Source organism: Hyla sarda, chromosome 6 (assembly GCF_029499605.1).
Source record: "Hyla sarda isolate aHylSar1 chromosome 6, aHylSar1.hap1, whole genome shotgun sequence".
NCBI lineage: Eukaryota > Metazoa > Chordata > Amphibia > Anura > Hylidae > Hyla > Hyla sarda.
Genome location: NC_079194.1, coordinates 209,040,664 through 209,617,379, shown reverse-complemented (window position 1 = coordinate 209,617,379; position 576,716 = coordinate 209,040,664). Strand labels below are relative to the sequence as shown.

General features: G+C 42.6%; 3 protein-coding genes across 12 annotated transcripts; 2 read left to right on the top strand and 1 right to left on the bottom strand.

Annotated features, from left to right (window-relative positions):
• The first annotated feature begins 5,031 nt into the window (after positions 1-5,031).
• Positions 5,032-91,201, top strand: NKD1 (NKD inhibitor of WNT signaling pathway 1). The gene is made up of 10 exons (XM_056526358.1): positions 5,032-5,271; positions 5,402-5,434; positions 7,802-7,908; positions 48,606-48,663; positions 66,027-66,130; positions 69,907-70,002; positions 74,154-74,301; positions 75,194-75,266; positions 80,054-80,184; positions 88,084-91,201. The coding sequence occupies exons 1-10, from the start codon at positions 5,247-5,249 to the stop codon at positions 88,659-88,661; spliced, it is 1,353 nt and encodes a 450-aa protein (XP_056382333.1). The 5' UTR covers positions 5,032-5,246; the 3' UTR covers positions 88,662-91,201.
• A 165,024-nt stretch (positions 91,202-256,225) lies between these two features.
• On the top strand, positions 256,226-305,288 carry BRD7 (bromodomain containing 7). Of its 2 annotated transcripts, none has more exons than XM_056526356.1 (16): positions 256,226-256,468; positions 261,337-261,539; positions 263,195-263,324; positions 265,957-266,011; positions 267,030-267,174; positions 268,143-268,253; positions 268,380-268,558; positions 273,405-273,525; positions 288,473-288,545; positions 290,063-290,170; positions 294,089-294,224; positions 298,776-298,887; positions 299,024-299,132; positions 300,098-300,241; positions 303,235-303,378; positions 303,462-305,285. In XM_056526356.1, the coding sequence occupies exons 1-16, from the start codon at positions 256,255-256,257 to the stop codon at positions 303,521-303,523; spliced, it is 2,046 nt and encodes a 681-aa protein (XP_056382331.1). In that variant the 5' UTR covers positions 256,226-256,254; the 3' UTR covers positions 303,524-305,285. The 2 variants fall into 2 exon arrangements, with proteins under 2 accessions (XP_056382331.1, XP_056382332.1); XM_056526357.1 differs by having other exon boundaries at positions 256,228-256,390; positions 303,462-305,288.
• Positions 305,289-307,247: 1,959 nt separating this feature from the next.
• Positions 307,248-550,934, bottom strand: ADCY7 (adenylate cyclase 7). Of its 9 annotated transcripts, XM_056526348.1 has the most exons (28): positions 539,904-540,467; positions 463,496-463,646; positions 449,036-449,193; positions 426,901-427,382; positions 408,957-409,154; positions 383,611-383,772; positions 358,968-359,117; positions 354,066-354,211; positions 353,840-353,951; positions 344,581-344,708; positions 343,570-343,728; positions 341,233-341,365; positions 338,155-338,337; positions 336,054-336,097; positions 335,499-335,579; positions 332,404-332,476; positions 328,570-328,667; positions 327,888-327,972; positions 326,828-326,965; positions 326,680-326,748; positions 326,203-326,366; positions 320,807-320,894; positions 319,435-319,593; positions 318,140-318,286; positions 317,951-318,058; positions 313,129-313,243; positions 311,706-311,830; positions 307,248-308,681 (listed from the first exon to the last, which is right to left on the bottom strand). In XM_056526348.1, the coding sequence occupies exons 4-28, from the start codon at positions 427,072-427,074 to the stop codon at positions 308,535-308,537; spliced, it is 3,186 nt and encodes a 1,061-aa protein (XP_056382323.1). In that variant the 5' UTR covers positions 427,075-427,382; positions 449,036-449,193; positions 463,496-463,646; positions 539,904-540,467; the 3' UTR covers positions 307,248-308,534. The 9 variants fall into 9 exon arrangements, with proteins under 9 accessions (XP_056382323.1, XP_056382327.1, XP_056382322.1 ...); XM_056526352.1 differs by lacking the exons at positions 449,036-449,193; positions 463,496-463,646; positions 539,904-540,467 and adding an exon at positions 550,468-550,934; XM_056526347.1 differs by lacking the exons at positions 449,036-449,193; positions 463,496-463,646.
• Between the last annotated feature and the right edge of the window lie 25,782 nt (positions 550,935-576,716).

Sequence of the window (576,716 nt, the reverse complement as noted above, 5' to 3'; positions counted from 1 at the left end):
CCATAATACAGACCCCATAATCAAACCCCACCATAATACAGACCCCAGAATCAGACCCCATCATAATACAGACCCCAGAATCACCACCCACCATAATACAGACCCCAGAATCAGTCCCCATCATAATACAGACCCTAGAATCACCACCCACCATAATACAGACCCCAGAATCCAACTCCACCATAATACAGACCCCAGAATCAGACCCCATTATAATACATACCCCAGAATCACCACCCACCATAATACAAACCCCAGAATCACCACCCACCATAATACAGACCCCAGAATCAAACTCCACCATAATACAGACCCCAGAATCTGACCCCATCATAATACAGACCCCAGAATCACCACCCACCATAATACAGACCCCAGAATCCCCCCACCATAAGATAGACCCTAGAATCAGTCCCCACCATAGTTCAGGCCCCAGAATCACCACCCACCATAATACAGACCCTAGAATTAAACCCCACCATAATACAGACCCCAGAATCAGATCCCACCATAATACAGACCCCAGAATCAGTCCCCACCATAATACAGACCCCCTAATGATCAACCACCATAATACAGACCTCAGAATCAGACCCCACCATAATACAGACCCCAGAATCAGTCCACACCAAAATACAGACCCCAGAATCACCACCGACAATAATACAGATCCCAGAATTAGTCCCCACCATAATACAGACCCCAGAATCACCACCCACCATAATACAGACCCCAGAATCAGTCCCCACCATAATACAGACCCCAGAATCAGTCCCCACCATAATACAGACCCCATAATCAGTCCCCACCATAATACAGACCCCATAATCATCACCCACCATAATGCATACCTCAGAATCAGACCACACCATAATACAGACCCCAGAATCCGTCCACACCATCATAATTCCGACCCCAGAATCACCCAACTATAATACAGACCCCAGAATCACAACCCACCATAATACAGACCCCAGAATCCCCCCCCCCACCATAATTCAGACCCCAGAATCAGTCCCCATCATAATAGAGACCCCAGAATCACAACCCACCATAATACAGACCCGAGAATCCCCACCCACCATAATATAGACCCCAGAATCAGACCCCACCATAATACAGACCCCAGAATCAGTCCCACCATAGTACAGACCCCAGAATCACCACCCACCATAATACAGACCCCAGAATAAAACTCCACCATAATACAGACCCTGGAATCAGTCCCCACCATAGTACAGACCCCAGAATCACCACCCACCATAATACAGACCCCAAAATAAAGCCCCACCATAATACAGACCCCAGAATCGGTCCCCACCATAATAGAGACCCCAGAATCACCCCCACCATAATACAAACCCCAGAATCACCACCCACCATAATGCAGAGCCCAGAATCAAATCCCACCATAATACAGACCCCAGAATCAGACCCCACCATAATACAGACCCCAGAATCAGACCCCACCATAATACAGACCCCACCATAATATAGACCCCAGAATCACAACCCACCATAATACGGACCCCAGAATCAGACCCCACTATAATGCAGACCCCAGAATCAGACCCCATCATAACATAGACCCCAGAATCACCGCCCATCATAATACAGACCCCAGAATTACCACCCACCATAATACAGACCCCAGAATTACCACCCACCATAATACAGACCCCCAGAATCACCACTCACCATAATACAGACCCCCAGAATCACCACCCACCATAATACATACCTCAGAATCAGTCCCCACTATAATACAGACCCCACCATAATACAGACCCCAGAATCAGACCCCATCATAATACAGACCCCAGAATTAGTCCGCACCATAATACAGACTTCAAAATCAGACCCCACCACAATACAGACCCCAGAACCACCCACCACAATACAGACCCCCCCTCCCCCTATAATACAGACCACAGGATCAGACCCCAGTCATGTTGTGCAATAATATACATACAGTTACATTAACTGACTCACAATTCACGTCTTTTACAGTCGGCGGTGTCCTCTTTCCTTCTGTTCTCCTTCTGGCTCAGACCACCATGACGATTTCTTCCAGCAAAAACCCATCACTGCAGCATCTGCAAGGCAAACATCTTAGTCTCTGCATTTTTCCATTGCACTCCCAAGAAGTGCTTAATTGAGTGGAATTTATTTCATTCCAAAGAGCGTAATAGAGCAAGCAACGTTTCAGCGACCTGTCTTCGTCAAGCATGAGAGGCGACGGAACGTAGCCTGCTCTGTAACACTGTTTGAAATGGAATAAACTGCACTGAATTCTGCACTTTATACTTTTGTGAGCTATGATTTTCCTTGGATATAAGTAGGTATGTAGCTATGCAGGTTGGTAAGTCGATATGGAGATAAGTTCATAGGTAGGTAGCAAGGTAGGTAAATGGGTAGCTATGTATGTAGGCAAGTACCTGAGTCGATAGGTAGGTAGTTAGGTAGCAAGTAGGTAGTTAGGTAAGTAGGTTGCTATGTAGGTAAGTAGCTATGTAGGTAGGTAGCTATGTAGGTAGGTAGTAAGGTAGCTAAGTAGATGGAATTGTAGAGAGGAAATTAATAAGGTAGGTAGCCAGGTAGGGAAGTAGCCAGTGCTCCTTTACATCCAAATCATCATCACCCTCCCTGTCACCTGCATCCCCCTCCCATCACCCCCTCTCCGTCACCTGCATCCCCCTTCCCCCATTACTTGCACCCCCTGTCACTTGCACCCCTCATCACTTGCAACCCTCATCATCACTTGCACCCCCTTCCCCCATCATCACTTGCACCCCCCTTCACCCCCATTATCACTTGCACCCCCAGCATCACTTGCACACCCCCTTCCCCATCATCACTTGCACACCACTGTCAGGAAACCGGACTGGTAAGCGGTTAGGATGCAGGTAGCAGGTGGATCCTCTGTGTCAGTGAGGCGATGACGTGGGCCGTACCAGAGGACCGGTTCTAAGAAGTTACTGGTTTTCACCAGAGCCCGCCGCAAAGCGGGATGGACTTGCTGCGACGGTAACTCCCAGGTCGTATCCCCTGATAGCGACTCTACCTCACTGACAGCTGAGACAGGCGTGGTACACAAGGAGAAGAAGAAGGCAAGGTCGGACGTAGCAAAAGGTCAAGGCAGGCGGCAAGGTTCGTAGTCAGGGGCAATGGCAGAGGGTCTGGATACACAGGCTAGGGATACACACAAACACTTTCTCAGGGCACTAGGGCAACAAGATCTGGCAAGGACAGGAAGGGGAAGTGGGTTTTTATATGTGTAGTAGTGATTGGCACTGATTGGGCTAGGCACCAATTAGTGGTGCACTGGCCCTTTAAATTCCAGAGAGCCGGCGCGCGCGCGCCCTAGAGAGCGGGGCCGGGCGCGTCGGGACAGGACAGCAGGAGGACGGGGCAGGTGAGAGGATTGGGATGCGACCCACGGGCGGGCGCGTCCCACCGCGCAGATCGCATCCCCGCCGGTGATAGCAGAGCAGCGCTCCCTGTCAGCGGGTCTGACCAGGGCACTGCACGCAGAAGAACGCCGAGAGCGCTCCGGGGAGGAGCAGGGACCCGGAGCGCTCGGCGTAACAACCACCTTCCCCCCATTATCACTTGGACCCCCCCATCATCACTTGCACCCCCCATCATCACTTGGCAGCACAAGCTAGCTGTGTTCTTCTCCTACTACAGTGCAGGCACTGATGATTGACGTCATCGGGCCTGCGCTGCATACGGGCAGAGGTCACAGGTCTCCTCTCAGTGAATCCACAGGTCCTGCAGCTCACACTGAGAGGAAGCTTTAACTGTGCTGGTGTGTGTGCACACAGCTTAAAGCGGCGCTCGCTTGCCTGGGGATTCGGGACAAGTGTCCTGGACCCCCATTAGCGGATCGAGTGCCTCTCCGACCGGAGCCAGCCCCGCATGCCACTCAAAAGCTTGACACAATTTCTTCTTATATTAGTTATAAGGTCATGTTGAGCGGATGAAGGTGGCCCGAATGGTTTTGTTCTGAGCCCCAGAAAGCTGATGGCATTTATGAAAACAATTATGGATCCTAACAGATCTAAGTACCCATACATCTTATACTAAAGTTGGTTGACCCTGCCACTATCGTATAGTTCGGCCCACTATCTAGGTTGATGGTAAACTCCCAAGAAAGTTTGGGTGTGCGTGGGGGATTTTCACTAACCTGACCCTTTTGTTCTATGACCGATAAGCTAGAGCTAGCTGTCTGGCTGTGGCTTACCTCAGGAGGTAAGGTCGGGAGGTCAGAAGAGATAAAAAAATAAAGAATTGTCCGAAAGTTATTAAAATGCATGGGCACCTTTAGCACTGATGCTACAGGGTTAACATTTTATCTGCAGATAGGATGATAATGACGATGATGATAATGATTATGAGGGCCACTCTTATGGATATTTGGGGGGGGGGAGGGCACAAGCTGTGAAGGTTTCCTTTAAACTTGACAAATTATTAAATAGGATTTCCAATCACAGACAGAGAAAATTGCCCCCTGGCTCCTATACAAGGGTACAAAGCTGAGGATCCCCCTTTATGATATCCATATGCTCTAATGAGGCAAATGGATAGGGATTATCCATATGGGACAACCTCTATAAATGCATGGTGGCAGAACAAATGTATTGTAATTGTTAAGATGACTAAAACATCTGCCTTTGTATTTGCTTCTAGGTGAAGAAATAAGCCAGCTTCGTGTAACCAGGGGATCATGTAGGAGTTCTCGGTTATCCCTCTCTAGCATTATACCGTATGTTTTCCTAAGTATTTCTTCAAGGCAATTCATTAAAGCTCTATTTACAAACATCACTTTGCTAATGACTTCAAACTCCCCAATTTTCCCCTCAGTTCTGACACTCTCTTTCCTCTCACTTGTTTTTGTCGACCCTCACTCCTATCCCCTCCCCTCTCCCACCACCTCCTCCTCCTCCTCTTCTGCTCTCCACTTTCATCCCCCACTCCCAGCCCCTAACTCCTCCTTACTCTGTGTAGACTGTGTGTGTGCCTGGCAGAATGAGCTGCAGCTTTTCTAACAGGATAGCATGAGGTGTCACTGCTTCTAGGGGTCTCAGCTGCTTTTGGTTTCTGGATTTTAGGGGGGGAGGTACAGCTCCCTATAATAATCTGCTGTTGTGGATTTGTATTCCTTGCGGAATCACATGGATTTTACCCGCACTGGATTGTAATGTGCATCTGATGTCCAGGATCTGGGGGTCTCCTGCTGAGAGATGGGGAAACTTTATTCCAAACATGGTGAGTGATGGGCTTTATCTGTTCTATGTGTTGATACACTGTATATAAAGACTCTTTTATTAAGGTCAGTCATCTAATCATCTCTTTTTGTTTCTTTTCTGTACTTCATGTTGTTTCTCCTGACTGGCAGCTGCAGTTTGCAAACCCAGAGAGAGCCCTGAAGGTAGGAAATTAAATCCCCCCCAACAGACCTACTAGCTTTACTGCCTGCTCGTCCCAGTCTGTCTTGTTTGTTTTGTTATTCTGCTTTTTGTTTGCAGATTTTTTGCTGTGTGATGTAATCTATCCAATGTATCCTAGGTTTGTGGGATCATGTATCAAATGACCATAGAATCACATCATGTTAATTTGTCCTTTTTGTTGGTGGTCTGCACATGTATCACTCAAAATGTCATGCACAGCTTCCACATGACATCAAAGGCTAGATATTTTTTTTTAGTAGTGGTACTTTGTCATCTGTGTCTTTCGAGTACTCTTCACAAAGAGCAAGCAAGTTGTTTTAATTAATATGTGTTTCTTTACTAGTGACTGTCTGATCACATTCCTTTCTAACACCAGAAAATGTAAGAGCTTTTAGGTATCCCCAAAAAGTTCTGTAAGAAAAATTGACCACTTTAAGTAAACATATGCCATGCTATGGATTGTAAAAAATGTATGTATGTATGTGCCACAATGTTTATTGTCATCTAGAAGAGACGTTCCTTTACTTTATCAGTCATGATGGTCCCGAAAGAAGCATTCAGGCAGCAGTGTCCACGAAGTGTTAACTTGTTTAATAAAGTTTTTGTAGCCAAGAATAAAAAGTTTGTAGTTTAAAACAAACTGTAGACCTAGAGTGTTTTACACTGTGTACTCAACAAGTAACTTATGTTATAACTCTAATGCAGTGATTCCTATGCTTATTGTCACAGGGGAACCCCTGGAGACTTTTCCACTTGGGGAAGCTCTAATGCAATTCCTGCCTCATAGAAGCTTGATGTAGAGGCGGGTAATGCATCCTATAACTCTTGTCCCGAGCTCTAATTTAGAGTAGATAGGTTTACTGCCGTACAAGGCATCTTTGAGTAAGTTTACATCAGTTTGCCTTGCCTTTTGGAAAAGCAGCAGGTCTTGTTGGTATAAAGAACTTCTGATCAGGACTCAAGGAATCCCAGAGCTCCTGGGAACCCTGGTAGGGAGACACTGTTCCAAGGAAGGAAATGCTATGCTTTTGATATTCATTGTACTGTACTTTTATTTTGAAGTTTACTAAGTGATTTTAGTGGTTCTTGAACCTATTTAGTAGTTCTCGAACCTCTTTAACCAAGTTAAATTTCTATACTGGTAGATGTTAACTTATTCTTCAGTCATTTATTGTCCATCATGGGATTATCTATAATGTCTTGTGGGGGACAATAATTGTTTGAGGCCACTGTTTGAGGATTCCAATAAAATAGTGCTTCGTTGATGCTCAGTAGGATTAACATAATTGTAAATCCTCTACTGGGAGTGATCTGTTACTGGTCATCAGTTGTAGGAATGTTCTTAAGAACATTTCCAATCATCATTATGTTAAAAAAAATGTTGATTTAGACTCTTCTTGTGTCATACACTTGACAGGTTTCCAGTTCTTGGTGATATTTGGTTACAAATTAGAGTTAAGCCTTACATTATAAATTCCATCTGAAGGTGGCTTCTCTTTGTGGGAATATTAATCCTAAATAATGAACCAAGATGAAATCTCATGCTTAGAACACAAATTATCTATCATTTTCATGTTAGACTTCATAGACCCTGCGGCGTTAAAGCATTAATGCCCACAGTAGTTAGTAAGTGTCCAATATTAGCCATGGAAATGTCTTAAAGTTGGCATATATACTTTTAATGCTTATGTGCTTTCGGCTTTATTATTTAGTGTTTTATGGAAGCTGTGATGGTTTGATCTGGTCATATTGATTTATTACTAAACTTTCAAGGACTGGGGGTCTAGGATTTGAAGCTTCTGACGATGGACTTGTGTCTGCTTAAGTGTGTTTGATCTGTGACCAGTCCTTGTCTAATCCCTTCATGTGTCAGTGACCCCGTAAACTAGGCTTTACCAATACTTAAAGTCGATCTTTGAAATGCTAGCTTCCTGTGATCTAGTCTAATTCCCTGGAATGTCTTAGATCACTGATATGGTCAAAGTGTTTCAGTAAATTCAAAGATGTTTCTAACTTAATTTTTAATAGCTTTGTTTACAATAAGTCTAGATTGAGGTCATGCTTGATGGCAAAGCAATAAGAGTGTACTCCAGGCCATGTTACTGACAACCAACATTCTGTAATCTGACAGTCTTTGGGGATCTGTGGTTGTCTTTTTTATTATTCTATGTGGTATATCAAGTGCATGCCAGTAATTGCAGAACACCAATAATTGCATGCAGATTTAGATTTTGCTATTAAGGAGTCAATGTTAGATCTTACATAATTGGATCTGACATTTGGAATAGGGAGCTGAGTGCTTGCTCCTGTTTAAAAAAAAACTCAGTTTTTATGTTTTGTCTTTGTAGGTGACAGCTTTGCAGTAAATGCTTGTTTGGCCAGAAAGGGCATAGAAGATTGGATTGCCAAGCAGAAGTCCTCAAACATTTCCTGTCACAAACCTGGGTTTAAGAGGGTAAGTCATTAAAAGTAGGCTGAATGCGTTTAAGGAATAACTTGCTAACTGGTAATATTTATTGTCCATTAATGAACAATTCTGTGTAAAGAATTGAGCAAAAGGCCATAGTGTTGAAGAGTGTTTGACTCTGGAAATTAGTATTTTTAATCCACCATGACATATGTCTCAGTTCCAAACTGTTTTTTGATCCCTGGTAATTTTAGTAGCTTTTAATACAAAATGCCTAGCTCAAATTTGAAACATAAACCTTTTTAACATTTAGTAAAGGTATGGTTTTGTAAAGGGTGACGTTGGTTTAAAAGAGCCTTCAGAGGATGGACCTGATGGACATCAGTAGACATCAGCTCATAAGACATCAATAGAATCTTTAAAGATTCAATGGGTTCACACTGAAAAATGATCTATTACACTGGGCAACAGAACAGAGCCGTGCTTCTTCAAAGGAAATGTTTCATAGATTTTTTCTACTAATTGAAACCAGATTGTAGATTTTGTTATTCTATCTCCTGTAAATGTTTGGCTATGTTCACATCAGAGTCAAAGGAGGCACCATTCGGGGCCTACATCACAGATTCCTCCAAAATGACAGCAAGATTTTTCTGCCTGATCCAGTATAATGAAGGACGCCATTACAATTGACTCTACAGTCTATGGGGTCCATCAGGTTTGATCATTCTGAGGCACCAGCTCCTTTTTTCATTGTTCTGCTCCAGACATGAAGTAGAGGAACAAAAAAAAACAATGGAGGCTCCTACAAAATGTAAAAATAGCCTTTATGGACATGGTCATCTTGCCAGAGCTGATGATAGCTTTGAGAGATATGGTTTTAGCAGCTACATGGGCTATGGGAAGCTGTAATCTGGAGATGTTCTTTGACTTTGATAGAGAAATGCTCTAGGAATGCTCTATGACCTGTAAAATTACTGTGTAGGAAGGGGGAGGAAGGGAGCTGTGACCATCACCTATTTTTCATTGGTGTTACCTATATAAAGAAGTTGCCTTCCCTTGTTATCCTGCCTGCTGAGAAATAATCTCTACAGGAATTTCTGGGCAGAATTTCTGCCGAACATCGAGCAGGCGGCACTAGGACCGCATGGACTACATTGCCGTCCACATAGATGGCAATGCATTTCTGAGCAGATCTCCCAAAAGATCCACCCAGAAATGCAATGTAGTCTATGGGGGCAGCAATGCAGTCTGCTCGGTCCTGGCGCCACCAGCTCGATCTCCGTCAGAAATTCTGCAGTGTGAACCCAGCCTAAAAGTCAGCCTATTTGGACTCTCAGTATCCAGACTGAAAACTAAGTTAAGATTTTTTAAAATAAATATAGGGGAAAAAAATTACATGGAAAACTGAAAAATATATTGAACATAAACTAAATAGGTCATTTTCTGATGACACATTCCCTTTCAGTTACATGACTGGTTGCGCTTAAGTTCTTTTGAGCGATGCCCCTTTGCCTGGGAAGCGATAATATTTCTCATACGTGTTAGTAATGTTTGGAGACTGCCGGCCGCACAAGATGTGGGTTTTAGCATTAGTTCTAAATTTCTGGCATTGTTCCATATTGCATTAACCCTTTTGCTATCAGGCTGCTCTTCAGCAGTTTAAAGAGCGATGCGGCACCCAAGTGTGGAAGCAAAAGACTAAAAAAGATGTGTATCAGAAAGATTAAATCCTGTTTTACTACTTTGTATCTGTTCTAAGCACAACTATGTGTCACTCTTCTGCGGGAACCTTCATTTCAACACACAAGCTCCCTCCATTCATCTGTTTGATTAATGACAGCTTTCTAAGCACTTCAGAACCTAGATAAAGCAAATACGTTTATCTGAGGGCTGGGGAATAGATCAGGCCAAAAGATTTCACAGAAAGATCATAGAGGTGGAGAGCCTTTTGAAATACATGTTTGCTTTGCTTTCTTAAGGAAACAGAAGTAAAAGGTGTCAGTAGTTGTATGTAGAGATGAGCCTGATTGTTTCACATGGCTTAAGATGAGCACGGAATGCAGAAATTTGGAAGGTCATAGCCATCCACAAACACGTTTTCTTTCTTTACTTTTGAGTATCTGGCAAAGATGTGCACACACCATTCCCAGATAACTCCCAGGTGCCTATGAAATGAGCCAGCTGTTCAGATCCAAATCCAAAGAATTAAGCAATGACTACACATTTGAAAAAAATGATGAATTTAACATTTAGGGTGACTTTGTAAAGAAGCTTAGGCATATTTAGGAGTTCCATAGAATGCTACTTCAGGCCATTATACATTTAGAGGGATTCAGTGGTGCTATAAATGAAGTTGCAGATGTAAACACCCCAGTACCTGTTGACTACAGGACATGTGTATTTACAGGACAAAGTTCTATTGGTTTATATGTAAGCTGGGTCCATATGACGTCTTCTGTTGGACCTTTGAAGCTTGTGCCAGAGCCTGGACCTGCAATGATACTCTGTAGGGTAGTCAGGCAGTCCAAAGCTACTGACTCGGAACCCAAAGCAAGTTTGAGTTCTCAACGGCTTACCTTCTGTATTCCCAGTTTTCTCGCAGCTTTAGGGTAGGGTCACACGTGGCGTATTTTGCTGCGTATTTTCTGCAACTGGTTTTGCTACTTATTGACTTCAATGGGTAGGGAAATAAGCAGCAGCAAATACGCAGCAAAAAAACGGTACATGTGATCCTACCCTTAAAGAGATTTATTACTATTGGTTGAGCAACACGTCACTGGGGCAAATTTCCCTAGTGCCAATTTTGTGGCCCAATTGCAATAAAAAGACTGGTTTCTGCACCACTTGAAACTTGTAAACTTACTGAAAATGTGGTCTTCCTTCCAAGCCTGATGCAGGGCAACTTATTTATAAAAACACAATTTTTCCACACACTATGATAAGGAATACAGTGCATGTTACAATTAAAATGACATATTATGAGACTACTCAGTAGTCCTGAAGAAGTTTCTATATGTTCTGTGCATATCTATTAACATATACATTTTGTTATATGAGAAAATTCCATTCTAAAAAATGCATGCGGCCTAATGTCCATACCATTTCTTCAGGTATATGATAAAAATGAGATAAATCTAGCAAGCTTTAGAACCATAGAGTCACTTTGTTCATGTGACGCTTTCATCCATGACCCAACTGTGTTCATTAGACATATCTCTAGGCTGTAGTCCTATGGGTTCTTTTAGCCTTGTGAGATCACCTTTAAAGGTGCAGTCTTTACATCTTCATCCTACTATAGAAAGGTTTGGTCAACGTTTAAATTCCTGGCAATTATCTCATCACTGGCTACCAGTGTATCATCTATTCAACAAGTCCTTTGTTCTTGTAACACTTTTGTCTCAGAAAGTGCAGAGCACTTAGGCTGTGGAATTTCTGACTGCAGAGGGATTATAATGCTTACATTATATTTGCTGCAACTGTTTTTTTTATGTTTAATAGAAGGAGCGTTAGGACGACTCCTGCAGCAATTCGTCTTTCTTTTGATGTTCTTGTTCACAGAATGTTTATAGTTTCTAATAAAGGGATTTATTTTCCTTTTTTGTTTAACAAAGAAAATGATTAATGGTAAAATTGTTCTTCCACATACTTTAGTCGTTAAAGAAAAGAATATTCGAAAATCGAGCGAACACTGAAAATTGTGATGTCAGCATAGTATGTGCACATCGCTGCTAAAAGCTTAATCCATAGAATAGTTCAGCACTGTATATAAATCACAATTATACTGCCAGATAGCATTATGGGGTTTACACTACTGTTTCAGTGCAGTTTTAGACAGATTTTTAAGAGAAATATATGTAAGCATTATTACAGAGGAAAAGCAGTCTATTGCGCTTTATTTTAAAGGGCTTGTCCCATTAGGAAACCAGTGACCACTACCAGGGAATATGGATACAAAAGAGTGGGGTTTTAACCTTGGGACCCCACTTTGAGTGCCAGAATCATGAGCCAATAATATCAATGGCAGACACGTATTACAACAAATCAGTGGCTGGACGCAGCTTTAACTTGGGATAACGTGTTTATCTTGGTTGACTTTTGTCTTCTTGAAAACTTTTGTTTTAATGTGTCTTTGTTAATAGACCACATGTGTCAACATTTGCTGAATCTTTAAGCCTGGCTATATGTACTGTATAATCTGTAGTGAAGACTGGTTGCTAGGGGACTAATGGTTCGATTATGGGCTGGGGCTTGCCTAAAAATGAAAAATGGAATTCTGTCCTACCTCTATTCTATGCCACATCTGTCCCGATGGTGCCCAGTCCAAGCTGTGAAGCCTTTCCTAATTTTGTTTTTACCCACAGGAAATGCTTGCTAAGCCAGTTGCTGGTCATAGAGATGACCCTACTCAGCCGAATGATTCCCTGAGCAAGCATTTCCTGCATGTTGAAACAAACATAAGAAGCATTGGTCAGTCCAAATAGGGCTCCGTTGGGATAGAAGTGTCAGAGGATCTGGGCAGGTGAGTATAACTTTTTTTTCTTACCTTTACTGCCAGCCTTAGCCAAACTTTTTGTGGGTTTGGACTACACCTTTAATGATTCAGTTGTTTCTTAAGGTGAGGGGTAATAAAGAGATTGTCAAGTTACTGCCACACTGTTCTTTATGATTGGCCTGGAATGTTGAGTTAGACAATTTTTCACCTTCTCTTCTCAATACTTAATGATTCTGGGCTTGGGGGTTGAATGGCCAATGCTTATGTCATATAGAAAGTCGAGGAAAACTTTGGAAAGTTCTGGTCAAGTTAGTAAAAACTCCTGTCTGACTGAGCCCTTGCAATGCTTAATGATATGTAAAAGTAGTAAAACTGGTATTAGATAGTTAACTAAGAGTATTGTGGACACAAGGAATGTTTGCTAGTTGGCAAGAGCCTAACAGGATGTTAATTAAACAGGCAGTTTAGTATGAATTTGTGGTAAGTCTAAAAAATGTCACCCATTTGTGCAACTAGTATACCCAACTACTCAATCTCTCTGCATACAGACTTTGGGGGAATGTATCAAAGCTTGCATGCCAGTTTTCTGATGTAAAATACTTGCACATTTTTGTGCAAGCCTCATTTTGTTCAAAAAGTTGGGACTCTTCCTGTGTTCTGTAAAACGTTTGAGAGTGTTCATAAGAACGGGGTCCGTATCTACTGTTTGAATGAAGAAGCAATTGAGCATTGCCACTCAAAGTCCATGGACATGAAGAAGACAATTAAGTACAGCATGGCTATCTTTGTCACTCCAGTAGAATTGAAAGGAGCAGCAGGAGTCATGTCGGACCATTGCTCCATTCAAATTGGTGGACCCTCGTTCTCAGAAGGGTCTCAGCAGTGGAGCCTCAGTGATCAGGCTCTCAAGGCTTGAAAGGCTCTGTGAGGGAACTGAAATATTACATTGCACATGTTGCACTATGTTCGATCAGTGATTGACAGGCTTGTTCATGCATGCATTCTGGAGACAGGCCTACCTGCTAAGCAGGACAGCCACATACTTTGCTTCTATTCCCAATGACAGCACCCACTGGAGACCTCACCTTCTTGGATGATTTACGTCTACTTAGGCAAACTTTTTAATCAGTTGAGGAACATTCCATTACTTTTTAATAGTTACACTTTGTGAAGGCCGGATGGCAGCAAAGTGGTTAAACTTGTCAATGTTTGCATATTAATTCATGGTGGCAATACCCCTTTAAAGGGACTAAATACTCTTGTGACATAATGAAAGGATTAGCTGCAGTGCCAGTAATGTAACAAAGCCGGATTCCAAAGAATTAACTCTGAGCGATACCACTTGCTTCCATAAGCTTGGTTCAGCCCTTTGTACAGAGTTTGGGACACTAAGCCCCCTCCCCATTAATTCATCATTTTGGGATCTGACACAAAGCAGATGCGTTGGCTGACAATTTGTTAGTGAACCATCTGGATTTCCAGCTGCTAAAATCAAAACGGATATCCAGCTGCCTCAGTGTGTGCTTCACGTATACTTTTCACCTGGAAGATACTATATATTTTAAAGCCAGCCATTCTAGAGCAGATGATGAAAGCATATATCCAATATCAAACTAAAACTGCTTTACTGCTATAAGCGTCAAATAGAAACACTACCTGTGTACCACATTGAGCAACAACCCTTTGAGGAGCCAAAATACGTGTGGAATAGTGGTTGTTACATTACAGTAGGTCTAGAGACTACTCAAAATACAGACGAGAAGCGAGTTTGACTCTTTAATATATGTTTATATGCCATGGATATGCTGCAGATTTTCATCCATAATTTGTGGTCGGAAAATCCTCATCATATTACAGCACCGGCATGGAAGACTATTTAACAAACTTCTTTCACAGACTGCGGAAAAATATACACAGAATCCACATGGAAATTGACCTGTGGTTCTGATTTTACCTGTAAAGTTGATCTTCCCCCTATCCTTCAGATCATGTATGGAAAGACACATTCCTTTCTGGGAAGGTGGCAACCATATGATGCCCAGCTAATTTAATGCACGAGACCTATTCATTTTAAATTGACAGAACTTGCTTGTCATCATATGTTGGCTTGGCACCTGTGCCACCCAGCATGAAAGGCATCTCTCCAAGTCTATTAACTGGCAGAAGTCCATTTTTACAGGCCCCATTTATATCTCCAGCCTGTCAAATTGACATAAATGGGAAAGTAATAATAAACATTAAATAAGTTGTGAAATGTATTCTTGGAGATTTTGCTATGGATTACTTGTGGAACCAAAGCAAAATCCAAATATGGAGATTTTAAACCTACCCCCCTCCTTTTTTTTTTTTTTTTTTTTCAGAATCTGCAGAAAATTGCCAGGCAGCAGATTCACAACAAGTCAGCACCAAAGCCTGATTGTATGTAGATTTGTTTTACAGCGTTCCCTTCAGAAACACTGCAGACTTTCCACCCACAGATGCACAGTGTATCTGTTTCATGTGTACATACACACATTTTTGTGGCATTTTTTCATTAAAGGGCAGGCACACATCCTAATTCTTCCTTTACAACCACCTGCCATCATCTTTTATATCAGGCAATCACACCCTCTCCACCTTGCCTCACCAACGGTTCTATAGAAGGTGTAGACTGACCTCAGCCTTTTTCCTGACTACATTCATGTTTCATCCTCTGTACTTCATTACCTCTCTTGTGTAGGTCCCAGACTCTTTACTACCTGTGCTGCCCACCCTGAACTAATTGCTTGCTTCTGACTACACATGTCAGCTGCCAGCTCTAGGCCTCAGCCTATACCTGGTTTAGATCCCTGTACAGGTTTTAAAGGATAAAATTGGATAAGCTACCTAGACCTTGCGTGTTACTAAATAAATGAGAAAACTAAACAGGAAGTAAACCTGTCCACACAGTTTGTCAGGATTTCCTGTACAGTTCTGAAACAAACAGTCTAGAAGAAATCCCTAAGAGAACACAGGTTCATTTTCTGCTGATCAGTTTCATTTTCAGAGGAACAGGGAGTAACAATCTTTGTATCCTACTTCAGATTGAGCAGAGAGGGGAGGCTCCTGCTGCAGCCAGTTGTCTTAGGGTCCAAGCCATCCTGTAAATGAGTGCAGATCTGTCATGTCAGGTATGGAACAGTGCAGGCCTGAACTGGCCTCTGTCCCTATCTTCTTGGACTATCCGCCCTAAATGGCAGACCCCAATTAAATGATCGTCCCTACGCTGGACTGTTCCCTAGTGTTTATGCTTAAAGGGAAGGTCAGACAGGTTAGGTCAATACCAAACTGGTATGTAAAAACAGGCCAAATGGTCAAAGCCGGAAAACAGTACAGACTCGGAACAAGCAGCATTAGCAGGCAAATTCAGGGAATTAGGCAATCAATAAGGATTCAGAGAACGTTAGTGAAGGCTTAGTAAGACTGAATATTATTATAGACACTATAGGCAGGCATGGGATGCTGGCATTGACTCTGATTGATCCTGACTGGATGTGATAAGTTCCTGACAGGATCTGGTAGATCATACGGCTATGAAAAAGCTGTTGACGGCAATGCAGTCCACATGGATTTCTGTCAAAAGAATGAACATGTTCATTCTTTCAGCGGGTCCTGAAGTCTGAAATTTCCACAGTGGGAATGGGTCAATGGAAAAGCCATTCACACTTATGTTAGATTCATGCAGCTACGTATCCTGCTCAATCTGAAGAAGGATAAAAAGATTGTTAATCCCTGTCCCTCTGAAAATGGAACGGTTCACACACAACAAATCTGCTGCTGGGAACTTTGAGCTGCTTTACAGTATGTCAGGATAACTCTAATGAAAATGTAAAAGTAAATAGAAGATACATTTATATGTGACTTTAAGATTAATTCATAGCTTCCCAAACTAGCCAGAATGTTACAGTGCACTTATAGTACTCTTGAGTTGGTAGCATAATAAAATCAAAAAATACTTTAGAAATAATGTTTTTCCTTAGTTTTTCCTACAACTATTCTTTTCACCATTTTTTCAGGCTGCTGCTTTTGTATTCCTACAAGATAAAAGAGAGGGGAGATTAATTTTAAGGTTTTATACCTGGCTGAGAAGGGGTTAATGCTGCAGCTGAAGCACATAAACAGACTGGGAAGGAAGTAGCTGAATAAATACAGACTCCCAGGGTGCTTTGAGGTAGTAGCCAATAAAGACTTGGAGGAGGACTAAAGTGTGGAGGACAATCAGTCGTCTCTTTTAGAGGCAGCCTTTCATGTAAGGCTGTTAGCAGTTTTGGAAGGGGTCGGGACTTCACCTCTGTGGTCTCCTTCATGTTAAAAAAATAACATCAGCAGCTCCTGGTGAAGCCTTTGCACTGTAAAAATAAATAAGAGCATGGTTTTGTTTGCTTTTATTTTTTATTTTTTTGAAAGGACATGTCTGTCTCACTATGATCCACTTTTCACTATTGAATATTTTTGGGGATAAATCAATATGGTCAATACTACAACTGTGGGAATAGGATATGAAAATGAATTTTTAAAACAACATGATGCTGCTGCATGATGTTGTGATGTCTGACTCACTAAACAAGTTCAAGGGGGGCCTGGATGTTTTTCTAGAGAGTAATAACATTAAAAGTTATGGATACTAGGTGTATGTGGATAGAACATTGATCCAGGGATTTATTCTGATCACCATATTGGGGTCCGAAAAGATTTTTTCCTCTCATGGGGCAATTGGCATCAGCCTCATTGGGGTTTTTTGCCTTCCTCTGGATCAACACAGTAGGGTTTTAGGTTGAACTCGATGGACTCTTGTCTTTTTTCAATCTTACAAACCCCTTTACTTAAAGGGATTGTCCAGTGTAAAACAGCTTATTCCCTATCCACATGCACACCATTCATTTCTGTGGTAGAGCCAAAGACACCCAAGCACTACACCAAGGCATCTCCGGCGCTCCCATAGAAATAAATGGATGATGTTGTGTCTGCAGCCCAGGGCACACAGAGAGCTGAGGCATCGTTGTGGGGCATGAGTAAAAAAAAAAGATGATCATTTAAAATGAAAAAAATAATTAAAAATAAAACCACTCTGTACACTTAGCCTCCAGCAATGACATACCATCATATAGTACACACTCCTGTAGTGTTTATTTATTTATTTTTTCATTTGTATTATAGTCTTTGAATAAAGATGTGTTTCCCCGGACATTCACATTTTGCTGTGTATCTGCAAGTAATCAGCAGCAAAATCCATAACATTTGAGTTTTATTGCAGATTTTGACCTCTCCCCTGAACTCAATAGGAAAAGTCCAGATTGTAGATCATGCAATACCAGCATACTACCATGATCAGGGTTGCTGACCTTTTATCTTTATTGGTTGATACAAATCATAAGTAGTAATTCTCTATAACTCGGGTATAGATTTATTACTTAAATGTACCGTGATCTGAAACATCACATTCACATTGTCAAGCACTATCACCCCAGCTTAGAGGGGTACTCCGCCCATAGACATCTTATCCCCTATCCAAAGGATAGGGAAGAGAATGTCTGATCTCAGGGGTCCCGCCGATGGGACCCTGTAATCTCCGTGCAGCACCCATGCTGCACTCAACAGTCTAAACAGTTAGTTTAGAACACTGGGTTTCCGGGGCCAGAGACATGACGTCATGCCACGCCAATCCCATAGACATGAATGGAGGGGTTGCAGCCTCTGGCCCATGAAACCCAGCATTCCAAACATACCCCCCCAGAGATCATGGGGGATCCCAACAGCGGGACCCCCGCGATCAGTCACCTAACCCCTTTAATAAATTCACAGGCTCATCAGTTCTTTTTGGAACACTGCAAAAAAGTGTTTACGTACTGTTCAAAAATGTATGGATAGTGTGCAACTTTGACCATAACAATGCTGACACATGCCACTGCTGACATAATGCAAATCATGTACAGGATCCCAATAATACCTTCTTAAAAGAGCCTCATAATACTGCTATATAGTGTCCCTTCAATACTGCATTTCAATTTCCAGACACTAGAATACACTACAAAATAGCACTAAATGGTCCTAGTTTGCTACCCAGTTTGCCATTTCCTAAAACCTGCCCTGGAACAGCAGTACTGTATGGAATAGCTCCAGTGATCCTATGGTCAGACATATGCAACTCACAGGTGGTGGGAGTATCCTACTGTTTACTGACTAAACATATGGGGCCTTTTAATTATTTTAATGAATGGTGACCAAAGGGTATATTCCCATATGTATAGATTTTTGTCAAAACCCCAAGTGTGAATTTTGGAAAATATGGCACGCAGGGTAACATACCCCTTTACTGGATAATATGTCTCCCCATTCATATAGTAATCTTCAGCTAAGTCACATATTATATCTTTTAGAACATGGTTTTCAGGAACATTGCTTCCTTAATTTAGCCCTCTCGCTTTGAGTCAGAATGGAGAAAAGCAGCCTGTGTTGACCAATATGTAATGATACTTAATACTTGATACTCTAATTAAGACTATGGCTGGCCATACACCTAACATAATGGTTGGCCAAAATGGATGGTCCTGGCCATTTCAGCCAACTGTGTGTCATCTGTAAATTGTCAAATGATTCTTCGCTATGGCATAAGCAGGCTTTTCATCTTTTTGACTAAAACTTTATTTTTAAGACAAATTACTGTAAAACCTGGATTTCATGATGCAGTAGCTGCGGGGCGTCCTGCAGCACCATTACCAGTAAGTTTGAACCTTACAGCTAGAAGCAGATGTGTGAAGGTCATCTGCAATGTATAAAACTTGTGTGGATTTCTCCCTCATGACTATTTTATATTAGATCAATTTGTTTTCACATCCGGTTTAGTCCCTTCATAATGTTTGTCTCTATGCTTTCAGTTAAAAAAAAAAAAAAAATCTTTCAATATTGATTCTGTCCAAACTTTGTTTAGCTATGTGAGTCCTGGGGACAAGCACATTCTTGCAATCTTTTTATAATGTCACGGAGGGTCCAAAAGGATTTGAACTTCTTGTTCCTTAGATCTTTGCTCGAAATGTGGAAAGACTTTTGAAATCCTGGCATCGAACTCTGCCAAATTCTTCTGAGCTCTGTTGTGAATCCTAGCCATATAAAATACTTATTTTCTGAGCCTGTTTCGTTACACAGACAGAAAAAAATGCAGAGTCCTGGATGGAGATCCTCTTTGTTTTGCTTGTTTGGATGTGAAAAAAGCTAATCTTTTCATTCTTTCTTTCTTTTTTTTTTGTTTTCCCTTTGACGTCTATTGTGTTTTAGGAAAAACATCCAGGCAACTCTAACATAGACAAACCCCACTTACAAAGGCTGCTCTGTTAAACATCTTTTAAGAGTTCATTTTGATGGGATTGAGAAGTTTTTGGCAGGTGAGACCAAAGGGATCGTAAAAGACAAACTTAGTTTGCAATTATTTAGACTTGATAGTATCCGAAGTCTTACCCTAAACAATAGAAGCAACGTATATTTCAGCCAAGAACCAATGCTTTCTTCTTACTTTTTATCTATTTTTATAGTTGCAAATTGCAGTTAAAATATGGCTAGACACTTTGAACTGTCTTACAGCCGCCGGCACATGGCCCTGCCATGTTGAGGTTAGGTGAGATTGGCCAATGATTGATTCTCTTTAATGTTGACTACAGTGGGGATGAAAAGTTTGGGCACCCCAGGTAAAAATTTGTATTAATGTGCATAAAGAAGCCAAGGAAAGATGGAAAAATCTCCAAAAGGCATCACATTAGAGATTATACATTCTTATTATATGTCAACAAAAGTTAGTTTTTATTTCCATCATTTACACTTTCAAAATAACAGAAAACAAAAAAATGGTGTCTGCAAAAGTTTGGGCACCCTGCAGAGTTAATATCTTGTACTGCCCCCTTTGGCAAGTATCACAGCTTGTAAACGCTTTTTGTAGCCAGCCAAGAGTCTTTCAATTCTTGTTTGAGGTATTTTTGCCCATTCTTCCTTACAAAAGTCTTCCAGTTCTTTGAGATTTCTGGGCTCTCTGTCACGCACTGCTCTTTTAAGGTCTATCCATAGATTTTCAATTATGTTGAGGTCAGGAGATTGTGAAGGCCATGGCAAAACCTTCAGTTTACAGCTCTTGATGTAATCCCCCGTGGATTTCGAGGTGTGTTTAGGATCATTATCCATTTGTAGAAGCCATCCTCTCTTTAACTTAAGCTTTTTCACAGATGGCATCAAGGTAACATCCAAAATTTGCTGAAATTTTATTGAATCAATTTTTCCTTCTACTCGTGAGATGTTCCCTGTGCCACTGGCTGCATTACAACCCCAAAGCATGATTGATCAACCACCATGCTTAACAGTTGGACAGAGGTTCTTTTTATTAAATTCTGTTCCCCTTCTTTTCCAAACGTACCTTTGCTCATTCCGGCCAAAAAGTTCAATTTTAACCTCATCGGTCCACAGAACTTGTTTCCAAAATGCATCAGGCTTGTCTATATGTTCATTTGCAAAGTTCAAACTCTGATTTTTGTGGTGAGGACGTAGAAGAGGTTTTCTTCTGATGATTCTTCCATGAAGACCATATTTGTATAAGTATCTCTTTATAGTGGAATAGTGTACCACAACTCCAGTGTCTGCCAGATCTTTCTGGAGGGATTGTGCAGTCAAACGTGGGGTTTGAATTGTTTTTCTCACAATCCTGTGAGCTGTTCTGTCTGATATTTTCTTGGTCTTTCAGATCTTGCTTTAACTTCCACTGTTCCTGATGACTACCATTTCTTAATCACATTCCAAACAGAGGATATTGACATCTGAAAAAGTTTTGCTATCTTCTTATAGCCTTCTCCAGCTTTGTGAGCGTCAACTATTTTCAGTTTCAGATTTCTAGACAACTGCTTAGAAGAACCCATGGTGCTGATTGTTGGGGCAAGGTCAGATGAGTCTGGGCATTTGAAACCTTTGAGATTGACATCACCTGGTCTTCCCAGATGATGATTGAGAACAATCCATGACACTGGCAGGTCTCAGCTTTGCAAAGGGGGCAGTGTATGCTAAAAATTCTGCAGGGTGCCCAAACTTTTGCAGATGCCATTTTTTTGTTTTCTATTATATTGAAAGTGTAAATGATGAAAATAAAATCTAACTTTTTTTGGCATATTATAAGAATGTCTAATCTGTAATTTGATGCCTTTTGGAGATTTTTCCATCTTTCCTTGGCTTCTTTATGCACATTAATAGAAAATTTTACCTGGGGTGCCCAAACTTTTGATCCCCACTGTACAGGTATACCAATGTGGTCACTATTTGTACACTAAAATAATTTCTTCAACCATATAAACAAATCATTCTGCAATTATATTGATGTTTTCCTTATGTACAATCCCATTCTATACAAGCTATTCACGTACAAAGAAGATATAAGCGAGCCCATAAAATGGCACTTATTTGCTCTTGGTTTTGAAGTTATGTCTACTGGTTGGGTTACATGTCTTCTGTTTATTTCTGGTTCACTGTGGATGTTGTTAACTGGACTGACCCAGGAGCAATAGATCATTCTCGACTCAGGCATCACTGCCATAAATCCTTCGTGAGGGAAGCACGTAGAGACTGACCTCACAGTGTACCTAACTGATTTGTATCTTCCTTTGATATGTGATAGCATCCTTATGTCTATTCATCTGATATCATGATTGCAAAATGTAGTCATTTTCAGCATGTGAACACTTTCCAAGATTAAAACATTCTTACTGCAGGGGGTCTGGGTGTTTCAGCCAAAATACAGACACACACAAAAATGGCCTAAGGCTTAATTCACACTAGTGTTTTTTTTAAGCTTGCAAAAAAAAAAAAAATCCCAAAGAACTGATTGAAACTGATGCCAAGCGACAATCTGGCATCTGTTTCCAGCTTATTGAAAGTAATAAGATCCAGCGACTGATATTTTACCTTATCTTTCCTAGCAATATTATATGTGTATAATAAAACCATAACACACAGAATATAGAAGGATGTCCTATGTGTATAGGAATAAGCATCATGAGTCATGACAGAAACCTTAAAGCTACTGTATATATGGTACTAAGGCAGACTTTTTAGGATTGTATGATATTATATAGAATTATATTTTTTACCATGAATAGACAGAATTTGTCCAAAAGATCAATATATTCATTATAAAAGTCTTCTGTGAGTATACATTGCATTTCAAAATGATCAAAAAAATTCTAGCAAAATTCTCCAATCTACGAAAGAGCTGTGGAAGGATTTTATGCACCTCCTCAGTTCATGTACTTTTCTCATTTATTCTTAAAATATCATTTCATCTTGCCTACGTTTTCCTTTTCCTTTCCTTCCTTAAATTCTGGTGTTACTATGAAAATCTTGGCTCTTTATACAGCAGACAGGGTGTGCCACACAATTGTCACACGAACGGAACATACCCAGCACACACAAATTGAGACTGGCATGTTGAAAACTAGCTCTTTGTGGAGTCATTATTACTGCAAAAACTAACATGTGGCTCCGAACACTGAAATATCACAATTTCTAATTCGGTAGAATTTAGTGAAAACATAATGCACAGTCTTTACAAGACTGTGCATTATGTTTTTACTAAATTCTACCAAAGTAGTTGAAAGGACTTTAGAATTTAAAGGGCTTAACCCATTAATCGTTTTCATACCATCAGTCCTAGAAGTCTGTTTATAGCTGGATTCAAGTAATTTTGCAGTATTTTTACCATAGAAAAACATTCATCCATGTGTACTCCTTGATGGTACTGCTAATCCTTGTTGCTGGCAAAGCCATCTTTACAGCTCAAGCTTCCATATGCCCCTTCTTTTTGCATGTAGTTTAGTAGTTTTGCTAGGGTCGGGTCATATCAGATATCATATTTCTGTTAGTAATGATGTTGCTATATATAGTACAGACAAAAAATATTTTAAGGCATACAAAAAAAAAATAGACTGAACATATCTATATTGCATTTGTTTTCTGCACTTATAGAGACTGTTAACGACCACATATAAATAATTCCAGGTTACATGCCAACCTCAATATTAGTCTTTCCCAGCAAACATCAAAATTAAAAAGCAAAAGGGAAGTGCCTAAAACTTACTATTTATTTGTATACATTAAAATTCACCCAAAACAAAAGTGTATTCCCCATCCAGTGAATAGATATTATATACTAGTTAGTATATCACTGCCTCACATAGAATCATGTTAGACATAGTAAGTAGCAGAATGCTATAAAAAATAGTATAGTGTTTTATCTCAACAATTGTATAGAATACTTATCATTCATCCAAATGATGGTATCTGTATACCTTACAGTGCTATGATTATGACTGTACTGCAAATAAAGAATGTTCCCAACGTACATTTCTATCCCCCATGCAGTCAAATACATATAGGGGACATCCTCAGGGGAAATTGTAATGATATCCTTTTTACATACAATGATCCTGGGTATACATTATAAATCTTAAAGGCACACTGCTTCCAACAATGTCACACATTAAAGGACAACTGTAGTGCAAGACTTTTATTTATTGCTGTGCCCGGGCCTCAAAAATAAACAAAATATACTTTAACATACCTCCCTACGTGCCCCCGTTGGTCTGGCACAGGCCTCACGGTCCAGTGGTGCGAACCTCATTCAACTTCTTGGGGACGGGGACCCCGCAGAGCTGTCGCCGTATCACCTGACGCAGTTATGTCCCGCCCCGGCCGGTGATAGGCTGAGCCCACTGTCATGTAAGAAGCCCGCCAGAGCTCCTTACATGACAGTGGGCTCAGCCTATCACCGGCCGGGGCGGGACATCGCTATGGCCGGTGATACGCCGACGGCTCTGCAGTGTCCCCGTCCCCAGGAAGTTGAATGAGGTTCGGTGCGAACTTCATTCAACTTCCTGGGGACGGGGACACTGCAGAGCCGTCGGCGTATCACTGGACGTAGCGATGTCCCGCCCCGGCCGGTGATAGGCTGAGGCCACTGTCATCTAAGGAGCTCTGGCGGGCTTCTTACATGACAGTGGGCTCAGCCTATCACCGGCCGGGGCGGGACATCACTGCGTCAGGTGATACTGCGACAGCTCTGCGGGGTCCCCGTCCCAAAGAAGTTGAATGAGGTTCGCACCACTGGACCGTGAGGCCTGTGCCGGACCAACGGGGGCACGTAGGAAGGTAGGTTAAAGTTTATTTTGTTTATTTTTGAGGCCCGGGCACAGGAATATATAAAAGTCTTGCACTACAGTTGTCCTTTAAATGCAGGCTGCCCACACTCTGGGGTACTGCACTTAAGCAGTGAACAGAAACAGTGATTTAAAATATAGATATCCACATGCAGGTTCTGGATCCATCCCAGGTAGCTCCAATCTAGAGATAAAACATAAACAAAGGAAATATATAATGGTACATCAATCCTCAGATGTTATGCCGCATCTTTAAATCGGGAGATACTACTTACATAGGTGAAGTTCTCAGCCCAGTATTGCATGCGGAAGGTAATTCCTGCAATAGCAAATGCTAACTAAGTAAAAATGAACAAAGTATCCCCAGTCAGTGAGAGTGTTCCTAGTCCCACAAGATAGGGTACTCACATGCCGCCAGGATATCTCTAGTGATCCGTAGTGGTCCTGCAGTGGCAGCATGGTGGGTATGTTCTCCCCATGTGGCACGCTGTATGCACGCCAGCATCTAACTGATAAAGCCCGTCCACTTCCGGGATTCAAGGTTTGAATGGCCAGTGGACGGGTATCAGTATGTACAACGTAAACAATCAGGTATTTACTGCCATAGAGTATAGCAAGAAGATACCTTATCCAGACTAAGTGAGGATCAGAAAGGTAAAATATATGTCTAGTTGTGGAATGTGCATAGAAATATTAATGCCACAAAAACGAACCCGGTAACAGCATATCTAAATACTCATAGGGTTACATCCCCCATATAGCACTAAGTACAATATGTCATGTCACTAATAATCACATAATGATTTCCTATATGTGCATTATAGCTAAAGTGTTTCATTCAGATGTATATACATACCCATAACTGATATTGTAATGAAATAAGTATGTATAATAAGGCAAGCCAGCAAACGTGAAAAGAACCCTGCACAATAGCATCATTCAAATATTTGTTACGTACTCTTAACCAGCATGATAGAACAAGCCTGTATGATGAAACAAGCCTGCATAGAGGGACAATACCCAAATCTATCATGGCATTATAAATGGGTCAAGAGTCACTATTGGTCAAGGCTCTGGCCAGCTATAAGGAAATACAAGGACCTGTGTATGATTTAGATATTGGGACTAACAGTATACATCACAATATTATACGTTCATCGTAGTTCAAAATGTAACAAAGGTTTGGGTGGGGGAAATAACCATCTAGTGGGGGGAGGGGGGGAGCCAGCCAGGATATCCCTTTCGGGGAAGAGGGAATGGAGAAAGCTTGGGACCTCGGGGACTATGATTCCCTATCATCCCCTATTATTGTCCCTCAACCCTACATGGCAGGGACACCCTTACAAGGGTGGTACCATTAGTCTGGAACCTCCTATTGGGCCCTAGTAATCCCTATCTATGAGGGAATACTATCTCCAAGAGCTGACCACAGCCCCCCCCCCCCACTATCTATGTCCACATACCCTCAGACTGACTCCTCCCACAAGCAGTTTCTTCAGGCTGACTCCTCCCACAAGCACTTACAGAAACTGTGATTATCATAGATTTTTTTGGCTTGAGAAAATAAAGGTACACTTTTAAAGGAGAACTTCGGGATAGCAAAACTTATCCCCTATCCTTAAGTGTCAGATTACGGGGAGGGGTGTGACCTCTGGTTCCCCCCCCCCCCCCCCCCCACGATCTCCTGTACGGTACTCCAGCTCTCTAGCTGAATGTGCCTTTTCGACCACTGCACAAAGGGGTGGCTGACACACCCCATTAATGCAGCTGTATGGGAGAGCCGGAGATTGCCGAGTGCATCACTCCGGCACTCCCTTAGAAATGCATTGAGGGGGCGTGTGGGTTGCCGCTTCATGCAGTTGTTGAACCACCCTATTCAGGAGGACAGTCGGGGCTTCATACAGTAGATCGCGGAGGGGCCCAGTAGTCTGACCCCCCACAATCTGACAATTATTCCCTATTCTTATGATAAGTTTTGCTATGCCGTAGTTCTCCTTTAACGTGAAGATTGTGCCAATGTCTACTTTTTCCATTTTGTCTAAGGGTTATCCTACAAACAATTTAATTAAAAAAAAGAAATAAAAAATCTAATGTAAAGTCATTTATCAGTATGAAGGTTATAAAATTAAGATTTCAACTAATTGATAGGGCCCCCTAAGAGTTATACTCACATCATTATCCTGTGTCCACCTTCCTAAGCAGTCAGTGGTGGACATCCATGCACAGATTATCTAGTACGTCATCTTTGCAGAAGGATCCTTTCCCGTGAGATGTCTATTTGCATTTTCACCCATTCTTTCTCTATGAGAAAGCTGCGCATATGCATTGGTATTCTCCTCTGATTTGCAGAGAACATCCCACATAGGTCTTATCATAGTATAAGAGCTGGGTGTCCAACCTCAACATTCCTCATTGTGAAAAATACAAATGGCTGCAAAATTAGGAGAACCATGTACGTGGTGGTTACTGGCCCAGTTATTGATCTCTCACTCATTGGTACGATGTGGCAAATGTCGTTTTGTGGTCTACTCTTCTCAACACTGTGGATGTCACCTGCTTTATGCCCCCATACGTTTAAAGAAACCAAGGTACTATCGTAACTATTGCAACATCAATGCCGCATCATATGCACTTCCCTTCATATGGTCGAAAGATGCCTGTACACTCCCAGGGACCTAATTTCACACAGGATATGACAAACATGTGAAAATATTTTTTTTTTTAATGTGTTTTCCAGTTTCTTTAAAAGTATAGCCTTTCTTCTGACAGTAAGTGTAAGTGCAATCAGATCTGTCACTCACGAGATGCCTCCAAAGCACACACTGTATCTTTTAACCTTGCAAAGACGAAGGTGCTTTTTTGTGAACACCTACTTTTTCACTGAATGAATGCTGCTATTGTAATACGCTAAAATCGTCTTATTTTCCATTGGCAGCTGAACAGAGAATTTAATTATGAAGGATTTTTCTTTTCATTTTTTTCATGTTTATGGCTTTAGTCCCAAGCATAGGACTGACAATAAAGAGTGATGTTGCTTTTTGGGGACTTTATTAGGCTCTAATTGATGTCCGCTAATTAGATTTTTCATAATGAAAAATAAGAAGAAAAAAAGCCGATTAACTGTTTATGTACCACAATCCATTGCTAGAACATTCAATACTTCTTTCTTTTCTATTAGCAAACAAAACCCCTTTGGATGCCCTTTGAAGAAAATATAATTTATTATTTAAGAGGTACAGTTGTGTTTATCTTTCCTTTAACCCCTTAACCACCACGGACATATATTCACGTCTGTGGCCGGCTCCCTATCTGTGAAGTGTGCTCAGAAGCTGAGCGCGCTTCATATCTGCGGGGTCCCGGTTGCTATCAGCAACCAGGACCCTCAGCGAATACCGGACATCACCGATCAGGCAATAAAAGTTAATTGCGGCGTATAAAACGGGAGAATATGCTGCCGGTCAGCTCAGTGGAGCTGTTTGGGACCACCGCGGTGAAACCTTCTTCCCGGCTGTCCAATCGGCATTTGATTGCTCCAAGCCTGAAATCCAGCGCAGAAAACACTGATCAATGTATTCCTATGGCAATGCATTGAACAGTGCCTGCAATCAGTGTATGCAGTGTTATAGCCCCTACAGCTGTCACATCCCCTCGCATAGGCTTGCATTGAGGGGGTGGAGCATGACATCACACGGGGTGGAGCCGTGACATCACAATGCTCTGGCCCCCGTGATCACCAGTAATCAGACCCGGAGAGAACGTGCTCCGGGGACCGATTTTAACGGGGTGCTGCGTGCAAGATCACGGGGGTCCCCAGCGGTGGGGATAAGATGTCTAAGCGCCGGAGAACCCCTTTAATTTTCATGCATGTAGATTTTGTTGTTTCCAGAAGTACGACAAAATCAAACCTGTATAAGTAGGGTATCATTTTAATTGTATAAACCTACAGAATAAAGATAAGGTATCATTTTTACAGAAAAATGTACTGCATAGAAACGGAAGCCCCCAAAATTTTCGCCGTAGATTTTTGGGTAAAATGACTGATGGTGGCGCAAAAAAAAAAAAGCCATCATTTGGATTTTTAGGTGCAAAATTGAAAGGGTTATGATTTTTAAAATGCGTATATAGGAGAGGAAACAAAAAGAAGTGCGCAGATATGTGAAATTATCCCTGGTGGGTATGATAAAAGGCGAGAAAATTATGCTCACCTTGTGGTGTTGTGCTGCGAGCACATCACCATGGAATGCCTATCATCACTTTCTTGTGACACCTCAAAGTGGGATGCTGCCGTCAGTCTGCCTTGGTCCTCTGCAGTGGCCCCGGAGTAGGTACAATAGAAGTTCTCAGCGTATGAGAAGGGTAAAAAAAACTGCTGGTACAGGCGCTTCTCCACGTGTGTGCTTGAATGGATAAAGGACTGAGAGTAGACTCAGGTATGGATGCAAGAAAAAAAGGCTTTATTTGCCCAAAAGCAAAAGAAACAAAATAAAGGCAAATAACAAACAGAGTGACAAGGTAGTATTGGACAACGCGTTTCGAGGGGCGGGACCTTGTCACTCTGTTTGTTATTTGCCTTTTATTTTGTTTCTTTTGCATTTGGGCAAATAAAGCCTTTTTTTCTTGCATCCATACCTGAATCTACTCTCAGTCCTTTATCCATTCAAGCACACACGGGGAAAAGCGCCTGTACCAGCAGTCTTTTTACCCTACTCACACGCTGAGAACTTCTATTGTATGATTTTTAAAATGTAAGAAGGAAAAAATGAAAGTGCAAAAACTGAAAAAAGGCTTGGTCCTTAAGGGGTTTAAGGGATATCCAAGCCCCTGAAAAAAAATTAAAAGTGACTTTAAAAAAAAAAATTTAAAAAAATGAAAGTCACCTACCCTGATCCCCCACAGCTGCCGTTCCTTTGTATACCAGTCCCCCATGCTTACTACTCATTCCTAGTTCCTTTGACACATCAACCCGCACAAAAACTGCCTGTTTACCCAATCACTAGCCAAAGTGGTGACCCAACTCAGACAGTGATTGGCAGAGTCAGCAGTTCACCTTGGTTTGACATGTCACAGGAACAGAAATGAGCTGTGGAAGCGAGATATTGTTGTGGAAGCTGTGAGAGATCATGGCAGGTAAGTATTATTTCTTTTATTTTATTTTTATATGTATCTCCCTTAGTCACTTTCTATTTTTTTCCTGGCACTTCAAGGCCCATTTAAAGCCTTACTGTTTGCCTGATACATACATGTTTTACATTAGAGCCTAGAAGCATCAACTGAACTTTTGCTTCTTCAACTTCTGCTACTAAGATAAGCTACTGATATAGATACATCGAATTTGAGGAAAACTGGGTAATATTGTACATTTTGCATACATTGTCACCAAACCACAATGCCATATATCAGCGAGCTGGTTAACAGACCAGCCTTCCTAATATAGACAGAATGAGCGGCTCTGCAGGACTTCCTCACCTGCCAGAATTCACACGGAATTGTGTTTCATCAGTGGTGATGAGGATTGGGAGGGGAAGGACATTTCAAGAGGGCATGACTTGTGTGGTGAACTGAGCAGAGCTGAAAGAGCAGCTGTTCCCAATTCACTGCCCCAGGCCTCTTCAGTAGGAGAAGTTCAAAGAAAAGCACATTTCCTGTTTGTATGACATCTCTGGTTTTGTAGCCATGTGCAGTCCCCTGGCCACTGTGGAATGTGCAATTTTAATATACGTTAGGGAAAAAAAGCTCATTGTGCACTTGATCTTCTGGAACAGATGTAATGCTTGTCCTAGTTAGCTTTGATCGGATGGTGTCAGGCACTTTTAATAACAGGATACAGATAGCACAGATGTGCTATAATTCTTATAATTACTAATCAAATTTCATAAAAAAAGAAGTGTCACAGCGGAGCACACTATTGTGTATTAAATTATTCTGGTTGTGGCCTGGAGGTCCTTACTATGCCTCAGGTGCCAAGGCTGAGGACCGGAGATGTGGCCTTCCACACTATTTCACTTATTAATGAAGCATCCAATTACTAAAAGGATTAACTAACTTTTTACAATTGATGTCCGATCCATATCTTATTGACACTGGTCTGACATCAGCTGTTTAAAGAGGCTGTGGCACTCACACAAGCACAGCAGCCATTTTAAAGTTTCTGGCACTGGTCCTTGCATGTTACTTACTTGAATGAGCGCTGGTAAACATTTAAGAGACTGCTGCACTAACGTGATCTGTGGTGGTGTCTAGTGTTAGACCCGTGGTGATCTGGTATTGTTAGCCTATAGAGGGAATAGGCCATCAATTTAAAAAAGTCAGTTAGCGTCCTAGTTCTTACGTTTTTGGGGACTTAGAGGAATGTCGTATTCCAGCACTTCCGGAGCGGCTCCGTCCCTTCCATAGACAACAATGTCCTCATTTGCTCACCCATTGGTAAACCTCCTTCCTGCCCGTCTCTTACAGCAGAGAAGCGAGGCAGGACCTCATTAAGTCTGGTGTCCAAACCCTAACTCTGCTCGTGTTTTAATACTTCCCCACTAAGAGTGGACATTGCAGGCTATGGAGGGGAAGAGATGTGGCCGCACCGAACATGATGCAGTCCCACATCACCCCATTAGAGGAAGTCAACAATTTCAACATCATCAGCTATTTCTCTCATGTGCATATGGTTGTCCAAAATTTTCCTACAGAGAGATGACATGGAAAGGATATTTTCTTGTACAGAAGATAGGTTGATTCAGAGGTGTTTGACATTACCTTAAACGGGTACTCTGCCGAAAAACATTGTATCCCCTATCCAAAGCTTATTCCATAATTCCAGCTACCTCTAACTGCCTCATCCCGACAAGATAGGGTTAAAGGGCTTATTCTAGAGATAGCGCTATGTCCTAGAAGTGGGACCCACATCTGTCAGAGATGGGAATACGTCTTCAAGGATGTCTTATCTACAGTTTGATGTTTTTTGGTTAGGGAGAGGCTGATGGTATTGTTCTTCTTATGAATTGCTGACAGGAGTTGCACATAAATGCCTGTCCCAACAAGCAGAGCCTTTATCTAGGATAGCTCCCCTTCTGAGAACCTCCAGAAACCTTTACATCAGTGGCCACCTTATTGTATTGATCATCTTGAAAAATGTGTATGACCAACAATACAGGTTTTTACAATTGAAAATATTACTTTCAGCACCTACGGACCACAATTGTGACATATTCTCAGGGCCATGTTGTAAAAGAATATACTACAAGAACATATCTGCTTTAAGTTAAACGTTTTGTATCACCTGCATTGAACAGGATAAACAACATTTAGTCTTAGTTCTTTTTCTAATGGGTTGTCTCTAGGATAAATAAGAAGAAGGCTCTAATGGGTTGTCTCTAGGATAAATAAGAACAAGGCTCAGCTGCAGAATGAAGGGACAGAGGCCCTATTGACATTTTTTTTTCCAGTGATGGTCCCAGTTACCAGGAATCTACAGTTCTGCCCCATTATAGGGTCCTGGAATTGAGAAATCTACAATCAGTATGTGATGGCATACCCTAGTGTTGTGCCATCACTTACTCTGGGGGGCAAACCTCTTTCTTAGACATAAGTACAGTACAGTAGTTATACAGTACTTTGTAATGTCCTTGGTATAAACTGCTTGTAATCCCTATTAAATTGATTAGGAGGGAATCTGGAATTAATATGAAGGAACTATGCCTTATTGTGGAGTCCCTAGTGAGTGTGTGGAATGCGACACAAGGAGAACACCCAGGTTTTTACTTCCTCCCAACTTTATTGCAAAAAGTTCCTTCTCAGTTTTTTTCCAGCTGTTCTGTATTATCCTGTAGCTTTAACTATTTAGCTTCTGAGACTAGGAGTAAGGAAACTGTTATGGAAGCTCCTTATTTAAATATATTATAGAGTTTTTGGATCCTTGTGGCATAAATAGAGATAAAAAACAGGTTTGAACAAGCTTTTTTGTGCCATCTCAGTACTCACCAAACTGCAAACCTGATCTTTTGCTAAAGACCCAAAAAAGGTGGCCATGTATTTTTAATAACTGTAGGCTGAACGTTCATTCGTCCGATAGTTACCTCTCCCGCGCTCTCCCTACACATAACATTTAGCACAGCTGAAGGTTCATGCATCCTCTATGGCGAGGAAAGTGGTAAGCCATACTCAAACTGTTGTGGGCCTGCCTTTTCCTTTCAAGAACAATAGAGTCGGGCGGTAAAGATCATCTGTTGGTGGAGAATCTGGAGACCACCAAACACCTTAGTAATTCGTCTGAACCCAGAGTTCAGAGAAGTCAACAACTGGGCATGTTTGATTTTAATATCCCTGATACTTTGTTCTGCTGAAGATACGCTGTTGCCAGGTGTTTGACAGCTGAATGTCTCCCTTCCCCCCAAATGTATGTTGGGAGTCATTTAGACATTAAAGGGTTTGGCCAACGTATGTGTAAGGCCACCTTTATGACTCTCATACATTTACTGTGAACCCACTTCAAAAATGCTTTGCAAAGACTATTCAAGGTCATGTGTACGGATGTGATGTAATTCCTTTAAGAATATATTTTGCTTAAGGATTAGTGGTTACATTGAACATTCACTCAGTGCATTATGTTAGTATTTCTAAAGGCAACAGGATTCCATTTATTTTAGTATTTCATTTAAGAAAGTTTAAGGATACAGCCTCATGTTGCAGCTGCTGTATGGGGATGAGGCCACGGCCACATGGGGTGGCCAAAGGCCACATAATTCTGTCATTAAGGCTTTTAGACATTTTTTGAGCGATAAAAGGGCTGAATGGAAGGTCCTGACAAAGAGGTCAATTCTTGTAGCAGAAAATACTCCTTGTCAGAATTTTTAATTGACATCAATGTGACTTTGATTTCAGGCAACATTTTCACAATGAAATCCTGTTTGGAATCTGCTTCAAATGACTTGTGTACCATGGTTTTTGCATGAAAAAAGAGGAAATTCAGTAAGGAAATTCTGTCATGTGAACATAGCCTAAGAGTACATTAACACATACATAAGCTGCTGTGGGTTTTCGGCAGTGGAAATTCTGCTTGCGTCAGACTCGCAGATAGTAACCTGCAGCGGCTTTTGTACGTGTAAACGTACTCCTAGGCTGGGTGTTACACAAATAATTTGTTTATTTATTTATTTTAACATCGCAGTTTTGAGGGGTTTTCTCTTCTGTTTTTTGAGCCAAAGCCAGAAACATATTCGAAAGGTTTGGGAACTATGAGGACCAAAATTTATTGTATTACTGTAATACAATCATCTGCTGTGTTCTAGCTGAAATTAACAACTTTTAGTTAGTCATACAGCTCTATTGTAGTAAGTATTGTGTAGGTCCACATTGCCATCAGATGTGTCTGTGTTCAAATGTGACAATCAATCATTACAAATACAATGTGTTCTAGAATATTGTGCAACGTTATTGCTGGTAATTGTTTCACATTTTAATGCAGCAAATGTGTTTATTGTTTCCATTCCAAGTGATGGCCACTTTCCAAGTGGTGCCAGTCTTATGTTAATTATCTCTACCCAGCCAGCAACCAATGCTTTTATAGCCATTCTCTTAAGCTATGAACATGCACAACTTTTGGTGTATTTTTTGGCCTGGAAAAAAAGCACCACATAATGCAGTTTTTTTTTTTTTTTTTTTGCTTTTTTACCAACAATAGTGTGTATTAGTGTGTATGTGTTTTTTAATTTGGCTTTTATATCCTATGTTTTTTCTTCATTACAAGTTATTTGATTGTTTTATTAAGGCTTTTGTTGAAGAATTGGAAGGAAGATGCCAGAAAAATGCCAATATACATACATACGTGGCAGTTCTTCTGGTGTTTTTTTCCACCTATAGAATTCTATGGGAGGAAAAAAGTCACAATTCCTTGAAACAAACACCATACCAAGGGCATTGTGTGATTTTAGAAACTACCACTAAGACTGAAAGCACCAAGGGGGGAATAAGTGGAGATCAGTGGGGCTCTAGTGATCATCAGAACAACAAAGTCGGGGGAATCAGTGAATTGAGCAATACTTCTTTTTTTGTTTTGTTTTTGCTTTTTCATTTATTTGTTATTTAACCAGTCTGCTCCTTTAAAAAAAAAAAAAAATCTTCCCCTGGACACTCTCTTTAACAACGATCAAACAAAAATATCTTACTTAAGGAAAACCAAAATAGGGAATGTTATGATCCAAAACACCTCTGCAGATGTGTTTTAAACCAAGAACCTTTCAAATACAGCAAATATCTTGGCTTAATCTTTGGGAAAGTGTATTTGCCTCCATGCCAGTCTTTAGAAGAAACAGTTGACCTACAATTGTAGAGTTGTCCCACAAGAAACATGGACCGAAACTGCAAGCTGTGTGCTTTAGCATCCTGGGTTACAGGATCAGTTGTGACCTTTCATCTCAGCAGGGTAGGTGTTAAGAATTTATAAAATCTCATTCCCTGTGTGTCAACTTGAGTATAGAAAATAAGATGAAAGAGTTTTGTGAAGGATTAGGGAGATAACAACAGAAATGTCATAAAGACATCCTCTCCACCCCCTTCTAAACGCACCATATGAAATTCATTGTTTGCACAAACACTACATTTGCTGGAAGCAAAACATTTTGACAGTCGATCACAATGTGAAGCTATTAGCTGTCCCACAGACACACACCTGCCACACTATCATGGCCTCACACGAGTTGGACAGTGAACACACATTTGTAGTCTTGATAGCCGTCCAGAGTCTGATACTGAAATAGGCTCTGGGACGACAGCCAGTAATTGTTGGCCTTGGATCAATGAGATCTGTCGTTGTGTTTGTGGATTGCTGGTATGCAGAGTTAGATCTTCATACCATGTCCCCGTTATGGACACCCAGATTTAGAGATTAGTTCTTTATCAATATGTCATCAGCTTTTTTTCTCCCCTTTGTGCTTTTAGTGGCTTTTTTTTTCTACTACAATAATTAATTTCTTATTGAAGGAAATATGGATTTTTCTTTTTTAAACTATAATTTTTCCAATATGAAAATGCATTGAGGCTACATTTCTTATCAGGTGAGCTGTCTATTAGACTGGGTTTACAAAGAAGGAGCTGAAGTGATAGCTGTGTGTTAGAGAATGGCAACTGTATCATAAACAAAACTGGGTGTCTAGATTTTAATTTTGATGAGTTTTTGGGTTTGTTTGTTTGTTTTAATTTATGTATTTTTACTTTGTGTATTTCGTATCTGTGTATACAACAGTAAATCGCATCTGAGTTACGTGAACAAAATATTTGTGCAACTTGACTTGCTGTCTTGCAACTTTATTTTAGCTGTCATTTGGCTGGAAAAAGACCTAAATTTCAGAAAAGTTAAAAGAAAGGTCACAGCAGAAAGAATTTAGGACTTTGGGCAATTGTCATGTTGTGATCATATCATGTTGCAAGCTGTATTACGACTACATAGGCAATTAAAAGATGTGACATCTTTATGTCGTGCGACCACAATAGTGTAGCCCTAGCTGAATCCCACAAGCAAAAGAGAGTCACATGCTATTTTTTGTATGATGAATATTGGGTCATTGATCCATTTTTCATCAAAATCTTTATATGATTATCTCAGTCTTGTACAAACTTCTGTGTATAATACAACGCCACCACATGAAGTTATCTGCATTGAGTTAACATTACTATTTCTGGAGTGACTATAAGATTATTGATAGCTTTAGCCTCTCCAGGTATTTCTTTGCAGAACTATATCGAAGCAGGTTTGTCTACATCTACCTCCTTGTGATGGTAAATAAAGGTAGTTATGTTTTCTCATGTGACATTAGAGAACACATAAACTTACTATCCAGTAGCTCATTCTTCATTTTCAACTGGAATTTTTTGTTAAAAGTAAGACTTCCTATATGAAGAAAGGCAATTTCCCACAGTTTATGTGCATCAGTAGACTTGTACATATCAACTGACAGGTTTTAAAGAATGAGAGTATCTACAGACATTATAATCAAAATCATTTTGGCAGCTTATCAATGGTAAATATGGGTTTAAGTGTCTTATTATTGCAATACTATACTGAGAATATATTTTTTTTCATATGATAAGAAGAGCAGTTTAGTGAATTGTCCTGTTCTACATTAGTGCAGGTGCCTGCTGTAAACCATATCACTGCCATTGTTCATTCGGCATGACATGGATGATACGTTAGGTGTAGCTTGTAGACATTTGGAGACAGTGTCAAAACTGTGAAAACTTCTTTGTGTAGATGCTGAATTGAAGTTGTGCTTATAAGATGTGTGGGGATCACTTAATGGGGCTTATTTGAGGGAAACACAAAGCAAACAGCAGTGCCTTCTTCCTTTGATCAGTGGAGTGGTCTATCCAGGAAGCTTGGAAGCCTGAGACAATTCTTTCTTTCATCTCCCTGGCTAACTGCTTCCCTGCTGATTACAAACACAGATGCCAGTATGAAGGAGGATGGGGTAGGGAGAGGGTGGGAGGACACAGGAATGTGGGACAGGAGGGGGAGATGGAAGTAAGGGATATTATATATTTATTGTCTTCAAAGGTACAGTTCCCGTTTTTTATAATGAGATTTGGCACAGCCATAACATTATAACAAAAAAAAAAATTTTTTTTTTAATTAAATAAAAAGCTCAAATGACCTGGAGTATCCAACATGTGTTTCCATCATTTTGGCTCATGTGCAAGAATTTCTAGTTTATTTTACGATAGTAAATTGAAATGCTCTTGGAAAATCTACTTAGAACAAAGTTTATTCTGCAAAGTTGAACTTAAAATTGGTACATTACTCAACCCAAGGACTGTTCTCTACAGTTTATAGTTTACGCCATCAGCAGTCTTAGGTACCTAACTGCAACTTATAGGCTTTTTAGTGCCAAAATTATTTACACTTCTTATTGGTTTGTAATTGGAGTTATTACAAAATGCTACATTTCAAGTTTAAACCCTGTCAGTGATATTAGATCTGGTGCAAAAAAAAATGTAAAGGTGCCCAAACACATAAGAGTAAAGTCAGACAAACTTGGCAATGTCAGTGGAACTGGCTGATCTCATGTGTGTTGAGTTGTGCTGACTCTTCCTGAACAGGTAACGTAGTGTTAAAGAAGGATCAGTCAGGTTGCATTTCAGTGTGGATCCTTTGGTTTCCACAGGCTGGTAGTGTCTAGCAGCAACATATTATTCTCTCCCCATTAAGCACTCTCCTATTTTAGCATTGTTTTTCTGGGCTTAAATCCATTGCTTGCTAGTATCATATCTTATATCTACCTGTGTAATAGGGGATGTGTGGGTGATAAATGATGGCAGAAAAGGACCGCATGAACAATCCAGCGATCACTCATGTGGCCCTCCCAGCACGACAGTCAAGCCTTACTTGGCCATTACATTATCCCAACTATTCGAATACAATTAAAAAAAAATAAGCTGACTAACCCAAATTGGACAAAAAAGTGATTTTCTTAAAGAATGAACAATAAATGAGGAACTAAAAATGGTGATAGGGTGGTCTTCTCAACAAGTGGTCTTATGGAGAGGCTGCACTGTTTACAGAATATGTGTGACCAATTATTGTTCTAATTATTTTAAACTAATTGTTCTAATTATTTTAAACTAGGACACTTGCTACACAAGTGATACAGTAAAATGAATACTTATAGCTGCTGTAGTTTTGGGTTATATCTTATGGCATACTATAAAGAATGACCAAGAAATCAATATATTTTTTCCTATGGTTGTTAGCATTGTGACCGGTGAGGGTAAACAGATTGATGATGTTTACCTGGATTTATATCAATAACTTGAGGAAGGAACTATACATATATATATACTGCTGCCGCCTGCATGCCACAAGTTGGGTACTAAATGATAAGTGACAGAGTCTGATCCATGTGATTTCCTTATTATTAGCCTAGTTTAGGTTCCTAAAAGGAAAAGAAAGAGAAAGGGGAACACTGAATAAATGTATCAGCACACCAATATATAATGTATTAATATAACAATTATTTATTAAATAACATATAGCCTTAGTAGACAACTACACAAGAAATAGAGAGTGAAGACAATAAAACCATTAAAAAAACAATAAAAACCCACTTATTTTAAATGGTTTTATTGTCTTCTCTCTCTATTTCTTGTGTAGTTGTCTACTAAGGCTATATGTTATTTAATAAATAATTGTTATATTAATACATTATATATTGGTGTGCTGATACATTTATTCAGTGTTCCCCTTTCTCTTTCTTTTCCGTTGGTGTCTATTGTTTGGTACACTGATCAGCACCCATACTGGTATTTTGATTGAGCCCCCATTCCTTTCTTGTGTATTCATAGTTTAGGTTCCCCTGACAGACGATGGAAGGAAAGGTTGGAGCCCATTTGGTCTACTTCTACGTACACAAAAAAACTGCAGTGTACAAGTTTTTAATATAAAGCATTAAAGGATTCCTAGTTTAAAAAAAACAATTGGGATATACATTTTCAAGATCCAATAGCTGCAGTTAGGATGGCTCATACTTATAGGTAACATAAGTGGTTTTGAACAGAGAACCCCTATCTAATGGAACAACATGCCTTTATAGAGCATGTTAAGCTGACAATCCCCTTAAGCTTGTTTTATATTGGGTATTGCATTACAGACACTTATGGTGGCCCGGGGAACACATATATTCCTTGTTTAAAAAAACTGGATCAGCTATGAGAAACTAATATAGGGCCATATTCATAACCCATTTTCACATCCAATCAGATTATATTAGATCTTGTCTGTTGACTGTTATATAAAAACCAAAAAAACATCATATTATCTTAAATCCTTTTAAGCAACTATTAAAGAGAAACTCCTTCAGGACAAAAGTACAGACGGACATAGTTATCTCGATGTCATGTTGGAATGTATGCAGACAAGCTGCTCTCTTTATACCATCTCTCCAGCCACTTGTATTTTACCCCGGCTGAATGAGTGTACTGAACAGATTTGTGTTAAGACTTCCTATGGTGAATAAAAGCAATCCTGTTACAAATAAAATCCCTAGGAGTCACTTCATTTGGCTGAAAGGGAAAAAACAAAAGCTAGCTTTCGGCGCAAACCCATTGATGTGTTATGTTATGAGTTCCCATTGAATTATTTTCACAATCACTTGAGAGTTTAAAGGGTCTGTGGTCCCTTTAATGTTTATTTTAATGGCGAAGGTTGTGCAGATTAACGAACATAGAGATTTCACACCTGACTTTTTAATGCGATTGCTGCAGATGGTTGAATAGACATCAATCCCGGCAGATGATCTGAATGTAAGAATTTAATTAGTTACAGATTATTAATTTGTAACCAAACACAGAATACTTAAAGCTGGAAGATTGTTTCATTTAATATACAATCCTATTCTAATACTTCACAGACATTCCTGCTAACGTTTCTACCATGCGTGAATTTTACCTTTAGTTATTTTCTTCAGTTATCAACATTTTGATCTCATAGGGGAAGAAATTTATCAAAACTTGTGCAGCGAAACAATGGAGCAGTTGCCCATAGCAACCAAACAGATTCCAACTTTCATTTTTCAGAGGCCTTTTTAAAAATGAATTCTGGAATCTGATCCTTCACTGTTCCTCTCCACAGGTTTTGATAAATCCACCAACAAACACAAGTACTAAAACCTGTGCAGAGGAAAAGCTGACCAGTTGCCCATAGTATTTCCTTGTCGAATTTCCTCAGTGTATGTCGTATGTTCACACACAGTGGGGTTTATTTACTAACGTGATCCCGACTCTTTTTTGTCGGGGATTTGCACCCAAATTGTGTTACACGTCCCTTGCGACACAATTTGCAAGAAAAACCCGAAAAGTGGGCTTGGCCACGGTATAATGTGGGCGTGGCCCCCAAAAAGGGTCGTGGCCCCGACAGTTTTGAAAAATCCCAACATATTTACTATGGTTTCCACAGAAAATGTGGTGGATTTGAGTTGAGGAAAACCCGACAGATCAGAACAGTTGTAAAAAAAAAAGCAAAACGTAAGGAAAAGTGCAAAATGTAGGGAAACCTTAGTAAATATCTTGGGCAAATACCAGTCGGTAATCAAAACCCACAAAGAAACCTACACTCCACTCTTAGTAAATAAACCCCAGTATGTTCACACATAGTGACCCGGCAGTTTTTCTCGGGTTTAGTGCCAAAATTTGTGTGCACTCAAAAAACACATGGCTTGTCAGATCCCTTCAGTTTCCCTTAAAATTCCTAAAATGGGCATGGCTGTCAAAAAGGGCAAAAAACAAATTTTTTTCTGTGTTGATTCCATGTGTTAATTCCATGTTTTGGTTAAAAAAAACATTGACCAAAATACTATGAGTAAACATAACCTTAAATGGTTGTATTTGTTTACTATTCTATTCTATTGAACTCAGTACTAAATGGCCCTTTTGTTCAGACTGACATTAATGTCACAACTATCTTTTTTATGGCCATAAAAGTGTCATACCCTGTTTGGAATGTTTACAGCCCAAATACAGCCATATTTTTTGGCCATATTTTGGGGCATTAATGGCCCAAAATGCATTCTAAATGAAAAGTGGTATAACTTTAGCTACGGTACACTTTAAAAAGGTGTGGTAACCTAGCCAAAGTGTGGATTTACCTGTGATAGGTTTAGATTCAGACATTTATGAGGCTAGAAATCGGTTCCATTTATCTGAATCAGAATGTTTCAGTGGCAAGTACATGGATTTCTGCATATTTCATTCAGATGAATGGGAAAGTGACAGACCTTTTTGCAAAAAAATTTGCCATGTGTCAATCCACCCAATGGCCATTTTAACAAGAGTGTACATTTGATGTATTTTGGCACCTTTATACGGCTGAATACCATCACCTGCCCTACCACTGGTTTACTGACCTTAACTCACAGCATAGATAACTCAATTTCTGAAATTCCAGGTTAGAAAAACTGGTGTTAGGCTTAGACACTTAACAAAAACTGCCCTGTAATGTTGCACTTCCAAGATGCAATTTATGTGGCATTTTGCTTTTTTTCGTTGACATTTTTCCCCCTGTGTTTTCAATATGACAAGTCGTGTGATTTTTTTATCATGTGACTCAAGGATTTCTGTTAAAGAAACAGGGAGACAAAATGCCAGAAAAAATGTCAATGCTAAACCCACACGCCGTTTTTATGGTGTTATGTTTTTCTTTTTTTGCTCCTACAGACTTCTATGGGAGAGAAACTAGATTTTAAAAACTGCCACAGAGCCCAAAACTACCCAAAAACTCCTAAATGAGTGAAAAAAACACCAAAGAAAAAACTCCAAGTGGGTTTGGCATTTCATTAAAGGGATACTCCGGTGCTTAGACATCTTATCCCCTATCCCCTATCCTGATCGCGGGAGTCCCGCCGCTGGGGACCCCTGGGATCTTACACGCGGCACCCCGTTTGTAATCAGTCCCGAAGCGAACACGCTCCGAGTCTGATTACCGGCGACCACAGGGCCGACGGCGTGTGACGTCACGCTTCCGCCCCCGTGTCACATCACGCTCTGCCCCTCAATGCAAGCCTATGGGAGGGGGCGTGATAGCTGTCAAGCCCCCTCCCATAGACTTGCATTGAGGGGCGGAGCGTGAGGTCACACGGGGGCGGAGGCGTGACGTCACACGCCGCCGGCCCCGTGATCGACAGTAATCAGGGACTGATTACAAATGGGGTGCCACGTGCAAGATCCCGGGGGACCCCAGCGGCGGGACTCCCGCGATCGGGCATCTTATCCCCTATCCTTTGGATAGGGGATAAGATGTCTAAGCACCGGAGTACCCCTTTAATTCCTACTGACTTTCATCTAACATTAGTTTGCAGTGTTTTTTTTTATACACCAAGGTGTTTATTGGAAGACAGAAAAAAAAGCTTTAAAAAGTGTGCGTGAAATAGGACTAAAGGTGCCTGTAAACAGTAACTTCAGGACTGTATGCTGTCATACTTTAATCCTCATATGTATTGCCTGTTTATGCTACACAGCCAAAAATGCACTGCAAAATTATGCCAATTTGTTGTACTGTTGTGTGTGATCTTGCCGCACAGTTTGCAGACCCATGGTACTGCATGTTCCCAAAATTAATATAGTAATTCCATTCTGGAGGTTCTTTTTAATGGACTGTGTATATCCAAAATAACATGCTGCATATTTTTTAAGCAGAGAAAAATCTGCAATAAATTTACATGCTGAATTAGATTTTGCTTCTCTGTTGATATTACCTATTTTGGTACAAGTTACTTTAATAGATATTTTTACATTTTATCTAAAAAAAATCTTTTTGAAAGCATAACTACATTTTTCCTTCCACTGGTTGCTGCATCTGCTGAATTTCAACATCCTTCCCCCTACACCTCCTTCTAAACCAATTAGGAAATTCTTATAGAGCCAGGAAGTATGCTTTGAGTTTGGGCTTCAAGACAGAGCAGGAGAGAAGGGGGAGACAAGAAAACAGACAAGTCGCCTTAGTATCAGAAGAGATAAAAAAAAATAGAGAAGAAATGTCAAGAATGTTAATTCCTGTTAAAATGCATGTTGATGTATGTATGGCGTGTGCAGGATGCCAGACTGGACAGAGAAACAATGTGGAGCAGACCTTTTCCTAAACATAAAGGGGTTAAAAGTAGGCGTAAAGGAGTTTTACAATAACTTGACGTGGTAATAGAAACCAGATTTATGCTATGCAGCATACGAGGGTAAAAAATCCACATGCCCAAGATTCATTTTCTCCTGTTTGAAAGAAATTATTTATTGAATATTTCCAGCGTTATTTGGTCATTTGCCATAAAAACAATAATATTAGATGTGGTACTATAAGGTTTCGCACACTACAGATAAATTCTATCCAACATAATTTAGGATGACTATCCTGTGTTGGAATAAATTACATATGTAAACCCAGGTGTTGACAGACTCTGAAAATGTCTGGGGCACCAAGAATAACTAGCAGAAAAGGAGAACGCAAAGACAACCGAATGTAGCAATTATGGAACCACTATTTCTACAGCACCAGTTTGGAGAGTTACGTAAATCTATATGTGAAGTACCTGATGATTTATGTCTGACCCCCAATTCCAATAGTCAACACCCCACCACCATCTTCTCCTACAACTTAAATTTAGCCACCTCATCCCACCTTTTAAAGTGTTATAAAAAAAATCCCACCTTTTAAACTGTCATAAAAAAAATTATATAGTTTTGATGAGCCATGGTCTGGGTGCTAAGATACCCACCAATCTCTACAACAAACAGAGAGAATTTCATAGGGGTCTGGGTCTCAGCACCCAAACCCTGACAAAACAAAAACATCGACAGGTCTCTATTGATAGTTAAGCTTTTAAGCTCCATTTTGGAAAAGCTTTTGGGTTTCACAAAGTTGGCTTTTTTAGTGGTTGCAAATATTTTGATCAAATGCAGGGCTCAAGTCCTGCAGGAACTCATGGGAACGGAGTTCCTGCACTTTTTCCACAGCAGGAACGCAGTTCCCATTAGCATGAGTCCTGCAGGACCAGCCCTTAAAGGGGTACTCTGCCCCTAGACATCTTATCCCTTATCCAAAGGATAGGGGATAAGATGTCAGATCACGGTGGTCCTGCTGCTTTCGACCCCTGCGATCTCGGCTGCGGCACCCCAGACATACGGTGCACTGAGCAAACGTCGCTCCATGCCGGATGACTGGTGATGCGGGGTAGAGGCTCGTGACATCACAGTAATGCCCCCTCAATGCAAGTCTATGGGAGGCCATCACACCCCCTCCCATGGACCTGCATTGAAGGGCCGTGAGCATCACGTCATGAGCCTCCGTTGCTGCACCCAATACTTTAAACGAACGCCGGTTGCAGCAGGGAGAATGCAGGGGTCCCCAGTGGCAGATGTCTAGTACTCCTTTAAATGGAAATCCTGGGTGAGTTCCCAAACTTTTTTCCCAGGACTTGACCCCTGATCAGATGTTTCTATAATATACTGAAATACAATTATACGCATTTCAGAATTTTATACATTTTTATTGACAAATACATCAAGTTTATTCAAAGACTATGTATGTACAGTGTTGATAATTTTTTTAAAGACTTCTACAGTTCGCCCTGGCATGCTGGATATCTGCTTCTAGGCCATATCCTGACAGATGGCAACCCATTCTTACTTAAAGGGGTACTCCGCCCCTAGACATCTTATCAATTATCCAAAGGATAGGGGATAAGATGTCTGATGGCAGGTGTCCTGCCGCTGGGGACCCCCGCTATCTCTCCTGCAGCACCCCTGTTTCTCAGTTGCACAGAATGACAATCGGTGGCTGATGATGGGCGATGCAGGGGACGGAGTATCTTGATGTCACAGCTCCGCCCCATTGTGACACCACCCCCCACCCCCTGAATGCAAGTCTATGGGAGGGGGCGTGATGGCCACCACGCCCCCTCCCATAGACTTGCATTGAGGGGGCGGGGCGTGACATCATGAGGGGTGGGTCCCGTGACCTAATACTCCTGCCCCTGTATCGCCCATCATCAGGCACGGATCAAAGTTTGCTCTGTGCAGCAGATGACAGGGGGTGCTGCAGAAGAGATCGCGGGGGTTCCCACAATAGGGGATAAGATGTCTAGGGGTGGAGTAGCCCTTTAATCTGTGCTTGGAGTTTGTCACAATTTTTGCCATAACTGTAGTGCCAGGGGCATTCATGTGCCACTGTCCATACATGTTTATTGCGACCTCCCAAATATAGCTCAATGGAAAGCAAGGTCTGGGATGTGGATTTTCATTGTTCTACCCTCAAATAAACATACAGGTTCATCCAAGCTAAAGTAAAATATGGGTGAGATCAGGGAGCATACTGTAGTTCTCTTAGTCAAATGAGTGTTACCCTTTTGTTTATGTCCTTCTCAAATACAGTCACTATGGAACTAGTAATAATCCCTGCTATTGAACTGATTTGTGGCTTTACAGTATTGGGTTCTTATCTAAATGGGGTAAAAATGAATAAATGTATTTCCCCCATGTGCTTGGCATGGATACAGAATACAGTGTGTGTATTGTGTTTTAAATCTGTGAATTCTTTATATAATAATAACAACTACAACTACAATATATAATAAGAACCATTCATGAAACAAAATAATAATATATTATAATTATTCATACTTTTTAAACAATAAGCTTAGTTGTTTTTTGTTTTATTATTGTACTCATAATCCATGTCATTAGTGTAACTGTAGAAGTAATGCTCAGACAGCATATAGTGAGACTGTAATGTCTTTCAGTAGATGGATTCCAACATGTGTGACCGGTCAACTGCTGTAAGATGAGCATTGTTCCTGGAAACTAAGCGTTGACTTTCGAAATCTTCTTAGTCACGGGTTAAAGTTTTTCCAAACTGTTTATATACTATGATTATTAGTTATGTATGGAGGAATCTTTTTCCCATCCATTTAAATGGACTTAAATTTCATATAATGTTTTTAAATACATATATAAAACAATGCTTTTTCAGATGCTTAATTTATAGCTTAATTGGATTTGCACAAATATTCCTCAGCAAACTACAGAACCAGCTGTCACACTTCTTCAGCCAAATGGCATTGCTTGCTCTGTATTTTGTCCAATAGCTCACAACTTGGCTTGAAATGTATAATGTATATAGTTGGCAAATGACAAAAATTTTTTGAAATGTGACATTTTATTTTCCCTTTGTGGTATGTAAAATCATTCAGAGTAATGTAAATATGCAAACAGTCATCATGGATATTTTCAAGCACAACTTTGATGTAAAGGTCAGATAAGTAAGGCTATGCTTACATCAAAAAGGAAAAAAGATTTTGACAGAAAACTAAGGGAAACTTTTTAAAGCTAAGTGTGCGTTTTTTGATAGATCCATTCTATCAGTTTGTATGTGTTTTAAGAGGTGTTATAGTCAATTGCAAGTTTATTAACACAAAACAGATGTTAAACAGGATGGTGCAATAGAATGCCTGTTTTTTTAACAAGACAGGAAAATAAGTCAAATCTCCCTTTGCCCGGCTTGTTAAAAAAGTGGATCCTTGCTCTGACTTCTCTTTTATGTAGAGTGCACTCAGAAATGTTTAGACCCTTTCATTATTTTCATATTTTGTTGTGTTGTGGACTTGGATTTGGGGATTTTCTGCTATTCTTCTCTGCAGATCCTCTCAAGTTCTGTCAGGTTGGATGGGGACCATTGGTGGACAGCCATTTTTAGGTCTTTTCAGAGATGTTCAATTGGGCTAAAGTCAGGATTCTGGCTGGTCCACGCAAGGACATTCAGAGTTGTCCTTAAGCCACTCCTGTGTTGTCTTGGCCGTGTGCTGAGGGTAATTGTCCTATTGGAAGATAAATATTCAGCCCAGTCTGGAGACCAGTGGACTCTGGAATAGGTTTTCATTAAAATATTCAGCTTTCCCTCAATACTTACAAAGACTTCATGTCTACGCTGCTGAAAAACACACTTACAACATGATGCTGCCACCCCTATGCTTCACTGTATGCACAGTATTGAGAAGGTGATGAGTATTGCATGGTTTCTTCTAGACATGATGCTTAGAATTGAGGCCAAAAACTTGTTTCTCACAGTCTGAGAGTCCTTTACATTCTTTTTTTTTTTTTTTTGCTTTTTTTTTTTTTTTGCAAACTTCAGGTGGGTCTTCATGTGTCTTTTACTGACAAAAGGCTACTTTCTGGCCACTCTGCCATAAAGCCCAGATTGGTGGAGTGCTACATTGATGGTTGACCTTCTGGAAGTTTCTTCCATCTGCACACCACATCTTTGAAGCTCAGCCAAATAGATTATTGGGTTCTTGGTCACCTGCCTTACCTGATGGAGAAGGGCCTATAAGTCTATGGAGACCAACTCATGCAATGAGACAGCTTGAGCTTCAAGCCAGGGAGTAAAGCCATATCTAGCAATTGGTGTGACATGTGTGACATGTCAAAAGTAGTTTTTTTTATTATGACAGTAACACTATAATAAATGGAGTTTACAAATATGAATCCTGATGGAACCTTGTCAGATGGGACAAATGGACACTTGTAGCTGTGATGGAAGACCCATTAAAAACCTAAGGATCCTATAATAGATTTGTTTAAAAAAAAATTATAAATTGACCAAATGAATGTTTCAACAGAATAGCCATAAATAATGTTAATAGACTGTTATTTTTCAGAATCAAGTAAATTGTAACAATTTTTGCTACCTGTAAAAGGACCTTTACCAAAAATGTCAGTGAAGCAGATACATTGAGCAAAACAAAGCATATGTATGCAATGAACTTTCATCTGTAATTCTACTGCTGCACATTGACAGTTATTAAAAAGCAACTGATAGAATTGTATGTGGAAAAATCTAAGAAACCCTTTAAAAACCCCATCTGTCTCTTGAATGATGACCTTTAAACATGGCATCCATGAATTGTAAGAAAATTTAATGGAACATGCCTGAGCATAAAACTCCTTAATCTTCTGGAACACCCTTGGGTAACTTATTATCTGGCAGGGTTACATCATTTCAGTGCTGAGTTATTCTGTCATTACAAAACTATTTAGGAATTGTGTCCTTAATTTTACGGATCTATGTTTGGATTTGTTCAAGAAAATTCCACTCATTCTGCTGTTAGCATATCTAGATTTCTGTAACCGGCGGATGCCAAAGTATGAGAAACATTTCTTGTAGAACAGAGGCATTACAAAAGTAGGTTATAACCTGTATGTCAATTAGTTATATTTTGCTGCCGTTTAGAAAAAAATATTTAAAAAATATATACTTAATGGGTTTGTCCCATCTCATTTTTTCACTTTTCTGAACTTCCATTGACTTGACAGAGTTTAAATTATTGTGTAACTTCCCTGCTTTGGCTGCTTCTGGCTTTTCCGACCACCTCTAGCAGTGGCAAACAGGCTGGAGGTGGCTGGGAAAAGCAAGACAATGAGATGGGACAACCCCTTCAACTTTTTGGGTAAAAAAAAAAAATACTAGACAGTTTATCCTCATGCTTTGTTCATCATACTAATTGTATGTATTCATTCATTCACTTATTATTTTCCTGTTTTGGCAGGATCCATCAGGGGATATCTATAAAGGGAACATCAGCAACGAACATTTTCATCTGGAAGGTAAGAACTTCAGATATACACAGAGTATGTGTTACAGTAGAATATGTAGACTTCTGTCAGTATGTTCATGGTGTAATGAAAAGTTATGCAAAAGTTTACTTATCCATTTTTAGAATACATGCTTGCCGATAGTCACAAGCATGATCTGATGCTTCTCCATCTGGCATCCATGGAAGTGCTAAGATTTGTGCTGCCATTAGAATATATTCACACGCATCAGATTTTTGGCAACAAATGTATTTAAAGCGGTACTCCGGTGGAAAACTTTTTTTTTAACCAACTTGTGCAAGAAAGTTACAGATAAGTAAATTACTTCTATCAAAAAGTCTTAATCCTTACAGTACTTATTAGCAGCTGTATACTACAGAGGAAATTCTTTTCTTTTTGGATTCCTTTTCTGTCACGAGCACAGTGCTCTCTGCTGACACCTCTGTCCATGTCAGGAACTGTCCAGAGCAGGAGAAAATCCCCATAGCAAACATATGTTGCTCTGGACAGTTCCTAAAATGGACAGAGGCGTCAGCAGAGAGCACTGTGGTTGTGACAGAAAAGAAATCCAAAAAGAAAAGAATTTCCTCTGTAGTATACAGTCGCTAATATGTACTGGAAGGATTGGGAATTTTTAATACAAGTAATTTACAAATCTGTTTAACTTTCTGGCACCAGTTGATTTAAAAAAAAAATATATACGTTTTCCACCGCAGTACCCCTTTAACTGTCCTATTCATCCTAATGAGGCTTGCTGACATTCTAGTCCTCCCCACCAAAATCATCATATTTTGATAAATGAAGCAGATTCAATCTCAAAAATTTCTGCCACAATTTTGCTGATGATAAATTTATCTTATTCATTTTTGTGTTTTAGCCTAGAGCTAGACAAGGACTTTGGCCTCACAATTTGTGAGCCAAACATCAGTGTTGCAGTTATTGAAAGTCAACGTGGCTGCCTTGTCATCCCCATGTCATAGTATAAGCCTAGCCTTGCTTACTCATGTCTACTAGTAATACGAATCTGCCTTTAGTAGTGAGTGTTTACTACATGGTGCACTGAGCTGTCAATAGAAATCGCATTATCTTTCTGGAGGAAGGCTATTTTACAGAAAATCCTTATTGAAAAGCTAACACAATTCCTTTTATTCTTATAAAGGCTCGCATGTTCTGCAAATGTAATTTTTGCTGCTTAAACTTTGCATGTTGTAACTTACAAAGTATTTTGTAGACAACGAATCCATCCTTGTTATGTGATTCAGTGTATATCTAATGCCTCTTTCATTGGTGGACATCTGCCTGTATTCAGGGAATCAATAATGGGAGTGTATTACTGGGGGGAGGAATTCTTTCTCCTTGTCTGATTCTGAGTTTTAAACCTCCAGACCATAAGCCCTATGTATAGACAAATGGCTGACATATGATATGTATGATGTGCAATGTCAGTTATATGGAAACCGTTAGGTAGTACGCATTCCAACTCTCTAAATATTGGACTGGGGTGAAAGTATAACTCATTAATAGATTTTAGGCATTTTCAAAACACATAGGTGGTAGTGGCTTAAAGGAGAACTACAGAATAAAAAAAATTGTCCCCCATACTGCCGGCAGTAAAAAAAAAAAATAATAAAGATGTACACACCTTCGATCCCCTGGGGCCTCCGGTCTCCGCCGCGATCCTCTTCCTGGTTGCTGGTGGTCGGCGAGTCATACTGCACTCAGCCAATCACCGGCCGCAACGAAGTCCCGGCTCGGCCAGCGATAGGCTGAGTGGCAGTGTGACGTTTTTGGCCCCGGCAGCAGGTGCCGGTGTAGTGAAGAATTGTGTGTCTTGAAGCGTTCTCAGACTGCCACTCAGCCTATCACCGGTCGAGTCGGGACTTCACTGTGGCTGGTGATTGGCTGAGTGCAGTATGACTCACCGACCACTGGCAACTAGGAAGAGGATCGTGGTGGAGACCGGAGCCAGTTACCGGCAGCCCCCGGGGGAGCGGAGGAAGGTATGTACATCTTTATTTTTTACTGCCGGCAGTATGGGGGACAATTTTTATATTTTGGAGTTCTCTTTTAACAGAAACAACTTCATATTGTTTAGGGTGCAACCTGTGTAGCTGCTTATGGGCACAGTCAATATGGGCATAGTCAATACTGTCACCATAAAATCAACTAGAAGCTTCCTATTAAATAATATGTAAGAGACTGAGCGAATAAAAAGACATTGGCTCACAATTTTTGGCAGACTGTTAGATGGGGTGTGCTTTATGGAGAGCAAAGGGCTTATATACTGTTCCTGTACAGGACCCTCTATTGCTTTTGTTCACCCTTGCATCTTATACATTTCACTTTTGAAAAGTTGGGAGCAGACATTCTGAGTTTTTGACAGCTTACATCGGTATTGTAAAAGAATTGTTTACCATAAATTGGATGACTGTAAGCACTTATAGGATAAAATGCAAATTCAAAATGTAAACATAACCAAAAACTTTTTATGGGGATCACAGCCCCCTAACCAATGTAGTCTTCTGACATGTCTGACCATATGTACAGTCATTTTTTTAATATTATTTTTATTCAGGCAATAGTAACCCAATAGTAAAAAAATATATATACAATAATAAAAAAAAAAACATCAAAAGGCTGTTTTACAGATGATAAAACGTTCCAAAATATAAAACGTGAACATAGCCTACAGTATGTTTGGCTAGCCTTGTCTTCTTCATTTTCACTCCGCTGTGAATATTTGCATAGAAATGTACTGCAGATTTTAAAATTCACACTATAGGTTAATTTCTCTCTAGAAAATTCTGAAGTATGTAAATGAGATTTGGGAAAACGAAATATACTATATACCAGAACTATAGTCCATGCTAGTTTGTTATGTTGCACATGTGGCAGATCATAGAGAGACAACAGGTGTTTGCTCTGTGTTGTAATTGTTGCTCACTAAGTTGTGTAGACCACCCACAGAACAGGATAACAGCACACTTTTTATCATGTTACATAAGATTGAGCAGATCACTTTGCCTAGATTTTAGGCTAGAGCTGCACCTGGACTTTGTTGCAGCATTTAAATACGGTGTCTCAGGCGATTCTGGCTCAAGACCATGTCACTTTATGGAAATTGCTGGCAATTTCAGAGATTTATTGCTAGTGAAAAATTGCTCCAACACAGTGTAGGTGTAGTACTCAAGAGGTTACTAGGGTGCAAGAACACCTGCACATAAGTACTAGCAGCCCAGGACTGGGGTTGGTTAGCAGACCAGATCGCTCATTTGCAGGACAACTCCGACCTCAACAGCAGTTTCAATACATATGATTTTTGTGTCCCAGCGGACACAAGAAGTGACATTAAAACCACACAACAAAATCACATGGAAATTTGAGATTTTCCTAGTATTGTGATGGAAAATATGGATTTTATTAAATACAAGAGGCGAGTATTATAATGCCATTCTTTCTTTACTAGCTCAGAATAGCAGCAAATAAACGGTTAACAGTAACAGCAGAACAAATCTTTCAGGTTGTAACAGGTATACTATTAGGTAACAAGTCCACCAATCAGCATGAGGCACAGGTAATATAAGGTCCAGGTGTCCCTTCAAGTCCCTCTTTCTTTGGTGCGAAATTGATTGAAGGTAAGTAGTCTCATAAAAAGCAACTGGAGCAATAAACTAAAGGATGGATAAATCCAAGAACTTCTCAATAGGTAAACAGGTTCAACTGGAACAGGATCAGGCAGAGTTAAGTAGGAGATCAGGAAGTAGGAGATTAGTCCAACGATGGTAAATTTATCAAGCTATAGGGAACACAAATAAAACAGCAATAGGGTGGGCAACACAGGGTGGGATAATACTCACCTCTTGTCTATAATAAAATCCATATTTTCTGTCACAATACTAGGAAAATCTAAAATTTTATTACAAAACAAGAGGCTCCTATTATAATGCCAGTTTAAAGCTTATCATTTACAATAATATAAAACATTCAATAGAATATTATATTTAGATACAGTAACTCTACTAGATACATGAGAATCTGGACAAAAATAAAAGGTCTTGAATGTGGATTCTGAAGACCAATCAGCTGTCTTAAGAATATCTGATAAAAAACCTCCTGCCTGAAAAACCTTTGTGGACATAGCTCCCCTGGTAGAATGGGCGCCGAAATGAGAGATGTCAATACCGACCAGTTGCATAGTGCATTTAACCCACCTAGCTAGAGTGGAAGAGGAGACTGGAAGAAAAGGCTTGCAATATGAAATAAGTAGTTGGGATGAGTTTGTAGATCTGAGATGAAGGGTTTTAGATTCATAAACCGTAAGGCAAGGAGCCACACACAATTTGTCTTGGTGAGGGAAAGCGGGGTAAAATACAGTATGGAGGTTAGTTTTAGTACGTCTAGTTATAGTGAAACTTATACCCTGAGGAGAAAAAGATCTGCGAGAGATGTCCAAAGCTCTAACATCAGATATCCTTTTCATGGAAATAAGACAAGGGAGGGTAGTAAGTTTAAAAGACAGAAACTTTAGGGAAAGAAGATCATTATCTTCCCAGGAGTTGAAAAGATTAAATATCAAAGTAACGTCCCAAGTAGAATGGTATCTGGGACAAGGAGGTCTCTTGAATTTAATACCATTCATCAATTTGCAAATAAGGGGATGTTGACCGACAGTGATAGAATCAATAGAATCCATAGGAGGATGGTAAAAAGAAATTGCATATCAGTAGACATTTATGGTATGGTAAGCTTTGCCAGATTCGAACGAAGAAGAAAGGAAATTTAAAATGTTGGCAATAGATTCATGTAAGGGATCCAAATCCTGTTGCATGCACCAATGAACCAAAAGCTTCCAGGCTGATCTGTAAGCCGATTTGGTACCGGGAGCCCAGGCTTCGGAGAGGATGTCTCGAGTAGTTTGTGAAAATTCTGAATCAAGGATTGCTAACATGAGATCAACTAAGGCACCAGAGAGAGAAGATCTGATTTTACCAACGGATAAGGATTCCTCGCAGGGTCCTGAAGAATTTCCAGGAAAGGTAGGATGATATGTGGAAAGTCTATTGCCATCCCCAAGATTTGAGGAAACCATGATTGGGTTGGCCACCAAGAAGTTATTATAACTAGGGTCAATTGCTGGATCAGAGTTTGAAGGAGAACTCTCGGAATGAGAGCGAATGGAGGAAAGGCATATAGGGTCATTGGAGGCCGGAGTTGGAGAAAGCCATCTACTGCTAGAGCTTCAAGATTCGCTGATCGAGTTTCCAGTCACTGCTGTCAATTAGGTATCGGGAATTCCAATCCGCCACGAAATTAAATAGTCCCGGAAGATATGCCACCTTGAGGACAATATTTCTGTCCAGACAAAAGTGCCAGAATTTACTAGATTGTGGTGTTCCCAAAAAAATTGTATGGGGCAAGGAGGATACTCCTGTGTTGGAGTTTGCTAAAAATCTTACGTAATCATACTCCAAGCTTGGGAAAAAATTGGGAATCTTCCCCCTAGGCGAATTTGGGAAGAAGATTGATGCATCACACTTACCTGATGATGGTCAAAATCTGGGATTGCCTCGATGACCTCTTGCTCTCAATGGCCTTCCCCTTGACCGGAAGAAGGGGGTGGATTGGTATGATGTGGATCCTTGATCAGTCCTGTCGAAGTTGGAGGAGCCTCTGTAGGGTTGTCTTTCCTGATGTTGATGGCCAGGAAAGTGGCATCTTCCTTTCGCGGCCTTTCCAAAAAAATTCTTTGGAATACTTTTTTAAGGGAGGTCTGCGCTTTATTAAGCAACGAGAACAACCCTACATACTTGGAAATCTCTTTGATGAACCAGTCACCAAAGAGAAGACCTTCGGATTGAGATTCTGGCTCTGTGTAGGCCAAGTGCATAAGTTGTGGGTCGAGCTTAAGGAGTATTGCTGGACGACTTTCACTGCAAAATGCCGAATTAACATTGCCATATAGGCAGACTGTCCTTTGGGCCCATTTATGTAGGACTTTAATGTCAATGGGATGGCCAGAGGATGGCGCTTCCTCAGACATGTCTAAAATTTTTGTGAGGGGCACCAATAAGTCAAGGAATTTATCCTGACAAAATTTAAATGATGGGTTGATCCATTTTCTCGGGTTGCTACCCGATTTTTGTAGATATTTTGCTAAAATGGGGTCCAGCTCAGGGATCTGGGCATATTTATTCAGCAGAGTAGGTCTGGGGCACTCAGCTTTCATTTTGTTTCTGGCTGATTTTTCTAAAGGCTTTCTAAGCCATGAACACAAAATTTTGCTACTTGTGAGTGGGGAAACCACTCCCCCGAACGGGGATGTTTAATATTATCAGGGTCAAAAAATGGTTGACCTTTGCCGTCTAGTATAACAGACCCTGATTTTTTTGTAGCCATTTGGGAGTCATCATCCTGATCAGACAGGTCTTCATATTCAGATTAGGACTGGGCTTGTATGTCAGACTCTTCAGAAGAGTCTTGATTGGATGACGTGTTGTAAGAGTCTGGCTTAAGCCTATTGGAGGTTTTGGTAACCCGCATAACAATTGTCTTCTCGCGGGATGAGGGTTTGGGGTGCTTATCATGAACATCTTTATGTACGCTGCCTTTCAAAGGCGCATCAGACATCAATACCTGATCTTCTTGGTGAATAGCCGCTTTTTTAAAAGCCGGGAGGATCGGTCATACAAAAGTGTCTCTTTTGAGTACACTTGCCAGATCTTTTTAAACCCTTAGCCAAATCAGAGGTTGAGTCCTTCGCTGACCAAAAAATGTCAGACTGGGTAGAAGGGTGTTTCTTTTTAGAACTAGCAGAAGTTTGTGCCACTTCCATGTCCACTGACTTGGTAATGGATTCATGAATAGAACCCATAGATGATTGTACAGCTAGATTAACTGACCTAGCCACTGAGTCATCCACAAGGTTTTTTATGTGGTCATCCAATGCATAGTGGCAGTCCTTATCCCCTAAAGGTGATTCAGAAGGAGGGGACTGCCTTGAATTATCCTCATTTGCCATTTTATATAGAAGAGGAAAGTCTAATAAGTATATTTATAAGTATGGGAAGCAGAACCGCTATGAGGATAAGAGAGAACGCTGAGAGGTGTAGTCTAGCGTAGATCGCGTCAGGAGCGAGGGCAGGAGTCTGCCCGGCAACAGGGAATGAGCACAGGTGAGATGCAGGAGCGGAAAAAACGACGCCAGAACAGAAAAACTGCCTGGCAACACTGGGATAAGTGAGTAGGCTAAATAAGAAGGAAAAAGATAAAGGGAGGATATGGAGGTGGAATAGATTGAGCGCAAAAAAACTCTGTGGGAGACATATTGGAAAAGGCACTGAGATAAGTGGCAATGCTAAAAATCTTAAGAATAAACAGGAATACTGTAGCAATAGGGTTAATGTAATGATATATGAGAAATAAAGCAAATATATGTTTCACACAGTAATACCATTACAGAATACTTAATCTGAGGTGAGCAGCAAAGAAAGAGGTACTTGAATGGACACCTGGACCTTATATTTCCTGTGCCTCATTCTGATTGGTGGACTTGTTACCTAATAGTATACCTGTTACTACCTGAAAGATTTCTTCTGCTGTTACTGTTAACCATTTATTTGCTGTTATTTTGAGCTAGGAAAGAAAGAATGGAAAGAAATCTCTGTTATAGGCTTGTAGCAGTGATTCCCATGACCTAAGTGAGTCTGTTGTAGTACAATTTTCATACTACTTCACGGAGAGATTAAACAAAAAATTGCACATAATTGGCATGGTTATAGCGAATCACTGGCAATCTCATTCATCTCTATCTATAGCAATTGTTGCACAAACACTGAATGTCCAGGTCAAGGCAATTGATGGTCTATGTAACCAGATGTAACTAGTCTGTGGTGTCCTTATACTACCTACAGACATTTTAATTATCAAACATTTCATCATTTTGTAATATCAAACCAGAAAACTCAGGTATGATGAGTGGTTTTTGTCTCTATGTGCTGTCCTCTTTAGATGTCTAACCAATAATTTGGTTGGTCTGAGATAGATTTGATGGCAGTGAAATCAAACTACGTCCATGCCATACCTGAATATTATGTTTTTTGTTCATGTAATGCTTGTATCAATTTCATCAGCTACTCTTTATGCTGTAACTGGATGCTATGAATAGTCAACAAATACCAGCTAAAGAAAATCGCTCATTCACAATTCTGTTCTGCTCCTATATATGGTACTTTGTTGGCTAGTCAGAAAAATGTATGTTCTATTTTTTTACTTCACTAATTCCGATAAAATACTGGATTCCCGACAGACCCCATTTAGGTCAATAGGATCTGTTGGAACCTGGAAGTGTCAATTGTCTTCCACTCCTCTTGTGGGTTTGCTTGGCACTAAAAAATAGCCAAACAGACCCAGAAAGGGTCAGAGTGCAACAGCATTGTGAACCTAGCCTAACCTGGATACAACCATACACAGACACTTCACTGCTTGGCCTCCTCCTCCACCAACCCTCTCCCCATGTCTGTCAACAATATATTTGTTACACCCAAAGGCATGCCACTATCCCTTGTGGGCCTAATTATTATTAATTCATAATTAATTATTAATATTTATTTACCGTATATCCCGGCGTATAAGACGACTTTTTAACCCAGAATTTTCTTCTGAAAAGTCGGGTGTCGTCTTATACGCCGGGTATTGGGGTCCGGCATAGGAATACTTATGATTATCTGCCCGGGCCGGCTCCTGTGTGCGGCTGCAGGCGGGAGCCGGCCAGAGCATTTACAAACTAATAACTGTATACTTAAAACCCTGGGTGCCTCCAGCTGTTGTGAAACTACAACTCCCAGCATGCCCAGACCGGCAAAGGCTGTCCGGGCATGCTGGTAGTTGTAGTTTCACAACAGCTGGAGGCACCCTGGTTTTTAGTATACATGAATTAGTTTTTACATGCTCTGGCCACCCCCCGCCTGCAGCCCCACACAGGAGCCGGCCCGGGCAGATAATCATAAGTATTCCTATGCCGGACAATATTTTCGGAACATAAGGATGTCCGCGGGTCACTAACCATTCCCCGTCCACCGCGCGTCCTCCTCCGGTCCTCCTGCGGTCTTCCTCCGGTCCTTCTGCGCTTCTCCACCTCTCTATGGTTGTACGCACGGGACGTCAGTTATGTCCCGTGCGTACAACCATAGAGGCACAGGAGGACCGCAGGAGGACGAGCGCCGGCCTGGGCCTGGTGAGTGACCGGCGGCACGTCATCTACAGTGTTCCGATCACCGCTCCTCCGGTCCCAGGACTGCTGCTATGGTCCATAGGCCATAGCAGTAGATTGTGACCCCGGGCCGAAGGAGCGGTGACTGGAACACTATGGGGGGCAGTACACAGACGTACAGCCTCCAGCCATACACTCTACATGGCTGGAAGTTGTATGTCTGTGGGGGGAGCTGCCTACTAATGTGGGGGAAGCTGCCTACTATTGTGGGGGAGGGAGCTGCCTTCTATTGTGGGGGAGGGAGCTGCCTACTATTGTGGGGGAACTGCCTACTATTGTGGGGGAGGGAGCTGCCTACTATTGTGGGGGAGGGGAGCTGCCTACTATTGTGGGGGAACTGCCTACTATTTTGGGGAGGGGAGCTGCCTACGATTGTGGGGGGGAGCTGCCTACAATTGTGGGGGGAGCTGCCTACTATTGTGGGGGGGGGAGCTGCCTACTATTGTGGTGGGGAGCTGCCTACTATTGTGGTGGAGAGTTGCCTACTATTGTGGGGGGGGAGCTGCCTACTATTGTGGGGGGAGCTGCCTACTATTGTGGGGGGAGCTGCCGATTATTGTGGGGGGGAGCTGCCTACTATTGTGGGGGGGAGCTGCCGACCTAATGTGGGGGAGCTGCCTACTATTGTGGGGGAACTGACGACCTAATGTGGGGGAGCTGCTGACCTAATGTGGGGGAACTGCTGACCTAATGTGTGGGAGCTGCTGACCTAATGTGGGGGAGCTGCCTACTATTGTGGGGGAACATGCTGCCTACCTAATGTGGGGGAACTATACTGCCTACTTAATATGGGGGGGAACTACAAGGTTCTGTACATCGCGGTAGGAGGGGTAGTCTTATACGGCAAGTATATCCCAAGCTCTATATTTTCAGTGTAAAAGTTGGGGGTCGTCTTATACGCCCAGTCATCTTATACGCCGGCATATGCGGTAGATATATCGCCCTTGGTTCCAGGGTGCTATGCATATGGCAATAGTTAGCATACATAACACAAATGAAGGTACAATAAAGGAGATGCAGAGTAAATTTTAAGACTGATATAGAGGGAGAGAAGGCCCTGATTATAAGAGCTTACAATCTACAAGATCTGTAAAAAGGAACAAAACTCATATTGTAAAAAAAAAAATCTTATTAAAATGCAGGTAATATCTGGATGTTGTGTTTTTTTTTCTAATAAAAAAAATGCTGAGAAAAAGTATTAGCTTGGCGAAAGCTTTTTCCTCGTTTGAAGCTCAGAGTTGTATGAAGTCATGATACTGTATCCATAGAAATCATTAATACCTATGATAGGATAAATACTCATATGGTAGCATATAGCATTTTAATTCTTGGATTCCACCCAATACTGACAGAAAAAAATGTGGCGCCACATAGAGCACCATACAGTAGTGCACAAAATGCCTATGGCTCTGTAGTCCCATCATACAGCTATCTTCATACAGCTCTGCCATATGTGCATGATGCCTAAGCAGTGTAAAAAACTCAGACCATAAAGCTGTAATAACCTTGTATGTGGGTCCCTGGCAGTCCGGCCCCAGCTAGAGACTCTTTTCTTCATAAGTCCATGGACTCTGCTGTGTAATTAAATTCTTATCCCTGTCAAAATGATTTCATCATCGAGTAATGATCTAAGTCTAATGAATGTAAACAAAACACTGAAAATCACTTTTGTGGAAAGGAATTCACAGAGTGTTCAGACCCGTGTGTGCTCTGTGAACGCTTGCTGCACGCGGAGGCTGAAACACATGGAACGTCACTATGTATAGCTGTTTATAGAGGCATTATATTAAATGATGTACCCCTGAGAACAATGGTTTAATGAAGATTTAAGTGATTCATACTTCTTTTATGTCCTCACAAGAGGGCTTTGTAAATGCCTTATTGGACATCTATAGGACTTAAATTAATAATTGCTTAATACAATATAACTCATAGTGTAAGTCTATTTCTAGAATGACTGAAAGACAAGCAAAGCATCTTCTGAATCCTGCAGTTGGGGAATTACTTTTTGCACTGTTCAGGAGATATATTATTATATTATCTTTATATTTACTGATACTATTTAAAGCCATATTAACTCTAGATTAACAGATGTAGTGCAGTAATGAAGGCCTACAATATCTCATTAAAGCAGTGCACCAGTGGCTGTTAGGTGACCAGCCATACATTCACTACCTTATCCAGGTCAGGTGCTCCTGAAGATTGTTAAGCGAGTGGTTATGTATATGTGGTGGCCCAGTACAGTAGTTGCCCTCCTGTACCCTTTCTGTCCTGTGTGGCAGACTCTATTTCAGAGCCCCCTGAGACCACCTTAATTATATGTGTTCTAAATGGTTAAGTGACCTATGTTATTCATTAATCTGTCTTTCTAATGTTCATATGCCTTTAAATGTTATTACCAAGTCCTGTGTAACCACATAGGGTGACAGTGAGCCGGTGACTTGTGGGTGACCTATTGGAGTCCTCCAAATTACTCCCTTATAAACCAAGGGAGGAGCTAGTTAGTGCAGTTCAGTGGAGTTCTGTTTAGTCTAAGCTGAGTAGCAGTACAGTCAAGACTTGAGAGTGTCTGATGTCCTGAGAGAGAGAGACCCACGGCCTAACCACGCAGCTATGCTTCAATCACCAAGTGCCCCTTCAGGTGAACGTCAAAGCCTGGTAAGCAACCACAGGGGTGAAGTCTAGTCAGTCATAGTCCAGTCAGTCAAGTCTACTCAAATCAGCATGGGTCTCCATAATTCAGTCCATATCCATCACAAGTCCCAGCGAGCTCGCAAGTCTCCTTAAGTCACTGGTCATCTCCTTGGGCCTAACTGAGCTGTAAAGACTATTCCATCTGTCTGCCTCAGTAAAGCTGCCATTATTCCGTAACTTTGCATCTGAGTAATGATTTTCCCCGCGCCTAGCCAAGGAACCAGCGGCCATACCTCGAGTGGTGTAGAGGATAACCATGCCCTGGCGTCACAAACACAAGGGGTCAATGCCATCTGCCCCTAAGGTAATAACATCTGCCCTTTCACCGCACCTTCACCACACATACAATATTGTATGCATCACTGCTGACTACAGTAAGTGTACATTTGCTGGGTTGGCCAAGGGAATGTTAAGTGAGCTGGGATGTGTACAGTACTGTATACATTGCAGCTCATTACTTAAAGAAGCAGGGAGCCCCTTGATAGATATGAGGCCCTGCTCCTGTATGTACACTGTAGGATGTGCAACATACACCATTAGTATATTCACCACAGAAACAGAATTGCATGTTTATATATTAATATACTGTATTATATGTATACATTACTAGTTGCAGTGCCTGCATCGCGCTGTGAATAAGGATTCCTTGTATTCACAAGCTGGGGTCTGCCACTAGACCACAGCTTTTGTCCTATTACTGTGCATAAGGGAAAAACTATCAATCAGAAGCTGGAGGACAGCTCACAGAGGACACTTTCTTTAAAGCTCAATGTGAGCAATGCAACTAATAAAATGTCAAGTTCTCATAATCTACATGGCAAGCACATATAATGGACACAACACTGAAATCAGTGAGCTTTGTTACTATCTTAGGGAGCCCAGCATAAATGGGCCAGATTCCCTTTAACCCCTTAACAACATCAGACGTAAAGGTACGTCATGGTGCGGTGGTACTTAACGACCATGACATACCTTTACATCATGAACATGACCGCGAGTACCGGTTATCAGCAGCAGGGGACCCGCCGGTAATGGCAGACATCAGCGATCGCACTGATGTCCGCCATTAACCCCTCAGATGTCGTGATCAATACAGATCAAGGCATCTGTGGCAGTATGGCACTTAATATGGATGATCGGATCGCCCACAGCGCTGCCGCGGGGATCCGATCATCTGTAATGGCGGCCGGAGGTCCCCTCACCTGCCTCCGGCCGTCTCCTGGGGTCTTCTGCTCTGGTCTGAGATCGAGCAGACTAGAGCAGAAGATAGCCAATAATACTGATCAGTGCTATGTCCTATTCATAGCACTGAACAGTACTAGAAATCAAGTGATTAAAGTGTAAAAAAAATAATTTGAATGTAAAAAAAAGTAAAAAAAATTTGAAAAATCCCGTCACCCAATAAAAAGGTAAAACATCAGTTTTTCCCATCTTACCCTCAAAAAGCATTAAAAAAATGTATAAACATACTTGGTATCGCCACGTGCGTAAATGTCTGACCTATTAAAATATAATGTAAATCATCCTGTATGGTGAACGCCATAAACGTTAAAAAAAAAAAATCAAAAATTGCTGCTTTTTTGCCACTTCATATTACAAAAAAAAATTATAAAAAAATGTATTAAAAGTTTTATATATGCAAATGCGATATCAATAAAAAGTACAGATCATGGCACAAAAAATTAGCTCTCATACCACCGCTTATACGGAAAAAAAAAGTTATAGGTTGTCAAAATAGAGGGATTTTAAACTTACTACAGTAATTTGGTTAAAAAGTTTGAGACTTTTTTGAAGAGGTACACTAATAGAAATGTAGGTAATAATGGGTATCATTTTAATTGTGTTGACCCCCAAAATAAAGAAAACATGTAATTTTTATTGTACAGAATGAAAACAAAACCTTCCAAAATTTGCTAAATACCGGTTTTCTTTTCAATTTCGCCACACAAATAGTATTTTTTTGGTTGCACCATACATTTTATGGTAAAATGAGTGATGTCATTACAAAGGACAACTGGTCGCGCAAGAGACAAGCCCTCATACTCGTCTGCAGATGAAAATATAAAAGAGTTATAATTTTTAGAAGGTGAGGAGGAAAAAAACAAAAATGCAAAAATAAAATTGGTCTGGTCCTAAAGGCCAAAATGGGCTTGGTCTTTAAGGGGTTAAGGAGGTAGATCACCCAACACAAAGCATCTAGATGCATCCTCCATTGGAGGGAGCTCACTGCATACAGAATTTTACATTTCTAATTAAACTCAATGATAGTTGTAAAATTCCATATGTAAGAAGCTCTCTCTAGTGGTGGCTGCAGGCAACCGAAGTGTCATCCTATAATGTGAATTAAAGGGAAATATTACTCTATTGTCTCTAAATACAGGCCCATATATGCACAGGGTTTTCTTCGCATTGCATTAGCAGTGCCCATTTTCTGTATGTACCACAATACATATGGTAAACATTTCTATAAACTCCCATTAATGAATATTTACTTGCTGTCTGGAATAGTACAGTGTTCTGCAGGATTCCACAAAGCAGTATACAGTAACAAATATACTGCACAGTGTCATTTTTTTTTTACATTGCAGCCTTTGTATGGCAGATGGCAAACAGTGGCATATGTCATGGGTACATGTCAAAGGTATACATTAGGTGTCATAAGCTTACCTGACACTTGTCTGTCTGGCGGCACTTCTTGTCATTCTGAAAACAGCCCTGTGTCGTCGGGTGGTTTGGCTGCCCCAGCCAATGAGGAGGTGTGAGCACTGGGTCAAACAGTTGTGGCGCTGGTACTTATAGCTCACAACAGATGGATATTTAAACTGTCTATGTCTTCAGCTGGGGATTGTGGTTGATCCTATCACCAGCGTTCCTGACTCCTGTGTTTCTAGTTTTTCTGATCTGACTCTGCTTGTGACCTGACCATGTCTTGACCTGCTGACTTTGTACTATGCTACCCTCTTGTTTTGACCCTTGGTTGTTCTGCCTCTGATTCTGACATTGTACAGTGCTGCCCTCTTGGTTTTGTCTTTCTGGCTTGTCCCTGATTGACCCCTTGTTAACTTATTCTGTTTATGTGTAGCTGACCTGACCTGTCTCACTTCCCTGATGGCCTGTGCACTTAGAGAGTGTAACCGCCATTTAGGGTGAATCATCCAAGCAGGTAGGGACAGTGGTTTTGCTAGAGCTTAGATCTGCACTAATTGCTCTCCTGGACATGACATCAGTGATTACCCCAAATGTGTACCTTGGATGGACACTTGGATGTAGTGTGAAAAAAAGTCTTATTCTTTCCTATAATGTTAACATATCGGTGATACGTGAGGTTTTATATGAAGGTCTTGTTTGCGTAAAGTCATTTTTTTTAGAATCCCTGTATATAATTGGAACAGGATCTATCACAGTAGGGTTTTAGGTTGAACTCGATGGACTCTAATCTTTTTTTTCAACCTTACAAACTATGTTACTATGTTACAGTTATGTGGGCTATGTTCATTCCTTTTATTACATTTGACAAATAGGTTTGTAGCAATGCCTGATACAGTATCACTATAGCAATGGCAGCCACAGTGTCACATTATATTGTTAGTCAAGGTGCCCACATGGTGCTATGTTTCTCTTCTTCTAGATATCCAGGATGTTACATGTGGACAGCCGGACTAATAGATGTATTAAGTTACATCTGGTGGTATGTTATGGTGTTGTTAGCTATTTGGTATGCTTACAAGCCTTGTATACGTATGTGTATATGAAAGTGTGTGCAGGTATATTTGTACGTAGGTTGAACCAAGGACCCGCTTTGTGATAATGCTTAGACAAAAGAGTGTGCTTTCAAAATGTTGTTATCAGGTATGATAGTAAATACTTATTCTGTCATGTTTACACTATTAACAATTGCTTTTGTAAGACATACAGTAGAACCTGATAATATTTTGCAATATAATGTGAAAAAATGATGTGATTTGGGACAAAATAGTTTAAAGAATCAAAACAAAAATTTTTAAAATTATTTTTTAGTAGCTACTCCACATTTCAATTGTGTTTTGTGTCCTGTTAGAATAATTCAGTATAACATCCATATACTGCACATGTATAATAATTGAAGTGAAAAGTGTTTGACTGTTCCATCCCTAAGTATTAGATTTGTCTTTGTTTCAAGTTAGCATGTAATTCGCATTAAAATATGCAGCGTTGGTGGATTCCACTGTTCCTCTAAAATTTTCACATCCTCACTGATCAAAAGCGAATCTTGCTGCTATTTGTACATAGAATCCAGTCTAAAGCTGATAAGATCCCACATCTTTTTATAGTTGGTGAAGGAGAGAGCGCTTTGATGTTTTCAGGGAGGGATAGAGGGGGGTAAGATTTTCCATACGGGTGTTTGGCTAACACAACAAACACTGTTTAAAAATGTAACTTTGCTTAATTAATTAGCGATTCTGTTTAATACCCCTCTGATCTCTGTCCAACAAGGTATTTTGAGCCTTGAGAAAAAGAACTTCAAAGTACTGTTTAAGATGGTCTGAACAGGGGTGTTAACCTATTCATTGCTGGAAGATTGCCAGCATCTTACCAGGCAAACAATTAAGCTGTAATGTCTTTGGGGCACCGATTCATTTCACTCAATAAAATATAGGAAGTAGCAAATTCTTCTGGTTGGGCGCAAGGGGGTACTGTATACAAATAATAATTCCACTCATACTCCTGCATCTAACTGTCTAAAATGATCTAGTTAAATAAACAACAATAATAAACCAATTTAAAATGTCCAAGATGGCAACAACCCTTATGCGGGTATCTGCAAAGCCTTCCTAGCATTTTTTTAGAGTGCTTTTCAATGTAGAAGATGAATGATTTTTAATTTTTTTTCAAGGGTTAAAAGGGAGCTTCCTGAACAATATGATAAAATATCAGGAGTTTTTCCTAACAGCGTCTTTGCCACTCTTGGCACTTATCGTACATAGTGTCAGGAATCCCTTGGTCCTTGCAGGATACTCTAATCTGTAATGTATACCACACAATGACACCAGTACAGGAGCTAAGGTTGTCATGAAACAGAACAAAGAGAAAGAACCCACAGGACTCAAGGCTGCAGGTCACTAAGGCTTTTGTACTTGGGATATCCACTATCACCATTTTTTGAATTGAAACAAGTGAAGTGATAACTTGTATGCATTAAGAATGCAGCGGACTGTCACAAGCATTGATAAACTCAATATGTTAATACAGTGTTACATTGTACATACAAACAGACATTCATTCACAATCTTGTGTACATGGGACTGTCCAACTGTTCCCAAATAGATGGGTTGAGCAGTTTGACATCCTTCATCCTTTGTTTTTCTGGGTGCCTTGTTAGATTCCTTATATCATTGTAGTATATACCATAACTTGTTTGTTTTATGTTTTACAGTTGCTCTACCTCCTGAGAAAAGTGAGGGTCTGTTCACCTGTGAAGACAAGAAGGCAGGAGACAAAGACCCAGACGGAAGGGCAAAGAAACAGCTGAAATTCGAAGTATGTGCTTCACGTCATATCATCACTTGTATTGATAAGATTTCTCAAATTCTTTGTTTCGAAGACATCTTTCATGTAGACTGATCTGCTGGGCTTACTCTACTGGTTACAATCTCAAATAGCTTTCTGCAGGAATTGCAGCAATATAAGTCAAGACATTTTAATATGTAAACTGCTATATATATATATATATATATATATATATATATATATATATATGTAACTGCAAGATGAAGTTTGATAGGTTGTCCCATTCTGTAAATGGGTGCTACAAGCTTCCAATAAAGGAGTGGTCTTATAAAGGCAACTCCTGTCTACTTAACATATTAGAACAATGGAAGTCACCATGGCAGGTTACGCTTTTGGATCTTCTACAAAATGAATTGTTGCTTTGCTCTGAATGGCCGCTATGTAATAATACATTTCCCGTGTAGCAGCTGCAGTAGAGAAAATGTATAGCTAGGCATGGCTTCCTTCGACAATAACATCTGATTGCGGAGGCGGACTATCAGGCCCATAGCGATCATCTAATAACTGCAAAGCTTCTTTTTATTAGGGATTGTCTTCTTAAAACAATCACTCCATAAATTGTGGTTGCCTTTACTAAAATTGAAATATCATGTACCTTAAAAGTATATAAAGTCATTCAATCAATGCCTCATTGAAATTCAATACGGATCTACAAGTAGACCAGAAAATAAGAAAATTGAAGAAAATACTAAGTGTTTAAGAAGAATGGTTAAATTCTCTGTTGTAAAGTAGCAGAGGAGAATATCTGGGCATTCAATATGCAGCACGTTCACTGATTCTAGCACAGACATCATGTTAATGCTTTTGGTGTCCCCCTGATAGTTTAAAGCAGAGCTTTTTTCAGACACTTTTTTATCTCTGATCCAGACCTCCCCCTCTTGCTCCCGTTTTACCTTCTCACAGAGAATCTGCCTAGTTGCGAGTACCATGTAATGTGAGACTGGTACTGTTTTCAATATCTCAGGCTGGCTTATTACAGTCAGGAGGCTTTGAACTCAGTAGGGGACAGAGACTCTTTAGAACTGCCAGAGGGAATGGATTTCAGTCAGCAAATCTAGCAGGTAACTGGGCTGCACACAACCGTGGGCTATTTTGAGTGGTTTACTTTGCTAGGTTTAACTTAATGTATTTTAAGCACCCATTTACCGTCTCTCTATCCAGAACAATATAAGGAGCTAACAGACTACCATTTCCTGGTTGTATTATTTGCAGATGTGTAGGGTCATTCTATTTTGCCCATGTGTGTTTTGCATTAACTCCTTTTATTTCCCAAATAAGAAGTACCTTCAGCTCGGAATATTGTTATATAAATGTATCACGTTGGCACAGTAAGCAATTGAGAAATTGAGCAGAACAGCCTGTGATCTTTCACATTTCTAGAAGTTGTCCTTCATATCGGACGCATACTACATATTGCTGCTTTATTAACTGTTAGGGCCGACAGAAATAATCGGAGACATAAGCCTTCCTATTCCTTTTCAGATTAGTCTCATTGTTAATAAAAACAATTCTGTTCATAACAGATAAACCTACAAAATTACACCTAAAAGTGGTCATCTAGAGAGGCGGTCTTTTCAAAAAAGATGGTCAAGAGTAGTTTTTTAGCTGGCCATGCTCATAAAATCATTGTGCTACAAAATTGAAGAAAAAACGCTATTTTGTAACTTTTGGGAGCTTCCGTTTCTACGCAGTACATTTTTCAGTAAAAATGACACCTTATCTTAATTCTGTAGCTCCATACAATTAAAATGATATCCTACTTTTATAGGTTTGATTTTGTCATATTTCTGGAAAAAAATCATAGCTACATGCATGAAAATTAATACTTTAAAAATTGTCATTTTCTGACCCCTATAATTTTTTTTATTTTTCCGTGTACGGGGCAATATGATGGCTCATTTTTTGTGCCATGACCTGAAGTCTTTATCGGTACCACTTTTGTTTTGATCAGACTTTTTGATCGCTTTTTATAAAAAAAATGATGGTATAAAAAGTGACCAAAATACGCTATTTTGGACTTTGGAATTTTTGGCGCGTATGCCATTGACTGTGTGGTTTAATTACCTATATATTTTTATAGTTCGAACATTTATGCACGTGGCGATACCACCTATGTTTGTTTTTATTTTTATTCACACACTTTTTTTTTTTTATGGGAAAAAGGGAGTGATTCTGATTTTTATAAGGGAAGGGGTTAAATCACATTTATTAACTTTTTTTCTTACTTTTTTTATGCAGGGAGAGGGGGCTATAACATTGCATACTCTGATTGCAGGCACTGTTCAATGCATTGCCATAGGAATGCATTGGTCAGTGTTTTCTGCACTTGATTGTTCAAGCCTGGATTTCAGCCTGGACAGCTGGGAAGAAGGTAAAGCACCTCCCACTGTCCGCTGAGCAAGTGGATTAAAGGGTTAATACCAGACATCAGCCCGATCAGCGATGTCCGGTATTAGCCGCGGGTCCTGGTTGCTGATCGCAAACCGGACCCTGCAGATACAAAGCAGGTACTACAGCTTCTGAGAGTGCTTCACATATCGGGAGCCGGCCATGGACAAAAATATAAGTCCATGGTCGTTAAGGGGTTAAAACAAGTCAAAATGAGGCTCAGTAGTGTATGTGGCTTCCACGTGCCGTATGACCTCCCTACAAAGCCTGGGCATGCTCCTGATGAGGTGGCAGATGGTCTCCTTAGGGATGTCCTCCAAGACCTGGACTAAAGCATCTGTCAACGTCTGGACAGTCTGTGGTGCAACGTTGGTGGATGGAGCGAGACATGATGTCCCAGATGTGCTCAATTGGATTTAGGTCTGGGGAACGTGAGGGCCAGTCCATGGCATCAATGCCTTCCTCTTGCAGGAACTGCTTACACACTCTAGCCACATGAGGTCTAGCATTAAGAGGAAACGAGGGCCAACCGCACCAGCATATGGTCTCTCATGGATCTGAGGATCACATCTCGGAACCTAATGGCAGTCAGACTACCTCTGGCAAGTACATGGAGGGCTGTGCGGCCCCCCAAAGAAATGCCACCACACACAATTACTGACCCAGCGCCAAACCGGTCATGCTGGAGGATGTTGCAGGCAGCAGAACGTTCTCCATGGCGTCTCCACATGTGTCTGTCACATGTGCTCAGTGCGAACCTGCTTTCATCTGTAAAGAGTACAGGGTGCCAGTGGCGAATTTGCCAATCTTGGTGTTCTCTGGCAAATGCCAAACGTCCTACACTGTGTTGGGTTGTAAGCACAACTCCCACCTTTGAATGTCGGGCCCTCATTCCACCCTCATGGAGTCTGTTTCTGACGTATGAGTGGACACATGCATATTTTTGGCCTGCTGGAGGTCATTTTGCAGGGCTCTGGCAGTGATCTTCCTGCTCCTCCTTGCACAAAGGTGGAGGTAGCGGTCCTGATGCTGGGTTGTTGTCTTCCTACGGCCTCCTTCTTTTTTGAGTAGTGTATTATTGTGTGTATCTGCATTTACCTCCTAATACTGTGTGTATGTGTGTACTCCTATATTGTGTTTATGTGTATATACCTTCATACTAGGGTACCCTTTAAGTAAATCTTGATATTGACTGTTAAGATATAATTATTTGTGAAGCACACAAACAACTCCATAGATTTTTACACATATATTAATTTAGTCTGCAATTGAGAAATGATCACTCTATTGTGATATAACACATAACAGAGCATTGTAGACCCTGATGGAATCTTACTGTATTTTAATATAATAATCAGGAACTTCAGTGTGATGTATCGGTGGAAGAAGATAACCGCCAAGAGTGGACATTCACCTTGTACGACTTCGACAACAGCGGAAGAGTGACAAGAGAGGTACATTTCCACAATGACATTTCCATTACCTGTAGTAGTGGGCCCTAGGCTGAATCTGAACTTTACAAACATGTTACATGGACTGGCACACATTGCATTTACATGGGAGTGCATGATGAGGGACGCTATGCAGCTCAGACGTAATTCTTTCTATCTAACATTATTATATGATGTCATTGTTCATCAGCATGACTTCACTGACTTATAATACTTTTTCACCTAAGAACTGAGGTCATAAAACAAGAATGTATTAAATAAAAAGTTGATGAACTTTTTACATACAAGAATACTGTCATGTATAATAGCAATGAATAATACTTAGCAAGAAAAAAAAAAGTGTCACCGATACCTTAAGGACGCAGCCCTCCGAGATGGATAATAGGAACATGAGGCAGGTAGTCAGGTATATCCACATGCGGTGGTGCAAGGACAATATGAATAGCACATCAATAATACGAAAAAGGAAACAACATACAGGCGTCCTGCACTCACCGCATAAGTATATGTCAGTCGGCTCCCATCTTGGGCTGCTCCTCCGGATCGGTATACAGGGTAGCGTGGGGCGCCCTAAGCGCCCCACGCTACCCTGTATACCGATCCGGAGGAGCAGCCTGAGATGGAAGCCGACTGACATATACTTATTCGGTGAGTGCAGGACGCCTGTATGTTGTTTCCTTTTTCGTATTATAATAGCAATGACCTTAACTGTGACCCTATAATGTTAGTACTTCTGATTATACAGAATTCTCTTTAACAAACTACTGGGTATGAAATGTCTTATTACAGGATGACACTTTCCTTGACTCTACTGCCAAGTCAGTGTAGGAAACACCCCACTTCAGATGGCTTTGATGAGCAGTTTCGTCCTCTCTTTGTGCGCGTGTTAAGATAGCGGCATGTCTTTAATACTCCTGTTGAAAAGAATTAGCTAATAGAGTGTTTTCCTCCATTGACAGTCCAATTTATTTTGCACTTGAGGTCTTTTTCTACAACTGACAGGCTGCCCTGTAATTATTTTTGTTGGAAAAATGGCTAATCGGACTGTGATAATTCAACTAATGTTTTGTGATCCGTGAAGTGTTATAAAAGTGTTTGAGGTTTGAAAGGCCTCGGTCACCCTCCTCTGCTGCTGACTTTATTAACCACTTGAAATACAGCAGTGTTTTATGAGCACCAAGATATGTGCAAACACTGAATTTATAGGCTAATTTACATTGCATTAGTGTGAAATATGTGGCGTAATTTATAGTGCATTACAGCTCTATTTACTATTCTTAGAAATGTAAGCTTCTTGACGCACATTTTCATCACATTTTGTGAGCCCACCAGCCACAGCAACATATAGATAGATCCTCTTAGGGTTAAAGGGGTACTCCGGGGAAAACCTTTTTTCTTTTAAATCAACTGGTGGCAGAAAGTTAAACATATCTGTAAATTACTTCTATTAAAAAATCTTAATCCTTCCTGTACTTATTAGCTGCTGAATACTACAGAGGAAATTCTTTTCTTTTTGGAATGCTCTTTGATGACATCACGACCACAGTTCTCTCTGCTGACGTTATTATAATAATAATAACAACACTTTATTTATTGTTGTCCTTAGTGGGATTTGAACCCAAGTCCCCAGCACTGCAAGGCAGCAGTGCTAACCACTGAGCCACCATGCTGCCCTTATCATATGTCTGCTATGCATGGTTGCTAAAATGGACAGAGATGTCAGCAGAGAGCACTGTGTTTGTGATGTCATCAGTGTTCCAAAAAGAAAGGAATTTCCTCTGTAGCATTCAGCAGCTAATAAGTACTGGAAGGATTAAGATTTTTTAACAGAAGTAATTTACAAATATGTTTAACTTTCTGCAACCAGTTGATTTAAAAGAAAAAAGGTTTTCACCAGAGTACCCCTTTAAGTCTACAGAACAAAAACAACCTTGGACAGATGGACCAAAATGGAGTCAGCGACCACCCCAAATGTACAATGCAAAAAACAAATTTGGCAAGCACCTCCTAACAAAGTAAAATAACTAGTGCAAACAAATGCAGAAAATGCCGCAAATGAGTGCTGAATTATGAGAGACCATGGTTTCACATCATCATAGAAACAGAGTTATATTACTAGGAGTTGTCATTAAACATGTCATTAAACATACTCATCTGCGAAAAGGCAACATTAAAGTCGGGAATGCCTATAAGGTGTATCGATTAAAGGGGGTACTCCAGCCCTAAGACATCTTATCCCCTATCCAAAGGATAGGGGATAAGATGTCTGATCCTGGGGGTCCTGCCGCTGGGGACCCCCGAAATCTAGTATGCAGCACCCATCTGTGAGCACTGCAGGAAGCGCTGGAGGCTCCAAGTCTTCTGCCTCCCGACCACGAGGATGGAGTATTGTGACATCATGCCCCACCCCCTCATTGCAAGTCTATGGGAGGGGCCGTCAGGCCTCTCCTATAGACTTGCATTGAGGGGGCGGGGCATTACCTCACATGGGGGCGGAGTCGTGATGTCACAATACTCCGTCCCCGTGGTCGGGAGGCATAAGACTTGGAGCCTCCAGCGCTTCCTGCAGTGCTCACAGGTGGGTGCTGCATGCTAGATTGCGGGGGTCCCCAGCGGCGGGACCCCCGGCCATCAGACATCTTATCCCCTATCCTTTGGATAGGGGAAAAGATGTCTTAGGGCCGGAGTACCTCTTTAGTCTATACACCGTATAGGCATTCCCGACTTTAATTTTGCCTTTACGTAGATAAGTATGTTTAATGACATGTTTAATATGTAGGGGATAAGATGCCATAGGGTTAGAGTACCCCTTTAAGTATGGAGGCACACCACAAAAAAAAAAAAAAACATGCCTTGTAATTTATTTTAGGACAGGCGATGCATTTATTTACTGTAGGGCTAGATGGAACTACACATTTATTTTACTTTATTGTGAGGTGCTCACTAACTTTGTTATTTTGTATACTAGAATATTACTATGGATGATCGAGTGGTTAGTGAATAAAAACAATTTTTTTTATTCTAAGGATTTTGATATTATTTGAACAAATTCAGGTTCAACCCTTAGTATACTACTTCTTCTGGAGAACCTGTCAATAATTTCCCTATGGCCACAAAGTGCACCATAAGGTAAAAATCTACAGGTACCAGCACCAGATTAGAAAAAGGGTGTGCCAAAAAACTGCATACCAGCCATCTAGAGTTTTACAATGAGAGAAATACACTGTTGGAAGCCCAACTAGCTGGTAAAAAGGTAGTTATGGGCACGTTGTCAGGTGATAATGAAAAAGATTAATTAAAGTGAAAGCTGTATTTAGGCTATGTGTTTCGAAGTACAGTCGGGCTTCTTTGTTAGGGCATATAATGGCCCACCTTTTATTATTTACATTTTGGGTTATTACTTGCTAATAACTATTGAGGTAATGCATCCTACCGTTGGTTTTATCTACTCGTATGGCTTCCCACAGAGGGGCTAAGTTGTGACTTAATGTTTTGCAGACTGTAGATTACATAAGACATCTTCAATGTAACTTATTGACTTGTTGCCAGAGAACTCATTTATCGAAAACAGACTCTTCAGCATTTCTGAATTGTAGAGTTTGTTAGGTTAGTTCTTATTTACCCCTTAAAATCTTTTTGTGTTCTCCATCATGTATTCATTTTTGTATCTGTTGGTATACTCACAGCTTTTGTCCCAGTGGTCATAAGGACCCACGGATGAGCGAAACGATCCCTACAAGAGATTTGTGCAACCACATGCATGGTGCATTGGTTGGGAAGGGTTGGTAGAAAGTAGCTTCTCAGAGACCCAGAACGGCATGGAAGGGCAGATTGTGACGCAGCCAGATATGGGGCAACTTTTTCTGTGACTGATATTCCTACCATCATTGGTTTAAGGGCCTCCTTTGATAGTTGTGACACCTTATAAATAAACAACTTGTTTGACTGCAATGTCAAGGGGTGTCCTAAGAAACGGGGACCCTTTTCCAAGTTAACAGCATTTATTCATCCTAGACACATGTTCTGGAGCTTCATTTTCCCTCTTCATTACTTTATTGTGAAGGAAAAATGGGCTTCCAATATAGTCCTGTGAACAAACCATTTTAATGTGTTTAAAAATCTAAACAATACTCTGTATATATTTGTTTATCTAGGACATTACAAGTTTACTACACACCATATATGAAGTATTTGATGCATCAGTAAACCACTCATCCAGCTCCAGTAAAACTCTTAGGGTCAAGCTATCTGTGGCCCCAGATGCCACTTTGAAGAAGAGGACTGTCCTCCTGAATCACACAGGTAATACTAACATTCACATTTATGGCCCATAGGACAACATTATCTAGGGGGAAATTATGTAATTTAGTGGATGACATTATATTTGTCTTAAGTAAGCATGCAATAAGTGAACATGCACTTTATATGAGGACATGTCTAATGGTAGTCCTTAAAGGGGTACTCCACTGCTCCAGTGTCCAAAACATTTAGTTCAGAATGCTGGGTGTGGAGGTCGTGAGGTCACACCACGCCCCCTCAATGCAAGTCTATGGGAGGGGCCGTGACTGACATCAAGCCCCCTCCCATAGACTTGCATTGAGGGGGTGTGATGTCACGAGGGGCGTGGCTGTGACGTCACAACCCCCGCACCCAGCGTTCTGAACTAAACTTTTCGGAGGCTGGGGCAGTGGAGTACCCCTTTAAAGGTGTTTTCTCATGTTCTGGTACTAACATTAGGTCTACAGATTGTGACTAGTGTTGAGCGGCATAGGCCATATTCGAATTCGCGATATTTTGCAAATATATGGACGAATATTCATCATATATTTGCTAAATTCGCATATTCGTAATATTCGCGTTTTATTTTCGCATATACGAAAATTAGCATATGCCAAAATTAGCATATACAAAAATTTGCGTATGCGAATATTCGCATATGCGAAAATAAGCATATGCACATTTTCGCATATGCGAAAATAAAACGCCAGTCTCACACAGTAGTATTAGAGCCTTCTTTACACCACACAAGCTGGAAGCAGAAAGGGATGATCACTGTGATGTGTACTGTGAAAAAAAAAAATTTATATTCGTAATTGGGAATATATAGTGCTATATTCGCGAATAAAATTCGCATTGCGAATATTCGCGAGAAACACTAATTGTGACATATGTCTGGTGGTTTGTGTAATTACAGAAATACAGAATGGAAGATACAGAAGTGAAAGCAAAGTAACTGAAGAGCTTAAAAAGCAGCGTAGTTCTTCAAGGTAAATTTTAGGGATTTCAATTTGTATATGTTTTTATACCAATAATAACATATTAATACCTTCCTGTTGTCTTGCCATTCAATGTTGTTGGAAAGAGGCAGGGGATCAATAGTGCTTTTTACCGAATGTTTAACTACTAAAGGGTAATGATATCTTACTTAGCACAGATTTATGGCATAACATATCTAGTCGTTTACTGAGATGAAAGTGAGGGTCCCAAGAACCTCTGAGAATATTTATGTTGGCAGCAGCTGATGCCTTCAGATCCTTGTTGTCATACATTCCAAGCATGGCTGTAGATCTTATGTCTGCAATGGGTCTCTATGTGGAGAGACTTGCGGCGCTAGATTAGTCTTTCCTCTGTGATAAAAGTATCCTATGGCCTTCAGAAGCTAGAGTAGACGGTCCTGGGATTTACTGTCTTCCAGATACGTAGAAAGTGAAGTCAGATAAAGAAGAAGATAAAAGGGAGTGTTTTGTCTGAAAGTAAAAAATGTTATACTGGGAAAAAACACATTGGGTACAGCATTCAGAAGACATTCTAAGCACAATTCAGCTCTGCTGAGTAAATGTTATTCAGCATTAAGCGCTGCGGAATCTGTAGGCGCTATATAAATAAATTTTAGAGTTTAGCAACATGAAGGCCCTGACGGTTAGAAAATTCCCTCTTTTAGGGTATGTTCACACGTACTTTATATATATATTTATGCCGCAGATTTTTTGCTGCAGATTTTATCATTGAGTTACCAGCAGAAAATCTGCTGTTTGAAACCCTCCGCATATATAGTACGTGTAAATATACTCTAAGGCCCCAGTTCACACTACAGAAATTATGCCCAGAATTTCCAGAAGGAAATTTCGAATAGATTCCACGTGCAGCAAGTTCCCATTGATTTCACTGGAATCCTGCTGCACAGTTCACACATGTTCAATCTTCTGGTGGATTCTACCAGAGAAGTCTCAGGACTGCATTGTAGTGAATGGTAATATAGGAGGGAGCATATGATGCCTGTAGACCTATGTGTAATATTTAATTGGCAATAGGAAAAAACACTAGGATACTTAAAAACATACTTTTATTGGTGTACATTTGTTATATAGGCACAAAAAGTTTACACATTTAAACAATAGAAGGTACAATGCAATGTTTGTAAAATTCTTCACAAACCTAGCTTGTCCTATTTTGAGGATAGTTTGCTAGAGTAAGGCTATACTGGCCCTACTAGTCGCATAGGACCCCCTACCTGTTACTGCAGGGAGGCCTTCCTAGAGAACGCCAACCAGCAACAGGAACCTCCTATCTCTCCCTGGTTCTGGAGGGAATGGAGGCACCGGGTGCAGTACGTATAGCACGTCACCAGCAAAAAAATCAGCTGGTTTGTGGACCTCAGCTGAATTATTCGGTGAGTATACAACTGTAAGCTTACCAAATAATTCAGCTGAGGTCCACAAACCAGCTGATTTTTTTGCTGGTGACGTGCTATACGTACTGCACCCGGTGCCTCCATTACCTCCAGAACCAGGGAGAGATAGGAGGTACCTGTTGCTGGTTGGCGTTCTCTAGGAAGGCCTCCCTGCAGTAACAGGTAGGGGGTCCTATGCGACTAGTAGGGCCAGTATAGCCTTACTCTAGCAAACTATCCTCAAAATAGGACAAGCTAGGTTTGTGAAGAATTTTACAAACATTGCATTGTACCTTCTATTGTTTAAATGTGTGAACTTTTTGTGCCCATATAACAAATGTACACCAATAAAAGTATGTTTTTAAGTATCCTAGTGTTTTTTCCTATTGCCAATTGTAGTGAATGGGACAGCGCTAAGGCAAAATTTCCACTTGGCTTTTTGGCCAAAAAAACACCAAAACGGCCACCATGGCGTTTTTTCATTGAAAGAAACGCTGCGGCCAGATGTTAGCTGTAAATTAATGAAAAAACACAAAATTATTTTTTCACTTTGTGTTTTTCAGTTTGGCGTTTTTTTAATCCTTTCGGCGTTATTTCACTCTTTTTTGGCGGTTTTTAGCTCCTTGGCGGTTTTTAGCTCCTTGGCGGTTTTGCATAGTCGCAGCATGTTGAGCCAATGGTGTTTTTTTTCCCCTGAAATCGTTGCGTTTTTCTCCCATAGAAGTCTGTGAGTGTAAAAAAAATGCCAAGAAAAACGCCATGTGGGTTTTAACTTTGGCATTTTTTAAGGCGGTTTTTATTCTTTTTTGGACTTTAGCAATCCAAAAAAGTGATAGAGATGCCTTTTTTAATAACATTTCGTAGGGTACCATTAAAAAAAATGTATAAAAAAGATATAGTAGTGATGGAAAAAAATAGTATTTAACGAAATGTATCCTTTTTATAACAAAATTTTTCTTAATTTTTAAACAGGGATCAATTAATGTGTGCAGGCAGGGCACAAAAAATGTAGCCGACAATAATAAAAATGTTGTAGTGTGTGTTTTTTTTCACTGTTTTACACTTTTTCATGATGGGAGTAGTAGTACCTGTACTAATTGACAGATCGTCCTGGGTTCCGAGGTGATCCTTCTGTATAATTTATAGATGCGGCCAGTCGCTCTTATATGGTCCCCTACACTGCCGTATATATACACCTATTCATATTTCCCGCAGAGAGCTGTGATTGGCCAGATGATTCCAGCCAATCACAACTCTGTGGGAAATATAAATAGGTGTATACATATGTCAGTGCAGGGGACCATAGAAGAGCGGCCTCCCTCATCTATACATTATACAGGAGAATCACAGTGAGTGGTCAGGAGTGACATCCGCTGTGATCTTTCCTTAAATGCAGGTACTACTACTCCAAACATGGTGCACACTCTGCTCCATGCTGGGAGCTGTAGTACCTGCATAAATAGACAGATCGCAACATTTGTCAGAAGTTACACTCGCTGCGATCTGTCTATTAGTGCAGGTACTATAGCTCCTAGCATGGAGCAGAGTGTGCTCCATGTTGGGAGTAGTAGTACCTGCAGTTAAGGACAGATCACAGAGGGTGTCACTCCTGACACCCGATACGATCGTTCTATCTATTGCAGATATGCAAAGCGCCTTTCTTCTGCGCTCCACATCTCTGCTCTGTACTCCAGCCGGCCAGTGATATGAATAAAACATCACTCATTGATATTTCTCTCTGAGAGCGGGAATTGTCTGCCACCATCCGGCCAATCCCTACTCTGGGTGGAAAATATGAAGGAGTAATGTGAATTTCTATTCACATCACTGGACGGCCGGAGTATAGTGCACAGATGTGAGCGCTGTATAGAGCCTCTCCGCATCTCTGTTTTATTATGGACGATCGCATCGAGTGTCAGGACTGACACCCGGGGCAATATGTCTATTAGTACAGGTACTACTACTCCCATCATGGAACAGTGTTCCTTGATGGGAATAGTAGTACTACCTAAAAAATGTAAAAAATAGAGAAAAAAAAGTGAACCACACACACACTTTATTAAAAATTTATAAAAATGTCATTATAAAAAATAAATTTTTTCGTTAAATTTTTTACCATCCCTACTGCATCAATTTTTTTAATTTTTTTTGGGGTACCCAAAAAAATGCAATTTCCACTCAAATGCAAAAATGGCGGAAAATTGCACTGGTAGAAACTTAGCCTTAATGTCTCCAAAGATTATAGAAGAGTGGCTAGTGAAATCCGCCCAGAATCTCCACAAGTGAATTCCTGTAGTGTGAATGTACCCCTATACTGATAAGGGTACAATATCATTTTCACATCCATCAGTGGATCATTGATTCATCAGAAAATAGATATTCGTCCTTAAAGGAGTACTCCGCCCCTAGATATCTTATCCCCTATCCAAAGGATAAGGGATAAGATGTCTGATCGCGGGGTTCCCACTGCTGGAACCCCCGCCGGTGGGACCCCCTGCAATCTCTGCTGCGGCACCCCAGTCATCCGGTGCACGGTGCAAACTTTGCTCCATGCCAGATGACTAGCGATGCCGCGCCAGAGGCTTGTGACGGCCACCACGTCCCCTCCCATAGACTTGCATTGAGGGGGAGTGGTGTGACATCACGAGGGAGCGTGGCCGTGACATCACGATCCTCCAGCGCCACATGGAGATTGGGGGGGGGTCCCAGCGGCAGTACCCCCGCGATCAGACACCTTATCCCTTAAGATCTCGAGGGGCGGAGTACCCCTTCAAAGCGAAAACACGGGAAAGCAGTAGAATGAGCTCGGATGTTTTTTTTTTTTTTTTTTTCAGATAAATGCCTCATGCAAACATCTATATAGCTTATAGTATTGTGTATAGTGTAACCAGCTTATAGTGTTGCCATGGATGGTTTACGTCATTAAAACAGATATGAAGTAGCAAATGCTACATATATTAAATATGCAAATATTTTACAGCACCTTTGATTAACTTTGACTCCGTATTGCCCTAGTGTGAAAGTGGCCTAAGGTTGCTTTCTTCGCCCCATGCAGAATGGCATTCTATGATGTAACAGCTGCCTCTACCCCTTAATGTGGAGTATTTCCTCATGGAAACTTCAAAAACAATAATTAGAGAATCACAGAGCGGAGCCGCTATCTGATGAGACCGTCTGATGCCGACTGGTATATTCTAATCAGGTCTGGGATAAAATTCCCTCTTTTAGGCAAAGTCCAAAAAACAAAAATGATCAGACGGCAAAATGTAAGAAAAAATGCTCCAAGTTGTAAAGAAAAGAATGTATCTGCAGATGCTTTAATCTGTTTATAGATGTTTTGTGAGTGGTTCCCAGATGTATCCTGTTCTTTGTTATCTCCTGTAGACATAACCCAGCTGAAAATGAAACAGAACAGACAGAATGTCTCCGGCAGTGTGTGGATGAGAACATTGAACGGAGAAACCACTACTTGGATCTTGCTGGAATAGAAAACTACACATCAAGATTCGGGCCAGGTGCGTTTGGCTGAGATTTTACTGCCCGGAAAATATGAAAGGAGCAGATGCGGGGAAATAGCTCACAAATTGATCAACGATTTCTATAGAGTTAGGGAATAATGGCTATTGCCAAGGGCAAGAGAAAATAGAACCTTTTTTCCTCTTATAGTTCTCATTAGAATAATGGAAGCTAGTAGAAACCCAAGTTTCTAATTGCTATTATTTATTACTCAGTCTGGAACATTTTCTACCATTTTTGAATGTTTGACTGTTTTGTGTGTTTTTTCTTTGCAATACACATGAATGCACAATATGAACACAAATTCTAGTAATCACTTACAGTCATGTTCACACAGTACAGTTCTGCACTCCCAGACAAAAGATGATCTACACTATGGTTTGGGGGAATTCCCAGTAAGGCTGGGCTCACATATATCAGTCGTCCGGCAAAGTTTCCCTCCGGCGAGCACCGGAGGGAAACTGATGCTAGAACTGATCCCATTCATTTGAATGGGACAGTTCACAATCATCCAGCGTCCCAATTTTGACGCCGGATGGTTGGACATGCCGGAGGGCACCGGACAGGGGAACGCAGCTTGCTGCGTTCCCCTGTCCGGTGCCCAGAAACAATGGACGCCGCATGCCATACAACTGATGACAAGTTGTCATCAGTTGTGGCATCAGTTGCGTCGAGATTTAGGCTGAGTTCACCTATGCCGGACATATGTGAACCCAGCCTAACAGACCTGCTCACCAGTGCCCACATTAGATTACCATGCTTTTCTGGAGACCAAAGCTGTCACTTCCTGATAGCCCATACTTTTGAGGTACCACAGCACTACTAACCTCTGCAGTGCCATTTCCATAGATAGAAGGGAATGAATAAAATATCCCCTTTTGGTTATTATAAGGCATAATGGCTAATGGCATTGTAGTCTATACCAAGGATGTCAGAAAATTGATAAAGAATAAATAATGCCTCAATAGTTACATTTGATTTGAATGGATTTCATTTTTGTGGTGAAGATTTAACGAACCTTAAGGGGAATTTATCATTATTGTCTGTGGTGGACGTGTTTTACAGTCAAAATGTTCTGCTGTGATTACGCTGAAGTGCGTCAAATGTATGTGATGGCACAATTGTCTGAGCAATAGATAGCTAGGGGAAATTACCTCAGAACAGTCAATTTTACAATAAAGGAAAAAGTGTCTGTGTAAAGTGCTGCATGTTGCTGTATTGCATTGCTGACCCCTATAACATTCTTATTTTTTCATTTTGAGAGCTCATACACCTTGATCTGTAGTTTTTAACATTACCATTTTTGCGAATAAGTGATGTTTTGGTAATTATTTTTTGTTTTTTTTATGTGATGCGACCAAAAATCTGCAATTTTGGACATTAGTCTTTTTTTATACTTACGCCAGGTAACCACACGGAACCATTAGCATTTTATTTTAATAGTTCGGACATTTCTGCATGCGGGGACCAAATATGCAGCAAGCCCCAAGTTATGACTCTCGAGCTGTTGCAAAACTACAACTCACAGCATGTCCTTACTGTCAGGGCATGCTGGGAGTTGTAGTTTTGTACCATATAGAGAGACACTTGTTAGGGCAGTGTGTCATCTAGGGGTTTAACCATTTGCCTGTGCCTAATCATTTTTCTAAGTGTGGTCCCTACCTGGCGGGGACTTTCACCAAAACAGGGGATTTGCGACTTTTTTGCAACATTTTGTCAGAAAGTAGCAATAGTAAATTCCTAACCACTGCATCCGTTAACATTGATTTGGCTGTCCACAGTGATTTCTTATTAATTTGCTGTGCGGTGAAAAGGCGCAAAAAAGTCGCACTCAATCCACATGCAACTTTTTTGCGCCTTTTAACCTATAGGACATCTATTAAAAAACATGGGAGATTTATCAAAACCTGTCCAGAGGAAAAGTTGAAGAGTTGCCCATAGCAACCAATCAGATCGCTTCTTTCATTTTTTTTAAAAGGCCTCTGAAAAATGAAAGCAGAGATCTGATTGGTTGCCATGGGCAACTCAGCAACTTTACCTCTGATAAATCTCCCCCAATATTATACTTCTTGCTCTTTGTGTCTATTTAATGCATGGCATGACAACCGGGGCTAATGCACACTACCAATGGCCAATGGCCTTTTGCAACCTCCAGGCTGGGTTGACAGGGTTTAGCCAAAATCAGAAGTGGAACAAACACAAAACACAGTTATAATGTTTGACTTACTCCTGATGTTGATTAACCCCTTAACGACCACGGACGTAAATATACGTCCTGGTTTGGCGGGACTTCCCGCACCAGGACGTACATTTATGTCCTGTGTATGACCGCGAGCATCGGAACGGTGCTCGCGTCATACACGTCATCCGCGATCGCGCGGATGTCTGCCATTAACCCCTCAGATGCCGTGATCAATACACATCTGCGGCAGTGCGGCACTTTGAATGGATGATCGGATCGCCCGCAGCGCTGCCGCGGCGATCCGATCATCCAGCATGGCGGCCGGAGGTCTCCTCACCTTGCTCCGGCCGTCTCCTGGAGTCTTCTGCTCTGGTCTGAGATCGAGAAGATCACAGATAATACTTAGCAGTGCTGTGTCCTATGCATAGCACTGCTCAGTATTAGCAATCAAATAATTGCTATAGATAGTCCCCTATGGGGACATAAAAAGTGTAAAATAAAAGTTGAAAAATTTAAAAATAAAAAGTAAAAAAAAAGTGAAAAATCCCCTCCCCCAATACAAATGAAAATTGTCCGTTTTTCCCATTTTACCCCCAAAAAGCATAATTTTTTTTCTAAACATTTTTGGTATTGCCGCATGCGTAAATGTCTGTACTATCAAAATATAATGTTAATTATCCCGTACGGTGAATGGCATAAACGTAAAAAATTAAAAAAGTCCAAAAATGCTGCTTTTTTTGTCCCATTTTATTTTAAAAAATGAATAAAAAATGTTCTAAAAGTTTTATATATGCAAATGTGGTATCGATAAAAAGTAAAGATGACAGCGCAAAAAATGAGCCCTCATACCGCCCTATATACAGAAAAGTGAAAAAGTTATAGGTGGTCGAAATAGGGCGATTTTAGATTACTGATTTTGTCCAAAAATTTTTAGATTTTCTTTAAACGGTACAAAAATATAAAAGTATCTAGCCATGGGTATCATTTTAATCATATTGACCCACAGAATAAATAACACATGTCATTTTTACCGTAAAGTGTATAATGTGAAAACAAAACCCTCCAAAATGCGCAGAATTGTGGTTTTCATTTAAATTTCCTCCCTAAAATTTTTTTGGGTGGTTCGCCATACATTTTATGGTAAAATGAGAGGTTTCCTTACAAAGTACAATTAGTAACGCAAAAAACAAGCCCTTATATGGGCCTGTAGATGGAAATATAAAGGAGTTATGGATTTTAGAAGGCGAGGAGGAAAAAACAAAAACGCAAAAATAAAACTGGCCTGGTCCTTAAGGTGAAAATGGGCTTACTTTTAACCTTAAGGGGTTAAAAGTAATAACCAAAATACGTGTAGAGGAAGAATGGTGCAGTTGCCCATAGCAACCAATCAGATTACTTCTTTGTTCTTTCATTTTTAAAAAGGCCTCTAAAAAGAGAAATAAGTAAGCTATTTGGTTGCTATGGGCAACTGCACAACTCTTCTTTATATAGGTTTTCATAAATCTCCCTCTATGTGTAAGCCCAGCCTTAAAGGGGTACTCCGGTGGAAAACATTATTTTTGTTTTAAATCAACTGGTGCCAAAAAGATAAACAGATTTGTAAAGATGAGAGAAATGAAAGGGTCGGCACCACCTGGGTGGCAGACAGGTAAAGTTTACTCACATCGCGTGCAGGGAGATCGGTGCTCTCTTGGATGTCAGTAGTAACTTGTCAAGAGTAGGGAAGAAGTACCACGGCACTCGAGAATTCCAATGCAATTAACTTCTTTATTTGTGTCACACAGGTTACATGGGTAGGATGTGAACTAAATCCGACGAGCACTGGTTTCACGTCATGTGACGCATCGTAAGGGCATGATGGGAGGAGACAGGTGTGTCCCCATAACCCAGCATGCAATGTTGCAATACAGAATATATACAAAAACATTAAAACATTCACAGTAATCTTCATATATGGTACTATACTTATATTGCAACATGAATTAATTATTAATTAATAATTAATTATGAGGAACAAATCATATGTAACGGATTTCAACGTGCATGTAAAATTGATAGAAAATAACTTATCCATAGGAAACGCATGAGAACATACACCAGAAAGCAGAATAGATGAGTGATATTTTCATTTGAGTACAGCCCAATGTCAGACATAATATAGAAGGTCATAAGGAAAAATTGGCATATTATTCAGGCAGACAAAAAGCTCACAGAATTATCCACTGAACCTCCCATAATTGCGTTCCGCAGAACGAAGAATCTGCGGAACATTTTGGTGAAGGGGCAAATACAAATATCTAGGGAAAATTGGATCCAGAGAGGGTTACCGAAAGGTAACCATAGATGCAGACATTGTCCCTATTGTAATCATTGGGAGATTTCACGCACTATACAGTTAGGATGCGTAAACCATGTGGTCACGGACTTCATTATATGTTGTTCGGACTACGTGGTGTACGCATTACTCTGTTCTTGTAACCACTTTTATATTGGTAAAACAGATCTCGAGAACATATTAATTCAGTGAAAACCGGTAAGGGATGTCCAAGACTGATTTCTCACATCCAGAACGTACAGGCAGGAGACATGAAGGGGTTAAGATTTCTGGGGCTCCAGAGAATCTTACAGTCTGACAGCAGAATTGATCGTTATACCAGACTCCTCCAGGCGGGGGCAGTGTGGATTATCCGCACAGGGGCAACAGGGATATTGTGGTTGAATGACTGTAATGATTTAACCTCTTTTTTTATGAGTTAATGCATGTTGAGGTATAAGTATAGTACCATATATGAAGATTACTGTGAATGCTTTAATGTTTTTGTATATATTCTGTATTGCAACATTGTATGCTGGGTTATGCGGGGGGTTAAAAGGACACACCTGTCTCCTCCCATCATGCTCTGAGGATGTGTCACATGACATGAAACCAGTGCTCGTTGGATTTAGTTCACATCCCACCTGTGTGCCGCAAAAAAAAAGTTTTAAGAGCATTGGAACTCTCGAGTGTCGTTGTTCTTCTTCCCTAGATTTGTAAATTACTTCTATTAAAAAATATTTACCATTCCAGTACTTATTAGCAGCTGGATGCTACAGAGGAAATTCTTTTCTTTTTGAATTTCTTTTTTGTCTTGTCCACAGTGCTCTCTGCTGACACCTGATGCCCGGAACTGTCCAGAGCAGGAGAAAATCCCCATAGCAAACCTATGCTGCTCTGGAGCAGGTGTCAGCAGAGAGCACTGTGGACAAGACAAAAAAGAAATTCAAAAAGAAAATAATTTCCTCTGTAGCATACAGCTGCTAATAAGTACTGCAAGGATTGAGATTTTTTAATAGAAGTCATTTACAGATCTTTTTAACTTTCTGGCACCAGTTCATTTAAAAAAAAATTTCACTGGAGTACCCCTTTAAGTTCTACAGAGCCATAATATGACACCTAAACATATTTAAAAAAGAAAAAAAAACTATGAGGCCATAATGTACCACTGTCTGCCTCAAATTTCATGCAGAGGCATACATCTATTTCTTTTTGTTACACTCCACATGAATTTGTCAGAAAAAAAATTGTGCCATGTTCCATCATGTGCTGTGTTATGAAGATATTCTTCCACAGAAGCATGCCTTTTCCTTAGTAACATTGTAAGGAGGCACCACATGGAGTGAATTCCTACAGAGCCCAAAGGTCTCCTTGTGCCTCCATACAATCAAATGACCTGCAATTTCCATTAAGCTTAGAGTGTTTCTATCCCAGACGTTTTGACATTATGGCTACTATAAGTATCCTACATTGTGGTTAAATGTCGTTTGAAACATATAAAAAGAAACCTCTCATTTTACCTCATATGTGGGAGTACTAGCCGTATTTAGCTTTCATATTTTGGGACAGTATACATTCAAAAGCATTCAAAGAATTCAAACAGCTGAAAGAATTCAGTTTTGTTAAACATGAGAGGTCCAAAAAATACACTGTCCTTTTCTTCAGAAGTTTAAAAATAATTCAACCATTAAAATAACCAGTAACGTTAAAGGGAAATTTTCAGCTGTTTCATGCTGCTCGAACATAAGCAGCATTAAACAGGTACAGGTACCCTCTCTATAATGCACTATTATATACTCCAGAATGCTTTTAAAAAATCAGCCAAGAACTTGGTATAACATCAAGCAGGCAGTTCTCCGCCACTGCTTCCCACCTTGCTTGGCTTGACTGACGGGTCTCTCCCAATGTGGGTACGGTATAGAGAGACGGAAAGCAGCAGACAGCCACCTCCATGACTACATAGCCACACTCCAAGCTCATCATTGCAACTATGATTTCACTAAAACCCTGCATTGTTTTAGGGTGTCTCATGCTGCTAACCTACAGAGGAATCACATTGCAGCAGAAAATATACAAATAGATATCAATCATTATTAAAAATAACAAATAAAAACATACATAAAAAATATAATAGTAAATGTCAGCAGTGGAAGAATGAACGTGCTTGGGCACCAAGGGGTGGGGGCAAAACAGTATTTGTATCTCATAGTATGAAAAGACTATGCATATGTATGACAGGTAACAGGAGTAGCTAACGTTTGTACATGCTCTTAACATAAAGTACAAGTGCAAATAAACAGCAAAGGACACAAATACAACAGAAAACAATACACACATAATGTAGCCACACCGAGGAGCCACAAAAACACCAAACCCCAGCGTCTGTTCCGTAATTTTTTCATTTTTTTTTAGGGGGTTTCATGCTGCCCATGATTTAGGGAGCTGTCAGAACCTCTTTAACATATTTAATACAGAAAATACGCAAAAATTGTTACCAAATAAAATAAAGGTGAAAATGATGATCGGTTATTATAAGCAACCAAAAGTCATTTTGGTGTGGGGCCATAAAACAAGATTACTAGTCGTAGGATGATATTTGATCTATGCTGCAGATAGTCACCCAAAAAGATATTAGGCGATCTGAGACCCTATATCATATGATCACCGAAAACACCAACACCCACATTAGAGACCATAATGAATCAATATTAGTTCAAATAAAAATAAATTTTATTGAGGTACAAAATTATAAAAACACATAAAACACATACAATAAAGGTACAACAGAATGCTCGGACAGGAGAGTAGGGGGTGAGAGGGAAAATAAATATAAATAATCATATGGGTGTATGTAAGATCATGCATCAAGGTACATTGGGCATTATAGCATATGGTACTATATTACTAGAAACAGGGAGCTAGAAAAATAACACATACAAATAGCAAAGCATCCCCAAGTGGATATAATATAACACAGGATTTCCGCAATGTGTGTTGCAGAAGAATCCGTGGCAGAAACACTGACCATACAGAAAAACAGGGTAAAACACAAATAATGCAGCAAAGTATTGGTGGGATATATGATCAATGCACCCTATTAGAGAATACCTCTCACCTCCAACCCCAAACGCATTTTCGCTAAACAGCTTCACAGTTGTACCTTTATTGTATGTGTTTTCATAATTTTGTACCTCAATAAAATTTATTTTTATTTGAACTAATATTGATTCATTATGGTCTCTAATGTTGATGTTGGTCTATACTGCAGATGTATCATAAATTATCAGCGGTTAGTACCTAATGTGCCTTTTTTTTACTTTGAAGTACTAAAGTAAATAAATGACTAATCTTTGGGAGAAAAATACCTGACCTAAAAGTTTATTTATTTTTTTGTATTTACAGGCTCTTCTTCAGCTGAAAAACCAGATTCACATACAAGAGCCTCCAATCAAATGAGGTCTCGGTCTCATGAACCAGAAACCCTTCATCTACACCAGAGAAGGTCCCAGGCATTGGATCCTGGACATTTCAGCATATTAGATCCTTCCCATCCAAAGATGGTCGAACTTCAACAAAGGCAACGAGGTCAAGAATCCAACAAACATTCTGTGAGAAGTCCCAAAGCCTCAAATAAGAACACCACAGCATTAAACAGTCAGTCAGGAAGGACACCAAGGAGCAAACCCATCCATGGTGTGCAAATTCCTGTGACTTCTCCAACTGCACTTATGGGTCAGAGCTATCCTTATCACCCTTTACCGCCTCAACAACCTCATAGAAAGAGCAAGCAGAAAATGAAGGAAGGCCACCAGATGTGCAAAGCTTTCCAGTCCCCTATTAACGTAGTGGAAAAAGAGCATGTGAGGGATTTGCCAAGTATGCTATTGTATGATGGCCACAGTGGACACTTGGTACAAAGACATGAGCATCATCATCACCATGAGCATCACCACCACTATCACCATTTCTACCAAACATAATTTGGACCATTTATTCCTCATCCTGAGAAGACCTGCAGAACTTGGTGCCTGTCCTGAAAAGGAAGTTGCTTTCTTAGGAACAAAACAAAATTGTCTTGACATACAATTTATGGACAATATTATTGTACAATGGCAAAGAGGACCCAGTGGATACTGCTAACTATATTTTGAACTCAACCAAGCACTTCTTAGAATTTGGACCTGGCAGATTTGCATTAAATGGTGTTTATTCATCTTACATTCTGTTTGTATACACGCCTTTAAAGTCAGCGCTAATCGTTTTTTAGAAACAAGGAAATAAATAACAACAATTCCCACAAACAGCACACTACCTCTAGTATTAATTCTAGTTTGACTTTGAGGCGGGTAGACCCAAGTAACATATATTTATATACCTATATACCTATATGTTATTGTTTACCTTATCCCTGTTTATAAACTCAAAAAAGCCAACATTCTTCTCTTTTCTTAACTGTTTCTAAAGTTAAATCATTGGAACTATTTATATGTACAGGAATTTTAAGTCTTTTTCAATATTATGACTGTTGACAAGTAGAACTTATAACATTCTGAATTATCCATTGTCAAAATCTATGGTGTCTATGAACAGGTTGTCTGGGTAAAACCAACCCTGTTCCATATATCCTATTAGGAATGCCCCCTTTACTAGCAATTGCCAACATCTTTAAGGCTTAGTGTTAAGAAACCATTGCCCACTGATGTGAATGGGCTTAGTGTAATGGCCCCCATTGCTTGCAGCTGCATTGCGAGTAAAATGGGCCCTTACATGTTGGCTATGTGATCCTATATACTATGTGACTGCTAGACATGATATTTCTTTGTTGTTTGAAGCAATTTATTAATTAGGTAAGACTTCTGGCTGGCCATCGTTCTAATAGTGAGATCACATGACTTAAACCCCACCCAGCCCAGGCAGAATTTTTCATACAGTTTTCAGCGTTTTAGCATTTCCATGTGTAAAAGGCAACACTTTAATTCATTTCTTCTCAACACTTAGAGGTTTTTCTCTTCATTGTTATTCTTTGAACCTTATCAGGTATATAGTATAAATATATATAAATCTATATAAAAGTATATTATATATACACTCAGGTACTTTTTTGCGTTTAAACAAATCTGTGGTTTGGTTATCTGTAGCATTCTGTTCTTTTTTTTATTATTATAATTATTATTTTATTTTAAAGAGTTTCTATGTATTATAACAGAATGTTGTGTTAAAACCTTGCTGTTTTCAGGGCAAAAATTCCCATTTTTGTAAGGAAAAAAGCTGAATTGTGAAGGAGTATATTTAATTTCTTTTTCTTCTGTTTTTTTATGTTCAACTTAATGAAAATAAAGCAGATACTAGGACTGTCCCTGTTATGCAGGTTACTATCTCTTACACAGGAATAGCTGGCTATGGAAATGCTATATTATGAAGTTCAGTAAAGGCAGCCATATTTTGGACTAAACCAGTTGTGGGCAAGCTGTCAGTTCACAAAGAGCTAGTAACTTTATGGAGGTATGACACACATACTGTTTTTTGTTTTGTTTTGTTTTTTTGCTCCAAGACGATTGGTATGATTGGTATACATTACTATAGCTTGGAATGCCTTTTATTACCACCTGTTCTGTTAACCTGGAGCAAAAATCTTTATAGGGTTATGATAAACTTCCAAGTTCCTTTATTTTTTTTCTTATCTTGTTCCTTAAATGATATTTCTATATTCATTATTAAAAGGATAAAGTTCCCTATTTATTAGCTGCAGATACACTTTACTTTTAATGGCAGCTCTGAAATGAAGGTGAAATGACTGCTCTTCTATTTAAAGTATTAGTGTGTTTTAGCTTACTGCCTTGTGTCTATATGATACCATTTTTATAAGGTTCAGGATGAAACAAAAACCCCTATGTTGAACCCCTATGTCTAGTTTATTCATAGTTGTTGGATGAATGGCTTGATATCCTATGTTTCCTTTCCATATGGTCTAAAATTTTTGTAAACATTACCCCCTGCAACCATGCTTGTCAGAACAGCATCTCAATTATTTATATAGTCTATAATAGATTAAAGATAACAGGTGAAAATATCTGCACTCGAAATGTAGATTGAGGCCCTTTCTTCCTTAAAATATAAAGTGTGCACCCTATAATACAGTGGTCACCATCGCAGTCCTCAAGACCAATTCTATATCCAGGATTAACATTTTTCCTTGTTCCGTTCCAATAACGGAGTAAGTGAAAAAACCCAGAATGTTGGTGGGCCATGATGACTGGGTTAGGGACCACTGCATACAGTGTGTTGCTACCCTTACATGCCAGATAACAGGTGGTACACTGATGTTTTATTGTTATAAGAAAAGGTGATTTTTCCCACTTAGAACTTTGTTAGCTAAGCTAAGCCCTGTGTTTGTGGTGCTTTCAAGAAGGTGTTTGGAGGATGAAAATCTCAGAAATGTTTATTTTATCATGACTTTTACTCCAGCTGTAATTTTTACTCTGATTTCTTTAAACATTAAACCACTGTTACATGCAGCCTACTTGTTCATGGCATTGATATCCTTAATTTTAAAGTGTTTCTTGCAAATGTCTTATAAAAATGATGTCTTTTTATATTTCGAGTTCTGCGAATCCAATGCTTTGATGGTGAGTATAATACTGAAGGGCTTTTATGTATTTTTTTAAACTATTTTAAAATAAATGTTATACATGAACCCTGGCTATAAAACTCCATGCAAACATGAAAAAGATGGTCTCCAACTCCCACAAGATGTATAAAACTTAGTCTTGATTGTGGCAGGCTAAAAATGCACCTGTATATCTCCTGTTTGTCTACCAGCAATAGAGCAATAAAATGGATTTGATCCTCACAAGTTTCGAGACTTTGTCTTTTCTACAAGAAAATACAGTTGAAGTTTTAGACATCTTATGGGAGCTGGAGGAGATCTTTGTCATGCTTGCAATTGTAACTGGGAGTGCTTCCACTTCTATTTTACCTGGATGTATTGGATCCTACATGGCGGTGAGCCGATTTTTGCCTTTAATCGTCTGTTATTCCATAAAACTCCATCACTGCAAGAAGCAAGTTATTTAGAATCAGATTTTCAAGGACCATTCCCATTCTAAGGTATTAAGAAAGTTAGTGTGGTTTTGGAGAACATCACATAAGCAAGCAAAAACTTCTAATCATTCCAAATTAGGATTCTTAAAGGGGTACTCCGACAAAAAACATCTGATCCCCTATCTAAAGGATAGGGGATAAAATGTCTGATCGCGGGGGTCCCACCACTGGGGACCCCTGCGATCTCCGGGCCAGCAGCGGCAGTGTCCAGAACACGGAAGGGGGCATGAATGGAGGGGGCGTGGTGGCTGTAGTCGCCAGTCAACCGGAATCGAGAGGAGTTCGCTCCAGGCACGGATGACTGGGGTGCCATGACGGAGAATGTGGGGGTCCCCAGCTGTAGGACCCCCGTGATCAGACATCTCATAAGATTTTTTGGGCAGAATACCCCTTTAAGCTTTTTCTTTTTGGACCACAAAAACTAATGCATGGTGAAATCTGGGAAAAAGTCCAAGCTTAAACTAAAAATATAAATCCACTAACAGTCCAAAGACAAAAAGGCACCGGCACTGCAATAACACCTGCCCTAATAATAATGTCAACACACCTGGGATGCACTTATAAAACCTCAATAGGAACTATGGATGGTGTTCACGTAGAAATAAAGTCCATTGGAACTATAAACATACATAGAATATGATCCAGAGCACTCACCCAATTTCTTCAGGTTCCGGTAAACTTCTGAAATGCTGTCCTCTTTGGATAGTAGCGGGGAGGCGGTAGATAATAGCGGGGTAGTTTATACGCTGGCCACGGACCATATCATTCCGCTCGACCTAAAAATATAAATCAAACTTTTACTTGTCTCCTTAACCCTTTATTATAATAATATAGCAATCCTCAAATGAGTCATTTATTAGATAAATTAGAGATAGGGCTGTGCAGCTTATGTTTATGCCTGTCTAAACTTCTCCTCACGAACATATTGCGGGCACCTTAACAACATTCATGTGTTCTCTATGGGAAGGGGTAAGCCACAGCCAGAAATCTCTTGTGCCAGCTTATCACTCTAAGAACAAAACAAGTGGGTGGCAGAAATCTTTCACGCCCAAAACCACTCTTCACCGATATCAACTGACATTGCAGAGTCAGGAGGCCACTTTAGAGAGTCAGCTGAACCTGCTTGCATCAATGGTTTTAGACAACTTTAGTATGAGGTGTATGAGCACCTTCAAAGTTTAGCTAGCACTGCTAAACATGGTTCTTTGACCTCGAGGGCCTGCAGTCCGAGCTCAAAATGTTTTCATGTTTTCATGAGTTTAACAGCAAGATTTTAAAGATTTGTTAGATTTGTACCTGCATTAATAAAATGTAAGATAGTCTTCTTACAATACCACTATATATTGCAAAAGCTCCAGAGCAATTGGTATATTATAGAGTAATTCATCTTCTTCACAAATAGGGTATTTTTTGTATTGTTTTGCTTTAATACTGGTCTATAGAAAGGAACCGTTTGTCATATTGTACAAATGTAAAAATGCAAAACATAATAATCAGTCAACAGTCAACCATGATAACCAAAAGTTCACCCCAGGGTAATGCTCGGTTTCCTATTTTGTAGATTAAGTTATGGGGTCTTGGTGGCAAGCACCTAGAGATGATCGCCAGGTTTCCACTAGATGATTCTTAGCAATTTTTTCTACCTACAAAAATCATTAGAATAAAAAAGGTCCTATTGCCTCTTCTAGAAAAGGTAAAAGAAAAAAACAGGGATATGCGCCCCTAGTGAAGGATGTTTTAAAGGTGAGATGGAGACAGGTAAATTGTTGCACTCACCGATTTGCGTTGTGCTGAGAGCACAACACCTTTGATAGCCTTAGATGAGATCTCAGGTCTGCAGCCACGGTCCTCTGGAGCAAAAGCGATGTCCCAGCAGTGTAAGTAACAGGAAAAAGCAAAGTTGGGCCGTTGATGGCGCTGGTCCTGATGGAAAGAAAGCTCTATAGACCCTTCTCAGTGTCTAAAACGTGGTTTATTAGCACAGAAAGCAACGCATTTCTGGTCCGAACTGGACCCTTCGTCTTGCAACGTGCATGCACGTTGCCAGACGAAGGGTCCAGTTCGGACCAGAAACGCATTGCTTTCTGTGCTAATAAACCACGTTTTAGACACTGAGCAGGGTCTATAGAGCTTTCTTTCCACCAGGACCAGCGCCATCAACGGCCCAACTTTGCTTTTTCCTGTTACTATTGCCTCTTCTGGAAGCTTAATAAAAGTCATCCATTATATCTCAATGGACATATTTCATAGAGCTATGTCTATGTTGTGATGCAGTAGTAAAAGGGATTGTTTTAGATAAAATTGAGGGGTTGTTAGATAAAATAATTCTTTTTTTTTTTTTTCCCCAGAAACAATGAAACCAGAAATCAGACACATACTGTGATAGCTATATTCTATCTTGATATTCTATATACCTATATCTCTACCTATTCGATTGCCGCAGTTTCTAAATAAGACATCCTTTTTGCCCTCACTTTGATACCGCCATAAAATGTTTTATTTGAAGAATAAAATAAATGAATTGTTCAGAGTTCAGCTGACTGTGTGTTATAGCCAACAAGGCTTTAGCCATACAATACATGAAGCACTGTACAATAGATAGCACCACATTAAATTAAAGCACTTGTATATGTTTGTAGCTGGTGTAGGTTCTTTCGAGGAATGGATATTCTAGAGGTTGAAGCATGATGAACACTAAATTAGTTATTAAATGTCAGGTCTGTCTGTGATATATACAAGGTAATTTATTACTGGAAATGTTTGATAAGTATTTAGGAAATGTACGATGTGTATTAGGCATAGGTCTTAGCAGTGGGCATGGTTTAAATGGTAAATTACTATTTTTATTCAGTTCAAAAAAACATTTCAAAAGAAGGCATGTAGCAAGAGGTATAATGTAAAATGTAATATTTGTGTTTTGGTCTAGCAGAACTTCTGTGTTGTATCTTTTTATTATCTTCTGCTTATTCACATATTAACAATTGTAACATGGTAATGATGCCAGCAGCAGAAGATAAGTATGATCTTTTTGTGGGAGGAAGTGACCTGTTGAACTATTTGATTCAATTAGAATGATATTAAATGTGATAAGGAGAGCATTATAGTAGGTAAGTTAATGGGCAAAACAGCTATGCTAAGAGGGGTGGGTGTTTAAAGGGGTTTTCTAGGCATAATTATATGATTAATTTTATTAGGATCAGGAAGGTGTTAAATTGAAAAAACAAAACAAAAAAAAAACATACATTATCTTCCTCACTCCCATGCCTCCACCAGTTTCATGGAGCTCTGGTCCCTGCTTCACATCACTTTTGGGTTCAGGGACTTGATGTCATAGGCCCACTCAGCCAATTAGTGGTTGAGTGGGCCTATGAAGTCCCATTCCAGAACCTGGAAACCATGTAAAGCAGGGACCGGAGCTCTGTAAAACTGCTGGCATAGGGAAATAATATACCGTATGTATATGATATGCATATGATTTTTTTCATTTACCATGACCCCTGACCCTAATTATAAAAAATATTTCCACCTAGATAACCCCTGCCACATGCTGAAGACAATTGGGGGATTTTTAAAACTGACTTTTTTCAGTGTAGACTGCACCAGATTTAGTGAAAAGGGGGCAGAAGTGAAAAGAGGGCACATTTTCAAAAGAATTTTGCTTTGTTTGCACTATGTAAAAAAATTTTTTTTTTTTTAAAGATGTCATGGCCTTTAGGGAAAGTGAGTGTGGTTTAATTGCGCCAAATTTTCCAAAGTCTGCAAACAAAAAAATTGTCTTTCATTAAAACACCTGAGAGGGGTGTATATCGAGCACATTTTAAACAGCCTGAGACACTTTTAATAATCTCAGTCAATCTTAGACTGTCTAGTCTTAGTATATTAAGCATTTTTTTTTATATGTCCTCCATGTAAAATATGTGCTAACAGCAGCCAGTGAGTAACACTGTCAACCATAACTGGTTGTTCTGTATGTGTCATAGAAAGTATGTTGTAGTGAATTACATCCCATGCTCAGTGTATGCCTCAGTGTAAATGAATGAGCCTTTAAAGGGGTTCTCCGGTGATAAGACATCTTATCCCCTATCCGAAGGATAGGGGATAAGATGCCTGATCACAGGGGTCCTGCTGCTGGGGACCCCCGTGATCCTGCACGTTTGCTCCGGGTCTGATTATTGGCGATCACGGGGGCCAGAGCATTGTGACGTCACACCCCCACCCCGTGTGATGTCACGTTCCTCCCCCTGAATGCAAGCCTATGTGAGGGGGCGTGACAGCTGTCACGCTCCCTCACATAGGCTTGCATTTAGGGGGTGGAGCGTGTCATCACACAGGGCTGTGACGTCACAATGCTCCGGCCCCCATGATCGCCAGTCATCAGAGCGAACATGATCCGGGGACTGATTCTAACGGGGTGCTGTGTGCAAGATCACGGGGATACCCCAGCGGCGGGATCCCTGCGATCAGGCATCTTTTCCCCTATCCTTTGGATAGGGGATAAGATGTCTTAGCGCCGGAGTACCCTTTTAAATTCATCATTGCTTCTGACAAACAAAGTCCTTTAAGGAGGTGCTATGTAGCTCAAGCCTTTGTGAGGGCCTTTTAGGAAAGCCTCATTATATTGTAAAAGATTGAGCTTGCAAGTATACTGAGGAGATGGGTAATGTAAAATATAAGGTGCAAGAAAGATATAAGACTGCTACCAGACTGTCTTAGGAAGATTGCGGTGATAACAGCAATGTGAAACAAGTGTTACATTAGTCAAGTGTCCTAACTCCATAAGATCCCATTTATATAACTGACTTCTGGGCAGTGAATAGGGGGGAAGTATATGTACATTTCGACCCTACCACTTCAGATACAAAACAAACATTTTAACAAGTTGTGCAAAGATAACGGCGATTCAGTATTTTGTTATATATAACATACCTGCATTACAAAAGTTATATTAGAATATTTACCTTACCATAATTCCAGTTTCTAGGGAACCATTTTGTTAAAATGTAAGATGGTTGCTACTAATGGTGTTAGTAAGCAATGTGGCCAGATGTTCTACTTTACATAAAAATTTTAAAGTGAATTTGTCATTAGAAAATGATCTATTGTTTAAATCATGTTATCTATATTTAAAAAATATTATAATTTAGAATTTTTTATGTAAATTTTATAATAATCTTTAAATCTTGCAGTCTCCATTCTGGCCACTAGGGCCACAACTAAGCTGAGACTTTATGTTCTGTGCAGATCCCTTCCCAGCAGTGTCTTACTTATCAACACAGACAAAAGTACAGTGAAAGGTGACACCAGTATATAGATAACAGAGGTACACACAATAGCTGTTGCAAACAGATCAGCCCCCCCCTCCCTGTAGAATGACTGTAAAAGCCACAGAGCCCGCCCAGACACTTTTCCTATTCATGCCAATGGGACAGCTTCAGTATATTGTTGTATATCTCCATGGGGCTTGCTGTAAAGCTGTACAAAAATAGATCAGGCAAGATGACTACCCCATATTAATGTGCAAAAAATTGAATATTAGTAAAAATGTATAAAAGAAAAAAATTTGATGATACTTTCTTTTAAAATTTAGCTAAACCTTTGCCTATTGAATTCATTTTTATTGTCTTTTAAATTTAACATGCATATATACTTCTGTTTGATCAGATGTATAATTTACACAAGATTATGCAGTTAGTCATAAGTAAGGGCAATAAGTGAAAAGCTAACAGTATGAGGTCAGTCTATTATGTGCAAATAAATAGGCATTCTATTAGAGGAAAGTCACAGTGTAAAGGCAAGCCTAGATCTTAAACACACATTTCTTAAAGGGGTACTCCTGTGGAGTACTTTATATACACTTCCTCAAAATCGTTCAAGAGTATACTTCTTAATATAGGTCTTTAAACCAATTATGCTTAGTATGTTTGTTTTCTGCGTTTTTAAACTTAAACTTCAAGTTACATCATAGCATTCATCCACAGCCCAGAACTCTTTTTAATGTTTCACGTTTATTACTATATATACACTTCATCAAAATGGTTCAAGAGTATACTTCTTAATATAGGTCTTTAAACCAATTATGCTCAGTATGTTTGTTTGTTTTTTTAAACTTAAACCTCAAGTTACATCATAGCATTCATCCCCAGCCCAGAACTCTAAATAAGCTATAGCATTCTTTACATATCTGACAACAGGGACTTTTGCTTGTTCTTCAAACAGTGGTGGCATTTACGTATCTTTGCATTCCCCCTTGCTGGTACAGTCCTCTCATTTGGTGCTATTTTGAAAAAATAAATATATCAATATAGAAAATAGACTAGAGGTGATAGGTCTTACCAATAGACAACTATTTATATCCATGATCACCACGCTACTAGGAAGGAATAGAATAGAATATTGTAATCTGTATGCATTGAAAATGCATTCAGGTTGTGTGGACATTGGCATATATAGTATGTAGTATGTGTCATTTGTTCAGAAACAAAGAGACAGATACCATCACAAAGATTATGTAATATATTAACCATATTTCCTATTTCATAGCAATGTGGCTCTCTTTAATTGAGTGTTTATCATTTTTTATCCTTTGCCAGTTCTATTTTATGAAAGATTTCCGTTACTATTTATTAGCACCGGGTGTTAAATCCAAAATGACTTATTTTATACCGAGTGGAAAGTAGGCTTCTCAGATTATAAAAAATAGAGAACCCCAAATCTATTTCAACAAAGTAAGATCCAGCTTGATCTGTCAAATCTCCCCAAAAAAAAATGTACCACAAACACGCAACACATATCAAGTAGTAGCAATTGAAAGGGTATTGTTTGGCCCTAACTTTCTTTCCTTGCGACTTGTCAAGTTAAAACATAAACATACAAATTTATTGTAAAAAAAATAAAATGTATTAGTAACATCAGAATCATAGCACAACAATGAATGTATAATTCAGAAATGATATGTCATTGTGCGTTCTGTGAAATTGTGATTTATGCATTACTTTAAGCAGTAAATAAAATGATCATAAGCATTTTTTTAATCAGTATGAAAAAGAATATGCATATTAAATTTACTTACTATTCCGTAATAGTTCTAATGGAAATGTTTTGTGAATTCAACACTGTTCTAAAAATTTTCTATGATTATCTGACCACTAGGTGGCAATTCTGTATACCTGCCACAATTATTTTTGGCTAACCAGGGCATTTGCTACCATCTTCCACTGATGCAGATGTTCTCTGCACATAACAACCATGTCAGTCGTGTTGCTGTAAATTTTGTTATAAATAAAATTAATGCTTTTTATTATACTTTTACAGATGTGTTGCTTGAAAGTCTTATGAAAGGAACTGTATACAATCATGGAATGAATATTTGTAATAAGTGAAAGTCCAGGAAAAAATGTCCTTCTAATATAATAGACACATATTAGAAAAAAGCATTTGTGAGGTCTCCGATCTTTTCAAGATCTATGTGATGCATTTAAACCCCTGGCACTGCTTATAGATATCTGTTATGGGAAAATATCACTTAATGGGCCAGATTTACAACAATGCACCAGAATTTTGGCACTAAAAAAATGGCCTAAGGATATGTTCACCCATAGAATTTTGCTCAGTATTCTTAATCAAAACCACAAGTGGAACCAACACAGAGAAAAACTATAATGGAAAGATTTGCACATTTTTGTGTTTTGGGTTTTTTATCTGCACTAATACAGTCTGTAAGTCTGTAAATGGCGCATTAGTGGCTGGTGCAGGCTGTAATAGTTGCATATTTTGCCGATGTAGGATGAACACGGGCACTAGGATACAGTTAGGGGTAATTTACAGTTCAAATAATGATAGGAGAGAGGTTTTCTGAGATTCAAGTGACTTCTGTAAAATGCTTTTATTGAGCCATTTGTAAACAGCAAATCCCCTTACAGTCTTAAAAAAAAATGGTTACATAGCAAAGATCAACTTAGGCAGTGGCGAGCTGAGCCAGGAGGGCACATGCAGGGGGTCACCCAAAAGATATTTAGGGCTATGAGGGGGAGCAGAGTGACCAGACCCGCGGGGGGGCTCCCAGCTCTTTAAGACACACGCACAGTTGAAAAAAACAGAAACAAAACTACCAAGAACTAACTGGGCAGGCAATGTCTCTCATGCTGCCTGCTTAGGAAGCTCAGAAAGTGGAGGAGAAAGGACCTGCAGGAGAGCAGTTTGACAGGTATTTAAAGACCTATTTGAACATAGTGTTCGAAGACCAATCTGAACATAGGAAGAAGTTGTACAGTAATTACTTAGGTTGTAGCAAAAAAATATATGTACCTGAATATCCTAGCCTTCCCCCTACTGTTCCCATTAGGCTCAGTTTAATGTACAAGTCTGTTCATATGTAGAAAATAGAAAGAAAGACGCGGATCACTCACCAAGTTCCAATGCTGCGCTCCTTTATTTTAAAGTACAAGGGTGGCTACACATGGACAGGTGTAACGGCAGGGCAGTAAGGGGTAAGGAGCCCCGTCCGGAGCGACGGCACCGTTTCACACCCTCTGGGCCTTTCCTCAGGCCCGGAATTGACTTAATCTCTCAGGTAATGCCTCTTTTATATAGTCCATGTATAGTGATTTAAAAAAAAAACTATATTGGTATACAAAATATACCAACATAGTTTTTTTTTAATCACTATACATGGACTATATAAAAGAGGCATTACCTGAGAGATGAAGTCAATTCCGGGCCTGAGGAAACGCCCATAGGGTGTGAAACGGTGCCGTCGCTCCGGACGGGGCTCCTTACCACCTACTGCCCTGCCGTTACACCTGTCTATGTGTAGCCACCCTTGTACTTTAAAAGAAAGGAGCAAAGCATTGGAACTTGGTGAGTGATCCGCGTCTTTCTTTCTATTTTCTACATAAGAACAGACTTGCTGAGCAGAGCTAGCGTGAGCACCACCACTAGCCAGCTGATGCGAACAGCACCTACTGACTGACCGAAGAGACTGTTAATTATTCCCCCCAGAGCTGTGCCAGGTTCTTGTTCCTCTCTGTTTGTGGTTTAATGTACATGTGCCCACATAATGTTTCTGAAGGTTAGGACAGATGTTTACAGTTTATAAATAATAATGATAATATTTATTTGTATAGCGCCAACACATTCTGCAGCACAATTTTGAGGGTACAAATAAAGACAGTTTTCACCACTTTCTGGAGAAGGCAAAGGAAAAATGCTGTTCTTAGAACTCAACAGGGACTACAAATATCCTTTACATTTGTCAGTGCCTGCTATATTTATACATTATAAACCTTGGTCACCTAAGGTAACACATTGACAACTTCTAGGGTAAGAGGAGGTGAGCAAGCTGCAGCTAAATATGGCATTACAGCAATTTACACTTATGTGAATAGACTTTCCAGACCAGATAATAAGGCTGCTTTCACACTATGAGCATTCATCCGTTATTAAATGTCCGTTTTCTGTGTAAAAACGGACGTTTAATAACGGATTAAATAAAGGGTGCTAACGGCTGAATAAATATTCATGTTACCCTTCTCCCTCATGTATGGCCAAACACCTCTGCCTACAGATTCCCACAGCCGGGACTACTACTGCTCCCATCATGGAACAGACTTGTTTCCATGATGAGAGTAGTAATTCCCCGGCTGCAGGAGTCTGCAGACAGCTGGGGAGGCTACATTAGTGCTTGTACTACTACCTCCATCATGGAACAGACTCTGTTCCATGATGGGGGTTGTAGTACAGGGGCTGAGGGATTGATCGCACCGGGTTTCACTTCTGAGACCCCATGTGATCAAAAGTTATTAAGCAGGGGAGTGGGCGGCATGTTCCCCAACCCTGCGATGTATCAGCGTGTTTTAACTTTCATTTTTGAATCCCACGTGGGAAGCTATGAATGGCCGATAAGGGCTCTCAGCGAGAGATTGAAAAATGAACTCTGAGAGTAGCAGGGGCCAAAGAGCACTGTGGGGGGCAAGATATATAGCGCTGCAGAGGGGGGGGCAGACATATAGCCTATATATCTAGCCCCCCCCCCCTCGCAGCGCATTAGATATGGCTCCCGCCTGTGCATTAAATATTTACCCACCGGCGCATTAAATATATACCCCCCGCCGGCGCATTAAATATATACCCCCGCAACGCATGTATATGTGCCCTCGCAGCTCTTCTATATACATATGCCCCTACCGCCGTGGCTCCCGCAGGCTCCCAGGACTATGCGCTGCTAATAGAAATACCTTTCATTCATATGGCAGCAGAGGTATATGTATGTAGAAGCACTGGGGGGGCAGATAACGCTATATGTCTGCCCCCCACAGCACTTCTATATACACATGCCCCTGCTGCCATATGAATGAAAGGTATTTCTATTAGCAGCGCATAGTGCCGGGAGCCGGCACTATGCGCTGCTAACAGAAATACTTTTCATTCATACGGCGGTAGGGCCATATGTATATAGAAGAGCTGCGAGGGCATATATACATGCGTTGCGGGGGTATATATTTAATGCGCTGGCGGGGGTATATATTTAATGCGCCAGCGGGTATATATTTAATGCGCAGGCGGGGGTCATACCTAATGCGCTGGCTGCGGGGGGGCTACATATATAGGCTATATGTCTGCCCCCCTCCCCCTCTGCAGTGCCATTCAGGGCTTCCCGCGGGGGATTAAAAAATTAAAGTTAAAACACACTGATACATTGCAGGGTTGTGGAGCATGCCACCAGCTCCCCTGCTTAATAACTTTTGATCGCATCGGGTCTCAGAAGTGAAACCCGGTGTGATCAATCCCTCAGCCCCTGTACTACAACCCCCATCATGGAACATACTCTGTTCCATGATGGGGGTTGTAGTACAAACACCAATCTAGCCTCCCCAGCTGTCTGCAGACTCCCGCAGCCGGGGAATTACTACCCCCATCATGGAAACAAGTCTGTTCCATGATGGGAGTAGTAGTCCACCCTCAGCACTGCAGGAGTCTGCTGATGTCACCTCTTCTGAGCATGCTCAGAAGTAATAACGGATATAATAAACTGTGTGCAAACGGATGACATAAAGGCTCATCCGTCAGCCATAGACTTCAATGTTAAAAATAACGGCCGTTAATTTACCCATTTCTTGTGACGGAAGAAAAATTTGTGCATGTGCCATTATTTCTTCCGTCACAACTAACGGCCGTTATTCATGACGGGCTATAACGGGTCATAAAAGGATAATCAAAAAATCCCATAGACTTTAATGGGATACTTTAACGGCCGTTTACCAGGGCTTTTCTAACGGACGTTTGTAACGGATTAATTTTTATAGTGTGAAAGCAGCCTAATGCTTTATTGTATTTAATAAATATAACAAAAGAAATAAACACATAGGGGTTTATTTACTAAGAGTGGAGTGTAGGTTTCTTTGTGGGTTTTGATTTCCGACCGGTATTTTCCCAAGATATTTACTAAGGTTTCACTACATTTTGCACTTTTCCCTACATTTTGCTTTTTTTACAACTGTTCTGATCTGTTGGGTTTTCCTCAGCTCAAATCCACCTGTTATCAAAGAAAATAATAAATATAAAGCAAGACACATTTCGGGAGTTACAGCTCCCTTTTTCAATTGCAGGTGGTTGCTGTATGGCAAGGTGACAGGTATACATGTTTAAATACATGAAAAATGGCACCAAAACCTGGTTTTGGCGCCATTTTTCATGTATTTAAACACGTATACCTGTCACCTTGCCATACAGCAACCACCTGCAATTGAAAAAGGGAGCTGTGACTCCCGAAACGCGTCTTGCTTTATATTTATCATTTTCTTTGATTTCTTATGCTGTAAGAATAAATTATTTATTTATTTTTCACCAATACCCATGACTTCGGGAGAAGGGGTTACTGATGACTATAATTGTAAGGTGCTATGTAAACAGACACAAAAGAAATAGCAGTAGCACAGCAAGGATGAGGTTACATTAAGCACTGCACTGCTGCCAATCACAGTTTTTCTCCACCTCTCATGCACACAGCAATGAATAAGCCTTGCCCCTCTTTCTGAGTTCAAGGAGGGGAGTTCAAGACTTTAGAGCTTTTTTTCTGGGATAAGGAGCCATTTTGGTAAATCAAATCATTTGCACTTATGTTAGAAATAGAGTTGAGTGAACTTTTGAAAAGTTTGGTTCGCCAAACTCGCCGAACTTTTCAGAAATTTCGGTTCGGCTGGGTTCGACTCAAGCCGGCAATTAAATAATCCCCTAAACATGTTTATAACAGTGCCTAACAGCTCTAGACCCCTGTATAACACTGATAGGAATGTATTCAAGTAGTTTTAAAGTGTTTTTAAGGTTCGGTTATGGTGACATGCGGTAACCCATGGTTACTATTACAGCTCACCCGTGGCTTTATCCCAGTGTGCAAAAAAAGATCCCTTTTTTGGTAGTAGTAACAGAATTGGCATTCTAAAATAGTGAAGACTGAAGAAGAAATAGCTCTTGTATGAAAAGCCGAAAAAATTATCCCTTTTCTGGGGATGATGGTTTGTATATGTGTTGGCCTGACTGGAAGTAGGGGGATGGTGGATTGGTGTTACTATTAGTAGCCCATGTACAGCAAGTGGTGGCTGACTGATGTTAAGTGCCTGATCTTCTAACTTTTTTCCTCATTTACCCAGTCTCCGTGTTGTTGGAGATAGAGGATTATTGTTCTGTTTATCATCAGCGCTAATATGCGCACAAACTGTTACAGTGGGCATTTACTCAGGAGCCTCCAGCGCTCCCAAAACTGCTATTTGACCCTGTTAATCCACTAGCCCGAATATATTCTATTCTATTAAATTCAAGACTTTTTAACAATCTATTTCCCGCAACAGGGCAAATTTTATGTATCTTTTATGTACAATACATGTCTTAATATTCTTTTAATATATTTTGTTCAGTCTGTGGCAAGGGCCCTGCACAGACTATATAACATCATTGAGACTATTATTCAATAAATACAATTTATTTATTTACGTTTTAGACACTTCTTCTTATTCCTTCTATTTTTCCTGCTTCCCCTATACCTAGTAGAACTGCATCTTTTTCAGTTTTACTAAATATTCTTTTGGCACAAGGGTAGGTGCAATGCAGTATCCTCCGTTTAGGCTTTCTTACTACTATATTTGCGTTGAGCTACCCCCCCCTTCTTTTAATTAAATTTTGGCCAGCAACCCTGGCTGGCTGCAGGGTGGTTGCAAAAGCCCAGGCCTGGCTGGGGAATCACAGCAATGGTGCTAAACAGTTTTTTTTTTTTTGTACCATGACATGCAGGGTACAGCTGTCTCAGCAAAATAATGAGGACTAGGTATGCGCCACCTTGGCTGGGCCCACCCTATTAGTTGCCTGAAGGCCATGGAGTCCGCAAGATGGTGCGGGAGGGCCTGTGCAACCAGCAGCTTGGCCAGGTAGGAATTGAGGCAACTACAACAGGGTGACTGGGAGAATACTGTTGTCTGGAGGACATGGATTCCCCAATGGATAACTGCCAGGATCGGGGAGGAGAGGGCATGACACAGATATGGCCAATCCCAAAAATGTGCTGCCTATGGAAGAGGCCTGGCTGTTAGACAGTTGGGAGTACAGTGGAGCGAATTTTGAAAATTTCTGTTCACCAGACTGGCCAAACTTTTCTGAAATCACGAGTTCGGTTCAGCTCGGTTCGGCTCGAAACGGCGATGAAAAAAGCCCCTAAACAAGTTTATAACACTGCCTAACAGCTCTAAACTCCTGTCTAACACTGTTAGGTGTGTATTCAAGTAGTTTTAAAGTGGGTTTTTAAGGCGGGTTATGGTGACTTGCGGTAACCCATGGTAACAATTACAGCTTGCCCATTTTTAAGGCTTATTCGCACCAAAATAAAGCGGCATTAAGTATCCCTGGTTGTCTGTAGATGTCTGCCGCCGGTGTTAATATGCACACATAGACATGGTAAGACACTGTGGCTTTATCCAAGGCATGGATTTTTCCAAGCGTCCCAAAATTATCCCTTTTATTGTGAATGATGGGTGCCTGTCTGGAAGTAGGGTAATGGTGGACGTTGGAGAGGTAGAGTTATTTGTAGCTAGCAGAGAGCAGGCATTGGTAGGCTAGATATACTTCTACCCAGGCTTCCTGATACATGAGTTGCTGATGTAGAGGTCAAATTCCTAAATTTGGACCCTGCCTGTGCCTCACTCCACAGATACAGCACCGTGCCTGCTTTCCTGCTTCTGGTAACATAGTAAAGAATTTCCACACAGTAGCATACTGTAAATAGCTAGGTACATCAAAACCTGATTGTGCCCCTGTTCTTTTCTCAAGCCTTCAGATCCAGCATCAGTGTCACCATCACTTGTTCCTGAGCTGCTTGGACCAGAATGCCCATTGACATCCTCCTCTTTAAACTCCTCTTCATCACCTCCACCACTCCTCTCAGTTAGCACTCCTGATGTGTCATCATGGCCTCCTTGTTCCCCCATTGCACATCCACCATGATGCCTTCCAGAATCCTCACCATGACTACCACCAGTCCCACTAGTGTTATACTCGGCCACTGCATCCCCTTTCCCCACCTCAGCAGCACACTCCAAAGGCTGACCATGACCCAACTCCTACTTATGGCTAGTGCTATCCTTCTGCGTAGCAGTGGGGAGGGAAGCAAAGATAGAGATGAGAAAAAAGACCCTCTAGGACGGACAATTCCTTTACCAGACATATTTTTTTAAGATCGTTTTATCTTTTTTGAGGGATTTTTCACCAACCTACTTGTCAAGTTTCAATGCTTGAACTGCGTTTATCTTAAAAAAAAAAAAAAGGTACGTAGAATGCAAGTTAAATAAAAAAATTTTTTTTAAATGCAGTTGCTTTAGAAGTTGAATGTGTTTGGAATGCACAGGCTTTTTAGTATAACGCATATTTGAGTGTACACATTGATAAAGATATGAGGTGTGGTTACGGAAAATTATGAAATTTAACAAAACTGTGTTAACTGGGCAGATACGTTTCAGAGGAACATGCTTTTGCATGTCAGAGATGACAGCACAATGAGTACTGAAGGTGGTTACTGAACAATATGAAATGCAACAGACCTGTATTAACAATACAGGCTACATATGTGTAAATTCAGCACACTTTTTGACTGGCAGAGATAACAGCACAATGAGTACTGATGGTGTTTGTGGAACAATATGAAATGCAACAAACCTGTATTAACACTACAGGCTAGATATGTGTAACTTCAACAGTACTGAAGTTATTTTCGGAACAATATTAAATGCACCAGAAACGTATAACACTACAGGCTAGATACATGTAACTTCAACACGCTTTTTGGATAGCAGAAGAGACAGCACAATGAGCACTGAAGGTGTTTGTGTAGCAACATTAAATGCACCAGAACTGTATAACACTACAGGTTAGATACGTGTAACTTCAAGATGCTTTTTGGGTGGCAGAGGAGACAGTACAATAAGTAGATAATGCCCCCACTAGATAATGCCCCCAGGTATATAGTGCCCCAAGGTAAATAGTATTCCCAGGTAGATAGTGCCCCCTGGTCACTAGATAATGCCCCCACAAAGGTCCTCTACAAAATAAAACTAAAAAATTCCCCTACCTCTCTGCTGATCTTGCGCTGAGGCCAGCTGCCTGGATCCTCCAGAGTGGCACGGGACTTTATCACGTAGCATGCAATGTAAGTCTACGCTTCTTGCGTACATTGTACACTATTTGTGTAATGTACATGCAGGAGACTGCTGTACATACCTTATGTACGCTATTTGTGTAATGTACATACAGGAGCAGGAGACTGCGGTAACCTGTTCATTCATTACATACAAAATTTGCGTACTGTACTAAAAGAAGCAGGAGACTACCATTTAATCAGCGGTCTTCTGCTTCTGTACTGTTGCTGCTGCAGGGGGGGGTGCATGCTGCGGGGGGGGGGGGGTGCTTACTGGGGTACTGGCTGTAACCCCCTGATGGCGGCCCTGAAAGCAGGGTGTAAATGTACACCTTTGCCTTCTGGGACTTAATGTACCCTGGATGCAGGGTGAACATGTTAATCGTAAATAAAACTCCAAAAATGCTGGTTATTGGTCAAATTATATATTAGAAAAAAATTATCAAAACATATTGCAAAACACATTGCAAAACAATGAGCCCTCATACAGTTAAGAATAACAATTTAACCCCTTAAGGACCCAGGGTTTTTCCGTTTTTGCACTTTCGTTTTTTCCTCCTTACCTTAAAACTTAAAAAAGCATAACTCTTTCAATTTTGCACCAAAAAATCCATATGATGGCTTATTTTTCGTGCAACAACTTCTATTTTGTAATGACATCACTCATTTTACCCAAAATCTACAGCAAAATGGAAAATAAAATCATTGTGCGACAACATTGAAGAAACAACACCATTTTGCAATTTTGGGGGCTTCCGTTTCTACGCAGTACATTTTAAACATGACACCTTCGTCTTTATTCTGTAGGTCCATATGATTAAAATGATAAACTACTTATATAGGTTTGATTTTGTCATAGTTCTGAAAAAAATCATAACCACATGCAGGAAAATTTAAATGTTTAAAATTGTCATCTTCTGACCTCTATAACTTTTTTATTTTTCCGCATATGAGGCAGCTTGAGGGCTAATTTTTTGCGCTGTGATCTGAAGTTTTTAAGGGTTTTTAAGTTTTTGTATTGATTGGACTTTTTGATCATTTTGTCATGATATAAAAAAGTGACCAAAAATACACTATTTTTTCCTTTGGAATTTTTTTGGGCATACGACATTGTCCGTGCGGCTTAATTAATGATATATTTTTATAATTCAGACATTTCCGCACGCGGTGATACCACATATGTTTATTTTTATTTACACTCTTTTTTTTTTTTAAATGGGAAAAGGAGGGCGATTCTTACTTTTATTAGGAAAGGGGTTAAATGATCTTTATCAGCGATCGGACACGCAGGAGGAAGGTAGGGGACCCTCCTCATGTCCTCCAGCCATTCAGAATGCCGCGATTTCGCCACGGCGGTCCCAAACAGCCCACTGAGCTAGCTGGGGGAAGTTAACTTTCACTTTAGACACAGCGATCAACTTTGAACACTGCATCTAAAGGCTTAATAGTGTGCAGCACCGCAATCTGTGCTGCGTGCTAGTAGTCACGGGTTTCGGCCGTTGTTAGAGGCTGGGCCCGACCCGGCCCCGCGTTATAGAAAGGGATAGGACTCAGGACAGGTACGCCTTGGGTCCTTAAGTGGTTAAGAATACTAATTTCATTCAAAAAAGTTAGACTTTTTTTTAAGTGGCACAATAATAGAATGCCAATATAAACTGAATATTGTTTTAATTTCAGAATAAAAGTTACATGTCATTTTTACCAAGTATACTGCATAAAAAAATATATATATTGCAAATTTCCCCTCCACAAATAATAATTTTTGGAGTTGTGCCATACAAAGTAAAATCAGTTCCGCCAAAAAACAAGTCCTCATATGGGGCTGTAGATGAAAAAATAAAAAAGAGTTATGCCTCCTACAAGACAAGGAGGAAAAAACTAAACCACAAAAAGGACTGTGTCCTTAAAGGGGAACTGCAGTGCTACACATCTTATCCCCTATCAAAAGGATAAGGGATATGATGTTTAATCGCAGGGATCCCACCGTTGGGGAGAACCGCAATCTCTCCTACAGCCAAAACCCTTGTTTTTCAGCTGCACAAAACGAGGATTTCTCTGTGGCTGATGACGGGCGGTGCAGGGGACGGAGTATTGTGACATCACAGCACCGTCCCCTCCTGACATCATGCCCCGCCCCTCAATGCAAGTCTATGGAGGGGGCATGACGGCCACCATATCCCCTCAAATGGACTTACATTGAGTGGGTGGGGCATTATGTAATGAGGGGGCAGAGCCGTGACGCAACGATACTCCATCCCCTGCACTGCCCGTCATCAGCCACAGAGGTATCCTCGCTCTGTGCAGCTGAAAAACTGGGGTGCTGGAGGAGAGATCATGGGGGTCCCCAGCGGCGGGATCCCCATGACCTAACATCTTATCCCCTATCCTTTTGATAGGGGATAAGATTTTTAGCACAGGATAATCCATTTAAGGCTAGAAATGGGCGAATTTTTCAAAAATTTGATTAGGCCAATTTGGCTATTAAAAATTGATATTTCCGGGCTACAGAGAGCCTCAATAGGGGTGTAGAATATTTTGCGTTGCCATAATACACATAGGGAATGTGCTGGGGTAGTGAAATAATACTGTGGATTTCCCCTGTGCTGATTAGTGACCACATAGTGTCTGCTCTCTCTCTAGCCAGAACAAATGCGGCCTTGAGGTGAATGGATTCGCCACTGTAAACATCTGTATTGTCAGTAACTGAGATAAGTGCGCACACACAGGGGGAGATTTATCATTGCTTTTAGAGCATTTATTTTGTCGCAGTTCCGGCGCAAAGCAGCATATTTAGTAACTTTTATGCCTCTTTTGATATAGACAGTTTCACTCTTTTTGCCTACCTGTAGAACTTTTTCTTTTTGACCATGAGGTCGCGTATTTATCATTTGCAAGTTTTGTTAAAAGGTACTTTTTTAGGCGCAAATCTACACCACCTACCAGTAGACGTGAGAATCACTTCTTCCTTCCACAATTCAACCAGGTCATAGCTGGGTGGTCCTGGAGGCTATCTGCCACCAGGACCCATCTCTAATGCCAGACACCAACGATCACGGTGATGCTCGGCTTTAACCCCTTAGACAACGCAATCAAATTTGATTGTGGCATCTAAAATACAAGTAAAAATATCACGGCAGCTCTGTAAAAGTAAGTAAAAACACATAACCTGCCAAATTCAGGACCTGAGGAAGTGTCTACTTCCCTCCCTCACAAGCGTCTAGAAAAAGTGTACATGGTAGAGCTCTTCCCACCACAGCAGAGCTGTGCAAAATTCATCATCCGGCTGCATCTTCTTGATAAATAAGATGCACGCTAGTCAAATCCACAACCCAAATAAATGTGGGAATATAGCTATACCGTAGATATTCTTTAATAAATCTGGGCCACAGTCTCTGCTCTCTCAGCAAAACGTCCTCGGCAATGGCTGCCGAATATATAGGGGTGTGACATCACAGGGCTGGCTGGCTGCTGATTGGCTGCATGCCGCCATGTGATTCAGGGTGGTCCCGCCTACCCGCCTTCCCAGACTTCCTTGCCCCATGTCCTCACAAGTGTAGCCGCCATTTTAGCCCCCCGGCCCGCAGAAAATGTAGTGAATGAAGCAAAGCTCGAGGAAATTTGAATTAGTTGAGAATCAAACTTTTAATGAAATTCTGAACAAATTCGACTTCGTCAGCTTCGATTCACCCATCTCTACTTAAGGCCAAGGGGTTCGACCTCTAAGCGTGTATAATAAAAATGCAAATAAATGTATACCTTAAGTAATGTAAAAAGAGGACAACAATAAATTACAGTTAAAAATTTTCAAGTACCATGTCCAGTACAATACAAAAATACCTACATATTTGGTGTCCTCTTGCTTGCAAAAGTCTTTACAAGTTATCACTTAAAATAGATTAAAAAAAAAATTAAATGCCAATCCCTGATATCTAAGCAAGGCTTGTCATATTACTTAGTCATTAGATGACTAGTAAACTTGTATTTGTTTGTCTAAAATAGATTTGCAGCTGTTGCTGAAACCAAGAAAAGCAGAGACAAGTAAATGTGCGAGCAGGCCACATCTATCCCTATTTACTACATGATTCTGTTTTATATGTAGACAAGAAGAGTTGCAATGAAAGTTATTTTAGATTGCAGACATATAGTATGATTCATGTTATAAGTTTAGTGTTTCTATAAGGATTAATGACTAGAAATGAATTTCCTCATGAAAGCTATGTCTAACTTTTTAAAGGCTAAACCTATAGTATATAGTTCAACCTATAACCCTACTGTGTTGATCTAGAGTAAGGCAAATGCCATGCCAGAGGCAAAGTTCCTTATTGACTTCAAATGTTAAAGATAATAAATCCCTGAATCAATGTCCCAGCTCCAGAAGTCTAGTACCTATACCTTGTCATATTATATATTTCAAGAATGGCATCCAGCCCACCCCAACGCTAAAACTTGTTCAATAAATCAAACAATAAACTAGCAAGGCAGAATGTATGTATTTTAAGTTCACATTACGAAAGGGGTCTATATTAGCGGTATGCTTTGCCATTGCAACATAATGGTAAGCCAGTGTATATCAACATGTAACCACTCTGAGCCCATTGAATTGAACATACTACTACCGGCTTTTACTCAACTAGTCCCTATGTTCAGTCTATTTCCAAACATAGATTTTTTATGTTTTTTTAACAATTCCATAAATTACTTGAATTGTGAAGAAATTGGAAACCACAACCACTTTTCAGAAAATGTACTGAAAATAGTGAACAGGGTGAAAATACTGGGAAATTTAAAGGGAAAAATGTTAATAAACAAAGTTAAAGGGGAAATACAGGGTTTACTAACTTTAAACTCCCCTGCCTATTATGCAAAGTTATGTTAGTTCTACATTTACTTGGTGTATGGCTCTACCGCGGATCGTCCAAAATGTTCTTGTTTATACGGTCCTCCCAGGTCCAGCATTTCGTTGTGCTATCGGTGATGTTTGTCTGCAGTGACGTTTGTCTGCGATCCTTTGCGGCTTGAGACAACAGCTGATATCAGGGTTCTTGGCTTCTTCTTGTCTTTTCTGACAAGCCAGCCCTCTAATGACATGTGCGGTCCTTCTGTACATCCTTCCATACCGGCGTCACATAATCACAGCAACCTGCAGAATGCAGGGACACAGTAAATGTTGGCACACATGGGCAGAATAATTTAAAGTTAGTAAACCCAGGAATACTCCATACATTTTCACCTAAATTTACACAGAACTCCAATAGTACAGGAGAACCTATGGAGGAGATTTATCAAAACCTTTGTAGAGGAAGAGTGGTGCAGATGCAACTAATCACATTTTTATTTTTAAATAATAGAAGCAAACTGTACCACTCTCCATCCACACAGATTTTGATAAATCTCCCCCTGTGTCTATAGTGATGACAGATAAAGGGGGGTTTATATTATTACTCTTCATGCTGAGCAATTTTCTCAGACTTGTTCTAACGTTACATAGTTACATAGTTACATAGTTAGTACGGTCGAAAAAAGTCGATGTCCATCAAGTTCAACCAGGGAATTAAGGGGTAGGGGTGTGGATTAAGGGGTATTTAACCATTTTGGTTAAATAGTTTAAAGCATACCTTTAACAGTGGCCCAGTGGCACAATTTGTGGCTGCTTTTGATCTTGCGACTTGCTCTAAAACTATCGCGATCTGAAAATGGATTTGCCAGAAGTTCCATAGACTTACATGGGACTTCCGACAAATGCATCTCCAGATCGCCATAGTCTTGGGGCAAGTAGTTGGATCAGAAGCAGCCAAGAAATTAAAAAAAACTTCCTGTCACCAGGGCCAGTTTTAGACTGTGTGTGGCCTTTGGCAAAAATAAAAAAATGGGGCCCCAGATTGCGTGACCAAAGATCACTATGTTGCGCTCCCTGAATTGTGCTGCATCTCAGCTAATGTGAGTAAATGAGATTGCACTGCAAGCCCCAAATGGCTGTGACTACAACATGAGAAACAATAATTCCATCCAGAATGAATTTGTGGCTGTGGTAATTTTGGGGTCGCAACCTGACTCCATTTGTGCAAATCAGCTCAGCTCCCCCTTTGCAAGAATGAAATGCTGTGGAGCAACAGCAACTTGTAAGGACACACGTAGAGAAATCCAGTGCAAAACGGCATCATAAAATGTATCATCACAGGGTCACAGAAAGCCATACGGTTTATGATGCAGTTTTAAGGGTTTAATAAACCACCTATAAAGCAAGAACTGATTTGTGCTGGATTTCTTTACGTGTATCTATATTTACTTACATTAGCTGAGATTCAGCAGGATTCAAGGAAAACAACATGGCGATCTTTGACTGTGAACTCAACGGGACTCTGGTACAGCGGAATCTAAATGCCGGAATCCGGCACGGAAATTCCAATGTGTGAACATGGCCTAACAGTGATCTTCTCAGTGCTGCCTGTTGTAATGGATCACGGCAGGTGGCGGATCCCCTGGGCCTGTGTAGATGATGACGTGAGCCGTGCCAGGGAGCGGAGTCTAAGGTGCTGCTGGATTTCACCAGAGCCCACTGCAAATCGGGATGGTCTTGCTGCAGCAGGTGGCACCCAGGTTGTTACCCCTGGCACGACTTGTCCACACAGGTTGCTGGGATGTGGCGTGGCACAGAAGGAAACTGGCAAGATGTGGTCAAGGTAGCAGTAGGTCAGGGCAGGCGGCACAGGTGCAGGGTCAGATAACGGAACAAGGATCTGGTACACAGAAATCAGGAACACAGAAACACAGTAGCTTTCTCCAGGGCACAAAGGCAACAAAGATCCATCAGGGAACAAAGGGAGCCGCTGATACTTAAAGACAGGGTGCAGGTGTGAACACTAAATTAAATGAGTACTGGCCCTTTAAATGTAAGAGCTCCGGCGGGGACACAAGTTCCGGGGCTGCAAGGACAGGAAGACCAGGAAGGTGAGTGATGGGCTGTGAATTTGCATGCGGGCGTGTCCCGTGATGCGAATCCCAGCCCAGCTGGCAGCGGGGACAAGACAAGAGAATGCTCACGGCCAGCGTGTATGGCTGGAGTGCAGATGTTACAGTACCCCCTTTGGTCTCCCCCTCTTCTTTAGAACTCAGAAAGTTCCTCACTACATGAGACCAAGGGGTTTCTGGAATGGGCAAAGGCTGTAAGGGACTTGCAGGTTTCTGTCGTGGAGTCTTCCGTCTTTTAAGGTGACCAATTGGCAAGGAAGAATGTTCCCAATTCAAGACTTTATGTCCGAGTTTTACAGGCACAGAAGATATCACAGGAGGAACATTATGCCTTGGCGTGGAGTCCAACCCTGCGATATCGGAGGATCTGGAAAGAGCGTTGGCTCTGAAGCTTTTGTTAGCAGGCCTAACTGTCACAAGACAGTGATCTTGGCAATATTGTCCCCAGCATGTGATGTCACCAGATTTCCAGTCAAGTTGTGGAGAATGATGTTGAAGCCAAGGAAGACCACATAGAAGCTCTGAAGTACAATGTGGTAGCACATAGCACAATTTTTTCCTTATGCAAATCCCCTACTTGCATGACGAGGAGTTCAGTGCAGAATTCCACCTCACCGTTCAGATTTTGTCCATTAACAGAAGAAATGTAGAAGGGCTTGATAAGACGCATCACTAGAAGAAGCAGTTTATGAACCTGGGAGGCATCAATGAAGTTGCCAGCGGAACCGGAGTCCAAAAATGCAGAAGCGATGAAAGAAGTCTTGACAGAGGAAAAAACTTGAACCAGGGTGGTCAAGCGAGGAGAGGTAATATTCACATCTAGGGATTCCACTCCTACTTGTCCAAGATGAGAGCGTTCTCCTGGACGCGGAGGACGTATAGAACAGTCTTTGAGAAAGTGCTCCTGACTGGCACAATATAGGCACAAATTCTCATTGCATCGATGGATCTTTCCTGCTGCGTTAAGCGAAAACGGTCCCCTTCCATAGCCTCTTCGGCAGGGGGCAAAGAAGACAGTAGAGGTGGATGTTTGGAACACGAGTGCCAGACGAGGTAATCGCAGTGTTCAGGCAGGTTCTTTTTCCAAAGGAAGTTCTTCCTGCCTCTCGGCAAAATGCACATGAATTAGAGTGGCTAAATGGATAAGTTCGCTCAGGTTAGCCTGAGAATCTTGTGCAGCAAGAGCATCCTTGATTATAGAGGAAAGACCTTTTTTAAAGGTAGCACACAAGGCCTCGTCATTCCAAGCAAGTTCAGAGTGCGGAACTGAACAGCATAGTCGCCAACGGAGTTCCCTTGGCAGAGGTTCAGAAGTGCCGTCTCGGCAGAGGAGGCTGGTGTGGGTTCTTCAAATGCATTGCAGAATTCTGCAAGGAAGGCCAACAGGTTCAAGGAGACCGGATCTCTACAATCCCAGAGAGGAGTAGCCTGGGCTAAAGCTTTTCCAGACAGTAGACTGACCACAAATGCCACTTTAGCAACCTCCCGCAGGAACAGATCCGCCATAGAACACTGCGTCACAAAGCCTCTACAGAGCTTGGGATCTTCACCATACTTAGAAGGCAAGGACAAACGAAGTTTGGTCCCGGGAGAAGTTGCTAACACAGGAGGAGGCTCAGGAACAGGTGGCTGCTGCTGTTGCTGTTGCTGCTGCTGAGCAGCAAGAAGCTGTTGCACAATGGCTGAGAGTTGATTCAGTTGTTGCACCCGATGGGCTAAATGCTGCGACTGGTGAGCCACGATGGTGGAAAGATCCAAAACATCTGGCAAAAACACCCCAGCGGGATCCATGGCCGTATCTTACTGTAACGGGTCACGGCAGGCGGTGGATCCTCCAAGCCTGTGTGGATGATGACGTGAGCCGTGCCAGGGAGTCTAAGTTGCTCCTGGCTTTCACCAGAGCCCGTCGCAAAGGGGGATGGTCTTGCTGCGGCAGGCAGCACCCAGGTCGCTACCCCTCGCAAGACTAGTCCACACAGGTTGCTGGGATGTGGCATGGCTTAGAAGGAAACTGGCAAGAAGTGGTCAAGGTAGCACTAGGTCAGGGCAGGCGGCACAGGTGCAGGTTCAGATAACGGAACAAGGATCTGGTACACAGAAATCAGGAACACAGAAACACAGTAGCTTTCTCTTGTGCACAAAGGCAACAAGCATCCGGCAGGGAACAAAAGGGAGGAGCTGTTACTTAAAAACAGGGTGCAGGTGTTAACACTTTATTAAATAGTATAATAATAAGAGTACTGGCCCGTTAAATGTAAGAGCTCAGGCGCGCGCCCTAGGAGGCGGGGGCATGCGCCCCAGGCTGCAAGGACAGGAAGACCCGGGAGGTGGGTGACGAGCTGGGAATCGCATGCGGGTGCGTCCCGCGATGCGAATCCCAGCCCTGCCGGCAGTGGGAAAAAGACAAGAGAGCGCTCACGGCCAGCGTGTCTTGCCGGAGCGCAAATGTTACACCTGTGAGTAATAGCGCCCACAAAAACTATGACAGTGATCTTCTCAGTGCTGCCTATCAGTAATAGTGCTCACATATACTATAACAGTAATCTTCTCAGTCCTGCCTATCAGTAATAGCATCCACATATACTATAACAGTGTTATTTTCAGTAATAGTACTCATTTTATTCTTTACACAGTAATAGTTTTCCTCTCAATGTCCCACACTGTGCAAATGCCCCTTTTGTGCCCCTTACTGTGTAATAATACTGTTACCTTATGCGCTCCAGCCACACACTCTGCCCGTGAGCGCATGGTCCCCTTACGTGCTGCTACCGACGGGGCTGGGACTCGCATCGCGGCGCGCGCGCATGTGAGCCCCAGTCCGTCACTCTCCGGGTGTTTCTCCTGCCTCCACCTCTGCCTCTCTGCTCTTGCGCGCGTGTCCTCGTCCCCTAGGGCGCGCGTGCGCCAGAGCTTTTAGATTTAAAGGGCAAGTACGCTCATTAGTGTAATTCACCTGTGGCTCATTTATAAATTCCTCCACCCTCCTCACTCCCCTGCTGAATCTTTGTTGTTTTTTGCCTTAGAGAAAGCCTTCCTCAGTATTGCCTTGCCGTGTATCTGATCCCTTGCTTTGTGACTTTGACCTTGCTCCTCTGCCGCCTGCCTACTGAACTCCTGCTACGTCTTGATTACACTACTGTGCCGCCTGCCCTGACCTTCTGTTATCCAGACTACGAGCTGCCTTATCCCTCCTGTGCCTCGCATCTCCTCAGCCGCCTGTGCGGCTGAACCATGCCAGGGGTAGTGACTTGGGTGCCACCTGCCACAGCAAGTCCATCCCGCTTTGCGGCGAGCTCTGGTGAAAATCCAGCGGCACCTTAAGACTCCGCTCCCTAGTGCGGTCCGAGTCATCTGCCACACAGGTTCAGCTTGATTATAGTATATTTTATAAAAGCTTGTATATCAAAAATAAATATTAAAGAAATGTGTATATATATATGTACAATATGTATATGTGAAAAATTTAAAAATATAATAGGATTCGGTCTGTATATATTAATTGGTTTTTATTTATAAAAATATAAATATAATATAAAAATATTGGTTATTAGCTTGCTGCACATTCTGTAGGGCCCCTGCTCGGGGCAGTATAGGCTATTTATAAAATAAAGTAAAATAAAATAAAATAATGAGATAACAATTAAAAGAATAGGCCAAAACTACCAACTTGGTACTGGTATCTTCTTAGTACAATAGTGAATCGATATACAGTTAGCATATAATGCAACAAAGTATATATACGGCTGGCGTCGTCCCAGTCAGAGTATTGGGAACAGCGGAGCGCTACGTACAGGTCCCCCGAGACGGGCCTTTTTCCCCAGGGCCGGTGCTTCCGTGCCAGCTCCGTCTACAAGCTATCGGGACCTCACAGGAACAGGGCGGTGAGTGGTGCTGTGCACCAACAATACACAAGACTATTTTACCATTTTGGAAAACGTTTTTCCTACATGCATAAAAGATACAGAAACTACCACTGTATCCCCAACGAGTGTCTAAGGAACTTTGTTGCTTTATACTAACTATATACTTTGTTGCATTATATACTAACTGTATATTGATTCACTATTGTACTAAGAAGATACCAGTACCAAGTTGGTAGTTTTGGCTTATTCTTTTAATTGTTATCTCATTATTTTATTTTATTTTCCTTTATTTTATAAATAGCCTATACTGCCCCGAGCAAGGGCCCTGCAGAGGGTGCAGCAAGCTAATAACCAATATTTTTATATTATATATATATTTTTATAAGTAAAAAAAAATTAATATATACAGACGGAATCCTATTATATTTTTACATTTTTCACATATACATATTGTACATATATATATATATATATATATATATATATATATATATATATATACACAGTGACCCCCGACTTATGATGGCCCCGACATATGATCATTTCAACATATGATGGCCTCTCAGAGCCCATTGTATGTTGAAGGCAGCATCAACATATGATGCTGTTGTGTGTCGGGGCCATCATACAAACAGCTATCTGACAGGGCTGACAACTTCAGCAACTGACAGATAGTTGTTTAATGTCCCTGTGTGCCCTGTTCTGCTTCCTGTTACTCACATGCTGTCCTGCTAACTCACGCAGGCTTCCACTGTGAGCTCTGTGTAAGCCCCCCCCCCCCCCCCCCCCAGTGCAGCCATAGCCAATAGCCTGGAGCATCTTGCTGCAGGCATCCAATGAGCTGTTGGCTGCCCTCCCCTTCCTTTCCTATAGAGCTGTAGTCGGCAGGATCGTAATGGAGGACATTCTGTCTCCCCTGAAGTTATTTAAAGAACTGTACAGTACTGTATGCGATGTCACACATCACATACAATACATATACACACAATACACCCTATACATCAATGTTTCCCTATCAGTGTGCCTCCAGCTGTTGCAAAACTATAACTCCCAGCATGCCCAGACAGTCAGTGGCTGTACATGCATGCTGGGAGTTGTAGTTGTGCAACAGCTGGAGGCACCCTGGTTTGTTAAACACTCCCCATACACTCCACATACAATGGTCATCCCAGAACCAATTAGCAGTTTCCCATAGAGATATGTATTCAACATACAATGGTTCCAAGGCCCCAGAACCAATTACCATTTTTACATAGACATATGTACTCGACATATGATGGTTTCAACATATGATGGTTCTCCTGGAACCAATTAATATCATATGTTGAGGGACCACTGTATATATATATATATATATATATATATATATATATATATATATAAAAACCACAAGGAAAGCCGCACATTCCTGGTAAAGTGCACGGGTGCCGTCAGCGAGATCCCAGGTCCAGGGGTCCAAATAAATACAAACAGATGAGCAGCAGCAACACCGTTATAAAGTGCAAGATAGTGTCTTTATTCACACAACGTGAGGCGACGTTTCGGTTTGCTCACCAAACCATTTTCCTAGGAAAATGGTTTGGTGAGCAAACCGAAACGTCGCCTCACGTTGTGTGAATAAAGACACTATCTTGCACTTTATAACTGTGTTGCTGCTGCTCATCTGTTTGTATATATATATATATATATATATATATATATATATATATATATAAACATTTCTTTAATATTTAGTTTTGATATACAAGCTTTTATAAAATATACTATAATCAAGCCCAACCTTGAGGAATACGTATTCTATATACACATGATTGTGTATATACCTACCTATATTATTTAACAAAATACATTTGTTTAAAATCAGACCCCTATGACTTTCTCATTTTTCCGTATACAGGGCTGTATGAGGGCTCATTTTTTTGCGCCGTGATCTGTAGCGAAACATGTTGAGGGGGGCAGAGTGGATATTTTAAACATAGCAGCGCTCCTGCTCCTAAGCATTAACCCTGTATGACCTGCAGGCATACAGGATAGCTGCACTCACAAGCAAGGAGGAAATTAGCAGAGAAGTCTGCTCTGGAAATTCAATAATCAAAAGGATAATTTGGAGCAAACAGCGCTGTTTGATTTTAATATAACAAGTGTAGAAACCAATAAAGCTTATGGGAATTTTTAATCACAATAAGTAGTATATGGGAAATTAGGGTTCTTTTGGATTCCCAAAGGGGAATCTATTGGAAATAAAGGAATTTAATAATTAACCCGCCTCTCCATATTTTCCCATATTAACTTCTCCTTTCTTCATTGCACAGAGCCCATACACACACAGCACAGGATTACTATGGAACTTCCAAGACCTGTGATGACATCATCAGGAGTCCTAGCCTATAGGAGTCTTTGCAGGTCCTAGAAGGTCCATATTAACTCTGTTAATGCTGTCTATGGGCTCTCTGCAGCTTTAGGGCTATAATCACACTACTGTATTTTGCCGCTGTTTGCTCAAAATCACGGCAAAAATGCTGTGATTTTACAGCGATATTACACAAATTGCAGCAAAATGTAGTAGTGTGTCCTAAAGCTTTTCAGGGGCCCCTTTCAACCTGCCCAGGTTGCCCCCCCCCCCCCCCATCCTTCTCTTTTGAGCATTGTAGCGTGCCCGCAGAGCACTTTACATCCACATATGGGGTATTTCCATACTCAGAATAAATGGGGTTACAAATGTTTTTTCCTATTTTCCCTTGTGAAAATGAAAAATGTAGGGTAACACCAACATTTTAGTGAAAAAACATTCATTTTCACATCAAACTTTAACAAAAATTCACCCTGTGGGGTGTTGAGGCTCACTTTACCCTTGTTACATTCCGTGAGGGGTGTAGTTTCCAAAATGAGGTCACACGTGGGTATAAATTTTTTTGCATTTATGTCAGAACCGCTGTAAAATCAGCCATCCCTGTGCAAATCACCAATTTAGGCCTCAAATGTACATAGTGCACTCTCACTCCTGAGCCTTGTTGTGCGCCCGCAGAGCATTTTACGTCCACATATAGGGTATTTCCGTTATTATGGGGCAACACCAGCATGTTAGTGTAAAAAATAAAAAATTATTTACAATAACATTCTGGTGTGGACCCCAACATTTCCTTTATATAAGGGGTAAAAGGAGAAAAAGCCCCCCAAAATTTGTAACGCAATTTCTCCCAAGTACGTAAGTACCCCATATGTGGCCCTAAACTGTTGCCTTGAAATACGATAGGGCTCCGAAGTGAGAGAGCACCATGCGCATTTGAGGCCTAAATTAGGAATTTGTATAGGGACGGACCCAGATGCAAGCATGGCACTTGCCTCCTCCACCAAAAATACTGTACTGTTGCAAAACTCCCAACATGCCTGGACAGTCAAAGGCTGTCCGGCAATACTGGGAGTTATTTTGCAACAGCTGGAGGCTCCGTTTTGGAAACAGTGTCATACGAGACCTTTTCAATTTTTATTTGGGGGGAGGGGGAAATGTAAGGGTGTGTATAGTGTTTTTTTTTACCCTTTATTTTGTGTAGGTGTAATGTAGTGTAGTGTTTTTAAAGTACATTCATACAGGCAGGGGTTTACAGCGAGTTTCCCGCTGGGAGTTTCAGCTGCCCCAGTTCAAACTTAACCCGGGAAACTCGCTTAACCCCCCCCCCCCCAAACTCGCTGTAAAGACCTCAAGCTCTGTGCATCTTTCAGTGAGGCTCTATGCATGTTTTAGTGAGGCTCTGTGCAGCTTTCAGTGAGGCTCTGTGATTCTTTCAGTGAGGCTCTGTGCAGCTTTCAGTGAGGCTCTGTGCAGCTGTCAATCAAGCTCAGTACAGAGAAACACTTCCTGAGTTTGGTCTCCTTCCAGGCCAGGAGGAGACCAAACTCACTGTGTTAATTGTGCCAGGGAACAGAGCAAAGCCACGTAGTGCCCGTTTTTTCTATTACATTTTAAACAAATTTATGTTGATAATTTTAAAAGCAAGTGACTGGGAAAGTGTCTGCTAATTACACAATGAATACTATATTAATGTCTTAAGGATGCAGGGCGTACCTGTGGGTCGGTTCCAGCGGCTAATGAAAGCCGGGACCCTAGGCTAATAGCATGCGGCACCGATCATCGTGCCACACGCTACTAACCCTTTAGACGCGGCATTAAAAGTTGATTGCCGCATCTAAAATGAAAGGGAAAGCTTCTCGGCAGCTCAGTCAGACTGATCGGGACCATCATGGTGAAATCGCGATGTCCCGGTCAGCTAGAACGCGAGCGGAGGTCCCCTTACCTCCCTCCGTTGCATCCAATCGGCGATTGATTGCTCAAAGCCTGAAATCCAGGTTTGAGCAATCGACCGCTGATAACACTGATCTTTGAAGTGTTAATGCAGGGCAATGATCTGTGTATGAGATCTGTATGGGCAGCGAAATAGCCACTAGGGGGGCTATTACACTGCAAAAAAAAAAGGGTGAGAAAAAAGTTAATAAATATCATTTAACACCTTGCCTAATAAAAGTAAGAATCCCCCCTTTCCTATTTAAAAAATAAAAAAAAACTGTCTAAATAAAAATAAACATGAGGTATCGCCGCGTGCAGAAATGTCCGAACTATAAAAATATATTGTTTATTAAGCCGCACGGTCAATGGCGTACGCGCAAAAAAATTCCAAAGTCCAAAATAGCATATTTTTGGTCACTTTTTATATCATGAAAAAATGAATAAAAAGCGATCAAAAAGTCCAATCAATATAAAAATTGCACCATTGAAAACTTCAGATCTAAGCGCAAAAAATGAGCCCTCATACCGGCCCTTATGCAGAAAAATAAAAAAGTTAAAGGGGTCAGAAGATGACAATTTTAAACGTATACATTTTCCTGCATGTAGTTATGATTTTTTTTTTTGGGGAAGTAATACAAAATCAAACCTATATAAGTAGGGTATCATTTTAACCATATGGACCTAAAAAATAAAGGTGAGATGTCATTTTTACCAAAAAATTTTTACTGCGTAGAAACGGAAGCTCCCAAAAGTTACAAAATGTCATTTTTTCTTCAATTTTGTCGCACAATTATTTTTTTTTCAGCTTTTCCGTGGATATTTTGGTAAAATGACTAATGTCAATGCAAAGTAGTATTGGTGGCACAAAAAATAAGCCATAATATGGAATTTTAGGTTCAAAATTTTAAGCGTTATGATTTTTAGGGGGCAATGAGGAAAAAATGAAAATGCAAAAACAGAAAAACCCTGCGTCCTTAAGGGGTTAAATGTTTTATTTGGTGACAGGTACTATTTAAGCACATATCTTGCCACCAGGACCATTGTATCGTAACATATTAAATTACCTTATACCTCACTTGTGGGCAATAATGTTAATAATATATTTCATTTAAATAGTCAAAGTCATGATGGAATTTTGAGTGGATACAACAGTCAGAATGAAAGGAGAAATATTTAAATCCCCAGTTTCAGTTTATCAGATGCAATTTAGCAATTTCCACACGTTTATGAAGGAGTGCTTAGTTTAACTCTGTCTCTGCCAACATAGCAGGTTCCTTTGGGAACGCTAAAGTTTAAAGTCAGTTCAAAGGAAGTCAGTCTGCATTTGAACAAGTTCTAACTTTGATCTCCACCCCATCAGGATCTTAAATTTATGCTCTGCATAAAATGTGTGAATGTTTGGATGGGTATTAACTGAATAACAGTCCCCTGTAATAAATTATTGACTATAATCCTGTATCTCTGTATATACATCATGAACATAACTTTATAGAATATGTTTATTTGTTTCATGCTGCACAAGTTATTACCTTTAAAGCATTAATGTCATTAAATTGAACTTTTGACAAGTTTATCCAGACATGTCAAAAGTTTAGATCACACAGGGTCTCAGTCCTGAGACCCACTGCAATCGTAAGTTATAGCCGGCTGATTTTATTGACACTAACGCTTTAATATCTTCTTTTCCCATGGTCATAAGACTACATGGGACTGCAATATCTAGTAGGACATTAGAATCCCCAATGTGATAGGCTAGAGGTGCTTATACCCTGAGTGTTGCTAAGTAAGTATGGGGATTCCATGTTCTCTTTGCTCAACCACAAAGTAGGGTTAAAGGGGTATTCTGGTCATAGACATCTTATCCCCTATCCAAGGGATAGGGGATAAGATGTCTGATCGCTGGGTGCCCGCCGCTGGGACCCCCGCGATCTCCGTGCAGCACCTGCTTTCTGTGCTGGGCTACTGCTCCAGTCTCGGAAACCTCTGTTTTTCCGGGGCTGGAGATGTAAAGTCCCACCACGCCCCCTTGTGACGTCACACACCACGGCCCCTCCATTCATGTCTATGAGAGGGGGCGTCATCCTGGAATTCAACAAGGCACTTGTATGCACTGTTATTCTTGCTGACTAACTAGCTTGGTTCTCGACCAAAATAGTAGAAAAAATAATTGTAGTAGGAACCTCTTGGATAGGACTGGTTACTCCTGGGTTTTAGTTATCTTCATTGGGATGTAAGCCCATGCAGCCCAAGCTTTCTCTGCATTCTCTGAACTGTCAAGCTACACTGACTACTCACTGCTGACTAGACCCAGCTAGAGAGGGGATTGGTGGCTGAAGAGACCTCCTTCTTTCTACAACCTTCTTAACCACATAGAGGTATGTAATGTAGTACAATAATCTAAAGATTTTGCTCTGCCATTATACAACTTAACACCTTCCTGCTATAGGACGTATGCATATGTCCTGATAACCTCCTACTCTGTGCAACAAACCACACTGCAGGAGATCTGCACGGGGCCACAGCTAGGATTCCGCAACAGCTAACGAGACCAAGATCAAGCCAGTCTCAACAGTGTCAACTCCACAATACTGATGGGATTGACAGGGGGAGGGGGCTCCCTCTGCTGAATGTCAGTGTGATACTGACAATTATGCTATGCTACGGTATAGATGTACTACAGAGGTACTACAGTGTAGTATAATAGCCCGTGAGGCAGTCTCTTACAGGCTGGATGTCAGTGTAATACTGACAGTTATACTATGTAAGAGTACAGATGTATTGCAGTATAGTATAACAGGTAAAAAAGAAAAAGTATAAAAAAAATAAAATGTTTCATAAAAAATAATAAAAAAATATATATGCCCCTTTTCCAATAAAGCCCTGTATTATCCCCAAAAAACACACATAAAAGGTATTACTACATTCTTAACCCCTTAAGGACTCAGCCCATTTTGGCCTTAAGGACTCAAACTATTCAATTTTTACGTTTTCATTTTTTCCTCCTCGCCTTCTAAAAACTCTTTTATATTTTCATCCACAGGGCTTTTTTTTTGCGCGACCAGTTGTCCTTTGTAATGACATAACTCATTATATCATAAAATGTATGTCGCAACCAAAAAACACTATTTTTTGGGGGAAATTAAAAAGAAAAACGCAATTTTGCTAATTTTGGAAGGTTTCGTTTTCACGCCGTACAATTTATGGTAAAAATGACATGTGTTCTTTATTCTGAGGGTCAATACGATTAAAATGATACCCATTATTACATACTTTTCTATTATTGTTGTGCTTAAAAAAAATCACAAACTTTTTAACCAAATTAGTACGTTTATAATCCCTTTATTTTGATGACCTCTAACTTTTTTATTTTTCCGTATAAGCGGCGGTATGAGGGCTAATTTTTTGCACCATGATCTGTACTTTTTTTGATACCACATTTGCATATAAAAAACTTTTAATACATTTTTTATAATTTTTTTTAATAAAATGTATTAAAAAAGTTGCAATTTTGGACTTTTATTTTTTTTTTCGTTCACGCCGTTCACCGTACGGGTTCATTTTATTTTAATAGTTTGGACATTTACGCACGCGGCGATACCAAATATGTCTATAAAATAAATTTTTTACGCTTTTTGGGGGTAAAATAGGAAAAAACTGACGTTTTACTTTTTTATTGGGGGAGGGGATTTTTCACTTTTTTTTACTTTTACTTTTACATTTTTTTTTTTTTTTTTTACACTTGAATAGTCCCCATAGGGGACTATTCATAGCAATACCATGATTGCTAATACTGATCTGTTCTATGTATAGGACATAGAACAGATCAGTGTTATCGGCGATCTTTTGCTCTGGTCTGTTCGATCTCAGACCAGAGCAGGAGACGCCGGGAGCCGGAAGGAGGAAGGTGAGGGTACCTCCGTGCGGCGTTCTGAATGATCGGATCCCCGCAGCAGCGCTGCTGGCAATCCGATCATTCATTGAAATCGCACACTGCCGCAGATGCCGGGATCTGTATTGATCCCGGCACCTGAGGGGTTAATGGCGGACGCCCGCGAGATCGCGGCCGTCGGCCATTGCCGGTGGGTCCCTGGCTGCGATCAGCAGCCGGGATCAGCCGCGCATGACACGGGCATCGCTCCGCACCAGGACGTACATTTACGTCCTGCGTCCTTAAGGGGTTAAAGGGGTATTACAGGAAAAAACTTTTTATATATATATATATATATATATATATATATATCAAAAATAGAAAAATAGGGAACCTTTTAAAATGTTAATATTTATTGTAATCATTTAAAAAATGAAAAAACTTGAAAAAAATCACACCGCGTGAAAAAAACTAAAAATGTATTGCCACCGCCATATGCTGGTATCTTTCTTGGTGCTCACCTCTCCACATTATTTCATGCAGATGAGCGCCCCAACATTATATTCTTGTATTATCGCCACAGTCTTTTTCACCGTTGAATGTCACTGTTCACACTTGATTTTAGGTATTTGAACCATAAAGAGCGTTCATACAGACACCGCAATTTGAATCAGTAAAACTGATAATAATTTACTGCGTACGGTGCTATTTGTTGAGATGGATGATTTACTACGTGCAGTGTTCCCTTCGATGATATGAGAACACACTTCAGCGTTTGTCCATGGTATTTATTATATATGAGTGTCTGCGTTTTTGCAGATGCTAGATGTGCGTCATCATTAGGTATATTGCACCAAGCTCAATCATCCACATATAACATATAACATGTCGATATGAACACGGTGAGGTGTTTAACGTAAATATTGCGCCAGATTATTCATCCATATAAATCGCATCAATGTGAACACGGTGAAGCGTTTTATGTGACTTTAAAGTGCCAAAAGCTTCCTTGTCCCATGGGTATTATACAAAGTTCAATAGGTCCACTATCTGCATGTGTATCAGTGCCTTATTGGATATTGCACAGTCCCCTTTCATATATTTCACATAGTCCCAGATGTGCATTAATAGGTATTTTTACATTTGCAGATGGGTTGCTAGTTTAGTTATTCACCATTGATAGACAAGTTTAAGCTTCATATATTATTGCACTGTCCCTTGAAATGCTTAGATAATGCATATGTTCACACACACATGATGGAAATAGCAAATAGAGGATGTGGAGAAAAAACCTGTTGTCTTCTCCTTGTGTTCGTTCACACTGGTCCTCAGCAAGGTATCGGTTTGACGCGTTTCCTTCAGCCTTTAATTCATCAGGAACCGTACTTAGGCTTTCTTACTGTTATTCCAGCATCTCCTTTCTTTATTATTTGTTTGTGGAGCGAGCTTGTGCATAACTCTGATGGCGGTCGCACAATGATTCAAATCTCCACTTCCTATTTAAGCAGGTGTGTAGCCCTCCCCTTCACCGCATCATCACTGGATCCTCCTATCATTACACTACACGTCACTGTGTTCTTTTAGCAGAGCGGAGGTGTTGAATCCGGGTGCCTGGAAAGGGATTGTTTGATACGTATACAGGGGAAAAAAGAGTTTTCCGTTCCAGGAATCTATTGTCCGTACTTTACAATTGTGTTTTATTTTTTGGTCTAATGATGTTGAAGCTGCTAAATAGGTTTGTATAGATGCTTCAAGATAACTTTAAACTGAATTGCACCTACACAAATATTATAGGGAACTGAGCACTGTACCAACTAAATGAAACAAGAATAACTTATAAAATCATTCAGCCCCCGTGGTTTCACCGTTTCTAGCTGGAAGGTCCAGGATGCTTCACATTGTAGGAGCTGTCTGTCCCAACTCCCTCCTCTTTTCGGGGAAGGGATCACTTCTATTACCTGAGCTTGCAGGCCTTTTGGCAGCTATCATGAAAATTAGAAAAATGATTTGCAATTGGTGTGTCCCTGCTATGTCAGTATCTGCTACGTGTTCTTGGAGTCTTTTTTTAAAAGACCTAAAGGTTTTACCCACATAGTTCGAAGGACATGGACAGGTAAGCATATAGACTACCCCCTTTGTGTTACAATTTGCCAGTTGTTTAATCTTAAATTCTTGTCCTGTACTTGCACTAGTAATGATTTTGCCTGTTTTAATAAAGGGACACATCACACATTTCCCACATCGGAATGTGCCTGTTACCCCTTTTTTGTAACCATGTTTCATTAGATGTTAATGGTTCAAAACAGCTTTTAGTGAGTCTATCCTTTAAATTCTGTCCCCTCCTGTATGTTATCTGGGGTTGCTCTGATAAAGTTTCTGCCAGGGTCTTATCACTTTTTAAAATTGGCCAATATTTCTGGATTATGTTTTTTACTTCTAAGTTTTTGTCATCATAGGTTCCAATAATTCTGACTGTATTCATGTCCTCTATTTCTTTGTCTTTTTGGGGGGTAAGCAGTTTTGATCTGTGACTCCTTAAAGCTACTGTAAGCCTTCTTTAATATTTTGTTTGGGTAGCCTCTTGCTCTCAACCTAGTTCTTAGTTCCTGCGCTTTGATTTTAAACTCACCTAGGGTGGAGCAATTACGGCGCACCCTCAAATATTGGCCTGTTGGAATACCCCTCTTCAGCGGGAATGGATGACTACTATCCCACTGAAGAAGGGTATTCGTTGCGGTAGGTTTTCTATGTATGGAGGTTTCGATTGTACAGTCAGGCATGATCTGAATCTGAAGATCCAAAAATTCAAGATGGCTCTTACTTATTGTTGAAGTGAACCTCAGATTAAGATCATTGTTATTTAATGCTGATACAAATTGCTCGAATTCCTCCTCTGTAGAACTCCATACTAACAGAATATCATCGATAAATCTGAGCCAGATATTCACATGGTCTGTCCATTTTGTCATTTCGTCCGAGAAGACCATTTGGTCCTCCCACCAGCCAAGGTACAGATTTGCGAAGGTGGGGGCGCAGGGACTCCCTATTGCTGTACCTTGTTGCTGGTGGAAGGACTGACCCTCAAAGACTAAATAATTTCTTGTAAGTACATATTTTAGGAGATCCAACACTAGATGGATATGTGCAGCGTATTGTATCCCCCTTGATTTTAAGAAAAACTCTACCGCCTGAATCCCCCTTTCATGAGGGATACTAGAATACAGTGCATCTACATCCAGTAAGGCCAGAAAGGACCCTTCCTCCAATTTGACATCTTCCAATTGTCACGATTCGGCTTACAGGTAGTGGATCCTCTGTGTCAGCGAGGGATTGGCGTGGACCGTGCTGGTGGACCGGTTCTAAGAGGCTACTGGTGTTCACCAGAGCCCGCCGCAAAGCGGGATGGTCTTGCTGCGGCAGTAGCAACCAGGTCGTATTCACTAGCAACGGCTCAACCTCGCTGACTGCTGAGAAGGCGTGGGACAGAAGGACTAGGCAGAGGCAAGGTCAGACGTAGCAGAAGGTCGGGGGCAGGCGGCAAGGTTCGTAGTCAAGATGGATAGCAAGGATTCAGGTAATACAGGCTTGGACAACACTAAACGCTTTCACTGGCACAAGGCAACAAGATCCGGCAAGGGAGTGCAGGGGAAGTGATCAGATATAGCCAGGGAGCAGGTGGAAGCCAATTAAGCTAATTGGGCCAGGCACCAATCATTGGTGCACTGGCCCTTTAAGTCTCAGAGAGCTGGCGCGCGCGCGCCCTAGAGAGCGGAGCCGCGCGCGCCAGCACATGACAGGAGGGGACCGGGACGGGTAAGTGACCTGGGACGCGATTCGCGAGCGGGCGCGTCCCGCTGTGCGAATCGCATCCCCGACGGCCATGTCAGTGCAGCGCTCCCGGTCAGCGGGCCTGACCGGGGCGCTGCAGGGAGAGAGACGCCGTGAGCGCTCCGGGGAGGAGCGGGGACCCGGAGCGCTAGGCGTAACCGTACCCCCCCCCCCCCCCCCCCTTAGGTCTCCCCCTTTTTTTGTCCGACAACTGCTTTACCTGGGACGAGGACACCGGGAGTGAATGGAGGGTTTCCTCAAAGGCAGGCAGTACAGCAGGAGTGGGAATGGGGAGGGAGGGCAGAGGGTGAAGCTTGGCACGGGGCAGGGTGACACAAGGACGGGGGCCATGAGGAGGCACTGAGGCTTGCCTGACGGGACTGGGAGGGGGGGAGAGGCATCTCTTGTGGCAAGCAGAGTCCCAGTTCTTGATCTCCCCGGTGGTCCAGTCGAGGGTGGGAGAATGAAGCTGGAGCCAAGGCAGACCGAGGAGGACCTCAGAGGTGCAGTTGGGGAGGACGAAAAATTCAATCCTTTCGTGGTGGGGTCCAATGCACATCAAGAGGGGTTCTGTGCGGTAACGCACGGTGCAATCCAATCTGACTCCGTTGACCGCGGAAATGTAGAGCGGCTTGACGAGACGGGTCACCGGGATGCGGAATTTATTCACAAAAGAATCCAGAATAAAATTCCCAGAGGCACCAGAGTCCAAGCAGGCCACGGCTGAGAGGGAGGAGTTGGCTGAAGAAGAAATCCGCATGGGCACCGTGAGACGTGGAGAAGCAGACTTTGAACCAAGAGACGCCACACCCACGTGAGCTGGGTGCGTGCGTTTCCCAGACGTGGAGGACGAATAGGGCAATCCACCAAGAAATGCTCGGTACTGGCACAGTACAGACAAAGATTTTCTTCCCTACGGCGATTCCTCTCTTCCTGGGTCAGGCGAGACCGATCCACTTGCATGGCCTCCTCGGCGGGAGGCCCAGGCGTAGATTGCAGCGGATACTGTGGGAGAGGTGCCCAGAGATCTAAGTCTTTTTCCTGGCGGAGCTCTTGATGTCTCTCAGAAAAACGCATGTCAATGCGGGTGGCCAAATGGATAAGTTCTTGCAGGTTGGCAGGAATCTCTTGTGCGGCCAGCACATCCTTGATGCGACTGGATAGGCCTTTTTTAAAGGTCGCGCAGAGAGCCTCATAATTCCATGATAATTCGGAAGCAAGAGTACGAAATTGGATGGCGTACTCGCCCACTGAAGAATTACCCTGGACCAGGTTCAGCAGGGCAGTCTCGGCAGAAGAAGCTCGGGCTGGTTCCTCGAAGACACTCCGGACTTCAGCGAAGAAGGACTGGACTGTGGCTGTGGCAGGATCATTGCGGTCCCAAAGCGGTGTGGCCCAAGACAAGGCCTTTCCTGAAAGAAGGCTCACTACGAACGCCACCTTAGACCGTTCTGTAGGAAACAAGTCCGACAACATCTCCATATGCAGGGAACACTGAGACAGAAATCCACGGCAGAGTCTAGAGTCCCCATCAAATTTGTCCGGCAGGGACAAGCGGAGGCTAGGAGCGGCCACTCGCTGCGGAGGAGGTGCAGGAGCTGGCGGAGGAGATGGTTGCTGCTGTAGCAGAGGCAGAAGTTGCTGTAACATGGCGGTCAACTGCGACAGCTGCTGTCCTTGTTGGGCAATCTGCTGCGATTGCTGAGCGACCACCGTGGGAAGGTCAGCGAGACTTGGCAGCGGCACCTCAGCGGGATCCATGGCCGGATCTACTGTCACGATTCGGCTTACAGGTAGTGGATCCTCTGTGTCAGCGAGGGATTGGCGTGGACCGTGCTGGTGGACCGGTTCTAAGAGGCTACTGGTGTTCACCAGAGCCCGCCGCAAAGCGGGATGGTCTTGCTGCGGCAGTAGCAACCAGGTCGTATCCACTAGCAACGGCTCAACCTCGCTGACTGCTGAGAAGGCGTGGGACAGAAGGACTAGGCAGAGGCAAGGTCAGACGTAGCAGAAGGGCGGGGGCAGGCGGCAAGGTTCGTAGTCAAGATGGATAGCAAGGGTTCAGGTAACACAGGCTTGGACAACACTAAACGCTTTCACTGGCACAAGGCAACAAGATCCGGCAAGGGAGTGCAGGGGAAGTGATCAGATATAGCCAGGGAGCAGGTGGAAGCCAATTAAGCTAATTGGGCCAGGCACCAATCATTGGTGCACTGGCCCTTTAAGTCTCAGAGAGCTGGCGCGCGCGCGCCCTAGAGAGCGGAGCCGCGCGCGCCAGCACATGACAGGAGGGGCCCGGGACGGGTAAGTGACCTGGGACGCAATTCGCGAGCCGGTGCGTCCCGCTGTGCGAATCGCATCCCCGACGGCCATGTCAGTGCAGCGCTCCCGGTCAGCGGGACTGACCGGGGCGCTGCAGGGAGAGAGACGCCGTGAGCGCTCCGGGGAGGAGCGGGGACCCGGAGCGCTAGGCGTAACACCAATCTTTTAAGTACGTCTGTAGTATCCCTCACAAAAGACGGGAGGGCGTACACGAATGGTCTCAATACCGCATCGACGTACTGACTTGGAGCTTGTGTGACATTGTCTACCCCCGTTACGATAGGTCTTCCCCTCAGAGGGGGATACCCTTTATGGATCTTGGGTATTGAATAGAAGCATGCTATTCTTGGAAATTCTGGTTTCAAAAATTGATACTCAGTGCCGTCAATTAGCTTATCGCTTTTGGCTTTGTTCAGTATGATTTCTAATTCTTCACAAAATCTTTTTGTTGAATCTATTGACAGCAGTGAGTAGCACTTTTTGTCTTTTAGTATATTCATACACATTTGTTTATAGTCCTCCCTGGTCATCAAAACAATATTTCCCCCTTTGTCAGAGGGTTTGATGACCAGGGAGGAATCTTTCTCTAAGATATTTAGAGCCTGCCACTCCTGAAATGTTAGATTATAGTTTGTCATTTTTTTATCCAATTGTTTCAGTTCTTTTGTAACTACCTCCAAAAAAATCTCCAAGTTGCTACATTCACCTATTGGGGCTGTTTTAATGCTTTTTTTGTGCAAGGTAGTAAAGAGACCCTGTCCTTCTGGTGACACTGCAGTCACCGCTAAATCCGTCATGTCCCTCAACAATGGCATGTCTTGTACATCAAGTCTCAAATTCTGACTTTCTCTCGCCTCTTTAAGTGAAAAATATTTTCTCCACTTCAACTTTCTGATAAATAAATTTAAATCTTTTACCCACATAAAGGGGTTGAACCTGGTTGTGGGGACAAAGGATAGACCCTTAGCTAATAAATTCATTTCTACAGTGCTCAGTTCCCTATTGGTCAAATTAATATTTTGTAAACTATCTGATTCCTCCTTCCTCGTATAATTGTCTTCTAAGATCCGCTCCTCAGTGGGTAATGCGAGGTAATCGGTGGGTTCTCTAAACCCCCCCCGTTAGATCCTCTTGAGCCTCTTGGACCAATTGATCCTTTTCCTCTTGCCCTATATCCCCTCGCTCGGGCTCAACGTGGATTGTACTGTACGGTCTGTATTTTTTCCTAATCTGATTCCTCACATTCAGATGAGGAAATATCTGTTTCCTGAGATTGTGTGTATGTATTTTTAATTATTATATCATACTCTTGTTTACTTTTGAAATCTTGAAGATCCCTCTTGAACTAAGAGTGTTTGCGATCTTTTAAATACGCTACAAACTTTGATACATTCTCTTTAAGCAGTTTTTCTTTATTTTCAAAGCTCGGGTCTTCCTTGAATGTTTTAGTTAGATCAATAGCTGTATTAAGTTTTCCTGTTATTATTTCCAATTGTATTTTTTCCTCTTCGAGGAGAATCCTCATTAGTCTGAGAGAACTTTCTGTAGCTTCTTTTTGCCACCTTTCTTTAATGTGTGCAGTTTGAACCCTTGGAGCTGGAGCTAGGGGTATTCTGAGTCCTCTTGGGACTATTTGATTTGTGAGGTAATTGTCCAGGCTGTAAATTTCCCAGGTGGAGCAAGCATGATCTTTGAATAACTTTGTTACCGTTTTGAAGGCTGATTTGATAGTGGTTGCTTGTGTAGCAAAACTTAGTTCTGGCTCCAGAAAGTTAAACAGATTTGTAAATTACTTCTATTAAAAAATCTTAATCCTTTCAGTACTTATGAGCTTCTGAAGTTAAGGTTGCTCTTTTCTGTCTAAATCCTCTCTGATGACACCTGTCTCGGGAAACGCCCAGTTTAGAAGCAAATCCCCATAGAAAACCTCTTCTAAACTAGACGTTTCCTGAGACAGGTGTCATCAGAGAGGATTTAGACAGAAAAGAAAAACCTTAACTTCAGAAGCTCATAAGTACTGAAAGGATTAAGATTTTTTAATAGAAGTAATTTACAAATCTGTTTAACTTTCTGGAGCCAGTTGATATATATAAAAAAGTTTTTTCCTGGAATACCCCTTTAATGACTTGTACTATAAAACAAGCTCCTGCAAGACAAACAATGTAACAAAAAAAATGTGTGAAAATTACTTTGATCCAAAAAGTGGAATAAAAATGATCAAAATATAGCATGTATCCCAAAAATAGTACCAAGAAAAAGTACAGGTTGGCAAGCAAAAAATATGTCCCCATAGAATGCAGTCAAACAAAAAATTAAAAAAAAAGTTTTGTCTGTCGGAACAAAAAAACAGGGAAAAAAAAGATTTTGTTGTGAAAGAAAAAAGAACATAAAAAACTATATGAACTAGGTATCGCTATAATTTTGCCGGCACACAGACTAAAGATAACCTAATTTTTACCGCACAGAGAACAAACAACAAAAAAATTATAATAGTCATTTAAAAAAATGCCATAGATTTTCCAATTGAAAAAAGACCCTCAAGTGGCCCATCAAGTTCAGCCTAAAACCCTACTGTGTTGATACAGAGGAACGCAAAAAAAATGAATGAGATTTATGTCAATTGCCCCATGACAGAGAAAAAAATTCTTCCAGACTCCAATATGGCGATCAGAATAAATCCCTGGATCTATTTTCTGATAATATTATATTTCTCTAGAAAAACATCCAGATCCCTTGAACTTGTTTATTGAGTCAGACATCACAACATCATGTGGCAGAGAGTTCCATAGTCGCACTGCTCTTACAGTAAAGAATTCCTATCTGTGATGATGGTGAAACCTTCTTTCCTCTAGACATAGAGGATGTCCCTTTGTCATAGTTATCGACCATGGTACTGTCCATTCATATACAGGTGAAACTCGAAAAATTCGAATATTGTGCAAAAGTTAATTGTGTTTAATTAATGCAAAGTAAAAGGAAAGGAAGCATGAAGTGCTCAAAAATCTCCTGGTAGATGGATGCATTGACCCTGGACTTAAAGGGGTATTCCACTGTTAGACATCTTATCCCCTATCCAAAGGGGACCCCCGCGACCCCCCCTGCAGCAGCCCGGAGCTAAGTGTTCTCCGAGGCAGATGACGGGCGGTGCAGGGGATGGGGCATCATTATATAAGCCGTAAGAGGACTTAAAGGGTGAAAGACAATTTTTTCTTCAAATAAACTGGTTCAAAAAGTTAAACAGATTTGTAAATTACTTATATTACATTTTTTTTAATCCTTCCAGTACATATCAGCTGGCTGCTGTATGTTCCAGAGGAAGTTCAGTTGTTTTTTTTTTCTGTCTGACCACAGTGCTCTCTGGTGACACATTTGTCCGTATCAGGAACTGTCCAGAGCAGGAGCACATCCCCATAGCAAACCTCTCCTGCTCTGGACAGTTCCTTACATGGACATAAATGTCAGCAGAGAGCACTGTGGTCAGACTGAAAAGAACAACTCAACTTCCTCTGGAGCATAAAGCAGCTGATAAGTACTGGAAGGATTAAGATTTATAAATAGAAGTACTATACACATTTGTTTAACTTTCTGGCACCGGTTGATTTGAAAAAAAAAAAAAAAGCTTTTCACCTGGTACCCCTTTAAAAAGTTTTAAAGGGGTATTCCAGCAAAAACCGTGAAGGAATAAAAATAATTTATTGGAAGTATCATACCAAGTACCTGAAGACATCAGCCATTTCGTTGTGAAGATTTGGAACATAATTAGCATAGCAGCCTGATTTCCATCTGCCTAACTTCTGAATAACATGCAGAGGAAAACCTTGTGTTGTGATGCTGCAGATGCTGCGAAAAGAGTGACCTGATAATACCCGATGATTACCTCCCTAAGTGGTGGTCGATGACCTTGTGTGAGAAACGAACTGTGACGTGGTCAGAGCAACTTCCCCTCGTATTCACGTCACAAACATTCTATGTACCTACCTGAAAGCTAAACCTAACAACAGTGGCTGAACTGTTCCCAAAGCCGCGACCGAAGGTAGACCTTTAAAGGGCAAAACACCTGAGCCAGTAGATTAATTAGTAGGATGCTGAAACCTCGTAACTTCCCTCACCCTGAAAACCCTAATACAGACCCTATAACAATAGAACCAAACAACTAATTGTGAAGGAATGCTCTACCTAGTGATGGATAGCTAGACCACGTTAGCGTATAAGCTAAACATGCTGACGACTGTCATTAAATTGAGAAACTGAAAACTGTCTGTCAGGCCTCAACTACGCTATCCGATCCCTATTTTAGAGGCCAATCACGAACTGTTAGCCAATTAACACACAAGTAACCTGCCCCCATGACAGACCTTGACCATGATATGCATGTTCACCTGTAACCAGAACTAAACTCGAGAAACTTGCCTGAAAACTACCCGAACTGTACCAACGTACCATGTACTACCCACCAACTGAACTCTGAAGTATTGCCTGCTGCGGGTAGTCGAACCTTGCCTTGCCATTGTATCTGTAGATGGCCAGGACTATGCGTAGACATTGTGCCTATCCACCTGAGAGGTCTGATGTGCCATTGACTGCACTCAAATACCCCCAACCTGAACCCTGACCAAACCTTAAAACCGCCAAACTTCAGCCTCAAAACTGAACTCCGGGGTAATGTCCTGCCACGATTGACAGATAGCTTCATATGGTTCATGCCTGTCCTGTGACCGTGACAGTGCTTTGTAGTTCTATTCGCGAATCACCATGCCTGAACCTCTATCAGGTCTCTTTGAAATCGCCGTGCCTGTAGACGTGACAGGTCCCTTTGCGATCACCGTATCTGCAGACGTGATAGGTGATAGTTCTCTATGCAAGCCTCATGCCCATACACATGACAGGTCTGGCATGACCATAATTTTTTTTTCTATGTGTCATGAAACTATCACTACAGAAAGCTGGTTAATGACAATAACGACACTGTGTATCCCATTTCAGGTGTGGCAGGTATGATGGGACTACAACCCTTATGCGCCATGCCGTTGTTGCTCTGAAAGCGTGTCATTAACAACAACTCCGTAGTGCATCCTCCTCTAGCCGTGTTATGTATAACGAGTGTCCCGCCACCTGTATGTCATGATGTTGTTGCCCTGAAGGCGTGTCAGTGACAACAACTGCGCAGTGTATTCCTCTGCACATGTGGCAGGTATGATGTGTATACCATCTATGTCTACCAGTCGTGATGTTGACGCTCTGAAAACGTAATGATAACACAAACCATGCGGTGCATACCCTGCAGACGTGGCAGGTATAATGGGAATCCCATCCCCTATGTGCTGTGATGTTATTGTACTGAGACGTAACCATAACAACAATTGCTCAGTGAATTCCCCTGCAGTCGAGTAACGTAGAATCGGTGTACAACCGCTTATGTGCCATAACGTTGTTGCTCTGAATACGTGTCAGTAACAACAACTATGCAATGGAACCCCCTGCAGACATGGCAGGTATAATGGGTATACCAAAGACTATGTGACGTGATGTTGTTGCTCTGAAAACGTGTCAGTAACAACAACTATGCAATGGATCCCCCTGCAGACGTGGCAGGTATAATGGGTATACCACCGCCTATGTGTCGAGAAGTTGATGCTCTGAAGATGTGTCAGTAACAACAAGTGCACAATGCATCCCCCTGCAGAGGTGTCAAGTACGAAGGATCACCACCACCTATGTGTCATGCTGTTGCTGCCCTGAAGATGCATCAGTACCAAAGTATCATACCCTATGCATAAAATACCGAGCGCCTGTACTGGATATACTACACTATACCGGCAAATACCGTGATAGTATGAACTATATGCTACACTGCAACCATACCCACTTCACAATCCATTATGAGTATATGTACCGTACACAAGCCATGACTGTACCTACTGTACATGATACGGAATTGAATGTACTTTAACCCCTTAAGGACCCAGCCAATTTTCACTGTAGGACACGGCCATTTTTTGCACATCTGACCACTGTCATTTTAAACATTAATAACTCTGGGATGCTTTTACCTTTCATTCTGATTCCAAGAAAGTTTTTTCGTGACATATTCTACTTTATCATAGTGGTAAAATGTTGTCGATGCTTGCATCATTTCTTGGTGAAAAATTCCAAAATTTGATGAAAAAATTGAAAATTTTTATTTTTTTTAACTTTGAAGCTCTCTGCTTACAAGGAAAATGAATATTCCAAATAAATTATATATTGATTCACATATACAATATGCCTACTTTATGTTTCCATCATAAAGTTGACATGTTTTTACTTTTGGAAGACATCAGAGGGCTTCAAAGTATAGCAGCAATTTTCCAATTTTTAAATTTTTTTTCTAAATCAACATTTTTCAGGGACCAGTTCTGTTTTGAAGTGGATTTGAAGGGCCTTCTTATTAGAAATACCCCACAAATGACCCCATTATAAAAACTGCACCCCTCAAAGTATTCAAAATGACATTCAAAAGGTTTGTTAACCCTTTAGGCGTTTCACAGGAATAGCAGCAAATTGAAGGAGAAAATTCAAAATCTTCATTTTTTACACTCGCATGTTCTTGTAAACCCAGTTATTGAATTTTTACAAGGGGTAAAAGGAGAGAAATCTTCCTAAAATGTGTAACCCAATTTCTCTCGAGTAAGAAAATACCTCATATGTGTATGTCAAGTGCTCGGCGGGCGCAGTAGAGGGCTCAAAAGGGAAGGAGCGACAGTGGGATTTTGGAGAGTGAGTTTTTCTGAAATGGTTTTTGGGGGACATGTCACATTTTGGAAGCCCCTATGGTGCCAGAACAGCAAAAAAAAAAAAAAAAACACATGGCATACTATTTTGGAAACTACACCCCTCAAGGCATGTAACAAGGGGTCCAGTGAGCCTTAACACCCCACAGGTGTTTGACGACTTTTCGTTAAAGTTGAATGTGAAAATGTTTTTTTTTTTTCTTTTCACTAAAATGCTAGTTTTCCTTAAAATTTAAAATTTTTACAAGGGGTAATAGGACAAAATGCCCCCCAAAATTTGAAACCCCATCTCTTCTGAGTATGGAAATACCCCATGTGTGGACGTCAGGTGCTCTGCTGGCGCACTACAATGCTCAGAAGAGAAGGAGCGCCATTGAGCTTTTGGGAAAAAAAATAGTTTGTAATGGATATTCAGGGACCATGTGCGTTTACAAAGCCCCCCGTGGTGCCAGAACAGTGGACCCCCCCACACATGTGACCCTATTTTGGAAACTACACCCCTCACAGAATTTAATAAGGGGTGCAGTGAGTATTTACACCCCACTGGCGTTTGACAGATCTTTGGAACAGTGGGCTGTGCAAATGAAAAATTACATTTTTCATTTTCAAGGACCACTGTTCCAAAAATCTGCCAGACCCCTGTGGGGCGTAAATGCTCACTGTACCCCTTATTACATTACGTGAGGGGTGTAGTTTCCAAAATGGGGTCACATGTGGGTATTTATTTTTTTGCGTTTATGTCAGAACCGCTGTAAAATCGGCCACCCCTGTGCAAATCACCAATTTAGGCCTCAAATGTACATGGTGTGCTCTCACTCCTGAGCCTTGTTGTGCGCCCACAGAGCATTTTACGCCCACATATGGGGTATTTCTGTACTCAGGAGAAATTGCGTTACAAATTTTGGGGGTCCTTTTTTTTTTAACGCTTGTGAAAATAAAAAGTATGGGGCAATACCAGCATGTTAGTGTAATTTTTTTTATTTTTTTTCACTAACAAGCTGGTGTAGACCCCAACTTTTCCTCTTCATAAGGGGTAAAAGGAGGAAAAGCCCCCCAAGTTTGTAGTGCAATTTCTCCCGAGTACGGAGATACCCCATATGTGGCCCTAAACTGTTTCCTTGAAATACTACAGGGCTCCGAAGTGAGAGAGCTCCATGAGCATTTGAGGACTAAATTAGGGATTGCATAGGGGTGGACATAGGGGTATTCTACGCCAATGATTCCCAAACAGGATGCCTCCAGCTGTTGCTAAATTCCCAGCATGCCTGGTCAGTCAGTGGATGTCCGGAAATGCTGGGAGTTGTTTTGCAACAGCTGGAGGTTCCGTATTGGAAACACTGCCATACAATAGGTTTTTAATTTTTATTGGGGGGGGGGGGGGACAGTGTAAGGGGTGTATATGTAGTGTTTTACTCTTCATTATGTGGTAGTGTAGTGTTTTTAGGGTACATTCGCACTGGTGTGTTACGGTGAGTTTCCCGCTAGGAGTTTGCGCTGCAGTCAAAAATTTGCCGCAGCCCAAACTTGAAGCAGGAAACTTACTGTAAGCCTGCCTGTGTGAATTTACCCTGTACGTTCACATGGGGGAGCAATACTCCAGCTGTTTCAAAACTACAACTCCCAGCATGTACTGACAGACCGTGCATGCTGGGAGTTGTACTTTTGCAACAGCTGGAGACACACTGGTTGGAAAACCTTCAGTTCTGTTACCTAACTCAGTATTTTCCAACCAGTCTGCCTCCAGCAGTTGCAAAACTACAACTCCCAGCATGTACTGATCGCCGAAGGGCATGCTGGGAGATGTAGTTATGCAATAGCTGGAGGTACGCAACTACAACTCCCAGCATGCCGAGACAGCGGATTGCTGTTTGGACATGCTGGGATTTTTACAACATCTGGAGGGCTACAGTTTTAGAGAACACTGCAAGGTGATCTCCAAACTGTGGTCCTCCAGCTGTTGCAAAACTACAAATTCCAGCATGCCCTGACAGCAAACAGTTGTTTGGGCATGCTAGAAGTTGTAGTTTTGCAAGATCTGGAGGGCTACAGTTTAGGGACCACTATATAGTGGTCTCAAACTGTAGCCCTCCAGCTGTTGCAAAACTACAACTCCCAGCATGCCCAAACAGCTGTCTGGGCATGCTGGGAGTTGTAGTTTTGCAACATCTGGAGGGCTACAGTTAGAGACCACTGTATAATGGTCTCAAACTGTACCCTCCAGATGTTGCTAGGGAACTCACCGGCTTCCATCGGATCCAGCCGCACGTCATCGCCGCCCGCCGATCTCCGTCGCCCGCAGCCTCCGTCGCCCGGCCGGATCGGTAAGTGGATCTTTGGCGCTGGTCCCCGTCATTTCCCCGTACTGCCCCGCCTATTGTGGGTGGGCAGGATGGGGAAAACGAAAGTTAACCCCCCCCGCCCCCGATCTGCTATTGGTGGTCGCGTCTAGACCACCAATAGCAGGGATAGGATGGGTGGCACTCTTGCCACCTCACTCCTATGCCTTCAGGGGGATCGTGGGTGTCTTAGACAACCGCGATCCCCCTTCTATTCCGGGTCACCGGGTCACTATAGACCCGTAATGACCAGGAATCGCGCAAATCGCAAGTGTGAATTCACTTGCAATTTGCCATGATCGCCGACATGGGGGGGTCTGATGACCCCCCTGGGCGTTTGCACGGGATGCCCACTGAATGATTTCAGCAGGCTTCCCGGTCCGATCCATGCCCGATGCGCGGCGGGGTCCGGAATTCTCCATGACGTATGCGTACGTCATGGGTCCTTAAGTACCACCACACACCACCTGACGAAAATGGCGTCACTGAGAGCGTGCCACCAATACCCCCTTTTTTATTTTTTTATTATGTTAAAGTCTATATATCTTCCTGGCTAGAACTGCCGGAAGCAGACCCCACAATTGACAATTAACACATTTTTTTTTTAATACCAATTTTAACTCACCGCCATAATGCACACACATTATTTATAATATATTTATCCTTTTTTTTTTTGTATTATTTGTTTCTACCTGAAAACTTGACACTGCACCAAAATCTGACACTATAATCCAATGAACTCCCCTACCCTTATAATCTCTAATTATAGAATCCACAACCATCCCCCCTTTTTTTTTTTTTTTAGCTTTATGTAAAGCAAATGACTGACAGTACACGTGCGTATGCAGCACCACCTAGCGACAGCGTCCGTGTACTGCCAGGCAGCCGGCAAACGTTTCATATGTGCATATGAATACCAGCATGAGCCCCACAAACCGCACAGCCGCTCAGCAGCACTGTAGACCCCGGTCCCTGGCCCACTGTGACATGAAAGGCGCATAAGAAACATATGCAAATACATAACGCATCGCCGGACACCGGCACATACCACCCGTGGACCAGATTTTCACCCGAAACCTCTGCCACTGAAAACTCCACACACCGCTAGAGGGGACGTACGGGCTAACTGCGGTGCCCAGTAAATTGAAACTGCCACCAAAAGCAACGTAAGCACCTGAGTGAGGGCGTGCGTTAAATATTGCAACGCCCCTCCCACAAATACAGCCTGATAGACTTATCACCGATACCCAGTTCATATAGTTTTTTATGTTCTTTTCTTTTTCCCAACAAAATCTTTTTTCCCCTTTTTTGTGTTTTTTATTCTGACAGTTATAACTTTTGTATTTTTTTGTCCGACTGATTTGTATGGGGGAATATTTTTTGCTCGCCAAGCTGTACTTTTTCTTGTTACTATTTTTGGGATACATGCTATATTTTGATCATTTTTATTCCACTTTTTGGATCAAAGTAATTTTTACACATTTTTTTTTTTACATTGTTTGTCTTGCAGGAGCTTGTTTTATAGTACAAGTCATTAAGAATGTAGTAATACCTTTTATCTATGTTTTTTGGGAGGGATAAAAAGGGCTTTATTGGAAAAGGGGCATATATTTTTTAACACTTTATTTTATTTTATTTTTAAACATTTTTTTTTTTAATACTTTTTCTTTTTTACCTGTTATACTATACTGCAATACATCTGTACTGTTGCATAGTATAATTTTCAGTATTAGGCTGGGTCCACACTACGTTTTGTCCCATACGGGAGCGCATACGGCAGGAGGGAGCTAAAACCTCGCGCTCCCGTATGTGACCGTATGCGCTCCCGTGCGCCATTCACTTCAATGAGCCGGCCGGAGTGAAACGTTCGGTCCGGTCGGCTCATTTTTGCGCCGTATGCGCTTTTACAACCGGACCTAAAACCGTGGTTGACCACGGTTTTAGGTCCGGTTGTAAAAGCGCATACGGCGCAAAAATGAGCCGACCGGACCGAACGTTTCACTCCGGTCGGCTCATTGAAGTGAATGACATACGGGAGCGCATACGGTCACATACGGGAGCGCGAGGTTTTAGCTCCCTCCTGCCGTATGCGCTCCCGTATGGTACAAAACGTAGTGTGGACCCAGCCTTACACTGACATCCAGCCTGTAAGAGACTGCCACACGGGCTATTATACTACACTGTAGTACCTCTGCAAGACATCTATACCGTAGCATAGCATAATTGTCAGTATCACACTGACATTCAGCAGAGGGAGCCCCCTCCCCCTGTCAATCCCATAAATGCCGTGGTCAGTATTGTGGAGTTGACACTGTTGAGACTGGCTTGATCTCGGTCTCGGTAGCTGTTGCGGGATCCTAGCTGTGGCCAGTGGCGTTGCTAGGGTTGGTGTCACCCAGTGCGGTAGAAAATGGTGTCACCCCCATACCTCCCCCCAGTAAGTTTTTAGCCTGTTGTGACAGACACCACTGTTGTAGCGCATTGTGAGAAATTCCAGTATAATAATCAGATATACCAGTTGCCACAGAATAGGAAAGTGTTAAAGAAGTTTTCACCATTTAAATATACAGCTCCCAGAATTACTTAAAGGGGTACTCCACTGGAAAACATTTACTTTTATATCAAATGGTGCCAGAAAGTTAAACAGATTTTTAAATTACTTCTATTTAAAATCTTAATCCTTACAGTACTTATCAGCTGCTGTATGCTCCACAGGAAGTTGTGTAGTTCTTTCCAGTCTGACCACAGTGCTATTTGCTGACACCTCTGTCCATGTCAGGAACTGTCCAGAGCAGGATAGGTTTGCTATGGGGATTTGCTCCTACTATGGACAGTTCTTTACATGGACAAAGGTGTCAGCACAGAGCACTGTGGTCAGACAGAAAATACATTAAAAAAGAAAAGAACTTCCTGTAATTCACTTATACAGCAGCTAATAAGTACTGGAAGGATTAAGATTTTTAAATAGAAGTCATTTACAAATCTGTTTAACTTTGTAGCACCAATTGATTAAAAAAAAATGTTTTCCAGTAGAGTACCCCTTTGAGCAGTGGTGAGGTTATGCTGGGAGTTGTAGTTTCACTCACCATAACTGTAGAACTGACAAGCGACTACAGCTCTCATAGGACATAGTGAGGAGAATGTACAATGATATCAGTGACTACAGGTGACGTCTTCTCTATAGTGAGGAGAATACACAATGATATCAGTGACTACAGGTGACTTCTTCTCTATAGTGAGGAGAATACACAATGATATCAGTGACTACAGGTGACTTCTTTTCTATAAGTGAGGAGAATACACAATCATATCAGTGATTACAGGTGACGTCTTCTCTATAGTCTTCCCTTATCTAATTCAGATGGGACATACCGCCTGGTCCAGCTAAAACTTCTGTCTGTAGAATGTGACGCCCAGACGTCTCCTCACTATGTCAGCGCATTCTCATCCTCTATATGAAAACAAGTATTATTATAAACCTGCCAGACACTGTATCCTCTAAATATAATACTACTATACACTAGGGATGTAAGAAAAAAATCGATTCTCGCGATTATCGCGATTTTTTCATTTGCCGTATTCTTTTGTATTCATTTGCTGTATTCTTCTTACTTCCTGTTAGCCCGGCACGTCACACGGAGCTTCAGCCTATCACCGGCCGCAGCGATGTCCCGCCTCAGCCAGTGATAGGCTGAAGCTCCGTGTGACGTGCCGGGCTAACAGGAAGTAAGAAGAATACAGCCCGGGGACCGAACACCTGTACCGGAGTGTACCGGAGCTCCGGGGGCTCGTTGGCAGGTAAGAGAAAGTGCATTTTCTTTTATTTTGCAGCACGGACGGGATAAAATGAGAAAAGTGTGCGCTGGAGTACTAGATCGTCGCTGTCAAAGCTGACAGCGGCGTCTATTGGGATCTATGAATGCTCCCAGGTGGGCGATGTATCGGGATATATCGTGATGTATCGTCACCTAGACGGTATCGCGATATATCGGGATATATCGAATCGCCACACTGGTATCGCGATTCGAATCGTATCGCCAAATTCTTGGCGATTCACACCCCTACTATACACTACACTCTTTGATTATAAACCTTCCATACACCATACCCACTGAATATAATACTACCACACACTGTACATTCTGAATATAATACCAACACATACTGTACACTCTGAATATAAATCTGCCACATACTGTACCCCTGAATATAATACCGCCACACACTGTACCCTCTGAATATCATACTACCACACACTGTACATTCTGAACATAATATCATCACATACTGTACCCTCTGAATATAAATCTACCACACACTGTACCCCTGAATATAATACTACCACCCACTGTATCCTCTGAATATAATACTACCACAAACTGCGCCCTCTGAATATAACGTTGCCATACAGTGCACCCTCTGAATATAATACCACAACCGCAGTAACACCCCTCAACATCCGTTAGCTGATGCTATTACCACGGGAGGGGGGTTTTGGTGGTGTTGCTAGTGGATGATGGGGGTGCTACTACTGGGGGGTTGTTGCTGGAGGATGATGAGGGTGCAACTGGCCATCCCCCCAGCAGTATCACCCCCATCATCCATCAGCAGGATCATCCTCCCGGCAGGAGCACCGCCCTCATCCACCATCAGGATCTGCTGATGGAGGTGCTACTGCTGGGGGTGGGGGGGTGTTGCTGGTGGATGATGAGGGTGCTACTGCCAGGGGGGAGCATTAGGTAGGCAGCAGTTCCCCCACTTTAGGTAGGCAGCAGTTCCCCCACATTAGGTAGCATATTTTCCCCACATTAGGCAGCATAGATTCCCCACATTTGGTACATGTTCCCTCACATTAGGTAGCAATTTCCCCACATTAGGTAGCACAGATTCCCCACATTAGGTTGCAGTTTCCCCACATTAGGTAGCATAGACCCCCCACATTTGGTAGCACAGATTCCCCACATTAGGTAGCAGTTTCCCCACATTAGGTAGCATAGACTCCCCACATTAGGTAGCATAGAATCCCCACATTAGGTAGCATAGACTCCGCACATTTGGTAGTAGTTACCCCACATTAGGCCGCAGGTTCCCTTGCAGGTTCCCCACAATGGGCCAAAGTCTCCCCACATTAGATTGCTGTTTAACCCCCCCCCCCCCCACAAAAAAACCCACATACAACACAGAGAGACACACACACAGTCAGAGAGACACACTCACAGACAGACACACACACAGAGTCACACACACACACAGAGTCACACACACACAGAGTCACACACACACACAGAGTCACACACACACACAGAGTCACAGTCACACACACACAGAGTCACACACACACACAGAAAATAAGGCATACTTGGCACACCAGAAGGCCTCCTACATAATTCCAATACAAGAAATGATTGTGAGCAGGGGTGTAGCGCTCCTGGGTCCCCCTGCAACACACACACACACAGTCACATACACACACACACACACACAGTCACACACACACACAGAGTCACACACAGTCACATACATACACACACACACAGAGTCACACACAGACAGTCACACACATACAGAGATAGCGACAGACAGAGAAACAGACACACACACTCACCCATCCAGCGCAGCGCTCCTTCTCTCCGGGCACCCTGCGACTGACGTCCCATGCGGTGGTGCTGACGGACTGGCGCACAGCGGCGATGAAGGCCGGGGGGGGGTGCTGACGGACTGGCGCACAGCGGCGTTGAAGGCCGGGGGGGTGCTGACGGACTGGCGCACAGCGGCGATGAAGGCTGGGGGGGGGTGCTGACGGACTGGGGCACAGCGGCGATGAAGGGCGGGGGAGGGGGGGTGCTGACGGGCGCACAGCGCAGGTGAATGCCGGGGGGGTGCTGTTAGACGGGCGCACAGAGCTGGTAAATGCCGGGTGGGTGGGGGTGCTGTTGGACGGGCGCACAGCACTGGTAAATGCGGGGTGGGGGGTGCTGCCGGAGCGTCTTGGTGTCACCCCATTAGGTTGGTGTCACGGGGTGCGGCCCGCACCCCCCGCACCCGGGTCGCAACGCCACTGGCTGTGGCCCCGTGCAGATCTCCTGCAGTGTGGTTTGTGGCACAGAGTAGGAGGTTATCAGGACATATGCATACGTCCTATAGCAGGAAGGTGTTAAATTGTATAATGGTAGAGAAAAATCTTTAGATTATTGTACTACATTACATACCTCTATGTGGTTAAGAAGGTTGTAGAAAGAAGGAGGTCTCTGCTCAGCCACCAATTCCCTCTCTAGCTGGGTCTAGTCAGCAGTGAGTAGTCAGTGTAGCTTGACAGTGCAGAGAATGCATAGAAAGCTTGGGCTGCATGGGCTTACATCCCAATGAAGATAACTAAAATCCAGGAGTAACCAGTCCTATCCAAGAGGTTCCTACTACAATTATTTTTTCTACTCTTTTGGTCAAGAGAACCAAGCTTGTTAGTCAGCAAGAATAACAGTGTATACAAGTGCCTTGTTGAATTCCAGGATGACACCCCCTCTCATAGACATGAATGGAGGGGTCGTGGTGTGAAGTCACAAGGAGGCGTGGCGTTACTTCACATCTCCAGCCCCGGAAACACAGAGGTTTCCGAGACTGGAGCAGCAGCCCAGCATAGAATGCGGGTGCTGCACAGAGATCGCGGGGGTCCCAGTGGCGGAACCCCCGCGATCAGACATCTTATCCCCTATCTTTTGGATGGTGGATAAGATGTCTAGGAGCGGAGTTCCCCTTTAAGTGTGGTCAGTATCTGTGCTCTTACTGAAATTGAGTGGACACATGCAAAACTACTTTGACAGCTTAAAATTTTACCCTGGAGATTCCTATCTTCTCCATATACTTACACTCCACCATCAATAAAGATTAGGGGAAGCACTAATGGACTTTTAATAGACTGTAGGGTAAAGTGGGCCTTAAAAGGGGTTTTGCATGCAAATATAGAAGTTAACACCTTTTAGAAATCATTGAGAGGGGCATTTACTAATCTTTTACTATGTAGTCTGGTGTTTCCCCTGTTTTTTTCTACTTCATTTTTGACTATGTGTGACAAATTTACTAAATTGTTGCACGGCGTTAATAAATTTGGCACACGCAGGCTAAAGTGGGAAATTTACTTCATGTAGTAGAAAAAATAGTCTGTTCCTTTTTCCTGCTGTCTGAATAGGTTTGGCTGCTAGTTTTCCTTCTGGATCTTTTGTTTTTGAGTTTTTTTTTAGCTTTTTCGCCACATCTAAATAATTCAATAACTAAATTGTAGTCATGGCTCAGAATAGTGGTAAACTGCGTTTAGTGTGTGTGTGTGTGTTTATAAAAAAATTTTAACACGTTTTTTTCTCCCTAAATGTACTTACTTTTTTTTTTTTTGTTACTTCTTCTACAGATCTGTGTATCCTGTGGACTCCTTCGGATTCAGTGGACTACTTCGATGACCAGCGTTTTTCTTTGGACGAGGGGGCACTCCCTCCGTCTGGAGAAGAAAAGGTTTAGTCTAAAGGGGCGACATGCCTTCTTTACCGTGAGGACTGTGAATTTATGGATTGGTCTACCTCAGGAACTGGTCACAGCAGGAACAATTAACAGCTTTAAAACAGGATTAGATACATTCATGGAACAAAATAACATTAATGCTTATGAAGAAATATAAAATCCCATCCCTTCCCCAATATCGCGCCACACCCCTACCCCTTAATTCCCTGGTTGAACTTGATGGACATATGTCTTTTTTCGACCGTACTAACTATGTAACTATGTAACTATAATGTTAATAAAATAGTTAACGAGGGCTTGTGGGGGAGTGTTTTTTTGTAATAAAATTTGTTTTAAACCTGTTGTGTTTATTTTTTTTACTTTACTGGACAGGCTTAGTAGTGGAAGCAGTCTTACAGACGGAGTCCATTACTATGCCGGGCTTAGCATTAGCCACAAAAACAGCTAGCGCTAACCCCCAATTATTACCCCGGTACCCAACGCCACAGGGGTGCCAGGAAGAGCCGGTACCAACAGGCCCGGAGCTTCAAAAATGGCGCTCCTGGGCCTAGGCAGTAACAGGCTGGCGTTATTTAGGCTGGGGAGGGCCAGTAACAATGGTCCTCGCCCACCATGGTAACGTCAGGCTGTTACTGTTTGGTTGGTATTTGGCTGAGAATAAAAATAGGGGGGACCCTATGTGTTTTTTTTTTTTTTTCAATATTTAATTAATTATTTAATATTTAATTAATTATTTAATTGTTTTAGGCCAGTGTTTCCCAACCAGGGTGCCTCCAGATGTTGCTTCTTTGTTGAACCAAGGAAGTTCTACCATGGGTGACTATTCCATTCAGTTTTGCACCCTGGCTTCTGAACTTAATTGGAACAATGAAGGGACTTAACAGCGAGATAAAGGACGTTCTGGCTGCACGTAGCTACCTTCCACCCTTAGTGACCTCATTTTGCTGGCCACTAGGATAGACAAGTGTTTCACCGAGAGACAAGAGGAACTCCTCCTGGAGAAGGGAAAAGCTCGTCCAAGACGCTACCCTCGTCTGGCTCCTGTTTTTCTGCATCCACCTCAAACCGTTACTGGGTCTTCCGCAGTGGAGGCCATGCAGGTGGACCGGTCTCGTCTGACTCCGCAAGAACAAAGCCGTCGCAGAGACGCGAACCTGTGTCTGTACTGTGCCAGTACCGAGCACTTCCTTACCGAGTGTCCTCTCCGACCACCGCGTTAGGGAAACGCTCGCACCTAGTAAATGTGGGAGAGGCAATACTAGGTGTGGACTCTTCCTCTCCACGCCTCATCATACCCGTGCAGTTGTCCCTCTCTTCCAAGTCCTCTTTCTCTGCTGCCACCTTCTTGGATTCCGGTTCAGCTGGCAACTTCATCCAACGCCTCTTTGGTAGACAAGTACCGTATTTCAATAGTCCGTCTACCCAAGCCGTTCTTCATCTCTACTGTTAACGGTGAGAGACTCTCTGCCACTGTGCAGTACCGTACCCAGCCCCTGCAGATGGACATTGGGATATTTCATACAGAGAATCTGGAGTTCTTTGTCCTTCCTTTCTGTTCTTCCGAACTCCTCCTGGGCCTGCCGTGGCTTCAACGTTACTGCCCTGTCCTGAATTGGTCCACTGGGGAGATCTTGCATTGGGGTCCCTCCTGTCCTGACCGGTGTTTCAAGTTTGCTCTTATCAAGCAGGGCCCACAAGTTTCTCCGCCTCCTGGTATGCCAAGGCCATACCATTCCTTTCCGGATGTCTTCTGCAAGAAACAAGCCGAGGTCCTTCCTCCTCACAGACCCTATTATTGTCCGATCGACCTCATACCCGGTTCTACTCCACCCCGGGGCAGAATTTATCCTCTCTCACCTCCTGAGACTCTTGCCATGTCCGAGTATATACGAGAGAACCTACAGAGAGGATTCATAAGAAAGTCTTCTTCTCCTGCTGGGGCAGGTTTCTTCTCCGTGACTAAAAAGAACGGTTCATTCCGCCCCTGCATTGACTACAGAGAAAATTACCATCAAGAACCGTTACCCTCTGCCTCTAATCCCTGAACTTTCGATCGTCTCCGAGGGGCAAAGGTCTTTACCAAATTGGACCTTAGTGGGGCCTATAATTTGATCCGTATCCGTGAGGGAGACGAGTGGAAGACCGCCTTTAACACTAGGGACGGTCATTTCGAGTACCTGGTGATGCCCTTCGGCCTCTGTAATGCGCCTGCCGTCTTCCAGGATTTTGTTAATAACATTTTCAGGGACTTATTGTACACCTGTCGTATACTTGGATGACATCCTCCTCTTTTCCTCCAATTTGGACCAACACCGGGCTCATGTGCGACAAGTTCTCACTCATCTTAGGAGAAATCGCCTATGTGCCAAGATTGAAAAATGTATTTTCGAACGGTCCTCCCTTCTTGGGGTACATTATCTCAGCCCAAGGACTTCAAATGGATCCAGCCAAACTCTCGGCGGTTCTAGATTGGCCTCGCCCCTCTGGACTCCGAGCCATACAAAGATTTTTGGGTTTTGCTAATTACTACAGACAATTCATCCCTTACTATTCCACTCTGGTGGCACCTATCGTGGCTTTAACTAGAAAGGGCGCTAACCCTAAATCCTGGCCTTCCCAAGCTGAAGAGGCCTTCCAGTCCCTGAAAGCCGCCTTTGCCTCAGCACCTGTTCTCTCTAGACCAGATTCCACCAAGCCCTTCTCTCTCGAAGTGGATGCCTCATCGGTTGGTGCCGGAGCTGTACTCACCCAGAAGTCTTCCAGGGGCAAGAATGTCACTTGTGGCTTCTTTTGGAAGTCCTTCTCTCCTGCAGAAAGAAATTATTCCATTGGGGACAGAGAACTGCTGGCTATTAAATTAGCACTGGAGGAATGGAGACACCTACTCGAGGGCGCCACACATCCTGTGAATATCTTCACGGACCACAAGAACCTGGCTACCTTCAGTCTGCTCTGGTCTCTGTTCTTCGCCCGCTTCAATTTTGAGATTCATTTCCGTCCAGCTTGTAAGAACATTAGGGCAGATGCTCTGTCTCGCTCTTCTGATGTGGTGGGCAACGAATTAACACCTCAATATATTATCCCACCAGAACGCCTTATTGCCGTCGCTCCCGTGGACCTGCGCCTTCTTACTCCAGGCAAAACCTACGTACCTCCACGTCAGCGGTTGCAAATCCTCAAGTGGGGCCACACTTCTCCTTTTGCCGGTCATCCTGGGGTGCAGAAATCTCTCCAACTAATCTCCCAGAGGTACTAGTGGCCTTCTCTGGAGAAAGATGTTTCGGACTTCGTCCAAGCCTGTATGATTTGCGCCCGAGATAAATCACCTCGCCAGAAGCCAGCGGGACTCCTCTTACCTCTACCTGTTCGGGAAGTTCCCTGGTCTCACATCGCTATGGACTTTGTTACAGATCTTCCCTCCTCCCATGGCAAGTCTGTTATTTGGGTTGTGGTAGATCGTTTCTCCAAGATGGCTCACTTTGTGCCCTTGCCCGGCCTTCCCTCTGCACCCATGCTGGCCAAGTAATTCTTCCAACATATCTTCCGCCTCCATGGCCTTCCCCAACATATTGTCTTGGATCGGGGAGTACAATTTGTCTCCAAATTCTGGAGGGCTCTATGTGGTCAGCTCGGGATCAAATTGGACTTTTCTTCTTCTTATCAACCCCAGTCTAACGGCCAAGTAGAACGGGTGAACCAAATTTTGGGTGACTATCTGCGCCACTTCGTATCCTCTCGCCATAACGATTGGGCAGATCTACTTCCCTGGGCTGAGTTCTCCTACAACTACAAACAATCCTCTGAGGCAGGTCTCCTTTCTTTGAATTTTTTGGCCGTCACCCTCTTCCACCTCTGCCGCAGTATCCCACTCCTTCTCCTGCCGTTGACACTCTTGTACAAGACTTTTTCTCCATCTGGCGAGAGACTCACGCCACCCCTCCTCAAGGCTTCCACCCGTATGAAACTTCAAGCAGACAAGAGACGCAGAGCTCCTCCGGAATTCCGCCCGGGTGACAAAGTATGGCTCTCCTCTAAGTACATCCGATTTATGGTCCTGAGTTACAAATTGGGTCCTCGTTACTTGGGGCCCTATAAAATCAAGAGTCGTATCAATCAAGTCTCTTATCAACTTCATCTTCCCCCTCCCTCCGAATCCATAACTCTTTCCATGTCTCCCTTCTTAAACCTGCTGTCTTTAACCGCTTTTCTCCCAAGCTTTTTTCTCCCACCCCGGTCGCCGGCACCTCTGATATTTTCTCGGTCAAGGAGATCTTGGCGACCAAGTTCTCTCGGGGGAAAAGATTTTTTTTGTTTGATTGGAAGGGCTGCTGCCCTGAGGAGAGGTCTTGGGAGCCTGAGGAGAATATCTTGGACCGCAGCCTCATCCTTAGTTTTCTGGGTACCAAAAAGAGGTGGAGACCTAAGGGGGGGGGTACTGTCACAGCGAGCACTCCGGTCCCCACCTCCCCGCAGCTGGTCCCCGCTCACGCGCCACGTCCCGGTCTGCCTTACCTGGTGCCTCGTTCCCTTTGCCGACAGTCTCTGCTTTCCGGCGCATGCAGCCCCGCTTTCCGGCGCATACAGCCCCGCTCTCAGTAAATTTAAGGGGCCAGCGCACCATTGATTGGTGCACTGGCTAATGACCTCTGCTCCTTCCCTATAAAAGTTACCTGCCCCTTCCTGCCCTTGCCGGATCTTTGTGCCTTGTGCCTCTGAGAAAGCGTACCCTATAGCCTTGTACTGCCTTGCCTGTTTGCCGAACCCGTGGCTACCGTCTACTCACCTGTGAACCCTTGCCGCCTGCCCTGACCTCTGCTACGTTCGACTACGCCTTTGCCTGCTCCCTGTGTACCACGCCATATCAGCTGCCAGAGAGGTCGAGACGCTACTGGGAGACACGACCTGGTAGTTACCGCCGCAGCAAGTCCATCCCGCCTTGCGGCGGGCTCTGGTGAAGACCAGTAACTGCTTAGAACCGATCCCCCCCAGTACGACCCGCGTCATCGCCTCTCTGGTTTGGGACAAGTGTATGGCGGGACCATGGATTGTAGTGGTGTAGGTGGTGGGGCGAGATGGTATTAACCCCTGGGGCAAGATGTTGTTAACCCCTAGAGTGGTTTTTGGGTACCGGAACCACACGAACGGTATCTCCACTATTCCAATGGCTAGGTAGCGAAAGGAGAGTCCACAACTAGGTATGGTTTAACGGAGGCTTTACTGAGTTAAGACAGATGGAATTATCATCACAGCTAGGTCAAATTCCCAGAGAGGTTGCCAGGAACCCAGAAGGACCTTGCAGCTTGCTGGGACCAATTAGACTTGTAATAGACTTTAGAGATTTATCTTGAGGCTTGACTGTAGACTGAACTTGCCTATTTATAGTGACAGCCGACATAGACTTTTGACTGGAATGACTGTAGCTTTGCGGCCTCCCAGATGCTGGTCACTAGTACTGAGGTATCTGGTGTTTGCTGTGCTCAGTAGCAGGTGGTAAAAGAAGAGAGAGAACTATAAGTGCCGCCCCTTTATATAGTGGTGGGGCTGAACCAAAGCCCATTGGTCAAGCTGCAGGTCATAGGTTAAGTTGGTGCTCATTAGGTAACATCAAGTGACAACATAACATAACGTGACATTCCACAAGTCCTTCAGACATCTCACAGGTCCTTTAGACTAGCTATACATTAGGACACTGACTATAATCCTATGACCATAAATGACACTTATAACAACAGTAAGGGAGACACTGCAGGAGAACCCCCAAGACACTGAGGGACTCAACCTGACAGGGCATAAGTGAAGTGCAAGACCATGTCCTGTACTGGGACATTACAAAGCGATACATTTTATCAGAGACTATGAGGTCAGTGGCAGATCCAATATAATGTCAAACATGATGACTGAGTAAAATAGCAGTAACCTATAAATTGCTGAAGGGTTACACAGTAAATATTCAGTGTCTCTCCTGCTTTTCTTTTGTGATGGGCATAAATGAAGCAATTGCTGTACAGACATTAGATAGAGACACTAGTTTTAGGTTAGGAGTAGATAAATCTTTTTATGTCTGTTTCTCTTTGCTGAAGAAGAAAAGAAATGATATTGACTTAAATGTGGGAAATTTAAAAAGGGCCATATGTTCTCACTTTGTGTTTTGTCTCTAATAGATAGGGAGAAATCTTTGAAGTGTGGATTGGCACAGCAGGCTAAATCTTTCAGTAAAGAGAAGATTGTAAAAAGGGGTGGGGGGTGTGAATGGGGATAGGATACAATATTACCCATGCAGCCCAAAAGACACACGAGAAAATCCTATGATAATGTACATCTGTTTCAGGGAATTATAAGCTTTGAACATTTTTATGTGCTGATAAGTGGATCCTTCTCTTGCCATAACTTAGAACTTCAAAGCAGATTTTGTGGATAATGCAAATTGCTGAAATATAAGATTTTTCTACAAAGAGGTTCTGAAAAAAGAGGAATTAGGCCTAATTGATGCAACAGCCTTTAATGTGCCGTGCAAAAGAATGTTACAAAAATTGATTTTTCTTTTTATGAAATGTGGTCTTGTATCCTTTTTTTGCGCAGGAACTTCGGTTGGACTATCTGTACATTATATATTTATCTCCCCTTTCAGCAAATTGTATTTTAAATGAAAACATCAGAGTTTAACACATCAGTGTTATGTCAGGAATTGATGGGAAATATATATCTTTCCCAAATATATATCTTTCCCCTCTTAGATGCAAAATTTGCGGAATGTCCACACGGACATTCCACACATTTGAATAATCTGGCAGGCTCTAGGACCACTCCAAAATGAGCCATCTCATAGACAGCAATGCATTTCTGAGCGAAATCCACAAAAATAATAGACAAGTCAATTTGAAATCAATGGGACTCTGCTACAGTGGATTGTCTGTGCGAACTAATCTGGCGGAATTCCACACAGACATTCCATCGGGTGAACATACCCTTACATGTACAGAGGGGATTAAACCCACTCAGGCACCAAGATCAAGGTGCAACTGCTACCTCTAACTGCACCTCCTATAACTATTCCCCAGGTCTCCTTTCAGTTAACCTGGCCCTACTCAGATAGCTAAGCATTTTCAATAAAAATAAGGGAAAGCCGCTGCCAGACCCCAGTGGGGATGACTTATCTCCCATGAGAACAAAAGGATTAGGCAAGTTGAATTCCTTACTACCCTAACCCTTACTACCCTAACATCAGTGTCTGGAACAATCTGGAGGACACCATACCAGTAGTTTAACCCTTTATATGCCATGATCAATAGTGATTGCGGCATGTATAGAGTGATTTGACAGGTATCACAAAGGCCCATATTTGCCACGGGTGGCCCAGGCTCTAGTAATATAAATGAAAAATTTTATTTTATAAATAACTCTTCAATTTCCCACCAGGCTTACAAATAAAATCATTGTGTTTTTTGGGAGGTGTTAGAGGGAGCACTGTCCACTGTCAGAGTAGTGCTACTATGCCGCCTTCACTACCCACTCCCCTCTAAAACAATGTTGGTTTTTATATTTGAGGATGCCTTTGTTCAGTGCCATGGCTGTCTTGCCTGTGGAGCCCACAGCAGCCAAGTGTCCCTCACCAGATCAGATGCTAAAAGTGCGGGGGAACAGCAGCCTGTGTGTCCTGACTCCTGCACCTTATATCAGGACAGTGCTGACAGGGCATGAGGGAAAGGACATCTGGACTCCACCTCTACACTGTATCCACTAGACCCCACTTACATCACATTTATGGGGCTCCATTGCCAATATGCAATGCATTCAGAAAGTTTTCAGACCTTTTCTTGTTTTTTCACATTTTTGTTTGTGCTAAAAAAAAAAAATAGATTTCTTCCATTGTTCTGCCCCATAATGGCAGTACATTTATTAAAAAGGAAAATTTTAATTTTTCTCACAGACATAAATATTAGGATCCTTTGCTATGACACTTGAAATGTAACTCTGGGGCCTCCAATTTCTCGGGATTGTCTTTGAGATGTTTTTATATCTTGATTGGAGTCACCTGTGGTAAATTCAGTTGACTGGACATGATTTCACAGCTGACAATGCATATCAGAGTAAAAACCAAGCCATGTGGTGGAAAGTACTGCCTGTAGAGAGCCCAGAGAGAGGATTATATAGCAACACAGATCTGGAGAAAGCGACAAAAACATTTATGCTGCACCAGGGGTGTCACTAGGTTAAAACATTCGGGGCTTGTGCCCCGAATGTTTGCTGAGTTCATACATGTGTTTTCCAAGTAGGGTACCTACAGATATTTCAAAACTAAAACTCCCAGAATGCTATGCCAAAGGCTGTAGTTTGTAATTGTAATATCTGTTGGCACCCTGCTTGGGAAACACTGCCATACACTCAGCAATCTTGGCTGGCCTGCTCAGCCTCTCCCCCTGATCAGCTCCTCCCCCTGCTGTGCATGTGATCTTGAACTCAGATGGAGGCCTACTGGGGTCAGAGGTAAGTCCTGAGAGTGCAGGTGAACAGAAGGTTACTGCACGTCTGGCATGTTACAAAGGTAGAAGTATAACCACTGTACCCTGGCCCCTGCCATTTCCTACTGTCCCCCCCCCCCCCCCCCCCTGCCATGCTCAGGGACATCAGAGTTCTAGCATATTTTCCCTGTGCTGCAACATCACAGGGACTTTTAACCCTTTACTGTGACATCACTGTGTGTATTATTCCTGCACTGTGACATCACTGTGTATATTATTCACTGTGGTATCACTGTGTATAGTATCCCTGTACTGTGAAATCACTGCATATTTACCCTGTTTTGTGGCATTACAGTGTATTATCCCTGTACTGTGATGTCACTGTGTGTATTATCCCTGTACTGTGACATCACTGTGTATATTATTCACTGTGGTATCACTGTGTATAGTATCCCTGTACTGTGAAATCACTGCATATTTACCCTGTTTTGTGGCATTACAGTGTATTATCCCTGTACTGTGATGTCACTGCATATTAACCTAGTAATGTGACATCATTGTGTGTATTATCCCTGTACTGTGACATCTCTGTGTATTAGTCCTGTACTGTGAGGTCAATGTGTTTTTATTCCTGTATTGTGATGTCACTGTGCATATTAACCCTGTACAGTACAGGCATAATACACACAGTGATATCACAGTACAGGGATATTACACAGATTGATGTCACAGTATAGGGATAATACACACAGTGATGTCACAGTACAGGAATAATACACAGTGATGTCACAGTACAGGAATAATGCACAGTGATGTCACGGTAGAGGAATAATACACACAGTGATGTCTCAGTACAGGAATAATACACAGTGATGTCACAGTACAGGAATAATGCACAGTGACGTCACAGCACAGGGATAATATACACAGTGATGTCACAGCACAGGGATAATACACACTTTGATGTCACAGTACATGAATAATGCATACCATGATGTCACAGCACAGGGATAATAAATGCACACAGTACAGTACAGGGTGGGTCATTTATATGGATACACCTTAATAAAATGGGAATGGTTGGTGATATTAACTTCATGTTTGTGGCACATTAGTATATGCGAGGGGGGAAACTTTTCAAGATGGGTGGTGACCATGGCGGCCATTTTGAAGTCGGCCATTTTGAATCCAACTTTTGCTTTTTCAATAGGAAGAGGGTCATGTGACACATCAAACTTATTGGGAATTTCACAAGAAAAACAATGATGTTCTTGGTTTTAACATAACTTTATTCTTTCATGAGTTATTTACAAGGTTCTCACCACTTATAAAATGTGTTCAATGTGCTGCCCATTGTGTTGGATTGTCAATGCAACCCTCTTCTCCCACTCTTCACACACTGATAGCAACACCGCAGGAGAAATGCTAGCACAGGCTTCCAGTATCCGTATACACTGCTATATACTACTATATACACTGCAGGAGAAGTGCTAGCACAGGCTTCCAGTATCCGTATACACTGCTATATACTACTATATACACTGCAGGAGAAATGCTAGCACAGGCTTCCAGTATCCGTATACACTGCTATATACTACTATATACACTGCAGGAGAAATGCTAGCACAGGCTTCCAGTATCCGTAGTCTCAGGTGCTGCAGAATGGGCAAAACAAATATTGGAACAGGACCCTCAGTTTACGCAGAACATTTTGTTCAGTGATGAGGCAAACTTTTATGTGAATGGTGAAGTTAACAAACAAAACTACCGCTATTGGTCTAGCACTAACCCACATTGGATAGATCCCTCCAAGACTGTTGGAACACAAACATTTATTGTGGTGTGATATATGGGGTACAAAGATAGTCGGCCATTCTTCATCAATGGAAACCTCAAGGCCAGTGGATAGTAAAAATTGCTACATGATGATGTTTTTCCCTCTTTATGCACTGAAGCTGGCACGTTCCCTGAGTTTTTCCAGCAAGATGGTGCACCACCACATTATGGGTGTCAGGTCCGAGCATTCCTAGATGAACAGTTTCCTCGAAAGTGGATTGGTCGTCGTGGGCCAGTTGAATGGCCCCCAAGGTCTCCCAATCTGACGCCCTTAGATTTTTATCTTTGGGGTCATCTGAAGGCAATTGTCTATGCTGTGAAGATACGAGATGTGCAGCACCTGAAACTACGGATACTGGATGCCTGTGCTAGCATTTCTCCTGCGGTGTTGCTATCAGTGTGGGAAGAGTGGGAGAAGAGAGTTGCATTGATAATCCAACACAATGGGCAGCACATTGAACACATTTTATAAGTGGTCAGAAACTTGTAAATAACTCATGAAAGAATAAAGTTACGTTAAAACCAAGCACATCATTGTTTTTCTTGTGAAATTCCCAATGAGTTTGATGTGTCACATGACCCTCTTCCTATTGAAAAAACAAAAGTTGGATTCAAAATGTCCGACTTAAAAATGGCTGCCATGGTCACCATCCATCTTGAAAAGTTTCCCCCCTCATATATACTAATGTGCCACAAACAGGGAGTTAATATCACCAACCATTCCCATTTTATTAAGGTGTATCCATATAAATGGCCCACCCTGTATGTTGACTTGTGTTGTACTTCTAATTGAGCATAATGGGCCCCTGCCCTGGATGTTCACGGTCCTTAGAAACTCCCACTTGCCGCACAAAAAGGTCCCAAGATCACAGTGGCCTCCATAATTCTTAAATGGAAGAAGTTTGGAACAATAAGGACTCTTCCTAGATCTGACTGCCCCAAACAAAGTAATTGTGGGAGAAGAGCCTTGGCAAGAGAGATGACTAAGAACCCATTGGTTACTCTGGCTGAGCACCAATGATCCTGTGTGCAGATGGTCTAGAACAGGGGTCCTCAAACTTTTTAAAACTTTTTAGGTGCAGTATAGTTCCCCCATATTAGGTGCAGCATGTACCCCCACATTAGGTGCAGTATAGATCCCCCAAATTAGGTGCAGCATGTTCCCCCCCATTAGGTGCAGCATGTTCCCCCACATTAGGTGCAGTATAGATCCCCCAAATTAGGTGCAGTATAGCTCCCCACATTAGGTGCAGTATGTTCCCCCACAGACATCCAGCCTCCAGCCATACAGTGTATGGCTGAAGGCTGTATGCCTTTGTTCTGCCCCCACTTCAGTGCTCCAACCACCGCTCCTCCCGTCCGGACATAGCAGTAAGTCCCGGGACCGAAGGAGCGGTGGTCGGAGCACCGAAGCTGACGTGCCGCTGGTAACACTTACCTAGCTGGCCAGCACACGTCCTCGTCGCTGCCCCGCTCCTCCGTGCTCCGTTGCTCTGGGCGCACACAGGGCGCCAGTGACGTCCCTGCGTGCGCCACCTTCCCGGCGGCCCCTGTGTTTTTAAAGTAAACGCGGGGTCTCTGAGAGCGCATCCCTGTGTCCCGAAAACATCTTTCGGGACACAGGGATGTCCCAGGCAGCGGCGGGCCGGATAAATGTCCTCAGCGGGCCGTAGTTTGAGGACCCCTGGTCTAGAAGGTCTACTATCACTGCAACACTCCACAATCTATACTTTAAGGGTGAGTGGCCAGAGAGAAGCCTCCCCTCAGTAAAAGACACATAAAAGCCACATGATGAAAAAACATGATAAATCTTCATTAAGAAACATCCGCCCTAGTCAGATCAATCCAAGGAACCACAGAGTCAACAATTAAGCCTGTGTGTATCCAGGAACCAATTATGAAAGGGGTGAATACAAGCAAGGAGAGACCAGCAGTTCAAGGATATAATTTTATCATTATTATATTTTTATTGAATCTGTGAAAATATTTGTTAATAAATATAACAACAGAGATTTCTTGAGAGCCAATTTCACCAGACCAGGGGGGGGGGGGGGGATACAGAGCCTTTTTTTTTTTTTTACCATTGCACTCAACTTTCGAAACATTTCCTTGCATTAGATGTTAGTGAGAAGCCTTTTACTTCTTTCAAATAAATGTACATATTGCAATGAAATTATAAAGTAGTCCTTTTTCATACAACTTATGTGATGGACTTTTAGGTGGTTTCCATTTAAAAGAAGACAGTTGGAATTTTTCTGGTTAATTCTCTTCTTCATCCGCAACAGACTAATAACCACTAAAGGGGAAGTTTTACTCCTGTTAATTATTATTAGATTTAAGGTATATACATGTAATGTCCCAATACAGGACATGATCCTGCACTACCCTTAGGCCCTGTCAGGTTGAGACCCTCAGTGACCTGGGGGCTCCCCGGCATGGTCTCCCCCTGTTGTTTCCAGAATGTTGTGTATCTCACTTTAATGCCTAGACAGTATCCTTATGTATAGGTAGTACAAAGGACTTGTGTAAGTCTGTTACATGTTATGTTATGCAGTCACATGATTTGTTGTCACATGTTCTCCCAGAGATCACCAGCTTAACCTGTGACCTGCAGCTTGACCAATGGGCTTTAGTCCAGCCCCCCCCCCCCCCACTATATAAAGGGACAGCCATTGCAATTCCTCTCTTAGCTCTTACTAGTGTTGAGCGGCATAGGCCATATTCGAATTCGCGAATATTCGCGAATATATGGACGAATATTCGTCATATATTCGCGAATATTCGCATATTCGTTATATTCTCGTTTTATTTTCGCGTATGCGAAAATACGCGCATGCGAAAATTAGCATATGCGGAAATTCGCATATGCGAAAGGTAGCATATGCTAATTTTCGCATATGCGAATTTTCGCACGCCAGTCTCACACAGTAGTATTACAGCCTTCTTTACACCACACAAGCTGGAAGCAGAGAGGGGTGATCACTGTGATGTGTACTGTGAAGAAAAAAAAAAAAACAAAAAAACGAATATTCGTAATTACGAATATATAGCGCTATATTCGCGAAATTCGCGAATTCGCGAATATGCGATATTCGCGAATAATATTCGAATTGCGAATATTCGCGAGCAACACTAGCTCTTACCACCTGCTACCTGACTGAGCACAGCAAACACCAGAGATCTCAGTGCAAGTGATCAGCATCTGGAAGACCCCAAAAGCTGCAGTCATTCCAGTAAGTCTCAAGTCTATGTCTACTGTCACTGAAACTAGTCAAGTCTAATCTCGAGTCAAGTAAATTACAAGTATATTGGTCCAGCAAGCTGAAAGGTCCTTCTGGGTCCTGGCCACCTCTCTGGGAAATCTGGCCTTAGCTGTGAAGATAATTCCATCTGTCTTATACTCAGTAAAGCCTCTGTTTGACCATAACTATTTGTGGACTCTCATTTCACTACTAGCAACTGGGATAGTTCTGGAGGTGTGGTTTTCCAGAACCCTAAAACCACACTGGCGTCATGAACACTTTGGGTTGACAACATCTTGCCCTCGGGGTTAATACCATCTGATCCCACCACTCACACCGCTACAACCGTGGTCCCGCCATACACCCGTGGGTCACCACAATCTTGGCGCCACGAACACTAGGGCTTAACAACATCTTGCCCCGGGGGTTAATACCATCTGATCACACCACTCACACGTTCCAGTACAGATGTGCCCAGGCCTAATCCTATGAGCGAGGAGGTTTGGCCTGACCACCGGGCACCAACTCATGTACCCAGGCCTACTCCAACTGCAAAGGAGGTTTGGCCTAAACAACGGGTACCCACGAAGGTGCCTTGGCCAACTCCTGCAGTGGTGGAGGTTTGGCCTGAAGAACAGGCACAAACTAGTAATCCCTCTGTGGCGCAAGCCGCTGCAGTGCAGGTGGTGGTTACTATCAGTCCCACCATCACCAATTCCAGCCTGTCCCATGTGTCTTGGGATACCCATGTTGACCCCATGCAAGCGACCCAGTCTCGCAACCCTAGGTTCATCTCACAGCCTAGGACCCCACCTGGTAGGCAAGACTGGGAAAGAAAGAAGGTTGTTTAAGTAACTTGTGTACAGTAAAATACCAGACCTGGTCGCAAGACTGACTGTCGTGCAGTAGCACACTTTGTTGTTTCAGCAATGGTTCAAAATTTGTGCCTGACAAGACTTTGTCAAGAAAAGTTCTTCTGTTTGCAACCAACCCTAGTAAGTCATGTGCCTGGCATCAGCCGAGAGACTCCTTGACTTAGGAGATCCTATAATATAGAAACATAGAATGTGTCGGCAGATAAGAACCATTTGGCCCATCTAATCTGCTCAATAATCTGAATCCTATCAATAGTCCCTGGCCCTATCTTATATGAAGGATAGCCTTATGCTTATCCCATGCATGCTTAAACTCCTTCACTGTATTTGCCGCGACCACTTCTGCAGGAAGGCTATTCCATGCATCCACTACTCTCTCAGTAAAGTAATACTTCCTTATATTACTTTTAAACTTTTGCCTCTCTAATTTAAAACTATGTCCTCTTGTGGTAGTTTTTCTTCTTTTAAATATGCTCTCCTCCTTTACCGTGTTTATTCCCTTTATGTATTTAACCCCTTAAGGACCAAGCGGTTTTCTGTTTTTGCACTTTTGTTTTTTCCTCTTTACTTTCTAAAAATCATAACCCTTTCAATTTTGCACTTAAAAATCCATATGAGGGCTTATTTTTGCGTCATCAATTCTACTTTGTAATGACATCAGTCATTTTACCCAAAAACGGTGAAACGGAAAAAAAATCATTGTGCGACAAAATTGAAGAAAAAACACCATTTTGAAAATTTTGGGGGCTTCTGCTTGTACGCCGTACATTTTTCGGTAAAAATTACACTTTATCTTTATTCTTTAGGTCAATACAATTAAAATGATACCCTACTTATATAGGTTGGATTTTGTCATACTTTTGGAAAAAATCATAACTACATGCAGGAAAATTAATACATTTAAAATTGTCCTCTTTTGACCCCTATAACTTTTTTATTTTTCCGCGTACAGGGTGATATGAGGGCTAATTTTTTGCGCCGTGATATGAAGTTTTAAACGGTACCATTTTTGTTTTGATCGGACTTTTTGATTGCATTTTATTCCTTTTTTTTGTGGTATGAAAAGTGACCAAAAATACGCTATTTGACCATGCGGTTTAATTTAATATATATTTTTATAGTTCGGACATTTAAGCAAGCGGCGATATCATATATGTTTATTTTTATTATGTTTATATATTTTTTATATGGAATTTGGGAAAAGGGGGGTGATTTAAACTTTTAATAAGGAAGGGGTTAATGTGTGTGTTTTTAAACTTTTTTTAAACTTTGTCTTTTTACACTTTTAGTTCCCTTAGGGGACTTTTAGGAGGAATAATTAGATTCCTCATACAGATCACTATGGTTGTATAGAACCATAGTGATCTGTGTGCTCTGCACTCGAATGATAAAGCCTGGTCCTGCCAGGCTGTATCATTCAGAGAGCCGGAGCCGATACAGGAGCATAAGTAAGCCCTCAGGCTACCTCGGCAGTGGATCGCCCCCCCCCCCCCCCCCCCCACGATCGCGCTGCGGGGGGCGATCCACCCCACTGGACCACTAGGGTGAGAATACAAGCACCTTTATACGCTGCTGTCAACTTTGGACCACAACAACTCTGTGTACCTCCGTAACCATTTTTACTGGACCAAAATATATTACTTTGGATATTCACACAAGAGTTCATGTACTGCTCAGTAGTCCATGTACATACAGAGTTCATGGTTCAGTCAACTCAGGGTCCCCATCCTGAGAAGACTGGTATGCAGCTTAAAGGGGTATTCCAGGCCAAAACTTTTTTTTATATATCAACTGGCTCCGGAAAGTTAAACAGATTTGTAAATTACTTCTATTAAAAAATCTTAATCCTTCCAATAGTTATTAGCTTCTGAAGTTAAGTTGCTGTTTTCTGTCTAACTGCTTTCTGATGACTCCCGTCCCGGGAGCTGTGCAGCTCCTATGGGGATATTTTCCCATCATGCACAGCTCCCGGGACGTGACATCATCATTGAGCAGTTAGACAGAAAACTTCAGAAGCTAATAACTATTGGAAGGATTAAGATTATTTAATAGAAGTAATTTACAAATCTGTTTAACATTCCGGAGCCAGTTGATATATATAAAAAAAAGTTTTTGCCTGGAATACCCCTTTAATAGTACATGGATTGCAGGATAAAACTTACCAGGAAAGGTCAAAGGACCTTAACATGTATAGCTTGGAAGAAAGAAGAGACAGAGGGGATATGATAGAGACTTTTAACCTCTAAAGGGTTAATAGCCGCATGTCGGCTATTAACGCCAGCCCCCAGCTGCAGGAATCAGCTAGGGGCCGGCCGGTATGACGCGGGCTCAAGTCGGGAGTCCGCGTCAAACCCGGTTAAGGGCCATTGGACGTGTATACACGTCCATGGTCCTTAAGAGGTTAAAAGTCTCTATCATATCCCCTCTGTCTTTTCTTTCTTCCAAGCTATACATGTTAAGGTCCTTTGACCTTTCCTGGTAAGTTTTATCCTGCAATCCATGTACTATTAAGCTGCATACCAGTCTTCTCAGGATGGGGACCCTGAGTTGACTGAACCATGAACTCTGTATGTACATGGACTACTGAGCAGTACATGAACTCTTGTGTGAATATCTAAAGTAATATATTTTTGGTCCAGTAAAAATGGTTACGGAGGTACACTGCGTTGTTGTGGTCCTAATGTGATGGTCCTATATTGTGTTATCAATGTCAAAGCAAAACAAAATGTTATTGTACACTAAAAGTCAATGTGTACCGTCATTTCTGATGTCTGGTTATCTCCTTACAGGGGTTTGTCCTGATACGGTTGGGAGTACACTAAAGTACACATAGTCGTGTACACAATAAATGTACACATAGTTATGTACACACATGTCAAGTATACCTCAGTCACATACAGTAGTACTGTATCATTCACGTTACACAGTCTACTAACAGCCATATGTCAAATGTATATAATGTCATATATCATTATGTCTAGAATAAACCAATAAAAGTGTTCTGGGGAGATGTGTTTTAAATGCTAAGGGACCCCAGTAGCCAAGGCAATGGGCCAATCCGCCAATGTGTAATTCATAGTCATAAGTCTAGTCGTTTATACAATGTCTAGTATATAGTCTAGTCATGCATAGTATGTTAAATACATAGTCACAATGTCAGGTTGTCTATAGTTAACTGTAAAATGCTTAGTCCAGTTGTTATATGAATAGTCAAAGATCCTTAAAGAAAAGTTATATGTCATCACTAATCCTGTTCAACCTCAAGTCAGAGCGTGTATGGACAATTTATACAAAGACTCTAATGTTATCCGTTATTTCACCAGCCTGAAATGGACGTTTGTATACTAAATGCCTCAGGACTGCATCTGGCCCCGCGGCCACTTTGTTCCTCAACCCTGATAGCACCTACGTCGGGAATGACTTATGTTAAGAAGGGGGGTTTGTAATGTTCCAGTACATGACATGGTCCTGCACTACCCTTAGGCCCTGTCAGGTTGAGACCCTCAGGGACCTGGGGGCTTCCCTGCAAGGTCTCCCCCTGTTGTTTCCAGAATGTTCTGTATATCACTTTAATGCCTAGACAGTATCATTATGTATATGTAGTACAAAGGACCTGTGTAAGTCTGTCACATGTTATCAGAGTACTGGTATTTATTTGTAACACATAGTTCCTAGACACTTTGGTTATAGTACATTAGAACAAATTGGTCACTGACTTTTACAGTAAACCTACAGATAGGAACTCCATTCTGAGATTTGAAAGTTATCACCCACGCCCAATGGTGATATCCCTTCCGTCTAGCCAAATGTCAAGAGCTAGACGGATTATTAGCATTGAGGAGAGAGTTGAACAAGCATTAGATGGTATCAATTTCACACAGCAAGGTTACCACAAACCTCTTGTTCTGAGGAGTAAAACACAGACATTAACCAGAACAAGAAATTAACTAATATATCATACTCAACAACAAAAAATCCGGAAAAACGTATCAGTTTTGTATCTACTTATAATAACCATTCTAATTGCATTGCTCGAATCATCAACCGCCACTGGCATATATTGAAAGGTAGTTTTCCACTCATTCTTGAATTTCAGTCCTACCCTCTGATGTCATATTGCCGACCCCCTAACCTGCGTGATAAAACAGTGAAAACTGATATACCTACCCGTCCAGCAGGACAACAGAGGTTCCTTACAGTTCAGAACAAGGGTTGCTATCCTTGACGCAACTGTATTATCTGTAACCGCATGATGAAGGGTTCCAAATTTATACATCCTATCACACAGTGGGAATACACAATCAGATGGTACTTAACATGTACCTCAGATCATGTTGTATATGTGTTAATGTCACGGTTCGGCTGGCTGGAGGTGGATCCTCTGTGCCAGAGAGGGATTGGCGTGGACCGTGTTGGTGGACCGGTTCTAAGTTGCTACTGGTATTCACCAGAGCCCGCCGCAAAGCGGGATGGTCTTGCAGCGGCGGTAGCAACCAGGTCGTATCCACCAGCAACGGCTCAACCTCTCTGACTGCTGAAGATAGGCGCGGTACAAGGGAGTAGACAAGAGCAAGGTCGGACGTAGCAGAAGGTCAGGGCAGGCAGCAAGGATCGTAGTCAGGGGCAACGGCAGGAGGTCTGGAACACAGGCTAGGAACACACAAGGGAACGCTTTCACTGGCACAATGGCAACAAGATCCGGCAAGGGAGTGCAGGGGAAGTGATGTATAAATAGGGAGTGCACAGGTGAACACACTAATTAAGCCTGCTGCGCCAATCAGTGGCGCAGTGGCCCTTTAAATTGCAGAGACCCGGCGCGCGCGCGCCCTAAGGAGCGGGGCCGCGCGCGCCGGGACAAGACCGACGGGGAGCGAGTCAGGTACGGGAGCCGGGATGCGCATCGCGAGCGGGCGCCTCCCGCATCGCGAATCGCATCCCGGCTGAGAGAGACATTGCAGCGCACCCGGTAAGCAGGTCTGACCGGGGCGCTGCAAATGCGAGGAAGTTGCGAGCGCTCCGGGGAGGAGCGGGGACCCGGAGCGCTCGGCGTAACAGTTAACCTGTCCCTGTCACCCACTATATGTAGGTGAAACCACACTAGATTTCAGAACACGGTTTTCTCAGCATAAATACACAATCCGCAAGAAGCGGCTAGACTTACCAGTGGCCAAACACTTTACTAAAGTATACCACAGCGGGCATGATCTCAAATTTGCACTCTTAGACCATGTACCCCTGACGAAAAGAGGGGGAAATAGGGTCAGCAGATTAAAACGCTGTGAGATCAGATGGATTCACAAATCCCGATGATCATGGCGGGACCCAGGGCTCGGGTCCGCCGTAATTGGAGCACCCTCGAATAGCTACTTATAAGTTCATTTTTGCTGAATTTCTCCATTGAAGTATGATGATCTCAAACGAACTTTGGAGAAACCAGACTGCTTCCATATAGTTGTTGGTGTTTAGATTGTAAAGTTATAAGTACAATCTCCTCCCTTGTATCCCTGCCAGATCTTTGTTGCCTTTGTGCCCTAGAGAAAGCTACTGTTTCTGTGTTCCTGTTTTCTGTGTACCAGATCCTTGTTCCATTATCTGACCCTGCACCTGTGCCACCTGCCCTGACCTACTGCTACCTTGACCACGTCTTGCCAGTTTCCTTCTGTGCCATGCCACATCTCAGCAACCTGTGTGGACGAGTCGTGCCAGGGGTAGCGACCTGGGTGCCTCCTGCCGCAGCAAGACCATCCTGCTTTGCGGCGGGCTCTGGTGAAAACCAGCGGCACCTTAGACTCTGCTCCCTGGCACGGCTCACGTCATCATCCACACAGGCCCGGAGGATCCACCACCTGCCGTGACCCGTTACAGGGAGGTTGCTCAGGTTCAAAGTACTGATGAACAACCACTCACACGCTTCCTATTCATGAGATTTGTAAGTTACTTCTATTTAAAAATCTTAATCCTTCCATTACTTATCAGCTGCTGTATGTTCCAGAGGAAGTTGTATAGTTCTTTTTTCTCTGACCACAGTGCTCTCTGCTGACACCTCTGTCCAGAGTAGGAGAAAATCCCAATACCAAACCTCTCCTGCTCTGGAGAGTTCCTGAAACGGACAGAGGTGTCAGCAGAGAGCACTGTGGTCAGACAGAAAAAAAACTATACAACTTCCTCTGTAGTATACAGCAGCTGATAAGTACTGGAAGGATTAAGATTTTTAAATAGAAGTAATTTACAAATCTGTTTAACTCCTTCCCGCAAAATGCCTTTTCTAAACAGCGCTGCGGCAAGGGAGGGTTATGAAGCGAGCTCAGGAGCTGATTTCGCATCATACCTGCATGGTCCCGGCAGCTATCAGCAGCCAGGACCCATGGCTAATGCCAGACATTGCAGTGTAGGCAGATGTCCTTCATTAACTCTTTAGAAATCCAGGCTTGAGCAATCAACCGCCGATAACATTGATCAATGTATTGCAATGCAAAGGCATTGATCAGTGTATTGAATCAATGTACTGCATGTTATAGACCCCTATGGGGGCTATAACATTGCAAAAGAACGTGGAATCGCCGTGTGCGTAAATGTCCGAACTATAAAAGAATATCATAAAAACAATTCCAAAATAGCATATTTTTGGTCACTTTTTATACCATAAAAAATGAATAAAAAGCGATCAAAAAGTCCAATCAAAACAAAAATGTTACTGATAAAAACTTCAGATCACGCCACAAAAAATTAGCCCTCATACCGCCCCATATGGGGAAAAATGAAAAAGTTATAGGGGTCAGAATAGGACAATTTTAAACATATACATTTTCCTGCATGTATTTATGATTTTTTTTTAAAGTACGACAAAATCAAAACTATAAAAGTAGGGTATCATTTTAATCGTATGGGCCTACAGAATAAAGATAAGGTGTACTTTTTACCAAAAAATGTACTGCGTAGAAACGGAAGCCCCCAAAAGTTACAAAATAGATTTTTGGGTAAAATGACTGATGTCATTACAAAGCAGAATCGATGGCACAAAAAAATAAGCCATCATATGGATTTTTAGGTGCAAAATTGTAAGGGTTATGATTTTTAAACGTAAGGAGGAACAAAAAACAAAAGTGCAAAAACTGACAAATGCTGTATCCTTAAGGGGTTAACTTTCTGCCACCAGTTAATTAGAATTTAGTTTTTCCATTGGAGTACCCTTTTAAGGGTACAGTACATAATTTAACACCCCCACAGCAAAGTATAATAAATTACACTATGAAGCAGTGGGCCTAACAAAGAGACAGCAGGGATGCCTGAGGCAATCTTTAGCCCACAGGACAGCATTTGGTGCTAAGACACCACAACCAATGTTTATCTGTAGACAATTGTAAAGCTCCTGAAAAAAATCTAAAAATACATTTAGCATATTGGCCAAAGTGTTCCAATTACTTTGGAGCCTACTTTTCTATAGCACCCTGTGCCTGGCTTGTCTCACCAGACTTGGGTTTCTCCAGGCTGTAGCTCCCACAGGCCTAGCCTGTGGCTCACACTGGGAGCCCTTCCCTAAGGCTATGTTCTCACTACGGAATGTCCGCACAGAGAACTTCCGTGCAGATACACCGGCATTAACATGCTGGCGCTAGGCCCCCACAGCTGTCACGCCCCCTCACATAGGATTGCATTGAGGGGGCGGAGCGTGTCATCACAAGGGGGCGGGGCCGTGACGTCACAATGCTCCGGCCCCCGTGATCGCCAGTAATCAGACCCGGAGCAAACGTGCTAGGGGAACTGATCCTAACAAGGTGCTGCGTGCAAGATCACGGGTGTCCCCAGTGGCGGGACCCCAACAATAAGGCATCGTATCCCCTATCCTTTGGATAGGGGATAAGATGTCTTAGCGCCGGAGTACCCCTTTAATTCATAATTACTGAAGCAGACTCAGGCTACGTCAGCAGATCATTTATATACAGTATTTTCAGTTTAATTAAGTTGTAATCAGTTGCTGTGTGCTGGGTTGTGTAGAGTAATTCCGATTCCCTTTAGGGCTGACGCCCCTCAGGGACTAATTCCCTCTACTAGGGATACCCTTCAAAACTTCACTTTTATTTCTACTATTAAAACATTCAAAAGGCGCCTGAATAATACAAACACAACACAGGGATGGGATTACTGTCCGTACAACTATGGTACGCTGTAAGTAGGGATATGTGTGATGGAACAATCATCATATGGTTCACACTTCTTCCAGGACAGCGACTCTTGTCCTTTATACGTTTTCCATGTTTAAATCCCTCTCTGTCTCCATCCTCGCGTTGCTATTTAAAATACTGAACACTCTAGCATCCCCCTGACATTTCACCGGTCGCAGGGGTTGAAGGGTATCCCTAGTGGAGGGAATTAGTCCCTGAGGGGCATCAGCCCTAAAGGGGAATTTGAATTATTGTGAATTGAGATCATAGGCGTGCGCAGCCTATTGCATTAGGGTGTGCACCCTAAAGCACAAACTCACGCTGTGCGCGTGCATATATATATATATATATGTATGTATATATATATATATACGCACACAGTTAGTATAGTTCCCCCACATTAGGTGCAGTATAGTTCCCCCACATTAGGTGCAGTATAAGTCCCGCCACATTAGGTGCAGTATAGTTCCCCCACATTAGGTGCAGTATAAGTCCCACCACATTAGGTGCAGTATAAGTCCCCGCACATTAGGTTGGCAGTACAGTTCCCCCACATTAGGTTTGCAATACAGTTCCCCCACATTAGGTTGGCAGTACAGTTCCCCCACATTAGGTGCAGTTCAGTTCCCCCACATTAGGTGCCACCTAATGTGGGGGAACTGTACTGCACCTAATGTGGGGGAACTGTACTGCACCTAATGAAGGGGAACTGTACTGCACCTAATGAGGGGGAACTGTACTGCACCTAATGTGGGGGAACTGTACTGCACCTAATGTGGGGGAACTGTGCTGCACCTAATGTGGGGGAACTGTACTGCACCAGTACAGTTCCCCTACATTAAGTGCAGTACAGTTCCCCTACATTATGTGCAGTACAGTTCCCCTACATTATGTGCAGAACAGTTCCCCTACATTAGGTGCAGTATAGTTCCCCCACATTAGGTGCAGTATAGTTTCCCCCACATTAGGTGCAGTATAGTTTCCCTCACATTAGGTGCAGTATAGTTTCCCCCACATTAGGTGCAGTATAGTTCCCCTACATTAGGTGCAGTATAGTTCCCCACATTAGGTGCAGTATAGTTCCCCCACATTAGGTGCAGTATAGTTCCCCACATTAGGTGCAGTATAGTTCCCCACATTAGGTGCAGTATAGTTCCCCCACATTAGGTTGGCAGTATAGTTCCCCACATTAGGTGCAGTATAGTTCCCCCACATTAGGTGCAGTATAAGTCCCCGCACATTAGGTTGGCAGTACAGTTCCCCCACATTAGGTTGGCAGTACAGTTCCCCCACATTAGGTTGGCAGTACAGTTCCTCCACATTAGGTTGGCAGTACAGTTCCCCCACATTAGGTTGGCAGTACAGTTCCCCCACATTAGGTTGGCAGTACAGTTCCCCCACATTAGGTGCCACTTAATGTGGGGGAACTGTACTGCACCTAATGTGGGAGAACTGTACTGCACCTAATGAAGGGGAACTGTACTGCATCTAATGAGGGGGAACTGTACTGCACCTAATGTGGGGGAACTGTACTGCACCTAATGTGGGGGAACTGTGCTGCACCTAATGTGGGGGAACTGTACTGCACCTAATGTGGGGGAACTGTACTGCACCAGTACAGTTCCCCTACATTAAGTGCAGTACAGTTCCCCCACATTAGGTGTAGTATAGTTCACCACATTATGTGCAGTACAGTTCCCCTACATTAGGTGCAGTATAGTTCCCTCACATTAGGTGCAGTATAGTTCCCCCACATTAGGTGCAGCATAGTTCCCCCACATTAGGTTGGCAGTATAGTTCCCCACATTAGGTGCAGTATAGTTCCCCCACATTAGGTGCAGTATAGTTCCCCCACATTAGGTGCAGTATAGTTCCCCCACATTAGGTGCAGCATAGTTCCCCCACATTAGGTTGGCAGTATAGTTCCCCACATTAGGTGCAGTATAGTTCCCCCACATTAGGTGCAGTATAGTTCCCCCACATTAGGTGCAGTATAGTTCCCCCACATTAGGTGCAGTATAGTTCCCCCACATTAGGTGCAGTATACTTCCCCCACATTAGGTGCAGTACAGTTTCCCCACATTAGGTTGGCAGTATAGTTCCCCACATTAGGTTGGCAGTATAGTTCCCCACATTAGGTGCAGTATAGTTCCCCCCACATTAGGTGCAGTATAGTTCCCCCCACATTAGGTGCAGTACAGTTCCCCCACATTAGGTGCAGTACAGTTCCTCCACATTAGGTGCAGTACAGTTCCCCCACATTAGGCTGGCAGTACAGTTCCCCCACATTAGTTGCAGTATAGTTCCCCTACATTAGGTGCAGTATAGTTCCCCCACATTAGGTGCAGTATAGTTCCCCCACATTAGGTTGGCAGTATAGTTCCCCACATTAGGTGCAATATAGTTCCCACATTAGGTGCAGTATGTTCCCCCACATTAGGTGCGGTATAATTCGCCACATTAGGTGCAGTACAGTTCCCTACAAAAGCAAAATAGACATGGAGGCCACCAGCATCTGGGGGTGCTACCTTCCTACTGGCAGGAAGAGGGGGTTAATTTGAGGGCACTACCTTCTTACTGGGGGGGGGGTTAATCTGGCGGTACTACCATCCTACTGGGGGGGAGGGGGTTAATCTGGGGGTACTACCTGTCTACTCGGGGCCCCAGATTAACCCCCTTCCCCCCCCCCGGTAGACCGGTAGTACCGAAGATTAACCCCCTCCCCCCAGCAGGCAGGTAGTACCCCCAGATTAACCCTCTCCCCTCAGCAGGCAGGTAGTAACCCCCAGATTAACTCCCTCCAGCAGGCAGGTAGTACCCCAGATTAACCCCCCCCCCCAGTAGGATGGTAGTACCCCCCAGTTTAACCCCCTCTCCCCCCCTGTAGGAATGCAGTACCCCCCAGATTAACCCTATCCCCCCACCCTGTTAGAAGGTAGTACCCCCCCGATGACCCCCTCCCCCCCCCCCAGTAGGATGGTAGTACCCCCCAGTTTAACCCCCTCTCCCCCCCTGTAGGAATGCAGTACCCCCCAGATTAACCCTATCCCTCCACCCTGTTAGAAGGTAGTACCCCCCTGATGACCCCCTCCCCCCCAGTAGGATGGTAGTACCCCCCAGTTTAACCCCTCTCCCCCCCCCCCCTGTAGGAATGCAGTACCCCCCAGATTAACCCTATCCCCCCACCCTGTTAGAAGGTAGTACCCCCCTGATGACCCCCGTCCCCAGGTAGGATGGTAGTACCCCCCAGTAGGAATGCAGTACCCCCTAGATTAACCCTATTCCCCCCCCTGTAGGAAGATAGTACGGTGCCCCAGATTAACCCCCTCCCCCCAGACCCAGTAGGCAGGTTGAAATAACATTCACTCACTCAGCGCGGTAATCCTGCGAGCCGCGTACCATCACGTCACGCTCTGGGGCCGGCGTCATTGAATACAGCGTGACATCCTGATGGTCATGTGACGGCAGTAACGCGCCGTCACATGACCGGACCAACTGAAGGTGAGCCGGAGCGGGGGCAGGGCACAAACAGGAGCAGGAGGCAGCGCTGTGCGGTGCGCCTGACGGACAGGCGCACCGCACAGCGGGGGGGGCGGGAGTCTGGGCTGGTGAAGGACGGTCAGGCACAGATGGGGGGTGCTGCGAGCGTCTTGGTGTTACCCGGTGCGGGCCGCACCGCCACTGGATTAGGGTGTGCCTGGGCACACCCGGCACACCCCGTGCGCACGCCTATGATTGAGATAACCCTGGGTACCCTATGGGAGATTGGGTTGGGTTCTGTAGAGGGCCTCCTGGTGGATAGGGACGAGGGGTCAAGTCCTGGAAAAAAAAGTGTGGGAACTCATCCCAGATTTCTAATACACCCCACCCCCCAGTATGCGCAAAAGAAAAACAAACGAAAATGTCAAAGCTAAAACTTGACATCCTGCATGGTTCCAGGATTCTTACAGGCCACAGGCATACAGCTGCCTATAAGTACAGCTGCCTATAAGTATAAGAGTGACACACTGTAACAAATCCCCTCCTCATGTAATCTCCTTGCTACTGTGGTGACACACTGTAACAAACCCCCTCCTCATGTAATCTCCTTGCTACTGGGGTGACACACTGTAACAAACCTCCTCCTCATGTAATTTCCTTACTACTGGGGTGACACACTGTAACAAACCTCCTCCTCGTGTAATCTCTTTACTACTGGGTGACACACTGTTACAAACCCCCTCCTCATGTAATCACTTTACTACTGGGATGACACACTGTAACAAACCTTCTCCACATGTAATCTCCTTACTACTGGGGTGACACACTGTAACAAACCTCCTCCTCATGTAATCTCCTTACTACTGGGATGACACACTGTAACAAACCTCCTCCACATGTAATCTCCTTACTACTGGCGTGACACACTGTAACAAACCTCCTCCTCATGTAATCTCCTTACTACTGGGGTGACACACTGTAACAAACCTCCTCCTCATGTAATCTCCTTACTACTGGGGTGACACACTGTAACAAACCTCCTCCTCATGTAATCTCCTTACTACTGTGGTGACACACTGTAACAAACCTCCTCCTCATGTAATCTCCTTACTACTGGGATGACACACTGTAACAAACCTCCTCCTTCTCATGTAATCTCCTTAATACTCGGGTGACACACTGTAACAAACCTCCTCCTTCTCATGTAATCTCCTTAATACTGGGGTGACACACTGTAACAAACCTCCTCCTCATGTAATCTCCTTACTACTGGGGTGACACACTGTAACAACCTCCTCCTCATGTAATCTTCTTACTACTGGGGTGACACACTGTAACAAACCTCCTCCTCATATAATCTCCTTACTACTGGGGTGACACACTGTACCAAACCTCCTTCCATGTAATTACCTTACTGAAGTGACATGTCTCCTCCAACTCAGCCCCGCCTCCTCCACAGCATCATACAGGTCCTTCAGCCATGATCTCTCCTCTCCTCCACAGTGAAGCTCCTCCCCTAACATGTGATGGTGACATCATCAAATGTCCTACAGGTCCTACATCTCCAGCATCTAGCAGTCCGGGCCGGGGGAGCAGACGGAGGGAGGGTAAGAATAATTCAGAGGTCGGTCCTGCAGGACTAGTGTAGCAGGGACAGCGTTCCTCCTCTGAAAAAAGCAAAGGAACGCCATTCCTGTGCGTTCCTGCAGGACTCGAGCCCTGATAGGGACAAACTATAGGCAATTCATTGTATTTTGTATCAAAGGGGAAATCCAGGAAAAAACTTTTTTTTTTATACATCAACTGGCTCCAGAAAGTTAAACAGATTTGTAAAATACTTCTATTAAAAAATCTTAATCCTTCTCGGGAACTGTCCAGAGTGGAAGCAAATCCCCATAGCAAACCTCTTCTACTCTGTGTAGTTCCCGAGACAAGCAGAGATGTCAGCAGAGAGAACTGTTGCCAGACAGAAAAGAACAACTCAACTTCAGCAGTTGATAATTATTGGAAGGATTAAGATTTTTTAATAGAAGTAATTTACAAATCTGTTTAACCTCTTAACCTGTATGCCCTCCGCCCACTTCCTTTCTATAACGTGGGGCCATGGCCCTGCCCAGCGTCATAGCGGGTCGGGCCGGGACCCTTGGCTAATAGCGCTTCCTATGGGAGCTATAACACTGAAAAAAAGCGGGAAAAAAAAGTGAATAAAGATCATTTAACCCCTTCCCTAATAAAGGTTTGAATCACCCCCCCTTTTCCCATTTAAAAAAAAAAAAAGGTGTAAATAAAAATAATCATATGTGGTATCACCGCGTGCGAATTATAAAAATATATCGTTAATTAAACCGCACGGTCAATGGCGTATGCGCAAAAAAATTCCAAATCCAAAATAGTGTATGGCCATAAATTAGTTCAGCTTTCAGGTGCTCCGGTGGGCTGGAGACTCTTTCCTAGGAATGTATCCACCTTTTCCAGCCCACCGGAGCACCTGAAGGCTGAACTAATTTACACAGTATAAGTCATCAACTGCCGAGCCGAGAAGTTTGTGACGAATCGAATTTACTGTAAGTTCGCTCATCTCTAGATGGCAGCAGTCTAATGCACACAGGTTGCACCAATTGATTATAAAATCAGAGTGGGTTGTACAGTTACAATATGGGGGGGATTAATCAAATCCTGTGTAGAGGAAAGGTTGAAGAGTTCCCCATAGCAACCAATCAAATCGCTTCTTTTATTTTTCAGAGGCCTTTCTAAAAATGAAAGAAGCAGTCTGATTGGTTGCTATAGGCAACTGTTCAACTTTTCCTCTCCACAGGATTTGATGAATATCCCTAATGAAGTCTACAATCATAGAAATACCTTGACTTACAAACCTATAAAATTTGAGGTGAATAGCTTAAAAATCATGAGACCAGTATTAACTCTTTTGGGGAGGATAGCAATTTCTCTATCCCTTTTGTTTCTTCTTTTTAGACTCCGAGTTTTAGTATAGTAAAGGGGATTTAGGGGTGGGGGTCGGGAATGATTTCTTTGGTTTTGTTGTAGGTTTCTGTGTAGAGATTTTTTTTGCAATGCTATTATTGCAGCTATTTGAATTTTTCTTTGGTAATCGGCCATAAAATATAGGCCGTGTGCTTTTATGTGTCGCAATATTAGGCTTTGTAGTGTGTGTTTCACATGCAAAATAATAAATAAAAAAAGACTTGATTTATAAAAAAAATAATAATAATAATTCTTTGCCTGAGTGCTGGTCGACAGGTTATATCCTGTCATCAAACAGATTGTAAATCCGGATGAGACTTTTGAAATGTTCAGCTTCAAGGTCGTTCATAGCTTTGGTCTTTGGAATCCAAGACCACTGCATACATGCGGCCCTGGCTAGTCATGATCAGGAAAAGCCTTTGACTGTCTCTTATAAATGTATGGATGGTGACTTGCACAGGCTGGGGTTGGAATAGCTGTGCTGTTTGTATGTTAACCTGAGGTACTTTGACATTTACAGCATGGTGCTAGTAAAAGGATAACCCCTTTCCAGCTCTTTTTCCCCTCTTTGTGAGGTCAGGTGGTCACTGTACATTGACGTCGTGCCAGTTTTCTGTGACTGCACTTGCCCAGACCTGTGAGAAATTCATATAGGCTTCAGGGGAAACGGGTCAACTACAGAACATCAGAAGACATGTTTTTCAAGGAGAGTCAACTACCTTCATCTGCCCCTTCCTATTTGTCATCAAACCAAACTTCGTACAAAGCGCTACTTGTGCTCCATCCTACTACACTACCATGGCCTTCTCTTGCCACCCGTAGATGGCCATCACCAAGATAGTGCTTGCTTCTTCCAAAGCAGAATTTCTATGCTGTCAGCTCCATATCTCACTTCTTATTGGCCCTCTGGCAGAGACTTGGGTGGGATATATGAGATATGCTTTCCGCACACCTGGCACACTACTTATTCTGTGGGGATGTTTTCCAATTTGTGAGCAAGAACCAAATGGAAGGACTCAAGCTTAACTTGTGGAAAGACAGTTCAAATCCTTACCGCAGCTAAAGGACTCGATGGAGTTTATTCCAGGGCTTACTGCTGCCATTGTGGAGTCTGTGTAAATTAATGTGAATACTTTTAAAGGCCACGCCCCCTCGTAACATCATGGCAAGCCCCCTCAATGCAAGTCTGTGGGAGGGGGAGTGACAGCCACCACGCCCCCTCCCATAGACTTGCATTGAGGGGGCATGGCATCAAGAGGGGGCGTGATGACCTCCGCAGCGCACACACAGCGTTCAGAACTAAATGTTCCGAATGCTGGTTAGTGGAGTACCCCTCTAAGGCTATTCAGGGTAAAGTCTGCCTCTGGTCGTCATTTATGTTCAATCACAAGGTACTGCCGAAGTGTCCATTCATTGATGAAACAGCTATTCACCACTTTTGGGGGGGGGGGGGAAACCTTTTGCACAGGCTCAGTTGTATGCCTTGGAACGTGACCTCAAAACTGTACCCAGGAACAGCTTATCATATCCTGGAAACATCGAGTTCAACCAGACATTGAAGAGCATGAATAAAAGTTGCATGTAGACTTGAAACATGTTGTTATTTGCCCAGTTTTTAACAGGATCCATTTTTTTCACTGCATGTTTCCTCTGCCACATGACTGAACCAGCATTATCCTGCATCACCCACCAGCGACATCGCAGAGCAAGGTCATTTACATGTTTTGCTGATTATATAGATATGATTTATCCTATATGTGTTGCTCTATGAAGGGGAAATGTTATAGGTATATTGTACAACTGTTTCCTTCTATGAGGCATGGAATCTGTTCTCGAAGGGAGAATTCTATACATTTACATACCCACAGATTTCTTAAAGTCTTCAACTGTCATTGCTAAGACCAGCGCCTTGAAAGGTTTATTCCACAGTCTCCTAGCTGTAATGGTAAAAAAAAGTCTCGTCACCTCTAGACAAAGAGCCTCTCGATTTTTCCAAAGTGGTGTTACAGGTCAGCGACCATAATAGTGGGCATCAACAAGGCGCTTCTCCAAGAAAATTGTTGGATTCAGAAGTATTGCATAACGGGTATTTTATTGTAACCCTGGCAACGTGTTTTGAATCCGGAATGGATTCTTCATCAGGTAAGTGTCACAAAGAAGCTTTTCCAGATTAGAAATGTGTTGCTATAGTTACAATAAAATACCTGTTATGTAATAATTCAGAATCCAGCTATTTTCTTGGAGAAGTACCTTGTTGATTTCCATTATTCAGGTCGCTGACCTGCATCACCACTTTTGATTCTACCTCATCAACCTTAAGCTGCAGGAGTCTAGCGGACCCAGAGGTTTCTGAACCTACAGGTTATCTTTTATATTCCTGTTGTGGTCACTGGGGTGTTGCAATGGTGAATGAAGGGTCTGGTGGTATTAACCCTTACTTGTCGTGACACCAGGGTGCGTTTTGCTTAATAGTAATGTTCCTGCCACCAACCGGCCCACAAACGGCAGGGATAATAAACGGAATGTCCACAGAAGATTTTATGAAGTAACCGGAAAACTTTACTTTAACTGATATGCAACATTCTTTAAAATTATACAGTCTTTCGGAGAGAACCGAGATGCAGGTTCCTCACAGGTTTTGCTGGGACTTGAAATAATGAGCTTTTTTTATGCAGGCCACTGTGCTACTAATTATAAGATTTTAGCTGGTAGTAGTCACACAGGATTTGATAGGTTGAGCTTGATAACTCACGGTTTTAGTGGCTGCTGGTTCTTTCCGGCTTTGGCCTAGATGAATTGAGTGAAGTTATGCTGATTTGCGGATTGTGCTTGCTTCAGTGTACAGCAGGGAAGAGCAGGAAATAAGAGAGAGAATTTACAGACTACAACCCTTTATATAATAGGAGGCTGGACTAAGCTCATTGGTCAGCAAACCTGTAAGTCCTGAACCCAGTGAACTCTGGGTACATCACATGACCCAGTAAGGTCCTTAAACAATTATACATCACAACTGTACATCACATGACCTGGAAAAGGTCCTATACATTTATATTTCCTATACATTAAATAATATATCAACATCATTTATATGAGGCGACCAGGGGTAAGCCCTGCAGAAGAGCCCTATGGAAATGGAGGGACTCTGGCTGAGAGGACTTCAGACAAGGACAGGACCAGGTCCTGTACCGGGACACCGCAGATTAATATCAGTAAGTGCAATTTACTCCCTTTTCACCATATTATCAGCCATTCTGTGGGCTACATTAGGAGCGCACCTTTCTTCTTTTATACAGGATCTCACTTTCTTCCAGTATAGAGAATGCTCCCTTGTCTTTTGAGGAGGTTTACGTGGAACAACTTTTTGCCATACTTTTGTATAGGCACATGTTATATTGCACAACTGCATTGACATGTCTCCATCAATGTGGCAAGCTGTCTGGAAAGTATTGAAAAAACTTAAATTTTAGGCCATCATTATCTGTAGGGCAAATTACCTTGTGGGCTTTTGGGCAAAAACAGAGGTCGAAAACAGAGGTTGATTTTTGAGAAGTAATCTGTTGGCCCCAGCTAACAACAGATCAGGTAATAGAAGGTTTATAGTCAAGGAAGAAATGTCTCATGCTATATAGATATATATACATATATATATATATATATATATATATATATATATATATATATACATATATATATATATATATATACACACAGCAGTAACGATATAGATGCAATAAGAATTAGGCATTCCTACAACAGCCTGCAAATTGCTATATAAGGCACTTAATTGACTAAGAGAGGATTTTAGTCTTTTGTTCAAAGTTTGTATTCTCCTATAATCCTCAACAGTGACCTCTTATTATGTTTATAATATCAATCATATGGAGCAAATATCTATTACTGTTATACAATCCGTAAAAACCCTGTTACATCTCAGATCTTTTCAGGAGATGAATGGTGCTTTAACAGGGTCAGCGCTTCAGTTCTTCAATCAGAATCTTTCATTATATGTATAAAAGGGTTTGTAATACATTATGTTGGATAAAAGCTGAGCGCAAAATTCTTTTTTCTTTTTTAGCCTTTTTCTCCTATTGTCCGCTGGGAAGGTGAGAGTGTCCCTTTAAGAGAGGAAAACCTAGCAGATTCAAAGTTCTCTCAGTCTCTACAAATCATAAGGCGTTTTTTCATTTTGTTACATCAAAGCCATCTGCGCCGCTTTGAAGTCCTCGCATGCTGTTTAAGGTAGAGCATGAATGAAGAAATGTCAATCTAGCGGGCGTCCGTGTAGTTTATGCTGAACACTAACGCGGAGTTGCTACATAAAAGCCAAACAGGAGCCTTGATAACGAATGTCCTACATGGAAGTATGCATATCTAAAAGAAAGATCTCAGCTGGAGGACACGTTTCCAAACCTCAAACTGAAACTCAGACCAGGTCTGAGAGATTAGGAACAAAGCAGAAACACAGAAGTATAAAAATATAATATAATCCTCTCTCTATTTATTTATCTATCTATAAAAATATAATATAATCCGAACTCTATTTATCCATCTATCTATAAAAATATAATATAATCCTCCCTCTATTTATCCATCTATCTATAAAAATATAATATACGGTGGTCCCTCAACATACGATGGTAATCCGTTCCAAATGGACCATCGTTTGTTGAAACCATCGTATTTTGAGGGATCCGTGCAATGTAAAGTATAGGACAGTGGTCTATAACCTGTGGACCTCCAAATGTTGCAAAACTACAACACCCAGCATGCCCGGACAGCCAACGGCTGTCCGGGCATGCTGGGAGTTGTAGTTTTGCAACATCTGGAGGTCCGCAGGTTGAAAACCACTGGTATTGGAAGTTGTACTCACCTGTCCCCACCGCTCCGGTCCGTCACCGCTCTTCACCGCTGCCCTGGATGTCGCCCTCCATCGCTGTCGCCGCATCCCCGGGGTGTCCCCAACGCTCCGGCAAGGCCTCTGCTTCCCCGGCATCCTCGCTCTCCGTCGCCGCCATCACGTCGCTACGCACGCCGCTCCTATTGGATGACAGGACGGCGTGCGCATCGACGTGATGACGACGATGGAGAGCGCCGACGATGCAGGGGATCCCGAAGAGGACGCGCCGGAGCCCCGAGGACAGGTAAGTGATCGTCAGCGGACCACACGTGGCACCGTAAACAGCTATCTGGTGGCAGCTGAAGCAGTCTGCGCTGCCGGATAGCCATTTATGCGATGGCCCAGACAGTAATATTCAACCTATATCTTTTTTTTTAGGTTTCAATGTGTTGAAATGCAAAGCCACAGCAGGCATCTGAGTGGATGCAGCTTGTAAGGATAGGAAATAAATCAAACATTGTATCTGTATGAACAAGCCATTTAGCTGGGAAAAGATAGAATGGGTTATTACAGTATTGTGGTCATGGAAAATTGAAAGGATTAGCACTTTTGACCCCTGGAGGCTGCTAACAGTGCTAGATTGATTGATGTGCAAAACATATCTATGTTGGTAGTTTTATTAGTTGCATTAGGGTGGGTTCACACCACGATTTTGCTATATGATTTCGGCATACGTGTTTCATAAAAAAAAACGTATATAACCGTACAGAAAACCGTGCCCATGGACTTCCCATTCAAAGTATGCACCATAATGTATACGGTTGTCTCCGTCTTTCAAACCAAATGGTCTTTAACTTTTTTTTTCCCGGACAGAAAACCGTTGCTTACCACGGTTTTTGGTCCGGGTGAACAACCGTATTAAACCATATTCGGTTTTTTAAACATGGGAGTCAATGAGTACCGTACAGAACCGTATGTGCATACAGTTGCATACGGTTGTCACCATAAGGTTTTCGACTTTGCACAGTTTTTTTTCTTGGAATTTCAATCAAACCAGTGAAACTTTATTCATAACGGAGTGAAAAGTTAAAAACATATACGTTTTTTTTCTTAAAAAATGGATGCAACCGGACATCATTTTTCAAACCGTATACGGTTTTTAACCGTATGCAGATAAAAATTTGTACACACATTTTGACACAGTTCAGTCAAACTTTGAGGAATCCTTTTTTTGATCAAAAACCTGAGACGGGAACTGTATTGCAAAAACGTTGTGTGAACCCAGCCTAGCAAGAAACCCAGTTTTAATAAAGCACCGCTAGTCCAGAGATATGTTGTCAGCACCCCTACACCTATTATGCACAGTTCAGCGTCTCATGCAGGTTCAAACCATCATGGCAATCCATACAGGGCCCGTTCATTTCAAAATGTAATAAGAACGAATTTCACCATACAGAAGAAAAAGGGCAAAATTTAAAAAAGTAGTCGTCCTGGTTGGCGCCTTCCCCAATAAATTAGATGTGCCAAAATGTAATGAACAAACTGGCATTTAATTGGTTAAAATTAACCAGACTGGGTTCTTCGTTAGGCAGTAGATATTACAGGCATAGAGTGCTCCAACTTTAAATGTACAGACAATTGAGTACTACCGGGTCACAAGCAGAAACGTAAAACAAAGTTCTAACATAGTAAAAAAGTGTTAACATTTTTTTAAATAAGAATAAAGATAAAAGAAGCCCACACCTATAAGAAACATTATATATAGGAGAGACATTAAGACATTGCATATATGATTAAAGGAAATTTATTCTAATGATTTAATAATTGGCGCATTTATTAGCGCTGGAGGTACCCCATTTAGGAGTCCAATCTCTTGCTCATAGTTTCTTTATAGTTCTATAGTGTGGCTTATATGTAGAAAGGATCTCTATATGCAGATCGGTATTTTGCAGCGCTGGAGACCCCCGCCATGGAGCCCACTCTGTTGCACAAAGCTTTTTACCCGGTTCCTCAAACACATGAAGTGAAGTGAACATACCCCACTCAACTTTTAAATAAAAAGTAAAGAAATACTTCAGTACAATTTTTAAACAATCAGTCTACGTGCTTTTTGAGCAGCAAATGTGTTTATAATGTTGGTAAAGTCAAGACCGTGAAGTATATCCGATTCAGCAGACATTATAAACAGATTGGTGAGACGACTTTGGCTCATGGTTGTGCGTTGCAGGTTTTTGATCAGTTTCATTTTTGAAAAAGATCATTTACCTCTTCAGGACGCCGGGCATATGCATACGCCCTGCATCCCGAGTCCTTAAGGACGTGGGGCATATGCATACTCCAGTGGGAATTCCGGTCCCCGCTGCTAGCACATCGCTGAGGGGGTCCTGAGACCCCCATGTCGGCCATCGCAGAAAATCGCATGTCAATTCAGACATGCGATTTTCTGCTATTCCGGGCTGATTTGGTCTCTGGTGACCCGATCAACCGGAAAATAGGGATGATCGGAGCTGTCAGTGACAGCCCCGATCATCCTGAGGGATAAGAGCGAGGTCGCAGTGCTGCGATCTCCTATTTCCTGCCATTGGTAAGAACTGATTCTGACCAATGGCAGCGCAGGACAGTGGGTTGCCATGGCAACCCCCCGTTCTGCCCACCCCTGGATGTCGGGAAGAACGGGGAGAGAAGATGGAGGCCGGTACCTGCCCAGAAGATGCGTGGGGACCGCCGATCGTCGCTGGAGACAGGCATGCTGTCTGGGCATGCTGGGAGTTGTTGTTTTGCAACATCTGGAGGGTCACAGTTTGGAGACCTCTGTTACAGTGGTGCCTAAACAGTAGCCCTCCAGATGTTGCCAAACTACAACTCTCAGCATGCCTAGACTGCCCAAGCATGCTGGGAGTTGTAGTTCTGTAACATCTGTCCCTTCAGATTTTGCAATTTTCATGAAATTTTTGAAAATTGTTGCTCTACTAATGGACATAAGTAAAAATATGTCCATTTTATGATGCCAACATAAAGTGGACATATTGTATTTATGAATAAAAATACAATTTATTTGGAATATCCATTTTCCTTACGAGCAGAGAGATTCAAAGTTAGAAAAATGCTAAATTTTCATGACGTTTTGGGATTTTTCACCAAAAAAGGATGCAAGTAACGACGAACATTTACCACCAAAATAAAGTAGAATATGTCACGAAAAAACAAACAAACAATCTCAAAATCCGAATATTCAGTAAAAGTGTTTTAGAGTTATTAATGCATAAAGCGACGGTGGTCAGAATTGAGAAAAAGGGTCCCTAAGGTGAAAAAGGGCTGCGTCCTTAAGGGAGGTAGATTTTTAAAGCAATTTTCCTGTTGGGAAAGGTTTCTCCTACATCCTTGTCAAAAATGGCCTTGTACATGAATTGCTCTGTGCTGCAGTGGTCTAGTTGTTCATCCAAAAACAGAGAAATAAATGACTGAAACTGAATTAGCTCATCATCAAATTCTGTGCCCACAACATGCTTGTAAAAAGCAGACAATTTTTTTGTGCTGCAGTTTTAATTGAATCAGACTCCATCTCTGGAAAATGTATAAAGAACCCAAATAAATCGCAAACTTCACTGTAGGGTCCTAGTTGATCTTCCAGACACACTAAAAGTTTGTCAACACATGTGAGAAAGGCTTTAGCATAAAAGGCTTCCTTTGGTGTGAATTGCACTTCCTTATTGTGCCCATAGTCAAGTGGCTGCTGACGTACATTCCGTCATTGAACATGATTTTTTTCCACGGTATACTCTTCAGTATCTGTGAGACGCTTGCCAGCTTCTTCAAATGCATCACATTTAGTACGTTGTTCATTAATAAAATCTTTTAACGATTTCAAAACGCCAACTGCAGAATTTAGGTTAAGTTGAACAGACTGCAGAGTTTTGTTGAAAGCGCTGCGAGACAATGTTCCAGAATTCTGCAAAAAACCCCGGTCTCAAGTTTGCTCCTCTGATCAAATGATCCTTTTGCAGTATTAAGGCACTCTGACCTTTCTTCACAGTCAGCTGAAATTTCATGCAAAACATCCATTATATTTTCATAGCCATGGACTCATGCCTGACAAGCATCTGCACGGCATGACCTATGTGTGTCACTTAGCTTTTTCGGCATGGATACAGAGAGGCCTTTGTCATCCAACTTATCATAAAGCTTCTTGTAGAGCCAAGTTAAGCCCCTAAAGAATGAATACAAATCTTGTATGAAAGCAAAAAACCTCGTAGCCTCAATACACAAATCTGCAGCATGCTTTCTGACAAGGTTTCATGAGTGCGCGAAACAAGGTATGTACTTTGCATATTCATTCAGGTTAACAATTCTGGCTTGCAATCCCTTATAGTGGCCAGCCATGTTGCTTGCATTGTCATAACTTTGTCCACAGCATTCTTGAATGGAAAGTCCAAGACTTTCAAGAAATGTTAGAAACGCATTTGTCATTTCTTCTCCTTTATGCCCGGTGGAGGGTAAGAAGGTTATAAAACGCTCAACAGCTTTATTTCCTTCTATGTATCACAAAATCACTGTGAGCTGATCAGTATGAGAATAATCTTCAGATGAATCCAGAGAAATGGAGTAGTACTTAGCCATTTTAACACGATTAATGACCACAGCAATTTGTATGAGTTCCTCACAGACAGTTCCTTATAAATAGCTTGTACATCCTTTGCCTTTATTCGCCTTTGTTTGGATGTGTTGTGCTAGGAAAGCATCATACTCTGACAGTAATTCCAATATTCCAAGATAATTACCATTGTGTGGGGATCCAATCATTTGATCATCACCTTGAAAAGCCAATCCTCTATCAGCAAGAAAAGTGATGATGCTAAGCAAATGCTTTACTAGGTTTTGCCCATAGCTTGTCAGCAACTCTATCTGTTTTTGGATTTTATTATCCATCCAACCCTCCAGTTTTGAATATTTTTCTGTATCAATCACAGCATGTATATGGTTTTGAAACTGTTCATGGGATGAAATTCGTTCACTGGAATGTTTCCAGTCGCTGAAGCCATCTTTGGAAAATGCATTTTTGGAGGAACTAAATAATTTACAGTAAAAACTGTAGAGTCAATCTGTGTTATTTGAGTAACAAAGCCACTTCCGCTCAATCTTCTCCCCATTGGAACAGGTAGGCATGAACATATCTGTAGTACAGCAATGTCTATCTTTAAATGATTTTAGAAATCCTTCTTCTCGCAGTTGTTCCAGAAGTTTTCTCACTGATGATTTTTCATTTTTGGACCAGTACTCCTGCATTTCCTGAGTAGATGAGCTGAGCCGCAAACCAATGTCAGCCATGAAACCTGACTTGTCCACATATTCTGGCTGTATATCAACTGCTTCAGCAGTAGGCTCTTGCATTTCCACACCATGTAAACTAGGCAGCAAGCCAATATTCATAAATATGCTTTGTTTCTCCACCTCCGTGGGCACTGGCATTGTTTTTAGTGGCGTAGGTTGACCAGAAGACTCTACTGTGTCAGTTTCAGAGACATGTTCAGATGAACTTTGAGCAGGAATCCCTTCCTCAGAAGATGTACTAGCCATATGCAGCAGGCTCTGCAGATGATGCACTTTTAGGTATTTCTATTTCAAAATCTGAAGCCTTCCAGTACTTATCAGCTGCTGTATACTACAGAGAAATTTGTGAAGTTCTTTTCTGTCTGACCACAATGCTCTCCGCTGACACCTCTGTCCGTGTCAGGAACTGTCCAGATTAGAAGTAAATCCCCATAGAAAACGTCTCCTGCTCTGGACCGTTCCTGACACGAACAGAGGTGTCAGCAGAGGTGGCATTGTTTTTAGTGGCGTAGGTGAATAGTGTCCCCACATTAGGTAGACAGCATAGTTTCCCCACATTAGGTAGACAGCATAGTTCCCTCACATTAGGTATGCAGCAGTGTTCCCCCACATTAGGTTGGCAGCATAGTTCTCCCCACATTAGGTAGACAGCATAGTTCCCCCACATTAGGTAGACAGCATAGTTCCCCCACATTAGGTAGACAGCATAGTTCCCCCACATTTGGTAGGCAGCATAGTTTCCCCACATTAGGTTGACAGCATAGTTCCCCCACATTAGGCAGACAGCATAGTTCCCCCAAATTAGGTTGACAGCATAGTATCCCCACATTAGGTAGGCAGCATAGTTCCCCCCACATTAGGTAGACAGCATAGTTCCCCCACATTAGGTAGACAGCATAGTTTCCCCACATTAGGTTGACAGCATAGTTCCCCCACATTAGGTAGACAGCATAGTATCCCCACATTAGGTAGACAACATAGTTTCCCCAAATTAGGTTGACAGCATAGTATCCCCACATTAGGTAGGCAGCATAGTTCCCCCCACATTAGGTAGACAGCATAGTTCCCCCACATTAGGGAGACAGCATAGTTCCCCCACATTTGGTAGGCAGCATAGTTTCCCCACATTAGGTTGACAGCATAGTTCCCCCACATTAGGTAGACAGCATAGTATTCCCACATTAGGTAGACAACATAGTTTCCCCAAATTAGGTTGACAGCATAGTATCCCCACATTAGGTAGGCAGCATAGTTTCCCCACATAAGGTTAGACAGCACACAAACCCCCCCCCACTGCCTGACCGACCAACACACACTGACAGACATACACTTACAGACACAAACTTCAGACATACACTTACAGACACACACTACAGACAAATACACTTACAGACACACTCACCTGGTCGTCCGGGATTTCTTCTTTCCTGCGGTGGCCGGGACTGACGTCCTCCCCCGCGGGTCTGTGGAGCAACGTCACTTGCTTGACATCCCCCGTCTGTCCAGCCGCAGTCCTTAACCACTTGGGGACGGAGCCCATTATGACGCTAAGGACGGGAGCATTTTTTTCAAATATGACCTCTATCACTTTATGCATCAATAACTCTATGGTGCTTTTACTTATAAATTTGATTCCGAGATATTTTTTTTCGTGACATATTTTACTTCATGTTAGTAGTACATTTCCGTCGATACTTACATCATTTCTTGGAGAAAAATTCCAAAATTTCAGGAAAAATTTGAAAATTTGGCATTTTTCTAACTTTGAAGCACTCTGCTTGTACGGAAAAGGGACATGTCAAATAAATTACATATCTATTCACATATAAAATATGTTAACTTTATGTTGGCATCATGAAGTTAACATGTTTTTACTTTTTGAAGACATCAGAGGGCTTCAAAGCATAGCAGCAATTTTCCAATTTTTCACAAAAATGTCAAAATCAGAATTTTTCAGGGACAGGTTAAATTTTGAAGTGAATATGAGGGTCTTTATGTTGGAAATCCCCTATAATGGACCCCATTATGAAAAATGCACCCCTCAAAGTATTCAAAATGACATTCAAAGAGTTTTTAACCCTTTAGGAGTTTCACAGGAATAACAGCAAAATGGAGGAGAAAAATCTAAATCTCCATTTTTTACACTAACATGTAATTGTAGCCCCATTTTTTGATTTGTAAAAGGGGTAAAATGTAAAAAGGCCCCCCATAATTTGTAATACATTTTCACTCGAGTAAGGGGATGTAAAGTACCCCTCAAGGAACGTAACAAGGGGTAAAGTGAGCCTCTATACCCCACAGGTGACTTACGAACTTTCGCTAAATTGGAGCGTAAAAATTTAAAAAATATATTTTTTTCAATCAAATGCTGGTGTTACCCCAAATTTTTCATTTTCATAAGGGGTAATAGGAGAAAAATCCCCCAAAAATGTGTAACCCCATTTCTTGTGAGTATGGAAATACCTCATATGCGGATATAAAGTGCTCTGTTGGCAAACTACAATGCTTAGAAGAGAAGGAGCGCCATTGGGCTTTTGGAGAGAGAATTTGGTTGGAATGGAAGTCGGGAGCCATGTGCGTTTACAAAGCCCCCATGGTGCCAGAACAGTGGACCCCCATATATGACCCCATTTTGGAAACTACACCCCTCACAGAATTTAATAAGGGGTTCAGTGAGCATTTACACCCCACTGGCGTTTGACACTGTTCTCTGGAACAGTGGGCTGTGCAAATTAAAAATTAAATCTTTCATTTTTACGAATGATTGTTCAAAAAAATCTGTCAAACACATGTGGGGGGTTCCTCTGTTCTGGCAACATGGGGGCTTTGTAAACGCACACGGCCTTCAATTCCAGACTAATTCTCTCTCCAAAAGCCAAATGGTGCTCCTCTACTGAGCCCTGTAATGCGCCAGCAGAGCACTTTACATCCACATATGGGGTATTTCCTTATTCAGAAGAAATGGTGTTACAAATTTTGTGAGGCTTTTTTTCTATTACCCCTTGTGAAAATGAAAAATTTGGGGTAACACCAGAATTTCAGGGGAAAAAAATAATTTTTTATTTTCACATCCAAATTTAATGAAAATTCGTCAAAGATCTGTGGGGTGTTAACCTCCCTGGCAGTATGATTCTTTCTGCAAATTTGTACCAAAAGCGGTACAATTTTTTGCACTGAATTTCACATCTCCCCCCCCCCCCCCGCCCATTTCACATCTCCCCCATCACATTCCCCCTCCCTTGTCACATTCCCCCTCTCCCTTGTCACATCCCCCCGTCACATTCTCCTCCTCCTTGTCACATTCTTCCCCCCTTGTCACATTCCCCCCTTGTCACATTCTCCCCCTTGTCACATTCCCCCCCTTGTCACATTCCCCCCTTGTCACATTCCCCCCCTTGTCACATTCTCCCCCTTCATGTTACATTCCCCTCCCCCTGTCACATCCCCCCTTGTCACATCCCCCCCTTGTCACATTCTCCCCCTTCATGTTACATTCCCCTCCCCCTGTCACATCCCCCCCTTGTCACATCCCCCCCCCTTGTCACATTCTCCCCCTTCATGTTACATTCCCCTCCCCCTGTCACATCCCCCCCTTGTCACATTCTTCCCCTTCATGTTACATTCCCCTCCCCCTGTCACATCCCCCCCTTCATGTCACATTCCCCCTCCCCTGTCACATTCCCCCCTCTTGTCACATTCCCCCCCCCGCCTTGTCACATTCCCCCCTGTCACATTCCCCCCCCCCCTTGTCACATCCCCCCCTCTGTCACATTCCCCCCTTTGTCACATTCTTCCTATCCCCCCCTCCCCCCCCCCCCCTTGTCACCTTGTTCTGCAGCAGAATACACTAGGTTTGCCGGGCAGATTTCAAACCTAGTGTATTTGCTGCAGAACAAGCCCTTTCCCCTTCAGCCAATCACTGGCTTTACACCACTGCGGCTTGTGATTGGCTGAAAAGTGAAAGGTCCTGTAAGATGAATAGAGCAGGAACCAGAGCGCACGGAGGGGAACGACATCTTCAGGGACCGGGACTAGGTGAGCAAAAGTTTTTTTTATTTTACTACTTTTTCCTTTTACATTTAGCTCAGTGTTTTTCTAACAGGGTGCCTCCAGCTGTTGTGAAACTACTACTCCCAGCATGCCCGAACAGCCTTTGGCTGTTCGGGCATGCTGAGAGTTGTAGTTTTGCAACAGCTGGAGGCCCCCTGGTAGGGAAACACTGACTTTTAGTATTTTTCTTTACCTGCTCTGGCCGGCCCTCGCAACGGGAGCCGACCAGAGCAGATAATCGCAAGTTTTCCCGGGGGCCGCATCGCTATATCGCATTGCTTTTGCGATATATCGTGCAGCCCAGCCGGCAACTCTGCAATTCTACCCCGAGCGTGACTCGGGGTTACCGATCCTGGCAGGGAAAATTAACCCCGAGTCACGCTCGGGAATACTGCTCAGGAGGTTAAGGCTCACTATACCCCTTTTTACATTCCTTGAGGGGTGTAGTTTCCAAAATGGGTCAAATGTGTTTTTTTTTTGTTTTTTTTTGCGTTCATGTCAGAACTGTTGTAACTATCAGCCTCCTCTGTGCAAATCACCAATTTAGGCCTCAAATGTACATAGTGCTCTCTCACTCCTGAGCGCTGTTGTGCGTCCGCAGAGCATTATACTTCCACATATTGGGTATTTCTGTACTCGGAAGAAATTGCATTACAAATTTTGGGGGTCTTTTTCTCCTTTTACCTCTTGTGAAAATGAAAAGTATGGGGCAACACAAGCATGTTAGTGTAAAAATGTTAGTTTTTTTTACACTAACATGCTGGTGTAGCCCCCATTTTTTCCTTTTCATAAGGGGTAAAAGGAGAAAATCCCCACAAAATTTGTAACGCGATTTCTCCTGAGTACGGAAATACCCCATATGTGTCACTAAACTGTTGCCTTGAAATACGACAGGGCTCTGAAGTGAGAGAGCGCCATGCGCATTTGAGGCCTAAATTTGGAATTTGCAATAGGGGCGGACCCGTTACAAGGATGGGGCTTGTCTCCACCAAAACCATACGGCAGTGTTTCCCAAACAGGGTGCCTCCAGCTGTTGCAAAACTCCCAGCCTGCCAGAACAGTCAATGGCTGTCCGGCAATACTGGGAGTTGTTGTTTTGCAACAGCTGGAGGCTCCGTTTAGGAGACACTGCCATATGAGACATTTTCATTTTTATTGGGGGGTGGGACGTGTAAGGGTGTAGTGTATATGTAGGGTTTTACTTTTTATTTTGTGTAAGTGTAGTGTAGTGTAGTGTAGTGTTTGCAGGGTACATTCACACAGGCGGGGGTTCACAGTGAGTTTTCCTCTGGGAGTTTGAGCTGCGGCGGAAAATTTGCCAAGCTCAAACTTGTAGAAGGGAACTCACTGTAAACCCCTGCCCAAGTGAATGTACCCTGTACATTCACATGGGGGGGGGGTGCCCCAAACCTTCAGCAGTTGCAAAACAACAACTTTCAGCATGCACTGACAGACATGCTGGGAGTTGTAGTTTTGTAACAGCTGTAGGCACACTGGTGGGGTACCACTGAGTTAGGAAACAGACTCTAGCTCAGTGATTCCAACCTGTGTGCCTCCGGCTGTTGCAAAACTACAACTCCCAGCATGTACGGTCTGTCAGTGCATTCTGGGAGTTGTATTTTTGCAACAGCTGGAGGCACACGGGTTGGAATCACTGAGTTAGGAAACAGACTCTAGCTCAGTGTTCCCCAGCCAGTGTGCCTCCAGCTGTTGCAAACTCCCAGCATGCACTGACAGCCGAAAGGCATGCTAGGAGTTGTAGTTATGCAACAACTGGAGAAGAACAGTTTGGAGACCACTTAGTAGTGGTCTCCAAACTGTAGCCCTCCAGATGTTGCAAAACTACAACTCCAAGCATAATGGCAGACTGTCCAGGCATAATGGGAGTTGTAGTTTTGCAACATCTGGAGGGCCACAGTTTGGAGACCACTGTGTAGTGGTCTCCAAACTGTGGTCCTCCAGATGTTTGAAAACTGCAACTTTCAGCATGCATTGACTGTCTGGGCATGCTGGGAATTGTTGTTTTGCAACTTCTAGAGGGTTACAGTCTGGAGACCACCATATAGTGTACCATAGCATAGATCAATGTTTCTGAAGCTTGACTGCTCCTGCCTGGATCTCAGACACGGAGCAGTCATTCAGCGATCGGACAGTGAGGAGGCAGGTAGGATCCTCCTCGCGTCCTGCAAGCTGTTAGGGATGCCGCGATTTCAACGTGGCGGTCCCGAACAGCACCACTGAGCTAACCGCCAATGTTTACTTTTGTTTTAGATGCGGCAATCATGTTAAAGGTAAAGGGTTAATGCAGGACATCAGCCCGATTGGTGCTGTCCGGCATTAGCCGTAGGGCCTGGTTGCTTATAGCAACCGGGACCTACCAGGTATGATACGCGCTCACCTGCTGAGCATGCGTCAAACCTTGGGAGCCGCAGATGGATGTTAATGAACATCCATTTGTGGCAAGGGGTTAAAGGCTGCGGCACCGCTTTAGAACAGTGAGCCGCAGCTCAGCGGCAGAGCCGGCCCTGCCTGGACCGGCGGTGGCTAGTAGCTTTAGTGTGGGGCTATAGGGCTAGCTGCTTTGGGCCCCCAGGAATGACAGTGCCCAGGGCAGCTGCCCCTTTTGCCCCGTGTTAAAAACGGCCCTGGTTATATTGACAAGGCGGGGGAGCTCTGCAAGCCGCGCAGCAGTGCAGTAGCCATGAATGAACAAATGGACGAAAACTGAGCAACTACAGTGATCCCTCAACATATGATGGTAATTCATTCCAAATGAACCATCGTTACTTGAATTTATCGTATGTTGTGGTGTCAAGGTGTGTCTCTGCTTAGGCCTCAAATGTGAATGACTGCTGCTATTCAATTTGTGTGCTGAGTGTCGACGTAAGAAAAGAATACCAGACAAGAAAGTTTGGTACAATCTCCTTTCTCAGCCAAGGCAGAAGAAAAGAAAGTTCTGGCTTTATTAAGGAAGTACATTGTTATATATGATTATCAAAAGGGGAGGTTTTCATCTTGTCACGTCTTGATTGGTTATTCAAGTCTATACGCTTACACAGGCGTAAGCATTTATTTTTAAGCATTTATTCAATCCTAGTCATATGAGATTATAGGGCAGATCTCCTGTTTTATTTTGAAGATTACTTTTATTTTGCACCGATTGCATTTTTATTACTTTTTATTTCGCACCGATTGCATTTTCCTCAGAATGATTTCATTCGGACTCCTACTCATTTCATTGTTACGTCTTCCTTTTTGGAACACCATAAATCTTCTTTCTTGCTTCTCAAGTATTATCCAGAGAGCAGGTTCAACTCTGACATATCTGATAATAATAATGTTTTTCTGCAGCATTTGATTAGCATTGATATATATATAATTTTATATATATATATATATATATATATATATATATATATGTATATATTGATCAGCAATCAGAATCATTGTAATCATCCCCAACAGAGGGATCGGTGCAATAATAATATACTCACGTGTCCCTGCTGCTTCGGACCATCACCGCTGCCCTGGATTGTCACTCTCCATCGCCGTCATCACGTCCCCGGGGTGTCCCTGCTGCTCCGGACCGTCACTGCTGCCCTGTATTGTCGCTCTCCATCGCCGTCATCACGTCCCTGGGGTGTCCCTGACGCTCCGGACCGTCACTGTTGTCCTGGAATTTCACTCTCCATCGCCGTTACCACGTCGCTGCGCACGCCGCTCCTATTGGATGACGGGATGGTGTGCGCAGCAACGGGATGGCGATGAAGGAGAGCGACGGCCATGCAGCGGAGCATGAAGAGGACAGTCCGGAGCAGCAAGGACAGGTGAGTGACACTCACCAGAGCACACGGGGCACATTAAACGGCTATTTGGCGGCAGCTGAAGCAGTCTGCGCTGCCGGATAGCCGTTTATGCAATGGCCCCGACATACAAAAGCATTGTATGTTGATGCTGCCTTCAACATGCGATGGCCTCTGAGAGGCCATCGTATGTTGAAATGATTGTATGTTGGTGCCATCAAAGGTCAGGGGATCACTGTACTACACAGATAAAAGCAAGTGACAACTGTTTTTAAAGCTTCATCCACACTATAACCCAGTATATTGGGTTTAGTGCAGATGAGCAGGCTGTCAGTTTCTCTTTAACCATAATCCATGAAATTATAGAAATAGACTGTGATGTCTACCTATGGAGATTTTAGCAGTTAAAAAGAAATGAAATAGATAAGTTACACAGTACACTTACATTCATATGGAACAGGGCCATTAAATAAAGCCTGTTCAGGGCACTTTTCCATATTTGTACCCATAAAAAAGTAGACTAGGTAGTAGACTCTGATGGTGGATATTCACTTAAAAGGGAATCTGTCAGCTCTATACCATGCTCAGAGTTCAAGTGTCAAGAAAGCTATGCTGAGTGCAGTATGCATACCACCTTTCTCCCCTGCCCTTTCCTGCTCTGTTTGATTTGCAGGGTTTGGCTTCCAGGACCAAGCAATGCATGTCAATCAGTCAAGGCAGGGATGAGGGAAGGAGAAGGCGCGCATGCAAGGTTCAGCACAGACTCCGCCTTTTCCGCCTTAAATGATAGCCCAATACACTTCTATGGGATTCCGCACTCCCATTGGGAGTATATCGGGCTTTCAGTTGAGGTGGAATATTCTCCGTGTGAATAGACCCTGACTCTTGAACTTTAAGCATGATATAAAGCTGACAGATTCCTTTTAAGAGAGAACTGGTAATCAAACTTAGCCAAACATTCCTAAGAAATTTTTAACCATGATAGCTTGGCTTGCAAATCTGACAAACACATTTATCCAACATCTGCTTTTATTTGGAAATTAGGCTTCACTCCTAGTCCTGTCAACAGACAAATAGTTAGTTGCTCTTCTAAATAGGAGATGACTGATATCTATATTACATAGGAATAATCAATGACAATGACGGTATTGTAAAACAATATCATTATTCAGAGGCATATCTTGTAGAATTAAGCCTCATTGCAACATCTGTAACAGATCTCCACACTTACCAATGGTCATGTGACCAAACTTCCATGTATCCTTTACAAGTCTAGCTTAGGGTGGGTTCCAAGAAAAAAAAACTGTGGAAAGTCAAAAACCGTATGGTGAAAACCGGATGGAAATGTACGCACACACGGTTCTGTACTATTCCCATTGACTCCCATGTAAAAAAAAAAACGTATACGGTTTAATACAGTTTTTCACCCGGGCCAAAAACCGTGGTAGGCCACGATTTTCTGTCCAGAAAAAAAAAGTTAAAAAACGTATGGTTTGAAAAACGGAGACAACCGTATACAATATGGTGCATACGGTTTGAATGGGAAGTCTATGGGCACGGTTTTCTGTGCGGTTGCATACGTTTTTTTTATTAAACCGTATGCCGAAACCGTATCAAAACCGTAGCAAAATCGTGGTATGAACCCACCCTCACTAGTGGTGGGATAGCAAGCTATGTATTCACCCTTGCACGTCCTTCCACAGTGTATGTAGAAATGGCAGTGTAATAGACAAAATGACAAGTTCTACATTTTAGATTCACAATACAAAGATAAGGACATAGGGGGAGATGTATCAAAGCCTATATAGAAGAGTGGTGCAGGTAGCCATAGCAACCAATAAGAATGCTTTTTCAGAGGTCTTTTTAGAAATGAAAGAAGCTATCTGATTGGTTGCTGTGGGCAACTACACCACACTTTCTCTGCATAAGTTTAAAAAAAAAAACAGATATTTGTAGAGAGATTCTTCAGCCACACAACAACTTAAAGGGGAACTCCGGTGGAATATTTTTTTTTTGACAAATCAACTGGTGCCAGAAAGTTAAACAGATTTGTAAATTACTTCTATTTAAAAATCTTAACCCTTCTAGTACTTATCAGCTGCTGTATCATACAGATATACTACAGAGAAATTTGTGAATTTCTTTTCTGCCTGACAACAGTGCTCTCTGCTGACACCTCTGTCCGTGTCAGGAACTGTCAGGTTAGAAGCAAATCCCCATAGAAAACCTCCTGTGAAAGGTTTCACAAATTTCTCTGTAGTATATCTGTAGTATGCAGCAGTTGATAAGTACTAGAAGGGTTAAGATTTTTAAATAGAAGTAATTTACAAATCTGTTTAACTTTCTGGCACCAGTTGATGCGCCCCTTACATAAAATGCCCCCATCATGCGCCCCTCACATATAATGCCCCCATCATGTGCCCCCCATCATCCACCAGCAACCCCCCATTCCCCCTACCCCGTGTGGTAATAGCATGAGCTGATGGATGATGGGGGTGGTACTTCTGGGGGTTCCCCACATTAGGTAGGCAGCAGGTTCCCCACATGAGGTAGTAGCAGGTTCCCCACATTAGGTAGTACCAGGTTCCCCACATTAGGTAGTAGCAGGTTCCCCACATTAGGTAGAAGCAGGTTCCCCACATTAGGTAGAAACAGGTTCCCCACATTAAGTAGAAGCAGGTTCCCCACATTAGGTAGTAGCAGGTTCCCCACATTAGGTAGTAGCAGGTTCCCCACATTAGGTAGAAGCAGGTTTCCCACATTAGGTAGTAGCAGGTTCCCCACATTAGATAGTAGCAGGTTCCCCACATTAGATAGTAGCAGGCCCCCCATATTAGGTAGTAGCAGGTCCCCCACACATTAGGTAGTAGCAGGTCCCCCACATTAGGTAGAAGCAGGTTCCCCACATTAGGTAGTAGCAGGCTCCCCACATTAGGTAGCATTGTTGTTTCCCCCCCCTCCTGTGCAGGTCTGAGGAGGGACGTCACACGCGCGACGTCCCACATCAGACTTGGGCCGGTGCCAGCCAAACGGAGACACGGAGCAGGGCGGGGTAAGCAAAGCCTTCCGGTGTAGTGAAGAAAACTGTGTCTTGAAGCGTTCTGTGTCCCGAACAGCTTCAAGACACAGTTTTCTTCACTACACCGGCCGTTGTGCAATACAAATTGCATATACCTGGTGCGGGCCACAAACTTTCGTTCCGCGGGCCGGGAGTTTGAGACCCCTGTTCTAAATGACCGAATACTGTCCTGTACTCACTCCAGAGTGTAATTACCTAGAAAACACAATAAAATACAATATTACAGTGGAATCTCCCAGTGCTGTGAAATCACCCCTTATTACTCCTGTACCATTTAACCCCCCCCCCATTCCATTTTATTTCCCCTCTTGATCCCTCCAATGCCATTTCATTCCTGCCCCCTTGAACCCCCTGAGCCACTGTACATCCAAATGATGGTGAACATATAGAAGCAGGAGATCACTGTTTAAACAGCTCTTCTGCTGGGGCTGCTGCAGGGGGCTGCAGTGGGAGCCAGGGCCCCCAGGGAGCCTGGGCCTCTTACAGGGATATTGGCTGGCCCTTTGTACAAGGTGGGCTGGCACATAAGTCCGGTTGTCCCCTATTGGGAGGGTTTTGTCTCTAAATGGGAGTGTTTTTGTTACGCCGTGCAGCGCCCCGGTCAGACCCGCTGACCGGGAGCGCTGCACTAGTATCACCGGCGGGGATGCGACCCGCGTAGAGGGACGCGCCCACCCGCGGCTCGCATCCCAATCTCCTCACCTGCCCTGTCCTCCGTCTGCTCAGTCCCGGCGCGCGTGGCCCCGCTCCCTAGGGTGCGCGCGCCGGTTCTCTGAAATTTAAAGGGCCAGTGCGCCATTGATTGGCGCCTGGCCCAATCAGTACCTGCACCTGTGCCCTCCTTATAAAAACCCACTCGCTGCATACCTATCCAGATCCTGACAGTAGATCCGGCCATGGATCCCGCTGAGGTCCCGCTGCCTGTTGTCGCTGACTGTCACGATTCGGCTCACAGGAAGTGGATCCTCTGTGTCAGCGAGGGATTGGCGTGGACCGTGCTGGTGGACCGGTTCTAAGAGGCTACTGGTGTTCACCAGAGCCCGCCGCAAAGCGGGATGGTCTTGCTGCGGCAGTAGCAACCAGGTCGTATCCACTAGCAACGGCTCAACCTCGCTGACTGCTGAGAAGGCGTGGGACAGAAGGACTAGGCAGAGGCAAGGTCAGACGTAGCAGAAGGTCGGGGCAGGCGGCAAGGTTCGTAGTCAAGATGGATAGCAGGAGTTCAGGTAACACAGGCTTTGGACAACACTAAACGCTTTCACTGGCACAAGGCAACAAGATCCGGCAAGGGAGTGCAGGGGCAGTGAGCAGATAAAGCCAGGGAGCAGGTGGAAGCCAATTAAGCTAATTGGGCCAGGCACCAATCATTGGTGCACTGGCCCTTTAAGTCTCAGAGAGCTGGCGCGCGCGCGCCCTAGAGAGCGGAGCCGCGCGCGCCAGCACATGACAGGAGGGGCCCGGGACGGGTAAGTGACTTGGGATGCGATTCGCGAGCGGGCGCGTCCCGCTGTGCGAATCGCATCCCCGACGGCCATGTCAGTGCAGCGCTCCCGGTCAGCGGGACTGACCGGGGCGCTGCAGGGAGAGAGGCGCCGTGAGCGCTCCGGGGAGGAGCGGGGACCCGGAGCGCTAGGCGTAACAGTACCCCCCCCCCCTTAGGTCTCCCCCTTTTTTTGTCCGACAACTGCTTTACCTGGGACGAGGACACCGGGAGTGAATGGAGGGTTTCCTCAAAGGCAGGCAGTACAGCAGGAGTGGGAATGGGGAGGGAGGGCAGAGGGTGAAGCTTGGCACGGGGCAGGGTGACACAAGGACGGGGGCCATGAGGAGGCACTGAGGCTTGCCTGACGGGACTGGGAGGGAGGGAGAGGCATCTCTTGTGGCAAGCAGAGTCCCAGTTCTTGATCTCCCCGGTGGTCCAGTCAAGGGTGGGAGAATGAAGCCGGAGCCATGGCAGACCGAGGAGGACCTCAGAGGTACAGTTGGGAAGGACGAAGAGCTCAATCCTTTCGTGGTGGGGTCCAATGCACATTAAGAGGGGTTTTGTGCGGTAACGCACGGTGCAATCCAATCTGACTCCGTTGACCGCGGAAATGTAGAGCGGCTTGACGAGACGGGTCACCGGGATGCAGAATTTATTCACCAAAGACTCCAAAATAAAATTCCCAGAGGCACCAGAGTCCAAGCAGGCCACGGCTGAGAGGGAGGAGTTGGCTGAAGAAGAAATCCGCACGGGCACCGTGAGACGTGGAGAAGCAGATTTTGAACCAAGAGACGCCACACCCACGTGAGCTGGGTGTGTGCGTGCGTTTCCCAGACGTGGAGGACGAATAGGGCAATCCACCAAGAAATGCTCGGTACTGGCACAGTACAGACAAAGATTTTCTTCCCTACGGCGATTCCTCTCTTCCTGGGTCAGGCGAGACCGATCCACTTGCATGGCCTCCTCGGCGGGAGGCCCAGGCGTAGATTGCAGCGGATACTGTGGGAGAGGTGCCCAGAGATCTAAGTCTTTTTCCTGGCAGAGCTCTTGATGTCTCTCAGAAAAACGCATGTCAATGCGGATGGCCAAATGGATAAGTTCTTGCAGGTTGGCAGGAATCTCTCGTGCGGCCAGCACATCCTTGATGCGACTGGATAGGCCTTTTTTAAAGGTCGCGCAGAGAGCCTCGTTATTCCATGATAATTCGGAAGCAAGAGTACGAAATTGGATGGCGTACTCGCCCACTGAAGAATTACCCTGGACCAGGTTCAGCAGGGCAGTCTCGGCAGAAGAAGCTCGGGCTGGCTCCTCGAAGACACTACGGACCTCAGCGAAGAAGGACTGGACTGTGGCTGTGGCAGGATCATTGCGGTCCCAGAGCGGTGTGGCCCAAGACAAGGCCTTTCCTGAAAGAAGGCTCACTACGAACGCCACCTTAGACCGTTCTGTAGGAAACAAGTCCGACAACATCTCCATATGCAGGGAACACTGAGACAAAAATCCACGGCAGAGTCTAGAGTCCCCATCAAATTTGTCCGGCAGGGACAAGCGGAGGCTAGGAGCGGCCACTCGCTGCGGAGGAGGTGCAGGAGCTGGCGGAGGAGATGGTTGCTGCTGTAGCAGAGGCAGAAGTTGCTGTAACGTGGCGGTCAACTGCGACAGCTGCTGTCCTTGTTGGGCAATTTGCTGCGATTGCTGAGCGACCACCGTGGTAAGGTCAGCGAGACTTGGCAGCAGCACCTCAGCGGGATCCATGGCCCTTTAAGTCTCAGAGAGCTGGCGCACGCGCGCCCTAGAGAGCGGAGCCGCGCGCGCCAGCACATGACAGGAGGGGCCCGGGACGGGTAAGTGACTTGGGATGCGATTCGCGAGCGGGCGCGTCCCGCTGTGCGAATCGCATCCCCGACGGCCATGTCAGTGCAGCGCTCCCGGTCAGCGGGACTGACCGGGGCGCTGCAGGGAGAGAGGCGCCGTGAGCGCTCCGGGGAGGAGCGGGGACCCGGAGCGCTAGGCGTAACACTGACCTTACCACGGTGGACGCCCAGCAATCCCAACAGATCGTGCAACAAGGACAGCAGCTGACCCAACTGACTGTCATGCTGCAACAACTTCTGCCACAGCTTCAGCAATCATCTCCACCGCCAGCTCCTGCACCTCCTCCGCAGCGAGTGGCCGCTCCTAGCCTCCACCTGTCTCTACCGGACAAGTTTAATGGGGACTCTAAACAGTGGTTTCCTATCCCAGTGTTCCCTACACTTAGAGATGATGTCGGACCAATTCCCAACTGAATGGTCTAAGGTGGCTTTCGTGGTCAGTCTCCTGTCTGGAAAGGCCTTGTCATGGGCCACACCGCTCTGGGACCGCAATGATCCTGCTACTGCTACTATCCAGTCCTTCTTCGCTGAAGTTCGTAGTGTCTTTGAGGAGCCAGCCCCGGCCTCCTCTGCCGAGACTGCTTTGCTGAACCTAGTCCAAGGGAGTTCTTCCGTAGGCGAATACGTCATCCAGTTTCGTACCCTCACCTCAGAACTATCCTGGAACAATGAGGCCCTCTGCGCGACCTTCAAGAATGGCTTATCCAGCAACATCAAAGATGTACTGGCCGCACGAGAAATTCCTGCTAACCTGTCTGAACTTATCCATTTGGCCACCCGCATCGACATGCGTTTCTCTGAAAGACGCCAGGAGCTCCGACAGGAAAAGGATCTTGTTCACACCAGGCAATTTCTCTCCCCGGCTCCTCTCTTCTCAAGTCCACTGCAATCTGTTCCTGTGCCTTCTGCCGAGGAGGCTATGCAAGTGGATCAGTTCCGCCTGACCCTACAAGAGAGGACTCGCCGCCATAACGAGAATCTATGCCTGTACTTTGCTAGTACCGAACACTTCCTAAAAGACTGTCCTATCCGCCCTCCGCGTCAGGAGAGAGGCACTCTGTTGCCTCACAAAGGTTGGACGACTCTAGGTGTGAATTCTGCTTCTCCACGTCTCACTGTGTCTGTGCGGATTTCTTCTTCTGTTAACTCCTCCTTCTCTGCTGTGGCCTTCTTGGACTCCGGTTCTGCAGGAAATTTTATTTTGGCCTCTTTTGTTAATAGGTTCAGCATCCCAGTGACCAGTCTCATCAAGCCGCTCTACATTTCTTCTGTCAACGGAGAAAAATTGGACTGCACTGTGCATTACCGCATAGAACCCCTGCCCAACTACACCTCTGAAATCCTCCTCGGTCTGCCATGGCTCCAACGTCATTCTCCTACCCTTGACTGGACCACCGGGGAGATCAAAAGTTGGGGTCCATCTTGCCTCAAACGATGCCTCACGTCTGCCCCTACTTGTCAAACCCCTGTGGCCCCACCTTTACCGGGTCTTCCCAAGGCCTACCAGGACTTTGCTGATGTCTTCTGCAAAAAAACAAGCAGAGATCTTACCACCTCATAGGCCTTACAACTGCCCATTGACCTCCTTCCTGGTACCACTCCACCCCAGGGCAGGATCTACCCTCTATCTGCCCCAGAGACTCAAGCCATGTCCGACTATATCCAGGAGAACCTAAAAAGAGGTTTCATTCGGAAGTCCTCATCCCCTGCTGGAGCGGGGTTCTTCTTTGTCTCTAAAAAAGACGGTTCTTTACGGCCATGCATTGACTACCGGGGTTTAAATAAAATCACCATCAAAAACCGCTATCCACTGCCTTTGATCTCTGAACTCTTTGACCGTCTTCGTGGTGCCAATATTTTCACTAAATTGGACTTAAGAGGCGCATATAATCTTATTTGCATCAGGAAAGGTGATGAGTGGAAGACCGCATTCAATACCAGACACGGACATTTCGAATATCTAGTTATGTCCTTTGGACTCTGCAACGCTCCTGCAGTCTTCCAGGACTTCGTTAATGAGATATTTCGAGACTTATTATATACCTGTGTTGTGGTTTACCTGGACGACATCTTGATTTTCTCCTCTAGCCTGGAGGAATACCGTCGTCATGTCCGTCTAGTGTTCCAGAGACTTCGTGAAAATCCCCAGTATGCCAAAATGGAAAAATGTCTCTTTGAATGCAATTCTCTTCCCTTCCTAGGTTTCCTAGTCTCTGGCCAAGGGCTTCAAATGGACCCAGACAAACTGTCAGCGGTTTTAGATTGGCCACGCCCTTCTGGACTCCGTGCCATCCAACGCTTTCTGGGATTTGCCAACTACTACCGACAGTTTATTCCCCATTTCTCCACCATTGTGGCCCCTATTGTGGCCCTGACCAGGAAGAATGCCAACCCTAAGTCATGGCCTCCTCAAGCAGATGAGGCCTTCATTCGTCTCACAACTGCCTTCGCTTCTGCTCCAGTGCTGTCCAGACCTGATCCATCGAAACCTTTCTTGCTGGAAGTGGACGCCTCCGCAGTCGGAGCCGGAGCCGTACTTCTCCCAAAAAACTCTACCGGACGTAACTTTAATTGTGGTTTCTTTTCTAAAACTTTCTCTCCGGCAGAAAAAAATTACTCCATTGGAGATCGTGAACTTCTAGCCATCAAGTTAGCACTCGAAGAATGGAGGCATATATTGGAGGGTTCCAAACACCCCATTGTCATTTACACTGACCACAAGAATCTCTCGTACCTCCAGTCTGCCCAGCGTCTGAATCCTCGCCAGGCTAGATGGTCGTTGTTTTTTGCCCGCTTTAACTTCGAGATTCACTTTCGTCCTGCAGACAAAAACATCAGGGCTGACGCCCTTTCACGTTCCTCTGATGCCACCGAATCTGAAGCCCCTCTGCAGCATATCGTACCTCCTGAGTGCCTGGTCTCCTCTGCTCCAGCTTCTCTGGGACAAACTCCTCCTGGAAAGACTTTTGTTCCTCCACGCCAGCGCCTCAAGATCCTCAAATGGGGACATTCCTCTCACCTTGCTGGCCATGCTGGCATTAAAAAGTCCATCCAGCTTATTTCTCGTTTGTATTGGTGGCCTACGCTAGAGGGTGACTTCACTGATTTCATTCGGGCCTGTACGGTTTGCGCCCGGGATAAAACCCCTCGCCAGAAGCCTGCTGGACTCTTCCTTTCTTTACCCGTCCCCGAGCAGCCATGGTCCCAAATTGCCATGGATTTTATTACGGATCTGCCTGTATCTCATGGCAACACCGTCATCTGGGTGGTCGTTGATCATTTCTCCAAGATTGCACACTTCGTTCCACTTCCAGCTCTTCCTTCTGCGCCACAATTGGCGAAGCTATTTTTTCTGAATATTTTTCGTCTTCATGGGCTTCCCACGCATATTGTCTCGGATAGAGGCATTCAATTTGTGTCGAAATTTTGGAGAGCTCTCTGTAACCAATTAAAAAAATAAATTTCTCCTCCTCCTATCACCCCCAATCCAATGGACAAGTAGAGAGAGTAAACCAGATTCTTGGTGACTATTTGCAACATTTTGTCTCCTCCCGCCAAGACGATTGGGTCGACCTTCTACCCTGGGCTGAATTGTTGTACAATTTCAAAAATTCGGAATCCTCTGCCAAATCCCCGTTCTTTGTGGTGTACGGCCGTCACCCTCTGCCCCCCCCCCCCCTCCCCATTCCCACTTCTTCTGGACTGCCTGCTGTAGATGAAGTTACCCGGGACTTCTCTGTTATCTGGAAGAAGACTCAAAAGTCGCTCCTACTGGCCTTGTCTCGTATGAAGAGACATGCTGATAAGAAGAGAAGAACTCCTCCTGTCTTCGCTCCTGGGGACAAAGTGTGGCTCTCTGCCAAGTATATCCGCTTTTGCTTTCCCAGCTACAAGCTGGGCCCACGTTACCTTGGACCATTTAAAATCAAGAGTCAAATCAATCCTGTCTCCTACAAACTTCATCTTCCTCCTTCTCTTCATATCCCTACCTCCTTTCATGTTTCCCTTCTCAAACCTCTCGTTCTTAACCGCTTTTCCCCCAAGGTCACCGCTCCTGCTCCTGTCTCTGACTCCTCTGATGTCTTCATTGTAAAGGAAATCCTCGCCTCCAAGGTAGTCAGAGGTAAAAAAAAAATTCTCGTAGACTGGGAGAATTGTGGCCCCGAAGAGAGGTCTTGGGAACCCGAGGATAATATCCTCGACAAGGAGCTCATTCACAGGTTCCTAGGCTCCAAAAAGAGGGGGAGACCCAAGGGGGGGTACTGTTACGCCGAGCGCTCCCTGCTCCTCCCCGGAGCGCTCGCGGCGTTCACCTCCGTGCAGCGCCCCGGTCAGACCCGCTGACCGGGAGCGCTGCACTAGTATCACCGGCGGGGATGCGACCCGCGTAGCCCGCGGCTCGCATCCCAATCTCCTCACCTGCCCCGTCCTCCGTCTGCTCAGTCCCGGCGCGCGTGGCCCCGCTCCCTAGGGCGCGTGCGCTGGCGCCTGGCCCAATCAGTACCTACACCTGTGCCCTCCTTATAAAAACCCACTTCCCCTTTCTGTTATCGCCGGATCTTGTTGCCTAAGTGCCAGTGAAAGCGTTTTGTGTATGTTCCAAGCCAGTGTTCCAGACCCTGTGCTGTTGCCCCTGACTACAATCCTTGCTGCCTGCCCTGATCTTCTGCTACGTCCAACCTTGCTCTGGCCTTGTCCCTTGCACCGCGCCTGTCTCAGCCGTCAGCTGGGATTGAGTCGCTATCAGGTGGAACGACCTGGGGGTTACCTGCCGCTGCAAGTCCATCCCGCTTTGCGGCGGGCTCTGGTGAAAACCAGTAACCCCTTAGACTCCGTTCCCCTGGTACGGCCCACGTCATCACCCCACTGACACAGAGGATCCACCACCAGTGTCCTCGCTGCATACCTATATCCGGATCCTGACAGTTTTGTCCATTATTTGGAGAGTTTTGTCCCCTGTTGGAAGTGTTTTGTCCCCAAATGGGTGTGTCCGGGTCTGCTATTGGGAGTGTCACCTAGTCGGAGGGTGCAAATACATAGTCTTATGGGACTCTGTTGAGGAATAAAAAATTGTCCGCTATTGGGAGGTGTCCCGTATTGGGAGGTGTCTGCTAAGGGAGATTTTATTGTAATTTTCAACGTGTGTCTTTGTATTACAAGTGTAGTCTGTTGCAACATTATTGTTGCAACAGACTACACTTGTAGGTTGTTCTGTGTTATTGATTTGCAAAGCAGACCTATATTTGTCTATATGATGAGTAGCTAGAGAAGTCATTTTGGGGTATAGTTTTGAGCACCCCCTCCAGTAATAATGGATTAGCAGAAAACTAGCTCACTAGCTTAGGAGAAAACTAGCTTACCACTAGGAAGCTTCAAATGTGCATCCACACGTTGCAAATGTTGCAAAGAAATTAAAAATAAAACCAATGAAATTAGGTCATATGCCACAAATGAAAAATTCCAGCTTAAAAGGTGTACTCCGGTGCTTAGACACAGGGATGTGGAAATTATATCGCCCGACGCCCGGGACATGCAGTTTTGGGCGCTGGGCAGGTAGATTATTCCGGCATTTAGCCCGGCTTCGGGCAAGCAGCTCTAAATGCCGGAAGAATTTGAAAAATGTGCGCAGCGTTTGTATTGTACCTGCGGCCTCCTTCCTGAAGCGGTGCACACTATCCGTGACGTCATAGGAAGCGCAGGACGCCGGGACGCATAGGCAGCGGCGTGACGCTGACGTCCCGTGCGGCGCCTGGGATGACGTCACCTGACGTGCGCATCGTGGATCCCCCGGCCCGCGCATCGTGGATCCCCCAGCCCGCGCATCGTGGATCCCCCGGCCCGAAAGCAAGGTCCTGCGATCTTTACAGGCAGCAGTAAGTGTAAAACGTCCATAGAGATATTTTTGTAAGGGGGTATACTTGTTTAAATAGGAACCCTACCTGGGTGATCATGTATATCTGGGGGCCTGTACACCAATTGGGAACCCCTATCTCTTTATCAGGTGGGGCTCCAGCTGTTGCAAAACTACAACTCCCAGCATGCTCAGACAGCCAATGGCTGTCTGGGCATGTTGGGAGTTGTAGTTTTGCAACAGCTGGAGGCTTCCTTGTTGGAGAAACAGCGGTATACTGGCTGCACAGTGTTTCCCAAGCAGGGTGCCTCCAGCTGTTGCAAAACTACAACTCCCAGCAACATGTTGGACTATATAGTAGTATATAGTAGAGATCAGTGTTTCCCAACCAGGGTGCCTCCAGCTGTTGCAAAACTACAACTCCCAGCATGCTCGGACAGCCAATGGCTGTCTGGGCATGCATGGAGTTGTAGTTTTGCAACAGCTGGGGGCTCCCTGGTTTCTAGAAACAGCTTTATACTGGTTGCACAGAGTGTCACAGCTCACTCCCCCACTGTGACACTCTCCCCTATTATCCTTATGTGCGGGTGGCGAAAATGCACGTTTACATAAAAAAACATACCATTATTCGGTATGAACAGGTATACCACCCAGCCCTAGGGGTCATATATATCTGGGGGCAGCGCGATCGCGGGGGGAGATCCACTATAGAGGTAGCCGGAGGGCTTACCTCTGCTTCCTGCTGTCCCGCTCTGTCATTGATAGATCCTGGCTGGACCAGGCTCTATCAATGGATCACAGAGCACACAGATCAATGGAGTTCAATAGAACTCTATTCATCTGTATGAGGAATCTAATGATTCCTCCTATAAATCTAATAAAGTGTAAAAAAATGTATAAAAGTTTGAAAGACACACATTAACCCAGTGGTCTTCAAACTGTGGCCCTCCAGATGTTACAAAACTACAATTCCCAGCATGCCAGGACAGCTGTTGGCTGTCCGGGCATGCTGGGAGTTGTAGTTTTGCAACATCTGGAGGGCCACAGTTTGAAGACCGCTGCATTAACCCCTTCCATGTTAAAAGTTCAAATCACCCCCTTTTCCTATATAAAAACATGTAAACATAATAAAAATAAACATATTTGTTATTTCTTCGTGCGTAATTGTACAATCTAATAAAATATAACATTATGTATCCCATACGGTAAATGTAAAAAAATACCAAACCACAGATTTGCAATTTTTATAATATCCCAGAAAAAAAAAGTTAAAAAGTGATTAAAAAGTCAGATCAATAACAAAATGGTACCGATACAAAAAACAGATTATGGCGCAAAAAATGAGCCCTCCTACAGCTTGGTATGCGGAAAAAAATAAAAATACAGGGGTTAAAAAATGGCAATTAAATTTTTTTTTAAAAGTTCAGAATTAGTAAAACATGACGTAAACGATACAAATCTGGTATTGCGTAATCAGGCGCCTAAAGTATAAAACTAACATGTTACCTCAACCACAAGGTAAATGGCGCAGAAAAGAAAAACCACCAAATCTGCAAAATTATCTTTTACTATTTCAATTTCACTTCCCTAAATATATATATATATTCTGGTTTGGAGAATATGTTATTGAAAAATTAAAAGGTATCATTATAGTAGGTAGTTATGGCTATTATAGGGCGAGGAGGAAAAAATCGAAATCGAGTGTAAAAGCGAAAATTGGCCGGACAAGTGGATCGTCATGAGGGACAAGTAGATTTTGCTCCATTTTAGTCCCGTGGACAAGTAGTTTTTTTATAAAATTTCCACACCCCTGTAGACATCTTATTCACTATCCAAAGGATAGGGGATAAGATGCCTGATCGCAGGAGTCCCGCCGCGTGTTCGCTCCGGGACTGATTACCAGCGACTACATGGCTGGCGGCGTGTGACGTCACGCCCCCGTGTGATGTCATGCTCCGCCCCTCAATGCAAGCCTACAGGAGGGGGCATGATAGCTGTCACGCCCCCTCCTGCAGGCTTTTGGATAGGGGATAAGATGTCTAAGCACCGGAGTACCCCTTTAAGCATAGATTGACTTGCCAATCATCATACGTCATCTACCTTATAGACTGCACCTCCAATATATAGGAAGAACAACCCAGCCATTACATTGAAGAATTAATAAGTATATACAAAATATGAAGAAAAAATTCCTGCTCCATGGATTGTCTAGACATTGTTCTACAGTGAATCCCGATAATATGGATCCCATTAGAGTCACTCCAATTGACCATATTGCTGATAACAACTCTAACCGCTTTGAACTCCTGAAAAACGTGAAGTCTTTTGGATGTTTAAACTCTGCACAGTCTCCACTAAACAAAATGGTTGAGACCATTATATAATCATTTAACTAATTAGTCTCTCCTACTCCTGGACTCCAATTCTTTAAACATCTTTTAATTACGTGTATATATGTATATGCATATATATTTGTGTGTGTGTGTGTGTGTGTGTGTATATATATATATATATATATATATATATATATATATTTATATGTATGTGTTTATATATTTCTAGCAGATATAAAGTATCTTTTTTCTATATTGCTTCAGTAACCTGAATCTTGTTACTGTATACTTTTGTTACAAAATGTTCCAAAGCAGGATCTCCAGCTCTGTAGAATGCGCCCGTCTTGCCTACTCCAGTGAAGCGTGGTCACCTATAGCAAGGTCTCCAGCGCTGTAGAATGCACCCATCTTGCCTACTCCAGTGAAGCGTGGTCACCTATAGCAAGGTCTCCAGCGCTGTAGAATGCGCCCATCTTGCCTACTCCAATGAAGCGTGGTCACCTATAGCAAGGTCTCCAGCGCTGCAATACTACAATACGCCCATCAGATATGCACCCAACATTTCCCTAAGATGGGCACTCGCAAGTTCGACACATCGTGGATCCCACATCCAAGTTCTTCAATACTATAGTTTGGAATAAATGTATATCCTTGTAATATAAAGCACTTCCTTATATTACTGCAGCATGGACGACGCTGCAATGCTCTGCTATGATTCTGCAGGTTTCTTTATACTACAGTTTGGACCAAATGTACACCCTTCTTACGTTTTAAATATTTTATAGAGACATCCTCTTGCTGTGGTAGCCGAAGTCCCACTGCAGTCAACAGTGTTTGAAGATGAATATATATGTCACGTGAAACGCGTACAACCCCCCCCCCCCCCCCCCCAGTAACCAATGGCAGGGGGGGGGTGGAAGTGTCTCTCATTTGAGATGTGATGGGGCTGTGATGCTCAAGCACTGAAAAGTGCTGAGTCACCCTAACACATTCTACAGCAAAATACATTCTACGGCACTACACTTGCCCCCTCACACGCTGGGCCCCTGTGCAGCTGAACCGGTGCAGTGCCGAAGAATGAAATTTGCCATGGAATGAAATGCTCCGCCTCCATCACATCCTATTGGCTCACACTTGTCATCTGACATATTTAACCGTCACGCATGGGTTAGTACCTGCAGAGCCTAACTTACCACCCCCGTTCCAGCTCCGTCATCTTCCTGCATTGCTACAAGTCCAGTGACGGAGCAGGAACGGAGGCGGGTAAGTGGCCTTCTGATCACCGTATCCAGCCATCTATACAGGTGGCCGTATACTGCATTAAAGTAGCAGAGCGCAACTGCCTCTGCTACTTTTGCAAAACTACAACTTGCATCCTGCCTGGACGGCCTTTGGCTCTCTGGGCATGCTGGGAGTTGTAGCCCCTTCACTTTATGACTAAGCTAAGCTACACCCCACGCTAAACTCTCTAAACTACACTTCATCTACCTGTAAAACTAAGTTAGCTACACTACACCCGTGTACAACTATGCCAACTATGCTAGAACTGGACTAACACTATGCTGCGCTAACTACTCTAAGACTACGCTGCGCTCACTACTCTAAGACTACGCTAACAATACGCTACGCTAAATACGCTAAAACTGTGCTAATGCTACACTACAGTAAATACATTAAAACTGCGCTAACACTACACTACACTAAATACAAAACTAAGCTGCGCTAAATACGCTAAAACTGCGCTAACACTACACTACTCTACGCTAAATACACTAAAACTGCGTTAACACTAAGCTACTCTACGCTAAAACTGCGCTATTACTACACTGCGCTAAATACACTAAAACTGCCCTAACACTAAGCTACGCTAAATACGCTAACACTACACTACACTTAAAGTGCGCTAACACTACACTACGATAAATACGCTAAAAGTACGCTAGCACTAAGCTACGCTACAACTGCGCTAACACTACGCTATGCTAAATACGCTACAACTGCGCTAACACTATGCTACGCTAAAAACTGTAAAACTGCGCTAACACTAAACTAAAGCTACGCTAAAATTTAGCTAACGTAACGCTAACTACGCTAAAATCGCGCTAACACTACGCTAACTACTTTATACCTGTGTAAAACTACAACTCCCAGCATGCCTGGGCAGCCTTTAGCTGTCTGGGCATGCTGGGAGTTGTGGTGACTTCACTGCACTACAACTCCCAGCATGCCCGGGCAGCTTTCAGCTGTCTGAGCATGCTAGGAGTTGTGGTCCCTTCACTGCACTACAACTCTCAGCATACCCGGGCAGCTAAAGCTGTCTGAGAATGCTGGGAGTTGTAGTCCTAAACTACAACTCCCAGCATGCCTGGGCAGCCTTAAGCTATCTGGGCATGCTGGGAGTTGTAGTCCTTTTGCTGTCTAATCTAAGCTAAACTAACACTCCCAGCATGCCTGGGCAGCCTCAAGCTGTCTGGGCATGCTGGGAGTTGTAGTCCTAAACTACAACTCCCAGCATGCCTGGGCAGCCTTTAGCTGTCTGGGCATGCTGGAAGTTGTTGTCCTAAACTACAACTCCCATGCTGGGAGTTGTGGTGCCTAAACTATGCTAAATTACAACCTCCTACACTAATCTACCTACCTACGCTATTTGCGTAGCGCTGCACATGCTCCCCGTTCCCTGAGGGTTAGCAGGGGACGGGGAGTAGAGCAGCGGGCAGGGAGGCAAGCGGTTGACAGCGCTATCGGGTAGGCATCCCGATAGTGCTGGTGATCAAGCGTGCTGGCGGGTGACAATAAAACAGTAAAAGTCGGGCATCCCGATAGTGCTGTCGATCAAGCGTGCTGGCGGGTGACAATAAAACAGTAAAAGTTGGGCCACAGAGGCCATGAGAGCTCCGTGCAGCTTCAGCTATCACAGGGAGAGGAGATCCTCTCCCTGTGATAGCCAAACTGAGACTGCTGTGCGCGTCGATGCGTGATGGTTAAATATGTCACGTGACAAGTGTGAGCCAATAGGATGTGATGGAGGCGGAGCATTTCATTCCATGGCAAATTTCATTCTACGGCACTGCACCGGCTACACAGGCGATATGTCCATCCCCGGGTGCACGGCTAGAGAGGGTGCCACTCCACCTAACTTGCACAGCAAAAAAATAAAAGTTTTTGTGTCTTAGGTAGTTGTGCTAGCTATTTTTTTTTTTTTTTTTGCTATGCAAGTTAGGGGGAGTGACACTCTCTCTAGCCGTGCACCGCTCTCTGTTCACAGGAGTTTTTTTTTTTTTTTATTGATAGTGGATCCTGCATGTCACCCAGTCAGAGGCCATATGCCCAGCAGAAGGTGAGTGGATTAAGCACCCCATTTAGGGTCCCATCTGAAGTGAGGCCACCTCCATGTGGTGGATGGGTGACACGTTTTGATTAAAAAGTGTACTAAGAGCCTCCATTTTTTGACTGCTGCAACCTTCCTTTTGTATACTTTGTATTTGCCACAGTAGCATGCACCCGTGTATTAGGTATTTGTACTGACTATTTTTCTTTTTTTTTTTGTTTCAGAAATACAGTATACAAAAGAATAAAAAGTATACAAAAGAAGGAGATACAGATGGAATCCTAGTGCATACTTCTTAAGAATAGAAGACTGTTAAAATGTCTATAGTCTGCAGCTTCAGAGTAAATAAACCGTTTACATCTACAGTAGACAATGTGTAGACGGCATCTACCTATGTAGACTAATGCAAGGGTTAAGAGGTCTTTTTTATGGTTATCTGCAAGTCACATTATTGACTGTGTGATCATTGAGAAAACTTAAAACTAAGTCAGATTTTTTAAAGAAAGTTGGAAGGTCTCCCTCACAGTTCTAGTTAAAGCTGCAAGTTCCCCAAGAACAATATTTAGGTAGCAGGTGCTTATGGCTAAAGAATTGCCTAAAGCCCAAGAGTTTCTGCCATCTGCATACTTATGTAATATTAAAACAAAAAAAACATTTTGGCACAGACAATGGCAGTTCTGGGCCAAGATATAACATATGGAAGCCCTAATTAATGAAACCATTGTGATGAAGACTTCTGGGCAGACAGCTTATCCATTCCCATTTTGTACAACACTTAAATGATATGAGTATTTTAAATCCAAGATTGTTAACATCGATAAGTCAATTTTTTGGAAGAATTAAAGCAATATCACCTGTTATTGACACTTGGTAAGTTAGATATTCAGTACATTACAAATATCACATACCTATCATACAGACACATCAGGTGGCTGCTAAAGGGCCCTTGGAGACAGAGTCCCTACTTATATACCAGTTCTCATTTTATTACAGCTTCAGCATCCTTCGTCATCGACAATGGCCCTGCACATTGCAGTGTCGATCATCATCCTCCCATGTGACTGGCCTGGCCAATGAGGAGATGTGAGTGTCGGGTCAATCAGAACGGGCACCAGTGTTCACACATCCCAGTGGTGAGATACATGCACAGGAGAAAACACACAGAAGGTTTATATGATAGAGGTTCCTACCATCAGTTGAGTTCCTTGTTTCTTGTGACTTGATCTTTGCCTGTTCCCTAATATTGCCTTTGCCTGCTGATTTTGGACAATGTCACTCTCTAGGTTTGACCCATTGCCTGTCCTGTCTCTCGTTTGTGAATTTGTATTTATCTGCCTATGTGTTTCCAACCTGGTTTGTCTGACTATTCTGATGCCCCTACACGTAGTTCAGTGTAGGGACCTTCGCCCAGTTGGCGGCTGCCATTAAGGGTGGATCATTTAAGTAGGTAAGGCCGAGCATCAGGAATGCACTGTTCCCTACCCCGAATATGACAACATGTTGATGGCCTAGTGACACTTGGCACCCTCACCAATCAGCTGTTCTTCAGGGCTGCCACAGAAGCATATATACCCTGTAAACAGAGGCGGAAGCAGTTGGCTGTGTTCCATGTGTTTAGCCTGTGCCTGGTTATTTCAGTGGAAAACATTTGTATTTCGTGTGCCCCGATAAATAGGGAGATTTTTCGGATGTTCTCGGTATGAACTTTTTGCAGACTTTCAATATGAATTTAATGAAACTTAAAAGACCCCTCCATTTTGTACAAAGTTGCCACAATCCTTTTAATAATGCTTAAAATAATGTTTTTAGTGGCTTATTAAAGGGGTTTTCCAACTTCTGTTACAAAAATAAAAAGATCAATAAATGCCATAAACTGTCTTAAAAGTATTCACCTCTTTAACCCACTGCCAATCCAGCACAGATGGTCCTGCATTACCCTGTAAGGCTATAAGTTGCCAGCAATGGCGTGCCATACTAGGACATGCCAATTAGTGGCCTTAGCGGTCATGTACCATAGTACTAGCAATGCCGCTAGATGATGCTACTTGGTACAGCATGTAAGCACTAAGACCACTGATTGGCAGCAGTAGTCAAGTGCAGACACGGCATGTCAAGGCTGACAAGCTCGTAAACATAAACCAGCAGGGAATCGCCGGAGTATATGTGCAATGATCAGCAGAGGACTGATTTTTATTTATTTATTTTTTGTTTTGTTATTTTATAGTATTTGCTGCTCTTCTTTTCTAATAAGCTAAACAACCCCTTTAATTAGCCATGGAGAAATGACATTTCACAAAGGATTACTTGAACTCTCTATACAATCAGGTGGGTCTTTTAAGTTTCAGTTTGAACAAATATTAAATTCTGAAAGTCTGCATAAAGTTCCCACCGAGGGCACCTGAAAAATCTCCCTATTACTAGTACACACAGAAGCCAAGCCTTCTCCCCCTCCAGCACAGATCCATAGGCTCAGATGCTATAAAAGCTTAGTGTACCAGCAGGGCAACTGCAGCCTACATTAGAGGCATGATAGCACGATACTGATTAATAACAGGAGGGGGTGTTAATCAGGAAAAGCCATATGCTATTAAACTTAAGATGAAAGTGGAAATGATAATCATTATTTCAGAAAAGATGCAGTTAAAAGTGTAGTAGAACAGCAAGCGGCATCTTTTTATCATTACGTCTTCCTGCAAAACCTCTCTCCATTTTCTTTTCTAAAGATTTATTTTTTTATATGAACATGTGATTCATTTCATCTCTAGACATTCTTTCAACATCCCCCTCCCCTCCTTCCACTACATTTGATGTTGTTTTTGAAGAACGACTTCTAAATATGCAATTAATTCCTATTAATTATGGCCTTCAAATATGCAAAATGATACTCTATTAAGATAATACATAGATCATTTATTTTATCAGAGAACTGTTAGCAGGTTTTTTATGTTTATATACAAATCATTGTGCTTTACAGTTCTGTCTGGTATAATTTGTTAACACTGAGATGAACCTTGAAGCTTCTAGTGTGGGCTTTCTTAAGTGGCTAACCTCTAAATGAAGACAATCGCAGACCAAAATTAGGTTCAAACTGTTCAGCTCTACTTGTTCTTATCACATACAGTCACAAAGAAATGGGCGATGGTTGAGGGCAATGTTGGGCACAATACGTGTTATAGTTACAACACTCAGTTGAGGCATTAAAGGGGTTCTCCGCTGCTTAGACATCTTATCCCCTATCCAAAGGATAGGGGATAAGATGCCTGATCGCGGGAGTCCCGCCGCTGGGGACCCCCGTGATCTTGCACGTGGCACCGTGCTTGTAATCAGTCCCCGGAGCGTGTTACCGGTGACCACAGGGGCGACGGCATGTGACGTCACGCCTCCACCCTAGTGTGACTTCACGCTCCGCCCCTCAATGCAAGCCTATGGGAGGGGACGAGACAGCTATCACGCCCCCTCCCGTAGGCTTGCATTGAGGGGCGGAGCGTGATGTCACACAGGGGTGGAGGCGTGAAGTCACACGCCGTCGCCCCTGTGGTCGCCGTTAATCAGACCCGGAGCGAACACGCTCCAGGGACTGATTACAAACAGGGTGCCGCGTGCAAGATCCCGGCGTCCCCAGCAGCGGGACTCCCGCGATCAGGCATCTTATCCCCTATCCTTTGGATAGGGGATAAGATGTCTAAGCACCGGAGAACCCCTTTAAATTTTGGCACTTCATTTTAACACAGACAAGGTAATACTATTGCTTGAGCGGTTTAGAACTTAACTGAGCAAAACTTTATGTTAAAGGTAGGGTCACACGTAGCGTATACGCTGCATATTTTATGCTGAAGGAAATCCGGCTGTAGTATTTTGCTACAGGCAGACACGTAGGGCTTTTTCATTGTAGCCCTGTGTGTGATTTTTTAGGCAAGCCCAGCACGCTTAAAGGGGTACTCCGCCCCTAGACATCTAATCCCCTATCCAAAGGATAGGGGATAAGATGTCTGATCGCAGGGGTCCCGCCGCTAGGGACCTCCAGGATCTCGGCTGTAGCACCCCTAATGTCATTACTGCCCAGAGCAAACTCGCTCTGTGCGTAATGATGGGCGATACTGGGGCCAGAGCATCGTGAAGTCACGGCTCCGTCCCCTCATGACATCACAGCCCGCCCCCTTATTGCAAGTCTATGAGAGGGGGCGTGATGGCCGCCACACCCCCTCACATGGACATGTATTCAGGGGGCGGGCCGTGACATCACAAAGGGGCCGAGCCGTGGCGTCACGATGCTCCAGCGCCTGTATTGTCCATCATTAGGCACAGAGAGAGTTTGCTCTGTGCAGTAATGACAGCAGGGTGCTGCAGCCAACATCCCAGGGGTCCCCAGTGGTAAGACCCCCGCGATCAGACATCTTATCCCCTTTCCCTTGGATAAGATGTCTAGGCACAGAGTACCCCTTTAAGTGTCTGTGATGCGCAGATCAGTCTCCAAACCTCATTGTGCACACAGGGCTGCTGCAGAGAAGCCCTGTGTGTCTGCCAGTAGCAAAATACGCTGCGTATTTCTTGCTGCCCGATGGATTTCCTGCAGCATCAAATATGCAGCGTATACGCTATGTGTTAACCTACTCTTAGGGTACTTCACACGTACAGGATCTGCTGCATATTTTGTGCAGCTGATTTTGCTACCAATTAACTTCAATGGGTAGCAAAATCAGCTGCAAAAATATGAAGCAGAACCTGTTCATGTAAACGAACACTAAAGGTATAATCTCGTTTCAGAAAGCTATTCCCTATCCACAGAATCTACTTTATATAGGCCTTAACTGCCAACTCACCTTAAACCAAAATGGATACCTCACTCAGCCTAGGCCCTATTAATAAGAGCCCAATTCCTCTTGCCTCAAACTCTGCTCACAAGGATCCCAGCTCTTTTGCACTTCTGAGACCCTGCTCTTAAAGGGGTACTCCGCTGGAAAACATTTTTTTAATCAACTGGTGCGAGAAAGTTAAACACTTAATCCTTTCAGTACTTATCAGCTGCTGTTATGATCCACAGGAAGTTCCTCTCTTTTTGAATTTCCTTTCTTCCTGACCACAGTGCTCTCTGCTGACACCTCTGTCCATGTCCAGAGCAGGATAGGTTTGCTATGGGGATTTGTTCCTGCTCTGGATAGTTCCTAAAATGGACAGAGGAGTCAGCAGAGAGCACTGTGGTCAGACAGAAAGGAAATCCAAAAAGAAGAAAACTTCCTGTGGAGCAAACAGCAGCTGATAAATACTGGAAGGATGAAGATTTTTTAATAGAAGTAATTTACAAATTTGTTTAACTTTCTGGCACCAGTCGATTTAAAGAAAAATGTTTTCCAGCGGAGTATCCTTTTAAAAATATCAGCTTATTTCTACTCAGGCCCTGTTAGCATAGATTTTTAACATAGAATGTTAGTTCAGATTATAGAAACTCCTGAATGTTTTTTATTTACTTATTTTAATATTGCCGCATAAGGAAAGAGCCCATTTTGCCCTAAGAACACAGACAGTTTCAATTTAGCATTTTCATTTTTTCATCTGTGCTTTCTATGAACCATAACTCTTTTATTTTTCCATCCACAGACCCACATAAGGGCTTGTTGTTTTGCATGACCAGTACTTTTTAATAACACCTTTCATTATAGCCTAAAATGTTTTGGGCAACCGAAAAATACCAAATAATATGTTTATTTTATTAATTTGTTACACTTTTTTTGTAAAACGGGAAAAGAGGGTGATTTTAATTTTTATGGGGGGGAGGGGGGGGGGTAGAGGCTCATTCGTATTTAACTTTGTCCCCATAGGGCTATATATAGCAATCATTAGATTGTTATTACTGATCACTGTTAAGCATATGCTTAGCACTGATCATTAATACCAGCGATAGACTTCTCTGGTCTGCTAGAAGGCAGATCAAAGGAGGAGATCATCGGAGCCGCCAGGAGACAGGGGAGGGGACCTCCAGCTGCCATTAATACTCATCTAAACCCCAGGATTATGCTGCAGGTGGTACAAAGAGTCCCCCCAGAGCCCTGATAATGGCAAAAATGCCATGATCAGTATTGATCACAGCATCTGAGAGGTTAATCAGCGCAATCGCTGATGTCATCCTTTACCGGCAGGTCCCTAGCTGGTGATAGCAGCAGGGACCTGCCATGCATGAAGCGATTACAGCTCCTGCGCTTGCTTTATGAACAGGACATTAATGCACATCATGGTGCGTTAAGTACCAGTGCACCAGGATGTACATTTATGTCCATTGTCCTTGAGAGGTTAAAGAATAATGTGAAGGCTTTTGTGTATGTCTGGTGTATATCTATTTTAGTTGATGTGGCATGCATGGGTTTTCTGCCATCTTGATTCTTTCCCCTCCGATATAGTTTCCCATGATGTCTCTGGCCTTGCAGGGGAGTGGGGTCTCATCACTGTACTTGACCTCCTTGTATCCCCTAAAATCACACTCACACAGGATTATATGTGATACAATTTCAGCTCTTAGGCTATGTTCACACTGCAGAATTTCTGCACAGAATTCTGCATGAAAATTCATCAGTAAATTCTGCAGAAATTAAAGGGGTATTGCAGGAAAAAATACTTTTTTTTTCATATCAACTGGCTCCAGAAAACAGATTTGTAAATTACTACTAGGGATCGACCTATATAGTTTTTTTTAGGGCCGATACCAATAATCGGTGGAGGTTAGGGCCGATAGCCGATAACTTATACCGATATTCCGGTATAAGTTATCGGCTATTTATCGCCCCGCGACACCGCTGCAGATCATTAATTTAAAGCGGGCGCTTTAAATCAATGCACTGCAGTGGCTTTTGCGGTGCCATGGGCCGCCGCCGCCACCCACTTCTCTCCCCCTGCCTGTCCGGGGGTCCTTAGACCTATCACCGCCACCGCTCCCCCCACCGCCGTGCCGCACCGCGACCGCCGCTGCACCCCCGACCCACTGCACCGCGACCGACCCCCCGCACCGCACCGGCCCCATTGCCTCCCCCATCCCCGGTTTTATAATTACCTGTTCCCGGGGTCCACTCCACATCTGGCTTCGGTGGCGTCCTCCTGAACTGTCACTGTGCGCACTGATGGTGACGTCACGTCGCGCACGTCACGTCACTTGTCATTGCGAACAGCGTAACACAGGACGCAGCAGGAGCAAGAAGTAGCGTGGGCTCCGGGAACAGGTAATTATAAAACCGGGGATGGGGGGAGGCAATGGGGGCGGTGCAACGCGGTGTGGCGGGTCGGGAGGGCAGTCACGGTGCAGTGGGGGCGGGGCATTATCGGCTTATCAGCAAGGTAATTGCCGATACCGATAATGCCCAAAATAAGGATTATCGGCCGATAATATCGTCCATACCGATAATCGGTCGATCCCTAATTACTACTATTAAAAAATCTTAATCCTTCCAATAATTATCAGCTGCTAAAGTTGAGTTGTTCTTTTCTGTTTGGCAACAGTGCTCTCTGCTGACATCTCTGCTTGTCTCTGGAACTGCACAGAGTATAAGAGGTTTGCTATGGAGATTTGCTTCTACTCTAGACATTTCCGAGACAGGTGCCATCAGAGAGCACTAAGACAGAAATAACAACTCAACTTCAGCAGCTCATAAGTACTGAAAGGATTAAGATTTTTTTAAATTGAAATATAAAAAAAAAGTTTTTTCCTGGATAACCCCTTTAACCTCTTAAGGGCCCATGACACACCGGTACAACATGAGTCCGCCCCCATTCTATAACGCGAGGCCTCCGCGGGGCGGGCCCGGCACCTAGCAATGGCCGGGACCCGTGGCTAATAGCGCACGGCACTGATCAACCCTTTAGACGTGGCATTCAAAGTTGATCGCCGCATCTAAAGTGAAACTAAACTAATGCCGGTTAGCTCAGGGGGCTGTTCGGGATCGCCGAGGTGAAATCGCAGCATCCCGAACAACTATAGGACACCAGGTGGGTCCCCTTACCTGCCTCCTGGTGTCCGATTGCTGAATGACTGCTCAATGCCTGAGAACCAGGCATGAGCTATCAAGCGGCAGAATCATTGATCAATGGTTTCCTATGAGAAACCATTGATCAATGTAAAAGACCAGTGTGTGCAGTGTTATAGCCCCCTATGGGAGCTATAACATTGCAAAAAAAAAAAAAAAAAAACTCAAATAAAAAAGTTAAAGATCATTTAACCCCTTCCCTAATTAAAGTTTGAATCTCCCCCCTTTTCCCATTTCAAAAAAAGCAGTGTAAATTAATATTAAATTAAACACATGTGGTATCGCCGCGTGCGGAAATGTCTGAATTATAAAAATATATCATTAATTTAACCGCATGGTCAATGGCATACACGCAAAAAAAATCAAAAGTCCAAAATTGCGTATGAATACAAAGTCCGATAAGTAAGACCAATCAATACAAAAATGGCACCGCTATAAATATCAGATCACGGCACAAAAAATGAGCCTTCATACCATCCCATATGTGGAAAAATTTAAAAGTTATAGGGGTCAGAAGATGACAATTTTAAACGTATAAATTTTCCTGCATGTAGTTATGATTTTTTTCAGAAGTAAGACAAAATCAAACCTACATAAGTAGGGTATCATTTTAATTGTATGGACCTACAGAATAAAGGGAATGTGTAATTTTTTACCAAAAAATTTACTGTGTAGAAACGGAAGCCCCAAAAACTTACAAAATGGCGTCTTTTCCTCAATTTTGACGCACAATGATTTTTTTTTTCCATTTTACCGTAGATTTTTGGGTACAATGACTGATGTCATTACAAAGTAGAATTGGTGGCGCAAAAAATAAGCCATCATATGGATTTTTAGCTGCAAAATTTAAAGGGATATCATTTTTTTAAAGGTAAAGAGGAAAAAACGAAAGTGCAAAAACGGAAAAACCCCGGGTCCTTAAGGGGTTAATTGCCCATTCACTTCAATGGAATTCCTGCAGCAGAAATTCTGATGTATGAATGGGAAAGCGTATTGGCTATAAATTCATGAAGAATTTTCATGTGAAAATCTTTGCAGAATTCCATGCAGAAATTCTGGCGTGTGAACATAGCCTTATACTAAGAATAACAGGGTCAAACAATAGGACACAGGAAACACTAAAAAATGTGCACACAACAGAAAGAGACAGGCAGTGTAATTGGGGAATGTTATAACTCTCATAATAGATAATTGTATGGGCTCACTAACTGAGGGAGGCACTCATCATTGTAGGTGTAAGTGAAGCATTTTTTTACACCTCTTTTTTTTGTGTGTGCTGGTGATGTGTAGGAGAACCAATTTTTTTAAATGGTTACAGAGCATTTGATACATTTTGTGCAGGTCACATTTTCTGAAATTACACTCTTCACATACACCAAAAAGCCAAAAAGCTAAGCTTAGTCTGGGCTGGTGTAGGTTTTTGGCAGTTTTGCGCCTTTTTGTTGGTCTTGCACCTTTTTTGTGCCTTTTCACAAAAAGGCGCAGTTCATAAAACCCGTCCATATCATGAGTATTGCCAAAATCAGTGGATGGCATCTCAAAATCAGCAGAAATGTGTAAACCAAAAGGCGCTAAAAAGGCACAAAAAAGGACACTTGTGCAAAAATAGCACCAAATACAAATGGTAAAAAAAAAGGGTAAAACACAATGATAAATGCCAGCCCTGGTCTCTAAGGGTAGGTATAAGATCTTTAGTAGTAGTTTACACACGGAAGGGACATACAGCCGAACAAGCTGGGCACTGCTGGGAGTGGAGGGATCTGAGTTGCCAGAAGGGGTCTAATAGGTTACGGTGTAATCTTGTAGTTCACAGGAAGTGAAAAAGCCAGAAGAAACTGACATCCTGTCTTGACCTAAGAAAGTAACCGGATAGAGCAAGACTTCAATGGTTCAGGATTCACTGCACTGATCAGGAGACAAGACCGCGGGACAAGGAGTATTCCACTGACTGGTTTATTAACAACACTGCAACGCGTTTCGCTGCGCATGTGCAGCTTTATCAGGCATGGTAGGGGAAACACCCAAGGTTATATACCCTAGAAATGTTAACCCTTCACAGGCATAATTCAATTCTCAAACATAGAAGTTACATATAGATAACTGTGAACATTCATACCACAGCACAATATCAATCAATAAGGTGTAAAGGGAATTATTATATGTGGGTAGTTTTTAGATTAAAAATGTGGAAAAATTTCTATATAAAGCGTATAAAACGCATTAAACCGCAGATGGGTATTCACATTAGTAATCATTATGTATAGATAATTCATTAAAAAAAAATGGTATGGATGTTCAACTTACAATTATGCATAATTACATTGCACCAAAGTGACTTTATAAAAAAAACCTAAACAGCATATATAATCTGTAACCATAATGTATAGTAATAATAAAAAATATATATAATAATAAAACATTCCTGCAGGTATCTTGAAATTATGTATTTTGAAGTATGCTATAAAACCCAATAAAAAAATATATATAAAATAAGCTAGCAAACATTTTCAATTGTCTCATTGAGGCCATATGGAACTAAAGTAAAAAGTTTGTGAATCCAAAAAGACTCACGATTTATCAGACGTTGGTATATGTTCAGAGTGTCAGCAGGGATTGATTCTAAAATCGTGATAAAAATGGGGTAAAGAATAATTTTAAAAAATAATTTAAAATGTAAAATTGTTCTTTAACCCCATTTTTATTATTTGCCTAAACTACACAAAGACCCAATAAAACCTCCTGTTGCCCTATCATTTCGGGGGTGGGATCTATGACAGCCAACCTTTCCCATTTTATTGATCTTTTTTTTTTTTTACAACCATATGTAATAACATTTCCATCATATTTAAAGGGGTACTCCGGTGGAAAAAATTTTTTTTTTCTTTTTTAAATAAACTGGTGCCAGAAAGTTAAACATATTTGTAAATCACTTCTATTAAAAAATCGTAATCCTTCCTGTATTTATTAGCTGCTGAATACTACAGAGGAAATTCTTTTCTTTTTGGAATGCTCTCTGATGACATCACGAACACACTGCTCTCTGCTGACGTTATTATAATAATAATAAGTCTTTATTTATTTTTGTCCTAACAACTAAGCCACCATGCTGCCCTTAGCATACATCTGCTATGCACGGTTGCTAAAATGAACAGAGATGTCAGCAGAGAGCACTGTGGTCGTGAGGTCAAGGAATTTCCTCTGTAGCATTCAGCAGCTAATAAGTACTGGAAGGATTAAGATTTTTTTAATAGAAGTAATTTACAAATATGTTTAACTTTCCTGCACCAGTTGATTTAAAAAAGAAAAAAAAATATTTTCCACTGGAGTACCCCTTTAACCTCTTCAGGACCCATGACGTATGCATACGTCTTCACACCCTGGGTCTTAAGGACCCATGACGTATGCATACGTCATGTCTTTTCCTGGTCTCCGCCGCTCACCCGGCGGAGATCGGAAGCGGATCCCTGCTGAAATCCTTCAGCAGGGATCCAGGGCAAATGCCGAGGGGGGCCATGTATGCCCCCCATGTCGGCGATCGCCGCAAATCGCAAGGGAAATCGCCCTTGCGATCTGCGGCGATACCGGGCTGATCGGGTCTCTGGGACCCGACCGCCCGGTAATTTTGCATGATCCCGGCTGTCACAGACAGCCAGGACCATGCTGAAGACTAGGAGCGAGGTGGCAAGCCTGCCACCTCCTCCTATTCCCTGCGATCTGTCGGTTAGTTAACCGACCAATCGCAGGAGGTGGGGCGGTTACTTCCTCCCGTCCTGCCAGGCCCCTGAAAGTCCGGAGAGGACGGGAGAAAGACCGGACGACGCGGCGGGGGACGGGGAAGTGCTGGGGACCGGCCCCGGTACTTACCTCGTCCCTGAAGACCCGGATCCCGGCGAGGAAGATGGCGGCGGCGGCGACAGGTGAGTAGATCTTCAGCCGCGGTCGGGCCCTTTACAGCAATGCACGTCGCCATAAAGCGACATGCATTGCTGTATTGGGACCTTATATACTACAACTCCCAGCATGCCCAGACAGCCCTTGGCGTCTGGGCATGCTGGGAGTTGCAGTTTTGCAACATCTGGAGGTCCACAGTTTGGAGACCACTGTGCCCTTCCAGATGTTGCAAAACTACACATTCTCAGCATGCCCTTACTGTCCAGGCATGCTGGGAGTTGTAGTTCTGTAACATCTGGCCCTTCAGATGTTGCAGAACTACAACTCCCAGCATGCCTGGACAGTTTTGGCATACTGGGAGTTGTAGTTTTGCAACATCTGGAAGGGCACAGATTGGGAACCACTGTATTAGTGGTCAGCAAACTGTAGTCCTCCAGATGTTGCAAACTACAACTCCAAGCATGCTGGGAGTTGTAGTTCGGCAACATCTGGCTCTAAAGATGTTGCCGAACTACTACTCCCAGCATGCCTGAGAATGTTTGGGAGTTGTGGTTTTGCAACAACAGGAGGCACACTGGTTGGGAAACATTGTCTGTTTCCTAACTCAGTGTTTCCCAACCCGTGTGCCTCCAGCTGTTGCAAAACTATAACTACCAGCATGCACTGATAGACTGTGCATGCTGGGAGTTGTAGTTTTGCAACAGCTGGAAGTCCCCCCCTTGTGAATGTACAGGGTACATTCACATGGGCAGGGGGCTTACAGTGAGTATCAGGCTGCAGTTTGCGATGCAGCTAATTTTGCGCGGCAGCTCAAACTCGCAGCGGGAAAATCGCTGTAACCCCCCCGCCCGTGTGACTGTACCCTAAAAACACTACACTACACTAACACAAAATAAAATAAAAAGTAAAAAACACTACATATACACATACCCCTACACAGCCCCCCTCCCCTCCCCAATAAAAATGAAAAACATCTGGTACGCCACTGTTTTCAAAATGGAGCCTCCAGCTGTTGCAAAACAACAACTCCCAGTATTGCCGGACAGCCGTTGACTGTCCAAGCATGCTGGGAGTTTTGCAACAGCTGGAGGCACCCTGTTTGGGAATCACTGGCGTAGAATACCCCTATGTCCACCCCAATGCAAATCCCTAATTCAGGCCTCAAATGCGCATGGCGCTCTCACTTTGGAGCCCTGTCGTATTTCAAGGCAACAGTTTAGGGTCACATATGGGGTATCGCCGTACTCGGGAGAAATTGCCTTACAAATTTTGGGGGGCATTTTCTCCTTTCACCCCTTATGAAAAGGTGAAATTGTGGTGTACACCAGCATGTTAGTGTAAAAAAATAAATTTTTTACACAAACATGCTCGTGTTGTCCTATACTTTTCATTTTGACAAGAGGTAAAAGGGAAAAAAGCCCCCCAAAATTTGTAATGCAACTTCTCCCGACTACGGAGATACCCCATATGTGGGCGCAAAGTGCTCTGGGGGCGCACAACAAGGCTCAGAAGGGAGAGTGCACCTGTACATTTGAGGTGATTTGCACAGGGGTGGCTGATTGTTACAGCGGTTTTGACAAACGCAAAAAAAAAACCCACATGTGACCCCATTTCGGAAACTACACCCCTCACGGAATGTAATGAGGGGTGCAGTGAGAATTTACACCCCACTGGTGTCTGACAGATCTTTGGAACAGTGGGCTGCGCAAATTAAAAATTTTGTACAGCCCACTGTTCCAAAGATCTGACAGACACCAGTGGGGGGTAAATGCTCACTGTACCCCTTGTTACGTTCCTCAAGGGGTCTAGTTTCCAAAATGGTATGCCATGTGGGTGTTATTTTGCTGTCCTGGCACCATAGGGGCTTCCTAAATGCGACATGCCCACGAGCAAAATTTGCTCTCAAAAAGCCAAATATGACTCCTTCTCTTCTGAGCATTGTAGTTCGCCCATAGTGCACTTCATGTCAACTTATGGGGTACCTCCATACTCAGAAGAGATGGGGTTACAAATTTTGGGGGCTATTTTCTGCTATTAACCCTTGCAAAAATGTGAAATTTGGGGGAAGCACACATTTTAGTGAAATTTTTTTTGAAATTTTTTACATATGCAAAAGTCGTGAAACACCTGTGGGGTATTAAGGCTCACTTTATTCCTTGTTACGTTCCTCAAGGGGTCTAGTTTCCAAAATGGTATGCCATGTGTTTTTTTTTTGCTGTTTTGGCACCATAGGGGCTTCCTAAATGCAACATGCCCCCCAAAAACCATTTCAGAAAAACGTACGCTTCAAAATCCCCTTGTCGCTCCTTCCTTTCTGAGCCCTCTACTGCGCCCGCCGAACACTTTACATAGACATATGAGGTATGTGCTTAGTCGAGAGAAGTTGGGCTACAAATAGAAGTATACATTTTCTCCTTTTACCCATTGTAAAAATTCAAAAATTGGGTCTACAAGAACATGCGAGTGTAAAAAATGGAAATTGTGAATTTTCTCCTTCACTTTGCTGCTATTCCTGTGAAACACCTAAAGGGTTAAAATGCTGTCTGAATGTCATTTTGAATATTTTGGGGGGTGCAGTTTTTATAATGGGGTCATTTGTGGGGTATTTCTAAGATGAAGACCCTTCAAATCCACTTCAAACCTGAACTGGTCCCTGAAAAATAGTGATTTTGGAAATTTTGAGAAAAATTGGAAAATTGCTGCTGAACTTTGAAGCCCTCTGATGTCTTCCAAAAGTAAAAACTCGTCAATTTTATGATGCAAATATAAAGTAGACATATTGTATATGTGAATAAAATAAAATAATATTTGGAATATCCATTTTCATTACAAGCAGAGAGCTTCAAAGTTAGAAAAATGCTAAATTTTCAAATTTTTCATTAAATTTTGGGATTTTTCACCAAGAAAGGATGCAAGTTACCAAAAAATGTTACCACTAAGTTAAAGTAGAATATGTCACGAAAAAACAATCTCGGAATCAGAATGATAACTAAAAGCATTCCAGAGTTATTAATGTTTAAAGTGACAGTGGTCAGATGTGCAAAAAATGGCCGGGTCCTAAGGTGTAAAATGGCTGGGTCCTTAAGGGGTTAAGGGATTCTACACAACTTATTCAGGAAATTAATAATATTACTTTACCCCCTGTTTTTTCATTTTTGACACTAGACGTGTGCTCCCTCTATTCTGATATTAGTACTGACTTGGGAAATGCCGCTATCCATGATTTTTATATGAATGACCCTACTCTTAGTAATAATCAAGCACTTTTTTTGTGGGATTTTATTATTTTTATTTTGGATCATAATAAAATAATGAGGCCATATATATAAGCAGGCCAGGGGCTGTGTCATGAGGACTCGATTCGCCCCTAGTTATGCAAATTTATTCCTGGGGCATTTTGATTCCCTAGTTTTGACACAGCCCCTGGCTTTTAAAGGTTTAGTTTGTTTTTTTCGTCGCTTCATAGACTATCTTTTCTTTATTTGGTGTGGTACACAATCACAGGCAGAGGATTTCGTTGGCGAATTGAATCAGAATTCATGGGGGATCAAATTCACTATGCATTTTTCCACTAATTTCATACAATTTTTAGATTTGGAAATCTCTAAATCCCAGATAAGACAGATAGTGAACAAAACTCACTTTAAAAAAGTGGATGTCAAAAGTTTTTTGAGTTACGATAGTGCACACTATCCAAGTTGGTTGAGGGGCATCCCCTATGGACAATATCTGCACATCCGGAAAAACTGCACCTTAGATGAGGATTTTGATGCGCAGGCTGCTGTCCTCAGGGGACACTTTCTGGAAAAGGGATATCCCAAACGTCTTCTATCTGATGCATACAAGAAAGTAAAAAATCAAAAACAATCTGATCATTTCAAAGAAACAACAACAACAGAAAAAGAATACTTCAGATGTATACAACCATACATTTAAATTACATTTTATAACTAATTATAATAATGAAGCAACCAACATTAGAAAAATACTTTGTAAAAATTGGCCTATTATTCTAAATGATCCCATTCTGAAAAAATTGGTACCTCAGACTCCAGATATTAGATTCAGACGCTCAAACAATCTTCAAAACTTAATAGACCCAGGTAGACTCAAAGAGACGGCTGGGTGTGTTGTACAAGCTAAATCGATATGTGGCCCTTCAGTACTCTTCAGTAAGTAGGCCGCACTGTACAAACAGTGCGGTCCCGTTTGAATAAACTCCGTTGGAATATTAAAACACAGCTTCATGATGCACAGTGTTTCAAGACACGTTGCAATTTCCCATCAGAATTCGTTGGATTCTTTAAGCCTCACGATTTTAGAATCAATCCCTGCTGACACTCCGAACAGGTACCAACGTCTGATAAATCGTGAGTCTTTTCGGATTCATAAACTTTTTACTTTAGTTCTATATGGCCTCAATGAGACAATTGAAAATGTTTGCTAGCTTATTTTATATTTTATTTTTATTGGGTTATATAGCATACTTTAAAATACATAATTTCAAGATACCTGCAGGAATTCATTTTATTATTATATATTTTTTTTATTATTACTATACATTATGGTTACAGATTATATATGCTGTTTAGTTTTATTTTTTTTATAAATTCACTTCGGTGCAATGTAACTATGCATAATTGTAAGTTGAACATCCATACCATTTTTTTATGAATTATCTATACACAATGATTACTAATGTGAATACCCATCTGACATTTTAATGCATTTTATACACTTTATATAGAAATTTTTCATTTTTTTTTATCTAAAAACTACCCACATATAATAATTCCCTTTACACCTTATTGATTGATATTGTGCTGTGGTATGAATGTTCACAGTTATTTGTATGTAATTTCTATGTTTGAGAATTGAATTATGCCTGTGAAGGGTTAACACTTCTAGGGTATATAACCTTTGGTGTTTCCCCTACCTGCCATGCATGATGAAGCTGCGTATGCGCAGCGAAACACGTTGCATTGTGGTTAATAATTCCATCACACCCCCTCCCATAGACTTGCATTGAGGGGGCATGGCCGTGACATCAAGAGCAGGGCGTGACCGTGACGTCACAAGCCTCTGCCCAGCATTGCCAGTCATCCGGCACGGAGCAAAGTTCGCTCGATGTCAGGGGTGCCGCAGCTGAGATCCCAGCGGTGGAACCCCGCAATCAGACATCTTTTCCCCTATCCTTTGGAGAGGGGATAAGATGTCTAGGGGTGGAGTGCCCATTTAAGTGACTTGTGTTTCCAAGTAAGCCAGCTCTCAAGGTAAAGGTCCAAATATTAAAATATAGCTACTTGATCCCAACTGATGCGTTTTAAACATGCAGTTCTTAGTCATAGCTGGGGTCTAATATACAACTAGGAGCCAGACAGATACCTTATGAAGTAATGTAATAAATTTAATAATGCAACTCTATTTCCTAGGTGAAAAAGAGGGACATTTCAGGAGCACAACAGAGGGACTATCCCTCCAACAGAGGGACACTTGCGAGGTATGGTCAATACAAATGTGTGGAAACCTAATGTGTAATGTTTGGACTGTTATAAATAAACTGTTATAAATAAAGCTCATTATGCTTATTGATACTTTTTAGGTTTATCACTTTTTAAATGTATTGGCCTTTGACTTTTCCTTTTTTTTGTAACCTAAGGTCAGTAATACTAGAAAGCCCTGGGACCCTTCCTTAGTTGACGGAGGTCAGTATTTCCCAGTCAACTTCAATGATTCAGATACCAGGGTTGACAGGAACAGGACAAAAGTAGGACCCAAGGGCATTAAAAGGGTATTTCTATCTCAACATTTATGGCATATCAACAAGACATGCCATTAATTCCTGATAGAGGATGGGGGGGGGGGGTCTCTGGAATCTATCCAAAGATTAAGGCTCTACAGGTGGAAGATTTGTTATTAAATAAAGGGTCAGAAAGGTCACCACTCATTTCTTTGTAATGCCATCTGTAGCACAAAAGCGGTGTAAATTTCATCCCAGAACAGAACAGTGATCTAAAAACACACTTCTGAGCTATGCACAACATTTGGTGAAGTAATACGGAGCCATAGTAGCATTTTTGAAGGACTGGCCCACAGAAATTCAAGATCTGATACCTACTAAGCACTTGTGGGATGATCCTCGCTGTAAGGTCAGGCGTAATGCCCTTACAAGCCACTCAATGTCTGTGAATATCTCAGAAAACTGACAGAGGGAATGCCAAACATCTGGAAAACATCTGTACTACATCTGTAACACTAGCTGCAACCTCACAAATGGACGACATTTGTTGAATATAAAGTTTGGAGAATATAACAGTTATATGTTGCATAGTTCTATGTGAACTCTTGTATTTTATAGTGTGAATACAACTTCATTTTAATGATGGCTAAAAATAAAATGCAATTACATAATCTAGAGTTTTATTTTTATTTTTTTTGCTCATAGGGCTTGAAAAAATAAATCATACCAGGTGAGGAGCACCATCTAGTGGTCATCTTGGTTACCATCCACGCTAGAAAGAAAATAAATTGGCCAAGTTTACGTCACCATTTTGCTCCTTTGCTAGGAGCTCCATCGTTGAGTCTGTCTAAATTATGGGACTTTAGCGGAGAAAAAAATGCAAGCAAGCAGTCATTTTTTCTCTGACGGAAACCCGACGGACCCCATTTAAAGTCAGCAGAACCAGGCGGTGTCTGTTGTGCTCCGATCCGTTCTGGGTCTGTTAGATGCAAAATAAAAGCTAAACAGACATCAAACAGGATGGAGTACAGCTCAGATGTGAACTTAAAGGGGTTATCCACCATAAGGTGATTTTAGTACGTACCTGGCAGACAGTAATGGACATGCTTAGGAAGGATCTGCACTTGTCTTGATACTAAATGGTTATGCCATGAGATTACCATAACACTGTGGCTAGCTTTTTGTGAACTTGTATTTCCTGTTTGACTTATGTTTTTTTTACTACAAATCCCACAATGCCATTTTCCTCTCTCTCTCTCATCAGCCACCCCACTATTGAAACAAAAGACCTGTGGTTTTCAATCAGGGTGCCTACAGCTGTTGCATTAGTTGCAGATTGATCCCTCCACCCATTGAAGCAGACAGGCTCCCTGTCATCAGCTGACTAGTGAGTCAGGTCTCGGCCGCATTGGAAGCTGGGAAAAATCTGAGACAACAGTAATTTTGTATGCTGATAAAAATAAATAGTGGGGTGGAAATCACAGAAGAATTGGGAGAAAACTGTCACACACAGGTACAGACACTATATTATGAACTACACTAAATTTACAGCCCCTGTAGCATAGTCAAATAAAAAAAATTCCTGGAATACCTCTTTAAAGTTGTGTTTCTATTTCCATTTGTAAGACAGAACTTGGACCTGAATGATTTTTTTTTATGTAATATATATCTTGAGATTCCCAATGCATTTGATATTGTGAATCATAAAAGCTGGTAGATAAAATAAAAATGCTTGGCATGCAGGAAAATGTAGGTAAAAGGTTAAATTGGTACTCTCATAAAAAAAAAATATTAAATAGATTATTTAAAAATAAAAATGTTTCTAATATATTTAATTAAAAAAAAAATCATGTAAAATGTGTTTTTTTTACATTTGAAAACCTGGCCACTAGGTATCACCCTATATGGCTCAGGATTACTTTTACCCCCTGACATTTAGCACGTTCGGACCAGTGCTGGCCGGGAAGCGAGGCACAGCGTGGTCCAGAATGCGCGTTCACAGCGCTCGTGCGGCGTGCAAAATTTAAATATCCCCGGCATCTCCCTCTCCTCATTCATTGCAGCACGTGAGCTGCAGTCTCAGGAGAGAGAGGAGAGAGGAGATGGGCACACGCAGCATACAGGAAGCTGGGCTGAAGCGAGCCCCGACCACGCTTCAGATGACGTCGCGCCTGCCGGGGCCGCCCACTTCCTGCCCTCTCCAGAGAGCTCAACTCTGAGCTCCTGCAGCTCTTCAGAAAAAGGTATTTTTATGGGGATTTGGGGAAAAATAAAGACAGGGATAGATGTAGTTAGTGTCAGGGACAGATGGAGAGGGGGAATAGGCAAATTTAATTTACTGATAGATACTCTTTAAGTCTTTTTTTTTTTTAGTTTATGAAATAGTTTAGGGAGCTTGGATTGCACACCTTAATATAGTTTCTTGATACTACTTCTGATCCTTCATTCTATCCTTTTGTGTTTTCAATAACTGTTAAAGTGTATCTGTCATTTGCAAAAATATTTTATATAATGTAGTTAACAACATTATATGTATATTTTTATTTTATCTTTGTTAACCCCTTAAGGACACAGCCCATTTTCACCTCTAGGACGCAGCCCTTTTTTGCACATCTGACCACTGTCACTTTAAACATTAATAACTCTGGAATGCTTTTACTTATCAATCTGATTCCGAGATAGTTTGTTCGTGACATATTCTACTTTAACATAGTGGTAAATTTTTGTGATAACTTGCATCCTTTCTTGGTGAAAAATCGCCAAATTTGATGAAAAAAATTGAAAATTTTGCATTTTTCTAACTTTGAAGCTCTCTGCTTGTAAGGAAAATGGATATTCAAAATACCTTTTTTTTAATTCACATATACAATATGTCTACTTTATGATTGCATCATAAAATTGACGTGTTTTTACTTTTGGAAGACACCAGAGGGCTTCAAAGTTCAGCAGCAATTTTACAATTTTTCACAAAATTTTCAAACTCGCTATTTTTCATGGACCAGTTCAGGTTTGAAGTGGATTTGAAGGGTCTTCATATTAGAAATACCCCATAAATGACCCCATTATAAAAACTACACCCCCCCCAAAGTATTCAAAATGACATTCAGTAAGTGTTTTAACCCTTTAGGTGTTTCACAGGAAAAGCAGCAAAGTGAAGGACAAAATTCAAAATCTTCATTTTTTACACTTGCATGTTCTTGTAGACCCAATTTTTGAATTTTTACAAGGGGTAAAAGGATAAAATTTATACTTGAATTTGTAGCCCAATTTCTTTCGAGTAAGCACATACCTAATATGTCTATGTAAATTGTTCGGCAGGCGCAGTAGAGGGCTCAGAAGCGAAGGAGCGACAAGGGGATTTTGGAGAGTACGTTTTTCTGAAATGTTTTTTGGGGGGGCATGTTGCATTTAGGAAGCCCCTACGGTGCCAAAACAGCAAAAAAAAAAAAAACATGGCATACCATTTTGGAAACTAGACCCCTTGAGGAACGTAACAAGGAATTAAGTGAGCCTTAATACCCCACAGGTGTTTCATGACTTTTGCATATGTAAAAAAAAAAATTGTTTTTTCACTAAAATGTGTGTTTCCCCCCAAATTTCACATTTTTGCAAGGGTTAATAGCAGAAAATACCCCCCAAAATTTGTAACCCCATCTCTTCTGAGTATGGAGGTACCCCATAAGTTGATCTGAAGTGCACTACGGGCGAACTACAATGCTCAGAAGAGAAGGAGTCATATTTGGCTTTTTGAGAGCAAATTTTGCTTGGGGGGCATGTCGCATTTAGGAAGCCCCTATGGTGCCAGGACAGCAAAAAAAAAACACATGGCATACCATTTTGGAAACTAGACCCCTTGAGGAACGTAACAAGGGATAAAGTGAACCTTAATACCCCACAGGTGTTTCACGACTTTTACATATGTAAAAAAAAAAAAAAATTTTTTTACCAAAAATGCTTGGTTTAGCAAAAATTTTACATTTTTAAAAAAGGTAATAGCAGAAAATACCCCCCAAAATTTGAAGCCCAATTTCTCCCGATTCAGAAAACACCCAATATGGGGATGAAAAGTGCTCTGCTGGCGCACTACAGGTCTCAGAAGAGAAGGAGTCACATTTGGCTTTTTGGAACTAAATTTTGCTCTGGGGGCATGCCGCATTTAGGAAGCCCCTATGGTGCCAGGACAGAAAAAAAAACCACATGGCATACCATTTTGGAAACTAGACCCCTTGGGGAACGTAACAAGGGGTAAAGTGAACCTTAATACCCCACAGGTGTTTCACGACTTTTGCATATGTAAAAAAAAATTATTTTTTTTACACTAAAATGCTTGTTTTCCCCCAAATTTTACATTTTTACAAGGGATAATAGCAGAAAATACCCACCAAAATTTGTAACCCCATCTCTTCTGAGTATGGAAATACCCCATAAGTGGACGTGAAGTGCACTGGGGGCAAACTACAATGCTCAGAAGAGAAGGAGCATCATTGAGCTTTTGGAGAGAGAATTTGGCCATGTGCATTTCCAAAGCCCCCCGTGGTGCCAGAACAGTGGACCCCCCCCCACATGTGACCCCATTTTTAAAACTACACCCCTCACGGAAGGTAATAAGGGGTGCAGGGAGAATTTACACCCCACTGGCATTTGACGGATCTTTGGAACAGTGGGCTGTGCAAATTAAAAAATGTATTTTTCATTTTCACAGACCCCTGTTTCAAAAATCTGTCAGACACCTGTGGGGCGTAAATGCTCACTGTACCCCTTATTACATTCCGTGAGGGGTGTAGTTTCCAAAATGGGGTCACATGTGGGTATTTATTGTTTTGCACTTATGTCAGAACCGCTGTAAAATCAGCCACCCCTGTGCAAATCACCAATTTAGACCTCAAATTTACATGGTGCACTCTCCCTTCTGAGCCTTGTTGTGCGTCCCCAGAACACTTTGCGCCCACATATGGGGTATCTCCGTAGTCAGGAGAAATTGCGTTACAAATTTTGGAGGCTTTTTTTCTTTTACCGCTTGTGAAATTTTAAAGTATGGGGCAACACCAGTATGTTAGTGTACAAAAATGTTTTTTTTTTTACACTAACATGCTGGTGTAGACCCCAACTTCACCTTTTCATAAGGGGTAAAAGGAGAAAAAGCCCCCCAAAATTTGTTAGGCAATTTCTCCCGAGTACGGCGATACCCCATATGTGACCCTAAACTGTTGCCTTGAAATACGACAGGGCTCCAAAGTGAGAGCGCAATGCGCATTTGAGGCCTAAATTAGGGATTTGCATAAGGGTGGACATAGGGGTATTCTACACCAGTGATTCCCAAACATGGTGCCTCCAGCTGTTGCTAAACTCCCAGCATGCTTGGACAGTCAATGACTGTCCGGAAATGCTGGGAGTTTTTGTTTTGCAACAGCTGGAGGCTCCGTTTTGGAAACACTGCTGTAGGATACGTTTTTCATTTTTATTGGGGGGGGGGGAGGGGGGGTGGTAGGGGGGGCAGTGTACGTGTGTATATGTAGTGTTTTACTCTTTATTTTATGTATTTAGTGTAGTGTTTTTAGATTAAATTCACACTGACGGCGGATTACACTGAGTCTCCCGCTAGGAGTTTGAGCTGCGGCTGCAGCTCAAACTTGAAGCAGGGAACTCACTGTAATCCGCCGCCAGTGTGAATGTAACCTGTACATTCACATGGGAGGGGGGGGGGGGGCAAAACTACAACTCCCAGCATGCACTGACAGAACGTGCATGCTGGGAGTTGTAGTTTTGCAACAGCTGGAGGCACACTGGTTGGAAAATACTGAGTTAGGTAATAGAACCTATTACCTAACTCGGTATTTCCCAACCAATGTGCCTCCAGCTGTTGCAGAACTACAACTCTCAGCATGTACTGATTGCCAAAGGGAATGCTGGGAGATGTAGTCATGCAACAGCTGAAGGCACGCAAGTACAACTCCCAGCATGCCGAGACATTTGCTGTTCCTGAATGCTGGGAGTTGTAGTTTTGCAAGATTTAGAGGGGTTCAGTATGGAGATCACTGACAGTGGTCTCTAAACTGTGGCCCTCCAGATGTTGCAAAACTACAAATCTCAGCATGCTAAGACAGCAAACTGCTGTCTGGGCATGCTGGGAGTTGTAGTTTTGTAACATCTGGAGGGCTACAGTTTAGAGACCACTGTCAGTGATCTCTAGCCTGAACCCCTCTAAATCTTGCAAAACTACAACTCCCAGCATGCCAACACAGCAAACAGCTGTCAAGGCATGGTGGGAGTTGTAGTTTTGCAACATCTGGAGGGCCACAGTTTAGAGACCACTCTCCAAACTGACACCCTGCAGATGTTGCTAGGCAACAGACTCCCGGACACGCGGCGCCATACTCACCTCCACCGCCGCCATGATCACAGCCTCCGCTGGGTAAGTGACCGCCGCTGCCGCCGCCGCCGCTACTACACGGTTCCCCCCGCTGTGCCCGGACACCGATGGGGGGGTGGTAGGGGGGGCAGTGTACGCTCCGCCGATCAATAGCAGGGATAGGAGGGGTGGAAACCCTGCCACCTCACTCCTATCTCTTCAAGGGGGATCGAGGGTGTCTTGGACACCCTCGATCCCCCTTATTTTATTGCGGAGCCGCCGTTGATGGGCAGGGGGAGAGCGCTCCGCGATCGCGGCCCCGGCAGCTGCGGTGGGACTCCGGCTGTGATTGACAGCTGAGTCCCACCCGCGATCTCCTGCGCTGCCCGCGGCAGAGCAGGAGATCGCTTGGACGTATGCATACGTCCATTTGTGCGAACGTGTTGTTCGCCTGGACGTATGCATACGTCCAATAGCGGGAAGGGGTTAAAAAGAAAATTAAATATTTGGATGAAAAACTGCTGGAGTCTCCCTTTATTTCTAGTTGCCTACTATTTGGTCAGACCCAGGCTCCACCATGGTCTGCTAAGTAAGGCCCCAGAAAAAAAAAAAGATAAACATTTTTAAGAAGCCCTGATATGTATATAAATATATATAAACAGGGCACACAAACCACTACCGATGAGGGCCCCTTAACTCCTGAGGAACAAGAACCATCCCTCAATTTGGCAGAAAATGAGCCCATGCCACTACCAGTGTTGTTGGATTCAACAGATGTAGGGGAAGACGGTGAGGTTGCAGGGCACAGTGAAAGCCAAGTCCCCAGGGCAACATCCCCTATTGTGCGTGTTACTTTACCTGCAACAAGAAGGACATACCAACGCACAAGTATGCGTCACAGACTCCACCCTGATCAGGAGTTAAATAATGAAATCATATCTCTGGTACACAGTCAGCGGACGGAGGATGATAGTGACGCATTTGGTAGGGCGCTAGCACAGAGATTGCGGGTAATGGATTTACCTCCTAGAACACGATGCATGACCTTTATACTAGGCTGCACCGAGTATTTTGTGCCACCATACCATCCCCCTTCTGCACCAAACTTACTGCTTCAGATGATGACCAAGTGCACTCCATCAGCTCAAAACACGAGAGGTGAAGAACCTGCTCCCAGGGACTGTGGTACACAAACAATGCCACATCACATGGAGCACACTATGTTACCCTCTACAAGACCTCCGTTTTATTATTCATCAGATGCTTCACAGTATGGTATTAGGAACGAAGCTCAGATGTATGGGTCCTATCCTCCGAGCCATCCACCACCACTATACCAGCAAACAAACACTCCAGTTCCACCTCCTCACCAGCAACATAGTGAAATTTACTCTGACTTCACTGCTTCCCTTCGGTCCACACAGGACTAGTTTTTGAAATTTATTACAATGTTCACATTGTTATGTTGTGTAGAATGTTAAACACACTTTATGTTATGTATTTCTTGGTTTATTTAAGACCCTGAGGGTCTGTTTCGCTTAATTTTGGCCCTTATTTGGCTATTTCTTGACCAGTATGGTGTTAATTTTATTTGAAAAAAAATATTTCAACAAACTCCTGTGTCCAGTGTTTCTTTTTTTTTTTTCTGGTAATCCCTATAAAAAAAAAAAAAAAAAAATCTAATTTGACAGTTTAAAAACATTTCACAAAAAAATAAAAATAAAAAAAAAATACACAAACCCGACGCATCAACTGGATCCTGCGTGCCAAAAGCAACAGCAAACAATTTGCAGCATCATTGGGGGCCAATCTTCCAGGGGGATCAGACATTCGGAATCAACAATGCCTTCGAAACCACTAAAAGACCAAAAATGCATCCTCCGGGGCGGATTTAAGTAGAACTCTACAAAGGAAATGACATCAGGAGGGGGCAGATACCTTCCATTAATATTAATCCCTTTTAGCTGTGCACGAAATAGAACTTGGAAAAGCAGGAAAAACTGCCACATTCAAAAAAATGCTATTTCCACACAAATGAAAAAAACGCCAGAAAAAACGCAATAAAAAACGCATGATGACATCACTTGCACTGGCGATTTTTCAGGAATTTTTTTTAATACCTAAAAACGCAGTGCAAAAAACCCAGTGGAGACTTAGCCTTACTGGAACTTTATTGGAACTCTGGGCCAACATCTCAAAAACAGAATAGCATTATTTCTCCTCTAGCAGACTTTACAGTTGGCATAATGCAGTCAGGCAGGTACCATCTGGCTGGCAACTGTCTAATCTAAACTTGTCAGTCAGACTCTGTTTTACAGATATTTACCAACATTTCTGCCATGTATAAACATAACTTTAAAATGATTGCTTAATTTGAGACTACATTTTTAAATTGCTACTAACTGATATGTAATGGCATAGAAAACATTGAAACACCTTGTAATCACCGCAGGTTGAATTCCCCCTGATGCCCATGTGTATAATGTGTAAACATTTGGTTCATCCATAACTCTCAAGTTGTCATGTATTTTCCTATGTGACTGCCTCCTTGTTTGTGTCCCCTTCTGCACATTAAAAGTATTCTGCAAATGTACAGATACAAGGTTTTGCTGTCTGTATTTTCCTGTAGTGCAACACCAACACCAACAGGTAAGTAAGCGTACATCCACCTATCTGGTAGCTTTATCTGTCTCGAAAATAATCAGCACTAGATATAGCCTTCTCCTCTCTTTTTGCTGTATCTTCAATAAACATCATCTTCTATACTGGACTATATCTGTAGGGGATTAGAAATGGCCAGATGCCTGCAGACTGCAGTTGTCAGCTTTTCAAACCTTTTGTCATGATACAGGGATTTTATTAGCATATTACCAAAACCATATGTTTCTCCCCATACATGTCCCTGTGATTTTGGTCATTTTATCCATTTTTAGTTTTTACCTGTATAGATAACTGTATACAAATGTTTTTCTTTACTATATATATATATATATATACACATATACATACACACACACACGTTGTTTTTGTATTTATATGCACTGTGTTTTCATAATGGCATAACCTTTGACCCTCAGGTCACCGGCCTTCCTGCTTCTATATGAGATTTGAATTAGGACCTGACGAAGTGGGTAGTGTAATCCTTAAAACCTTTTAAGTTTCTACTAGTCCATTCAAATGGTTTCATTTCTTGCTGGCTTGCGCCACTTTTAGAGTGATTCTTCACCTCTACAGTCTATGATGCCTGAACCGGGCACATCATCAGCTCTCCTGCAAGGTGCTGTCATAGAGAAATGATTTCCAGTGGTATGTGGTAAATATGAGTTACAAGACCGAATAACTCTGGTATGTTAAAAATTGTTCCAAAGAATAGTGGTAACAGTGGGCTGTCTTCATACTTGGACTACACATCTTCACAGTGGTGCCACCTTGCAGATCTATTGTATTGCTGCTAAATGCTGTTTTATAAGCCAAGCAATAGTGCAAACAGAAAAATAACATCCATATGTAACAGCACATAAAACTGTGTTCATTGGGCACAGTTACCCATACAATTGTATCAGGTAGATAGCAACCGTAAAGGGTACAACAAATGTCCCAAATATATTCTTATCTGTCTCTATATGTTCCTACTTCATCTCTGCAAAGTTAGAGAAATGTTATGAAGGCTGTAAAAGGTTGAGGGTGTTTATATACATATTTTATATACTTTTATATATGCTTTATATACCGTACTTTTATATACTTTTTCTTATTCTATCAAACTGTTAACCTTCTACTAAAATGTCATCATATTGTGACAATGTGTGATATTTGCTATTTATTTATTTGCTATTTATTTGGTTTGCAATGTATTATTATAATATGAAATATTTTTGGTACATCTTTTTATTGCACTATTGCACATTTAACTATAAAATGTACATTTGAAATATATTAAAATATTGTAATGAAGAAAATTAAGCAATTTTAAATAGCGTATTATTTTTTTAATTAAAATAATCGTAAATAGGCTTTTCATGTTGGCCTTTTCTGCCATGAGAGTATTTTAGAGCTGCTGCCAGAGTCTGCTATGATATTGGGAGATGCAGTGACAGTCGGCACCACAGTGACAGGTTGAAGTGCCGTGACAGTAAATATTCTTTGGCTGTGTTATGGGTACAGAGATTTGTAAACAGGTGTGTTGGTATTAGTAAGGTCAGGGATAAAATAGACTAATAAAATAATAGATTCCTGGCTATATCTAGAGATCGGTGGGGGTCCGTGTAATATGTCAAAGGTTTTATTTTTTTTTTTTTATAAATCACATGTAGATAAGAGAAAGGAAAAACCGTCGACTCACCAATCTTGCGTCTTCCAACTTCTTTTATTGGATAAAATACTCACATAAATTCATAGAAAAGGAACATACACAGGGGGTACAAAAGGGGCAACAAGCTCCGTTTCACACTGGCCTAGCGGCCATTCAACCTCGTCTGGATACGTGCACCATAAATACAGGTAAAACCCAATAGTGACAACCCACACACGTGATCGGTAACGTCAGCCTATGGGTGGGACCTTCACAAGCACACTGCTGTATCTGCTCTGTCATTTAACCCTAGAGGGCCCGTTGCATTGGATCTAATGATCCAATGCAACTCCCTTTGGAGAAGTTTCTTATCTATATTTTCTCCAATCTTAGGTTTGACTTTTTCAAGCCCTGTGAACTGTAAGACTTCAGGGTTATTCTCATGCGTTTCTTTTATATGGGATAATAGACGGGGCGCACCTTGCTTGCCTGTGCGGATGGAATAAAAATGTTCCCTAATCCGCATGAATAGCTGGCATCCCGTCTTCCCAACATAGTAGAAAACGCATGGGTAGAAAATCGCATACACTACGGTTTTAGATCTGCAGGTTATCAATTAGTTTACTGTATGATGAATAGGTCCTATTCTCATGTGTTTAGTAGACATGTTGCACCTGCAAAAGTTGCAACTCTTGTATTTTAAATTCCCTTTTGGAGTAAAATCTCCTAACCATGTAGTTTTTCTTTTAGTATCTTGCTCTTTGATATGTGCTATTCTTAATGTGTCTCCTATTGTTCTGTTCTTTTTGTGATTCTTGGTTTCTGTCTTGCTAAGTTTTTTAATGTCTCGTCTGACTCTAGAATGTACCAATATCTCCTTATTGCGACTTCAATTGTCTTATTCATTGGAGAATTATTAAACACAAATGTGAACCGTTTTTTCTGGGTTCTGTTTAATCTTTTCATGTAATAGATCACTTCTTTCTCTCTTATCTGCTTTTTGCCAGCTTTTTCTTATTAATTCAATGGGACATACTCATTTTCTTAATCTATCTGCTAACTTGTCAGCCTGTTTTTATATGTTTCTTCCTTAGTGTTACGTTACGTTTTAATCTAATAAATTGTCTATATGGTATTCCCTTTTTTATTACTTGCTGGTGTGAACTGTTATAATGAAGTAGGGTGTTCCTGGCGACTTCTTTCCTGTACCCTTCAGTAATCAGAGCGTTATCCACATTCTTTAAACTGACATCTAAGAAATCTAATGTGTCACCTCCATATTGATACGTGAATGACATGTTGACGGTATTGTTCACATTAAGATATGTGACAAAATTGGAGAACTGCTGTTCGTTACCTGACCATATGACCAATATGTCATCCACGTATCTGGAATAGGTCATTATGTACCATAGATATGGATTCTTTAAGGTGTAGATGTAATTACTTTCAAACACTGCTAGAAACAAATTGGCGTATGTACAGGAGACCGGAATATTTTTTTTTTTATAATAACAGTAACATCTTAAATTTGCATTTCAAAAATAGCAATATACAGTGTATAAGTCTATAATTATATGAAGCCTTGATAGTTATCTCTGAAGAGGTCAATGTGCATAGTGGTGACTAGAGATGAGCAAAGTTACAGTAATTCAATTCGTCACGAACCTCTCGGCTCGGTGGTTGCTGACTTTAGCCTGCATATATTAGTTCAGCTTTCATATGAATGATTCATTATGGTAAATAAAAATATTTAAAATATTATGACCGCTATGAATTGCCAAAAATACAAACATTGCAATTTACCATATCTGGGCCTGACTATTTTCCCAGATATGAGTTCTATGAAGTAGTGGTAGAAGTAACTTTTGCAATATAATAAAATAATAACACAGTTATTATAAAAATGATATGTACATTTATTGGTTACAAATGATTAAGATTAAAGAGAGTATATAAACAGACCATGATATTAAATGAAATGATATAAAGAAAATCAATGACATAATGTCAGATATAAATCAATGATAAATTAGTACAGTATGTTATTAAATAATATTAAACTTAATCACAGAAGTAGGTTAGTTCAGATATCAATGTGAGGACTGCTATAAATGAACCAACCAGGGTGGGGCTTGTAACCTGTCTCCCCCCTCCCATTGTATGTGTGCTTAGCCCACACTGGAGGTAACTGGGGAGCAGTCTGCAAGTAGGACCTAAGGCTGCTGTAATTCAGTTCCTGGCTTTGATTAGGTCCCGTAACACTTGAGAAACCTTGGCGTGGTGTGCGGGCTAAGGTATGTCTTTCATATAAAGATATACTGGCTAATGTCTAAATTTTACATCAGTTTTGATGGTTAGCCAATGTCATTGTTTACATTTACCACAGTTGTGAAACCAATTTGTGGTCTACAAGTGCAGGTCCTCCACTCCAACGTATGTGCACAACTGCACTTGGGCTTGAGCACCTTCCATCACTTTAGATCACGTTAATGTAATAGTTCAGATATCAGTAGATTACTTTGCATAGAGATAATCACATCAAATGATATCAAATGGGCATCTAATCTCTAGATATACAAAATGGGAGTAAACCCGGCCCAGTTCTAACCACAACTATCTCTGGTAAGATACGGTATATAATTATATAATTTATAGGACACTACTAATTAGGAAGACTTAAATTAAGTTTCCTCATGGGAATTATTATATCATGTGGAGGAGCAGAAGAAGATGCCATTAGACTATGCTAATATGCAATATGATTGCATCGATTCCCATAAGACACGCCCCGTTCATCTTCAGTAGAAGGGGGTGTGGCTTATAAACAACTATTAGCATCTCATAATTGAGATTATATAAAAGCCAGGTCTGCTCAGCTACATGACATAATTCCATCCACAATATAAAGGAGGTAATTTAATCGAATAAGAAACCTGTGTATCTTACCGAGAGTATACATAGTACGTCTGGATAAAGGAAAGATGGCTCCCTGGGGTCCATGGAAACGCCTGTAGTCATAACCGGTTAGTAGAGAAGAGTGGGCCATAGGACAAAGTTCTCCCCTGGCTTTTCATGGCTCCGCCCCTTCAGGTAGCCTCTAGGAACTTCTGTGATGATGATGGGGTCTTGTGATGAACCCCTCTGTCTTACACCAGATTTTAGCTTGTTTTCTATTTAAAGGATCAGCCCAAACAAATATAATGACATCCAATGATGACTGGTGGGTGTTAACTATGTAGATCAGGGCTAGTCACATGACATCACAGCTAAACATTAATTTATTATAATTGTGTTACAGATGCAAAAGATTATTGTGGCCACTTTATCACCTGTATACACATAATCCAAGACAAGACAATGCCATTAATACTTCTCAGGCATCTCAAATAGATGGCCAGAGATATAGATAACTAGAATAAAATTACAACACATTGTTAAACACACACACACACACCTGTATCCAGGTATACAGAGCAGACCATTCATTGTGTACAGAGCAAACCCCCAATTGGAGTAAAACAATGACAGACAATGGCCCTCATTTACTAACAGGATTCCAACTCTTTGTGGGGTTTAGCACCTAAATTCTGTCACATGGAATCTGAATCACTCTGAATCACATTTATGCATGCGCCAGATTTTAATGTGCGACAGTATTAACCCTGCGACAGATTTTTTCCCTGCAACTAAAAAGATCGGTAAAAGTGCGACAGATTAGTAAATACCAAGAGCAAAAAAGGTCGGAAAAGCAAAAAAGTCAAACACAAACCGACACTTCACTCTTAGTAAATGAGGGCCAATGAGTTTCCCTCTCCAGGACCTTCATTTGAGACTTGTCAAACATCATGGGTATTGTCTTCACACATTCCACTCTGTCTTATGTGTGTTCTCAAACTTTCCATTCTCTCAAATTAAGGTGAACTGATTTATCTGATTCAAGATGGATGCCTGAAACTATCTATATCTCTCATTTCATAAAATCTGATTTTATCGGTACCAATATAGCCTAACAAAGGAGTGTATCCACCTTTTCCAGCCCACCGGTGCACCTGAAAGCTGAATTAATTTATGCAGGCTAAAGTCAGCAACCGCTGAGCCGCAAGGTTCGTGATGAATCGAATTACTGTAACTTCGCTCATTTCTAGTGGTGACTGTTCTACCAAAAGATTATTTTCTTGGGAATATTGCCACCATGTGGTAAAATATAGATATTGCTAACCAGTACTATAGAATGTAAAGGGGTATTTCCATAATAAGCGATGGCAGGATAAACTGCCAAAATACTAGTAAAAGAGGCTTTTGCATCAGCAACACTCAAGACCTCCTATCCTCAGGACAAGTGATAAATGCCTTATTGCTGCATGCTCCACCTCTAGGAGAGAGGAATGAGAGGTTTAGAGAATGGAAGATGTTGGTTTTAGATCATTAGTAGAGATGTCGTGAATTGTTCGCCGGCGAACAGTTCCCGGCGAATTTCGCATGTTCGCATCGCCGGGCGAACATATGTGAAGTTCGATCCGCCCCCTATACTTTAACATTGCAGTAAACTTTGACCCTGTGAGTCAGAGTCAGCAGACACATTACAGCCAATCAGCAGCAGTCCCTCCCTTCCAAACCCTCCTACCTCTTGCACGGACGCCATTTTACCCTCATTCGGCATGCTGCAGGCTTAGGAAGGGGAGGGTCAGAGAAGCTGCTCCTGCTGTATAGGGAAAGCGATAGCTAGGTTGCTGCTAGGTGGTGTGTTCAGGGTCCAGTTTACTTCTAAATCACTAGTGTAACATCTGCTTTAAGGACAGCACCCAAAAAGCTGGAGGTACCCTGGTTGGGAGGGAACCGCTGGTTAAAAGGGGTACTCCAGAATCAAACTTAAGTTCCTTCAAGCAACTAACTATTACAGTATTCAAAGGGCTGAAGAGATCAGTCCGTGTGTTTTGCAACAGCTGGAGGCCCCCTGGTTGGGGACCACTCCTTAAAAGGGGAACTCCGCTGGCAAGCTTTTTTTCTTTAAAGCAACTAACTACTACAGTATTCAAAGGGCTGAAATATATCAGTCCGTGTGTTTTGCAACAGCTGGAGGCACCCTGGTTGGGGACCACTGCATAAAAGGGGAACTCCACTGGCAAGCTTTTTTTCTTTAAAGCAACTAACTACTACAGTATTCAAAGGGCTGAAATATATCAGTCCGTGTGTTTTGCAACAGCTGGAGGCACCCTGGTTGGGGACCACTGCATAAAAGGGGAACTCCGCTGGCAAGCTTTTTTGCTCTTTGTCACACTAATGCAAATCACATTAGGTGTGACAATTGTGCAAATTTAAAAAAAAAATACCTTTTTTGGCTGTTAAATAAAACCAGTAGTCACTGTCAGTTCACGTCAAAGTTACCAGTTTTTTTGCCTGCAGGGCAAATTGTGTCACCCTAGTGCAAATCACATTTGGTGTGACACTTGTGCAAATTTAACCCAAAAAAAAAGACAGGCAGAGGAAGGCTACCCCGCAGGGGCCGTCGTGGTGCTGGGATTCCCTTTGGCCCTAGAATGGCCAGTGTTCAGAGGCCACGTACCCTGAACCCCCAAAGTTCTGAGGACTTAGTTGACTGGCTATCACAAGACACCCAATCTACTACAGCTTCCGCTCGGAACCTTGATGCACTATCCTTCTCCTCCTCTAGCTTAGCTTCGGGCACCTCTCATGCTACCACTTGCCCGCCTGCCACCACCACCAACAATAGCACCACAGCAGCTTTACTTGATCCGTCAGAGGAGTTTTACGCATCAGTTGGAAGACATGAGTGATGCGAAACCATTATTGCCAAAGGATGTAGTTAACAGGGATATGTCTGAGTCAGGCAGCATTACACACATGGACGTACGGTGTGATGATGATGTTGTACCCGCTGCTGCTTCCTTTCTTGAGGTGTCAGATAGCGGTGAAGGTGTTGATGATGACGATGTGTCCATGGATGCCACGTGGGTGCCCGATAGAAGAGAAGAAGAGGGGGAAAGTTCAGATGGGGAGACAGAGAGGAGGAGGAGACTAGTTGGAAGCAGGGGGAGGTCGTCGCAAGGAGCTAGTGGCACAGTCAGACAGCATGCATCGGCACCCGGGGTCAGCCAGACGGGACGCCAATCAACACAAGCTGTTGCCACCACCAGTATGCCGTCATCGCAGAGTTCAGCATTGTGGCATTTTTTTGTGTGTCTGCCTCTGACAACAGCGAGGCCATTTGCAACCTGTGCCAGAAGAAACTGAGTCGTGGGAAGTCCAACACCCACCTAGGCACAACTGCTTTACGAAGGCACATGATGTCACATCACAAACGCCTATGGGATCAACACGTCAGTACAAGCAACACACAAAGTCAAAGCCGTCATCCTCCTCCTGGTCCAGCATCTTCAGCCAGGTCAACCACTGCTGCCCTCCTTGCCCACTCTCAACCATCCGCCTCTCCGTCTCTCGTCTTGAGCAGTTCCTGCTCATCTGCCCACAGTCAGGTGTCTGTCAAGGAGATGTTTGAGCGCAAGAAGCCAATGTCTCAAAGTCACCCCCTAGCCCGGCGTCTGACAGCTGGCTTGTCGGAACTGCTAGCCCGCCAGCTTTTACCATACAAGCTGGTGGAGTCTGAGGCCTTTAAAAATTTTGTAGCCATTGGGACACCGCAGTGGAAGGTACCCGGACGAAATCCCCAACCTTTACTCCATTGTGCAAAAGGAAATTATGGCATGTCTGGCACACAGTGTAGGGGCAAGGGTCCATCTGACCACTGATACCTGGTCTGCAAAGCATGGTCAGGGCAGGTATATCATTGGGTAAACCTGGTGACGGCTGCCAAGCATGGAATGCGTGGCTCTGCAGAGGAGTTGGTGACACCGCCACGACTTGCAGGCAGGCCTGCTGCCACCTCCTCTACTCCTCCTACTCCATCCTCTTCCATAACATCCTCGGCCGAGTCCTCTTCCACTGCTGTGTCTTGCTCCACATCACCGGCACTCCCCCCCCCCCCCCCCCCCCCAGCTCCCCAGATGCTATTCCACATTCCGGATACGGCAGTGTCACGCCATCTTGGGGTTGACTTGCCTCAAAGCGGAGAGTCACACCACACCACCGTCCTGCATTATAGAGTCTTCTGGACTTTATGATAATGTAAACTTGAATTTTCAAGAGTACTAACCATTACACCAAGGAACGCTTGTTGCGTGTGATTTTTAAACTTAAATTTTCAAAAATAAAATACAGAGAGGGATGAACTCTGTTTCTTTATTTGATGAAAAATTTTATTTAGAAAATTATTCTTTTGTGTGTTTCTCTGTCCTGCATTATAGAGTCTTCTTGACTCTTGGATATGCGCTTGTTCTTATATTTCAGCCATGTGTACTTGCCTAATTTTTCTGGCCTCTGGTGCTGCACTTTTTCTGCTGCTGCAATTTTTCTGGCCGCTGCTTTCATCTTGATTTGATGAAAAATTTTATTTTGAAAAGGATTTCTCTGTGATTTTCACCGTCCTGCATTATAGAGTCTTCTGGACTCTTGGATATGCGCTTGTTCTTATATTTCAGCCATGTGTACATGCCTAATTTTTCTGGCCTCTGGTTCTGAACTTTTTCTGCTGCCGCAATTTTTCTGGGCGCTGCTATAGCTGCGGCTGCAACAATACCACATTTTTGAGCCATGTGTACATGCCTAATTTTTCTGGTACTCTCTGCTGACATCTCTGTCCATTTTAGCAAAAAAAATTATGTTCGCAACATCACTAATCATTAGCAGAACTCTCTACAAGTCCTGATTCCTTTGAAGCAGCAACATCAGTCTCCAGTTTTCTTTTCTAGCATTAAAGGGGTACTCCGGTGGTAAACTTTTTTTTTTTTTTTTTTTATGAACTGGTGCCAGAAAGTTAAACAGATTTGTAAATTACTTCTATTAAAAAATCTTTACCCTTCCTGAATGCTACAGAGGAAATTCTGTTCTTTTTTTGTCTTGTCCACACTGCTCTCTGCTGACACCTGATGCCCGTATCAGGAACTGTCCAGAGCAGGAGAAAATCCCCATTGCAAACCTGACATGGACAGAGGTGTCAGTAGAGAGCACTGTGGACAAGACAAAAAATGTTTTAAAAAAGAACAGAATTTTCTCTGTAGCATATAGCTGCTAAAAAGTACTGGAAGGGTAAAGATTTTTTAAAAGAAGTAATTTACAAATCTGTTTTACTTTCTGCCACCAGTTGACTTATAAATACCTAAAAAAAATGTTTTCCACCGGAGTACCCCTTTAATGAACTGACAGCTCAGCTATTTCTCCATTCTGCCCTGACATGTGTCTAATGTGTGAGCAACCTGTGTGTGCAACATATGAACAATGTGGTACTGAGGTATGTCTAGCGGATGTCCTTTCTTTGAGCAAGATTTGCGCACCGTAATGCAGGAGATTTATCAAAACCTGTCCAGAGGAAAAGTTGATGAGTTGCCCATAGCAATCAATCAGATCACTTCTGTAATTTTTGAAAAGGCCTCTGAAAAATGAAAGGAGTGATCTGATTGGTTGTTATGGGTAGCTCAACAACTTTTAAATGACCAGATGTTTTCTTTGAATTATTATATTCTGATATACAGTCATGGCCTTAAATGTTGACACACCTGAAATTTTTCTAGAAAATGAAGTATTTCTCACAGAAAAGGATTGCAGTAACACATGTTTTGCTATACACGTTTATTCCCTTTGTGTGTATTGGAACTAAACCAAAAAATGGAGGAAAAAAGTAAGTTGGACATAATGTCATACCTAAATCCAAAAATGGGCTGGACAAAATTATTGTCACCCTTTCAAAATTGGGGAAAAATAAGATTGTTTCAAGCATGTGATGCTCTTTTAACTCACCTGGGGCAAGTAACAGGTGTGGTCAATATAAAAATTACAACTGAAAGCAGATAAAAAGGAGAGAAGTTCACTTAGTCTTTGCATTGTGTGTCTGTGTGCGCCACACTAAGCATGGACAACAGAAAGGGGAGAAGAGAACTGTTTGAGGACTTGAGAACCAAAATTGTGGAAAAATATCAACAATCTCAAGGTTACAAGTCCATCTCCAGAGATCTAGATTTGCCTTTGTTCACAGTGCGCAGTATTATCATGAAGTTTGCAACCCATGGCACTGTAGCTAATCTCCTGGGCGTGGACGGAAGAGAAAAATTGAAAAAAAGTTTTCAAAGCAGGATAGTCTGGATGGGGGATAAGCAGCCCCAAACAAGTTCCAAAGATATTCAAGCTGTCCTGCAGGCTCAGGGAGCATCAGTGCGAACTATCTGTCGACATTTAAATGAAATGAAACACTATGGCAGGAGACCCAGGAGGACCCCACTGCTGACACAGAGACATTAAAAAGCAAGACTGCATTTTGCCAAAATGAACTTGAGTAAGCCAAAATCCTTCTGGGAAAATGTCTTGTGGACAGATGAGACCAAGATATAGCTTGATTCTACTGTTTACCGAAAACAGATTGAGGCCTACAAAGAAAAGAACACAGTACCTACAGTGAAATATGGTGGAGGTTCTATGATGTTTTGGGGTTGTTCTGCTGCCTCTGGCACTTGGTACCTTAAATGTCTGCAAGGCATTATGAAATGTGAGGATTACCTACGGATTTTGGTTCGCACTGCACAGCCCTGCACAGGGTTTGCGTCCAGGATCTTGGTTCTTCCAGCAGGACAATGACCCCAAACATATATCAAAAAGCACTCAGAAATGGATGGCAACAAAGCACTGGAGAGTTCTGAAGTGGCAGCAATGAGTCCAGATCTAAATCCCATTGAACATCTGTGGAGAGATCTTAAAATTGCTGTTGGTTAAAGGCGCCCTTCCAATAAGAGAGACCTGGAGCAGTTTGCAAAGGAAGAGTGGTCCAACATTCCGGCTGAGAGGTGTAAGAAGCTTATTGATTGGTTATAGGAAGCGACTGATTTCAGTTATTTTTTCCAAAAGGTGCGCAACTAAATATTAAGTTAAGGGTGCCAATAATTTTGTCCAGACCATTTTTGGAGTTTGGTGTGACATTATGTCCAATTAGCTTTTTTTCCTCCCTTTTTCGGTTTAGTTCCAATACACACAAAGGGAATAAACATGTGTATAGCAAAACATGTGTTACTGCAATCCTTTTCTGTGAGAAATACTTCATTTTCTTGAAAAATTTCAGGGGTGTCAACATTTACGGCCATGACTGTAAGTATTGGAAGGTTTTTTAAATAGAAGTAATTTACAAATCTGTTCAACTTTTGAGCACCAGTTGATTTTAGAAAAAACTAAAATTCCACCGGAGTACCCCTTTAACCCCTTAACGACGCAGGATGTATATTTACGTCCTGCGCCGGCTCCCGCGATATGAAGCGGGATCGCGCTGCGATCCCGCATCACATCGCGTCGGTCCCGGCGCTCATCAACGGCCGGGACCCGCGGCTAATACCACACATCGCCGCAATGTGCGGTATTAACCCTTTGGAAGCGGCGGTCAAAGCTGACAGCCGCTTCTAAAGTGAAAGTGAAACTATCCCGGCTAGTCAGTCGGGCTGTTCGGGATTGCCGCGGTGAAATCGCGGGTCCCGAACAGCTTGCAGGACACCGGGAGGGCCCTTACCTGCCTCCTCGGTGTCCGATCGACGAATGACTACTCCGTGCCTGAGATCCAGGCAGGAGCAGTCAAGCGCCGATAACACTGATCACAGGCGTGTTAATACACGCCTGTGATCTGTGTAAAAGATCAGTGTGTGCAGAGTTATAGGTCCCTATGGGAGCTATAACACTGCAAAAAAAAAGTAAAAAAAAAGTGTTAATAAAAGGTCATTTAACCCCTTGCCTAATAAAAGTTTGAATCACCCCCCTTTTCCCATAAAAAAAATAAAACAGTGTAAATAAAAATAAACATATGTGGTATCGCCGCGTGCGTAAATGTCCGAACTATAAAAATATACAGCCCCCCGACCTACGATGGCTCCGACATATGATGAAATCGACATACGATGGCCTCTCAGAGGCCATCGCATGTCGATGTCAGCATCGACATACGATGTTTTTTTATGTCGGGGCCATCGCATTAAGTGCTATCCGGCAGCGCCAAATGCTTAAGCTGCTGCCGGATAGCAGCTTAATGTTCCCCGTGTGGTGGGGTAAGTATTACTTACCCCTTCACGATGCTCCGGGGTGCCCTCCGGGTCCAACGCTGGTCTTCCAGTGTCTTCTCGGCCCTCTCCGATGATGTCAATACGCTGCTGCGCACGCCATACAATAGGAATGGCGTACGCAGCGGCGTAATGACGTCGCTACGCAGGCCCAGTAAGGCCTTGCGGAAGACAGAAGAGGACCGGAGAAGACAGAAGAGGACCAGAGAAGACAGCGGAGGACCGGAGAAGACAGCGGAGAGCCCAGCGGAGGCCCGGGATCACCATCGGGAGCGGCGGGGACACCATTTCGAGCGGCGGGGACAGGCGAGTACAGCTTCCTATACTTTACATTGCACGAATCCCTCAACATATGATGGATTCGGCAAACGATGGCTCGTTTGGAACGAATTACCATCGTATGTTGAGGGACCACTGTATTGTTAATTAAACCGCACGGTCAATGGCGTACACGTAAAAAATTCCAAAGTCCAAAAAAGCGTTGTTTGGTCACTTTTTATACCATTAAAAAATTTATAAAAAGTGATCAAAAAGTCCGATCAAAACAAAAATTGTACCGATAAAAACTTCAGATCACAGCGCAAAAAATAAGTCCTCATACCGCCCTGTACGTGGAAAAATAAAAAGTTATAGGGGTCAGAAGATGACAATTTTAAACGTATAAATTTTCCTGCATGTAGTTATGATTTTTTCCAGAAGTACGACAAAATCAAACCTATATAAGTAGGGTATCTACAGAACAAAGATAAGGTGTCATTTTTACCGAAATATGCACTGCGTAGAAACGGAAGCCCCCAAAAGTTACAAAATGGCGTTTTTTCTTCAATTTTGTCGCACAATGATTTTTTTTCCTGTTTCGCCGTGAATTTTTGGGTAAAATGACTAATGTCACTGCAAAGTAGAATTGGTGATGCAAAAAATAAGCCATAATATGGATTTTTAGGTGGAAAATTGAAAGGGTTATGATTTTTAAAAAGGTAAGGAGGAAAAAACGAAAGTGCAAAAACGGAAAAACCCTGAGTCCTTAAGGGGTTAAATGTATAAATGGGGCTCCATGAACCCGATTAATGCACCAGGCACTTGTGTTAAATGGAGGCTGATGGATCGGGCTCAGAAAACACTGTGTGATAGCATGGGGGATGTTAGGTATGGGGAGCGTAGCTGTGCAGCAATTAAAGGGTGTTTGTTAACCCTTGCTATTCGTGACGCCAGGTTGAGGGCTCCTCAGTAACGCTTGTCCTACCGCCACCCTTCCCAAGAGCGATAGGGAGGTATATAATAATAGATTGTCCACAACCAGAGAGTTTTCTGAAACAGGATTAACTTTTACTGAAGAATTTCTGCAAGCTTCAATAACAGAACAGTCTCTAAGCATAACAACTGCTTTCCTTGGAGATTGACAAAGGTTGGGACTTTATAATTTAGAGTCTTTTAATATTGTGTGCTGTTCCACTGGATTTAAGGGTTAGTTGAGGTCCAGTAGTCACGCTAGCATTAGCGGGGATTTAGATTTGAACTCACGGTTTTGGTTCAGCTGAGGCCGGCAGGTTTTTCAGGCCTAGCGTGTCTTTGAAAGTTGCGCAGAACCGTCCTGTTAGTCCGGCATCCACGAAAGCTGCCACCCAAGAGAGCGATAATTAGACGCAGCTCCCTTATATGGGCAGGGGCTGGACTAACGCTAATTGGTCCATACTGCTGTCAATCACCATTACAAAGACTTGTGGGTAACACGTGACCCAAGGACCTCCAAAGGTCCTCCAACATACCGAAGGTCCTGCAACGCTAAACAAGGTAAGCACTATACATTATCATAAAATATATATATATAATTATTAAATATATACATGTATTATCATTAGAAAATTAGACTTGAGGAGAGGTGACTAGGGGCTGTCCCACCTGGGGAACCCTACCTGAACGTAGTTACTCTGACTTTGGGGACCTCTACACTAGGTACGGTATGCAATACGGTACCGGGACACCACAACTGCATTAGTGCTTCTGTGAGAGATGAATTCATCAGCATCCTGACAAAAATGGTAAGTATATGGTAATGACTTGAACAGAGTCACCTAGCGACATATACAGTATTTTAAGCAGACTGTACAATGTAACAACCTGCGCTTTTGTGTATGCTTAAAATAGTGTATACGCCCCGAATGGAGTTACTAGGTGACTCTGTTTGAGCCATTGAAATGAATGGCTTCAGCTGCCCTTTAATCCTGTATACATTTGCATCCTGTTTCAATGCAGTGTGGACCTAGCCTAAAAAATGTACCAGGGGTAAGTACCAACCAAAGTATCAAACAATAACACCTGCCTGTAGGTGGCGCTGTAGAACAGTTGTGCTATCAATAAATTGAATTGACAATTTGACCCTAAAACCATTGTTAAATTCCTAATTTAGACTTAGGTCTGTGGGGTGCTTCATGTCAATCACCTAAAAGAGCTGGTTACAGTCTAGTAAGCTTTAAAACACTGATCTACATTCTAGTGACAGTCACTGCAGGGAATTTCAATAATTTACACATGCAGTTCGCTATAGTGATCGGCAGGGGGAGCTCTAGCTTATACATTTACTCGAACAATAGCAGTCCTGGCGCTTTTTCCGGCATCAATGAACGTCTCTATGGTTTCCTCCACCGAACCGAAACCACCTCAGGCAAGACAACAAAAAGAGTTGTCGGTTCGGCGGCGTGACGTCATCAGCGGGATACGGAGGAAGATCCTGAAGGGCTCGGCGGGAGAGATGGGTAAGAAGCACAAGAAACACAAAGGCGACAAGCACGGCTATGACGGCAAGGGGGAGGCGCGCTCTGCGGCTGAGAACCGTGAGTAACCGCATACTCTTCTGTGTGTGAACTGTGTGTAAGAACACGACTCCCAGCCTGACAGGACAATGGGCGGAGTAGTTACAGAGCAGCTGTGTGTGGTAGTAGTCGCCGTTCATTCATTATTTCATTGCCTACTCTTACTACATCCCTGGCTCCACATTACCCTCAGCTGTGTTTCCCAACCAGTGTACCTCCAGCTGTTGCAAAACTACAACTCCCAGCATGCCCGGACAGCCTTTGGCTGTCCGGGCATGCTGGGAGTTGTAGTTTTGCAACAGCTGGAGGCACTCTGGTCGGAAAACACTGTCCCTAGGCTTTCCATACTGTTGCCTGCAGTTGGGGTTCAGGTGTTGTCTTTCTTTGTACTTTTATGGTTGTGCTGCCTCCCTATACCATATGGATGTAAGGAGGCTATATATATATATATATATATATATATATATATATATATATATATATATATTGCTCAAAAAATAAAGGGAACACTTAAACAACACAATGTAACTCCAAGTCAATGACACTTCTGTGAAATCACACTGTCCACTCAGGAAGCAACACTGATTGACAATCAATTTCACATGCTATTGTACAAATGGAATAGACAACAGGTGAAAATGATAGGCGATTAGCAAGACACTCCCAATAAAGGAGTGGTTCTGCAGGCGGTGACCACAGACCACTTCTCAGTTCCTATGCTTCCTGGCTGATGTTTTGGTCACTTTTGAATGCTGGCGGTGCTTTCGCTCTAGTGGTAGCATGAGACGGAGTCTACAACCCACACAAGTGGCTCAGGTAGTGCAGGATGGCACATCAATGTGAGCTGTGGCAAGAAGGCTATGTGATAGCCTGGGGGATGTAGGGTATGGGGAGTGTAGCTGTGCGTTTATTAAAGGGTGCTTGTTAACCCTTGCTATTTGTGACGCCAGGGTGAGGGCTCCTCAGTAATACGTGTCCTACCGCCACCCATCCCAAGAGCAATAGGGAGGTAGATAATAGAATGTCCACAACCGACTGGAGAGTTTTCTGAAACAGGTATAACACTTACTGAAGATTTTCTGCAACCTTCAATAACGGAACAGTCTCTTATGCATACAACTGCTTTCTTTGGAGATTGACAAAGGTTGGGACTTTAGCAAGTTAGTCTTTAAGTATTATGCGTTGTTCCACTGGATTTAGGGGATTTAGTTGTGGTCCAGTAGTCACGCTAGCATTAGCGGAGGTAGTTTAGAACTCACGGTTTTAGTTCTGCTGAGGCCGGTAGGTTTTTCAGGCCTAGCGTGTCTTTGAAAGTTGCGCAGATCCGTCCTGCTAGTCCGGCATCCACGAGAGCAGCAACCCAAGAGGGCGATAATTGGCTACAGCTCCCTTATATGGGCAGAGGCTGGACTAGTGCTAATTGGTCCATTACTGATGTCAATCACCATTACAAAGATTTGTGGGTAACACGTGACCCAAGGACCTCCTAAGGTCCTCCAACATACCATAGAGGAGATTAACATGGTCACCTGACCGAAGGTCCTGCGACGGTAAACAAGGTAAGTACTATACATTATCCTAGATATATACTATTATTAAATATATACATATATTAACAACTAGGGGTTGTCCCACCTGAGGGACCCTACCTGAGTGTAGTTACTCTTACTTTGGGGACCTCTACACAAGGTACGGTATGTAATACGGTACCGGGCAACCACAGTTTGCTGTGTCTGTCAGCGTAGTGTCCAGAGCATGGAGGCACTACCAGGAGACAGGCCAGTACATCAGGAGACATGGATGAGGCCATAGGAGGGCAACAACCCAGCAGCAGAACCGCTACCTCTTCCTTTGTGCAAGGAGGAGCAGGAGGAGCCCTGCCAAAGCCCTGCAAAATAACCTCCAGCAGGCCACAAATGTGCATGTATCTACTCAAACGGTCAGAAACCGATTCTGTGTACCGTGCAGGATGTTAGACATTTGCCAGAGAACACCAAGATTGGCAAATTTGCCACTGGCGCCCTGTGCTCTTCACAGATGAAAGCAGGTTCACACTGAGCACATGTGACAGTCTGGAGACGCCGTGGAGAACGTTCTGCTGCCTGCAACATCCTCCAGCATGACCGGTTTGGCGGTGGGTCAGTAATAGTGTGGGGTGGCATTTCTTTTGGGGGGGGGGGTCACACAGCCCTCCATGTGCTTGCCAGAGGTAGCCTGACTGCTATTTGGTACCGAGATGAGATCCTCAGACCCCTTGTGAGACCATATGCTGGTCCGGTTGGCCCTGGATTTCTCCTAATGTGAGACAATGCTAGACCTCATGTGGCTGGAGTGTGTCAGCAGTTCCTGCAAGAGGAAGGCATTGATGCTATGGACTGGCCCGCCCGTTCCCCAGACCTGGATCCGATCGAGCACATCTGGGACATCATGTCTCGCTCCATCCACCAACACCATGTTGCATTAAAGACTGTCTAGGAGTTGGCGGATGCTTTAGTCCAGGTCTGGGAGGACATCCCTCAGGAGACCATCCGCCATCTCATCAGGATCATGCCCAGGCGTTGTAGGGAGGTCATACGGGCACGTGGAGGCCACACACACTACTGAGCCTCATTTTGACTTGTTTTAAGGACATTACATGAAAGTTGGATCAGTTGGATAAATAAATACATTTAAAAGACACACGTTAACCCCTTCCATGTAAAAAGTTCAAATCCTTTTCCTATGTAAAAACATGCAAACATAATAATAATAATCATCATACAGCCTGGTATGCGAATAAAAAATAAATAAATAAAGCTACAAGGGTCAAAAAATGGCAATTAAAAAAAATTCTAAAAAGTTCAGAATTTTTAAAAAATTTGTAAAACATGACAAACTATACAAATCTGGTATTGCTGTAATTAGGCAACCTAAAGTATCAAAATAACAACATGTTAGCTGACTAAATGGTGTAGAAAAGAAAACCACCAAATTTGCAAAATTACCATATCAATTTTACTTCACCAATTTATTTTTATTTTTTATTTTTTTTTGGTTCGGAGAATGTTATTGAAAAATTAAAAGGTATCCTTATAGTAGGTAGTTATGGCTATCATAGGGTGAGGAGGAAAAAATGAGAGTGTAAAAGCGAAAATTGGCCGGACAAGTGGATCGTCATGAGGGACAAGTAGATTTTGCTCCGTTTTAGTCCCGTGGACAAGTAGATTTTTTTAAATTAAATTTCCACACCCCTGCAATTAGTTCATTCATTCAGATCTAGGATGTGTTATCTTAGTGTTCCCTTTATTTTTTTTTTTTTGAGCAGTGTATGTCCTGCCAACTGAATGGGACCACAAGATACAGCAAGCTGGATCATTGTAGCCCACATCCCTAACTGGTGCTCCATAGGGTTAAATAGGGTATAGCACAGGACCTAGTTGCCCTCTGATGTGGTTGGACCTATATGGAAAATGCTGCATCTTTACATGAACATTCATGTTCTCAACACCCGCTGTGCTAGGCTTCAGCCAGCCTTGGTTGTCATGCCCCCTCCATTAATGTCTATGGGAGGGGACATAACTGCTGTAGTTGCCCGTCATCCTGCACAGAGCCGAGTTCTTTCCCTGCTGAGGACTACTTGGGTGCCGGACCGGAGATTGGGGGGGGGGGGGGGGTCCCAGTGGCCAGACCCCCCTATGATCAGACATCTTATCTTATCCTTTGGATAGGTAATAAGATGTCTAGGGGCGAAGTATCCCTTTAAAGGACAACTGCAGCGCAATATACACTTATCCCCTATCTACAAGATAGGGGATAAGTGTTTGGTCGCGGGGGGGTCCGACCGATGGGACCCCCTCGATCTCCCTAACGGGGCGCCGCCATTAGCGCTCATGGTGACGTAGCGTCGACCTAGAGGTCGACGGTGACGCCCCGTCTCCTCCCTGTCCCCATACAGTTCTATGGGGGAAGACGGAGAGGCACGAACACTGCCTCTCCCATAGAGATGTATGGAGGAGGCGTGCCAGCTGAAACGTCATGCTGCGGCTGGCACGCCCCCTGCACGGGACAGCCGCGGCCCCGTACAGGAGATCACAGGGGTCTCAGCGGTCGGACCCCCCGCGATCAAACACTTATCCCCTATCCTCTGGATAGGGGATAAGTGTTAATCACGCTGCAGATGTCCTTTAAATGGGCACTACTGTTTGCAAAAACTATTTTATATAATGTAGAAAACCTTGTGTGTGTGTATATGACTAAGTTCAAATAGCCATTGTGTTCTGTCCTGTGCTGTGTCTGTTGAGCTTTTTTTATTTATTTATTTTTTTTGCACCGAACTACCAGAAAAAAATAAAAGTTCATACAGTATTCTTTTCTCCGCTATTATTAGCGGAATTGCCAACGGAGCTTCATTTTCTGCTGCCGATCTCAATGTAAGCTAAATGACTGAGCACAGCTTCAAATATGCCAGCTTGCAGGTTAAAACCCTTCTTTCCTTTACTTGACATGGATTCAAAACAAACAGATATGTTTAAGTTACATAGTCTGCCACGCTTTTGTGGCCCATCACATTTTGTTTACTAGTGGGAAGCAGTCAGAGTTAAGTCATTAGGTGTCTCCTTTCGAGCCTTTGAAATGAATGGGGCCCGCAGCAGTACATTACAATAGATGTCTGCATCCCAGGATGAATGAGACCTTAGGGGGGCACACCATTTGAATAGGAAGCCCTGAAATACAGGATCTTACTTGCAGCATCATTCACAATGCACTTCATAGCGGTCATGGCTCAGTTATGAATGAAAGGCCATTATTAAACCTGTGTGAACAGAGCCCTCATTTGGAGCCTTTAAGTTTTGTGTTGGCGCTATCTTACTGTTTGTTATTAAATTATTCTTATTATTATCTTTTATTAGAATATGTGGAAAAACCATTAAAACTTGTCTTGAAAGTTGGAACTGGAGAGGTTAAGGAGCTTTCGACAGCTCGAGCTGCTGCCCTCCCACAGGGTTTCCATGAAGATAAGTCAGACCATGATAAGCACAAAGACAAAAAGAAGAAGAAAAAAAAGAAAACTGAAAAGGTAGCACCTTCTGGTGAAGAGAAGAAGAAGAAAAAGGTGACTTGAATTACATTAGATTTTTCCACTTCTTAGTCAAAGAGGCTATTATAAGCCATATCCTTGTGTCCTACAGGCCATATGCATACCTTTTTAAGGCTAGGGTTACATGTAGCTCATCAGTAACGTATTTGACGCTAGGGATGTGCTGATGATGCCCTCCCGCTGTGCTCGTGTGTCTTGCGTTGTCTGCTACAAGCAGATACACAGGGATCTGAGAGTCTCACAAGCATATGTAGTTTACTCACAGACATAAAGACCATTCTCCCCCCACCCCCCCTCTTCCGCATGCGCGCGTGACTTGCAGATCCCGGTGTGTCTGCTCGTAGCGGAAGATTGCGTAGCGAAAAAACGTGATTTTCTAAATTTTGGGGGCTTTCAATTCTACACAGTAAATTTTTTGGAAAAAATTACACCTTTTATAATTCTGTAGGTCCATAGGTTTAAAATGATACCCAACTTAATAGGTTTGATTTTGTTTTACTTATTTTAAAAAATGTATAAGTTTTTGTATGAAAATTATCATGTTTAAAAATGTCTTCTTCCGACCCCTATAACATTTTTATTTTTTTGTATAAGGAGATGTTGGAGGACTCCTTTTTTGCACCATGATCTGTAGTTTTTATCGGTGCCATTTTTGTTTTGATGGGACTTTATGTGGTTAAACTAAAAACATTTTTATAGTTCAGACATTAGGTGATGGGTTAAATCACCCCCTGAAGGTGGCTCTGGTGACTGCTGTAGTGCTTGTACTACTACTGCTCCCATCATGGAAAAGTCTGTTCTATGTTGGGGTAGTAGTACAGGGGCTGAGGGACTGATAGCATCGGGTCTCACTTCTGAGACCTGCTGTGATCATAACTTATAAACCAAGGGAGTGGGCAGCATTCCATGCCGCTCCTCTCCCTGTCGAAATATATAAAAACTCTTCTCTTCATATTCCCCGCCAGGAGCCCTGAATGGCAGGGACCGAGTGGCAATTCACGGCTTTCGGTGGGGTATTTAAACATTGGTATGTAACATTGGTGTTCATTCAGCTGGGAAATGGAACTCAATTTCACCTGCGTCCCTCACAGGAGCCGTCACTCCTACTACTACTCCCATCTTGGCACAGAATCAGAAACGTATATAAAAATAAAAAAAGTGGCAACCGTATAGTAAAATCATGATGTGAATGCACCATAAGACAAACTGTTGCCTTTTGCTGAGATCAACCCTCCTCTGTTTATACATCTATGCTTCTGCCTATATAAACATTGATAAATGTAGTTATCTCCTGCTCTAGACATGGTATAATAGCTGGACAAGTTAAAGAGCAGTTCATTTTAAATGGAATACAGTTGTATTGTGATATACAGCACACATCTTGTGAACTGAGCACATCACACAGAAACCTGTATTGCTGACTGTAAGATGTATTCATGCACTTCTGTGTGCCACTTTGCCAGGAGAAAATAGCCCTGTAATGGAACATATATAATAGTGTGTATTAACGTATGCTAAGATGAAGGCATATAACTAAATAGTGAATTTTATTTTCTGTCAAACATAAAGTTGCATACTTATTAGGATTTCTTTACTTTCCAACTCATTACAGTATGTCAGACTTTTAATAATAGTTACGCTTAATCTTTTCTGGTCATTCATATTTTCAGGATGATAAAAAGAAAAGAGAGAAAAATTCACATGAAAGTGACCTGGATAAAGAACGCAGCCTCCATTCACCACTTGGAGCTGATATACCGGCAGTATCTGTTCCAGAATCTTCCTTGGCAAAACCAGAAGGTAAAGATAAACCTTTATGTACCTAAGCTCATAGGAACTTATCACCAAGGTACTTGGGTACAAAACCAACTTTGTCAAAACTGTCACTGCCAAGTTTTAACATTTTGTCCACTTTAATGGTCATTATCAATAACAAAAGAAATGATGTCCAAGAATGGGGACCGCATTAGGCATGACCTCTGCTGGTGCCAAAGAACGGATTACTTCTAATCCTGGGATATTAAATGATTCCCTCTCTATTGTTTGTAGACATTACATTCTCACTTATCTGCATTTTAGGTAGGTGTGGCAGGAATCTGGTTTTCTGCTGCTTGATTGCGTAGGCACTGTTATGCTATGTTCACGCTTCCAGCCTGAGATGGCAAGCTCATTGTTTTAGTGGCAGAATATACACCGCTGACATTTTGTAGTGTGCGCTGTGCAGCGGAATCCCATTGTCAACTATGGAGTTCTGCTACACTAGAATTTCCGAGTGAAATTCTCCTTCAAAATTCTACCCAGAAATTCTGTAGTGTTAAAGGGGTTATCCAGGAAAAAACTTAGATATAGATACAGTGATCCCTCAACTTACAATGGCCTCAACATACAATAGTTTCAACATACAATGGTCTTTTCTGGACCATTGTAAGTTGAAACCAGACTCAACATACAATGCTACGGACAGTCCAGATCTGTGAAATGTGTCAATGGCTGAAAGAACCGACCAATAAGAATAGGCATTCACTGGTAAAACCCCTGTATTACTGAAGCGTATGCACTGACTGATGTCTAGTAGCGCCCCCTACAGTACAGGAAGGTATTACATGTTCTGTACATTTTACCTGTACCAGGGTTACCTGCTCCTCTGGACACCAGGTGAGGTCGGCTCCATGTTACTTTTATAGGACACTGTGTACTGTACAGGACCCTGAAGAAGCTCCTGTCCTCTACATAGACCAGTGCTTACCAAGCAGGGTGCCCCTAGCTGTTGCAAAACTACAACTCCCAGCATGCCCGGACAGCCTACGGCTGTCCGGGCATGCTGGGAGTTGTAGTTTTGCAACAGCTGGGGGCTCCATGCTTGGGAAACACTTACACAGACAGTGATTTACAGCTCCCAGCAGATCTTTCTTACTGTTATATGTAAGGATTTGTTTTATCTGTATTAGTTATCTACTTATTTTTCTTCAATTCTCACTTTTTCCTAATTTTTTTGGATGACATTTTGGTGCCTTTAGAACCAATTACCAGGTTTCCATAGAGTTCTGGTCTCAACATACAATGGTTTCAACATACAATGGTCGTCCTGGAACCAATTAATATCGTAACTTGAGGGACCCCTGTATATATCTCAATCAACTGGCTCCAGAAAGTTAAACAGATTAGTAAATTACTTCTGTACTGTTCTGCTGAAAGAGTTGTTCTTTTCTGTCTAAGTGCTCTCTGCTGACACGTGTCTCGAGAACTGTCCAGAGTAGAAGCAAATCCCCATAGCAAACAAGCAGAGATGTCAGCAGAGAGCACTGTTGCCAGACAGAAAAGAACAAATCAACTTCAGCAGCTGATAATTATTGGAAGGATTAAGATTTTTTAATTGAAGTAATTTACTAATCTGTTTAACTTTCTGGAGCCAGTTGATTTAAAAAAAAAAAAAAAAAAAAAAAAACATTTTTTTCCCCCCCTGTAATACCCCTTTAATTAACATAATAAACTGACATATGGGTTTCTCCAGAGTCACACTCTTTCTATCCACTTTGGTTAACAGTTAAGGCTTCTAAATGTATCATCCTTTTATTAAGCCCCTAACAGTTTGCCCCAAGCTCTGCTGAGGGTATGGGCCAAGGCTAAAACAGTTATGCTCGGACAGAGCTAGGATCAGATCCCATGAGCCCTGTAAGGCTATGTTAAAGGGGTATTCCAGGAAAAAAAATTATACCAACAGGCTCCAGAAAGTTAAACAGATTTGTAAATTACTAGTAAATTACTATTAAAAAATCTTAATCCTTCCAATAATTATCAGCTGCTGAAGTTGATTTGTTCTTTTCTGTCTGGCAACAGTGCTCTCTGCTGACATCTCTGCTTGTCTCGGAAACTGCACAGAGTAGAAGAGGTTTACTATGGGGATTTGCTCCTACTCTGGACAGTTCCCGAGACAGGTGTCATCAGAGAGCACTTAGACAGAAAAGAACAACTCAACTTCAGCAGCTCATAAGTACTGAAAGGATTAAGTTTTTTTAATAGAAGTAATTTACAAATCTTTTTAACTTTCTGGAGCCAGTTGATATATAATGAAAAGTTTATTTCCTGGATAACCCCTTCAATAGCCCATTGATTTTATGTTGAAATAGTGTCTTGCTTCATAGTGGAGTTCCAGTGTAATTCGTCATTTGCTGCCCAATTCCTGTACAGATTGCAGGTGGTAGCAGACAGTTTAAGCAATGTGACACCCTTCTATCAAACGGATGGTCTAAAGTTTTAAATGTCCAAACAAACAGCAGTGAATACAACTAATGTTGTTTCACTTTATGTATTTACCTTAGTTACTAATGTCAATGTATTAGTTTGTTCTACTTTTCAGTTAAAAAGGTAAAATATCTAGATAAACAGGAGTCTTGTTTTCTTATGAAATATTTTGCTCTTAATTTACATACAGAAGAACAAACTCCACTGCAAGAGGCTTTGAATCAGCTTGTGAGGCAACTGCAAAGGTGAGTGACTTTTCCTGTAGGTCTTGTTTCTGCATGGCCAACAGTGGATGGAACATGTATCATTCGTATTCAATATCTCCATTTAGGAGATTCTGATATACAGGACCTTGTTTACTATTGGAGTCCTGTATAGAATGTGTTGAAAATGTATGAGAAAACGCATTTCCTTCTATTTCCCATAGACTTGCAGCACACAGACAGCATTTGGAAATAAATGCTCCAAACGCTGGCAAGTGGAGTATCCCTTTAAAGCATTGATCCTATTAACCCCTAGAAGACGCAGGGCATACATATATGCTGGGTGCCCATTCTTGATCAATGAAGCGCACTCAGGAGCTGAGGGCACTTTATACCTGGATGGTCCCATGGCTAATTCTGGACATGTTTGCCACATATATATATGGGTCTGTAGGTAGAAAAGTAAAAGCATTATGGCAAATAGAAGACGAGGGGGGGAAAAGAGTAAAAAAACTAATGAAAAACTGCTGTGTCCATTGGGAAACAATTAAAAAAAAAAAATTTTTTTTATTTATTTTTTTTTAAATCAAACTTTTAAAAAACCAACAGATTTGTAAATTACTTTTATTTAAAAAAAATCTTAATCCTTCCAGTACTTATCAGCCGCTGTATGCTCTAGAGGAAGTTGTATAGTTCTTTTCAGTCTGACCACAGTGCTCTCTGCTGACACCTCTGTCCATGTCAGGAACTGTCCAGAGCAGGAAAAGTAGCAAACCTCTCCTGCTCTGAACAGTTCCTGAAATGGACAGAGGTGTCAGCAGAGAGCCCTGTGGTCAGACAAAAAGGAAATATACAACTTCCTCTGTAGCATACAGCAGCAGAGAAGTAGTGAAATGATTAATATTTTTATATAAAAGTCAACAGGTTCTCCATATTGCCTTAGTCATCAGCGAATTGTAAAATGTAAATTTTTCTTCATCAACACCATTTTTCTAAGACACTAAAATGAAATACATTACCATTTGATTACATTGACAATTTTTTTTTTTTACATCCACAGAAAGGACCCCAGCTCTTTCTTTGCATTCCCTGTCACAGACTTCATTGCACCTGGTTATTCAATGATCATTAAGAATCCAATGGACTTCAGTACAATGAAGGAGAAGATTAGGAACAGGGAATTTGAATCCATAGAGGAACTTAAGGTATGAGCAATGGCAACCATAATATTTAACTGTAATAAACAATGAGCCATCTATTCTCCCTTTTTCTACCTGCTGTGGCTAATATGCCATACTCTCTTCTAGATTCCCCACCCAGGTTACTTTCATGACTTTTTTTTTTCTTCCCTGGGGCCTCTCTTGGACATTCCCCAACTCCCTTTCCTTCTTCTCACACCACCTCCACTGGGCCGCCACTGCTGCAGCTAGTGCCATCTTTTCCCTTCTAATCACCAAGGCTTTAGTTTCTATTGCTTCCTGGCCACTGCAGTCTTCCCCATGTATTCGATGCATTTTGCCTGCCTGTTCTTGTTGTAACAAGAAGTTTGAATGCAGTCAGTTTAGCTCACTCTCTTTAGACACTGAGATTTTGCCCCTTCCAAAACTTTTCCCCGAAGTCTGAAAAGACACTGCTCAATACCTAAGGAACCATCCTTCAAACCCAAGCTATCCTAGCAACTCTTGCACAGAGCTTCCAAGTCCTCCACCTCTATGTTTTAATCTGTCTGACTTGAAGACTTGCCCTCTCTTTGGGGGATGTCTCCTTTCTTTCAAGAAGGTTTGGGTACCTCATATAGACAACAGAAGGGTCTGAAACAGTGGTGTCATCAGGATGCAAAATGAAGTTTGTTCCCTTCCTCCTACATTTTTTTTTTTCTGTCCACTTCTCATGAGCTATTTCCCTGAGCTTTGGCTTTTTTACGTGCTATTTAAGTTCTGTGCCCTCCCCCATTGAGGTTTCTTTTTCCCTTCCTGCTACTTTTTAACAAGCTGATTAGACTAGTATTGGTAGAAAGGGTATAGCATGCCTAGGCTGAGCAAACCCTTTAATTTCCGTGACTGTACTGTGTTGTAAAGTAGTAGTTGGTGCCATTCACTGCAGCATTTATGACTCAAACATACTATCTTAGCTTGTGACACTTATTATTTATTACCATATATTCTGCCTTTAGGAAAATTTCAAGCAGATTTGTCACAATGCAATGATTTACAACAAACCTGGAACCATTTACTACAAGGCTGCCAAAAAATTGCTTAACTCAGGAATGAAAATCCTTAGTCAGGTAAGAAATTGACTTAATATTTCAGGACACAGTGATAGAATTAAAAAAAATTGTGAAGCTTATAACAGAAGAACTGTGGAAAATAGTCTAGAGAGTATAAAAGTTTATCTGCTATGGTTGATACAGGAGAGAATACAGAGTCTGAAGCAGAGCATAGAATTCATGGCAGATCTTCAGAGTACCAGGAAGGACAAAGACAAAGCAGACTCGCAGGCTATTTCAGAGATAATGGAAGAGCTGACTGAAGAATCAATGGATACCAGTGATATAAAGGCTTTGAGAAGTCCTTCAAAAGACCTCAAACGGTATGTGTAACATGGTCAACAAAATAAGGCTATGTACATTAGTGTCATGGGAAAGTAAACCATGTGAATGCTCCCAGCTTGTCAATCAGCCTGCTATGTGAGCTGGGGGGGGGGTGTGACGGGGCCTCAGTGCACAGCGCAGCCAATTGTCAGTTCTGAGGAGTGAGGGAGGAAGTCCGCACATTAGATGTGAGGGCAAGCAAGGGAACGCCTTCTCTTATTTTGTTTACTCTGCACGCAGTATAAACAAAATAAATCCTGGTTTTCGTCCTTTTTCGTTTAAGCACAGGGACACGATCAGCGCCAGGTAAAGAGCCTGGAGCATTTTTTGCTTTTCATTTTCCAGGCACTGTCAGATCCAAAAACATGTTGTTGCTGAGGAAAATTAAAGACCTTTTGTAATATGGTTGTTTAAATTTATTTTAATATTTAACCCCTTAAGGACACCGGGCATATCCATACGCCGCCGTTTTAAAGTCCTTAAGGACTGAGGGTGCCTGATACGCCCGTGGGAATTTCGGTCTCCACCACTTGCCGGGCGGGGACCGGACGAGGGTGACTGCTGCACCCCGTGCAAATGCCGAGACATCGCCCCCCCCCATGTCGGCGATCGCCGCAAATCGTCGGTCAATTCAGACCAACCATTTGCGGGTCAACCGGGTCTCTGGTGACCCGGAAAAAAAGGGTGAATGGGGCTGTCTGAGACAGCCCCATTCACCCTTACCCAGCAGGAGTGAGGTGGCATGGGTGCCGCCTCACGATCACGTGATTGATCGGTCAGAACGACCAACCAATCACGACCTTACTGAGCGGCGATCGGGACGGCGAAGATGGTGGAGATGGGCGCCAGCGGGGGTCTCCTACCTTGCCCTGGTCCTGGTGGCGGCGACAGGAGCAGCAGGATCGGCGGCAGCAGCGGTGGCGGTCTCGGTGGCAGGATACAGCAGGAGGTGAGGCCTGTTCACTTCCTGCTGTTGCTTAGCAACAACTCGCAGCATGCACAGCCAAAAGGCATGCACAGCCAAAAGGCATGCTGGGAGTTGAAGTTTTGCAACAGCTGGAGGCACATTTTTTCTATGAAAAAGTGTGCCTCCAGCTGTTGCAAAACTACAACTCCCAGCATGCCCTTCGACTTTCAATGCATGCCGATTGTTGCAGTTTTTCAACGGCTAGACACATTGGTTGTGAAACAGTTTGTTACCTAACTCAGTGTTTTGCAACCAGTGTGCCTCCAGCTGTTGCAAAAATACAAGTCCCAGCATGCCCTGAGAGACTGTACGTGCTGGGAGTTGTAGTTTTGCAACAGCTGGAGGCACACTGGTTGCGAAACACTGAGTTAAGTAACAAACTCTGTTTCGCAACCAATGTGCCTCCAGCTGTTGCATAACTACAACTCCCAGCATGTATGGTCTGTCAGTGCATGCAAATTTTCCGCCGCAGCTCAAACTCCCAGCGAGAAACTCATTGTAAACCTCCACCCATGTGAATGTACCCTAAAAACACTACACTACACTAACACATAACAGACAGATGTCTGACAGATTTTTGGAACAGTGGTCCGTGAAAATGAAAAATTTTATTTTTTATTTGCACAACCCACTGTTCCAAAAATCTATCAAACGCCAGTGGAGTATAAATGTTCACTGCACCCCTTATTAAATTCTGTGAGGGGTGTAGTTTCCAAAATAGGGTCACATGTTGGGGGGTCCACTGTTCTGGCACCATTGGGGGCTTTGTAAATGCACATGGCCCCTGACTTCCATTCCAAACAAATTCTCTCGCCATAAGCTCAATGGCACTCCTTCTCTTATGAGCATTTTAGTTCGCCCGCAGAACAATTTACATCCATATATGGGGTATTTCCATACTCAGAAGAAATGGGTTTACTAATTTTTAGAGTCTTTTTCTCCAATTACCCCTTGTGAAAATGAAAAATTTGGGCTAAAACCAGCATTTTAGTGAGAAAAATCAAATTTTTCATTATCACATCCAACTTTAGCGGAAATTTGTCAAGCACCTGTGGGGTGTTAAGGCTCACTGTACCCCTTGTTACGTTCCTTGAGGGGAGTAGTTTCCAAAATAGTATGCCATTTGTTTTTTTTATTTATTTTATTTTTATTTTTTTTAAATTTTTATTTTTTTTATTTTTTTTGCTGTTATGGCACAATTTGCTGTTATGCACAATCCTAAATGCGACATGCCCCCCAAAAACCATTTCAGCAAAATTTGCTTTCCAAAAGTCAAATGTTCCTCCTTCTCTTCTGAGCATTGTAGTGCGCCAGCAGAGCACTTGACGTCCACACATGGGGTATTTCCATACTCAGAAGAGATGGGGTTACAAATTAATTTTGGGGGGCATTTTCTCCTATAACCCCTTGTAAAAATGTAAAATTTGGGGGAAAACCAGCATTTTAGTGAAAAAAAATAAATTCATTTACACATCCAACTTTAACGAAAAGTCGTCAAACACCTGTGGGGTGTTAAGGCTCAGCCGACCCCTTGTAACGTTCCTCGAGGGGTGTAGTTTCCAAAATGGTATGCCATGTTTTTTTTGTTTTGTTTTTTTGTTTTTTTTGCTTGCTGTTCTGGCACCATAGGGGCTTCCTAAATGCGACATGCCCCCCAAAAAGACATTTCAGAAAAACTCACTCTCCAAAATCCCATTGTTGCTCCTTCCCTTCTGAGCCCTCTACTGCACCCGCATAGCACTTGACACACACATATGAGGTATTTCCTTACTCGAGGGAAATTTGGGTTACAAATTTTGGGGGGCTTTTTCTCCTTTTACCCTTTTGTAAAATTTTAAAAACTGGGTCTACAAAAACATGTTAGTGTAAAAAATTAAGATTTAGAATTTTCTTCTTTACCTTGCTGCTATTCCTGTGAAACACCTAAAGGGTTAACACACTTTCTGAATGTCATTTTTAATACTTTGGGGGGAGGCAGTTTTTTTTATAATGGGGTCATTTATGGGGTATCTCTAATATGAAGACCCCCCTCAAATCCACTTCAAAACTGAACTGGTCCCTGGAAAAATTCAGATTTCGAAAATTTTTAAAAAAATTGGAAAATTGCTGCTGAACTTTGAAGCCCTCTGATGTCTTCCAAAAGTAAAAACATGTCAACTTTATGATGCAAACATAAAGTAGACATATTGTATATTTGAATCAATATATAATTTATTTGGAATATTAATTTTCCTTATAAGCAGAGAGCTTCAAAGTTAGAAAAATGCAACATTTTCATGACATTTTGGGATTTTTCACCAAGAAAGGATGCAAGTAACAACGAAAATTTACCACTGTGTTAAAGTAGAATATATCACGAAAAAACATTCTCGGAATCAGAATAATTGGTAAAAGCATCCCAGAGTTATTAATGCATAAAGTGACAGTGGTCAGATTTGCAAAAAAGGGCTCAGTCCTTAAGGTGAAAAAGGCTCAGTTCTTAAGGGGTTAATAAAGAAAACGGCTCCTCAAAATACCACCACTAAGGGTCCCCATACTTACTGGGACACTAACCGGTCCTGCAGCAGCATGACTCATGGACAAGGCTGCATGAGCAGACACACCAATCAGCTCCCACCACCACAAGGGAGGGACACGCCCCCTTCACCTGAGAGGTTACCTAACACTGTGAGCTAATGAAAAGAGGTATTTTTATAATAAATATAGGTGATTGAGGCATAACAATTAGATGATTAGTACAGAGTAACATTTTATTTTTAAATTATTTTGTGGGATCTGACAGGTACACTTTGAATTCAAATTTGCTAAAGGTATTCTTCCTTTTTAATTTTTTTTTATTTATTTATTTTTTTACAAAAAAAAGGAGCCTAAGTAACATATACATTTATTGAGGATTGAAACTGTATTTGTAATTAAGCATTTAGAGAGACATACTCATGTTTTTCCTGTATTTGCTTTTATAACAATGTTTTAGTAAACAGTATAAAAACAATACATGAGAATATAGGCATAAATAGGCATAACACTTGTAGAAAGATGTAACATACATCAATACACAATCCATGAGGCAAGTAATATAGAAAGAACTGTCTGATACAAGTGAGTAGCATTAAACATTAAGCATTGGACGTGCCCTTCTATTCACTCTCCGACAGGTGTAAAGTGGCCACTAGAGATACTAGAGATGAGCGAACTTGCAGTGATTCGATTCGTCACAAACCTCGCGGCTCGACAGTCGCTGACTTGCTGGGAGACTCTCTCTCCCAGGACTGTATCCACATTTTCCAGCTGACCGGAGCACCTGAAAGCTGAACTAATATATATGCAGGCTAAAGTCAGCAACTGCCGAGCCGAGAAGTTTGTGACAAATCAAATTACTGTAAGTTCGCTCATCTCTAGTGGCCACCCTAAAGTGACTGATTCCTAAGGAGAAAACATTTCATAGCATATATCAGAACAACCGCTTCACTAGCCACCCTTGGTTTGCTTAAGCACCGCGATCAAAAAGACTGTCACTAGAGAAGAAAACCAGGCCAAGTAAGGTTGGGTTCACATCACGTTTTATGTAATACGGGACCGCATACGGCTGGGGGGAGCTATGTGGACAACTGTTTTAGGTCGGGTGGGAAAACCGCATACGGGACAAAAATGAGCCGACCAGAGTAAACGCTTCACTCTGGTCGGCTCATTGAAAGGAATTGCATACGGGCAGCATACGGCAGGGATATTGCAGTGACTTTACTTTAACTTCTCCTCATCTTTTTATGTAAACTTTGTATTGGGAAAAATAATAAAAACCTAAAACTATAAAATCTAGAAGGAATTTTGCTGCTTGTTTTGTTTTTGCATTAACTGGCTGTATCTTACAATCTTTATAGAAAAGATAAAGAACAGGAGGACAAACAAAGTGATGGGAACGCAGAGAAGGAGCAGGAACTCATTGACCAAATCATTAAAGAATCTTTAGGAAAATTATCAAAGAGAATGGTCTCTACTCAGGTAAGAGTGAGAATTGTTTAATATTTCCAGCAATTTTTAGTGTAGCTGTATGAGACCTTGCATTTTGAACAGTCGTAGTATTTATAGGAACCATTTTGAGTTGCATGTAATGTATAGAACAATGTCTCTTAAACCCTTGACAACATCATGCATACATGTACATCCTTGCCATCAGGGACTTAAAGGGGTACTCTGCTGGAAAACTCTAAAAAAAAAAAAAAAAAAAAAAATTTGTAAATTATTTCTATTAAAAAAATCTTAATCCTTCCAGTACTTATCAGCTGCTGTATACTACACAGGAAGTTCTTTTCTTGAATTTCCTTTCTCTCTGACCAGAGTGCTCTCTGCTGACACCGCTGTCCATGTCAGGAACTGTCTAGAGCAGAAGCAAATCCCCATAGCAAACCTATCCTGCTCTGGACAGGTCCTGACATGGACAGAGGTGCCAGCAGAGAGCACTGTGGTCAGACAGAAAAGAACTATACAACTACATGTGGAGCATACAGCAGCTAAGTACTGGAGGGATTAAGATTTTTAAAGAGAAGTAATTTACAAATCTGTTTACATTTTTGGTACCAGTTGATTTAAAAAATAGTTTTTCTAGGTCGCTCTTCATTGGGGGGACACCTTACTGATGGGTATATGCTCTTGCCACGAGGAGGCACTGACACTAGGGGAAAAAAAGTCAGCTCATCTCTGGCAGGATATACCCGCCCACCTGCAGTGAGGTAATCAGTTTTAGCTAGTGTCAGCAGGAGGCAAGACACAGGTCTGGGAGCTCCCCAGACCTGGTCTTTTTTTTATTTATTTTCTAGTACTGGCTGGGGTTGCACCTTGGGTCCAGGTCCCCCTATTTTCCCTGTTCGTCCTTGTCTGTTGCAGCATGACATGATGCAGGTGACTTAAACGCTGGCTGAAGACATCTCTAGGTGAGTATATGGGGATGACGTAGGTGAGTATGTACCCTCTTCTTTGAAATGGGGACTCTGTCCTCTATTGGGAGTTTTATGTGTGGGGCCCGCTCGGGTCCCCTGGGGGGGCTGTGTTTCTGTGTACTATCGCTACCGGCCCTTTGCAGCAGCTTCCTCCACAGTTGTTCTTCCTGCTCAACTCTGCACAGCTTCTGTTATATTTTTCTCTCCACCCTCCCACCTATGACAAAGGAGCACAGTTATCGCCTGTCTGACTGTTCCATTTCTGCCAAGCGCCTGGAGGTGATCTTGTTCAGCCAGACTGTTGCCTACGTGGTTTCCGCCGCCATCGGTCTCTGACCTCTGGGCTGCTGCGGACATGGCCAGGTTTCCCGTACCACACTGCTGGGTGAGGGATCTGAAGTAGGGTCCCTACAGGTATACTGGATTTATACCAGTCGGATGATTCTTCATCTGTTGGTTTTTCTACACCACCGGGTCGCCCGTTGGATAGGCCGCACTCTAGTACCCTGCTTTCTGTGGGAGGTTAAAGGGGTTGTGCGCTGCCCTGTAGTTCGGAGCTCCACTCACAGCGTCCGGAAGTTCATTACCCACCCGGCGGCTGTGAACACGGAAGCCCGCACACAGCGTTCGGAGTAATGAACTTCCGGACGCTGTGAGCGGAGCTCCGAACTGCAGGGCAGCGCACAACCCCTTTAAATGGAGTGACCCTGGGTGCTCAGGAATCGTATCCTGCCGGCCAGACTGTTTTCCGCATGGTTTATTACTTATTGGGTCAACTACCATACACTTTCACCCTGTGGACGGTAGTTCAGGTTACCCACTGCCAGGGTGTAGTTTCAAGTGAGTCACCCCATGTTGCCCTGTGGGCCTTATACAATGCACCACATACTGGTTTATAGGGTTACCTACTTGGCCAGGTCCCTCTCTGCTGCCTGCTACTCTGTCTACAGGCTGGTATCTCACTTCTCTGTGGGTTTCCGTATGCGGGACCCGGCGTTGCCACGGTCCCTTTGCCACATAGCCAGGCTGTGTCTGCATGGTGTTCTATTCCACCCGGTCACCTCCCCTGTTTCTGCCGATGCTGCGGCTGCAGTCCGGTGTCTCTTTTTCCAGGTGCAGTTCCGAAATGTGTACCTAGGGGTTCTTGGGATCCTTTCTACCAGTAAGTCACACTGTGTCTGCATTTTTCCTGCTCCACATTCATTCTTCATCTCCTGAGTCTGCGTCTGCAGCTGTGGTGTCTGGCACCATTAGGAGATGGGGTGTGGGCCTTTTTTTCTGCAGGTCCTAGGGACTTTCTCAGCAGCAGCAGCAGCATCACTCTGTTCTCCTTTCTTAGGTTGCACTGTTGGTCTGCTAGAGGCATAACTCTCTTTCTGCTGGTCCCTTGGATGTCTGCGGTTTCTTTCGTGTCCGCAGTCTTAGTACCCCACTGCTATCGTCGGGTACCCATGTCTGTGTTCCTACATATGCTACGAACGCACTGTAGGGGTAGAGCCCACCTTTCCTTTTGTTAAGTGGGGTGAGCCTCAAGGCTTCCAGTGATTTTGTTTCCGCAGTTCTGCGGCGGTTGAGCCCTTCTGTTCTGACATGGGGCCTGCTGGGGCGATAGTTGGTTCAGCCCCTCCCTACGCTTCTGGTATTTTTTCCGGGGTTTCTGTCTGGGGTGGCTCAGGCACCTACTCTTCACTGTCTGGAATGGCTCTCAACACATCTTGTATTTTCTTTTGGCCCAGTGCACAGGATTCTGATCCCTTTGGGACACAAGGTGACTCCTCCAGACGTTGATGGTTGCCGCTGGGGCCTGGGGGCTCTGTCCACCCAGTACTTGTCCCGTGGCTGTGGCTTTCCCTGATCCTACTGCGCCTGGCGCGTTTTGCCAATCCACTTTCCACAGGGGGTACGGGGATCAGGGTGCTTGCCATGGGTCTGTACTTGAGTTTTCATCTCGACCACCCTTGTTTTCCCTCCTCTGTTTTGTTGAATCTTTTCTGTCGCAATGATGATGCACTCTCGCTGTTGTACTGCACTGACACCAAAGTCTTCTGGAGTTATCCTTCCTGTTCCCCTTCTGGCGGGATGTTTCTTTAGAGTGCTCTGGTCGTCTTGGACCTCTGGGGTCTATGACTGGTTGGTCTCCTCGGCTTCGACTTTGTCCTAGGATGCTGTGGCATGCCTTCTTTTCAGGAAGCTCATCTGGTTCTTTGGTCATGTTTCAGGTCTGGGGCATGTGTAGGGATCCAGCCAAAACTCCTCTGCGATCACATTAGTCGGGGTGGTCTTTCTGTTTTGTACTTCTTCACTTCATGTTGTTGCATGGCAGTTTGTCGCCCGGAGAGTTTTTGCAGGCGTCTGTTTTTCTTTACTCTTCAGGGGTTCGTTAGGTGACTCTACGTCTCCAGTTTACTTGTCTGTCTCTCTGGTGTCCGGGATGCCCCCCTTTGTCAGGGTGTTTGCCGCTCCTTTCTTCCTTCGGGATCCATGTCCTCCCGAGTTGGAGGGCGTTCAAGTCATCCGCTTTACACCAGTACGGCTATTGTCGCCTTCTGGGTGCTCATGTCAGGCCCTGGTTCAGGGATTTTTTGGTCTGCGGCTGTTCAGGTCTTTGTTCTCATGCACCAGACCTCTCCAGAGCAGAAGTCCATATTTCTTTTTTTCCTGTGGTTTCTCGTCTCTCTATATGACCAGGGTGCCTTGCGTCTCTACAGAGGACGGCCCCTTCCTTTGATTCCTTTTCTCTGGTGGTTGTTTTTTCCCACCCTAGGGGACTGCTTTGGAACGTCCCATCAGTAAGGTGTTCCCCAATGAAGAGCGACCGAGAAAAGGAGATTTTTTTTTGTACTCACCGTAAAATCTTTCTCATAGCCTTCATTGGGGGACATCTTTTTTTCCGGACTATTTTTTCCGGTTCTTCAGTTGTTATCCGGGATTCCTTTCTAGGGTCCCTCGGACATATTTCTTTGTTGGCTTCTCCTACTGCTTTGTGACAAAACTGATTACCTTACTGCAGGTGAACTGGTATATACCAGGGAGGAGCCGACTTTTTTTTCCATAGGGTCAGTGCCTACCTAGTGGCAAGAGCATATACCCATCAGTAAGGTGTCTCCCCCCCCCCCCATGACAGCTACAAGAAAGAGATTTTACTGTGAGTACAAAAAAACTCCTTTTTACTAGTATACCCCTTTAAAGCCAAAATGGGCGGGGTCCTTAAGGGGTTAATTTGTGGGTGAAAGGGGGAAAAAATAAAAGTAGTTTTACCACAGTTTTTTTTTCTTCCCCTTAACCCCTTAAAGATGCATTTTCATTTTTTCCTCATCACCTTCTAAAAATCATAACGCTTTCAATTTTGCACATAAAATTCCATATGATCGCTTATTTCTTGTGCCACCAATTCTACTTTGCAGTGACATTAGTCATTTTACCCAAAAATCCACGGTGCAATGGAAAAAAAATTAATTGTGCGACAAAATTGAAGAAAAAATGTCATTTTGTAACTTTTGGGGGCTTCTGTTTCTACGCAGTTCATTTTTCGGTAAAAATAACACCTTATCATTATTCTGTAGGTCCATAGGGTTAAAATGATACCCTACTTATATAGGTTGGATATTGTCGTACTTCGGAAAAAAATCATAACTACATGCAGGAAAATTTATATGTTAAAAATTCTCATCTTCTAACCCCTATAACTTTTTTATTTTTCTGCGTACGGACCGTTATGAGGGCTCATTTTTTGCGCCATGTTCTGAAGTTTTTATCGGTACCATTTTTGTATTGCTTGGACTTTTTGATCACTTTTTATTCATTTATTCATGATACAAAAAAGTGTATTTTTGGTCCCTTTTTATACTTTGGAATTTTTTTTCCGCGCACGCCATTGACCGTGAGATTTAATTAATGATATATTTTTATAGTTCGGACATTTCCGCACGTGGCGATACCACATATGTTTATTTTTAGTTACACGTTTTTATTTTTTTTTGTGGGAAAAGGGGGGTGATTCAAACTTTTATTTGGGAAAGGGTTAAATGACCTTTTGTTAACTTATTTTTTTTATCCACTTTTTTTTTTTTTTTTTGCAGTGCTATAGCTCCCATAGGGACCTATAACACTGCACACACTGATCTCCTATGCTGATCTCTGCAAAGCCATAGCTTTGCACGTGAGATAGGGGCTTGATTGCTCAAGCCTGTAGCTCATGCTTGGAGCAATCAATCGACGATCGGACGCCACAGAGACAGGTAAGGAGACCTCCGCCTGCGTCCCAGCTGATCGGAACATCGCGATTTTATCGCGATGTCCCGATCAGCCCGACTGAGCTGCTGGGAACCGTTTACTTTCACTTTCAGACGCGGCAGTCAACTTTGATCGCCACGTCTGAAGGGTTAACAGCGTGTGGCACAACGATCGATGCTGTGCGCTGTTAGCCCAGGGTCCCAGCTATGATTAGCAGCCGGGACCCACCCGGTGTGACCCAGTTTTAAACACCGGGACCGGGCATAGTGCGTACAGGTACGCCCTACGTCCTTAAGGGGTTAAGGACACAGGCAATTTCATTTTTACATTTTCCTTTTTTCCTCCTTGCATTCTAAGAGGCATAACCCATATGAGGGCTTGTTTTTTTTTGCATGACCAATTGTACTTTTGTTACAACATCTTTCTTTTTACCATAAAATGTATGGCACAACCGAAAAAAAATATTATTTGTTTTGGGAAATTAAAAAGCAATTGTGCAGCTTTTGGAGGATTTCGTTTTTACTCTGTACACTTCAAGGTAAAACCGGCTTTACTATTTATTGTACTGCCTGTGTAAAAAAAAGAAAAAAAAACTTAACCCTTTAAGAACTCTTTTAACCCTTTAAGAATTGAAAAAATCTTAACTCTTTTATATTTTCATTCACAGACTAGTATGAGGGCTTGTTTTTTGCGCGACCTGTTTTCCTTAGTAATGACATCACTTATTTTACCATAAAATGTAATGGGCAACCAAAAAAATACTCTTTGTGTGGGGAAATTGATAAGAAGGAAGGTTTTGTTTTCATGGTGTACACTTTACGGTAAAATAGACATGTTTTCTTTATTCTGTGGGTCAATACCATTAAAATGATACCCATGATTACATACTTTTTCTATTATTGTACCGCTTAAAAAAAAAATCGCTAACTTTTTAACCAAATTAGTGCTTTTAAAATCCCTCTATTTTGCTGACCTATAACTTTTTCATTTTTCCATATAGGCAGCGGTATGAGGGCTCCTTTTTTGGGCCATGATCTGTACTTTTTTTTTTTTTTATACCACATTTGGGTCATTTGCGTATATAAAACTTTTTTAATTCATTTATTTATCAAATTTTTTTTGTAATGAAATGTTTAAAAAAAAAAAAAATTTCCAAAATTGCTTTTTATTATAAGTTCACGCCATTCACCGTACGGGATAATTAACATTATATTTTACTAGTTTGGATATTTATGCACACGGCAATACCAAATGTTTATAAAAAAATTTTTTTTTTACACTTTTTGGGGGTAAAATGGGGGGGAAAAGGGACCATTTTATTGGGGAGGGGATTTTTCCAATTTTTTTACTTTTATTTTTACCATAGGGGACTACTTATAGCAATCATTTGTTTGCCAATACTGTTCAGTACTATGCATAGGCATAGCACTGATCAATGTTATCTGCGATCTTCTGCTCTGGTCTGCTCGATCTAAGACCAGAGCAGAAGAGCCCTGGAGATGGCCAGAGGCAGGTGAGGCCGGGCTATCAGATCATGCATTTTTCTGACCACACTCCCGCAGATGATGTGATCTGTATTGACCATGGCATCTGAGGGGTTAATGGCAGACATCCGCACGATTGCGAATGTCTGCCATTACCGGCGGGTCCCTGTCTGCTATCAGCAGCTGGGAACTGCAGCGCAGGACCAGAGCATGGTTCCGATGCTCGAGTTCATGTACAGGACGTAAATGTACGTCTTGGTGCCTTAAGTACCACCACACTAGGACATACATTTACGTCCTGCATCATTAAGTGGTTAAACAAAATAAGGATGTTTAAAATTGCCCTATTCTGACCCGCTGAAACTTAAAAATTTTTCCGTATATGCTGTGCGGGATAATAAACATTATATTTTAATTGATTGGACATTTTACGCATGTGGCGATAGCAAATATGTAGTAGTATTTTTATTTTTCTTATGGGGAAAGGGTAATTTTATATTTTTATTTGTGAGGTTGGCTTTTATTTATATATATATATATATATATATATATATATATATATATATATATATATATATATATATAAAAATATTTATTGTACACTTTTTGAGTCCCCATAGGGCACTGTTAATAGAAATCATTATATTGCTATGTACTCCTCAATCTTCTTGTACAGCCTGGCTCTCCAGGCAACAAGCTCTGCCATACTGTCCTCTCAAGGAAGGTGAGGAGACTTCTGGCAGCTGTTTAATAAGCTGCGATAAGCCCACCTGTACCTTTTTGGTTTCACTATAGATACCGTGATCTACATTAATCACAGCATCTATAGGAGTAATGCCTGTCATCAGCCTAATCGCTGATGTTTGCCATTATCAGTGAGTCCCAGCTGCTGATAACAGCTGGAGCTCACCTGCCATGTAGTGAACGCAGCTCCTGTAAATGTATGGCATTGTGTGCAAAGTTACTTACTGCAATGCCGTACATTTACCTTGCATTTTCTTAAGGGGTTAAAGGGGTACTCTTCCCCCTAGACATCTTATCCCCTATCCTTTGGATGTCTGATCGCAGGGGTCCAGCCTCTGGGACCCATCATGTTTAGAACGCTTGGTGTGGGGGCGGCCATGGTCGTGTGGGCCACCACTCCCCCTCCCATAGACATGAATCGAGGGTGTGTGTAATGACATCACGGCCACCCGCGCCAAGCTTTCTAAACATAATGTTCAGACTGCCGGGTGCTTTGTATAGGGGTTAAGATTCCTAGGGGTGGAGTACCCCTTTAAATGTATGTTTGCTGTGTTTTGCAGTATAATTATTTATACGTTATTCTGTGGATAATTGCTGTTAAGATACAAATTTTATATAACGTATGTTTTTTTAAATCCTTTTGCACAATAAAAAGTTGAGTTAAACAAAAACAGCTATTCTAGCATAGTATTGATATTTTTATTTTTTTATTTTTTTGTGTGTAGAATTAAAGCATTTATGTTACTGATGCAGTGACACACATTTTGTGTAGGTTATCTTTTGAACAAAACCTTTTTGTAATAAAATATTTGCTGGTGTTCATTTACCCCACATCTAGTAGTTTAACAGCTTGATGGTTCAGTCAATACAAAACTGACACCCCTACCCTTAAGCAGAAAGCAAATTTGCTTTTTGTCAGATATGATTAGAGAGAGTTATGACAGAATGAGGTTCATGTACTACTAAGGCAAAACAAAAACAGCAGAGCTTCTCATGGGGAAGTAGATTAAGCAAAATGTGGTAACATGCATGAAATTACGGTGAGTGAAAAGGTGCTCAGCTTTTGTAGTTGTATATATGGACACAACTACCTCAACAGCGTTTGCTGTGTTGCTGTGCAGCCGACTGGTATTTTGATCCAGGAGCCCCCTGGCAAAGGGGTGCAGTATCCAGACAAGTTTTCCACGGATGTGGAGCAGAAAAAAATCACCAGAGAAGTTGGGTGCCAAACCTCTCAGACACAAGCATTATGCCTGGAGGAGCCGTGCAAACGCGGTGAAATGCGTTGCATTTGTTTTAATAAATCCCTATTTACTCACCGGCTGTGTCCTATTCTGGCCAGCGCCGATATCCACCCACCGCTCTGTTGAAGTCTTCACTTGTCGTTTCTTGTAAGGTCGGGGAGACCACAGGCCAAGCATTTACTCACTCACGCTGACCATTGTTGTGTGCAAGTTCACACAACCGCCTCTGGTAAGAGTTTCTCACTACAATCTCTTTTTAACCATCCTCAGGTGGGGCTGTGTTGTGATGAAGATATTGTAAACTGAAAATAAAAGGAGTGTGGCTTATATGGGGGGGGGGGGGGGGCGTGTCTTTGCAAGATGGGGCATGGAATGCATTGAGGGTGTGGCTTGCCAGCCGGTCTGACGCATTCACCAGGAGAGGTGGACTTTGTGGAGTAAGGTACCAGAAGTCCTATATACTTGCAGGGGACTTGAAACAAAAACCCTATCCTTCACATAAGGGGGTAGGTTAGGGGTTAATTTAACTAATATATATTTTTATTTGACATGTAAGTAACATGTGACCGAATATTATCGAAATATCTCCAGCCATTTGGAATTTATGCAGTAACATATATTTCCTATAGACTTGTATGGCACTTTAATCAAAAACCCTGACCCTGGCAAATGGGGGTGAGTGAGGGTTAAATCACCTATCCTATGTTTGTTGTTGACATATAAGTAACATGTGTGCCAAGTTTCATGTTAATATCTTTAGCGGTTTGGACATGATGCTGGAACATGCACGCGCACACACACATATATACAGTACAGACCAAAAGTTTGGACACATCTTCTCATTCAAAGAGTTTTCTTTATTTTCATGACTATGAAAATTATACAGGGCGGGCCATTTATATGGATACACCTTAATAAAATGGGAGTGGTTGGTGATATTAACTTCCTGTTTGTGGCACATTAGTATATGTGAGGGGGGAAACTTTTCAAGATGGGTGGTGACCATGGTGGCCATTTTGAAGTCGGCCATTTTGAATCCAACTTTTGTTTTTTCAATAGGAAGAGGGTCATGTGACACATCAAACTTATTGGGAATTTCACAAGAAAAACAATGATGTGCTTGGTTTTAATGTAACTTTATTCCTTCATGAGTTATTTACAAGTTTCTGACCAAATGTGTTCAATGTTCTGCCCATTGTGTTGGACTGTCAATGCAACCCTCTTCTCCCACTCTTCACACACTGATAGCAACACCGCAGGAGAAATGCTAGCACAGGCTTCCAGTATCCGTAGTTTCAGGTGCTGCACCTCTCTATCTTCACAGCATAGACAATTGCTTTCAGATGACCCCAAAGATAAAAGTCTAAGGGGGTCAGATCGGGAGACCTTGGGGCCATTCAACTGGCCCATGACAACCAATCCACTTTCCAGGAAACTGTTCATCTAGGAATGCTCGGACCTGACACCCATAATGTGGTGGTCACCATCTTGCTGGAAAAACTCAGGGAACGTGCCAGATTCAGTGCATAAAGAGGGAAATCATCATCATGTAGCAATTTTTACTATCCACTGGCCTTGAGGTTTCCATTGATGAAGAATGGCCCCACTATCTTTGTACCCCATATACCACACCATACCATCTATTTTTGTGTTCCAACAGTCTTGGAGGGATCTATCCAATGTGGGTTAGTGTCAGACCAATAGCGGTGATTTTGTTTAACTTCACCATTCACATAAGTTTCCTCATCACTGAACAAAATCTTCTGCGTAAACTGAGGGTCCTGTTCCAATTTTTGTTTTCCCCATTCTGCAGCACCTGAAACTACGAATACTGGAAGCCTGTGCTAGCACTTCTCCTGCAGTGTATATAGTAGTATATAGCAGTGTATACGGATACTGGAAGCCTGTGCTAGCATTTCTCCTGTGGTGTTGCTATCAGTGTGTGAAGAGTGGGAGAAGAGGGTCGCATTGACAATCCAACACAATGGGCAGCACATTGAACACATTTTATAAGTGGTCAGAAACTTGTAAATAACTCATGAAAGAATAAAGTTACATCATTGTTTTTCTTGTGAAATTCCCAATAAGTTGGATGTGTCACATGACCCTCTTCCTATTGAAAAAACAAAAGTTGGATTCAAAATGGCCGACTTCAAAATGGCCGCCATGGTCACCACCCATCTTGAAAAGTCCCCCCCCTCACACATACTAATGTGCCACAAACAGGAAGTTAATATCACCAATCATTCCCATTTTATTAAGGTGTATCCAACCTGTAGATTCACACTGAATGCATCAAAACTATGAATTAACACATGTGGAATTATAGACATAACAAAAAAGTGTGAAACATCTGAAAATATGTCATATCTAGTTGAAAAGTGTCCCCAAGTGCAGTCACAAAAACCATCAAGAGCTACAAAGAAACTGTCTCACATGCTGACCGCCTCAGGAAAGGAAGACCAAGAGTCACCTCTGCTGCGGAGGATAAGTTCATCCCAGTCACCAGCCTCAGAAATCGCAGATTAACAGCAGCTCAGATTAGAGACCAGGTCAATGCCACACAGAGTTCTAGCAGCAGACACATCTCTAGAACAACTGTTAAGAGGAGACTGTGTGAATCAGGCCATCATGGTAGAATATCTGCTAGGAAACCACTGCTAAGGACAGGCAACAAACAGAAGAGACTTGGGCTAAAGCACACAAGGAATGGACATTCTATCCAGTGGATATCTGTGCTTTGGTTTCAATCACTGTGTCTTTGTGCGATGCAGAAAAGGTGAACGGATGGACTCTACATGCCTGGTTCCCACCATGAAGCATGGAGGAGGAGGTGTGATGGTGTGGGGGTGCTTTGCTGGTGACACTGTTGGGGATTTATTCAAAATTGAAGGCATACTGAACCAGCATGGCTACCACAGCATCTTGCAGAGGCATGCTATTCCATCCGGTTTGCGTTTAGTTGGACCATCATTTATTTTTCAACAGGACAATGACCGCAAACACACCTCCAGGCTGTGTAAGGGCTATTTGACCAAGAAGGAGAGTGATGGGGTGCTGCGCCAGATGACCTGGCCTCCACAATCACAGGACCTGAACCTAATGAAGGCAAAAGGGCCAACAAGTGCTAAGCATCTCTGGGAACTCCTTCAAGACTGTTGGAAGACCATTTCAGGTGACTACCTCTTGAAGCTCATCAAGAGTGTGCAAAGCAGTAATCAAAGCAAAAGGTGGCTAGTTTTGATGCCTTCAGTGTGAATCTACAATTTTCATAGTCATGCAAATAAAGAAAACTCTTTGAATGAGAAGGCGTGTCCAAACTTTTGGTCTGTACTGTGTGTGTGTGTATATATGTGTGTGTGTGTGTGTATGTGTATATGTGTGTGTGTGTGTGTGTATATATATATATATATATATAAATATAAATATATATATATATATATATATATATATATATATATATATATATATATATAATATGCTTTAAAATTAGGGCAAGATTGCAGTTATAGCCATTACACAGTTTACACAGCTATGCTCATTCAAAACACCATTGTCATTTTTCAGTAGAATATTTACTGCTCAGGGTTATTGGTAGAGGTATTAAAGGGGTAGTTCAGTCCTGAAAAACGTATCCCTTATCCTAAGGATAGGGGATAGTTTCAGATCGCGGGGGTCACACCGCTGGGCCCCCCGCCCCCCCCCCCCAAACGATCTGTGCGGGGCCCTGGCAGCCCATGGGAAGGGGGCACGAAGCGGCGGCCGACACACCCCCTCAATACAACTCTATGGCAGAGCTGGAGATCGTGGGGGGCCCCCCGCGATCTGAAACTTATCCCTTTATCCCTAGGATAGGGGACACGTTTTTCAGGACTGAACTACTTCTTTAACCCATTAACACAGAGCATACAAATACGCCCTTGCCGCCTTGAATTATGCACCAGGGACTTAACCCCTTAGGGACGGATGCATTTTTGCCTTTAGGACCAGTTGATTTTTTTTGTTTTTGCATTTTTGTTTTTTCCTCTTCCCCTTCTAAAAATCATAGACCTACAGAAACACTCATTTAGTGGGGTGAAATAAAACAAAACTCCATTTTGTAAATTTTGGGGGCTTCCGTTTCTACGCAGTGCACTTTTCAGTAAAAATGACACCTTATCTTTATTCTGTAGGTCCATACGGTTACAAGGATACCCAAATTATATAGGTTTTGTTTTATTTTACTACTTTAAATAAATCCTAACTACATGCACCAAAATTAGTCATATTCTGACCCCTATAACATTATTTTTCCACATACGAGGCTATATGAGGGCTCATTTTTTGAGCCGTGGTCTGTAATTTTTGTACCATATTTGTTTTGATGGAACTTTATGATTGCTTTTTTTACAATTTTTTTTAATCTATTTTTTTTATGGTATATGAAGTTACCAAAAATGCAAAATTTTGGACTTTGGTATTCTTTTCATGTGACACATAACTAACCTTATATTTTAATAGTTTGGACATTTACGCACACAGCAATGCCACGTTTTATGATTGTTGTTGTTTTGATATCCAAAGGATAGATAAGTTTGAGCTAGCGGGGGTCCAACCTCTGGGGCCCCCCACCCGCGGTCTCCTGCACTGGACCCCGGCTCTCCCTGGAAACTGGGCGTATCGTTCGGCTATCTCCAGCTCTCCCATAGCGATACATGTAGGGGACGTGTCACTTCGTGCGGGGGCTGATACGCTCGGTTCCTGGGAGAGCCGAGGTCCAGTGCAGAAGACTGGGAAGTCCCAGCAGTCGGACTCTCCCCAAAACGGGGCGTGTCGATCCATGCACAAAGCCCATGTATAGGGGGATAGGTTTTCCTGCTTATAGCTCCTTTTAAGAAGAGCAATAGTTTGTATTTAATAATACATAGTACAGCTAAAATTTAAATAAATAAAAATCTTAACCCCTTCATGACCCGGGGTTTTTCCATTTTTGCACTTTTGTTTTTTCCTCCTTACCTTTAAAAAACCATAACTCTTTCAATTTTGCACCACCAATTCTACTTTGTAATGACATCAGTCATTTTACCCAAAAATCTACAGAGAAACGGAAATAAAATTAATTGTGCGACAAAATTTAAGAAAAAACACAATTTTGTAACTTTTGGGGGCTTCCGTTTCTACGCAGTACATTTTTCGGTAAAAATGACACTTTCTCTTTATTCTGTAGGTCCATACGGTTAAAATGATCCCCTACTTATATAGGTTTGTTTTTATTGTACTTCTGGAAAAAATCATAACTACATGCAGGAAAATTTATATGTTTAAAATTGTCATCTTCTGACCCCTATAACTTTTTTATTTTTCTGCGTACGGGGCAGTATGAGGGCTCATTTTTTGCGTTGTGATCTGAAGTTTTTAGCGGTACCATTTTTGTAATGATTGGACTTTTTGATCGCTTTTTATTCATTTTTTCATGATATAAAAAGTGACCAAAAATACGCTCTTTTGGACTTTGGAATTTTTTGCGCGTACGCCATTGACCGTGCGGTTTAATTAATGATATTTTTATAATTCGGACATTTCCGCACGCGAAGATACCACATATGTTTATTTTTACTTTTATTTACAGTTTTTTTTTTTTTTTTTATTGGAAAAGGGGGGGTGATTCAAACTTTTATTAGGGAAGGGGTTAAATGATCTTTATTCACTTTTTTTTTTTGCAGTGTTATAGCTCCCATAGGGACCTATAACACTGCACACACTGATCTTTTACATTAATCACTGGTTTCTCATAGGAAACCAGCGATCAATGATTCTGCCGCTTGACTGCTCATACCTGGATCTCAGGCACTGAGCAGTCATTCGGCGATCGGACAGCATGGAGGCAGGTAGGGATCCTCCGGCTGTCATGTAAGCTGTTCGGGATGCCGCAATTTTGCCGCGGCGATCCCGAGCAGCTCCCTGAGCTAACCGGCATTAGTTTACTTTCACTTTAAACGCAGCATTCAACTTTGAACGCTGCATCTAAAGGGTTAATAGCATACGGCACCGCAATCACTGCTGCGCACTATTAGCCACGGGTCCCGGCCGTTGCTAGGTGCCGGGCCCGACCCGCTATGACGAGGGGCCACGCCGTGGCCCCACGTTATAGAATGGGATCCGACCCATGACATACATGTATGCCATGGGTCGGGAAGGGGTTAAATAATTTTCCATGGATATTGAGTTTTATGAAATATACCCTTTTTTGAGAAGTGTCTCTTTTAAAATGTCATGTGCAATATTAAATAAAAGAAAATCTGTCTAACATGTCTTAATTCTTTTACAGTTTGAGTTTGAGAGACGGAAAGCAGATGGGACCACAACGCTAGCCCTAATCGGTCCGGCAGATTCTGTATTAGGTATATACATTCTGTGTCCACGTATTCAGAAAGTAGCAGCTAACATGACTTTCATCTGCTAGCAATTTTTGTCCAAAGTTTTTTTTTTTTTTTCCTACTGTTCAATTTAATCCTCTTTTCCAGACATTAGCTATCCTCCAATAGGTGTAGTGTTGTATACTTTAATATTTCGTTTATTCACTTGTTGTTATATTGTGACAAAACTGCAGCAGTTTTGCTCTCATTTATATGTACATAAACTACTAGCATTCAGAATAGTATAGGTTCTACAAGATGTTTAGTGATCAGAGGTTTACTGTTGTGGCAACCACTGTATAATGTTGTTTTATTCATACATACACAGCAACAAGGTAAAGAAACCACGGCTGGTCCGCTATAACATAACACTACCAACAAAATAGAACCAGATCATGTAAAATAAAATTAGCTTTTATTAACACATATGCAAAAAATACATACAATAAAAAATGAAAAGAGGATAAAATAAGGCACTACAATAGCAGTCACAGAAGATGGGGGGAGGCAAATAATGTGGACCTACATGGAGTACAGGGAATAACTGGTGTACCATAGAAAATACGAATGTAAACATGAAAAAGGTCACTGAATATCATTACAAAATGTCCATAAGCATATGAGTAACAAGCAATAGAACAGTGACACATCAAAGAATGTCCTAAAAGGGAAAAAAGTGCAATGAACAGAGAGTAACCAAGGGAGAAATGAATGAGATACCATGAAGTCCTCCTGCCATGCAGCCACACACCTACCTCCTCCTACCCCAACGTACGTTTCGCTTGTGCTTCGTCAGGGGGCGTGGCACAGGCGACGAAGCACAGGCGAAACGTAAGTTAGGGTAGGAAGAGGTAGGTGTGTGGCTGCATGGCAGGAGGACTTCATGGTATCTCATTCATTTCTCCCTTGGTTACTCTCTGTTCATTGCACTTTTTCCCTTTTAGGACATTCTTTGATGTGTCACTGTTATATTGCTTGTTACTCATATGCTTATGGACATTTTGTAATGATATTCAGTGACCTTTTTCATGTTTACATTTGTATTTTCTATGGTACACCAGTTATTCCCTGTACTCCATGTAGGTCCACATTACTTGCCTCCCCCCATCTTCTGTGACTGCTATTGTAGTGCCTTATTTTATCCTCTTTTCATTTTTTATTGTATGTATTTTTTGCATATGTGTTAATAAAAGCTAATTTTATTTTACATGATCTGGTTCTATTTTGTTGGTAGTGTAATGTTGTTTTATTGTTAATTGTACACTCCGGTTGAAATTTGTTAAAATAAAATTGTGTGAGTTGCTTTGATCATCAAAGGTTTAAAATAAGTGACCACTTTTGGCCATGAGAGTGGAAGCTTAGCTTATTCCAGAAACACATGATCATTTTTCAGTCAATGACAAAATTGTCCTATTAGTTACAAAGCCACCTGTTCAGATAGAATCAAGCAAAACTCTCCATTTAAGTACCGTATGTAAAGCATTTTTCTTATTTTTCTGTAGACTCTAGTCATGGCACTGCTATCCTTGGGTCGACAGCTGGTCGACTGCAGTCAGGAGTTAATTCGCTGCAAGGGTTCAAGGAAGACAAACGCAACAAAGTCACTCCAGGTAACAGGGTTTAAAAAAGTTAAAACTTAGCTAAGATAGAGAAATTCCCAGTTCACATTAGTTTACTATGTTTCCCTTATTTACCAATTAAGTGCTTGTAAGCTCAACACACATTATATTGTAATAATAGCATTTACATTTTTACCGGTAACAACCACAAGGGTCATATAAAATGTCCTACACTACATTTTACAGCTTGAATTTGAACTTAATTTGCACAATTTTAGCAACTTTTCTCTAGATATAAAAAAATGACAAAAAGGTGGCTGTGGTTTTCCAGGAGATGTAGTTAAGACCATACTTGAGGGTTTGCATCTACTGCTAGCAGGCTCAGAAAGATATTGGAAATTGAAATTTGCAGCAGTACATATTGCATGCACGTCGCTCATTTGGAAGCCCACATTCTGGATCTAAATGAGCGGCTTGCAACATTGAGATCCATTGACAATTTGGGAAGGAGTCTGCTGCTCACTGAACAAGCACTTGTTGGGGCAGTATAGTGGTATTGAAGGTGCAGGACAGTGAGGCAGCCAGCTTGGCCACAGTTCTAAGGCCAGAGAGCCTCGATTGCCAGGTTGGCAAATGATGAGGATGTTTTTTTGGGCCTAGCACTGTTGCAGCAAGACTCTGCTTCAGTAAGGAGGGGAGTAGGAGTGCAGGGAAGGCCAGACAGGTGCTGGTAGTGGGGGGTTCAATTATGAGCGGGACAGACAGGGAAATTTTGATCCTGAAAGAACATTATCATTTTTTTTGGGCACCCCCTTGATTCTTCAGCCAAAATATTTTGGGTGCGTTATATAAATAGATATCTAGATAGATATATAGATAGATATAATATATTACTGACCCATCTGTTCTCTCATGTAACAGCACCTTCTCATGAATATCACAGGCTATATTCATTAGGTTTCGGAGAAGGGTCATTAATCCAGGAATTAATTCTTATTTCGAGTAGGGAAGGATTTTTTGCATTCCTCTGCATCAACACTGTAATAGTCTGAACTGAATGGAGGTATATATATATTTTTTTAATAGGCTGTTCAAAATTACAATGTGTCCTGCTAAAAGTAAACACTCATCAGTCACTCCAGTCTGCTCACTTTTGGACTGGATCAGTCCAAAAATAAGTCGACTCGGAGTCACTATAGGACTCTGTCCGGCTCATAAAAATGAATTAGGTGTGGTGGAGATAGCGCAGCAGCCAATTTTTTTTATTCTTCTGCTGCAGTATGCCCAAATGGTGGTGTGAATACATCCTAAGAGGTTAAATATTTATTTAAAAAAATATATATTTTTTTAATAAAATAACAGCATAACTCTTGTTCTCTGACTTTAGCTAGTCCTCTTTCTCGAGAATAGTAACATAGTTCATAAGGTTGAATAAAGACCAGAGTCCATCAAGTTCAACCTATATCCCTAATGAGTCCCTACTGAGTGATGAGCTACAATGCCACAGCCTATGGACAATGGTCTGGTTCTGAAGAAAAAGCAGTTCTTATTTAATACTGGAAAATATTTTTAATGTTCCAACACCAAAGCCTCACACGTGCATATTTTTGCTGCAGATTTTTGCTGCCCATTGACTTCAGTGGGTAGCAAAATGAGCTACAGCAAATCTGCAGCAGAAAATACACACGTGAACCTACCCATAGGGTAGCACGTAATGGATTCACAGTGTATTTTACGCTGCGGATCCGCAGGTGACCCGACCCATAGTGGGCTTCCAGCTGTTGCCAACCGCCCCGCCCCCTGGCCTGTTGGCAGCGGCAGTCCGCCGATTGGATCAACCACATAGAGGCCTGCAACGTGCTGGATTGCCGCTGCAAGCAGGCCCGGGGGCATGGTGGGGGTGGCAACAGCTGGAGGCACACTATGGGTCAGATCACCGATGGATCCACAGCGTAAAATGGGAAATCACACAGGCATGTTTTCTAGCAGTTTATGATGCAGTTTTTTAAGCCATCATAAGAATGAACAATGGAGAAGCACATGTTTGTTTCTTACACTTTTTTTGTTTCTCTTTGAATACACTTCTTCCTTTGGCCTAAATGTTATGGATATTTAGTAGTACCTGATAGTGTCGAGCTTTGCAAAATTGTTTACTTGGTGCAATGATTTTTTTTTTTTTTTGGACTAAAGCATCCGCCAACTCCTGGACAGTTTGTGGTGCACAGGGCGTTGGTGGAAGGAGTAAGACATGATGTCCCAGATGTGCTCAATCGCATTCAGGCCTGGGGAACGGGCGGACCAGTCCATAGCATCAATGCCTTCCTCTTGCAGGAACTGCTGACACACTCCAGCCACATGAGGTCTAGCATTGTCTTGCATTAGGAGGAACCCAGGGCCAACCGGACCAGCATATGGTCTCACAAGGGGTCTGAGGATCTCATCTCAGTACCTAATGGCAGTCAGGCTACCTCAGGCAAGCACATAGAGGGCTGTACGGCCCCCCCCAAAGAAATGCCACCCCACACAATCACTGACCCACCTCCAAACCGGTGATGCTGGAGGATGTTGCATGCAACAGAACGTTCTTCACTGCGTCCCCAGACTCTGTCACGTGCTCAGTGTGAACCTGCTTTCATCTGTGAAGAGCACAGGGCGCCAGTGGCGAATTTGCCAATTTTGGTGTTCTCTGGCAAATGCCAAATGTCCTGCACGGTGTTGGGCTGTAAGCACAACCCCACCTGTGGACGTCAGGCCCTCATACCACCCTCACGGAGTCTGTTTCTGACCGTTTGAGTGGACACATGCACGTTCTAGGCCTGCCAGAGGTCCTTTTGCAGTGCTCCTCCTTGCATAAAGGTGGAGGTAGCGGTTCTGCTGCTGGGTTGTTGACCTCCTACGGCCTCGTGCACATCTCCTGATGTACTGGCCTGTCTCCTGCTGGTAACGCCTCCATGCTCTGGACACTACGCTGACAGACACAGCAAACCATCTTGCCACAGCTCACCTTGAGGTGCCATCCTGGATGAGCTGCATTACCTGAGCCACCAGTGTGGGTTGTAGACTCCGTCTCATGCTACCACTAGAGTGAAAGCACCGCCAGCATTCAAAAGTGACCAAAACATCAGCCAGGAACCAGCCAGGAGTGGTCTGTGGTCACCACCTGCAGAACCACTCCTTTATTCGGGGGTGTCTTGCTAATTATTTATAATTTTCACCTGTTGTCTGTTCCATTTGCACAACAGCATGTGAAATTGATTGGAGTTACATTGGCCTTTATTTACGAAGAGTGTTGTGTAGGTTTCTTTATGGGTTGTAATTCCCTACAATTTATTTTCCACGGTATTTACTAAGGTTTCCCTACATTTTCCACTTTTTCTACATTTTGCTTTTTTTTTTTTACACATGCTCTGATCTGTCGGGTTTTCCTCTGCTCTAAGCCACCACATTTTCTGTGGAAACCTTTGTAACTATGTTGCGTTTTTGTGAAAATGTCAGGACACGCCCCTTTTCGGTGACCACACCCCCTTTTCCCGAAGACCACACCCCTTTTTCAGGGTTTCTTAGTAAAATGGAGAGTTAGTCAGTCAGGTTTTTTTAAATTCTGGCGCACCACCCGACAAAACATGTCAGGTTTGCAATAGTAAATGAGGGCCATGGTGTTGTTTGTGTTCCCTTTATTTTTCAAGCAGTGTATTTGCTAAATATGAATAGTTCGGCTACTTTCAGGCATCATTTACACCAAACTTGGACCTGCTGAGTCAGACTTTGATCCCTATAACAGCTTGTGATGATCTAAGTCTTGTTCAGGAGGTTTGAATTTTAAGGGTGTATTATGGTCATGTAAAAATGCCCTTATGTATAATTCATGACATCTTGCCTTCAAAAGGTTATATGACTCATTATTTAACTTTATTGCCGCCCAAATTGTGAATGCATAATATCAGTACATTATATGTGATTTATCTTTAGTTTTATACTTGAACTATGGACCATTCACCTCCTACGCTCCCTCATATGACTCAACGTTTGCAAACATCAGCAAGGACGACTCTGACCTTATTTACACAACATATGGAGAAGAACCCAATCTTCAGGGCACGTTCAGGTATAGTTTCTAGTTTTGTTTACCAGATATGTTGCATGGGTGGACATAATAGGATAATGCAAATTTCCCAAATTCAGAAAAAAAAAAAGTAGCAGATGAAAAGGTAGAGATGCTTATCACCGGAAAAAAGGAAAGTATAGGGATGCATGAAGATAACACCTAGGGCAGTGGTCTCCAACCTGCGGACCTCCAGATGTTGCAAAACTACAACTCCCAGCATGCTGGGAGTTGTAGGTTTGCAACATCTGGAGGTCTGCAGGTTGGAGACCACTGACCTAGGGTATAAAGTAATCCTCCACACTGAAGAGCAACAACAAGATTTTTCCAATTTCTTCAGCGAGGCTACTTTGAATCAGCCTAGCGTGTGACTGCCATTAAAGGGGTTCTCCGGTGCTTACACATCTTATCCCCTATCCAAAGGATAGGGGATAAGATGCCTGATCGCGGGAGTCCCGCCGCTGGGGACCCCTGGGATCTTGCATGCGGCACCCCGTTTGTAATCAGTCCCCGGAGCGTGTTCGCTCCGGGTCTGATTACCGGCGACTACAGGGTGGGCGGCGTGTGACTTCACGCCTCCGCCCCCGTGTGACATCACGCTCCGCCCCTCAATGCAAGCCTACGGGAGGAGGCGTGACAGCTATCGCGCCCCCTCCCGTAGACTTGCATTGAGGGGTGGACTTCACACGGGGGCGGAGGCGTGACATCACACACCGCCCGCCCTGTAGTCGCCGGTAATCAGTCCCGGAGCGAACACGCTCCGGGGACTGATTACAAACGGGGTGCCGCATGCAAGATCCCAGGGTTCCCCAGCGGCGGGACTCCTGCGATAAGGCATCTTATCCCCTATCCTTTTGGATAGGGGATAAGATGTCTAAGCACCGGAGATCCCCTTTAAAGGAGTAGTCTCATGGAATAAAATGTATCCCCTATCCGCAGGTGTAAGGTGTTAAAGACAAACTATTTATTTTGTCACATCCCAGTCCACTTTTCTTAGTCCATGTGTGACAGTGTTTAAGTTCTGTAATAGAAATTAGCTCTCCATGCATGAACTTAACATGAGGAGTTTTTTATTTTTTTTTTAAGGTTTTAACCACTGATTTAAGACCAAATAAAATCTGGGTCTTAGTTAAAGCATAGCTCTTCTTTCAAAATAGTCAGTGATGAGATAGTAGGTGAGTATCAGTCTCACAACAGAGAATAGCCCACTTTTTCTTCTTAAAGATTTATCATGCTTATGTTGGGTTTATCTTTTATCAACAAAACCGCTCTGAAAACCTCACAGTAAATTTAAAAGTCCTGACTAACTAATGACAACATGTTGGCGCGTATTGTCCCATAATGAACCAACAAATGGTCTATTAGTAAATCTGACAGAATGTGAAAGCAAAACCCTTATATATAGGGATTCTAAAACTTGACAATATTAGTGGGCAGTTGTTAATCTTCAGTCCCAGGTCATCTATGTGCCCCAGCAAAGCTAAGGGGCTGCCAAGCAGCCAGCATTAAGAGGGACGGGTAAGCAGTACCTATGAATGTCTGTAGACAACATCTGGCAAACAAATATTTTTTCTTCACATACATTAGTGGATATCCTGAATTACAAAAATAAACAAAATAAAGCTGACATCTTGAAATGCAGTTTGCAGTCTGCTCTCAGATTCAAACTTGGATTAAGTTGACATTTTCCTTCCAGTAATCTATTCCATATGTGAGGTCTGTGTGCCAGAGATGCTGCTGCCTTTACTAGCTCTCATGTACAAGCACAGCTTCTTTCCCTTCTAATACAGCCCCTGAAGACTCTGCTGTGGGTCCTCTCCTACCTAGCTATACCCTTAAAGCGCAACGGTCATGAGGTTCGGGGCATAGAACCTAACCACAGTGTGTGTATTTGGTGTCAAATATGTCTGCAGCCTCGCCTTTATCCCTCTTATTAAACACTTTTAACTCAATAAATCACCTAGGGAACAGTAAAATTCCTACGTTAAAACAACTTCTCCTTCGCAAAAGATTAAATACTAAATGTTATCTAAAATATACCAAGCCCAGTTAGGAGAAAATGAATTGCAGCCCCTATGTGACAAATGGGAGATGGATCTGGGGGAAACATTTACAGCTCAACAATGGGCTAAGGCATTTATACTGGGAACGAAGATCTCTAAATGTGCAGCACATCTTGAGACCGCCGGGAAATTAGTGTACAGGTGGCATCTAACTCCTTATAGAATGTCAAAGAATTGTTGGCGCTGTAACACACAGATAGGAGCATACATGCATATGTGGTGGGAGAGCATTTGCATTCAAGAAGTGTGGAGGCAAACTTTCAATACGTTCATGTAAAATAATAGGCTATACAATACCATGGGGCCCAGAAGTAGCCCTTTTGGGACCTACCATTAGTAGATACAACAATTATAATCCACTATTTAACCATTGTTAGAAATAAAATAGCAGCAAAGTGGAAGGATTCTGAGATTCCGGAGACCAAAAGTAAAATTAATTTGATACATTGATTCAAATGATTACACTTATTCAATTTAGAGAAGCATGGGCGAAATGGTTAAAATATAAGCCAATCAGTATTTATAATTAATAACTAATAATTCATCATTTAATTTTGCACCCCCCCTTAGCCTACTTAGCCCCCATTCTAACTCCAACTACTTTCCTTTTTCTCTTTTTGTAAATTTTTTTAGTTTTTGTTAATATTTCCGACATACAATAGACAAGAAATAAAAAGGGATGATTATGTAAGAATAGAATTGGGTCGGAATTATTTATCTGTATTTGTATATAAACCTAAACAAAATATATATAAAAAAAACACTTTTATATATGCAGCCACTGACAGTCTGATAGGCGTGGCCAGGGGTTCGCTATGCCCCGCGGCCGCAACACCTATCCCCTGTACACCAACGCTGGGACCGCTGTGTGATTGAGACCCAGGTCCCAGCGCATGCGCCCCTAATCTTTCATATGTAAGCACTGACCGACATTTCTTTACAGAGCGAGCGCTCTGTCTGACACCTCCGTGCACCCGGGCAATACTGGAGGCAGAGAGTGAGCGCTCTTTGCCTCTAATGAATGCAGAAGAGCCCAGCGCATCTCCTGCACAGGAAGAATTAAGAGAAGGCGCACACGGGCTCAGACAGTTGAAGTGAGCGCTCACGTTTTCTAAAGAAATGTCGGCGCTTACATATAAAGGATAAGGGGCGCATGCGCTGGGACCTGTGTGTCAATGACACAGCGGTCCCAGCGCTGGTGTACAGGGGATAGGAGTGGCGGCTGCAGGGCATAGAGAACCCCTAGCCACTCCTATCAGACTGTCAGTCGCTGCATATAAGTGTTTTTTGAGCTAATAAAAGCTGTAAGAGGGATAATGGTGAGGCTGCAGACATATTTTACACACCATACACTGGGGTTAGGTTATATGCTCCAAACCTCATGACAGCTGTGCTTGAATTCAGCCTACATTTGTATATCTATACCTAACTGCTGTTATTTCTAAGGCCTTGTTCACGTCATTGGTGTACCCCAAGAGCTTAACTCGGCATACAGGCTTATTCATACAGTTTACTATAAGCAAGTAAACCTGCCAATCCAGGGTATGTAGTTTAAATAAAATAGTAATAATAGTAGGCAAGAAACATTAAAACATTTATCAACTTGGGGGGCCGGCAGGTCTTTGCATTGTTTAGCCTACCAGATCATTTCAGTAAGGATTTTCCCAGCGTTGGTGCAACACCCTGTAATCTGCTCTGAGATGAATAAATTCTGAGGGACTCCTGTAGATTCCTATAAACGTGAGGACCTGTTGTAGTTACCCTTATTACCACTTCTTCCAGTGTACAGTGTCGTCATCATCATCTACTTAAAAATAAATAAGTACCGTATTTATTGGGGTATAACACGCACTGGCCTATAACACGCACCCTCATTTTTCCAAGCAAATGTGGTTAAAAAATAAAGTTTTTACCCAAATATCCTTGTTAAAATGAGGGTGCGTGTAAATGCGTGTTGTACCCCGATAAATCTTTTTGGCCCTGCAGAAGCCGCAGCGGTTCAATGATTTTAAAGCTGCTGCTTTAAATCATGTAATTTCAGCGGCTTCTGTGGGGCCAGAGTCTCACCGCCTGATTCCCACGTCCATCCCCATTCCCGGCTTTCATATTTACCGGTCATCACGCGCTCTGGCGGCATCCTTCGCTGTCGCTGCACATTGATGAGTGATGTCATCAGCGCACAGCGACAGTACAGGATGCTGCTGGAGCCTGCAGGAGCGTGCCAACAGGTAAATATGGAACTTCTGTATTCCCATAGACATCAATCTAGCGGCGCAACAGCTTTAGTCATCAGTCATCTGGCACGGAGTGGAGTTCGCTCGTGTACTGGATGACTAGGGTGGCACGCCGGAGACCCCAATCAGACATCTTATCCCTATCCTTTAGATGGGGATAAGATGTCTAGGGGTGGAGTATCCCTTTATGAGCCTCATGAACCTAATGTGTATTGCTAGTTGCAAAAATATTATTATTTTTTTTTTTTTTTTTAAAGCATAGAGGAATTCTTGGAGAACTCAAAATACCAACCTTATGGAATAGCGGACTGTATTCTTGATGTTTTCAGTGATGGAGAATATTCCAGAACAGAACGAGAACAGAATGCAGTAAGTACATTTACTCTGTTATATGATTGCACACAACAAAGAAATGTGAGTGTAGATAATACTAGAGGATGTTATATGCTCATTAGTACAGCTGTAGCACTAATGCTTTCTTCATAGTATGCTGTTTTATTTTTAGGCAACTATGGGTGAACAGTCGTCAAAGCCAGACACCAGCAATAGCTCTGATGACTTTGTAAGTCTGAAGTCTGTGCTCGGAATATTTGATGAAACTCTTGATAATGAAGGTAAATTTAGCTTGAAGGGTGTGTTTTGTTTGTACAATTTTTGTGTAAGTTGTGGATTTTATAGCTGTTGTATCAGAATATCCTGTTGTGTTTATAGAGACCGGTGCGGTGCCAGAAAGTAGGCCAAACTAATATTGGGTCATTTATCTAGCCAGCATGATCAAAGAAGACAGCAGTTTATTTATAAACCTTTGAGACTCCGTGACATTACACATACATCAGTATTGGTCCAAAAGCAAGCCGGGAATGGAATGCACAGAGAGGACTTAACAGTCCCTGGGCTCCAGTCCTCAGAGCTTGAGCAGGGCTAGAATCCAAAAGCAAACAATGCAAAACGGAAGACAGCGCTCCAAGCATATCCAAGAAAATGTGGTTTATTTACCCATCAAATACAGAATTACAACGTTTCGACCTTACAATAAGGTCTTTGATCACGCTTAATAAAGACCTTGTAGTAAAGGAAAAGCATTGCATTTCTGTGTTTGATGGGCGATTAAACCACATTTTCTTGGACATCCTGCTTTGAGTGCTATTTTCCATCTTGCATTGTTTGATTTTACATCCGTATCGGTATTGCATATGTGGCTTACATCTCATTCACCAGGTTAGTACTGAGCGATTGTGTGTCCAATGTTTTTAAGAAGATTGATGTGGGTTATACAGATCTGGTAAAACTTGAGGTGCTTGAAGAAAAACTTACTTTTATAATAAGTTCAGAAAGATGCAGTATATGTGATATAACCCTTTGCACAAGGACATTGAAATCTGGGGAATTACTGCATTTTCTCGGTCGCTCTTCATTCTGTGTCCAGTGCCTTGGGTAATGTAATGATGGTCTTCACAATGGAATAGCTTCACCCAAACTGGAGAAGAAACTTAATTATAGTAATAAAAAAAAAACTCCACTGTACTATGGACATTTTATCTGGCTAAAGTTTTTTTTTTAATGATGAATATATTTGCAGAAGCTGAGAAGATCCAGAGGAAACTTGATGAAACTACTGTTTTGATCCGGGAGCTACAAGAGGTGCAAAATGATCGTCTTAGTACAAAGCCTCCTCCTAACATGATCTGTTTACTGGCACCATCAGCCAAGGAACTTCAGATTGGTAAGATACAACAACTGCTAAAATACATCCTAAAAAGTAAATCTCCACAAATGTTGTCATTTTAAGCACAAAATTCTGTGCTGATTACTTTATTTTTAGGAGTTCCAAATGGACATAGGTTTAACAGATAACATTTTTAGGGATGTCCCGATAACGATACTAGTATTGGTATCGGGGACGATACCCGGTATTTGCATGGTATCGGGGACTCGTCTAATGCCCCCGATACCTGGTGGAGTGCTCCGCTGCTTCTCCGATCCGCATCGTGCCGCAGCCCTGTTCCGCCGCCCCCTTTACTGCCGCTACTCCGTTCTGCCGTTTGAATCATGTGGTCTTATGGAGGAGCATGTGACACTCGCGTCACTCCACCTCCTCCCCTGCGCCCAGCGTAATGCTACGGAGGAAGCAGAGTGACGTGTATGTCACATGCTCCTCCATTAGACCACATGATTCAGATGGCAGAACGGAGCAGCGGCAGTAAAGGGAAAGGGACAGCGGAGCGGCGACAGGCAAGTAAGCAACTGCAAGGGGGGTCCTGCTGGCTACAGGAGGGCTGATAAAAATGTCTGCAGGGGGGCTGTGTTCTACAGGGTTGGCTGCTGTCTAATGTCTGCAACTGTCTATACTACTTACAAGGGGGTACTACCTACTATTAAAGGCAATCTTACAGCAGAGTCACCTGCACTAACTTTAGGTAGCTAGTGCAGGTCACCCGCTTTCTACCGCTGCTCACCATGTGATCATCGGTTTAGCTGGCAATACAAATTCCCTGTTGTGCCCAATGGAGAAGAGAGAAATCTTGGCTCATATTACAGCAGCCGCCTCCATTGTACACAACAAGAACCCACATATACGGTAAACAGCGCCAGAAACCGGGTCACCCTGGTGTCGGATTCCCTTTAGAATAAAAGTACTCGTACTTGGTATCGGCGAGTACTAGAATTAAAGTATCGGTACTCATACTCGGTCTTAAAAAAAAAATGTTATCGGGACATCCCTAAACCTTTTTGATACCTTTAGAGGCATCTTTAGCAGCTTTAGAGGCATTTGCAGATTTGTATTAGAAAACTGGCGCTCTGACTAATAGCATGGAAGGGGGAAAATAGTTCAGTCTTCTCTTCAGTTCTATGCTTATAGTTTTCACAATGTGCATTGTAGCATTTTTGCACTTTAGTTTTTTCCTCCTTACATTTTAAAAATCATAACCCTTTCAATTTTGCACCCTAAAAATCCATATGATGTGTTTTTTTTTTTGTGCCACCAATTCTACTTTGTTGACATCAGTCATTTTACCGAAAAAATTGTGTGACAAAATTGAAGAAAAAATGCCATTTTGTAACTTTTGGGGACTTCCGTTTCTATGCAGTATGTTTTATATAGGTTTGATTTTGTTGTACTTCTGGAAAAAATCATAACTACATGCACAAAAATGTATTTGTTAAAAGTTGTCATCTTCTGACCACTAACTTTTTTTTATTTCTCCACAAATTATGAGGGCTAATTTTTTGCACCGTGATCGGAAGTTTTTATCGGTACCATTTTTGATCAGACTTTTTAATCGCTGTTTCATTTTTTTTTAATGGTATAAAAAGTGACCAAAAATACGTTATTTTGGACTTTTTGAATTTTTTGGGCGCATACGCCATTAACCGTGCAGTTTATTTAACAATATAATTTTTATGGTTCGGACATTAACGCACGCGGCGATACCACCTATGGTTTGTATTCATTTTTACACACTTTTTTTTGAAGTGGGGAAAAGGGGGTGATTCTGATTTTTATGAGGGAAGGGGTTAAATCACATTTATTAACTTTTTACTTTTTTTTATTTATTTTTTATGCAGTGTTCTAGCCCCCTCTAGGGGCTGTAACATTGCATATACTGATTGCAGGCACTGTTCAATGCATTGCCATAGGAATGCATTGATCAGTGTTTTCTGCGCTCAAGACTGGATTTCAGGCTTGGAGCAATCAAACGCCGATCGGACAGCCGGGAAGAAGGTAAGACACCTCCTGCTGTTCTGGACGCCGCAGTGCCACCACGGCGGTCCCGAACAGCTCCCCTGAGCTAGCTGGTATGGATTTCTCCCATTTTAGATGCCACAATCAACTTTGATCGTAGAGTCTAAAGAGTATTTCCTCCTGAAGAATGAGCAACGCCATTCTTCAGGCGGAAACTTCCAATCGCATTTTCCGTTCACAAATTCCGAAGTGTAAATTTGTGAATGGAAACCCATTCACTATACAGTACATTTTAGCAAGCGGAATTTCTGCCTGCAATTTCAAAGCAGAATTGCAGGGGGAAATTCCGTAGTGTGAACCTAGCCTAACAGTACTGCAGATTGCTATTGGGCCATATAGGAGAAGTTAACATCCCGTTTTCTGACTTCACTCTTTGCACCTCACAGACATCTTGCTCTGCCTTAACTTGGCATGCACTCAATATTAGGCATTTCACGCGGACTTAATATGGCCACATTTGTGTCCATATTACCACAGCAAGTCCCAGCCTGACCATAGATGTGATCACCTAAACTGATAAAATTGCAGGAATGCAGCTATAATACACCTGTGTGTGGGCCTATCTATGCATGCAGAAATTGTGTGTGTGTGTGTGTGTGTGTGTGTCAGTCAGTAAGTGTAAGCTGCTACACACTTTTCAGGCTACAATCAAGAGCTTAAGGGTTGTCAGCACTGAAACTCCATCCCAACCAAAACTTGACATGTCAGACCTTTTTTTTTTTACAATAGCTTTTATAGTGTACAGAGCACTTTGGAAGCCTAGGTTAAGAAATGAATGACACTGGTATTTCAGTAGTGATTCACTTAAACACTGGAATCGCACTTTCATTTTTTTTTCAACTAACAGTATTATCTATAAGATAGATAGATAAGATAAAAAGGCTAATGCATTCAAAACACCTGGACTATAGACCTATTCTCTAAAAGAAATAATCATTGAAAATGTCTTCACGCTTTGTTTTTGCTTACAGCTGGAAAAGTTAATGAAAACCTAAAGGAATTAGCCCATCAGGTGCCTCCAGGGGACATTGTTAGTGTTCTTGGCATCCGGAAGGCTATGGGAATTGTCTCTCCTTATGTGAGCACAGAAGAGATGGTGGTGGATCTGACTGCAGGTACAATGAATATCTGAAGGAAAATCCTGTTACTCTGTCCATTGCAGTAATTGTATTTACAATATTTTTCCATTTCCCAACAGGAGCTCAAGATGGCACAGTGTTATGTAGAAATGGAAACGAGTGCCCACCGATAGGGACGTAAAGTTGGAAAGAAGTAGAACTTGTAAATGAATACATACCTTTAATCTTTTACTACAAATAAAAACAGGACCATGGTTTTGATAACATCTGTCTTAAGTTTATGTGGGTAAAAAAATGGGGCATTTGCAAAGGGAAAAACCTTAAGTTTTTAGTTTTTTTTGCAAATCAATAGTATTGTGCAGCTACACTGTGAATGTAAATCTTGGTCCTGTGAGAGGATTCTTTATAAAAGGAAAATATTTTACTTCAAGTAAAAATAGTTACATCAATAACGTCTAGTACAGCTATTGCCATACTGGATGTTATCCACATAACTAATTATGTTGTCGTGAGAACTTGTATTCAATTCTCGTCCTTATACAGGAAGCATATACTCAGACTTTCCAACAAAGCATATTATATTAGGCACAGTTTGCCCCCAGGTAACCTCCAGTAACATACATGGAGGTAAGAAAATTAAATAGAAGTCATTTTAAGTCTTTCCCGATAAATTTGACTGCAACTTGAAAAAACACCTCAATTTTCTAATTGTAACTTTTGGTGCAGTTTATATACACAACTAGGCCATTGTCTTGTAATACCAACAAAAAGTTGACCTAAAGGCGATGTTTTAATCCACGGCTGGATAAAATTGAGTTATGGTTGCCACAATCAAAACAATGACATTAAGGCAATTAAATTACATAGTAATTAGTCATACATCATACATAAGGCATCTGCATCAGACATGGCAATAAATAGAAAAACAATTCCCTTGCAGGGTTTACAAATGATTCAAATACATTATCCTACATCTGACACAACATTCCACAGAGGATAAAACACGGCATTGTAGCATTTACCACATAAATAAACATTTATCAAATGTGAAAAGCAGTTTACAAATTATTTTCTCATTTTGTAGAAATGCTATACTGGCACAATATGTTCTTAATCTTTTTGTCTGGGCACTTAGAGGTCATTTGTTGGAGGAGAGTATTTTAAAGGATGTGCTCACAACTTCTGTGTTCATCGGATAGCAGGAGTGCTAACACACAAGTCTCTTATGTTATTGCCTTTAGACACAAAAGAAAAGCAAGTAGAAAGTAAAAACTTTAAAGTTTAAGGCAGTAGGGGTCTCCCTCCCACTGAATTTGCTGTCCACTGCCTGTTAGGTTCAGTACATCAATAGTAACGGAGACAAGATGGACTGTAGGGAGTGGAGGTGGGGCAATGCTTACCACAGGCTGCTCCTGTCTGCTCATACAACCAGTGCCTCAGCTCTAAGCTACTAGATGTATGCAGCTGCTGCAAGGAAGTCATCTCCTGTTTTACTGCAGTCAAATAATTGCTTGTCTAGTTAGTTACAGTCATCTACACTCACGTATGTGTGGTTTGTCAGTGTCTGTGTTATACAGGTTTTTTACTTTTTATAATGCTGGAAAATAGGTGCAAAAAGAGGTGGTACTGAACTTGGGGTGGATAGCTGGAAAAGTAACGTAGCCAAATCTATGGCTTTAGGGATAAAGAAACATTTGTCAAAATTGTGGAATCTTTTAAAATGTTTGTTGAAATCCCAGCTACGGTACATTTTCCTGGTCATTCACTTATGAACAGACGTCTTATAGATCAATAGTGCAGATGAACATATAAACCTTTTAGATTATATTTTTAGAGGAAAAAAATGTCTTTTTCCAAAAATAAAGAAGGTCTTATTTCTAAATGAACAGTGGCCAGTAGAGATGAGTGAAGTTACAGTAATTCGATTCGTCACAAACTTCTCGGCTCGGCAGTTGCTGACTTTAGCCTGCATAAATGAGTTCAGCTTTCAGGTGCTCCGGTGGGCTGGAAAAGGTGGATACAGTCCTAGGAGAGAGTCTCCAGCCCACCGGAGCACCTGAAAGCTGAACTCATTTATGCAGGCTAAAGTCAGCAACTGCCGAGCTGAGAAGTTTGTGATGAATTGAATCACTGTAACTTCGCTCATCTCTAGTGGCCAGAATGGTGATAAGTGCATACTGATCATTTTCTGAATACTGGGCACATGATATGTGAAATGACCCTTATTGCCAAACAAAAAGTTGGCTACTTTCACATGGTAGTATGTGCATCAGAATTTGTAACAATTTCCATTGTTACTTCTAAAAGTGACGTTAATACTGATGCAAAATACAAAACAGAGTGGCGCCACGCCAAAGTGTCCTTTTTCTGACCAGTTGTCTTCAAATGACAAATTGTGCTGATTTAAGCTGATGAATACTATAATTCAACCAAACTGGTTACAACACTATATACAAACACTCTTACTATTATTACAGTAAAAACACTATGGCAATGGTCCAAGCTCTGGGTATCACAACTTGTGGTGCTATGGCCACTGACAGATGGAAGCTGCATGGTTAAGGTTCCTTTGTATCTGTAACTCTGCATTCTCTTTTTCACCAGTCATGAGATACAAAAGTATAGGGCACAATTGGGATAGTTCATGGTTGTCTCATTAATAAAGGCTAGTTGCACAAGTTCTCTTGAAAGTTGAAAATGTACTGCACTATTTTATGACACATGATCTGGCAGGAGATATGGGTGTCCATTGGCCTCTGCACTCAAAATTATTTAAGATAAAATAAAAATAGCAAGTTTTGTCTTGCAAAATTCTCCAAGGGACTTTTATAGACTATCATCATGATAGGCCCTTAGTATCTGATCAGTGTGGTGCAGACACGCTTGGTGATGTACAGAAATGGAGCTGAAATGTAGCCAGGCTGGGTTATTGCACATCCAATCCCTTTGCAGTGAATGGTTGCTGAGCTGCAGTAACCTGGCACAGCCGCTACACAATGACTGGAACCATGTGCTCCAGCTCTGACTGTTCACATACAGCTAACTGACTGGCGGGGGTGCAGGATATCTGCCCCCAAACCAGATATTCATTGCCAAAAACAAAGTCCAGAAACCCTTTTTAAATGTTAACTCCTTCAAGCTTGTAGGTTAGAGTACTAGCAATACTGGAGTTATCTGAGAGATGGGGATAGAAGTGGGTCACTTGGGGCTAGGGAACATATTATTCTTTCTCCTCCCAGAGGAATCTGTCCTGTTGCAGACTTACCCATATTACCCTCACATAGGAGGGTTTGTGTCATAAGGTTGACTTGGCAACACTAGCGCTCAATCTACCAGGTGCCTCTCCAATCCTCAGTCTAAAACATTTAAGTGAAGATGAGAACACAAGAGTCCTGTTGCTTTGTAGGCTCCGTCCACTGTTCTCATTTGATTTACATTTATTTGATCCAAGATTATTGGGAAAACGTGTTGCTTTTTGAAGTACACATGGTGCATTGCTGCACATAATCCACAAAAGACGCTGCAGCAGTGCATGACCGTATATACATCTAAACTTATATTAACACAGTTCTTCTGATTAATATAACCACAGACTGTGAAACATTTCTTCTGTCTACTACCAAAAGTATTCTATGCAGTTAGCGCATGCACACAGTTAATATTCCTTGCTCAGTGGCAGTGAAGGGGATGCAATGACTTTCTATATTTATTATTAGAGATGAGTGAAGTTACAGAGATTCGATTCGTCACGAACTTCTCAGTTTGGCAGTTGCTGACTTTATCCTGCATAAATTAGATCAGATTTCAGGTGCTCCGGTGGGCTGGAAAAGGTGGATACAGTCCTAGGAAAGAGTCTCCAGCCCACCGGAGCACCTGAAGGCTGAACTCATTTATGCAGGATAAAGTCAACAACTGCTGAACCGAGAAGTTTGTGACGAATCAACTCACTGTAACTTTGCTCATCTCTATTTCTATGTCCCTTTTATAGCTATTTTCATATGCTCTGAGCCTGCATGTTTAATACTATTTTCTTACACAAAAAACATTGTCAAATAAGATGTAAAATACAACTAAAGCTTTTAAAACAACTTAATAAATTGTCAACATATATATATTTTTGTAGCTAGGGCTGATGGTGAACATTACTGCCTTGTTCCATCTGGCTGCAATGGTCTCTGGTGCCTTTTAATTTGGTGAAAATTTAATTTTGTTTTTCACTTTTCTTGGTCGTCTTTGTATAACGTCAGAGCGCACAGAGGTACCGTACAGACCCATAGCAAGTGATGGACACTGTATTATAGGTCTATAGTAGGGCAGTGTGCATAAGGCCTAACTGTATAAAACTGGAACTGAAGTCAATAGAATCTAGTGCCTATAGCAGATGCTAAAATCAGTGAAGTTTATATTATATTAAAAAAAAAAAAAAATTCCTCGTGCAAACTTCCTCTCAGCTTTGTTCCTTTGCCCTACAGCCAATCCTAAACCTGGGAATTAGCATATTACAACTTAATAGGTTAAAAAACAATGGACTTCTACTCCTGTAGAGCTTTGAAGATACACTGCAGTGCGAGAAATTAAGTGTGGGGGATTGAATGGGTGGAGCCGTCTGATGGGACCCCCTGCGATCTCCTGGCCTGCGCCCTGGCTCTCCTGGAGGGGGGCATGTCGACCTCTGCTTACAACCCCCTGACGCCATGTTTTCATTACCTGACAACGAAATCTAGTCATCTGCTTCTAGAGTGCCTGAAAATGATGTAGGGTTACTACTTTGTTTTCTTGTTGCTGTCTCGGTAAAGAAGGTTCACATTTGGCAAGCTAGGCACACTGATATGTAATGCAGCTGTTTAAACCCTTATGTCATTACTTTTTGTGCTTCCTATTTCCAAAAATAAGAATTACAGTCTGTAAGAATAACATAGGAAAGAATTTGTAAAATACAAGGTTCCACAAAGTAACATACTTGAGGTCTGAACTACCATTTCACCTGGCATACCCAACATCCACATATGGGTAGGAAATACTGAATTGTCATGTAGAATTTTCCTGATCTTTCCTGAAGCAGGATCTCAGAACTGTTAACAGTTCAGTAAAGAGCAACTCTTTACTTAGCAAAGTCTTCATAGAAAACTAGGCAGCATGTAAAATGTTTCTCCATCCTTTTTAAATCTGTAAGGAAATAATCAGGCTTGAAGTCAGTTTATGCCAATGCTTTGGGATTTGGCCATGTCTGTACAAACAAAGTACGTGCGGAGTTCTCCCTTCCCCTTAACGTTGATCAGTCCTCGACACTCACAAGAATATCCCAGTCCTTCCAAAATACGGCATGTTTCTTCTGTCACCTGAGGAGAATTTATATGAATATACCAGTGGTACCAAACACTTAGAGGCACTGTCATTGTGAAAACTTTTTATATTTTCTAGTACTACTGATAAATGTATATTTTAAAAAAGTAATCTTATTAAAAATAAAATAAAAAATAAATTCAATTTGACAAAAAAATGAAAATAGCTGCCACTAGGGGGGTCGTCTGTCTTTATGCAGACAGACTACTACTATTTTGCAGCATACTGGATACCGGCCGTAAAGTATGTTGGTATCCAGTATAGGAGATCACCATTGCACCATTACAGCTGATCCTAAACTACAACTCCCATGATGGGAGTTGTAGTTTTGCAACAACTGGGAGTAAAATATTTGTAAAACTCTGTTTTAGAGCTGTGTATTCTCCAGCTGTGTGCCTCCAGCTCTTGCAAAACTACAAAGGATGTGTGGACATGCTGGGAGTTGCAGTTTTGCAACAGCTAAAGGCAACACTGCTCTAACACAATGCTTTATAAACACTTCAGCTCCAGCTGTTGCAAAACTACAACTTCCAGCATGCTTGAAAAGCCAAAGCTTTCTGAATGACAAAGAAGCTGATCAGACATTCAGGAGTCTGTGAAAGCTGAGTGACACACATAGTGACAGTTATGTTGATTAGCATCCAGCTTTACTAGGGACAGATAGAAAATGTATTCATAAAAAACTACTGTGCAGTGATTTGCAGACTGTCAGGCTGCTCCCAGACTCAGAGCAGATGAGTCATCACAGTGAGGGAGAGAGATGGACAAGCCCCCTCAGAAGGAAAGAACAAAAAGCAAGTGAGCTACATATATAGGCTATTTGTAAGGGATATATAGGTCCTAGATACATAACATTTACATGATCAGGATTAAGTACTGAGTAACCCTTTATTTTTTTTGCACTGACAGGTACACTTTAAAAAGCCACTGCCATTTAAACAAACTTTGCATAGATTTATAGTACAAGCAAATAAATATGTATAGAACTTTGTACTATATCTTATTAAAAAAAATGCTTCTTTCTCCTGTTTTCAAATGTTTCCTCTCAACTCCACCCCCCCCCCCCCCCTTCTTCTCTCATATCTTTTTCAAAAATCAGCTTAGCTTTGTCCTTTTATCTGCAAGTTAAGAAATACAGCAAGTTTATGGAGGGGGAAAGAAGGGAGCTCTGCTGACCAGCATTGGGAGAAATACAAATTAGAGATGAAACCTGCAGAGCAGTAATCTACTAAATAATACCATATGCAAGTTTTAAAATGGGCTTATACTTAAAAAAAAAAAAAAAATAGACACCTGAAATGACAGGTATGCTTTAACTACAGCAACGTATAAACAAATTTTCAGGTATTTTACATTGTTCTCTCTCCTGTCTCTGAGCTGACAGCAACCACTGGTGAAGGTGTGGGAAAAAAATTATCAGAAAAGGTCCAATGAGGTATCTAATGGGACATATAAAGAAAATTGGCATTTATAATTGCTTTCATGACAGTTTTTGGCATAAAATCAAAAAATTTTACACAAAGCTCAGTTGTACAAAAATCTGCAACTTGTCATCCCCCTTAAAGGAAAACGGTCATCCCATTCACCCACACTAAACCCAATACACCGGGTTATAGTGCGGGTGAACAGGAGACCGATGCAGGGTATAATGACTAATAAGGACTAATATACATATCTGCAGTTCAGCACCTGGTCCCTCTGAAGATCCTTTTATCTGCTCTGAATTGCGCACTGGAGGCGGGCCGCTGGCTGGATTTGAGTGCTTGTGCCTACTGAGCACTCATGTGACCAGTGACCATGAATATTCAAATCCAGCCAGTGGGCCTTCCTACAGCGTGCGCAACTCAGTGCAGATAGAAGCTGATCTTCAGAGGGACGGGGCGCCGGACTGCAGGTATGTATATGAGTCAGAGACTCCGCATCAGTCTCCTGTTCACCTGCACTATAACCCGGTGTATACCCCCTTCCAAATTAAAAGCCATATTGTCATAGATCGGTGCTCATTCACAAAGCCTTGAGACAGCTCAAGTGCCAGATGGGAAGGACTGCACAAACAAACAATAACTGGATTGTTCCTGTCGCCATGTTCGGCATCTAGCCATCGGCTGCACATCCCATATTACACTAGGAGATGGCCAACGATTTTGTAAATGACCACCCAGACAACAGACGAGCACATGCTTGTTTTTCAGCTGATCTTTGGCCCTATTACAGAGGGTGATGTTGGCCTCTTTGGCCAATAATCGACCAACGTAGGGCCCTAATCAGTTGAAGGAAATATAATAAAGAGAATTAGGCTGTGTTTCTTAAAATGTACTAAAGCATTGCAGGATTTCCCCAATTATGCCCATACCAACTAGCTCTAAAATCTGAGCTGTGATTGGTTAAGATATGAAAGCTGAGCTTTGGTTGCTATGGGCAAAACCTGATAGTTTTAGTTTCAGACAGATAGATAAATGTAGGCCACTGTATGTTTCAATAAGTTCCTATTATTTCCCCCCCCCCCCCTTTTTTTTCATAAAATCCCTGTGACTTCACAAAAGGAGGGATAGAAATCAAATCACAGGATTCTGAACTGTTTATTTGTAATGTTGAGAGCTTTTCTGCTTAGATCTTTACACTTATTTTCACGCATAGTATTTCAGTCAGTATTTTTGGCCAAAACAAAGAAAAAGTTGCAAGTCTGTCCCACTCCCAGTTTTGGGTAAAAGTACTAACCAAAATATTACATGTGTTCCCAGCTCCAGAAAATTTTTGGGTTATGTAGCCCATCTACTTGTGAGCAGATAATGTGCAGCTGCCCACTTTGCCTCAAAAGGCCTCCATTACGTATATATCAGGCGTCCGGCTGCTTTTCCATCATTTTATATTGTGGTGTCCCATTCCTTTTTGAGGTAACTTCAGGAATAAAAGGTCCTCTGAAAAGGGGTTCTAGACTTTCAGATACTGATGGTGTAAACATTTGTTATACCAATAGGATTTCATTTTAGTTTTTTTTAAACAAGATAAAAATAAATTACCTGGATTTTTCCAAGTTCACCTGTGGTCTCCATCCTGCTTGCCACATTGACAGTATTCCCCCAAATGTCATATTGTGGTTTTCTAGCTCCAATTACTCCAGCAATGACAGGTCCATGGTTTATCCCTAAAAGAGTATATAATCCATTATTATTATAGGTGTCGCTGCATGGCAAACAATGGAAACATTGATGCTGCTAATTTCAAAGTGAATACTAAAGCAAAACTACATGACCCAACCATGGGGGGGGGGACAAATGTATATATTGCTGGGCATGAAGAAAAAATTACAAACAAGTCATACTTAACTACCCCAGTCCCCCATAGATTCCATTCCACACATTTCTGGTCCCCTGCTGCTCATCGTTTCTGACTGCTTCAGAGTCAGGGAGTTGGAGCAGGACCTGCCTGCTCAGCCAGTCACTGGCCTAGACAGGACAGGGCTACAATAACAGTAAAAGTAACAATTTATGGAATGTAGAGTGAAAACATGGCATAAGGAGGACTTGTGGTCTCTACTGACCTCTGTGTTTTGGTAAATACTTCCCCATGAAATAATAATGGAGAAATTCCTCTTATGTAAAATTGTCAACTGGGTGTGTCCTCAAACAATCTGCTAATGTAGTCATACATTTCTAGTAAAACTAACAGCTGAATGGCACAACACACAAATGAAGAAAATTTCCCAAAACTGTAATTTGATGGAGAATGCGTGTGTGTGTGTATATATGTGTGTAAATATATATATATATATATATATATATATATATATATATATATATTTATATTATTATTATTATAATATTTTTTTTTATTTTTTTTAAACAGACTGGCCAGGGGTGCCAACAGATCCTCTTTGAAGGAATAAACCCATCTGGGACATTTATGGCATATCCACAGAATATGACAAATATCCAGATATGCCTTAAATGTCCCCTAGATGCAGGTCCCCCTCTGGGACCCGCCAATGTCTTCAGATCAAGGGCTCCCTGATTTTTGTATAGAAGTGATTTACAAATCTGTTTAACTTTCTGGCACCAGTTGATTTAAAAAAATGTCCAAGATGAGTATATCCTTTAAAGGGGTACTTCAGGGAACTAAAACGTATCCCCTAGCCACAGGGGACGGGATAAGTGTCTGTTTGCAGGGGTTCAACCACTCACAATCACCTGTACGGGGCCCTTCTACTCTCAGCATGCTATAGTCCCCACCTTTCGAGACAAGCGTAAGTGACAGCCTGCTAAGCCAATCTCCAGCTAAGATGAAGGTCCTGTCTCAGCAGGTGACTGTGAATAGGGTATAAGTTTTAGTTTCCCAAAGTACCCCTTAAAGTTTATTACTATTCTGCATCTTCAGTCTTGTTACTCCCATCAATACAGATTCTTGTTTACGGTTTCTTTATAGACTAAGCATTCAACAACTCACCTACACGCAGGCTAAAGTTGTTGAAGGAATGTCTATTGATTCCATCCAGCTTTTGCATAAGCGCCATGGCATATTCAACAGTAATTCCTATTTGAGCATTCTGTTTCTCCCGATCCTACAAGAAACATCAGTCAACAGATTATAGGATAACTATACATAATATTAATATAACTTAAAACTAACTTGAACTGAATATCCATCTTTTTTTTTTTTACTGTAATTTTTATTAAGGAGTTTAAATGTTTATACAATAACGGAAATGCAAATGACTACAAAATGCAAGATAACACAGGATTCGAGAATCCGAGTATAAACAATTGAGATATAATATCCAATATCAGACCAAGGGAAAAGAAAAAGGCATAACAATGGCTAAGAAAGTGTACATAGGCATACACAAGAAACTCATGACAAAAGAAAAGAACAACACAACATAAAATAGGGCTGCAGCTAACGATTATTTTAATAATCGATTAGTTGTCGATTATTTTATCGATTAATCGGAAAAAAGTAAAAATGAAAAAAAAAAGGGGTTCAGCTGATTCTACTTGAAAAATTATGTACACTGGCCATATTAAAAGTTTCTAGCATGTGATGTGACCAAACAGCAGCAATTTTATAATTTTTGTTTTTTAACGTTTACACCGGTTGCTGTCATTATTAATGATCCTGTAAAGGCCCTCCTTTAGACCGCAGCCCCCACCCTTGTAGACAGCAGGGCCCTCTTTTAGACAGCAGGGCCTCATTTAGACCGCAGGGCCCTCCTTTAGACCGCAGGGCCCCCCTTTAGACTGCAGCCCCCCACCCTTGTAGACAGCAGGGCGCTCCTTTAGACAGCAGGGCCCTCCTTTAGACCGCAGCCACCACCCTTGTAGACAGCAGGGCCCTCCTTTAGACCGCAGCCCCCACCCTTGTAGACAGCAGGGCCCCCCTTTAGACCGCAGGCCCCACCCTTGTAGACAGCAGGGCCCTCCTTTAGACAGCAGGGCCCTCCTTTAGACCGCAGCCACCACCCTTGTAGACAGCAGGGCCCTCCTTTAGACCGCAGCCCCCACCCTTGTAGACAGCAGGGCCCCCCCTTTAGACCGCAGGGCCCCCCTTTAGACCGCAGCCCCCACCCTTGTAGACCGCAGCCCCCACCCTTGTAGACAGCAGGGCCCTCCTTTAGACCGCAGGGCCCTCCTTCAGACCGCAGGGCCCTCCTTTAGACCGCAGGGCCCCCCTTTAGACCGCAGCCCCCACCCTTGTAGACAGCAGGGCCCTCCTTTAGACAGCAGGGCCCTCCTTTAGACCGCAGCCCCCACCCTTGTAGACAGCAGGGCCCTCCTTTAGACAGCAGGGCCTCCTTTAGACCGCAGGGCCCTCCTTTAGACCACAGCCCCCACCCTTGTAGACAGCAGGGCCCACCTTTAGACTGCAGCCCCCACCCTTGTAGACAGCTCACCTGCAGCTGTCCTCTGTCGGGGGCTGCCGCTCCGCTGCACAGTTCTCCCGTCCGCATCACGTTGTGCTATGGAGGACCATATGACACACACGTCACTCTGCTTCCTCCGTAACGTTACGCCGGGTGCAGGGGAGGAGGTGGAGTGACGTGTATGTCACATGGTCCTCCATAACACAACGTGATGCGGACGGGAGAACGGGGCAGCGGAGCGGCAGCACCAGCTGTAGGTGAGCTGTCTACAAGGGTGGGGGCTGCGGTCTAAAGGGGGGCCCTGCTGCCGCCGCCGCCCGACATGTCACTACTGCTGTCTTGCTCCTAGCGCGTTCGGAAATCTCACCTCACACTGGCGGTGCGCTGATTGCACTAGGAGCAGGGCAACGGCGGAGACATGTCAGCTTCATTAATTCATTCACTGACGGCAGACAACAAAGCGGGCGATTATTCGATTACGGATTCATCGACAACAAATCCTGTTATCGATTTTAATCGATTACATCGATTAATCGTTGCAGCCCTAACATAAAACAGACCCACACTGGAAAACAAAGAGATGAAGGGGAGGGAAGGACAGTACTAAAACAAGGGGGGCTTCTCAAGGAGGTTGACGGTCAGTAAAGCGATCCCATGGATCCCAAACAGATAGAAATAACAGTACAGTATTATTAAGCGAGGCAGTCAACAACTCCAGGGATCGAATCTTTCGTACACGGGCTATTAAATCACTCTCCGATGGGAAAGGCGTTCGCTTCCAGTATTTAGCAATCAACGTTTTGGCAGCCAAAACAATATGCAGATACTATTTCAACGGCTTCTTGGACAAGGCATTGTGAGAAAGATGCAGGAGATACACTAGAGGATCCAGGGGAACAGAAACCTCCAGAACTGAGCTGAATAACCAGGCCACCACCCCCCCAAAATTCCCCTCTGAGCGGGCAGGACTAGAAGATATGAAATGTTGACCCAATTCCCACCCCACAACGCCAGCATTGTTGAGGGATGGAAGAGTTTAATCTGTTGAGGAGTTCAAAAGTGTGATACCAACCCATAACCATCTTTGAACTGGGTTTTCTTATAAGCTGTACAGATCGAGGCCTTAGAGGCCCTTTCCAAAATTACCCTCCATTGAGGAACAGTAATACAGATATTCAAAACCTCCTTCCAGTGGCTCATATAGCAATGGTTGGGTGCAGCCCCTCCCAAGGGAGAGTTGAGAATAGAGTAGATAGCCGAAAGAAGGCCTTTCATTTGTGGTCCCAGACGGCACAACTGTTCAAAGCTCATGGGCAAAGAGACCACCGGGGAGCTCAAGGAAGATTACATATAATGACTAAGTTGGAGGCAATGAAACCGCTCAGAGGAGGGAAGACCATTACGAAACGTCAGCTGGTCAAACGGTAGGAGGGGGCGTGAACGGAAGTGCACAACATCAGCCCAACAAAAAAGCCCTCTAGAACCCCATTCCCGCACCATGCCAGAGGTTAAGCCCGTCGAGAAACTAGGATGGTAAAGAAATGACCTCATAGGGGAAGCCAAGGAGACCAATTTAAACTTACCCGAACAGTAATTCCAAACGTACCTAGAGAAAGCTATCGGACCAAGAAGAGGGCCTAGAGAGGGAGATGAAAGAGGGAGGGTCCAAAGGAGAGAGTTAGGATGAATAGAGGCTAGCCAAAACTTCTCCAGCTCCATCCATCTGCTGTAGGCGTGATATGAGGACCATGCCGCCAGATGGCGCAAATGGGCGGCCCAATAATACTTGGTTATGTCCGGGATGGCCAGACCTCCTATGGAGCGTTTAGCCATCATTACTGACATCGGGAGGCGATGTCTCTTGGCATCCCAAATAAAACGAAAGATAGCGGGCTGAAAGGAGCGAAGAGCAGCAAGGAGGACCTGAACAGGATGAGTCTCGAAAAATACAGCAGTTTAGGGAGGATTGTCATCTTAACAGCAGCTTTACGCCCAAATAACGAAATATATTGGGGCCACCATTTCTCCAAAAGACCCCGAAGTTCCTGAAGCAGAGAAGGGAAGTTGGCAGTGTAGAGGGAAGCATAGGAAGAATTCAGGAAAACCCCAAGATATTTGAGCTTTAGGGAGACCACCTAAATGAAAAATTAGCCTGGAGAAGGGAGGACAGAGGAGGCAGGAGATTCAGAGGCATAGCCTCAATCTTGGAGAAGTTTACTTTATAACCCGAGACAGTCCCATAGGAATGCAGGATCCGATAGAGGGCAGGGAGAGAAAGGAGAGGACGAGTAAGAGTCAGAAGAACGTCATCCACAAACAGACAAATCTTATAGACCATATCATGTAGACTGACCCCCGAGATGTCGGGAACACCCTGGATCAAGGCAGCCAGTGGCTCAATACAGTGCGCAAAGATCAGGGGTGACAGCGGACACCCCTGCCTAGTTCCATTAAACGGGAAAACTCGGAGAAGTAACATGAGGAAGTTAAATAGAGGCAGTGGGAGAAGAATAGAGGCCCTGCAAGGCTGTTAGAAAAGGCCCCGAGATCCCAAATTTCTGGAGGGTAGCAAAAAGAAACAGCCAACTCAGCCTGTTAGAGGCCTTTTCGGCATTAAGGCTATGGATCAGCACCTGCTCTGAGCGCCGATTAATTAAGTCCCACCACCCGTCAGATCCACCACCCATCTAGTGTTATCCCACAAAGGCGAGCCGCCAGAACTTTAATAAACAACTTCAGGTCGGAGTTTAGAAGGGCAATGGGTCTGTAGCTGGCACAATCATGGGGGACTTTACCAGGTTTATGGATAAGAGTCACTAGCGAATGAAGAAAGGACTGCGGAATCCCCTCCCCCCCCCCCTAAAAAGGAATAATATCCATCATTTAAAACTATACAAATGTTTAGACATACATTTTAAACATAACATCCGAGCTGCCTGCAACAGCCACTTGAGGAAACATTTTAAATGTGTTATCCATAAAAAGAAACAGCACTACACCTGTCCTTAGATTGTGTGTGGTATTACACTTTGGCTCCATTAATTTTTATGGAACTAAGCTGCAATACCACAAACAACAGGAGTTCATCTGTATTGTTTTGTTTTTTAGAATAAACTAGCTCGGTTTTTCTATTTATTTAATGTACAAAAGTATGCTGTAAGTACTTGAGCTTCCTCTAGTGGTGGCTACAGATAAGAAGTTTTTTTATTTAAATTAACATTTCTTAATTTCTTGCTGCATTTGGCACCAAATCCATCTCTAGTGTAATCTCAAAATGGCTGTCCACTGATAGTCCCCATCCAACCTGACTGAGATCGAGGTCGATGATATCCACAGCACAACATCCACAAATGCAACAGCACAATATGTGAAAACATAAAACCCTGTTTTAGTAAAGCTGTAACATACCTGATTATTTTCTTGGCCAGGGGTTACAGTTAGACCTGTTGCTGCCATGTAAGTACTTCCAATTGTCTTAATTTTCTCCACACCACTGAATTTTGGTTTCATTAAAAGCTGGGAGAAAAACATGAAACCAATTATAAATTATTTAAATTAATTGATGTACATTTGTGGAAAAAACTAAACATAAAATACCTCATCAAAATCAGCTATAATCTCATTTAAAAGACGCAGACACTCCAGTCCTTCCTTATTGACATCACACTCTGTATAGAAGACCTTAAACTCTGGCACTGAGGCGAACATCACACAGACGCAGTCATATGACTGGTGGTACAGGTCCTGGTGGGAAAGGATGCAAACGTGAGCAGAGTTATGGTTAAAGACAACCGTTTATTTCACATCTATACTTTATAAAGTATTTTTCCTTTTGAGGCAAGACAAAACCCTTAGTGTGAAAAATCACTTCAAATACACAATGATAAATTTCTCCCTGTTTTGTTGGTTGTACGTCATGTGTACCTGTACCTAAAATGGCACAGGATTGTTCCTATTATTGTAATGAGAAATACTTTAAAGGGGTACTCCGCCCCAAGACATCTTATCCTCTATCCAAAGGATAGGAGATAAGATGTCTGATCGCAGGGGGTCCCGCCGCTGCAATCTCTACTGCAGCACCCACTTGTCACCAGCTGCAAGGAGCGAAGATCGCTCCGTGTCTGATGACTCACAATACAGGGGACGGAGTATCGTGACGTCACAGACCCACCCCCTTGTGACATCACACCCCACCCCCTCAATGCAAGTCTATGGGAGGGGGCGTGGTGGCCGTCACACCCCATTCCATAGACTTGCATTGAGGGGGCGAGGCGTCACGATACTCTGTCCCCTGTATTGTGAGTCATCAGGCACGGAGCAATCTTCGCTCCTGCAGCTGGTGACAAGTGGGTGCTGCAGTAGAGATTGCAGCGGTGGGACCCCCCGCGATCAGACATCATATCCCCTATCTTTTGGATAGGGGATAAAATGTCTAGGGGCGGAGAACCCTTTTAATAAAAATTACAGTTTAAATAAAATAGCTTAGATCTAAATAAGTTTCAAAGTGTGGTCTGTGGTCTGGAGTGAGGAAATTTTTAGCTTGTCGCATTTGATACATCAGCTACCACTGCAAAAGTGAAAACACATTTGACTTCTGGCTAGGGAGTTTTGATAAAATAACTCAAGCAGGGTGAAAGCGAAAGTCACAACATTTTTGCGTAAATCACCATTTGAGCAAACATTTGTGACAAATGTGCACCAAAAAAAAAGTAATCCCTTAAAGTATAGAACTAGAAGTAAAGCTGAATAATAGTGTACCTTACACCCAGGGGGCACATTTACTGGTAACCAGTTATGGTAAAACATTAATATAACTAATATGCAACAAAATGAAAACTGATTTTCAAAAATGTTACTTGTTGTCTCTAACATCTTTCCTCTGAAGTCTTTACCTCATTCATTTTGTTGTCAACAATAAAATATGCAGCAACATGTGCTGGGAGTACATTTTCTAGAAGAAGCCGATTCAGATTCTCCATCGTTTCAATCTCCTCATCCTCCTTCCTGAATTTCTTCTTCCACAAGCAATCTAGCCTGGAGTAATATTCAACCTACAAATAGAGGCAAGAAATCTCACTAGTAAAGACTTGACTGTAGAAGTATGCATATATGTTATTTTCCTAGAGTAATACCAGTTCACCCCTTTCATGAGTCTACAGTATTTTTGGGGTCAAAGGGGTATTCCAGCCTATAACACTTATTTCCTATCCAGTGGTAAGACCTCCTGCAATCAGACTCTGATCCACAATACACAGAAGAAGTGTTCTGGACAGGAATACCTTTTAAAGGATCACAGGATTTTTTTTGTTTTGTAGACGTAAAAAAAAATTTTTTAAGTTATTAAAAAAGTTCTGTGCTCAAATTCCAAAAGGGAAATTAGAAACAAAACACATTTTCATAGTTTTTGTCACCTGCTGAAAGTGGGTAAAAGGAATCACATTATGAGAGCCTATAAAGATGGAACCTTCATTTTGCTTGTCCATGTAGTAAAAATGCAAAAATAAATTATATTCACATCGGCTCAACAGAGAAAGAGGTGAAGCAAAGCCTTAAAGGAGTTATCCAGGAAAAAAACTTTTTTTTATATATCAACTGGCTCCAGAAAGTTAAACAGATTTGTAAATGACTTCTATTAAAAAATCTTAATCCTTTCATTACTTATGAGCTTCTGAAGTTAAGGTTGTTCTTTTCTGTCTAAGTGCTCTCTGATGACACGTGTCTTGGGAACCGCCCAGTTTAGAAGCAAATCCCCATAGCAAACCTCTTCTAAACTGGGCGGTTCCCGAGACACGTGTCATCAGAGAGCGCTTAGACAGAAAAGAACAACCTTAACTTCAGAAGCTCATAAGTACTGAAAGGATTAAGATTTTTTAATAGAAGTAATTTACAAATCTGTTTAACTTTCTGGAGCCAGTTGATACATCAAAAAAAGTTTTTTCCTGACAGCGTGGGGCACTCAGAGGCGACTGCCGCCGGCAGACAGCATGGGTCGCTCAGAGGCCACTGCCGCCGGCAGTCGCCTCTGAGTTCCCCACGCTGTCTTGAAGTCCCTACCGGAGGAGCAGCCCGAGATGGGAGCCGAATGACCAGGTCTTATGCGGTGAGTGCAGGACGCCTGTCCTTTTCTTCAGTTTATCTAAAAATGAGTGCACCTACACTGACTTTGATACACCTCTCCCAATCTTTTTAATGGGTGAGACAACAGATTTAGACCATCACAGTATGTGACCTCACAGAATTTTAATAACATTTTAATTTTCTTACCTGCCTTGACAGCAAGACTAGTGTAAAGTAGAATAAAGCAAGGTAAAAGCAGGACATCCTCTGTAAGTCTTTCAGAATCCCTGATGTACTGAAGATGCAATGTAAAAGAAGAATATGTTACATTCGGTGGAGAAAAATATGATACAGGAAATTAAATATAATGAGCTTCAGACCTCTGGAAATAGTAATAGAAGCATACTTTACGTTGAATGGCAGCCAAGTATGCTTCCTTTAGGAGATGCTACAATATTTCTAATACAATAAAGCAGGCGGTGCAGGTGGAACACAGAATCTGATACTATGATAGAAATAGAGCTTTCATCCCTAGATAAGATATACACCTAGCTTTTATGTAAGGAAACTTAGACTGTAAGGCTATGTTCACACGGCAGAATTTATGGTATTCCACACAGAAAAGCAGACTGAAAATTTTTCGCAGTTCTGCTGAATTTCTGTGCGCTTAAAATACAGAATTCCACAGAAAGCCAAAGGCTCACTAACTTCAATGGAATTCCGCTGTGTTAATGGTAGATAGGCAGATGGACCGTAGGAGTAGGAGATATCGGTGCTGGATGAAGGAGCCAGGAGAAGTAGCTGCATAAAATCAAGGCAGGTTTATTGGATGCAACGTGTTTCGCTGCGCATGCGCTGCTTCATCAGGCATGACAGGAATGGGCTTGCATGGGGTATAAATACCTACATGTGTTAACCCTTTATATTACATTAAAAAGTTGTATATACCGAAAGTATGAATAAGACATGAACATTACATAAAATAAAATACATGTCGCTCTCCATCTCATATAACATACAGCAATTAAAACATCAGTAACATGTATCAATTAAATCAAAAACACAAAAAAGTATATTATATATAAAGAAGTAATCTGTTAGGGGTTAATATCCTCCAAGAGCACAGACCGCTATTTATACCATTATTGTACGCCCTCCTGCTGATAAGGGGGGAGGGGTAGCTATTTTAGATCGTTGTGAATATAAAAAAGAAGCATTACGCATCCTAGCGGATAATACATATTATACAGTTTTATCGGAGGATCCATCTCCAGAGATTTTTAGAGATTATTGCAGCCTGATTAATAAAGCAGTGGAGATACATTTATTGGACAAGAGGGAGCATGCGTTCCTTAATGTCAAGAACTACACCCTACCCACTAGGGATGTAAGAAAAAATCAATTCGCGCGATTATCACGATTTTTTCATTTGCCGATACTGAATCGATTCAAAGTATTTTTGAATCGATTCTTTTAAGGATGTGGAATTTTTATCTCCTGACGCCCGGAACAGCATGTCTCGGGCATCAGGAGATACAAGTTCCACATTTGTGGAGCCGGGCAGGCCGGATCTGACACGGTGGCGCTCTGGGTGTATGGAGCGGGCTCCGACTCGTGCCCGCTCCGTACTCTGCGACCCCCGGCTGATTTCAGTAGCCAGGGGCCGCTGATGCATCACTGCCGCTAGTATCCAGCATGCGGTGCTCTGCATTGTGTATGGAGCGGGCTCCAGACTTGTGCCCGCCCCATACTCTGCAGCCCCCGGCTGTTCTCAGTAGCCGGGGGCCGCCGCTAATAGCCAGCATGCGGCGATCGCCGCGGCTGGCTATTAAAGGAGTAGTCCGGCGCACACTTTTCTCGTTTTATCCCGTCCGGGCTGCAAAATAAAAGAAAATGCACTTTCTCTTACCTGCCAACGAGCCCTCGGAGCTCCGGTACAGGTGTTCGATCCCCGGGCTGTATTCTTCTTACTTCCTGTTAGCCCGGCACGTCACACGGAGCTTCAACCTATCACCGGCCGCAGTGATGTCCCGCCTCAGCTGGTGATAGGCTGAAGCTCCGTGTGACGTGCCGGGCTAACAGGAAGTAAGAAGAATACAGCCCGGGGACCGAACACCTGTACCGGAGCTCCGAGGGCTCGTTGGCAGGTAAGAGAAAGTGCATTTTCTTTTATTTTGCAGCCCGGATGGGATAAAATGAGAAAAGTGAGCACCGGACTACTAGATCGCCGCTGTCAAAGCTGACAGCGGCGTCTATTGGGATCTATGAATGCTCCCAGGTGGGCGATGTATCGGGATATATCGTGATGTATCGTCACCTAGACGATATCGCGATATATCGGGATATATCGAATCGCCACACTGGTATCGCGAATCGAATCGTATCGCCAAATTCTTGGCGATTCACACCCCTACTACCCAAATTTTATTATTTACCCACACTTCACAAAGATTTATTTCAACCCCCCCGGTAGACCCATTATTTCCGGTATTGGTTCAATTACTGCTGATTTGTCCCACTTTATAGATTTATTTTTACAACCATACGTATTAAATTTGCCTTCTTACTTGAGGGATTCAGCCCAATTAATTCAGGAATTTCACAATTTATCCCTACCCCCCACTTTTAGCTTCTTGACATTGGACGTATACACCCTCTATTCTAATATCTCCACTGCTCTCCCACACGTCTCCTCCCACAGCCTCCTGCCGGATCTTTGTTGCCTTTGTGCCTGAGAGAAAGCATTCCTTGTTCCTGTGTTACCCTGCCTGTTGCCGTACCCATTGCTATTGACTACCGCCTGTGAACCGTTGCTGCCTGCCCTGACCATTTGCTACGTCTGACTATGCCTTTGCCTGATCCTCTTGTACTTTGCCTTATCTCAGCAGCCAGAGAGGTTGAGTCGCTACTGGGTGGAACGACCTGGGGGTTACTTGCCACAGCAAGTCCATCCCACTTTGAGGCAGGCTCTGGTGAAAACCAGTAACTCCTTAGACTCCGTTCCCCTGGTACGGCCCACGTCATCACCTCTCTGGCACAGCGGATCCAACACCAGCCTCCGCTACCAGCCTGGATCCTGACATAGACTTTTTACTGGAATCTATGGAATTTATACTTGTCAATAATGTATTTGATTTTAACAAAGTTATTTATCGTCAGAACAGGGGCTGTGCCATGGGGACGATTCACCCCCAGTTATGAAAATGTATTTATGGGGCGTTTCGAGTCCCTAGTTATGTTTAGTTAGTTTATTTTGTGGTCAGGGTCCCAACAAGAAGCTTCATTATTTGTAGAAGAATTGAATTCCAACACTTTGGGTCTCCAATTCACTATGCATTTTTCCAATGTTTCTACCCAATTTTTAGACTTAGATATTTCTAAAACACCTAGTGGCTCAATAACAACTAAAACTTTTTTCAAATCTGTAGATGTGAATAGTTTTCTACAATTTGATAGTGCCCATTACCCTAGCTGGTAAAGAGGAGTGCCCTATGGGCAATATCTGCGGATACTCAGAAATTGCACTACTAATGAGGATTTTGAAATCCAAGCAAAAATCTTAAAAACCTGATTCAAACAAAAAGGATATCCTAATTCCTTACTCTCTAAAGCGTACTCTAGGGTAAAAAACTAAAAACAAATAGACTTAGTCGTTCCCAAAATCAAACCAGTTCTTGAAACACACCATGATCAAACAAAAAACCACTTCAAATTTAATTTCATTACAAATTACAATATAGAAGCTCCAAACATAAAAAAATACTTCAAAAAAATTGGTCAATAATAAAAAGTGATCCCATTTTGAAACAGTTGGTTCCCAAAACCCCCAATGTAACATATAGACGTTCTAAAAATGTAAGCAATCTTCTGGCTCCTAGTAGATTCACAGAAGTGAGCACCATTAAAAACATAACATGTAAATCTGAATGTTTCCCATGCAACAAGAACCGATGCCTATGTTGTCATTGGATTAATAAAACTGATGTTTTCTCATCATATCAAACACATTATATCTTCAAAATAAAGGGCTGCCTCAGTTGTGATACGGACTATGCAATCTATTTAATTTCTTGTGGTTGCAATATGCAATACATTGGCCGCACTATTCAAACTGTTCGGGCCAGAATGAACAAACACCGATGGAACATAACCCATGGATTTTTATTTCATAGCTTGTCACGTCATTTTCTCACTGTTCACAATAAAAATACAGAATCATTAAAACTAATTATTTTAGAATCCATTCCATTAAATACACCCAATAGATACCAAAAATTAATTAATAGGGAATCCTTTTGGATCCACAAGCTCCAAACTTTAATCCCATATGGATTTAATGAATGCATAGAGATAGCTAAATAGGAGAAAATTTGTTCCATCTGTGTTCATTCACACTATATACACCTGTTCTTGTATTTGCCTTATAATAGTTGTAATTCACCATGTCATCTGCAAAACAATCATCATGTATATATTTTTACAATTTCTTTATACATATATTTGGTTGTCGTATGGGTCTGTACACACACGCTGCTGTCCCACCACTTGCGCCCTTTGATTGCGGCATTGTCATCCACTCTGCCGCGATTCTCTCGGCGTGTGGCTTCGTGGCCCCGACGTGTCTGCGGACGTCTCAGGATAATCAATTTACCTTCCATTATTTGTAGTTTGTTGACCGGTATTCACACATCCTTGCCCTGTGATGTCCCGAGATCCATGCGTCTTTTTTGACGGGGGCTTGGGAGCTCTGTTGCGAGTGGCGCTCTGTGGATCTGACCTGACAACATGTGAACTTTAGTTGGTGTTAATAGATTGTGAATTTTTTGGTGTCTACCATTTGTATGGTTGCTTCTTTTTATGTTACCCATTCACACTCTGCAACTTCGCCTCGAGATCCGGGACTCTGAATTGGAGAAGCGATGTATGCTGTCTGTGCTCTTGGAGGATATTAACCCCTAACAGATTACTTCTTTATATATAATATACTTTTTTGTGTTTTTGATTTAATTGATACATGTTACTGATGTTTTAATTGCTGTATGTTATATGAGATGGAGAGCGACATGTATTTTATGTAATGTTCATGTCTTATTCATACTTTCGGTATATACAACTTCTTTATGTAATATAAAGGGTTAACACATGTAGGTATTTATACCCCATGCGAGCCCATTCCTGTCATGCCTGATGAAGATGCGCATGCGCAGCGAAATGCGTTGCATCCAATAAACCTGACTTGATTTTATGCCGCTACTTCTCCTGGCTCCTTCATCCAGCGCCGATATCTCCTACGGTCCATCTGCCTATCTATCGTTTTCAAGGAGGGCTGCGGATGAGGACATATACACTTTCAGGCGCTTCCCATTGTTGTGTGCGTGCACACAACCAACTCTGGTAAGCGGCGTGGGATAGATCTGTTCCCCCTCCCTATGGGCCTGACCTGCTGATCCCGCACATGGAGCACCTTCTGTTTTCCTTTTAGATTGCTGTGTTAATGGGACAGCGGAATCCCATTAAACATAATGTGCAGTACATTTTGGCAGAATTTCCACCAGTATACATGTCTTAGCAGGACTTGGTAGTCCACCCAGAAGCCATCATACCTGTTAGTTGGGAATGCGCCCTTGAACAACTCTTTGTGTGTATGGAAGATGATCACATTGTACACGATGAAGGCGACGGATAACAGAAGCATCTTTAGCTCAAAGCACATCCGCAGAAATACAGAACATGCGATGAACCCCAATATGCAGCAGTATATATAATACTGGAAAATAAAGAATCAAAACTCAATACAAGATCATCTCTGCTTAGTGACTTATGCATATAATTTACACATAATGAGACAAAGTAAAAATTTGGTACATACATATTCATTTAACACAGTGGTCTCAAACTGTGGCCCTCCAGATGTTGCAAAAATTCAACTCCCAGCATGCCCGGACAGCTGTTGGCTGTCGCTGTCTGAGCATGCTGGGAGTTGAAGTTTTGCAACATCTAGAGGGCCACAGTTTGAGACTGATTACATTTTACCACAAGGACAAGTAAGTATGCAAACTTTACTAAATAACTGAACTCACAGGGATACTGTGGCAAGCTTCTGTTTCTGGGGTCGATCCATTGCATTTCTTTAAAGACTCATCTAGGGGCTGGAAACACAAAACACGTCAACTCTATAGATGCATTGAAGGTCTAATGCAGAATTACAGATTCCTTTAAATATCTTACCAGATTGAGGATGGCAATGACCAGCAGTGCTCCAATGGTCAGTGCAGCTAAAAGAACTCGCACTAGTGGTTTAGTTTCCACAGTTTCAGCTATTGAACACAGGACATGTGACATAGGGGAGCTCTCTGCACAAAAACGCTGGCAAATAGATAAAGTGTCATTACCATAATGGAGCCATAAGTCAGTTTTTATGCTTCCTAATTAGGGCTGAAACAACTCATCTACACAGTCGATAATAATTGATTAATACTCTACAAACAAGAAAAGCAAACGGACCGGGCACCTCCAGCAATAATAAATGCCGGTGTCACCAGGGGGGTTTGACAAAGCGCAAGGAGGCGTGAAACAGCATTGTAACCCAGGTGTGTGCTCCTGCCTATCCGCTCTGCATATCAGCTACGGAGTGATGTTCCTTTTATGTGAAGTTTGACACAATAAAAGACACAGCAGCAGGACTCAGGTGTGTGCTCCTACTTTTTTCTTTTTCTCGTTACATACAATAATTGATTAATAGTTGATTAGTCAGCCTGACCACCCACACTGTAACTGTGTTAAAGGTTAACCATTTAGATTCCACTGTCAAAACTGACAGTGGCATATAAACAGCCATTCTATCTATCATTGGTGGTGCAGTGGTTTGGATCTGCTCACTGCAATGCCTGAGGCATTTGCTATGCCTTTGTAACTACCAGGACTCTGCTATCCTATAGCAGGCTCTATCAATGCAGATTTCATGAATCAATGCAGTACATATTTATTGCATTGAGCTTTATAAGCAATGATTGCTCATATAACTCCCCTAGGGGGACTAAAAAAAAAATCATCCCCCTCCTTTACTATTTTCAAAATTAAAAAAGAACAAACATATATTGCTGTTTTTGCCTTTTTGTCAAATCATATCCCAGAAAAAATTAAAAACAAAAGACAATAAAAAATCGAATCTACGCCATTGGTACTGATCATACCGTCATACCACAATTTTTTTTTTCTCTAATCAAAAAATTTATAATTAGGCAGATCATCACTTATGAAAATTAAATTATTGCATATATAAACTTACCACACCCTTATCAGCATAACAGATGAGTAGTATGCACAGGATTAATAAAAACACCACAGAAAAGGAAACACCCAGATTTACACTCCTGTAGAAAGAAAAAAAAAACATGAATGAAGTAAATGTATACTGGTACTTCTATCCTAAAACAAGGAGGTTATCCAAGATATAGAAAGCATTGCTACTTTCTTCCAGAAACAGCACAACCTCAGATTGTATGTGCTATTGCAGCTTTGTTGCACTGAAGTGAATGGCGCCAAGTTGTAATACCACACACAATCTGTGGCGCTGTTTTTTGGAAAAAATAAAACAGCTATATTTTTGTAATCCTGGATCATTCCTTTAATGAAAGAGTATGCTAATATCCCTAATTATTGTGTGCAGGTGCTTTAGCCACACCCATTGCAAACAGATGCATAAAATCATGCACACAGCAATGCAAAGTCAAATATAGGTCCTACTAAAGAGCTTGGTGACTTTAATTGTGGCACTCTCATACAGTAGAATGAAAACTTTGCCATAAGTCAGTTTGTGATATTTCTGACTCTAGATGTACTCCTCACCTAAGAGTCATCTTATTGTATTTCCCGTTGTTATCATACCTCCTCTACTATACCATTTTCTACCTTTGTGGTGTGTGCGGTTTCAGTCCCTTTAATCATAAATAACATGGGAGTGCACTGACCTCGGCATAACCAAAACTTGAACCAAGAATATGCAGAAGAACACAACAGCGGCACACATGAAGTAATTTCTGATCTTTGGAATTCGAAGTGTGCGATACTAAAAAATAAAATAATGGTATTGAAACAATCAAATGTTCAAACTGAATAGAAAATATACTGTCCTGAATAGTAAAATTGAGCACATAAAACTTGTTCAGATCAACTATCTAATCAAACACCATGGGCATCTGTAAACACGTGTGCACCCACCAAATGTATTAACAGAACCCTAGTATTACATCTAATTGACCCTTGGACTTCTTAATTAACATACAGTACTACACAGCAATGCAAACCACCCTGCTGTGCCTTAAAGGGGTACTCCGGTGGAAAACATTTTTTTTTTTAATCAACTGGTACCAGAAAGTAAAACAGATTTGTAAATTACTTCTATTAAGAAAATCTTAATCCTTACAGTAATTTTTAGGGGCTGTATACTACAGAAGAAATGCTTTTCTTTTTGGATTTCTCTTCTGTCACGACCACAGTGCTCTCTGCTGACCTCTGCTGTCCATTTTAGGAACTGTCCAGAGCAGGAGAAAATCACCATAGAAAGTTTGCAGTGCACAGTTCCTAAAATGGACAGCAGAGAGCAGTGTGGCCGTGACATCAGAGAAATCCAAAAAGAAAAGCATTTCCCCTGTAGTACACAGCCCCTAAAAAGTGCTGGAAGGATTAAGATGTTTTTAATAGAAGTAATTTACAAATCTTTAACTTTCTGGCACCAGTTGATTTTTTTTTTTCTACCAGAGTACCCCTTTAACTGATGACACATGTCCTTTACATGGTCAATGTATAACTTTTTAGTGCAGTCTTTAGGCAGTTCTGAAGGCTGTATGAGAAATGTGCAGTGATAGCGTAACTCCCTCATCTGGGCTCCAGCAATGTTTTCGTCATCTCCTCCAGCACTCTGTGGCATCTCAGGAAGCTGTGGTAACAGTAGGGATGCAGGGCTGTTTGTCAGCTGATGTCGCTTCTAACAGTCTATTAGCTGGGATGGGTGGGGCGTGCAGGGCCAAATCAACATTGGCCTGGCGCTCACACTTCCCAGAGGCGGTATATTTAAACCCCTGCATTAACTCCAGCCAGTGCTTGTGATTGTGATTCTACACTAGCTTCATTATCAGCATTTACTTCCCTGTTATGCTTCTGTTATTCTGACCTCTGCCTAACCTAACTGTTTTTTTACCTGCTGTCCTGTACATAGAAGTCTACCTGGTTCTGACTTTAACCTGCATTACCTCATTTGTGGATCAGGTTGTATACCTTGTTGCCTTTCTTGTTTTTTACCCTGGCCTGTTCCCTGACTAACCCTTTATATCATAACGTTTTCCCTGATGCATCTGGCTGTTGCTGTTCCTGTTTATTTATTTATTTATATAGTGCCTACAGATTCCGCAGCGCTTACAATTATGGGGTACAAACAAAGACAAGTATCAGACATAAAATTACACAATAACTATTCAAACAAGAGGTGTGGGGATATATTGAGGATATGTTGGGGCTATGTTGGGGATATGTTGGGGATATGTTGAGGCCAATTAGAGACTGTTATAGGCCTGTCTGAAGAGATGTGTTTTCAGGCCACGTTTGAAACTATGGATGTTGTTGTTGAGTCTGAGGGATTGAGGGATAGCATTCCAGAGAACCGGTGCAGCACGAGTGAAGTCTTGGAGATGGGAGTGAGAAGTTCGGATTATAGAAGATGTTAGTGTGAGATCATTAGCAGATCGGAGAGAACGTGTAGGATGGTAGACGGAGATGAGAGAGGAGATGTAGGGAGGTGCAGCATTGTGAGGAGCTTTGTGTGTGAGACTGAGGATTTTGTACTGTATTCTGGACTGAATTGGTAACCAGTGTAGTGACTGGCACAGGGAGGAGGCGTCGGTGTAGCGGCTGGAGAGGAAGATGAGTCTGGCTGCGGCATTAAGGATGGACTGGAGAGGAGAGAGTTTGGAGAAAGGAAGGCCTATTAGTAAAGAGTTACAGTAGTCGAGGCGGGAGTGAATCAAAGCAATAATGAGAGTTTTAGCAGTTTCAGTAGTGAGAAACGGGCGAATTCTTTAAATGTTTTTGAAATGCAGGTGACAAGAACGTGAATGAGACTGAATATGGGGAGTGAAAGACAGATCAGAGTCAAGTATAACTCCAAGACAGCGAGCCTGCTGCCCGGGAGTTATGGTAGTACCACATACCGAGATGGAAATGTCAGGGTTAGGTACAGTATCAGTTGATAGAGAAAAGACAAGAAGTTCTGTTTTAGAAAGATTTAGTTTCAGATATAAAGAGGACATGATGTCTGAGACGGCAGAGAGACAGTCACTGGTATTCTGTAGGATTGCAGGGGTGATGTTGGCGGAGGAGGTATAGAGTTGGGTGTCATCAGCGTAGAGGTGGTACTGGAAACCAAATCTATTGATTGTTTTTCCAATGGGGGATGTGCAGAGTGAAAAGAGTAGGGGACCCAGGACCGATCCCTGGGGAACCCCGACAGCAAGGTGAAGAAGAGAAGAAGTAGAGCCAGAAAACGAGACGCTAAAGGAGCGGCCAGAGAGATAGGAGGAAAACCAGGCGAGACCATATCTATGCCCAGCACTCACTCAGTGTAGGTAATGTCGCCTGTAGGCAGGGACAGTGGCTGTAGGCGAGCTTATAGTTGCATTCTTCCCTGCCTGACATGACAGAAGAGACACTGGTTGGCTTCAGCTCTAACCAAAGTGCTCAGAAAGAAGGGAAATTAATTATAATGGTGTGGTATGGGGTGTGAGATGCAGGGCAGATGGCATTAACCTCTTGTATTCATGACGCCAGGGCGTGGTTTATCCTCAATACCACCCGAAGGTATACTGCTGGATCCTGTACTAGGCACAGGGGCAATAATGACTCAGACGCCAAGTTATAGACAACATTACCTTTACTGAGTGACAGATGGTATAGTCTACACAGTGTAGCCAGGCCCACGGAGGTGACCAGTGACTTCAGAGACCTTAAGGGCTTGCGGGGACTTGCAGTGGTTTTGGTGGCAATTTAGTGCAGGCCACGTTGACTTGACAATAGATGACAGTGATTGATTTGACTGGAGACAGACTAAGCTGTGACTTTAGCTTACTTGTAGACTTGTAGCTCGAGGCTACAGACTACACTTAAGGCCTCCTATGACTCCAGACACACTCTTAGGCTCGACTGCACCTCAGCAAAGACTCAGGAACTAAGAGAGAGAAGAGACTCCTCCCAGGGCTTTTATGGGGGAGACTCTGGTGGGGTCCCATTGGTCACTCTTAAGTCAACTGGGCACTGATACCTCCTGGTTAACAATCACATGACAACTCACATGACAACTGGTGATCACATGTTAGTTAAACTTTCTTAAAGATACAACATTCTTATATACATAACATAGGGGATAATATACAATTACAGTAGAACAGATGCAGGGGGGGGGGCAGGGGACACTGCAGGGAGGCTGCCTGACAGGGCAGCAAGGGTACCCGGTAACAACTCCCGTACTGGGCCACCACAATGGCTTCTATTTCCAAATAACTAAACACACAATAATGAATGTGTTGTATACAATACAAAACAGTTATGCTACTTCCTTTAATATTCCCAAAGAGGTCAGCTAAGATGACGAATGGCAACCAAAATCAAAACAGTGGACTTCCCTTTGGGTGTAACTAGTGCTGTTATGGCACAGCAGAAAACTGTATTGTAGAAATAAACATAATAAATATGATTATTCATTAAAATTATTTGTTTTTGCCATGTAGAGGATAGAGTTTAAAATGGTTCCCTACCTCTTTTTCCAGACCATCAGCAGTGAAAAAAAGTAGGAATGCATAAAAGTCATCCGATTTCCCAAACCAGGGTCTGAAAAAAAGGACAGCCAAAAATTGACACGTTCAAACATGAAACATAATAAAATACCTGGTTTCTGAACTTCCTATAGAAAACCTTGATGTATAAGGATTTTCCTTTTATTAATTTTGTTATGTTGCAGATTTGTGTTGGAATAAAAAAAAATCACGTTTTTTCTGCACTCATACTGAAAATGTAAAAACAGAATGTTAGAAATCTTTACAAAATTTCACAAAGACATAAGTATCCAACCCCTTTGCTGTGAGAATTGAAAATGAGCTTTGTGGACCTCCCATTTCTCTTGCTCAACTTTCTGCACCTTGATTGGAGTCCTCAAGTGGTAAATTCAGTTTATTAGACTTGATTTGGAAATACACACCCCTGATCTATATAAGGTCTCACAGCTGACAATGAATATCATAGGAAAGACCAAGCCATGAAGTGAAGAAAACTGCCCATAGAGAAGGGTTCTAAAAATGTCTTAGAGGGGTACTCCAGGGAACTAAACCCATAGCCCATCCTTTCCCTCTCACCAACCTATGTAGTTGTCTAAATATCATTCATTAGCTATATACAGCAGTTTTCCTCTTTCAGCTGTCACTTACATGCAGGAAGTGTGAGGAAAAATTCATCCAGCCAACTACTGTGGGGGAGATTTATCAAAACCAGTGCAGAGGAAAAGTTGCCCAGTTGCCCATAGAAACCAATCAGATTGCTTCTTTCATTTTGCAGGGGCCTTGTTAAAAATGAAAGAAGCAATCTGATTGGTTGCTATGGGCAACTGGGCAACTTTTCCTCTGGACAGGTTTTGATAAATCTCCCCCTGTGTCTTGACAGGAGGGTGGGGGCTAGTTCAGTGAGGGGTTTACACAGAGACATGCACCACATGCTTCCTGGCTTCAAAGCCACAGCTCTCTTCCCCCTCCCCTCTCCTCTCTGTGAGCTGTGAGAGAAGCTGAGTGAAGATTGCTGTAGGTGTTATCACTTACTGCTGCCATTCAAAGCAAAACATGATTTATTGCTGGAGGAAGGATGAAAAGACCTGTACAGTGTGTGAGCTGCAGTGTGAACATGCACACCGATAGTGAAAGCAATTGGCTGGCAGCCATTACACAGAGCTGCACTGACTTCTGGGAGTGGTAGTCTGTGCTGCAAACAAGGAAAAAAAGCATTTAGGAAACAACAGGAGCCACAGGAGCTGCCAAAACCACATGAATAACTACAGGGGACACAGAACAGGTATTTTGGTGGCTTTGGGGCATTTTTATTTTTCTTAACTTCCCCTGGGTACCCCTTTAAATACTAAAAACTTTCAGGATCACAGTGGCCTCCATAATTTTTACATGGAAGAAGTTTGGAACAACCAGGACTCTTCCTTGAGCTGTCCACCTAACAAAACTAGGTAATAGCGGTGGGGGGACTTCCAGAAGGTCAAACATCACTGCAGCACTCCACTTATCTGGGCTTTATGGTAAAGTGGCCACAAAGAAGCCTCTTCTGATTAAAAGACACATGTAAGCTCACTTGAGGGGGTACTCCAGCCTTAGACATCTTACCCCCAATGTAAACGATGGGGGATAAGATGTCAGATTGTGGGTGTCCCGCCGCTGGGGACCCTCGTAATCTCCCTGCTGAACTCGGCATTTGTTTAAAGCATCGGGTGCAGTGACGGAGGCTCGTGACGTCACGGCCAGCCCCGCTCATGATGTCAACAAGACAACCCTAAGCACACAGCCAAGACAACACAGAACTGGCTTAGAATCAAATCTGTGAATGTCCTTGAGACGGAACCCTGACTTGAACCTAATGAAATATATCTGGTGAGACCTGAAAATGGCTGTCCACCGATTACCCCACCTAACCTCAGAGCTTGAGAGGACCTGCAGAGAAAAGTTGCAGAAAGTCCTCAAATCCAGGTATGTAAATCTTATGACATCATCCCTAAGAAGACTGGAGGCTGTAATCGCTGCCAAAGGTGCTTCAACTAAGTACTGAGTAAAGGGTCTGAATATTTATGACAATGCAATAATTTAGTTTTTCATGTTCAATACATTTAAAAAATATTTCTATTATTCTGTTTTCAATTTGCAATTATGCGGTACTGAGTGCAGAACAAAGGGGAAAACTGGCCAAAACATAATAAATATGAAAATAGTGAAAAGGTCTGAAGGCTTTCTTACTGCACTGTATTTTGAAACACACAACATTTGTTGAAGACATTTTACCTGAATGGGGCTTGCATTTATCCATGTGTTTGTTACAGAAAAAAACACATTCACACAAATGGAACGTAAGCTTCACAAATTTCTGCAATAAACCTGCTGAATGTGTATATACCATTAGAGGGGTTTTTACCAGCTCATAAAGTGATGATATATTGTTAAGTATGCTATCACTTTTTGATCATTAGGAATGTAGGGGCCTCCGCACTGCATATCCTACTAAGATTTCCCCCTAGAGCAGTGCCCATTGCACAGGATAATGTAGCCCGGCCTTATTCACTGGAATTGAGAGGTTCTGCAGTTCCAACTGCACTGCAGGTGGCTGGCAGCATCACTATACAGGAAAAACTTTGGAAGGGACTCCTTCTCAGGATCGGTTGGGGTACCAACAGATCTCAGACATTCAGAAAATGCTGACATTTTAGCAATTTGCCATTACTTTATTAGATGATAAACTATTGTCACAAGCTGAGGGTCTCACAATTATTATAGCGGTGCTTATTACAGGTGGCATTGTCATTAAAGTGTATGTAGAAAACTGGTAAGGCTCCTGGAAGAAATAGCTTTACAGATAATGGAGAGAAACTGTGCACAGATTTACACCAGATAGAGGAACCCTTAACTGTCTGGGATCCCATCTGCCAGTTCTAACCAACCAAAAATGTACAACATATCACCGGTTATTGGGGGGACATCTATAAAACTGTCTACAAGTAAAAACTGTCCCATAGAAACTGTCCTTGTTTGTTAAAGGCAACTAAGACAGGTTTTATAAGTCTGTGCCAGTTTTTTATACAGGTGGAGAAACGTACTTAACAGAGCTGAGCCCATCAATTGTGTTCAGCATTCTGTCATGAAGTTCTTCTTCCTGGTTCCGTTTTTGTGATACAGTCCTGAATAAAAAAACATAAATGTGTTTGTACATATCACCTCATGAAAAAAAGCTTAGTTCACTGCCACAATATCTATATGTGTAATGTGTCTAGTGCAGCTACTGTGTATATCTATGTAATTCTTTTCTATCCTTATGATGGGTTTGAGGATAAAACCCACCAGCAGCCTGGTTACCAGGATAAAAATACAATGGTGCCAGCCTGTGCAAGAAACTGATTGTACCAGTCTGCTGGTCACTTCTCAATGCTGACATGGACTGGATTGGTGGGCACAGAAGCATGCCACATATTCAAATATTACTTCATCCTTTCCCAATTATACAGTGTATTGAAGTGAAATCACATATGACATTTATTTCTAACATTTCCTTACTCTGGATCCACAAGGTTAGATGTTAGAAAATCATTTCCTTGACAGAAGTTTTGTTTTCAGTCTCAAAAAAATAAATAAATAAAAAGAATGGTTATTCATACCTTTCTGTATTAGCCTGGCGCCCCATATTTTGCAGAGCTATTTCCTACAAAAACAAATATTAGAAAAATATTAAATAAATTAGTTTTTTTAACCTAATTATTGGGTAAATAGAACCAATTAAAAAGCTACATATGTGTGTATACATACATTTATATATACTTTACGTTCACTGTGGTTCTGTGGTAACAAGAAATCAGAGATCCCTCAGTCAGTGATAGATTGCCAGGCCCACCACCTAACATTTATTCTTGCCTTATTTGTGGATATGTGGAAAAAATAAGTGCTGATTCATTGGTTGTCAGTACTGAAAGGAGATCTCGACAACCAATGGTCACTTTGTTATTGATGGTGACAAAATGACAGCTCAGAACTCCAAAATTAATTCAGAAGCTCCATTATACTTATTTGCTATTTTTTTTTTTTTTTTATTCAATGAAGGTCCATCTGGCTACATGAATAGGGCACACACCTGTTCTCAGGTTGTGTGCAGAATTACACCTTGGCTCCAATCACTTCAATGGAACAGAGCTTCAATACCAAACACAACCTAAGGACAGGTTTGGTACTGGTTATGGAAGAAATCAGCTCTGTTTTTCTAATTTTGCATAACCCCTTTAACATTTAGCAACCCAGATGGTTTCCACAGTGCAATGTGCCCCCATTCAAAAGGGTTTGGTGAAGTGGGTTCACATATATCCAACGATTCAGTTCAGTGAACCAAACCCAACACTGGCCGCAACTGATGCCACAATTGATGGCAAAGTGCATCAGATGACTAGGATCCGGCACCCATTATTTCTGCATGCCGAATGGGGGAACGCTGCTAGACGCATTCCCTGGTTCAGCGGGTCTGGCAATGCAGCAGGCAAATTAAAGTGGCAGATGAATGCAGACTGCCCCATTTAAATGAAGTAAATAAAGCAAAAAAGTTTCTAAATATTTTCTTTACATGTGTGCCCTTGGAAGGGGGAGGTGCACTGAGCTTCTCATTACAGCTTGCCAATAACCCAATTATTTCTTACATGCCATCACTTTAAAAGATCTGTCCCTGAAACTAAACATGTGATCTGACAATCGTATCATCATACTCATTGAAACATCTATTTACTGTTAACAAAAACTCATTAGAATGCCAACTGCATCCTGTGCTTCTCTACAGAAATCATTTGTAATACCTACATCGTTTGCACATCTTTTGGAAAAAATATATTTAAAGCATACCTGATGTTACAGGTGACTTCAGGATAAGATGCCCTTTCTGTGTATAAGAGGAGCAGCACTATTTAAGGCCATTTTATACATATATATATATATATATATATATATATATATATATATATATATGAATATTGTATTTTTCAGCAGATTTATGCTCTGCATGTTTTATCTCTTATTTGCAGTTCTCTCAAAGCTGGTGGGTGGTGCCTACCCTCCATACACCGCACACATCGAGGAGCCTAAACATCTATGTCTCTATATATACAGACTATACAGCATGGAAGGCATGAAAAACAGCAGTGAGCAGTCTAAACTGTGTATAAATCTTTCTCTGTCTCTGCTTCTGTGTTCTAGGGAATTCTTCCAGAGGTATGCAGTAGAGAGGGAAGAAAGCTAACAACAGGAGAAATAAGCACTTTTGTCTAATCTGATATATTACAAAGTTTCTTATACTATTGATCTATGCAAAGTTAGTTAAAATGACAGGAAAACTTTTAAATGGGCACTGTCAGATTCAAAAACTTTATATGTTTATATGTTGGCAAAACCCTCACCTCCCTTACTAGACCTGTGCTTCAGCTTGGACAAAGCCATGATTCTATAAGCCATGATTTCTATATAAAAGAAATAACATTTTCTCATGAAGTATATTAGAAAGGTTTTGCAAAGATCTACAACATATAAAAAGTTTTTGAATCTGACAGTGCCCATTTAAGTTAATTGTGAGTTTTAAGTTATTGTTGCCAAAAACAAGCATGCCATTCATACTACAGTTTTTTTGTTGTTGTTTTCTTTTACAATGTACCAAAATGTATGATTTACTAAAAAGCAGATATTAATTAAACAAATCTAAACTGAGCAATATTGCAGAAAGCCACTAACCCGTTTTGGTTTTCCATTTGTAACTGCTGTCGCCATAATTGAGGGCTCACTTGTGTCAAGATGAGAGAAGGGTCTGGCTGCTCCCCATGATTCCAGATATCTTGTCATTCTGACTGACGGTCGAACTTTTAGGCCATCATTTACTCTGGCCCTAGAAAGGTGATGGTTCTTGATTGGGCGTTCCTTTGATTAGAAATAATAAAAAAAACATATTTCAATAAACTGACCTTAAAGGGGTACTCTGCCCCTAGTCATGTTACCCCCTATCCAAAGGATAAGGATAACATGTCTGATAGCGGGAGGTCCAGCTGCTAGGGCCCCCCGTGATCTCTGGAGCGCCACTCCATAATCTAATACACGGAGCAAACTCCGCTTTGTGCCAGATGACGGGCGACCACCGCCGTCAGGCCCCTTCATTCATGTCTATGGGAGAGGGCATGACAGCTCTGTACTAGCCATTATGCCCCGTCCCATAGACATGAATGGAAGGAGCATCATGTGAAGTCCCCTGGCTTCCGTGTTCATGAACGCCGCAGCGCCGGCCAGGAGATTGCTGGGGGTCCCAGCTGCCGGACCCCTGCGATCAGACATGTTATCCCCTATCCTTTGGATAGGGGATAACATGTCTAGGGGTAGAGTACCCCTTCAAGTACCATATTTTAATTGTTTTTAAGTCTAAAATTCTATTCTGATAAAGAAAAAAAATTATATATCTTTAAAACAGTAGGAGCATTGATTTTTTTTCCAGATATTAAAAGCTGCAGACACCTGCATAGACACAGATGTACACAGAATAGCAGTATATTTTTTGTTATATTAAGCTCAAGGCACATTACTCTAGATTGTTGGCGATGTGCTATATTCATACAGTTGCAGTTAAGTTTGTGTAATGATTATACCATATATACTTTTAGTCATTAGATGCCTATATGGTAAGTTTGTGAGATTTCATGAAGTTGACCTTTTGTAAAGTAATTTAAAAAAAACGTGGCAACCCGGTTCTAAATGGCAGCTGCAACAGCGATAAGCTGATCATTACAGATCCAGGGTCTATAAGCCACATCTTGCAATACACTTTCCCTGTAGTGGACACTGCAAAGGGAAATGTAATTACATGACAGCCACTGAAATGACAGTCAAGCATGTAATGTATAAATAGAATGGGTCCAGCAGAGAGGAACCCACTCTTACACAGCCTAATGTTTCTAGTGTATAGAGTGGTTTCCTCTTCACCCCAACATACAGTAGCTTTTACATGGCCTTTATATGGATTAATAGGGCAACCCTTTTAAATGTAAAACTTGTTTAATGTGATAACAATAGAAGATAATTTTCTGAGCGCTAACAGTGGAACAAAGGGTACAAACAATAATACTGCACATAAGACTATACAGCTATTCTGCTCATACCATGCTTTGTTCAGTGAGCAGCCACACTTTATGGTCAAAAGAATGTGGCCACTTGACCATCACACCTGTATGAGCCTGCTGGACATTTTCTTCCAAATCCACAAGGATTAAAAGGGTATTCCAGGCAAAAACTTTTTTTATACATCAACTGGCTCCGGAAAGTTAAACAGATTTGTAAATTACTTCTATTAAAAAATCTTAATCCTTCCAATAGTTATTAGCTTCTGAAGTTGAGTTGCTGTTTACTGTCTAACTATTTTCTGATGACTCACGTCCTGGGAGGTGTCCAGGTCCTATGGGGATATTCTCGCATCATGCAAGGGATATTCTCCCATCAAGCACAGCTCCTGGGACGTGACATCATCATTGAGCAGTTAGACAGAAAACTTCAGAAGCTAATAACTATTGGAAGGATTAAGATTTTTTAATAGAAGTAATATACAAATCTTTTTAACTTTACGGAGCCAGTTGATATATAAAAAAAAGTTTTTGCCTGGAATACCCCTTTAAAATGTTTTCTCATGGAGACAACTCCTGTCCATATGTCCTATTAGAAGGTCTGTCACAAAATCAGCATTTCAGTTGATCTTCAAAGGTGTTTAATTAGGTTGGGTGACAGCTCTGTAGAGATACTCCAGTTCCTTAACATCAAACTCATCATACCATGCTTTTATGGGTCTAAGCAAAAATGGTGCCATAATGTTGGAAGCATCAATTGTCTAAAATGTCCTTGTATGCTTTAGCATTAAAGGGGTATTCCAGGAAAAAACTTTTTTTTATATATCAACTGGTTCCAGAAAGTTAAACAGATTTGTAAATTACTTCTATTAAAATTTTTTAATCCTTTCAGTACTTATGAGCTTCTGAAGTTAAGGTTGTTCTTTTCTGTCTAAATCCTCTCTGATGACACCTGTCTCGGGAAACGCCCAGTTTAGAAGCAAATTCCCATAGCAAACCTCTTCTAAACTGGGCGTTTCCCGAGACACGTGTCATCAGAGAGCACTTAGACTGAAAAGAACAACCTTAACTCCAGAAGCTCATAAGTACTGAAAGGATTAAGATTTTTTAATAGAAGTAATTTACAAATCTGTTTAACTTTCTGGAGCCAGTTGATATATATCAAAAAGTTTTTTCCTGGAATACCCCTTTAACATTACACTTTAAATAGGGTATCTATCCTGAACCCTTGAAAACAGTTCCAAACCATTATTCTGCTAGGCCCTCTGTTAGGTAGAGATATATAAGAATTTCGTCACGCTTCTAACCTATAGTTCTTGTGCTGATCCCCCTTCCAGAGTTTTATTTTGGTACTGAGTAATGACATGCCAACCACTTCAACACTTGGCAGACCCAGTTGTCAAACATGAGTGGTTTACTACTTCATAGCTGTGCTGCTGTTACTCTGACACTAACATTTTACAATATTAACACTTACATTTCCAAATCCAGCAGATGAGAAATATCCCAAACTAACTAGGTGTCGCTGTGCTCTTTAGTATGACCAATACTACCACCAATGTTTGTCTATTGAGAATTGGCGTGACTGAAACACCTTTAATGAATTAGGGCGGGTGTCCAAATATTTTAGGCCATATACTGCACATGCCATCTAAGACATTAAAAGAAAACAAAAACACCCGTTTACTTTATACATTAATATCACACTCACTCTTGGATCAACAATAAGATAGGTTTTAATGTTCATTTCTTTCAGGTATGGGTCTCTGAGTTCTCCATGCCCATCTTCCACACTGTAGGCCCCATTCAAGTGCTTCAATGTTGCTTCCGTGATGTGAACTCGACTTAAAATTAAACAACAAAAAATTATAATTTCATATAGACAAAAAGGAAAGTATTTGTACTTTAATGGTCTATTCACGCGTACAGTATTCTGTGCAGATTTGATGCACAAGATTTTCAGCTGCAAATGTCAATGTAAACTAAATGACTGAACACAGCTCCAAACCTGCGCATCAAATCTGCGCAGAATACTGTACGTGTGAATAGACCCTAAAGGGCCTATCAATTACTAATCATTTAAGATCCAATTGCCCCAACCTTTATAGAACTAGCTAAGCTCTTTCACCAGTGGTCTTCAAACTGTGGCCCTCCAGATGTTGCAAAACTACAATTCCCAGAATGCCCGGACAGCCGTTGGCTGTCCGGGCATGCTGGGAGTTGTAGTTTTGCAACATCTGGAGGGCCACAGTTTGAAGACCGCTGTCTTTCACAGTGTTTATACCTTTCTAAGCATGGAACATAACCCAGCTCTGATAACTCAAATGGGAGGGTGTTGCAAATCTCTACACAGCAGGTGGCCACGAGTGATAAAGTGCAGGGGAAAAATGAAAAAGAAACTTTGATCCTTTTTCCAGATCAAAAAGGTGGGCCAACAGTGACTTGATACTTACTTTTTCTTATGGAAGAGCTCAGAGGCAGTAGGGCCTAGACAGTTTGCAGCTCTAAAGCAGAGAAACTCATCTGCTTGTGTGCCGGTGAGGTTCAGAGGCAGGGACACCCATTACTTATCTTACTGGAACTCCAATTGCCAACAGTGGGGTGTAAAGTTTGTTAAGTGATAGCCCTGCTGCACTAGGCCTGGACAAAAGCCTACTTAGATCCTAATTTGAAGCTATGGGATCCTTATTCAGCTTAGGACTACAGGCATGCAAACAGTGTCACGACTAGACTAAACTCTTAACAGAAGCTCCTCAACCCATATTGTCCTTGACTCAACTGTTCTAAGACTGAACTGACTTTTGCTGTTTAGAGAGGCTGGACGTCTTCTGGAAGGTCCCGGCCCTCTGAGTGTGCATGTGGGTTAACCCCATACAGCTCTCAGCCTAGCCTTTTACAAAGGCTCACAGTTTCAGTTGCATAAAATACTGAAGGCACGCATGACATACGACAGCCAATCACAATGCCTGCAGTGGGACACTGCATAAACAAATACTATTATACTCTGCAGCAGGGGTCAAGTCCTGGAAAAAAAAAGTGTGGGAACTCTTCCACATAAGGGCTAGTCCTTCAGCACTCCTGCTAATGGGAACGGTGTTCCTGCTGTGATAAAAGTGCAGGAACTCAGTTCCCACACATTCCTGCAGGACAGCCCTGCTCTGCAGTCATTGCCTCAATTTCTTCATACACTACACATAAAGGGGGAGATTCATTAAGAACTGTGTTGAGGAAAAGTTGACCAGTTGCCCATAGCAACCAATCAGATTGCTACTTTTATTTTTCAGAGGCCTAGCAACTGGTCGACTTTTCCTCTGCAAATGTTTTGATGAATCTACCCCAAAGTGTTGTAAGAAATGTAAATGCTTTAATTTGCTGCCAAGCATGTCTAAAATTCTTATCCAATCTTAAAGGGGTATTCCGCCCCTAGACATCTTATCCTCCTTATCCAAAGGATAGGGGATAAGATGTCAGATTGCCACGGTCCCGCTGCTGGGGATCCCCGCTGCAGCACCGCACTATCATTACTGCGCAGAGCGAGTTCGCTCTACACGTAATGATGGGCAGTACAGGGGCCAGAGCATCGTTACGCCACGGCTCCGCCCCTCGTGACGTCACGGCCCGCCCCTTTCAATACAAGTCTATGGGAGGGGGTGTGGCGGTCATCACGCCCCCTCCCATAGACTTGCATTAAGGGGACGGGCCATGACGTCACGCTGCTCCGTCCCCCGTATCGCCCGTCATTACGCACAGAGCGAACTGCTCTGTGCTGTAATGATAGCGCGGTGCCGCAGCGGGGATCCCGGGGGTCCCCAGCAGCGGGACTGCGGCGATCTGACATCTTATCCCCTATCCTTTGGATATGGGATAAGATGTCTAGGGGTCGGAGTACCCCTTTAACTAGTGTATTTGGATTGATATCCTCACTGAATGCAAAATCATGTGAAATTATTTTTCTCCTACTATAGTATTCTTGCACACAAATTAAATTCTCATTCAAAAATGTTAATAATGTTGAGAGATTGGAGAAAAAGCATCAAACACATCTTACCCTGGTACTCCTGCAGATTCCATGCGATTAGCTAATGAGACATCATGTGACCAAACATCAAACTGCCACTTTCGCAGTCCAATCACCCCACAGAGAACATTGCCAGAATGTACTCCCACCCGCATGTTGATGTCTGCTCCCGTGGCTTCTCTCACCTGTCTTTAGGAATAAAATGTCCGAAAAATGATATATCCTAACATGATATGAATTATGTTCCTCTAGTGACAAGATTTTCTCACAGCATTCTGATTTTTCTAATAAACTGACTCAACCATATATGTACATTGGAATTATTTTAGAAATAAACAATAAATAAAGTTCTACTATACAGAACAATTAGAACTTGTCAAAGTGTTGGCTACTTTTTTGTTAGGAGTTCTTCAATGATCAAAGGGAATATGACTGTTGAAACTCCTACTGTTAAGCTAGAACATCTATGGGGGAGATTTATCAAAACCTGTCCAGAGGAAAAGTTGCCGAGTTTCCCATAGCAACCAATCAGATCGCTTCTTTCATTTTTCAGAGGCCTTTTCACAAATGAAAGAAGACATCTGATTGGTTGTTATGGGAAAATCAGCGACTTTTCCTCTGGACAGGTTTTGATAACTCTCCCCCTATGAGTTACAGAAGTAACTACCAAGTGTATGGATCCAATAGCCATCCCTCCCACCAGGAAGATCAGGGGACCCCTGTTCTCCCCATAATGGCAAGTCTTAGAGGTGGAGCCCACATCTTTCCAGTGTTTATGCCACAAAGTTCCATGTAGGAAATCTCTTTAATTCCCTGTCAACACTGCCAAAAGGAGACCCGATGCAATATACAGTACCCACTGAGATTAATGGGAGATTAGGCCATGGGATGGCTCATGCCAAGAGAGAAATGTTCTAAGTAAATGCTCTTAGCTGCGGTCATTTACATAGCCACACATTAACTCAGAAATTCCTAGTAAAATATTTGAAAGTGGGACTTCTAAACCAGACCACCATTTTAATTCCATTCACACATACTTACTTTATTGCTTCACACATATCCAGCCCCATTTTAACACAGTTCTTTGCATTGTTGGGTAAAGACACTGGTAGTCCAGAGACGCAGTAATAACAATCTCCTAAAATCTTAATCCTCATGCATTCGTTTTCCTGGATAAGCAACAAACACATGTTGTAAATTAAAATATACAATTAGAAAGGTTTTCTATTTCTAAAAAATTGTCTTAAGAGAAAACAAAGACTCTCTGTGCTGGTCTTTGTTTACTTGGACAGCATGTGGAATACCCACATAACTGCAGCCAATCCTCAGCTGCCCTGTGCCGCACATTGCTAAAGCCAGCAACTGGCTGCGCAGGTCCCATGGAGTATATGGGCACATCATTGTTACAGCCAAGTAAACAAAGACCAGCAGCGCTGGTGCAGCAGGGGAATTATTCAGGTGAGTAATGAATATTTTGTTATTTCATGCCATTTAATTAGCCCTTGTTTTAAGATGTTAAAGTATGTCTACCAAAAAGCTAAATAAATATAAGAACATGGATTGGAATAATAATAGCCAATAGCTACATAACCATATTTGTATATAGTCTTTGGAAACAAAAACCTTGATCAAGGTCAGGACCACTTGGCACAAGTATGACATTCCCTGGTTGCCAAACCTGTATGGTTCACTTTGAGCTTATGTCTAGTAGTGGAAAGCTAGAAGCTAGTAAGAAAAAAAAAAAAAATGTTTTATGTAGATATAATAATGTTTACACATTAAAACCTGATTGAAATTCTCTGGGCACTGTTATGACTTACCGTATTTTTTTTTTTACTGAAATGCATGCATTTGGGGGTAAAAATCCTTTTTTGCAACTGGGTTTTTATTAAAAACGTTCATCTGTTTGTCTTGTGTGTATGTCAAAATCTGTTGGCTCTATATTAATTAAATAATAATAATTATTATTATTGTTTTTATTATTATAGCCAGCAGCTCTCTGCCATTTACAGTAAAATCTGATGGCTCAGTCTCTAGTGACTCACTTATGATAGCATCAAGGCTAATCATGAACAGGATTTTGCTTGATATTAATACACAGAAGCTGCAGAACGTAAATAGTAAAAAAATATGAGTAAAACCCATAACAAAGATTATGTTTAGAAGCATTTTTACTGAAATGCATGTATTTTGTACTAATGTTGTTCATATTCCTTAACCCCTTAAGGACTCAGCGTTTTTCCATTTTCATTTTTTTCCTCATCACCTTCTAAAAATCATAACACTTTCAATTTTGCACCTAAAAATCCATATGATGGTTTATTTTTTGCGCCACCAATTCTACTTTGCAGTGACATTAGTCATTTTACCAAAAAATCCACGGCGAAACGGAAAAAAAAATCATTGTGCGACAAAATTGAAGAAAAAATTTCATTTTGTAACTTTTGGGGGCTTCCGTTTCTACGCAGTGCATTGTTTGGTCAAAATGACACCTTATCTTTATGTTGTAGGTCCATACAGTTAAAATGATACCCTACTTATATAGGTTTGATTTTGTCCCCTGTATTTCTGACCCCTGTAACTTTTTTATTTTTCCGCGTATGGGCCTGTATGAGGGCTCATTTTTTGCGCCGTGTTCTGAAGTTTTTATCGGTACCATTTTTGTGTTGATCAGACATTTTGATCGCTTTTTATTCATTTTTTGATGATATAAAAAGTGACCAAAAATACGCTATTTTGGACTTTGGAATTTTTTTGCGCATACGCCATTGACCGTGCGGTTTAATTAATGATATAATGTTATAGTTCGGACATTTACGCATGCGGCGATACCACATATGTTAATTTTTATTTTTATTTACACTGGTTTTTTTTTATGGGAAAAGGGGGTGATTCAAACTTTTATTAGGGAAGGGGTTAAATGACCTTTGTTAACTTTTTTTTTCCACTTTTTTTTGCAGTGCTATAGCTCCCATAGGGACCTATAACACTGCACACACTGATCTCTTATGCTGATTCCTGCAAAGCCATAGCTTTGCATAGATCAGCGAGATAGGGGTTTGATTGCTCAAGCCTGTAGCTCAGGCTTGGAGCAATGAAACCCTGATCGGACGCTGCGGAGAGAGGTAAGGAGACCTCCCCCTGCGTCCCAGCTGATCGGAACATCGCGATTTTATCGCGATGTCCCGATCAGCCCAACTGAGCTGCTGGGAAGCGTTTACTTTCATTTTCAGACGCGGCGGTCAACTTTGATCGCCACGTCTTAAGGGTTAACAGCGCGCGGCACAATGATCGGTGCCGCACACTGCTAGCCCAGGGTCTCGGCTATCGTTAGCAGCCGGGACCGACCCGGTGTGATGCGGGGTCACGGCGTGACCCCGTTTTTCACACCGGGATCGGGCTCAGTGCGTACAAGTACGCCCTGAGTCCTTAAGAGGTTAAAGGGGTATTCCGGGCAAAAACATCTTATCCCCTATCGTAAGGATAGGGGATAAGATGTCTGATAGCGGGGGGCCCGCCATTGGGACCCCCCGCGATCTCCATGCAGCAGCCCGCATTCTATGCGTAGCTGCATCTGCAGTTTTAGAAACCGCGAGGTTTCCGAGACGGGGACGTGATGTCATGCCACGCCCCCTCCATTCATGTCTATGGGAGGGGGTGTTGCGCCCGTTACGCCCCTCCCATAGAAATGAATGGAGGGGGTGTGGCGTGACGTCACATTCCCGTCTCGGAAGCCCGGCGGTTTCTGAAACTGCAGATGCATCTATGCATAGAATGCGGGCTGCTGCAGGGAGATCGCGGAGGTCCCAGCGACGGGACCCCATGATCAGACATCTTATCCCCTATCCTTTCGATAGGGAATAAGATGTTTTTGCACGGAATACCCCTTTAAGTACTGTGTAATTCCCTCAAACACCTGGATGCAAACTCTTCCCTGAAGATCCAGTGCTTTAATAGTTAAGGGTAAGGTTTTACCTTTAAAGGGGTACTCCGCCCCTAGACATCTTATCCAAAGGATAGGAGATAAGATGTCTGATCGCGGGGGTCCCGCCACTAGGGACCCTCGTGATCTCGGCTGCAGCACCCCGCCGTCATCACTCCACAGAGCAAACTTGCTCTGTGCGTAATGACGGGCAATACAGGGGCCGAAGCCCCGCGATCAGACATCTTATCCCCTATTCTTTGGATAAAGGATAAGATGTCTAGGGGCTGAGTACCCCTTTAAGGCTAAGTTTACACTTTGGAATTTCTAAGATTCCGAATGCAGCCAGTGCATACTGTTTCAGTACCCATAGACAGCATGTTTGAAGAGACATGTTTGAAGAGCTGAAATGTTCTGGCGGAATTTTTCGAGATGATTTCCCGGGCAAAGAGTCCACCTTGAAAACTCTGCAGTGTGCACAGAGCAGCGGAATCCCATTGCCAGCAAAGAGACTCTGCTCTTTCCAAGTGGAATTTAAAAACGGAATTCCGCTTTGGAATTTCTGTAGTGTGAACCCGGCCTCAGAGCCAATCAGAGTGACTCACCTGTGTCAATAGGAAAAATCTTTTTAGAGCTAAATTCTTTTAAACTGAGGATGGTTTTCCTGCTCCCGATAGCCAACTAATAATTAATTTACTATATATTTCAGTCCCTGATGACTTTTAGTATTGTAATTCCCATTATAGTAGTAAACACATTCTTATCTATTTTAGCACGTATAGTATCCTAACTATATTTTTAAACATAGGTTAAGTTTTAAGATTTTTTTGCCCATTTTCTCCTTTCTTTCCAATCTTATCACCTAATAAATGAGATACAACACTTAAAGGAGTACTCTAGCGCCGACTATTTCTCCTCCGTTCCCCCGGAGCGCTGCTACAGCTGTTTGGCCCTCCAGTCCCGTCTTCTGCCTTCTTCCTGTGCACGGATCGTCACACAATGCTCAGCCGCAGCGATGTCCTGCCTCGGTCGGTCATAGGCTGAACGCCGTGTGACGATCCGTGCACAGGAATAAGGCAGAATATGGGACTGGAGGACCGAACAGCTGTAGCAGCACTCCAGGGGAACACAGGAAGATTAGTGAAAGTTTGTTTTCATTTTTTTTTTCAGTCCGGGCACAACAGAGGAGAAATCGGTGCTAGAGTACTCGTTTAAAGACAGCAGTGTAATACTTGGTTACCACCACCAGAGGTCAGCAAGTAGCACAGAATTTATAATGCAGAAATATTAGTCTCTCATACTGTATAGGATTTGTTCACACATACCAGAAAAGTGATGAGGCACAAGGCCATACTATTAATATGTTGAGGGGGCAGATGCATGGAGAGTATGACTCGTAATGGTGTATGTTGAAAGTGTTAATGTGTAAAAGTTCAGCATACAAACTTCTGTATGACAAGATAAAATGCAAAAGAAAATAACTGGGGTTTAAGGTAGTGAATTTTCTATGATTCCCCCCCAATAATTTCAGCATTTAGATCATTTCTGCATTTTGTCTCTTTTCATGTTGCATTTTTGTAATGTCCAGTGGAGATATGTGTCAGGGGACTCCCCAATATATACAATGCATTCAGAAAGTTTTCTGATCCTTTAACTTTTTTTTCAATTTTTGTTATGTTGCAGTCTTATGCTAAAGGTAAAAAAAAAAAAAATGAATGTTTCCCCCATTATTGTGCACTCAATACTTTATTATGACAAAGTGAACAAAGAAGTTAAGATGTCTGCAAATTTATTGAAAAGGAACAACTAAAATATTGCATTGTCATAAGTATTCAGACCCTTTACTCATTACTTAGTTGAAGCACCTTCACCATCAATTACAGCCTCCAGTATTCTTGGGAATGATGCTACAATGTTTACACACCCAGATTTGGGGATCTTTTACCATTCTTCTCTGTAGATCCTCTTAAGTTTGGTCAGTTTGCACATCGGTGGAAGCCCTTTTGAGGTCTCTCCAGAGATATTCAATTGGGTTCAAATCAGGACTCCACTCAAGGAGTTGTCCCTAAGCATCTCCTGTGTTGTCTTAGCTTGGTGCTCAGGGTCATTGTCTTGTTGAAAGGTGAATATTCCGCCCAGTCTGAGGTCCAGAGTGCTCTGGATCAGGTTTTCATTAAGAATATTTCTGTACTTTGCTCCATTCAGCTTTCCCTGAACCCAAACAAGTCTGGTTGACTTTCTAAATGTTTCTATCTGTACACAAGGTATCTGGAGCTCAGCCAGAGGAACCATTAGTTCTTGGTCACCTTTCTTACCAATGTCCTTTCCACCCTGGGGCAGCCAGCTCAAGGAATAGTCCCGGGTTGTTCTAACCTTCTTTCATTTAGGAATTATGGAGGCCATTGTGCTCTTGGGAACTTTAAGTGCAGCAAAAAAAATAAAAAATAACGCAGCTCTTTCCACTTCATGGGCTGATTTTTGCTCTGATATGCATTGTCAGCCTTTAGGTATTATAAAGACAGGGCTGTGTCTTTCCAAATCATGTCCAATCAGCTGAATTTACCACAGGTGACTCCAATCAATGTTTAAAAACATCCTCAACATAAATAAGAGGCCCTTAGAGCTCAATTTCAAGTGTCATAGCAAAGGTATGAATATTTCTGTTCATGCAAATTTGGATAGATATATTTATATATATATATGCTGTACAAAAAAACCAAAATTGTCAAAATAATCAGGTTCATCATATACAATTATTATCTAACCCCTATGAAAGTTTTCCTGATTCAATAAGTCTCACACACAAAGCTCTCCACAATGCTGCACCTCCCTACATCTCCTCTCTCATCTCTGTCTACCATCTGCTAATGATCTCACACTAACATCTTCTATAATCCCAACTTCTCACTCCCGTCTCCAAGACTTCACTCGTGCTGCATCGGTTCTCTGGAATACTATCCCTCAATCCCTCAGACACAACAACAACATCCATAGTTTCAAACGTGGCCTAAAAACACATCTCTTCAGACAGGCCTATAAAAGTCTCTAATTGGCCTCAACATATCCTCAACATATCCCCAACATATCCCCGACATATCCCCGACATAACCCCGACATAACCCCGACATAACCCCGACATATCCCCGACATATCCCCGACATATCCCCGACATATCCCCGACATATCCCCGACATATCCCCGACATATCCCCGACATATCCCCAACATATCCCCAACATATCCCCAACATATCCCCAACATATCCCCACACCTCTTGTTTGAATAGTTATTGTGTAATTTTATCTCTGATACTTGTCTTTGTACCCCATAATTGTAAGCGCTGCGGAATCTGTAGGCGCTATATAAATAAAATAAATAAATAAGGACTGATATATCAGAATGCTGAAAACATGAGAATGCCATGATGAAGAATAGGGGTTTTTATTTGCTATGATGGGAAAGCAATTCTGATTGAAGGTAAAACTGGTCTGTGTAAACCAATGACAAGTAGTATTCTAGAGGTAAACAATGTGTCTTCAAACACAGTGCCAGAGGATCTTTATAATACCAGCCATCAGAGACAATAGGAGGACACTTTACTGGGTAGTAAAACATCAAAGAAACAGGAAATCACTGATTGGGTATTGTGACATAATGGGGTAGCCTGTCCATTTGTGACATTATTATCCACAGTGCTCCAGGCTTGTAAAGCAGTAATATCATTTACTCTACTTGAGCCAAGACTCATCACATCCATCCATCTATAAATACATTTAGATGTGTCACAAATTGCACACAAATGTAAACAGATGCATTGTAAACCTGCCCAGTCTGTTTCTCCACCAAACATCGTATCCCAGCAGTGGATCTTTCAAGCATTGCAGACATTAAATTGTCAACAGCCTAATAAATATCTAGTATCAATGGTCAGCTTAAATTTAAAAAAAAAATTCCCAGCAACAAACCAGGAAAAACGTGACTAACAGCAGGAAAACCACTATGAAGGAGATTTATCATTCTTTTCAAACGTATAGCTTTTATATGATAATTTTTTTTTCTTACTTTTGCTTACATGTGACCTATTTATGAAACAGTCGCACGACCTTGATAAATAAATCACACATAAGCAAAACCCGGGAAACCCGCTTACAAAAGCATTTTTTAAAGCAGAAAAGTTTTCCCTTATGTTAATAGCCGAAGTTCTTTATCTACCCTTTATTACCAGTAGCTTTACTAGAGAGTGACGGGGGGGGGGGGGGGGGGGGAGTGGCGTACCGCATCTGGTGACACCCTGACTGGCCTGCCTGGCACTAAATAGCTGAACTCCAACCATCCCGCAACAACCCATCCACCCTCCTACCCTACTATGCCGCACCATGAATATCCGTACATTTTGTTTAATTTTGAGCCCACATTTTGTGACATTGGTGGGCGGAGTCTTGTGTCGCTGTGCTGAGGCCGGAGTTTACGTCAGGAAAGAAGACAGCGCAGCACAAATAGGCACATAAACAATAGTGAAGCCACAAAAAAAAAAAAAAAAACGGCTCATTACGTTACCCACCCCAAAATGTGCATGAAGCTGTATTACTATGGATGTTTCTTTCTTTTTTTTTTTTTTTTTAAAGAAAAATGTTAGTGCCACATATGGGTTATTTACATAGTCTGTAAAAATTCTTACACAATTATTTTGTGCCTTATTCTATTTTAACACAACATTAATTTTAAAATGTAGTGGGTATGCCAGCATGTACGTGTCCTAAAATTAACAAGGTGTGCAGTGTGTATTTTCAGCCTTAAAATTAATAGAGTTATTAGTTATATAATTAAATTTTTTCTATAATTAACATTAATGTAGTAGCTTTGTTTCATGATGCAGAACAAGAACAGTTGTTAAAGTGGGTGTTAATTTCCTTTTCTGCAGACATATGCACTTTCTGTAAGCCAGGTTGGACCTGGAATACATATGCGACTTTTAAATGGAGATGCAACTTTTTTTCTTCATAAATAGCGACTATCGCATTTGATAAATATATGACCACTGCAAAGTAAAAAAAAAAAAAAATTACTACGTGAGCAGATTTCAGAAATGTGCTTTGGAATAAGCAAAAATCAAGTCGCAATATGTATAGAAAACTCGCACGTGCGCAAGTACGTGCAACTTTTTTACGCAAAAAAAAAATCTACTACGGAGCTTGATAAATCTCCTTCTATGTCTTTAGAGAAGTGGCTCCCAACTGGGGAGCAACAAGAATCCACCAGTTGTGCTGTGGCAGTCTGTTGGGCAAAATGATAACTCGGTCCATTAGGACGTATTTGGCTTAACACCATCACAGGTAGGCTAGCAAGTTTTGACCTCCTATAGGTCACAGGCAGCTTTATTAGCTGTCACTAGAGGCCGGGAGCATCTCTTCTTCTAGGATGCGAACAATTGGTAGAAAGGTAAAGACTCTCCCAGCCTCCAATGGCTACCTGTGGCCTAAAAGCAGGCAAGAAGAAGGCGGCGGTAACTGCAGAGAAGCCAGGAGAAGGTGACTTTTTTTTTTTTCCTTCTTTTTTTTACTCTTCAGGGGGTCCTACCTAGAGGGGGCAACCTACATCTTGGGGGAAGTCCTATCTACAGGGGAAAAACTACCTTCAGGGGGGAGCCATCTACAGGAGGCAAAATACTTTCAGGGGGGAGGGGGTCCTACTTGCAGGGGGTTCTACCTACAATGTGGTCCTTCCTACTGGGAGGGCAAACTACCTGCAGGAGGAGGGAGGGGGAGTCCTACCTAGAGTTAGAAAACCACCTACTGGTGGAAACTGCATACTGGAGAAACTACCAACTGGTGATACTAGCATACTGGGGGAAACTAATTGCAGTGCCAGCTTACTTAGGGAAAACTACCTACTCGAGAAACCTGAAACATTTTTCTGATGGTGTCCTGTCCCACAGTGGAAAAGGTAATGAAACACTACTTTAGAGTATGCCCATAGTCCAGTCTTGGTGATTGACAACTTGTTATCAACTAAAGCTTGCTGACACTGATTTTCATCACTGGAGTGTTCACTAAAATATGCCACACTACTAAGAAGCAACATATTATTGGGACAGATAAACTGGACATGATTCAACTCCATCAACACCGACTGATGTTCACCCTATATCTACCTGAAAACAGTGAGCAGCCAACTAAGCTCATGGATGCAGCAGACTCGTTTTAGTCTATCTTAGCTGCTATTAACCATACGGCACAATAGACGACATTTATCAAATCTCTTCCGTCATTCTGAAGTGGGTGATCATTAAATTAAATCATGAAGACACACTTATTTTTAAACGTATAAAAAAATATGAATGATATTGCACTTATAAGCCAGCCATATTCTCGATCCTTACCTTAGCTATCTGGTCAAACTTTCCAAACAGCTCATTCAGCATGACGACTAGTTCCTTCGGTGAACAGTCACTGGCAAGTCGAGTAAAGCCTACAATATCTGCGTACAGAATACTGCAGGGAGTGAAGGAAAACTAAGTTAGTCAATAGATCATACAGATCAGATCATTGTTGTTTTATAACACAAGGGGTACATGGATTAAGAAAATACACTGAAGTTCCACGCACCTGACATTTTGGTGCCGCTTTACATATAAGCTATGGAAGTTCTTGTCTGGTTGGCGATTGTCATTTGTTTCCTTTAGTCTGTCCTGAATAGCCAACTTCATCTCCATTGAAATATAGACAGGCAGTACGGACAACAGAAGGCTCTCCTAGTAAGGGTGCCAGGTATGGGAGTTATATTGAGTAATGCTCAATTCATATGAAATTACTGAGAGAGAATGATAAAGGAAGTAAAGAGGAAGAGGGAGTGGAGAAGATAAAAGAATTAGAAAGAATTAGAGAAAGAAAGGATAGAGTATAATTTCATAAACAAGTAATTAACTCTATATATTTTTAACAGGATCTGTAAGTCTGTTTGGGGGCATCCAGATTGTCCCTATATGGCAGATAATGGGGGGAGGATGTATGTTAGATCCTATTCTTCTTGGAACTAAGTGATTGTTAGACATCTCTGGCTTGTCTCTCTTTCTCCTGTTTATGGCAACCATATACAGTCATGGTCGTAAATGTTGGCACCCCTGGAATTTTTCAAGAAAATGAAGCATTTCTCATAGAAAAGGATTGCAGCAACACATGTTTTGCTATACACATGTTTATTCCCTTTGTGTGTATTGGAACTAAACCAAATAAGGGAGGAAAAAAGCAAATTGGACATAATGTCACACCAAACTCCAAAAATGGGCTGGACAAAATTATTGTTACCCTTTACAAATTGTGGAAAAATAAGATTCTTTCAAGCATGTGATGCTCCTTTAAACTCACCTGTGCAAGTAACAGGTGCTGGCAATATAAAAATCACACCTGAAATCAGATAAAAAGGAGAGAAGTTCACTTAGTCTTTGCATTGTGTGCCTGTGTGTGCCACACTTCGCATGGTCAACAGAAAGAGGAGAAGAGAACCAAAATTGTGGAAAAATATCAACAATCTCAAGCTTAGGGTGCATTCAAACCACGTTTTTGCAATACAGTTCCCATATACTTTTTCAATGTGAAAACCGTATGGAACCGTATTGAAAACCGTATGCCTTGACTCTCCATTGAAAACTGTATGCCAAAAGATGCATCAGGTTGTGTCCGTTTTGCATCCTGTACAGTTTTGTTAATTTTCCGTACCCAAAACCATTGCCTAACGTGGTTTTTGGTCCAGTTGAAAAACTGTATACGTTTTTTTTTTAACATGGGAGTCAATGGGAACAGTAAAGAACCGTATGTGCGTATGGTTCCATCCGGTTTTCACCATACGGTTTTTGACTTTGAAAAGTTTTTTTTCTTGGAATTTCATAATGGAGTGAAAAGTTAAAAACGTATATGTCCGGATGCAACCGGACATCATTTTTTAAACCATATACGGTTTTTAACCTTATAGAGGTTAAAATTTGTACAGACGTTTTGATACAGTTTAGTCAGGTTTTGAGGAATCCGTTTTTCATCAAAAACCTGATACAGGAACTGTATTGTAAAAACATAGTGTGAATGCACCCTTATAATTCCATTTCCAGAGATCTAGATTTGCCTTTGTCCACAGTGCGCAACATTATCAAGAAGCTTGCAACCCATGGCACTGTAGCTACTCTCCCTGGGCCTGGACGAAAGAGAAAATTTGATGAAAGGTGTCAATGCAGGATAGTCTGGATGGTGGATAAGCAGCCCCAAACCAGTTCCAAAGATATTCAAGCTGCCCCGCAGGCTCAGGGAGCATCAGTGTCAGCACGAACTATCCATCGACATTTAAATGAAATGAAATGCTATGGCAGGAGACCCAGGAGGACCCCATTGCGGACACAGAGACATAAAAAAGCAAGACTACATTTTATCAAAATTAACTTTAGTAAGCCAAAAATCCTTCTGGGAAGAAGTCTTGTGGGCCGATGAGACCAAGATAGAGCTTTTTGGTAAAGCACATCATTCTACTGTTTACCGAAAACGAAAATGAGGCCTACAAAGAAAAGAACACAGTTCCTACAGTGAAATATGGTGGAGGTTCAATGATGTTTTGGGGTTGCTTTGCTGCCTCTGGCACTGGGTGCCTTGAATGTGTGCAAGGCCTCATGAAATCTGAGTATTACCACTGGATTTTGGTTCGCACTGTACAGCCGAGTGTCAGAAAGCTGGGTTTGCGTCCGAGATCTTGGGTCTTCCAACAGGACAATGACCCCAAACATATGTCAAAAACCAACCAGAAATGGATGGCAACAAAGCGCTGGAGAGTCCGGATCTAAATCCCATTGAACACCTGTGGAGAGATCTTAAAATTGCTGTTGGGAAAAGGCTCCCTTCCAATAAGAGAGACCTGGAGCAGTTTGCAAAGGAAGAGTGGTCCAAGGTGTAAGAAGCTTATTGATGGTTGAAGGAAGCAACTGATTTCAGTAATATTTTCCAAAGGGTGTGCAACCAAACATTAAGTTAAGGGTGCCAATACTTTTGTCCAGCCCATTTTTGGAGTTTGGTGTGACATTATGTCCAATTAGCTTTTTTTTCCCTCCCTTTTTTGGTTTAGTTCCAATACACACAAAGGGAATAAACATGTGTATAGCAAAACATGTGTTGCTGCAATCCTTTTCTATGAGAAATACTTAATTTTCTTGAAAAATTCCAGGGGTGCCAACATTTACGGCAATGACTGTATATTTATGGGGAGGTCAAGGGAGTTTGCTGTCAGCTGACAACTATATTATGTGCATGTTGAGCAGTAGCCCTACTAGCCGACTAATCCAGCAGCTGCAGACATGAAACAATGGTGTCAGTTAAAGCCTAGGAGCAGAGAGGGAGTTAGGCTGCCCATACACATCAAAGGAAAACAGTTACCCGTTCACCCACACTGAACCCAATACACCGGGTTATAGTGCGGGTGAACAGGAGACCAATGCGGGTTCTCTGACTCATATACATACCTGCAGTCCGGCAACCATTCCCTCTGAGGATCCTCTTATTTCTGTGCTGAATTGCTCGCTGGAGGTGGGCCGCTGGCTGTATTTCAATATTCATGTTCGCCGGTGAGCACTTGTGTCTACTGTGCCTACTGAGTGCTCATGTGATCAAAGCCCATGAATATTCAAATCCAGCCCGCGGGCCCATCTCCAGCGTGCAATTCAGCACAGAAACAAGAGGATCTTCAGAGGGACCGGACACTGGACTGCAGGTTTGTATATGAGTTAGAGAGCCCGCATCAGTCTCCTGTTCACCCTCACTATAACCCGGTTATAAGGTTTATTGATGGTGAACAGGTGACCTCTTTCCTTTAAATAATTGTTTGGCAGACATTTTTCTCCTGACTCCCCCATATACATGTATGCTCAGCCTAACAGGGAGAGTGGAATAAGCAGAGACATGCCTGGCAGTGTATTATGTAGCATGGGAACAAAGGAATAGTCATACGAAAATACAACATGTCCAATCATCCCAACTCCATGCCTGCCACAACAGCTAACACAAGTAAGCGCAAGGCATGCACAAAAACCTGTACATAATTTTTCGAATAACAGCCTATGCTGCACTATATAGGCACAAAAAAAATTCTGTATTGCTTTTTAATAAGCGTGTTTTTTCCTGAGGCTACACTTGGTTTCTCATCAGTTAATCCAGGTGGTATTGCAACTGAGAAGAAAAAAACTGGGAAGCCAATAAAAACCTCCTGACATCCTATCGCAGTTTCACATAGCAAGAGACTGCTTTTGAGCGAAAAGGTGTCACGAAAACGATTGGAGGTGTGAAGGATAACTAGTTATAGTACCCAAAACAATCTTAAAGTAAAGTATGGACTGTAAGAAAAAGCAGTGCACAGGTCTTCCTGATTTATGTCTCTTGGGATTTAACCTATTCTTATCTTGATATTATAACAAGGGGGATTCAAAAACGAATGTGCCTTTGAATGCTATTTATTATAAAAAACGGTGTAGGCCATTAAGCTGTCATATTGCACTGGGTGAAACCTCTTTGAGATGATCACACAATGGCCCTGATTTACTAAGAGTGGAGTGTTTATTCTGGAGTGATTTCAATATCACTCGTCTTTTTTTCCAGGCTTATTTACTATTCTGTTGCACATGTCAGTTATTTTTCTATTGCACGTTTTTTTTGTGTCGCACTAGTCGATTGTGTCGCATAAACTCTGACCTAAAAAAAATTAGTTGTGTGAGTCAAAATGGTTTAGACTTGTTTGTTTAAAAATGTTTCCATGAATCAAAAGTATTCATGTGTTATAATTTTTCTGACATTACAACAATTATCCTTGTTTTTCAGCTTGGGTCTTAAATTCATTTAAACCTAATATTGCAAATGTGTTAAAAATAAAAAAAATATATAAACATTCACTATCACAAAAGCATTCAATATTTTATTCATAAAAGTGTTGAACTGTACAAAATGTTTTCAGGTTATAAAACAAGTTACTTTCACAAAAAACACAATGGTATCTGGTCCCTTGTTAGAAATCACTCCATTTTTGGAATTTCACTTGGCCTCTTGACTGTCGGTTATTGTGTGAGGCAAACTCACACTTTTTCTCGAGTGATTTTGGAAGTACTCCGAGTATTTTTTGTTTTTTGTCGGTAAAAGGCCCATTTTTGCATAAAACACGCCCATTTCAGAGTGAAAAAAAAACACTCCGAGTGTTTTCTAAAGTGTTGGTTGTGCGGCTAATATTTGGTTGCATAAATAGTCGCACAGACGTTGCGACTAAAATTAATAACCGAGAAAAAGAGTCGGTTGGACTTTAGTAAATGAGGGCCAATATGTATATTGCCCATGATCTACAAGAAGATCAAAGTGCAATGCAATTATGTACGGTGGAATTGAAAATAGGTCATAGGAAATCTGGTCCAAGTAATGGTGTGGTTTTCTTAAAGATGTGGTCTTTTAAAGCACTTTCATTTCTATATCTCAAATTACATTTAATTCATTTCTCACCTGTTGCCTCTTTTGCATTTCCAGTTTCATTTTTACCCGAATGCATTTTACTGTGTAGCTGTACAGGTCCCTAGAGGCATCCTGCATATGGTATTTGTGAAATGCTCCCATAAGATTCCCACAGAGAAATATAATGGCATTTGCAATAAGCTGAAAAATAGAATAAAATATCTGTTACTAAGCTAAAGCTATATCCAGTACAAAGCATAATAATATAACATGAAATCTAAAATGTATAACAACAAAAGGTTAATTGGCACCATAAGTATACTGAATCTAGTACCCACTTCTCTGGGTAGTTATTGGCATAATTGTTATGGAGATTCATAATGTTAACAAGATTGTCTTGATTTTTTAACTAGGATTGCTTTGAAAGTATGGAATGAGTGAAAGGAGAAGGACTTAGGGTAAGACATAGCAAGTGAGCATTGACATTTTTTTATATTACGAGGCAGTGGATCATTAAAGCTGAGAGGATATAAGCATTTGTTACTTGCCCTGTCAGTACACAGAATCTTGTTTTTGCTTGGCATTGCAATGCCACACTAACAGTGCTTGAGTGCATCATATTCTGCTATTTAGATTTACTGGGTGCTAGCCACAGTCAAACTCCCTCATAACCAGGTGCCAGTCCATGTCAAGCCCCTCTATAAAAGTGTGCCAGCCTTAGTATTAATAGTGTGCCAGTCCATGTCAAGCCGTCTATAAAAGTGTGTTAGTCCCAGTCAAGCCAAGCATCCCCACCCCACAAAAGCACTTAAGGGAAAACTCTAATAATCAGAATATCAAGAAATTGATATGTTAAAAAAAAAAAATCCCTTATGTACAACACATGTATTCTTTCACAAAAAACCTTTGATTAACATGGTAAAAACTTTAGGTCACATCACACAGCTTTAGTGTCAATTAATTAATATTTAATAAATGATCCTGGTTAGGGATAAGCGAATCCAATCTGACAAATCGGAATTAGTTACCGATTTCAGGAAAAATTTACTTCAAAATGAATGCGAATATCGCAGCGATTTGTTCGCACAAATCCCTTCATTAAACTCCATTTAGTGCGGCCCAGGCTCCAGGGCACCTAAGATGGTGGCTCCACATGTCAGGACTTTGGGCAACGAATGCTAGGAAGTCTGAAAAAAGGGTAGGCGGGATGATCAGCAGCAGCCAGCCACCCCTGTGATGTCACAGCCCTATATAATCAGCAGCCATCTTGCGGCTACTCACATCAGTATTCTATTGCAGAGAGAGATGGACAGAGAGAGCAGTGTGTGTGTTGCACAGAAAAGCATTTTTACAGCAGTGATTCAGCTCAAGCCCAAATCCAGCCTAGAAGCACTGATAGGGAAGGGAGAGAGATTGAGAGAGAAAGTGCAATTTTGGGTGTAGTACACAGCGACTGTGTGCTGCAGCACTGGTGTGTACAACAACTGAAAAGCTAATAGTAGCCAGCCAGATAGGGTGAGCAGAGCACTAAAAGCCACAATCACCCGCTATATATATACCTGGGCAAAGTTTTTTACGGCTAGCTAATGACATCAGATCAGCATGTATTCCCAAATAATTTACTCACGACCACCACGTTCAGGTCTTCTTGCATATATCTTTATTTGCATGACTTCATATTCTTAAGGTAAAATACTTCTGTTGTTGGGGTACGATGGTACACATCCCAGATAGGTAAATTGACAAATACCTCAGCTCCAGCCTCATGCGCTTGAAGGGGTGGTTCCCCACAACGTAGCGCGGCAGGCTGGAGCTGAGGTATTTGTCAACTTACCTATCTGGGATGTGTACCATTGTACCCCAATAACAGGAGTATTGTACCCTAAGAATATGAAGTCATGCAAATAAAAAAAGATATATGCAAGAAGACCTGAACGAGGTGGTCGTGAGTAAATTCTTTGTAAATACATGCCGATCTGGTGTCATTAGCTCGCCGTATCCAGGAATAAAAAAAACAGATCTCTGGCCATAATATAACTTGTATATGATATTATTAGCAGATGTCTGCTCTGCATGCTTCAGCTCTAATTTGAAAGTTCTCCCAGAGCTGATGGACGGAGTTCCTTCCTCCCCCAACATAGATTTGTATTGCTTTGTCTTGCAGACACAGGATAAAGTTGAGCTAATTCTTGTAGATGATTTTAAAAGCAGGAGATAGGAAGGTTGAGGAAAGGAGTTTGATAGCAGGAGAAAGAAGCACTGTTGTTTAATAAAATATATTCAAATTTCTTATATTCACTTGTACTATTGATCTATGTAAAGTTTTTGCAAATGACAGTGGGAACCAAAAATTACGAACTATTCAACTATTAAAGGATATTATGGTAAAGCCTGATACAGCTTAATTAAATGTTGTGCAAGTCTTGTGTTTTACAAAGGAGCCTATGAAAGTAATCTCAGATTTTCATGTAATTTTTATTCAATGCCGGAAATGACCTATACTCAATTCGCAGAGTTTTCCTTTAAAGTTAAAAAAAAAAAAAAAAAAAACTTAAAGGGGTAGTCCAGTGGTGAAAAACTTATCCCCTATCCTAAGGATAGGGGATAAGTTTGAGATCGCGGGGGGTCCGACCGCTGGGGCCCCCTGCGATCTCTCTGTACGGGGGCCAGGCTCTCCGGCCAGATAGCGGGTGTCGACCCAGAGCCGGAGATTGCCGAAGGCAGCGCTTCGGCTCTGCCATAGAGTTGTATTGAGGGGGCGTGTCGGCCACCACTTCGTGCGGAGGTCGACACGCCCCCTTCCCGCGGGCTGCCGGGGCTCCGTACAGGAGATTGCAGGGGGCCCCAGCGGTTGGACCCCCCGCGATCTGCAACTTATCCCCTATCCTTAGGATAGGGGATAAGTTGTTCACCACTGGGTCACCACTGGACTACTCCTTTAAAATGTTCTTTTTTTTATACTGATACACTGCCTTTACTGAATGTCACCATACTACAATAGCTGTGCTATTGCTATGCAGTCTTACTTCAGAATCTAGGATTTCACTATAAAATATAAAGAATGAATTCAAAAGATGACAAGTTTTAAATTCTCAGTATAAAATCCTAACTGCACATTCTCTCTGGTAGCACAAGGTGGGCCTGACAATACAATAGGTGTAATTGTCTGGTGATTAGGACGCTGACCTCACTGCCACACCAGAAGCTTGTCTGCAGAGGATATGAGATCATGGAGCATTGCCTTGTAGACTCATTCTGCAGCCTGACTCATAATTCTAACTGATCGGCTTAACACCCTAGCTGCCAGACTGCAGTGTAATCTATGATGAAACAATACACTGCAGAGAAGCATGGCAGTCAATGAGGTGTATACAAAGTTAACAAAAAAAAAACAATGGTCATCTCTGTACTGTAGTTCTTGAGATGGGTTAGCTTGTTCATGAGAAATATATGTATATACTCACTTCTGAGAAATTAATTTAATCAACTGATGGCACTACTGCTGTTTATTTCCATAAGGGACATGCATTTATTTTTGGCATATTACAGTGTTGCTCACAATTACCCCATATAGTAATTACAGTACATTTTTATTATGCTGCCTATGAACTTTTATCTTTAGGAACTATGTTGACCTTCTATACTAGATGACAGAAATGACACTGTCATGTCTATCCCGTCGTTCTGCTATCAATTCAGGCATGTGGAAATTCTGTTGCCCAATGCCCTGGACATGCAGTTCCAGGCGGCAGACAGATACATTTTTTAAGGCCTTTAGCCCAGCATCGGGCAAGTAGAGCCAGACATAAAAACCCCCGACTAGTACGGAGTGGAGTCGCTCAGGGTGTAGGGAGCGGGCTCCTGATTGTGCGGCTCCACATCCGGCGGCCCCCAGCTGATTCCTGTACATGAGAGCCGCTGAGGCCGTCTATTAACCTTTTAAATTGCCGCTGTCAAAGCTGACAGAGGTGTCTAAAGGGACACGTAAATGCTCCCTGGTGGTCTAGTGGGGTGGATCGCCCTCCAGCAGCAGAGGTAGATGGAGGGCTTACCTCTGCTTCCCTGGGGTACATGGCTCTGTCATTTATAGAGCCTGTCTGGAGCTTTGTCAACTTCAGACTACATTGTACACTTTTACATGCATCTCTGGGCATCAAGAGTGAGGGAGGGTTAATATTGATATCCATTATACATGGTGTTCTCAGTAGTGATGAGCGGCAGGGGCCATATTCGAATTTGCGATATTTTTGCAGCCATTACTAGAGGTAACCAACTATGGAGCGATTCACAAAATAAACTAAAACATAAATCAATATGCAGATATCATTAACTTAAAAGGGGTTTCCTGGGCCCAGGCACTCAATTAGGATAGTACTTCAATATCAAGATCCATTTGGTTTCTAACCTGGATAATTGTGAGCTTCTGAAACGCGTCAATAAGCTTTTTGGGACTGAGGAGCCACCGTAGTGACGTCACTACTCACCGCTCACAACATCCAGGGGCTTACAGCGTTGATGCAGCTTGGTTGAGACGCCACCAGCCGGGGCGTTCTCCCACTTCTCTACCCCCTACAAGGATATGGGGGAAAGTATGAAAACACTGCAGAAGCAGGAGGAGACAGCCAGCGAAGGACTCACAGGTACCCAAATAATAGTAGGATAAATGGGCAAAATCTCTCCATTCCCCGTGCATGTGCCAGTCCTACTTATAGTTTTAACTGTATCACTACTTGCAGCGCTTAAATGGGCACTCTCATTAAAAAATTTTTTGCTATTGCACTCCTTATGGTAAATGAAAAATATTTCTAATATACTTTGTTAAAAAAAAAAATGAAGTTTTCTATGTTTTATTTGTGCTTAAAAAATGCTCAAGAGCACATTTTCCCCCAACTCATACACAGACTTTGGACCAAAGTCCGAACACAGGAAGTGCCGCCTGGAGTGCTGAGGGGGGGGGTTATGGCAATTATGTGTGAGAGGAGCTATGATTGGATGAGGCTGGACACCCCCCCTCACTACTCCAGGCGGCACTTCCTGTGTTCGGATTTTGGTCCAAAGTCTGTGTATGAGTTGGGGGAAAATGTGCTCTTGAGCTTTTTTAAGCACAAATAAGACATAGAAAACTTAAAATATTTTTCATTTACCATAAGGAGTGCAATAGCAAAAATTTGTTTTAATGAGAGTGACCCTTTAAGCGCTCCACAGGAACCTACGAAGCAAGTCAATGAATTATAACTATAATTAATTTTATATTTTTATTAAATTTCAATATATAACACAAGGAGAACATTTCTATTCCTGACAATTTGGAATAGTACAAAATACACAGCAACATAGGAACTAATCGACATTCGCTACATCAGGCGTGTCTATAGGGCGACAGAGTACTCCGTACAATAAACCATCAGAACAAAACACTATTGGTTGCATAGGGTACAAACCGAAAACATGAATATCATCAGGAGAAGAACTAGCTGGTATCTAGGCCCTAAGGCTGCAGCCTTTAACAGTATAGAAAGATTGTGCGTGTGCGGTACAAAGAGAGAAGCGGAAAGAAAGCCGGGTAAGGGGAAAGGAGTGAGAGGGAAAGGGGGACAAGGAAAACGAGAAGTACTGATAGCAACCCCTATAATTAACAGTAGTGGGGGCTATGTATCCACAAGTCCCATCTTCTAAGGAATCTATGATCGTTGTAGTTAGCTAAAGCATAGGCACGTTCACATGCACAAGAGAAATTAACATAAGCCAAGATTTCCGATAAGCATGGAAGATCAGGGGATCTCCATTTCCTAGCAATGAGCAATTTGGTGGACATCAGCACATGTGCTACTACGTGTCTAGAATTAGAAGGGTACTTATCTAAATCTAGTAGCAGCAAGGCTGTAGATGGTTCCAATTGAACCTGTAGGCCCAGGAGCCGATCTACAGTCAAAGCAGCCCCCCTCCACAATGGTTGTATCTTCGGACATTCCCAAAGAATATGTAGCAGGGAGCCCGCCTCTCCGCACCCTCTCCAGCATACAGATGGAAGGGAAGGGTCAATCTTGTGCAATCTGGTGGGGGTGAAATACCACCTGTAGATTGTTTTGTACAAGGTTTCCTGGTGATTAGTACATTTAAAGTAGGAGTTGATGTCACGAAAGGCGGTCTGCCACTGCTCTGGGGCGATCTCAATTCCCAAGTCCCTCTCCCACCTGCTCATGTATGTATGGTGGAGTAACTCCGATCTCTGCCCCAGAAAACCATAAAAAAAGGTGATTCCTCCGGCACATGAGCCAGACACTCCCAGATATCCCATTAATCTCGGAGGTAGGGTGACTTTTTGCAGTTGGCCAGTCGCTAGATAGCTCCTAATTTGTAGACTCTTATAGAAGTCCTTTTGCGGGATGGGGAACCTATGTCTGAGGGAGGGGAAGTGGAGAAGTCCATGTTCATCCAATAGATCCCTGACCGACATAACGCCCAAGTCCGGCCAACCAGTCAGATTGAGGTCTGGGATGCATAAATGTAGGACATCCAGGGGTATAGTAGATAGTGGGCAGGGTTGACCATTAGGGGCCTGACGCACATTCAGTCTCCAAATCTTGTCTGTAATATCAATAGCAGAAATCCCAGTTTTGGGAACTAGTCTCTTTGGGTCTGGGGCTAGTAGTCTAGATTTAAGGCAGCACTGAGGGCTAAAATGTTGTTCTAAAGCTACCCATTTTTTATTCGCATCTCCCGACCACCAAAACCTCGCCTGATCCAGAATGCACGCTCTGTAGTAGTCCTCAATATGAGGCCTACCCAGTCCGCCATTTCCTTTTGTGCAATTAAGAACTGATCTGGGGACCCTAGGGCGAATAGATTGCCACAAAAAGGAGTCCATGACTCTATTCATAGATTGGAAGAACGAGCTCGGAATGGCGATCGGGAGTGTACGAAACAAGTACAATAATTTTGGCAGAAGGGGCATTTTAAATGCCGAGATTCGACCCATCCAGGAGACCATATGTTTCCCGTATTCTCTGCAAGATTGAGAAATAGAAGAAAGCAGCGGTAGAAAATTAGTAGAGAATAGTTGGGAGGAAGGAGAGGTAAGTAGAATCCCCAAGTAGGAGATGCACCGACGCTGCCAATCAAGGGGGAAGGAATGTCTGAGAGGGTCCAGGTCAGCGTCTGGTATGTTAACTGGTAAAATTTGTGATTTGCTGACGTTCAATTTATAATAGGAAAGATCTCCAAAAAGACGGATGATGTCAGAGTGCCGGCATGGAGGTCATTGGGTCAGTCAACGTCAAGATCACATCGTCCGCAAAAAGGGCAAGCTTGTGTTCAACTCCTCCCACCGGTATGCCCCTAATCAGTCGGTTCTGCCTGATAGATTGTGCCAGAGGTTCAATAACTATCAGGAATATGAGGGGCGAGAGGGGGCATCCCTGCCGCGTGCCATTCGACAGAGTGAACCGGTGCGAAAGAGCTCCATTAGTGAAGACTCTTGCCACTGGGTTTGAGTATAAGGCTTGAATTGCCGTGAGGATCTCTCCCTCAAAGCCGAAGGCTCGTAGAGCAGAGAAAACAAAGCACCAGTTCACTCTGTCGAACGCTTTTTCGGCATCTAAAGTGAGGAATACGGCAGGGGTGAAAGATTTCTCACAATGCTGCAACAACGTAATGATCCGCCTAGTGTTATCGGGAGCTTGTCTCCCTACCGTAAGACCAACCTGATCTCTACTCAGTAAGCTAGGCATTAGAGGGCGGAGGCGATTTGCCAATATCTTAGCATAAAGTTTGGCGTCACTATTCAGTAGCGATATTGGTCTAAAGTTGCTAGTTAAGTCCATGGGTTTGCCGGGTTTGGGGATCGTCGTAATTAAAGCGTCAAGCATGTCAGGTGGCAGAGAACCGGTCGTCATAGCATTGTTAAAGACGGGAAGAAGATGTGGTAGTAAAATTGGGAGATAACGTTTATAGTATTCGTTCGGTAGTCCGTCTGGTCCCGGGGTCTTTTTGGAAGGGAGGGATTTGACAGCATCGGAGATCTCCTGAGGAGAGATAGGTGTATTAAGCAAGGCTAAGGAAGAGGGGGAAAGTTTAGGGAGATTGAGAGTAGAGAGAAAGGAATCTATTTTAACCTGATCAGGCTGGATAAAGGAGGGGTCTGCTCGGATATTGTAAAGGCTCTCATAGTAGTCCCTGAAAGCCGTAGCAATCTCTCTGGGAGCCTGGTGGACAGTGTGTTTAGTAGGGTGTTTAATGGAAGGTATGCTTTGTTTGAAGCGGGCTGGTTTAAGCTTTCTGGCTAATAAAGATCCCGTCTTATTATCCTGCGTATAATACTTCATTTGAGATCTATGTAGGGCACGCTCAAAGTCTGACAGTAGTAATCTTCGGAGGCGAAGACGTTCCTGAGTTAACAGGGAGGCATTATCCGCGGAGTAGTGTAATTGTAAAAGTGATTCTAACACCGAAATCTTGTTAAGTGATTCATTGACCGAAGTCAATCTTTGCTTTTTAAGGAAGGACCCCAACTGAATAAATGAGCCTCTAATCACCGCCTTATGCGCAAGCCAAACAGACAGCTCGGAGACATCCGGGGTACTATTAAGGGAAAAGTATTCCAGAAGAGTCCCTTCAATTGTAGCTGAATGTTCGGAGTGCGCTATGAGGTGTGAGTTGGCCCGCCAGACAAAATCACTATACTGAACAGTATTACCAGAGATTTCAATGCTAACAGGAGCATGGTCCGACCACGTCCGGTTCCCAATGACTGATTTAGCAATACGGTCAATTAACCCCCTATCAACAAATATGTTATCAATCCTGGAGAAGGTGCAGCTCTTAGGTGAGTAGTAGGAAAAATCGCGTTCTGTGGCATGCTGTAAACGCCAGATGTCAAAAAGATCATTGGCTACCAGGAAATTATGAAGATAGAAAGGGCGACGAGTCAAAGGAGCTGATTGGTCTAGAGGAGCAGAAACTACTGAATTATAGTCGCCACACATAATCAGGGCTCCTTTGCGTACAGAGTTAACTTTTAGCATAACAGACCTCAGAAAGCGATTTTGGCGTCTATTGGGAGCATACAGGTTTACAAGGGTATAGTCCACATCATCAATAGAGCACACTAGGATGATAAAGCGACTCTGGGGGTCCACCACTTGGGTAGTTATGCGTACCGCTAGTGTGTCTCTAATAGCAATCATCACTCCTCTCTTCTTCTTATCATAAACTGAATGCACAATAAGTGGGAATCTTCTGTGTTGCAAGGGGGGGGGGATTTTTGGAAGAAACATGTGTCTCTTGCACACAGACAATGTCTACTGGGTTACGTTCCACCTCACGCCACAGAAAGTTCCTCTTATATGGACTATTGAGTCCATTCACATTATAGGACATAAGTGTAAATCCCATATCTAATAGAAAGGCACTTAATAACTCAGTCGAGAGAACAGGGGGAAGAAGGAAGGAAGGTAGGGAAGAAGGGTAGAGGGAAGGGGGCCAGGAAGGAGCAAAGGTGAGGGAAGAGAGGAAAAATGGACAGAGGGGAGAAGGGTAGGGATAGGGGTACTATACCGCACAGGTGTTAAATATGGCGAACAGGAGGTAGTACCGCTTGACAATCAGAGATGCACGCGATGTCAATCAAATACTCAGTGTAGTCCACAACAGTGAAAAGAATAAGTAACACAGGTCGTCTATAAGACGCTGGGTCAGAGTAGATATGCGATCTCAAAGCACTGCATGCGAACGTCACCTAAAACAAGAAAACAGTAAACACAACAATACCGGTATACAGTGGAACCTATATCGCACTTTACCAGTTTGTGGGCACGTGTATAGGAGAACTAGGAAATAAGAACAATTTCACACTCAACAGCACACAGAGTGTATGCTACAGTGGGTAGATGGCAGGCAGTTCAGAATCATCAGAATCAGGGCTTATTTTCCAGGGAAGGTGAAGCCGAATCTTGAGGGGGAGAGCCGCCTGGTTCCGGGCTCCGAGATCCCCAAGCATCTAAAGCGGCAAAGCCATCATCTACTGAGGTAAAGGTATGCATCTTATTATGGCGGGTCACAAGGATTTTGGTGGGGAATCCCCATCTGTAGGATATTCCCAGACGTCTGAGTTCCACGGTCAGTGGGTGAAAGTCCCTCCTCGCCTGCAAGATAGCAGCAGAAAGGTCTACAAACAGTTGTAGTCCCGCATATGGATCCGGGAGAGACCTATGTTTCCTGGAGAACTGCAGCAATAGGTCTTTCGTTTTAAAGAAAGTATAGCGAGCCAATACATCCCTCGGAGCGTCCTCAGGAACAGATTTGGGCCTAGCTACTCGGTGGGCTCTGTCGATGCTATATTCGAACACTTCAAGATCAGGTAAGAGATGTTTAGTCAATTCTTTCACATACGTGGCCAGTTGTGAGTTGGGGATAGTCTCGGGTATGCCGCGGAATTTGACATTGTTTCGTCGGTTGCGGTCTTCCGCATCAATAGATTTATTGTGGATGGCAGTCACCTTGTCGTCTAAAGCATTATGGGCATCTACAAGGCCATTGTGGGCAGAAGCAAAGGTCGCCATTTTTGCCTCAGTATGGGATACTCTTTTATCTATTTCCTGAACTGAGGTTTTTATGGGGTTAAGCATCTCAGAGAAGTCCTTAGTAACCGAGGACCGCAATAGCAGGAGCATATCTTTAAGAGCTGTCTCTGAGACCGGCTTATCAGAGGCTTGATACGAAGCAAATAAGTCCGGCTCACTCTGGGGTGGGTTCGGAGAAATAAGGGACCCATCACCCCAATCCCCCAGACCCTCCGACTCCAACCTCGGTTTTTGCTTAACAGGGCTTACCCGCGGGGAAGATGAAGTCATCGCAGGGGAGCTGCTGGCAATGTATTGCAGGTCTCTCGATCCACCAGGGGAGAGGGGGAGGGTATCATCGCCGATCTGCGGGTCCTCATGGTGCTGAGTCAGTGCGGGCTGCTGTACGATCCAGTGTCTGGGAAGTTCGCACACCGCCGAGGCCCGTGTGGCAGGACGTGCTGCGGCATCATCATCTCTGACCGGCCTTCCTGTTCTCTGAGGTAGGGGAATCTGCGATCGTTGGGAGAAGCGTCCCTCGCTCTGCCGTTCGCGCGTCCCGGCGCCATCTTGGTGTAAACGGCCTCCCTGTCGTCCCGGAGCGAAAAAGTCCTGCAAAGCTCCGCGGTCTCCCACTTTTCCATTCCGCTTCCTGCGCAAGGTCGCCATGGGTGCTAGGGCGACTTTTCAGTCGGCCTAAGAGTCGCTAGCAGGTCTAGTAATCCGCTTAGTGTGTGCTGTTAGCGGAGCAGCTCTAACATGCGGCCATACTCAGCAGCGGCCAAACCACGCCCCCGAATTATAACTATAAATACAGCGCGCTACATTAGTAGTGTATTTTTTCTTCACCAGAGTTGTCTGTCAGGTATTTTATATGTATTTATTACACATATAGGTATTCATGCAAAACTTTTAATTGGCATGCTCAGTCAGTAACACCCATATTCAAAATAGTATATATTCTCTCTCTCCATAGTTCACTTTTGCATTACCAGCTTTACCCTGAGTATTTCCACATACATCAAGAATCCAGCTAGACATCAAAAAGGTAGGTTCATATACTGATTGACGATTGCCATTAGTTACTTACCTTATTTATACCAAGTCCCACACAGCGTACTAGCACCAATTATTTGTATAATATCTGATTCTTGAAGGTCCCTCCACTGATTACTGGGCACAGCACCATAGTAAGAATTAAACTACAATGCCAACCACAGTAATTACTTAACATATGTAGCTGGGTTGCAGCCCCTTCAATCAGGTGATCAACAGAGGTACCTAGAATTGTACCTTCAAGGCTTGATATTGATGGTCTATGGTTAGCATAGGCTATCCATTTTCTAATTCTGGAGGATGCTTTTAACTTTGTTCCTGAACTATGCAGAGAGGCTTTCCAGGTACCAGTAAACGCCACTAAGATTGCCCATGACATGCCTTCCAAGCACTATATTTAGTAGCACAGTCTTGAAGTGCCAGTACTGTTTCACTGTCTCAGGACACTGTATGTCTTGTCCCAGCTAACACAATGAATAATAAATAGATACTTTTTTTTTACCCAAGAATACTACTAGTTATAGTGAGCCTGAGTAGCCACACATGCATATGTAGTGGTCCAGTACAGGAGTTGCATCCCTGTACCATTGCTGCCCTGTCAGGCAGACTCCATTGCGTGACCCCTGGGCCTCCTAATGTATGTGTTATCCAATGCAATGTACATAATTGTTCTATGCCTATAAGTACTGTTGTCATGTGTTGTAACCAAGGAAGGTATCAGTGACCATGTGACCTATGGGACCCCTCCAGAGTCTCCCCCATATAAACCCTGGGTGGAGCTTCCTCTTTCTCTTTGAGTCTTTGCTGAGCTACAGTGATGTCAAGTCTGGAGAGAGTGCCTGGTGTCCTAAAGTGGCCTAAAGTCTGCCATGCAGCCACGGATGCACAAGTTCACAAACCCCCAGGACGACGGGAGGACGGCGGGAGGGGCCTTACCTGCCTTCTCACCATCCGATCGGTGCCCTGATATCCCCAGCCAGGCTCTACAGGCTGGAGCAGCAGAGCACCGATAACACTGATCAATGCTGAACCAAAGCTCGGCATTGAACAGTGTATGCAATCGTAAGATTATAAATGTGAACAAGCCCCTCCCCTAATAAAAGTTTGAATCAACCCCCCCTTCCCATTTTTTAAATAAAATAACGTAATCAAAAATAAACATAAACTTCTGTGGTATTGCCTTGTGCGTAAATGTCTGAACTATTAAAAAATACCAAAGTTCAAAATTGTGCATTTTTGGTCACTTCATATACCATAAAATAATTAATAAAAAGCGATCAAAAAGTCCCAATAAAACAAAAAAGGTATCAATAAAAACTACAGATCACGGCGCAAAAAATGTAGTCCTCATATAGCCCCGTATGTGGATAAAATTAAAAGTTATAGGTGTCAGAAGATGACAATTTTAAACATACTAATTTTGGTGCCTGTAGTTATCATTTTTTTAAACTAGTAAAATAAAATAAAACCTACATAAATTAGGTATCCTTGTAATCGTATGGACCTACAGAATAAAGATAAGGTGTCATTTTTTCGAAAAGTGCACTGTGTAGAAACAGTACATTCGGTGATGCAAAAGAACAAGCCCTTATATGGGTCTGTAGGTGCAAAATTTAAAGCATTATGATTTTTAGAAGGGGAGGAGGAAAAAAGGAAAGTGCAAAAACAAAAAATGTAAGAGGTCCTTAACCCCTTAAAGAGGCACTGTCATTGTTGAAAACTTTTTATATGTTACAGAACTAATCATATGATGGCTTTTTGCAATATAAATGTATTTAAATCTAAAAATAGCCACCACTAGGGGTCATCTGTCTTTCGCCAGACAGACTAGTGTTTATTTTGCAGCAAACCATATACCATCCGTAAAGCGCGCCGGTATCCAGTATAGGAGATTTCAGCTGTATGCATACAGCTGTATGGTCACGCACTGCCTGTGAACGAGCGCAGGGAGCGCGCATACACACAGGCAGTACGGGATACAGGCAAGTACCCCCCCTCCCTCCCCCCCCTCAGCTGCGCCCGATCCTGTGTCCCATAACCCCCCCCCCCCCCCCCCGTTCTCAGCTGCGCCCGATCAGACCCTGTGTCCCATAACACCCCCCCAGTTCTCAGCTGCGCCCGATCCGGTGTCCCATTACCCCCCCCCAGTTTTCTGCTGCACCCGACCATGTCACACCGTCACCCTTCTGCTTAAACCCCCCCCCCCCCAACCCCCGTGCGCCGGATCCTGTTCCCCTCCCGACAGACAGACACGCCACCTCCAGCCAGCACAATGAAAAAGTTACTGAGCAACAGATAAATGCTTATATCTCTGGAAATAAAGATCCTAGAGACATAAAACATATATGTACACGATCAGGGACCGGGTAACATATAGCTTTTTTTTTTTTTTTTGGAACTATCATAGGTACGCTTTAAGGACCAGGCCCATTTTGGCCTTAAGGAAAAGACCAATTATTATTATTATTATTGCATTTCAGTTTTTTCCTCCTCGCCTTCTAAAAATCATAACTCTTTTATACTTCCATGCACAGACCCATATGAGGGCTTGTTTTTTGCGTCGCCAATTGTACTTTATAATTACATCACTTATTTTACCATAAAATGTACGGCGCAACCAAACAAATATTATTTATGTGGGAAAATTGAAAAGAAAACCGCAATTTAGCAAATTTTGGAAGGTTTTGTTTTCACGCTGTACACTTTCCGGTAAAATGACATGTTTTCTTTATTCTGTGGGTCAATACGATTAAAATTATACCCATGTTATATGCTTTTCTATAATTGAACCGCGTGAAAAAAAATCTCAATTTTAACAAAACAAAATTAGTATGTTTGAAATTGCCCTATTTTGACCACCTATAACTTTATAATTTTTCCGTATATGGGGCAGTATGAGGGCTCATTTTTTGTGCCATGATCTGTAGTTTTTATTGTTTCCACTTTTGCTTAGGTTTAAAATTTTATAAAATTTTTTATAAAAAATTTTGGGAATAAAATGTGAAAAAAAAGCAGCAATTTTGGACTTTTATCATTTTTTTTACGTTTACGCCGTTCACCGTATGGGATAATTAACAATATATTTTAATAGTTCAGACTTTTACGCAAGCGGCGATACCAAATATGTGTATTAATAATTTTTTTAATGCTTTTTGGGGGGTAAAATGGGAAAAACTGACGTTTAACTTTTTTATTGGGGGAGCGGATTTTTCAAATTTTTTAACTTTTTTATTTTAAATTTTTTTTACACTGTAATAGTCCCCATAGGGGAATATTTATAGCAATCATTTGATTGCTAATACTGTTCAGTGCTTTGCATAGAGCATAGCACTGATGAGTGTTATCGGTGATCTTCTGCTCTGGTCTGCTCGATCTCAGACCAGAGCAGAAGACCCCGGAAGACAGCCGGAGCCAGGTGAGGGGACCTCTGGCTGCCATGCTGAATGATCGGATCCCCGCTGCAGCGCTGATCCGATCATCCATTCAAAGTACCGCACTGCTTCAGATGCCTTGATCTGTATTGATCACGGCATCTGAGGGGTTAATGACGGACATCCACGCGATCGCAATATCCGCCATTACCGGCGAGTCCCTGGCTGCTGATAGCAGCCGGGACCTGCCGCGCATGACCGGTGCTCGCGGTCATGGCGGCACGTAAATATACGTCATGGTGCATTAAGTACCACGGCACCATGACGTACATTTACGTCCATTGTCGTTAAGGGGTTAGAGGGGTACTCGGTTGGGATTTTTTTTTTTTCAAATCCACAGGTCCCAAAAAGTTAAATTACTTCTATTTAAAAATCTTAATCTTTCAGTACTTATTGGCTGCTGTATGCTCCAGAGGAAGCTGTATATTTCTTTTCTATCTGACCACAGTGCTCTCTGCTGACACCTCTATCCATGTCAGGAACTGTCCAGAGTACAAGAAAATCCACATAGCAAACCTCTACTACTCTGGACAGTAGGGATTAAAATCCCTTAGCAAACCTTTACTACTCTGGAGTTAAGCGATTAAAACAATACCCAATTTGTACAGTTTGCATCATGTTTTTTCTTTTTCTGTATACCAGGCTTTCTGAGGGCTCATTCTTTGCGTTGTAATCCGTTGTTTGAACCAGCTCAATTTTGGTATTGATCGGACTTTTTGATCGCTTTTTACTTCATTTTTTCTGGGGTATGATATGAAAACAAAACACAATTCTGAGGTTTGAATTTTTTAACGTTTATCCGGTTGACCGTACAGGATAAATAATGTTTAACTTTAATAGTTCGGACAATTACGAATGCAGCAATATCATATATGTTTATTTTTATTATTTTTTATTTAAACTTTTAATATGGAAGAGGTTAATGGGTCTTTTTAAAACTTTTATTTAACTTTTTAGTCCCTTTAGGGGACTTTTAGGAGAAATAATTAGATTCCTCATACAGATCAATGCAGTTCCATAGAAATACATTGATCGGTGTGCTCTGCGCTCGATTGCTAAAGCCTGGTCCAGCCAGGCTCTGTCAATCACAGAGCTGCACCCAGCACAGGAGGATAGGTAAGCTCTCCGGCTACATCAGCAGTCGATCCAACCCACTAGACGCCCAGGGTCCATTTAAAGGTCCCTTTAGAAGCCACTGGCAGCTGCGCAGCCCGCAGCATACACCGTTAACAGCACAATGGCGTGTATACACATCATTGGTCGTTAAAAGGTTAATGCATCATTGCCCTTAATGGGAGGACAACTACTGCATAGCACAAAAGTTGTAGTTAACCCCAACTTTTGGGCAATCAGAAAAGGGCAGAAGCATTAAATCCCAGAAACTGTGTGTGACTGAATGCTTTTCAATCACAGCTTCAATATATATTTTTATACTTCTCTACTGGATCTTTCTAGTGTAGTGCCTAAACATCCTATAATGCCTCACACAGTACCTAATGTCTCATATTAACTTCCTATTGGGCTCACAATCTAATCTCTTTACTCACACACACACACAAACATGCAAAGGACTAGATGCAATGATGTACAGCATAGTTGTTCACACATATATTCCATTTCAAGCATTAAAGTTTTTAAAATGATAAAATAATTAATTTTGCTTATACACTCAAGAGTTGTAGAGGCCAGGCCAGGCTGCAGCATGTGCGCCTCCCTACTTGTCTTCCAGAACTGAGCTTTGTACATAAATCATGCAGAGCAGGAAGGGATGTTTGCCAAGCACTCAGTGAAAGTCACCAGGACCAATTTTTTGTCCAGCCTTGGTCCACTTCAACCAAGAGTAGTTTGTATAATTTTTATGTTGTACACACAATTTTTGACAGAACCATTATCTGCGATCTAAGCACGTGCATGAAACATTTTCCCACATATTCGTACAACATGAGACATGTGCATGCCCTGCATAGCTGAGAAAACAAACGTTTTGTAGAACACACCACTTGCTAAATGGTGGAATTATCTGTATCCTTTTGCTCATTATTTTCTGCCTCCCCCCACCTCCAAAAAAAAAAAAAAATCTGTAAGTTTACAAGCAGGAATGATAAAAGACTGAGCATAGTATTACAACTAAAGTTCAAGTTTAAATACCATAATATTTAGTGTAACAAGAGGACAAGTTTTCTTACAAGATCAGACATGCTGCATTTATGTCATAACTTCCTCTTTATTCTTCTCTCGCTAAAGACTGTACAAGAAAATTGCAAGCTGTGCAAAAAATCATACTTCCAAATTATTATATGCAAATGTAAAGGAACACTCCAGGAAAAAACTGCTATACAAGCCCAGATTTATCTGTCAACCTTCAGTTTACCATATCTAAGATAAGAAAGCTGAGCTATGATTGGTTGCTTTAGGCTGGAATTCCACTATTTTTTTGGGGGGAAAAACGCCAATTCTACCGCATGGAGGCGGAGAAGGAAAATATGACCGTTACATAGGCGCTGCTAGTTCCAGAGTAATGTAGAAGCCAACCAGAGGTATTGGTAAAACACCGGAGTGGTTTATTAGAGCATAAGAAGACAATGACGTACACAGATGACGCGTTTCGGGGGAGCAACCCCCTTCCTCAGATCAGTGTACATGATACAGGTACAGATAGAGTTTAAATACACTAACAAATGGCGGCAAAAAGGAGGCGGGGCCAAACAACGACATCACATCAGATACATAGAAACGATGTATAAAATAATAAAAGTATAATAATAAACATATTCATATAGGGTACATGGTATATGTGAGCTCAGAGCTACTGCAAATTGTGAAAGGTGAAGTTAATGTATTAAAGAAAAAAACGGCGATGGTACTGTTGACATCCGGTCTCCAGATGTCAACATCCTGCCGCTGCACAGCGGAGAATACTGACAACAAAGGAGCCGGCGTGAAGGACGCGTTGCCAAGGGGCGGAGGCATATGGTAGTGGCTAACCAATAAGACCCCGAGGATGGTAGCACTGACGTGCCGAGCGCTGAATGTACACAGGGTAAGTGAGCGATCGTGCCCCGGTACTATCAGTGTAAGTGTGGAGAAGGATGCCGGCATCTATGTCAGGTCAGCGCTAAGTGCACATAGTGTGAACCTGCATCCCTGCGCAAATAGGGTCGGTGCAGTGGGAAAATAATGATAGTGTGGACAACCCTGACAACAGGTATCAGTATAGAGTAGGGAGAAGCATTATTACTGTAGTGATATGGTGGGGATGTAATATAATAATATTATAATAATACAATATAGTGAAATCCAGGGAAAAAAAGAGAGAATAAGATGGAATAAAAATAAAATAAAAATTGAAATAAAAATTGAAATAAAATTAAATTAAAATTAAATTAAATTAAATTAAAAATAGATTAAAAATAGGGGCCAGTGGGGAAATTAACCCAATAAATCACTGGACCCCTAGATGTAAAGGGCAGAGTATGAATGTATATAACAAGTGTGCTGGATGTAGGAACCATGAAAATATATTGGAATGAATAGAAATATAAAAATATATAAATATAATTGAAAAAAAAAAATCAAAATTATTCATCAAAAGGGGGATATAAACTGGGGATATACATATATATACACATCCCCAGTTGCATGTGGTGAAATGCTAATAGATATACATGTATAACCATGAGAGGCACATGGGAAATATGGCCATCCATCAGTAGCATATGGGGGGGGGGGGGAAGGGGGAGGGCAAGGTGGATGCATGGCCATATGTAGTAAAAATACAGGCCACCTACAGGCCACCCTTATCGAGCAGATAGCCAAGGATATCTCACAACGATTTGAGACACTTAGAAGGCGAGAGAACTTTTGGATACATACCCTTAACACTCTCGTCCCGCATGGTCTCAATGAGATAATAGAATGTAATTTTTAATCCCATATCAGTGTTTTGCACACAATTTAGTAGTTACTTTATCCATGTATATGTACATGTATGTGATATATATATATGTGCATGTATAGGTTAGTATGTATGTATATATATATTGTTCTATTTATGTTCTATTTTTACTACATATGGCCATGCATCCACCTTGCCCCCCCCTTCCCCCCCCCCCATATGCTACTGATGGATGGCCATATTTCCCATGTGCCTCTCATGGTTATACATGTATATCTATTAGCATTTCACCACATGCAACTGGGGATGTGTATATATATGTATATCCCCAGTTTATATCCCCCTTTTGATGAATAATTTTTATATATTTTTTTCAATTATATTTATATATTTTTATATTTCTATTCATTCCAATATATTTTCATGGTTCCTACATCCAGCACACTTGTTATATACATTCATACTCTGCCCTTTACATCTAGGGGTCCAGTGATTTATTGGGTTAATTTCCCCACTGGCCCCTATTTTTAATCTATTTTTAATTTAATTTTATTTTAATTTTATTTTATTTCAATTTTTATTTCAATTTTTATTTCAATTTTTATTTTATTTTTGTTCCATCTTATTCTCTCTTTTTTTTCCTGGATTTCACTATATTGTATTATTATAATATTATTATATTACATCCCCACCATATCACTACAGTAATAATGCTTCTCCCTACTCTATACTGATACCTGTTGTCAGGGCTGTCCACACTATCATTATTTTCCCACTGCACCGACCCTATTTGCGCAGGGATGCAGGTTCACACTATGTGCACTTAGCGCTGACCTGACATAGATGCCGGCATCCTTCTCCACACTTACACTGATAGTACCGGGGCACGATCGCTCACTTACCCTGTGTACATTCAGCGCTCGGCACGTCAGTGCTACCATCCTCGGGGTCCTATTGGTTAGCCACTACCATATGCCTCCGCCCCTTGGCAACGCGTCCTTCACGCCGGCTCCTTTGTTGTCAGTATTCTCCGCTGTGCAGCGGCAGGATGTTGACATCTGGAGACCGGATGTCAACAGTACCATCGCCGTTTTTTTCTTTAATACATTAACTTCACCTTTCACAATTTGCAGTAGCTCTGAGCTCACATATACCATGTACCCTATATGAATATGTTTATTATTATACTTTTATTATTTTATACATCGTTTCTATGTATCTGATGTGATGTCATTGTTTGGCCCCGCCTCCTTTTTGCCGCCATTTGTTAGTGTATTTAAACTCTATCTGTACCTGTATCATGTACACTGATCTGAGGAAGGGGGTTGCTCCCCCGAAACGCGTCATCTGTGTACGTCATTGTCTTCTTATGCTCTAATAAACCACTCCGGTGTTTTACCAATACCTCTGGTTGGCTTCTACATTACTCTGGAACTAGCAGCGCCTCTGTAAGGGTCATATTTTCCTTCTCCGCCTCCACTTCCATCAGGATCGGATCTTTTCCTTTCCTGGGACCCAGGCTCAGCAGCAGTTCCGATCCTTCTGTCACCCACGGTGTGGGTTATATGCGAATACCTTATTCGCTCAAGGTGAGCGGCCATTACCTAAGGGGCAATTCCTGCCCGTTCACTGTGTTTGTTTTTATCTGTTATTCCTGTCTAGTGGTACCGCACAAGGCGCCTGTGTCGGTCTCTCCGTTTTTCTCTCCCACGCTCAGGTAAATTCTACCGCATGGCATTCTTTCGGCCAAAAAAACGCTGTGGCCAGATGTTAGCTGTAAATCAATGAGAAATCGCAAAATTCTTATTCCACTGTGCGTTTTTCACTTTGGCCTTTTTTTTAATCCTTTTGGCATTTTTTCACTCTTTTTTGGCGTTTTTTAGATTGTTGGTAATCGCAGCATGTTACATAGTTAGTACGGTCGAAAAAAGACATATGTCCATCAAGTTCAACCAGGGAATTAAGGGGTAGGGGTGTGGCGCGATATTGGGGAAGGGATGGGATTTTATATTTCTTCATAAGCATTAATGTTATTTTGTTCCATGAATGTATCTAATCCTGTTTTAAAGCTGTTAATTGTTCCTGCTGTGACCAGTTCCTGAGGTAGACCGTTCCATAAATTCACAGTCACGGTAAAGAAGGCGTGTCGCCCCTTGAGACTAAACTTTTTCTTCTCCAGACGGAGGGAGTGCCCCCTCGTCCTTTGGGGGGGTTTAACCTGGAACAGTTTTTCTCCATATTTTTTGTATGGGCCATTAATATACTTATATACGTTTATCATATCCCCCCTTAAACGTCTCTTCTCAAGACTAAACAATTGTAACTCCTTTAATCGCTCCTCATAGCTAAGATATTCCATGCCACATATTAGTTTAGTCGCGCGTCTCTGCACCCTTTCCAACTCCGCAGTGTCCCTTTTATGGACAGGTGCCCAAAACTGAACAGCATATTCCAGGTGAGGCCGTACCAATGCTTTATAAAGGGGGAGTATTATGTCCCTGTCCCTTGAGTCCATGCCTCTTTTGATACATGACAATTTCCTGCCGGCTTTGGAAGCAGCAGCCTGACATTGCATGCTATTCTGTAGTCTGTGGTCTACAAGTACACCCAGATCCTTCTCTACCAGTGACTCTGACAGTTTAATCCCCCCTAAGACATACGATGCATGCATGTTATTAGTACCCAGATGCATAACTTTACATTTATCCACATTGAACCTCATTTGCCAAGTGGATGCCCAGACACTTAGTCTATCCAAGTCATCTTGTAACTTATGCACATCCTCTATAGACTGTACCGTGCTACAAAGCTTAGTGTCATCTGCAAAGATAGAAACAGAGCTGTTAATACCATCTGCAAAGATAGAAACAGAGCTGTTAATACCATGTTGAGCCACTGGCGATTTTTTAGTCAAAATCGTGGCGTTTTTTTCTCCCATGGAAGTCTATGGTAGTGTAAAAACGCTAAGAAAAACTATATGTGGGTTTGAACTTTGTCGTTTTTGCAGGCGGTTTTTATTCTTTTTTGGACTTTAGCGATCCAAAAAAGTGATGGAGATATCTTTTTTAATAAAATTTCGCAGGGTACATTTAAAAGAGAAAGAAAAAAAAGATACAGTAGTGAAGAAAAAAATTGTATTTAACGAAATGTATCTTTTTTATAACAACATTTTTATTACTTTTTAAACAGGGATCAATTTATGTGGGCGGGCGGGGACCTAAAAATGTAGCCGACAATAATAAAAATGTATTGTGTGTATGTTTTTCACTTTTTTTTCTTTATTTTTTACATTTTTTTTTAGGTAGTACTACTACTCCCAGCATGGAACACACTGTTCCATGATGGGAGTAGTAGTACATGTACTAACTGACAGATCGCCCATTGCGATCCTCCTGTATAATGTATAGATGTGGTGGCCGCTCTTCTATGGTCCCCTGCACTGACGTATATATACACATATTCCTATTTCTCACAGAGAGCTGTGATTGGCTGGAACCATCTGGCCAATCACAGCTCTCTGTGAGAAATAGGAATATGTGTATATATACACGTCAGTGAAGGGGACCAGAGTAGAGCGGCCTCCCGCATATATACATTATACAGGAGAATCACAGCGGGTATCAGTAGTGATACCCGCTGTGATCTTTCCTTAACTGCAGGTACTACTACTCCCAAAATGGAGCAAACTCTGCTTCATGCTGGGAGCTGTAGTACCTGCATTAATAGACAGATCGCAGCGGGTGTCAGAAGTTACACTTGCTGCGATCTGTCTATTAATGCAGGTACTACATTTCCCAGCATGGAGCAGAGTGTTCTCCATGTTGGGAGTAGTAGTACTTGCAGTTAAGGAAAGATCAAAGCGGGTATCACTACTGACATCTGCTGTGATCGTCCTGTCTATAGCAGAGATGGAGCAGCTGTATACAGCGCTCGCATCTCTGCTCTGTACTCCGGCCACTCACTCATTCATATTTCCCTCAGAGTGGTGATTGGCTGCAACCATCCGGCCAATCACAGCTCTGGGCAGAAAATATGAATGCGTGATGTTCTATTCACATCACTGGCCGGAATACAGAGCAGAGATGTGAGTGCTGTATTGAGCCGCATCTCTGCTATATTATGGATGATCACATCGGGTGTCAGGACTGACTCGTGGGGCAATATGTCTATAGTACAGGTACTACTACTCCCATCATGAAACAGTCTGTTTAATGCTGGGAGTAGTAGTGCTACCTAAAAAATGTAAAAAATAGAGAAAAAAAGTGAAACACACACACTTTATTAAAAAATTATAAAAATGTTGTTATAAAATATATACATTTCGTTTAATAAAAATGTTTCCATCACTGCTGCATCCTTTTTTTTTTTTTTTGGGTACCAAAAAAAAACTGCCAAGGTGCAATTTCCACACAAATGAAAAAACGCCTGAAAAAACGCCAGGCGCAGGAAATTGCACTGGTGTTTTTTCATGCGTTTTTTTTTCTACCCGCAGCACAAAAAAACAAGTAGAAACTTAGCCTTAGGAAAATCACACCAGTTTCTGTCCCAGACAGACTGATAAATCTGGGCCACCATGTTAGGCCTGGTGTATAGACTGACATTCAAAGAACACTATGGATAGAAGTTATACCCAGCCCATTAAAGGGGTACCCCATGGAAAACTTTTTTTTTTTTTTAATCAACTGGTGCCAGAAAGTTAAACAGATTTGTAAATCACTTCTATTAAAAAATCTTAATCCTTCCAGTACTTATTAGCTGCTGATTACTAGAGGAAATGGCTTTCTTTTTGGAACACAGAGATCTCTGCTGACATCATGACCACAGTGCTCTCTGGTGACATCTCTGTCCGTTTTAAGAACTGTCCAGAGTAGGAGTAAATCCCCATAGAAAACATATGCTGCTCTGGACAGTTCCTAAAATGGATAGAGATGTCAGCAGAGAGCACTGTGGTCATGATGTCAGCAGAGAGATCTGTGTTCCAAAATGAAAACCATTTCCTCTGTAGCATACAGACCCTAAAAAGTACTGGAAAGATTAAGATTTTTTAATAGAAGTAATTTAACTTTCTGGCACCAGTTGATTTAAAAAAAAGTGTTCCACGGGAGTACCCCTTTAAGCCACTGCATTTTCCTGGCGTGCTCCTTTTTCTCCTGTAAGACTGGGCTGCACTGATGACTTGAGTCTTCCTCAAGTTTCATTGTACAAATAAGCATTATATTAAAGGTTTATATTCACAATACTGATAGTCTTGCGTAGGTTTCCATTGTCACTTGACATGGCGCTTGAATTGGCTAACAAAGGACACTTCCCATTTAGAGACACCCCTTGTCCCTCTACTGGCTGTGCATATGTTAATAGAACATATAGAAAAGGTGATAGAGAGGGCAGGACATTACTAAGCACAGGTATGTATTCTAATACCAGAAGATCATGCAAAGTGTACCTCCAATGGGAAAATGTAACAGCATGATGAGCAGTACACTTGCCAAGAAAAAAACACCTGGCAGTTATGCACAAACTTGCTGGGCATCATATCATACACTTGCCTTGGGACTATACGCCCTAATGTGCAGTTTGGTCTCTCCATACTAAGTGTCAGATGGGGTGGGAGGTCATCAGTGAATCTATACTTTAACAGCAAAAAAGTAAAATAGTATCAGTGTTTTAAACAAACACTTTAAAGTTTGGAGCTCTGAAGCCATAGAGACCTTGAATTTATCACCTGTCTTTCTGGTCATGGTCAGTGAAATTACCTCAAATGCTATGGTGTCATGGGTGTTTGAGTACATCACAACTGTGATACTAATGACAACGATGTGGGACATTCCGGAGATGATACTGATAATCAGGCAGGCTCGCATCCCCAAAGGCAGCATGGTGTACACAGAAAATGTTATAAACAGGAAGAAAGGCACCTAAAAAAAGACAAAGATAGAATGTTATGAAATACATATATATATTGAAAACATTAATGTTGAAACAGGTTTTTAAACAGTTGTCAAAAAAGATTGAAATACTGTGTGACATTTTAAATGCATACATATTGCAATGGATTTTCAAACATATGCTGCATGCACTATTACATGCTACATTATTCTGGCAGTGGAAAAGCAACTGAAAACAATTGGAAAACAACCAACAGAAGTCTATAGCATCTTCCCCCACCTTATCAGTGGTTCCTACTTTTTTAACCATCAAAAACACCTGAACATTCGAAAAACCAAAGGTACCCAACTATAAATCAGTGGGATCAATCAGGATTTGTTAGTTTGTGTTCAGATTTTTAAATGCAATTATTAAATACCAAGCCAGAAATAGATCGTAAATGGAAAGTTATATTCGTTATTTTCACTAATTGCCATTAAAAAACTTAAACCACAGCCTATGGCTTATGGCTTCATTATGAATGGTAAATCTGCTATACTGCTAAACAGTACAATATATATATATATATATATATATATATATATATATATATATATATATTGTAGGCGGCCAACAGGTAAAGTGGTGGAAGGTTGATACGTGATAAATAGGCTGCTGTATCAACTAGTAAACTTCCAGGGTTGTCAATGAGACCGATCCGGTAGTCTGTTTCGGCATTTCCATGGAGCTAAGTTGCAGCAAAGAATCTGCAATATATGTGCAACCGAAGTCCTGGGTTCGGTGGGGAAAAAGAGCATTTTTAGTCAGTAACAGTAGGTTACTGGTCTGCGCATAGGTAGCATAGCTGCCATGCAGCTTTAAAGGGGTACTCCGGTGCTTACACATCTTATCCCCTATCCAAAGGATAGGGGATAAGATGCCTGATCGCGGGAGTCCCGCCGCTGGGGATCCCCGGGATCATGCACGCGGCACCCCGTAGGCTTGCATTGAGGTGCGGAGCGTGACGTCACATGGGGGCGGAGGCATGACGTCACACGCCGCCGGCCCGGTGGTCGCCTGTAATCAGACCCGGAGCAAACACGCTCCAAGGACTGATTACAAACGGGGTGCCGCGTGCATGATCCCGGGGGTCCCCAGCGGCGGGACTCCCGCGATCAGGCATCTTATCCCTTATCCTTTGGATAGGGGATAAGATGTGTAAGCACCGGAGAACCCCTTTAATGGGCTCTTTTTCTGGAACGGCTGTAGTGTGGGTGGGAGGCAGTTCCAACAGTCAGGCCCAGACTTTACTGGACCTCTTGAGGCCTTTAATATCTGCTGCTCCTAGACCTCAGGTGAGGAGAGTGCGAACCTGAAGAGTTGTTTGCCATTTTTTCCCCCACATTGTGCTACAAGCTGGAGCACACAAAGCTGCCCTAGGAATCAAGACAGAAATAGACTGGCGTCTCTGCACCAGGAACAACCACCACTACATGGTCATGTATGGACTTTAACCCCTTAAGGACTCAGCCCATTTTCACCTTAAGGACCCGAGCTTTTTTTGCATCACTGATCACTGTCACTTGAAGCATTAATAACTCTGGGATGCTTTTACTTTTCATTTTGATTCCGAGATTATTTTATTGTGACATATTCTACCATATGTTAGTGGTAAATTTTTGGCAGTACTTTTTTTTTTTTTTACATAATTTCTTTTTTTTACAAAATTCCAGAATTTGACGAAAAATTTGAAAATGTAGATTTTTTTTTTCATTGAAACTCTCTGCTTATAAGGAAAATGGAAATCCCAAATAAATGATATATTTATTCACATATACAATATGTCTACTTTATGTTTGCAACATAAAGTTGACATGTTTTTACTTTAGGAAGACATCAGAGGGCTTCAAAGTTCACCAGCAATTTTCCAATTTTTCACAAAATGTTTAAAACCTGAATTTTTCAGGGACCAGTTCAGTTTTAAAGTGGATTTGAAGGGCCTTCATATTAGAAATACCCCATAAATTACCCCATTATAAAAACTGACCCCTCAAAGTATACAAAAGGACATTCATAAAGTTTGTTAACCCTTTTGTGTTTCACAGGAATAGCAGCAAATTGAAGGAGAAAATTCAAAATCTCAATTTTTTACACTAACATCTTCTTGTAGACCCAGTTTTTGAATTTTTACAAGGGGTAAAAGGAGAAAAAGCGTAACCCATAAAAATGTGTAACCCAATTTCTCTCGAGTAAGGAAATATTTCATATGTGAACATAAAGTGCTCTGTGGGTGCACTAGAGGGTTTAGAAGTGAAGGAGCGACAATGGGATATTGCTGAAATGGTTTTTGGAAGGCATGTCTCATTTAGGAAGCCCCTATGGTGCCAGAACAGCAACAAAAAAAAATAAAACATATTATTTTGGAAACTACACCCCTCATTGCACGTAACAAGGGGTACAGTGAGCCTTAACAACCCACAGGTGTTTGATGACTTTTCATTAAAGTCAGATGTGTAAATGAAAAAAAAAAATTTTTTCACTAAAATGCAGTTTTTTCCCCAAAATGTACCATTTTTACATGAGGTAATAAGAGAAAATTCCCCCCGAAAGTTGTAAACCCATTTCTTCTGAGTATGGAAATACCCCATGTGTGGACGTAAAGTGCTCTGCTGGCGCACCACAATGCTCAGAAAAGAAGGAGCCACATTTGGCTTTTTGAAAACAAATTTTGCTAAAATGGTTTTTGGGGGGCATGTCGCATTTAAGAAGCTCCCATGGTGACAGAACAGCAAAAAAAAAAAATAAATACATGGCATACTATTTTGGAAACTACATCCCTCATAACACGTAACAAGGGGTACAGTGAGACTTAACATCCCACAGGTGTCTGACGACTTTTCGTTAAAGACGGATGTGTAAATTAAATCTTTTTTTTGGGGGGGCGTAAATGCTCACTGCACCCCTTATTACATTCCTTGAGGGGTGTAGTTTCCAAAATGGGGTCACATGTGGGGGGGGCTACACTGTTCTGGCACCATGGGGGCTTTGTAAACGCACATGGCCTTCAATTCTAGCCAAATTCTCTATCTAAAAGCCCAATGGCGCTCATTCTCTTCTGAGTCCTGTAAGTGTGACAGCAGAGCACTTTACGTCCACACATGGGGTATTTACAAATGGGGTTACAAGTTTCCCCTTGTGAAAATGAAAAATTTGGGATAACACCAGCATTTTAGTAAAAAAAAAAAAAAATTTCACATCCAACTTTAACGAAAGGCTCACTGTACCCCTTGTTACATTCCGTGAGGGGTCAAATGTGGGTGTTTTTTTCCCCCGTCTATGTCAGAACCACTGCAATGATCAGCCAACCCTGTGCAAATCACTTCAAATATACATGGTGCGCTCTCACTCCTGAGCCTTGTTGTGCGCCCGCAGAGCATTTTATGTCCACATATGGAGTATTTCCGTACTAAGAAGAAATTGTGTTACAAATTTTGGGGGTCTTTTTTTCCTTTTACCTCTTGAGGAAACACCAGCATGTTAGTGTAAAAAAATTTTTTTTTTACAATAACATGCTGGAGTAGACCCCAACTTTACGTTTTCATAAGGGGTAAAATTTGTTAGGCAATTTCCCCCGAGTACGGAAATACCCCATATGTGGCCCTAAACCGTTGCCTTGAATTACGAAAGGGCTCCGAAGTAAGAGAGCCATGCGCATTTGAGGCCTAAATTAGGGATTTGCATAGGGACGGAGCCGGGTGCAAGAATGACACTTGCCTCCAATACTAAAATTACTGTACGGCAGTGTTTCCCAAACAGGGTGCCTCCAGCTGTTGCAAAACTCCCAGCATGCCTGGACAGTCAATGGCTGTCCGGCAACACTGGGAGTTGTTGTTTTGCAACAGCTGGAGGCTCCGTTTTGGAAACACTGCCGTATGAGACGTTTTTCATTTTTATTTGGGGGGACTGTGTAGTGGAATATGTATATGTAGTGTTTTACTTTTTATTTTGTGTTAGTGTAGTGTAGTGTAGTGTTTTTAGGATACATTCACATGGGCTGGGGTTCACAGCAAATATTTCGCTGGGAGTTTGAGCTGCAGCGGAAAATTTACTGCATCTCAAACTTGCAGCAAGAAACTCGCTGTAAACCCCCGCCCATGTGAATGTACCCTGTAACTACAACTCCCAGCATTCCTTTTGGCTGTCCGTGTATGCTGGGAGTTGTAGTTATGCAACAGCTGGAGGCACACTGGTTACAAAACACTGAGAGTTTGTTACTTAACTCCGTGTTTTGCAACCAGTGTTCCTCCAGCTGTTGCAAAACTACAACTTCACTGCATGCTGGGAGTTGTAGTTTGCAACAGCTGGAGGCACACTTTTTACGAAACACTGAGTTAAGTAACAAACTCTGTGTTTCACAACCAGTGTGCCTTCAGCTGTTGCAAAAACTACAACTATCAGCATACAGAGGAAGAGGTTCTACGTTTGCTTTCTAAAGTGAAGACAAATAAATCACAGGGGCCTGATGGGATACACCCAAAATTATTAAAAGAGTTTAGTGGTGAGCTAGCAAAACCGTTAACAGATTTATTTAACTAATCAATGGTAACAGGAGCCATCCCGGAAGATTGGAAATTAGCAAATGTTGTGCCCATTCACAAGAAAGGTAGTAGGGAGGAATCAAGCAACTATAGGCCAGTAAGTCTGACATCAATAGTGGGGAAATTAATGGAAACCCTACTAAAGGATAAGATTGTGGAACATCTAAAATCCCATGGATTGCAAGATGAAAAACAACATGGGTTTACTTTAGGGAGATCATGTCAAACAAATCTTATTGATTTTTTTGACTGGGTGACTAAAATAATAGATGGCGGAGGGGCAGTACACATCGCATATCTAGATTTTAGTAAGGCTTTTGACACTGTCCCACATAGAAGACTTATCAATAAACTACAGTCATTGAGCTTGGACTCCCATATTGTTGAGTGGATTAGGCAGTGGCTGAGTAACAGACAACAGAGAGTTGTAGTCAATGGAGAATATTCAGAGCAAGGTCTTGTTACCAGTGGGATACCTCAGGGATCTGTACTGGGACCAATGTTGTTTAATATCTTCATTAGTGATATTACAGAAGGTCTCAATGGTAAGGTATGTCTTTTTGCTGATGACACAAAGATATGTAACAGGGTTGATGTTCCTAAAGGGATCTGCCAAATGGAAAAGGATTTGGGCAAACTAGAAGAATGGTCAGAACTGTGGCAACTGAAATTTAATGTGGATAAGTGCAAGATAATGCACCTGGGGCGTAAAAACCCTCGGGCAGAATATAGAATATTTGACACAGCCCTGACCTCAGTATCTGAGGAGAGGGATTTAGTAGTAATTATTTCAGAAGACTTAAAGGTAGGAAGACAATGTAATAGAGCAGCAGGAAATGCTAGCAGAATGCTTGGATGTATAGAGAGAGGTATAAGCAGTAGAAAGAGAGAAGTGCTCATGCCGCTGTACAGAACACTGGGGAGACCTCATTTGGAGTATTGTGCGCAGTACTGGAGGCCGTATCTCCAGAACGATATAGATACTCTAGAGAGAGTTCAAAGAAGAGCTACTAAACTAGTACATGGATTGCAGGATAAAACTTACCAGGAAAGGTTAAAGGATCTTAATATGTATAGCTTGGAAGAAAGAAGAGACAGAGGGGATATGATAGAGACTTTTAAATACATAAAGGGAATCAACACAGTAAAGGAGGAGAGCATATTTAAAAGAAGAAAAACTACCACAAGAGGACATAGTTTTAAATTAGAGGGGCAAAGGTTTAAAAGTAATATCAGGAAGTATTACTTTACTGAGAGAGTAGTGGATGCATGGAATAGCCTTCCTGCAGAAGTGGTCGCTGCAAATAAAGTGAAGGAGTTTAAACATGCATGGGATAAGCATAAGGTTATCCTTCATATAAGATAGGGCCAGGGACTATTCATAGTATTCAGATTATTGGGCAGACTAGATGGGCCAAATGGTTCTTATCTGCCGACACATTCTATGTTTCTATGCAGTGACAGATGAAGTGCATGCTGGTACTTGTAGTTATGCAACAGCTGGATGCATGCTACTACAACTTCCAGCATACCCTTTGGCTCCGTGCATGCTGAGGGTTGTAGTTTTGCAACAGCTGGAGGCACACTGGTTGCGAAACACAAAATGTGTTACCTAACTCAGTGTTTCACAACCAATGTGCCTCCAGCTGTTGCAAAAATACAACTCCCAGCATGTACGGTTTTTCAGTGCATGCTGGGAGTTGTAGTTTGCAACAACTGGAGGCACACTGGTTGCGAAACACTGAGTTAGGTAACAAATTCTGTGTTTCGCAACCAGTGTGCCTTCAGCTGTTGCAAAACTACAACTCCCTGCATGCACTTACAGCCGAAAGGCATGCTGGGACTTGTAGTTATGCCTGGAGGCACACTGCTGCAACTCCCAGCATGCCCTTTGGCTGTTAGTGCATGCTGGGGGTTGTAGTTATGCAACAGCTGGAGGCACACTTTTTCATAGAAAAAATGTGCCTTCTGCTGTTACATAACAACTCCCAGCATGCCCTTTTGTGCATGCTGGGAGTTATTGCTAGGCAACAGCAGGAGGCATGGCCTTACCTCCTGCTGCTGCTGCTCTACCGGATCCTGCCTGATGCTGCAGTCTCCTCTCCTGGGGCCCCGATCCCGCCGGCGATGCCGGGGATCGGGGGGGGCCCCAGATCCAGGTGACTACTCCCGGCACCTGCTCTCATCCTCCAGAATAGGGGCGGTACGGGTGCTGTTAGGGACACCCCCACAGCAGGAGTCCTGATACGTGCTTTAGTATCACACTCCTGCTGCTAAAGGGTGATACGTGCTGCAGGTCCTTAAGGGGTTAAGCTGTAGTAATTTTTTTGTTTGTTCTGAGTTTAACGGCTGATATTAAGCTTTCTGCTGAACTTTTATGTTCATGCTGGTTTGTTTTTAATAAACCTTTTTGTTTTTGCACCAAAATCCTGCTTCTTTGCCTACCATTTGTGCAGCTAATTCCCACATATGGTGGAGATTGAGGGCAGTTGGTTGCTAAGGGTTACAGCTGCATACATTTTAGTTTTTTTAGACTGTTTAACCTGCATATGTCCTTGGTAAAGGCTGCTACATCCTTGCCAAGCCAGTCCACTGCTATGAAGGAACTATGCAAGCACCTGGTGCAGGCCAATGCAGCCCAGCAAGAGACAACTGTTTGCTGCTGGAACAGATTGCTGCCCTCAAAGACAATGGGGGACATGTATCAAAGATTTTACCCGTTTTGTGTGTATTTGTTTTGTGCCAAATTTTGCGCAAGCCCTTTTTTTGGCCATTTTTTTGCGCACGTTTTGGTAGAGCATGTCCTCCAGATGTGGCCGAATCAGGGTACTTTGGAGTGACATCTATAGTACGCATGGATTTATTAACTGCGTACTTTTCCTTTACACCAAAAATTTTGCCGCAAGAGCTGTTTTTTTTGCGCAAATATAAGCCATCTTGGACTTAACGTAGCAAGATGCTCTAAATAATCGATTCTATTTTCCAAAGAGTGGATTTAGGAGATAACTATATTTACCCGCAATTTATGAAGCTCATTGCGCTTGATTGATAAATTTAGCGCTTCTGCGCAAAATTTAGAATTCGGGAAAAGGGTTAAACTGCTTCTACCATACACAGATAATGATACATGTCCCCCAGTCTTTCTGCTCACTGCTCAGAGGATGGAGGACTTATCAGGGGTTATAAATGTGAAAAAGGCGGTGCAAGGTGCCTTGCAAAAGAGGAGCCCGGATGATGACGTAGAGGCATGTCTTGCTGTTTTTGAGAGACTCGCTGAAAGGAAGAAACTTCCTGGAGCTCTATGGACTGAGGTTCTGGCATCTTGATTGGTGAACCACAAAAACCCTACTTTGATCTGACCGCAGAGCAAGTCAAGGGCTCTGACCTCTTAAAGGCTGAGATTATGGCCCAGCTGGGAGTCACCTTAGCGGTGCGGCTGACTGGCGTTTTGAAAAGCAGAAGCCAGCTGTTTCACCTGCTACATCTTGTGCGCAAGTGGCTACAGAGACTCTGAGTTCGTCTGCCATCGTTGACCGTATCGTCATGGACCGCTATGTGACTGGTCTTCCTCGGGATATTAAAAGCTTGGTTGCCCAGGATTACCCCAAAACGCTGGACCAGCTGGTGGCACTAGTGGAGCGGTTTATTACTACCGAGGCTTATCTGGGTCCTGGAAGCAGACCACAGCAGTTCTTGGGGCACTACAGGGATCACATCCAGCACCAAGGCCCACTCTGCAGCTGAACTGCAGAGCCGTCTCAGACCCAGTCGGGGTGATCCACCCAGAGGAGAGAGGTACTCTCATCCTATAAAGACCCATTGGGCAGCAGACCCGAGGTGCATTGCTGGAGATGTCAGAAAGGGGGACATATTGCAGCACACTGTCCTCAGCACGAGGAACCCATGGAGTGTGGGGTCACCCGACACCTCTCTATGCTTGCCCGCCCTGTCTGCAGTGCTACTTCCTTGCGGTAACAAGGCCCACAAGAGAGCCCATTCCAGGTAAATTGTGTCAGTGTAGTGGCACTGTTGGACTGCTGCCATTCCCCATGTCCTGGTTATCCCAGAAAAGCAGGTGGGGGTTGTGTGCATACATGGGGACACTAAACACTACCCACTTGCAAAAGTAAAAACTGCCTGCGGGACTCTGAATCATGAGGTGGGGTTAGTGAGAGACTTAAAGGGGTACTCTGGTAGTCATTTCTATTCTTGTTGTTTAGGTAACTCTATTTCCGTTCTTTGTTGTCTTTTTATCCCCCACTTTGTTTTCCTATATTTGCTTCTATTTCCTGTTTCTTGCTGTGCTGAAAACTACAAATCCCAGCATGCCACATGCCTTGCTGGTTTGGGGCGGCTCCTTTTTTTTTGTTTGTTCCGCCCTTTACCCACCCTACTATTTTCCCAGGTCAGCCCCCTTATACACAGCACACTAATATAATCAGCCCTGGTTGGGATACACTGGCATACACACACAAAAGGGACTACAAGTCCCAGCATGTGTCATTCAGGAGTCTTCAGTCTGTGGAATGACACCAGCATGCTGCCTCTGTAGTCTCCTGGGGGTTGTAGTTCACCACACCTTTATCGGGCATACACCAGTGTTTCCCAACAAGGGTGCCTCCAGGTGTTGCAAAACTACTACTACCAGCATGCCCGGACAGCCAAAAGCTGTGTGGGCATGCTGGGAGTTGTAATTTTGATACAGCTGAAGACACCCTGGTTGGGAAACAAAGCACTTTGTTTGTACTATATTGAATAGGCTAGGCCAGTGTTTCCCAATCAGTGTGCCTCCAGCTGTTGCAAAACTACCACTCCCAGCATGCCCAAAGGCTGTCAGGGCATGCTGGGAGTTGTAGTTTTCCAACAGCTATAGGCACACTGGTCTGTAAACACTAGCATACACACACATAACAGGGACTACAACTCCCAGCATGTGTCATTCAGGAGTCCCCCCCCCCCCCTTCACACACAGAAATCATCCCCAGTCCGAGATTTATTCCGCTGCAGTCTATACATCCCCAGCCCGTGCACTTTGTTATCCTGCCCTTCAGATAACACTCTTATCTTATCTCTGTCTTCTTTCAGTGCAGACCTGCATCCTCAGAAGTATGTCCTCTCTCTCCCCCTGCTCTGGCTTCTTTCTCTCATGCACACCTGTGTCCTCCAGGAGGCGGAGATGAGGGGGCGTGGCTTCTTTCTCATGCAATTCTGAAAGAACAGAGAAAAAAAAGCCCTGATGTGTTGTCCACAGCCTAATCCTAACATGGCCGACGTTGTGGACAACACAGAACTACAGAACTTCCTGGCCCATAAACAGGTAAGAAAAAAAGACACATGCTACACAAACATATAATACATGTCAATTGCAAAAAACATGAATATTAAAAGAAGATGCAATATAGCCAAAAACCTTAACCACCTGAGTACCCCTTTAATACATCCTTTTGTTATGGGACAAGTTTTCCGTTATTTTAGGAACTTTGGTCGCCCCTCAATATGACTCTAAGAATAACTTGTATCCCCGGTCCCTCAGCCCACTTCCCCTAGCTGAGGATGTCCAAGATGATGCAGTAGGGGTGACCACTGTTGTACCTGATAATTTTCCCCTAACAGTGTTGGCAGGAGAGGAGGATGAGCCTCCCACTCCTGAGCAAAATGTTCCTTACCTAGAGGTGTCATGGGAGGATTTGGGAAATGCTCAGTTGCGAGACATCACCCTGAAACATGCATGGGAAATTGTAACAGTGCTAAATGAGGTTCTGCAGGAGCCAGGTGCTGAGAAAAGGTATCCTCACTTTGCTGTATATAATAATTTATTGTACTGCGTTAATAAGGAGAGGGATGAAATTGTGGAACAGCTGCTGGTGCCAGTACCATATAGGAAAGTGGTGCTTGATATGGCCTACAGCTATGTGCTAGGGGGTCACTTGGGGGCAGAAAAAACCAAAGAGCGAGTCTTGCAAAGGTTTTATTGGCCAGGCAGTTATCAGGAGATCTTGAAGTTCTGTCCAACTTGTCAGTTAACCGCCCCTATGTCTAATTTTAGGAGCCCCGTAGTTTCCATACCAGTAATTGAGTTGCCATTCGAAAGGATAGCTATGGATCTGGTAGGCCCGTTGGTAAAGTCTTCCCGAGGCCATGAATATATTCTGGTAGTACTTGACTATGCCACCAGGTACCCTGAAGCTGTTCCCCTGTGTAATACCTCATCAACGGTGTATTGCCTGGGTGTTATTTCACATTTTTTTTAAAGAACAGGTCTATCAAAGGAAATACTCACTGACCAGGGTACACCTTTTATGTCCAAAGTAATGCGGGATTTGTGTAAGCTGCTGAAAATCAAACAGCTCAGAACTTTTGTGAATCATCCCCAAACAGAAGGCTTGGTGGAGAGGTTCAATAGAACCCTGAAGGAAATGTTGAAGAAGGTGGTAGAAAAGGATGTGAGGGACTGGGATTGTCTGCTGCCATAGCTCCTGTTCTCCCTCCGAGAGTTCTCTCAGTCTTCTACAGGCTTCTCCCCATTCGAGTTGTTATATGGGAGACACCCCAGGGGTTTACTGGATATCGTCAAGGAAACATGGGAGAGTGAGGCCACCCTTTACAAGAGTGTAATAGAGCATGTGGTCCAAATGCAAGATCGTATCAGTAGCATTATGCCCATTGTGAGGGAACATATGCAGAGAGCCCAAGAGTCCCAGAGTTAAGTAAACAATAGGGCGGCTAGAGTGAGGCAGTTTAACCCTGGTGACCATGTACTGGTACTTGTAACCACAGTAGTGAGTAAATTCCTGGCTAAGTGGCAAGGTCCTTATGAAGTGGTAGAGAGAGTTGGAAAGGTTAATTATAAGATCCATCAGCCTGGGAAAAGAAAACCCTTCCAACTCTACCATGTAAACTTAATTAAGCCATGGCAGGATAGGGAGTCCCTAGTAGTAACCCTGACCACCCAAATGGAAGCCCTCTCAGAAATTGAGAAGGTTACACTAGGTGACACACTGTCCAAACCCCAAAAATAGGCAACCTGGGAATTTTTAGAAAGGAATACAGATATCTTCACTGACATCCCTGGCACTACAGATGTTGTTCAACATGAGATAGTTACTGAACATGGGGTGAAAATCCATGTGGGGCCATATAGAATTCCGGAGGCTCGGAGACCGGCGGTCTCCTAGGAGGTCAGATGCATGTTAGCCCTAAGGGTTATTGAAGAATCTAAGAGCGCTTGGCCTAGCCCCATTGTATTGGTCCCTAAGCCAAATGGGTACTGGAGGTTCTGTAACGATTTCCGCCGACTGAATTAAGTGTCTAAGTGGGATTCCTACCGAATGCCCAGGGCAGATGAACTAAATGAAAGGTTAGGGCCTGCCAGGTACATTACTACCCCGGACCTTACCAAAGGTTACTGGCCTTGTCCACCCCAGATGGGCTTTTTCATTACACCAGGATGCCTTTTGGGTCATGGATATAGTTTTAAAGCCACATACCAGGTATGCAGCTGCCTAATTAGATGATATTGTGGTATTTAGTACAGACTGGGAGTCCCATCTGAGTAAGGTACAAGCGGTTCTTGATTTACTCAGGGAAGCTGGGTTTACTGCTAACCCTGAGAAATGTGCCATTGGGTTGGAGGAAGATCGAAATTTTGGTGTACATTGTGGGTAAAGGCACAATAAGACCTCAGATAAACAAAGGTGGAGAGAATTCAGAGGTTGCCACAACCACAACAAATCTTACAAAAAAGCAAGTAAGATCCTTCCTGGGAATTGTGGGCTATTACCGCAGGTTCGTGCCAAACTTTGCCTCCATAGCTGCGCAATTTACTGACCTAACAAAAGGGGGAAAAGTGGTGATGGTTTAGCGGTCCGAGGAGGCAGAAAAATCATTTCAGGCCCTAAAAAAAAGCCCTATGTAGTCAGTCAGTGTTAGTGGCGCCCGACTTTTCAATATCATTCATTGTACAGACTGATGCCTCAGAGGTTGGTTTAGGGGCAGTAATGTCACAGGAAGTGAATAGGGAAGAGCACCCCATTACATATTTAAGCAGGAAGCTCACGTCCTACAAAATGAATTATTCTATTGTAGAAAGGGAATGTCTGGCCATAAAATGGGCTCTGGAATCCTTATCACCTGGTTGGTAGAAAGTTCAGATTGGTGTCCGTCCATGCCCCCCTATAGTGGCTGTACAGGAATAAAAATAATAATGCAAGGGTGACAAGGTGGTTCCTTGCATTACAGGATTTTAAGTTTGTAGTGGAGCACAGGATGGGGAAAAATCATACGAATACAGATGCTCAGTCAAGGATCCACTGTTTAATGGGTTCAAGTGCCCAGTCCCCTTGGCTTGGGCAGAAGGGGGGTGGATATGTAGGTGGCCAGCAGGTAAAGTGGTGGAAGGTTGATACGTGCCAAATAGGTTGCTGTATCAACTAGTAAACTTCCAGTGTTGTCAAGGAGACCGATCCGGCAGTCTGTTTCGGCATTTACATGGACCTAAGTTGCAGCTAAGAAACTGCAATATATGTGCCACCGAAGTCCCGGGTTCGGTGGGGGAAAAAGAGCATTTTTAGTCAGTAACAGTAGGTTACTGACCTGCGCATAGTTAGCATAGCTGCCATACAGCTTTAATGGGATTTTTTTTCTGGAACGGCTGTTAATTAAAATTTATAAAACCTAAGTACCAAACAATAAAGTAAAAAGTAAATTAATTTTGTCCATTTAATATTCAAAATGAATTAAAGAACAATTTATAGCCCTCTGAATGCAATCAAGCAAATGGATATATATGTTGCATCACTGAAGGGTGCTTGACCCCTTTTCTTTTCTTCTTTCTTCTTTTCCATTTTCTTCATTATCCTTTCTCTTCATTCCTGTAGTCTCCAATACAGTGGTCTATCAAGTAAAAATATTAATTGGCTCTAGGTTGACCATTGTAAATTGAAAAAAATATTGTAATCTTGAGACCAGAACTCCATGGAAAACTGCTAATTGATTCTGATCCAAAAAGGTAAACTCAAAATAAGAAAAAAAAAATTAAGACTATCCTTTGGATAGGGGATAAGTTATATTTCACCTCACTGCTCCTTTAATAACAAGATTAAATGCAAAAAATATTCTGTATTCTAAAAGACTAAAATAAGCCTTATACACTCTTTAAAAGAAGCGCAGAATCATGTTGTTAAAATGTATTATAAATCCACAACATGTATAAGTGCCCTCTGATTATTTCCTGAGTTTTATTGAGTCTAGCGAACCAAGATATTTTGGCAACCGATACAGTCCAGTGTGCAGTCTGTCTGAAGTTAAACAATGGCCTGAGCCGGACAGCTAAAAATGTATTTAGAAAGAAACTTTCTAGTCAAAAACCTCTAGTAAAAAAAACGCACCTTATTTTTTTCCCCCAAGAGAAGCAATTACACTATGCATTAGTCACTAGAGAAACATCCATACAAACATGAGATCAATAGAAAATATAGTTTAGTGGTTTTTCTAGACTGACTACTGGAATTTGTCCAGCACTGATAAGTTTAGTCACATGTGCAGGCAGAAGTTTGAGCATTTTTATGCTTGTTCCCTATTTTGCAAAAAGATTTGAGAACAGACAATCAACTTTCTATTGTTGGACTAAAAATAAATAATAAATAAACAAAGTTAAAACAAAATTAAAGACAACCTGCTGAGCACTGGCGTTATCCATAGTATGACTGATCTCAGACTAGTTTATGGTTCTTGTAATAAATGAAAAGCACATGTGAACAGAGCCTTAGTGATTTAATTTTCAAAAAAATGAATTCAGATGTATCCCATCCTAGGTAGCCAAAAGGCTGTTCTACAGTACATCTGCCTCAGTGGAATTCAGTATCAACCTTAGGGTATGTTCACAAGGCAGATTTTGTCTGAAAAGCCACAACGCTATACTTGGGGGAAATCCAAGGCATACTCTGGGATTTTTGCAACTATATTCCTCTATATTGCCACAGATTTTGCAGAAGTTCTAAACGTGGATAAATCCCAGTCAATGTACCAAAAACTTGCATATACATTGCATTCAACAGTACCTACTGAATACAAAAAAAACAGTGTTTATGCGTATTCTAATGCAACATGCATGAAAAGTACATTATGTGAACATGTCCTGTTGGGAGACAGTAAAGGGTCTATACCAGGGCTCAAGTCCTGCAGGAACTCATGGGAACGGAGTTCCTGCACTTTTTCCCCATGAGTCCTGCAGGACTAGCCCTTAAAGGGTTACTCCACCCCTCGACATATTATCCCCTATCCATAGTATAGGGGATAAGATGCCTGATCGCGGGGGTCTCGGCTGCGGTACCCCAGACATCCGGTACACAGAGCGAACTTCGCTCCGTGCCGGATGACTGGTGATGCAGGGCAGAGGCTCGTGACATCACAGTAATGCCCCCTCAATGCAAGTCTATGGGAGGGGGTATAAGATGTCTGGAAATCTAGCGTGAGTTCCCACACTTTTTTTTTTCCCAGGACTTGACCCCTCGTCAGGCAAAACATAGAACAGCCATGTTACTTTTAAACATGTCCAATCCTTTGTTCTGAGGTGATATGGTGCTGATCAGAGCATATAGCTCTACGGGAAAGTCAGAAGAAATCAATAGTGGACGAATAAGCATTCAGCTAATCTAAGTCCTCGTTCCCACAGCGCTCTTTGGAGCACATTTTGCTATGTAATGCCCAAAAAGCATTCAATGCATGTCCTATTGTTTTCAATGGAAATGTACACTTTATCAATTTCAATTACACAGAAATAAGTGACATGGAAAATTTGCTGGAAATTCAGTACTTGGATTAGCTTCATTGTAAAACCATGACAAAGATTGTGGTCAAAAAGAGTGAAAATATGCAGAAGAAATCTGAGGCTAAAATAAGAATTTCTGCCACATATTTTGCAGTGTATTTTTCTATGGAAAAATACACTGTGTCAACCCAATCTAATGTGTATGTACAACTTTAGTGAGCCTAAGGTTAGACACAAAGGGGGAGATTTATCAAAACGTGTGCAAAGGAAAAGTTGCCCAGTTGCCCATAGCAACCAATCAGATTGCTTCTTTCATTTTGCAGAGGCCTTGTTTAAAATGAAAGAAGCGAGCTGATTGGTTGCTATGGGCAACTGGTCAACTTTCCCTCTGCACAGGTTTTGATAAATCTCCCCCAAATTTGGGAGATACATAGCAAGATTTTCCCATTAGGTGATAGTTGCAGTCCATAGCTGACCAACATTTACTGCTGTGCCAGAACTTTGGCACCAGAATAGTGGCACATGGCAATTGGGACACATTCATTATACAAAGTGCTCCAAAAGGAATAGAAAAATGCACCTCATTTTACAAAATGTGTGACTTATCAGGTAATATATTTGCTAGAAAAGGTATGGCTTAAAATTTACCAAATGTGAACCAAAACATTGGTGCACATTTTTGACATAAAGTAAGTCAACAAATAGTTGGTCTAAACTAGGGCTGCACGATATGGGGAAAATGTGTGATTGCGATTACGGGCCTAGATATTGCGATTTCGATATGCAATGTGATATAATAAATAAATGGTGAAATCCCGCCATTTCATATCTCCCCCTGTCACATTCTCCCCTCATGGTCACATCTTCTGCCATCACATTTCCCCCCTATGCCACATTCCCTCCCCCCCTTCCGTCACATTCTCCCCGCCCCTTCCACATTTTCCCCCTATGCCACATCCCCCCCCTGCCACCCCCCCCCCTTCCGTCACATTCTCCCTGCCCCCTGCCACATTCTCCCCATGTCACATTCCCCCTCCCCAGCCACATTCTCCCCCATATCAAATTCGTCTTCCCCCTGCCACATTCTCCCCCCATATCACATTCACCCTCCCCCTGCCACATTCTCCCCCCCATATCACATTCCCTCCATCACATCCCCCCCTTGTCACATTCCCAACTCCCCCTGCCACGTTACGCCTTCCCCCTACCACATTCTCCCCCAATATCACATTCCCCCCCCCCCCCGGTCACATTCTCCCCCCTTGTCACATTCCCCCTCCATACCACATCTCACCCCCCATGTCACATTCCCCAGTCACATTCTCCCCCCTCCCCCCGGTTCAAATTCTACCCCCTGTCACAATCTTCCCCCCCCCCTTGTCACATTTCCCCCCCCCGTCACATTTTGTACTGCAGCATTACACTGGGTTTCCCGGACTGTTTTCAAATCTTCCACCGGATCTGGGAAACTTAGTGTGTTTGGCTGATGGGGAGAGGTCTTTTTTGGCAGCAATCACTGGCTTGACACGTAACACCGCTGCGGCGACTCCTCTCTTCGCTACTAGTTGAATGGTGAAGAGAGGAGACACCGGACCACACGGAGGGGAACGACATCTGGGCATCTGCAGGGACAGGGATGCCTAAACTAAGGCTGGGTTCACACTACGTTTTCTCCCATACGGGAGCGCATACGGCAGGGGGGAGCTAAAACCTCACGCTCCCGTATGCCTTCGTATGCGCTCCCGTATGTAATTCATTTCAATGAGCCGGCCGGAGTGAAACGTTCGGTCCGGTCGGCTCATATTTGCACCGTATGCGCTTTTACAACCGGACCTAAAACTGTGGTCAACCACGGTTTGAGGTCCGGTCATAAAAGCGCATACGGCGCAAAAATGAGCCGACCGGACCGAACGTTTCACTCCGGCCGGCTCATTGAAATGAATTACATACGGGAGCGCATACGAAGGCATACGGGAGCGCAAGGTTTTAGCTCCCCCCTGCCGTATGCGCTCCCGTATGGGAGAAAACGTAGTGTGAACCCACCCTTAGTTTAGTATTTAAATTTGTTTTTACCTGCTCTTGCCGGCCCCCACCTTCAGCTGCACACGGGAGCCGGCCCAAGCAGATAATCGCATGTTTTCCCGCGGGGCTGTATCGCTATATCGCAAAAAGCAAAAATTGCCATTCGATTGCTTTTGAGATATCTTGCAGCCCTAGCCTAAACTAGACAGTCTAAAACAAGCTAAGTTTGAGTAAAATGTATCAAACAGCCTGGGCCACTGTGATAAACCTGGCACATTCTAGTGTCTTAGGCTGATTTCACATGAGTGTATTTTAAGTCTGTATTATGCCTGTTTTGTTGTGGTCCGTAATATATGGCAGTATACAATTGGCACATATTTAAAAAATGCAGCATGTACTACTTTGATTTTACGGATAAAAAACAGAAGTCTATGTATTTTATTAATATTTTCATTTAGACATCCCATCAGTATTTGCTGTACAAAATACAGACTGAATACTGATGAAATACTAATAGTATTTTGTCTGAATTACATCCATATTACGGACGTAATTCCATACGATTGTGTGAAACCACCCTTGAAACTCTGTGTTCCTTTGGACAGCAGCTCTCAAGTGTTCACACAAGTGTATATCCATAATACTGATCTAAAATACAGACAGACCAAATTGCATTAGTATTTCATCAGTATTGAATCCGCATTTCTGTACAGTAAATACTCATAGGTGGTCTTTTAGGCAGGAAATTGATTGGCAGTAAGTGAGATGAATGACTGATAAAATATGGACCAAATATGAAACCCATACAAATGCATCCTTACTTTAATCCCTCTATAGGCTGCAAATACGTTTTCTAGTTGCAAAATGGATAAAAGTAGTACATGCTGAATTTTTGTGCATATTTTAATAACTGAGATGCCTTTACTTATTATGATATAGTTTTTCTGTGACATATTCTTCTTTAACATAGCGGTACATTTTCGTTGATACTTGCATCGTTTCTTTGTAAAAAAATAAAAAATTTCATGAAAAAAAAATGGAAACATTTCATTTTTCTGTATTTAACCCCTTAAGGACCGGGGGGTTTTCCGTTTTTGCATTTTCGTTTTTTGCTCCTTGCCTTTAAAAAATCATAACTCTTTCAAATTTACACCTAAAAATCCATATGATGGCTTATTTTTTGCGCCACCAATTCTACTTTGTAATGACGTCATTCATTTTGCCCAAAAATCTATGGTGAAGCGGGAAAAAAAATCATTGTGCGACAAAATTGAAAAAAAAAACGCTGTTTTGTAACTTTTGGGGGCTTCCGTTTCTACGTAGTACATTTTTCGGTAAAAATGACACCTGATATGTATTCTGTAGGTCCATACGATTAAAATGATACCCTACTTATATAGGTTTGATTTTGTCGGACTTCTGGAAAAAATCATAACTACATGCAGGAAAATTAATACGTTTAAAATTGTCATCTTCTGACCCCTATAACTTTTTTATTTTTCCGTGTATGGGGCGGTATGAGGGCTAATTTTTTGCGCCGTAATCTGAAGTTTTTAACGGTACCATTTTTGCATTGATAGGACTTATTGATCACTTTTTATTCATTTTTAAATGATATAAAAAGTGACCAAAAATGCACTATTTTGGACTTTGGAATTTTTTTGTGCGCACGCCATTGACCGAGCGGTTTAATTAATGATATATTTTTATAATTCGGACATTTCCGCACGCGGTGATACCACATATGTTTATTTTTATTTTTATTTACACTGTGTTTTTTTTTTTATTGGAAAAGGGGGGTGATTCAAACTTTTAATAGGGGAGGAGTTAAATGATCTTTATTCACTTTTTTTTTCAACTTTTTTTTTGCAGTGCACACACTGATCTTCTATGTTGATCACTGGTTTCTCATAAGAAACCAGTGATCAACGATTCTGCCGCATGACTGCTCAGGCCTGGATCTCAGGCACTGAGCAGTCATTCGGCGATCGGACAGCGAGGAGGCAGGAAGGGGCCCTCCCGCTGTCCTGTCAGCTGTTCGGGATGCCGCGATTAGCCGCGGCTATCCCGAACAGCTCGACTGAGCTAGTCGGGAACTTTCACTTTCACTTTTAGCCGCGATCGGCGCTGCGCGCTATTAGAGGCGGGTCCCGGCTTCACTATGACGCCGGGCCCGCCGTGATATGACGCGGGGTTACTGTGTAACCCCGCGTTATATTAGGAGAGCAGGACCAAGGGCGTACCTGTACGCCCTTGGTCCTTAAGGGGTTAAAAGTCTCTGCTTGTAATGAAAATGGTCATACCAAATAAATTGAATATGGATTTACATCCATAATGGCCCAGATTTATCAAACTTTTTGAGATAAAAAGTGGAGAGATTTTCCAATTCGTACCCTACTTCTCCCGAATACTGAAATTCCCCATATGTGGACATAAAGGGGGAGATTTATCAAAACCTGTGCAAAGGAAAAGTTGCCCAGTTGCCCATAGCAACCAATCAGATTGCTTCTTTCATTTTGCAGAGGCCTTGTTAAAAATGAAAGAAGTGAGCTGATTGGTTTCTATGGGCAACTGGGCAACTTTACCTCTGCACAGGTTTTGATAAATCTCCCCCCAAGTGCTGTGCACAGAGCACAACAGGGCTCAGAAGAGCAGGAGCAATATTTGGCTTTTGGAGAGAGAATTTGGCTTAGTTTTTGGGGGCCATGTCACAATTATAAAGCCCCCAATGGTGCCCAGACAGTGGAAACCACCTACATGTGACACCATTTTGGAAACTAGATCCCTCAAGGAATTTAATAAGGGGTGAAGTTAGCATTTGGACACCACAGGTGTCCAACTAATTTTTTAAACAGTGGGCCGTAAAAATGAAAAATTTCATTTTTTACACTAACATGCTGGTGTTGCCCAAAACACGGAACAGAGCACAGAAATACCCCATAAGTGGACATAAAGTGCTATGTGGGCATACGGCAGGACTCAGAAGTGAAGCCTTTGGCTGTAATGGATGTTGGGGGCCATGTTGCGTTTTTGGAACAGTGGGCTGTGCATATGAAAAATAAAAATTTCCATTTTCACAGACCACTGTTCCAAAAACCTTTCAGACACCTGTGAAGTCTAAATGCTCACTATACCCCTTATTACATTCCTTGAGGGGTGTAGATTCCAAAATGGTGTCACATGTGGTGTCTTTTTAGATTTTTTTTTTTAACGTTTATGTCAGAACCGCTGCAACTATCAGCCACCCCTGTGCAAATCACCAATTTAGGCCTCAAATATACATGGTGATCTCTCATTTCTGTACACCCGCAGATCACTTTGCGTCCACATATGAGGTATTTCCGTACTCTGGATAAATTGCCTTACAAGTTTTGGGGGTCTTTTTCTCTTTTTACCCCCTGTAAAAATTAAACGTATGGGGCAACACCTGCATTTTAGTGTAAAAAATGTATTACTTTTTATTTTTATTTTTTACTATTTTTATTGTAAAATGAACAAATAAAAAAAAAGTTCAAAGCAGTGCACATCATTCAGGTATAAGAACAGTACCGCTGAAAGACACGTTGGTCAGAAGCATATCCTCATACACCAATTTACAGCAATACTCGGAGTGGAAAACTTACTGTAAAGCCGCCTGTATGCTCTATGTGTTGCATAACTACAACTCCCAGCATGCACAGCCAAAGATCATGCTCTGACAGCTGAAGGGCATGCTGGGAGTTGTAGTTATGCAACAGCTGGAAGTACATAAGTTGGAGTTGGAGGTATTTTTTTTTTTTTAAACTGTGCCTCTAGCTATTGCATAACTACAATTCCCAGTATGCACAGAAAGCCAAAGGGCATGCTGGGAGTTGTCCCAGTATGCCCTTTGACTTTCTGTGCATGCTGGGAATTGTAGTAATGCAATAGCTAGAGGCACAGTTTTTGAAAAAAAAAAGTGCCACTAGCTGTTGCATAACTACAACTCCCAGCAAGAACGAACAGCCAAAGCGCATGCAGGGAGTTGTAGCTCTGTGCCTTCAGCTGTTGCATAACTACAACTCCCAGCATGCACGGAAAGCCAATGGGCATGCTGGGAGTTGTAGTTATGCACCTCCAGCTGTTGCATAACTACAACTCCCAGCAAGCCCTTCGGCTGTCAGGGCATGCTCTTTGGCTGTGCATGCTGGGAGTTGTCCCCTCTCTCTCCCTCCGGACTAGGGACAGTGTGGGTGCAGTCAGTGTCATTGCCCAGCAGGAGCCCTGATTGGTCAGCGGCTCCCGGCCGACCAATCAGGGCGATCGTGAGGTGGCACCAGTGTCACCTCACTCTGGCTGGTAAAGGATGACAGCCCCAATCACCCTTACTTTTTGGGTCACCAAAGACCCAATTGGCCCTGAAAAGCTGTGATTCACTGGTTGAATTGACTGGCCAATCATGGTGATCAGTGGCAAGGGGAGGATCTCGGGACCAACCTGGGCAATGTGCCGGGATGCCGCCCAGAGCGCGGTGGTGACCGGAAAACCGGAGAGCATACAGGTACACCCTTCGTTTTTAAGTACCAGGATGCAAAGGCGTACCTGTATGCCCTTTCTCCTGAACAGATTACTCTCACACAGCTTGATCAGAATGTGTACTGTGGGACATTATAGTAAACAGATTAAACTCACTGTTGGACCAAGACCTAAAAAACAGGTAGATGTGAGTTCAGCAAAAAAAATTCTGTGCATTTTTCTAGATCTGTGCCTCCTCACAATCCTGTCTCTGAGCTCTACAGGAAGTTCTTTCCACCTCAATGTTTGTTTTTGTCAGCTGTGAGACCTTATATAGATGGGGGGGGGGGGGGGGTTCCAAATAATGAGCAATGCACTGAATTTACCCCAGGTGACTCCAATCAAGGTGTAGAAACATCTCAGAGATGATCGAAAGAACCTAGAGGACAATTTCAATTGCCATAGCAAAGGCTCTGAACACTATTGTCCATGCAAAATATTAATATTTCCTTAGCCAAAAATTCTAAAATAATTTTTTCACATTCTCCTTATGGGGTTTTACGTTAAGAGTGATGGATTAAAAAATTATTTTTATTTTATTTTAGCACAGAGCCTCAACATAAATTATGTTGAAAGGGACTGAGAACTTTGTGGCTAATTAGCACTACCACAACTAATTACTACATGCCTTTATGCAGATTTTTATCACACATGACTGAAATTGCGGTAAAAATTACACTTTTTACTGCAATTTGCATAATAGGAGTAAAACGCATACGTTTTATGGTGATTATGGTCATTTTTGTTTAAGATGCACTGCAGCAACATAAAGTATTTCATTAATATATAAACTTTTACAGTTCTCTTTTTAATACTTGGTAGAAAATCTTCAGTGCAGAAATTTCTGTAAAGTTGCTTCGCACACACTAGGTCCTTGTATATGTAGATGCAGCTGCACCATCCTTGTGCTCAGACAGGACACCTGAGCTATTCATCTCCCTCCTTGCTGACAACACCTCTTTGTTTTTACGCAGAGCGTTACAGTACACCGGATACAGTACATTGGATTCCTGATTTTCCTCACACAATTCTAAAATTTCCAATAAACTACATCATAATTACATCATATAGGCATGTTATTTTGATGAAATTCTATTTAATGGTTTAAAAAACACATTCAAAAAGGATGCATCATATGCATACAGGATTTTCTATTATCATTATATTATTTCTTCTTACTATCCACTTATCATAATATAATAATAATATAATAATATCAGCATACTCTTATGTATCATATCATCTCCTTGGTAGTTGGTTTTTCTTGTGCACAGTGGGTAAGAATAGCTGCACAGGTCCTTAATAAAAATAGCCTTGTACAACTGTTCCTTAAAGCAGATATAAATGCTAACAACGCTCAGGAACATATTGGCATTGAAAGAAAACTATCACACGTTTTCTCCCGCACTATCCACAGCTACTGATGGATAGTGCGGGAGATGCTGATTCCTACAATCCACCTTGGCCGGATCCGCCCGTCCGTTCGTAATCTTAGTTTTATTATACCTGAAAATCTTACTGTAACTGGCACGGGCGGGGTTTCTGTAGCTTAACTTGCACTGACATCAGCGCTGCCCGTCCGCAGCGCAGCCCGCTTTAGAAGAGAGGGAGAGCTGGAGGGAGGGGGGGATGAATATTCATAAGCAGGCGGTGCTGTGGACGGGCAGCGCTGACGTCAGTGCAAGATAAGCTACAGAAGCCCCGCCCGTGCGAGTTACAGCCAGATTTCCACATATAATAAAACTAAGATTACGGGCGAACGGCTGGGCGGATCCGGCCAAGGTAGGGATCATAGGAATCAGCGTCTCCCGCACTATCCATCAGTACATGTGGTTAGTGCAGGAGCAAACATGTGACAGTTTTCCTTTAAGTTACAAAATATTTACTAAAAATTTTAAATGCAAGTATCAACGGGTTTAGTCAGGTTTTCTTTACTATAATTGTCGCATAATTGTCGCAACTGTGACTACGTGTGTTTTCGTGCGACAATTTGCATGAAGAGCAAGAAAAGCAAGAAAATTCTAACTTGCTTACGTGGTAAATTTTTAAAAATGGATTTGCTTTAGTCGGGTATTTATCAACTGCGACAGTTGCAACTGCGCAAAAAAAAGTCACAACAAGGTTAAAAAGTTACTAAATTTACTCCAGCTCAAACATGAAGCAGAAAAAGCTACTACCAAAGTAAAAAAGGAAAAATTGCTTACATAAAAGAAAATTATCAACAGGCTGAAACCAGTTGATAAATAAGTCACACATAAGCAAAAAAAAGTAAGGAAAAAATTACTTAAAAAAAAGAATACATAAGCAAACATTGATAAATGTCCCTCATAATGAAGACAAATGGGTTGCCTGGTTTAGAAAACATTTCAAATCTTTTATTAGGGCATTCTAAAAGAGGCAATAGAAGGTTGATGCTCATTTGGGACACGTGAGCAATTAAAAGCTATAAAGACACCTCTGGAGTAATAGGTATGTCTGTGTATTATGCTGCCCGTTAATTTCAATGGGCAGCACACAATACCTAAAGTGTACCTGTACATGTCAAAAGTTTTGATTGGTCGGAGTCTTTTTTCTGAGACTCCCACAAATCAGCAAAACAACCAAGGAGTGGTAGCATGCTTTACTCCTTGGCTCCCAGCACTCTGTATCCAGCTTCTCTGGATGGCCCCATAGACTTATAATATGGCTGCAGGTAGGAAATTGCGTTTCTTCCCCGCTCAAAAAAAAAGTTTTACATTTTTTTTTAAATGACAGGTGCACTTTAAAGTGTACCCGTCAGATCAAACAAAATTTTGAGTCATGCACACATAGACTCAAAAGGGGGCTTGATCCCCTGCCCTTTCAATGCACCTGCCCTATAATGCCCTTACTGATTGGGACCTCCATGGGGTTATGAGAGTCCCATTGAGCTGATCTGACTGCCGGAGGTCCCTTACCTCAGGAACCGTGTTAACATATGTAAGGTTTTTAAAAACCTTTTTTAATTAGAAGTGCCCTTTTATCTACTTGAGCCCCTGCCCCCCAAAATGTCTGTGCATGTCCCTGCACCCAGCCCTATACATCACTCATACATGGTAGGTAGGGGTGTGGGAGGGAGAAGGCATGCATGCTGTGGCTTGGGAATGCACCCTTGACACATGAGGTCTGAGCTCGACACAAGTTTGTTTTAAAGCAAGAGAAAGAAAAAAAAAAAGCAAGAGAAAGTGCAACACAATACATTGAGAACACAGTCATTAGCTCCTATATCTTAGGAAATCTAACTTCTATTTTCATATCATGTACAACGACTCCAAAGTATATAGATTTGCATTACCTGGTCCCATGTTCTGACATTGCTTGGATCATAAATTAATACATATCCGATAGTTAGAAGGCAAGTGTAGATCACCAAGGAGAAGACTTGCAGCCACTTTCTCACAAATGATTCTGTGTATACCAGAATGTAGAGAGTGCAGAATGTAACCAGGGCCACAAATACTGCAATTATGAAGGCAAGATGCCTAGAGGGATCCTGTGAAAGAATAATAAAAGAGGACAGTGTCAGCATGAAGCTATGAAGTGTCAGCTTTGGCAAGGGTAGATATTAGATATAAATACATTAGGCCCTCTGAAAGCAGGCATATTATTATAATAAAATTGAAAACTGCTTTGAATTCACACATCTTCTCACAATATTGCAAGAAATGTAATGGCCCCAAAAAAAAAAAAAAACTATAACCAAATAGTAGATTCACAAAATAATAACATGGAAGTTCATCTCTGTACAGCCCTGCAAGCTTATTATAACATTAGCATATTAGCACATTAGCAGAGAGGGAAAAGGGCCCTACACTAATGATGAAAATTTGACCCCTATCATAATGGCATTTCCCACCAATCTGCTTGCAGACAATGCATTTTCTCTGGAGATTGGAGATCTTCAAAGGTCCTGCAAAGGGGCACAGGACCAGCCAGTGCTAGGTGCTCAATCAAGGGGGGCTCAGCAACTTGGATTCCCTACAATCAGCTAAACGGGACCCGACTCTCATAGCTATATTCAAGAGCCCGCTGTTTCTCCCCTGAGCGCTTCGGCCTTCCCTTTCCAAAAATTACTCCTGCTGAACAGCAGTGACGGCCCGCTCAGCCAATCACTGTGAGAGAATCTCGAAAAGTAGGAGGGCTGCAGCTCTGAGGAGTTGGACCACCTGTGATCAGACACTTATCCCCGAAGTTTTACATAGCCGGAGTACCTGTTTAAGGTGGGTTTTTTCCCTTGTTATTTTACCACAACTTTTTTTGTTTCCTTTTTGTGGGACATTTTAGGCTTTCTAATTATTTAAAATTGGAGCAGATATCAATTTATTTATTTATTTATTTCTTTTTTGGGGGGGCGTTGTCAGATATTTTTTATGCTGTGTTTTAAGACTTTATTTTTACATACATTGTAAAATGTATGACTTCACTATAGTGCCATTCACAAGGGCTCTATTTTAGCTTTAAATGTATTGCCTTTCCAGGACACAGTGTGGATAACCATCCAGGCACAATTTATTTATTTATTTTAAGCAAAAGCAGATAGTGCCAGGGAAGTTTAAACTAACATCAGTGGCTGGAAGGTAATTACATGTGGCGTAATGTGCATTCTGCACAACAGAAACTTATTATTGCACGTGCACCTTACACCATTCAAAAGTGCATTTGTGTCATGCAGAACATCTGAAATTAGTGCATGTTTTTTTTTTCCTTTACCATGGGGTATAACCAAAGTAACACATGTAAAGCATGGGAAAAATATATATCTTCCAAAATGTAGTTACAATCCTGTCAATTTAGGATAAAAGGAACCAAAAACAACACTGATGTTTGGGTATAAAAATATATATGTTCAATCTGTAAATAGAAAAATTCATACAATAATAATAAAAAAAAACATTAAAAAGGAGAAATCAGCATAGGTGACAAAATCAGAACCCACACACCAGTGCACAGTGCATGAATAGATAGCAAATAGAGGCAATAGTTTGGTAGCAGTAAAAACAAAAGACTTACTGATAACTTAATTGCAATTAATGCGATACATCAAACCGCAAATTTAACCCCTTAAGAACCAGGCCCCTTTTGGCCTTAACCCCTTAAGGACTCAGCCCATTTTGGCCTTAAGGACTCAGACAATTAAATTTTTACGTTTTCATTTTTTCCTCCTCGCCTTCTAAAAATCATAACTCTTTTATATTTTCATCCACAGACTAGTATGAGGGCTTGTTTTTTGCGCGACCAGTTGTCCTTTGTAATGACATCACTCATTATATCATAAAATGTATGGCGCAACCAAAAAACACTATTTTTGTGGGGAAATTAAAACGAAAAACGCAATTTTGCTAATTTTGGAAGGTTTTGTTTTCACGCCGTACAATTTATGGTAAAAATGACGTGTGTTCTTTATTCTGAGGGTCAATACGATTAAAATGATACCCATTATTATTTACTTTTATATTATTGTTGCGCTTAAAAAAAAATCACAAACTTTTTAAGCAAATTAGTACGTTTATAATCCCTTTATTTTGATGACCTCTAACTTTTTTATTTTTCCGTATAAGTGGCGGTATGGGGGCTCATTTTTTGCGCCATGATCTGTACTTTTTTTTGATACCACATTTGCATATAAAAAACTTAATACATTTTTTATAATTTTTTTTTAAATAAAATGTATTAAAAAAGTAGGAATTTTGGACTTTTTTTATTTTTTTTTCGTTCACGCCGTTCACCGTACGGGATCATTAACATTTTATTTTAATAGTTCGGACATTTACGCATGCGGCGATACCAAATATGTCTATAAAAAATGTTTTTTACGCTTTTTGGGGGTAAAATAGGAAAAAACGGACGTTTTACTTTTTTATTGGGGGAGGGGATTTTTCACTTTTTTTTTACTTTTACTTTTACATTTTTTTACATTTTTTTTTACACTTGAATAGTCCCCATAGGGGACTATTCATAGCAATACCATGATTGCTAATACTGATCTGTTCTATGTATAGGACATAGAACAGATCAGTATTATCGGTCATCTCCTGCTCTGGTCTGCTCGATCACAGACCAGAGCAGGAGACGCCGGGAGCCGCACGGAGGAAGGAGAGGGGACCTCCGTGCGGCGTTATGAATGATCGGATCCCCGCAGCAGCGCTGCGGGCGATCCGATCGTTCATTTAAATCGCGAACTGCAGCAGATGCCGGGATCTGTATTGATCCCGGCACCTGAGGGGTTAATGGCGGACGCCCGCGAGATCGCGGGCGTTGGCCATTGCCGGCGGGTCCCTGGCTGCGATCAGCAGCCAGGATCAGCCGCGCATGACACGGGCATCGCTCCGATGCCCGCGGTTATGCTTAGGACGTAAATGTACGTCCTGGTGCGTTAAGTACCACCTCACCAGGACGTACATTTACGTCCTGCGTCCTTAAGGGGTTAAGGACCAGGCCAATTTTATTTTTGCATTTTCGTTTTTTGTTCCTCCTCACCTTCTAAATATCATAACTCTTTTATTTTTCCATCCACACGGTGCGTTGAGTACCACGGCACCATAACGTACATTTACGTCCATTGGCGTTAAGGTGTTAAAGAGCTACAAAATGCAGTTAAAATACTAAGTGCAGTTGAACAGTGACTGCATTCAATAATGCATATTATACACTGCTCAAAAAAATTAAGGGAATACTAAGATAACACATCCTAGATCTGAATGAACTAATCGTATGAAATACTTTCGTCTTTACATAGTTGAATGTGGTGACAACAAAATCACACAAAAATGATCAATGGAAATAAAATGTATCAACCCATGGAGGTCTGGATATGGAGTCACACTCAAAATCAAAGTGGAAAACCACACTACAGGCTGATCCAACTTTGATGTAATGTCCTTAAAACAAGTCAAAATGAATCTCAGTAGTGTGTGTGTGGCCTCCACGTGCCCGTATGACCTCCCTACAACGCCTGGGCATGCTCCCAATGAGGTGGTGGATGGTCTCCTGAGGGATGTCCTCCCAGACATGCACTAAAGCATCCGCCAACTCCTGGACAGTCTGTGGTGCAATGGGGCGTTGATGGATGGAGCGAGACATGATGTCCCAGATGTGCTCAATCGGATTCAGGTCTGAGGAACAGGTGGGCCAGTCCATAGCATCAATGCCTTCCTCTTGCAGGAATTGCTGACACACTCCAGCCACATGAGGTCTAGCATTGTCCAGCATTAGGAGGAACCCAGGGCCAACTGCACCAGCATATGGTCTCACAAGGGGTCTGAGGATCTCATATCGGTACCTAATAGCAGTCAGGCTACCTCTGGCAAGCACATGGAGGGCTGTGCGGCCCCCAAAGAAATGCCATCCCACACCATTACTGACCCACCACCAAACGGGTCATGCTGGGGGATGTTACAGGCAGCAGAACGTTCTCCACGGCGTCTCCAGACTCTGTCATGTCTGTCACATGTGCTCAGTGTGAACCTGCTTTCATCTGTGAAGAGCACAGGGCGCCAGTGGCGAATTTGCCAATCGTGGTGTTCTCTGGCAAATGGCAAACATCCTGAACAGTACAAAGAGTTTCTGACCGTTTGAGTGGACACATCCACATTTGTGGCCTGCTGGAGGTAATTTAGTAGGGCTCTGGCAGTGCTCCTCCTTGCAGTCCTGCTCCTGGTTGTTGCTCTCCTACGGCCTCCTCCATGTCTCCTGGTAGCATCTCCATGCTCTGGACACTATGCTGACAGTCACAGCAAACCTTCTTGCCACAGTTCGTATTGATGTGCCATCCTGGATGAGCTGCACTACCTGAGCCACTTGTGTGTGTAGACTCAGTCTCATGCTACCACTAGAGTCAAAGCACCGCCAGCATTCAAAAGTGACCAAAACATCAGCCAGGAAGCATAGGAACTGAGAAGTGGTCTGTGGTCACCACCTGCAGAACCACTCCTTTATTATGGGTGTCTTGCTAATTGCCTATCATTTCCACCTGTTGTGTGTTCCATTTGCACAACAGCATGTGAAATTGATTGTCAATCAGTGTTGCTTCCTGAGTGGACAGTGTGATTTCACAGAAGTGTCATTGACTTGGAGTTACATTGTGTTGTTTAGGTGTTCCCAAAAAGCAAGCTTGGGTCCCGGGATGTCGCCACCTGAGATGTGCACCATTGGGGGGCACATTAGCAGGGTACACATTTTCTATGTGTTTTCTGCTGCCCCATATACCAATTACTGATAACAGTAGTCTACTGGTAATATCCCATTAGATAACTGTGTACCAGTGATCTATATATTCAGGCATGGATACAAGACACAGATCGGGAGTGTGATGTCATTACTGACTAAAGAGTATGAAGGAGAGGTTTCTGTATTTTATATTCTGTATTTTGGTTTATACAGAAAAAAAACAAAAACAAAGAGACATAACTTGAAGCCCCTGGACACAAGTGAAAAATCTGTACCTATATTCTGCCATTTAAAAAGTTTTTGTCTTTGTATGTGGCAGAGAGCTATTTGGGGTCTGTCAGGCAACAGGGACTTATACAACTTACTACAAGCTCAATAAAAAATAGAATCCTTTTCCCTCACCTGGTTATTGGTTATTACAGAACATAGCTTTGATTTGAGATAACCAGATACATTTATGTAGCGAAATCTACCACACACAAGAAGCTTACTATTTATGCTATGACTTGCCAAATATTAAAGCAGTGTCATGAGGCAGGTAATATAGTCAGCAGCTCAGTACGAGTAACAGCTCCTGTAAAAAGAAGAAGATCTAGGCCAGGTAAAAGCCCTGCCCTTCATTGGAGCATGGTTGCCAAAACACAATTACAGTTGCTACAAAACTGCTATTAAATCTTCACACACAATATAAACTTATGTAAACGGACTGACTAATGCTTGGTATAAGAAGGTAGATTGTAAGACCATGTGATGTCTCTCTGAAATCTCCCCACAGTTGTAATGTTTACTATTTCCCTTGGCATTAGAAGTGGTTTACAAATAAGTGAGGTGGATCTGTCAACTCTCCTGCCACTTCTGCTTCCTATAAGACATCAGTCTTCATTACTTCTAATTCTGCCTCTATTCCTATTGGGCATGCCATTGGGTATAAATAAATAGGCACATTCTTAACACTGTCCAATTAGAGCTGACTGTTAAAAAGAGTAAGGACATTTTGAGAAGGAAAATGGTAACACCCTGTAGTTGTCACCTTATGCATACAAGATGCTCAGAAAATGTTTTATAAGGAACTAGCTGAGTACCCAGCGCTGACCATTTTTCCTACCTTATCTTTGTGGGGAAGGAAAAGCAACAAAGGAGGAAGCTTTTGTCCTCATATCCTGTCCTTAAAGGGGTACTCCGCCCCTAGACATCTTATCCCCTATCCTTTGGATAGGGGATAAGATCTCAGATCGCCGCGGTCCCGCCGCTGCACAGAGCGAGTTCGTAATGACGGGCGATACAGGGGACGGAGCAGCGTGACGTCATGGCTCCGCCCCTTGTGACATCACGGCCCGTCCCCTTAATACAAGTCTATGGCAGGGGGCGTGACGACCGCCACGCCCCCTCCCATAGACTTGTATTGAAAGGGGCGGGCCGTGACGTCACGAGGGGCGGAGCCGCCCTGTATTGCCCGTCATTACGTGCAGAGCGAACTCGCTCTGTGCAGTAATGATAGCGCAGTGCCGCAGCGGGGATCCCGGGGCACCCCAGCAGCGGGACCACGGCGATCTGACATCTTATCCCCTATCCTTTGAATAGGGGATAAGATGTCTAGGGGCGGAGTACCCCTTTAAATCCTGACCCCATATCTCCTCCTCATATTCCAACCTCATATCCTGTCCTTATTTTTGTCCTCATATACTGTCCCCATGGGTGTGGAAATTAAAAAAAATAACTACTTGTCCAAGGGACTAACGTGGAACACAATCTACTTGTCCCTCAAGAAAATCCACTTGTCCTGGTAGATAAAAATAATTTCAACCAAAATAGCACGATCCCCCCACTAGACCACCAGGGATGGATATAAGATCCCTTTAGACACTGCTGTCAACTTAGACAGCGGTGATCTAATGGTTTAATAGCGGCCGCGGTGATCGCAGCATGCCAGGCTATTAGCGGCGGGAGAGCTGTAGATAGCTCCTTTTACACCCGAGGCAAGCCCCCCCCCCCCCCATCTGACCCCTATAACTCCAATTTTTCCATAAACAGGGATGTATGAGGGTAATCTTATGTGCCGTGATCAGTAGTTTTTATCGGAACCATTTATTATCAGAACTTTTATTAGGAAAGGAGCTTATTCACATATATACGCACTTCTTAAAATATTTTAATCACTATTTTTCAGTCTTCATAGGGACTTATATATGGAGTCTTTTGATTGTAAAACACTGAACGCCGCTGTGTTACTTGGGGGGGGGGGGGGGGGTTCTGCTTCTCCAGTTTATGTGGTGCATTTTGTGTCAGAAAATGCTGGAAGTTGCATTTAGTTACTAGATAACTACAACACCCAGCATGCCCTGCCCTGATACAGCCTATGGTTGTGTGGGTGTTGCAGCATGTTGCACTGTATAGTAGTACAGTTAAGGTTATTGTGTAACATGCTGGGAGTTGTAGTTTTGGTTCGTGTCAGCTGCAGAGCCATAGGCTGTGTCAAGGAATACTGGGAATTGCAGTTAGTAACTACAACACCCAGCATGCCCTGATACAGCCTATGGCTCTGCAGCTGACCCGAACCAAGACTACAACTCCCAGCATGCCCTGATACAGCCTATGTTTGTGTGGGTGTTGTAGCATGTTGCACTGTATAGTAGTACAGTTAAGGTTATTGTGTAACATGCTGAGAGTTGTAGTTTTGGTTTGTGTCAGCTGCAGAGCCAATGGCTGTGTCAAGGAATACTGGGAATTGCAGTTAGTAACTACAACACCCAGCATGCCCTGATGCAGCCTATGGCCCTGCAGCTGACCCGAACCAAAACTACAACTCCCAGCATGTTACACTTTATAGTTCTACAGTTCAGGTTATGGTGCAACATGCTGGGAGTTGTAGTTTTGGTTCGGGCGTGTTTGTGTGCATCCGTGGGGCTCTCAGTTGGCGGGTGAGTACGAAGGGGGTGGGATTCTAGTGGTGCAATTCAGTGCGGGTGGCCAGAAGCCACTGAAAATAAATACAAAAATTAGATAGCACAACTGGTGGCAGCACTTGTCAGTCCGCCCCTGTACAAAACATACATACATACACATATCATACATACACATTTACACACACCAAGCCACTGCCCCCTATATCATACGTCCACCCGCCGCTGCCCCCCACCATACATTACATACATACATCAAACATACAGACACATCATACATACACATATACATACACCGGCCACTGCCCCCTATATCATACATTACATATATACATCATACATACAGACACATCATCATACATACACCCGCCGCTGCCCCCCATCATACATTACATACACAGACACCATACACATACATCATACACACATCACACATACACTCAAACCATACATATACACCATACATATGAATATATCATACATACACCCGCAGCTGCCCCCCATCATACATTACATACACACATACATCATACACAGACATTATACACACAACATATATACACAGACATCATACACACATCCTATATACACAGACATCATATATACAGACATCATACACACAGACATCATACACATACACTCACATATACACCATACATATGCACACATCATATATACACAGACATCATACACACATCACACGCAGACATCATACACACATACACTCACACCATACATATGCACACATCATACATACACCCGCCGCTGATACACCCCCCTAATTATACATTACATACATATACAACCAGCCTTCCCGCTGCCTGCATGCTCGGCCTCCTCACCTGAGCTTCACACCCCCCGCTCTACATTACACAAGAAGCAGGGGGAGAGTGAGGACGAACACAGCTGGGAACACAGCTCCATCCCCCGCACACAGCTTGGTACACAGCTCGGTTCACAGCTCGGTTCACAGCTCAATCCCCTACCCGCACACAGCTCCTCCCCCTCCCCCTGCTCTGTCTCCCCAGGACCTCATCTACCACGGGGAGGCTCCAAGTTTGCATGGGGAAAACACAGAGCAGGGGGAGGGGAGAGAGGACGCACTGCACGGGGAAAACACAGAGCAGGGGGGGAGGGACTGCTATGTGTGAGGAGGACAGACTGCACTGCACGGGGAGGATTTCTGTGTGTGAAGGAGGACAGACTGGGGCACGGGGTGGGTTCTCCGAGCAGCGGCCCCCGGCTACTGAAATCAGCTGGGGGCCGCCGCCCCCTCCACACACCCTGAACGCCGGTGTGAGGTGCAGACTTGCATTGGCTCCTGCGCCTCACACCAGCATTAAAGAAAAATAAGGGGGAAGTCTGTCCCTGCTTGCCCGATACAGGGCTAAATCTATAAAAAAAAAATTCACCTGCCCGGCACCCAAAACTACTTGTCCCGGGCGTCGGGCGATAGGATTTCCACATCCCTGTTTCCCCCATATCCCAACCTCTTTTCACCAATCAGAGCTCCCATCTCCCAGCGGCAGGGATTATTAATTGTGACAGCGTATGGAGCCCCATGTGTCACCGGCATGTTAACTTAATATATGCGGATCGTAGCAGGTCTCTGAAGAATGACCTGGTGCGACCTGCCCCTCAGCCCCTGGACTACAACTCCCATCATGGATGGAGTCTGTTTATGATGGGAGTAGTAGTCCTAAAAGTCCCAAAAGAGTCCAGCACCCGGGGGATGTGCAAGTGCCATCCCTCAGTGCTGTGGTACTACAACTACTCCCATCATGGGACAAACTCTGTCCCATGATGGTAGTAGTAGTCCAGGCACAGAGAGACAGATACCTTTACTGCTCTGCCCCGTAGTGATGATTTAATTAGGGGTGGAGCTACACCTTCCAGGCCTGACTCTGTTCTCATTATTTGTTTTGCATAATGGAAACAGAGCCTTTCTGGAAGTGTGTTTTAAAACAGGGAGACTCCAGTTGTTGTTTAACTACAGCCCCCCCATGATGGGAGTTGTGGTTTAGCAACAATTGGAGGCTCCCTGTTTAGGAACATGCTGCATTATGTGCGCTCTCCACAGGGGAGAGAGCAAAAAATTTACTAAGCCATTTTTTGTGTTTTTCTTTTCTTCTCATTTCAGATACGTGAATGCAGAGGACCATGTCAGAGTCAATGGACTGCGACGATGACCAGTGTTTTTTAGATTTCAATAAAATGGTTCACGAGGGCTGTGAGGGAGGTTTTTTTTTTAAATAAAATGTGTTGTGTTTTTTATAATTGAATTTACAGGCTTAGCAGTGGAAGCCATCTTATAGATGGAATCCATTACTAATCCGGGGTTTAGTGTTAGCCCCAAAACCGCTAGCGCTAACCCCCAATTATTACCCCGGTACCCACCGCCACATGGGTGTCGGGAAGAGCCGGTACCAACCGGCCCGGAGCCTCAAATATGGCACTCCTGGGCCTAGGCGGTAACAGGCTGGCATTATTTAGGCTGGGGAGGGCCTTTAACAATGGTCCTTGCCCACCCTGGTAACATCAGGCTGTTGCTGCTTGGTTGGTATCTGGCTGATACTGAAAATAGAGGGAATTCCTATACGTTTTTTTTTTTTTCATAAATAAATAAAAAATTTGCGTGGTTCCCCCTATTTTCAGTATCAGCCAGATACCAACCAAGCAGCAACAGCCTGACATTAAAGGGTGGGCAAGGACCATTGTTACTGGCCCTCCCCAGCCTAAATAACGCCAACGTGTTACTGCATAGGCACAGGAGTGCTATTTTTGATGCTCTGGGCCTGTTGGTACTATCTCTTCCCAGCACCCCTGTGGCGGTGGGTACCGGGATAATAGTTGGGGGTATGCGCTAGCTGTTTTTGGGGCTAACGCTAAGCCTCAGCTTAGTAATTGATTCAGTTTAGAATACGGCTTTAAACCACAAAGCCTGAAAATTCAATTATAAAAAACACTCCCCCACAGCCCTCGTTAACCCTTTTATTGACATTAAAAAAAAAAAACACTGGTCATCGTCGCAATCCACCAATTCTGGTGTAGTCTTTTGCATTCACGTATCTGAAATGAGAAGAGAAAAAAAAAAAAAAAAAAAAGGTTAGTACATTTTTAGCGCTCTCCCCTGGGGAGTGCACCCATACTGCAGCGTGTTCTTAAACAGGAAGCCTCCAATTGCTGACGTGTGCCTACTGTATCCTGTATATACAGTCATCTATAGACAGCTGTATATACAGGATAGCACACAAAGACTTAACCCAGAACTGCTCAGCAGCAGCGTGGGTTCACACTTTCCTTGCTGGGCTCCTGTATAATATACATGGGTACACTATGCACCCCTGTATACAAAATAGTCGGCGGAGGTAACTAGTGATGCTCTGCACCCTCTATATGTATATGCTATATCTCACTCCTTACCTTACCTCCTTAAACTCCGTGGGCTGGACGCTCTGCATCCGACCCATGGAGTGATAACTGAAGGCAGTAAAAAAAATTCCACACGGTACAAAAATGCCTGTTTCCACCACACCAGCAAAAAAGCAAGAAAAACAGACAAAACGCAGGAAAAAGCTGTGACAGTTTTTCTGGCGTTTTTGCTGGTGGACAAAAAACCTCAATGGAATCCAAGCCTCAAAGGAATTGAACAAAATCCCTGTGCGCACTTTTCATGTGAGGTGCTGCTCAGGTGTACAAATAGAACTGTGTGGAGATTTAGAACTTTGCACAAAACTTATCAGATTGAGACTCAGTGCGATCAATACCTTTTAAAGGTGTATTCCAGTGGAAAACAAGTTTGGTTTTTTTCAACTGATGCCAGAAAGTTAAACAGATTTGTAAATGACTTAATTCTTCCAGTACTTATCAGCTGCCGTATACTACAGAGGAAGTTGAATTATTCTTATCAGCCTGACCACAGTGCTCTCTGCTGACACCTCTGTCCATGTTAGGAACTGTCCAGAGTACAAGCAAATCCCTATAGCAAACCTCTCCTGCTCTGGACAGTACCGGACATGGACAGAGGTGTCAGAGGAGAGCACTGTGGTCAGACTGTAAAGATCTACAGAAAGAAATACAACTTCCTCTGGAGCATACAGCAGCTGATAAGTACTGGAAGGATTAAGCTTCTTAAATAGAAGTAATTTACAAATCTGTTTAACCTTCTGGCACCAGTTGATTTAAAAAATATGTTTTCCCCCCGAGTACCCCTTTAACATGTCTGATTAACATGTTTTTTAAGGACAGTAAAGCTTTAATTTTTTATAATTCTATAGTGCAGAATCGGCAATTATCAGATAATAATGTAGAGGTTATTATTATTTATTTTTAGAGCACCCTTGGTTTCAGAGGGCTGTACATATTATAAGGGGTAGAATACAGGATGGTGGAACAGTAAATGACAGACTGATAAGGGAGAGAGGACCCTGCCCATGGGGGCTTACAATCTACATGGGTAAGGGGATAGAAACAGTAAGTGGGCGAGATAGCTGGTCATCAGGGAACAGTTGGTTATTGTCGGTCGTAGGCTGTCTTGAAAATATGGGTTTTTAGGTTGTTTTTGAAGGTCTTGATGGTGGGTGTATGGGGGAAGTGCAAGGGAAGTCTTGGAAGTGCAGATGAGGGAAGAGTGCAGCCGGAGTTCTTAAGAAGAATGAAGATTAGGTGAGGGGCTAAATTGATGGATCAGGTAAGGTCAAAGATGTAATGGGGGGGGGGCGGGGACAGATTTTGGATAGCTTTGTATGTCATGGTTAGTTTAAACTGAATTTGTTGGGCAATAGGTAAACAGTAAAGGGTTTTAGAAAGCAGGAGAAGAAGAAAGATAAAGCCTACAGACACTTGGATCCTGAAAAGAAGAGAGATGCAAAATGTAAGCACAGCACTAAGGAGGTGTATAATGGCTATATATCCTGATCCCAGCAAATATAAATGGAAACAGATGGCGCTGTAGGACTAGCGATAGTGAATGTTCAATTTATGGGGAAAACAAACACAAAACCTAGAGTGCTTCTTTAAATGAGATGCATGCTGTAATAAAGTGAGGACAGAAGAGAAAATCTCAATTACCATATTAGTTTGAGAACAGTTGCAGAATGTGTGTGTTCATTTTTACACTTCTAGGATTGTTACCTCGGAACAAAAATAAAGAAGCTGGATTTATAAACTCTTTTACAACAGTAATTATGCTAAGTCACTCCAAAAATGCCAACACAGTCAGCTGTTATCTGCAGGGAAACTGCCCTGCATCTGAACTGCTCATTTTACATGTGGCTGTGCCTGCAAGGCAACAAATGGGAATTCGTGCAGCTCTACTACAGCTTCCTATGGGGGCAATAAATGACAGTCAGTTGGCAAAAAATTAATCAGCAAACCTGCGGTCTAATGGCATTGCTCTTCACTGTAGCTCTAATGTAGCAAAGTTTGCTGTTCCCCTATTGTAATGATACGATGTATAAGCCCATGCCTTCTTCTTCCTGAACTTCCAGAAAACTTACAATAGTTATGCTCTACTGACTCTGTCAACTTCACCACCTTTGCACAATTTTTTTGACAATTTTTGCACATTCTAAAGACAGAGTAAAAGAAGATGCCCTGTGAAAAAAAAATAATAATTATCCTGCGGATGGAGATAAGTGTCTGATCCCAGATGGGTTTCAACCGCTGGGACCTCCCGCACGGGACCACAGCTCTACTCTGCTAAAGTTTCGTATAGGGATCGACCGATATCGTTTTTTTAGGGCCGATACCGATAATCGGTGCAGGTTAGGGCCGATAGCCGATAACTTATACCGATATTCCGGTATAAGTTATCGGCTATTTAACCCCCTGCGACACCGGTGCAGATCATTGATTTAAAGCGGGCGCTTTAAATCATTGATCTGCAGTGGCTTTTGCGGGGCCATAGGCCGCCGCCGCCACCACCCGCTTCTCTCCCCTACCTGTCAGGGTGGTCCGGGCCATCCATCCATCGTTCCTGTAGCGTCCGGGGGCGTTCCGGGTGGAGGGTGGTCTGGTCCGGGCTGTCCTTCTCCGGCGGTCATCTTCTCCACTCCGGGAAGGCTCCGGCCTAGTACGCTGCATAGACGCCGCTGCGCAGTGACGCCCATGCGCAGCGACGCACCTGACGTCACGGCGTAGCGGCGTCTATGCAGCGTACTAGGCCGGAGCCTGCCCGGAGTGGAGAAGAAGACCGTGGGAGAAGAAGGACAGCCCGGACTGGACCACCCTCCACCCGGAACGCCCCCGGACGCTACAGGAACGATGGATGGATGGCCCGGACCACCCCCATTACGGGTAAGTTTAATTTTTTTATTGACTGGGAAGGTGGGGGAGGGGCTCGACCGGTAAAGCGGTATGGGAAAAAATCCATACCGGTATACCGCCTAGCATCACGGTGGGGGGGTGCGGTGGGTCGGCGGTGCGGTGCGGCGGGTCGAGGGGGTGGCGGTCGCGGTGCGTGGGGGCGGTGCGGGGGGCGGGGCATTATCGGCTTATCGGCAAGATAATTGCCGATACCGATAATGCCCAAAATCGTGATTATCGGCCGATAATATCGGCCATACCGATAATCGGTCGATCCCTAGTTTCGTACCCTGTAAATCAGCTGGTTGAAATATGTCCCCTCCATTTATCTCTAAGGGAGTGGCGGAGGCCAATGAACGCTGTGTCTCCACCTCTCCCATAGAGATGAATTGAGGGGGCGTGTCTCGACCAGTTGTTGTGCTGGGTGCGAAACATAATTTCCCGAAAAAGAGTTGGGGCCAAGCGGTCCCAGAGGTCGAACCTCCACGATCAGACACATACAATGCTACAGATAATCCAGATCTGCGAAATGTGTCAATGCCTGGAAGAACTGACCAATCAGAATACGTTTTGTTTTGCTGGACATCTTCTTTAACCCCTTAAAGACGAAGGGCGTACCTGTACGCCCTTATCCCAGTCCCCTTCTATAACGTGGGCTCAAGAGCTGAGGCTAATGCCAGACATCACCGATCGTGGTGATATCTGGCATTAAGCCCTTAGATGCCGCAATCAAAGATGCTGATCGGGACCACCGCAGTGAAAATGCAGTGTCCCAGTCAGCTGAGGGGATGGCAGGAGGGCCCTTACCTGCCTCCTTGCCTTCCGATCAGTGACTCAATGCTCCAGGAAGCCTCAGCAACCTGGAGCAATCGAGCACTGATAACACTATGGCATAGCATTGAACAGTGTAGACAATCCAAGGATTATATGTAATAGTCCCCTAAGGGGACTGTAAAATAGTGTAAAAAAAAGTAATAAAAAAAAAGTTATAATCACGTCCCTTTTCCTATTTAAAAAAAAAAAAAAGTATGTAAAGAAAAATAAACATAAACATAAGTGGAATCGCCCCATGCATAAATGTCCGAAGTATAAAAATATAATGTTAATTAAACCGCAAGGTCAATGGCATAGATGTAAAAAAAAAAAAAAAAAAATACCAAAGTCCAAAATCACATTTTTTGGTTACTTTGTTTACCCTCAAAAAATTTATAAAAAGCGATCAAAAAGTCCCATCAAAACAAATTGTACCGATAACAACTAGAGATCACGGTGCAGAAAATTAGCCCTCGTCTAGCCCTGTATACAGAGGAATAAAAAAGTTATAGGGGTCGGAAGAGGACATTTTTAAACAGGATAATTTTTGTACAAAAAGTTTTAATTTTTTAAAAGAAGTTAAACAAAATAAAGTATCATTTTAATCGTATGAACCTACAGAATAAAAATAAGGTGTAATTTTTACCAAAAATTTTCATATTGGTCTGTAGGTGGAAAATTAACAGCATTATGATTTTTAGAAGGTGAGGTGGAAAAAACAAAAGTGCAAAAATGAAAAAACCTGATGTCCTGAAGGAGTTAAACAGCCCAGAGAATTCCAGTGACCAGGCTGCAGTTACAGATACAGCCAAAAAGCAGAGCGGTTTTTTTTTTTGTTTTTTTTTTTAGAGAAACCATATCCATTTTTCTAGTCTCATACAACAACCCCATGAAATAGTAACAAGTATTAGATGGAATAAGGCCCTTTACAACTATTGTACATGTGAAGAGGTTCATTAGAGAAAAGGAGGAAATTGTGTAGTTCTTTCCAATTTTTCCAATTGTCTCTGTCACTATATCATATATGTAATAGAGTATAACTGTCATCAGTAGTATGTTGGACCACACTGCATTTGCGAGTGAACAAACATTGCTCCAACATCTGTAGGGGATTTAAATTACAAGGGGTCTCAAAACATCAGTGTGAAAATCATGCAAGAGACCTCCAGTAGATCAGGTACCTCCAAATATCTCCAACAGGATTGAGTTACCTATGAAAAATGGAGACATACTGGATCTATCTCCTGCAAACCTTCCAGCTACTAGGGCTCAATAACATAACAAGAGACCTAAGTTGGAAAGGTTGGCCCAGTGTAGTTTTAACTGTTCCTATACAGTAGTCCCTCAACTTATAATGGCTTTAGGTTACAATATTTTCAACATACAATGGTAATTTTAGACCATTGTAACTTGAAACCATACTCAAAATATAATGCTACAGACAGTCCAGATCTGCGAAATGTCTCAATGGATGAAAGAACTGACCAATCAGAATGGGCATTCACTGGTAAAACATCAGTATTACTAAAGTGCATCTACTGGCTTGGTGTCTGGAAGCGCCTCCCTACAGTCCAGGGAGGTACTACATGTTCTGTACTCCTCTTTACCTGTGCCATGGTTTGCTGCTCCTTTGGACACTAGGTAAGGGTGGCTCATTACTTTTTTGGGACACTGGGCCTGTGCGACTTTTTGTGCAACTATTGCTTTAGAAAGTTCCGAAAAGTTACCATGATTTTTACCCATTTAGAGCACTTTGTGCAGTGGTCACGGATTAACTAAGGGCGATTGTTTGCAGAATATTTCAAAATCCCAGAAATGGTTTCTCAAGTGAAGTCAGCCTTGCCCTATATTTTCTGTGCATCTTTTGAGTAAGGGTGTATGCGACTATTTACACAAAAGTCGCACGTTCGTACATAATCTGTGACTTTTTAAAAAGTTGCATCAGCGAAATTTATCAAAGTCCATGTGCCGTTTGATAAATTCGGCGCACGTCCACAACTATTACCGCGACTATTGTACTCTACTTCGGTTAAGAAATCACACCACTATTTGTAAATTACCCCACTGTATAGGACCCTGAAGAAGCTCCTGTCCTCTACATAGACAGTGATTTACAGCTCCCAGCAGCTCTTTCTTACTGTTATATGTAAGGACTTGTTTATCTGTATTAGTTATCTACTTATTTTTCTTTAATCCACAGAGAGTTACGGTCTCAACATACAATGGCCATCCTGGAACAAATTAAACTTGATTGACCACTGTAAAAATATATACAAAAAAAATTGTATGTAGTGAAGAATACTTTATTATGGCATCATGGCAGATGGTGTGACATCACTGGTCAATAAAAAAATAAAGTAGTTTATATGGCTAGGGTTATATATCGCAACATGGGTCATAGAAATCCAGATTTAGTTGTTAAAAAATAAATACAAATATCCAGGTTGCAATTGCATGCGATTTACACTGACGCAAATTCTGGCAATGTCGTGTGACTGTTATCTCACAGTAGCAATATGTCACAACACATCCCCACTGGGAATCATTAGATGCAATGTCACAGTGCAACAAAGTTGTGGTGTAGCCCTGGCCTTCGAGTCTACACACAGCAGTCTTTTGAGTAACATTATGCTTTTAGGAGTGATGCAGCCAGCTAAACTAGAGTTTTCTATTGACCTGCAGCAACAGCCTATCTCTCAAGCCATATTGCTTTGCACAAAGGACAAAACTATTCCTATCTACAGACCTGATCTGCTCAAGGAGAAGCAAAATATTTAAAAAAAAAACTTCTGCGCACATTAAAACTAGGTTTGCATACACCATTCAGCCATCCCGGTAACTATTATCGGTGGGTGCTTAGTGTTTCCCTATCATGATATTGCACTAGAATAACTCTTCGCATGCAAACACGTAAATTATATTAGCAGCTTTTTTTTTTTTTTATATAAACTAGACTTTAAAATGCTTTGTGCTTCAAGTCTAATGCTCCTTTAAGTCTCAGATTTGCTGCCATGAGGTTAAAGAAGTCAGAGAAGTGAAGGAAAGTTTACTCACAGCGTTGGTTGTGAAGAAGATGACAATCAGAGTCACGCAGGCTGTCCCCACCACAAACAGTAAAATAAGCAGCAGCGGATAGTGCTGGCTTATGCACTGGTACTTTTCGTAAAGTGAATGTGTTATCATCCAGTCCTCATTGTCCTTGATTAGATACTTTCCTTTGGATGGCATTTTTGTCCAGTCTGCCTTCCTCACTTTCCCTTTAATTCCCAGATTTCACAGCACAAAAGACAGACCAAAGTTTCTTGTCTCCCCAGGCTGCTGTGGCGAGTCTGTCTGATTCACATTGTAAGCCTGCATCCGCCGTGAGAAGTCTACAGCTGGGGCAAGGTAAGAGAGGCAGCTCCCTCCTCCTAAAAACATGTGCAGCTTATCGAGGGTTGTAGGCAGGAATTGCTGTGCCTGGATGATATCCCGTCAGGCTACTGTAGTGACTTGCCACACACCATTCCATGCTTCAATACCTGCTGACTAATAGTCTGCGTAGAGAAATAGAGAGATGCACTTTAAGTGTTAATTTCATTATCATTTTAATCATTGTCGAGTTCAAAGAAATATGTGTTACACACAATCACAGATCAAAACGTACTTCAATGTATAAAAGGAGGGACAAAGCAGTAACAAGTCAAAGTTAATCATGTAATTGTTAGGTGTCAGTACATAAAAGCTGGCTTGCATGTACTATGTACACAAAGGACATCACACAGTGGATGGCAGCTCATTTAGCAAGTGAATCTGCAGGTGGTTTTTGAAAGAGAATTGAGATCTGAGAGGAGGAAACAGAGTAGATGGGAAAAGGTGGAGTCTCAGAAATATGGACATTTCGACTTTTGAAGACGTGAAAGACACATGAGTCAGACACATCACACCTTGTTTTTCAGCTCTTATGACACAATTTGTATGTATTATAAAATGTTTCAGCTCTTTAAAATGATTCAAGTGCTTACATTATATACCGTTCTCTATTAGATATTATCTATTCATGTAGTAATAACGCAACAAGCCCATACTGTGCAGCACTGTACAGAGGACATCACCATACCTTGTTACCTGTCACAATCTAATTTGCCACATATACAACAGGGCCCATGTCAAAGAAAACCTACTAAGGCTCCATTCATACTGCATTTCGATTCTCGTTAGATTTATCAGTTGGCATCCTGATGAAAACAGGATTTTGATGTATACTGTAATGGAGAGTAGCAGGTGCCATTCATTTCATTTGTACTATTTTAAGCAGACTGCATTCTCCATTTGAATGTCCTTAGAATAGCACATACGCTCCCAACAGAGTCACTAGGTGACTCCATTCAGGCCGTTGAAATGAATGTTTTAGAGTGTGAGGGGTAACAGAAGTACACGGAGGAAACCCACATAAACAAGGGGAGAATATACAAACTCCATGCAGGAACTTGAACCTAGGACCCCAGCACTGCATGACAACAGTGCGAACCATTGAGCACCACCGTACTGCCAGTATATGTCGATATCCCATTATCTGTGCTGCCAGTATACGTCAACTTTATGACATTTCTCTTAAAAAGGGTAGACTCAAAAGAATAGCTAAATTTTATATCAGAAACAACTGGTCAACATGGATTCAGCTTCATAAACTCTTGGTGACCAACAGATATTGCATGGGAAAGCTCCTCCTAGCCATATACAGTACTATGAATAACTAGCCACATGGCTGGTCATACAATAAACATACATTCAAATCAGGTACAGAGAATGCCACTGTTCAATTTTTATGTGATCACAGAAAGAAATCTCGAGCAACTATCATCTACTTTACATAAAGGGCTGTTCAGAAGAGTCATCCTCGAAATGCTTACCTAGACATTTAAGAGAAAAAAAAAGATATTCGTAATGTAGAAAACATTAAAGAGTTACAAATGTGACAAACCAAGCCTATTAAACATGAATCGTAAAATTAACCAGTCATATTGAAAATGCAGTCGAATCTGCACTTACCATGTTTTACAACAGAATAAACTGGGTAGGTTGATCTATGTTTTTGTGGGATAACGTTTAGCAGAATTTTTCTTGTATGCCTGCTCATTCTGGGATTAGGAGTCCAGTGGGCGGTCCTACTCTGATTGATATGTTATCTCTATATGCAAACTGCACTTTACATGAAAAAAATGCTTGTACAATGAATCTTTGTCAACACACCTATGCATCAATCTGCACAGCTCCTGATGCTCTATAATATGATGTCCACAGATTGGACTGCATTTTAAACTTTTATAGAAAGTGTCCAATTTGTGGACTTACAAATTACACATTAAGCTTTATTCACAAAAACATTGTAGCTTCTGCTGTCCGACAGACACCGCTAACTTACACTGGGGTTCTATCATGGCTTCTATAATTTTAAGTCTACAACACAGATGTGAATAGGGCTTAGTTCAGTACCTCTAGGCAGTGCTATTTATTTTCTTGTTAGATATTTTGCTCTACTCCACAATCCAGCTATGATCTCGGACGCTGGGAGTCTGGGATAGCATAAAATCTACCATAGAATCTCTACATTTCTCCACATTTAAAGATAGTTTCCAAGCCAATCCAGTTCAACTAGAAAACTCATGAAGAAAGCTAAGCAGAAGATCATCATTTAAATTTCAAGTAATGATGGACGACATTAACCCGAAGAGTCAACATTACTGAGATTCTGAGGAGGAAAGATGACTACATGGATTTTGAAGTGAGAACAGAATGACTATGTGTGGAGGGGGAAGAGTATACACAGAAGGGGAGTAGAATGGTTTTGAACAAAGGGACTGGCTGCCCCTTTTCCTAAGCTGCTTTCTCTCCCTCCATGGTAACCAGCCTATTCAGATCACAAAGCACTACTGAAGACTGACAATTAACTCATTCTCTTCCAATGCACCTTAAGAAAAAAAAATGTATTACTAGTGGCTAAAAACACATAAAATCACCATGTAACCCCTCTGTTACTGTCTTTAAAGTTATCCCCAGAAGCATGAAAATATGTCATATTATTTTGTTTAGTAAAATACATATTAACATAATTCATTTTCAAACAGTTTTGATTCCTTGTAACTACATTCCAACTTAAGCTGTTTAGGTTTAAAGAAACATAGGAAATCACAGACTATAGCTGTGAGGAGATGAGGTCAGGTCTATTAAGTGTTATATCCTTGCATAAAACTGGCCTGGCTATGGATCAGAGTCAGATTGCACTTAAAGTGCATCTCTAACGCATTCTATGCATATGAAAGGACTGGCACAGTCAAATAGATGTCAGTGTATGGATACTTTGCATATCTTTACATAAGCTGTTCTTATGTAAAGAACAAACACACACTAAAAACACACACTTTTATGGGGGCCAAGAGTGTCAAAGAGGCGTGATTGGTCAACTCTGCCCCTGGGCTGCAATGCCCCAACTCTGTAACACAACACCCGCTCCAGCTTCCAATAGCATGCGCAAGGTTGTCAATAAAGGCAAGAAGCAAGCTCTCTGCCTCTAGCTTTTGGGATACGCGCAGTAAGTCTGACAGGTTAGGTATTAAGCTCATATGCATGTATCGCAATCCACAATCACGGCACATACATCAAATTTCAACACAGCTCACCACCGGCAGAGGAACCATGTTTGTCAAAGAAAGAAAGGCAGGTGTAATGTCATAGAGGGAAAGGGGATAAAGCCCAGTGGACCCTTGCAAAACCTGTTTGACATTCTGGGCCACTCCTAAAAGGGTGTTTTTTGTATTGTTTTTTTAAGGAAAAATGAAGAAAAGACCAGCTTACATAAAAAGGTATGCTATAGACTAAAATCTATTTGACTGTGCCAGTGTTTTCATATGCATAGAACAAGTGACAAACTTTCATGTGCAATGATCATTTGACACATAATTAAACACAAGAACTTGGATCGCAGCTCAAATGAAACCACCAGTGGTGGAATATGTTATGTATGCATAGCACAAAGACAGGAGATATAGACACTGGCACCTTCTGAGTGGTGCCTTATCATGAATATGTCCAAACTAGAATGTTTCCACTTAGATTATTTCAGAAAAAAAATGTGCATCAACAAGAATGTCATGTAACAGCTCAATCTGTAGCAGCCGGCATACCGATATCTTGTCTAGTAAGAGGTGTCTTATCTCCTTAAAATAAATATCAGAGCATGCACATTCTCCTTGTGACCAGTCTTAAAATATACTGTACTATATCATGAAAAAACAAAATAACCGCATGTCAACAAGAAGATTCTGAGCCTATAATAAATACAGAAAAGTACAAAAGTGTACCTAATTTTTACTTAACCCCTTAAGGACCAAGCCCATTTTCACCTTAAAGGGGTACTCCCGTGGAAAACCTTTTTTTTTTTTTTTTTTTTTTTTTTAAATCAACTGGTGCCAGAAAGTTAAACAGATTTGTAAATTACTTCTATTAAAAAATCTTAATCATTCCAGTATTTATTAGCTGCTGAATACTACAGAGGAAATGGTTTTCTTTTTGGAACACAGAGCTCTCTGCTGACATCAAGACCACAGTGCTCTCCGCTGACATCTCTGTCCATTTTAAGAACTGTCCAGAGTAGGAGAAAATCCCCATAGCAAACATATGCTGCTCTGCACAGTTCCTACAATGGACAGAGATGTCAGCGGAGAGCACTGTGGTCATGATGTCAGCAGAGAGCTCTGTGTTCCAAAAAAAATCATTTCCTCAGTTGATTTAAGAAAAAGTTTTCCACAGGAGTACCCCTTTAACCAATAAGGACTCAGCCCATTTGGACCTTAAGGACTCAGACAATTTTAGTTTTATGTTTTCGTTTTTTCCTCCTCGCCTTCTAAAAATCATAACTCTTTTATATTTTCATCCACAGACTAGTATGAGGGCTTGTTTTTTGTGCAACCAGTTGTCCTTTGTAATGACAAAATACTATTTGTGTGGGAAAGAAAACAGCAATTTTGCAAATTTTGGAAGGTTTCGTTTTCATGCTGTACACTTTACGGTAAAATTGACCTGTTTTCTTTCTTCTGTAGGTCAATATAATTAAAATGATACCCATGATTACATACTTTTCTATTATTATACCGCAAAAAAAAAAAAGGCAAACTTTTTAACCAAATTAGTGCGTTTAAAATCCCTCTATTTTGCTGACCTATAACTTTTTCATTTTTTCCGTATAAGCGGTGGTATGAGGGCTCACTTTTTGCTAAGTGATCTGTAAAAAAAAATGTATACGAAATTTGCATATATAAAACTTTTAATGCATTTTTTAATCAATTTATTTGGAATAAAATGTTGTCAAATTTTGGACTTTTAACATGTTAACAGGATAATTAACATTATATTTTAAAGGGCTACTCCACCCCTAGACATCTTATTCCCTATCCAAAGGATAGGGGATAAGATGTTAGATTGCCACGGTCCCACTGCTGGGGACCCCGGGGATCGCTGCTGCAGCACCCCGCTATCATTACTGCACAGAGCGAGATCGCTCTGCACGTAATGACAGGCAATACATGGGCCGGAGCATCGTTACGTCACGGCTCCGCCCCTCGTGATGTCACGGCCCGCCCCCGTCAATACAAGTCTATGGGAGGGGGCGTGGCATACGTCACACCCCCTGCCATAGACTTGCATTAAGGTGACGGGCCGTGATGTCATGAGGGCATGACGTCACGTTGCTCCGGCCCCTGTATCGCCCGTCATTACGCTCAGAGCGAACTCGCTCTGGGCAGTAATGATAGCGGGGTGCCGCAGCGGCGATCCCCGGGGTCCCCAGCAGTGGGACCGTGGCAATCTAACATCTTATCCCCTATCCTTTGGATAGGGGATAAGATGCCAGGGGCGGAGTACCCCTTTAATAGTTTGGATATTTACGCATGCGGTGATACCAAATATGTTTATTAAAAAGCTTTTTTTATTTTTTTATTTTTTTACACTTTTTGGGGGTAAAATGGGGAAAAACTGACAATTTCACATTTTTATTGGGTGAGGGGTTTTTCAAATTATTTTACTTTTATTTTTAACTTTTTTTACTTTTATTTTTACACTTTAATAGTCCCCATAGGACTATTCGATTAGCAATCATTCGATTGCTAATACTGTTCAGTGCTATGCATAGGGCATAGCACCGATCAGTGTTATCGGTCATCTTCTGCTCTGGTCTGCTCAATCTCAGACCAGAGCAGAAGACCCGTGGAAGGCAGCGGAGGCAGGTGAGGGGACCTCCGTCTGCTATTCTGGATGATCGGATCGCTGCGGCAGGGCTGCGGGCGATCCGATCATCCATTTTATTGACCGCAGATGCCGTGATCTGTATTGATCACGGCATCTAAGGAGTTGCAGATGTCGGCCATTACCGGCGGGTCCCTGGCTGCTATCAGCAGCCGCGACCTGCCACGCATGACCCGAGCATCGCTTCGATGCTCGCGGTTACGTATAGGACGTAAATGTACGTCCTGGTGTGTTAAGTACCACCTCACCAGGATGTACATTTACATCCTGCGTCGTTAAGGGGTTAAGGACCAGAGCATCTTTTACACATCAGACCACTGTCACTTTAAGTATTAATAACTCTGGCATGCTTTTACTTATTATTGTGATTCAGAGACTGTTTTTGCGTGACATATTCTACTTCAATATAGTGGTAAATTTTCATCAATACTTGCATCATTTCTTGGTGAAAAATTCCAAAATTTCATGAAAAATTTGAAAATGTAGCATTTTTCTAACTTTGAAGCTCTCTGCTTGTAAGGAAAATAGACATTTCAAATAAATTATATATTGATTCATATATACAATATGTCTACTTTGTTGGCATCATAAAGTTGACATGTTTTTACTTTTGGAAGACATCAGAGGGCTTCAATGTTCAGCAGCAATTTTAACATTTTTCACAAAATTTTCAAAATCGGAATTTTTCAGGGACCAGTCCAGTTTTGAAGTGTATTTGAAGGGCCTTCATATTAGAAATACCCCAAAAGTGACCCCATTATAAAAACTGCACCCCTAAAAGTATTCAAAATTATGTTTAGAAAGTTTGTTAACCCTTTAGGGGTTTCACAGGAATAGCAGCAAAGTGAAGGAGAAAATTCAAAATCTTTTACACTCGCATGTTGTTGTAGACCCAGTTTTGGAATTTTTACAAGGGGTAATAGGAGAAAAAGCCCCCCAAAATTTGTAACCCAATTTCTCTTAAGTAAGGAAATACCTCATGTGGATGTCAAGTGTTCTGTGGGTGCACTAGAAGGCTCAGAAGGGAAGGAGCGACAATGGGATTTTGGATAGTGAATTTTGCTGAAATGGTTTTTGGGGGGCATGTCGCATTTAGGAAGCCGCTATGGTGCCATAACAGCACATAAAAAAAAACAAAAAACACATGGCATACTATTTTAGAAACTGCACCCCTCAAGGCATGTAACAAGTGGTCCAGGGAGCCTTAACTCCCACAGATGTTTGACGACTTTTCGTTAAATTCGGATGTGTCATTTATTTTTTTTCACTAAAATGCAGTTTTCTCCCCAAATTTTACATTTTTTAAGGGGTAATATGAGAGAATGCCCCCCAAAATTTTTAACCCCATTTCTTCTGAGCATGGAAATACCCCACGTGTGGACGTCAAGTGCTCTGCTGGCGCACTACAATGCTCAGAAGAGAAGGAGCGCCATTGAGCTTTTGGAGAGAGAATTTGTTTGGAATGGAAGTCGGGGGCCATGTGCGTTTACAAAGTCCCCTGTGATGACAGAACAGTGGACCCCCCCAAATGTGACCCCATTTTAGAAACTACACCCATCACAGAATTTAATAAGGGGTGCAGTGAGCATTTACAACCCACTGGCGTTTGACAGATCTTTGGAACAGTGGGCTGTGCAAATGAAAAATGTAATGTTTTATTTTCACGGACCACTGTTCCAAAAATCTGTCAGACACCTGCGGGGCGTAAATGCTCACTGTACCCCGTATTACATTCCATGAGAGGTGTAGTTTCCAAAATGGGGGTCACATGGGGAGTGCATTGTTCTGGCACCATGGGGGCTTTGTAAACACGTAGCCTTCAAATCCAGACAACTTTTCTCTCCAAAAGACCAATGGCGCTCGTTCTCTTCTGAGCATTGTAGTTCGCCCGCAGAGCACTTTACATCCACATATGGGGTATGTTCTTACTCAGAAGAAATGGGGTTACGAATTTTGGGGGGCTTTTTCCTATTTTGAAAAATTTTGAGTAACATCAGCATTTTAGTTAAAAATTATTTATTTTTTTTCCCATCCAACTTTAACGAAAATTCGTCAAACACCCGTGGGGTGTTGAGGCTCTTGTTACGTTCCGTGAGGGGTGTAGTTTCCAAAATGGGGTCACAAGTGGGTATTTATTTTTTAGCATTTATGTCAGAACCACTATAAAATCTGCCACCCCTGTGCAAATCACCAATTTAGGCCTCAAATATACATAGTCCACTCTCACTCCTGAGCATTGTTGTGCGCCCGCAGAGCATGTTACGCCCACATATGGGGTATTTCCGTACTAAGGAGAAATTGTGTTACAAATTTTGGGGGTCTTTTTTTTCCTTTTACCTCTTGTGAAAATAAAAAGTATGGGGCAACATCAGCATGTTAGTGTAAACATTTTTATTTTTTTACACTAACAGGCTGGTGTAGACCCCAACTGTTCCTTTTTATAAGGGGTAAAAGCCCCCCAAAATTTGTAACGCAATTGCTCCCGAGTACGGAAACACCATATATGTGGTCCCAAACTGTTTCCTTGAAATATGACAGGGCTCCAAAGTGAGAGAGCACCATGCGCATTGGAAGACTAAATTAGGGGTAGACATTGGGAATCACTGGCGTAGACTACCCTTAACAGGGTGCATCCAGCTGTTGCTAAACTACCAGCATGCCTGGATAGTCAGTAATACAGTAATCTCAGGACATTTATTGGACTTTTTGTGTTATATTATTTTTTAGAGCGCGCACCAGTGCATATTTAGAACAGTCATCTCCCATAGCATCCACTCGCCCGGCCAACTTCTTTGCACCAGCCCGGTGAATAATTGCGTCAGGTATAACCCCAGTACCTACGTGTCTCTATTTCAAGCAATACCTTTAAGTATATATACTCCTTTCACCTGCATCATTGACAAGCTCCTCCTTGACAAACTCTTCCCTACTACAGGATCAGGTACGCACTACCTATACATCACCTCATTACATATGACTAGCAGTGCATACTATTATGTTATTGATTTAATTATTGACGTGTGCTTTTAGTATAGCTGCAGCTAGGATCATTTTGGTGTGGTAATGTGATATATCCAAGCATGTGAAATTGATTGTCAATTAGTGTTGCTTCCTGAGTGGACATTGTAATTTCACAGAAGTGTGATTGAATTGGAGTTACATTGTGTTGTTTAAGTGTTCCCTTTATTTTTTTGAGCAGTGTATATATATATATATATATGTATATATATGTATATATATATATATATATATATATATATATATATATACATACACACAAAGTCATGGCCGTAAATGTTGGCACCCCTAAAATGTTTATAGAAAATTAAGTATTTCTCACAGAAAAGGATTGCAGTAACACATTTTTTGCTATACACATGTTTATTTCCTCTGTGGGTATTGGAACTAAACCAAAAAAGGGAGGAAAAAAGCTAATTGGACATAATGTCACACCAAACTCCAAAAATGGGCTGGACAAAATTATTGGCACCCTTAACTTAATATCTGGTTGCATACCCTTTGGAAAAAATAACTGAAATCAGTTGCATCCTATAACCATCAATAACCTTCTTACACCTCTCAGCCGGAATGTTGGACCACTCTTCCTTTGCAAACTGCTCCAGCTCTCTCTTATTGGAAGGGCGCCTTTTCTCAACAGCAATTTTAAGATCTCTCCACAGGTGTTCAATGTAATTTAGATCTGGACTCATTGCTGGCCACTTCAGAACTCTCCAGCACTTTGTTGCCATCCTTTTCTGGGTACTTTTTGACTTATGTTTGGGGTCATTGTCCTGCTGGAAGACCCAAAATCCTTAGATTTCATGGAGCCTTGCACACATTCAAGGCACCCAGTGCCAGAGGCAGCAATACAACCCCAAAACATAATTGAACCTCCACCATATTTCACTGTAGGTACTGTGTTCTTTTCTTTGTAGGCCTCATTCCGTTTTCGGTAAACAGTAGAATGATGTGCTTTACCAAAAAGCTCTACCTTGGTCTCATCTGTCCACAAGACGTTTTCCCAGAAGGATTTTGGCTTACTCAAGTTCATTTTGGCAAAATGCAGTCTTGCTTCTTTATGTCTCTGGGTCAGCAGTGGGGTCCTACTGAGTCTCCTGCCATAGCATTTCATTTCTTTTAAATGTCGACAGATAGTTTGCGTTGACACTGATGCTCCCTGAGTCTGCAGAACATCTTGAATATCTTTGGAACTTGTTTGGGGCTGCTTATCCCCCATGCGGACTATCCTGCATTGACACCTTTCATCAATTTTTCTCTTCCATCCATGCCCAGGGAAATTAGCTACAGTGCCATGGGTTGCAAACTTCTTGATAATGTTGCGCACTGTGGACAAAGGCAAATCTAGATCTCTGGAGATGGATTTGTAACCTTGAGATTGTTGATATTTTTCCAAAATTTTGGTTCTCAAGCCCTCAGACAGTTCTCTTCTTCTTTTTCTGTTGTCCATACTTGCAAATGCAAAGACTAAGAGAACTTCTCTCTTTTTTATTGTGATTTTTATATTGCACAGACCTGTTACTTGCCCCAGGTGAGTTCAAAGGAGCATCACATGACCTGTTATTTTGATACTTTAGGTTGGCCTGATTACAGCAATACCAACTTTGTATAGTTTCTGTCATGTTTTACAAATTTTGTAAAAATTCTAAAACTTTTTCGAATTTTTTTTTTAATTGACATTTTCTGACCCTGTAGGTATTTTTTTTTATATACCAGACTTTATGAGGACTTATTTGTGCCATAATCTGTTGCTTGTATCGGTACAATTTTGGTATTGTGATTACTTTTTAATCGCTTTTTACTTTATTTTTATGGGATATGATGTTATAAAAAATGCAATTCTGGGGTTCGGTATTTTTTTTCTTTACATTTACGTCATGTACTGTACAGGATATATAATGTTATATTTTAATAGTACAGACAATTGCGCACGAGGAGATACCAAATATTTTTTTTAAACATAATTTTATTATGTTTATGTTTTTTATATAGGAAAAGGGTGTGATTTAAACTCTTAATATGGAAGGGGTTAATGTGTCTCTTTTAAACTTTTATTAAAAACTTTTTTCTTTTTAACACTCTATTAGTCCCTTAGGGGACTTTTAGAAGGAATCATTAGATACAGATCAATGCAGTTCTATTGAACTTATTAATCCATGTGCTCTGCGCTCCATTGATAAAGCCTATCAATGAGAGAGCCATGGACACCAGGAACAAGAGGTAAGCCCTTCGACTACCTCTAAAGTGGATTGCCCTCCCCATTAACTCATGTAAATCATACCTATTAATTGCCGCTTTATCCATCCTTAGAATATTGTGTTATGTATAGTGATATCTAATTTTGCATGTTTTCATTGATGACATGGTATTTTTATTTACTTATGTTATTTGTTATGTTTCTTCTTTTTTTGCCTACTGTATGTTTATTTTAAAATCTTTCAAGAAAAAATAAAAAAGGTGTTGCATTATTGTATCTCAAAAATAAAGTTTGCATTTGTATATGAGAGCTTGCATTCATTGGGAAAAGCACCAAAATATGCCAATTGTCTGAGCTATATACTGCAGACTGTTTGGAAGATCTGGAAGCATGGTTGTCCAACAAAGAAAAGATTAGTGCAACCATGAGTTCTGTGTTATTCCAGCAGTAAAACATTCTTAGCGCATTCATGTGTGAGCTGCTTTTCATACAGGGGATTGGGAACACTCACAATTTTGCCTAAGAACACTATCCTAAGTAAATATTGGCATCTAATCGTCCTCCAAGAGCAATAATCTAGGAGAAATGTGGTGATGAACAATGATTTTTCCAGCATGATGGAGAAGGTCACAAGTAAAAAGTGATAACTAAGTGGCCCCAGATCCCATTGAGAACCTGTGGTCAATCCTCAAAAAGTGGTTGGACAAACAAAAACACACAAGTATTTATAAACTCCAAGCACTGGTTAGGCAAGAATTTCTGTCAGTCCCAAAACCTTTTCCATGCTGTACATTGGTCGGCATTTATCTTTGTGTTTACCCTTTTTTTCCATCTACATTTGGTACTATTTTGACGCCAGTGTTCCTTTTTTTTGTAACTTTTTTGCACCTTTTGATTTACACATTTCTGCTGATTTTGAGTTGTAATCCACTGATTTTGGAAATACGCATGATATGGAAGGGTTTTATGAACTGCGCCTTTTTGTGAAAAGGTGCAAAAAAGGTGCAAAACCATTGAAAAGTCTCTAAAACTACACCAGCCCAGACTTAGCTTTTTGGTGTATGTGAAGAGTGAAATTTCAGAAAATGTGACCTGCACAAAATTTATCAAATGCTCTGTGACCATTTAATAAATTTGGTGCTCCTACACATTATAGCACACAAAAAAAGTGGTGTAGGAAAAAGCTTTATTTACACCTACAATGATGAATGCCCCCCATTGTCTGCAGGCAGGTACATACAGTACTTGAAGACTTCCTACTATTTGTAGAAAAGTGCACGGTACTGCAGCATTGTCCCATTTAAAGGAGAACTCCAGAATAGAAAAACTGTCCTCCATACTGCCGTCAGTAAAAAAAAAAAATAGATACATACCTTCCTTCTCTCCCCCTGTGCCTCTGGTAACCCACTCCGGTCTCCGCCACCATCCTCTTCCTGGATGCCGGTGGTCGGCGAGTCATATTGCACTAAGCCAATCACCGGCCACAGCGAAGTCCCGACAGTGTGACAGTGTGACGGCACCTGCTGTCACACTGCCACTCAGCCTATCGCTGTCCGAGTCGGGACTTCGCTGCGGACGGTGATTGGCTGAGTGCAGTATGACTCGCCGACCACCGGCGACCAGGAAGAGGATAGCGGCGGAGACAGGAAGGGGGTTACCGGAGGCATTGGGGGAGCGAAGGAAGGTATGTATCTATTTTTTTTTTTTTTACTGCCGGCAGTATGGAGGACAATTTTTCTATTCTGGAGTTCTCCTTTAAGTGTATAGCACAATGCTACAGTACCTTGTACTATTGTAACAAATAGTACAGAATTTACAAATAGAAAAAGACTTGAAGCTTATAGAAAAGCTGAAGAGGCTGCCATGCTTCCATAAAAAGGCTACAGCAATTGCATAAGTAATTGCATGTGTCTCATCCTTAAGCAGTCCTGTAATGCTGGGACTTGTAGTTTTGGAATAGTTGGAGGTACAGTGTTTGGATAACACTTTTTTACAGCAGTGTTGCCCTCAGCTGTGTGCCTACAGCTTTTGCAAAACTACAACTCCCAGCATGCCCAGACATCCTTTGACTGTCCAGGCATGCTTGGAGTTGTAGTTTTGCAACAGCTGGGGGCACATGATTGGTAAAACTCTGTGTTACAGCAGTGTAGTTGCAGGCTGTGTTCCTCCTGCAGCCTTGTCAATCAGCCATCTCGTGTCCATGACCCTTGGAAACTCTCATGCTGCTGTGGGACTTATCAGTGTCCCAGGAGGTATGGGGACCCCCAGTGGTGCGATTTTCGGAGGCAGTTTTCTTTAATAAAATGTGATTTTTTTTAAAAGTAGTATATTAGAAAAACTATTGCTTTGCCAAGATGTAGAACATATATATGACAGTGCCCATATAAAGAGCACCTCTCATGATCTTGTGACATTTTATAATCCTCCCAGTTCACTTCCCCATCATGATAAACCACCCCCTGCCTTTATTTTTTTTTTTTTTGTTTTCTATCTTGATTTTGCTCGGTATTTTTTTGCTCAGTTTCATCATCTGAAGCCATACAGGGGAGAACTTCCTCCCTCACTCTGCTACACACAGCCCAGAGCAGTTCAGTGTGTGAAATAAGCTATGATTGACTAAGGACGCAAACACACCCCTCAGCACTCCAGACTGCATTTCCTGATTTTGGACTTCTGCCAGGCCAGCAGGAGTCTAAAGTCTGTGCAAGAGATGGGGCAAAATGTGCTCTGTAGAGAGACACCTAGTGGCAGCTTCTTAAAACACAAATAAAACATAGAAAACTTTTTTTTTTTTTAACAAAGTACATTGGAAAGATATTGTATTTACCATAAGGAGTGCAATAGCAAAATGTAGTTTTAATTAGAGAGCCCATTTAAGGACCAGGGCATTTTTTGCCAATCTGATTTGTGTCACTTTATACATTAATAACTCTGGGTTGCTTTTAACTATCATTCTAATACCGAGATTTTTTTCCGGCACATATTCTACTTTAAGATAGTGGTAATTTTTTGTCGATACTTTATAAAAATTCCAATATTTCATAAAAAATTTCAAAATGTTGCATTTTTCCAACTTTGAAACTCTCTGGGTTAATAGGAGAAAATACCCCATATGTGGACATAAAGTGCTCTGCGTGCGCACTACAGGGCTCAGAAGAGAAAGAGCAAAATTTGGCTTTTGGAGAAAGAATTTTGCTGAAATGTTTTTTAGGGGGCATGTCGTATTTAGAAAGCCCCTATGGTGCCAGAACAGCAAAAAAAAAAAAAAAAAAAAAAAAAAAAAAAAAAAAAAACACATGGCACACTATTTGGGAAACTACACCCCTCAACGAACATAACAAGGGGTGCAGTGAGCGTTTACACCCCATTAGTGTTTGACAGAGTTTTAGAACAGTGGGCTGTGCATGTGAAATTTTTTTTCATTTTCTCAGACCACTGTTCCAAAAATCTGTCAGAAACCTGTGGTTTGAAAAGGCTCACTGCACCCCTTGTTACATTCCTTGAGGGGTTCATAGAATTCATAGAATGACTAAGCGCAATACTTTGTGAAACGCGTCAGAAGTTTTCATGTACCTGCGTCTTATCCCATGAATTTGTGAATCTCCAATAAAGACAAGATTTTATTGGATCACCTAGTGCTGGACATTGGTTTCTTTTGGTTGAATGCACTCAATGGAAGCCGGGGCAGTGCTGGCGGGTCAGCTGCACAGGTGTGTCTGAGAGGCTGGGTTGTAGGTGCATATCTCTGGATCTTGGAACATGCTGGTGTAGTCCCCAACTTTTTCTTTTCATAAGCGGTAAAAGCCCTCCAAAATGTTTAACACAAATTCTCCCAAGTAAGGGAATACCCCATATGTGGCACTAAACTTTTGCCTTGAAATACGCCAGAGCTCCGAAGTGAGAGGGCGTTATGCACATCAAAGGCGTAAATTAGGGATTTGCATAGGGGTGGACCAGGATGCAAGCATGGCGTTTGCCCCTCCATCAAAAATACCCTACGGCAGTATTTCCAAAACAGGGTGCCTCCAGCTGTTGCAAAACTCCCGAACATGGACAGTGAATGCGTATCTGGCAATGCTGGGAGTAGTTGTTCTGCAACAGTTGGAGGCACCATTTAGGAAACAGTGCCGTACAAGACGTTCTTAAATTTTACGGGGGGGGGGGGTTTACTGTGTAAGGATGCGTGTATATGTAAAGTTGTAGTACTTGTGCAGATCAGGTGTGGAGATCAGATACCAAATAGGTGTGACTCCTGTGATTTAGCCATTTAAATGCTATGATCGCAAAATTTAACCCTTTCGCGCAAATGGACATATATGTACATCCACTGCGGGCTCCCACTGTATGATGCACGCCCTGACGGTGAGTGCGTATCATACACTATGGATCCCGGTTGCTTTCAGCAACCGGGACCCACGGCTAATGCCGGACATGGCCGATTGGGCTGTTGTCCGGCATTAACCATTTAGACGCAGTGTCTAAAAGCTTTGATTGCGGCATCTAATAGCGGTTAATTCCGTTCCCAGCTAACTCAGTGGGCTGACCGGGACTGCCGCAACGAAACCTCGGCATCCAGATCAGCTGAGAGGATGGGTGGAGGAGTCTTACCTTCCTCCCAGCTGTTTGAGCTGTGCTCCAACCTTTCGTTCAGCTTTGCAAGGCTGAAGCAATGGAGCACCGATAACACTGATCAATGCTCTACTATGGAGAAGCATTGATCAGTGTATGCAATCTAAATATGGCATGTTATAGTCCCCTATGGGGACTAAGATAAAGTGTAAAAAAATAAATATGCATTAACCCATTCCCTAATAAAAGTTTAAATCACCCCCCTTTTCCCATTTTTCAAATAGAAAAATGTAAAAAACGTAAAACCTAAACATGTGTGGTATTGCCCTGTGCGTAAATGTCTGAACTATTAAAATATAATGTTAATTAAACTGCATGGTCAAAGTCACAAGTGTAAAAAAATTCCAAAGTCCAGAAATGCGTATTTTTGGTCACTTCATATACTAGAAAAAAATTAAAATAATAAAACACAGTCAAAAGGTTCCATCAAAATAAAAATGCTCCAGATAAAAACTTCAGATCACAGCGCAAAAAATTAGCCCTCATACATCCATATATATGGAAAAATAAAAAGTTATAGGGGTCAGAAGTGGACAATTCTGTGGTGCATGTAGTTATAATACCGTATATACTCGAGTATAAGCCGAGTTTTTCAGCACGATTTTTCGTGCTGAAAACACCTTCCTCGGCTTATACTCGAGTGAACTCTCCACCCGCAGTGGTCTTCAGCCTGCGGACCTCCAGAGGTTTCAAAACTACAACTCCCAGCAAGCCCGGGCAGCCATCGGCTGTCCGGGCTTGCTGGGAGTTGTAGTTTTGAAACCTCTGGAGGTCCGCAGGTTGAAGACCACTGCGACCTTCGACATCATCCAGCCCCCTCTCACCCCCTTTAGTTCTGTACAGTACTCGCCTCCGCTCGGCGCTGGTCCGGTGCTGCAGGACTGTCCGGAGAGGAGGTCGTCCGGTGGGATAGTGGTTACGGGCTGCTATCTTCACCGGGGAGGCCTCTTCTGAGCGCTTCGGGCCCGGCCCCAGAATAGTCACGTTGCCTGGACGACGACGCAGAGGTACGTTCATTACCAACGTACTTCTGCATCATCGTCAAGGCAACGCCTCTATTCTGGGCCCGAAGCGCGGAGAAGAGGCGCCCCCGGTGAAGATAGCAGCCCGGAACCACTATCCCACCGGACGACTTCCTCTCCGGACAGTCCTGCAGCACCGGACAGTCCTGCAGCACCGGACAGTCCTGCAGCACCGGACCAGCGCCGAGCGGAGGCGAGTACTGTACAGAACTAAAGGGGGTGAGAGGGGGCTGGATGATGTCGAAGGCCGCAGTGGTCTTCAACCTGCGGACCTCCAGAGGTTTCAAAACTACAACTCCCAGCAAGCCCGGACAGCCGATGGCTGCTCGGGCTTGCTGGGAGTTGTAGTTTTGAAACCTCTGGAGGTCCGCAGGTTGAAGACCACTGAGGGCGGATGATGACAAGAGGATGATGAAGGGGGGGTGTGGGATGATGACAAGGGGATGATGAAGGGGGGTGGGGATGATGACAAGGGGATGATGAAGGGGGGGTGTGGGATGATGACAAGGGGATGATGAAGGGGGGTGGGGATGATGACAAGGGGATGATGAAGGGGGGTGTGGGATGATGACAAGGGGATGATGAAGGGGGGTGGGGATGATGACAAGGGGATGATGAAGGGGGTGTGTGGGATGATGACAAGGGGATGATGACAGGTGATGATGATGAGGGTCTGGATGATGACAGGGTGATGATGATGAGGATGTTAATGACGGGGGTCTGATGTATTTCCCACCCTAGGCTTATACTCGAGTCAATAACTTTTCCTGGGATTTTGGGTTGAAATTAGGGGCCTCGGCTTATACTCGGGTCGGCTTATACTAGAGTATATACGGTAGTAAAATAAAACAATCCCATTTTATTAGCACATTTTTTATTCATATCTGTGTTCTTTTTAACTCAGATTATGGTATCTAAAGCATTTTCAGCAATTTAAGCACTTTATCCCCGTCCTGCTCCTATCACGTTTCATCATGCACTCTCTATACCAAGTATACTCCTCTCTCTGCTAATAGTGTTTATGCAGTTGATCTTATATATTTATTTATGCATATACTTTTAGCTCCCGAAATACTCAGTCACGTATGCACTTTATTTCTGTTCCTTCTCTTATTGGAAATATTTGTAAATCCACCACTAACTAAGTAGGCATTAAACCCTTAAAGGGGTACTCCGGTGAAAACCTTTTTTTCTTTTAAATCAACTGGTGGCAGAAAGTTAAACATATTTGTAAATTACTTCTATTAAAAAATCTTAATCCTTCCAGTACTTATAAGCTGCTGAATGCTACAGAGGAAATTCCTTTCTTTTTGGAACACTGATGACATCACGAACACAGTGCTCTCTGCCGACATCTCTGTCCATTTTAGCAATTATACATAGCAGATGTATGCTAAGGGCAGCATGGTGGCTCAGTGGTTAGCACTGCTGCCTTGCAGGGTTCAAATCCCACTAAGGACAACAATAAATAAAGCGTTATTATTATTATAATAATAACGTCAGCAGAGAGAACTGTGCTCGTGATGTCATTAGAGAGCATTCCAAAAAGAAAAGAATTTCCTCTGTAGTATTCAGCAGCTAATAAGTACAGGAAGGATTAAGATTTTTTAATAGAAGTAATTTACAAATATGTTTAACTTTCTGCCACCAGTTGATTTAAAAGAAAAAAGGTTTTCACCGGAGTACCCCTTTAACCCCTTCCCGACCTATGACATACCTGTACGTCATGGGTGGCAAGGTGTTCCCGACCCATGACATACAGGTACGTCATGAACATTACTGCCGCTACTCGCGGCACCCCGCAGCGCCCGGAAAGATGGTGGCTATCACTGATAGCCAGCCATCTTACCGTGCGACCACGGGGGGTTTCATTCCCCCCCCCCCCCCCCCCCCCCCCCCAGCGATCGCTGCTATCAGCTGGTCAAATCTGACTAGCTGATAGCAGCGTTTCGCTATCAGAATACTTAGCAGCGCGGTGTGTGAGTCCGGATCACGGGGATCGGGACACACACCGCTCTGCTAAGTGTCCCTGACCTGTCCCCCGGCGTCACTTACCCGTCGGAGCGGTGTCCCGGGCGGTCCCGGCGTCCTCCATGCGGTCCCGGCGGCACTGCGTCCCGGAGGTGAGTTTCCGGCAGCAGTGCGGCATCTTCATTGGCAGCAGTGAGATCGCCGCAAAGCGATCTCACTGCTGCCTCTGAGAGTTTCAAAACTGCAACTCCCAGCATTCCCAGACAGCCTTTGGCTTTCTGGGCATGCTGGGAGTTGTAGTTTTGCAACATCTGGAGACCCACAGTTTGGAGACCACTGTATAATGGTCTCCAATCTGTGCTCTTCCAGATGTTGCAAAACTACAACTCCCAGCATGCTCAGTCTGTCCAGGCATGCTGGGAGTTGTAGTTCTCTAACATCTGGAAGAGCACAGATTGGAGACCATTATACAGTGGTCTCCAAACTGTGGACCACCAGATGTTGCAAAACTACAACTCCCAGCATGCCCAGACTGCCCAAGCATGCTGGAAGTTGTAGTTCGGCAACATCTGATCCTTCAGATATTGCCGAACTACAACTTCCAGCATGCCTGGGCAGTCTGGGCATGCTGGGAGTTGTAGTTTTGCAACAACTGGAGGCACACTAGTTGGGAAACATTGTCCGTTTCCTACCTCAGTGCCTCCAGCTGTTGCAATTGTTGCAAAACTATAACTCCCAGCATGCACTGACAGACCATGCATGCTGGGAGTTGTAGTTTTGCAACAGCTGGAGGCACACTGGTTTGGAAACACTAAGTTTGGTTGCAAAACACTTGAAAGTTTATTACTTAACTTAGTGTTTCCAAACCAGTGTTCCTCCAGCTGTTGCAAAACTACAACTCCCAGCATGCACGGACAGCTAAAAGGGCATGCTCGGAGTTTGCAACAGCTGGATGTTTGCCCGCTCCCCCCAATGTGAATGTACAGGGTACACTCACATGGGCGGAGGTTTACAGTGAGTGCTGCAAGTTTGAGATGGCGCAAATTTTGCGCTGCAGCTCAAACTTCCAGCGGTAAACTTGCTGTGAACCTCTGCCCATGTGACTGTACCCTAAAAACACTACACTACACTAACACTAACCTAAAATAAAAAGTAAAAAAACACTACATATACACATACCCCTACACAGCCCCCCTCCCCCCCAAAAATGAAAAACGTCTGGTACGCTACTGTTTCCAAAACGGAGCCTCCAGCTGTTGCAAAATAATAACTCCCAGTATTGCCGGACAGCCATTGACTGTCCAGGCATGCTGGGAGTTTTGCAACAGCTGGAGGCACCCTGTTTGGGAATCATTGGCATAGAATACCCCTATGTCCACCCCTATGCAAATCCCTAATTCAGGCCTCAAATGCGCATGGCGCTCTCTCACTTTGGAGCCCTGTCGTATTTCAGGGCAACAGTTTTGGGACACATATGGGGTATCGCCGTACTCGGGCGAAATTGCCTTACAAATTTTGGGGGGCTTTTTCTTCTTTAACCCCTTATGAAAAGGTGAAGTTGGGGTCTACACCAGCATGTTAGTGTAAAAAAATAAATTTTTTACACTGACATGCTGGTGTTGCCCTATACTTTTCATTTTCACAAGAGGTAAAAGGGAAAAAAGACCCCCAAAATTTGTAATGCAATTTCTCCCGACTACGGAGATGCCCCATATGTGGGCGCAAAGTGCTCTGGGGGCGCACAACAAGGCCCAGAAGGGAGAGTGCGCCATGTACATTTGAGGCGATTTGCACAGGGGTGGCTGATTGTTACAGCAGTTCTGACAAACGCAAAACAATAAATATCCATATGTGACCCCATTTTGGAAACTACACCCCTCACGGAATGTAATAAGGGGTGCAGTGAGCATTTACACCCCACTGGCGTATGACAGATTTTTGGAACAGTGGTCTGTGAAAATGAAAAATAAAATTCAAATATCTGTCAAACGCCAGTGAGGTGTAAATACTCACTGCACCCCTTATTAAATTCCATGAGGGGTATAGTTTCCAAAATGGGGTCACATGTGGGGGGGTCCACTGTTCTGGCACCATAGGGGCTTCCTAAATGGGACATGCCCCCCAAAAACCCTTTCAGAAAAACTCACTCTCCAAAATCCCATTGTCGCTCCTTCCCTTCTGAGCCCTCTACTGCGCCCGCCGAACACTTTACATACGCATATGAGGTATTTCCTTACTCGAGAGAAATTGGGTTACAAATTTTAGGGTGATTTCTCTCCTTTTACCCCTTGTAAAAATCCAAAAATTGGGTCTGCAAGAAAATGCGAGTGTAAAAAATGAAGATTTAGAATTTTCTCCTTCACTTTGCTGCTATTCCTGTGAAACACCTAAAGGGTTAAAACACTTACTGAATGTCATTTTGAATACTTTGGGGGGTGCAGTTTTTATAATGGGGTCATTTATGGGGTATTTCTAATATGAAGACCCTTAAAATCCACTTCCAACCTGAACTGGGCCCTGAAAAATTACGATTTTGAAAATCTTGAGAAAAATTGGAAAATTGCTGCGGAACTTTGAAGCCCTCTGATGTCTTCCAAAAGTAAAAACTTGTCAATTTTTTTATGCAAACACAAAGTAGACATATGTGAATCAATATGTAATTTATTTGGAATATCCATTTTCCTTTCAAGCAGAGACTTTCAAAGTTAGAAAAATGCAAAATTTTCATGAAATTTTTTTATTTTTTACCAAGAAAGGATGCAAATATCAGTGAAATTTTACCAATAACATAAAGTAGAATATGTCACGAAAAAACAATCTCGGAATCAGAATGATAAGTAAAAGCATTCCAAAGTTATTAATGTTTAAAGTGACAGTGGTCAGATTTTCAAAAAATGCCCAGGTCATGAAGGTGAAAATGGGCTGGGTCATGAAGGGGTTAAGGACCAGGCTCATTTTGATCTTACTCCGGTACCACAGTTTTATGGTTATCTAGCGTGCTTGTAGTGAGATTAGCACTTTTTGTAATTCACATGTTATACATCTGTCCACAGCATTTCTGATTTTTACTGACCTCTTTTCTGTGACGGAAGTTCAGTAGTTTTTCTGGTTGCTTTTGATTGTCGTCAACACCTGCGGCCATGTTTGTTCACTGTTGTGAACAAGAAGTCAGTGCTTCAGGCGTTGCTATTTTCTTTTCTCCTGCAATGGTTTCGCTCCTTTTCCACACTCCTGTAATGATTAGTCATTGAATTGTTGCGGGAGGATGGATGTCTCCTCTCGCTGTCAGCCTACCCTGCGCCCGGCTCACGATGTACTGAATACCCTGTATCAGCGCTGCAGCTGACATGTAACCCCTTCCCCGTCATGGGGACCTTACGCCCACGGGCGCCGCTCTGCTTCCTGATAGGCCGGTGATAGGCTGAGCGCACGGTATTTAAACAGTTAAATGACGGACATCGGCGCGATCTCCAATGTCAGTCCTTACCGGCAGATGTCAGCTATTGGGAATATCCATTTTCCTTACAAGTAGAGAGCTTCAAAGTTAGAAAAATGCAAAATTTTCAACATTTTCATGGAATTTGGAGATTTTTCACCAAAAAAGGATGCAAGTAACGCCGAAAATTTACCACCAAAATAAAGTAGAATATGTCACGAAAAAATTATCTCAGAATCAGAATATTCGGTAAAAGTGTTTTCGAGTTATTCATTCGTAAAGCGACGGTGGTCAGAATTGCGAAAAAGGGCTCAGTCCTTAAGGTGAAAAAGGGCTGCGTGCTTAAGGGGTTAAAGGGGTACTCTGGTGGAAAACTTTTTTTTTTTTTTTTTTTTTAAATCAACTGGTGCCAGAATATTAAACAGATTTATAAATTAATGCAATAGTAGAAAGAAAGTAGCGGAAAACTTGACAGGCAGGGGAGCGGGGAGACAGAGAGCACTTCAGGTAACTGGCCGTATCGCGCGCATGCGCTTCTTCAGACCTTCTTTATAAACTATTTCTATTAAAAAATCGTAATCCTTCCAGTACTTATTAGCTGCTGAATACTACAGAGGAAATTCTTTTCTTTTTGAAACACAGAGCTCTCTGCTGACATCACGAGCACAGTGCTCTCTGCTCACATCTCTGTACATTTTAAAGAACTGTCCAGAGTAGGAGAAAATCCCCATAGCAAACATATGCTGCTCTGGACAGTCCCTAAAATGGACAGAGATATCAGCAGAGAGCACTGTGCTCATGATGTCAGCAGAGAGCACTGTGTTCCAAAAAGAAAAGCATTTCCTCTGTAGCATTCAGCAGCTAATAAGTACTGGAAGGATTATTTATTTTTTAATAGAAGTAATTTATAAATCTGTTTAACTTTCTGGCACCAGTTGATTTAAAAAAAAAAAAAAAGTTTTCCACTGGAGTACCCCTTTAAACGGGTAATCCATCATAAGGTGATTTTAGTACATACTAAAGGCTATCCTTTTGTTAACTGGGTAGCTGGGGATTGGTCTCTTAAGCTACACATCCCATAGTTCCATGCTTGTAAGTGTGAAGTTACATTCCTACCTCCCACACATCAGCCACCCCACCCATTGCTGCACAAATGAGCTGCATCCATTCAAAAAGTCTTCTAATCAGGGTGCCTACAGCTGCTGCAAAATAATCTCTCCCACCAAGCGGTCACTCGCCCATTGAAGCAGACAGACTGCCTTTGCACAACTGACTAGTGATGTCAGGTCTCGATGCATTGCAACCTGGGAAATCCCGAGACATGAGTAATTTTGTATGCTGTTAAAAATAAATATTGGGCGAAAATCACATTTGCAAAACCACCGTCACACACAGGTACAGACACTATATTATGAACTACACTAACTTTACAGCCCCTGCAGCATATAAAAATATATTTTTTTTAAATCCTGAATTACCCCTTTAAATGGGTACTCCGCTGCCCTGCTTCCGGAGCTCCGCTCCCTAGCGTCCGGAAGTTTATTCTTCCAAACGCTGTGTGCGGGCTTCCATGTTCAGGGCCGCCCCTCGTGACCTCACGCCTGCCCCCTCGTGACGTCATGCCCACCCCCTCAACGAAAGTCTATGGGAAGGGGGCGTGATTGCCTCACGAGGGGGTGGGCGTGACGTCACGAGGGTCGGCCCTGAACACGGAAGCCTGCACACAATGTTTGGAACAATAAACTTCCGGATGCTGGGGAGCGGAGCTCTGGAAGCAGGGCAGCGGAGTACCCCTTTAACTCCCCTTGTGTGAGGCCTCTGTTGAAAGGGTCAATTATCGGCTGTACAGGCCAACATTACCCTGTGTAATAAGGCTTAAGATCAGCTGATGAATGTTTGACAGCTGATTTCGACCAGCTTAAAAAAAAAAAAGTAAAAAAATTTATAAATAAATAAAAATCACCCATTGGCCGCACATCTTCACATGTAAAAATAGGAGATATATGGCCAGCGGCTGATTACAAGGAAAGTTCACACACACACACACACGATCCAGCGATCCCATGCACTACGCTAGAGTCAGGTAATAGGCTTTGTAAACTAGTGCCGACCTAAGAGATTTACAGGGCGTCTTGGGCCAGCTAATACAGCCCTAAGCACAACAGTATAAATATGTGATCCCAAACAGTTTTCAAAAAATGCAATAATCTCATGGACTTGATGGCCTAAGCAAACAGCTCTGTACACTATGTAGTGTTTGGTTTACTGCAGCATAGCTCCCATCAAAGTGCTTCTCTCTCTTTTTACTATGTACGTAGACTCCTCAGCTCTGGAAAACAGCTAATCTCCAGGGGGTGGGGGTGGGCTCAGAGTATCAGACACCCTCCAATAACATATTGATGGCCTGTCCTAAAAATAAGTCCTCAATCAAAAAGTCCAAGGAAAACCCCTTTTAACCCCTTAAGGACCAAGCCCATTTTCACCTTAAGGACCAGAGCGTTTTTTGCACATCTGACCAATGTCACTTTAAGCATTAATAACTCTGGGATGCTTTTACTTTTCATTCTGATTCCAAAATAGTTTTTTCGTGACATATTCTACTTTATGTTAGTGGTAAATTTTCGTCTATACTTGCATAATTTCTTGGTGAAAAATGCAAAAATTTTATGAAAAAGTTGACTCTCTGCTTATAAGGAAAAATAGACATACCAAATAAATTACATATTGATTCACATACACAATATGTCTACTTTATGTTTGCATCATAACATCATAAAGTTTACATGTTTTTACTTTTGGGAGACATCAGAGGGCTTCAAAGTTCAGCAGCACTTTCCAAATTTTTCACAAACTTTTCAAAATTTGAATTTTTCAGGGACCAGTTCAGTTTTGAAGTAGATTTGAAGAGCCTTCATATTAGAAATACCCAATAAATGACCCCATAATAAAAACTGCACCCCTCAAAGTATTCAAAATTACATTCAGAAAGTTTGTTAACCCTTTAGGTGTTTCACAGGAATAGCAGCAAAGTGAAGGAGAAAATTTAAAATCTTCATTTTTTACACTCGCATGTTCATTAAGACCCAGTTTTTGAATTTGGAGTAATAGGAGGAAAAGCCCCACAAAATTTGCAACCCCATTTCTCACGAGTAAGGAAATACCTCATATGTGTATGTCAAGTGTTCGGCGAGCGCAGTAGAGGGCTCAGAAGGGAAGGAGCGACAATGCGATTTTGGAGAGTGAATTTTGCTGAAATGGTTTTTGGGGGGCCTGTCGCATTTAGGAAGCCCCTATTGTTCCAGAAAAGCAAAAAAAAATAACACATGGCATACTATTTTGTAAACTACACCCCTCAAGGCATGTAACAAGGCATCCAGTGAGTCTTAACACCCCACAGGTGTTTGATGACTTTTTGTAAAAGTCGGATGTGTAAATGGCAAAAAAAATTTTTTCACTAAAATGCAGGTTTTTCCCCAAATTTTACAAGGGGTAATAGGAGAAAATGCCCCCCAAAATTTGCAACCCCATTTCTTCTGAGTATGGAAATACCCATGTGTGGATGTCAAGTGCTCTGCTGGCGCACTACAATGCTCAGAAGAGAAGAAGCGCCATTGAGCTTTTGGAGAGAGAGTTTGTTTGGAATGGAAGTCAGGGGCCATGAGCATTTACAAAGCCCCCGTTGTGTCAGAACAGTGGAACCCCATCCCCCCCCCCCCACGTGACCCCATTTTGGAAACTACACCCCTCACAGAATTTAATAAGGGGTGCAGTGAGCATTTACACCCTACTGGCGTTTGACAGATTTTTGGAACAGTGGGCTGTGCAAATGAAAAATAAAATTTTTGTCGCCAGCAGAGCACTTTACATCCACATATGGGGTATTTATATACTCAGAAGAAATGAGGTTACAAATTTTGGGGGGGCTTTTTTCCTATTTTCCCTAGTGAAAATGAAAAATTTAGGGTAACACCAGCATTTTAGTGAAAAAAATTTATTTTCTTCATTTTCCCATCCAACTTTAATGAAAATTCGTCAAACACCTATACACATTGTTACATTCTGTGAAGGGTGTAGTTTCCAAAATGGGGTCACATGTGGGTATTTATTTTTTTGCGTTTATGTCAGAACCGCTGTAAAATCAGCCACCTCTGTGCAAATTACCAGTTTAGGCCTCAACTGTACATAGTGCACTCTCACTCCTGAGCCATGTTGTGCACCCGCAGAGAATTTCATGCCTAGCAACATCTGGAGGGCTACAGTTTGAGACCACTATACAGTTGTCTCACTATAGAGCTGTTTGCTGTTTGGGCATGTTGGGAGTTGTAGTTTTGCAAGATCTGAAGGGCCACAGTTTAGAGACCACTGCACAGTGATCTCTAAACTGTAGCCCTCCAGCTGTTGCAAAACTACAAATCCCAGCATGCCCAAACAGCAAACAGCTGTCTGGGCATGCTGGGAGTTGTAGTTTTGCAACATCTGGAGGGCTACAGTTTAGAGACCATTGTATAGTGGTCTCAAACTGTAGCCCTCCAGATGTTGCTAGGCAACTCACCGGCTTCCGTAGTCTGCACCAGGGAGCCAGCCGCATGTCATCGCCTCCCGCTGCTGCCAACGATCTCCGCCCGCTGCCGCCGATGGTGAGTGACCTCCAACGCCAGTAACCGACGGTTCCCCTGCTCTGCCCGGACTATAGTGGGTGGGCAGAATGGGGGAACCGAACTTTAACCTCCCACCCCCGATCTGCTATTGGTCGGTCGCTTCTGACCGACCAATAGCAGGGATAGGAGGGGTGGCTCCTATCCCTTCAGGGGGACCGGGGGTGTCTTGGACAACCCCGATCCCCCTTATTTTCCGGGTATGACTGGGAATGGCTGCGATCGCCGACAAGTGGGGGTTTCAGGACCCCCCTGGGCATTGGCACGGGATGCCTGCTGAAAGATTTCAGCAGTCATCCCAGTCTGGTCCTTAAGTACCATCGAGCAAGAGCGTACCCATATGCACGTGTCCTTAAGGGGTTAAAGGGGAACTCCGGTGGAAAACTTTTTTTTTTTTAATGAAATGGTGCCAGAAAGATAAACAGATTTGTAAATTACTTCCATTAAAAATCTTTATCCTTCCAGTACTTATCAGTAGCTGTTCGCATTCTTTGCATTTTGAATTTCTTTTTTGTCTTGCTCACAGTGCTCTCTGCTGACACCTCTGTCCATGTCAGGAACTGTCCAGAGCAGCATAGGTTTTCTATGAGGATTTTCTCCTGCTCTGGACAGTTCCTAATATGGGCATCAGGTGTCAGCAGAGAGCACTGTGGACTAGACAAAAAAAGAAATTCTGTAGCATACAGCTGCTAATAAGTACTGGAAGGATAAAGATTTTTTATTAGAAGTAATTTACAAATCTATTTAACTTTCTGGCACCAGTTGATAAAAAAAAAAAAGAATCCACCAGAGTTCCCCTTTAAATGTCTGGTCATTAAGGGGGTTATCCAGAAATAGAAAAACAGCCGATTTCTTGCAAAACAGCACCACACCTGTCTTTAGGTTGTGCGTGTTCATGCTACTTGGCTCCATTCACTTTAATGGAGCTGAACTGCAATACCTCACCCACCCTGAAGATCAGGGAGGGAGAAGCATCCAGCAACGCACATCATTTCCAGGATCTCCACGAAGTCTACGGGGCTACAGGACTGAAATCACTGCGAACTGGGAAGTGAAACTTCTCCCCAAACCTCCTCATGATTGGTAGCGGACTCAGCACTGAGACCCCAACTGATCAAAACTTTTGAAATGACAGAATTACTCAGCATAAAATAACATGGCATGAACAGGTAGCCATACACATTAAATAGGACCTGTGGCCAACCCAAACAAATTAAGAATTTGCTGTCATTAAATAGCTTAGGGTGCGCTAATCATACACCTTTTACCGTTTCTTTATACACCATACGATTCTCAAGACATGTAGGTTTACAGTATGACAATTTAATAAGTCAGATGAGTGTAAACTTAATTTTCAAAATGGGATTGAATTTCAGGTGATTGGTGGGTGTCTAGGGTATTTCTACCTAAAACACATCTCCTGACTGTATAATCCATCCCACCCATCACCTGATATTCACTCCCATTATTAAAAGATTATTAACATATATTGTACTATGATATCATTTTTAACTACACACACATGTATATATGTAAACAAGTTTAATCCATATTCAAGTAAAATCAGTCTAGCCTGTTTGTAAGCCAGACATTACACTTCTATAAAAGCTACATAATAGGAAAAAGGCTTTATAAAGCTGTACTAACAAAACAATTGGCCCTGAAATATATATCTGCTATCAGGCCTTTACACAATTAGTAACTAGCACCATTTCTTTTCTTTCACTAGAGAATAGTGTTATTTTACTTGTCTAATAATGATTAACAGCATCAGGAAGAGCAGACGCATACTCCACAGTATTAACAATCTGAATCCAGGATCTGGGCAGCAAAAAATATAATAAATTGAGCAAGCGGTTAAAAATAATAATAATTTACATTTAGTTTAGCAAATTCTAAAGGCAAGCTATTAGAAGGTAAAAAGTAAAAGGTACTTAAAAGGGGGGTCCCATTTTAACGTGCATCTGTCTGTTTACTTAAAGGGGTACTCCACTGGCAAAAAAAATTTTTTAAATCAACTGGTGCCAGAAAGTTGAACAGATTTGTAAATTACTTCTATTAAAAAATATTAAACCTTCCAGTACTTATCAGCTGCTGTTTTGATCCACAGGAAGTTCTTTTCTTTTTCAATTTCCTTTCTGTCTGACCACAGTGCTCTCTGCTGACACCTCTGTCCATTTAGAAACTGTCCAGAGCAGGAGAGATTTGCTATGGGGATTTGCTCCTACTCTGGACAGTTCCTAAAATTGACAGAGGTGTAAGCAGAGAGCACTGTGGTCAGACAGAAAGGAAATTCAAAAAGAACTTCATCTGTAGTGTACAGCAGTTGATAAGTCCTGGAAGGATTAAGATTTTTTTTAATAGAAGTAATTTACAAATCTGTTTAACTTTCTGGCACCAGTTGATTTACAAAAAAAAATGTTTTCCAGTGGAGTACCCCTTTAAAGAAGATCTCTGGCAAAAATTAACTTATCCCCTATCCATAGGATAGAGGATATTTAGCTGATCGGGGGTGTCTGACCGCTGGGGACGGGACCCTGCGTTCAGTGAGAAGCACGTGCTGCAGTCAGCACACACTCCATTCATTCTTAAGGAAGCTCCGAAAAGCTCTTGGGCATCATCAGCGCTCCCATAGGAATGAATTGAGCACATGCCGGTAGACAACACGCACTCCTCACTGAGAGCCCCGGAGTCCCGTCCCAGTGATCGCGGGAGGCCCCCATCAGAACACAACGCCGCAATCAGCTAGAGTTATTTTTCGCTGAAGTACTCCTTTAACCCCTTCCCGCAGAATGACATATAAACGTCAGGTTATGCAGCTAGTTTGCTCATCCTGACGTTTATTTAAGTCATTCAGTTAACCCGGCGATGCGCGGCATCGCACGGGTTAACAGGCAGAAGTCCCGCTATTTCTGGCAGGAGACAACTTCTGCAAGCCACCCAAGGACCATCTGTGAATGGTCCTGGTCAGCAATCACTGTGATTGGACCAATCACAGTGTCTCAGCTGTGGACCAATCACAGTGTCTCAGCTGACTGGGGGGTGATAGGTCAGAAATCCGGGCAGAGTGGGGGAAGATGACCCCGAGAGCAGCAGGGGCCAATGTGGTGGGGGGACCGGAGGCACATACCCGGGACCGGCGCAGGCAGCAGGGACCGTCGACCGAAGGCAGGTAAGTGGAGGAGGCAGTGGTGGCGGCATCAGAGGCAGCGGTGAAGATCCCTGTAAAGTGTTCTTCACTGCTGCTTCTAGGCGTTTCAAAACTACAACACCCAGCATGTCCAGACAGCTTTGGCTGTCCGAGCCTGCAGGTAGTTGTAGTTTTGCAATAATCTGGAGGGCCACAGTTTGGAGACCACTGTGCAGTGGTCTCCAATCTGTGCTCTTCCAGATGTTGCAAAGCTACAAGTCTTAGCATGCGCAGACAGTTCAGGCATGCTGGGAGTTGTAGTTCTGTAACATCTGGCCCTCCAGATTTTGCCGAACTACAACTCTGAGCATGCTTGGAGTTGAAGTTTTGCAACATCTGGAGGGCTATAGTTTAGAGACCACTACACATTGGTCTCCAAACTGTTCTCCTCCAGTTGTTGCAAAACTACAACTCCCAGCATGCCCAGACAGCCGAAGGGCATGCTGGGAGTTGTAGTTTTGCAACAACTGGAGGCACACTGGTTGGGAAACATTGTTTGTTTCCTAACTCAGTGTTTCCCAACCACTGTGCCTCCAGCTGTTGCAAAACTATAACTCCCAGAATGCACTGACAAACCATGCCTGCTGGGAGTTGTAGTTTTGCAACAGTTGGAGGCACACGGGTTGGGAAACACTGAGTTAGGTAACAATCTCTCAATGTTTTGCAACTAGTGTGCCTCCAGCTGTTGCATAACTACAACCCCCAGCATGCACGGACAGCCAAAGGGCATGCTGGAAATTCAAACTTTTATTAGGGAAGGGGTTAAATCACATTTATTAACACTTTTTTTTCACAGTGTTATAGCCCCCATAGGGGTGCCTTGAGGGGTGTAGTTTCCAAAATAGTATGCCTTGTGTTTTTTTGTTGTTGTTATGGAACCATAGGGGCTTCCTAAATGCAATATGCCCCCTTAAAAACCATTTCAGCAAAATTCACTCTCCAAAATCCCATTGTCGCTCCTTCACTTCTGAGCCCTCTAGTGCACCCACAGAGCACTTTACATTCACATATGAGGTATTTCCTTACACCAGAGAAATTGGGGTACACATTTTGGGGGGCATTTTCTCTGTTTATCCCTTGTAAAAAATCAAAAACTGGATCTACAAGAACATGTTGGTGTAAAAATGGAGATTTTGAATTTTCACTTTGCTGCTATTCTAGTGAAACACCCAAAGGGTTACAAACATATCATTTTGTATACTTTGAGGGGTGCATTTTTTTATAATGGGGTCATTTAGGGGGTATTTCTAATACGAAGACCCCTCAACTCCACTTCAAAACAGAACTGGTCCCTGAAAAATTTTGATTTTGAAAATGTTGTGAAAAATTGGAAAATTGCTGCTGAACTTTGAAGCCCTCTGATGTCTTCCTAAAGTAAAAACATGTCATCTTTATGATGCAAACATAAAGTATACATATTGTATATGTGAATCAATATATAATTTATTTTGGTACGTCAATTTTCCTCACAAACAGAGAGCTTAAAAGTTAGAAAAATGAAAAATTTTCTAATTTTGAAGTATCCACGAAAATTTACCACTATGATAAAGTAGAATATGTCACGAAAAAACTATCTCTGAATCAAATTCGTAAGTAAAAGCATCCCAGAGTTATTAATGCTGAAAGTAACATTGGTCAGATGTGCAAAAAATGCTCTGGTCCTTAAAGGGGTATTCCAGGCAAAACCTTTTTTTTAGATATCAACTGGCTCCGGAAAGTTAAACAGATTTGTAAATTACTTCTATTAAAAAATCTTAATCCTTCCAATAGTTATTAGCTTCTGAAGTTGAGTTGCTGTTTTCTGTCTAACTGCTCTCTGATGACTCGCGTCCCGGGAGCTGTGCAGTTCCTATGGGGATATTTTCCCATCATGCAAGGGATATTCTCCCATCATGCACAGCTCCTGGGACGTGACATCATCATTGAGCAGTTAGACAGAAAACGTCAGAAGCTAATAACTATTGGAAGGATTAAGATCTTTTAATAGAAGTAATTTACAAATCTGTTTAACTTTCCGGAGCCAGTTGATATATATAAAAAAGTTTTTGCCTGGAATACCCCTTTAAGGTCAAAATGGGCTTGGTCTTTAAGGGGTTAAAAAGCACATTTCATGATGGTCCCATGGCAGGATATGTTTAAACTTTTCAGGTAATCTCATAGTCTGAGACTTCCGCAATCACAAGATGTATTCACGAAGTTCTCAAGCAATTCTACAGGACTTTCGGAAATATGTCACCTGATCATTGGACCGATATGACAGGTACTCTTTAACCCTATAAAACCACTCACACAGAAGAGTAGGTGCCATTGTTCCCAAGCTAATCATGCCTTTGTTATGGGACACCAAAATGGCAACCAATAAAACCTCCAGTTTCTGGTGCAAAAAAAAACTGAATTAAAGGGGTACTCCGGTGGAAAAATACATTTTCAAATCAAACGGTGCCAGAAAGTTAAACAGATTTGTAAATTGCTTCTATTTAAAAAAAAATCTTAATTCCAGTACTTATCAGCTGCTGTATACTACAGAGGAAGTTGTATAGTTATTTTCTGTCTGACCACAGTGCTCTCTGCTGACAGTCCATGTCAGGAACTGTCCAGAGCAGGATAGGTTTGCTATGGGGATTTGCTCCTACTTACAGACAGAGGTGTCAGCAGAGAGCACTGTGGTCAGACAGAAAATAGCAACTCAACTTCCTCTGTGGTATACAGCAGATAAGTACTGGAAGGATTAAGATTTTTTTAATAAAAGTAATTTACAAATCTCTTTAACTTTCTGAAGCTAGTTGATATGAAAAAATGTGTTTTCCACCAGTGTACCCCTTTAAGTTTTAGGGGTTAAGAATAGTTATGGACATTTATCAACGGGTTTAGCCAGGTTTTCTTTACTATAATTGTCGCAAAATTGTCGCCACTGCGACTACACGATTTTTCGTGCGACATTTTGACTGGAAAGCGAGAAAAGCAAGTTTTCCAAAAATTTACTACGTAGTAATTTTAAAATGGACTACAGGTAGTCAGGTATTTATTAACTGCGACAGTCGCAACTGCGCAAAAAAAGTCGCAACAGGGTTAAAAATTTACAAAATTTACTCCAGCTCAAACATGGAGCAGAAAAAGCTACTACCAAAGTAAAAAAGGAAAAAATTGCTTACGTGAAAGAAAATTATCAACAGGCTGAAACCAGTTGATAAATAAGTCACACATAAGCAAAAAAAAAGTAAGGAAAAAATTACTAAAAAAAGAATACATAAGCAAAGATTGATAAATGTCCCTCAGTGTGATTTCTAGTTTTTAAAAAGAAATAAAACAAGCACTATACAAATTACGGAACACTGTAATCATACTGACCTGATGAATAAGGATAACATAGTATATTATGGTAAAATAAAGGGTGTTTGAAAATAAAATTGATCCCCCCCCCAAAAAAAAAAAAATGCCCTAATATGGCTCTGTGGATAAAACCTAAAAAAGTTAGACTTTAAGAAGGCAAAGAAAAACAAAAAAACATTTTTTTTTTTTATAGCTCTTAGTTGTGCCATTACTGTTATCACTACTAGACATATTTGACTAAATAACAAAATTAGGTGGTCCTTATAATGAGAATGTCAACTTTGACAGGGACACACCTCAAACTGACTACAAAACACAACACAGAGCTAAAGGAAAAGATATACCAGCAGTTCTTCCTGAGCAAAAAACAAACTAATAAATCAAAAGCTTGTTCCCGCGCAATGTCAAGCATCTACAATGCACAATAAATAGGCACACACATGAACTGACTACATGCAAATATATGTCTAATTCCCACAAAATAATGCACAAAACACTAAAATAAAGACATTACTTCTCAACTGTCAACAGTGAGGTTCTAGTTAGGGAGCATGGGGAATTTTGGGGGGCATTTTGACTACTTGTGAGTATCTTTTCTGCCCTGAAAGGAACCTAAACCCAGATTTGACATGATTAACTAAAGAGAGATATTAGCTGAACATTTTTGTGTGTCTGTGTTGGTACAAGATGACCTGAGCAGATAAAGCAGTATACTGACGAACTGCAAGAAGATCCTGCTAAGTAACAGAACAGAGATATTCCAGTGCCAAATTACATATTTTGAAAGGTATTCTTTATTACCAGTGTCCAATTAGAGGACTTATTTGCTTAGCAGATTTATAGCTGCAAATCGTTATTCCTAAATTGGTAGAACAAGGCAGGTTTTTAGATTTTGTGGCATGCTAGTAGACACAACAGTTCTTTTCTTGTTTTTAAAAGGAAAATATACAACCTATATAAAAAGAATTTACTATATGAAGATGTATAAAACAGCTGTGAATTTTTTCCCCCTTCCCAAATTTCTTGTGTCACACTTGAATGTTTCAAAACATTAAACTTAGTATAAAAGGACAAAGATATTCCTTTATACTTAAAGGGGTATTATTGTAAGAAATGATGCTTTCTCTTACAGGTTATGGCAAAGCTAGTAGTTAAAGGGGTGGTGGTTGTGGTGTTGTTGTAGACTGCTAGGACCCCTGCCTGGTAAGGAAGGACTAAAAATGCTGGTTCTGCTATTAATGTAGTGACAGTGACATGCACGGCCAGTTCTGTAGAGAGAACCTTTTAGAGTTTACATGTTTTTTGTAATTCTACCCACTATTGTCTATTATCTGACTTTCATACCACTTTCAACATAGACATTCCCCCTCTCTATTCCTGTTCACCCTATCCATTGGAAACAGTGTAAATTGACAGCCCAGTCTTGTGAGAAGTTTAGCCATGTATCAGTGAAACCAACTACATCAATGTGTTCCTCCAGTATCAAGGCCTCAAGCTCCCCCAATGTGCTTGCTAGACATCTGACATGTGAACATACACTTTTAGTTGCCATTATGTTTTACACATTCAGTATCAGTAAAGTGATTTATTGAGTTCTTGTGGGTACATTTGTTTCACAAATGGATTGTAACACATGGCTGTCCTTACCCACTGCTCTTAATCTCCCCCCTACAGGACTCTTCTCCACACACCACTATGTTATGACCCCTGTCTAACCTATCTGCCTGATTTGCTGCGCGTCCTAAATCGTAGTCATTCCCGACTCCCCACCACACACAAACCCCCACCCTCAGAATTTTTTTTTAAAATTAAATCTACATCTTTATTAAGTCACTTGGTATGGGATGCAGCTTAGCAGAGCTATGTCTTGTTGTCTACAGTTAATAGACTAGCGGTAGACAAGCAGTTAGGCTCTGTTCAAAATGCTGTAATGGGTTCAACTGATGGAAAACCCAGTGTCTTGTCTGCCAAATGACAAACCCCATAGACTTATAATGGGGTTCGTCAGGTTACTATAGACATACAGAGACAACTGCAAAACATAGAAATGTACAAGTCTAAAGACCCAGGCCCACACAATTTGTTATAGAAATAAGTAAAGCAAAAGGGAAACCCTCCCAGGGGGCTTATATAGTCACTTTCTGCACCATGTGGAGGAGTTCCAACAATGAATTACTGTGTCGAGCTGTCAGGTTATTGCTCCAGTAACACTATGCATTATGCATGAATAATAATATTTTTTTTGTTAAACATAATTATATTTCTTCTTTCTTTATAAGGTCAATTTCCCCCTCCCTTTTTTTTTTTTAACCTGTGGCCACAGGTAAAAAAAAAAAAGGGAGGGGGAAATTGACCTTATAAAGAAAGAACATTCCCAGGCACATTCCCTGGTGGTCCAGTTGCATTCTACATGCCCCCAGCAGCCTGTATAGTGAAGAAGGGGCCCAGCACACATGATCTTACACTTCCAACAGGTCGTCAACTATTGAGAGTCCCACCAGGATTTACATTGAGCCTGACAGCCAGGGATTAACAAGAGTTGCAAAGAAGAGCTGCAGGAAGCAGAAACTTGTGTGTGCTGGGCTCACTCTTCACTACACAGGCTGCCGGGAACGGCATTTGCATATATGCATAGTAATAATCACTAGGTATATGTGAACTGTAGAAATTGGCGGAACAACTAAACGATTGCGAAAATGATTGACAACTATTTTTATGAATGATCAGTTATCCTATACCTGCCTACAGCATAGCATACAATTTTAGCTGTAAGTAATTCTAAGAACACAGACAGACACATTGCTAGGGAGGCTAAGACCTTAGAAACTATTGTTAGGCAACCTATCCCTAGCAACCGAAATGTCAAACATGACTCAGGTGTTTATGGCACTATGTAGACAGAGGAGAAGAGAAGTCTCTTACCAGTAGAAATGTCATGCCGTTGGCCACATACAATGGTGTTATCTTGGTCCTCCTATAAATAGCTTTTGGTGACTCTCTTTACATAAAGTCACAAGACACCAAATTATTTCCCAAAGACATTTTCATTGAATAAACACATTGCATGACTGGCCTATACATTCAATAAAATAAAGACATTGTAAACATAAGTAAAGAGCACAATTCTGTACATTTATAACTATGAAGAAATAGTAATCATTGTTTAGAGACTATAACATAGTATAATTGCAATAATAAGGGCTTTTTGTGAACTATAACAAAATTTAAGAGTTAAAAGGGACACATCGCTGTAGAATTTTTTTTTAACATTATCACCAAGCTGCCGGCATAGAAAACAAAAAAACTTAGCCTTACCTGCCTCTGCTCCTTCGATGTCCCGGTATCGTATTGAGCCTCGGCACTCTGCAGGTCAGCCTATTGCTTGTTGAGGCAAGAAATCGCCGTGGCCAGCGATTAACTGAGCCACAATGCGATACATACACCAACGGCAACCACAAAGAAGACCACAACAGGGCAACGAGGGAGTGGTGGAAGGTAAGTCAAAGTTTGTCCAAACCCCTTCAAGATGAAAATATATATGTATAAAAATACTTCATGTGTCCTACTGTTGGTTATCCCTAGTAAACTTTTTCTAACTAATGGCTCTTAGGCCTTGTGGCTCTGTAGTGTATGTGTACCGACACACGGTTTCCATATATAGCACTGCTAGACTAAGTAAACTTAAAGGGGTATTCCCATCTCCATAATCAGATTTTAAATGTTGGGGCAGGTAAATTTACAATAAAATATTTACAAAAATGTGAGAGGTGTATAACAAAAGTATATATCTTTTTATGTGACAACACTGAAGAAATTACACTCTACTACAATGTAAAGTAATAAGTGCACAGCCTGTATAACTATAGTGTTTAATGTTGTGTCCCCTCAAAATAACTCAACACACAACCATTACAGTCTAAACCTTAGCAACAAAAGTGAGTGCACCCCCTAAGCTGCGAGTAAACATGATGGACAGGCCAAGCATGGTTCAAGACCTAAACCCTATTGACCATCTGTGGGGCATCCTCAAACAGAAGGTGGGGGTGCACAAGGTCTCTAACATCCACCTTCTTCATAATATCATGGAAAAGTAGAAGACGACTCCAGTGGCAACCTGTGAAGCTATGATGAACTCAGTGGAAAATAATGGTGACCACACAAAATATTGACACTTTGGGCCCAAATTGGACATTTCCCCTTAGTGTTAATTACAGAGCAAAAGTCCTCCCTCCTGAAAACAGGACACAGAAGGCTTTGCTCTGCTATAAGCTGAAAAAGGCAGATGAGAAAATCTTTATAAACTAGGCACTTTACAAAAGGCACCAGATTTATAATAGAGACTCATGCTTTTTGAAAACCAGGTGCATCTTTAGACTGTCTAGTATAAGTCTGCACTATGTATTAGGCTGCTTTCATAAAAATACATCCATTACAAATGGCCATCAGAAAACCCTTGTTAAACGGCCGTTAAAAAAATCAAATAGACTTGAATGGGATTGTTTATTTATTTTTTTTATAGACTCCTGCAGTGCTGTGGGACTACAACAGACTTGGAAAAGACTTGTTCCCATGATGGGAGTAGTAATTCCAAGGCTGCGGGAGTCTGCAGACAGCTGGGGAGGCTGCATTAGTGTTTTTACTACTACCCCCAACATGGAACAGAGTCTGTTCCATGATGGGGCTTGTGATACAGGGGCTGAGGGATTGATCGCACCGGGTTTCACTTCTGAGACCTGATGCGATCAGAAGTTATTAAGCAGCGGAGTGGGCAACATGCTCCGCAACCCTGCGATGTATAGAGTGTTTTAACTTTCATTTTTAAATTCCCCGTGGGGAGCCCTGAATGGTTGGTACCGATGAGCCAATCAGGGCTCTCAGTGGGAGATTTAAAAATGAACATTGTGAGTAGCAGGGGGGCCATATCTATATTAAAAGTGCTTTGGGGGGCAAGATATATAGCGTTGCGGGGGGGGGGCAGACATATAGCCTATGTATCTAGCCCCCCAGTGCATTTATAATATGCCCCCTGCAGCGCATTTATATATATATATATATATATATATATATATATATATATACCCCCCGCAGCGCATGTATAATGTACCCTCGCAGCGCAGCCATCTATATACATATGTCACCGCTGCGCTATGAATGAAAAGCATTCTAGCAGCAGCATTGGCCGGCCTGATGCTGCTGATAGAAATACTTTTCATTCATAGCGCAGCGCTGGCATATGTATATAGCAGTGCTGTGGGGGGCAGATAACGCTATATGTCTGCCCGCCCCCCCAGTGATTCTATATACATATACCCCTGCAGCGCTAAGAATGAAAAGTATTTCTATTAGCAGCGCATAGTGCCAGCAGATGTCTGCTGGCACTATGTGCTGCTAATAGAATACACCCTCAGTCTTCAAGTACAAGGACACAAGGGCGTACCCCTGGGGTGAGATGAGGTATCAGGTGTGAGGGTGCATGGCCTAACTTGTTTACCATAACGTTGTTCCTTCCTTCTAGCCTGTATTTTGCCTGCTTATTCTAACTCATGTGTATGTAGCGCCGCCTTTCATGGTGTGTTTGACGTATATAGTGTTTGCACACCTTGAGTGTGTCATTATCATGCCGACACCTACCCTTGTATATTGATGCGCTACCGTCAGTGCTGGGAGCTGTAATTTTGCTAATGTTTGGGGAGATGTAAGCAGACAGCATACTGAGGAAGGGGGCGGAGACTTGCACAGTGAGGCCACGCCCCCTCCCTTTGAGAAGAATTCAGACTAGTGAGCTAAATTAAAAGTGTAATAAAAAAATTAAAAAAAATTAGATGTACATGGTCAGGATTAGGTACTGAGTGATATATTAAAAACATGTTTTTTTGTTTGATCTGACGGTTACGCTTTAAGTGTAGAAACAGTACAGACAGACCCATAAGCTTCCATTACTAAAAGAGGATTAACCTTATTCAGTAATTCAAGCTACAAAATAAGTAAAAAGAGCTGCTGTAAGATACAAAATTCTTGCACCCAGTAAAAGCCTAGAGGAAGTGGTTTCTGAGCGTGATCTAACCAACCCGAGGTAGAAACCACCATTACACTATAAACGTCTCTATTATACGAAACAATCCAGGAAGTAAGAACATCTGCATACAACCTGTAAATATGAAATTCATGTACTCACATAAGCATTTTGTGTGTGGGAGGCTAGAGATTACAATGATGCAATACTTTCCATGTCCTGAAGTAGTGAAAACGTGGAGATTCCCACAACTTTCAATTTCTTTGAATAAGTAGATGAAGTACATGTGGAGGTTCCTAACGGAATTCACAAAGCAATTTCACTTTTGCAATAAGAATAAATATAACTCAGACATGCTGGCCCATTGCCGTTTGGAGCCTCTATTAGGGGTTCATTCACTTTTAACATTAAAAATGTTGACGCATGTTGGTCTATACTTGCGCTTAAAATGATACCTCAACTGAACCCTATTATTCGAAAGGGGGTGTCAGAGGTCATTTGGATTTGTCACATGAAAAATCTGGTACAGTTCTAAAGGGAATGTGTCATTGGAAAATGACCTAGTGTTTAAATAAAGTTTTTATTTAAAAAAAAAATTTGAAATTTTTGGTGATATTAATTATTTTCTATGTTACTATTAATATTCTTTTTTATATTGAAAGTTTTTCAAGGTGTGCAACAAAACATGTATAAAAAAAAACACGAACAGAGCAGCAGGAATACAATGAAAATAAAAAGTAACACATTCACCTCATGTGCATAACTATTTATGTTCTAAAATAATTAAAATAATCCTGAAATTGTGCAGTTTTCATTCTAACCACTAAGCCTAAACCGAAGCTGATCACTTTCCAGTAGTGTTTTTTTTTTAAATCACAGACACTAATACAGTGAAAGGTGACACCATTATATAGATATAATGATGTTCACAGCTCAGCCTTCCCCTCCCTGTGGAATGACCCTTGCTTAGGTCACAGAGCATACCCAGTAACCTTTGCCATTCATGTCAAGGGGCCAAGTCCAGACTACTGTTGCCTATGTCGATGGTGCTAGCTGTAAAGATCCAAGTAGAAGATGGTCGGCACTGTAATATAAAGTCCGGTGCTCGTGGATAGTCGATAATAGAAAATTGGAAAAAAATCCCAGCACTCGATATGGATGAATGAATTCTTTGTCTCTTTTATTGCATAAGGCAAATGTAACAAATAATGCAGCACGCGTTCCGGCTACTGCCTTTTTCAACTGCACATTGAAACTAAATCTTATTGATTATTTCAACTTTTTTGTTTAGAGACCAACCTGATCTCTGATGTACAACTGATCTTCTGTCAAGAAACTACCATGTGCTTTTTTGTTATTATTTACTCTGTTGTCATGGTTACTAATGATGTAATAATTGTGTGCTTATGACATGTATAAAAAGAGCCCCTATAATTAGTTTCAATGTGCAGATGAAAAAGACAGTAGCCGGAACGCGTGCTGCGTTATTTGTTACATTTGCCGTATGCAATAAAAGAGACAAAGAATTCATTCATCCGTAGCGAGTGTCGGGATTTTTTTTCTTCAATTTTCTAGCTGTAAAGATGGCTGCCCCCATGATAATTGTACAAAATATTTAACCGAAAATAAAAACTGTTTAGAATTTTTTTTTTTGCAGTTTTCATTCCGTCCACTAGGTCTAATAATAAGCTGAGACTTCCTGTACTGTAGAATAAACTTTTCAATGGTCTTCTCCTTCTCCTTAAAGACAGGATTACAGTGTAAAGTGAAACCAGTACACAAATAAGTAAGGATCAGGCCATTCTCTATAGGTGGTTAGGTGAAGGACACATCTCAACTCCTTCGCTTCCTGCTCAATGACCCCTGCACAGGTCAGAGAGCATGTCTAAAAATACAAACAAAAAACACTTTCCCATAAAAGTCAACAGGACCCCCCTTAAATGGGCACTGTCATGATATAAAAAAATTTATATGTTGTAGTACTTAAGTACTACAACATATCTCTAATATACTTTAATTTAAAAAAAAGTGATTTTAAACTAGTTTAAAATCACTTTTAAATTAGGCCACTAGGGGTCGCCCTCCTAGTGGCCGAATGCATTCGGCAGTGACGTCACTACAGAATTTCGACTCATTTAAGCCTGGCAACGAGTCGAAATTCAGTCACTGCGGTGCACGCTCTCGCCTGTCAATCAAACAGGCGAAAGCGAGCACGCTGATAGCTGGGGCTGCGCGCATTTGCCAGCTCCACTGGCCTCGCGCGCGCGGCCCCGCCCCCCATTACCCTGTCCGGAGGTAGCACGCGCATTCATTGCTGCGCTGATCCTCAGGATGGGTAAGTCTGATAAATATATATGTGATATACATCTGGCATGAGGGTTATTTATCTAATAGGGTACCTCCAGCTGTTTCACAACTACAATTCTCAGCATGGCCTGACAGCTAATGGCAATCATGGCATGCTGGGAGTTGTAGTTGGGAAACAGCTGGAGGCACCCTATTAGAAAAAGAACACTCATGCATAGACGATGTGAGGGCGGAAGCAAGTGCCCTGCAAGGCATCAGTGACGTCGCGCCTGTTGGAAAGCGCTGCTTCCTGCCCTGCTTTATAGAGCAGATTTAGAAGCACTAAATCTGCTCTATTAAAGCGATTTAAAAACATTTTGAAGCCAGGTAGGGGGTTAGGGCTAGATTACTACTAGGTAGGGACATATTAGATGATATAGTACTTGGTGGGAGCTACACTATAAGTCTTTTGTTCTTATGTTTATGGTACAGGGCTTACAAGTATGCTCTGTGCATGCTTAGTGGGTAAAAGTGCTTCATGTATGTAAGTAACAGCTGATATCAACATTAACCCTTTAGATACAAAGATCAAAGCTGATTGCACCATTTAAAGGAGTTCTCCACTGCCTTAACCTACTTTTGGCAGTTAGTTAGCTCTGTGGCTATATGTTATTATGGCTTTTTTTCATGTTGCTAACGGTTCTGTATGTGGTGTTTTACTTCCCTTTTTTCCAGACCCGGAAGCGCTCCGGAACTCAGCTCTGGCCATTTTAGGGTTAACAAACCCCCAGCGCGTCAGGCCCGATGCTGACATCACTATGGCACATGCGCAGATGATCCTCCGGAGCGAGGACCAACTGCGCATGCGCCCATCACGGCATCCGATTCGCCGAATGCAGCCCAATCCGCATTCAGCTTAGAAGAAGCTGAAAGTAAGGAGGGTGCGCGCTGATGACGACCGAGGATTCCGTCGTACGGAGTGAGGGGCAGGCCAGCCTCCAACACACCACCCTCCACGGTGACTTCCCGATGGCAAGATGGCGGCAGAAGAAAAGAAACAAAGTGGTCGAGGCAAGGCAGGAAGCAAATGAAGAAACCAGCTTCCGGGTCTGGAAAAAAGGTAAGTAAAGCACGACATACAGAACCGTTAGCAACATGAAAAAAGCCATAATAACATATAGCCACAGAACTAACTAACTGCCAAAAGTGGGTTAAGGCAGTGGAGAACCCCTTTAAAATCTTACAAAGACAGTTGTAGGGAGTTTGGGATACTCCGGTGAAAACATTTATTTTTTTTTCATATCAACTGGTTCCAGAAAGTTACATATTTGTAAATTACTGTTATTAAAAAAATCATAATCCTTCCAGTACTCATCAGCTGCAGTATGCTCCAGAGGAAGTTGAGTTTTTCTTTCCTGTCTGACCACAGAGCTCTCTGCTGACACCTCTGTCTGTGTCAGGAACTGTCCAGCGTAGGAGCAAATCCCCATAGCAAACCTATCCTGCTCCAGACAGTTCCTGACATGGACAGAGGTGTCAGCAGAGAGCACTGTGGTCAGACTGAAAAGAAACACTCAACTTCCACTAGAGTATACAGCAGCTGGAAGGATTAAGATATTTTTTATAGAAGTAATTTACAAATCTGTTTAACTTTTTGACACCAGTTTATTAGAAAAAAAAAATGTGTTTTCCACCGGAGTACCCCTTTAAAAAGGCGGCAGGAGGGCTTTCCCTTACCTCTGTGCCGCTGATCTTCTTTAAAAGTCTGCCTCAGGCAAGCTGGATAAGCAGGTTGCCAATAAGACTCATTACTGCTAAAAACTTTGAAATATATATTCATATTTTTATATGTTTAGAGCATCTAAATAAGCACCCACTCTATCAAAAATTTAGCCCCCCCCCCACCAGTTAATAAAAAATGTAAACAAAAATAAATAAATATTAAACCTATTTGGTATGGAGGGCATGTCTCAGCACAAAGTAGATAGTGTTAACAAAAAAATTTACCAAAAGCCAGAATTGCAGATTTTTGGTCAGGTCGTTCCCCCTATGGGCACTGGTGCTGTGGCGGTGGTGGTCGCTGCCCAGTGCTACACCATTTAATGCTAGGGTCCCACTACTTACAGGTTGCCGTGACGTGGCTAGTGGGCTTGTACTTGATGATCATAAAGTACACTAACGACCTTTTATTTTAATAAATGTTGCTGAGAAGCATTAGATCATTGTGCATGTTGTGGATGTGCGACCATGTCTGTTTTCTCTATTTGAATTCAGACTGAAAAGAAACACTCAACTTCCACTGGAGCATACAGCAGCTGATAAGTACTGGAAGGATTAAGATATTTTTAATAGATGTAATTTACAAATCTGTTTATATCTTTCTGACACCAGTTAATTTGAAAAAAATAAAAAATGGCGGAAGGAGGGCTTCTCCTTACCCCTGTGCCGCTGATCTTGTTTAAAAGTCTGCCTCAGGCAGGCTGGATAAGCAGGTTACCAATAAGACTGATTACTGCTAAAAACTTCTAAATATATATTTATATTTTTATATGTTTAGAGCATCTAAATAAGCACCAACTCTATAAAATTGTAGCCTCTCCCCACCAGTTAATAAAAAAATGTAAACAAAAATAAATAAATATTAAACCTATTTGGTATGGAGCTCAAAGTAAATAGTGTTAACAAAAAAAAATACCAAAAGCCAGAATTGCAGATTTTTGGTCATAATATAGACCAGAAATAAATGAATAAAATGTAATCACAAAGTCCCATCTAAAGAAAAATGGTACAGATATAACCATTTGTTATTGTTTCAACTAAGCTTTTTTTGGTAAAATGAGTATTACAAAGCACAACTGGCCCCACATTAAAGGGGATTTTTTTTTTTTACTTGAATATGCTACAGGGGCTGTAAATTAAGTGTAGTTCATAATATATTTATTTTTAACAGCATACAAAATGACTGACGTCTTCCAGGTTGCAATGCGACCGACAATGGACTCACTAGTCAGCTGATGACAGGGAGCCTGTCTGCTTCAATGGGGGAAGTGATTGTTTGGTGGGAGAGAGATCAATCTGCAACTAATGCAACAGCTGGAGGCACCCTGATTGAAAACCACAGGTCTTTTGAATGGATGCAGCTCATTTATGTTTCAATGGGTAGGGTGGCTAATGTGTGGCAGGGAGGAAAATGGAATTGTGGGATCTGTAGGCAAAGAAGAAAACTCAAAAAGGAAATACCAGTTCACTAAAAGCTAGCCACAGTATTATGGTAATCTCACAGCATAGCCATTTAGCCCCAAGACAAGTACAGATCCTTCCTAGGGTCCGAGGTCAGTTGAAGCGTGCAAACACGTGAAACAACTGTTACCTGCATCAAGTGAATGCACTGGCGTCTTAGTCCGGATGGATATAGACGCTGAATGTAACATGCACCTTAAAGGGGTTCTCAAAAAATAGAAACAGCTGGTCAGCACTGCCCTGCTTATACTCCTCCTGCTGGAGGCTTAGCATGTCTCGGGGAAAATAAGAACCGGTTGTGCTCAACAGTTAGAGTATGCAGAAAACTTCAAATATAGTCCATAGGGAAAATAAACAGCAGCACTCACCGGGTAGGAAATTCTTATCATTATTCCATCTTAAAGGGGTACTCCAGTGGAAAACTTTTTTTTTAATCAACTGGTGCCAGAAAGGAAACAGATTTGTAAATTACTTCTATTAAAAAATCTTAATCCTTCCAGTACTTATTAGCTGCTGAATACTACAGAGGAAATTCTTTTCTTTTTGGAACACAGAGCTCCCTGCTGACATCATGACTCCCCGAGACACGCTAAGCCTCCAGCAGGAGGAGTAAAAGCAAGGCAGTGCCGACCAGCTGTTTCTATTTTTGAGATTTGGTATATTGATATAACCAGGCTATGTCCACTAGCCAATGTCACAAGAGAAAGAAGGTTTTAGTATGATGGATTTTAATGCGCCCCATCATTTTATTACCATTGGAGATACCCTGTTGGCAAACCCCTCTGGTCTGGTATTGGCTTATTTCCCTTTCTTTACTGGGAAAAAAAAAAACATGCAGACACCACACTACACATTTAGTAGTATTAAGTAAAGTCTGAATGCCTATTTATAGGGAAAATATTATCAAAGGCCGTAAGCACATAGGGAAAGTTTATACAGTTTCAATATAGAGAGATTAAATATAACACTAAAACCACTGACAGGTAAAGCAAAAATGTTTTATGTTGTGTCAAAAGTCACCTAACAAGGGATGGGATGTATGATGCAGCAAGAGGTTGGTTCTTCAAGTTGATTTGTTGGAACTTAGCAGTAGGAAAAATGAGCAAGTTTAAGGATGCCTAGACCACTGGGTATCCAAATCGGCAGGTCATGTGGTACCTGGAAGGAACACCGGAAAGCCAGCAACAGGGCTATGGTCACATAAGGCCCACAGATGAAAACTAGCCTGTCTGGGCTGATCCAAAGAATAGCTACTGTAGCTCAAATTGCTGAAAAAATTAATGCTGGCTAAAATAAAAAAGGTGTCAAATAACAAAGAGAATAAAAGCTTGCTGTGTATGAGGCTACGTAGAGTAAGCATAAGAGTGCCCATAATGACATCTGTTTAACCCTGAAAGCACCTGCAATGGGCATAATTCTGCTGCGAAACCTCAAGACCTGGCATTCATGTACATGTTACTTTACTACCTACCTAAATATTGTTGCAGGCCAGGTCCATAATGTTATGATATGCTATTCTCTATTTCTATTATTTGGCATAAAACCCCTTCAGATGTCTTGCATAGTCAATGTCTTGGTGGGTCAGAGCAGTTTTAGCTACACAGAGAGGTCTTATATAAAATAAGTAAGTGGTTTTAATGTAAGGGCTGATCTGCTGGCCTATTTTCTGTATCATGGTGATCAGCAATGTGAATTTAAAGGGGTATTCCACTAGAAAACATTTATTTAAAAATCTTAATCCTTCCAGTACTTATCAGCCTCTGTATGTTCCAGAGGAAGTTCTTTTCTCTTTGAATTTCCTTTCTGTCTGACCACAGTGCTCTCTGCTGACACCTCTGTCCATTTTAGGAACTGTCCAGAGTAGGAGCAAATCCCCATAGCAAATCTATCCTGCCCCGGACAATTCCTGGCATGGACAAAGGTGTCAGCTGAGAGCACTGTACTGGAGCATACAGCAGCTGATAAGTACTGGAAGGATTAAGATTTTTTAAATAGAAGTAATTTACAAATCTGTTTGACTTTCTGGTACCAGTTGATTTGCTATTTTTTTTTCCAGGGGAGTACCCCTTTAAAGAGTGCAAATGTTACTGGAGCATGCAAGTAGGAAGTACATTGAGATAATGAGATTTGCTTATAGACAGACAATACCAGTGGTATTTGATGTCAGTACTTGGAACACGGCACAGCTTGTGAATGTGATACTTGCTGAGTGTTCCTGAACAGCACAATAAAGCACACGCAATGACCATGGAAGAAATTATTATTAGTCACAAAAACAATTCCTATTAAAAAAATATGATGAATGTCCCAGGTGCAGCTTTTATAACCCTTCTAGCAATAATCTATTAGTGCTGGAGGAAGCTGCATCTGGCTACAAATAAATGGCCAACCAGGTACAGAAAGGGTTAAATTGGTCTGTCAGATCCCAAATAATCTTTAGGTTTTTTAATAAACAGATATTTATTTATTTAACCATGAAACTCTTAAAGGGAAACTGACAGTCGGTTCAACTGCACTAAAACTAATAAACAGGGTCATAGTGTAGGTAAACTGAATTAAAATGATGTATAACTTATTCAGATCTGGAGTTCGGTTTAGGAGAAAGACCAGTTATCTAATATGTTAATCGTCGGTTTTGTGCAATAAAGGCCTGCATCCCTGCTAGGTCCCGTCTCCACTGCACAAAACAAGTGAGACATCAAAAAAGTTTTGATCTGTTGTGGTCTGAGTGTTAACACCCTGACCAATTACTAGAATGAGTGGGGAAAAAGAAGCGTGGCGTTGAGTGCCTCTTTTCCTGCAATAGAGTTGGTACCAAAATATTACATAATGGGACGGGGTCAGGAAATAATGCGCTTAGCACACACTTCCCTGGGCTCGATCTGTCAAAACACTCAGACCACGACAGACCAAAACTTTTGACACGTCTTTACGATAAGTGAAGCGTTTTTTTTCTAAATAGTGCCCATTTAAAGCTTCCAATGCATGCACAGACACAATAATGAAATAATGCAATAATGAATGTAAACTGTCCCATTTAAATGATTGGGATCCGTTCTAGTATCAGTTTCCCTCCTGTGCACACGAAAGGGAAACACTGCCGGACAACTGATGTATGTGAAGGAGGCCTTATACAGTCATGGGACAAAAGACTGTACAACCTCCTAAATGCATACATACAGTGATAATTCATTCATTTTATCTATCTACATAACACTTGTCTTGTCCCCACTATATTCTATGTACAAAACATAACCTCTGATGACATCAAGAAACACAACAGACTACAATATGTAGAACATTTCTCCAAGAAGTTTGTTGGCGAGGACCTCATGAAAATATTCTATTTATTTCTCACTTTTATATAATTCTAGAAACTGTTTATAAAGACTACAGTCTCTGACCATACAAAGTTTACAGTGTATGTGAACAGATATTTGCTCAGCTGAACTTACTATGGGGCTACTAGGTCACTTAACATTAAATGGAAGAGCGAGAGCGATCAAGTGACGTAACAGTTCATAAAGGGGTATTCCAGGAAAAAAAAATGTTTTATATCAACTGGCTCCAGAAAGCTAAACTGATTTGTAAATTACTTCTATTAAAACATCTTAATCCTTCCAATAATTATCAGCTGCTGAAGTTCAGTTGTTCTTTTCTGTCTGGCAACAGTTCTCTCTGCTGACATCTCTGCTTGTCTCGGGAACTGCACAGAGTAGAAGAGGTTTGCTATGGGGATTTGCGTCTACTCTGGACAGTTCCCATAACAGATGTAATCAGCAGGGCAGGATTAAGGCTGCCTGGAAGACTGAGCACTTCATTATGGTGCCCCCCCCCCCCGACAGTTCCCTCACATTAGGTGAAGTATAGTTCCCCCACATTAGGTGCAGTATAGTTCTGCCGCATTAGGTGCAGTACAGTTCCCCCGCATTAGGTTGGCAGTATAGTTCCCCGAATTAGGTTGGCAGTATAGTTCCCCCACATTAGGTGTAGTATAGTTCCCCCACATTAGGTGCAGTATAGTTCCGCCGCAATAGGTGCAGTACAGTTCCCACGCATTAGGTTGGCAGTATAGTTCCCCGAATTAGGTTGGCAGTACAGTTCCCCCACATTAGGTGTAGTATAGTTCCCCCACATTAGGTGCAGTATAGTTCCGCCGCAATAGGTGCAGTACAGTTCCCACGCATTAGGTTGGCAGTATAGTTCCCCGAATTAGGTTGGCAGTACAGTTCCCCCACATTAGGTGTAGTATAGTTCCCCCACATTAGGTGCAGTATAGTTCCCCCACATTAGGTGCAGTATAGTTCCCCACATTAGGTGCAGTATAGTTCCCCACATTAGGTGCAGTACAGTTCCCCCACAGACATACAGCCTTCAGCCATATACAGTATATGGCTGGAGGCTATATGGCTGTTTACTGCCCCACTTCAATGTTCTGACCACGGCTCCACCGGTCCGGGGACCGGGGTCACGACCTACTGCTATGGCCTATGGGCCATAGCAGTAGGTCCCGGGACCGAAGGAGCGGAGGTTGGAACACTGAAGATGACGTGCCGCTGGTCACTAACCATGCGCGCGCGTCCTCCTCGATGCTCCACACCGCTGTGTTTTTCTCCTATGGGCACACGCAGGGACGTCAGTGACCTCCCGGCGGCCCCTGCGTTTTTAAAGTTAACCGCTGGGACATCCTTGTGTCCTGAAAAGATTTTTCAGGGCACAGGGATGTCCCAAATGTGACAGGGGCCCCCTGCGGGCCCGGGGCCCAAATCAGGCGCTCCATGAGCGCCAATGATGATCCGGCCCTGGTAATCAGAGAGCACTTAGACAGAAAAGAACAACTCAAATTCAGCAGCTCAAAAGTACGAACTAATTTGCAAATCTGTTTAACTTTCTGGAGTCAGTTGATATATAAAAAAAAAGTTTTTTCCTGGACAACCCCTTAACCTTAAGGACCACGGGCGTACAGCTATGCTCTGACGCCCTGGTACTTCAGGACCAAGGGCGTACCTGTACCGGAATCATTCAGCAGGCATCCTGTGACAATGCCGAGGGGGATCCTGAGACCCCTCCCCCCCCCCCCCCCGGGTGACCCGATGATCCAGAATTACAAGGTGATCGCCAATCACCTCCTTGTTGCTGGCAGAGGAGGGGTTAGTGTCCCCTTCTCTCAGTTCTGCACGTCCACCAAGCTCAGTCAGTGGGCAGAGCTGAGAGAAGAAGCCAGGGACTCCCCTCTGTCATGATCTGTGCCCCTCAGAGCAGAAGAAGTGGCCTCCTGCCACCTGTAGTCAGGGTGAGTTTGTCTGGGAAAGATAGGGGTGTGTAAAGAAAAAAAAAAAAAAGTTTCTGACCCTCTAATAGGTCCTCAAGGGTCCACGGCAGATTTTGCAGTATGACCCGGGCCCTATTAGGCTTTCAGGGCACTGTGATTTGCCACAGTTTTTCTTTTTTCTATTATAACGGTGTGTGATTTGTAATCACACACCGTTATATACAGTATCCACCAAGCACATACAGGAGGTGTGTGCGGGGGGCAAAAACCCTTTCCCCCCTGCCACCGTCCCACCACCACCGTAGAACAAAGGCGACGGCCCGCCAGGCATATTCGGCGGATGAGGCATATGCTTTACTTGCCTCCGAATCCGAATCTGCCAGTGAGAACGAGGAAGATCCTACTTTTCTGTGTTTTTCCTCGTCCTCTTCATCATCTAGAAGTGATGATGAGTCCCCCAGAAGGCGGCAGAGACACCGCCAGGCGAGGCCACACCCCTCCCATGAAAGTGACCCAGTGGCCGACACTAGTACGAGCATCCATGCCGCTCATAATAGGAGTCCAACCCCCCAGACAATTTACCGGAGCCCCCTTCTGGTGAACCTGTCTGGAGACCTCCAGAGGGATATCAGCCACGGATTCCTACGTTTGTTGGCGACTCAAGAATGCGGATTGACACAGCCAGATACACTGAAATAGACTATTTTAGTTATTATTTCAGTGACGACTTTGTCAATCATATGGTGGAGCAAACAAACTTGTACGCCCAACTGTTCATTGCCCACCACCCTGATTCACTTTTGGCTAGGCCCAATGAATGGAACGCCATTAATGCAGCCGAAATGAGGACATTTTGGGGCCTCGTGCTGCATATGGGCCTAGTTAAAAAAAAACAGTGTCATGCAGTACTGGAGTGGGGACGTCCTCTACCAGACCCCGCTTTACAGTATGGCCATGTCATGGAGGCAGTTCAAGGCCATTTAGAAATGCCTGCATTACACTGATAATGCGGCATGTCCCCCCCCCCCGCCTAAGACCGGCTTTACAAAGTGAGGCCGATCATCGATAACTTTGGGGCCAAATTTTGGGAGGCCTACGTAGTCCTCAGGGAGGTCTTAGTAGATGAGTCTCTTATGAGTTTTAAGGGGATACTCATCTTCCGTCAGTATATTCCCTCGAAACGGGCGCAGTATGGCTTGAAACCCTACAAACTTTGCAGAGTACCTCCGTGTACACTTGCAAGTTTAGAGTATATGAGGGACGGGATTACCATCTTGAACCCCCAGAATGTCCCCCCACTCTAGGTGTTAGCAGGAAACTTGTTTTGGATCTTGTGCACCCATTGCTGGATAAGGGTTACCACGTGTACGTCGACAACTTTTATACCAGCATCCCTCTGTTCACATCCCTGCTGCCAGATCCATATCCGTTTGTGGGACCGTGAGGAAGAACCAGAGAGGCCTCCCTCTAAATTTCATCCAGACACCTATGCCCAAGGGTGAGTCCCGTGCCCTTACCCATGAAAACCTGTTGCTGGTCAGGTATAAGGATAAGAGGAATGTCTTTATGCTGACCACAGTTCATGGTAACGGCAGCTCACCTGTCCCTGTGCGAGGTACCATAACAACGGTCTTCAAGCCTGATTGTATTCTGGACTACAATCAGTATATGGGGGGGGAGTTGATCTCTCTGATTAAGTCCTCAAGCCATACATGGCCATGGTACAAAAAAGTTGTGGTCTACTTGGTACAGTTTGCCATGTACATCTCTCTTGTACTGTCCCAGTACACTGGCAACACAGGGACATACCTCCAGTTCCAAGAAGAAGTCCTAAGGGCCCTGATCTTTGGCGACTGGGAAAGAGCAGGCAGGAGTTCCCAAGAAACTGGAAATATAGGTGCCAGAAAAAATGCAGAGTGTGTCACAGGAGGGGGATACGGAAGGACACCACCACTCAGTGTGACACTTGCCCCGATCATCCGGACCTTTGCATTAAAAAAACTGCTTCAGGGAGTATCACACTTCCATGCAGTACTAAATTTTCCCTTTTCATTTTAATTTTCCATAATTTGACCCCAATGTACCAAGCCCAGAGTACATTCCAAATTTTAACCCCACTAACCCACTAAATTGACCGAAAAACTCTTTTATAATAAAAAAAAACAAAAAAAAAAAAAAACTGATAAGACCTCAGGGGGTATTTTTTCCAAAAATGGGTCATGGGTTACTAAGTCACTGTCAACGAGGACTTTTTTATGTTGCCTCAAATGCGCAGCGCTCTCTCTCCACCTGAGCGGGTGCGCATTTGAGGCAACAGGTTAGGGACGGCTACACACATCAAATACCCAGAATGATGATTCAGAGCATAGGGTTGGGGGTGGGCATATTATTTAGTTTTGGCTATGCTCTGGGTCATCATTCTGGGAACATAACCTATTTTGTCATTTTACGGCCCACTGTAACCCACTTTATTAACTCAGGGTACCCCATGTAATGTGTTCCTTGAGGGGGGTCCCGCTGTTCTGGCTCCATAGAAGCTCAGTAAATGCTCAAGGCCCCTGACTGCATTCCTGCTCTTCTGAGACCTGGTGTGCACCCGCAGAGCAGTTTATGTGAATATATGAGGTACGTCCTTACTCCAAAGAAATGTATTTACACATTTACGGTGACATTTTCTCCTAATACCACTTGTGAAAATGAAAAATTTAAGGTAACCCCAGCATTTTAGTGTAAAAAAAAAATCAAATTTTTCCTTTTCACATCCCACTCTAATGAACATTTATCAAACACCTGTGAGGTGTTAAGGCTCACTGTACCCCTTCTTACGTTCCTTGAGGGGTGTAGTTTCCAAAATAGTATGCCATGTGTTTTTTTGTTTTTTGCTGTTCTGGCACCATAGGGGCTTCCAAAATGGGACATGCCCCCAAAAAACCATTTCAGCAAAATTTGCTTTCCAAAAGCCAAATGTGACTACTCTTATGAGCATTGTAGTGTGCCCACAGTGCACTTGATGTTAACACTTGAGGTATTTCCATGCTCAGAAGAGATGGGGTTACAAATTATGGGGGGGGGGGGACATTTTCTCCTATTACCCCTTTTAAAAATGAAACATTTTGGGCAAAACCAGCATTTTAGTGAAAAAAAAAATAATTTACACATATAACTTTAACAAAATGTCATCAAACACCTGTGGGGTGTTAAGGCTCACTGTACCCCTTCTTACATTCCTTGAGGCGTGTAGTTTCCAAAATAGTATGCCATGTGTTTTTTTTTTTTTTTTTTTGCTGTTCTGGAACCATAGGGCTTCCTAAATGTGACATGCCCCCCAAAAACCATTTCAGAAAAACTCACTCTCTAAAATCCCATTGTCGCTCCTTCTCTTCTGAGCCCTCTACTGCGCCCGCCAAATACGTGACATAAACATGAGGTATTTCCTTACTTGAGAGAAATTGGGTTACAAATTTTGGGGGGATTTCTCTCCTTTTACCCCTTGTAAAAATTCAAAAACTGGGTCTACAAGAACATGCGAGTGTAAAAAATGAAAATTTTGAATTTTCTCCTTCATTTTGCTGCTATTCCTGTGAAACACCTAAAGGGTTAATAAACTTTCTGAATGTCATTTAGAATACTTTGAGCGGTGCAGTTTTTATAATGGGGTCATTTATGGGGTATTTCTAATATGAAGGCCCTTGAAATCCACTTCAAAACTGAACTGGTCCCTGAAAAATTCAGATTTTGCTAATTTTGTGAAAAATTGGAAAATTGCTGCTGAACTTTGAAGCCCTCTGGTGTCTCCCAAAAGTAAAAACATGTCAACTTATTGATGCAAACATAAAGTAGACATATTGTAAATGTGAATCAATATATAATTTATTTGGTATGTCTATTTTCCTTACAAGCAGAGAGAGCTTCAAAGTTAGAAAAATGCAACATTTTCCAAATTTTTCATGAAATTTTTGAATTTTTCACCAAGAAATGATGCAAGTATCGGCAAAAACTTACCACTATGTTAAAGTAAAATATGTCATGAAAAAACAAGCAAACAATCTCGAAATCAAACTCATACGTAAAAGCATCCCAGAGTTATTAATGCTTAAAGTGACAGTGGTCAGATGTGCAAAAAATATTCTGGTCCTTAAGGTGAAAATGGGCTTGGTCCTTAAGGGGTTAAAACATTTCATATATTGCTGGGGAGCTTCTAAACAGGACATGTGGCCAGCACTGAGCAGGCAGGTTCTACTCAGAAGTGGGGAGTAGCAGGAACTAGAAGTTGTCGTCCTGGGATTGGTACGTTTTTCTTTTTCGTTGTTGTTTAAACAATAAAATCACAAAAGATTTCCCATGCTTGTACTTGCTAGCATTTGCCTTTGTGTGGCTTCCCCTCTCTCATTGTTTTCCTTTATGCGATTTTATTTGCATTTGGTTTCATAGATGCATATTTTCTCTGTATTGTTTATCTTGGTTTGTCAATAAAGTTACCTTTTTTGACACTAAATAATTAAACATGTAAGCCCTCGGCCTGAACCAATGGTTTTTAGTACCATAAATGTAACAATCATCTATTATTATCATTATAAATCAATAGTACAAGAGAATATAAAAAAAGTTATTAATGTTCCGCACATGACATCTATTAAACACAAATATGCCTTGGTCTACCCAATATTACTCACATACTGTTTATGGTGGTTTTCAGAACAAAATAGTTACAGATCTAGATGCAAAATAATATGGGTCAGACATATTTTTTAACTTCCTATTAGAGCTAAGTCGCTGAAATGGAGACGTTTACAGAGAACACTAGAAAGATCTAAATCTACAACAAATAGAAGTGCTATATGATATAATATAAGGACTATAATATAAGTATAGAATAAAATAGAATATAAGTCCATAATAGCAATAAATGACTTGGTCACATCATGTATATTAAATACAGGATACAAGGATAAAATCAACAAATGACCCCACTCACCTTACAGATACCTTTAGCCGAAAAATAACCTACACACAGGACCGTATTGCCTAAAATGCCTTGCTCTCCCCTGCAGTCCTATATCCACACACATATTCACAAAGAATTTACCAAACCAAGCAGGCTCTAAGGTCCCCTACGGCCCGCCAAATAAACGCTATCAGTTTCATCTCCTCTGATTTGCAGAACTTCCTCTGCACACCCAGTTTTACACAATGTCAAAACAAGCTGTGTGCAAAGCTCGAAACAACCATCCTCTTACACAACCACATTGTCTAAAAATGGTGAGGTCTGTGTATTATTATAAATAGGCTGACCTACCAGTCCAAAGCTTATTTGTTATATATTGTTGTAATGAAATAGTCACAATTTTATAGAAAGCATGTCGCTTCACCTGTTCTTGAATAATATAAGCAAATATTCACAAGCACTCACAGTTGGACTGGCTGAACACAAGGGAAATTGCCAATTTTATTAGTGTGGGCATAGTGTTAATGAGTCAATTCTGATTCTTTTACCTGTGAAGCAAATAGTTAAATAATACTACATAACGATAACTAGAAATGTATGATGCAACCAAGGCAATGAAAAGTGTAAAGTATTGAAAATATTGTTAGAATAAAGATGATCTTATATCAAATATTTTTTTTTAATTCTGTGTGCATGTACATGCAAGGGTTCAATGTGTAAGCGTATGAACACCAATCGGCCATCATAAAACTACTGACAGGTGAACTTAAAGGGGTATTCCAGGAATTTTTTTTTATTTGACTATATTACAGGGGTTGTAAAGTTAGTGCAGTTCATAATATAGTGTCTGTACGTGTGTGTGACGGTTTTCTCATAATTCTTCTGTGATTTTCACCCCACTATTTATTTTTATCAGCATACAAAATTACTGTTGTCTCAGATTTTTCCCAGCTTGCAATGCGGCCGAGACCTGACTCCCTAGTCAGCTGATGCCAGGGAGCCTGTCTGCTTCAATGGGTGGAGGGATCAATCTGCAACTAATGCAACTTCTGTAGGCACCCTGATTGAAAACCACAGGTCTTTTTGAATGGATGCAGCTCATTTATGTTTCAAAGGGTGGGGTAGCTGATGTGTGGGAGGGAGGAAAATGGAATTGTGGGATTTGTAGTAAAAAAAAAAAGAAAAGTCAAACAGGAAATACCAGTTCACAAAAAGCTAGACATAGAGTCATGGTAATCTCACAACATAGCCATTTAGCCCCAAGACAAGCGCAGATCCTTCCTAAGCATGTCCATTACTGTCTGCCAGGTATGTACTAAAATCACCTTATGCTGAATAACCCCTTTAAAAACAATAATTACCTTAACAATATCAACTTTATATTTGTTATGTACCTTATATCCCGGCGTATAAGACGACTTTTTAACCCCGAATTTTCTTCTGAAAAGTCGGGGGTCGTCTTACACGCCGGGTATTGAGGTCCGGGATAGGAAAACTTCTGATTATCTGCCCGGGCCGGCTCCCATGTGTGGCTGCAGGCGGGGGCCGGCCAGAGCAAGTAAAAACTAATACTGTATACTAAAAACCAGGGTGCCTCCAGCTGTTGTGAAACTACACCTCCCAGCACGGCAAAAGCTGTCCGGGCATGCTGGGAGTTGTAGTTTTACAACAGCTGGAGGCCCCCTGGTTTTTAGTATACAGTATTAGTTTTTACTTGCTCTGGCCGGCCCCCGCCTGCAGCCACACACGGGAGCCGGCCCGGGCAGATAATTATAGGTATTCCTATGCCGGACATCCCTGTGTCCCGAAAAATCTTTTCGGGACATAAGGATGTCCGCCGGTCACTTACCATTCCCCGGCGTCCTCCTGCGATCCTCCTTCGGTCCTCCTGCGGTCCGGTCCTCCGTCTCTATGGTTGTACACACGTGACGTCAGTGGCGTCATGTGCCTACAACCATAGAGGCAGAGGAGCGCAGGACCAGGAGGACCGCAGGAGGACGCGCGCCGATCGGGGCCTGGTGAGTGACCGGCCGTGCTTTCTTAAGTGATCTGGTCACCACTCCCTGGTCCCGGCACCTACTGCTATGGTCCATAGGCCATAGCAGTAGATGGTGACCGGGGCCGGAGGAGTGGTGATCGGAACACTGTGGGGGCAGACCAGTACAGACATACAGCCTGCAGCCATACACTGTGTATGGCTGGAAGCTGTATGTCTGTTGGGGGGAGCTGCCAATCTAATGTGGGGGGAGCTGCCTACTATTGTGGGGGAACTGCTGACCTAAGGAGCGAATAAAGGAGTTACAATTGTTTAGTCTTGAGAAGAGATGTTTAAGGGGGGATATGATAAACGTATATAAGTATATAAATGGCCCATACAAAAAAAATGGAGAAAAACTGTTCCAGGTTAAACCCCCCAAAGGACGAGGAGGCACTCCCTCCGTCTGGAGAAGAAAAGGTTTAGTCTAAAGGGGCGACACGCCTTCTTTACCGTGAGGACTGTGAATTTATGGAACGGTCTACCTCAGGAACTGGTCACAGCAGGAACAATTAACAGCTTTAAAACAGGGTTAGATACATTCCTGGGACAAAATAACATTAATGCTTATGCAGAATTATAAAACTACATCCCTTTCCCTTATCCCCTTACACCCTTCACTTCAATTCCCTAGTTGGACTTGATGGACGTATGTCTTTTTTCAACCATACTAACTATGTAACTATGTAACGGGGAGATGCCTACAAATGTGGGGGGAGCTGCCTACAAATGTGGGGGGAGCTGCCTACAAATGTGGGGGGAGCTGCCTACAAATGTGGGGGAGCTGCCTACTATTGTTGGGGGAGCTGCCTACAAATGTGGGGGGAGCTGCCTACTATTGTGGGGGAACTGCCTACTATTGTGGGGGAAATGCTGACCTAATGTGGGGGAAATGCCTACAAATGTGGGGGGAGCTGCCTACTATTGTGCGGGAACTGCTGACCTAATGTGGGGGGAGCTGCCTACAAATGTGGGGGGAGCTGCCTACAAATGTGGGGGGAGCTGCCTACAAATGTGGGCAGAGCTACCTACAAATGTGGGGGGAGCTGCCTACTATTGTGGGGGGAGCTGCCTACTAATGTGGGGGGAGCTGCCTACAAATGTGGGGGAGCTGCCTACTATTGTGGGGGAACTGCCTACAAATGGGGGGGGAGCTGCCTACAAATGTGGGGGAGCTGCCTACTATTGTGGGGGGAGCTGCCTACTAATGTGGGGGGAGCTGCCTACAAATGTGGGGGGAGCTGCCTACAAATGTGGGCAGAGCTACCTACAAATGTGGGGGGAGCTGCCTACTATTGTGGGGGGAGCTGCCTACTAATGTGGGGGGAGCTGCCTACTAATGTGGGGGAACTGCCTACTTTGTGGGGGAACTGCCTACTATTGTGGGGGAATTGCCTACAAATGTGGGGGAGCTGCCTACTATTGTGGGGGAACTGCCTACAAATGTGGGGGGAGCTGCTTACAATGTGGGGGAGCTGCCTACAAATGTGGGGGGAGCTGCCTACAAATGTGGGGGGAGCTGCCTACTATTGTGGGGGAACTGCCTACTATTGTGGGGGAATTGCCTACAAATGTGGAGGGAGCTGCCTACTATTGTGGGGGAACTGCCTACTATTGTGGGGGAACTGCCTACAAATGTGGGGGGAGCTGCCTACAAATGTGGGGGAGCTGCCTACTAATGTGGGGGAACTGCTACTAATGTGGGGTAACTGCTGACCTAATGTGGGGTAACTGCTGACCTAATGTGGGGTAACCCCTGACCTATTGTGGGGGAGCTGCCTACTATTGTGGGGGAACTATACTGCCTACCTAATGTGGGGGAACATGATGCCTACCTAATGTGGGGGGAACTACAAGGTACCGTACATCGCGGTAGGAGGGGTAGTCTTATATGGTGAGTATATCCCAAACTCTATATTTTAACTGTAAAAGTTGGGGGTCGTCTTATACGCCGGCATATATGGTATATTATCCATGCACATTTTGTAGTTAAAGGGATATTCTGGGGAGTACAATTTATCTCCTATCCACAGTATAAGGGATAAAAGTTTCTGATTGTCCCAGTGGTCAGATCCTCCACAATCTTCTGGATGGGGCCTGGATACTCACCAGTCTCCAGAGCTCTATGGAGACTTCCTTCAGAGACAAGCAGGAGTGAAGGCTCGCTCAGCCAGTAACACTCCTGTGAGGCTCAGAAGGAGAAAGCCAAAGCACTCAGGAGTATGGTTAGTATAGCGGGGAAAGCAGAGCCCTGTACAGGAGATCGCAGGGGGTCCCAGGGGTTAGATCCCCACGATCAGACACTTATCCCCTATCTTGTAGATAGGGTATAAGTTGTTTTCCCTGGAGTACTCTTTTAAAGGGGTACTATGGTGGAAAACAAACTTTTCCAAATCAACTGGTGTCAGAAAGTTAAACAGATTTGTAAATTACTTCTATTTAAAAATCTTAATCCTTCCAGTACTTATCACCTGCAGTTTGCTCCAGAGTTGTTAAGTTCTTTCCAGTCTGACCATAGTGTTCTCTGCTGACACCTGACACAGCAGCTGATTAGTACTGGATTTTTGAAAGAAGTAATTAACAAATCTGTTTAACTTTCTGTCACTAGTTGATAAAAAAAAATAATTGTTTTCCACCAGAATACCCCTTTATGGTGCTCTAACAAAGTGCAGTTTTGCTGCAGTTTTGAAGTGAAAACAAGGAGTGGATCAAATTGAATTAGACAAAATAAAGAACAGATGATACTACCACTGTTTAGTATCTGAGCGGATTAAAAAACAATACAGTAGATTTAGTATCTGTTCATCATCCCTTTAACCCCTTAAGGACCAAGCCCATTTTCACCTTAAGGACCAGAGTGTTTTTTGCACATCCGACCACTGTCACTTTAAGCATTAATAACTTGTTGTTTTTTCGTGACATATTCTACTTTAACATAGTGGTAAATTTTCGCTCATACTTGCATAATTTCTTTGTGAAAAATTCCAAAATTTCGTGAAAAATTTGAAAATGGAGTGGATTTGAAGGGCCTTCATATTAGAAATACCCCACAAATGACCCCATTATAAAAACTGCACCCTTCAAAGTATTCAAAATGACATTCAAAAGGTTTGTTAACCCTTTAGGTGTTTCACAGGAATAGCAGCAAATTGAAGGAGAAAATTCAAAATCTTAATTTTTTACACTCGCATGTTCTTGTAGACCCATTTATTTAATTTTTACAAGGGGTAAAAGGAGAGAAATCTTCCTAAAATGTGTAACCCAATTTCTCTCGAGTAAGGAAATACCTCATATGTATATGTCAAGGGTTCGGCGGGCGCTGTAGAGGGCTCAGAAGGGAAGGAGCGACAGTGGGATTTTGGAGAGCAAGTTTTTCTGAAATGGTTTTTGGGGGGCATGTCACATTTAGGAAGCCCCTATGGTGCCAGAACAGCAAAAAAAAACACATGGCATACTATTTTGTAAACTACACCCCTCAAGGCACATAACAAGAGGTCCAGTGAGCCTTAACACCCCACAGGTGTTTGACGACTTTTCATTAAAGTTGGATGTGTAAATGATTTTATTTATTTTTTTCACTAAAATGCTAGTTTTCCCTCAAATGAAAATTTTTTGCAAGGGATAATAGGACAAACTGACCCCCAAAATTTGTAACCCCGTGAGTATGGAAATACCCCATGTTAGGACGTAAAATGCTTTGTGGGCGAACTACAATGCTCAGAAGAGAAGGAGTCACATTTGGCTTTTGAAAAGCAAATTTTGCTGAAATGTTTTTTTGGGGGCATGTCCCATTTAGGAAGCCACTATGGTGCCAGGACAGCAAAAAAAAAAAAAAAATAAACACATGACATACTATTTTGGAAACTACACCCCTCAAGGCATGTAACAAGAGTCCAGTGAGCCTTAACACCCCACAGGTGTTTGACGACTTTTCGTAAAAGTTGGATGTGTAAATGCTAGTTTTCTCTCAAATTTAAAATTTTTACAAGGTGTAATAGGACAAAATGCCCCCCAAAATTTGTAACCCCATCGCTTCTGAGTATGGAAATACCCCATGTGTGTACGTCAAGTGCTCTGCTGGCGCACTACAATGCTCAGAAGAGAAGGAGCGCCATTGAGCTTTTGGGAAAAAAAATTGTTTGGAATGGAAGTCAGGGGCCATGTGTGTTTACAAAGCCCCCCGTGGTGCCAGAACAGTGGACCTCCCCCACATGTGACCCGGTTTTGGAAACTAAACCCCTCACAGAATTTAATAAGGGGTGCAGTGAGTATTTACACCCCACTGGTGTTTGACAGATCTTTGGAACAGTGGGCTGTGCAAATGAAAATTACATTTTTCATTTTCACGGACCACTGTTCCAAAAATCTGTCAGACACCTGTGGGGCGTAAATGCTCACTGTACCCTTTATTACATTACATGAGGGATCTAGTTTCCAAAATGGGGTTACATGTGGGTATTTATTTTTTTGCGCTTATGTCAGAACCGCTGTAAAATCAGCCACCCCTGTGCAAATCACCAATTTAGGCCTCAAATGTACATGGTGCGCTCTCACTCCTGAGGCTTGTTGTGCGCCCGCAGAGCATTTTACGCACACATATGGGTAATTTCCGTATTCAGGAGAAATTGTGTTACAAATTTTGGGGGTCTTTTTTTCCTTTTACTGCTTGTGAAAATAAAAAGTATAGGGCTCGCAAGTGAGAGAAAGCCATGCGCATTTGAGGACTAAATTAGCGATTGCATAGGGGTGGACATAGGGGTATTCTACGCCAGTGATTCCCAAACAGAGTGCCTCCAGCTGTTGCTAAATTCCCAGCATGCCTGGACATTCAGTGTCTGTCCGGAAATGCTGGGAGTTGTCGTTTTGCAACAGCTGGAGGCTCCGTTTTGGAAACACTGCCATACAATACGTTTTTAATTTTTATTGGGGGGGGGGGGCAGTGTACGGGGGTGTATATGTTGTGTTTTACCCTTTATTATGTGTTAGTGTAGTGCAGTGTTTTTAGGGTACATTCGCAATGGCGTGTTACGATGAGTTTCCCCCTAGGAGTTTGCGCTGCGGCGAAAAATTTGCTGCAGCCCAAACTTGAAGCAGGAAACTTACTGTAAACCTGCCCGTGTGAATGTACTCTGTATGTTCACCTGGGGGGGGCAAGCCTTCATTTGTTTCAAAACTACAACTCCCAGCATGTACTAACAGACCGTGCATGCTGGGAGTTGTACTTTTGCAACAGCTGGAGGCACACTGGTTGGAAAACCTTCAGTTAGGTCCTGTTACCTAACTCAGTATTTTTCAACCAGTGTGCCTCCAGCTGTTGCAAAACTACAACTCCCAGCATGAACTGATCGACGAAGGCACGCTGGGAGATGTAGTTATGCAATAGCTGGAGGTACACAACTCCAACTCCCAGCATGCCGAGACAGCTGTTTGGGCATGCTGGGATTTGCAGTTTTGCAACATCTGGAGGGCTACAGTTTTAGAGAACACTGCAGTGATCTCCAAACTGTGGTCCTCCAGCTGTTGCAAAACTGCAAATCCTAGCATGGCCAGACAGCAAACAGCTGTTTGGGCATGCTAGGAGTTGTAGTTTTGCAAAATCTGGAGGAATATAGTTTAGAGATCACTGTATAGCGGTCTCTAACTGTAGCCCTCCAGCTGTTGCAAAACTACAGATTCCAGCATGCCCAAAGAGCTGTCTGGGCATGCTGGGAGTTGTAGTTTTGCAACATCTGGAGGGCTACAGTTAGAGACCACTGTATAATGGTCTCAAACTGTACCCTCCAGATGTTGCTAGGCAACTCACCAGCTTCCGTCGGATCCAGCCGCACGACATCGCAGCCCGCTGCCTCCGACGCCCGCCCGGATTGGTAAGTGGATTTTCGGCGCCGGTCCCCATCATTTCCCCGTTCTGCCTCGCCTATTGTGGGTGGGCAGGATGGGGAAACGAAATTGAACCCCCCCCCGCCCCCGATCTGCTATTGGTGGTCGCGTCTAGACCACCAAAAGCAGGGATAGGAGGGGTGGCACCCCTGCCACCTCACTCCTATCCCTTCAGGGGGATCGTAGGTGTCTTAGACAACCGCGATCCCCCTTATATTCCGGGTCACCAGGTCACCATAGACCTGTAATGACCAGGAATCACAGAAATCGTAAGTGTGAATTCACTTGCGATTTGCCGCGATCGCCGACATGGTCTAATGACCCCCCCTGGGCGTTTGCACGGGATGCCTGCTGAATGATTTCAGCAGGCATCCCAGTCCAATCCCCGCCCGGCGGGGACCGGAATTCTCCATGACGTACGTGTACGTCATGGGTCCTTAAGTACCAGGGTGTCATGACGTACGCGTAAGCCAAGGGTCCTTAAGGGGTTAAAGATTATGGGTATAGAAAAAGTATCACGCCCTCTCTGTGGAGGAGATTGGCACCACAAAGTCAGAATGAGAGAAGCTTTCTGGCTTTTGAGGTTACAATCACAGTTTCCACTTGACCTAAATTTTCGTCAAGATTTATATTATGTTTATTAGAAATGTTGCTGATACATTTTTCATGTGATCATATATATATATATATATATATATATATATATATATATATAATTTTTTTTTTTTTACATTACAAATAGCCAAGTGAAAATTTATACAAAATTGCAAATGACTATGGAATACAAATGCATTGTATTGCATATTGCATGTGAATAGAAGCACATTGTACGAACATTAGTGCTTCCTATTAGGGATCGACCGATATCGATTTTTTTAGGGCCGATACCGATACTCTGTGGAGGTTAGGGCCAATAGCCAATAACTTATACCAATATTCCAGTATAGGTTATCGGCTATTTATTCTCCCCCCCAACGACACTGCTGCAGATGATTGATTTAAAACGGGCGCTTTAAATCAATGAACTGCAGCGGCTTTAGCGGTGCCAGAGACCGCTGCCGCCACCGCCCACTTCTCTTCCCCCTGCCTGTCCTGGGGTCCTCCTGAGTCCTACCACCGCCAATCCCCCCCCCCCCACCGCACCGACCAGAGACCGCCGCTGCCCCATTGCCTCCCCCATTCCCGGTTTAATAATTACCTGTTCCCGGGGTCCGTGGTCCACGCTACTTCTGGCTCCGGTGGCGTCCTCCTGAGCTGTCACTGTGCGCACTGACGGTGACGTCGCGTTGAGGACGTCACTCGTCATTGCGCAGCGCACAGCGTAAGGATGCCGCAGGAGCCAGAAGTAGCTCGAGCCCCGGGAACAGGTAATTATATATACACATTTTTTTTCTGGCATTTAATACAGTGTCTAGATATATAATAATAAATACTCTTTTTTTGATTACTGCCACATGAATTTACGGAGGTTCTTCGCAATGTAGTGATCCAACACGTGAGAATATGTATATATACGAAATTTAACTTTTTTCAATACCAATATCATTTATTATCATTTGAACATATATACATGTGTATATTTACAATTTATATAGGGTATCCTTACCTATTTAATCCGTTCACCTGTTCAGTCACTGCTCTGTTGCCTCCCCGGAACCTCCGTTATGAGTGGGCATTTCTACACCTGTGCATGGTCATTCAGTTCATACAGTTTCACAGTATAAATAGGATGCATTTGGCAAACTTGAATGTGCCATGATGAAGAACCATTCGGTTCGAAATGCGTCGGCGTTTCTGCTTGCTTTTATACCTTACCATTTTTTGGATATCATTTTAATATGATTTAATAAACTTTGGATTTTATCAATTTTTGGGAGCTGGAATGTTTTGCAATTTTTGCACCTTTTGCTTTTTTGGAGACAGTTCACACCAAGAAATGCGGCTTGGACTTGTAGTCCGTGCTTCCTATATCTGAAGTCTCTTCCTATCAAGAAACATTCATAGGCGGAAAGGAGGAAATAAGGAAGCTGGGTTCTTCCTCGTCCTCTGTGTCTTCCTCGGAGGCAAGTATGGCATATGCCTCCTCCGCTGAAAATGCCCTGATTTCCCTACTCTAATGGGAGGTGAAGTGTATATATGTGGGGGGGGGGGGGGGGGGGAAACTTTATTTGTGTATGTGCTGTGTGTGGTGTGGTGCGATACTACCTTCCTAACCTAACTAAAACCTAACTAACTAAACCCTAACAGAAAAAATATAAACTAAAAAGGGATTATTTTATTTTTTATTTGACTTCTAGTGCAAAAAAAGCCATGCACCAAAAAAGCGTGTACCTAATCAGTGGTGTGCGCACTGATTAGTGTTTGGTGGCGGCAGGGAATGCAGAAGTCAGTGGGGGGTCGGGCACGTACACAGACCCCAACACAAAATACCCCATAAAATAAAACGCTTAACGCTGAAAAAATGCACCCGCCTGAACCCAAAAAAAAAAAACTCTGACCAGTGATAAATCACTGACAGCAGTGGGGCAGGCCACACACAGAGGTACACACCTCCACACACCCCATGCCTGCTACTGGTGGCACGGACCGCCTATAAGTGCAAAAAATAAAAGTCACTATAACCCGAAAAAGCGCCTGCACCAAAAAAAAAAAAAAAACAACCGCTGATCAGTACTACGGGACTGATCAACGGCTGGTGGGCTTTAGCTAACGGTGGCGGACCGCTCTTTTATAGCTAAGAGGGCCCGGCCACATGTTTAGCAAAATAAAAAAAATAAATAAAAAAATAAAAACGCTGGCGGCAGACCGCAGCGACCCAGTAGGGCCGGAGTCATGCAGCTAAAGGTGCTACGGACCTACGAATGGTACGCTGGAAAAATAATACATTTTTTTAACTCCTAACTGTCCCTACCTAATCTAAACTGTCCTTGACTGCTTTCTGTGCCAAGGGGCCACAGTAAGTGGGCACTTTTTAACACTTTTTTCTAACACTGAGGGGGGAGATGGCAGCACGGAGCTCCGTACTGCACACCAGATCTCTCAGAAATGGTGGCCAGAACAGAGCAACATGCTTCTTCACCCACCTCCCCATACTGCTGTGATTGGTGCGGTCACTACGGCTGCCCAATCACAGCTGTACCGGGGGTGGCAACACTGCCACCTCCCAGTACTGTACGGATGATGATTAGTGTATGTTACACCACCGATCATCATCCTTATCCGGGTTTATGGGGTCACACGTGACCCGGAATCGCCGCAGCTAGCCGGTGAGTATTTACCGGCAAACTGCAGTGATCGCCAATATGAGGGGGTCTCTGGACCGCCTCCGGTGATGAACCTGGATGCCTGCTGAATGATTTCAGCAGGCATCCCGCTCCAGTGCCCGACTGGCTAGCGGCAGGGACCGGAATTCCCATCGGCGTACCCATACGCCCTATGTCCTTAAGGACTCAGGATGCAGGACGTATGCATATGCCCTGCATCCTGAGGAGGTTAAAATGTGGCATTTACATAGGATGCCAGCATTGCCATAAGTCAGTTTGTGAAATTTGTGATCGAGTTGATCCTAGTCAACTCTGCTTCATTGTAACAACAGCTAAATCAGGAAGCAGGTGACCATACAAACTCAGAGTGGGGCTTTCAGGTGCTTAAGTAGCTAATACCTAGGAATTCTATACTCTGTTACATCACTCACTACAAAGTTCCATACTGCCTCTGGACAAGACATCAGCACAAGAACTGTGTGTCAGCAGCTTCAGGAAATAGATTTTCATGGTGAAGTTGCTACAAATATCCCCATGTGCAACACCAAACTTTGGCAGCACACCACTACTGGACAACTGCAACGCCTAAGCAGAAAATGACCTGCTAAGCTACCCAACCAGACTCACTTAGGACCAAACTCAGGATCAGAGTGGAAGTACCCCAAGGGTACGTTCACACGTCGGATATTCCGTAGACTGCCGTAGTCGGCATAACTTGTTGGCGCTAAGACCACACGGGGATGCGCCGTCTCATAGACAGCTATGCATTCCGTGCAGAGTCCGCAGAAAGAATGGAGGGTTTCTTTCTTTCACCGGACACTAAAATCGGAATATCCGCCGGGTAAACAGGGCAGCAGAATCCTGTTGAATTCAATGGAACTCTGCTGCAGCTGAATCTTCGTATAAAATTCCAATGCAAAATTCTGCACAGAAATTACGAGGTGTGAACATAGCCACAGTTTTTACTCTTTATCTCACTCCATTCCACTAAAGAGTACTGATCATCAAACCATATTTTCTAAACCAACTCAGATTATATTCCCTAACTACTCCTAACACCTCTCCTGCCCTTAAAAAAAATTCAGAGTTTTAAAAAGCTCTGCATCATACCTTTCTACTTGCTCACATTGTGTGAGCTCCTGGCAGGAGAAAGTGGGCGTTCTCCAACAGGCGTGATGTCATTGAGGCCTGCGAGAGCTGTGCCTCGCCATGCCCCGCATGCATGCCAGCCCAGCAGACCATACTAACTGTTTGACTTGCGCAGGGAACAGAACAGAGCCACATTTTTTTCAATCACATTAAAAACCTACGTTTCCACTTTTTTTTTTTTTTTTTTCTGGCAGCTTTTGGAATTCTGCCACTGCAGTTTTTGAGCCAAAGCCAGAAGTGTATTCAAAAGGAATAGGACATATAAAAGAAGGACTTACACTTCTCCTCCCTTTTGGATCCACTTCTGACTTTGGCTCAAAATCTGCAGTGGCAGTTTTCCAAAAACTGCCAGAAAAAAACAAGTGGAAACTTAGCCTAAAGATTGAGAATTTTAACAGCAAATAAATAGCAAAGTGTCTTTTCATTACAAAAGGAACAATATATTAAAAGTTTACTTTGGTGACAGGTACTCTAAAGCTGCATTCACATATAAATGTCTTAATTATATAAACTTAACCCCTTAAGGACCAAGGACGTATGAGTACGTCCTTGGTCCCGCTCCCGTGAAATAACGTTGGGTCCCATGGTGACCCCGCATCATATCGCGGCAGGCCTGGCGTCATAGTGAAGCCGGGACCCGCCGCTAATAGCGTGCAGCACTGATCACGGTGCCGCGCGCCATTAACCCTTTAGCCGCGCGCTCAAAGCTGAGCCACGCAGCTAAAAGTGAAAGTAAAAAGTGCCGGTGCACTGTCGTAGATTGTGATTTGCCATAGATTGTGATGGAGTGACTCAGCAGTTTTCCCTGCTCGAGCGCTCCGCCTCCATTACAATCTATAGGCTGACACTCGCACACCACCCCCCAACCATTGGTTACTGCGGAGGCTGGGGGGGGTGCGAGTGTCACATGACATATTTAATCATCAGGCATCGCAGCTCACGGCAGTCTCACTTGGGCTATAACAGGGAGAGGATCTCTCCCTGTGATAGCCCGAAGCTGCACGGAGCTCTCATGGCCCGATTCCGAGAGTGGTATCGGGCCACAGAAGCTAATACTTTTACTGCTTTATTGTCACCTGCCAGCGCGCTCGTTCGCCACCGCTATCGGGTTCCCTATGCCCGATAGCGGCGTTATCAGCTTGTCACCCGCCATCGCTCGACAGCGCTATCGGGATCCCTATGCCCGATAGCGCCTTATCAGCTTGTCACCCGCCAGCACGATCGCTCGACAGTGCTATCGGGATCCCTATGCCCAATAGCACTGACAACCGCTTGCCTCCCGGCCCGCTGCTCTGCTCCCCTTCCCCTGTAAACTCTCAGGGAATGGGGAACAGAAAGTAGAGCAGCGGGCGCAGCTAAAGTAGTACTGCGCATGCGCAGCACTACGCAAATAGCGTAGGTAGCGTAGCCGTAGATTAGTGTAGGTTGTAATTTAGCATAGTTTAGTATTAAAAGTGAAAGGGGGTTAGGCACCACAACTCCCAGCATGGGAGTTGTAGTTTAGGACAACAACTCCCAGCATACCCATACAGCTAAAGTCTGCCAGGGCATGCTGGGAGTTGTAGTTTAGCTTAGATTAGACAGCAAAAGGACTACAACTCCCAGCATGCAGAGACAGTTAAAGGCTGCCCAGGCATGCTGGGAGTTGTAGCTTAGGACTACAACTCCCAGCATGCCCAGACAGCTAAAGGCTGCCCAGGCATGCTGGGAGTTGTAGTTTAGCTTAGACAGCGGAGGGACTACAACTCCCAGCATGCCCAGACAGCTAAAGGCTGCCCAAGGCATGCTGGGAGTTGTAGTTTAGGACTACAACTCCCAGCATGCCCAGACAGCTAAAGGCTGCCCAGGCATGCTGGGAGTTGTAGTTTAGCTTAGATTAGACAGCAAAGGGACCACAACTTCCAGCATGCCCAGACAGCTGAAGGCTGCCCGGGCATGCTGGGAGTTGTAGTGCAGTGATGGGACCACAAATCCCAGCATGCCCAGACAGCTGAAGGCTGCGTGGTGATGCTGGGAGTTGTAGTGCAGTGAAGGCACCACAACTCCCAGCATCACCACGCAGCCTTCAGCTGTCTGGGCATGCTGGGAGTTGTGGTCCCATCAGCTAAACTACAACTCCCAGCATGCCCGGGCAGCCTTCAGCTGTCTGGGCATGCTGGGAGTTGTGGTGCCTTCACTGCACTACAACTCCCAGCATCACCACGCAGCCTTCAGCTGTCTGGGCATGCTGGGAGTTGTGGTGCCTTCACTGCACTACAACTCCCAGCATCACCATGCAGCCTTCAGCTGTCTGGGCATACTGGGATTTGTGGTCCCATCACTGCACTACAACTCCCAGCATGCCCGGGCAGCCTTCAGCTGTCTGGGCATGCTGGGAGTTGTGGTGCCTAACCCCCTTTCACTTTTAATACTAAACTATGCTAAATTACAACCTACACTAATCTACGGCTACGCTACCTACGCTATTTGCGTAGTGCTGCGCATGCGTAGTACTACTTTAGCTGCGCCCACTGCTCTACTTTCTGTTCCCCGTTCCTTGAGAGTTAACAGGGGACGGGGAGCAGAGCAGCGGGCGGGGAGGCAAGCGGTTGTCAGCGCTATCGGGCATAGGGATCCCGATAGCGCTGTCGAGCGATCGTGCTGGCGGGTGACAAGCTGATAACGCCGCTATCGGGCATAGGGATCCCGATAGCGGTGGCGAACGTGCGCGCTGGCGGGTGACAATAAAGCAGTAAAAGTATTAGCTTCTGTGGCCCGATACCGCTCTCGGAATCGGGCCACAAAGGCCAGGAGAGCTCCGTGCAGCTTCGGGCTATCACAGGGAGAGATCCTCTCCCTGTGATAGCCCAAGTGAGACTGCCGTGAGCTGCGATGCCTGATGATTAAATATGTCACGTGACACTCGCACCCCCCCCCCCCCCCCCAGTCAGATCAATGCAAAAATGGTACCGACAAAAACTTCAGATCACGGTGCAAAAAATGAACCCTCATAGCGCCCTGAACACGGAAAAATAAAAAAGTTATAGGGGTCAGAAGATGACAATTTTAAACGTATAAATTTTCCTGCATGTAGTTATGATTTTTTTCTGAAGTACGACAAAATCAAACCTATATAAGTAGGGTATCATTTTAAACGTATGGACCTACAGAATAAAGATAAGGTTTCATTTTTACCGAAAAATGTACTACGTAGAAACAGAAGCCCCCAAAAGTTACAAAATGGCTGTATTTTTTCAATTTTGTCGCACAATGATTTTTTTTCCCGTTTCGCCGTAGATTTTTGGGTAAAATGACTGATATCATTACAAAGTAGAATTGGTAGCGCAAAAAATAAGCCATAATACAGATTTTTAGGTGCAAAATTTAAAGAGTTATGATTTTTTAAAGGTAAGGAGGAAAAAGCGAAAGCGCGAAAAACGCCCGGTCCTTAAGGGGTTAACTGGTGCAGACCACATCTGGGGAGTATTGTAATAGTAATAACAACCAGCAAGAACACTTTCTTTTTGCAGAATAGAAAATGAAACTAGTGTCTTTATCGATTCCTATGGCCTACTCCCCCATTTGGGACCCATAAGTGCAGGTGACGACTTGCCACGTAAATTGGAGCTATCTAGTTTACATTCTACAGGGCTTCTAAATGTCACTTTATTGTTTTAAAGCAAACAAGTCCAGACCCTACGCGCTTCCTATCAACTGCTTGTTAATCTCATTCATAAACATGGCTGCTGTACTGACACTTCCTTCAGCATTTAAAAACAATTTTATTTCTTGTTTAAATTTTTATGAATTTTGAAGAAAAAAAAAAAATAGGCATTGCTAAATCCGCCCACTATGCTTTTAATATAATCTGGGTTGCTTGGGCCCACAGCCGTAGTAATTGCATCACTAACATTGAAGTTTTTATAGAACATGATCAATAAGGTCCAATCATTTTGTTGATTTTGTGAATTAACCTTAGTAACAAGAGATTAGAATCAAATTAAAGGGGCATTCCAGGCAAAAATATTTTATCCCCTATCCAAAGGATAGGAGATAAGGTGTCTGATCGCTGGGGGCCCGCTGCTGAGACCCCCGCGATCTCCCTGCAGCACCCATATAAAATGCGGGTGCTGAATCTCCAGTTTCGGAAACCTCCAGGTTTCCGGGACTGGGGAGGTGACGTCACGCCTTGCCCCCTCCATTCATGTCTATGGGAGGGGGCATGAAGGCCATCACGCCCCCTCCCATAGACATGAATACCCCTTTAAGCTCTTTATAACCCAATATAATATAACCCAAAGACATGATACACTGGATGATCCTCTGGCGGGCCAGTCCAACCTATCATGTATGTCATAGCACAAATCCATACATCACTGTGCCCAAGATCTGAGCTTACATACTTAAAGTGGTACTCTGGTGGAAAAAAAAAAATTTTAAATCAACTGGTGCCAGAAAGTTAAAAGGTATGAACAAAAAATAGCTAAAAGTATCTTTATTAAGTATATAGCAAAATTACCAAAAAGTCCTAAATATTAAAATCAACAAACCATTCAGATTAAAGAGTTTCAAATATCAAAGTACTCTAATGGGTCAAAGGGAAAAACTATGGGGATTGAACCATTAGAGTACTTTGATATTTGAGACTTTAATCTGAATGGTTTGTTGATTTTAATATTTAGGACTTTTTTGTAATTTTGCTATATACTTAATAAAGATACTTTTAGCAATTTTTTTTGTGGATACTTGGGATAGAACTTGGCTATAGTGGACATGATAGTCCAGTTTTTTCAGTTATTGGTTTTGCCAGTGATTGTTTGTTTTTTTAATTACTTCTATTTAAAAATGTTAACCCTTCCAGTATTTATCAGCTGCTGTATGTTCCACAGGAAGTTCTTTTCTTTTTTAATTTATTTTCTGTCTGACCACAGTGCTCTCTGCTGACACCTCTGCATGTCAAGAACTGTCCAGAGCAGGAGCAAATCCCCATAGCAAACCTATCCTGCTCTGAACAGTTCCTAACATGGACAGAGGTGTGAGCACCTCAAAAAGAAAAGAACTTCCTGTGGAGCATACAGCAGCTGATAAGTACTGGAAGGGTTAATATTTTTAAATAGAAGTAATTTACAAATCTGTTTAACTTTCTGGCACCAGTTGATTTAAAAAAAAAAAAAAAAAAAACTGTTTTCCCATATAATTGTAGCAACAACATATATTACAGGGCCTGAGGGTGCGGTGAGTGATACATGGGGTGGGGGAAGATTTATCAAAACCAGTGTAGAGGAGTGGTGCAGTTGTCCATAGCAACCAGATAGCTTCTTTCATTTTTCAAAGGCCTTTTTAAAAATGTAAAAGGTAATCTGATTGGTTGTTATAGGCAACTGCACGTGCCACTCTTCCTTTACACAGGTTTTGATACATCTCCCCGGGTGTTCTTTGAATTCCTGCTTAGGCCATGCACTAGGCATAACACAATAGAAAAGTTTTCACATGAGTTGGAATAGATCACCTAATTTTTTTTACTAATTAAAGCCAGATACTGAAACATGCCCTTTGTGGTGTCCAGATACTGTACACGTACTGTACCTTGTCTTATAAGTCCCCAAAGTCAGAGTTCCTCCGTACTGATAGGATGCTCTTAGTGGGACAACCCCTAGTCACCTCTTGCTTCTTTCATTTTGTGTGTTTGTAATATATATAATGTATAGTGTAAATATTGCTTCCAGGACCTTAGGTCACATGACTAACAATTATATTGTTCTGCTAAGGTTAAGGACCTTCCAGGTCAGGTGCTCATGTCACAGGTCTGGAGGACCAATAAACTTGAAGCCCGCCACTTTAGATATAAGGGCGCTGTTACCCAATGATCTCTCTCTTGTTTCCTGGCTGCCAAGCAAGCAGCAACTCTCTTGTTCCTGATCATCTCTAGAGAAAGCATCATTCTGTACAATTCTGCAAGAGAACTTAGGCCTGAAGCCTGCTAACTTCAGCCGAATACAAAACCGTGAGTTCAATCTAACTCAATCCTAATCCTACGTGACTGCTGGACCTAAACAATTCCCCTAAATCCAATGGAACAGCGTAAAGCAATTACTTCAAGCTTATTCCCCATACGGTCCCAACCAAACCTGTGAGGAACCTAAAGTCCGGTCCTCTGTAAAGACTGTTACTGCGTTTAATCTGCATAAAGTCTGCAGTAAAGTTATCTTCAGTTTACTAAAACTCCGGTTGTGGACAATCCTCGTTCCTGGGACGGGTGGCGGTAGGATATATATACAGAGAGGAACCCGTACCCTGCGTCACGACAATTAAGGGTTAATCCACCACCCTTTCATCACTGCACAGCTACACACTACCTACCCTACACCCCCAAGCTACCACACCTTTATACAGCATTAACAGATACACTTTGCAGCAAGTCCCACTGATATTCCAACTGTGGGTTTCTGCAGCAGATTAAATTGACTTCAAACCCACAGCAGTAAACTTGTTATACATCTGCTTGTGTGAACATACCCTTAGCCCATAGTTCACACAACAGAATTTCACTGAGAAATTCCGCCGGAAATTCTGCTGAAATTTACTGCTCATTGACTTCAATAGAATTCCGCTGTTTCATTCACACAGCGAAACTACTGAGGCGGCAATTCTGCATTCCGCAAAATTTAAAGACCAGTCTTTAATTTATTAGAATTCCGCAATGGAATCCAGTTGAAAAGAAATGGGCTTTGAATATCAGAAGAATACAGTGCTTCGAGAAAGCAGAATTCCGCCATAATTCTGTCGGAAATCCGCAACTTCGTTTAGCAAACTTTGCGAAACCAAAATCATTTGATTAGTGGAAATTACACAGTCTGAACATGGCCTTAGGTTTAGTGGCCAGAATGAAAGCCAAGTTTTGCAAGGAAAAGCAGAAAAAAGCATCACCAAAAACATGTGCGGGAGATAAATAAAACTGTCTGTTCCAGAAACTGCCTCACATTTCAATGTGATTTACACACATATGCGCCTCAGGAATTGCTCAACAAAACAATATTCTTTTAAAACCAATAAATTAAAGGGGTACTCCACCCCACGACATCTTATCCCCTATCCAAAGGATAGGGAATGTCTGACTGCGGGGATCCCGCCGCTGGGGACCCCCGCGATCTCTCCTGCAGCACCCCCGTTCGCCAGCTGCACGGAGCAAAGAGCGCTCTGTGGCTGATGACGGGCGATACAGGGACCGGAGTATCTTGACATTACTGCCCCGTCCCCTCGTGATGTCATGCCCTACCCCCTCGATGCAAGTCTATAGGAGGGGGCGTGACGGCCAACACGCCCCCTCCCATATGCTTGAATTGAGGGGGCGGGCGTCATATCACAAGGGGCAGGGCAGTGATGTCACAATACTTGAGAGATTGCGTGGGTCCCCAGCGGCGGAACCCCCCTCGATCAGACATCTTATTCCCCTATCCTTTGGATAAGGGATAAGATATCTTAGGACCGGAGTACCCCTTTAAGCATGATTTCAAAAACCAACAGGTTGTTATTGTACCTAATGACCAAAACGTGCAAGCCCACCTGATAAGAGTGGGTCCCTAAACTAACACTGACTGACTAGAGCCACTGCTGAAACACTGAGCCCACAGGGCGAATGATCCAGTGGCCAGGCAGCCCCACTGCTACCCGACCAAGCCCCTGGTTCAGGGCCACACCACCCCAACAACGACCAGCTGCAGAGCATCACATCAGTGTGAACATCTACCATGTGCCCCCTGGGAGAATGCTAGAAGGAAACTCACATGCAGTCTCCTGCTGATTAAAAACGTGTTTTGAGGAAAAGGTACACTAACAACCTGTTCATTTTTTTTTTTTTTTTATTACGCTGAGAAACAATTAGACCATTATACAAGTTGTGGACATTTACATTTCCTTTATTTCCTAAATATTCCTTTTTCCCCATATGCTTATCTATACCTGCAAAATGCACATAGAAAGTTAAACTAAAAACACCCTTTAAAAAATGCTGGTATACATGCTTTTTTATTGCCGTTTAAAAAGCCACAAAATAACACTGTGTAAAAAAAAAAAAGCATAAATGTGACTTGTCATGTAAATGCCAGAGCTTTCCTTTATTTTGAAGCAGCAAGTTCTGATTTTCATTGCCATAACCATGCTTTGTCTATGAAGTAAACCCTGCGCATTCTGCACATACATAGGCCCGCACTGACAGCTTACATAATTGATTTCAATCTGCGGTTTCTTCAGACAATGACAAGTTTACTCGGTATTCAGACTAAAGAACATTCTGACTCCAATACAAGTAAAGATGAGGGCCTGACTTGTTTGCTCTGAACACACCTAAATATATCAACATGTAGTTTAAAAAAAGGACTTAATATGACACAATGCACTGCACTCATTTTTCCTTTTAATAAGACATCATTCACATGGCAGAACCTGGAAACCTGTGTTTCAGTGCACATAAGATACATGACTATTGACAGGATTTCTTGTATGTGAAGGAGTTGGCTATCCTTCATATAAGATAGGGCCAGGGACTATTGACAGGATTTCTTGTATGTGAAGGAGTTGGCTATCCTTCATATAAGATAGGGCCAGGGACTATTGACAGGATTTCTTGTATGTGAAGGAGTTGGCTATCCTTCATATAAGATAGGGCCAGGGACTATTGACAGGATTTCTTGTATGTGAAGGAGTTGGCTATCCTTCATATAAGATAGGGCCAGGGACTATTGACAGGATTTCTTGTATGTGAAGGAGTTGGCTATCCTTCATATAAGATAGGGCCAGGGACTATTGACAGGATTTCTTGTATGTGAAGGAGTTGGCTATCCTTCATATAAGATAGGGCCAGGGACTATTGACAGGATTTCTTGTATGGGAAGGAGTTGGCTATCCTTCATATAAGCTAGGGCCAGGGACTATTGATAGGATTCAGATTATTGGGCAGACTAGATGGGCCAAATGGTTCTTATCTGCTGACACATTCTATGTTTCTATGTTATGTACATAGCTATACTCTTGAAGCTATAGTAGAAAATCAGAAGTAAAAAGAGGTATAGGAGAGGCCACTTTCTATTCTGTTGGTATGTTCAGACGGACGGATTACCCACAAGTTTCCCGCTGCAGGTTTGAGCCACAGTGGAATTTCCATAGTGGAAAACCTGAAGCAGATTACATTGACCTCAAATGAGGCAGCCACCGGGACCCAATCAAATAACTAGTTAAAGGGGTAATCCAGAGGAAATAAAAATGTTTTTAAGTCAACTGATACTAGAAAGCTATAAAGTTTTGTAAATGATTTCTATTTAAAAATCTTAAGCCCTCTAGAACTTATCAGCTGCTGTATACTACAGAGGAAGTTGTGTAGTTTTTCCTATATCACCACAGTGATCTCTGCTGACACCTCTGTCTGTGTCAAGAACTATGCAGAGCAGGAGCAAATCCCTATAGCAAACCTATCCTGCTCCAAACAGTTCTTGACATTTCTTGATACGAACAGAAGTAGCAGCAGAGAGCACAGTGGTCAGACTGGGAAAGAACTACTAATGCACACAGCAAGTACTGGGAGGCTTAAAAGGAAAACGGTCATCCTGTTCACCCACACTAAACCCAATACACTGGGTTATAGTGTGGGTGAACAGGAGACTGATACGGGGTCAGTGTGTTAAATTCGTACCTTCAGTCCAGCGCGGTGTGCCTCCAAAGGTCCGCTCACGTGACCAGCGACCATGAATATTCAATTCAACTCCCCGGGCCCGCTTCCAGCACGCTATTCACCGAAGAAAGAAGCGGACCATCAGAGGGACACCGCGCCAGACTGAAGGTACTTATTTAACTCACTGACCCTGCATCAGTCTCCTGTTCACCCACACTATAACCCAGTGTATTGGGTTTTACTGTGGGTGAACAAGATGACTGATTACCTTTAAGATTTTTAAATAGACGTGATTTACAAATTTGTTTAATTTTCTGGCACTAGCATATTTGATGCACAGGACTTCTGTGTTCAGTCAATTAGTTTACATTGAAGTCTGCAGCATAAGATCTGCAGCTTCAAATCCTGCACATCAAATATGTGAAGGACACTGTACATGGGAATACACCCTAAAAAGGCTATGGACACTCATAATTAGTCAGAGGGTAGACTGGTGCATTTAAGGAGACATAACTAAGAATATATGTTAAAGTGTACCTGTGGATACACATCTTATGGCTACTGAGGAATGAGACAGCTCTCTTGAAGCATGTATAGCCTTGTATTATAGATGATCCCATACAGAAAGAAATAGATGACACTTCTCAGTGTGGATAAGGTAAGGATTTTATTCACTTACGTGAGACAGGACAGCGACACCGATACAGTGGGAGGGCGCAGATAGGTTGGAACAACGTCCGTTTGCAGGTAACTGCTGCTTCTACTGGTTCCAGAAGGTAGCTGCGAAACGGACGTTGTTCCAACCTGTCTGCTCCCTCCAACTGTACCGTTGACGCTGTCCTGTCTCACGTAAGTGAATAAAATCCTTATATTATCCACACTGAGAAGCGTCATCTATTTCTTTCTGTATGGGATCATCTATATTTGTTAATTCCTTGGATTGAGCACCGCTACCAGTGGACTTTGCCGAAGTCACACACCTGTACCTCCTTAGGATTCACATACCCCGTACTGGAGTCTGTAGTGCCGACCCCCACTTCTTTTTTGTCTTTGCCTTGTATTTTAACCAACTATTTATAACAACCACCTTTATATGATTTTTATAGCCCTTTTTTTTTTTGTGGTCTGAGCAGCACTGCAGTACCCCATTTATCGGACCACTGCTGATTACGCGCGCGATCATCTTTCCTCCAAAACACGAGGACGCCAGTGACTGTGGTTTACCTATCACCTTGCTACATCTACCTCAATTGGCCGGATGCTCTCCGTGCCAGCCTGCACATTGCCGGGATCATCTACCTCACTGAGACTGCTTACCTGTATGGAGGCCGGACGCCACTCCATGCCAGCGCCGATACCTGCCCTCACTCTGAGACTGCCACTCTCGAGGATACCGGCCGCATATTGTCAGTAAGTGAACTTTATCCCGGCTTACAGGTACTATCGAATACTATCGAATATACCAAGTGTATTGTAAACTACCGCTCCCTGAACTTATCACACTGCAATTTACCGTGATATCATATCATTGAACTTTCTTATATACGGACATTCACAATTTTTTCCTATACATACGGACATTTTCAGGCCATCTTTATATACTCATCTTTTAGGTGGTTGTTGTATTCATATATTCTTACATTCATATGTTTTTATATGCTAACATGTGGTGCAAGGGCCCTGCCCAGATGTGAGGTGTGATATTTATTAATACTATTAAACATTGTTCATATTATTCCTAACCTTGATTCAGGTTTTCTATAATTGTACTGTCTACATTTACTACATTATATTGAGTAAGCTTATTTTTTCTATATTTTTCCTTTCATTTTTCTTCTATTTCTCTCCATCTCACCTCTTCTCTTTACTATCCTTTGAGGATTGGTCATATAATATCTATCATATACGTATTTTCCATGTTACAAGGTCTTTCTGGGATTTAGACCAATCCAGTTAACCTCAGGATAGCTTACCTGAGTGAGCTACACATACCCCCATAGATTTCTAAAGTGTACCTGTCGTCAACAAAAACTTTTCATATAATGTAGATATGACAATTATATGTATATTTGTAATATACATTGGTTAAAAAATTTGTATATTTTGTCCCTGCAAATATTGTTTGTGTGTCTCTATGAGGAGTCCAAATACAGGAAGTGTGGGTGGACAAGCAGGGCTCTGTGCACTAAGAAAAAGCAAGGCTGTGTGCACTGAGGCTCTATAACATGCTCCTGGCTCATACATCAGGATGATTGACAAGCCAGTAGTCTGTACAGAGCCCTGCTTGTCCTACCCTAACTTTCTGTTTTTTGACTCATCATAGAGACACACAGACAATAGCTGTGGGGACAGCATTTTTTCACCCAAAAATATACACAATTTTTAACCAATGTATATTACAAATCTACATATAATATTATTATCTACATTATTTAAAAAGGTACACTTTAAAATATCTTCAAGTCAATAATAATTATTTTGACTTTGGATGCACCAAAAAGGAAATTTAGGACCAAAACCGAAAATTTAGGCTTTGTTTGGTGGAAAAACGGAAACAAAAAATGCTATTTTAATATAGTTTTTGTAAAATTGTATTATCAGAATTTTTTTGTTAAATAAATTTGTGCATTTTAAGTAAACTAAAAAAACTCCAGGCTCATAATAATAAAATAAACATCACGCCCTGTACACTAAATTGGCCCGGCCTCTATGGGCTAATTTGAGCAAAAGCCGCAAGCATTACATACTTGCCCAGCTTCAGATGTGCCGTTCCCGGGGGAGATGTGGTGATCCTACTGGTACTGGGCCCCAACTATTCTTCTTCTGTCGGACTTCCCTAAGTTAGTTCCAAGCCCCTACTTTAACCCCTCAATGACACAGCCCATTTTGGCCTTGAGGACACATGAAAATTCCAATTTAGCATTTTCGCTTTCCCTTCCTTCTAAGAGTAATCATTTTTAATTTCCCCCCTACATACCCATAGGAGTGCTTGTTTTTGCGTGACCAATTGTACTTTGTAATGATATCTTTCATTTTACCATAAAATGTACAGCGTAACCAGAAAACTGAAGCGAAAAACCCCAATTTTGCTACTTTTGGTGGGTTTTGTTTTTAAGCAATGCACTTAAAGGGGTATTCCAGGAATTTTTTTATTTGACTGTGCTACAAGTGTTGTAAAGTTAGTGTAGTTCAAAATATGATGTCTGTACCCGTGTGTGTGACGGTGGTTTCACAATTCTTCTGTGATTTTCACCTCAATATTTATTTTTATCAGCATACAAAATTACTCCAGTCTCTGGTTTTCCCAGGTTGCAGTGCATCGAGACATGACATCACTAGTTAGGTGATGACATGGAGCCTGTCTGCTTCAATGGGTGGAGTGACCGCTTGGTCTATTGAATGGAATGCAACTTATTTGTGTTTCAATGGGTGGGGTGGCTGATGTGTGGAAGGGAGGGAAAGTCACCTCAAACTTACAACCATGGAACTATGGCATGTGTAGTTTGAGAACGAAATCAAACAGGAAATACCGAGTTCCTAAAAAGATAGCCACAGCGTTATGGCAATCTCACAACCTAGCCATTTAGCCCCAAGACAAGCACAGTTCCTTCCTAAGCATGTTCATTACTGTCTGGCAGGTAAGTGCTAAAATCACCTTATGGTGGATGATCCCTTTAACCCCTTAAGGACTCAGCCCTTTTTTGCAATTCTGACCACAGTCACTTTATGCATTAATAACTCTGGGATGCTTTTAACGATTATTCCGATTCCGAGGATTGTTTTTCCGTGACATATTCTACTTTAACACAGTGGTAAATTTTCATCATTACTTGCATCCTTTCTTGGTGAAAAATCACAAAATGTCATGAAAATTTTGAAAATGTTGCATTATTCTAACTTTGAAACTCTCTGCTTGTAAGGAAATGGATATTCCAAATACATTATATATTGATTCACATATACACTATATCTACTTCCTATTTGCATCATACAGGAGACATGTTTTTGCTTTTGGAAGACATCAGAGGGCTTCAAAGTTCAGCAGCAATTTTCCACAAAATTTTCTAAATCGGAATTTTTCAGGGACCAGTTCAGTTTTGAAGTGGATTTGAGGGGTCTTCTTATTAGAAATACCCCATAAATCACCCCATTATAAAAACTGCACCCCCCAAAGTATTCAAAATGACATTCAGAAAGTGTGTTAACCCTTTAGGTGTTTCACAGGGATAGCAGCAAGGTAAAGGAGAAAATTCTAAATCTTCATTTTTTTACACTCGCATTTTCTTGTAGACCCAGTTTTTGAAATTTTACAAGGGGTAAAAGGGGAAAAAGCCCCCCCCCCCCCAAATGTGTAACCCAATATCTCTCGAGTAAGGAAATACCTCATATGTGGATGTCAAGTGCTCTGTGGGTGCACTACAAGGCTCAGAAGGGAAGGAGCGACAATGGGATTTTGGAGAGTGAGTTTTTTTTTAAATGGCTTTTGGGGGGCATGTCACATTTAGGAAGCCCCTATGGTGCCAGAACAGCAAAAAAACAAAACAACCTGGCAACCTGGGAAACTACACCCCTCAAGGAACATAACAAGGGGTCCACTGAGCCTTAACACTCCACATGTGTTTGACAACTTTTCGTTAAAGTCAGATGTGTAAATGAATTTTTTTTTTTTCACTAAAATGCTGGTTTTTCCCACCAAAGTTTACATTTTTACAAGGGGTTATAGCAGAAAATGCCCCCCAAAATGTGTAACCCCATCTCTTCGGAGTATGGAAATACCCCATGTGTGGACGTCAAGTGCTCTGCTGGTGCACTAAAATGCTCAGAAGAAAAGAAGCCCCATTCACCCTTTTTTTCCGGGTCACCAGAGACCCGATTGACCCGGAATAGCCACAAATTGCCGGTCTGAATTGATGGGCGATTTGCGGCGATCGCCCATATGGGGGGACCTCAGGACCCCCCCTTGGCGATATGCCGGGATGCCTGCTGAACGATATCAGCAGGCATCCCGGTCTGTTCCCTGCCCGGCGAGCAGCAGGGGCCGGAAGAACGCAGGGCGTACCCATACGCCCTGAGTCCTTAAGGATTTGGAAACGGGGGCGTATGAATACGCCCTGCGACCTTAAGGGGTTAAATGGTTAATATGATAGGTTCTCTTTATTCTGTAGGTCAATGCAATTAAAATTATACCCAATTTATATAGTTTTTCTAATATTGCTCTACTTTTATAAGAAGTCAAACTTTATTTAAATAGGCACTGTCACCAACTTTTTTTTTTATATGTTGTAGTACATATGTACTACAACATATCTCTAATATAGTTTCATTATTTTTTTTTTTTTATTATAAGGGTGTAATTTACATTTGAAAACCGGCCACTAGAGGTCTCCCTCCTAGTGGCCGGCTGCAGCCTGGCATGACGTCATGCCTGAAAAAGGACTGATTTTGGCCTGGCAATCAGTCCTTTTTCATTTAGGCTGCTCTCGCTCCCTGCCTGTCAATCAGACAGGCGGGACGAGCGCATTGGCTCCCCGGCCACTGGCTGGGAGGCCACTCCTCCCGCACATCGCCGCCGCTTCATCACCGCCGCTGTCCCTGCACGGTAAGTATAATGGAGGGAACGGGGTATGCGGGCGGGGGGTTTGTGATCGAGGGAACGGGGTATGCGGGCGGGGGGGGCTGGGGTGGCTGGTGGGGTTGGGGTTTGTGATGGAGGGAACGGGGTATGGCGGGGAGGGGGTTTGACGGAGGGAACGGGCTAGCGCCGTAGTGCCGCATGGCACTAACTTATAGTTTATCTCCAGCTGTTTCCCTACAACACTCCCAGCATGCCCTGACAGCCAATAGATGTCAGGGCAAGCTTGGAGTTGTAGTGGTGAAACAGCTGGAGGTACCCTGTGTAGATAAACTAAGGGCGGAAGTCCCCCCCCAGCAGCCATCAGTGATGTGGTGCCTGCTGGGGAAGTCTGCCTGGTAGTGAGCACACTACCAGGCAGAAAAAAAGTAATTCTTAATATAGTAAAAATGAAAAGCAGGGAGGGGGTTAGGGATGGATTGTCAATAGGCAGGGACAGAAAAAAATAAAAATAGGATGGTGGGAGCTACCCTTTAACAAAATTAATATATTTAAAATTGTCCTTTTCTGACCCCTATAGCTTTTTCAATTTTTCCATATACAGGGATGTATGAGGGCAAATTTTTTTGCACCGTGATCTGTAGTTTTCATCGGTCCCATTCTTGTTTTGATGAGTTTATTACTTTTAATTAATTTTCTGATATATGATGTGACTAAAAATCAATATTTTAGGACTTTGTTTTTTTTTATGTTTACGCTGTTCACCCTATGGGATCATTAAAATAATGTTTTTATAGATCGGACATTTCCGCACCCATAGATACCAAATATATTGATTTATTTAAATTTTTTACTTTTTTTTTTTTCTTTTCTTTTATATAGGAAAATAGAGAAATGTTATTTTTATTGGGGGAGGGGCTTATTCACTTTTATTTAAAAAAAAAAAAAAAAGGGGGGGAAACACATAGTCTCCACAGGGGACTATATATTGTGATCTTTAGATTGCAGAAACTGATCAGTGCTGTGCATATGCATAGCACTAATAAGTGCTGTGCATATGCATAGCACTGATCAGTATGATCTGTGATCTACTTCTCTGGTCTGCTCCATAGCAGACCAGAGAAGACAACTCCATGATGGCAGCAGGAGGCAGGTATGGAGACCTCCGGCCACCATCTTAGCTGATCTGATCCCTGCGGCCGTATTGCGGGTGATCAGATCAGCCATCGGAACCACCGTAGATGCCGTGATCAATATTGATCACAGCATCTAAGAGGTTAATGGCAGACATCAGTGCGATTGCTGATGTCCGCCATTACCGGCGGGTCCCTGGCTGCTGATAGCAGCCGGGACCCGCAGTCTATGATGCCAGCACAGCTCCTGCACTCGCGTCACAGCCGTGGCAGGACTCAGGGTGTACAGGTACATCCTTGAGCGCTAAGTCCTAGGCATACCTGTATGCCCTGTTAAGCCACGCCCAAAAAAAGACAATTTTCAGCTGATAATTTTCAGCTGCCGAAATTTCAGGGCATCCCTAATTTTAACTTGTGATTAAGGTTCCCACAGCAGTAGTTTGGTCAGTGTTTGCAGGCCAAAAATCAGAAGTGGAACCATTTTTGGCTTACAAATGCTAGTGCAAAATACTGAGTCAAATTCTGCCATGTTGAGGGTAAAACTAGTAGTAGCAAACCAAGCTAAAAGGAAACATCACTAGTGAGTATAAATCACAGCTGTCATGTTGAATCCGCTTTTTTTAATTCATATTTGTTTACCTGAAAGTTGGTGAGATACAATATGGTTGTGATTACGTATTTTACTTGTAGGGGCCTAAATCACTTGATAACTAGGATTATTTGACAATCAGAACCCTGGAAAGCTACAGTAAAATCTACTATGGAAATAGGTGGAAATTTCTGACAGAAACAACCATTAGAATCACTGAATGACAATGGAGCTAATCCTCATTCAAATCTGCTGCACATCCACAGCAGAAATCTGAGGCTCAGCCTTGAATTGTAAACAGAGGAAAAAAGCCTGGTTTAAGTCCTTCTATGATTATACAGTGGGGCAAAAAAGTATTCAGCCACCAATTGTGCAAGTTATCCCAATTAAAAAGATGAGAGAGGCCTGTAATCTTCATCATAGGTATACCTCAACTATGAGAGACATGATGAGAAAAAAATGCATAAAATCACTGTCTGCACATTATGGTGGAAAATGAGTATTTGGTCAATAACAAAATTTCATCTCAATACTTTGTTATATACAATTGTTGGCAATGACAGAGGTCAATCATTTCTATAAGTCTTCACAAGGTTTTCACACATTGTTGCTGGTATTTTTGCCCATTCCTCCATGCATACCTCCTCTAGAGCAGTGATGTTTTGGGGATGTCGCTGGGCAACACAGACTTTCAACTCCCTCCAAAGGTTTTCTATGGGGTTGAGGTCTGGAGACTGGCTAGGCCGTCTTCGTTGGCCAGGCGGTGTGTTTGGGATCATTGTCATGCTGAAAGACCCAGCCACGTTTCATCTTCAATGCCCTTGCTGATGGAATAAAGTTTTCACTCAAAATCTCACGATACACGGCCCCATTCATTCTTTCCTTTACACAGATCAGTCGTCCTGGTCCTTAGCAGAAAAACAGCCCCCAAGCATGATGTTTCAACCCCATGCTTCACAGTAGGTATGGTGTTCTTTGGATGCAACTCAGAATTCTTTCTCCTACAAACACGACGAGTTGAGTTTTTACCAAACAGTTTTACTTTGGTTTCATCTGACCAGATGACATTGTTCCTATACTCTTCTGGATGATTCAAATGCTCTCTAGCAAACTTCAGATGGGCCCGGACATGTACTGGCTTAAGCAGGGGACATGTCTGGCACTGCATGATTTGAGTTCATGGCGGCGTAGTGTGTTACTGATGGTAGCTTTTGTTACTTTGGTCCCAGCTCTCTGCAGGTCATTCACTAGGTCCTCCAGTGTGGTTCTGGGATTTTTGCTCACCATTCTTGTGATCATTTTGACACCACTGGGTGAGATCTTGCATGGAGCCCCAGATCAAGGGAGATTATCAGTGGTCTTGTATGTCTTCCATTTTTTTTATAATTGCTCCCACAGTTTATTTCCTCACATCAAGCTGCTTGCCTATTGCATATTCAGTCTTTCCAGCCTGGTGCAGGTCTACAATTTTGTTTCTGGTGTCCTTCGACAGCTCTTTGGTCTTGGCCATAGTGGAGTTTGGAGTATGACTGTTTGAGGTTATGGACAGGTGTCTTTTATACTGATAAGTTCAAACAGGAGCCATTAATACAGGTAATGAGTGAAGGGCAGAGGAGACTCTCATAGTTTAGTATACTTATGATGAAAATTACAGGCCTCTCATCTTTTTAAGTGGGGGAACTTGCACAATTGGTGGCTGACTAAATACTTCTTTGCCCCACTGTATGTCCCTTCTCTGTTCTCGGTTTACCAACACATCTGCCTTGTGCCGGAGACCTAAATGATCGTAAACAGTCTGGTTGCTAGAGGCAGGCTGTCTGACAACATATTAAAGAAATGTGCAATATATCCCTAGCAATCATGACAAACTGAAAACTGAGAACGGCATTCTTCAGAGAGCAGAAAAGCAGATTGGTAGCAGTCGGACCTGCTTCAGTATTATAGCTAAGTCAATTTCCAATTCAGTATCTAAGAAAGTTTAGAGATAACCATTATGGAAACTGTAGTAGCAACTATTTCCTGTACAAACACAGATATAACAAAGAATCCGTTAAATTAAACAACTTCATAAGTAAACTCAAAAGGACTTTAAACCACACTTGGTTACTTTTCAGTACTGTTCACAGGGGGGCCAGGGATGCAAAAATCTACAATTTTGTGTAAACAACACACAAGAGTAAGTGCTAGTCTTAAATAATATAGTTTTCATAGTTTTTTTTTTTTTTTAAAGTCCTGATGTCCAACTTTCTTAGATTAATAAGTGCTTTTCTGTGCACTTGCTTGCATGACAGATGCTGGAGTGTTGGAGACTCCAAATGTAGCCCTATGGCAGAACAATAAGGCTGGTTTCACACTATGGGATCTCCAGAGTGATGAAATCTGGCCAGAGATTCCAAGTGTGGGCAGCACCAACTGAATTAATTTCACAACGGTTTTCCTCTCAGAAATTCCATAGTGTGAAACCGGCCTAAGAATCTGGCAGTAGGAATACCACTGTTGGATTCTTCTCCCTTGATATCTCCCACTGGGGGAGAGTCGGGAACTTCTATCCAAACCTGACCTTAGGCTGACCTTAGGATGCTGATCTGTTGCTGAGGTGTCCACAGACTTGAATGGGTCATAGAATAATTGTGACTACATTAAGTAAATTTTCCAAAAATATACGCTGGTTAACCACATTTTGGGATCTCACACAGGTGAATATAATAGGGAAATATACCAAACATAGTCACAACTACACTATGTTTGGCCAATAAAAGTTTATTGTAACACCGGCACTTGGCAGCTGCTGGCATGCAGCATGTCCTGCTGCTTATCTCAGCCAAGCAGCATGCCCGGATCCCCCTTCCCGCTACAGACTCCAGACATCCTTTCCAGTACTGTCGCAGGTTGAGATAGTTTCTGGCACAACCTGTAAGGGCCACATGCTTGCAAGGGCTGTTTTTTTATGGGCTGAGCATGTCTCCGATTCCTGTCCTCCTCCAATCCATGCCAGGCACCACCTATATGAGAGCACTCCTTCCATCCTGTGGTGCCTGAGCAATATTGTAGCTTGTCTACTAGCAAAAATGTCTCTTCTGATCTGCTGTGTTACTGACCAAAGCCCTCTGTCTGATCCTGTTGTACCTAGCTGCTTTTCCAGTGTATGACACAGACTGTTAAACATTGCCTGTGCTCTCATCAAGCCTGCACCACTTGGCTGCATCTGAGCTATTCAGCTCTGCTGCATTGCACTCTGCTATGCTGGGCTACTACCACCTACAGCTCACCCCTCTTTCCTATATTCTCAGTGCATGGCACCAGTGCATTGTGGCCAGTTGGGCCAGCTGCCACCTAACCAGGACCACTCTAGTGGTAGCAACCTGCTATCTACTCTGCAGCAGCTTCCGCATCCTGGGATAAAGGGTAAAAACCAGAGATGTACCCAGCTTCCGCTCCAAAGTTTGGCCCTAAGTCAAAACAGTAGGTGGTGCAATGGGCCCACCACACCGATTGGGGAATTATATTCATGAGCATGTTGGCTGATGCACCACCTGACATTGGGCTTAAAATGTGGTGTGAATGTAGCTTTATATGGACAGCTGGCCCTGCCATTTCACTCATCCTCGGAACAGAGCTGCCCACAACCTCAGAGGCTTGTGAAAGTGATGGCCCGCTCAGCCAATCACCCGCTGCAACGGCACACCATCTTAACTGGCAACTGGCTGAGCAGGTTGTCACTCCCGCATTTTTCCAAAGGTGCAGGCTTCTCTGCTACGAGGACAGGTGAGTAGCCAGCCTCGTTCCAGAGATCGCTGGGGGGGAGGGCCAGCGATAAGAGTCTGTTACAATAAGACACTCATCCCCTATACTATGAATAGGGCATACGTTTTAGTTTCCCTGAGTACTCCTATACTAATAATCAGAGTGTGAGTGAATGGTTTTCCTCTACAAGTGGATAGCGCCATGAAAGACCCAGGTTTTTCTATAGTATTTAGTAATGTAATGACTATAATTGATGGTGCACCAAAACAAAAAATTTGGTCCGAAAACAAAAATTTAGGAAGTGCTTGGCTAAAAACTGAAAACAGAAACTGACCTATAGCACAACAAAGCAGGTTGTGCAATACAGTAGTGATCTGCAACTGGCTGTGTAGCTGATGCAGCAGTTCTTACAGGCAATGACAATTGCCAGCAATGCATAAGGGGCTGTGACATAATAAAATGCATGAAGTGCTATAGTACATCTACTGGTAGTCCGAACATGTTGGTAGTTGTAGTTCTGCACCAGCTGCAAAGCCACAGATTGCAGATCACTGTTCTATAGCAGTACATGCACAACGTTTCATTCCAGTAACACATGAATAAACTGTGAGCATGTACTGCTATAAAACAGTATACTATACTATAATAGTGCCCATATGTACAAAATGTCATACAATATTGTATTTTTAGATTTTACAGCCCCCTCCAGCTTAACCCCACCTACCCCAAATCATTATTATCATCATTGCAGTTCCTTCAGCCACAATGGCAGTGATCTATAGCAAGAATTAGAACGATGCAAGGACAGTACCGAGTTACAGAAGTCACATTTCTTAAAAGGGCACTGTCAACAACTTTATTTTTTGATATGTTGTAGTACTTATGTACTACAACATATCTCTAATATACTTTTATTTTTTATTTTTTCATTAAAAAGGTTTAATTTACATTTAAAAACCGGCCACTGAAAAAGGACTGATTTTGGAGTGGCAATCAGTCCTTTTTCAGTTAGGCTGCACTCGCTCCCTGCCTGTCAATCAGACAGGCGGGAGCGAGTGCATTGGTTCCCCGGCCACTGGCTGGGAGGCCACTCCTCCCGCACGTCGCCGCCGCCACCTCGTTGCCGCCGCTTTCCCTGCACACCCGCTGCCGGACTCTGCAGTAACTGCAAGTGTAATGAGGGAACGGGGTATGCGGGGGTGGGGGGGGGGGTGAACGGGCTAGTGCAAAAAAAAAAATAGGATGGTGGGAGCTACCCTTTAATGATTCAAAGCCGTATTTTGCAATATTTGCTTCCAACTAATGTGTCATTCATGTGTCATAAGTCAAGACAATGCCCTTAATAGAAAAGAGATAACATTACGTAACTTCCACACAGTAATGGACTTGCTTAGGAAGGATCTGCACTTGTCTTTGGCTTAAATAGCTATTTTGTGAGATTACTCTTATTACAAATCCCATAATTCCACTTTTCTCCCTTCCACACATCAGTCATCCCACCCATTGAATCACAAACGAGCTGAATTCCATGCAAATGACCAGTGCATTCTAACCAGGGTTCCTCCAGCTGTTGCAAATTCCCTGTGGTCGCTCCACCCATTGAAGCATAACAGGCTCCCTGTCATCACCTGACTAGTGAGGTAGTGTCTCTGTCGCACTGCATCCTGGGAATACCTGAGACAGGAGTCATTTCATATACTGTAAAAAATGATCATCCAGAGCAAAGATCACATAAGAATGTGAGACCAGCCATCAGAGACAGGATCAGACATTATATTGTGAACTACACTAACTTTACATCCCCTGTAGCATAATGAAATAAAACAAATCCTGGAATATCCCTTTAAGTCCTAATAGGGAAACTGTTTAAAGCAATCTGTCGATTGCTATTATTGTTCAGTTCAGTCGACGATCTACTTATACAGCCTGCCTGTGTGGGCAGACTATACAAGAAGATTCCTGGGCGGCACGGAGCAGGTGAGCAAACCGGCTGCCATCTTCACTCATCGCACTCCCACAATCACAGGTGGTCCCATGAGTGTTACTAAGCCCTGCATATGCTTTAGAGTTCATGATCAGTATTGATCAAAGCATCTAAAGCAATCACGCTGATGTCCGCCATTAGCGGTGAGGTCCCAGCAACCCGTGACCTGGCATTTATGAAGTGAGTGCAGCTGCATAGCTTCATAGTCGAAATGCCGCTCAGGATGTAAATGTTCGTGCTGATGTGTTAAGCACCAGGACATACATTTACGTCCAAGTCATTAAGAGGTTAAAGTCCAGACAAAATATATAGCGGAACATACCGTCCACTTGTTTCGTGCTACATTAAAATAAGTTTACCGATGTTATTAATCTTAATGGCTCATCCCTAGGATAGCGCTTTAGTAGGCATATATTTTGTAACGGCTGTGTGTGGCACTGCATCTTACTACAGCTTAGTCCCATACAACTAAGTACCCGTATTTTTCGCCGTATAAGACGCACTTTTTCTTCCCCAAAACTGGGGGGAAAAAGTCGGTGCGTCTTATACGGCGAATACACCCCTATCGCGGCGGTCCCTGCGGCCATCAGCGGCCGGGACCCGCGACTGATACAGGACATCACCGATCGCGGTGATGCCCTGTATTAACCCTTCAGATGCAGCGATCAAAGCTGACCGCCGCGTCTGAAGGGAAAGTGACACTAACCCGGCTGTTCAGTCGGGCTGTTCTGGACCGCCACGATTTCACCGCGGCGGTCCCGAACAGCCCGACTGAATAGCCGGGTTAGTGCTTACAGGACACCGGGAGGGACCTTACCTGCCTCCTCGGTGTCTTCTCCGTTCAGGGATCCCCTGTATGGCCGGCGCTCTCCTTCCTCGTCATCACGTCGTCACGTACGTGCGTTGGCGTGCGTAACGACGTGATGGCGGCGACGGAGAGCGAGGATACCCGGCCGGCAGCGGAGACGTTCCGGAGCGACGGGGACACGGCGACAGCGATGGAGTGACATCCAGGGCAGCGGTGACGGGTCCGGAGCGGCGGGGACACGTGAGTATTACCTCCTATGCAGTGGTTTTCAATCTGCGGAACTCCAGATGTTGCAAAACTACAACTCCCAGCATGCCCGGACAGCCGTTGGCTGTCCGGGCATGCTGGGAGTTGTAGTTTTGCAACATCTGGAGGTCCGCAGGTTGAAGACCACTATTGGGTTCAAAATCTTAATTTTTTTTGATTTTGCACCTATAAATTGGGTGCGTCTTATACGCCGGTGCGTATACGGGCGAAAAATACGGTAACCTGCAAGTCTGCCATGTATAAGAGCCTATTATGCACCATCTAGATTTACTTAAGACATCAATTGAGAAGCTACACTAAAGAAAAATGACAATGACAGGAGGATTTTCCAGTTTTATGTGACTCTTGGCGGGGGGGGGGGTTTACAGCATGGGTGGAGTTGTCCTATTTTTGAGACGTTGCTGAAACATTATGCTGTAATACAATAGGATACCTCTGACCCAATATCAGGCAGAGAAGGGTGTAACTCAAACACTGACCCATGGTCTGAAATGTGTAAAAGGAACATTTCCTGATAATATAGTGTATGTTTTGAAGCTCCATTTATAGAACTACATATTTTACTGTAGGTGCACCCAGTAAGGAACTATTTATAGTCACATCAAGGAGTTTCTGACATATCATGATGGATCATTTTTTAACTTGCCTTTCATTTTAACTCCATAATGGCAAAGCTGATTTTAGCCTTAAATGGTTGTCCAGGCATAAGATTTTTTTTATATATATGGCTTTTTCTCCTGGGAATAACCCTGCTCAGCCAATCATTAGCCGCAGTAGTGTTCTGCCTCAATGATTGCCCCAATGATTGGCTGAGTGGGCAGATCTTGCAGAGTTAACATGTCACAGGAACCAGGAAAAAGTGGAAAACCTCTTCATGTACAAGTTACTCTATTTTCTCCTTTTTGCTTCAGTGGTCACAAAAGATGTCCTGATACCGATATTGCGCCAATATTAGACTTTTGCACAAGACCTTTGCTTGATACCTATTCTGATACCTTTAAAAAAAGACCTTAAAAAATAAATCCCTTTCACCTTCCCTATGCTTCTGCGCCGATCCCCTTTATAGTATACTCCGTTATCCAGAGTGGTGCACGCCCTGCTGCGTGATGATGCCATTTCATCGCACCGCAAGTCCTGCATGACTAACATAGCGAACATGTAGAAGCCTTAGCTCAGGAGCATAGGGAAGGTGAGTGGGATTTTTATTATTTTCTTTTGAGGGGGACTTATTGGGGCTTCTACCTGATAGGAGGTTCCCTTACCTATCTGACTATCTACTTACTGGGGGCTTCTACCTAATAGGGGAGATTCCCTAACTATCCACCCTCTGGGGGCTTCTACCTAAAAGAGGAATTTCCTGCCTATCTTTTCAGGGCTTCTACCTAATAGGAGGGGGGATTCCCTACTTATCTATTTTCTGGAGCTTTGACTTACAAGAGGAGAATTCTCTACCTACTAGGGACGTCTACCTAATAGGGGGGATTCCCTAACTATCTACCCTCTGGGGGCTTCTACCTAAAAGAGGAAATTCCTGTCTATCTTTTCAGGGCTTCTACCTAATAGGAGGGGGGATTCCCTACTTATCTATTTTCTGGAGCTTTGACTTACAAGAGGAGAATTCTCTACCTACTAGGGACGTGTACCCAATAGGGGGGATTCCCTGCCTTACTACTGGGGGCATATCTTAATTATGAGCGTCTGTGAGGGCCTTAAGTTTAACTTTCATCTAAGGCATCGCAAAGTTTAGAGCCACCTCTGCTGTCACATGACATTTAAAAAAAAGTATTGGTATTTGGCATAGATGAGTACTTGGAAAAAAGCTGGACATCCCTTATTTTATGGTTTGTTTTGTTTTGCAGGGTGAGCTGTATTTTTATTTACAATACTTTGGGCAAAGCTATAGAATTGACAAGCTTTCAGAATTTTTATTTTTGAAAGGTGAAAAAAAAAATGCAATTATACCATTTGTATTTTGGGATTTTTTTGTATAGTGTTCGCTGGTCTTATAAAGAGGTCTAGCAAATTTACATAGGTTTTATTATATTATGCTACTTTTTGACCAATAAAACACTTTTATTATGAAATGTCTGTCATAAAATTTTTTATGTCCATATCATTTTTTACATTTATTTTTGTAGTGTATAGTTCAGTATTAAATATTATAGCATGGGTCATAATAGTTGCAGCTGTACCAATTTTGTCTTTTTATTGATTTTTGTTTATAATTCTTTATTTTCAATTTTCAAGTATAGCACAAAACCAACCCTACGCAGAGGGAAATGAATCAATCATGAAACCAGGAACAAGTCTCATCAGGTATCAGGTTTTCATAGAAACCCTCAACTTGGTGGTGGCATAGCGGTGCCAGTCCACCACCCTTGTGAGGTGAGAGGCCACGTAATAAAGATAGAGGTTTGGCAGGCCAAGACTCCTTTTCCCCTTAGCCTTACCTCGCCAACCTAGCTGATCGCTGATGTCCGCCATTATTGGCGGGTCCCTGGCTGCTGATAGCAGCCGGGACCTGTTGTGTGTGTGATGCTAGCACATTTCCGGTACTCACATCATATATAGGATGTAAATGTACGTCCTGGTGCACTAAGTACCAGAGGATCAGGACATACATTTACGTCTTATGTCCTTAACCCCTTAAGGACCGAGCCCTTTTTCACCTTAAGGACCGGAGTGTTTTTTGCAATTCTGACCACTGTCACTTTAAACATTAATAACTCTGGAATGCTTTTATTTATCATTCTGATTCCGAGATAGTTTTTTCGTGACATATTCTACTTTAACTTAGTGGTAAAATTTTATGGTAACTTGCATCCTTTCTTGGTGAAAAATCACCAAATTTGATGAAAAAAATGAAAATTTTGCATTTTTCTAACTTTGAAGCTCTCTGCTTGTAAGGAAAATGGATATTCAAAATTTTTTTTTGGGGTTCACATATACAATATGTCTACTTTATGTTTGCATCATAAAATTTATGAGTTTTTACTTTTGGAAGACACCAGAGGGCTTCAAAGTTCAGCAGCAATTTTGAAATTTTTCACAAAATTTTCAAACTCGCAATTTTTCATGAACCAGTTCAGGTTTGAAGTGGATTTGAAGGGCCTTCATATTAGAAATACCCCATAAAAGACCCCATTATAAAAACTACACCCCCCAAAGTATTCAAAATGACATTCAGTAAGTGTATTAACCCTTTAGGTGTTTCACAGGAATAGCAGCAAAGTGAAGGAGAAAATTCAAAATCTTCATTTTTTACACTCGCATGTTCTTGTAGACCCAATTTTTTAATTTTTGCAAGGGGTAAAAAGGAGAAAATTTTTACTTGTATTTGAAACCCAATTTCTCTCGAGTAAGCACATACCTCATATGTCTATGTTAATTGTTCAGCGGGCGCAGTAGAGGGCTCATAAGGGAAGGAGCATCAAATGGTTTTTGGGGGGCATGTCACCTTTAGGAAGCCCCTATGGTGCCAGAACAGCAAAAAAACACACATGGCATACCATTTTGGAAACTAGACCCCTCAGGGAACGTAACAAGGGGTAAAGTGAACCTTAATACCCCACAGGTGTTTCACGACTTTTGCATATGTAAAAAAAATAAAAAAATTTTTACCTAAAATGCTTGGTTTCCCAAAAATTTTACATTTTTAAAAAGTGTAATAGCAGAAAATACCCCCCAAAATTTGAAACTCAATTTCTCCCGATTCAGAAAACACCCCATATGGGGGTGAAAATTGCTCTGCTGGCGCACTACAGGTCTCAGAAGAGAAGGAGTCACATTTGGCTTTTTGAAAGCAAATTTTGCTCTGGGGGCATGCCGCATTTAGGAAGCCCCTATGGTGCCAGAACAGCAAAAAAAAACACATGGCATACCATTTTGGAAACTAGACCCCTCGGGGAACGTAACAAGGGGTAATGTGAACCTTAATACCCTACAGGTGTTTCACGACTTTTGCATATGTGAAATTTTTTTTTTTTTTTTTTACCTAAAATGCTTGGTTTCCCAAAATTTTAACATTTTTAAAAAGGGTAATAGCAGAAAACACCCCCCAAAATTTGAAGCCCAATTTCTCCCGATTCAGAAAACACCCCATATGGAGGTGAAAAGTGCTCTGCTGGCGCACTACAGGTCTCAGAAGAGAAGGAGTCACATTTGGCTTTTTGAAAGCAAATTTTGCTCTGGGGGCATGCCGCATTTAGGAAGCCCCTATGGTGCCAGGACAGCAAAAACAAAACACATGGCATACCATTTTGGAAACTAGACCCCTCGGGGAACGTAACAAGGGGTTAAGTGAACCTTTATACCCCACAGGTGTTTCATGACTTTTGTATATGTAAAAAAAAAAATTTTTTTTTTTACCTAAAATGCTTGTTTACCCAAAAATTTTACATTTTTAAAAAGGGTAATAGCAGAAAATACCCCACAAAATTTGAAGCCCAATTTCTCCTGAGTACGGCGATACCCCATATGTGGCCCTAAACTGTTGCCTTGAAATACGACAGGGCTCCAAAGTGAGAGTGCCATGCGCATTTGAGGCCTAAATTAGGGATTGCATAGGGGTGGACATAGGGGTATTCTACGCCAGTGATTCCCAAACAGGGGGCCTCCAGCTGTTGTAAAACTCCCAGCATGCCTGGACAGTCAGTGGCTATCTGGCAATACTGGGAGTAGTTGTTTTGCAACAGCTGGAGGCTCCGTTCTGGAAACAGTGGCGTACCAGACGTTTTTCATTTTTATTGGGGAGGGGAGGGGGGCTGTGTAGGGGTATGTGTATATGTAGTGTTTTTTTACTTTTTATTTTATTTTGTGGTAGTGTAGTGTTTTTAGGGTACAGTCACACGGGCGGGGGTTCACAGTAGTTTCTCGCTGGCAGCTTGAGCTGCAGCAGAAATTTTGCCGCAGCTCAAACTTGCAGCCGGATACTTACTGTAATCCTCCGCCCATGTGAGTGTACCCTGTACGTTCACATTGGGGGGGGGAAACATCCAGCTGTTGCAAAACTACAACTCCCAGCATGTACGGTCTATCAGTGCATGCTGGGAGTTTTAGTTTTGCAACAGCTGGAGACACACAGGTTGTGAAACACCGAGTTTTGCAACCAGTGTGCCTTCAGCTGTTGCAAAAGCTACAACCCCCAGCATGTACGGACAGCGGAAGGGCATGCTGGGTCTTGTAGTTATGCAACAGCCGGAGGCATACTACATTGGCTGGGGATGCTGGGGATTGTAGTTATGCAACAGCTGGAGACACACTGGTTTACTACTTAACTCAGTGTGCCTTCAGCTGTTGCAAAACTACAACTCTCAGCAGTCACCGACAGCCAACGGGCATGCTGGGAGTTGTAGTTATGCAACCACCAGATGCACCACTACAACTCCCAGCATGCACTTTAGCTGATTGTGCAAGCTGGGAGTTGTAGTTACACAACAGCTGAAGGTACACTTTTCCATAGAAAGAATGTGCCTCCAGCTGCTGCAAAACTACAAGTCCCAGCATGCCCATAAGGGCATGCTGGGAGTTGTGGTGGTCTGCCTCCTGCTGTTGCAAAACTACAGCTCCCAGCATGCCCTTGTTGCATGCTGGGAGCTGTTGCTAAGCAACAGCAGGAGGCTGTCACTCACCTCCAACGATCCACACTGCAGGACTGTCCCTCGCCGCCGCCGTCGCACCACTACAACTCCCAGCATGCACTTTAGCTGATTGTGCAAGCTGGGAGTTGTAGTTACACAACAGCTGAAGGTACACTTTTCCATAGAAAGAATGTGCCTCCAGCTGCTGCAAAACTACAAGTCCCAGCATGCCCATAAGGGCATGCTGGGAGTTGTGGTGGTCTGCCTCCTGCTGTTGCAAAACTACAGCTCCCAGCATGCCCTTGTTGCATGCTGGGAGCTGTTGCTAAGCAACAGCAGGAGGCTGTCACTCACCTCCAACGATCCACACTGCAGGACTGTCCCTCGCCGCCGCCGTCGCACCACTACAACTCCCAGCATGCCCTTGTTACTCACCTCCAACGATCCACACTGCAGGACTGTCCCTCGCCGCCACCGTCACTCCTGGGGCCCCGATCCCAACAGGGACGCCGGGGATCGGGGTCCCCAGCACCCGGGGTCGTCTTCCCGCACCCGCTCACATCCTCCGGAAGAGGGGCGGAGCGGGTTTCGGGAGTGACACCCGCAGCAGGCGCCCTGATTGGTCGGCCGGTAATCTGGACTGAATTGTCCAGCGATCTGCGGCAATCGCCGACATGGGGGGACATAATGACCCCCCTGGGCGATATGCCGGGATGCCTGCTGAACGATTTCAGCAGGCATCCGGCTCCCCTCCGGCTAGCGGTGGGGGCCGGAAATGCTCAGGGCGTATCCATACGCCCTCGGTCCTTAAGGACTTGGAAACGGGGGCGTATGGATACGCCCTATGTCCTTAAGGGGTTAAAAGGGTACTCCGGTGAAAACCTTTTTTCTTTTAAATCAACTGGTGGCAGAAAGTTAAACATATTTGTAAATTACTTCTATAAAAACATCTTAATCCTTCCTGTACTTATTAGCTGCTGAATACTACAGAGGAAATTCTTTTCTTTTTGGAATGCTCTCTGATGACATCATGAGCACAGTTCTCTCTGCTGATGTTATTATAATAATAATAACGCTTTATTTATTGTTGTCCTTAGTGGGATTTGAACCCAAGTCCCCAGCACTGCAAGGCAGCAGTGCTAACCACTGAGCCATACATCTGCTATGCATGGATGCTAAAATGGACAGAGATGTCAGCAGAGAGCACTGTGCTCGTGACGTCATCGGTGTTCCAAAAAGAAAGGAATTTCCTCTGTAGCATTCAGCAGCTAATAAGTACTGGAAGGAATAGGATTTTTTAATAGAAGTAATTTACAAATATGTTTAACTTTCTGCCACCAGTTGATTTAAAAGAAAAAAAGGTTTTCACCGGAGTACCCCTTTAACCCCTTAAGGACATAGGGCGTATCCATACGCCCCCGTTTCCAAGTCCTTAAGGACCGAGGGCGTATGGATACGCCCTGAGCATTTCCGGCCCCCACCGCTAGCCGGAGGGGAGCCGGAGCCGGATGCCTGCTGAAATCGTTCAGCAGGCATCCCGGCATATCGCCCAGGGGGGTCATTATGTCCCCCCATGTCGGCGATTGCCGCAGATCGCTGGACAATTCAGTCCAGCGATCTGCGGCAGATTCCGGGTCAATCGGGTCTCCAGTGACCCGATGACCCGGAATTTCTGGCTGATCGGGGCCGTCAGAGACGGCCCCGAACAGCCATTGCCAGCAGGGGTGAGGTGGCACTGGTGCCACCTCACGATCGCCCTGATTCGTCGGCCGGATTACCGGCCGACCAATCAGGGCGCCTGCTGCGGGTGTCACTCCCGCACCCGCTCCGCCCCTCTTCCGGAGGACGTGAGCGGGTGCGGGAAGACGACCCCCGGTGCTGGGGACCCCGATCCCCGGCGTCCCTGTTGGGATCGGGGCCCCAGGAGCAGCGGCGGCGGCGGGAGACGACGAGGGACTGACCTGTGCGGCGGCATCGTGGAGCAGCAGCAGGAGGTGAGTGACAGCCTCCTGCTGTTGCTTAGCAACAGCTCCCAGCATGCAACAAGGGCATGCTGGGAGCTGTAGTTATGCAACAGCAGGAGGCAGACCACCACAACTCCCAGCATGCCCTTATGGGCATGCTGGGACTTGTAGTTTTGCAACAGCTGAAGGCACATTCTTTCTATGTAAAAGTGTACCTTCAGCTGTTGTATAACTACAACTCCCAGCTTGCACAATCAGCTAAAGTGCATCCTGGGAGTTGTAGTGGTGCATCTGGTGGTTGCATAACTACAACTCCCAGCATGCCCGTTGGCTGTCGGTGACTGCTGAGAGTTGTAGTTTTGCAACAGCTGAAGGCACACTGAGTTAAGTAGTAAACCAATGTGTCTCCAGCTGTTGCATAACTACAATCCCCAGCATCCCCAGCCAATGTAGTATGCCTCCGGCTGTTGCATAACTACAAGACCCAGCATGCCCTTCCGCTGTCCGTACATGCTGGGGGTTGTAGCTTTTGCAACAGCTGAAGGCACACTGGTTGCAAAACACTGAGTTTGTTACCAAACTCAGTGTTTCACAACCTGTGTGTCTCCAGCTGTTGCAAAACTACAACTCCCAGCATGCACTGATAGACCGTACATGCTTCTTGGAGTTGTTGTTTTGCAACAGCTGGATGTTTCTCTCCCCCCCCAATGTGAACGTACAGGGTACACTCACATGGGCGGAGGATTACAGTAAGTATCCGGCTGCAAGTTTGAGCTGCGGCAAATTTTCTGTCGCAGCTCAAACTGCCAGCGAGAAACTACTGTGAACCCCCCGCCCATGCGACTGTACCCTAAAAACACTACACTACACTAACACAAAATAAAATAAAAAGTAAAAAACACTACATATACACATACCCCTACACAGCCCCCCTCCCCTCCCCAATAAAAATGAAAAACGTCTGGTACGTCACTGTTTCCAAAACGGAGCCTCCAGCGGTTGCAAAACTACAACTCCCAGCATGCACTGATAGACCGTCCATGCTGGGAGTTGTAGTTTTGCAACAGCTGGATGTTCCCCCCCCCCCCCCCAATGTGAACGTACAGGGTACACTCACATGGGCGGAGGATTACAGTAAGTATCCGGCTGCAAGTTTGAGCTGCGGCAAATTTTCTGTCGCAGCTCAAACTGCCAGCGAGAAACTACTGTGAACCCCCCCGCCCATGCGACTGTACCCTAAAAACACTACACTACACTACCACAAAATAAAATAAAAAGTAAAAAACACTACATATACACATACCCCTACACAGCCCCCCTCCCCTCCCCAATAAAAATGAAAAACGTCTGGTAAGCCACTGTTTCCAGAACGGAGCCTCCAGCTGTTGCAAAACAACTACTCCCAGTATTGCCAGATAGCCACTGACTGTCCAGGCATGCTGGGAGTTTTACAACAGCTGGAGGCCCCCTGTTTGGGAATCACTGGCGTAGAATACCCCTATGTCCACCCCTATGCAATCCCTAATTTAGGCCTCAAATGCGCATGGCACTCTCACTTTGGAGCCCTGTCGTATTTCAAGGCAACAGTTTAGGGCCACATATGGGGTATCGCCGTACTGGGGAGAAATTGGGCTTCAAATTTTGTGGGGTATTTTTTGCTATTACCCTTTTTAAAAATGTAAAATTTTTGGGAAAACAAGCATTTTAGGTAAACAAAAAATATTTTTTTTTACATATACAAAAGTCATGAAACACCTGTGGGGTATAAAGGTTCACTTAACCCCTTGTTACGTTCCCCGAGGGGTCTAGTTTCCAAAATGGTATGCCATGTGTTTTTTTTTTTTGCTGTTCTGGCACCATAGGGGCTTCCTAAATGCGGCATGCCCCCAGAGCAAAATTTGCTTTCAAAAAGCCAAACGTGACTCCTTCTCTTCTGAGACCTGTAGTGCGCCAGCAGAGCACTTTTCACCCCCATATGTGGTGTTTTCTGAATCGGGAGAAATTGGGCTTCAAATTTTGGGGGGTGTTTTCTGCTATTACCCTTTTTAAAAATGTAAAAATTTTGGGAAACCAAGCATTTTAGGTAAAAAAAAATAAAAAATGTTCACATATGCAAAAGTCGTGAAACACCTGTAGGGTATTAAGGTTCACATTACCCCTTGTTACGTTCCCCGAGGGGTCTAGTTTCCAAAATGGTATGCCATGTGTTTTTTTTTTTTGCTGTTCTGGCACCATAGGGGCTTCCTAAATGCGGCATGCCCCCAGAGCAAAATTTGCTTTCAAAAAGCCAAATGTGACTCCTTCTCTTCTGAGACCTGTACTGCGCCAGCAGAGCAATTTTCACCCCCATATGGGGTGTTTTCTGAATCGGGAGAAATTGGGTTTCAAATTTTGGGGGGTATTTTCTGCTATTACACTTTTTAAAAATGTTAAATTTTTGGGAAACCAAGCATTTTAGGTAAAAAAAATATAATTTTTTTTACATATGCTAAAGTCGTGAAACACCTGTGGGGTATTAAGGTTCACTTTACCCCTTGTTACGTTCCCTGAGGAGTCTAGTTTCCAAAATGGTATGCCATGTGTGTTTTTTTGCTGTCCTGGCACCATAGGGGCTTCCTAAAGGTGACATGCCCCCCAAAAACCATTTGTCGCTCCTTCCCTTCTGAGCCCTCTACTGCGCCCGGTGAACAATTAACATAGACATATGAGGTATGTGCTTACTCGAGAGAAATTGGGTTTCAAATACAAGTAAAAATTTTCTCCTTTTTACCCCTTTCAAAAATTCAAAAATTGGGTCTACAAGAAAATGCGAGTGTAAAAAATGAAGATTTTGAATTTTCTCCTTCACTTTGCTGCTATTTCTGTGAAACACCTAAAGGGTTAATACACTTACTGAATGTCATTTTGAATACTTTGGGGGGTGTAGTTTTTATAATGGGGTCTTTTATGGGGCATTTCTAATATGAAGGCCCTTCAAATCCACTTCAAACGTGAACTGGTCCATGAAAAATAGCGAGTTTGAAAATTTTGTGAAAAATTTCAAAATTGCTGCTGAACTTTGAAGCCCTCTGGTGTCTTCCAAAAGTAAAAACTCATAAATTTTATGATGCAAACATAAAGTAGACATATTGTATATGTGAACCCAAAAAAAATATATTTTGAATATCCATTTTCCTTACAAGCAGAGAGCTTCAAAGTTAGAAAAATGCTAAATTTTCATTTTTTTCATCAAATTTGGTGATTTTTCACCAAGAAAGGATGCAAGTTACCATAAAATTTTACCACTAAGTTAAAGTAGAATATGTCACGAAAAAACAATCTCTGAATCAGAATGATAACTAAAAGCATTCCAGAGTTATTAATGTTTAAAGTGACAGTGGTCAGAATTGCAAAAAACGCTCCGGTCCTTAAGGTGAAAAAGGGCTCGGTCCTTAAGGGGTTAAAGGGGTTAAGGAAGGGTCACATGTTAAATATTTTGCTGCATATTTGCTGCAGCTGATTTTGCTACCCATATAGAAAAATTTGCAGCAGCAAAACACGTGTGACCCTACCCTGAAAATATTTTTTTTTTTTAAATGAGCAAGGTGAATGAGGGACCAAGGGAATAGAAAATGGAAGGAACCAACTTTACTATGAACTGTTGAACTACGAACCGACTTGACTACTTAGCCCAGAATAAGCAAAGATTTACATAAATAAATAAAAAATTATCCTGATATTTTCTTTCAAATCTATATATAAATCTGCTCAGCTTTTCCTGCTCTATATTATATTGCCTGCAGATTAGACTGAATTTTCAATGTGACAAGTTTGCTTAAAATTACAGTTTTCCATCCTATTGCAGCCACCTTTTGGCTCTAAAAACTGTATTGAAAAGTGCATGTGAGAGTCCATCCATATTGTAGCATAAGACACGTCTAAACATCAAATGGCTACAAATATGTAAATAGTCACTTTATAGGATAAATATGTAATTTAGGTGGCATCTTCAATGGCAGAGATACAAAGTGTTTTATTAAGAATAGTAGCCAAATGAGACAAATAAAATTAATGAATCTTAATACAATAGAACAAAGAAGATGTGTACTAAAATCACCTTAAGGTGGATAACCCCTTTAAACAATGTAAAATAAGTAGTAAAAAACTAATTTTAAAAATTCTTAACCCTTTAACCCCTTAGGGACTCATTTTCACCTTAAAGGGGTACTCCCGCGGAAAACTTTTTTTTTTTTTTTTAAATCAACTGGTGCCAGAAAGTTAAACAGATTTGTAAATCACTTCTATTAAAAAATCTTAATCCTTCCAGTACTTTTTAGGGGCTGTATCCTAAAGAGAAATCCAAAAAAGAAATGCATTTCCTCTGATGTCATGACCACAGTGCTCTCTGCTGACCTCTGCTGTCCATTTTAGGAACTGTCCACAGCAGCTTATATTTGCTATGGGGATTTTATCCTGCTCTGGACAGTTCCTAAAATGGACAGCAGAGGTCAGCAGAGAGCACTGTGGTCATGACATCAGAGGAAATGCATTTCTTTTTTGGATTTCTCTTTAGTATACAGCCCCTAAAAAGTACTGGAAGGATTGAGATTTTTTAATAGAAGTGATTTACAAATCTGTTTAAAAAAAAAAGTTTTCCACGGGAGTACCCCTTTAAGGACTCAGCCCTTTTTTGCAATTCTGACCACTCTCACTGTCACCATTGCTTTTAAAGACCCCCTTTAGACCGCAGGGCCCTCCCTTAGACCGCAGGGCCCCCCATAAGGCCGCAGGGCCCTCCTTTAGACAGCAGGTCCCCTCCTTTAGACAGCAGGGCCCTATTTTAGACAGCGGGTCCCCTATTTTAGACAGTGGGGCCTCATTTAGACAGCAGGGCCCTCCTTTAGCCAGCAGGGCCCTCCTTTAGCCAGCAGGGCCCTCCTTTAGCCAGCAGGGCCCTCCTTTAGACAGCAGGGCCCTCCTTTAGACAGCAGGGCCCTCCTTTAGACAGCAGGTCCCCTCTTTTAGACAGCAGGTCCCCTCTTTTAGACAGCAGGTCCCCTCTTTTAGACAGCAGGTCCCCTCTTTTAAACAGCAGGTCCCCTCTTTTAGACAGCAGGTCCCCTCTTTTAGACAGCAGGTCCCCTCTTTTAGACAGCAGGGCCTTCCTTTAGACCGCAGCCCCCACCCTTCTAGACAGCAGGGGCCCCCTTTAGACCTCAGCCCCCACCCTTGTAGACAGCAGGGCCCCCCTTTAGACCACAGCCCCCACCCTTGTAGACAGCAGGGCCCCCCTTTAGACCTCAGCCCCCACCCTTGTAGACAGCAGGGCCCCCCTTTAGACCACAGCCCCCACCCTTGTAGACCGCAGGGCCCTCCTTTAGACCGCAGCCCCCACCCTTGTAGACAGCTCACCTGCAGCTGTCCTCTGTTGGCGGCTGCCGCTCCGCTGCACAGTTCTCCCGTCCGCATCACGTTGTGCTATGGAGGACCATGTGACACACACGTCACTCTGCTTCCTCCGTAACGTTACGCCGGGCGCAGGGGAGGAGGTGGAGTGACGTGTGTGTCACATGGTCCTCCATAGCACAACGTGATGCGGACGGGAGAATGGGGCAGCGGAGCGGCAGCACCAGCTGTAGGTGAGCTGTCTACAAGGGTGGGGGCTGCGGTCTAAAGGGGGGCCCTGCCCGACATGTTCCCACTGCTGTCTTGCTCCTAGCGCGTTCGGAAATCTCACCTCACACTGGCGGTGCGCTGATTGCACTAGGAGCAGGGCGGCGGCGGAAACATGTCGGCTTCATTCATTAATTCACTGCCGCCACTGACGGCAGACAACGAATTGGGCGATTATTCGATAACAGGATTCGTCGACAACTAATCCCGTTATCGATTTTAATCGATTACATCGATTAATTGTTGCAGCCCTAAAATGAATTATATATTGATTCACATATACAATGGGGGAGATTTTTCAAAACCTGTGTAGAGGTAGAGTGGTGCGGTTGCCCATAGCAACCAATCAGATCGCTTCTTTCATTTTCAAAGAGGCCTGTGAAAAATGAAAGAAGCGATCTGATTGGTTGCTATGGGCAACCACACCACTCTACCTCTACACTGGTTTTGATAAATCTCCCCCAATATGTCTACTTTATGTTTTTACTTTTGGAAGACATCAGAGAGCTTCAAAGTTCAGCAGCAATTTTTCACAACATTTTCAAAATCAGAATTTTTCAGGGACCAGTTCAGTTTTGAAGTGGATTTGAGGGGCATTCTTATTAGAAATACCCCACAAATGACCCCATTATAAAAACTGCACCCCTCAAAGTATTTAAAATGACATTCAGTAAGTGTCTTAACCCTTTAGGTGTTTCACAGGAATAACAGCAAAGTGAAGAAGAAAATTAAAAATCTTCATATTTTACACTAACATGTTGGTGTAGACCCAAGGGGTAAAAGGAGAAAAAAGCCCCCAAAATGTGTAACTCTCGAGTAAGGATATACCTCATGTGTATGTTAAGTGCTCTGTGGGTGCAGTAGAGGGCTCAGAAGGAAAGGAGCAACAATGGGAATTTGGAGAGTGAATTTTGCTGAAAGGGTTTTTGGGGGGCATGTCGCATTTAGGAAGCCCCTATGGTGCCAGAACAGCAAAAAAAAAAAAAAAAACACATGGCATACCATTTTGGAAACTACTTTTTTTCAGTAAAATTTGCTGTCAAAAAGCAAAATGTGGCGCCTTCTCTTCTGCGCATTGTAAATCAACTGGACCCTGAAAGTTAAAAAGATTTGTAAATTACATCTATTAAAAAATCTTAATCCTTTCAGGACTTATTAGCTGCTGAATACTACAGAGGAAATTATTTTCTTTTTGGAACACAGTGCTCTCTGCTGACATCACGAGCACAGTGCTCTCTGCTGACATCTCTGTCCATTTTAGGAACTGTCTAGAGCAGCATATGTTTGCTATGGGGATTTTCTCTTACTCTGGACAGTTCTTAAAATGGACAGAGATGTCAGCAGAGAGCACTGTGCTCGTGATGTCACCAGAGAGGTGTGTTCCAAAAAGAAAAGAATTTCCTCTGCAGTATTCAGCAGCTAGTAAGTACTGGAAGGATTACGATTTTTTAATAGATATAATTTACAAATCTGTTTAACTTTCAGGGTCCAGTTGATTTACAATGCACAGAAGAGAAGGCGCCACATTTTGCTTTTTGACAGCAAATTTTACTGAAATTGTTTTTGGGGGGCATGTCGCATTTAGGAAGCCCCTATGGTGCCAGAACAGCAAAAAAAAAAAAAAAAAAAAAACACATGGCACACTATTTGGGAAACAACACCCCTCAAGGAACGTAACAAGGGGTACAGTGAGCCTTCACACCCCACATGTGTTTGACTAATTTCCGCTAAAGTTGGAAGTGAAATTGAAATTATTTTTTTTTTCACTAAAATGCAGGTGTTACCCCAAATTTTTCATTTTCACAAGGGGTAACAGGAGGAAAAGCCTCCCAAAATTTGTAACACCATTTCTCACTGCACCCCTTATTACATTACGTGAGGGGTGTAGTTTCCAAAATGGGGTCATGTGTGTGTGTGTGGGGGGGGAGTCCACTGTTCTGGCACCATGGGAGCTTTGTAAACACACATTGCCTTCGATTCCGGACACATTCTCTCTCCAAAAGCCCAATGGAGCTTCCTCTCTACTGAGCATTGTAGTGCGCCCACAGAGCACTTTACATCCACATATGGTGTTACAAATTTTGGGGGCTTTTTCCTATTTTCCCTTGTGAAAATTAAAAATTTAGGGTAACACCAGCATTTTAGTGAAAAAAAGTTTTTCTTTTCATTTTCACATCCAACTTTAACGAAAATTCAAACACCTCTGGGGTGTTAAAGCTCACTATACGCCTTGTTACGTTACATGAGGGGTGTAGTTTCCAAAATGGGGTCACATGTGGGTATTTATTTTTGTCAGAACCGTTTAGGCCTTAAATGTACATAGTGCTCTCTCACTCCTGAGCCCTGTTGTGCGCCCGCAGAGCATTTTACGTCCACATATGGGGTATTTCCGTACTCAGGAGAAACTGCGTTACAAATGTTGGGGGTCTTTTTTTTCCCATTTACCTCTTGTGAATATGAAAAGTATAGGGCAACACCAGCATGTTAGTGTAGAATTTTTTTTTTTTAATAATAACATGCTGGAGTAGAACCCAACTTTACCTTTTCATAAGGGGTAAAAGGAGAAAAAGCCCCGCAAATTTTTTTTGCCAATTTCTCCCGAGTATGGAAATACCCCATATGTGGCCCTAAACTGTTGCCTTGAAATACGACAGGGCTGCAAAGTGAGAGAGCGCCATGTGCATTTGAGGCCTAAATTAGGGATTTGCATAGGGATGGACCTGGATGCAAGCATTACACTTGCCTCCGATACCAAAAACACCCTATGACAGTGTTTCCCAAACAGGGTGCCTCCAGTTGGTGTAACTGTGTAAGGGTGTGTATATGTAGTGTTTTACTTTCTATTTTGTGTAGTGTAGTGTTTTTAGAGTACATTCCAATCTCCAGCTGTTGCAAAACTAGAAATCCCAGCATGCCCTTTGGCTGTCCGTGCATGCTGGGAGTTGTAGTTATGCAACTGCCGGAGGCACACTGGTTGTGACACATTGAGTTGGGTTACAAACTCTCAGTGTTTCGCAACCAGTGCCCCTTCAGATGTTACAGAACTACAACTCCCAGCATGTCTGGACTGTCTGGGCATGCTGAGAGTTGTAGTTTTGCAACATCTGGAGGACCACAGTTTGGAGACCACAACACAGTGGTCTTCAAACTGTGGCACTCCAGATGTTGTAAAACTACAAGTCCCAGCATGCCCAGAGGGCCTTCGGCTGTCTAGGAGTTGTAGTTTTGCAACTTCTAGAAGGCCACAGTGAAGATCACTTACCAGCGATCTTCACTGCAGCCTCCTCCACCACCACAGTTTCCAGCCTGCAGTCTCTGCCGCCGTTGCTGTTCCGGTAAGCCGTCCATGCTCCCCCTTGGCCGCACTTGTTCCCCCCGCTCTGCCCGGACTTCCATCGGTGGACAGAGGAAATTAACTTTAACCCCCCACCCCCAACTGCCATTGGTCGGTCAGTCCTGACCGATCGATGGCAGGAGATAGGAGGAGGTGGCACCCCTGCCACCTCACTCCGATACCTCCGGGATGATCGAGGCTGTCTCTGTCAGCTCTGATCACGCTAATTTTTGGGTGATCGGGTCACAAGAGACCTGATCAGCCCGGGAAAAACATGAATCACGGCGATCATTATGGGGGTCTCAGGACCCCCCTGGGCGATGTCACGGGATGACTGATGATAAATATCAGCAGTCATCCCGGTCCGATTACCGCCCGGCAGTAATCGGAAATACGGAGGGCGTACAGGTACGCCTTAAGTACATGTATTCCTTAAGTACCAGGACGTGAGGGCATACCTGTACGCCCTCCGTCCCCAACAGGTTAAGGACCAGGGATGCAGGGCGTACCTGTATGCCCTGCATCCCCAAGAGGTTAAAGGGCACAGCCAATTTAAATTTTTTGCATTTTAGTTTTTAGTTTTCTTTGCCTTTTAAGAGCCATAAGAGCGCAACCCTCTACCCCGAACCCCGCTCCCTGAAAAAGACATACCCAAGTGCAGGACAGTCCTGAGGCAGCAGCAACAGTATATTAGAGATATGTTGTAGTACATAAGTACTACAACATATATATATATATATATATGTATATATATTTATATAAATTAAGGGGTTGGTGACAGTGCCCATTTAAGGGTCTGTTCACACGCACAGTAACCTGCAAATTTTTGATGCTCAGGATTAGAAGCTGTGTTCAATCATTTTGTTTCCACTGAAATCTGCAGCATTAAATCTTGTGCATCAAATATGCGCAGGATACTGTACATGTGAACACATTCCTAAAATGTTATAGCCTGAGACTACAGCGATCAGGAATATGGATTTGCCTGAGGCCCCATAGACTTGCATCTCATCACTGTCATATTGTGCAAGTCTCGGCCTACAAAGTTGCAATAGAATTAAATGGGTATCCTATAGCTGGAGAGCGATTGTAGTTATCCATTAAAGAGGAACGTGTAGCAGTGAAAATTGTTTGTGGGGCATAGAAGATATAAAGACATAAAATAGAAAGAAAAGCCGCACTCACCGGTTCTCGGGGAACAGCGTTGTTTATTTCAGAACTTCACGTCATACAAAACGGATGTTACATGGAACTCAAAACAGCAGCAGGTCATGGCGGCGGGGAATTGGAAGGTGCAGGGGCCTGAACAGTGGCAACGTTGAGTAAGGCCGGATGAAGCGTCATTGATTGACGCAAAACGATTCGTTGCCACTGTTCACACCCCTGCACCTTCCACTTCCCCGTCTCCCTGACCTGCTGCTGTTTTGACTTCCATGTAACATTTGTTTTGTATGCCGTGAAGTTCTGAAATAAAGCAATGCTGTTCCCCGGGACAGGTGAGTGCGGCTTTTCTTTCTATTTAAACACTGTTTAATGCTGCACCCTAATACCGAGGACCAGGTCAAGATAGCGGAGCCCTGAGACGTAGTCAGTTATAGTCCTTTGTGGTGCCGTCGCAACACTTCTCTCTTCTGTGTTATTACAGAAGATATAAAGTCTTGAGCCACTGGGAAAAAAATACAAGCGTAAAAATCTGACAAACTGTACAAAAATTTATGTAAGAAATAAAATAAAAAAGTGGCATACCTCATGTATTCCTATAATAAGACTTTTCAGTGTGTAAACATAAACTGCATGCACACAGTAGAGCAGTACAGACCACATGGCAGCGCACAAAGTCTGTCCATGGTCACTCTGTTAGCCTCCATGAGGTACTGTATGGTATGGACGTGCCGCCATTGGAGCATGTTGCTAGTTTATTTTTGTTATGTTATTTATAGGAAAACACCTTCATTTATCTACAGTTTACTAAGAAGAAACAGCATTAGGCTGGAATTCCACTGAGTTTTTTTTTTTTTTGCAAAAACGCCATAAAAACACCAATTTTCCCGCACAGCGTTTTTTCAGCGAAAAAACGCAGCATCCAGATGTTAGCTGCAAGTCAATAGTAAACTGCAAAATGCCAGATTCACTTAGCGTTTTTAAGTTTGGTGTTTTTTTTGTTTTTTTTTATCCTTTTGGCCTTTTTCAGCAATTTTGGGCTCAGATGCTGGATTTTCAAAATGCCCGACAAAACCTAGTTTGGCGTTTTTTGCCCTGAAATTGTGGCGTTTTCCTCCCATAGATGTCTATGGGAGAGCAAAAACGCCAAGAAAAATGCCATGTTGATTTTAGTTTTTGCAGGCGGTTTTTATTCTTTTTTGGACTTTAGCGATCCAAAAAAAGTGATGGAGATACCTTTTTTTATAAAAATTTTGTAGGGTACCATTAAAAAATAATAAAAAAGAAACAGTAGTGATGGAAAAAATTGTATCTAAAGAAATGTATCTTTTCTTATTTCAACATTTTTAAGCAGGGATCAATTTATGTGGGCGGGTAAAACACTAAAAATGTAGCCGACAATAATAAAAATGTATTGTGTGTGTGTTTTTAAAATTTTTAGGTAGTACTACTACTCACAGCATGTAACACACTGTTCCATGATGGGAGTAGTAGTACCTGGACTAATAGACAGATCACCAGTTGCAATCCTTCTGTATAATGTATAGATGTGGCCAGCCGCTCTTCTATGGTCCCCTGCACTGCCGTATATATACACCTATTCATAATTCCTGCAGAGAGCTGTGATTGGTCAGATGGTTCCAGCCAATCACAGCTCTGTGGGAAATATGAATAGGTGTACAGTAACCCCCCGACCTACGATGGCCCCGACATATGATAAAATCGACATACGATGCTTTTATATGTCGGGGCCATCGCATTAACTGCTATCCGACAGCGCAAAATGCTTAAGCTTCTGTCGGATAGCAGTTTAAGCATCCCTGGCAGGTTCACTTACCTATTCCTGCTGCTCCGGGTCCACTTCGCGATCCTCCGGTGTCTTGCGCATGTTCTCCAGGGTACGGGCCTTGCTTTCCGGCGTCGTTATTACGTCACTACGCACGCCGCTCCGGCGCAGCAGCATAATAACGTCACCAGAAAGCGTGGCCCGGACCCTGCAGAAGATGCGCAAGACACCGGAGGATCGCGAAGAAGACACCGGAGCAGCGGGACAGCATCGGGAGCCCCTTGGGCAGAATCGGGAGCGGTGAGGACCTGGTCCGGAGCGACGGGGACAGGTGAGTACAGCTTCCTATACTTTACATTGCACGGATCCCTCAACATACGATGGATTCGACAAACGATGGGTCGTTTGGAACGAATTACCATCGTATGTTGAGGGACCACTGTATATATATATATATATATATATATATATATATATATATATATATATATATATATGGCAGTGCAGGGGACCATAGGAGAGCGGCCACATCTAAACATTATACAGGAGGATCACAGCGGGTGTCAGGAGTGACATCCACTGTGATCTTTCATTAACTGCAGGTACTACTACTCCCAACATGGAGCACACTCTGCTCCATGCTGGGAGTTGTAGTACCTGCATTAATAGACCGATCACAACAGGTGTCAGAAGTTAGGTGTGATCTATTAATGCAGGTACTACAGCTCCCAGCATGGAGCAGAGTGGGCTCCATGTTGGGAGTAGTAGTACTTGCAGTTAAGGACACATCACAGCGGATGTCACTCCTGACACCAGCTGCGATCGTCCTATCTATTGCAGAGATGGAGCGTCTGTATACAGCGCTCCCCATCTCTGCTCTGTACTCCGGCCAGTGATGTGAATAGAACATCGTTGATTCATATTTCCCTCAGAGCAGTGATTGGCTGCAACCATCCGGCCAATCACCACTCTGGGTGGGAAATATGAATGAGTGATGTTCTATTCACATCAGTGGCCGGAGTACAGAGCAGAGATGTGAGCGATGTATAGAGCCGCATTTCTGCTTTATTATGGACAATCGCATCGGGTGTCAGTAGTGACTTCCAGGGCGATATGTCTATTAGTACAGGTACTACTACTCCCATCATGGAACAGTGTGTTCCATGCTGGGAGTAGCAGTACTACCTAAAAAAAAAAGTTTAACACACACACACTTTTTATTATTTATTAAACATTTTGTAGAAAAAAAATACATTTAGTTAAATAAATTTTTTTACATCCCTATTGCATCTTTTTTTTTTTTTTTTTTGGTACCCAACTATTTTTGTACAAAAAACGCCAAAGGGGCCAAAAAAGGCAAATTCCACACAAAGGTAAAAACGCAAGAAAAAACGCCAGAAAAAATGCCAAAACGCAAGGAAAAGCAGTGGCAGTTTTTCTGGCAATTTTTCTGGTGGCTTTCAGGGCAAAAAACCTCCATGGAATTCTAGCCTTAGGAATATTTGTGTATGTTCACACCTCTGAATTTCCGTGCAAAATTCCCCATTGGAATTCTGCATGAAGAATCCAGAGCAGCGCAGTCCCATTGAACTCAACTGGATTCCAAAATCCACGTCCATGAACCTGTTTATTCTTTCTGCGGACTTTGCACGGAATGCATAGCCATCTATGAGACGGCACATTCCCATGGGGTCTGCAGTCTCCAGTATGTTCGCACATAGCCTTTCACTGCAGAATTTCTGTGGCAGAAAATTCTGCAGCAGAAATTCAAGATTTAGGATCCTAAGGGCTTTCCATGCATGTTTTGCAACATCTGGAGGGCCACAGTTTGGAGACCACTGAGCTATAACATGGGGTCAATGATAAGTTTAGACACATAGGAGTAATGATCAGGTATAACATGGGAGCAACTATCAGCTACAACACAGGACGGCAGCTAAATGGTGGCAAAGTCCTTACCTCCAGGGCTTTACTGCATTCACACCATCCACATAGGAGGCTGACTACACGGGTACAGCAGTGAGCACTCACCTGGCGGCACACATGAGGAGGTGCCCGGAGCTGGGGGAACGGTCCTGGCCGAGGACAACGACGGTCTCTGTACGGTGCGGCTGCTCAGTGCCCCCGGTCCTGCCGTGTGAGATGAAGCCTCTCCGCCCTGTCAGGGAAATCACAGCCGAGCGTGTGGGCGGGAGAGGGCCGGTGTTCACTTCACGGCAGCATGTCCTGTGTTATTCATCCAGAAAATGCACAGGGACTTTTCATGACTGGAAAGGGTTATACACCGGACTGTAATACCGCTTCCTATGACCCTATTCACACGGTGCTGCGGCAGGGAGACACCGGATTTATCCCGGGGGGACAATGGGAATTCACTCGACAATTTTATAACATTCATTCTCTGTGTATTGTATTATACATGTATTATACTGGTGTGTGTGACTTCACAGAGGAGTCATTTATTCCTCACTGTGTCTTCTTATTACTTTTTTAACCCCTAAAGGACACAGACTGTTTACATGTTTTCATTTTTTATCTTCTTGCCTTTTAACCCCTTAAGGACCAGGCCATTTTTCCACTTTTGTTTTTTCCTCCTCCCCTTCTAAAAATGAAGCTTATAATGTTCCACCTACAGGCCCATATGAGTGCTTGCTTTTTGTGCCACCACTTCTAGGCAGTGCATGTTAAGGTAAAAAGTACACCTTATCTTTATTCTGTAGGGCCATACCATTAAAATGATACCTAAATTATATAGATTTTTAAAAAATTATAACTTTTTATACATTAATTAGCATTTTTAAAAATGTCTTCTTCTGACCCCAATGACTTTTTATTTTTCTGTATATGGGGGATGTGTGGGGATTGCGCTGATGTCTGCCATTAACCCCTCAGATGCTGGGATCCATACAGATCATGGCATCTGCGGCACTTTAAATGGCTGATCTGAACGTTTAAAATCCCCCTATTTTGAAGACCTATAACTTTTTCATTTTTTCATATAAGCGGCGGTATGGGGGCTCATTTTTTACGCCGTGATCTGTACTTTTTATTAATACTATAGTTTCTTATATAAAACTTTTAATACTTTATTAATTTTTTTTGGGAACAAAATGCTATAAAAATTTTGGACTTTTTTTTACGTTCACGGCGTTCACCGTACGGTATTATTAACATTTTATTTTAATAGTTGGGATATTTACGCACGCGGCGATACCAAATATGTATATAAAATATATTTTTTACACTTTTTGGGGGTGAAATAGGGAAAATGGGAAAAAAATTTATTGGGAGAGGGGATTTTTCACATTTTTTTCACTTTTATAGTCCCCATACGGGACTATTTATAGCAATCCTTTGATTGCTAATACTGTTCAGTGCTATGCATAGGACATAGCACTGATCAGTATTATCGGTGATCTTCTGCTCTGGTCTGCTCAATCGCAGACCAGAGCAGAAGACCCAGGGAGACGGCCGGAGCAAGGTGAAGGGACCTCTGGCCGCCATGCTGGACGATCGGATCGCCGTGGCAGCACTGCGGGCGATCCGATCATCCATTCAAAGTGCCACGATGCTGCAGATGACGTGACTGATCACGGCATCTGAGGGGTTAATGGCGGACATCTGCGCAATGGCGGATGTCCGCCATTATGGGCGGGTCCCTGGCTGCTATCAGCAGCCGGGACCTGCCGCACATGACGCTAGCATCGCTCCGATGCTCGCGGTTATGCATAGGACATAAATGTACCTCCTGGTCTGTTAAGTACCTGCTCACCAGGACGTACATTTACGTCCTGCGTCATTAAGGGGGTAAATCACCCCTTTTCCCCATTTCAATGAAAAAAAAAAAAGTGTAAAAAATCATAAATAATAAACAGATTTGGTATGGCTGTGTGCATAAATGTCCGAACTATATAAAAAAAAAAATAATAATGTTAATGATTCCCTATGGTGAACTGCGTAAACGTAAAAGTCCACAATTTCTGTTTTTTAACCCCTTAAGGACCAAGCCCGCATAAAAAAAATCGAGAACTTTTTGTACAAAATCAGTAATCTAAAATCGCCCTATTTTAAACACCTATAACTTTTTCATTTTTCCATATATAGGGCGGTATGAGGGCTAATTTTTTGCGCTGTCATCTGTACTTTTTATCGATACCACATTTGCATATATAAAACTTTTAGATAATTTTTTATAACATTTTTTGAATAAAATGTGATAAAGCTGCATTTTTGGACTTTTTTTATTTTTTACATTTACGCCATTCACCCTACGGGTTTATTAATATTTTATTTTAGTTCGGACATTTACGTACGCGGCGATACCAAATATGTTTATTAAAAAAAATGATTGGGACTATGGAATTTATTTGGGAGTAAAATGGGAAAAATTTACAATTTTAATTTTTATTGGGGGAGGGGATTTTTCACTTTTTTTTACTTTTTATTTTTACATTTTTTAACTTTTTTTTTCTTTTTTACACTTTTTATGTCCCCATAGGGGACTATCTATAGCAATCCTTTGATTGCTAATACTGTTCAGTGCTATGTATAGGACATAGCACTGATCAGTATTATCGGTGATCTTCTGCTCTGGTCTGCTCGATCTCAGACAAGAGCAGAAGACCCCGGGAGACGGCCGGAGCCAGGTGAGGGGACATGACGTGAGCACCGTTCCGATGCTCGCGGTCATACACAGGATGTAAATGTACGTCCTGGTGCGCGAAGTACCGCCAAACCAGGACGTACATTTACGTCCGTGGTCGTTAAGGGGTTAATCACCTCACATTTCAAAAATGTTTTATAAAAAGCGATCAAAAACTCACATATACACGAAAGTGGTACTAAAAAAAACTACAGGTCGTGACGCAAAAAATTAGCCCTCACACATCCCCGTATACAGAAAAATGAGCAAGATAGCGGTGGTCAAAATAGGGCAATTTTAACCCCTTCATTACCCAGCCCATTTTCACCTTCATGACCTGGGCATTTTTTGAAAATCTGACCACTGTCACTTTAAACATTAATAACTTTGGAATGCTTTTACTTATCATTCTGATTCCGAGATTGTTTTTTTGTGACATATTCTACTTTATGTTATTGGTAAAATGTCACAGATATTTGCATCATTTCTTGGTAAAAAATCTAAAAATGTCATGAAAATTTTGAAAATTTAGCATTTTTCTAACTTTGAAAGTCTCTGCTTGAAAGGAAAATGGATATTCCAAATAAATTACATATTGATTCACATATACAATATGTCTACTTTGTGTTTGCATTAAAAAATTGACAAGTTTTTACTTTTGGAAGACACCAGAGGGCTTCAAAGTTCAGCAGCAATTTTCCAATTTGTCTCAAGATTTTCAAAATCGTAATTTTTCAGGGCCCAGTTCAGGTTGGAAGTGGATTTTAAGGATCTTCATATTAGAAATACCCCATAAATGACCCCATTATAAAAACTGCACCCCCCAAAGTATTCAAAATGACATTCAGTAAGTGTTTTAACCCTTTAGGTGTTTCACAGGAATAGCAGCAAAGTGAAGGAGAAAATTCTAAATCTTCATTTTTTACACTCGCATTTTCTTGTAGACCCAATTTTTGAATTTTTACAAGGTGTAAAAGGAGAGAAATCACCCTAAAATTGGTAACCCAATTTCTCTTGAGTAAGGAAATACCTCATATGCGTATGTAAATTGTTCGGCTGGCGCAGTAGAGGGCTCAGAAGGGAAGGAGCGACAATGGGATTTTGGAGAGTGAGTTTTTCTGAAAGGGTTTTGGGGGGGGGGGCATGTCCCATTTAGGAAGCCCCTATGGTGCCAGAACAGTGGACCCCCCCCCACATGTGACCCCATTTTGGAAACTATACCCCTCATGGAATTTAATAAGGGGTGCAGTGAGCATTTACACCCCACTGGCGTTTGACAGATATTTGAAACAGTGGACTGTGCAAATCAAAAATTTTATTTTTCATTTTCACAGGCCACTGTTCCAAAGATCTGTCAGACACCAGTGGGGTGTAAATGCTCACTGCACCCCTTATTACATTCCGTGAGGGGTGTAGTTTCCAAAATGGGGTCACATGTGGATATTTATTGTTTTGCGTTTGTCAGAACTGCTGTAACAATCAGCCACCCCTGTGCAAATCGCCTCAAATGTACATGGTGCGCTCTCCCTTCTGGGCCTTGTTGTGCGCCCCCAGAGCACTTTGCGCCCATATATGGGGTATCTCTGTACTCAGGAGAAATTGCGTTACAAATTTAGAGGGTCTTTTTTCCCTTTTACCTCTTGTGAAAATGAAAAGTATAGGGCAACACCAGCATGTCAGTGTAAAAAATTTATTTTTTTACACTAACATGCTGGTGTAGACCCCAACTTCACCTTTTCATAAGGGGTTAAAGAAGAAAAAGCCCCCCAAAATTTGTAAGGCAATTTTTCCCGAGTACGGCGATACCCCATATGTGTCCCAAAACTGTTGCCCTGAAATACGACAGGGCTCCAAAGTGAGAGAGCGCCATGCGCATTTGAGGCCTGAATTAGGGATTTGCATAGGGGTATTCTACGCCAGTGATTCCCAAACAGGGTGCCTCCAGCTGTTGCAAAACTCCCAGCATGCCTGGACAGTCAATGGCTGTCCGGCAATACTGGGAGTTATTATTTTGCAACAGCTGGAGGCTCCGTTTTGGAAACAGTAGCATACCAGACGTTTTTCATTTTTTTGGGAAGGGGGGGCTGTGTAGGGGTATGTGTATATGTAGTGTTTTTTACTTTTTATTTTAGGTTAGTGTCAGTGTAGTGTAGTGTTTTTAGGGTACAGTCACATGGGCAGAGGTTCACAGCAAGTTTGCCGCTGGAAGTTTGAGCTGCAGCGAAAAAAATTTGCGCCATCTCAAACTTGCAGCACTCACTGTAAACCTCCGCCCATGTGAGTGTGCCCTGTACATTCACATTGGGGGGAGGGGGCAAACATCCAGCTGTTGCAAACTCCGAGCATGCCCTTTGGCTGTCCGTGCATGCTGGGAGTTGTAGTTTTGCAACAGCTGGAGGAACACTGGTTTGGAAACACTAAGTTAAGTAATAAACTTTCAAGTGTTTTGCAACCAAACTTAGTGTTTCCAAACCAGTGTGCCTCCAGCTGTTGCAAAACTACAACTCCCAGCATGCATGGTCTGTCAGTGCATGCTGGGAGTTATAGTTTTGCAACAATTGCAACAGCTGGAGGCACTGAGGTAGGAAACGGACAATGTTTCCCAACTAGTGTGCCTCCAGTTGTTGCAAAACTACAACTCCCAGCATGCCCAGACTGCCAAGGCATGCTGGAAGTTGTAGTTCGGCAATATCTGAAGGATCAGATGTTGCAGAACTACAACTTCCAGCATGCTTGGGCAGTCTGGGCATGCTGGGAGTTGTAGTTTTGCAACATCTGGAGGTCCACAGTTTGGAGACCACTGTATAATGGTCTCCAATCTGTGCTCTTCCAGATGTTAGAGAACTACAACTCCCAGCATGCCTGGACAGACTGAGCATGCTGAGATTTGTAGTTTTGCAACATTTGGAAGAGCACAGATTGGAGACCATTATACAGTGGTCTCCAAACTGTGGACCTCCAGATGTTGCAAAACTACAACTCCCAGCATGCCCAGAAAGCCAAAGGCTGTCTGGGCATGCTGGGAGTTGCAGTTTTGAAACTCTCAGAGGCAGCAGTGAGATCGCTTTACGGCGATCTCACTGCTGCCAATGAAGATGCCGCACTGCTGCCGGAAACTCACCTCCGGGACGCAGCGCAGCCAGGACCGCATGGAGGACGCCGGGACCGCTCGGGACACCGCTCCGACGGGTAAGTGACACCGGGGGACGGGTCAGGGACACTTAGCAGAGCGGTGTGTGTCCCGATCCCCGTGATCGGGACTCACACACCGCGCTGCTAAGTATTCTGATAGCGAAACGCTGCTATCAGCTAGTCAGATTTGAAAAGCTGATAGCAGCGATCGCTGGGGGGGGGGGTGGGGGACGAAACCCCCCGTGGTCGCACGGTAAGATGGCTGGCTATCAGTGATAGCCACCATCTTTCCGGGCGCTGCGGGATGCCGCGAGTATCGGCAGTAATGTCCATGACGTACCTGTATGTCATGGGTCGGGAACACCTTGCCACCCATGACGTACAGGTATGTCATAGGTCGGGAAGGGGTTAAAGGTACTGATTTTGTAAAAAAAAAAAGTTTGAGATTTTTTAAAAACAGCACAATAATAGAAAAGTATGTAACCATGGGTATCCTTTTAATCGCATTGACCCAGAGATTAAAGAAAGCATGTCATTTTTACCGTAAAGTGTACGGCGTGAAAACGACTCGCCCCAAATTAGCAAAATTGTGATCTTCCCTTAAATTTCCTTTCCTTAGGGTTAAATGAGTGATGACATTGCAACCTACAACTGGTCACGCAAAAAACAAGACCTCATATGGATCTGTAAATGGAAATATAGAAGAGTTATGGATTTTAGAAGGCGAGGAGGAAAAAGAAAAACTCAAAAATAAAATTGGCTGTGTCCTTAACCTCTTGGGGACGCAGGGCGTATGCATATGCCCTGCATCCCCGATCCTTAAGGACTCAGGGCGTACCTGTACGCCCTGAGCCCGGTACCGGTGTTTAAAACGGGGTCATGCCGTGACCCCGCATCACACCGGGTCGGTCCTGGCTGCTAGTCATAGCACCCTGGGCTAACAGCGTGCAGCACCGATCGTTGTGCCGCGCGCTATTAACCCTTCAGACGCGGCAGTCAACTTTGAAAGTGATCGACCAATAGCAGATCGGGGGAAGGGGGGTTAACGTTCAGTTCCCCTGTTCTGCCCACCCACAGTAGGCTGGGCAGAACGGGGAACTGATGGGAACTGGCGCCGAAGGTCCATTTACCAATCAGAGGACGGCGATGCGGCTCGCTGGATCTTACGGAAGCCGGTGAGTTGCCTAGCAACATCTGGAGGGCTACAGTCTGAGACCACTATACAGTGGTCTCTAAATAAACTGTAGCCCTCCAGATGTTGCAAAACTACAACTCCCAGCATGCCCAGACAGCTGTTTACTGTATGAGCATGCTGGGATTTTTAGTACTGCAACATCTGGAGGGCCATAGTTTGGAGATCACTGTGCAGTGGTTTCTAAACTGTGGCCCTTCAGATCTTGCAAAACTTCAACTCCCAGCATGCCCAAACAGCTGTCTCGGCATGCTGGGAGTTGTAGTTGCGTACCCCCAGCTGTTGCATAACTACATCTCCCAGCATACTCTTCAGCAATCAGTACATGCTGGGAGTTGTAGTTTTGCAACAGCTGGAGGCACACTGGTTGGAAAATACTGAGTTAGGTAACAGAACCTAACTGAAGGTTTTCCAACCAGTCTGCCTCCAGCTGTTGCAAAAGTACAACTGCCAGCATCTACGGTCTGTCAATGCATGCTGGGAGTTGTAGTTTTGCAACAGCTGAAGGTTTGCCCCCCATGTGAATGTACAGAGTGCATTCACGCAGGCGGGTACACAGTGAGTTTCCTGCTTCAGGTTTGAGCTGCAGTAAATTTTCTGCCGCAGCGCAAACTCCTAGCAGAAGACTCACCGCAAACCCCCGCCAGTGTGAATGTACCCGAAAAACACTACACTGTCTCTCCCCCCCCCCCCCCAATAAAAATTAAAATGTATTGTACGGCAGTGTTTCCAAAATGGAGCCTCCAGCTGTTGCAAAACAACAACTCCCAGCATTTCCGGACAGCCACTGACTGTCCAGGCATGCTGGGAGTTTAGCAACAGCTGGAGGCACCCTGTTTGGGAATCTCTGGCGTAGAACACCCCTATGCAATCCCTAATTTTGTCCTCAAATGCGCATGGCGCTCTCTCACTTCGGAGCCCTGTCGTATTTCAAGGAAACAGTTTAGGGCCACATACGGTGTATTTCCATACTCGGGAGAAATTGCACTACAAATTTTGGGGGGCTTTTTCTCCTTTTACCCCTTATGAAAACGAAAAGTTGGGGTCTACACCAGCCTGTTTCGCTAACATGCTGGTGTTGCCCCATACTTTTTTAAATTAAAGATTTATTTAAAGTTTTTCAACAGTACAGGTGATAAACAGTAAACAGCACAATAAATGTCAACACTGGTCAGATTAGAAAGCCAGTATAACATTAGCACGTTAGGTGTGCAGTACAACCAGTGAAGCCAGCCAATATATTAATCTAAACCCTACATCATAGTAAAACTTTAAAGGATGGGGACAGTAATTGTCCAGCTGGGCTCATGTCCATGTATCGATCAGACAACAGCAACAAAAATTCTAATACAATTACCAGCAGTAAGGCTGTGAGTCAAGCAAAATAAAAGAGGCATAATAGGAATGATAGTAGACTGATGAGTGAAGGTAGAGAGGGAGAAAGAAAAGTCAGAAGAGGAGGAATGTGGAAAAGGGAGAAAAGAAAAAACAGCATCGGCAAAGTAGTACAACATAGAGTCTTACCTGGTCGGACGGAACTACCCCACCTGTCTAAGCAGCAAACTTTAATTAATGGTGAGCGTGTGTGAGGTTGAATGGGGGGAATTTGATGGGCTAATAGTCGGATCTAAATTGTCACTAGTGAACTGAGATGTTATGTAGGATAGCCAAGGTGTCCAAATCGCATAGTATTTATCTATTTGCCGAGCAGAATCTGCCCGGAGCTCCTCCATCTTACCAATGTAAGTAACCTCCTTCAACCAGGAGGAGTATGTCGGAGGATGTGGGGATTTCCAGAGGCGAGGGATCACAGTTCTAGCCGCGATGAGAATGTGGTAAGCTAGGGCGGATGACATATGGGGGCATGTGCGAGCGAATATGGAAAGGAGGGTGGGTTGCGGGTCTTTGGTGATAGTGAGGGAAGTTAGCCTGTTTATGGTGGATAGCACTTGTATCCAAAACATATGTAATTTTGGACAGGTCACCCAAATATGTGATATTGTCCCCTTCGAGCATCCGCACCTCCAGCATGCATCTGGAACTTGAGGGTATATGCGCGCCAATAGCGACAGTACTCTATACCACTGTGTAAGGATCTTATAATTAGTTTCTGGCGTTTTGCATGAAATATTAGATTTGTGGCAATAAAGCAGAGCACGAGACCAGTCCTCGTCCGGAATGGTACATTGCACTTCTCTCTCCCATGCCGCACGATACAGCAGGGGGGTGTCTGAGTTCTCCCCTATGATCAATGCATAGAGTGTTCCAATCGCATGTGGGATGGGAGCGGAGGCCGAACAAAGGGTTTCGAAGGGGGTCAGCTATCTATGAAGACGTAGGGAGGTTTTATTAGCATTATAAAAGTGAAGCAGTTGATAATATTGGAACCTGTGAAGAGCAGAAGGCATAGTGTCGCCTAAAATTTCCGATAAGGATTTCAGGCCAGAGGGTCGCAATAGTGAGGCGAATAGTGTATAGTCAGATTTTTTATGTGTCAAAAAGGCATTGGATGAGACAGCCGGCGGGAAGGAGCCCCATATTTTTTATTTTCACAAGAGGTAAAAGGAAAAAAAGACCTCCAAAATTTGTAATGCAATTTCTCCTGAGTACGGAAATACCCCATATGTGGGTGTAAAATGCTCTGCAGATGCACAACATGGCTTAGGAGTGAGAGCGCACTATGTACATTTGAGGCCTAAATTGGTGATTTGCACAGGGGTGGCTGATTTTACAGCGGTTCTGACATAAACGCAAAAAAAAAAAAAATACCCACGTGTGACCCCATTTTGGAAACTACACCCCTCACGGAACGTAACAAGGGGTATAGTGAGTCCGCCTCTGTGGACAGACTATGCAAGAAGATCCTCTTAATGGCGTGGAGCAGGTGAGCAGAGCTTCGGCCACATTTTTCACTCATTGAAACCCCACAATCATGCTGTGGGTGATCCGATGAGTCAGTAAATAGAAGCATCGCAACTGCTTTAGATGCCATGATCAGTATTGACCACAGCATCTGAAGGGTTCATTTTGGGCATCTGCATGATCACTGATGTCCACGGATAGCAGCTAAGAACTGCTTTCTGCGAAGCAAGCGCAGCTCCTGCATCGCCTTATATTTGCAATGCCCCTCGGGATGTAAATGTACAAGCGCATACATTTATGTCTGATTTTGTTAAGGGGTTAAAGTGAATATTTTTTATTTATTTTCCACTCCCTTGACTCAAGCCAGCAAGAAATGCATGTTCTTTGGCCTTCTTCACATAGATCTGGTGGTGTTTCTGTCCGATGCTGTAGGAAAAGCACTGGAGGGAAACAGATGAGAGAATTCTCCATTCAATTTAAAGGGACATTTCACATTCATCCGACACCGGACGGGGGAGCACATCTTACTACACAATTAATGAATGTTGAATGCTAAACAACTGATGTCAACTGTGCCATCAGTTGTGGCGAGTTATAGGCTGTGTTCACCAAGCCAGATACCAGACATATGTAAACCCAGTCTAATGTGTCCATATCCAGACAATATGGCTATTTTACCTAATCGCTCATGACAGCACCCCCAGAGAGGACCTCCCACTGCAGGACAGGAAACCTGGGAACATAAAAAGGGACACGCCTCTCCATACCTCAGTTCAGGTTTCCTGTCCTTCAGGGGTCCGGTGTGGTCCTGATAGTCCTGCATCTCTTGCTGTTTCCCCGGTCAATGGCGTCTAGGAGGTGGAGGCTGTGGAGTAGCCTGGTTTCCGCTGGCTCTCCAGTCCCTGGAGCCGGCACGTTGCTTGAGCAGTAACAACGGCGGATGTGACATCAGCCCGGCAGCGTAGCAACACTTCCGGTTCCATTCAGAAGGGGCATGGAAATCTCCATTTTGGATTCCCTGTTGGTGTTTTCCAGCATCCGTAACCCCGTGGACAGCAGGCAGCCAGCTTGCAGCAATATATTTAGCCCGCAGCAGTTATCCAGCAGCCTGCGGCAATGCAGCAGCCAGCATCAGTGTCCTGCAGCCCGCAGCAGTACAGCAGCCAGCAGCAGTGTCCAACAGCCTGCAGCAGTAGCAGCCCGCAGCTGAGCAGACCATTCCTGGTTGCCCTGCAGTGTTTTTGCTGAAAAATTACTCCAGCATGTCGGAGCATTCAACAGAGGGAGGTGGACGCTCCAAGAAGAGCAGTTCCAGCCCGGCTACGGAGGTGTGGATCTACATCTGGGTGAGATAATTTCAATTTCATTCCATATTCTGCTAGCTAAGTAAGGCTTTTGTTTTGTTTTGTAGGGTAGCAAGAAGTCTTCTTATAAATCCCTTAATAAAGAATGTGCAGAATGTAGGAAGCTGTTAGATCCTGCCTATAAAAAGTCTTTATGTGAAACCTGTATTGAAATTATCGTGGCCCAAGAGTCCTCTGCAATTGCAAGCATCCTAAGAGTAATGATCAGGGAGGAGATAGATTCATCCCTTAAAGGACTAGGAGTTGTCAGGAATGTGGGTGCTTCATCTTCCTCTGTGGTCACCCCTGCTATTTCCAGTCCCCCTAGGGTACAAGAGGAAAATCTTACTCTATATTCCTCCTCTGAGCAAGAAGAGTTTAAATACAAATTGCTTTTTTCTCCAGATGATACTGATCAGCTCCTCAAAGCAATCCGCCTAACAGCTAATCTTGAGGAGAGCAGAGAGACAGTCACAGCCGAAGACGCTCTATATGAAGGCTTAGGTCCCAAGAAATCCGTACATTTAATTTGCATAAAAGTATCAAGCAAATAATTGACAAGGAATGGGAAAATACTGAGAAAAAATATTTTTTTCCTAAACTTCTTAAGAGGAAGTACCCCTTTGAGGAGTCAATCACTAAGTCATGGGATAGAGCCCTGTTAATTGATGCCCCGGTGGCTAAAACGACTAAGAAATCCACCTTGCCATTTGAGGATCTAGGAACTCTGTCTGATCCAATGGACAAAAAAGGCAAGTTCTTTAACAAAAAGACCTGGGAGGCAGCCACAGCTTCTATCAGAACCAACGTAGCTGTTACATGTGTTGCTCACACCCTAAGAGTCTAGCTTTCACTGTTACAAACCCATCTTGTTAACCAGACCCCTAGAGAAGAGATCTTAGAATTCTTACCTGTGATTTCCAAGGCAGTAGATTTTTTGGCAGACTCCTTGGTAGATTCTGTAAGATTGGGTGCAAGAGCAGCTGCTTTATCTAATTCAAAGATCCCAAGCAATGATGGCTTTCTCCCAGTGGGGGGGGGGGGGGGGGGCATCTGTCCAGGTTTGCAGGGGCCTGGGAGAAAATTTCTTCTAGCCCCTGGGTTCTATCCACTCAGAGATCGGGTCTCCTTCTGGAGTTCCGGTCTTTTCCTCCAGACAGATTCTTCCCCACTGGGATAGTGAAAGATTCCCTGAAACAAGAGGCCATGGTAACAGAAATAAAATATCTTTTGCTTAAAAAAGTCCTGCTTCCAGTCCCCCAGGGGGAGGAGGGGAGGGGATTCTATTCCCCTATCTTCTTAGTAAAAAAAAAAAAAAAAAAAAAAAAATGGTTCTTTCAGAGTAATAATGATATATCTGAAAAAATGTAATTTCCTGTCAAACTAAAAATTTAGGATGGAGTCCCTAAAATCCACAATCCCTCTGCCATTTCCAAATTGCATGATGGCCTCTGTAGATTTAGAAGACGCCTACTACCATATTCCCATCCACAACTTTAAAGGGGTTATCCAGGAAAAAACTTTTTTTATATATATCAACTGGCTCCAGAAAGTTAAACAGATTTGTAAATTACTTCTATTAAAAAATCTTAATCCTTTCAGTACTTATGAGCTTCTGAAGTTAAGGATGTTCTTTTCTGTCTAAGTGCTCTCTGATGACACCTGTCTCGGGAACCGCCCAGTTTAGAAACAAATCCCCATAGCAAACCTCTTCTAAACTGGGCAGTTCCCAAGACAGGTGTCATCAGAGAACACTTAGACAGAAAAGAACAACCTTAACTTCAGAAGCTCATAAGTACTGAAAGGATTAAGATTTTTTAATAGAAGTAATTTACAAATCTGTTTAACTTTCTGGAGCCAGTTGATAAATAAAAAAAAAGTTTTTTCCTGGAATACCCCTTTAAAGAAAAGTTTCTAAGAGTGGCAGTCTTTATTGAAGGAGCATCGGTCCATTTATAGTATCAGGCCCTTCCCTTTGGGGTTTCTCAAGCCCCAAGGGTATTTACCAAAGTGATGGCGGAGGTGGCAGCTTTTATAACCCAAAAGATCCTGCTGGTTCCATATCTGGACGATTTACTGATTGTATCAGACTCCTCAGAAACCCTTCATTTGCATATTCAAGTAGTTTGCTCCATACTAAAAGATCTAGGTTGGAATCTGAAAGCTATGGCTTTGCAGGGATTAGTGTAAAAGATCAGTGTGTGCAATGTTATACCCCCTATGGGAGCTATAACACTGCAAAAAAAATGTGAAAAAAAGTTAAGGTCATTTAACCCCTTCCCTAATAAAAGTTTGAATCACCCCCTTTTTCCCATAAGATAAAAAAAACTGTGCAAATAAAAATAAACATATGTGGTATTGCCACGTGCGGAAATGTCCGAACTATAAAAATATGTAGTTAATTAAACCGCACGGTCAATGGCGTACGCGCAAAAAAATACCAAAGTCCAAAATAGCGTATTTTTGGTCCCTTTTTATATCAAGAAAAAAATGAATAAAAAGCGATCAAAAAGTCAGATCAATACAAAAATGGTACCAATAAAAACTTCAGAACACGGCGCAAAAAATAAGGCCGTACGCGGAAAAATTTGAAAAGTTATAGGGGTCAGAAGATGAGAATTTTTTACGTATAAATTTTCCTGCATGTAGTTATGATTTTTTTTCAGAAGTAAGACAAAATCAAACCTATATAAGTAGGGTATCATTTTAACCATATGGACCTACAGAATAAAGAGAAGGTGTTATTTTTACTGAAAAATGCACTGCATAGAAACGGAAGCCCCCAAAAGTTACATAATTAAAAAAAAAATCTTCAATTTTGTCACACAATGAATTTTTTTCCTGTTTCACCGTGGATTTTTTGGTAAAATGACTAATGTCACTGCAAAGTACAATTGGTGGTGCAAAAAATAAGCCATCATATGGAATTTTATGTCCAAAATTGAAAGCGTTATGATTTTTAGAAGGTGATGAGGAAAAAATTAAAATGCAAAAACGGAAAAACGTTGAGTCCTTAAGGGGTTAAGAATAGTGGGACCTGCAGTCGATCCATTGGGAGATCCTAATATCCTTCAAATCCTTAATTTCCTCTAGTTAGGCCTGGATACGAAGCTAAGTCCTAGTACCCTTAAAGTACAAATTTCAGCACTTAGTTCCTTTTTTAACTGCAAGTTAGCAGATAATATCTTAGTTAAATGTTTTATTTCTGGGGCAACAAGATTAAATCCTCTATCAAGACTCTCTGTTCCCCCTTGGGACTTGAATCTGGTGTTAGCAGGGATGTGGAATTCCTTTTTCAGGCCCTTAGCCCTGCTTCGGGCAAGCAGGGCCGGACCTGAAAGCCCCCGACAAGCACGGCGGTGCTCGGTGTATGGAGTGGGCTCCAGACTCGAGGCCGCTGCGTATTCTGCAGCACCCGGCTGATCTCAGTAGCTGGGGGCCGCCACTAATAGCCAGTAGCTGGGGGCCACCGCTAATATTCACGGCTGGCTATTAACCCTCTAGATCGCCGCTGTCAAAGCTGACAGCGGCATCTAAAGTGACATGTGAATTCTCCCTGGTGGGCTAGTGGGGTGGATCGACCCCCGCAGCGCGATCACGTAGGGGGCGATCCACTATAGAGGTTCCAGGAGGGCTTACCTCTATTCCCTGCTGTCCCGTGGCTCTCATTGATAGAGCCTGGGTGAACTAGGCTCTATCAATGGATCGCAGAGCACACAGATCAATGGAGTTCAATAGAACTCTATTGATCTGCATGAGGAATCTAACGATTCCTCCTAAAAGTCTAGTAAAGTGTAAAAAAAAAAAGTTTAATAAAAGTTTAAAAGACACATTAACCCCTTCAATATTAAAAGTTCAAATAACCCCCTTTTCCTATATAAAAACATGTAAGTATAATAAAAATAAACATATTTGTTATCGCTGCGTGCATAGAACTATTAAAACATAACATTATGTATCCTGTACGGTAAATAACGTAAATGTAAAAAAAAACTAAAAAAAACACAGAATTGCAATTTTTATAATATCCCAGAAAAAAAAGCTATCAAGGGTCTGTCTATTCACAAATACAGTATTCTGTGCATATTTGATGCGCAGAATTTCAAGTCATTCAGTTTTCACTGAAATCTGCAGCAGAAAATCCTGCGCATCAAATCTGCGCAGAATACTGTACGTCAGATCAATACCAAAATGGTACCGATACAAAAAACAGATTATGGCACAAAAAAATAGCTCATACAGCCTTGTATGCAAAAAAAAAAAAATACAAAAAATTCTAAAAAAAAAAAAAAAGCTACAGGGGTCAGAAAAAGCCAATTAAATTTTTTTGGGGAAAAAGTTCAGAATTTTTTTAAAATTAGTAAAACATGACTGAAACTATACAAATCAGGCTGGCCTAAAGTATCAAAATAACATGTTAGCTCCACCACAAGGTAAATGGCGTAGAAAAGAAAACCACCAAATGTGCTAAATTATCTTTTACTATTTCAATTTAACTTTTTTTTATTTTTTTGGTTCGGAGAATATGTTATGGAAAAATTCTAAGGTATCATTATAGTAGTTATTTATGACTATTATAGGGTGAGGAAACGCGAAAATTGGCCCGGACAAGTGGATCATCATGAGGGACATTGCTCCATTTTAGTCCCGTAGACAAGTAGTTTTTTAATAAATTTCCACACCCCTGTGTTAGATGCCTTGTTAGGACCACCATTTAAGTCTCTGGATTCAATCTCCATCAAGTTGCTTACCCTCAAGATGTGCTTCCTCCTGGCAATAACAATGGCAAGGAGGGTAGGATAATGTAGTAATGACAACTTTACCATTTTTTCTGCCGAAAGTGGTTTCAGAGATCTCAGGAGATTATTCTTTTCTCTTTTTGTGATGAGCCGAGACATGAAGGAGAAGGCAAGTTCCCTAACCTTGATGTCAGAAGATGCCTCCTAAAGTAATCTGGACTCTACTAAGGACTTTTGTTCCACATAAAAACTTTTAGTCCAATTTGCTTGCCCTAACAAAGACAAGACTGCTTCTAAACCGTCTATTAGTATATGGATCAGGGCATCAATTACATTAGCCTACACTACAAAGAATCAGGATTCAGCTTTTTTTCAGCTCACTCTACCAGAGCAGGGGCTTCTTCCTGGGCCTAGAAGGATGAAGCCTCTTTGAACCAGATCTGTAGAGAAGCTGCATGGTCCTCAAAACATATTTTTTTTAAAACACTATAGGTTGCAATTAAATCCTCTGTGCCAGAAGGTGGGAACGGGGTGGGGGTGGGGGGGGGGGTGTTAATAATGATTATGTATACGTCTTAGATGTAAACAAGAATAAGTTGGTTATATGGTCTCTTTTGACTGGTGCTGTTATGTATATCTGAATTGTAAACTGTAGTTTTGGAAATTTTATCATTACAATAAAAAAAAAAAAAAATCCTGTTTCTGATCTTTCCTTTTGACGCAAGGTCCTTCAGGCGGTAGTCCCGCATTTATTGGTTACTATTCTAAATCTCCTGGGGTGCTGTCATGAGCGATTAGGTAAAAATAGATTACTTACAGCGTCCCTCATTTATCCCGCCCTAAAAAATAAAACAAAAAAAGAAGAGAATTTTTACATTGTTTAATTAATCTAGAGAATGAAAATAATATTCTTGGCTCCTTTGGAGTACTTTACTTTGAATTGAGATGTGGAGAGGCGTGTCCCTTTTTATGTTCCCAGATTTCCTGTCCTGCGGGGGAAGGTCCTCTCCAGGGGTGCTGTCATGAGCTAATGAAAAACTGATTACCCGGAAAGTAATCTTTCTATCAAAGAAAACCCCCTTTGCACAAGGGACCCCCAGCTGCTTTCCGGGCAGCCTGGGAGTTGTAGTTTTGTAACAACTGGAGACACCCTGGTTAGGAAACACTGCTCTAGACCATGTCAGCCATCCCATAGAACACTAGGCTCTAGATGGCTGCTATTTCATCCACATCAAATTATCTGGAATCTTTGGCCTATAATAATAAAATGCAAAACTATTTACAGCTTTGCGACTCGATGCAAACTTGGTGCAGAGTGCAAAGTGCAGCAGAATATGAGATTGTAACCGCTTCCATAAGTAATAAGGGTCAACGACTTAAACTTTGTCTGCACTTTCTGTCATATCTGTCAAATGCGCATTTGCTACAAAAAAAGTAAAAAAAAAAAATAGATAAACAATTTTCACCAGGGTTTCTGTGTCAGTCTGGGGGTAGCTTGCCCCTATAGCTAGATCCCCCCCCCCCCCTATATGATGTAGTTTGCCTTCTCTCTGTAAGTAGTTTGTATAAAGGTCCCCCTGTAGGTAGGTTGCTCTCTGTAGGTAAGATGCCCCTGTACTTCGCTTGCTTCCCGTACACAGGACCCCTCTGTGGTATCTTGCCTGTGTATAGCACATTTAGCTTGACAATGTATAAATAGTTTGAACCCTGTATATGGGACTCCCTGGACTGCAATGGCACCATTGGTGGGATCTTGCAACACTACCGGTCCGGATAAAATGATGAGGTTCACCACCCCTGCAATACTGAAAAGAGTATACCGACATATACTGGCACTACAATGGTGAAAATGACACACTTTTGCCCTCCACTCAATGACTAGAGCCTTATGGATACCTCTGATGTATATGCCAAAAATAGGTCTCCATAACCTAAGGCCAGGTTTAGGCTCCTTTCACACTGCCATTAGTATCTGGCAGTGTAACGGCCATTAGAAGATAGCGGGAGAAAAATTTGTGCTTGACATGTCTTTTTCTCCCGCCATCTTCCTGCAGAATAATAGCCACAATAACCGACATCAGAGAATCCCATTCAAGTGAATGGGGTCCAATGTGCCAGTTATGCCTCCCATTGGGCCCCGTCACTCTGATGGCCGTTAATGGCAAAAAAAGAAAAAAGCCTTAATGGCAGTTTGTGGCGGTGCCCAGCAGACAGTGTGAAAGTAGCCTTACACTCCAGAATTCTGCATGAAAATTCTGCATTAATTTATAGCCAATTCACTTCAATAGAAATCCAGCAGTAAAAATTCTGCAGTGTGAATGAAACAGTGGAAACCCATTGAAGTGTATTGGCTATAAATTCATGCAGAATTTTCATGCAGGATTCAGTGCAGAAATTCAGCTGTAAACCCGGCCTTACTTGCCGATTTTGCCATAGGTAGCCCTACTAATTTGCAGTGGAGAAAGTGAAAGTCTCTGTCAAAATCTGCGAGATGTTTACACACAAAAATTAGCATGCCATGGAAACAAATAAAAACTACAGATAACAGGGGTCAGAATTAGGGATCGACCGAATATCGGTTTGTCCGATATTATCGGCCGATAATCGCGATTTTGGACATTATCGGTATCGGCAATTACCTTGCAGATATGCCGATAATGCCCCGCCCCCCGGCCAGAGACAACTGCCACTGCTGCTGCCCCATTGCCTTCCCCCATCCTCTGGCCACATGCCGCTGCCCCATTGCCTCCCCCATCCTCTGCCCACATACCGCCGCCACCCCATCACCTCCCCCCAACCCCGTTGTTATAATTACCTGTTCCCGGGGCCCGCGATCCTTCTGGCTGTGGCTGTGCGCTGCGTAATGACGAGTGATGTCCCCAACACGACATCACCTGCAGTGCGCACAGTGAAAGCGCAGGACGCCAATTATAACAACGGGGATGGGGGGAGGTGATGGGGCAGCGGCGGTATGTGGGCAGAGGATGGGGGGGAGGCGATGGGGCAGCGGCGGTATGTGGGCAGAGGATGGGGGGAGGCAATGGGGCAGCAGCGGCGGTATGTGGGAAGAGGATGGGGGGGAGGCGATGGGGCAGCAGCATGTGGGCAGAGGATGGGGGGAGGCAATAGGGCAGCGGCGGCGGTATGTGGGCAGAGGATGGGGGGGAGGTGATGGGGCAACTGTGGTGGTTAGACTCAGGACCCCTGGACAGGCAGGGGGAGAGAAGCGGGTGGCGGCCGTGGTCTCTGGCACCGCAAAAGCCGTTGCAGTTCATTGATTATGAAGCGCCCGCTTTAAATCATTGATCTGCAACGGCTTCTGCCCCGCCGGAGGGGTTGAAATAGCCGATAACTTATACCGGAATATCGGTGACAGGTGACAGATTATCGGCATCGACCCTAAAAAATCGATATCCCTAGTCAGTATAGGACAATTTTACATACTGATTTTGTTGAAAAGTATGAGTTTTTTTAAACCAGTACAATAATAGTAAAGCATGTAACCATGGGTATCATTTTAATCATATTGACCTACATAATAAAGAAAATATGGACTTTTTAATGTAAAGTGTACTGCTTAAAAATTATATACCCCAAAAGCTACAAAATTGTGGTATTCTTTTTAATTAACCCACAAAAAAATTTTTGGGGTTCACTGTACATTTTATGGTAAAATGAGTGATGTCATTACAAAGTACAATTGGCCATGCAAAAAAACAAGCCTCATATGGGTCTGTGGATTCAAATATAAGAGTTATGACTCTTAGACGATGAAGAGGAAAAACGAAAATGCAAAAAGAAAACCGAGCTGTGTCCTGAGTGGTTAAAATATTAAATCACATATCCACACCCCATTTCTAAGTTGTAACTATACACTGCTTCCTATGGCACTCCCCCCCCCCCATCCTTTCTTCTTACCTTACCTGTACGCCTGTGGGAATTTCTGTCCCTGCCGCGCCGGGCGGGGACCGTGGTGCCTGCTGATATCGATCACCAGGCACTCCGCGCAAATGCTATCACAGAAAACCGCAAGTGAATTCACACTTGCAATTTTCGGCTATTCCGGTGATGCGGAATAACCCAGTTAGTGACCCACTAACCCAGAGATACATGGCGATCGGGGGTGTAGGATACACCCCCTATCACCCACTGTATCTACGGGGAGGTGGCGATTTCGTCACCCCCCCCCCCCCCCAGGATCGCTGCTATTGGCCGGAGGATTTTCCGGCCAATAGCAGCCAGCAGGGGAGGGGTTAACGGCCCCTTCTAGCGGCTCTGCTAGTCCCCTGAGTTCATTCAGCGGCCAGAGCTGCGAGAAGGAGCCAGGGACCCCCCCCCCCCCCCCTCTGCCAAGATCGGAGCCCCTCACAGATGAAGACCCCTTCTTAGAGCAGGGAGAGAATACAGCCCAGGGTCAGGTAGGATTAAAGTAAAAAAGAAAAAGTGTAAAAAAAAAGTTACATTTAACCCCCCCCCCCCCCCCGACCCCCTTATAGGACCTAAAGGGTCCGCCACAATTTTTTTAGCGTGACCCGAGCGCTGCATTTGCCCCCCACCCCCCATTTAGTTTTTTTTTTTTTGGCCGCAGTGCTTTTTTTTTCCCCATGCAGTGACAGTTACACCAATCACACACACACACACTACATACTCACCCCCCACCACCACCATAGAAAAAAGGCGATGGCTCACCAGGCATTTTCGGCAGTGGAGGCATATGCTTTTCTTGCCTCTGACTCCGAATCTGTCAGTGAAGACGATGAAGATCCTACATTCCTACAATCGGTATATATGGGGGGAGTTGATCTTTCTGATCAAGTTCTCAAGCCATACGTGGCCATGCGGAAAACACGGGTATGGTACAAGAAAGTTGCGGTCTACATGGTACAAGTTTCCATGTACAACTCTTTTGTACTGTCCCAGTAGGCTGGAAACACAGGGACATACCTTCAATTCCAAGAAGAAGTCCTAAAGGTCCTGATCTTTGGCGACCGGGAAAGAGCAGGCCGGAGTTCCCAAGGAACTGAAGTAATAGGTGCCAAAAAAAAATGCAGTGTGTGTAACAGGAGGGGGAAGGACACCACCTATCAATGTGACACTTGCCCAGATCATCCAGGCCTCTGCACTAAAAACTGCTTCAGCGAGTATCACACCTCCATGCAGTACTAAATGTTTCCTTTTCATTTTAATTTTCCACAATTTGACCCCAATGTACCAAGTCCAGAGTACATTCCAAATTTTAACAACATAAAACCACTAAATTGCCCAAAAAAAAAAAAAACTGATAAGACCTGACCTGATAAGACCTGAAGGGTATTTTTTTCTCTGGGTCATGGGTCACTGAGTCACTATCATCGGGGACTTTTTTTGCTGCCTCAAATGCGCAGTGCTCTCTCTCCACCTGAGTGGGGTGCGCATTTGAGGCAACAAGTTAGGGACGGCCACACACATCACATTCCCGGAATGATGATTCAGAGCATAGGGTTTGGGGTGGGCATATTTTTTAGTTTTGGCTATGCTCTGGGTACATAACCTGTTTTATAATTTTATGTCCCACTGTACCCCATTTTAGTTATTTAGTGTACTCCAGTTATTTACCCCATATAATGCCCCTTGAGGGGGGGTCCCACTGTTCTGGCTCCATAGGCAGCAAGTTCAAGGCCCCTGGAATGTGACCTGCTCCTCTGAGACCAGTGTGCATGCTGTTTACGCCAAGACATGAGGTATGTCCTTACTCCAAAGAAATGTATTTACACATTTACAATGACATTTTCTCCTTTTACCACTTGTGAAAATGAAAAATTTGGGGTAACCCCAGCATTTTAGTGTAAAAAAATCAAATTTTTCATTTTCACATCCCACTTCATGAATATTTATCAAACACCTGTGGGGTGTTAAGACTCGCTGTACCCCTTGTTATATTCCTTGAGGGGTGTAGTTTCCAAAGTTGCCATGTCTTTTTTTTTTTTTTGCTGTTCTGGCACCATAGGGGCTTTCAAAATGGGACATGCCCCCCAAAAACCATTTCAGCAAAATTTGCTTTCCAAAATCCAAATGTGACTCGTCTTCTGAGCATTGTAGTTCACCCGCAGTGCACTTGACGCCCACACATGGCGTGTTTCCATACTCAGAAGAGATGGGGTTACTAATTTTGGGGGGCATTTTCTCCTATTACCCCTTGTAAAAATGTAAAATTTGGGGAAAAGTTGTCAAACACCTGTGGGGTGTTAAGGCTCAGCGGACCCCTTGTTACATTCCGTGAGGGGTGTAGTTTCCAAAATAGTATGCCATGTGTTTTTTTTTTTTTTTTGCTGTCCTGGCACCGTAGGGGCTTCCTAAATGGGACATGCCCCCCAAAAATCATTTCAGAAAAACTCACTCTCCAAAATCCCATTGTTGCTCCTTCCTTTCTGAGCCCTCTACTGCGCCCGCCGAACACTACACATATGAGGTATTTCCTTACTCGAGAGAAATTGTGTTACAAATTTTAGGAAGATTTCTCTCCTTTTACCCCTTGTAAAAAAATCAAAAACTGGGTCTACAAGAACATGCGAGTGTAAAAAATTGAGATTTTGAATTTTCTCCTTCACATTTCTGCTATTCCTGTGGAACACCTAAAGGGTTAACACACTTAAGGGTTAACATGACACTGAATGTCATTTTGAATACTTTGAGGGGTGCAGTTTTTATAATGGGGTCATTTGTGGAGTATTTCTAATATGAAGGCCCTTCAAATCCACTTCAAAACTGAACTGGTCCCTGAAAAATTCCACTTTTGAAAATTTTGTGAAAAATTGGAAAATTGCTGCTGTACTTTGAAGCCCTCTGATGTCTTCCAAAAGTAAAAACATGTGAACTTTATGATGCAAATATAAAGTAGACATATTGTATATGTGAATCAATAATAATAATCAAAAATAATTTATTTGGAATATTAATTTTCCTTACAAGCAGAGAGCTTCTAAGTTACAAAAATGCTAAATTTTCAATTTTTTCATAAAATTTTGGAATTTTTCACCATGAAATGATGCAAGTATCGACAAAAATTTATCACTAACAAAGTAGAATATGTCACGGTATCAGAATGAAAGGTAAAAGCATCCCAGAGTTATTAATGCTTACAGTGGAAGTGGTCAGATGTGCAAAAAAACACTCTGGTCCTACAGTGAAAATTGGCCTGGTCCTTAAAGGAGATATCCAATAGTGAAAAATCTGAAAATAAGTACCTGCCACAGGTTAGACCTTGACTCCATGATGCCACCACACTTTTCATTATATGTCTGCCCCATCCTGTTTGTATGCTATGCCACTGTAAAAATAGCAGCACTTCCTGGTTATGGAGACTGAGCTCCCATCATCCTCTTCACTCTGAAAAAAATGACTTCCTCTCAAGTCTGTAACATAATGTACACCCCCAAAGCATTCCCATACCACGCCCTACTGTGCTAAATCTCTGCCCTTCTTATTGCTTACAGCTCCTCCCCCCCTCTCTGTTTACATAGGACCTAACTTTTCATGGGGAGGTTTCAAGTTTGCACAGGGAAAGCACCGAGCAGGAGATGTGTGAGGAGACATACTGCACGGGCTGGGGATGATTTCTATATGTGAGGAGACATATTACACTGCAGGGGCTGGGGATGATTTCTATATGTGAGGAGACATAGTGCACTGCACAGGCTGGGGATGATTTCTATATGTGAGGAGACATACTGCACTGCACGGGCTGGGGATGATTTCTATATGTGAGGAGACATATTACACTGCACGGGCTGGGGATGATTTCTATATGTGAGGAGACATATTACACTGCAGGGGCTGGGGATGATTTCTATATGTGAGGAGACATATTACACTGCAGGGGCTGGGGATGATTTCTATATGTGAGGAGACATATTGCACTGCAGGGGCTGGGGATGATTTCTATATGTGAGGAGACATATTACACTGCAGGGGCTGGGGATGATTTCTATATGTGAGGATACATACTGCACTGCAGGGGCTGGGGATGATTTCTATATGTGAGGAGACATATTACACTACAGGGGCTGGGGATGATTTCTATATGTGAGGAGACATATTTCACTGCAGGGGATGATTTCTATATGTGAGGAGACATATTACACTGCAGGGGCTGGGGATGATTTCTATATGTGAGGAGACATATTACACTGCAGGGGCTGGGGATGATTTCTATATGTGAGGATACATACTGCACTGCAGGGGCTGGGGATGATTTCTATATGTGAGGAGACATATTACACTACAGGGGCTGGGGATGATTTCTATATGTGAGGAGACATATTACACTGCAGGGGCTGGGGATGATTTCTATATGTGAGGAGAAATATTACACTGCAGGGGCTGGGGATGATTTCTATATGTGAGGAGACATATTACACTGCAGGGGCTGGGGATGATTTCTATATGTGAGGGGACATTACACTGCAGCGGCTGGGGATGATTTCTATATGTGAGGAGACATACTGCACTGCACGGGCTGGGGATGATTTCTATATGTAAGGAGACATATTACACTGCACGGGCTGGGGATTATTTCTATATGTGAGGAGACATTACACTGAACGGGCTGGGGATGATTTCTATATGTGAGGAGACATAATACACTGCACGGGCTGGGGATTATTTCTATATGTGAGGAGACATCACACTGAATGGGCTGGGGATGATTTCTATATGTGAGGAGACATATTACACTGCAGGGGCTGGGGATGATTTCTATATGTGAGGAGACATATTACACTGCAGGGGCTGGGGATGATTTCTATATGTGAGGAGACATATTACACTGCAGGGGCTGGGGATGATTTCTATATGTGAGGAGACATATTACACTGCAGGGGCTGGGGATGATTTCTATATGTGAGGATACATATTACACTGCAGGGGCTGGGGAGGATTTCTATATGTGAGGAGACATATTACACTGCAGGGGCTGGGGAGGATTTCTATATGTGAGGAGACATATTACACTGCAGGGGCTGGGGAGGATTTCTATATGTGAGGAGACATATTACACTGCAGGGGCTGGGGATGATTTCTATATGTGAGGAGACATACTGCACTGCAGGGGCTGGGGATGATTTCTATATGTGAGGAGACATATTACACTGCAGGGGCTGGGGATGATTTCTATATGTGAGGAGACATATTACACTGCAGGGGCTGGGGATGATTTCTATATGTGAGTAGACATATTACACTGCAGGGGCTGGGGATGATTTCTATATGTGAGGAGACATTACACTGCAGGGGCTGGGATGATTTCTATATGTGAGGAGACATACTGCACTGCAGGGGCTGGGGATGATTTCTATATGTGAGGAGACATACTATACCACTGCAAGGGCTGGGATGATTTCTATATGTGAGGAGACATATTACACTGCACTGCAGGGGCTGTGGATGATTTCTATATGTGAGGAGACCTATTACACTGCACTGCAGGGGCTGGGGATGATTTCTATATGTGAGAAGACATATTACACTGCACGGGCTGAGGATGATTTCTATATGTGAGGTGACATATTACACTGCACGGGCTGGGATGATTTCTATATGTGAGGAGACATACTAGCACTGCAGGGGCTGGGGATGATTTCTATATGTGAGGAGACATATTACACTGCACTGCAGGGGCTGGGGATGATTTCTATATGTGAGAAGACATATTACACTGCAGGGGCTGGGGATGATTTCTATATCGTGAGGAGACATATTACACTGCACAGGCTGGGGATGATTTCTATATGTGAGGAGACATATTACACTGCAGGGGCTGGGGATGATTTCTATATGAGGAGACATATTACACTGCACAGGCTGGGATGATTTCTATATGTGAGGAGACATATTACACTGCGGGGGCTGATTTCTATATGTGAGGAGACATATTACACTGCACAGGCTGGGATGATTTCTATATGTGAGGAGACATTACACTGCAGGGACTGGGGATGATTTCTATATGTGAGGAGACATATTACACTGCAGGGGCTGGGGATGATTTCTATATGTGAGGAGACATATTACACTGCACGGGCTGGGGATGATTTCTATATGTGAGGAGACATATTACACTGCACGGGCTGGGATGATTTCTATATGTGAAAATTACACTGCAGGGGCTGGGGATGATTTCTATATGTGAGGAGACATATTACACTGCAGGGGCTGGAGATGATTTCTATATGTGAGGAGACATATTACACTGCAGGGGCTGGGGATGATTTCTTTATGTGAGGAGACATATTACACTGCAGGGGCTGGGGATGATTTCTATATGTGAGGAGAGATATTACACTGCACTGCACGGGCTGGGGATGATTTCTATATGTGAGGTGACATATTACACTGCACGGGCTGAGGATGATTTCTATATGTGAGGTGACATATTACACTGCACGGGCTGGGGATGATTTCTATATGTGAGGAGACATATTACACTGCAGGGGCTGGGGATGATTTCTATATGTGAGGAGACATAGTGCACTGCACAGGCTGGGGATGATTTCTATATGTGAGGAGACATACTGCACTGCAGGGGCTGGGGATGATTTCTATATGTGATGAGACATATTACACTGCACTGCAGGGGCTGGGGATGATTTCTATATGTGAGAAGACATTACACTGCAGGGGCTGGGGATGATTTCTATATGTGAGGAGACATATTACACTGCACAGGCTGGGGATGATTTCTATATGTGAGGAGACATATTACACTGCAGGGGCTGATTTCTATATGTGAGGAGACATATTACACTGCACAGGCTGGGGATGATTTTTATATGTGAGGAGACATATTACACTGCAGGGGCTGGGGATGATTTCTGTATGTGAGGAGACATATTACACTGCAGGGGCTGGGGATGATTTCTATATGTGAGGAGACATATTACACTGCACGGGCTGGGGAAGATTTCTATATGTGAGGAGACATATTACACTGCAGGGGCTGGGGATGATTTCTATATGTGAGGAGACAAATTACACTGCAGGGGCTGGGGATGATTTCTATATGTGAGGAGACATATTACACTGCAGGGGCTGGGGATGATTTCTATATGTGAGGAGACATATTACACTGCACGGGCTGGGGATGATTTCTATATGTGAGGAGACATATTACACTGCAGGGGCTGGGGATGATTTCTATATGTGAGGAGACATATTACACTGCAGGGGCTGGGGATGATTTCTATATGTGAGGAGACATATTACACTGCAGGAGCTGGGGATGATTTCTATATATGAGGAGACATATTACACTGCACAGGCTGGGGATGATTTCTATATGTGAGGAGACATATTACACTGCAGGGGCTGGGGATGATTTCTATATGTGAGGAGACATATTACACTGCAGGGGCTGGGGATGATTTTTATATGTGAGGAGACATATTACACTGCAGGGGCTGGGGATGATTTCTATATGTGAGGAGACATATTACACTGCAGGGGCTGGGGATGATTTCTATATGTGAGGAGACATATTACACTGCACGGGCTGGGGATGATTTCTATATGTGAGGAGACATATTACACTGCAGGGGCTGGGGATGATTTCTATATGTGAGGAGACATATTACACTGCAGGGGCTGGGGATGATTTCTATATGTGAGGAGACATAGTGCACTGCACAGGCTGGGGATGATTTCTATATGTGAGGAGACATACTGCACTGCACGGGCTGGGGATGATTTCTATATGTGAGGAGACATATTACACTGCACGGGCTGGGGATGATTTCTATATGTGAGGAGACATATTACACTGCAGGGGCTGGGGATGATTTCTATATGTGAGGAGACATATTGCACTGCAGGGGCTAGGGATGATTTCTTTATGTGAGGATACATACTGCACTGCAGGGGCTGGGGATGATTTCTATATGTGAGGAGACATATTACACTACAGGGGCTGGGGATGATTTCTATATGTGAGGAGACATATTTCACTGCAGGGGCTGGGGATGATTTCTATATGTGAGGAGACATATTACACTGCAGGGGCTGGGGATGATTTCTATATGTGAGGAGACATATTACACTGCAGGGGCTGGGGATGATTTCTATATGTGAGGATACATACTGCACTGCAGGGGCTGGGGATGATTTCTATATGTGAGGAGACATATTACACTACAGGGGCTGGGGATGATTTCTATATGTGAGGAGACATATTTCACTGCAGGGGCTGGGGATGATTTCTATATGTGAGGAGACATATTACACTGCAGGGGCTGGGGATGATTTCTATATGTGAGGAGACATATTACACTGCAGGGGCTGGGGATGATTTCTATATGTGAGGAGACATTACACTGCAGGGGCTGGGGATGATTTCTATATGTGAGGAGACATACTGCACTGCACGGGCTGGGGATGATTTCTATATGTAAGGAGACATATTACACTGCACGGGCTGGGGATTATTTCTATATGTGAGGAGACATTACACTGAACGGGCTGGGGATGATTTCTATATATGAGGAGACATATTACACTGCACGGGCTGGGGATTATTTCTATATGTGAGGAGACATTACACTGAATGGGCTGGGGATGATTTCTATATGTGAGGAGACATATTACACTGCAGGGGCTGGGGATGATTTCTATATGTGAGGAGACATATTACACTGCAGGGGCTGGGGATGATTTCTATATGTGAGGATACATACTGCACTGCACGGGCTGGGGATGATTTCTATATGTGAGGAGACATATTACACTGCAGGGGCTGGGGATGATTTCTATATGTGAGTAGACATATTACTCTGCAGGGGCTGGGGATGATTTCTATATGTGAGGAGACATATTACACTGCAGGGGCTGGGGATGATTTCTATATGTGAGGAGACATACTGCACTGCAGGGGCTGGGGATGATTTCTATATGTGAGGAGACATATTACACTGCAGGGGCTGGGGATGATTTCTATATGTGAGGAGACATATTACACTGCACTGCAGGGGCTGTGGATGATTTCTATATGTGAGGAGACATATTACACTGCACTGCAGGGGCTGGGGATGATTTCTATATGTGAGAAGACATATTACACTGCACGGGCTGAGGATGATTTCTATATGTGAGGTGACATATTACACTGCACGGGCTGGGGATGATTTCTATATGTGAGGAGACATACTGCACTGCAGGGGCTGGGGATGATTTCTATATGTGAGGAGACATATTACACTGCACTGCAGGGGCTGGGGATGATTTCTATATGTGAGAAGACATATTACACTGCAGGGGCTGGGGATGATTTCTATATGTGAGGAGACATATTACACTGCACAGGCTGGGGATGATTTCTATATGTGAGGAGACATATTACACTGCAGGGGCTGGGGATGATTTCTATATATGAGGAGACATATTACACTGCACAGGCTGGGGATGATTTCTATATGTGAGGAGACATATTACACTGCGGGGGCTGATTTCTATATGTGAGGAGACATATTACACTGCACAGGCTGGGGATGATTTCTATATGTGAGGAGACATATTACACTGCAGGGACTGGGGATGATTTCTATATGTGAGGAGACATATTACACTGCAGGGGCTGGGGATGATTTCTATATGTGAGGAGACATATTACACTGCACGGGCTGGGGATGATTTCTATATGTGAGGAGACATATTACACTGCACGGGCTGGGGATGATTTCTATATATGAGGAGACATATTACACTGCAGGAGCTGGGGCTGATTTCTATATGTGAGGAGACATATTACACTGCACAGGCTGGGGATGATTTCTATATGTGAGGAGACATATTACACTGCACGGGCTGGGGATGATTTCTATATGTGAGGAGACATATTACACTGCACGGGCTGGGGATGATTTCTATATGTGAAAATTACACTGCAGGGGCTGGGGATGATTTCTATATGTGAGGAGACATATTACACTGCAGGGGCTGGAGATGATTTCTATATGTGAGGAGACATATTACACTGCAGGGGCTGGGGATGATTTCTTTATGTGAGGAGACATATTACACTGCAGGGGCTGGGGATGATTTCTATATGTGAGGAGAGATATTACACTGCACTGCACGGGCTGGGGATGATTTCTATATGTGAGGTGACATATTACACTGCACGGGCTGAGGATGATTTCTATATGTGAGGTGACATATTACACTGCACGGGCTGGGGATGATTTCTATATGTGAGGAGACATATTACACTGCAGGGGCTGGGGATGATTTCTATATGTGAGGAGACATAGTGCACTGCACAGGCTGGGGATGATTTCTATATGTGAGGAGACATACTGCACTGCAGGGGCTGGGGATGATTTCTATATGTGATGAGACATATTACACTGCACTGCAGGGGCTGGGGATGATTTCTATATGTGAGAAGACATTACACTGCAGGGGCTGGGGATGATTTCTATATGTGAGGAGACATATTACACTGCACAGGCTGGGGATGATTTCTATATGTGAGGAGACCTATTACACTGCAGGGGCTGATTTCTATATGTGAGGAGACATATTACACTGCACAGGCTGGGGATGATTTTTATATGTGAGGAGACATATTACACTGCAGGGGCTGGGGATGATTTCTGTATGTGAGGAGACATATTACACTGCAGGGGCTGGGGATGATTTCTATATGTGAGGAGACATATTACACTGCACGGGCTGGGGAAGATTTCTATATGTGAGGAGACATATTACACTGCAGGGGCTGGGGATGATTTCTATATGTGAGGAGACAAATTACACTGCAGGGGCTGGGGATGATTTCTATATGTGAGGAGACATATTACACTGCAGGGGCTGGGGATGATTTCTATATGTGAGGAGACATATTACACTGCACGGGCTGGGGATGATTTCTATATGTGAGGAGACATATTACACTGCAGGGGCTGGGGATGATTTCTATATGTGAGGAGACATATTACACTGCAGGGGCTGGGGATGATTTCTATATGTGAGGAGACATATTACACTGCAGGAGCTGGGGATGATTTCTATATATGAGGAGACATATTACACTGCACAGGCTGGGGATGATTTCTATATGTGAGGAGACATATTACACTGCAGGGGCTGGGGATGATTTCTATATGTGAGGAGACATATTACACTGCAGGGGCTGGGGATGATTTTTATATGTGAGGAGACATATTACACTGCAGGGGCTGGGGATGATTTCTATATGTGAGGAGACATATTACACTGCAGGGGCTGGGGATGATTTCTATATGTGAGGAGACATATTACACTGCACGGGCTGGGGATGATTTCTATATGTGAGGAGACATATTACACTGCAGGGGCTGGGGATGATTTCTATATGTGAGGAGACATAGTGCACTGCACAGGCTGGGGATGATTTCTATATGTGAGGAGACATACTGCACTGCACGGGCTGGGGATGATTTCTATATGTGAGGAGACATATTACACTGCACGGGGCTGGGGGATGATTTCTATATGTGAGGAGACATATTACACTGCAGGGGCTGGGGGATGATTTCTATATGTGAGGAGACATATTGCACTGCAGGGCTAGGGGATGATTTCTTTATGTGAGGATACATACTGCACTGCAGGGGCTGGGGATGATTTCTATATGTGAGGAGACATATTACACTACAGGGGCTGGGGATGATTTCTATATGTGAGGAGACATATTTCACTGCAGGGGCTGGGGATGATTTCTATATGTGAGGAGACATATTACACTGCAGGGGCTGGGGATGATTTCTATATGTGAGGAGACATATTACACTGCAGGGGCTGGGGATGATTTCTATATGTGAGGATACATACTGCACTGCAGGGGCTGGGGATGATTTCTATATGTGAGGAGACATATTACACTACAGGGGCTGGGGATGATTTCTATATGTGAGGAGACATATTTCACTGCAGGGGCTGGGGATGATTTCTATATGTGAGGAGACATATTACACTGCAGGGGCTGGGGATGATTTCTATATGTGAGGAGACATATTACACTGCAGGGGCTGGGGATGATTTCTATATGTGAGGAGACATTACACTGCAGGGGCTGGGGATGATTTCTATATGTGAGGAGACATACTGCACTGCACGGGCTGGGGATGATTTCTATATGTAAGGAGACATATTACACTGCACGGGCTGGGGATTATTTCTATATGTGAGGAGACATTACACTGAACGGGCTGGGGATGATTTCTATATATGAGGAGACATATTACACTGCACGGGCTGGGGGATTATTTCTATATGTGAGGAGACATTACACTGAATGGGCTGGGGATGATTTCTATATGTGAGGAGACATATTACACTGCAGGGGCTGGGGATGATTTCTATATGTGAGGAGACATATTACACTGCAGGGGCTGGGGATGATTTCTATATGTGAGGATACATACTGCACTGCACGGGCTGGGGATGATTTCTATATGTGAGGAGACATATTACACTGCAGGGGCTGGGGAGGATTTCTATATGTGAGGAGACATATTACACTGCAGGGGCTGGGGATGATTTCTATATGTGAGGAGACATACTGCACTGCAGGGGCTGGGATGATTTCTATATGTGAGGAGACATATTACACTGCAGGGGCTGGGGATGATTTCTATATGTGAGGAGACATATTACACTGCAGGGGCTGGGGATGATTTCTATATGTGAGGAGACATATTACACTGCAGGGGCTGGGGATGATTTCTATATGTGAGGAGACATACTGCACTGCAGGGGCTGGGGATGATTTCTATATGTGAGGAGACATATTACACTGCACTGCAGGGGCTGGGGATGATTTCTATATGTGAGGAGACATATTACACTGCACTGCAGGGGCTGGGGATGATTTCTATATGTGAGAAGACATATTACACTGCACGGGCTGAGGATGATTTCTATATGTGAGGTGACATATTACACTGCACGGGCTGGGGATGATTTCTATATGTGAGGAGACATATTACACTGAACGGGCTGGGGATGATTTCTATATGTGAGGAGACATACTGCACTGCAGGGGCTGGGGATGATTTCTATATGTGAGGAGACATATTACACTGCACTGCAGGGGCTGGGGATGATGTCTATATGTGAGAAGACATTACACTGCAGGGGCTGGGGATGATTTCTATATGTGAGGAGACATATTACACTGCAGGGGCTGATTTCTATATGTGAGGAGACATATTACACTGCAAAGGCTGGGGATGATTTCTATATGTGAGGAGACATATTACACTGCAGGGACTGGGGATGATTTCTATATGTGAGGAGACATATTACACTGCAGGGGCTGGGGATGATTTCTATATGTGAGGAGACATATTACACTGCACGGGCTGGGGATGATTTCTATATGTGAGGAGACATATTACACTGCACGGGCTGGGGATGATTTCTATATGTGAGGAGACATACTGCACTGCAGGGGCTGGGGATGATTTCTATATGTGAGGAGACATATTACACTGCACTGCAGGGGCTGGGGATGATTTCTATATGTGAGAAGACATATTACACTGCAGGGGCTGGGGATGATTTCTATATGTGAGGAGACATATTACACTGCACGGGCTGGGGATGATTTCTGTATGTGAGGAGACATATTACACTGCAGGGGCTGGGGATGATTTCTATATGTGAGGAGACATAGTGCACTGCACGGGCTGGGGATGATTTCTATATGTGAGGAGACATATTACACTGCACGGGCTGGGGATGATTTCTATATGTGAAAATTACACTGCAGGGGCTGGGGATGATTTCTATATGTGAGGAGACATATTACACTGCAGGGGCTGGAGATGATTTCTATATGTGAGGAGACATATTACACTGCAGGGGCTGGGGATGATTTCTATATGTGAGGAGACATATTACACTGCAGGGGCTGGGGATGATTTCTATATATGAGGAGACATATTACACTGCACTGCACAGGCTGGGGATGATTTCTATATGTGAGGTGACATATTACACTGCACGGGCTGAGGATGATTTCTATATGTGAGGTGACATATTACACTGCACGGGCTGGGGATGATTTCTATATGTGAGGAGACATATTACACTGAACGGGCTGGGGATGATTTCTATATGTGAGGAGACATACTGCACTGCAGGGGCTGGGGATGATTTCTATATGTGAGGAGACATATTACACTGCACTGCAGGGGCTGGGGATGATTTCTATATGTGAGAAGACATATTACACTGCAGGGGCTGGGGATGATTTCTATATGTGAGGAGACATTACACTGCAGGGGCTGGGGATGATTTCTATATATGAGGAGACATATTACACTGCACAGGCTGGGGATGATTTCTATATGTGAGGAGACATATTACACTGCACAGGCTGGGGATGATTTCTATATGTGAGGAGACATATTACACTGCAGGGACTGGGGATGATTTCTATATGTGAGGAGACATATTACACTGCAGGGACTGGGGATGATTTCTATATGTGAGGAGACATATTACACTGCAGGGGCTGGGGATGATTTCTATATGTGAGGAGACATATTACACTGCACGGGCTGGGGATGATTTCTGTATGTGAGGAGACATATTACACTGCAGGGGCTGGGGATGATTTCTATATGAGAGGAGACATATTACACTGCACGGGCTGGGGAAGATTTCTATATGTGAGGAGACATATTACACTGCAGGGGCTGGGGATGATTTCTATATGTGAGGAGACATATTACACTGCAGGGGCTGGAGATGATTTCTATATGTGAGGAGACATATTACACTGCAGGGGCTGGGGATGATTTCTATATGTGAGGAGACATATTACACTGCACGGGCTGGGGATGATTTCTATATGTGAGGAGACATATTACACTGCAGGGGCTGGGGATGATTTCTATATGTGAGGAGACATAGTGCACTGCACAGGCTGGGGATGATTTCTATATGTGAGGAGACATACTGCACTGCACGGGCTGGGGATGATTTCTATATGTGAGGAGACATATTACACTGCACGGGCTGGGGATGATTTCTATATGTGAGGAGACATATTACACTGCAGGGGCTGGGGATGATTTCTATATGTGAGGAGACATATTACACTGCAGGGGCTGGGGATGATTTCTATATGTGAGGAGACATATTGCACTGCAGGGGCTGGGGATGATTTCTATATGTGAGGAGACATATTACACTGCAGGGGCTGGGGATGATTTCTATATGTGAGGATACATACTGCACTGCAGGGGCTGGGGATGATTTCTATATGTGAGGAGACATATTACACTACAGGGGCTGGGGATGATTTCTATATGTGAGGAGACATATTTCACTGCAGGGGATGATTTCTATATGTGAGGAGACATATTACACTGCAGGGGCTGGGGATGATTTCTATATGTGAGGAGACATATTACACTGCAGGGGCTGGGGATGATTTCTATATGTGAGGATACATACTGCACTGCAGGGGCTGGGGATGATTTCTATATGTGAGGAGACATATTACACTACAGGGGCTGGGGATGATTTCTATATGTGAGGAGACATATTACACTGCAGGGGCTGGGGATGATTTCTATATGTGAGGAGAAATATTACACTGCAGGGGCTGGGGATGATTTCTATATGTGAGGAGACATATTACACTGCAGGGGCTGGGGATGATTTCTATATGTGAGGGGACATTACACTGCAGCGGCTGGGGATGATTTCTATATGTGAGGAGACATACTGCACTGCACGGGCTGGGGATGATTTCTATATGTAAGGAGACATATTACACTGCACGGGCTGGGGATTATTTCTATATGTGAGGAGACATTACACTGAACGGGCTGGGGATGATTTCTATATGTGAGGAGACATAATACACTGCACGGGCTGGGGATTATTTCTATATGTGAGGAGACATCACACTGAATGGGCTGGGGATGATTTCTATATGTGAGGAGACATATTACACTGCAGGGGCTGGGGATGATTTCTATATGTGAGGAGACATATTACACTGCAGGGGCTGGGGATGATTTCTATATGTGAGGAGACATATTACACTGCAGGGGCTGGGGATGATTTCTATATGTGAGGAGACATATTACACTGCAGGGGCTGGGGATGATTTCTATATGTGAGGATACATATTACACTGCAGGGGCTGGGGAGGATTTCTATATGTGAGGAGACATATTACACTGCAGGGGCTGGGGAGGATTTCTATATGTGAGGAGACATATTACACTGCAGGGGCTGGGGAGGATTTCTATATGTGAGGAGACATATTACACTGCAGGGGCTGGGGATGATTTCTATATGTGAGGAGACATACTGCACTGCAGGGGCTGGGGATGATTTCTATATGTGAGGAGACATATTACACTGCAGGGGCTGGGGATGATTTCTATATGTGAGGAGACATATTACACTGCAGGGGCTGGGGATGATTTCTATATGTGAGTAGACATATTACACTGCAGGGGCTGGGGATGATTTCTATATGTGAGGAGACATATTACACTGCAGGGGCTGGGGATGATTTCTATATGTGAGGAGACATACTGCACTGCAGGGGCTGGGGATGATTTCTATATGTGAGGAGACATATTACACTGCAAGGGCTGGGGATGATTTCTATATGTGAGGAGACATATTACACTGCACTGCAGGGGCTGTGGATGATTTCTATATGTGAGGAGACATATTACACTGCACTGCAGGGGCTGGGGATGATTTCTATATGTGAGAAGACATATTACACTGCACGGGCTGAGGATGATTTCTATATGTGAGGTGACATATTACACTGCACGGGCTGGGGATGATTTCTATATGTGAGGAGACATACTGCACTGCAGGGGCTGGGGATGATTTCTATATGTGAGGAGACATATTACACTGCACTGCAGGGGCTGGGGATGATTT

Bases quoted from the DNA above. Each gene is read 5' to 3' on its own strand.
- NKD1 (XM_056526358.1), top strand. From the start codon at position 5,247: ATGGGGAAACTTTATTCCAAACATG. The intron at 5,272-5,401 runs GTGAGTGATGGG...CCTGACTGGCAG, and splicing joins GAAACTTTATTCCAAACATG to CTGCAGTTTGCAAACCCAGA. The intron at 80,185-88,083 runs GTGCGTTTGGCT...TTGTATTTACAG, and splicing joins CACATCAAGATTCGGGCCAG to GCTCTTCTTCAGCTGAAAAA.
- BRD7 (XM_056526356.1), top strand. From the start codon at position 256,255: ATGAACGTCTCTATGGTTTCCTCCACCGAACCGAAACCACCTCAGGCA. The intron at 290,171-294,088 runs GTAACAGGGTTT...ATTTATCTTTAG, and splicing joins ACGCAACAAAGTCACTCCAG to TTTTATACTTGAACTATGGA. The intron at 300,242-303,234 runs GTAAGATACAAC...TTTTGCTTACAG, and splicing joins AGCCAAGGAACTTCAGATTG to CTGGAAAAGTTAATGAAAAC.
- ADCY7 (XM_056526352.1), bottom strand. From the start codon at position 427,074: ATGCCATCCAAAGGAAAGTATCTAATCAAGGACAATGAGGACTGGATG. The intron at 354,212-358,967 runs GTGAGAAATGAA...CACCCTTACTAG, and splicing joins AAATGCAAAAGAGGCAACAG to GAGAGCCTTCTGTTGTCCGT. The intron at 320,895-326,202 runs GTATGATGGCTT...TTGCATCTTCAG, and splicing joins GGCGCATTCCCAACTAACAG to TACATCAGGGATTCTGAAAG.